At 42.3% G+C, this 576716-nt stretch overlaps 2 protein-coding genes across 3 annotated transcripts; one reads left to right on the top strand and one right to left on the bottom strand.

The window, feature by feature from the left end:
- Positions 1-207899: 207899 nt before the first annotated feature.
- rad18 (RAD18 E3 ubiquitin protein ligase) lies at positions 207900-488070 on the bottom strand. 2 transcript variants are annotated; one of them, XM_072280649.1, is made up of 14 exons: positions 487992-488070; positions 483007-483088; positions 461329-461390; positions 459909-459979; positions 432903-433225; positions 427838-427937; positions 405918-406102; positions 359580-359653; positions 359436-359496; positions 354684-354836; positions 319696-319821; positions 315975-316140; positions 250062-250124; positions 207900-213412 (listed from the first exon to the last, which is right to left on the bottom strand). In XM_072280649.1, the coding sequence occupies exons 1-14, from the start codon at positions 488025-488027 to the stop codon at positions 213325-213327; spliced, it is 1590 nt and encodes a 529-aa protein (XP_072136750.1). In that variant the 5' UTR covers positions 488028-488070; the 3' UTR covers positions 207900-213324. The 2 variants fall into 2 exon arrangements, with proteins under 2 accessions (XP_072136750.1, XP_072136751.1); XM_072280650.1 differs by lacking the exon at positions 354684-354836.
- LOC140210806 (zinc finger BED domain-containing protein 5-like) lies at positions 210872-212032 on the top strand. Its single transcript, XM_072280077.1, has one exon. The coding sequence runs from the start codon at positions 210872-210874 to the stop codon at positions 212030-212032; it is 1161 nt and encodes a 386-aa protein (XP_072136178.1).
- Positions 488071-576716: the final 88646 nt, after the last annotated feature.

Genomic DNA, 576716 nt, shown 5'->3' with positions numbered 1-576716 from the left:
TCAGTATTTAGTCGATTCACCCTTGGCAGCAGTTACAGCCTTGAGTCTGTGTGGATAGCTCTCTATCAGCTTTGCACATCTGGACACTGCAATTTTTCCCCATTCTTCTTTACAAAACTGCTCACTCTCTATCAGATTGCATGGGGATCGTATAGGCTGATTTATACTTGTGCGTCAACTCAATGCCGTAACCTACGCAAGAGGCCTACATGCATTGTGCGCATTTATACTTGTGCATTGGTTTGTGTCTGCGTTGCTCTGCAATTCACGCACGTCGCGCATGTGCACACATCTGCCCGTGCAAGGCTTCATGGTCATGGTAGCCTTTCTCAGGGTAAACAAGTTTAAAGCGAGCGTCTTTTTTCGTAAAAACAAAATGTGTCCTCCATAATTTCGGAGGTCTGTAAAGCTTTATGGAAAGCATTGCAGCCAGAGTTCCTTCCCTGCCCTTCAGTCGCCCAATGGGAAGCTATTGCAGCGTAGGAGGAAAAGTGATGCTATCAGGCAGACCAATCACAGTTGTTGCGGTCTGCGTTGCTGCAACACGTAGTTACATTTTGGGAGAGGTGCACGTCGAGCTACGGAGCAGGGATCCGCGTAGGCTCTGCGTAGGGTTCGCGGCGACGTCGTACCTACGGCGTCGAATTGATGCAGAAGTAGAAATCAGCCTTAAGTGAACAGTCCTTTTCAAGTTCAGCCACAAAATCTCAGTTGGATTGAGGTCTGGACCCTGACTTGGCCACAAACATACGCTCAGAGGCTACTTTACTAGGTACAGGAGATATCAGATAAAGTGGCCACTGAGTGTATATTGAAGGAAACAAATGAGAGAAAGGCATTGGCAGGATTATTCTAAGAGCCAGCATGGATTCTATTGGTTGAAATACCTCCTGTTATTTATTTATCTATCTATCTTTTTATTTATTTCAAGATACAGCACAGTTACAGGCCCTGCCAGCCCAACAAGCCCATGCCACCGAACTATACCCTTATGACCAATTAACCTAACCCATATGTCTTTGGAATGTGGGCGGAAGGCCATGCAGTTACTGAGAAAACTCCTTTTTGACAGTGCTGGGAAATGGACCCTGGTCACTGGCACTGAAATAGCATTGCGCTCATCACTATGCTATCGTGCCACTCCAATTGTAAAAATAATCTGGGGACTTTGTCTGTGCAGCAGTTGTGGTTGAAGCAAGACAGACAAGCCAAAAATTAATTCGAAAATATTCAACGTCAGGCTCCATACACAGGAAATGAAAGAAAACTTTTACTAGTTGTGGGGTCACAGTGGAGAATAAATGAAAGGGGCTTGTTCAAGGCAGTCTGATTATGTGATACAATTTTTAACAGGTTGTAAGACAACTTGACTCATTATGCAGTTAATGAGAAATGAAACTATAATCTAGTTAAAGGTCAGAAATCTCTATTTAGCACCTACTTCTAATAGCAGTTGCATCCTGATTCTCATCACTAAATCAATACCATATGTGCATTAATTTTTACTGCCACTCCAACAGGCATTAGGAACTCAATTAGATGCCACAAAGAATTTAATTTTGCTGTTTCTACCAAATGAGAGACTGGGTGTATTTGGAATCTGGATTCTAAATGCAGACTTTTTTTTGTTGATAATTTCCTAGGAACTTTCTACAGGGGCACAATTGAGAGCATCTTGACTGGCTGCATCACTGCCTGGTATGGGAACTGTACTTCCCTCAATCACAGGACTCTTCAGAGAGTGGTGCGGACAGCCCAGCGCATCTGTAGGTGTGAAATTCCCATTATTCACATCATTTATAAAGACAGGTGTGTAAAAAGAGCCAAAAGGATCATTGGAGACCCAAGACACCCCAACCACAAACTGTTCCAGCTGCTACCATCTGGGAAGTGGTACCGTGGCATAAAAGCCAGGACCAACAGGCTCCGGGACAGCTTCTTCCACCAGGCCATCAGACTGATTAATTCATGCTAACACAATTGTATTTCTATGTTATATTGACTGGCTACATACTATTTATTATGAATTACTATAAATTGCACATTGCACATTTAGACAGAGATGTAATGTAAGGATTTTTACCCCTCGTGTATATGAAGGATGTAAGTAATAAAGTCAATTCAATTCAATTCATTTCAACCTGGGGAATAGGACACTCTCTCTTTATTAGAATCCATTTGCCAACAATTGAGCAGAAGTGCTTTGGATTGTTGAGTTCAAAGATTTCAATGTGCTATTCAAAAGCATACATTGTACTTTCAACAACAAAATAACAGATTGCCACGATGTCACATTTTCTGTGTTTTTCTGGTAGAATTCCCAGTGGCTGTGTTTGTTCAAAATCTATCTTCTCTTTCAGTAACATTTGCATTAGAAAACAAAACCTTCTCTGTTGGTGATCTGTGAAATCCTGGAACAGAGCTGTAATGAAATTGGACGCAATACAAAGTCGCATTTGCCTTTGAAAGTCAAAAGAGAGCACCAGAAGTGAATTGACATCCACTTGCATATTGTGAACACGTGCTTCAGATACCTGGTTTGCATCCTGACAAAGACAACACTTGCGGCTTCTAATGCTGTGATATTGAAGTGTTGTTTTGCTTCTATTGCGAATATGAAGTATATCAAGCAGAGGGAAAAATAAGATGCATGGCACATCTAATAACACCTAAGTTGCCACAAGTTGGTAAAGTTGAGATAATTTTTAAGGTTCTGGTAGCACCAACTCAACTTTACTCAAAGTTCATAGGTTACAGATTATTTACATTCTACCTGAAAGGGGCACACAAGGCCTCATCTTAACAACTCAACCTGCTCCAACAGTCCAGCACTCCTGTGAGACTCTTCTCGGGTATCATTCAAGAAAATGGGCTTGGGTCTCCACAGTAAGACTTGAACCACCTGCACTAACTGATGCAATCTGCAGAAAGGGATTACATTGGAAGTGTTAACAAAATGATTATGCTGTTAAGAATTTGTTATTTTCCCCTTGACTTAACACACCATCTTCTAACTTAGAGAGAACTGCTCATGCCACAGAGCTGAGCTGAAATTGAGAACAGATTTTTCACACGAGCGGGCGTTGCCATATCCTATTTAAGCAGAATCGTAGTGTTCACCTCCTTCCCTACAAAATAATCTAATTTACAAGGCTTGAATCACAGACTGGTCCAAAGTTTACTGTGACTGTGACGCTCTTTGACCCTCAAGTACATTGACAGACTCAAGGACAGGATACTTTGGATCCTTGTGTTGAGGTCTGGACTATTTGAAACACAGAGAAAAACCAAGTGAGGGATCCTTCTAACTCTGATGGATTCCAACCTGAGTGGAAAGGTAAACTTGTAGAAGAGACTGATTGATTCGGCAGAGTCAACATGGGTCTTTGAAAGCAAAGTCGTGGTGGATTAATCTCTGGTTCTTTATTTTTGAAGTTGTAACTAGTAGAATAGTTGAGGGGGAACCAATAAACAGTGTGTTTGGACTTTCAGAATGCCCTGAGTGTCATAGAATCATACAGCACTACAGCACGGAAACACACCATCCAGCCCATACAGTCCATGCTAAACTTTTACACCGCCTAGTTCCATCGACCTGCCCACATGTGCCCACATGGAACTAATAAAAGCATTTTCAGCCAGGCAGATCAAACAATGTCCACAAGAATCGGCTCTACCCATAATTATAAGAATCCCAACTTGCCAGCAAGCTTCATCCACAAACTGTCACAGTGATTCAGTAAAATAACTTGAGTACTGTTGATTAGAATGAAAGGAGAAAAAAATGGGATGGTGTAGGATTAGTGTCATTGGCTGGCTGATGACCAGTGTGGACTCGGTGAGCCAAAGGGCTTTTTTTTCTTGTTGCAGTTGTGATCAATTACAGGTTTCATTATACCTGGGTATCCAGGTCAGTGCAGGCCAAGGTATAGTGAAGAGTTAAAGAAATTGGGGTACGTTGGGTTAGAGAAGGGAGATTATGCTAAGGTAAAGGTCAGACTGATCTTCTTAAACTTTGGGATTCTGTAGATGCTGGAAACACAAAGTGCTGGAGGAACTCAGCAAGTCAGGCAGCATCTATGAAAGGAAATAACCAGTCAACATTTCTGGCTGAGACCCTTCACCAAGACTCAGGACTCAGGTGCTGCCTGACTTGCTGAGTTCCTCCAGCATTTTGTGTATGTTCCCTGATTTCCTTGAATGGTGGGAGGTGAATAGGATGTGAGTGTCTACTCCGGCTTCAGTTTCCTCAGAAACTGGCCACCTTCTGCAGAGAGGGGAAGACAGCTATCCATGCTGCGGAAGAGGTTGACTGATTAGGTGGAGTAAACATGGAGCAAAATCATGTTGGATTAATATCTGGCTCTTTTTTGATATTGTAATTAGTAGAATGGCTGAGAGGGAACCAGTGAATATGGTGTGTATGGACTTTTAGAATGCCCTGGGTAGGAAATCGCCTAAGAAGATATAAAAGAACATTGAAAGGTACGAGACTGGAGGTAGCATTGGTCGTGTAATCACTCAAGTGGAGTGTGATGCTTTCCTAAGGGGTTGTCTATTGGTGGGCCCTCACGTGCCTCTAGAGACCAACCTGGGATCCACATGTTCTGATGTAGCGTGGGCAAGAGTAAGTGTTGACAGTGGCTAGCGGCTGTGTCTTTCGGTTGTTCAGTCTCTCCTCTCGCTTGTTCTCCGCAGCACAGTGCAGGTCATTGCCATGTAGCACAGCTTCCTCTTGAACAGGTTTCCTGGAGGTAACATACTGGCATGGATTGAATATTGGTTAACAATAGGAAGTGTGGGAGTAAGTAGGCCATGGTTTGGGGCGCTACAGGGACTGAGGCTCAGGGATCAGCTGGCCATAGTCTATATCAGTGACTTGGATAAAAGGACAAGGTGCAACATATCCGAGTTTACTGAAGACACAAGCTGAGTGGCAGAGCAGGATGAGCGGAATGTAAAGTGACTTAACTATCAGCTTTATTTGTCACATGTACATTGAAACATACTGTGGAATGCGCCATTTACGTTAACGACCAGCGCAGTCTGAGTTGCCATGCTTCTGACACCAACAAACTCTAACTCGTATGTCTTTGGTGTGTGGGAGGATAGCTGAGCAACTGAAGGGAGTCCACAGGGAGAACGTAGGAACCCCTTACAAAGGGCGGCAGGAATTGAACCCCGATCACTGCAAAGTGTTTGTTATGCTATTCACTGTGCTGCCATTCTGCCCCTACATTGAGGGAATATACACAGGATGGGTCAAAGGACTCGAACATGGCAGTTGGGATATAATGTACAAAGATGTGATCTCATGTTTGCGCTATTTTAGAAAAAAATAGAAAGCTGGTCTGTATTTTTAAAAATGAGAGAATAAGCAATATTGGTGTGAAGATACCTAGTGTCCCAGTAGACCAGGTAAGCAAGGAATAAATTCAGATTCAGGCAACACACACAAAATGCTGGAGGAACTCAGCAGGCCAGGCAGCGTCAATGGAAAAAAGTACAGTTTTGGGCCAAGACTCTTCAGCAGGAGTGGAGAAAAGACATTAATGTACTTAATGTTTTTTTTAATTTACTCCTCATCTTTTTTTCTCCAGTCCTGTTGAAGGGACTTGTCCCGAAATGTCGACTGTACTTTTTTTCCATAGATGCTGCCTGGCCTGCTGAGTTCCTCCAGTATTCTGTATGTGTTGCTTGGATTTCCAGCATCTGCAGATTTTCTCTTGTTTGAGATTCAGATTCAGATTTATTTATCATCTGTACACTGAAGCATTCAGTGAGATATGTCATTTTCATCAACAACCAATACACCCAAGGATATGCTGGGGGCAGCCTGTAAGCATCACCGTACATTCTGGCACCAACTTATCATACCCATGATGCTCAGCAGAACAACACAGAACACAACATGCAAGAAAACTACAACAGCAAAACAGACCCCTTTCCTCTCACAGAGCCAGGTTCAAGAATAGCTAATTCCCCTCAACCATTCAGTTCTTGAACCAACCAGCACAACCCCAATCACTACAATTTAGCAACACAATGACCACTTTAATCACTTTGCACGAAAATGAGCTTCATGTTTTGTTATAATTGGGTTCTTTCTAGTAAAAAGAATATATAATTTATATTTAATTATGTTTTCTTGCAAATACTATTTATCTAGAACTACATGCGTGTGACGCTGCGGCAAGTGAGATTTTCATTGCACTTGTGCGTGCATGTATTTCTGCACTTGACAACAAACTTGACCATGACTTTGACTTTGACCCCCTACAGTTTTAAATTTTATGTCCTTATGAATCTGCCTCCACAAAGTGATTATCTACAATCGTCAATCTACAACTAATCTATAACTCGCTTTCAAGAATCACAGGAGTCAATGAGGGTCCAGAGGACTGGAAAATCACAAGTATGACACACACGTTTAAGAAGAGAGGAAGGAAAAAGACGGGAAATTATTGGTCAGTTAGCCTGAACTCATTGGTGAGTATGATTTTATAGTCCATTATTAACGACGAATTTTCAAAATCAATGTCAAAGTTGACTTGATGGTCTACAAGGCATAGATGGACTGGATAGCGAGCACCTTTTCCCCAGGGTGTAAATGGCTAACATAGGGAAATCATGGACTGACACTTCAGAATGGGAATGGGAAGTAGAATTGAAATGGCTACCGCGAGATCTTGCTTTTTCTGGCAGTTGAAGCATTATGCTCAGCGAAGCGGTCTCCCGACCTAGATTGGATCTCACCAATATACAGGAGGCTACACCAACAGCACCGAGTACAGTAGATGATCCCAGCAGACTCGCAGGTGAAGCATCGCCTCACCTGGAAGGACTGTTTAGGGCCTTGAGTGGTAGTGAGGAAGGAGGTGTAAAGGTAGGTGACACCTGTTCCACTTGCAGGGGTAAGTACTAAGAGGGAGATCAGTGGGGAGGGACAAGTGGACAAGGGAATGAATAAGAGCTCATGGTGTTAGAGGCAATGTACTAGCATGTGTAGAGGTTTAGTTGATTGACAGTGCAGAGAGTGGGGATAAAAGGATTCGATCCACGATGGCTCCCAGTGACTAGTAAAGTTCCACAGAAGTCAGATTTAGGACCATGTCATTTTACTTTATACATTAATGACCTAGAGGAAGGAACAGATGGCATTGTGACCAAACTTACAGGTGATACCACAATAGCTGGTGGGACAGGTAAAGTCTAGAGGCAGGGAATCAGCAGAAGGATTTGGATATGTTAGAATGATGGCCAAGGCAGTGGCAGCTGGAATACAGTGCAGAGAAATGTATGGTTGTGCACATCTGTAGGAAAAATAAAGGCATAATCTGTTTTCTAAATGGGGAGAGGATTCAGAAACTGGAGGTACAAAGGGCTTGGGAGTCCTGGTTTAGAATTCCTTCAAGGTTAAATTCCAGCTTGAGTCAGTAGTGAAGAAGGCAAATGCGATGTTAGCATTCATTTTGAGTGGGCTAGAACACAAAGCAAGCATGTAATGCTGAGGGTTTACAAGGCATTGTTTGACAACATTTGGAAAATTATGAGCAATTCTGGACCCCATATGTGCTGACCTTTTGGAGAGAGCCTAGAGGAGGTTGGCACGAAAGATCCCAGGAATGAAAGACTTAACGTATGAAGAGCATTTGATACTGTTTCAGAATGTGGGGGTATCATTGAAACTGACCGGATACTGAAAGGCCTGAATAGAGTGGACAAAAAGAGGACACTTCCTTTATTAGGAGAGTCTAAAATCCGAGGACACAGTCTTGGGGTAAAAGAAAATTCTCCCCTTAAAACTGAATTAAGCAGGAATTTCTTCAGCTAGATGGTGGCCCATCTGTGGATTCATTGCCATGGAGGGTTGAGAAGACCAATTCATTAGGTGTAGTTGAGGCAGTCATTGACAGGTTCTCCAAATGGCGTGCGACTCTAACAGCCTCTGACAACCAAGTCCAACTCTTGGCCTTCATGTGTGGCTTAGCCACTAGGCCCGGCGAAACTGTTTCTACTGACAAGAGAAGGGTCAAAACCAGTTGCTTCGGGCAGGTGGGCTTGTCAGCCTTGGACGGCAGCCCGCCTAGGAGAAGGAAAACTCTGATTTTAAACCTCTACTGCCTTGCGGCCATACCCACCCATGGGAAAGGCTTCGGGAGTAAACCCCGAGAAAGAAATCTGGAGCTGGGGTCCCCAAGGCAGTTTGTTGTTGTTTACAACTTCACTCTGGCAACCTCTGCGACGACACTGGTGCCACGTTATATCTACCCTTGCCCTTCCCTTGGACTACATCAGTGATGTGGAGAGGGGGAACCCTCTGCGTGGGCAACAGCCGGTTCTTTAAAGCTTCCCTCCCAGGCTTGCACCCTGGAGAGGACCAGGGCCATGATCCCCTGGGATCGACGGCTACCTACTACATTGATAGGTTGTTGATGGTAATGGGGCTAAGGGTTACAGGGAGAAGGCGGAAGAAGTGGGTTCGAAAAAAAGCCATGGCTGAATGGAGAAGGAAACTTGATGGACCAGATAGCCTAATTCTACTTCTGTATTCTGCATTCTGATGGTCCTATAACCTTGAAAATGAGAACAAACAACTTGTTAATTTTGTTTTTAAGCAGCCAGCACCTATGCTCTACAGTTACTCAATGTCCTTCTAAACTTCTGTTTCTATTCAAATTCTGCTAGCTACTGTGCGTGACTTTATGTAATATTTGTTACATAAATTAGTGATGTTTCTCCATACATAACCAGCAGGTCAAGCACAATCTTTCCAGTGAATACAAATACTGAGTAAGCTAAACCACTAAAAACGGGACAATGAAGGCTGTGGTTTAGACACCACATTAATATGAACTTCATTCAAACATTATTTTAAAACAAGATTGCATTATAGAAGACAAAAGTTAATCATAACATTCAGCAGCTGTGATATTTAATATTGATGTGTGCTGTTGAAAAAACGGCGGTCCAAAATAGATATGTGGAGAGCCACGTCGACTCAGTCTTTTGTGAGGTTTTGTGCATGCAGTGCTAATGGAGGTCTGTAGAAGAACTTCAAAGTGCCGGTAATCACCAGCACATGATCAAACTTTTCACTATACAGTAACTACCCTTTTCCATAACGTACCAGTGCGTGAAGATGTTAATATTCAATTCAAGGTTCCTATTAATGATCCTAACTTCAAGGCGATGACTGGTTTGTTATTTTAAGCATTACTAGTGGTGCATATTGTTTCCAAAATCTACTCCCATTCAGCTCGCTGATGTGCAAGCCTCTCATCTGTGAGCTTCTACTATAATTTATCCTTCCCTTCAGGACTTTGCAACTATTAAAGCTTATTGCGTTCCTTGCCGACAGAGACCATTTGCCTTTGCTCGTGACATTGAAAGCAATTTGTGGTTCTGAATAGGCAAGTTTGAGCTCAATGGAAATGGTGAAATTGTTTTCCCCACAGCAATCTTTTCATATGATCATGGTGTAACCCTGAACTCTAAGCCTATAACCCTTAATTCCCTTATATAATCAAGCACCTGTCTTGACGTTAATGCTTGCACAAGGTGCCATGGTAGTGTAGCAGTTAGTGTGACGCTATTACAGCCTGGGACATTGGATTTGGGAGTTCATTTCGGGTGCCGTCTATAAGAAGTATGTACATCCTCCTCATGAACACTTGGGTTTCCTCCAGATGCTCTGGTCTCCTCCCACCTTCCAAGATGTACCAATTAGTAGGTTAATTGATCATTGTAAATTGTCCTGTGATTAGGCTAGGTGTGTTGCTGAGTGGTGTGGCTCATTGAACTGGATGGGCCTGTCCACACCAGATCCCTAAAAATAAATAAATAGACCCAAGAACTTGGCCCTCACAGATCATGGTGACTGGACCTGATGTTGGAGCTCCTGCCATTTTTCCTGCATTGTCTGAAAATACTTCACATTTTCAGACGCCAATTCCAAAAGTTTATCTGGTTCACTCATTCAGAAGTTAGGTATTGGATATTTAGTAGTTTGGACTGGATATATCCACGTGGCCAAGTGGTTAAGGTGTTAGACTGGTGACCTGAAGGTTGTGAGTTCGAGCCCCAGCCGAGACAGTGTGTTGTGTCCTTGAGCAAGGCACTTAATCACACATTGCTCTGCGACGACACTGGTGCCAAGCTGTATGGGTCCTAATGCCCTTCCCTTGGACAACATTGGTGTTGTGGAGAGGGGAGACTAGCAGCATGGGCAACTGCTGGTCTTCCATACAACCATGCCCAGGCCAGGTGTAGATCCATGGTCTCGCAAGACTAACGGATGCCTTTATTTATCCATCCATACGTTTGTGAATGAACTTCTTTCTCAACATGCAATCCATACTTACGGAAATCCTAATGCTCTGAGGGCTCTTTTAGTACAATTCTGTACTAAAACTTCAGACATCTAGTTGTCATTGATCCTTCAGGATCATTAGACATTGATCCTGAACTGTGATTGCAAGTCTTGAACATATAGCTCTATGACTGATGATGGTATTCGGTTGAAATGCTTCAACAACTTACTATACTTGCTAAGTAGGATGCTGGTTGTTAAGTAGTTTTTCAGTGTTGCACAAGTACTTGTTCTACCAACAAGATTACTTTCTTCACTTCATGTATATATAATAACAGAAATGCTGGGAATACTCAGGCAGGTTAGGCAGCATTTGTGGAAGAGAAACAGAGTTGAACATATTAGGTCTGACAATGGGGTCTCTTATCTTTTTCTCTGTCATTTTGTCTTCCTCCATCTATCCTTCACCTGCCTCTGTCTCCCAACTCCACCCCTCCCAACTCTCCTCCCGACATGGCACTGACTACCGACCATCCTTCACCGTTCCTCCGTCCACTAATCACCTCAGGCTCCTGACTACCCCACCTCCACTCTTTCTATTGATCATCTTGCCTCCCCACTCTCAGTCCTGGTGTAAGGTTTCGACTCAACCATCAACTATTCCTTGCCTCCCACAGGTGCTGGTCAGCTCACAGAGTTCCTCCAGTAGATAGTTCCCAATGGCAATGTTGAAACTAAATTATTATCAAAGTACAGATATGTCACCATACATGTATTTCCCTGAGATTCATTTTGCACATAAATAAACAACATCTGAGATTTGTAGAGTCCTAGAAAGTGGCTGTGTTCAGTGGTCAGTTTGGTGTTGAAGTGAATGAAGTTATCCACACTGGTTCAGGAGCCTGAAGGTTGAAGAATAATAACTGTTCCTGAATTTGGTGGGGTGAGACCTAAGGCTGTTGTTGAATCTACTACGTTTGTAGTTCTGTTCATATTCCGAGGCAGGCATTGCCACAAGACATTTAATTCATTGAATGAATTGAATAAAGATCATTCAATTTTATTATTGAATGATTTTATTGGTCATCACTGTTCAGTCTTACAATACCTCATGTTGTTCCATTCATTGCCTTCACTTTTCAAGCTTAACGTCTGCGGCATCTCAAGTTACTTTCAGGGTCTAAACATTATTGGGGCACGCAGCTCTTGTCCTTCGCAGACCTTACAGGTGCTCATTATGCAGTCCACTTATTAATTCTTGCAGCCAGATGCTAATTGACATCTAGGATCAGAACAGCTCATAACAACAGGATTACTCGGTGACTTCAGATGGGCAATTAATAATCAACCTTACTTTCACTGGAATACTTAGGCAGCAACTGCAAATAGCTGCTGTCTCAGTTGATCAAGTGATACACCTGATAGCTTCATTGTCCCACGTGAAATTGCAGCCAAGCCTCTATCACAGTGGCAGCTCAATATTGACACAGATGTCTTTCAGGCTTGATGGGGCTTCAGATGTCTATGGCAGTTAGTTCCTGCAGCGTTTTACTGCTGCTGGCACCATTGCTTGCCTTCTGGGAGCAGGCTCCATAAAATTATACAGGCAACACACTGCTAGTCTCATTACTCTGTTGTTTGGATGTTGTGAGAAGGTTATCTGAGAACTGGACTAGAAAAGGATTTTACACATTTGCGTCAAGAATGCTGTGGTTGCTCAGCTAGTAAAACGCCCACTTCATATCTCCAGTGACTTGGGATTGGTCTGCACCTGAGGTGCTGTCTGTGCAGAGTTTGCATGTTCTCCCTGTGATCAAATGGACTTCTTTCTGGTCCTCATTTCCTCCCACATCCCAAAGACATGCAGGTCGGGAGATGGTTTGGCCACTGTAAATTGCCCCTGGGGGCAGTTTCTGGGAATGACTTACAGGGAAAATTTGTGAGGGAATGAACACAAGGAACTAGGTACAGGATTGAAAAGGTTTAGAGGGATATGAGCCAAATGCAAGCAAATGGGATTAGTTCAGATAGACAACTTTGTCAAAATGGACGAGTTGGGAAAAGGGCTTCTTTATCTGCGCTGTTACTCAATGACATCATGATGGTGCTGGTTGATAGTCTATGTTTAAAATTTATCGTCATGAGCATACATACTCTGGGTATAAATGCAATGAAAGTTAGTTCATTGATAAAGATTCATAGTAATTCATTCAATCTCCATTCATATTTTCCAGGATTATTCTAAGTCTGTTTTATCTTTCCCCGGTTTTGTACAAGCTTGATCAGATCTCCAGAGGAACTGAAGAACTATCAAAACCTTGCATTTATTGGGACAATGGTAAAATCTTCCACATGGGTGCAAATTGATGATGCATTGGGAAGTGCCGTGTAACCTCCCAAACCCTGGCAGCATGATGTATGGGTGCTTCTGACTCACAATTATCACTTTCCCACTTCTGACTCTGGTCAGCTTCTTCCCTGCCCCCAGAATGAGAAGGAAGTGGTTGCTAGTAGGTCGGTGAGATGAAATTACGATATTCTCATCACTTCCTTCAAGATCCATGTTTTCCTTTAATGTGGTCTTTTTGTATCCTGATGTTCTTTGCTTTGCCACTTCAAAGGCCTGCGTTTGAAGTTCCTGTGCCCTGTACCTCTATCAGCAGCTCTCTCTCGAATTAAAGCACACCAGAACATCTAGAATCTGACAAGCTTTTAATCATCTATCTCCTTATCTCCGGTTCAGCTGAGGAGTCATAGACCAGAATCACTAATTCTGTTTGATGCTGGCTCAACTATTGAGGGTTTCAAGAAGTTTCTGATTTTATAACTAATACAGCCTTATGTGACTAGGAGTCAAAATATACTAAATAGGTGCAGATGGTTACTCAGCCCATCAAGTCTGCTTCCCCGTTCAATAAGATCACGACTGATGACTAACTTCAGCTCTGTGTTGCTATCTGCTCCTGTAACCTAGCAAAGATCTGTCTATCTCTGCATTAAGAAGATTCAAAGGACCTACTTCCTGCACTGTTTGAGGAAGAAACTTCCTTAGACTCGCAACACACTGAGAGAGAAAAAGATACTGCTTCATCTCTGATCACAAGCAACGTCTAATTTTTAAACAGTTATTCTTAGTTCTAGATCCTCCCGCAAGAACTAATCTGTAGTAAACACTGAGATATTTGACTTTGTGAATGGGGTGTTGCTTTTGTTATTGTCAGCACCTCCAGCTGAACTTTGTCTTTTTTGTGTGTTTTCTCCCTAGCCGTCAGTCTGTGGTTTTGTATTGTCATGTGCTCTTGTTTGTTTTTATGCCCCATGTGCTCCTGTCCCCGCTCCTGCTCTACTCCGGCCCCTGTATTACTGAATACTCCACCTCTGGCCTGTTTCTCATTATTATTTGTTTTGCTGCCACTTCTGTCTCATTGTGCTCCACCTATTATCTGCCTCTCTGTTTATTGCTCAGTGTATTTTAGTCCTGTTTGTTGCCAGATTGTGCCAGTGAGTTTTCCTGAGCTTTTCCAGCATTTGTATCTGAACTTTGTCTGTCTGAATATCAACTCTGCTGGTTTCCTGATTCTGGTTTTTGGATTTCCCTGGGTCTTTTGATCTCTGCCTGAACTTTGACGCTGACTTTGTTTGCATCTCAGGATTTGTTACTCAATTAACAGTACTGGGTCTGCGATTGGATCCCTGTTCCAGTTCCCTGACAGTTATGAAGGCCAGTATTATTTTTAGACTAAAAAAGAGAGGGGAGTCCTTCCATCAGCAACCACTTCCTTCTCACTAGTAGTAGTGCAATCACTCGGGTCGAGTATGATGTTCTCCTAAGGGGTTGTCTGTTGGTGACTAATGTTGCCTTCCCTCTATCTTATAATCCAGATAAAGGGTCTCATCACAAAACATCAACTGTCCATTTCCTTCCACAGATGCTGCTGCCTGGCCTGCTGAGTTACTCCAGCATTTTGAATTTTGCTCCAGATTCCCACATCTGCAGCCTCTCGCATCTCCAGTGAGAAGAATCATGCTGAACGCAGTGGGCTAGAGGCGAACTGAATAATGAAAACAAGCAAGGGCAGAATATGAGAATATCGCAACTAATAAAAATGGGAATCCCAAAGCCTTCTGAAGACACCAGTGTGATAAGTGTGCAGAATGAAGAGAGGCAGATTCAAGATTCAAGTTTATTTGTTAAATGTACATCGAAACATACAGTGAAATGTGGCATTTGTGTTAACAGCCTACACACCGAAAAGTGTGCTGGGGGCAGCCCGCAGGTGTTGCCACACATTCTGGTGACAACATTACCTGCCAAAAATGCTCAGCAGAATAAAACAGAATACAACAAGTAACAAAGCAACCATAATAAAAACAACCTTCCCTCCCTCCCACACATACAGTACGTATTCAATCTAATTAGGGATAAAAGGTGAACCAAGCACAGAGGCTGACGGCACAACTTGAATATTAAATTACTTTCATTTGTCTTTACCAAGGAAAAGCACATTAACAAAGTCTCAGAAGGAGGCTCTGATAAAAATTCTGAGAAAAGATGCTCACCCACCCTGTAATATTAACTCTATTTCTCTCTCCACAGATGTTACCTAATACCAAGCATTTTCCTGCATCTTCTGGCTTTATTTCAGCTTGGCATTCTCTGCAGTTGTCTGTTTTTTGATTACCAGAATGGTTCCTTGATGAAGAACTTCAGCACCAAGAAGCTGGGATTGTTCTTCTTGAAGCAAAGAAGGATGAGAAGAGATTTGATAGAGATGTACAACAGGGAAAGTGGATGGGGTGAAAATTTAAAAGGGGGGTGTAGAAAGGATGACAATGTTCAAAGCAAACAAGTCATCATGTCTGCATGGGAAGCACCCTAGGTAGCTGAGGGAATGTAGTTAACGGAGGGCTTATTTTGATCATTTTTAATTCTCCATGGATATAGTAGTGATGCCAGAAATAAGGGAAATAGCAATTACAACACCCCTGCTCAAATAATTCACAGGGATTGCAGGCAATTAGAATCAGAATTGGGTTCATATGTCGTGAAATTTGTTGTCTTGCAACAGCAGTACTGTGCACTACATATAATATACTATAAATTACAGTAATAAATATATATAAAACAAATTAAGTAGGTGGCCCAAAAAGAGAGCAAAACTCAAGGCAAGGTTTGGCTGGTCAGTTTAACCTCAGTCATGGGGAAAATATGATAATCAAGGAAAGTATTAATGGATGTTTGGAGAAAACCGAGATGATCAAAACAAGCTGACATGGATTTGTGATAGAGGAATAGCGTTTGACTAACCCAAATAGATTCTTACATAAAATAACAATGAATTTTGATGCTGGGGATCCAATAGATTTTACCTACATTGATTTTCTAAATATATTGTATGTTAAAGTCCACACAAAACGCTTACCAAAGCTGAAGTGCTAAATTGTGATTGGCTCAAAGGCACAAAACAGATAATAATGTTAAGTGGGTGTTTTCCAAAATAGACAATGGTAAACATTGGTGTTTCCCTAGACCATTTCCTGTGTAGAATATATTGATGTCTAATGGAAGTTCTGATAAAAAAAATCATCCGCCTGCAATTTTAGTTCTTTTCTCCCTCCATAAATGCTGTCTAATATGCTGTGCATTTCCTTAAGTCTACAATATAAAGGTACAGAATTAAGCCATTTGCTCAAGTCAGTGCTACTATTCAATCATGGTTGTGTTTTTTCCCCCTACTAGCTTGGAGTTGTATCATCATGTGTTACCTTTCAATCAGCATTTTGGGGTGGGGGGGTGGGGAGCACAAGACCGTATATCAATTCTATGGGACCGAAGCTTGAAATTTTCCCCTGTGGTGTTATCGCATTTATTTAGAAAGGTGCTATTTTCTTCCACGGAAATTGAGTACAAGGACTTTGATACGAACGTGCTGAGTAACAACGTTAAGCAATGCGCGCTGGTGCATTTTATCTCAAAATTTTGAATTGCAGTCTTATAATATGGATTTGACAGATTCAAAGATTAAGGAAAAGTATTTAGCAAATTTTGAAAGAGAATCAAGCATAAAATCAGAGAAGATCACACATTACTGTGGTGTGCACACCATGTGTTTCAGTGTACTGTACTGTTGTATGCATTTGGAGAGAAATGAATAAAATATTCTTCAGATGTATTTTGTCAAATACATTATTCTTTTAAAGGATGTTTTAAAACATCCATTGTTTTAAAGACAGCTTGTTCTTTAATCGATGTGTTTTCCTTCCTTACCCAGAATGACAAAGTTGTGGGTGTGTATATACTGTACTCTCTGGTCATTTTTTAATGTGAAGCTATATTAGTTGTGTGTGATGTTATCAGATTTATGCGCATTTTGCTTCAAGGATTTAAATTACTGTTAATACATTATGAAAATGAGACAAGCTTCTGTCCTTCAAAGCAAAGCCCAGTGATAAGCAATGCTCAGATTTTGTCTAAACACTGTAGCCTGGAAATGAGCTTCCGTTTTAATAAGAGTTCTAAGGCTGTGCAGCGCTGTTAATCCCTTTCTTCTCATGATCAATCATAATTCCTGGTGTTTTGTTGTAATCTCTAATCCTGCCTTACAGTGTGAAGCTGAACAATTAACGTTGCATTTTAGCACACTGGCCAATCTATTTTTGGGTTTGCTGCTATGAAGGCTCCTGTCCTGACAGCACTGTGAGTAGTGAAGATGCTGCTATTTCCTGCTTAATTTACTGGTAGACGGGGAGAAAGAATCCTCCAGTTTCTCACACACCAAACTCAGTGTGCATGTACACACACACACACACACACACACACACACACACACACACACAGTATACACTATGTATTTTGCATTCAGATTTATTTATCACATACGTCGAAGCTGGGGTTGCCAGCTATCCTGTATTAGCCGGGACATCCCGTATATTGGGCTAAATTCGTTTGTCCCATACAGGAAGCCCTTGTCCCATATTTCCCCCGCTAAGGTAGAGGCTTCCTAATAAACCGTTCGTAAGCTGAAATAGCGTGAAGCGAAGAAGCAATTACCATTGACTTATATGGGAAAAATTTTTGAGCCTTCCCAGACCGAAAAAAAACCTACCAAATCATACCAAATAACACATAAAACCTAAAATAACACTAGTATATAGTAAAAGCAAGAATGATATGATAAATACACAGCCTATATAAAGTAGAAATAATGTACGTACAGTGTAGTTTCACTTAACAGAATCGGGAAGATTAAGTCAAAACCGATTTGTAGAAAAAAATCGGCACGTACATGCATGCGCACACAGGTGCCCGCGCAAGGCTTCACGGTCATGGTAGTCTTTCTCAGGGTAAACACAAGTGTCCCGTATTTGACTGCTACTTTTGTCCCTTATTTAGGAGTGAGAAAGTTGGCAACTCTAGTCGAAGCATACAGTGAAATGCATAGCTCGCACTAACAGCCAACACACCCATGGATGTGCTGGAGGCAGCCTGCAACTGTTGCCACACATTCCAGTGCCAACATAACATGCTCACCATGCTTGGCAGAACAACACAGAACACAACAAAATAGAACATACTAAACGACAAAGCAACAATAACAAGGCAACCTCCATTTCTCCCTCCCTAAGATCCACGCAATTACATAGCCCCCTAACCCTCACACAGGCCAAGAGTCTCCAGAGGACTCTTGGAACCACAGACATTGGGTCTTCAACTTTTCCAGCAGTTTGCTGAGATTCATAGACTCGGGGTGCCAGCCAACAGGCCTCATCTCCTGGCATCTGATCGACCTTTGGGCTTCTATCTGGACTTCCAATCAACCCTTAGATTTTGATCTTCAGTACTGACCCAGGACTCGCTGATGATGGTGAATAGGGATCCTGGATTGGAACCTGAACTCCAAATCTCGAACTCTGGACTCGCCAATGAAGGGACCCCGGACACTAAGCCTTGGAACTCCAGTCTCGCCAACGTGTGTACCCAGGGAGTCACCCGCCCTTGTACCTCCTGTCCACGTGGAACTCCAATCCCAGGACATGCATGAACGCACACAATGCATGTGCAGACATGCACGTGCGCACACACAAAAGCCTGCAGCACATCCATTCAAAGTGTACCGTTGCTCTATTTGTTAATGCTCAGGGAACTTTCGATGGGACTGTACACTCTAGGTCTGAGCTGCATTGAATATCCACGGTTTTGCCCTTTCCGAGGAGTCACCAGGATCACGCTGGCGTTGTTGAATAGTAAAATATTGCCCTTCCTCAATAGGCCTGCATTTCTCTTTCCACCTTCTCACGCCAGTGTCTTCATTCAGATCACAGCCTCTTGAGCTGAAGCATTCACTGGAGGACCAAAACCGCTTGTGATCATCCAATGTGGGGATTTACAGCCTGACTGTCTGAAAGGAACCACCTTCAACCAGTCAAGGTGGAGAGGAGGGATGGGGGTCATGTGGATGTGGTGGCAGTGTGGAATTGCCAGGCATAGAAAGCCTGCCTGGAAAGTAAGACATTAGGGAGATTAGGGAGATGGTTGATATCAATGTATGGGTGGCAGGTTTCCTAATAATGAAGACATTATTAGTGTGACCTGTAATTAAATTAAAATATTTATTTCATTAAGTTCATTAAAATGTCAGGACTGGCAATGCCGATTGATACAGAGCATCTGGAAGAAGAAACAATGGTTATCATTTATTACACACACACAATGCTGGAGGAATTCAGCAGGCCAGACAGCATCTATGGAAATGAATAAACAGTCGACTCTTTGGGCCGTCAGCCTTCATCGAGACTCCTGTGTGATCTTTCCTTTAGCCACAGCATGGGCATAGATCGTTGTTTCAATGTGTGACAATTCACAAAACTATCTAAAAACATGGAATGGAGAACTCTGGCGCCTCTTGGGGGTGCCAATTGCTCTATGACAGCTCGAGGCATCGGTGTTCAATTCCGGCATCCTCAGTCCCATCTTCCCAAGAGTGCGTGGGGTTCCTCCCACAGTTGTACCAGACAGTAGGTTAATTGGTCATTGAAAATTGTCTTGTAATTAGGATAGGGTTAAATTGGGGGGGGTGTGCGGTTGCTAGGCAATGTGGCTCGGTGGGCAAGAAGGGCCTTTTCCATGCCGCGTCTCTAAAAACAGGAAGAAACAAAAAAAGATTACAGCACAGTAAACACCTTCCAACTTATAATGTTGTTTCTACAGCTTAATCTCCTCTAAGATCAATCTGACCCTTCCCTCCTATATTGTCCTCCCTTGTCCTATCATCCATATGCCTGTCTAAGAGTTTCTTATATGCCCCTAATGTATCTGCCTCTAGCACCACCTTGGCAGGAAGTTCCACACACCCACCACTCTGTGTAATAAAAACCTGACCTGGGATATCCGCAGTAGTCTTTCCTCCTATCAGCTTAAAATGATGCCCCCTTGTATTAGCTACTTCCGCCTTGGGAATCTCTGGGTATCCACTCGATCTCTGCCTCTTATCATCCTGTACGCCTCTGTCGGCAAGAAGATGGAACTCCAGCCGTGGCACAGTGAGTCTCAAGGAGCTCGGAGTCTAAAAAAACTGTTGCAAAGAACTGGTGAACCCAAACGCAGGACACTGACACAGAGAGACAGAGAGAGAGTTATCTAAAGAGTGTCTATTAATGGTTGCAGGGAAAGCAGGGGAGTGAGGATTAGGCAGAGGAAAGCTGAAGAGTGAGCAAGGCTTGACCGGGGATCGAACCCGGGTCGCCGCGGTGAAAGCCTGGCGTTTACTCACTGAGTCAGCAGAGGGACGAGGCAGAGCAGGGATGCAGACTAGGGTGTGAGCATGGCTGGAGGAGAATGGCAGGCAGGGGGATAAACGGGAAGGCAGGCGGCATGCAGTGCTCCTGTTAACACGGAGAGACAAGGTTAACACAGACAAACAACAACGTGGAAACAAAACTTAGAATACACAATTCTAAGCAGCCTAGAACGTGAACTACCACACTGGCTGAAGCAACGATCTGGCGATGAGTGGATGCAAAGCCAGGGTTTTTATACTGCAGATTTAGAAGAGAATCAGGTGCCGCAATCAAGGAGCCCAGGAGAACACGGAGAAAAGGGAATTAGGAGAATAAGAGGAATTAACGGTCGGGACCATGACAAAAACAAACTGTAGATGCTGGAAATCTGAAATAAAATCTGAAAATGCTGGAAGTCAGGCAGTGTCTATGAATAGAGAAACAAAGTTAATATTTTGAGTTGAAAATCCTTCATCAGAATTGGGAAAGAATAAAAAGAACAAGTCAATTTTAAGTTTGAGGAATGCATGGAAAAGAAAATATCTGTGATAAGGTGAGTCCAAGGTTGCCATTGTGATATATTATAGAGGATATCTGACTGATGGTTTAACGGGAAGAGTCACAAAGCTAGAATGCAAATAAAGAAGTGGGAACATGTAGAGGGGTGAGGCTGTGCTAATGAAGAGAGAAAATCTCAGAGAAGAAATGGCCAGTTCTGTTGCAAACAGACAAGCGTGTTATCTGAATTTATAAATAGAAGATCCATGCTGCCCCTCAAGCTTGCACGGGTTCTCATTAGAACAGCACAGGAGGTCATGGACAGACAAGACCGATGGAGAAGTGGCAGGCAACAGTAAGCTTAGGGTCACCCCTGTGGACTGAGCACAGTGCCTCCACAAAGTAGCCACCCCTAATCTGTGTTGGAATTCTCCACCTTAGAGGAGACCTTGTGAGCACTGCACACAGTGCAGTGAATTGGAAGCACATAGAAAGTAGAACATTACAGCACAGGACTGACCTTTCAGCCCATGAGGTTGGGCTAACCTTTTAGCCTACTCTAAGAGCAGGCTAACCCTTCCCTCCTGCATAGCCCTCCATTTTTCTATCAATCATGTGCCTATCTAAGAGTTTCTTAATTGCCCCTAATGCATCTGCCTCTACCACCACCCCTGGCAGGGTGATCCATGCACTCTTCACTCTCTGTGTAAACACTTATTTCTTACATCTTCCCTATCTTAAGCCCATCATCCCTCCTGCCAACAGCAGCTCACCAGAGGGTCCTCTGTACTGGGCCAGTCTAATAAATTGTCCCCAGATTTGGCATATTTCTAAGATCCATCCTTTCTCGGGGGTGAGATCTTTGGAGCTTCTGTTGGCATCTATGTAACTCTGGGTTTTTACGAGATGGGGTTGCTAGCCCCATGCCCAACCTCCTCCTTTCACAGCCAGGCTAGGGACCATCCATGGAGAAGTTGACATCCTCCCTATACTTTCCTCCAACCACCTTAAAATGTTGCTCCCTCATGTTAGCCATTTTTGCCCCAGGAGAAAGTCTCTGATATCCACTCGATAGATGCGTCTTATCATTTTGTGCATCTCTATCGAGTCACCTTTCATCCTACTTCTCTCCAAAGAGTACGCCCTAGCCTCACTTAAACTTCCCTCATAAGACATGCTCCCTAACACAGGCAGCATCCCAGCAAGACTCTACACCCTCTTTAAGGCTTCCACATTCTTCCTATAATGAAGGAGCCAGGACTGAACACAATATTTCAAGTGTTGTCTAAGCAGGGTTTTATAGATTTGCAACATTACCCCATGGCACTTGAACTCAATCCCCTGACTAATGAAGGTCGGCACGTTGTAGGCCTTTTTAGCAACTCTATCAGCCTGCACATCAAACGTGAGAGTTCTATGGATGTGGATTCCAAGACCCTCTGTTCCCCTGTGCTGCTAAGGATCCTGTCGTTAACTCTGTACTCTGTCTTTGCATTTGAATTTCCAAAGGTGAATTACTTCACCCTTTTCTGATTTGAACTCAAGTGACACGCACAGGAACTATTGCTTTAGCTAGGAGAGGCCCGAATGATGGGATGTGATGAGGTGAAAGGACAAGTGTGGCATGTCTTATGGAAACGTGCTGTACCATTGTTGTATATTCAAATTAGTTTCTATGAAATTTCTTCAAAACCCTTATTATATTAGTGATCAATTTTCTCATAGCGCTCAAGGAAAATATTTTCTGTCCGACCTCTCTAAGCATCGACTGTTTACTGAATTTTTAACTTCATGGTTGTGGACAATAATTGCAGAGAGATTGAGAAGCGATTGCGATTGGGAGAGCTAACATAACTCTTATAGAAAACACAAGCATTTTTATGATGATCTAAAATGCTCATTGAGCAAATATTTTGAATGCAGTGCAGCACAAAGATGCAAAAATCCAGCCACCCAGGTTCAATCCTGATCCCAGATGCAATTGGTGTGAAGTGTGCACATTCTCCCTGTGAGTTTCTGCTGGACGCTTTGATTTCTTTCCACATCCCAAAGAGATGCAGGTCAGTAGTGTAAAGTATGGATCTATTTCTTTTAGCGCAATGACTTCCCTTAGAACTACTTTCTGACTGATAACCTATCCATGCGGATTGATCTGTTGTTTTCTCTCTCTTGCCACAAAGTGAATGTACCAGTTAGCCTCACCTCCACGTGGGTACTTCTATTTGATTGATATGTAGTTGCACAGACACAACAAATTGGCAACGAGTACGAACCTGAATGTCAGCGAATATCAGCAACTGCACCACAGTTACAAGATGACAGAATTTGGAGTAAGGGAGAGAGACAACAAGAGGAAAGAGTGAACTGAATCAGTACAGAGAAGCCCGTCACGGACACTAACAAAGGGATGCATGAGTAATAGTGCACAGTGCATTGTTATAGATGCACAACTAGCAAAGTTAGAGTGAAAATAACAATGACAATGGCCTTAATTGGGGAAGTTGATGAACTTAAGGGTGTTAATGAGGTCTGGAATCATATATCGAGAGGTTTGAACTGTATTGAAATGCGAACGACGTGGATGAGGAAAAAAAGCCCCTACTCTTCTTAGCTTAATGGGCCTAAGAACATATAGTCTCTTACACAACTTAGTAACTCCTGAAAAGCCAGCAAGCAAGATATTCAATGAAATTGTTGCAATGTTACAAAATTACTTGAGCCCTAAGCTGCTAGTAATAGCTGAGAGATTTAGATTTCACAAAAGGAAGCAGTGAAAGGATGAAAGCATTTCTGAATACATTGCAGAACTGCACAAACTTTTCCAATGCTGTGACTTTAGAGATGGAGTGTCTGGTGCATTAAGGGACAGGTTTGTATGTGGCATGCATAGCCAAAGCACTCAAAAGAGGCTACCGTCTGAAAGAGACTTAACCTTAGAATAGACATTGACCATTGCAATATCATTAGAGACTGCAGCAAAGGATGCTGCAGAACAGTAGAAAAAGAGTTTATAATGTGAAATGCACAAAATGACCCTGAATGGTGCAAAAAGCCAAAAATCTTATTGATGTGGCAAATCGTCGCATGATGCAAATGACTGTTAGTTCAAAGACAAAGTTTGCAGAAAGTGCCACAGACAAGGTCACAGAGAGAACATGCAAGTCAGACAAAAAGCACAACCAAAGAGAAAAACAACACAGAGTGAAAAGTTTCAAACACAAAACTAAACAAATGCATAAAGTGACTCAATGTGAATCAGACAACATAGAGTCTGACAAACATAAGCTGTCATGCCAAGAGCTGCACAGCATTACTGAAGCAGATCTCAACAGACATGTCTGGTGTAAAACTGAAAATGGAGCTGGATACAGGGTCGGCTTTGTCTATAATTCCAGAGGCTGACTGCAACAGACTGTTTTCTAAGCTACCATTAGAAAAGACCTTGGTGATGCTAAAGACAGGTGAAAAAGTGTCTCCCAAAGGCAAACTGAAAGTAAAGGTATGGAGGCAAAACACAACAGTTAGAGCTTTATGTGTTGAAAAATGGAGGGCCAGCACTTTTCAGATGTGAATGGTTGAGCAAAATCCAACTAGACTGGCGCTCAATCAAAGTTCTAAATATGTCATCAATAGGCAACTGTAGCCCAAACGGTAGCACTAACTAGAGACTGTCACAGCTGCTTAATGCTAATGAGAAGGTGTTTGAGAAGGGGATTGGTAAACTTAAAGGCATGAAGGCCAGAGTTGAACTGGATGAATCAGCAACACCAAAGTTCTATAAATTATGTCCAGTGCCTTACACAGTATGTCCAAAATTGGACGCTGAACTTTAGAGCTTGGAGGCATCTGGCATTTTCTCCAAGGTTGAGTGGAGCAATTGAGCCTTGCTCATTGTCTCGGTGATGAAAAGAGGGAAGGCCAGAGCAATTTGCATGTGTGGGGATTTCAAAGTGAGCATCAACTTGGTGCTGTGTACTGCACAGTATCCCCTAGCACAAATAGAAGACATTTTTGTACCTTCAGCATTCGGGATAAGGTTTTCAAAGATTGTCTTGTCACAAACCTATCCACAAATGGAGTTTGAGGAGTCAAGCAGGAAGTTCCTTATAATCAACACTCAAAAGGGACTGTTCCAGTATAATCATCTTGTTTTTGGTGTCACAGTAGCCCTGGACTGAGTGCTACAAAACATGCTAGGAACACAATGATATCTTGATGATATCATTGTGACTGGCAGGAATGACGAACAGCACCTCCAGAACCTTGGTAAAGTGCTTACCAGTCTGAATGAGTATGGACTGTCACTAAGAGAGAGAAATGTGAGTTTTTCAAGAATGAAATCTCATGTTGTGGACATGTCATTGACAAGCATGGTTTACGTAAGTCACAAGAGAAGATTGAAGCAGTGCTGCAGGCACCCAAACTGGAAAATGTGTCACAACTCTGGTCATACCTGAGCCTTGTAAACTGCTACCACCAGTTTCTCTGAAACATTGCTACAGTGCTGCACCCATTGAACACTGTTGCAGACAGGAGTGGTCAGAAAGATGTGAAAGAGCATTTAAGGAAACAAAGAGACTAATAGCATCAGATGAACTACTCACCCATCAAGTTGATCGACCGAGAGGCCCTTAGTACAGTATGGGGAATAAAGAAGTTCCACACTACCTCTATGGTCAAAAAATTACTCCAGTGACAGACAAACAGTCCTTTTGTGTCCATTTTCAATCTCAGGGATGGAATCCCAGTGATTCTGCTACTCAGTTGCAAAGGTGGGCACTTTTCGAAGGAGCACACTCTTATGACATGGAGTTCAAGGGTACCAAACAACAATGTAGCGTTGATGGCTTGTCAAGTCTTCTGCTGTTGGCAACTGAAGAAGAAAAGTCTTCATGCTGTGACGTAGCAGAGGTGTTCCACAGAGCACTGGTGAACCAGTTGCAAATTCTGAAATACAAAGGGAAACAAGGAATGACCCAACGTTGTCAAAAGTCAATGACATCACCATGCGATGATGGCCAGCTCATAGTAATCCTACGTTTCCAGAGTTCTCAGTGAGATGAAACCAGCTGCTGGTTTGTCAAAAAACGCTGATGTGTGAATCTCGTGTTGTAGTTCCCTCTAAACTGCACATCAAAGTGATAGAGAATCTGCATGAAGGACACCTGGGTACAGTCAAGATGAAAAATGTCGGCTGGAACTATATGTGGTGACCTGGAAAAGATCAACAGATTGAAGACTTGACCAAAAGTTGTTTGGGATGCCGTAAAGTTCAAAATGCAACCCCACAGGCATCGTTACACCCATGGAAGAGGCCATCTTCAACATAGCAAAGAGTACATATTGACTTTGCTGGACCATTCATGGACTCCATGTTTTTGATTGCTGTGGATGCTCATTCAAAGTGGCCTGAGGTTTTAGCAATGAAGTCAACAACTTCAGAAAAAACTCTTTCCATTCTGGGGACTATCTTCTCCAGAAATAGCTTACCTGAACAAACTGTGAGTGACAGTACAAGTCAGAAGAATTCAAACTGTTTATGAAGAAAAATGGCATCAAACATTTCAAGTCAGCTCCTCACCATCCAGTAACCAACGAGTTAGCTGAAAGGTTTGTCCAAACCTTCAAGATGTCCATTAGAGATATGGTCAAGGAGGACATTTCTCTACAGCACAAGGTGGACAATTTCCTTTTTTATCAGAACTCTGTTCTTGTGACGACAAATTAAACACCTGCAATGCTGTTCTTGAGCATGAATCTGAGATCTCGCCTAGAGCCCCTGAAACCAGATCTACAGAGGGAAATGTAGAATAAGCAGTTCAACCAGTTGCCAAGTAGATCAGCAAGGAGTTTCGAGCTTGGACAGGAAGTCCTAGCGCATGATTACTGAGAAGGCAAGTGGACACCCAGTAGGATAGCTAGAAGATCTGGACCACTGATGTACACAGTGGATGTTGGAGATCAGATATGGAGACATCACGTGGACCAAATACTGGATGCTCAGCCAAAGAACGCACCTGCATTGAATACATCCAACAAGACAATCACATTACAACCACCTCTCAGTGATGATCATGTCACTAACAGCAACGTGACACCTGCAACAGAGAAAGTTGTCTTTGACAAGACACCTGCCAAACCTGGCGCAACTCCACAGGTCCAAAGGCACTATCCTGAAAGCAACAGAGCACCACCCAAAAGACTGAATCTTTTAGTATGGTGAATTTAGTCATGGACTGTTATTGTGGAAGTATGCTTATTTGAACATGGTTTGTTAAAGGGAAATTGAATGTTTTGTTACAGATACAGTTTGATGTTAGAAGAAGTGTAATGTGTGCATCTATTTCTTTTAGCGCAATGACTCCCCTTAGCACTACTTATTGACTGATAACTTATCCATGTGCTTTGATCTGCTGCTCTCTCTGTCTAACTCAGTGAATATACCAGTTAACCTCACCTCTGCATGTGTGCTTTTATTTAATTAATATGTAGTTGTACAGACACAACAAGTAGGTTAATTAACTGCTGTAAAAATGTGAAAAGTAGATGGGAATATTGAGAGAATAAAATGAGATTAGTGCAGACGTTATGTAATTGGGTGCCTATACAGGTTGGCAGTGACTCAGTTGATTGAAGAACCTGCTTACATGCTGAATGGGTCTAATTTCCACCCAGCTAAAGGTCAGCTATTCTCTTTTCATATTTATGTGAAATCGTTATAATTGACTCCTCTCCTGGGAGGTGGCAGCTATCAGTACGTTTGGCAACCTTTATGTAATGAGCCTGTCAGAGAGTTTTCACTGTCATAATGTTGTGTTTGCAAAGAGCACAATAAAATGATTAGTGTCTCTAATGCATTGTTATCCCTATTACCCACAACATCTACTCTGCTGACGGAGGAACATTTCAGGTCGATGTGCTTTCATCAGAACTCTTACAAAAAGGTTGCAGAGGAACATGGAGGTGTGGACTGGGGAGACGGCAGAGCAATAACGGTCTGTAATAGGTTGGAGAGAGGGTGGGGATGTCTGGTAGATATCAAAGAGAGTGTTTGGGGGGGTAAGTGTAAATGGCAGGATACAAATAAAACCTGAAGCTGTTAAAGAGAGAGAGGAAAAGAACCAAAAGATGGAAATATGAATTACAAGAAAGGATGGAACTTTCATAACAGCAATTCTGGAGATTTTAGTTGCTGAATACTGGTATTCTCCATCCTACTATGACTTATGGTTTAGTTTATTACACTGTTTCAGTGAAGCTCAACATAAACTTAAGGAAAACTATTCTACCTTCTGACTAAGAACATTATAACCATGGGATTCAACCCTGAAATCATCAAAGGCAGAAAGTCTGCTTTTTAAGTCTTCTGTTGCGCACTCCCAGCTTTCAGATATTTATTTTTCTCTCTACTTCCGGTACTTTACTTCCCTAGTATCGATTGGCACTTCCTCAGTGCAAAATGTTTAGATCGGGCAAATTTGTTAGGTGTATCCAGGAAGGATTCCTGACACAATATGAAGACACGTCAACTAGAGGAGAGGCCCGACTGGATCTGGTTCGAGGCAATGAACCAGGTCGGATGTCAGATCTCTCAGTGGGTGAGCATTTCGGAGACATTGACCACAATCGTTTGACTTTTCCCACAGCCTTGGAGTGGGATAGGAGCAAACAACATGGGAAGAATTTCATTTCAGGAAGGCGAATTATGATGCTTTGGCGCATAAATTGGAAATGGATATACTTCGGGAAATGCACAACAGAAATGTGGATGTTGTGGACCCAAGTGCATGTGCTATGTTGTTATGTTCTATGCTCTGTAGCTCCTTCAGATACACCAGTTGTTCACCACTCTCTCTCTCAGCCAGCACCATCTCAACTCAGTTTCTCCAGGTCTCTGTCCCATCACAGCTCTCTCCTTCAGTTCTCTCTACTCCTCTCCCCTTTCTCTCCAAGGTCAAGCCGAGTGGCTGGACTGCGCAGTGTGGCTTTTCTAGGTCCTACCTTTCCTCCTTAAATCATTTATCCATTTTCAGTGACTTTTTAGCTGATGCAGAATGAATCCCAAACCCAATACACTGCAGCTAAAACTGAACCTGTGCTGTTTTCTGTGACAGGACGCTCATTTTTTGTCCTGTTGATAAAATTTGCACAATTATTTCTTAGTTCAACCTTATTTAATTCTTTTACTTTATTCAATAAAACCAGAAGACATACAGTAGGAGCAGAATTAGTCCATTTGGCCCAGAGAGCCTTCCCGTCATTCCATCATAGCTGATTTATTATCAGTCCCAATGCTATTTTCCTGCCTTCTTCCTGTAGTCCTTGATGCCCTTACCAATCAAGAACCAATCAGCATCCACTTTAGATAAACCCAATGACTTGGCTTCCACAGCTGCCCGTGACAATCAATTTCACCATTTCACCACACTCTGGCTAAAGAAACTCCATCATATTTCCGTTCTAAAGAGATGTCCTTGTGTTCTGGGACTCTGCCATTGAGCCCTACACTCCCCCACTATTGAAAGCATCCTCTCTATGTCGACTCTATCTAGGCCTTTCAAAATTCAATGGGTTTCAATGAGACTCCCCCACCCCCACCCCTCCCCAGTTCCCCTAAACTCCAGTGTGTACAGACCCAGAGCCATCAAACACTCCTCCTATGTTAACACTTTCACTCCCGAGATAATTCCATTCATGTGTTTTAAGATAAGCCTCCAACAAATATATCTCCAGTGATCAACTCATACGACACAGAGTTACAGATCGAGTGGGTAGCCAGGGACTTTTTCCAAGGGCAGAAATGGCTAATATGAGGGGACATAATTTTAAGGTGATTGCAGGAAAATGTAGGAGAATGTCAGAGGTAAATTTTTTATGCAGAGAGTGGTGGGTGTGTGGAATGCCCTGCCAGGGGTGGTGGCAGATGCAGATATATTAAGACACGCTTTGATAGGCACATGGATGATAGAAAATTAGGGGTCTATCTAAGATGAAAGGGTTAGATTGATCTTGGAATAGGTTAAAAGGTCACCACAACGTCACGGACTGAAGGGCCTGTGTTGTGCTGTGGTATTCTATGTTCTACGTAGAAACAGGCCTGTTGGCTCATGCCATGCTGTCTAATGCTCCATACCTGCTCTCCCTGAGAAAGACATGAGCAAAGATGCCAGTATATGTAACACCGCTGCAGTGAAGGTCCCTATACCTGGGTCACTGCCCAAGTGAGGTTCTCCGTGATCTTGAACCTTAGCATCTAGACCACATCAGGCTGTGATAGTTGATCTCGGCCTGAAACGTTGACTGTACCTCTTCCTAGAGATGCTGCCTGGCCTGCTGCGTTCACCAGCAACTTTGATGTGTGTTGCTGTGATAGTTGAGGGTTTGCTGCCCCACTGCATTTGTGATGTGAAGGAGGATCTTTATTCAATGAGAGGTTAATACATACTGAGGTGGCTTCCTAAACCTGCCATGTTTCAGATGCCGCTCTATGCTGGAAGTTCTTTATAAACTTGCAGGTCAGGTGGCTCAAAGCTCATCTGTTGTGCCCCAATGACAGGAGGAAATGAAATACAGTGGATTGTGGTTCATTGGGACATATCAGAGCCAGCACATTTTGGCTTAAAAATGTTAGAAAAAGATAAACTATCTTTACCTTTATTGTTACTGAGTAACAAATTATGTATTTAAATGAAATACAGAACAATTTAAAACACTACAAATACTATTACAGTACTATAATTTCCCCCGGGATCAATAAAGTATGACTATAAGACAGTGTATTTGTTCTTAATAGATGTCGACAGTATGCTGCTGTTTTCTTAATTGATTGTTCAAAGTTCAAAGCTCTGTGGGAATGCTCAGCAAATCTATAGAACAGCAACTGTAAACAGGATCAATGAATGACAAATGGTGCAAATGCAAATATAAATAAATAGCAATAAATAACGAGTATGAAATAACAAAATAAAGAGTCCTTCAAGTGAGACCATCGGTTGTGGGAACACCAGAAGTAGGGCAAGTGTAGTTATCCGCTTTTGTTCAAGAACCTGATGACTGAGGGGTAGTGACTGTTCTTGAACCTGATGGTGTGAGTTCTGAGGCTCTTGTACCTTCTACCTGATGGCAGCAGCGGGAAAAGAGCACGGCCTGGGTGGTGAGGATGTTTGATGATGGATGCTGCTTTTCTACGACAACACTTCATGTAGATGTGTTCAATGGTTAGGAGGATGTTACCCATGAAGTACTGGGCCAATTCCACTACCTTTTGTAGGATTTTTTGCTCAAAGGCATTGGTGTTCCCATACCAGGCTGTAATGCAGCCAGTCAGCACACTTTCCACCACACAGCTATAGAAGCTTGTCGAGGTTTTTGATGACATGCGGAATGGATGTCAGGGGCGTCGCAGGATGTAGAGGCGTTGTCGTGCTTGCTTTGCAATTATATTTATATGATGGGTCCAGGACAGGTCCTGAGATAGTGACACCCAGGAATTTAAAGTTACTGACCCTCTCCACCTCTGATCCTCCCGTAAATGAACAAAATCAGTGCAGACACCTTGTAAGGATAATGGGCAGCTTTCATACAATCCATCCTTCAAATCTTAATTTTTATTGTAACATTCAAGGTGATTATTGATACCTTCAAATTCTTTGTAGTCCCTAAACTTGTTGAAGAAGTGAAATCATTTCATTTTCACTCCAGGCCGTTTCTGGCATCTCCAAGCCTGAGTGCTTGAAACCACAGTGAGAAAAACAGTTTTATCTTGTCTTTCTGCTTATTTCCCACCAAATATCAGTAACAAAAATTACTGGTTTTGAACATAAATGCACACAACTGTTGCTGGTTAAAAACTGTTTGCTCTTAGCACAGTATAGTGTCTAATGGTCACACAAGTGCACGCGACTGACACTAGTTAGAAACTGTTCAGCAACAGTCTCCTGTCCCAGTTAAGCAGCATAGTGAGCAAAATAGATGGATGGGACCTCAACTATTCTTCAAATTAGTTTTTGTACTTTACGAGTTGTCGCAAATAAGCCTCTGTCCCAATTAACCGATGGCCCAAGTAACCAGAATCCATTGTATTCTGATTAGTTCTGGGCACCTCATTATAGGAAAGATGTTGAAGCTTTAGAGAGGGTGCAGAGGAAATTTACCTGGGTGCTGCTTGGATTAGAGAGTATGTTTTATAAGGAAAGGTTGAGTGGTCTGGGGCTTTTCTATTTGGAGTGAAAGAGGATGAGAAGTGGTTTGATAGAGCTGTACAAGATGATAAGAGGTTTAGATCAAATGGATGGCCAGAGACTTCCTCCCAGGGTGGAAGTGGCTAAAGCCAGGTGGCATAATTTTAAGGTGATTGGAGTAAAGTATAGGGGGAAAGTCAGAGGTAACTTTTTCACACAGAGAGGTGGTGCATGGAGCACCCTGCCAGGGGTGGTCATAGAGGCAATACATTAGGGGCATTTAAGAAACTCTTAGATAGATCTCTTGGATGATAGAAAAATGCAGGGCTATGTGGAAGGGAACAGATAGATTGATCTTGGAGTAGATTAAAATGTCGGCACACATTGTGGGCTGAAGGGCCTTACTGTGCTGTAACGTTCTATGGTCCATATTCTATGTTTTAAGACCTTGCCAACATTCAAAACCAGGATGGCAAGTGGGAAGATGCGACCAAGTCACACAAATGCATTCCGACCAGACCCCTCAGCAATTCATGGCAGTACTATCATCCAATCATTCACTTTTAACACATGGAGTGGAAACTACACTGAACTCAAAACAAAAGTACTAGAGCTGAAGGAGTATTTTGAAGGTAATCTGCTCTGCAGTGACTGACTCATTTCATGGCTTTGCAAAGCTTTCTTTTCATGCTTCTTAGAATGTTTTTCACGGCTCAGTGAATAGCATTGTAGAGGCATCTGTTTATTCAGGAATTAGACGCCTGCTGGATGTCCACCCCCCCTTCTATTGACAGTCGCATCTATTCATATTCAGTACTGACGTGTAGCTCCAGGAGCCACCACCTACAAAGTTAATGACAATAGCTTCCCAGGCAGTCCATGACCATGAGCTCTTCCTCTTACAAGGATAAGGGTGGTAATTGCTTGAGTAAATTATTTCCTGGATCATCACACACAATCCTCATTTAGAAATATATCACGATTTCTGTCCTTCCTCCTTTCCGTGTGGAACTAACTACCCAGCAATGTGTACGAGTCCTTCACCACAAGCTTCTTCAAAAAGACAACTCTTCAACATCTTCAATGGAAATAAAGGGATGATTGATACAAGCTAACCTCAGTGTCTATAGGAGCACAAATGACCTCCTTCCTTTCGGCTGTCCCTTGGCAATGTTGTGGTACTGGTCTTCCACAGCAATTTTGTGGGCTCCGAGGATGTAAACGTGACTTCTGTGGGAAACTGTGGACTTCATGAGGTGGATAGAGTGTATGTGGGACAATTGAATGAATAACTTGTGAGGCAAGGCACCCTTACACCATTTGCACAAAACCTCAGAGTCATCGGACAGAGAACATAGAGCAGTGCAGCACAGGAGCAGGACTTTGGCCCACAACACTGTGCTGAACTAGTGAAGCTAATGATACATAATGCCTTCTGCCTGTTCTTGGTCCATATCCCTCAATTCCCTGCATTTCATGTGCATGTGAAAGAGCCTCTTAAATGCTCTGTTGTACGTGTTTCCATGACCATCCCTTACAGCACTTTCCAGGTACTCATTACTCTCCATGTAAAAATCCTACCCCGCACATCTCCTTTGAACCTTCTCACTCTTACTTTAAATACATGCCTGCTAGTACCTCTCATAATTTTATAAACTTCTGTCAGGTCACTCCTCAGTCCCTGACGCTCCAGAGAAAACAACCCTAGTTTGTCCAACCTGTCTTCACAGAAGATGCCCTCTAATCCAGGCAACATCCTGGTAAACTGCTTCCGAACCCTCGACATCCTTCCAATAATGGGCCATCAGAGTTGAATGCAATACTCTTCCATGGGCTTAGGGTTCTCAAAACCATCCTGAGTGCTCCTTCTCCACTTCAGGCGATCATGGGCCGGGGATTTGCAGGAGTCATTGTGGATGTGGCGTTTCTTCAAGGAGGCTTTCAAGCATTTTTCAGCTTTATCTTCTGTTCACCTGAGCATCTGTTCCCGTGATAGAGCCTGGAATAGCCTATCTGTTTCAGGAGCCTGGCGGGAAGTGGATGAGATAGCTGACAAGTTTGGCTATCAATGGGAATGGAGTCATGGTGGTAATGAAAGGAAAGCATGAGTACTCTTACCCTGAGAGCAAACAGCAGACACTGTCCGTACTCTACGCGGCCATGGAAGATGTCCCGGATGGTGTCTTGGAAAGACAAAAATTCCTAGGAAAACAAATTGGTGTTCTGCAGTTACACATTCAAAGTTCATTTAGCGCAACGGCACAGTCGGTCAAGTCAACATCTCACAGTTCCAGAGATCCCGGTTCAATCCAGTGCCGTCTGTATGGAGCTTGCACATTCTCCCCGTGAAAGTGCGCATTTATTCTGGGTGTCCTCGATTCCTCCAACATCCCACAGATAGATGTGTGGGTTGGTAGGTTAATTGGCCGCTGCAACTTGTCCCCTATGTGTAGGTGAGTGGTAGAATCTGGGGAATAACTGGTGGAGATGTGGGGGAGGTTAAAATGGGATTAGTGTAAGGTTAATGCACTTGGGTGCTTGATGGTTAAGGCATATCTGATGCGCCGAAGGGTCTGTTTTCATGCTTTATGTCTCTACGACAACTGAGCACCGCAATACAATTTCACGATGGCACAAGGTGTTAGAGCTTCCACTGCAGTCCTCATATAGTAACTTGTCTTTGAGCAACAATAGGGAATGAAGTATGAGCTATCAAACAGAATAGAATCAGAATCAGGTTTATTATCACTGAAATACCGTATGCCATAAAAGTTTGTTGTTTTGCAACAGCAGTACAGTACAATATATAAAAATAATATCAATTACACCACAAAATACAAAATGTATCTATAAATTAAATATAGGCACCCGTTAGTCTCGTGAGACCATGGATTTGTGCCTTGGAAGGTTTCCAGGGCGCAGGCCTGGGCAAGGTTGTATGGAAGACCGACAGTTGCCCATGTTGCAAGTCTCCCCTCTCCACGACCAATGTTGTCCAAGGGAAGGGCATTAGGACCCATACAGCTTGGCACCAGTGTCGTCGCAGAGCAATGTGTGGTTAAGTGCCTTGCTCAAGGACACAACACGGGGCCTCAGCTGAGGTTTGAACTAGCGACCCTCAGATCACTAGACGAACGCCTTAACCACTTGGCCAGGCGCCAACATTAAGTAAGTAGTGCATAAAGAGAGAAAAATGGTGGGGTGATGTTCATGGGTTCATTGTCCATTCAGAAATCTGATGGTGGAGGAGAAGAAGCCATTCCTGAAATGTTGAGTGTGTGCTTTCAGGCTCATGTGCCTTCCCTTTGAAGATAGCACTGAGAATAAGGGATGCCCTGGGTGTTGGGCGTCCTTAATGACTGATACTGCCTTTTTCAGGCATCGCTTTTAGAAGATGTCCTCGATGATGGGGAGGCTAGTGCCCATGGTGGAGATGGCTGAGTATACAACCTCCTTCAGCGTTTTCTGATCCCGTGCAGTGGCCCCTCTATACCAGATGGCAATGCAACCAGTTAGAATGCTCCCCACGATACATCTGTAGAGATTTTCTAGGGTCTTTGGTGACATACCAAATCTCCTCAAACCCCTGTGAAAATATAGTGGCTGGCATGTCTTCTTTGTAATTACACCAATATGTTGGAGCCAGGATAGATCTTCAGAGATGCTGATATCCAGGAACTTGACTGCGCCACTGTCAGATGTTGAGTTTTGGTGTGGAGGTAGCCACTATTTCAATATAGGTAGGTATAAGCTCCAGATGTGCCTAACTAGAGGACTAGGCCTCAAGCCACGGTGTTGCCTGGTTGCAGCCACCCAGGGGAGAGGTGTTAGAGACAATGTGATCCACTGGAGTGCTGGAGGTGGTGTGGCTTGGTGTACATGCTAGAGTTGGTGCTCATGTGTTTGCTCAGCAGAAGACAAGGTGTATTGTGCTCGACTGCAGACTGCTGCAATGTTCATGGACTCAGGGGCTTGGTCTAGATATTTTTGTGTGGCTGTATTTTACTGCTGTCTTATATATGTTATGTGTGCCTTGTGCTGTGTATGACTGTTGGTGCTGTGTTTTACACCTTGGCCCCGGAGCAATGCTGTTTTGTTTGGCTGTATTCATTGGGATTCATGCACAGTTGAATGACAATTCAACTTGAACTTGAAATCAATGAAGCCAACTGAAACTTTGGAGCTGGATTCCCTTGCCATCCTCTCTCCCACCACTGACTCTGTCTCATCACAATCACTCAGAGCAAACTTTGTGTGCAGTCTCTCGGAGAAGCTATCCATGAGCTGCCCTTTCTCATGTCCAGAGTTTCTGTGCATGAAGATCATTCCTCTAAACTGGTGGATATGGGGACAGATCCAGCAGCAGAGTGATAGCTTAATATAGGATTGATGCAGTCACTAGCCATTATGCTATCATTGTGTTGCTGGATCTGTCCCAACGTGTATAAATTTGCTGATAATACAACCACTGTTAGTAGAATCTCAGATAGAAATGAGATGGTGTACAGGAGCAAGATATACCAGCTAGTTGAGTGGTGTCACAGCGTCAGTAAGACCAAGGAGCTGATTAGCTGATTGTGAACGTCGGGAAGGGTAAGATGAGGGAACACGAACCAATCCTCATTGAGGGATCAGAAGTGGTGAGAGTGAGCAATTTCAAGTTCCTGGGTGTCAGGATCTCTGAGGATCTAACCTGGTCCCAACATATTGATGCAGCTATAGTGAAGACAAGACAGTGGCTATATTTCATTAGGAGTTTGAGGAGGTTTGGTCTGTCATGTAAAACACTCGAGAACTTCCACAGATGTACTATGGAGAGCGTTCTGATAGGCTGCATCACTGTCTGGTATGAGGGAGATGGACTTACTGCACAGGATTGAAAGAAGCTACAGAATGTTGTAAAATTAGTCAGTTCCATCATGGGTATTAGCCTTTGTAGTATCCAAGACATCTTCATGGAGCGGTGCCTCAGAAAGGCGACATCCATTATTAAGGATGCCCATCTCCCAGGACATGCCCTCTTCTCATTGTTACTGTCAGGAAGGAGGTACAGAAGCCTGAAGGCACACACTAAGCAATTCAGGAACAACTTCTCCCCCTCTGTCATCCAATTCCTAAATGGACATTGAACCCTTGAACACATATTATTTTTTGCTTTTGCACATTTTTATTTAACTATTTAAAACACACACACACATATACATACACTGTTATTGATTTACTTATATTTTTCTATATGATCATGTATTGCATTGTACTACTGCTGCTAAGTTAACAGATTTCACAACATATGCCGATAATAAAAAACTTGATTCTGATTCTGACATGCCAATGTACAATGCGCCAGTTAATCCAACATCATTAATCATGCAGCTAAAAAGCTGGAACTAATCTAACATGCATCTCGAGGGCATGAACTGATGCTGAGGAGTCGCTGGGAAAGATTTAGCTTATATTGTCAAATTATGGGCAAGGAGATTAATCTTAAATAGAGTTTGAAAGATGAAGAAGTTGAAGCATCATGGAAAAATGTTTCCAACAGCTGAATGCTGTCAAATGAAAACAGAAGAATGGCATAGATACGGAAGAGGTTACGGAACACAGAACATGGAACACTACAGTATAGGAACAGGCCTTACAGCCCACGATGTCTGTACTGAATACTATGTCAGATTAAACTAACCCCTTCTGCCTGCATGTGATTCAAAGTCAAATTCAAAATGAAGTAAATGTATTATCAAACTGTATATATGTCGCCATTTACTACCTTGAGATTCATTTTCTTGTAGGCAAAATAAAGAAATACAATAAAATCAGTGAAAAACTATACAAAGAGACTGACAAACAACCAATATGCAAAAGACAAACGGTGCAAATATTAAAAATAAATAAGTAATACAGAGAACATGAGTTGTAGAGCCCTTGAAAGTAAGGTTGTGGAATCAGTTCAGAGTGGAGATGAGTAGCGTTATCCACGCCAGTACAAGAGATTGATGTTTGTAAGGTAACTACTGGTCCCTGAACCTGGTGGTGTGGGACCTAAGGCCCCTGTACCTCCTGCCCGATGGTAAGAGAGCCTGGCCTGGATGGCAGGGGTCCTTGATGATGGATGCCGCTTGTAGCTGTGCTCTTTGTAAATGCGCTCAATGGTGGAGTGGGCTTTTCTTGTGATGGACTGGGCCAAATCCACCACTTTCTGTAGACTTTCGCTGCATATCGATGTGTTTATCTAAAAGCCTTTTGAACCTCATTATTGTGTCTCCTTTCACTACCATACCTGGCAGCCTGTTCCAGGCATCTACTATTCTCTGTTAAAAAAAACCTGCCATGCCCATCTGCTTTAAGCTTACTCCCGTCATCACAAAGCTATACAGTCTAGCATTTGGCATTTCTACCCTGAGGAAAAAAGATTCTGACTGTCTGCCCTATCTAAGCTTCTCATAATATTATAAACTTCTATCAGTTGTCCCCTCAGTCTCTGACATTCCAGAGAAAGCAACCCAAGTTTATACAACCTCTCCTTATAGCTCGTGTCCTCTAGTCCAGGAAGCATTGAATAATTTATTCTGGTCTAAGGCTGCTAGAAAACTCAGGTTCATAAATATGCAATCAGCAAAACACACAGAATGCTAGACAACAGGTCAAGCAGCATTTATAGAGGGAAATGAACTGCCAAACCTCTTCAGCAGGAATTTGAAATTAAGAAATAAAAAAATATTCTCTCTTTTTTTAAATTGCCACATGCTGCAGTTGCCTAAAACTTTGGTCAGACATCACTTCAAGTATTGTCTGGGGATAAGATGAACATTATATAATGCACGTTGATTTTCCCCTTGAATTCCATCTGTTTATGACAAATGTAAAATGTTTCAATTGTGCCTTTAAATAAGAGGAGATATTTGAAGAGGAGTAAGGTGTAGTCTTCTCCTAAAAATACACAGCAAATCTGCCAACATTATCATACTCAGTGGACAAGTCCCCATCAAATCCACAGTCAAGGGTGGTGCTGTTGTACTCTGGCAGACCCACTTCTACTTTACTGAGGCCAATGGCATTTTTCAGACACTTTCTCTTACTTATCGCTAGCACAGGACCCCACTGAAGAGCACCAGGCTATTGTTCAAAGTTCAAGGCAAGTAAATCAGACTAAACTTGAATCGATGAAGGATGTTCGACAGTTGAGGTAGATCTTGAATACTATCACCTCTTATAAAGTTAAGTCAAGTAACATGGGCAACAACAGGGCTTAGCTTCCTAATGAGTTCAATGCCTTCTATGCTCACCTTGACGATCAAAACTTGGAGAACTATCTCATACTCCCACAGTCCCAACAATTTTGTGATTTCTGTCTTTGAGGCTGACATGCGGAGATCTTTCGGGAGGGTGAACCCATGAAAAGCATCTGGCCCAATGGGGTTCCTGGCCATGTACTGAGAGCCTTTGCTGATCAACTGGCTGGAGTGTTCACTGAGATCTTTATCCTCTCACTTCAGCAGTCTGAGGTACCCACCTGCTTCAAGCAGACTTCAATTATACCGGTGCCGAAGAAGATCATGGTAACTTGCCTCAATGACTAACATCCTGTAGCACTTACGGTGTTTTGAGAGGTTGGTGATGAAACATATCAACTCCTGCCTGAGAAGCGACGTGGATCTGCTCCGATTTGCCTACCAGAGCAACAGGTCCACAGCAGATGTCATCTCATTGGCTCTTCACCCAACCCTGGAACATCTGGACAGCAAAGTTGCATACATCAGGATGCTCTTTATCAATAACAGCTCGGCATTCAATACCATCATCCCCTCAAAACTAATCAATAAGCTTCAAGACCCTGGCTTCAGTTCCTCCTTATACAATTGGGTCCTCGATTTCTTCACTTGTAGACCCCAGTCAGTTCAGATTACAACATCTCCACCAGAGTCTCCATCAGCACAGATACACCACAAGGCTCTATGCTTAGCCTTCTAGTCTATTTGCTTTACACTTATGACTGTGTGGCCAAGCACAGCTCTAATGCCATATTCAAGCAGGTCAAATCAAAGATGGTGATGAATCAGCAATAAGGAGGGAGACTGAAAACCTGGCTGAGTGGTACCATAACAACAACCTCTTTCTCAATCTCAGCAAGGCATAGGAGCTGATCAGGGACCCCCACCATCCAGGACATGCTTTCTTCTCACTGCTGCCATGAGGAAGAAGTTAGAGGCGCCTCAGGACTCACACCGGGTTCAGGAAAAGTTATTACCCCTCAACCATCAGGCGGGGGTGGGATAGGGAAAGATGTACTCAATGGAGATGGCAGGTTATGGAGAGTAATGTTCTGGATATGAAGGCTCTTGGAATGGTAGATAAGGAAAAAGGGATTCCTATCCCTGTTGTGTTGGTGGGAGGATTGGGTAAGGGCAGATATGCCAGAAAAGCAAGAGATACAGGTGAGGGCAGCATTGATGCTGGAGGGGAACTCTGTTCATGAAAAAAAGAGGTAATCTCAGATGTTCTAAAATAGAAAACATCATCCTGACAAATAGGTATGTGTGACAGAAATGGAAGAACTGAAAAAAGGGAATATCATCTTTACAAGCATAGGGTGGGAAGAGGTAAAGTCAAAATAACTGTGGGAGTCAGTAAGTTTGTAAACGTATCTCTCTGTCACTCTCACAAATCACTCTCTGAGTGGTTCCCTTGTCCACTTGTCCCTGCCCACTGATCTCATATCCTTGCAATCGTAAGTGCTACATCTGCACCTAACCATCTCCCTCACCAGGGTCCAAAACAGTCCTTGGAGAGGCAGCAGTTCACCCGCCAGTTCATCGGGATATCTGCTGCTCCCAGTGCAGCCACCTCTCCTAAAATGCACATTGGAGTTCTGTTTGTTAAGCACCTCTGCTGCACTTGTTCCAAAAGGCAAGGTTTCCCAATGGTCACCTATTCCCATTCACAATCCAAAATGCCAATCCATGGTCTCCTCTATGGTCATGATGAGACCACTCTCAGGTTAGAGGAGTAACTCCTCATATTCTATCTTGTTTGTCTCCAACCTGATGGAATGAACATTGATTTCTTTAACTTCTAACTACTTTTACCCCTCCTCCCTTTTCTCTTTCCCATTCCCCATTCTGGTTACCCTCTTAACCCTTCTCTTCTCCTCACTTGCCCATCACCTCCCCCTGGTTCCCCCCCTCATTCTCTTTCTTCCGTGGTCTGCTCTCCTCTCCTATTAGATTTCTTCTTCTTTGCCCCTTGTCCTCTTCTCCCTACACTCTCCCAACTTCTTACTTCATCCAACCTCCCCCAGCCACCCACCAGCTTCCCCACGGTTTCAGCTATTGCCTGCTAGATTCCCCTTTCCTAATGTTCTTATTCTGGCTGTTGCCACCTTCCTTTTCAGTCCTGATGAAGGGTCCCAGCCCAAAATGTCAACTGTTCACTTCCCTCCATAAGGTTTGTCCATCGTCATCGATGAGGACCGCGACACCATTATGATGGTGTTGAGACTCGCACTTGATTTGGATTTAAGTGAACAAGAGTTGTGCAGTGTCAGCCTCACTCTCTCTTCCCAATTCCCATCTGGATCCAGTGCCAAGACAAGAGTCGAGACGGCTGGAGATGGGACTAGGCGCAGTGGATGACCAGGACATCTTCTGTGTCTTGCCGTGTTCTACGCGTTCCACGACGCTTTCAGAGACCGCCTTCTTGACCATTGGACCTTCCATTGGTCTCGTCCGCTCAATCAGCTGGAGTCTGCCTTCACATGCTGGGATAGACAACTCCCTATCTCACCGAGGGTTTGAGACCCATTGGCTATCCTCACCTGGTTTAGCCGGCTTGTCGAGGCCGTTGCCCAGGGTGTGGCCGCTGTCGCATGCAAGCAGCTATGGGGAGTCATAGGTGAGAGCTGAGTTCCAGGTGGGGACAAAAGGTGGACAAACCGCCCTGAAAAAGACGCAACATGTTCCCCCACCAGAGGTGCTACCCCTCCCTGGCACCCATACGTCCCTCCATAGATACTGCTTGACCTGCTGAGTTCTTCCAGCATCTGGTGTGTATTGCTCAAGTGCTGATATAGAAGACGTTTCTGATGTTATTGGACACACAAGCATGAGGAAATCTTTCCTCTTTGTGGCTGCAAAGCAGCTGAGTAAATAATTGAACATTGAACTGAACTTGCTGCCCTGATATTTTGAAGCTGACATGTTCAACTCATAACATTCTTTGTTGATTATGTACCAGTGCTGGCAACTGGTCTTCTGCAAGCAGGAATGCTGCTCTTCATCTTTGAGGTAGCAGTGCACACAACACTCACTCTTTGGAAGATTTAGGAAAACCTCACAGCAGCTGCGTCGTAGAATGAGCCCAGACATCATAAAGGGATCAAGAGATTCCATGTGTTTTCTCTGGCTGGTTGTGAAAAGCATTTGTTAAATTTATTCTGTACATTCCACAAATTCATGATGTCCCAATGCACATCAAAACCAATTAGCACTGCCAATTTCCACATTCAGCAGTGTGATAATGGTCTGATAATCAGCTGTATAGGCCTTCTAGAGGGGCAACTTTGGAAAACCTAGCTGAGCGAGTTTCCTGACCTTTAACTACAGGCTGACTGACTGAGATATTGTTTTCGGTCAGCGTCCCAAACATGGGTAGTTTGTCTGGTGGAACTTTTGAGCAGACTGCAAGTCTGTGAGGGGAAGCAGGTATGGTGTGGGAGGGAGAAATACCCTGGGCAAGGTGACGAATATCTGGATTGTGGTGGGTGTGGTGGATTTTCAGAGGTTTGGTGAATTCACTATCAAAGCAAAAAAAGGTAATGTACCTTAATTACTACCACTTGGTGGCTCTGGCAACCACCATCATGAAATGATTGGAGAGGCTGGTCATGGTACACAAACGCCAGCCTCCCAGACAACCTTGACCCATTGCAGTACATCAAAATAAAAGAGCTAGTCATTGATTTCAAAAAGCAGGGTGGAATATGTATCAATGGAGCTGCTGGAGATGGTAGAGAGATTCAATTTCCGAAATGTAAACATTAACAGTAGGTTGGTCCTGGTCCAACCATGTAGACACTATATGGCCAAGAAAGCACACCCAGTACTTCTACATCCTCAGAAGACTAAGGAAATACAGCATGTTCCAATTGACTCTCCCAACATTTATAAACGTACCACAGAAAGCATCCTGTCCAGGTGCAGGACAGGATGGCAACTGTCCTGCTGAAGGATGTAAGAAATAGCAGAGAATTTAGTCATAGTCATACTTTATTGATCCCGGGGGAAATTGGTTTTCGTTACAGTTGCACCATAAATAATAAATAGTAATAAAACCATAAATAGTTAAATAGTAGTATGTAAATTATGCCAGTAAATTATGAAATAAGTCCAGGACCAGCCTATTGGCTCAGGTGTCTGACCTTCCAAGGGAGGAATTGTAAAGTTTGATGGCCACAGGCAGGAATGACTTCCTATGACGCTCAGTGCTGCATCTTGGAGGAATGAGTCTCAGGCTGAATGTACTCCTGTGCCCAACCAGTACATTATGTAGTGGATGGGAGACATTGACCAAGATGGCATGCAACTTAGACAGCATCCTCTTTTCAGACACCACCGTCAGAGAGTCCAGTTCCATCTCCACAACATCACTGGCCTTACGAATGAGTTTGTTGATTCTGTTGGTGTCTGCTGCCCTCAGCCTGCTGCCCCAGCACACAACAGCAAATTTGGACGCTTTTCAATCCATCGGGAAAACTAGCCTCTCCTCCATAGGCTCCTTCTACATTTTCTGCTGCCTTAGGAAAGTAGTGAACAGCATCGAAGACCCCTCCCACCCTTGACCTTTCTCCCCCTTTCCACCAAACAGAAGATACAAAAACTTGAAAACAAGAACTTCCAAACTCAAGGGCAGTTTAGATCCCATTGTTATAAGACTCTTGGACAGGCCTCTTTTATGATAAAGATGAACTCTTAACTTCATTATCTACTTCTCCATGGCCCGTGCATTTTATTGCCTACCTGCTCTGCACGTTCTCTGCAACTCTAACACTATATTCTGCATTCAATTATTGCTTTTCTCTTGGTACTAACTACAATGTACTTTTGGTAGAAATGTCCTGGATGGCTTTTCATTGTACATGTGACAATAATAAACAAACTACCAATTAAGAGTTGAGGATTTGATTAGTGGTCGTGGTTTAAAATATTAGGCAGAAGAGTTACTTGATGGTGGTTAGCATTAAAGGTGACAATATTATATTATATTATATATAGGTTCCAAGGTTGTCAAGCCGAGGGGTGGTAGTGGGGACAAGCTCCCACTACCTAAAAGTGCTCCTCGCGTCATGCACCTCAAATAGCCTCTGACAACCAAGTTCAACTCCTGGCCCTCTTGTGTGGCTTAGCTTCTAAGCCCGGCGGAACTGTTTCTACTGACAGGAGAAGGGGCGAAGGTGGGTCCTGGCGCCTTAAAACCAGTGCTTCGGGTAGATGGAGTTCGTCAGCCTGGGAAGGCAGTCCATCTAAGAGAGGGAAAACTCTGATTTCAAACCTCCGCTGCCCTGCGGTCATATCCACTCATGGGAAAGGCTTCGGGAGTAAACCCTGAGGACAAATCCGGTGCTGGACTCCCTCAGGCAGTCCGACATTGTTTTCAACCTCATTCTTGCAACTCCTGTGACGACACTGATGCCAAGCTGTATCGGCCCTTGCCCCTCCCTTGGACAACATTGGTGTCGTGGAGAGGGGAGACTTGTAGCATGGGCAACTGCCGGTCTTCCATACAACCTTGCCCAGGCCTGCGCCCTGGAGAGGACACTCCAGCGTTGCCTCTGAAGCAAGACTTTCCAGGTGCAGATCCATGGTCTCGCGAGACTAACGGGTGCCACCAATTATATTTTGAACATAAGGAGCAGACATTTTGTAGACCTTACTGACAAAGTATTGTCTGTCATTCTGGGTAGAGCTTATATATGGGAAAAACAAGATCAGTGCCATCAGGAGCATCAGAGGCTGAGGGGAAAATTGTTAGTTTAAAAAGTCAAGAGAGGTATAAATAGGGTAGATGGTCAGAGTCTTTTCCCCAGTGTAGAAATGTCAAACACTAGACGACATGCACTTGAGGTAAGAAGAGGAATGTTTAAAAAGATGTGCAAGTGCATTTTTACATAGGGAGTGGTAGAGGCTTGGAAACATACTGCCAGGGTGATAGAAAAACTACAGCACAATACAGGCCTCCTTACTTTCTCAATAAGCCTTGCATGGGGTACCTTATCATATGCCTTGATTAAATCCATATAAGACCATAGACCATAGACATAGGAGCAGAATTAGGCCATTTGGCCCATCGAGTCTGCTCCACCATTCAATCATGATTGATCCTTTTCTCCCCTCCTCAACCCCACTCCCCGGCCTTCTCCCCATAACCTTTGATCCGTGTCCAATCAAGAACCTATTAATCTCTGTCTTAAGTACACCCAATGACCTGGCCTCCACAAATGCCTGTGGTTACAAATTCCACAAATTGAACACCCTCTTGCTAAATAAATTTCTTCTCATCTCTGTTTTAAATGGATGCCGCTCTATCCTGAGGCTGTGCCCTCTTGTCCTAGACTCTCTCACCATGAGAAACATCCTTTCCATATCTACTCTGCCTAGGCCTTTCAAGATTTGATAGGTTTCACATCTACGGCTCTACCTTCATCAATGTGTTTAGTCACATCTCCAAAAAGTTCAATCTTGTCCTAGACTCTCTCACCATGAGAAACATCCTTTCCATATCTACTCTGCCTAGGCCTTTCAAGATTTGATAGGTTTCACATCTACGGCTCTACCTTCATCAATGTGTTTAGTCACATCTCCAAAAAGTTCAATCAGGCTCGTAAGGCACAACCTGCCTTTGACAAAGCCATGCTGACTACTCCCAATCATAATATGCCTCTCCAAATGTTCATAAATCCAGCCTCCCAGGATCTTCTCCATCAACTTACCAACCACTGTACTAGGACTCACTGGTCTGTAATTTCTTGGGCTATCGCTACTTATGAATCTACTCAAGTCCATAAGAATGGACTTCGGAAAGGTAGAAGGAGGATGAGGAGACCTTGGTGAGTACGATTAAAGAAAACTCCAAGGCATTCTACACGAACATGAAGAGGATGACTTGAGTAAGGGTAGGACTGATCTGGGGTTTAAAAAAAGGAAACACCCCTCCTGTTGGAGGAGGTACTTCATGAACACCTTGCTTCAGTATTCACCAGTGAGGGGGGCCTGGACGAATGTGAGGTCAGCTAATATGCTGCAACATGACGATGGTACGAAAGAGGATTTCAAAGTTCAAGGTAGATTTATTATCAAAGTATGTATACTATATACAACCTTGAGATTCGTCTCCTTACGGGCAGCCACAAAACAAAGAAACCCAATAGAACCCAAGAAAACACCAAACACTGGATTGTGCAGAAAGCATAAACAAATTGTGCAGACAATAATAGTAAGCAAATAACATTCAGAACTGAATTTCACCAGCTGAGTCCATGGCCAGTCACAGCCAATTGAAGAGCCCGTTAGTTGCAGGGTACAGTGCAGAGATGAGTAAACCTCACGGGGCAGAAAAGCTGAACACCAGCCCAACTCTCGCCTCCATCCTGACGCCCTGACCTTTTCAGTCTGGCCTGGCACTTAAATTGGCCAAACAGCAGTCGTTCCTCACTCTCGGTCGCGAGCCCTGCCGGAACCGCACTGGAACTTTTGAAAAAACACTAGGATCCACTGGCCACAAGTGTAGTACCAGAAGAATGGAGAATAGCAAATGTTATTGCTTTGTTCATGAAAGGTAATAGGGTTAATCCTGAGAATTATAGTCTTACATCAGTGGTGGGCAAACTATTTTTAGAGGATTATTAGAGACAGGATTTACAAGCATTTGGAAAAGCAGTCTTACTAGCGATAGTCAGCATAGTTTTGTGAGAGGAAGGTCGTACCTCGTGAGCTAGACTGTCTTCTTCAAACAGGTGACAAAACAAATTGATGAAGGTAGAGCAGTGGATGTGGTGCTCATGGATTTTAGTCAGGCTTTTGATAGAAGTAGATACAATAATAACGTTTAATAGGCACATGAATATAAGATCATAAATCAAGATCCAGGAGGAGAATTAGGCCACTTGACCCCTCATTTCTGCTTCACTATTTCATCATGGCTGATCCAATTCCCTCTGCCCTCCCCCCACCCCCGTATCCCTTCGTGTTCTGACCAATCAAGAATCTATCATCCTCTGTCTTAAATATACATAAAGACTTTGCCTCCACAGCTGCCAGAGAGTCACCAAGATAGGACAAAGTCAGCATGGTTTCCTTAAGGAAACATCTTGCCTGATGAACCTGTTGAAATTCTTTGAGATTACAAGTAGGGGACGCAGTAGATGTTGTATATTTGGACTTTCAGAAGGCCTTTGACAAGGGTGCCACACATAAGGCTGCTTACCTAGTTAAGAGCCCCATAATATTACAAGAAAGTATTTCAGGGTGATTAGAGCATTGGCTGATTGGAAGAAGGCAGCGAGTGGGAATAAAAGGACGCTTGTCTGGTTGGCTGCCAGTGACTAGCGGTGAGGCTTCACTTTGAGTATTGTGTACAATTTTGGTCTCTTCATCTTAGAAGAGATGTGCTGGCATTGGAGAGGGTCTAGAGGAGGTTCACAAGGATGATTCCTGGAATGAAAGGGGTATCATACAAGGAAAATTTGATGGCTCTGGGTCTGTACTCAATGGAATTTAGAAGGATGCAGGAGGATCTCACTGAAACCTTTCAAATGTTGAAAGGACTAGACAGGGTAGATGAGGAAAGGATGTTTCCCATGGTAGGAGAGTCTAGGACAAGAGAGCACAGCCTCAGGATAGAGGGGCATCCATTCAAAACAGAGATGCAGAGAAATTTCTTTAGCCAGAGGGTGGTGAATTTGTGGAATTTGTTGCCACATGTAGCTATGTGGCCAGGTCACTGGGTGTATTTAAGGCAAATATTGATAGGTTCTTGATTGAGCATGGCATCAAAGGTTACAGGGAGAAGGCCTGGAACTGGGGTTGAGGAAGAGGAAAAAAGGATCAGCCATGATTAAATAGTGAAGCAGACTTGATGGGCCAAATGGCCTAATTCTGCTCCTATGTCTTAAGGTCTTATGGTCTCTCTGACTAAAGAAATTCCTCATCATCTCCATTCTAAAAGGATACCCCCTCTTCTGAGGCTGTGTCCTCTGGTCTTAGATTCTACCACCATAGGAAACATCGTCTCCACATCCACTCTAACAGGGCCTTTCACCATTTGTAGGTTTCAAGGAGGTCACCCCTCATTCTTCTGAATTCTAGCAAATACAGGTCCAGAACCATCAAACACTCTTCATATGACAGGCCATTCAATCCTGGAATCATTTTTATGAATCTCCTCTGAAACCTCTCCAGTTTCAGCTCATCCTTTCCAAGAGAAGTGGCCTAAACCTGCTCACAATACTCCATGAAGCCTGACCAGTGTTTTATAAAGTTTTAACATTACATCCTTGCTTTTATATTCTAGTTCTCTTGAAATGGATACATTGCATTTGCCTTCCTCACCAGACTCAACCTGCAAATTAACCTTTAGGGAATCTCGCACAAGGACTCCCAAGACCCTTTGCACCTCAGTTTTTTTGTACTTTCTCTCCATTTCAAAAGTAGTCTGCCCTTCCACTTCTTCTACTAAAGTGCATGACCATTAATTCCTGACACTATATTCCATCGGCCATTTCTTTGCCCATTCTCCTAATCTGTCTAATTCCTTCTGTAGGTCTCTCTCATTCCTCAAATCTACTGGCCCCTCCACCCATCTTCATATCGTCTGCAAACTTCACAACAAAGCCTTCAATTCCATCATTCAAATCATTGACATATAATGTAAAAAGAATTGGTCCCAACACAGGCCCCTGTGGAACCACTAGTCACCAGCAGTCAACCAGAAGAGGCTCCCTTTACTCGAACTCTTTGCCTCCTGCCAACCAGCCACTGCTTTATCCATGCTAGAATCGTCCCTGTAATACAATGCGCTCATAGCTTATTAAGCAGCTTCATGTGTGGCACTTTGTCAAAGCCTTCTGAAAATCCAAGTACACAACATCAACAGATTCTCCTTAGTCTATCCTGCTTGTTATTTCTTCAAAGAATTCCAACAGATTTGTCAGGCTAGATTTTCCCTTGAGGAAACCATGCTGACTACCGCCTATTTTATAATGTGCCTCCAAGTACCCTGAGACTTCATCCATAATAATTGACTCCAAAATCTTCCAAACCACTGAGGTCAGATTAACTGGTTTATAGTTTTCTTTCTTGGGGTCCGAGTCCATAGGACACTCAAAGCTGCTACGCAGGTTGACTCTGTGGTTAAAAACGGTATACGGTGCATTGCCCTTCATCAATTGTGGGACTGAGTTTAGGAGCTGAAAGGTAATGTTGCAGCTGTATAGGACCCTGGTCAGACCCAACTTGGAGTACTGTGCTCAGTTCTGGTCACCTCACTACAGAAAGGATGTGGAAACCATAGAAAGGGTGCAAAGGAGATTTACAAGAACGTTGCCTGGATTGGAGAGCATGCCTTATGAAAACAGGTTGAGTGAACTCGGCCTTTTCTCCTTGGAGCGATGGGGGATGAGAGACGACCTGATAGAGGTGTATAAGATGATAAGAGGCATTGATCGTGTGGATAGTCAGAGGCTTTTTCCCAGGGCTGAAATGGCGAACATGAGAGGGCACAGCTTTAAGGTGCTTAGAAGTAGGTACAGAGGAGACGTCAGGGGTAAGTTTTTTACGCAACGAGTGGTGAGTGCATGGGATGGGCTGCCAACGACGGTGGTGGAGGCGGATACAGTAGGGTCTTTTAAGAGACTCCTGAATGGAGCTTAGAAAAATAGAGGGCTATGGGTAACTCTAGGTAATTTCTAAGATAAGGACATGTTCGGCACAGCTTTGTGGGCCGAAGGGCCTGTATTGTGCTGTAGCCTTTCTATGTTTCTATGTTTCTTCTGCCTCTCTTCCTTCTTGAATAGTGTAGTGAGATTTGCAATTTTCCAGTCATCTGGAACCATTCCAGAATCTAGCGATTCTTGAAAGATCATTACTAATACCTCCACGATCTCTTCAGCCACATCTTTCAGAACGCTGGGGTGTACACCATCTAGTCCAGGTGATGTACCTACCTTCAGACCTTGCAGTTTCCCAAGAACTTTCTCTCCAGTTATGGTAATTTGACACACTTCATAAACTCTGACACCTGGAACTTCCATCACACTGCTGGTGTCTTCCACAGTGAAGACTGGTGCAATATGCAGAGGATGGAGGGCCATGGATCATCTAGAGGAAGAAGGGATTTAGTTTAATTTTACGTCATGTTCAGCACAGATTTTGTGGGCTGAAATGTCCTTCCCTGTGCTGTTCTATGTTTTAGACACACTGACAGTTCCCAAGAGTGCATACATAGGATTTCCCTAAGTTTTAATTAATCCAGAGCACAGCCACAATCTACAGTGTACTCTGTCCACCCCTAACGCTTCAGGTTGAAGATGCTTCAGCAGAACTGGCAAAGGGGGTTAATTTTTGTAGAGAAGAGGAGAGTTGAAGAGTTGTAGAGAAGGTGCGGCAAAATTAGTAGGTGTGTTGGTGAGCAGTGGAGACTGAAGAGAATTAATGGAAATCAGAATCAGGATCAAGTTTGTTGTCACTAAGAGTAACATACGTCATAAAATGTTTTGTGGCATCAGTACAGTGCAGGAATAAAATATTACTGTAAGTAGCAATAAATAAATAAATAATCAATCAATAAATAGATACTGTAAATAGATAAATTAAAATGAACAGATAAAACAAATACATAAATAAATAGAGCAAAAGAACAATAACGAAATTCATGGACCATTCAGAAATCTGATGGAGGATCAGAAGAAACTGTTCCTAAAATGTTGAGTGTGTGTCTTCGGGCTCCTGTACCTTCTCTCTGATGGTGGTAATAAGAAGAGGGCACGTCCCAGATGGTGAGGGTCCTGAGTGATTTATGACACCTCCTTGAGGCACTGCCTTGAGAAGATGTCCCCAGTGGTGAGGTGCTTGGTACCCATGATGGAACTAGTTGAGTCTTCAACCCTCTGCAGGCTCTTTCAACCCCTTGTATTGAAGCTTTCTTACCAGGTGATGATGTAACCAGTCGGAATGCTTTCCCTGGTACACCTGTAGAAGTTTGCTAAAGTGTTTCATGGGGAGAGAGGGTAAAGGGAAAATAAGTCAAGGATAGGATTGCTCTGTGACCTGGTTTGGACTGTTAGGGTTGAATGGCCTCCTGTATAGTAAAGCAATAAAGAAAAACAAATCTTTGAAGAGCTGATTAATGTGTGGCACTGTGACAAAGCTAGAGAACCGCTCCCTCGCAGCTCTAATGACATGGGTTCAATCCTGACTCCAAATGTCACCTGTGTGAAGTTTGCACATTCTCCTGTGACAACACGAGTTCCCTTCAGGTGCTCTGACTTCCTCCCACATCCCAAGATTTGCAGGTTGATAGGATAATTGGCCACTGTAAACTGTTGAGTGCTGAGGCATAATATTAATAACTGAGTTAATAGCTTCACATGAAATTCCTTTATCTATTTCTCCAACAGAAAGATCAGCCTTCTTATTTGATACAAACTGAACAGCTTGAGGAACTTTATACAAAAATTTTGATTGTTATAACTGCCATTATAGCATTGTGATTGCGCACGTAAGGAACTTAGATGCTTTTAACTTTAGAGTCATAGAGCACTACAACACAGAGGCAAGCCCTTTGGCCCATCTAGTCTGTGCCAAACTATTATTCTGCCTGGTTCTTTTGACCTACACCTGGAACATTGTGAAACACTCTGGTTCTGTTGGATGAATAAGTCTAGGGAAGACAATCTCCAGCCATGCCAAACGTGTGAGATTGAAGTGCGAGTCCACCCCGAGACTCCCTGTTTGCGTGGATGCTGTGGGACTTGTTACCCTGTTACAAATCAATGCCATGAAATAACAGATAGTACACCACATACAATCAAAAGACTTAGCTTTATAATTCTTAATTGGACTAAAGAGTTAGTAAAGAAAGAACAAAAAAAGAAAAGGTTCCATTTTAATGAAGCAGTCTAATGTGCACAAGTTGGAGCTCATGGTTCCCCTTTTGCCGATCCTCCCTCCATCTCACCCTAAGCTTCGTCGAATCACAGCCCGACGCCGGGTCAAATCCTATGACCTTTTCTCTTCTGCGTCTTCTCTATTCATCCCTCTAACAAAAGCCCCAAGCCCAACCTTGGTGTCCGTCACCAGAGAAACCTCCCCTTAATCCGACCATCCTAAATGGACGGCACACAATTCTCCTATATCTTATCTTCAACAGTGACCCAAACAAGCAGCTTGCAAAGAACAGCACAAAATCAAATACAGAACAGCACAACAGTAAAAAAAATGATCCAGGGCATTACAATTGCCTCTAACAGTGTCTGTGCCCTGAAATTGACTTGTAATTTAGGGAATATTATTATCTGCATAATTTTATACAATAGCTTGGAGCATCAATTTACCTGCTGGAGATGGTAGAATAAGAGCTATTTAATTGGGTTCCTGTAAAGGTCACCTTAAAATGGTTGTACTCTGTAGAATACATGCTTGCAAATATTGCCCCTCTTGGAGACCTCTGCCAGAACTGAAATATTTCTATGAGTCCTGCAGAAATGTTCAAAGGCTCTCCACCTACCCTTGCAAATATATCCATCCATCTTTAAATAGTGGCAAATCCCTACAGATCTCCTGATTAGATGACATTAGTTTATTGTCATATACACCAGAGTGCAGTGAAATTCCTCGTCCGTATACAACAATAAATACACCGACAAGGACAAAACAGCAGACTGGTGCAAAGGTTGCAGTGTAATCTGAAGTGGTGCAATAAAACACTCAGATTTGTATTTATTTACCTCACATACATCAAGCACGTAATGAATGTGTCACTTGTGTTAATAACCAACTAATCCGAGGATGTGCTGCAGGTGTCATCACAGATTCCGGTGCCAGCATAACATGTTCGAGATGCTCAGTCGACCAACACAGAACACAACAAAACACAACATGCCCAGCAACAAGCAAACAACAGCAAAACAAGCCACTCATGTTGCTGAATCATTGAGTGTGAGTCCTCAAGCTCCTGTATCTCTTCTCTGATGGTGACTATCCTTAATGACAGATGTTGCCCTCAACAAGGCACCTCCTCTTGAACATGTCCTCAATGATGAGGAGATTTGAGCTCATCATGGAACTGGCTGACTCTCAGACCGAAATGCCAAATGCTTATTTGTTTCCATAGATGCTGCCTGACCTGCTGAGTTCCTCCAGCATTTTGTGTGTGCTGCTTTGGACTTCCAGCATCTGCAGAATTTCTCATATCTACATTCCTGTAGAGCCTCTTGCAATATTGTACACTGGAGCCTCCACACCCAGCGATGAAACAACCAGTCAGAATGTTGTCTACTGTACGTACCAAATCTCCTCAAGCTCCTAATGAGGTAGAGCTGCTGTTGTGTCTTCTTCATGATTACATCAATATGTGGGGCCCAACACAGACCCGCCGAGATGTTGACACCCAGGAACTTGAAGCTGCTCACCATTCCCACTGCTGATTCCTTGATGAGGGCTGATGTGTGTCCTCCCGACTTCCCCTTCCTGAAGTCCACAATCAATTCCTTGGTCTCACAGACATTGAGCATGAAGTTGTTGCTCTGATGCCACTCAACAAATCAAAACTATCTCTCTCCTCTACAACCCTTTGTCTCCATCTGAGGTTGTACCAACTACAGTGGGGTGACGGTAGCTGAGTAATCGAGAGAGGTCGAGTTAAGAGTACAAGGATGGGGCAGCCTCACTGAGAATGAGCTGTGATAGAAGTGGTTCAGGACTCTTATAGCAGTGGAGAAGAAGCTATTCTGAAGTCTAGATGCCCTGTCTCTGAAGCTCCTGTATCTTCTTCCAGAGGGTAGAAGAAAGAAAAGGAAATAGCCAGGGTGGTAGGCATCCTTAACAAAACCACAAACTTTCCTGAAACAATGCGCCATGAAAATGGACTGAATGGAAGGAAGTGACAAGCTTTTGATGGACTAGGCTGTGCTTGCCACTCTCTGCAGGTTTCTTTGATCAAAAGCAGAGCAATTGCCATACCAAGCTAAGGTTCAGCCCACCGGGATAATCTCCATAGTGATTCAGTAGATGTCTGAGACAATTCTCCTAAATATGCTGGATCTTCTCAGATGCCTAAGAAAGTGAATATACTAATCCCCTTACTCAATCACTGCATCTCTTGATGTGACTCGGTCAGTTTGTTGGTAGCATGGATGCTAAGGATTTTGAAGCAGTCGACCATCTCAACAGCTCTATTAATGAGGATGGGTTTGCTTCCTCCCATTATTACCCTCATCCTCGTCTTCACTAGGTCAACAACCATGTTGCTGAGGTAAAGGTTTAGACTGTGGTTCTGACACCATAGCACAAAGTTTACACTCTCTTTCCTCTACTCCATCTCATCACTGATGTTGATCCAGACTGTAACAGTGGTATCATCAAAATAATGAAAGGTCACATTGGTGCCATACTTGGCCACTCAGTCATACAGTAGAGAAGGTTACTGAGCATGCAACTCACGCAACTGGTGTTGAGGGTCTAACTACGTTATGACTAATTCTAACTGACTGAGGTCTAGCGATCAGCAAGATCGGATGCCAATTCCAAACGTGGCCCTCCAAGATTAAGGTCCAGACGCTTAGAGATATAAAGTTATTCCCAGTGAGCCTTGCTTAATATTGGCTCATCCTCAATGCAGCTGCAAGGACTGACAGTACCGAGTGAGACCTGGCATTCACACGCAGAGTTCCTGCCAAGATTAATTCACTCCCAGTCACCTCCAAGCATTGACACACTCAAAGAGAACTCCTATAAATACTGGAAAATGCCCAGGCTGACTCCCAGAACAGGTATAAATTTTGATATACTCCCAAAGACGTCCTGCAGATATTGACTCACTACCAGAGCACTTGTCAATATCAACCCACAGTGTGCAAGTGAGCATTGACACAGTGTCAGTGAGTTCCAGTGAATGCTGATGCATTTCCAGTGTTCCTGTAAGTATTGACACACACCCAGAGGGCCTGCACATACTGGCGTAGTTCCAAAGAGTTTACGCAAATATCAACACATTCCAGGTGAAAATTAGAATAGTCCCAGGGAGTCAGCCAAATGCAGAACTCCCCAGTAGCCACACATTTTAATTCTGATTCCCATTCCCGTTCTGACATGTCAGTCCATGGCTTCTTCTTGTACCATGATGAAGCCACTCTCATGGTGGAGGAGAAACACCTTATATTCCATCCTGATGGCATGAATATAGATTTCTCCTTCGGTAAAAATAAATTTCCATTGCCCTCTCCTCTTCTTCTGTTCCCCACATTGGCCTCTTACCTCTTCTCACCTACCTAGTACCTCCCCCTGGGTCCACTCCTCCTTCCCTTTCTCCTATGATCCACTCTCCTCTCTTATCGGGTTCCTTCCTCTCCAGCCCATTGTCTTTCCCAGCCACCAGGCTCCACCTATCACTTTCTAGCTACTGTATCCTCCTTCTGCTCTTCCTACCTTTTTATTCCGGCATCTTCCCCCTTCCTTTCCAGTCCTGAAGAAGAGTCTCGGCCCGAAACGTCAACTGTTTATTCATTTCCATAGATTCTGGCCCTGTAGCTCAGAAGGGTAGGGCAAGGAAGAGGAGGGCAGTTGTGATAGGGGACTCGATAGTAAGGGGGTCAGATAGGCGATTCTGTGGACGCAGTCCAGAGACCCGGATGATAGTTTGCCTCCCTGGTGCCAGGGTCCGGGATATTTCTGATCGTGTCCAAGATATCCTGAAGTGGGAGGGTGAGGAGCCAGAGGTCGTGGTACATATAGGTACCAATGACATAGGTAGGAAAAGGGAAGAGGTCCTGAAAGGAGAATATAGGGAGCTAGGAAGGGAGTTGAGAAAAAGGACCGCAAAGGTAGTAATCTCGGGATTACTGCCTGTGCCACGCGACAGTGAGAGTAGGAATGCGATGAGGTGGAGGATAAATGCGTGGCTGAGGGATTGGAGCAGGGGGCAGGGATTCAAGTTTTTGGATCATTGGGACCTCTTTTGGCGCAGGCGTGACCTGTACAAAAAGGACGGGTTACACTTGAATCCTAAGGGGACCAATATCCTGGCAGGGAGATTAGCGAGGGCTACTGAGGTGACTTTAAACTAGAATGGTTGGGGGATGGGAATCAAATTAAAGAGGCTAGGCGAGAGGAGGTTAGTTCACAACAGGGGGATGGGAACCAGTGCAGAGAGACAGAGGGGTGTAAAGTGAGGGTAGAAGCAAAAAGTAGTAAGGAGAGGAGTAAAAGTGGCAGGCCGACAAATCCAGGGCAAGCATTAAAAAGGGCCACTTTTCAACATAATTGTATAAGGGCTAAGAGAGTTGTAAAAGAGCGCCTGAAGGCTTTGTGTGTCAATGCAAGGAGCATTCGTAATAAGGTGGATGAATTGAAAGTGCAGATTGTTATAATGATTATGGTATAGTTGGGATCACAGAGACATGGTTCCAGGGTGACCAAGGATGGGAGCTCAAAGTTCAGGGATATTCAATATTCAGGAGGGATGGACATGAAGGGAGGGGAGGTGGTGTGGCGTTGCTGGTTAAAGAAGAGATTAACGCAATAGAAAGGAAGGACATAAGCCGGGAAGATGTGGAATCGATATGGGTAGAGCTGCGTAACACTAAGGGGCAGAAGACGCTGGTGGGAGTTGTGTACAGGCCACCTAACAGTAGTAGTGAGGTCGGAGATGGTATTAAACAGGAAATTAAAAATGTGTGCAATAAAGGAACAGCAGTTATAATGGGTGACTTCAACCTACATGTAGATTGGGTGAACCAAATTGGTAAAGGTGCTGAGGAAGAGGATTTCTTGGAATGTATGCGGGATGGTTTTTTGAACCAACATGTCGAGGAACCAACTAGAGAGCAGGCTATTCTGGACTGGGTTTTGAGCAATGAGGAAGGGTTAATTAGCAATCTTGTCGTGAGAAGCCCTTTGGGTAAGAGTGACCATAATATGGTGGAATTCTTCATTAAGATGGAGAGTGACATAGTTAATTCAGAAACAAAGGTTCTAAACTTAAAGAGGGGTAACTTTGAAGGTATGAGACGTGAATTAGCTAAGATAGACTGGCAAATAACACTTAAAGGATTGATGGTGGATATGCAATGGCAAGCATTTAAAGGTTGCATGGATGAACTACAACAATTGTTCATCCCAGTTTGGCAAAAGAATAAATCAAGGAAGGTAGTGCACCCGTGGCTGACAAGAGAAATTAGGGATAGTATCAATTCCAAAGAAGCAGCATACAAATTAGCCAGAGAAAGTGGCTCACCTGAGGACTGGGAGAAATTCAGAGTTCAGCAGAGGAGGACAAAGGGCTTAATTAGGAAGGGGAAAAAAGATTATGAGAGAAAACTGGCAGGGAACATAAAAACTGACTGTAAAAGCTTTTATAGGTACGTAAAAAGGAAAAGACTGGTAAAGACAAATGTAGGTCCCCTACAGAGAGAAACAGGTGAATTGATTATGGGGAGCAAGGACATGGCAGACCAATTGAATAATTACTTTGGTTCTGTCTTCACTAAGGAGGACATAAATAATCTTCCAGAAATAGTAGGGGACAGAGGGTCCAGTGAGATGGAGGAACTGTGTGAAATACTTGTTAGTAGGGAAGTGGTGTTAGGTAAATTGAAGGGATTGAAGGCAGATAAATCCCCAGGGCCAGATGGTCTGCATCCCAGAGTGCTTAAGGAAGTAGCCCAAGAAATAGTGGATGCATTAGTGATAATTTTTCAAAACTCGTTAGATTCTGGACTAGTTCCTGAGGATTGGAGGGTGGCTAATGTAACCCCACTTTTTAAAAAAGGAGGGAGAGGGAAACCGAGGAATTATAGGCCGGTTAGCCTAACGTTGGTTGTGGGGAAACTGCTGGAGTCAGTTATCAAAGATGTGATAACAGCACATTTGGAAAGCGGTGAAATCATCGGACAAAGTCAGCATGGATTTGTGAAGGGAAAATCATGTCTGACGAATCTCATAGAATTTTTTGAGGATGTAACTAGTAGAGTGGATAGGGGAGAACCAGTGGATGTGGTATATTTGGATTTTCAAAAGGTTTTTGACAAGGTCCCACACAGGAGATTAGTGTGCAAACTTAAAGCACGTGGTATTGGGGGTAAGGTATTGATGTGGATGGAGAATTGGTTAGCAGACAGGAAGCAAAGAGTGGGAATAAACGGGACCTTTTCAGAATGGGAGGCAGTGACTAGTGGGGTACCGCAAGGCTCAGTGCTGGGACCCCAGTTGTTTACAATATATATTAATGACTTGGATGAGGGAATTAAATGCAGCATCTCCAAGTTTGCGGATGACACGAAGCTGGGTGGCAGTGTTAGCTGTGAGGAGGATGCTAAGAGGATGCAGAGTGACTTGGATAGGTTGGGTGAGTGGGCAAATTCATGGCAGATGCAATTTAATGTGGATAAATGTGAAGTTATCCACTTTGGTAGCAAAAATAGGAAAACAGATTATTATCTGAATGGTGGCCGATTAGGAAAAGGGGAGGTGCAACGAGACCTGGGTGTCATTATACACCAGTCATTGAAAGTGGGCATGCAGGTACAGCAGGCGGTGAAAAAGGTGAATGGTATGCTGGCATTTATAGCGAGAGGATTTGAGTACAGGAGCAGGGAGGTACTACTGCAGTTGTACAAGACCTTGGTGAGACCACACCTGGAATATTGTGTGCAGTTTTGGTCCCCTAATCTGAGGAAAGACATCCTTGCCATAGAGGGAGTACAAAGAAGGTTCACCAGATTGATTCCTGGGATGGCAGGACTTTCATATGAAGAAAGACTGGATGAACTGGGCTTGTACTCGTTGGAATTTAGAAGATTGAGGGGGGATCTGATTGAAACGTATAAAATCCTAAAGGGATTGGACAGGCTAGATGCAGGAAGATTGTTCCCGATGTTGGGGAAGTCCAGAACAAGGGGTCACAGTTTGAGGATAAAGGGGAAGCCTTTTAGGACTGAGATTAGGAAAAACTTCTTCACTCAGAGAGTGGTGAATGTGTGGAATTCTCTGCCACAGGAAGCAGTTGAGGCCAGTACATTGGCTATATTTAAGAGGGAGTTAGATATGGCCCTTATGGCTACGGGGATCAGGGGGTATGGAGGGAAGGCTGGGGCGGGGTTCTGAGTTGGATGATCAGCCATGATCATAATAAATGGCGGTGCAGGCTCGAAGGGCCGAATGGCCTACTCCTGCACCTATTTTCTATGTTTCTATGTTTCTATGTTTCTGCCTGGCCCGCTGCATTCCTCCAGCGTTTTGTGTGTTACACAGAGTATAGTTTAGTTACATTGGCCCCAGTGCATAACTTAATAGACACACTCAAAATGCTGGAGAAACTCAGCAGGACAGGCAGCATCTATGGATAACAGTCAACGTTTCAGGCCAAAATCCTTCATCAGGTCCTGGATTTCTAGCAACTGCAGAACATCCCTTGTGCTTATAACTCAACAGAACCTTGCAACAAGAGTAAACTGCTTGGAATAATTAGATATGCTCTCAGATTATGGTTGATATCTACCTTATTTCCTTTGAACCCCCTGGGTTCTGCAAACTTTAAACTCTACATATCACTAAAATTTCATGTTTTCCTTTTCTAATATTTCATGGAAAAAAATAGCGGAGGGAGGGATGTTAGTCCCTGAAGTTATTTAAGCCAGAATATTTGGATCATATCTTAAGATAAATTCTAGACATCGTTAGGATAATATTTGAGTCCAAAAATGACCATGGGAACTGACTGAATTGTTTTCGATATAGCAGGTTTGTACGTCAACAGAATTTCAGTCATTATCTCAGAGCTAGAGGGCAGCAAATGCTGGTTCTCCTAAAACAAGACTAAATCCTACTGAAGAAACATGCGGAAAACCAGAGTACAGGTTGGTAGCAGTACGGCACAATTCAATTATTACTTTTGTTGACAAGCTACACTTGGCAAAGAGACTTCTGCGGCTCATTTTGCACTGAGAGTGCCTGATTTCAGGGTGCAAAGTATATTTATTATCAGAGTACGTATATGTCACCAAATACTGTACTACCTGAGATTCATTTTCATGCATTCAGAGTAGAACAAAGTACATTAGAATCAGTGAAAAACTACACAAAAACAAAGGCTGACAAACAACCAATGTGCAAATGAAGGCAAAAAAAAAACAAAATAATAAATAAACAAACAAACAAACCAATAAATAATACTGAAAACATAGTTGTAGGGTCCTTGAAAATTAGTCCACTGGTTGTGGAATCAGTGTCAAAGTGAGTGAAGTTACCTACACTGGTTTAGGAGCCTGGAGGATGAAAGATAATAAGTGTTCCTGAATCTATTTATGTGGCACCCAAGTCTTCCGTACCCTCACAATTAGAAATAAATGCACATAGTGCAAAGAGCGTTGTGCTGCTGAGCTAGAATATGGCACTTTGAAAGAGCGTTTAATATTATTATAGACACAGGGGGTACTGCAGATGCTGGAAATCTAGAGCGAAACACGCAACGTGCTGGAGGAGCTCAGCAGGTCAGGCAGCATCTATGGATGGGAGTAAACAGTTGAGGTCCTGATGAAGGGTCTCGGCCCGAAACGTCGGCTGTTAATTCTCATCCAAAGATGCTGCCTAACCTGCAGAGCTCCTCCAGCAGACTGTGTGAATTGCTTTAATATTATTATTATCTGGTGCTTTTTTTCACATTTGCCCCACAGGTAATCCTTCTTTATTTGGCAGGGTGATGGAAACTGGAGTGACAGGACAAAGGATAAGGATGTTGGTTTACAAGCAATACTGTATAGTGAGATTGACAGGAAAGGCAAAATTGCAGTCAATGGAATGGGTTGCAGAGCAAAACTGAAAAGGGTGACAAATAAAGGACTATAGGTGATATATTCCAACGCACACAGTATATGAAATAAGGTAGATGATATTGTAGCACAGTTAGAGATTGGTCAGTATGATAACGTGGGTATCACAGAGTCATAATTGAAAGACAATTGTAGATGGGAGCTTAATATCCAAGGATACACAATCTTATCAAAAGGACAGGCAGTAAGGCAGAGGAGGAGGTGTGGCTCTGCTGGTAAAAAATGAAATCAAATCTTTAGAAAGAGGTGACAAAGGATCGGAAGATGTAGAATCCTTGCGAGTAGAGTTATGAAACTGCAAATGTAAGAAGACCCTGATGGAAGCTTCCAAACAGTAGCCAGGATGTGGTCTACAAATTACAGCGGGAGGTGGAAAAACCATGTCAAAAATGCTATGTTACATTAATCACGAGGGTTTTCAATATGTAGATAGACTGGGAAAATCAAACTGATGGTGTCCCAAGAGAGAATTTGTGGAATGCCTCCTAGATGGCTTTTTGGAGCAGAATGGGGTTGAGCCCACTAGGGGATCAGCAATTTTGGATTGGATGTTGTGTAATGAACCACATATGGGTAATGAGCTTAAAGTAATGGAATCTTTAGGAAACAGTGATAATGATATGATAGAATTCACCCTACAATTTGAGAGGGAGAAGCTAAAGTATCAATATCAGATGTATCAGTATTACAGTGGAGTAAAGGGAATTACAGAAGCATGAAAGAGGAGCTGGCTAAAGTTGATTGTAAGGGGACACTAGCAGGAATGATGGCAGAGAAACAAAGGCTGGGGTTTCTGGCAGCAATTTGGAAGGTGCAGGATAGATCCATCCCAAAGATGAGGAAGTATTCTAAAGGCAGGATGATGCAACCATGGCTGATAAGAGAAGTCAAAGCCAACATAAAAGCAAAAGAGAGGGTATATAATTGGGCAAAAATTAGTGGGAAGTTACAGAATTGGGAAATGCTTAAAAACCAACCGTCATGGTGGGGGGGGGGGGGGTGGGTTGCTGGTGGTGGACCCAAATGCAAGACACGGACACTGAAGTACTAGGAACAGGACTAGGTGTGTCAAGCAAGCAAGGGAAGTGGGGAAGAAACGACGTTGGACAAGACACAGGCCCTGGATGAGGCTAGGATACAGGGTTTGGGCTAGGACTAGACTAGGAAAGTGGGACCTGGACTAGGAATTAGAAACCTGGAACCTGGACAAGGACACCGAGCCAGAGACTGGACAGGTACCCGGAACCTGGGTCTTGACTCAGGCTCGGACCCCGGAACCTGGGTCTTGACTCAGGCTCGGACCCCGGATCTAGGCAAGGACAAGACGTTGCTACAGGATGAGAAATGGCAACAGGACTGGACGTGAAACTCCTGGACAGGACGAGGGAATCCCAGCACAGGACGAGGGAATCCCAGCACCGGGCTGGGCAAGGCACATGGCCAGGACAAGAACACGAAGCCTTGACTTGGTTGAGGGACACAGGAACGCAGAGCCTTGGTCGAGGGAGAACAGGAACGTGGAGCACAGAGCCAGGACCCCTCCTTGGGAACAGGACTTGGGGCCAGGGTTCTACACAGAGTAACGACCCCTCCTAGTGAGCAGGACATAGGGCCGGGACTCATACACAGAACACTGAGAGACAGATCTCCACTCAAGGTAGCAGTAAATGGCTGGACCTACCCAGCGGTGGCGAGGACACAAAGAGACGGTTCTCAACACAAGGTAGCAGCAAACAGCCAGACCTACCTAGCAAAGGCGTGGATACAGAGACAGTTCCCAACTCAAGGTAGCAGCAAACGGCCGGACCTACCTCGCGAAGGTGAGGACACAAAGAGACAATTCCAAACAACGAAAGACAGTTCCTTATCTAGACACAGCAAGGCCCTAGTCTTGCCCTGGTGGTTGAACCTGACGGCGTTACAGGCGAGACTTCAGGCAAAGGTAGCAGGCGAGGCTTCAGAAGCAAGAGGAAGGAGAGGGAACAGTCCAGCAATTGAAGCTGAACCAAGGAGCTGTTTACGTAGCCAGCCCAAAATGAGAATCATGTGCTTCAATTAAGGCACACAACAGGACAAGGGAAAACCGGAAAACCTGGAATGCAGACTTCACAGACCAGACCATGACACCAACAGAAGGTAACTAGGAAAAAACCATGAGGAAGAAAAGATGAAATATGAAGATAAGCTAGCCAATAATATCAAAAAATATACCAAAAGTTTTTTTTTTCAGATATGTAAAGAGGAAAAGAGAGGTGAGAGTAGATATTGGACTGCTGAAAAACCACACTGAAGAGATAGTAACGGGAGACAAGGAACTAGTGGATGAACTGAGTAAGTATGTTCCATCAATCTTCACTGTGGAAAATACTAGTTGTATACCAGAAGTTAAAGAGTGTTAAAGTGCAAAAGTGAGTGCAGTTGCTATTACTAGGGAAAAGGTTGTTTTGGAAGCTGAAAGGTCTGAAGGTAGTTAAGTCACCTGGACCTGATGGACTACACCCCAGGGTTCTAAAAGAGGTAGCTGAAGAGATTGTGATGGAATCTTACAAGAACTAATAGACTTTGGCATGGTTCAGTGTGACTGGAAAATTTCACTCTACTCTTCAAGAAGGGAGGGAGGCAGAGGAAGGAAATTATAGGCCAGTTAGCTTGACCTCAATGGTTTGGAAGGTGTTGGAGTTGATTGTGAAGGATATGGTTTTGGGGTATTTGGAAGCACATGACAAAATAGGCTAAAGTCAGCATGGTGTTCTTAAGGGGAAATCTTGCCTGACAAATGTTTGAAATTCCTTGAAGAAATAACAAGTGGAATACTGTGTATGTCAATGATCTGGATGATAACATTGATGGCTTTGTGGCAATTTCACAGACAATACTAAGATAGGTGGAGGGGCAAGTAGTGTTGAGGAAGAACAGAGGCTACAGAAGGACTTGGACAGATTAGGAGAATGGGCAAAGAGGTGGCAAATGGAATAGAGTGCTGGGAAGTGTACGGTCAATGCACTTTGGTAGAAAGAATAAAAGCATAGACTATTTTCTAAAGGGTGAGAAAATTCGAAAACCCAGGGTGCAAAGGGATTTGGGAATCTTTGTGCAGGATTCCTAAAGGTTAATTTTCAGGTTGAATCAGTGATAAGGAAGGTGAATGTGATGTTGGCATTCATTTCAAGAGGTCTAGAATATAAAGGTAAGAATGTAATGCTGACACTCTATATGGTACTGGTGAGGCCTCATTTGGAGTATTGTGAGCAATTTTGGGCCCCTCATTTAAGAAAGGATGTGCTGACTTTGGAGAGGGTTCAGAGGAGGTTCATGAGAATAGTTGAGGGAATGAAAGGGTTATCATATGAGCAGTGACTGAAGACTCTGGGCTGGACTCGCTGGAATTTAGACAAATGGCTTCTGGTCTTCAGATCTTTGGCTTGTGTGTAGTTTTTCATTGATTTCATTGGATTTCTTTGTATCTATTGTGAATGCTGCAAGAAAATTAATCTCAGGATAGTAAATGGTGACAATATTTCATGGAGTTTTGTGTATATCTCGTTGTGTTTTTGGTGTTTTGTACATACCCCAGGTGAAAAGTATATAATCCCTCATGCTTTCCCAATAACTTCTTTCCCCTTGTTCATCAGCACCTTCAGCTTTCAAAGCGGTTGTTCCCAGAACTTAAATTTCAAAGTAAATTTACTATCAAACTTTGTGAACGTCACCACATATATCCCTGAGATTCATTTTCCTGCAGGCATTCACAGCAGAAAAGAGAAATACAACAGAATCAATTAAAAACACAGATAAACAAAGGCTGGCACACAACTAATGTCCAAAAGAAGACAATTTCTGCAAATAAATAAATAATACTGAGAACATGAGTTGTAGAGTCCTTCAAAGTGAGCCCATAGGTTGTAGGACCAGTTCAGAGTTGAGATGAGTGAAATAGAACATAGAACATAGAACATAGAATAGTACAGCACAGTACAGGCCCTTTGGCCCACAATGTTGTGCTGACCCTCAAACCCTGCCTCCCATATAAGCCCCCACCTTAGATTCCTCCATCTACCTGTCTAGTAGTCTCTTAAACTTCACTAGTGTATCTGCCTCCACCACTGACTCAGGCAGTGCATTCCACGCACCAACAAATCTCTGAGTAAAAAACCTTTCTCTAATATCCCCCTTGAACTTCCCACCCCTTACCTTAAAGCCATGTCCTCTTGTATTGAGCAGCGGTGCCCTGGGGAAGAGGCTCTGGCTGTCCACTCTATCTATTCCTCTTATTATCTTGTACACCTCTATCATGTCTCCTCTCATCCTCCTTCTCTCCAAAGAGTAAAGCCCTAGCTCCCTTAATCTCTGATCATAATGCATACTCTCTAAACCAGGCAGCATCCTGGTAAATCTCCTCTGTACCCTTTCCAATGCTTCCACATCCTTCCTATAGTGAGGTGACCAGAAATGGACACAATACTCCAAGTGTGGCCTAACCAGAGTTTTATAGAGCTGCATCATTACATCGCGACTCTTAAACTCTATCCCTTGACTTAACACCCCGTAAGCTTTCTTAACTACCCTATCCACCTGTGAGGCAACTTTCAGGGATCTGTGGACATGTACCCCCAGATCCCTCTGCTCCTCCACACTACCAAGTATCCTGCCATTTACTTTGTACTCTGCCTTGGAGTTTGTCCTTCCAAAGTGTACCACCTCACACTTCTCCGGGTTGAACTCCATCTGCCACTTCTCAGCCCACTTCTGCATCCTATCAATGTTTCTCTGCAATCTTTGACAATCCTCTACACGATCTACAACACAACCAACCTTTGTGTTGTCTGCAAACTTGCCAACCCACCCTTCTACCCCCTCATCCAGGTCGTTAATAAAAATCACGAAATGTAGAGGTTCCAGAACAGATCCTTGTGGGACACCACTAGTCACAATCCTCCAATCTGAATGTACTCCCTCCACCACCACCCTCTGCCTTCCGCAGGCAAGCTAATTCTGAATCCACCTGACCAAATTTCCCTGGATCCCATGCCTTCTAACTTTCTGAATAAGCCTACCGTGTGGAACCTTGTCAAATGCCTTACTAAAATCCATATAGATCACATCCACTGCACTACCCTCATCTATATGCCTGGTCACCTCCTCAAAGAACTCTATCAGGCTTGTTAGACATGATCTGCCCTTCACAAAGCCATGCTGACTGTCCCTGATCAGACCATGATTCTCTAAATGCCTATAGATTCTATCTCTAAGAATCTTTTCCAACAGCTTTCTCACCACAGACATAAGGCACACGGGTCTATAATTACCCAGACTATCCCTACTACTTTTTTTGAACAAGGTAACAACATTCGCCTCCCTCCAATCCTCCAGTACCATTCCCGTGGACAATGAAGACATAAAGATCCTAGCCAGAGGCTCAGCAATCTCTTCTCTCGCCTTGTGGAGCAGCCTGGGGAATATTCCGTCAGGCCCCGGGGACTTATCTGTTCTAATGTATTTTAGCAACTCCAACACCTCCTCTCCCTTAATATCAACATGCTCCAGAACTTCACCCTCACTCCTATTGTCCTCACCATCATCAAGTTCCCTCTCATTGGTGAATACCGAAGAGAAGTATTCATTGAGGACCTCGCTCACTTCCACAGCCTCCAGACACATCTTCCCACCTTTATCTCTAATCGGTCCGACTTTCACTCCTTTTATTATCCACAATGGTTCAGAACCCTGGTGGTTAGAGGGTAAAAACTCCTTCAATACCTTCCAATGTCTCTGGTTCCTCTGTTTTGATGAATTTTGAGTATACAGCCAGGGCAACCTCTATCGTTTGCTGTCTACTAGATACCATGTAAGGTATTTTAACACCAACTGATCTAATTGAAATAGATACAGGTTGAACATGACTTATCCAAAATACTTGGGGCTGAAAATGTTTCTGATTTTGGATTTTGGAATTTTTGCATCTATATAATAAGATACCTTGGGGATGGGCCCCAAGTCAGAATCAGGTTTAATATCACTGTCTTATGACTTGCAATTTGTTGACCGAGTGGTAGCAGTACAGTGCAATACATGATAATATGGGAAAAAGAAATAAATAAGGAAATAATTCAGTAAGTACATATATGCATATTAAATAATTAAATTCAAAATTGTGTGAAAATAGAACTAATAGTATTCACAGGTTCAATGCCCACTTAGGAATCGGATGGCAGAGGAGAAGAGGGGAAGTCTGTGCTCAAAATCCATTTACATCACATATATATTTTATACATATACACTGAAGGTAGTTTATATATTATTTTTAATAATTTTATACATGAAACTGGAATATGTACATTAAACCATCAGAATGGTAAGCTATCACTACTTTGGCTGCCCAGGTGGACAGTCAGTAACAAACAAAGGAACATCTGCGGACGCTGGAAATCCAAGCAACACACAGGGGTTGATCTTCCAGCTGAGCGTGGCCTCATCACGACTGCGTAACAGTGAAACCCGGCGTAAATTGGGAGACCGCTTCGCCAAGCACCCAGAAACCCACCAGAAAACTCAGGATCTCCCATTGGCCACCCATTTTAATTCACTTCCCATTCCCATTCCCATTCCCATTCCAATATACCTATCCATAGCCTCCTCTACTGCAGCAAAGAGGCCACACTCAGGTTGGAGGAACGGCACTTTATATTCTGCCTGGGTAGCCTCCAAACTTCCAACCTGATGTCATGAACATCAATTTCTTGAACTTCCAGTAATGCTCCCCCACCCCCTTATTCATCATTCCCCATCCCTTCTCTCACCTTACCTCCTTGCCTGCCCTTCACCTCCCTCTGATTCTCCTCCCCCTTTTTTTTCCTTCCATGGCCTTCTATCCTTCCCCCTTCTCCAGCCCTGTATCTCTTTCAACAATCAATCTCCCAGCTCTTTACTTCACCCCTCCCCCTCCCAGTTTCACCCATCACCTTGTGTTTCTCCCTCTCCCCCACCCCCCGCAACTTTTTCACTCCACTCAGCATCTTCTTTTCTCTCCAGTCCTGCTAAAGGGTCTCAGCCTGAAACGCCAACTGTACTTTTTTCCATAGATGCTGCCTGGCCTGCTGAGTTCCTCCAGCATTTTGTGGATAGTCAGTGGCTATTTTGCATTGCCATCATTCCCAAATCTGAATTTATATGCTACCAGTAAGTAGTCATTCTCTTACCTTTGTTCATCACACATTGGTACTTCATAGCAAAATTATTGCCTACCATAAATGCAGTGAAACTATAATGTGTGCAGGGTAACAAAAGCAGCCCAGCAGCATTGAGACAATACCTGAATCAGCCGTTGAACCACAAACAACAGCAGGCTTTCAGTCTCCACCGGCAATGCTGTGTTTTGATTAAAAGGTTACAGTACACTGAATTTGTATTTTACTTTTTTAAAAGATTTTATGTAAGACATAAAAACAAAAAAGATTGAAATTAATTAAAGATAAATGCATGAAAACTGTGAAAAATGTCAACATTTTATTTTTAACATAATAATGACACTGGTCATGTTACACTCAAACATGAGTGTTTGGTTGGGGATGCAATTCAGACATCATGCAAAAATAATGTTTTTTGTAATTATCAAAAATTCATGATGTTCTTTACTTATAAAAGAGGATAAATGCAGCACTAAACACTACAACTACATTAGGTCTGAGAAAACCAAAGCTGAGGGGAGAACGTTGTTGATATCATTGTGAGGAGGAACATCAGGGGCGGTCGAGGGACCTGGAAGTAAATGCTTGGGATGAGAAGGCCGGATTACTTTTTTAAATGAATAAATTCTTCTTGGGCTTCCACCCGGGTAGAAGTATCAATTTTAACCGATGTTTCGATGACAAACTCTGCCATCTTCATCGGAGATGATGCCTGGGTGTCTAGTCTGGTGGTATTTATACCCCTGTCGCCACCCCTCCTGATTGGTTAGTCCTCATCCATTCAGGTTTCCATTGCCCCACCTTGGTTACAATCGAACTCCAGTTATTAGAACGAGACCTTTGTCATTGTTAAAATTCCCTGCCTCCTGTCTTCTCTAAATTTCCACAGTATCTGGAAGGATCACCAGGACCCTGAAGAAATACCGGCTTGATAGCATCCACAAACCCATAAGGAAGCTCAAATCACAGCTAATATGGGTCAAAGATGATTTAGAACTCAGGATAGCTGGCGTTGACAGGATTCCTTGTGAATGTGAGGCAGCATATATTGGCAAGATGGGATGCACAGTGCAAACCTGCATCAAGGAGCACAGGAGGTGTATCCATTTAGGTTACCTGGAGAAATCAACGGCAGCAATGGCCATAGAATTGCCTTTGAATGCATAAAACAACTGTGCCCTGCCAGTGGCTTTCAGGACCACCTGGTAAGGGAAACCATTGAAATAAAACTAGAGCAAAAGAATTTTAACAAAGGTGAAAGTCTCACTCTAAGTAAGAACTGGAATTCGTTTGTAAACTAGGTGGGACAGTGGAAACCTGATTGAATGAGGACTAACCAATTAGGAGGGACAGACAATGGAGGTATGAATGCCACCAGACTAGATATGCCCAGACATCATCCCTGAGGAAGATGGCAGAGTTTGTCATCGATGCATCGGTTAAAATTGATACCTCTACTCGGCTGCAAGCCCAAGAAGAGTTTACTTGTCATATACGCCAGAAAAGAACCAGGTCCTGTTTTTAATTTTTTTTATGCTTCACCCTGTATCATCTGCCTCCTTAACAAGGGTTTTTTGTTGTAGTAATCTTTCTTTATAAACTGACGTTTTCTTGTTCTGCTATGAATGCACACTGCTCTGCCCCTTCAATATCTCTAGTGCTTCATGATCAGCAGACACTTTATCACCACAAATCTTTAAAAAATTACTGCTGTGCCTTTTCTTTAATTTTTACAATATTCACAAATACCTTCAGTTTCCAGTTCGCAGTGATAGATCTTTGCTTATTTCATGATCAGCATTCCGTTAAATGGTATCTGTTCACTTCAGCATTGTCGAATCCACTCTTTGAATACACAATCCGGATCTCAATTTTTTGCATTATGCAGTGTTTCTCTATCTTTCATTAACTTCTGTTTGTTACTTTCAGCATAGAACTTTAACAGTTAGTCCTTCTGTTTCTTCAGGTTGTAGCTGGTGGTCATTCCAACACCATAAGTGTTGAATGCTTCACACTTACATCGCTGTCAAATTTTTCCAACAACTTGACTTATTGTGTTATCTCTAAACATAAATGTTTGCTTTTTTTTGTTTTCTCTATTAACATAGGGGTCTTTTGACATTTTCAAAGATATTTTTGCAGCACAGAGCAGAGAATAAGTGCAAAACACATGGCTATCACTGTGAGGAATGCACGAAGGACTGGATGTGATGACTGCTGAAACCAAACTGGTGCCAACAGGGCCACACTCTGGGTATGTGAGGTCACTTCTCAGAACTGCCTGAGAAGTTGCTCATTCCAGAGACTTGCTCAATGCCTGGGAATCTTCCCAGCGCCTGGTGGAATTTTCCATTTATGGCATTTTGTCAGCACTCAAAATTTCAGATTTCAAAGGTTTTCTGGATTTTGGATTTTGGATTTTCAAATAAGGGGTGCTCAACCTGTGTCATTCTCAACATTATTATAAATGGCATTGTATAGCCCCACACACATCAATGGACAACATCAGCTTTACATATATAAATCAGATCCTCGCAGTGGGTAAGTTACTGCCAGTAGGAGATGCAAGGATGATTTTTTTAATCTCGTTCCATTAAAGGAAGAATTTCAATTATTACCTTCCTTAGCACATTCTGAGGTGTAGTCACGAAGAAACATTTTCTTTAATCATTTTAAGTGGGCATCACTGACAAAGGCCAGGATTTATTGCCTACCCCTCACTGTCTTTGACAAGGTGGTAGTGAGCTGCCTTCTTGAACCACCGCAGTCTTTCTGGTGAAGATGCTCCTGCAGTGCTGCTGGGGAGGGAGTACAGGAATTAGGGCCGATGGCAACCGATGAATGGCGATATACTTCCAGAGCAGAATCAGAATTAAGTTTATTATCACTGACATATACCATGAAATTTGTTGTTTTATGGCAGCAGTACATAAAATATACTATAAATTACAATGAGAAATATATACATATCATAAGTAGTGCAAAAAGAAAGAAAAAATAATGAGGTAGTGTTCATGGGTGTTCGGACGTACTCTAGATTTAGGGTGCATAGCAAATATTAATTTCAGCAGCAACCAATCTTCAGACGTGGATGTGGATTGTAGACTGAATTTAAAATGCAGCCCTGAACAATAGTGTTCCTGGAGCTGTGCGCTGGAGTTGACTGCAAACCAGACAATGCTGATTAACATTCACTTTGAGTGTCTGGAGTGTGGGCGTAAAGAAGGAGGTGTGAAAATTATATGTAATTCAAAGAAAGCATTACATTGTAACTACAGAATTGTCCTGTTGTTACCTTTGATCTTTAGTAGATAAAATGTCATGTAATATTAGGTTGGGAGGTCTCTTCCTCCAAGAGTGTCTCAATATGATGCCTGCTGCTCATTTTTGTTGAATAAGACACTTCATCTTCTAGCCTTAATGTCTCTCCAGTGTTTTGTTCAATTTTCAACAATAGGTTTATGGACTGTTCAGAAATCTGATGGTGGAGGGGAAGAAGCTGTTCCTGAAACTTTGAGTGTTTGTCTTCATGCTCCTGTACCTCCACCCTGATGGTAGTAACGAGGAGAGGGCATGTCCTGAGTGGTGGGGTGTGACTTGGACAGAGCGTGATTTGGAAAGGGACCCTGACTTGCTACCCTTGTCCTTCTTTGCGGTAGGAATCGTAGGTTTTGAAGGTGCTGTCGGAGTAGGTTGGGTGAGCAATTGCGGTGGACTTTGCAGATGCTAAACACAACCAGCAAAAGCAGCAGGTGGGTTTACAGCCTGGATGACTGACCCTCTGCCTTCCCCTCATTCACTGTGGCAACACAACCAACCTCATAGGCCCTTGCTTACAAATGAAAGCTGAATCAGAATCGTCTTTATTATCACAGACATAGGGTGTGAAATTTGTTGTTCTGTGGCAGCAGTACAGTAAAATACGTAAAAATTACTATGAGTTTCAATAAAAATATAAGAAATAAATAAGTAGTGTAAAAACAGAGCACAAAACGTGGCACTGTTCACGCATTCATGGTCCATTCTGAAATCTGATGGCGGAAGGAAAGAAGCTGCTCCTAAAATGCTAAGTGTGTGTCTTCAGAAAATTGCTGAAAATTGCCAAAAAGAATCTGCAAAGTGAATAAGAAACGAGCAAACTCATTGAATTATTATAGCTCAAAAAGAGGCCATTTGGCCCCTCCTGCTGATGCTAGCTCCCAGGGGAGCAAACCTATCAGCCACATTTCCCTTCTGTTCCCTCAGAGCCCCACAAATTATTCTCTCTGGAGAGCCGATCACTCCTCTTTCGAAAGTCATCGGGAAATAGAGTACAGAACAGACCTTTCAACCAACTCAGAAAAAATTGGTCACAAAACACTAATTCCGTATTGATCTCATTTCTTTTATGTATTTATTTATTATCCACTACCCCCCAATTCCATTCAACTTCACCCAGAATCAACTTCACCTATTCATCTGTTCACTAGGGGCAAATGACAGGAAGCCATTTAACCTATCATACTGCACATCTTTGGGATGTGGGAGGAAAGGGGAGCCTAGGGAAAACCCATGCTCTGACAGGGAAATTGTGCAAAATCCACACAGGTAGTGCCCAAGATCAAGATTGAACCTGGGTCTCTGGGGCAGAGAGGCAGCCACTGGTCTGCCCAAATATACGAAGACTGATTGACTCTGTTTTGCTTTTGATGAATTTTAGATCATCATAACTTCTTGACCAAAATATTTTGCTCAAATCCTCCTTGTACATTGACCCAAAACAATAAACCTATGTCCCCAAACTCTCTGCTGAGGAGAGCAAGCCCCTTCTAACGAACCCCCTACCCTTACAACATCATTAGCCTGCAATTAATTTGGCCGTCAAATGAGAATCTTAAATTCACATGACCTTCAGCACATTTCCCATCTTCTTATTGGATAAAAATTTTAGGACTAAAGATAATTCCCACATGACATGTAAAAATATTCATGTTTTGAAATCTCAAGATTATACAACTGCTAATATCGTGGTCAAATGACTGAAAAATTGGCTTTAAAAATATCCAGAAGCAAAGCAATAAGATATACCCTCTCAGGGTTTATATTAGCCAAAAGGAAAAGGTTAATCGGGGTCACAGCAGATGTGGTTTACAGAATTAAGCAATTTATTTGTTGAAAAATAAGCATTCTGTCAACAAATTTCACAAAGAGACAAACCTCTTTTCACAGCTCATTAGGTTTAACATTTTGGCTGTTGTCTGGAGATAACAACAAAAAACAAATTCTCCAAAAGATTGACAACCAATGAGGTATCTTTGAAGTATGGTCACCAATGTAATGGAGGAGACGTGGCAGCCAATCAACACACAAAATCACACAGTTGGATAAACTTATAGGTAAGTTGACCCAGTGATAAATATTGGCCAGAACTTCCTCCCTTCAGTCATGCCATGGTTTCTTTTACATGAGAGGACCGACTTGGTCCCCTTTTAAGTACTCACCCCTGACAGTATGGAGATTGCATGCTCATTCTCAAGGAAAGGACACAGACCTTGATCTCACAAATCAAATGTGCATGCACCATCACTAATCTGCAACTGATACTGGGACCCATGCAAACCCTCTCTCCATGTTTCCATTTAACATAGAGAGAGGGCATTTTGGCAACCCAGTCCTCACCGAGCAAACTCTTTTTCCTATTAATTTTTTTTATTATCTACCTTCCCTGATTCGCATCATCTTCCTCCAGATGCTACCACATTGTACTACAGGAGGGTACAACTAACTGGTAGAAGATACAAGATTTTCATGCTCCACAGTTTCTAGAGTTTACAGAGAATGGTGCTAAGAACAAAAATATCCAGTGTGCAGTAGTTCTGTGGGCAAAAACAGCCTGATAATGAAAGTTATCAGAGCAGACTGGTTCAAGCTGACGGAAAGGTGACTAACACAAATAACCATGCATTACAACAGTGGTGTACAAAAGAGCATCCCTCAATGCACAACATGTTGAATCTTGAAGTGGAAAGGCTACAGCAGCAGAAGACCATGGACGTAGACTCAGTGACCACTTTTTTAGATACAGGAGCTGCCTAATATGGTGGCCACTGAGTGCATATTGGGGTTTTATCTGCACTGGGGGGAGCTTCCTGTGTCTACACACCAGGAGTGCCATACAAATGAAATATTGACATGAAGGTGATCACCAGAAGAGTTGAATTGGCTAAGTGCCAATGCTCCAAGTGGTGTCATGTTGACGGGTTTTCAGGTCCAGTGGAATTGTTGCCTTCATTCCCATTAAATACCCCACTAAAATTTCTTTACTAATATGAATGTTACATTACATACTTGGGTCCCCATCAATTTCCAAAGTGTTTGTTGTATGAAAACAGTCACAAACCATTTGTCCAATGTCTCCATTTTGAGATCCAACTTTTTTTCTCTAGTTCATTATTTCATATATCCTTCCCAGAATCCAGTCCATGAAGTCATCCCCAAGTTCTTTTTTCATTTGGTTTGTTCAATCTATTCAAAGATGACTTTTTCCAAGGATTAGGGCAGTATCTTTCTTACGTGCCTCACTCATTTCCCAGTTGGTACTCTGGCCAATATTGTGATCACCATTAGGTGCTGATAAATTATCCCTAATGTGCTATTTTGTAGACCCGTCTATGTTAGTTCTCCTCCCTGCCTTTATCCTCTGTTATCGAGTCTGTTCTGTCCCCCTTCCCGTTTCCTAAATGCTCAGCTCATCTGCCTGTGCACATGTGGCCCACACAACAAAGCCTTTCCCTCTGTCTGTGTTGTTCATTTCTCCATCTTGTACCAGAGCTTTGTAGATTTATATTTAATGGTTTTGTTAACAATACCCTATTAAATTCCATCTTTTCTGTGATGAGTTTGCACGTTCTTCCCGCTTCCGTATGGGTTTCCTCCTGGTACTCCAGCTTCCTTCCACACCCAGTAATTTACTTAATAAAGCCCTTTACTGCTATTACACTTTCAGCTCTTTTTGTTGACAGCATCTGCTTGAATCATACAAAACACTATTCAGGTCTATCACAGTACCTGATTTTATCTTCTCATTTCTTTCTTTGTCATCCATGAGCATGTATGTACATTCATTAAGAGGAAGATTCAGAACTAGTGTGAAATGAGTTCTGTTTAGTAACTGTTTCCTTATAATAATGGTTGAAGGCTATGGTGTAGACAACGGAGTGATTCATCTCAAGGTACTTGTACTATGAATTCATGATGATGAGCTGGCTCAGACAGAATTAATTGTTGTAAAGCTTCAAGGATTATTCATTCATAAATAGGACAATGAGTATTCTTCCTAAGAAGTTAGTGTTGTGGTGATGAACCTTTTCATTCTATACAGGGTGAAGCTGTCCTCAAATACACAGAGTGGCTCCTATACCTCATAAAATGGCCACTGAATGTATGTTTATGGTCTTCTGTTGCTATAGATCATCCACTTCAAGCTTTAATGTTTTATGCATTCAGAGATGCTCTTCTGCACACCACTGTTGTAACATGTGGTTATTTAAGTTACTGTCACTTACCTGTCAGCTTGAAAGAAGCGATGCAACAGACTTTTTACATCATAAAGCAGCGAGTTGTTTGTTATGTCTCCCTTCTCGCTGTGAAATGGAGACATCTCTTTTTCCCCTATTAGGGAGAGAGAACCTGTGATATGTCAAATTACCAGGTGAACGAGTAGTCTTTGGGGTTCTGCAAGTCTATGTCTTTATTGATACTTTGCTGCACGCTTGAGTGCTTGGTGGGGGGCACCAATGCTTTTTTTGCTGGTGGGGGAGGGGGAGTCATTGCTTTGCTGCTGCTTATGCATGGGTGGGGGGAGCTGGGGGGTGCTTTGAGGTTCTAACATTAAATTATCATTCATTCTTTGGGGCACACCTCTGTTTACGTGGATGTTTGCGAAGAAAAAGAATTTCAGGATGTATATTGTATACTAGTGGTCGCCAACCTTTTTAAGCCCAAGATCCCCTACCTCGGCCTTAGTGAAATCTAATCTAATCGTTTAGTCACACGCATGCGCGCCAGGCAGAAAAGACCGGAAGTAAAACACCGCAACCGGGAAACAACCTCTCTCCACAAACAGCCTTCCGCAGCGGGAGCACCACTATATTACCTTAATTAGTATTACTTATTTTTATAATGCTCACATTACAACACCTTTAATTCTATGTTTCATTATTTAATTTTATTTCAACACGAAAAATGAATGAATAAAAATTGACTGTTGCACTCAGTGTGATAACTGGGGCTGAATACTTTCTGTTAGTTCCCTGAAATTTGGCTCATGACTGCAGACAGCCAGTTTGAGACAGTCTGTGAGATGTCTGCCAGTAAGACTGCTCCTGTACTTAGATTTCATAATTTTCATCTGTGCAGCACAGCACCCTCGCAAACCTCCTGACAGGCTGAATATTTGAATGGACAGTTTCCTTTGTTAGATTGAATGTTGAATCTGCAATGTTTTTCAGGTGTTTTGTATTGGTAAACTGTTACTGAGACACTAGTATAAGTTTCAGAGGTACGTAAAATAATGACACCACTATTTTTTGTTTCCCGGTTATTTACATTTGGGGAAAGTTGGAATTTAAAGGGGGAGAAGTATTGTAATGTGAACATTATAAAGGTAAGTTACAAATTAGGATAATGGCAATAAAGCAACACTTCCCACCACGGAAAGCCACCTGCAAAGAGAGGCTGCTTCCGGGCCACAGGACCCCACCTTTGGTCCCTCCTACCACGGTGCATGGCAGGGAAGGTATACATACATGTGCACTGGGCAGAAAGAACGGAAGCAAAACCCCACAACCCAGAAACAACACCCCACCCTCACAAACAGCCCTCAGCAGCAGGAGCACTGCCACACCAACATCATCCTAATTTGCATTACTTATTTTTATAATGCTCACATTACAACAGTATTTGTGTATTTATTTTTCATTTTTTTCGGGATCTACTGGGAAAGTCTCAAAAATCGACCAGTTGATCGCGATCGACCGGTTGGCGACCACTATTGTAAACATTTCTCTGACATTAAATGTACCTTTGAAACCTTTGAACCAGTCTGGTCATTCTCCTCTGGCCCCTCTCATTAACAGGGCATTTTTGCCCGCAGAACTGCCACTCACTGATGTGAGAAAATCTACCGATGCTCTATCCATGTAGAGTGGTAGCAGATCATGGTGATGGGGAGTAAGGCAGCATTCTGGAGGACAGACGTTGTCTCCAGATGAGGATGTTGTATAGTCTGGGATCCAACTTGCACGGCTACCACATAGAGCAGGTCTAACCTTCCCATTGCAATTGCCCATGGGTTTTTCCCACTCCAGTGTAAGCGGGCACTGGCTGTGACTACAGTAGCAGGTGATAATCCATGGGGAGGGGATGGCCGTGCAGCAGAATCATGATCTGCAGTCAGGAAGAACACACCTTGGTTCTGGTGGAGCTGGAAGTAGAGAACCTGTGTCCTTCTGTTGCAGCTTTCAGGCCCTTGATACTGTATTTCCAGATGTTGCTTCTGGAGGCTGTTGCCACCAATTACCTAGACTCTGAAACGCACACTCATACCTCAATCACACTTGATTTTTGTGTGCACAAGAGGACAACATGTCACTACGTAGTTCTGAAGTTTGAACTGAGAAATGCCATTTTTAAACAGAATTGACTAGTAGTTAAATATATTCACCATTTAGTAAACCGTATATACTCAGATTCCTTATTTGCAAGATCAATCACCATTCACAATAGGGGTGCTAAAAATCAATAGAAACTACAAGCGAACAACCATTGATACTCTGAAGTTAATAAAGGAATTGTCCCCTAGTTGGTGTGTGCCTTGTATCCTTTGATTACATCCTTATTTTGAGAAAAAGATTTATGAAAGGCATAGCTTTCTTGCTTGACAGCACACTAACTGTAAACTATCCTTGCCTGCAGATTATTTTGACCCTTGTCTTGCTGCAACTTTGTCAAGGCAAAGGTCCATGGTATCTGCCACTGATCCCAGAGTGACCGGGTGGGATTTCCAGTTGACACTGATGGTCATTGCCAAACCCTGATGTACCTCCTGGTAACTCCACAGCCATTGAATGGCTAGAGGTGGTGGTGAATCTGAAAGGCCTACATAGAGTACATAGAGCGGATATTGAGACGATGTTTCCAATATTTGGGGAGTCTAGGACTAGAGGGCACTGCCTCAGGATACAATGACGTTCCCTTAGAACAGAGATCAGGAGTAATTTCTTTAGCCAGAGGATAGTGAATCTTTGGAATTTGTCACCAGAGATGGCTGTGGAGGTCAGATCATGGGTATATTCAAAGCAGTGGTTGATAGGTTCTTGATTAGTAAGGGTGTCAAAGGTTACAGGGAGAAGGAAGGAGAATGGGGATGAGAGGGTTTAATAAATCAACCATGATGGAATGGCAGAGCATCCTTAATGGACCGATTGGCCTTATCTGTTCCTATAACTTATTGTCTATAGTCTTCATCCTCTCCTGCCCAGGCCACTCTATCATCTGTTCCTCGTCTTTAATTCCCTGGATGCACTATGTCCAATAGTAAAGGTTTTGTTCGATTGTTGGGAAGCAGAATTCACCTAGCACTAGATTGTTCATCCACTAATAAAAATCATGAGCTGTGTTGAGACTGTCATGTGACAGGCCGGCTTCAAGCTGTTGAAGATTAGTGCTTGCAAGGGTAATCCTGCTCAGTGTGAGAGGAACCATAGGTTTGGATATTTCAGGATTCAACGTTGTTTATTGTCATTCGGCAGTGCACGAATGTAAAGGAGGATGAAGTGATTGTTACTCTAGATCTGATGCAAAATAGCAAAATAAGAACCACAATAAGCATCAAGAACACAATTAAAAAAACAATAAAGTTAATACATATTAGCTTATTTACATAGACTGTATGTATAAAAAGTAACGCTAAGTACAGTAGAATCTGTATGTAAAGAGATTCTGGCAGGAAATGATGTAGTGGGGGGGGTGGGATGGGTTAATGAGTGGAGTTGTTGATCAGCCTGATGGTTTGGCAGAAGTAACTGTTTTGTTGTATTTGTTTGGATGAAGAACCAATGGTGGGATTATATAACCATATAACAATTACAGCACAGAAACAGGCCATCTCGCCCTTCTAGTCCGTGCCGAACTCTTACTCTCACCTAGTCCCACTGACCTGCGCTCGGCCCATAACCCTCTATTCCCTTCCTGTCCATATATCTATCCAATTTAACTTTAAACAACATCAAACCTGCCTCAACCACTTCTGCTGGAAGCTCGTTCCACACAGCTATCACTCTCTGAGTAAAGAAGTTCCCCCTCATGTTACCCCTAAACTTTTGCCCTTTAACTCTCAACTCATGTCCTCTTGTTTGAATCTCCCCCATTCTCAATGGAAAAAGCCTATCCACGTCAACTCTATCAATCCCCTTCATAATATTAAACACCTCTATCAAGTCCCCCCTCAACCTTCTATGCTCCAAAGAATAAAGACCTAACTTGTTCAACCTTTCTCTGTAACTTAGGAGATGAAACCCAGGCAACACTTTAGTAAATCTCCTCTGTACTCTCTCAATTTTATTGACATCCTTCCTATAATTCGGTGACCAGAACTGTACACAATACTCCAGATTTGGTCTTACCAATGCCTTATACAAATTCAACATTACATCCCAACTCCTATACTCAATGCTCTGATTAATAAAGGCCAGCATACCAAAAGCTTTCTTCACCGTCGTATCCACATGAGATTCCACCTTCACGGAGCTATGCACCATTATTCCTAGATCCCTCTGTTCTACAGCATTCTTCAATGCCCTACCATTTACCACATATGTCCTATTTTGATTAGTCCTACCAAAATGTAGCACCTCACATTTTTCAGCATTAAAATCGATCTGCCATCTTTCAGTCCACTCTTCTAAGTGGCCTAAATCTCTCTGCAAGCTTTGAAAACCTACTTCATTATTCACAACGCCACCTATCTTAGTATCATCTGCATACTTACTAATCCAATTTACCACCCCATCATCCAGATCATTAATATATATGACAAACAACATTGGGCCCAGTACAGATCCCTGAGGCTCACCGCTACACACCGTCCTCCAATCTGACACACAGTTATCCACCACTACTCTCTGGAATCTCCCATCTAGCCACTGCTGAATCCATTTTACTACTTCCGTATTAATGCCTAACGATTGAACCTTCCTAACTAACCTTCCATGTGGAACCCTGTCAAAGGCCTTACTGAAGTCCATATAGACAACATCCACCGCTTTACCCTCATCAACTTTCTTAATAACCTCATCAAAAAATTCAATAAAATTTGTCAAATGTGACCTTCCACACACAAATCCATGTTGACTGTTCCTAATCAGACCTTGTCTATCCAGATAATTATATATACCATCTCTAAGAATACTTTCCATCAATTTATCCACCACTGACGTCAAACTCACAGGCCGATAATTGCTAGGTTTACTCTTAGAACCCTTTTTAAACAATAGAACCACATGAGCAATACGCCAATCCTCCGGCACCATCCCCGTTTCTAATGACATTTGAAATATTTCTATCAGTGCCCCTGCTATTTCCACACTAACTTCCCTCAAGGTTCTCGGGAATATCTGGTCCAGACCCGGAGACTTATCCACTTTTATATTCCTTAAAAGCGCCAGTACTTCCTCTTCTTTAATCATCATACTTTCCATAACTACCCTACTTGTTTCCTTTACCTTACACAATTCAATATCCTTCTCCTTAGTGAATACTGAAGAAAAGAAATTGTTCAAAATCTCCGCCATCTCTTTTGGCTCCGCACAGAGCCGTCCACTCTGATTCTCTAAGGGACCAATTTTATCCCTCACTATCCTTTTGCTATTAACATAACTGTAGAAACCCTTTGGATTTATTTTCACCTTACTTGCCAAAGCAGCCTCGTATCTTCTTTTAGCTTTTCTAATTTCTTTCTTAAGATTCTTTTTACATTCTTTATATTCCTCAAGTACCTCATTAACTCCAAGCTGCCTATATTTATTGAAGATCCCTCTCTTTTTCCGAATCAAGTTTCCAATATCCCTTGAAAACCATGGCTCTCTCAAACTTTTAACCTTTCCTTTCAACCTAACAGGAGCATAAAGATCCTGCACCTAAAAATTTCACCTTTAAATAACCTCCATTTCTCTATTACATCCTTCCCATAAAACAAACTGTCCCAATCTACTCCTTCTAAATCCTTTCGCATCTCCTCAAAGTTAGCCTTTCTCCAATCAAAAATTTCAATCCTAGGTCCAGTCCTATCCTTCTCCATAATTATATTGAAACTAATGATATTATGATCACTGGACCCAAAGTGCTTCCCAACACATATCTCCGTCACCAGCCCTACCTCATTCCCTAACAGGAGATCCAACACTGCCCCTTCTCTAGTTGGTACCTCTATGTATTGCTGCAAAAAACTATCTTGCACACATTTGACAAACTCCAAACCATCCAGCCCTTTTACAGAATGGGCTTCCCAGTCTATGTGTGGAAAATTAAAATCCCCCACAATCACAATCTTGTGCTTACTACAAATATCTGCTATCTCCTTACAAATTTATATGTCTCTTCATCAAAGTCCCACCGAAACAGAAAAATTAACTCAGCACTCTACCACCAATTTCGAGGTATGACCCCCGTTCCTAATATAATGTATAGATCTATTCCTTTTAGAGCAATGACACCTACCCTCCTGCCCTTAGCAACATTTATTGATCCGTTGTCTGCACATGCGCATTGTTTTCCCTCTTTCTCTCTCTCCCACACTGCAATGTGAATACACCTGTTAAAGCCATCTCCCGTGTGCGTGTTTTTGCTTAATCAATATGTAGTTGTGCACAGACACAATTAATTGGCGATGAGTACGAACCTGAATGTTTGGAAATATCATGAACTGCAGCAACAGTTATGGGACAAAACAATGAGAGTTAAACAGCACGAGAATGTCACCATAGACACTATCAAACGTGTGAGTACAGTGCATCGTAACAGTGAAAGACATGCTGAATTTGAAGTGAAAATAACATGACGATGGCTTCATTTGGGAAAGTTATTGAATTTGATAGTGCTAATGAAGGCTGGGAGTCATATCTTGAGAGGGTTGAACTGTATTGTAACGTTAACAACGTGGAGGAGAAAAAGAAAGCCCCTACACTCCTTAGCTTAATGGACCCAAGAACATACAGTCTCTTGCGCAACTTAGTAACTCTGAAAGGCCAGCAAGAAAGACATTTGATGAAATTGTACCATTTCACAAAATCACTTGAGCACTAAACTGCTGGTCATAGCTGAGAGATTTAGACTTTACAAAAGGAACGAGTCAAAAGATGGAAGCCATTCTGCATACATTGCAGAACTGTGCAAACTTTCCTAGTACTGTGACTTTAGAGAAAGACTATTATCGGAAAGAGACCTAACCTTAGAACGGGCATTGACCATTGCAATATCATTAGAGACTGCAGCAAAGGATGCAGCAGGACTACAGAAAAGGAGGTTAGAATGTGAAATGCACAAAATGTCCCTGAATGGTGCAAAAAGCCAAAAATGTTATCAATGTGGCAAATCCTTCCATGATGCAAATGACTGTTGGTTCAAAGAAAAAATCTGCAGGAAGCGTCACAGACAAAGTCACATAGAGAGTGTGCAAGGCAGACAGAAAGCACAACCAAGTGAAAAGTCACAAACACAAAACTAAGCAAGTGCATAAAGTTACTGAATGCAAAACAGAATCAGACAACATAGAGTCTATGTTGGTGAACAGTCATGCCTAGAACTACATAGTATTACTGAAGCAGCTTGCAATATAATATGGATCACAATAGATGTGTCTGGTGTAAAACTGAAAATGCAGCTGGATACAGGGCCGGCTTTGTCCATAATTCCAGAGGCTGACTACAACAGACTGTTTTCTAAGATAGCATTTGTATAGACCTTAGTGATGTTAAAGACCTACACAGGCAAGAAGATGTCTCCCAAAGGCAAACTGAGAGTAAATGTGATGTATGGAGGCCAAACAGAACAGTTAGAGCTTAATGTATTGAAAAGTAGGTGGACAGCACTTCTCGGACGTGAATGATTGAGAAAAATCCAACTAGACTGGCACTCAGTCAAAGCTCTCCGTGTGGCATCAACAGGCAATGGCAGCCCAAATGGTAGCACTAGCCAGAGACTGGCACAGCTGCTTAATGCTAATAAGAAGATGTTTGAGAAGGGGATTAGTAAACTCAAAAGCATGAAGGCCAGAAATGCAATGGATAAAACAGCAACACCAGAATTCTATAAAACGCATTCAGTGCCTTACACACTATGTCCTAAAGTGGATGCTGAACGTCCGAGCCTGGAGGCATCTGGAATTCTCTCCAAGGTGGAGTGGAGCGATTGGGCCATGCCCATTGTCCCGGTGATGAAGAAAGGGAAGGCCAGAACTATTCGCATATGTGTGAATTTCAAGGTAAAAATCAACCCAGTGCTGCGTGTTGTGCAGTATCCCCCACCACAATTAGATGACATTTTTGCATCTTTGGCAGGCAGGGAGAGGTTTTCAAAGGATGACTTGTCACAAGCCTATCTGCAAATGGAGATTGAGGAGTCAAGCAAGAAGTTCCTCACAATCAACACTTACAAGGGTCTGTTCCAGTATAATTGTCTCATATTTGGTGTCACGTCAGCCTTATCAATTTGGCAAAGAGAAATAGGCCAAGTGCTCCAAGATATCCCGGGAACACCATGTTACCTTGATGGCATCATCGTGACTGGCAAAAAAGAGCACCTCCAGAGCCTCAGTAAACTGCTTACAGGCTGAGTGTAGTCTGTGCACAAAGAGAGAGAAATGTGAGTTTTTCAAGAAAGAAATCTCATATTGTGGACAAGCATGGCCTACGTAAGTCACAAGAGAAGATTGAAGCAGGCTACAGGCACCCAAACTGGAAAATATGTCACAACTCAGGTCATACTTGGGCCTTGTAAACTACTATCACCGGTTTCTCCCAAACATTGCCACAGTGTTGCGTCTATTGAATGTAGAGTTACAGACAGGAGTGAAGTGGAAATGGTCAGATAGATGTGAAAAAACAGTCAAGGAAACAAAGAGACTAATAACATTACGTGAACTTCTCACCCATTATGACTAATTTCTGTGCCCATCAGACTGGCGTGCAATGCATCCCCTTATGGAATTGGAGCTGTTTTGTCACACGTTATAAAAGATGGACCTGAATGCCCGATTGCATTTGTTTCAAGATCACTGACGAGAGCAGAAACCAACTACGCACAGATCGACTGAGAGACCCTTAGTCTAGTATGGGGAATCTACCTCTACAGACAAAAGTTTTCAGAAGTTTACAGCCCCTTGTGATCATTTTCAATCCCAGGAAGGGAACTCCAGAGATGACTGCTACACGGTTACAACTTTAGGCACTATTACCAGAAGCCCACTCTATTGACATAGGGTTCAAGGGTAGCAAATAACACAGCAATGCTGATGGTTTGTCACGTCTTCCATTATTGGCAACTGAAGAAGAAAAGTCTTCATTCGGTGATTCCACACTGATTCCACCTGAACCAGGCTGGGACCAGGGTCCTGGTGAATTGCATAACTAGTATTGCGGATGGGGCTTGAAACTAAATAGTACGGGAGAGGGTGATTTAATAGCTTGAAAAACTATGGGTAAAGTATAAGGGAAGGAGAGGTTAATGAAGTGTCCAGAATAAAAAAGACAAGGAGTTTAGAAGGGGGTAAGAATTTAACTTCAGCCGACATGGAAACAAAATTAAAAAGCATGTTGCTGAATACAGAACTGGAGGTATCATGTTGGATACAAAATAATTTAGATACTCTTATAGTGCATTTAGAAATACATCTAAAGAGAGGACATTGGACCACTGGAAAGTAATGTGGGGCAAAGAAATGGCAGACAGATTGAATGCATATTTTGCCAAATATGTATCAAACAATATAGACAAAGGAGAGTCAGTGGATGTTGTTTATCTGAATTTTCAGAAGGCCTTTCATAAGGTGCTGCACATTAGACTGCTAAACAAGATCTGAGCCCATGGTATTACAGGAGAGATACTAGCATGAATAGAAGGTTGGCTGATTGGCTGAAGACAAAGAGTGGGAATAATAGGAGCCTTTTGGATTGGCTGTCTGTAACGAGTGGTGCTCTTCAGGAACCAGTTTTGGGCCTGTTACTTTTCACATTATATGTTAATGATCTGAATTGATGGTTTTGTGGTCACGTTTGTAACTGATACAAAGATAGGTGGAGGGGAAGGCGGTGTTAAGGAAGAAGGGAATTTACAGAAGGACGTACTAATTAGGAGAATGGGCAAAGGGGCAGAGTATAGAGATATATATTGTCATGCACTTTGACAGAAGGAATAAAGACATAAACTAATTTCTAAATGGGGAGTGAATTCAGAAATTGGAGGTGCAAATGTTCTTGACATTCCTTGCGCAGGATTTTCTGAATGCTTAACTTGCAGGCTGATAGTGGTAAAGAAGGCAAATACAATGTTAGCATCAATTCCAAGAGGACTAGAATATAAAAGTAAGGATATAATGCTGACAGTCTGTAAGTCATTGGTCAGACCAGATTTGGAGTATTATGAGTAATTTTTTTGTCCCAAATATAAGAACGGATGTACTGATATACGAGAATGATCCTAGTATTGTAAGAGTTAAAGTACGAGGAGCATCTGATGGCTCTGGGCCTGTACTTGCTGAAGTTTAGAAGAAAGAGGAGGGTTTCTCATTGCAACCTACTGAATATTGAAAGACTGAGATAGAGCAGATATGGAGAGGATGTTTCCAGTAATGGAAGAGTCTATGATCAGAGAGCATAGCTTCAAAATATAAAGGCATCCTTTTAGAACAGAGAAGTGAAAGAATTTCTTTAGAACAGAGGATGATTCATCTGTGGAATTCACTGCCACAAATGGCTGTGGAGGCCAGGTCATTGTTAAATTGTTAAAGCAGAGGTTGATAGTAGTGGTGTTGAAGGTTACGGAGAGAAAGCAGGAAAATGGGGTTGAGCCATGATTAAATGGCGGAGCAGACTTGATGAGCTGAATAGCCTAGTTCTGCTCCTATGTTTCTGGTCTCACTATATGAAAGAAAATTGGAATTGGTTGTATACTCGCTCTCTTTGCCTTCCGAGCGTGGAGGCCATGGATTTGAGAGGTGCTGCTGAAAGGGCCTTGGGAAAGTTCTACAGCCCTGCCATACTCTAGTGGTAGAGGAATATAATTGTTGGACGAACTTCCACTGAAAGGGTCTGGTTTTGTCCCAACTAGACAACTGCACCCCAGTCCTGCTATTCTTATATTTTCATAAAATTCACTGAAGCTCCACACTGTCAGTTAGATTATCTGCATGGGTGTATGGTGTCAAATGTGTCTCTCCCTCAAGGGCAAGAGTACATTGCTTGATAAACAGAGCAATATGCTAGAGAGCAGCAGGAACAAAAAGGCAAGTGAGTAACCTTAATGCAGCTTTGCAAGGTGATCAACATCGGTGCCTAAGGGCGATATTATATCACCACTCTTACACTGAGGCAAATCAATATCAGTTATGATGCCCTAGCTTTGTACAGACCTCTGTGGAATTTACAAATGCATTAAAATGACAGCTAGTCATGAGACACCTGTTATGCAAAGCATTATGCATGTCTTCCAATGTTCAGAAGTGATCATAAGTTATTAAATCAGCCATGGCTCAATGGGTAAGCAATCTCACCTCTGAGACAACTGCTGCTTTGGGTTCAAGATTTACTCTAGAGAATTGAGTATGCAACGTGATCTTTTACTTCTCTGCAGTACTGTGGAATGTCGGCACCTTCAGAAATGCCTCTTAGATGAGATGCTAACCTGACACCTTGCTGTCTCCCAGCAATGCAAAAGATCCCAAATCACTATTCTTGTAAACCTCAGCAAAGCTCCACACTCTCCCCTCCCTGACCCGTCACCTGCCTTTACTTAGAAATCAGAATCTAAACATTTCCAGAGAGAACAATCTATTAGAGTAATTCCTGACTTGAGATCCCGAGAAATGTCAGCACCAGCTTCGTTTCCAAACAAACTACTTTGAAACTTTAGCCCAGTCTCACACTAGAGAGCTTATAGCTAAATCTTCTGTCTGATTCTGAGGGGTAGGAAAATTCTCTTGATCTCCAGGCCAAAGTTTGCCCTCAACTAATGAAACAGTAGATATACCCATTATAAAACTGATATTTAATTATTTTATTGTGCACAAATTGGCAATAATATTTCCCATACAATAGCAAAGACAACACTTCAACTGGCTGTTTGGAAGAAGGTCTGGTATTCAACTCTTATTTTTTTCCATGGGACCCAGCCAACTATGGACCAAGAGAAATGCTGGTTAGGTATTGTTAAAGTATTCTTTAAAGGGATACCAAAGGAAGTACCTACTGAAACCCACACAAACAAATGTTATAGCAGAGCGAAAAAAACAGACAGACATAAACATAAAAGATTCTGCAGATGCCGGAGCAACAAACCCAACAAACACAAAATGTTGGGGGAACTCCAGATCATCTATGGACAGGAATGAACAGTCGGCATTACTCAATGCCATTTTCCTGCGCTTTCTGCGTATTTCCATGTGTCCACTAATATCGAGATATAGTTCAAAGTTCAAAGTAAATTTATTATCAAAGTACGTAAATGTCATATACAACCTTGAGATGCATTTTCTTGCAGACATTCACAGTAGAACAGAGAAATACAATAGAATCAATTAAAAACTACACACAAATGAAGACTGACAAACAGTCAATGTTCAAAGAAGACAGACTGCACAAAAATATATTTTATACATATATACACACATATATATATACATATTTAATGCTAACTTGAATTGGATAGACCTTGAAAGTGAGTTTAACATTGAGGTGAGTGAAGTCATCCACACTGAGCCTGATGATTGAAGGGTAATAACTGTTCTTGACCCTGGTGGTGTGGGACCTAAGGATCCTGTACCTATTTCCCAACTGCAGCAGCAAGAAGGGAGCATGGCCTGGATGGCAGGGTCCTTGGTGATGGAGACTGCTTTCTTGTGGACGTGCTCCTTGTAAACGTGCTCAGTAGTGGGGAGGACTTTGCCTGTGATGGTCTGGGCTGCATCCACCACTTCTTGTAGGCTTTTTGATAGGCAGATGGAACCGGGTAGGGCAATTTGAGGGGGTAGAATTGAGGCTGATATAGGTAGAAAGAGAAAAAGAAAAGGAAAGTACACGGCTGTGTCCTAGTGAGGAAGAAAACGCTGTGAAAGCCATTTCTGTTGGCATTAGTCATGACAATAATCCAGGGGATCACTGTGGCTCTGACTGCCATCAATTTTTCTCAGGATGTTTTAGTAGCTGAGTGGAAAGCCCTCTATACTGAGCCCCCTATGTCTCCATCCAGCTCCATTCCATAGTTGTTTTTTCTCTTTCCAATCAGCACTGTTATTTGACAGCCCCTTGATGACCAGAACCATGGTCAAGGATTATATGGCTACTGGACATCAAGGGGCTGGGTCTCATGTAACAGCCTCCACTTGGGTGCATTATTTAAGATGTAAACATGAGAGCCACTAGGGCAGGGGTTCCCAATCTTTCTTATGCCATGGAGCCTTACCATTAACCGAGGAGTCCATGGGCCCCTGCCTAGTGCTTTGTAGGCGTTCAGTATGTATTGGATTAATAGGACCATAAACGTAAGGAAAGAAATCTATTGACTATTTTGCATTTCCTGAATATATCTTTATGGAACAACTTGGCAGCTTGCGCAGTACATACAGTAGATGCAATCGTGAAAAGGTGTGCTGGTGCCTTGACTTTCAAAGAGATTTGGCACATCTCAAAATACTTCAACAATCATCTACAGATGCCTGTTGAAAGTATCCCGACTGCCTGCATCATGTCCTTTTATGGCAGTTCCAATGCACAGGAACACCAGAGGCTGGAAAGAGTAGTGGGCACAACCTTTTCCATCATGGGCATCAACTACAAGAGGCACTGCCTCAGAAACACAGCACCTATCATCAAGGGACGCCACTATCCGGTCATGTCTTCTTCCTGTGGCTATCAGCATCCTCTCACATCCTAAAAGCATACAGGTCAGTAGGTGAACATGGGTGTAATTAGGTGTCATGTTCTCATTGGGCCGGAAGGACCTGCAAAGTTGTTTTAATCTCCTCCTCTCCATTGAGAACAATCCTAGTTTTTCCTGTCATTGTTTGTTACTCACCTTTTTTTGTTCCTTGTGCCAGATGAATAAGTCCCTGTGTACCCTTTCTAATCACTTGGCATCCATCCTAAAGTTGAGTGCAATAACCAGTGTTTCACTTTTTCATCTCAGAATATAATCATTAATTATACATGATAAACTGGCTTTCATTTGCTGTTCTGTGTTGACCTTCCCCACAGCACAGAAAAACAAAATGGAAGCCACCACTAATATTGTTCCCAGTGCCAGTAATGTGTTGACTGGCCAGCAATTGTTCGGACCACTTGCCCTTCATTTTCAAATGTCACTAACATGGAACGCTGCAAGCCTGATTCGCTGATTTATTGGTGGGCGGATGGTGGGGGAGCTGCGTGGACTCAGTTATAGCGAGGACTAGGCCTCAAGCTGCAGCGTTGCCTGCTTGCAGCCGTCCAGGATAAAGGCGTCGGAGTCAGTGCTCTCCGCAGGAGGTGCTGTGGTGCAGAGTCGGTTCTGCCCACTCAGTGTTCGCTCAGCACAAGACAAGTTGTATTGTGTTCAACTGCAGAATGCTGCAACACTCGCAGGCTCAGGGACTTGGACTACTTTTTGTGTGGCTGTATTTTACTGATATCTTAAATGTGCTATATGTACCTTGTACTGTTTGTGACTGTTAGTACTGTATCTTGCACCTTGGCCCTATACAGTCAGAGGAGACTAGCAGGTCCAGTAACTTACTATAACGAATATATGTCTATTGAATAGATTAACTGAAATAATATACATTAAAAAAGTGAGGTAGTGCCCATGGGTTCAATGTCCATTTAGGAATCATATGGCAGAGGGAACCGGCTGGTAGCGCAGTGACATCAGCGCCGGACTTTGGAGTGAAAGTTCCCGAGTTCGAATCCAGTTGGGCCGCTCCCGGGCACGCTTTCCATCCATGGGTTGAGTGTTGAGCTTGCAACTCGGCCTCATAAAAAAAATAACTGCGCTGTGAGAAGGACGTGGGGGACCACTCATAGAATCTTTCCTCCAAGACAACCACTTGAAACAGTGGTGGCTGAGGCTCTGGCAGAGTATGGCACACACAAAAAAATGGCAGAGGCGAAGAAACTGTTCCTGAATCATTGAGTTTGTGCCTTCAGGCTTCGATACCTCCTTCTTGATGGTAACAGTGAGAAGAGGGCATGCTCTGGGTGATGGGGTGATTCTTAACGATGGACATCACATTTCTAAGGCGCTGCTCCTTGAAGATGTCTGAGGTACTACAAAGGCTGGTACCCAAGATAGAGCTGACTAATTTTATGACTATCACTAGCTTCTTTTGGTCCTGTACAGTAGCAATCCCCCTCTCCTTGCACCAGACCGTGATGCACCCTTTCAGAATGCTCTCCAGGGTGCATCTATGGAAGCTTTTGAGTGTTTTAGTTAACAAACCAAATCTCTTCAAACTCCTAATGAAATATAGCCACTGCCTTGCCTTCTTTATAGCTTGAACCAGTCTGGCCATTCTCCTCTGACCTCTCTCATTCACAAGGCATTTTTACCCACAGAACTGTCACTCACTGGACAGTGTTTCATTTTTTGCACAATTCTCTGTAAACTCTGGAGATTGTTGTGTATGACAATCGCAGGAGATCAGCAGTTTCTGAGATACTCAAACCTCCCCAGATGGCACCAACAATCATTCCATGGTCAAAGTCACTTAGATCACATTTCTTCCCCATTCTGAATAACTGAACCGATTGACTGTGGCCACATGTTTTTATGTATTGAGTTGCTGCCACATGATTGGCTGATTCGATAGCTGCATATTTATACATTTACCCTAATAAAGTGGCAACAGGTTGTACTTAGGTTTTGATTAGTAAGAGTATCAAAGGTTACAGGGAGAAGGATAATAAATCAGCCATGATGGCATTATGAAGCAGACTTAATGGGCAAAACAGCCTAACTTTGCTCCTTTGTCTTATAGACTTTTGGTCTACTCCCGAGCATATAGTTGTGGTGTGAGCTGAGAAATACTCCCAAGACATGAAAGTGTGGTGTGGATGGGGAGAGGAGGGACAGATCTGTATTGTACAATTATTAGAAGATATTTGCAGCGCTGATACTCGTTGACCACCAAAAAGAGCTGCACTTTCTCACTTCAACCACAGCACAGCAAGTAATATAATGGTTAGCGTAATGCTTTTACAGCATCGGTGACCCAACTTTCATTCCGCCGCTCTCTGTACGTCTTCACTGCAACTGAATGGGTTTCCTCCCACATTTCAAAGATGTACAGGTTAGTAGGTTAATTGGTCCCATGGGTGTAACTGGGGAGTACGGGCTCATTGGACTGGAAGGGCCTGTTACTATGCGTATCTCTAAACAATTAAAGTAATAATGCTGTAATGCTGTAAAAAGTAATAAAGTAGTAACTCCCAGTGAGATACGTGTCTGGAACGTATTCATGATGGATCTGTTTGGGGAAAAGATTGAAGTGTTTATACATGTACCTTAAAGAATGGCATGCAGCATGAGGGGGAATTTGGATAGATAGTTATTTCATTGACTGATATTAGTTGGCATTGTGAGAACTAATTCAAATCCACACCCTATTTACCAATCAGCAATAAAGGGAAGAAAGTGAGGTTCTTGCAGGACTGAATAACTTACCTGCTTTGAGAACGTATACGGATTTTCTCTTGGTCTATTTTTATCATATCCACTTTCCTTCGTAATCCCCCATCGGTATCTTATTAACAATATCATCTTCTCATAATAACAGACTCAAAGCACTCACTTAGTACCACAGCCACGTCCTCTGCCCTCACAAGGAAATCACCGTTTCATTTCCTCTATAACAAGAGCAGATCAGAAAAAGAAACTTTTGAGGTTCATTTTTGTAATCAGCCTGGGAGGGTCACTGTGAGCTACAGCCTGGCTAATGAAGATATGCTGACAAAGCTGTTTAGAAAGTAGCTCTGGAATTTAAACCAGAGACAAGAAGGACCCATGCAGCCACAGCGAAGACGTACAGAGAGCAGCGGAATTGAAGTTGGGTCTCTGATGCTGTAAAAGCATTACGCTAAACATTACTGTTGGGAGGGACAGCATACCTGGGGGAAGCAACTCTGGCTGTGCCTCTGGCACGGAGTCCAGCCCTGTAGCTAAGAATGGTAGGGAACAGAAGAGGAGGGCAATAGTAATAGAGAATTCAATAGTTAGGGGTCAGATAGATGATTCTGTGGACGAAGTCAGGAGACCTGGATGGTAGTTTGCCTCCCAGTGCCAGGGTCCGTGATGTTTCTGATCGTGTCCAAGAGACCTTGAAGTGGGAGGGAGAGGAGCCAGAGGTCGTGGTACATATAGGTACCAATGACATAGGTTGGAAAAGGGGAGAGGTCCTGAAAGAAGAATATGGGGAGTTAGGAACAGAGTTGAGAAAAAGGACGACTAAGGTAGTAATCTCGGGATTACTGCCTGTGCTACGCGACACTGAGAGTACAAATGCAATGAGATGCAGGATAAATGCGTGGCTGAGAGATTGGAGCAAGGGGCAGGGATTCAGGTTTTTGGATCATTGGGACCACTATTGGCACAGGCGTGACCTGTACAAAGGGGATAGGTTGCACTTGAATGATAGGGGGACCAATATCCTGGCGGGGCGATTTGCGAGGGCTACTGAGGTGACTTTAAACTAGAAGGTTGGGGGGAGGGAATCAAATTAAGGAGACTAGGAGAGAGGAGGTTGATGTAGGGGAAGAAGAAGAAGAAGATAACAAATTTGTTTGCTCAATTAAGGATAAACAGAGAGTGGGAGGTGGAGAGTTTTCTTAAATGCATCTATTTTAATGCTGGAGCATTGTAAGAAAGGTGGATGAGCTTAGAGCATGGATTGATACCTGGAAATATGATGTTGTAGCTATTATTGAAATGTGGTTGCAGGAGGGGTGTGATTGGCAATTAAATATTCCAGGATTTCGTTGCTTCATGTGTGATAGGATAGGAGGGGCAGGAGGGGCAAGAGGGGGAGGTGTTGCATTGCTTGTCAGAGATTATATAACAGCGGTGCTCTGGCAGGATAGATTAGTGGACTCATCTAGGGAGGCTATTTGGGTGGAATTGAGGAATAGGAAAGGTGTTGTGATGCTTATAGGGGTGTATTATAGACCATCTAATGGGGACTGAGAACTGGAAGAGCAAATTTGTAAGGAGATAGCAGATATTTGTAGTAAGCACAAGGTTGTGATTGTGAGAGATTTTAACTTTCCACACATAGACTGGGAAGCCCATTCTGTAAAAGGGCTGGATGGTTTGGAGTTTGTAAAATATGTGCAGGATAGTTTTTTGAGGCAATACATAGAGGTACCAACTAGAGAAGGGCAGTGTTGGATCTCCTGTTAGGGAATGAGACAGGGCAGGTGTCGGAGGTATTTTGGGGGGAGCACTTCGGGTCCAGTGATCACAATACAATTAGTTTCAGTGTAATTATGGAGAAGGATAGGATTGAGATTTTTGATTGGAGAAAGGCTAACTTTGAGGAGATGTGAAAGGATTTAGAAGGAGTGGATTGGGAAAATTTGTTTTATGAGAAGGATGTAACAGAGAAATGGAGGTCACTTAAAGGTGAAATTTTGAAGGTTCAGAATCTTTATGCTCCTGTTAGGTTGAAAGGAAAGGTTAAAAGTTTGAGAGAGCCATGGTTTTCAAGAGATATTAGAAACTTGGTTCAGAAAAAGAAAGGGATCTTCAATAAATACAGGCAGCTTGGAGTTAATGAGGTATTCAAGGAATATAAAGAATGTAAAAAGAATCTTAAGAAAGAAATTAGAAAAGCTAAAGGAAGATATGAGGCTGCTTTGGCAGGTAAGGTGAAAATAAATCCAAAGGGTTTCTACAGTTATGTTTGCGGCAAAAGGATAGTGAGGGATAAAATTGGTCACTTGGAGAATCAGAGTGGACGGCTATGTGCGGAGCCAAAAGAGATGGGGGAGATTTTGAACAATTTCTTTTCTTCGGTATTCACTAAGGAGAAGGATACTGAATTGTGTAAGGTAAAGGAAACAAGTAAGGTAGTTATGGAAAGTATGACAATTAAAGAAGAGGTAGTACTGGAACTTTTAAGGAATATAAAATTGGATAAGTCTCCGGGTCCAGACAAGATATTCCCTAGCACTTTGAGGGAAGTTAGTGTAGCTCTGACAGACATATTTCAAATGTCATTGGGAACGGGGATGGTGCCAGAGGATTGGTATATTGCTCATGTGGTTCCATTGTTTAAAAAGGGTTCTAAGAGTAAACCTGGCAATTATCAGCCTGTGAGTTTGACGTCAGTGGTGGGTAAATTGATGGAAAGTATTCTTAGAGATGATATATATAATTTTCTGGATAGACAGGGTCTGATTAGGAACAGTCAACATGGATTTGTGCGTGGAAGGTCATGTTTGACAAATCTTATTGAATTTTTTGATGAGGTTACTAAGAAAGTTGACGAGGGAAAAATGGTGGATGTTGTCTATACAGACTTCAGTAAGGCCTTTGACAAGGTTCCACACGGAAGGTTAGTTAGGAAGGTTCAATCGTTAGGCATTAATATGGAAGTAGTAAATGGATTGAGCAGTGGCTAGATGGGAGACGCCAGAGAGTAGTGGTGGATAACTGTGTGTCAGATTGGAGGACAGTGTGTAGCGGTGTGACTCAAGGATCTGTACTGGGTCCAATGTTGTTTGTAATATATATTAATGATCTAGATGATGGGGTGGTAAATTGGATGAGTAAGTATGCAGATGATACTAAGATAGGTGGTGTTGTGGGTAATGAAGTAGGTTTTCAAAACTTGCAGAGAGATTTAGGACAGTTCGAAGAGTGGTCTGAAAGATGGCAGATGGAGTTTAATGCTGAAAAATGTGAGGTGCTACATTTTCGTAGAACTAATCAAAATAGGACATACATGGTAAATGGTAGGGCATTAAAGAATGCTTTAGAGCAGAGGGATCTAGGAATAATGGTGCATAGTTCCCTGAAGATGGAATCTCATGTGCATAGGGTGGTGAAGAAAGCTTTTGGTTTGCTGGCCTTTATTAATCAGAGCATTGAGTATAGGAGTTGGGATGTAATGTTGAATTTGTATAAGGCATTGGTAAGGCCAAGTCTGGAGTATTGTGTACAGTTCTGGTCACTGAATTATAGGAAAGATGTCAATAAAATTGAGAGAGTACAGAGGAGGTTTACTAAAATGTTGCCTAGATTTCATCTCTTAAGTTACAGAGAAAGGTTGAACAAGTTAGGTCTTTATTCTTTGGAGCGTAGAAGGTTGAGGGGGTACTTGATAGAGGTGTTTAAAATTATGAGGGGGATTGATAGAGTTTACGTGGTTAGACTTTTTCCATTGAGAGTGGAGAAGATTCAAACAAGGGGACATGGGTTGAGAATTAGAGGACCAAAGTTTAGGGGTAACATGAGGGGGAACTTCTTTACTCAGAGAGTGGTAGCTGTGTGGAATGAGCTTCCAGCAGAAGTGGTTGAGGCAGGTTCTATGTTGCTGTTTAAAGTTAAATTGGATAGTTATATGGACAGGAAAGGAATGGAGGGTTATGGGCTGAATGCAGGTTGGTGGGACTAGGATAGGGTAAGAGTTCGGCACGGACTAGAAGGGCCGAGATGGCCTGTTTCCGTGTTGTAATTGTTATATGGTTATACGGTTATTTTATGCTACTTGTTATGCTGTTCGAGTCAAGAAGGTGCGCAACTTGGCTGGAAACCTGCAGAGGTGGTATCTGCATGTACCTGTTGTCTCGGTGCCTCTAGGTTTGGGTTAAATGTAAAAATATGTCAATTGCACATGTCATCACACCACCACATGCTACACGCACACCTTGCTTAAAGTAAAGACAAAGTTAGACCCGTATTCCTGGACTTCTGTGTCTTCTTTTAATTAGTTTAATGTTTTGAAGTTACAAAACATAACATTGGGGACGAGGTATTTTTAAAACAAACCAGAGACAGCTACTGACCTGCTAAATGCAGCAAGATGTTCAAACTTAAAAAAACAGACAAAGAGTGACATCAAAACAGAGCAGCACATGTCCTTTGGAAGAGAAGCTATGATCAAGATTTTTAAAAAAGGCTGTAAACAGAATAGTTTGGGGTTCATAAAGATTGAGGAGCGGGTGATAATAATTTTAAAAATCAGAAATGACTGCTTGCATCTTAAAGATTAACGAGTTTGATTGCACAACAGATATTTGGCTCATGTATACTGAACTGTTGGAACAGTATTTTGAAGCAAGTGAAATAGCCAATGGCAAGCGAGTGCCAATTTTGCTCAGTTCATTGTTCAAAGGCATACGGCTTGCTTTAGAGTTTGGCCGCTCCAACCAAACCATCAGAAATCAGCTTTTCTGATATTGCCAAAGTGATGAAGGAACCAAAGCCATTGTTGATTACAGAGCGCCTTAGGTTTCAAAAGCAGATCAAAATGAAGGGGAGTCCATTTCAGTGTATGTGCTGAATTGAAGAGATTGTCTGAGCATTGTCAGTTCAATTATGGGCTTAATGATACACTAAGAGATCATTTAGTGTGTGAAATCTTACAAGAAAGCATTCAAATATGGCTCCTAACTGAAGCACAACTTACATTTAAAAGAGCAGTGGAAATCACTGTTTCAATGGAGATCGCAGACAGACACTTGATTTGAGTTGCAGTCAGGAATGAAAGTGAGCGTGTCCAATATTGCAGCATCTAAACTGAAAGCAGCCTTGCCAAACAAATTGTATTACCATTGTGGCAGGGGCTCACATGCATGCCACATCCCCTGCAATGAAGCCATACAAAAGCACATAAAGAATGATACTGAATGATGCCACTGCATTGGAAGACCGAAACATATCAAGGACAAAATAACGTCAAATGAAAACATCGCACCCAAGTTTTGCAAAGCACGTAGGGTTCCTTATACCACCCCTCATAAAGTAGCCAGTGAGCTAGATAGCATGAAGGCTGAAGAAATTCTTTCCAAGGTTGAGTGGAGCCCATGAGCAATGTCAATGGTCTCAATAGCCAAAAGGAGTGGGTCTATCAGGATCTGTGGTGATTTCAAGGTTACCATCAACCCGATACTGAGAGTAGATCAATACCCTCTGCCCAGGTTAGAGGATATTTTTATAAACCTTTCTGGAGAGAAACACTTCAGCAAAGTGAACCTAGCTGAGGCCGACTTGCAGATGGGAGCCGGAAGAAGAGTCCAAAGTGTTTCTCACCATAAAAACTCACAAAGGATTTTATAGCTACAATAGGCTTATTTTTGCTGTGCCAACTGCACCTGCACTCTGGCAGAAAGCTATGGATCAAGAGGTATAAGCCTGCCCAGGTGCACAGTGTTACCAGTAAGACATTATTGTTACCAGTAGGAATGGTGAGGAACATCTCCAAAATCTCAAGACATTGTTAAAAAGATTAGAAGATTAAAGGCTCAGAGCATAATGTGACAAATGTGATTTCTTTAAACTAAACATCACCCACTGTGGTCACACTATTGATGCACAAGGATTATACAAGTACGTTGAGAAAATTCAAGCAGTGGTGATGCCCCAAGGCCAATTTCCTCTTTGCATACAGTATCGTAATGCAACACACACCACAACCAACAACTCACCAGCTATGCTGTTCCTGAGTTGTCCCTTGCACTCACACTTGGATCTCCTCAAACCCAGTCTCAGAAGGAGCATGCAGGACAAACAGCTGAAACAAATTGAAGGCTCGTCAAACAAGGAGGATTGATGTTTCACTCCTGGACGAACAGCTCTGGAGAGGGACTACAGAGGTGATCAAAATAGGTACTTGGAAAGATTAAGGACAGAACTGCACCACTCTCCCACAGAGTGGAGATTGAGTCTGATATCATCTGGAGATGGCACATTGAGCAGTTGAGGAGAGCAAAGTCAGATTCCTGTCAGACCGCTGGCAGGTGGTAAGAGTGGGCTTCCTCACCTTTGCCTGTCTGACCCTCATTACAGGTGCCCCTCAGGGCTTTGTCCTAAGTCCCCTCCTTTATTCTCTGTATACCCATGACTGTGTCACTACCTGCTGCTCCAATCTGCTAACTAAATTTGTGACAATGCTACACTGATTGGCCTTATCTCAAATAATAATGAGACAGTCTACAGAGAAGAAGTCATTACCCTGACACAGTGGTGTCAAGAAAACAACCTTTCTCAATATCACAAAAACAAAGGAGGTGGTTGTAGACTACAGGAGGAATGGAGACAGGCTAACCCTTATTGACATTAATGCTCTGGGGTTGAGAGGGTGAACATCTTTAAGTTCTGCAGCATAAATGTCACTGAGGATCTCACGTGGTCTGCACATATCGGCTGTGCGGTGAAAAAGGCACAACAGCGCCTCTTTCATCTCAGGCGGTTGAAGGAGTTTGCTATGGGCCCCAAAATCCTAAGAACTTTCTACAGGGCACAATTGAGAGCATCCTGACTGGCTGCATCACTGGGAACTGTACTTTCTTCAACCGCAGGACTCTGCAGAGAGTGGTGCGGACAGCCCAGCGCATCTGTAGACATGAACTTCCCACTATTCAGGACATTTACAAAGACAGGTGTGTAAAAAGGGCCCAAAGGATTATTGGGGACCCCAGTCACCCCAATCACAAACAATTCCAGCTGCTACCATCTGGGAAATGGTACCGCAGCATAAAAGCCAGGATCAACAGGCTCCAGGACAGTTTCCTCCGCCAGGCTATCAGACTGATTAATTCATGCTGATACTCTGAAAGGCATGGACAGAGTGGATGTGGCAAAGTTGTTTCCCATGATGGGCGAGTCTAGTACCAGAAGGCATGACTTAAGGATTGAAGGGCGCCCATTCAGAACAGAAATGCGAAGGAATTTTTTTAGCCAGAGGGTGGTGAATCTATGGAATTTGTTGCCACGGGCGGCAGTGGAGGCAAAGTCATTGGGTGCATTTAAGGCAGAGATTAATAGGTATCTGAGTAGCTAGGGCATCAAAGGTTATGGTGAGAAGGCGGGGGAGTGGGACTAAATGGGAGAATGGATCAGCTCATGATAAAATCGCGGAGCAGACTCGATGGGCCGAATGGCTGACTTCTGCTCCTTCATCTTATGGTCTTATGATACAATTGCATTTCTATGTTATATTGATTTTTTTTGCACATACTATTTATTATAAATTACGATAAATTGCACATTGCACATTTAGATGGAGACGTAATGTAAAGATGTGTATGAAAGATGTAAGTAATAAAGTCAATTCATTTCAACTTAGGTAGAGAAGAAATTTGGCTACTGCTATCAGAACCACTTCCTGCAGTCTCAGAGTCAACTCTTCCAACCACCATGGAGGAGGCCCCAGAACTTGAGATTGATTTCACAGCCACAAGTTTCACCTGCCAAGCAGAGTGATCCCCCTTGTAAGGAAAGACGTTACCCCACAAGAGTAAGAAATCATCCACAGTGACTAAATCTTTAAGCCTGAAAGGAACAATTTAAAATTTACTCTGCTGTGGATGTCCCTATGCAGTATTTGTATTATATAATATACTGTGTATATGGTTGGGATGCATTCTTTATAGAGTTAGAGTTTATAGTTAAGCAGGGATGAGTGTTGTGTATTTAATATTTCAATAATACTTGAGTAAACTTGTGTATATATTGTTTGATTAAGCATTCTTTTTGGTTTAAATAATTAATTACTGGTTATATGTAAAAACAAGCTGATTGTATATGCCATCATGCTACCAAGTGAAACATGCACGCCTCGCTTAAAGTAAAGATGAAGTTACACCCATATTCCTGAACTGTTGTGTCCTCCTTTAACTAGTTTGATGTTTTGAAGTTACAAACCATAACAGTACTGCAGTGCATGATGGAAATGGACAAGCTTCGGAGGCAGGGCTGAACACGTACAATGGAAAGAGGACAGGGGCGGTGCCAGCAGCACCCATCCTTAAAGCTTCTACCTACAGATCTTCACAGCACAATGCATAATGTCCTCCTCCTCCTCCTCGCTCCCTCTGTCGTTCCCTCATCATAGGTTAGTGTTGCGGAGAAGGATGTTGATTGCGGCCTTAATTGCTCCCGTGAGTGTGGGATAAAGGTGACAAGGGCACTATAATGGCAGGGTTGGGAATGCCCAGTAGACATGCAGGATTGCCCTCACTACCAGCAGAGCTGTGACCCTCTTCTCTCCAGAGTGGTCCGTTACCTTATGCTACAAGGCAAGAGGAGAACTGATGTTCAGAGCTGTGACTACAATCGGCATTGTTTACTCACTGATTTAAATGAACACTGAGAGTCAGCGACTTTGTGAATTTTATCATAGTTAACGAGGAAGGTGGCGTCATACTGTGACCTCCATGGTGTGGATTCATGGGGATGGTTTGTGGACAGAGAGAGGAGTTAGAGGTCAAGTTTTGGTTTAGGGACAGTGAGGAGAGGAATTATAAGACGGTCTGGAGTCTTAAATCTCTGCTCCGCATTTGAAAGCCAGTGACGTGGATGTGGGACATCCGAGTCAGACCAGTGTGGACGAATGCTGGTGCTCTGCCCAGGATCAGCAAGTTGTCGGTTGGTTCTGGAGTCGGAGTTCCACTCGGGTAGGAGTGACGAGGTCAAGTGACCACTGGGTTCACAAATCAGGGAGACCAGAGTTCGAAGCCCACTGTTCAGGGTCCCGTCATCGACGAGTCCTGAAATCGAGGCTGGGTGTTCCTGATAGGCAGCTCTTGATGTCAACGCCAGGGACTGAAGCCCAGGAATTGAATCGGAAGTCCAATTGTCAAGTACTGAGTCTGCTGAATCCAAATCTGCTGGAGTATGTAGGACGAAGAAGACAGCTTTTCTTGGGGTTGGAGGACTATTTATGAGTGTGGATGGAAGGGAGGAATAGGGTTCATTTTGCTGCTGTTGTTGTGTTCTGTGCTGTTCTGGGTGCTATGTGGCATTGGAATGTGTGGTGACACTTGTGGGCTGCCCTCAACGCATCCTCAGCTCTGTTGCTGGAAGCACAAACGATGCATTTCCCTGTATGTTTCGACGTACACTTGACAACTGAACTTGAACCTTGAATCTTGTGTCTTAAAGATGAGGGTGTGGGAAATTCTATAGCTGGCATGGTAGGTTGGATGTGTGTGTGTGTGTGTGTGTGTGTGTGTGTGTTATAATTTGCTTATTTGTACTTGTGTATGTATGTGTGAGTGTGAATGTGATTAATGTGAATTTTGTGCCTGTATTTACTGTGTGTGAGTGTGAGTATGTGTGTGTGTGTGTGTGTGTGTGTGTGTGTGAGATACAGGTTGTGAGCTGTAAGTATGCTCCTTGTTATAAAGTTAATGTAATGTGCTGCTTAGAACACACTGTTTTCCTCCCACTACCTTCCTTTAAGACAGGAGCCCTGATCTCAGACCAAACAATGGCTGCTGTGCCCATCCATCTCAAAGGCACGTGTCAGTTTGCTCTGTCACTGGAGACCAACAGAGGAGCCTGACTTTGCTGGTCCTGTCCAGCCTCATTCTGCAGAACCCCACCTTCCAATCCCAACCCAGGCGGACTGGTTTGAGTAGCTTATCCAACTAATTTGTCAGAATTTTAATGTTTTGTATTTTATTTTTGTTTATATATCAGAGACATGTATGAACTTACAAAGTATCACAAAAGCTGTCAGGGTGTACTCTGCTGAGATCTACTCTTGGCTGAAACCTCACTGTGGTGAGTCTGGCCAGATCTCTAAATAGAGTAAAAATGAATAAGTTCCCAATCCTCCCTGAGTTAACAAATACTATATTTATTTTGATTTGAGTTTGTTGCTGCTCTGTAAAACCTTGGTTAGACTGTGCTTTGAATACTGTGTTCAATTTTGGACTCCTTGATATTAGAAGATGTAGAATCTTTAGAGAGGGTGCAAAAGAGATTTACCAGGCTGCTGCTTGAATGAGAGATCATGTCGTAAAAGGACATGTTGAGCGAGCAAGAGCTTTTCTCTGTGGAACGAAGGAGGATGAGAGGTCACTTGTTGGGGGGAGGTTAAGAAAAAGGTGATAAGAGGCATAGGTCTAGTGGTCAGCCAGAGAGTTTTTTCAGAGCAGAAACAGCTAATGCAAGGGGGGATCATTTCAATATGATTGGAGGAGGCGAATTTGTTCACACAGAGAGTGATGTGTGTGTGGAACGCTCTGCCAAGGTGGTGGTAATGGTAGATACATTGTGAATATTTAAGTATCTCTTAAATAGGCATATAGGTCACAGAAAAATGGAGGGCTATGTAAGAGGGAAGGATTAGGTTGATCTTAGAGTAGATTAAAAGGTTGGCACATGGTGAGTTGAAGGGTCTGTACTGTGCTGTAGTGTTCTATGTTCTAATAAACAAATAGAATTGATGCTATTTTAAATAGCAATTATACTATTATTCATCTGAATAATAAGTGCTCATTAATTCTCTCATTGTTTTCATTTTGCTGCTTTCCAGCTTTCTTAGATATCACAACACCTCTGCCGATTCTACTGCTGATAGACCTCCCCTCTCTACAGGCCTCTCCTCATGGCAATTCCATTTGAATTAGAATACTGGGAGCATAAAGTTCATTCCATCCATTCACAGGATATTCTTAGGTGAGCCAAAAAGATAAAGGTCTTGATTCCTTTTTTTTGCACTCAACACCTACAGGCCAGCACACAAACAAAGAAAAACAGCTGTTAAAAGACTTCCATGTGGCTTGGCAGGATTGGAATGAGACACTCTGAAATGTTGGAAGATAACTCAGACATAAAATCAAAGCTTTTCTACTGCATTCCCTTTCGAAGCCAGAGACGTGAACAGATTCTGAGGGCAATGGCTATTGGAGGTTTTGCAAATTGTTTGTTGAATGAATAAAGAAAGAGGCAGTGATAGGGAATCAACCATCTAAAATTGTCATTAAGAGAATGTGGAGAGGTGAGGTGAGATAAAATTACAGCCATTGAATATTTTGGTGCAGGGAATGGTTAAACACAGCAAATAAAGAATAGAACTGCGAACAGCCAATTAAGTCCCTCATGCCAGTTCATCATTCAGTAACATAATGGCCAATCATCTACCACAGCACTACTTTAGTAAATTCCCCAACCATCTTAAAATCCAAAGAGATATTCATCTCCTTCTTAGATGTATTCAGTTACTGAGCCTCCACAAGTTTCCAAAGTTGGAGTTCAGAGTTCAGTTCTGGCACTGTCTATAAGGAGTTTGTACATCCACCCCGTGACCACGTGGAATTCCTCCAGATCTCCAGTTTCTTCTCACAGTCCAAAGATGTACCAGTCAGTAGATTAAATGGTAACAGTAAATTGTTCTGTGATTAAGCTAGTGTTACATATGTGAGCTGTTGGGCAGCGCGGTTCACTGGGCTGGGCTGTATCTCTAAATTAATTAATTATTTCAATAAAAATTCATCAGAGATGAATCAATTTCTCCAAAACTCTGTCCTGAACAGCTGACTCCAAAGGAATGTGAGGCTACATTACCTGGCCACTCTAACTAGCCCCTAGTCTGTGGATGAGTGTGGGAATCCTGGGAATGTTGACAGAATTGGCGGGGTGGGAGATGGAAATCAAATTGAGTTTAGTATGGGATTGGAGACACAAGTGGTTGTAGATGCTGGGACCTGGAGTGAGAAACAACTGCAGGAGGAGCTCAGCAGGTCAGGCAGCTTCTGTGGGAGCAAAGAAATAGTCGATGTTTCTGGTTGTAATCCTGCAGCAGGACTGAGAGTGTAGGGTTAGTGTAATTGGCTGCTTCACAGTCAATGTCGATTTGGTGATGTGAAGAGATGTAAAACAGTTATTCTGAGACTGACTCCCTGATCTGGACAATTCACCAGGGGTAAAAATCATCCCTGCATCTACCTTATCAAGTTCTACAAGAATCAGCATCCAATCTATTATTAGTTGAATATGACGTGAAGCTTTTTGTTTCGTGGCACCAGTACAGTGCAAGGACATGAAATAACTATAAAATATAAAATAAATAGTGTTGGTGAAAAAAATAACAAGGTAGTGTTCATGAGTTCATGGGCCATTCAGAAATCTGATGTTAGAGGGGTAGAAGTTGCTCCTAAGCCATTGAATGTGTATCTTCAGCCTTCTGTCGAGGACATGTCCCAGATGGTGAGGGCTCTTAGTAATGGATGCCACCCTTTCAAAGACACACCTTTTGAAGATGGTGGGGAGAACACTGCCTGTAATGGAGCTAGCTGAATCTAAACCTCTGCAGTCTTTTGTAATGCTCTGCACTAGAACCTCCATACCAGGCTGTGATGCGGCCAGTCAGGATGCACTCCACAGTGCATCTATAGAAATATGCAAGACTCATAGAGCACCCTATCATAGAAACAGGCCCTTTGGCCCATCTAGTCCATGCCAAACTATTATTCTCCCAGAATCACACCTGGACCATAGCCCTCACTACCCCTCCTATCCGTTACATATCCAAATCCCTCTTAAATGTTGAGATTGAACCTACATCCACCAGCTTGTTCCACACTCTCACCACCTCAGGTACCCCTTAAATATCTCACATTTCACCCTTAACCTATGACCTCTAGTTCTAATTTCACTCAACCTCAGTGGAACAAGCCTACTTGCATTTACCCTAACTATACCCCTCATAATTTTTAATATCTCTATCTATTCTATGCTCATTCTCCTAGCTTCAAAGAATAAAGTCTTAACCAATTCAACCTTTCCCTATAACTCAGGTCCGCAAGTCCCTGCAACATCCTTGTAAATTTTCTCTGTACTTTATCAAACTTATTGATATTCTTTCTGTAGGTAAATGACCAGAATAGCACACAATACTCCAAATTAGGCCTCAAGAACATCTGGAACTTCAACATAAAATCCAGCTTCCATTAGCAATACTCTGATTTATGAAGCCAATGTGCCTGAAACTTCCTTCATAACTCTATCTATGACACTACTTTCAAGGAATTATGGATCTAAATTCCCAGATCCCTCTCTTCTACCACACTTCTCAGTGCCTTACCGTACCCTGTGTAAGACCTACCTTGGTTTGTCCTCTCAGATTGCAGCATCTCACATTTATCTGCATTAAATTCTATTTGCCATTTTTCAGCCCATTTCAAATCCTACTGCAAGCTTTGATAGCCTTCCTCACTGTCTACTGCATCCCAAGTCTTGGTGTCATCCGCAAATTTGCTGATCCAGTTATCCATATTATGATCCAGATCGTTAATATAGATGTCAAACAACAATGGACCCAGCACAGATCTCTGAGGCACACCACTAGTCACAGGCCTCCAGTCAGAGAGGCAACCCTCTACTACCACTTTTCACACAAAGCTAATGTCAAATCCGATTTACTACATCATCTTGGGTGCCAATAACACTGAACCTTCTTGATTCACCTCCCATGTGGGATTTAGCCAAAGGCCTTACTAAAGTCCACTTAGACAATGTCCAGTGACTTTCCTTCATCAGCTTCCCTGGTAATCTCCTTGAGAAACACTGCAAAATTGGTTAGAGATGACCTACTGCACACAAAACCATGTTGACTATCCCTAGTCAGTCCCTGTCTTTCCAAGTACTTTCAGAATGGCAGGCAGTGACTAGTGGGGTACCGCAAGGCTCAGTGCTGGCACCCCAGTTGTTTACAATATATATTAATGACTTAGATGAGGGAATTAAATGCAACTTCTCCAAGTTTGCGGATGACACGAAGCTGGGCGGCAGTGTTAGCTGTGAGGAGGATGCTAAGAGGATGCAGGGTGACTTGGATAGGTTAGGTGAGTGGGCAAATTCATGGCAGATGCAATTTAATGCGGATAAATGTGAGGTTATCCACTTTGGTGGCAAAAACAGGAAATCAGATTATTATCTGAATGGTGGCCGATTAGGAAAAGAGGAGGTGCAACGAGACCTGGGTGTCATTATACACCAGTCATTGAAAGTGGGCATGCAGGTACAGCAGGCGGTGAAAAAGGCGAATGGTATGCTGGCATTTATAGCGAGAGGATTTGAGTACAGGAGCAGGGAGGTACTACTGCAGTTGTACAAGGCCTTGGTGAGACCACACCTGAAGTATTGTGTGTAGTTTTGGTCCCCTAATCTGAAGAAAGACATTGTTGCCATAGAGGGAGTACAAAGAAGGTTCACCAGATTGATTCCTGGGATGGCAGGACTTTCATATGATGAAAGACTGGATCGACTAGGCTTATACTTTTTGGAATTTAGAAGATTGAGGGGGGATCTTACTGAAACGCATAAAATCCTAAAGGGATTGGACAGGCTAGATGCAGGAAGATTGCTTCCGATGTTGGGGAAGTCCAGAACGAGGGGTCACAGTTTGAGGATAAAGGGGAAGCCTTTTAGGACCGAGATTAGGAAAAACTTCTTCACACAGAGAGTGGTGAATCTGTGGAATTCTCTGCCACAGGAAACAGTTGAGGCCAGTTCATTGGCTATATTTAAGAGGGAGTTAGATATGGCCCTTGTGGCTAAAGGGATCAGTTGGTATGGAGAGAAGGCAGGTACAGGGTTCTGAGTTGGATGATCAGCCATGATCATACTGAATGGCGGTGCAGGCTCGAAGGGCTGAAAGGCCTACTCCTGCACCTATTTTCTATGTTTCTATAGACCAAATCTCCTGAAACTACTAGCAAAGTACAACTGTGCTCATGCCTTCTTCATGATTACACCAATGTGCTAGGCCCAGGATAGAGCCACTGAGATCTTGACACTCAGAATATGAAGCTGTTCACTCTTTCCACGGCTGACTCTTCAATGACAACTGGTATGTGTGCTGACGAAGGGTCTCAGCCTGAAACGTCCACTGCACCTCTTCCTAAAGATGCTGCCTGGCCTGCTGTGTTCACCAGCAACTTTGATGTGTGTTGCTGGTATGTGTGCTCTTGACTTCCCCTTCTTGGAGTTCACAATCAATTCCTTGGTCTTGTTAACATTAAGCGTAAGGCTGCTGTTGAGACACCATTCAACAAGCCAATATACAGTATCTTACTCCTGAAGGACTCTTCATTGCTACCTAAGGTCTAATAAAATCAATAGTTTCATTGGCAAACTTATAAATGGTGTTTGAGCTGTGCTTAGCTGCACAGTTATTGAGTGTTGAAAATGTAGTGCAGTGATTTAAACACATATCCTTGAGGTATATGTCTGGTGCTGATTTTCAGTCTTGGTGTTTTATTTCTACCAGAATAGAAGTCTACGGAGAGTGACAAAGAATAGCAAAAGCAGAATTGCTAAAGGCAATAAGTTAACAGTGGAAAAACACATCAGGGTCAGAATCTGCTTGTCTATGGCTGATGACTCGACAAACGCAGCAGGGTATTTCATTTTTGATTCTGGAGTGGCCAATGAGTAGGGGAATCCAATTGCAGTGTAATTGAATTGTGACATAGATTGGGGGGACAGCATTATCAAGCACCTTCGCTCTACCCACCACAACAGGCAGGACTTCTCAGTGGCCACCTATTTCAGTTTGACCTTCCTCTCGCACTCTGATTTGCCAATCCATGGCCTCCTCTGCTTCCATGATGAGTCCACTCTCAGGTTGGAGGAGCGACACCTCATATTCCGTCTGGGTTAGCCTTCAATTTGATGGCATGAACATTGGTTTCTCAAACCTCTGGTAATTCTTCCCCCTTCCCCTTCTCTTTTGTTCAATTTCCCATTCTGTCTCCACTCTTACTCCTTCTCTTCTCCTCATCTGCCCATCACATTTCTCTGGTTACCTCCACCCCTCCCCTCCTTCTCTCACGGTCCACTCTCCTCTCCTCTGTCAGATTCCTCCTTCATCAGCCCTTTACCGTTTCCACCTATCCCTTCCTCGCTTCTCACTTCATTGGGGGAGGGGGGATGGTCTCTTCTATCACTAGCCAGGTTGTACTCCTCCCCCACCTCTCACCATCTTACTCTGGCTTCTTCCTCTTTTTCCCAGTCCTGATATAGGGCCTCAGCCCCGTTTGTTCCCCTCGGTAGATCCTGCCTGAACTGCTGAGCTCCTCCTTTGTGTGTGTTGTTCCAGTTGCAGTGCTCCATTAGACGGCAAGCTTCAAACAGTGGAGGTGTAAAGGCGCTTGGTGGAGGGAGACAGCTCCAACAGCTCCTGACCAACAGGTAGTCCTTCTTCAATCAACACCTCCCTCAAACTGTAAAGTTTCCAGAGACCTTGCAAGCTCATCCAGTCATCATTAAACTTGTGAAGAAGATCAAATATAAGGTCTGGCACAATATATTATAATATTTTAAGGGCATTCTTTCACCTAGGATTCATTGGCTTCCTGCCTTAGTTAAGAACTAGATAGAGTGGATGTGGAGGGGATGTTTCCTATGGTGGGGGAGTCTAGGATTAAAAGGCAGAGAATAAGAATAGAGGGATATCCATTTAGAACGGAGCTGAGGAAGAATTTCTTTAGACGGAGGGTGGTGAATCTGTGGAACTCATTGTCACAGTCGGTTGTGGAAAGCCAGGTCATTGAGGATATCTAAGTCAGAGGGTGACAGATTCTTGATTAGTCAGGGCGAGAAAGGTTACGGGGAGAAGGCAGAAGAATGGGGTTGAGGGGGAAGTAGATCAGCCGTGATGAAATGAAGGAGCAGAATTGATGGGCCGAATAGTCTAATTCTGCTCCAAAGTCTTATGGTCTAAAACTAGAAGTGTGAGTAAGAAATGCAGCAGACTCTGAATTGAGATTTTTTTTAAGTTTAGAACATAGAACATAGAACTTTACAGCACAGTACTGTCCTTCATTATATTGTGCTAAATTTGTAACCTACTCTAATTTCAATCTAACTCTTCTCTCCTATATAGCCCTCCATTTTCCTGTCATCCATGTGTCTCTCTGAGAGTTTCTTAAATGTTCCTAATAGATCTTCCTCTACCACCACCCTGGCAGGGTATTCCATGCATCACCACTCCCTATGGAGAAAAACTTACCTCTGATATCTCCTCTATACCTTCTTCCAATCACCTTAAGCCTGCTGGTATTAGCCATTTCTGTCCTGGGCAAAAGGCTCTGACTCTCTACTCGATCTATGTCTCTTATCATCTTGTACACCTCTAACAAATCACCTCTTATCCCTCTTCACTCCAGAGAGAAAAGCCCTAGCTCACTCAACCTTTCCTCATAAAATATTCTCTGTAATCCAGGCAGCATCTGGTAAACCTCCTCTGCACACTCTCTAAAGCTACCACATCCAAAGAGTTTGCGTCTGACCTGACTCCTTTGGTTCATGTTTCTCACAAGACAGCACTGGTCTTAACAACCTGATTTTGTCTCCACAAGGGCTTGCAACCGTCGCTGTATGAAGGACAGGAGTATTTTCTGCTTCCTCAGCCCTACTTAGGTGCATTGAATAATGAACTCGAGACTCAAGTTTAATCTGAGGACTAGAAACACTTAATGATGATTATGATTATTATTAGTAATCATGATTATTACCAACAGTTTATGATTATTATTGAGTCGGCCTGACATATTGGCACAGCAGTCTATGCTACTACCTCATCGTTCCAGGAGTGTTGGTTCGATGCTGCCTTCTGGTGTTGTCTGTGTGGGTTGCATCTTCTCCTCCCTTTGACCATGAGGGTTTCTCCTGCATGCTTTGGTTACCTCCTATATCCCAAAGATGTGCTTGCAATTGACATCTGTAAATTATCCCCAGTGGTAAGGGACACTTAATCTGAGTATGTGTGTGTGTCATGGTCCGGTCCGTGAAGTCTGCATTCCAGTTCACGGTCCAGTCCGTGGATTCAGGACTCCAGGTCTTCCAGCTGTCCCTTGTTTTGGTTGAGTTAATCATAGGCACCTGATTCCCATCTTGGGGATTGGAATATAAGTAGCCTTGGGGATGACTGTGGGTTGCTGGTTTGTCTTGTCAAGATTCCCTGGGAGCAACCTGCCGGTGGAAGGCTAGAACGGCCATGCCATCTTTAGACTGCGTTAGAGACCATCGCTTTACGAAGCCTTGCTGTCGGTGGTCGGAGCTGTCTTTGTGGTATGGATTTGGCTGTTTCCCGGGCCAGCTGAGTGGCTGTCATTCACTCTGAGCTAGGTAGGGATCTGGCTGTTTCCACAGCCAACCTAGGTTTCTGGCTGTAACTGTGACTCGGAGCAACCCCGAAGCAGAGATGAAACTGTCTGCTGTTCTTGGATGTTTGTTTCTTCTTGCCCTTGCCTCCATGGGGTAAGTCAGGCTGTTCTGCTGTTGTCCTGCAGAGGGGATTTGTCTTGTCCTTGCCTTTGCCTCTGTTGGGTAAGTCCAGCTGTTCTGCCATTAGCCGACGGATGGTCCTGTCCCACCTTGGTGTGGAGAAGAAGTTGAGTCCTGGCTTGTCTAAGTATAAGTCCTGGCTCTATGTTTATGTACTGTCCTGTCTCATGTTGGTGTTGTCTTAAAGATGAGTCCCAGCTTTTTGAAGGATAAGTCCCAGCTTTATATTGATGTACAGTTCCCAGCCCGACTCCGCGCTCAAGCCTCGGGAGCCCAGCCCGACTCCGCGCTCAAGCCTCGGGAGCCCAGCCCGACTCCGCGCTCAAGCCTCGGGAGCCCAGCCCGACTCCGCGCTCAAGCCTCGGGAGCCCAGCCCGACTCCGCGCTCAAGCCTCGGGAGCCCAGCCCGACTCCGCGCTCAAGCCTCGGGAGCCCAGCCCGACTCCGCGCTCAAGCCTCGGGAGCCCAGCCCGACTCCGCGCTCAAGCCTCGGGAGCCCAGCCCGACTCCGCGCTCAAGCCTCGGGAGCCCAGCCCGACTCCGCGCTCAAGCCTCGGGAGCCCAGCCCGACTCCGCGCTCAAGCCTCGGGAGCCCAGCCCGACTCCGCGCTCAAGCCTCGGGAGCCCAGCCCGACTCCGCGCTCAAGCCTCGGGAGCCCAGCCCGACTCCGCGCTCAAGCCTCGGGAGCCCAGCCCGACTCCGCGCTCAAGCCTCGGGAGCCCAGCCCGACTCCGCGCTCAAGCCTCAAGAACCAAGACCCCAGCCATGTCATGTCCTTGCCTAGATCTGGGGTCCGAGCCTGAGGCAAGGCCCAGGTCCTGGGTCCTTGTCCAGTCTCTGGCTCGGAGCCCAAGCCCAGGCTCCCAGTGCATAGTTCATTGTCTGGGTTCCCTGTCTTGTCCATGTCCTAGCCCAAGTCTGCTTTCTTGTCCCTGCTCCTTGTCTGCCTCCTGTCATGTCCCTACTCTAGTCAAGTCCTGTTCCTAGTACTTCAGTGCCTGTGTCTTGCATTTGGGTCTGCCATCAATGTCCCCCGCCCCCACTGTGGCATTGTGGGCGCAAATAAATTGGTCGTTGATAATTGGCTTATTATTGTCACTTGTACAGAGATACAGTGAAAAAGCATTTGTTTTTCATCAAGGTCGTACAAAAGGAAAATAAAATGCAGAATGCAGAATATAGTGTTACAATACAGAGAAAGTGCCGTGCAGGTAGACAATTAAAAGTTCAAGGGCCTTGGCAAGGTAGATTGCGAACTCACCTTTATCATTCAATTCTGATACTGTGGGATTGAGCCTAGTGTTCTCAACTTTTTTATTTTCTGCCTGGTTGAAGGGAGGAGAAAGAGTAAGAAAGTGGGAAGGGTCCTTGATTTTCACAGTAGGAAATTTAGACAGAGCCCGCAGAAAGGAGACGGCCCTCCATGATGTGCTGAGCTTTGCTCACAACTCTCTGCAGTTGCTTTAGTCTTGGCCAGAACATTGTACCAAGCCGTGATGTATCTGGATCCGATGCTTTTTATGTTTAAATATTTAGATTATGAAGACACACAGTCCTCTTTTATTGTCATTTAGTAATACATGCATTAAGAAATGATACAATATTTCCTCCGGTGTGATATCACAGAAACACAGGATAGACCAAGACTGAAAAAAACTAACAAAACCACATAATTATAACATAGTTACAACAGTGCAACAATACCATAACTTGATGAAGTCCATGAGCACAGTAAAAGTTCAAAATCTCTCAAATGTCCCACATCTCACGCAGATGGGAGAAGGAAGAAAAACTCTCCCTGCCATACCCGACCACAGTCCGATTCTGAGTCATTTGAAAACTTCGAGCTCTGATCAGCTCTCCAATGCTGAGGGCCATCTCTATCCGAATGATTCAACCTCCATCTTGGTCGCCAACAGCAGGCAAAGCCGGGGATTTTGAGGTCTTCCCTCCGAAAGATTCCCGGCCACGCAGTAACAACAGCAGCGAACGAGCGTTTCAGAAATTTCTCCAGATGTTCCTCTGTGATTTCACGTCCGTCTCCATCAAATCAGAATTGTCCATGGCCCCTATTTAACAGATACAATATCATTTTTCACCAGAGGGCTGCGCACTCACAGCGCGCTGCTCTCTCTCCTCTCGCCGAGGAAAGCTATGGGGAAATCAACATATTTCCCTAGCCTTCTGAAGACATAGAGGTGCTAATGTGTTTTTATGGCCATGTGACCGGAGCAGTACAAATTGTTGGTGATCCTCACAGCATTGGGGACCAAGAGGGGGATGGGATGGATGGGATTGCTCTGAGGGAAGCCAATGTGGATGTGAAGGGCCAAAAGGCCACCTTTTATTTGTAATAAGTAAGTGGGATGTGGGGGAAGGAGGAGGCAGACAATATGTAAAGGAGGCCATTTATAAGTTACAGGGGGGCGGATCAGTGTGAAAACAGGGAAGTCCAGATACGCAGCCACATTATAGTGATGCACTCTCCTGCAGGGAATGGATTATTTGTCTGTTTCAGTTTAAACAGTCTTTGATACCCAAACCCTTTAATTAATGGGCTATGATTACTCCTGTACTTCAGCAAGATATCAAAAAAGGATGAAGATTAGCCTTATTTGTCACATATACATCAAAAGTACAGCAAAATGCATCGTTTGCATCAAATCAAATCAGTGAGGATTGTGCTAGGCAGCCTGCAAGTGACACCTCGCTTCTGGTGCCAACATAATGCACCCATAAGTCACTAACTCCTAACCGTACATCTTTGGAATGTGGGAGGAAACTGGAGCACCCAGAGGAAACCACACGGGGGTCGTGAGGAGAATACACGAACTCCTTACAGACAGGGGCAGGAATTGGACCCGGATCTTACAGCCAGCATTGTAATATCATTATGCTAACCACTACGCTACTGAGCAGTCCCAAAGTCTAGCTGGCAAGACTTTGGGACCTAAATCCTAAATAACAATGTCCCATTCATCTCTTCCACACCCATGCTTGTTGCCCTCTATGCTTCCTGGTTCAGTGCCACCTTAATGCTAAAAATATCAGCCTTACATTTAAACCCTTTATAGATGACTCTCAATGTCCCAGTATACTCCACCAATTGTGATCTTTTGGATTTAAATGCATTTCCATTGGCAATCAATAACGAAGACCCTAAGCTCTGGAAATCCCCACCATCTCTCTCTCCCTCCCTCCTCCACTCTTCCTTTAAGGTAGCACAATGATGAGGATTGAACTCTGGTCTCTGGCACAGCTGGTGGAGCAGCTGCCTCACAACACCAGAGACCTGGGCTCAATCCTGACCTTGGGTGCTGCCTGTTCTCCCTGTGACTGCATTGAATCGCATTTGGTGATCTGGTTTCCTCCCACATCTCAAATAATTAACCCCTGTAAAATGCATTTATAATGTAGGAGAGTGGTAGGATGTGTGTGTAGAATTACTGTAGATGGATGGTTAATGGTTGGCATGGATTAGATGGGCCAAAAGCCCTGTCCATGTTGTATACCACATTATGCTCCTCAAAAGTGACCTCTCTACCTAAGCTTTAATATCCATCTATACGCACCTGATATGTCACTCACAAAGTCAAAGTAAATTTATTATCGAAGTATGTATATGTCACCTTGAGGGTCATTTTCTTGCAGGCAAGTACAGGAAAATAAATATAATAGAGTTCATGAAACGGTATACTTACGAAAAATTGATAAACAACCGATGTGCAATAGAAGACAAATTGTGCAAATAAAAAAAAACTCCCGCAGATATAATTCCTATATTGAGAATACTCTAAATTCAAATTATTCCACTTGTTCACAAGTTCTTCCACTTGTAAGATTGAATCTTAGATTCCGAAATTTCCTCCTTCATCCTAATTCAGGCAGAGGAGGCAATACGACTGCTTCTGTGCATCAAGGAGTCTTGACTAATTGCCCCTTCATTGATGTGAGATGCATGAGAATTAATTTGTTTAAGGTGCTGGTGAAAGATAAATTACTGTAGTCTAGCGCAATTTAGTTTGTTGACTCTGAATGCATTAAATTCCTGCTTCTTGTTTTGCAGAGCAAGTTTTATGTGCTCATCTTTGGGAAAGGTGCCTATTTTGAGCCAGCCTATTGATGAGAGAGTGGTTTATTGTGAAGTAGGTCATATTTGCACACAGAATGCTTGGCACTTCAAAGCAAAGGGGCTAACTATTTTCCCAGCACTAACTCTTTCCCCTACAGTCTAAAGCCAAGCAGCTCAGAACACTGGTAACTGCAAAATGAATCTGAATGGCTCTGTGCTCACAGGTTGAGGTCTGGAACTTGTGATTAGCCTACAACCATCAGGCTGTTGAATTGGCATTCACTCGCCACAACTTAAAGACTAATTTTCGGGGACTTTTACAACTAACTTTGATACGGATAAGTATGGAACTTGCCAGAGAATATTAAATTAATGCAGAGCAAATAATGAGAGCATTAGACAGGAACTAGGTAGAGTTAATTGGGAACAGCTGTTTGTGGACAACTCCACATCTGCCACGTGGAGGGTGTTTAAAGGCCAACTGTGCAGAGTACAGGATGGGAGGAGGGATGAGGATAGCAAGCTAAGGAAACCATGGATGTCGAGAGAGGTGATGACATTTGTTAAGAAGAAAAAGGAAAAAGATGTAAAGCTTAGGAAGGTAGAATCAAACACAGCCCTTGAGGATTATAAAGAAGCCAGAAAAGAACTCAAGAACCAGGAAAGCCAGGACAGGCCTTGACAAGTCTGGCCTTCTATTCAAACACCAAGAGCAAATGGATAACTAAGAAGAGTGTAGGAACACTCAACCATAAAGTGGGGGAGGGGGGGACATTTGCTTGAATGCAGAGGATGTGGTTGATGTCCTTAACATCAGTACTTCCCAAGGAGGAGGATTTGGAGAACAGGTAGATCAGTGCTGAGCATATTGATATGCTCAGGCATTTCGAGGTAAAGGAGGAAGTAGTGTTTGTTCTCTTCAAGAGCATTAACGCGGATGTCCCCAGGCTCTGATGGGGTTTACCCCAGATTCTTGAGAGCAGAAAGAGAAGTTGTTGCTGGGCCTTGACCAATATCTTCATGTCCTCTCTAGCTACAGGCAAGATCCTGGAGGGCGGGCAAGTAGTTACTGTTGTTCCATTATTCAAGAAGGGAACAAGGGATAATCCTGGAAACTATAGACTGGTGAATCTCGGGAAGATAGTGGAGAGAATTAGTAGGGATAGGATTTATGAGCATTTGGAAAGCTGTAGCCTAATTAGGGAAAACCAGCATGGCTTTGTGCAGGGCAGATTGTGTTTTACTAACTTGATTGAGTTTTTTGAGGAGGTGACAAGGATGATCGATGAAGGAAGAGCTGTTAGTATTAGTAAGGTGTTTTACAAGGTCCCTCATTAGAGGCTCATCCAGAAGATTACGACGCATGGGATCCATGGTGAATTGGCCATTTGAATTCAGAACTAGCTTGCTTGTAGAAGGCAGAGGGTAGTTGTTAAGAGTCTTTTTCTAACTGGAGGTCTGATTAGTGGTATTCTGCAGGAATCTGTACTGAGACTTCTGCTGTTTGTGATATATATAAATGAGCTGAATGAAAATGTAATGGGTAGATTAATAGATCATACCAAGATTGGTGGTGTTGTGGATAACGTAGATGACTGGCAAAGAATGCAGCAGGATATAGATCAGTTGCCGATATGGGCAGAGAAATGGCAAATGGAGTTTAATACAGCCAAATGAGAAGTGTTGCACCTTGATAGTCCAATAAAAAGAAACAGTACACTGTTAAGGAAAACACCCTCAGTGTTGATGAGTGGAGGGATCATGGAGTCCAAGTTCATAGCTCCCTGAGAGTGTCTACACAGATTGATAAGGTGTTTAAGAAGGCAGATGACATGCTTGCCTTCATTAGTCGAGACAGTAACTTCAAAAGTCAGGAAGTTATGTTGCGGTTTTATAAAGCTCTAGTTTGGCTGCATCTGGAGTATTGTACATAGTTCTGGTCCTCCCGTTATAGGGAGGATAATGAGGCTTTGGAGAGAGTGCAGAAGAGGTTTAACAAAATGTCCCTGGATGAGAGGGCGTGTGCTATTATGAGAGGTTACACAAACATGAGCTGTTTTCTCTGGGGAGTCGGAGGCTGAGGGGAGATCCAATGGAGGTTTATAAGATTATGAGAAGCAAAGGCATAGTATACAGATATTGTCAAGGGTTGAAATGTCTAATAACAGAGGGCATGCATTTAAGGTGGGGGATAATTTCAAAGAAGATGTGTGGAGCAAGTCTTTTACACGGAGAGTGGTGGGTGTCTGGAATGGCGGTAGAGGTAGATATATTTCTCAACTGGGCTTCCATGAGAGATTGTGATTAAAAAAACCACATCATTGTTTGAACTTTGCACAACACACGATGCTGGTGTGGTGGGTAGTGACCGAGCAGCCCTGTGAGCAACCTCAGCCCGGTACGGCAGTGCACAGTAGGACTGTGTTCATTTGCTTGAGTCCATTCTTAGTTTTTGACGCAAGATGGGGGGGGGGCATTGATGATCGGTGAGCGCCGTATTGCACGGAGGGGAGGACGGTGGGCTGTTGAGGAGCATGAAGTGGTTTTCGCCCAATTTGGGCTGTGATGTCAACCTCTCCCTCCCGAATTACCTCCCCCAACTTCCCCTTTCATGCCGCCGACTGACTTATTGGAGAGAACAAACTAGCAGTGTGGCAGAAAATTGGCAGGAAATTTTCATTCTAGGGATGGCGATTTTTGAAGAGGAGGTTTGAGATAGCAGAGTAGTATTCTAAGCCTAGGCCTACAGACAATTCTGATAAGGTTAATGATGCTGCATTACAATCTCTGAGTCATTTCACTGCACTAGTGCAACAACAGACACGAAAAAATTCTGTCTTTTTTTAGAAAACTACAATAGTTAATTTACACAACAAATATACAAAGTACAAACATTTATTTACAAATCTGTGAATAAATTCAAATTAAAATATGATTACTACTGTCTCAATACCCTGGGGGGCAACCGCTCGTGGAAATCCCCCATTGTACCCATTGTGACCACAGGCTCCCTCTCCAAGAACAACTGGTCATGAACGTATTCTCAGAAGAGGGGCAGGCAGTCAGCCCTGACTGAGCCCCCGACTTTACACCGCCTGGACCCATGAATGGTCATCTTGGCCGGGTCCAGGAGTAACCCCACCAGTAGATCCTCCTCGTGACCCACCCCTTTCCGTACTGGGTGCCTGTATACAAGGAGCATGGGGATGAAGTGCAACCAGAACCTGAGGAGCAGCCCCTTCAGATACTCAAATAGGGGCTGCAACCCCTCACACTCCATATAAGCGTGGTACACTGACTCCTCCCGGCCACAGAATGGACAGGTGGACGGGGTGTCAGTGAACCTGCTTAAAAACCTGTTGTACGGTACTGTCCTATGCAGCACCTTCCACCCCAGGTTCCCAATGTACAGGGGAAAGACACCTGCATAAAGAGATTTCCACTGGGGACCACCTCAGCCGACAGATAAAGCAAACCACCGAGGGAATTCTAGTAGGGAGACGAAGGCAAGGAAGTGAAAGATGTGCAGAGCAGCCGGTACAAGATACACTTTGGACCGTCACAGAAGGACATGGTAGGAATCGCCACGAGATGGCTCATGCTGTTTGGGACCTTCTCCAGCATGGTATCCCGAGGCCTGGGTCCGACGACCACTTACGGCCCATCAGGTGGTGGTGCAGCCGGAACCCCTCCACTTCCCTGAGGCCCCTCGACACTTGCCCGGATCGGATGGTGACCAGCCCCCTCAGAGCTAGAGCACCATCCCCCACCGGCACAGGAGCACCCTGTCTGGATGAGACTAGACCCCATTGCCCTCAACAGCTCTTGGCAAAAACGATACCGTTTCCTCAGAGCAGCGCAGCTGATGCCGTCCGCCGGAAGCTGCGTGCCCTCCTGCAGGCCATGTTCCCAGCAGAGAAAATGTGTCACCAGCGCATGCATTCCCGGGGGCGGTCACTGTTCGTGTATCTCTGTAGGGTCCTGAGGTGCAGAGCTGTCAGCTGGGTACGTGCACTCACCAATGACTGACCGCCCTCTGCAATCGGAAGACTCATAACCACAACAGAGACCCAATGTTGCCCAGAAGAAGTCTACCAGCCTCTTCTGGGTCCTGGAGACAAAAGCAGTGGGCAGGACTAAAGTAATCAGCCAGTACCATGTCAATGCAATGAAAGCTACTTATCAATACGTTTTACATGGACTGGTGATCCAAGTTGTCCTACTCCATTGTGCCTGGTCTGTGGCAAACAATCTACAAAATGTAGCAATGGCTTCAGCAAAATTGAAATGACACTTAACTACAAGTCACAGCCATATGACACATAAAAGTGTTGGTTATTTTAAATGATTATTGGAATAAAACAAACAGATTAAAGCTTTTGAAAATAAAGTCACAGTCAGTAAAAGGATTCAGGAAGCAACTTATTTAGTAACTTTAAGACCAGTTCACTCAAGAATGTTTTAAAAAAAACTGTGCAAAAACCTGGACAAAGAGCACAAAAATCTCTTGCCACTTACAGAAATCCGGTGGCTTAGCAGACGTAGAGTTCTCAACTAGGTGTTTGAGCTGAAAGGTGAATTGCAGGGGTACTTTCAAGAAAATAGTAGGCCAGATTTTGCCAAGTGCTTTAAAGATGAAGAATGGCTGCAGAAACTAGCCTATTTAGCAGACAGTTTTCATCATCTGAATCAGTTAAAGAAGTCTCTGCCAGGCCCTGGAGAAAATGCTTTGACTTCAAGTGACAAGATTCTTGAATTTAAAAGGAAACTAAACCTTTGGAAAAATCATGCTGTAATAGGAAATATGGAAATGTTTCCACTGCTGCTTCGGCTTGAGAGTGAGGAAGGATATCAGAAAGCTTTGAATCTTATTGAAAACCACCTGGAAGAACTGTGGAACAAAATTGGAAAGTATTTCCCCTCTCTTCCAACACAGTGCATGACTGGGTGAGGGCCCCTTTCTCTGAATCTTCTGCTCTGCCTGAGAACTTGACTTTGAGAGAAGAGGAAGAATTCAGTGAGCTGCACTCTGATCAGACATTCAAAATGAGATTTACTGACCTGCCCCTGGCCAAATTCTGGATTTCTGTGAAAGAGTATCCATAGGAAAACAACGAACATTTTGCTGCAGTTTTCAATGGCTTACATGTGTGAGCAAGCTTTTTTCTTGTTTAACAAGCATCAAGAGCCAGGATAGAAGTTGTCTCATTTCAGTTGAAGGTGAAATCCATGTGTACCTATCTCAAGTTCAACCCAAAATTGAGAAATTTATTATGTTTGCCTTATGAGTTTTTAAATTTATGAAACAGAAAGAAAGAGGGATTGCAAGAAAGGTAAACTAAGTTTAACTATCTGTTTTTTTTTCCAAGAAAAGTTGGCTAAAAATTCATTCTCCACTCAAAAGAGCATTGACAATTAATCTTGGATTATTATTTCCACAACTTACTGATCACGCTAATGTACCATGAGCTCTAGATATAATAATTTTTATACTGAAGTTTCCTGAGACCTGAAAATTATCTCAAGGGTTCCTCCAGGGAAAAAGAGTTGAGCAAAGCTGCATTAGAGTATTTTAAGAGATGCTTAGATAGGCCCATGAATGTGAGGAAAATGGAAGGATCTGGACATTGTATAGGCAGAAGAGGTTAGTTTAGTTAGTGATTTGATTACGAATTTAATTCATTCAGCACAACATTGTGGGCCGAATGACCTGTTTCTCTGTTGTATTGTTTTATGTTTTTATTTGCATAATTTGTCCTTTTTTGCATATTGACTGTCAATTTTAAATTATGTATAGTTCATCATAAATTATATTGTTTCTTTATTTTCCTACAAATGCCTGTAAAAAATGAATCTAAATGTAGTGTATAGTGACACTTGGATTATAAAGTTACTTTGACTTTGGAAGCCGTGCGTTGGGCAGCAATGTGGGGTTATATCTTGGTTGGAGGTGAATGCAGCAGAGAGTTGTGTGGAATGGAGGGGGGGGAGGAGGAGGGTGTATTGGGAATGGAGAAGGAAGAATAGGAACTTGTTTATAGGAAGGGTACAGAGTTGGACTTAGAAGAGGGTTGTAGGATGGCCATTGGAGAAGGATTGAGGTGGGGGGTGAAACAGGATGGAGCTGACTTTAGGAAGGAGGTGTAAGATAGAACAGACATTGGAGGGTGGTGTAGGCATTATAGAGCTGCAGGTGTTGTGGAGTGATGGTCTTGAACAGGCTTGAGTTGGAGTTAAAAAGGCCTCTGGGTAAAGATGGGTATTTTCTACCTTATTTAGATCTATTGAGCTATGTTTACAGGTTTCTTGATTAACTAAGCAAATGATAAATTAAAACAGCTAGTTCAAGAAGGCAATTTCTGTAATGAAGCTAGATTTTGGCTCCCTGACAATGGTCCAAGTGTGGTGGGACTAAGTAATTAAAACTAAAGCAGACTCCACCCTTCCAGCAAGACCTGCTCCAATGTGCACATTACAATATTCCATGTGATATTAAACAAGTAATTAGCATCTGCAAGGCCATAGGAGAGAAGATCAAATTAAAGAAAATGTCAGCAACAGTCTGCTCCTTGGGCATTCGATCCAACCTGTAAAATTACTTATGTGAACTTCCAACTGCAGAAGTTCAGGTCTTCCTTGTTTGGGCCTCAGAATTTGAGCATCAAATGGGCATGGGTCTGCACAGACTTTGTGGACCAAAAGGCCTGTTACCATGTTAGAAACCATAGAAACCATAGAAAAACTATAGCACAGAAACAGGCCTTTTAGCCCTTCTTGGCTGTGCCGAACCATAAGCTGCCTAGTCCCACTGACCTGCACACGGACCATATCCCTCCATACACCTCCCATCCATGTACCTGTCCAATTTATTCTTAAATGTTAAAAAAGAACCTGCATTTACCACCTTGTCTGGCAGCTCAGTCCATACTCCCACCACTCTGTGTGTGAAGAAGCCCCCCCCTAATATTCCCTTTAAACTTTCCCCCCTCACCCTTAACCCATGTCCTCTGGTTTTTTTCTCCCCTTGCCTCAGGGGAAAAAGCCTGCTTGCATTCACTCTATCTATACCCATCATAATTTTATATACCTCTATCAAATCTCCCCTCATTCTTCTACGCTCCAGGGAATTAAGTCCTAACCTATTCAACCTTTCTCTGTAACTGAGTTTCTCAAGTCCTGGCAACATCCTTGTAAACCTTCTCTGCACTCTTTCAACCTTATTTATATCCTTCCTGTAATTTGGTGACCAAAACTGAACACAATACTCCAGATTCAACCTTATACAACCTCATCATAACATTATACTTAATACATTACTCTTATATTCAATACTTTGATTAATAAAGGCCAATGTACCAAAAGCTCTCTTTACGACACTATCTACCTGTGATGCCACTTTTAGGGAATTTTGTATCTGTATTCCCAGATCCCTCTGTTCTACTGCACTCCTCAGTGCCTTACCATCAACCCTGTATGTTCTACCTTGGTTTGCCCTTCCAACGTGCAATACCTCACACTTGTCTGTATTAAACTCCATTTGCCATTTTTCAGCCCATTTTTCCAGCTGGTCCAAGTCCCTCAGCAGGCTCTGAAAACCTTCGTCGCTGTCTACTACACCTCCAATCTTTGTACCATCAGCAAATTTGCTGATTCAATTTACCACATTATCATCCAGATATTTGACATAGATGACAAATAACAATGGACCCAGCACTGATCCCTGTGGCACACCACTAGTCACAGGCCTCCACTCAGAGAAGCAATTCTCTACCACCACTCTTTGGCTTCTTCCATTGAGCCAATGTCTAATCGAATTTACCACCTCTCCATGTATACCTAGCGACTGAATTTTCCTAACTAACCTCCCATGCGGGACCTTGTCAAAGGCCTTACTGAAGTCCATATAGATAACATCCACTGCCTTCCCTTCATCCACTTCCCTAGTAACCTCCTCGAAAAACTCCAGTACATTGGTCAAACATGACCTACCACGCACAAAGCCATGTTGACTCTCCCTAATAAGTCCCTGTCTATCCAAATGTTTGTAGATTGTCTCTTAGTACTCCCTCCAATAACTTACCTACTACCGACATTAAACTTACTGGTCTATAATTTCCCGGATTACTTTTCGATCGTTTTTTAAACAACGGAACAACATGAGCCACTCTCCAATCCTTTGGCACCTCACCTGTAGACAGCGACATTTTAAATATTTCTGCCAGGGCCCCTGCAATTTCAACACTAGTCTCCTTCAAGGTCCGAGGGAACACCCTGTCAAGTCCCAGGGATTTATCCACTTTGATTTTCCTCAAGACAGTAAGCACCTCCTTTTCAATCTGTACAGTTTCCATGATCTCACTACTTGTTTCCCTTAATTCCATAGACTTCATGCCAGCTTCCTTAGTAAATACAGACGCAAAAAACCTGTTTAAGATCTCCCCCATTTCCTTTGGTTCTGCACATAGCCGACCACTCTGATCTTCAAGAGGACCAATTTTATCCCTTACAATCCTTTTGCTCTTAATATACCTGTAAAAGCTCTTTGGATTATCCTTCACTTTGACCACCAAGGCAACCTCATGTCTTCTTTTAGCCCTCCTGATTTCTTTCTTAAGTATTTTCTTGCACTTCTTATACTCCTCAAGCACCTTATTTACTCCCTGTTTCCTATACATGTCATACAATTCCCTCTTCTTCTTTACCAGAGTTGCAATATCCCTGGAGAACCAAGGTTCCTTATTCCTATTCACTTTGCCTTTAATCCTGACAGGAACATACAAACTCTGCACTCTCAAAATTTCTCCTTTGAAGGCTTCCCACCTACCGATCACATCTTTGCCAGAGAACAACCTGTCCCAATCCACACTTTTTAGATCCTTTCTCATTTCTTCAAATTTGGCCTTCTTCCAGTTCAGAACCTCAAACCTAGGACCAGACCTATCCTTGTCCATGATCAAGTTGAATCTAATTGTGTTATGATCACTGGAATCAAAGTGCTCCCCTACACAGACTTCCGTCACTTGTCCTAACTCGTTTCCTAACAGGAGATCCAATATTGCATCCCCTCTAGTTGGTCCCTCTATATATTGATTTAGAAAACTTTCCTAAACACATTTTACAAACACTAAACCATCTAGACCCCTAACAGTATGGGAGTCCCAATCAATATATGGAAAATTAAAATCCCCTAACACCACAACTTTGTTTCCTGCAGTTGCCTGCTATCTCTCTGCAGATTTGCTCTTCCAATTCTCGTTGACTATTGGGTGGTCTGTAATACAATCCCACTAATGTGGCCATACCTTGCCTGTTTCTCAGCTCCACCCATAAGGACTCAGTAGACAAGCCCTCTAATCTGTCCTGCCTGAGCACTGCTGTAATATATTCCCTAACAAGCAATGCTACTCCCCCACCTTTCATTCCTCTGCCTCGATCACATCTGAAACATCGGAACCCTGGAATATTTTACTTTTCTATTTGCTACCTTCATATCATTTAGGAGCAGAAGTAGGTGATGTGGTCCCTGCAGCGTGTTCTGACATTCAATATGATCATAAGTGACCTGGTTGTCCCAACTTTACCAGGAACCTGTCTACTCTGTCTTAAAAATATTCATTCTGCTTCCACTGCCTTTTGAGAAAGAGTTTCAAAGACTCTAAACCCAGTTTCTCTCAGATAATTTCACTTCATCTCCATCATCAGTAGGTAACACCTTTTTGTCAACTGACTGCTCAACCAGTCCACTAGTTCTAGATGCTCCCACAAGGGGACACATCCTCTGCAAACCCTCATCACAGCCATTTATCACATCTGTAATAAGGCCCTTCCGATGTGAACTAGGTTCAGATCCAGATTCAGATTTATTTATCACATGTACATTGAAACATGCGGTGAAACGTGTCGTTTGCCTAAATCAACCAACACAAGCCTCGGATGTGTTGGGGGCAGCCCGCAAGAGTCGCCATGCATTCTGATGCCAACATAGTGTAAGGGGTTTCTTCTTTCATGTTACTTGCTAAGGCCAATAAAATGGCTTCTCCATAGTGTTATAATAAAATTGTTTCTTTGTAATGTTAACTGCTGAGGTAAGGGGTTCTCTGTTAGCAGCATGTTTGGGTTATAATTACTGATAACGGGACTTGTATTCATTTGCTAACCAATTAGATAGATGTTATTCTTTCTTGTGTGTCTGTAAGCTGTTTGCATGGGACTTGAGAGAACGTGCCATGGGAACGAAGAGAGAAGATGCACCCGAAGAGATGCTGTGACCCGGTGAGCGGGGGCTCTGGACCCGGTGGAGTTCGGAGGAGATCGAATGGTGGAGAGTAGATATTGCGTGAGCTCCAATGAATTAATTACGCACAGACTGAATAAAGATATAGTGGCGCTTTTTAAAATTTTATATTTTGGTTCTCTACTAACCCCATAGTTCAAGTAAGAATGATCAAATCTTTATTATTTAACAGCATCCCGTGTACGGCTTGTCATTACGGGTTACTGATTTGAAACGGGACACATCGTACAGCATTCACCCAAACGAGAGTTCTAAGGTTTGGCCGGGCAGGGGGTTATCACCCCGAGATCATGCCACTAGGCAAAGCGACTGTTACAATAGCATTCCCATAACGCTTGGCAGAATAACAGAGTACAACAAAACAGATCACAACAAGAGACCAAACAACAGCAAAACAAACCCCGTTTCTACTATCCCACCCATCCAACCATGCGCACACACACACAGACCTCCTACCCCAATTCAGACCATCTTTAGCCTCTGGCCCACAGAAGATTTAGAATCGCAAACACAAGGAAATCTACAGATACCAGTTCCCCTCTACCACCACTCTGCTCCGTCTAGCGGCATTATTCCTTACTCTTAATAATCTCTCCTCTGGCTCCCCCTACTTCCTCCAAACTAAAGGAGTAGCCATGGGCACCCGTATGGGTCCCAGCTATACCTGCCTTTTTGTTGGCTTTGTGGAACAATCTATGTTCCAAACCTATTCTGGTATCTGTCCCCCACTTTCCCTTCGCTACATCGACGACTGCATTGGCACTGCTTCCTGCACGCATGCAGAGCTCCCTGACTTCATTAACTTTGCCTCCAACTTTCACCCTGCCCTCAAGTTTACCTGGTCCATTTCTGACACCTCCCTCCCCTTTCTAGATCTTTCTGTCTCTATCTCTGGAGACAGCTTATCTACTGATGTCTACTATAAGCCTACTGACTCTCACAGCTATCTGGACTATTCCTCTTCTCACCCTGTCTCTTGCAAAAACGCCATCCCCCTCTCGCAATTCCTCTGTCTCCACCGTATCTGCTCTCAGGGTGAGGCTTTTCATTCCAGGACAAAGAAGATGTCCTCCTTTTTTAAAGAAAGGGGCTTCCCTTCCTCCACCATCAACTCTGCTCTCAAACGCATCTCCCCCATTTCACGCACATCTGCTCTCACTCCATCCGCCCGCCACCCCACTAGGAATAGGGTTCCCCTTGTCCTCACCTACCACCCCACCAGCCTCTGGGTCCGACATATTATTCTCCGCAACTTCCGCCACCTCCAACGGGATCCCACAACTAAGCACATCTTTCCCTCTCCCTCCCTCTGCTTTCCGCAGGGATCGCTCCCTACACGACTCCCTTCTTCATTCGTCCCCCCCATCCCTCCCCACCGATATCCCTCCTGGCACTTATCCTTGTAAGTGGAACAAGTGCTACACATGCCCTTACACTTCCTCCCTCACTACCATTCAGGGCCCAGACAGTCCTTCCAGGTGAGGCAACACTTCACCTGTGAGTCGGCTGGGGTGATATACTGCATCCGGTGCTCCTGATGTGGCCTTCTATATATTGGCGAGACCCGATGCAGACTGGGAGATCGTTTCGCTGAACACCTACGCTCTGTCCGCCAGAGAAAGCAGGATCTCCCACATTTTAATTCCACATCCCATTCCCATTCTGATATGTCTATCCACGGCCTCCTCTACTGTAAAGATGAAGCCACACTCAGGTTGGAGGAACAACACCTTATATTCTGTCTGGGTAGCCTCCAACCTGATGGCATGAACATTGACTTCTCAAACTTCTGCTAATGCCCCACCTCCCCCTCGTACCCCATCTGTTATTTATGTATATACACACATTCTTTTTCTCTCTCTCCTTTTTCTCCATCTGTGCCCCTCACTATACCCCTTGCTCATCCTCTGGTTTTTTCCCCCGTCCCCCTTTTCTTTCTCCCTCGGCCTCCTGTCCCATGATCCTCTCGTATCCCTTTTGCCAATCAACTTTCCAGCTCTTGGCTCCATCCCTCCCCTTCCTGTCTCCTCCTATCATTTTGGATCTCCCCCTCCCCCTCCCACTTTCAAATCTCTTCCTAGCTCTTCTTTCAGTTAGTCCTGACGAAGGCTCTCGGCTCGAAACGTCGACTGTACCTCTTCCTATAGATGCTGCCTGGCCTGCTGCGTTCACCAGCAACTTTTATGTGTGTTGCAGAGGATTTAGACTTACAGACATTGGCCCTTTTACTTCCACAGCAAACTTGCAGAGGTTCACAGACTAGGGCTCCAGCCATTGGGCCTCGACTTCCAGAGTTCTGACAGACCCTTGGACATCAATTTTTAATATCTAAAGCTTGCCGATGATGACAAATGAGTTCTAGAACTCCATACGTAAGAAGAAGGGAGTGAGCTGCCATGCCCAGCAAAACTCACATTTACTGTGATGAAGGGCTTTGAGAGGTTGGGCATGGCTTGAATTAGCTGCTGGGGGAGTAAGGGCCTGGACTCACTGCAATTTACCTCCCACCACACAGGTTCACAGTGGATGCAATCTCACTGGCTCTTCACTTGGCCTTGAGGCACCTGGACGTCAGCAATGCCTATGTCAAATTGCCGTTTATCGATTAAAGCTTGGCATACAGCACCACATCTCATCACTACTAATCAACAAGCTTCAAAACCTGGGCCTCTGCAACTGGTTCCTTGACTTCCTCATCAGGAAGTCATGATCAGTGCAGGTCAGCAATAACACCTCCTTGCTGACAATCAACGGTCTACTCTCTCTACGCTCACAACTCAGTGGCTAAGCACAGCTCAAACATCATCTATAAAAACGCGAATGCCACCACTGCTGTTAGCATCTGGGAGCGAGATAGATCAGCTTGCAGAGGTTTGTCACAACCTTGCGCTCAATGTCAGCAAGACCAAAGAACTGATTGTGGACTTCATGAATGGGAAGTCAAGAGAATAAACAGCAGTCTTCATTGAGGAGTCAGCAGTGGAAAGGCTGAGCAGCTTCAAATTCTTGGGCGTCAGAGGATCTCTTCTGGGCCCAACATTATTGATGTAATCATAAAGAGGACTAGTCAGTGGCTATACTTCATTAGGAGTATGAGGAGACTTGGTGTATTATCAAAGACACTCGTAAATTTCTATAGATCTTCGGTGGAGAGCATTCTGACTGGCTGCACCACCACCGGGTATGGAAGATCCAATGTACAGGATTGAAAGAACCTGCAGACGATTGTAGACTCCATCACAGGCACAAGCCTCCCCACCATGAAGGACATCTTCCAAAGGCAGTTCCTCAAGAAGGCAGCATCCATCATTAAGGATCCTCTTCTCATTCCTACCATCAGCGAAGAACTACAGGAGGCTGAAGACCCACACTCAATGTTTTATGAACAGCTTTTCTCCTCTGCCATCAGAATTCCCATCGGTCCATGAACACTGCCTTGCAATTCCTCTTTCGAACTATTCCTACATTTTTTCCTGTAACATAATCATTCTTATGTCTTGCATCCTACTGCTGCTATAGAATATCAAATATCCCAGAATATATCAGTGATAATAAACCTGATTCTGATGTCAAATCCGATTGACATGACTGGGAGTGAAAAGTGTATCTTTATTATATTCAGAATGTGGCTTGCGTATACTCTGGATGCCCGTTTGGTCAAAGCGTATGAAGACTGCTCACATTTGTGGGATCGTGCTGAGATCCATCTCCGATAAAAAGCTTAAATATTACAGCTCTGCTAATCAAAACCCTGCTGAAAAATTCCATGCTGTGCACTCATAACTTTCCCAAATTGTATGTGGTCTGTGATTTTCCATCTCCGTGCCATTTTTTATCTGGATTAAATTTTGGAACTTGTTACAGTCTCCACTGAAAGCCCATGAATGCTATGCCAATTAAAATTGCCAAGAATGAATTCAGCAGAGTTTTATTGAGTCTCAAATTATGGATCAAAGCCAGGTAAACAGGTTGGAATTGCAAATCTGCCATCGCTTGACTGACGGTCTCCTGCTTCTGTTATTCTACAAAGACAAATCCCAGGGTTGGATACTGCATACATACTTTGTTAACAAATGTACCTTGCATCCTTAATTCAAGTTGGATGTCCACAGGAATTTGTCTGTTGCGTTTGCTCAGTCAGCTCCCTTTGGCAGTTCATGCCACTTCCAAGTCAGACTCTGGGCTACTGAAACAGACACACTGTCACATGAAGAAATTATCAGGCAGACTGAGGCAAAGAATTACAGATGTACTCAAAGACTTCTTGAAAAATTGCAACATTCCCACTTACTTCTAGGGCATGACCACTCAAAGTGAAGAAGCAGCATTCGGGAAAATATGAGAGCCTCACGCATCAGAAGCACATGGAATCTTATGTAAATAAAAACTGTGTATAGACTAAAGCCATGCTGACTGTCCCTAACTAAACCATAGTTTTTCAAACGTTCACAAATCCTCACCAGAAGAATCCTCTCCTGTAACTTCCCTACGACTAACATTAGACTCACTGAGCCATAGTTTCCAACATTATTCTTGTTTTCCCTTGTTGAATAAAGGAACAAAATTAGCGATATTGGTCAAAACTCTAGCAATCTCATCTCTTAGTCGTCATAATGGGGGCACTGGGAACAGACCCAAATGCAAGACACAGACACTGAAGTACTAGGAACTGGACTAGACATGGCTTGGGTTCTTCAAGGCTTGGGTATGGATTCCGAGCCAGAGACTGGGCTAGGACCCAGAACCTGGGTCTTGACTCGGGCTCGGACTCCGGAACTAGGCGAAGACATGACATGGCTACAGAAATGGTCGAGGCTTGGACTAGATGAGGTAGTTGGACATGGCTTGGACTAGACGAGGTCCTCCTGGGCAGGGAAAGGCACAAGGACAGGACGAGACCCTGAAGCCTTGACTTGGTCGTGAGGGAACAGGAACACAGAGCCTTAGTCGTGGGAGACAGGAACGCAGAACACGGAGGCTTGGTCTTGGGAGACAGAAACGCACAACACAGAGCCAGGACCCCTCCTTGGGAACAAGACATAGGGCTGGGACTCATACACAGAACACAGAGAGACGGTTCCCAACACAAGGTAGCGTCAAACGGGTGGACCTACCTAGTGAAGGCATGGACACAGAGATGGTTCCCAACACAAGGTAGCGGTAAACAGCTGGACCTCCCTAGCGAAGGCGTGGACACAGAGACGGTTCCCAACACAAGGTAGCGGGAAATGGCCAGACCTACCTAGCGATGGCATGGATACAGAGACAGTTCCAAACAACGATAGACAGTTCCTTATCTAGACACAGCAAGGATCTGGTCTTGCTCCAGCAGTAGAATTTGACAGCGATACAGGCGAGTACGCAGGCAAGTCTTCAGGCCAAGGCTTCAGGCAGAGGTTGCAGGCAAGGCTTCAGGAGGAAGGTGAAGGGAAGGGAAGAGTCCAGAAAATGAAGCTGAACCCAGGAGCTATTTATGTAGCCAGCCCAAAATCAGAATCATGTACCTCAATTAAGGCACACAACAGGACAAGGGAAGACCGGAAAACCTGGACCAGACAATGACATTAGTAACCTGGGGTACATCCCATCAGGCCCTGGGGTTTATCCATCTTAATGGTCTTTAAGAGATCATGAAATGCCCTTGCATCTCAGCACACTCTACATTAATCACCCTGTCCTGCACAACCTACTCCTTAGTAAATACTGATGTAAATTATTCATTCAGAACCTCACCCACATTCTCTGCCTCCAAGCACATGTTCCCTCCTTTATCCTTGAAGGGCCCTAACCCTGATAATCTTCTTGCTCTTGATGTATGGAGAAAATGCCTTGGGCTTCTCTTTAATCCTACGTGCCAAGGACCTTTCATGTCCCCAAAGACTTTTAATGGCTGGGTTAATCTTTGGATATCTGCTCTCAGGGGTAATAGCTCAGCATTGTTTGGCTGTCCTGCATGAAGACTCAGGTTCTATTCTACCTCCTGAACCTGGTAAAGTGATCACTGAGTGTATGTTCATGCTCTTCTATTACTCATTCTCTTCAAGGTTCATCATGTTGTGCGTTTAGAGATGCTCTTTTGCACGAGTTGTATGTGTATGGCATGTATTGTAATGCTTGGAAATTTGAGTTACTGTCACCTAACCATCAGCTTGAGCCAATTTGGCCATTTTCCTCTGAGCTCTCTCGTTCACGAGGTCTTTTCACCTGCAGAAATGCTGCTCACTGGATGCCTTTTGTTTTTTTTCACCATTCTCTGTAAACTCTGTGTGACAACCCCAGGAGATCAGTAGGTTCTGAGATACTCTGTCCTACACCAACAATTATTCCCACAATCAAAGTCACTTAGATCACACAGTTTCCCTCATTCTGAACAACCCCTTGACCATGGCTGCATGTTTTATGCATTGAGTTGCTGCCACATGATTGGCTGATCAGATATTTGCATTAACGAGCAGTTGTACAGGAGTACTTGATTAAGTGTATTTATACGGTTTCCTACTGTTGCAGCATTGACAATGGGAGAGAACTAGAACAGAGATTAAAGTTTAGCTTTATTTGCTACATGTACATTGAAGCATACAGTGAAATGTGTTGTTTGCATTAAATCAAATCAGTGAGGGTTGTGCTGAGCCAAGTGTTGCCACACTTCCAACATAGCATACCCGAAACTCACTAAGCCTAGCCGTACATCATTGGAAAGTTGGAGGAAACCGGAGCACCCGGAGTTAACCCACATGTTTACAGGGGGAACGTACAAAATCAGCGGGAATGAAACCCAGCCGGCGGTGTAACGCAACTGCACTAACCACTATACTACCTTGCCACCTCATAGAACAGCAGAGCACAGAAACACGCCCTTGGGCCCATGACGTTGTGCCAAAGTAATTAAATTACTAATTAAATGCCCAACTCTTCTGCCTACACACAATGTCCATATCATTCCATTCCCTGCATATTCACGGCTTTTTGAACACCTCTATCGTATTTACCTCCATCACCACTCTCTGTGCAAAGAACTTGCCCAGCACATCTCCTTTGAACTTAAATGCATGCTGTCTGGTATTAGATACGTCAACCCAGGGGAAAAAGAAGATACTGGCTGCGTACCCTGTCTATACCTCTCATAACCTTTTTTAGGCCAAGGACCCTTACAATTAATTGAGGGGTCTGTGGACCCCAGATTGGGAACCCCTGCTCTATTGGATCTCCCTTCAGTCTCCACTGTTCCAGAGAAAATAAACCAATCTTATTCAACCTCTCCTTATAGCGCGTGCCCTCTAATCCAGGTAGCATCCTCTTCTGCATTCTTTCCAAAGCCTTCTTCGTATACTTCCTGTAATAGGGGAACCAGAACTGTTTGCAAAACTCTAGATGTGACCTAAATAGAGTTTTATATAGCTGAAATATAACTTTTGACCCTTGAACTCAGTTCCTTGAATAATAAAGACAAGCATGCCAATTGCCTTCTTAAACAAACTATCAACCTGTGTAATTAATTTCAGGGAGAGATGAGCTCGGACCCCGATATCCCTTGACATATCAACACTTTTAATGGTCTTGCCATTGACAGGGTACTACTATCTCTTTACATTTTAACCATAAGACATGGAGCAGAATAAGGTCATTTGGCCCATCGAGTCTGCTCCTCCACTCAATCATGGCCGATCCTTTTTTCTCCTCCTCAGCCCCACACACCAGCCTTCTCCCAATAACCTCTGATTTCATGGCCAATCAAAAACCTATCAATCTCTGCCTTAAATATACCCCACAACCTGCCCTCTACAGCTTCCTGTGGAACAAATTTCACAAATTCACTACCCACTGGTTAAAGAAATTTCTCTGCATCTCTTTTTTAAATGGATGCTCCTCTCTCCTGAGGTTGTGCCCTCTTGTCCGACACTCCTCTATCATCAGAAACATCCTTTCCACATTTATGAGATCCCACTCATCTATCTGAATTGTTTGAAAATGCTTTTTCTATCCACCTGGCTATTGTTTGCTAGCTTGCTTTCATATTTGATTTTTTCCCTCCTAATGATTCTTTTAGTTGCTTTCTGTAGGTTTTTAAAAGCTTCCCAATCCTCTATCTTTCCGCTAATTTTTGCTTTGTTGTATGCCCTTGCTTTTGCTTTTACATTAGTTTTGACTTCCTTTGTCAGCTACAGTTGTATTATTTTGCCATTTGTGTATTTCTTTGTTTTTGGAATACATCTATCCCGCACCTTCCTCATTTTTTCCCAGAAACTCAAGCCATTGTTGCTCTGCTGTCTTCCATGTCAGCATCTCCTTCCAATTTACTTTGGCCAGATCCTGTCTCATACCACTGTAATTTCCTTTACTCCGCTGAAATACTGTTAGCTCAGATTTTACTTTCTCAATCATATTGTGATCACTGTCTCCTAAGGGTTCCTTTACCTTAAGCTCTCTAATCACCTCCATTTCATTACATAACACTCAATTCAGTATAGCCAATCCTCTAGTAGGCTCAATAACATGTTGCCCTAAAAAGACATCTCATAGGCATTCAACAAATGCACTCTCTTGAGATCCATTACCAACCTGATTTTCCCAACTTACCTGCATATTAATATCTGCCATGGCTATCATAACATTGCCCTTTTGACACACCTTTTCTATTTCCCATTGTATTCTGTAGTCCACATCCCAGCTACTGTTATAACTCCAATCACGGTCCTTTTACCCTTGCAGTTTCTTAACTCAACACATAAGAATTAGACATCTTCCGATCCTATGTCACATTTTCTATTGATTTGATGCCATTCTTTACCAGCAGAGCCACACCACCCCCTCTGCTGACCTCCCTATCCCTCCAATACCACGCATAACCCTGGACATTCAGCTCCCAAATACAACCATCCTTCAGCCGTGATTCAGTGATAGCTACAATATCATACCCGACAATCTGTAATAGTGCAACTGTCATGGTCCAGTCTGTGAAGTCCACATTCCAGTTCACTGTCTGGTCCATGGACTCAGGACTCCGGGTCTTCCAACTGCCCCTTGTTTCGGTTGGGTTAATCATAGGCACCTAATTCCCATCTTGGGGCTTGGAATATAAGTAGCCTTGTGGACGACTGTGGGCTTCTGGTTTGTCTTGTCAAGATTCCTTGGGAGCAATCTGCTGATGGAAGGCTAGAGCGGCCATCTAGCCATCTTTAGGCCGTGTTAGAGAACCATCGCTTCATGGAGCCTTGCTGTCGGTAGTTGGAGCCGTATTTGCAGTATGGATTCGGCTGTTTCCCGGGCCAGCTGAGTGGCTGCCGGCCATTCCAAGCTAGGTAGGGATCTGGCTGTTTCCGTAGCCAGCTGAAGTTGCTGGCCGAACTGCGACTCGGAGCAACCCCAATGCGGAGATGGAACTGTCTGTCGTTCTTCGGTGCTTGTCTTGTCTTGTCCTCCCCTCCGTGGGGTAAGTCAGGTTGTTCTGCCATTACCCTGTGGGGGGACCTGTCTTGTCTTGTCTTGTCCTTGCCTCTGTGGGGTAGGTCAGCCCGTTCTGCCGTTGCCCTGCGGGGGGACCTGTCTTGTCTTGTCTTTGCCTCTGTTGGGTAAGTCCGGCCATTCTGCCGTTACCCAATGGATGGTCCTGTCCCACCTTGGTGTGGAGAAGAAGCTGAGTCTCGGCTTGTCTAAGGATAAGTTCTGGCTCTATGTTTATGTACTGTCCTGTCTCATGTTAGTGTCGTGTTAAAGATGAGTCCCGGCTTTTCGTAAGATAAGTCCAGGCTCTATGTTGATGTTCAGTTCCCAGTCTATCTCTGAGCTCCAGCCTCTGAGTTATCAGCCTCAAGCCTCAAGACCAAGACACCAGCCTGTCTCCAAGCTCAAGATCCAAGACACCAGCCTGTCTCCAAGCTCAAGATCCAAGACGTCAGCCTGTCTCCAAGCTCAAGTCTCAAGACCCCAGCCTCCTGTCCTGCAGTCATGTCATGTCCTTGCCTGGTTCTGGGGCCCAAGCCCAAGGCAAGACCCAGGTTCTGGGTCCTTGTTCAGTCTCTGGCTCAGGGTTCAAGCCTAAGTCTGCATTCTTGTCCCTGCTCCTTGTCTGTATCCTGACACGTCCATACTCTAGTCAAGTCCTGTTCCTTGTATTTCAGTGTCTGTGTCTTGCATTTGGATCCGTTCTCAGCGCCCCCACTGTGACAGCAACAAGTTCATCCACTTTATTTCTTATACTCCGTGCACTGAGATATAACACTTTAAGTACTGTATTTGCTACCCATTTTTGATTCTGCATTCCTAGTGCATGATACTCACCCTGCTGGCTGCAATTTTGTCCTATTATCTGCCTACCCTTCCTAACAGCCTGACTGCATGCTTTCTTTGCTTTTTTTAACCACCTGTCCTGAGTCCTTTTATTCCGGATCCACCCCCCCCCCCCACTGCCAAATTAATTTAAACCCTCCCCAACAGTTCTAACAAATCTGCCCGTGAGAATATTGGTTCCCCCCGGTTCAGGTGCACCCTGTCCCTTTTGTACAAGTCATACCTCCCCTCGAAGAGATCCCAATGATCCAAGAAGCTGAGACTGCCCCCTGCACCAGCGTTCAGCCAAATCATCCTGTTTCTACCCTCACTGGTGCATGGCACTGGTAGCAATCCAGAAATTTCTACCCTGGAGCTCCTGCTTCGCAGCTTTCTGCCCAGGTCTCTAAATTCTCTCTTTAGGACTTCTTTGTCTTTCCTTCCTATTGGTGCCAATATGTACTAAGACATCTGTCTGCACCTCTCCAAAATGCTATGGATGTGATTGAAGATGTTGCTGCCCCTGGCATCTGGGAGGCAACATACCATCCGAGTGACGTATTCACATCCACAGAATCTCCTATCTTTTCCTCTGACTACTGAGTCCCCTATCTTCACAGTGCAGAAGGGAGGGGGGAAAAGAGGAGAGCGGTAGTGATAGGGGACTTGATAGTTAGAGGTGCAGATAGGAGGTTCTGTGGTCGTGACAGAGAATCCAGGATGGTTTGTTGCCTCCCAGGTGCCAGGGTCAAGGATGTCTCTGATCGATTGCATTGCATTCTGAAGTGGGAGGGTGACCAGCCAGATGTCATGGTGCACATCGGTACCAATGACATAGCAAGGAAGAGTGAGGAGGTCCTGGGCAGTGAGTATAGAGAGCTTGGTAGGAAGTTGAAAAGCAGGACCTCAAGGGTGGTAATCTCAGGATTGCTACCTGTGCAACGTGCCAGTGAGGGTAGGAATAGGATGCTCTGGAGGAGGAACAAGTGGCTGAGGAACTGGTGTAGGGGGCAGGGTTTCAGATTTCAGGATCATTGGGACCTCTTCTGGGGCAGGTGGGACCTGTACAAGAGAGACGGGTTACACTTGAACCACAGGGGGACCAATATCCTTTCAGGGAGGTTTGTTAGTGCTGTTGGGGAGGCTTTAAACTAGATTTGCAGGGGGATGGGAACCAGAGTACCAGAGCTGACAGTGTGGCTGGGGTGAAAATAAATGATATTGAAAGTCTAAGCAAATCCGCTGATAGAAAGGTTGTGAGTGGTGGTAAAAATCTTCTGAGGTGTATATATTTCATTGCTAGGAGTATTGCGGGGAAGGCGGATGAGTTGAGGGCGTGGATTGACACGTGGAATTATGATGTTGTAGCAATTAGTGAAACTTGGCTACAGGAGGGGCAGGACTGGCAGCTTAATATTCCAGGGTTCCGATGTTTCAGATGTGATCGAGGCAGAGGAATGAAAGGTGGGGGAGTAGCATTGCTTGTTAGGGAAAATATTACAGCGTTGCTCAGGCAGGACAGATTAGAGGGCTTGTCTACTGAGTCCTTATGGGTGGAGCTGAGAAACAGGAAGGGTATGGCCACATTAGTGGGATTGTATTACAGACCACCCAATAGTCAATGAGACTTGGAAGAGCAAATCTGCAGAGAGATAGCAGGCAACTGCAGGAAACATAAAGTTGTGGTGGTAGGGGATTTTAATTTTCCATACATTGATTGGGACTCCCATACTGTTAGGGGTCTAGATGGTTTAGAGTTTGTAAAATGTGTTCAGGAAAGTTTTCTAAATCAGTATATAGAGGGACCAACTAGAGGGGATGCAATATTGGATCTCCTGTTAGGAAACGAATTAGGGCAAGTGACAGAAGTCTGTGTAGGGGAGCACTTTGGTTCCAGTGATCATAACACCATTAGTTTCAATTTGATCATGGACAAGGATAGATCTGGTCCTAAGGTTGAGGTTCTGAACTGGAAGAAGGCCAAATTTGAAGAAATGAGAAAGGATCTAAAAAGCGTGGATTGGGACAGGTTGTTCTCTGGCAAAGATGTGATTGGTAGGTGGAAAGCCTTCAAAGGAGAAATTTTGAGAGTGCAGAGTTTGTATGTTCTTGTCAGGATTAAAGGCAAATTGAATAGGAATAAGGAACCTTGGTTCTCAAGGGATATTGCAACTTTGATAAAGAAGAAGAGGGAGTTGTATGAAATGTATAGGAAACAGGCAGTAAATCAGGTGCTTGAGGAGTATAAGAAGTGCAAGAAAATACTTAAGAAAGAAATCAGGAGGGCTAAAAGAAGACATGAGGTTGCCTTGGCAGTCAAAGTGAAGGATAATCCAAAGAGCTTTTACAAGTATATTAAGAGCAAAAGGATTGTAAGGGATAAAATTGGTCCTCTTAAAAATCAGAATGGTCAGCTTTGTGCGGAACCAAAGGAAATGGGGGAGATCTTAAACAGGTTTTTTGCGTCTGCATTTACTAAGGAAGCTGGCATGAAATCTATGGAATTGAGGGAATCAAGTAGTGAGACCATGGAAACTGTACAGATTGAAAAGGAGGAGGTGCTTGCTGTCTTGAGGAAAATTAAAGTAGATAAATCCCTGGGACCTGACAGAGTGTTCCCTCGGACCTTGAAGGAGACTAGTGTTGAAATTGTGGGGGCCCTGGCAGAAATATTTAAAATGTCGCTGTCTACAGGTGAAGTGCCAGAGGATTGGAGAGTGGCTCATGTCGTTCCGTTGTTTAAAAAAGGATCGAAAAGTAATCCAGGAAATTATAGGCCGGTGAGTTTAACGTCAGTAGTAGGTAAGTTATTGGAAGGAGTACTAAGGGACAGAATCTACAAGCATTTGGATAGACAGGGGCTTATTAGGGAGAGTCAACATGGCTTTGTGCATGGTAGGTCATGTTTGACCAATGTACTGGAGTTTTTCGAGGAGGTTACCAGGAAAGTGGATGAAGGGAAGGCAGTGGATATTGTCTACATGGACTTCAGTAAGGCCTTTGACAAGGTCCCGCATGGGAGGTTAGTTAGGAAAATTCAGTCGCTAGGTATACATGGAGAGGTGGTAAATTGGATTAGACATTGGCTCGATGGAAGAAGCCAGAGAGTGGTGGTAGAGAATTGCTTCTCTGAGTGGAGGCCTGTGACTAGTGGTGTGCCACAGGGATCAGTGCTGGGTCCATCGTTATTTGTCATCTATATCAATGATCTGGATGATAATGTGGTAAATTGGATCAGCAAGTTTGCTGATGATACGAAGATTGGAGGTGTAGTAGACAGTGAGGAAGGTTTTCAGAGCCTGCAGAGGGACTTGGACCAGCTGGAAAAATGGGCTGAAAAATGGCAGATGGAGTTTAATACAGACAAGTGTGAGGTATTGCACGTTGGAAGGACAAACCAACGTAGAACATACAGGGTTAATGGTAAGGCACTGAGGAGCGCAGTGGAACAGAGGGATCTGGGAATACAGATAAAAAATTCCCTAAAAGTGTCGTCACAGGTAGATAGAGTCGTAAAGAGAGCTTTTGGTACATTGGCCTTTATTAATCAAAGTATTGAGTATAAGAGTAATGTATTAAGTATAATGTTATGATGAGGTTGTATAAGGCATTGGTGAGGCCGAATCTGGAGTATTGTGTTCAGTTTTGCTCACCAAATTACAGGAAGGATATAAATAAGGTTGAACGAGTGCAGAGAAGGTTTACAAGGATGTTGCCAGGACTTGAGAAACTCAGTTACAGAGAAAGGTTGAATAGGTTAGGACTTTATTCCCTGGAGCGTAGAAGAATGAGGGGAGATTTGATAGAGGTATATAAAATTATGATGGGTATAGATAGAGTGAATGCAAGCAGGCTTTTTCCACTGAGGCAAGGGGAGAAAAAAACCAGAGGACATGGGTTAAGGGTGAGGGGGGAAAAGTTTAAAGGGAACATTAGTCGGGGGCTTCTTCACACAGAGAGTGGTGGGAGTATGGAATGAGCTGCCAGACGAGGTGGTAAATGCGGGTTCTTTTTTAACATTTAAGAATAAATTGGACAGATACATGGATGGGAGGTGTATGGGGGGATATGGTCCGTGTGCAGGTCAGTGGGACTGGGCAGAAAATGGTTCAGCACAGCCAAGAAGGGCCAAAGGGCCTGTTTCTGTGCTGTAGTTTCTATGGTTCTATGGTTCTCTACTGCTCCCCTCTTCTCCTTTTTTTTAGTAATTTATTTTTTATTGAAATTCAGCATCATACAAACATTTCCATAAGATGTATTTCCGATACTGTATGTATATATCATATATTCATGTTTGCAACAAATCTCCACATAGTATTTATCTGAGGTATACACATATAGAAAAGAAAAGAAAGAACAAATTAAAGGAAAACTATGAACAAGTAGGGAGTGATTTTTTTTTACAACATTATCATTGATTTGTGAGAATAAAATCAGGCTTATGGGGTGTTATGTAGTTAAACCATTTTTCCCAGTATGCATCAAATTATTCCAATTTATGATCGACAGATGCTCTTATCTTCTCCATTTTGTAAATGTCCATTGTAATTTCCATCCATGTGTTTAAAGTTGGGCTCTCCTGTGATAACCATTTCCTGGTAAGGGTGTTTTTATCAGCCACCAGCAGTATATTTATTAAATATTTATCTCTTTTCAACTATTCTTGAGCTATATACCTAAAATATACGGTCTTATTTTCTAAAGGTACTTCACATTTAAACATGTCTTGTAGGGCATTGTGTATCCCACTCCAATAGTCTTTGATAACGGGGCAATCCCAGAAAATATGGTAATGGTTTGCATTTTGATTTCCACAATTTCTCCAGCAAACAGGGAGGTTACTATCATAATGGGATTTCTGAGAGGGTGTAATAAAATATCCTATCAAGTTGTTCCACCCTAACTCCCTCCATTTCTGTGAACCGGTACACTTCCATTGATACCTCCATATTATTGTCCATTCTTCCTCAGATATTGTTATCCCTCCTTCCTTCTCCCATTTTGATTTAATGTATGAAGTCAAGTGTGTTTTAAGATTTGACAGACCCTTGTACACACTTGAAATGATTGTACTACTATTATCTGAATTATATTGCTTCTCTAAACAGTTCCATCAAACATGTACTTGCCTTGGTTACATTTTTCACCATCCTATTAACATAATGTCGCATCTGCAAATACCTCCTTCTTTCCCTTCTGCACCACAGAGCCATGCTCAGTGGCAGTAACCTGGTCTCCATGGCATTCCTCTGGGGGAGAGCAACCCCCATGACAGTATCCAAAACGGTATATTTATTATTGAGGGGAATGGCCACAGGGGTGCTCTGCGGTAACTGCCTACTCACCGTCCCATTCCTTCATTTAATCTTCCTAAGTACAACACATTATATTTCAAAGTTCAAAGTTCAAAGTAAATTTACTATTAAAGTACTTTTCTGTCACTATATATGTACAACCCTGAGATTCATTTTCTTGCAGGCATTCACAGTAAATACATAGAAACGCAATAGAATCAATGAAAGACAGACAACGAGCATGACAAACACCAATGTGCAAAGCACAATAAACCGTGCAAGTGTAAAAAGAGACAAAAAATATATTAGTAATAAACGAATAAATGAATAAGTAATAAATATTGAGAACATGAGTCCATTGTTTTTGGAAACAGCTCAGTAATGGTGAGTGAAGTTGAATGAAAGTATCCTTTCTGGTTTAAGAGCCTGATGGTTGAGGGGTAATAACTGTTCCTGAGCCTGGTGGTGTGGGACTTGAAGCTCCTGTACCTCTTTCCCAATGGCAGCAGTGAGAAGAGAGCATAACCTGGATGGATGGAGTCCTTGATGGATACTGCTTTCCTGTGACCGCACTCCACGTAGATGTACTCAACGGTGGGAAGAGTTTTACCAATGATAGATTGGGCTTTACCCACTATGTTTCTTTGGCTTCATTATTCAAGGGCATTGATGTTTCCATAGCAGGTCATGATGCAACCAGTCAATATATTCTCCATCACACTTCTAGAGAAGTTTGTCAAAGTCTTAGATGACACGTCAAACCTGTGCAACTCCTGGGGAAGGAGAGGTGCTGCCATGCTTCCTTTGTGCTGGCACTTAGACGCGGGACCCAGGACAGATCCTCTGGAATGACAACACCGAGAAATTCTGACCCCCTCCACCTCTAATCGCCTGATGTGGATTAACGCATGGACCTCCAGTTTCTTCTTCCTTAATCAATAATCATCTACTTGGTCTTGCTGACTTTGAGTGAGAGGTTGTTGTCGTGGCATCACTCAATCTCCCTCCCATATGCGGACTTGTCACCACCTTTGATTGGGACAAAGACAGTGGCGTCATCAGTAAACTTAAAAATTGCATTGGAGCTGGGCTTAAGTATAAAGTCACGAGTATAATGTGAGTGGAACGGGGGCTAAGCACACAGCCTTGTGGTGCACCAGTGCTGATGGAGATTGTGGAGGAGATGCTGTTGCCAATCTGAACTGCCTGGGGTCTGCAAGTGAGGAGGTTGAGGACCCAATTACACAGAGAGGTTGTGGCCTAGGTCTTGAAGTTTATTGATTAGGTTTAAGGGAATGACAGTATTGAATGCTGAGCTGTAGTCAATGAAGAGATCCCAAAGATCCATCTTTACCGTCCAGATGTCCTAGGGTTGACTGAAGAGCCAGTGAGATGGCATCTGCTGTTGACCTGTTGTGACAGTAGGCAAATTGGAGTGGATCCAATTCACCTCTCAGGCAGGATTTAGTTATGTTTCATCACCAGCCTCTCAAAGCACATCATTACAGTGGATATACAGTAAGTGCTACTGGACGATAGTCATTGGGGCAACTAACCAACAAACACACACAAAATGCTAGAGGAACCCAGCAGGTCAGGCAGCATCTAGGAAAACAGTACAGTCGACATTTTGGTCTGAAAACCTTTGGCAGGACTGGAGAAAAAAGCTGAGGAGTAGATTTAAAAGGTGGGCGAGGCAACACTTAGGTTGGAGGAACAACACCTCATATTCCATTTGGCTAGCCTCCAACTTTTTGGCATGAATATCAATGTCTCAAACTTCCAGTATTGCCCCTCACCCCCCCCTTTCACCATTTCCCATCACCTTTTGCCTCTCTCACCTTATCTCCTTGCCTGCCCATTGCCTTCCTCTAGTGTTCCTTCCCCCTTTTCTTTCTTCCATGGCCTTCTGTCTCTTTCACCAATCAACTTCCCAGCTCTTTACTTCATCCTTTCCCCTCCAAATTTCGCCTATCACCTTGTATTTCTCTCTCCCCTCCCCCCACCTTTTAATTCTACTTCTCAGCATTTTTCTCCAGTCCTGCCGAAGGGTTTCAGCCCGGAACATCGACTACTATTTTCCGTAGGTGCTGCCTGGCCTGCTGCGTTCCTCCAGCATTTTGTGTGAGTTGCCCGGATTTCCAGCATCTTCAGTTTTCCTCTTGTTTGGGGCAGCTAACTACATTCTTCTCAGGCACCAGTATAATTGAAGAATGCTTAAAGAAGTTCGGTACCTCAGATTGCTGAAGCCAGAGGTCAAAAGCATCAGTGAGCACTCTATTTCCTGGCCCAAGTCTGCAACTGGTTTATATCCTACTATATTATTTGGCAGTCGCCTACATTATCCACAATGCCACTAATCTTCAGATCATCTGCAATCTTACTAACCCACCCATCTACATTTTAATCCAAATCATTTACATATATCAATAATGCTATATTACATTACTTCTGTAGTGGACCTTAGTTACAACAACTGCTATCCACCAGCAGACTGTGGGTACAAAATGTGCTAGTCACTCACCCAACTCCAGCCAGAATCATGAATATCGATGACTCGAACCTCTGGTAATCGCAAACCCCTTTCATCTTTCCTATTCCCATTTCCTTCTTTCACCTTATCTCCTTGCCTGCCCATCACCTCCCTCTGGTGCTCCTCTTTCTTCCATTTCTTCCATGGTTTTCTACCCTTTGCTATCAGATTCCCTCTTCTCCAGCCCTTTATCTCTTTCTCCTATCAGCTTCCCAGCTCTTTTCTTCACCGTTCCCCCTCTCCGGGTTTCACCTATCACCTACTACCTTGTATTTCTTCCTCCTTCCCCCCCACCTTCTTGTTCGAACTGCTCTTTTTTTTTCTCCAGTCCTGATGAAGGGTCTCGGCCCAAAATGTTGACCGTTTACTCTTTTCCATAGATGCTGCCTGGCCTGTTGAATTCCTCTAGCATTTTGACTGTGTTGCACCCACCCACTCCGATAGCATCTCCCAACACATACCCTGCTTTGATAAAGTGGCTGCCAAGTTTCAAAGTTTCATCATGCTTAACTTGCTTTGAGTTTTCAAATTTTTAAGTCTAAAATTGGTAAAAGCATATACAGTGGTATGCAAAAGTTTGGGCACCCCTGGTCAAAATTTCTGTTACTGTGAATAGCTAAGTGAGTAAAAGATAAACTGATTTCCAAAAGGCATAAAGTTAAAAATGACACATTTTAAGCAAGAAAATTTTTTTATTTCCACTTTGTACAGTTTCAAAATAACAAAAAAGGAAAAGGGCCCAAAGCAAAAGTTTAGGCACCCTGCATCTCAGTACTTAACACCCCCTTTGGCAAGTATCACAGCTTGTAAATGCTTTTTGTAGCCAGCTAAGAGTCTTTCAATTCTTGTCTGGGGGATTTTCACCCATTCCTCCTTGCAAAAGGCTTCTAGTTCTGTGAGATTCTTGGGCCATCTTGCATGCACTGCTCTTTTGAGGTCTAGCCACAGATTCTCAGTGATTTTTAGGTCAGGGGATTGTGAGGGCCATGGCAAAACCTTCAGACAGAGTGATGTTTGCTTCCAGAATTTGCCGGTGTTTAATTGAATTCATTCTTCCCTCTACCAGTGAAGTGCTCCGCGTGCCGCTGGCTGCAACACAAGCCCAAAGCACGATCGATCCACCTCCGTGATTAACTGTTCTTTTCATGAAACTCTGCACCCTTTTTTCTCCAAACATACCTTTGCTCATTGCGGCCAAAAAGCTCTATTCAAAAGGTTCAAAGGAACATGTAAACAAGCCTGATGCATTTTGGAAACAAGTCCTGCGGACTGATGAAGTTAAAATAGAACTTCCAAATTCTGGAAGCAAACATCACACCGTCTATAAAAAAGCCGAAGATGAAGAGGATGGCTTCTACAACAGGATAGTGAACCTAAACACACCTCAAAATCCGCAATGGACTACCTCAAGAGGTGCAAGCTGAAGGGTTTGCCATGGGCCTCACAGTCCCCTGACCTAAACATCATCGAGAATCTGTGGATAGACCTCAAAAGAGCACTGCATGCAAGCCAGCCCAAGAATCTCACAGAACTAGAAGCATTGTGCAAGGAAGAATGGGTGAAAATCCCCCAAACAAGAATTGAAAGACTCTTAGCTGGCTACAAAAAGCGTTTACAAGCTGTGATACGTACTTGCCAAAGGGGGTGTTACTAAGTACTGCCATGCAGGATGCCCAACCTTTTGCTTTGGGCCCTTTTCCTTTTTTGTTATTTTGAAACTGTAAAAGATGGAAATAAAAAAAGTTTTCTTGCTTAAAATATTAAAGAAATGTGTCATCTTTAACTTCATGCCTTTTGGAAATCAGGTCATCTTTTACTCGCTTAGCTATACACAGTAACAGAAATTTTGACCAGGGGTGCCCAAACTTTTGCATACCACTGTACAAGATTTATCTTACTGTTTTCTGTATGAGTTCTCTCATTATTTCTTCTCAACAAACAATGAAAGCAAGGTTACACTAAACGTCATCTCATGACCTTTGTAGAATTCCAGAAGATGAAACATTTCAACTAAGGGTGAATTTTCATTGATTACCACATCATCTTCTTAAATCACTGAGGGGAAAAATTATCAGTATCAATAGTGGTATACATTAGAAAAAGGTGTTCCAGTTCTGATTGGGTATTGACCTATAGCCCACAACTGCTCTTAATTTGCTATGAACTAGAAAACCACCTATATCCTGTAACTGTGATGCTATTGTAACTTGTGTATCAGTGATGATATGATCTTTGAAATATTTTCTGTTGTTTATGAGCCTCCGGTGCCCAACAGCCTTCAAAGCTTTGGAAAATACACAGGAAAAAGCAACAAAATTTAGGGTTTGGTTGAATTCCAAGGTATGAGAGAGATTAATGGAGTGAAACTTGTTTATTAGATGGAGGCAAGATGTTCATCAAGTTTTTCAATGAGGACTGGGCAGTGTAAATAAGTAAAAGTAATTCAACTTGAATTATGCAAGCAGAACTGAGGGACACAAGTAGTAAATTAAAGAGACTGGCAATCAGCCTCTCTACAGATGTGGCTAAATGACACTAGTTCCAAGATGGGTCGTTGAGCAACGTTTATCCCTCAGCAATCATTAATGGAGATTTTATGGTCATAGCATATTTAAGACTAGGGGAAAACCATTTAGCCCTTTCAAACTGTTTCACCATTTAACTTAATTCTGAACATCCACCTTTGGTCTTTTATTTTCAATAAATGAGCTGTCCAACAGACTTTAAAACTTTGGAGAATGTATGGGTAAGAGCAACAAAATTTGGGATTTGGTTGAGTTCCAAGGTGTGAGAGGGATTAATGGGGTATCAATTACAATCTAGGAATTTACTGTTGGCCTTGCATTTATTGTTGTTTGTGTAAGTGAATTCCACATTTATACCTTCGTCTGTGTTTACTAACTTTATTCCTGAAAGACAAGACTCCAGGGCCTAATCCTGGACTCCACATTCTATATGGCTCAGATGGGAGGTGAAGAGTCAGCCTTCTTTCCAGGGTAGGGGAGCCTAAAACTTAAGGCATAAGAGGGGTAAGATTTAATAGGCAGATTTTTCCCCACAGAGCTTCGTGCATAAATGGAACGAGCTGTCAGAATGTGGTTGAGCAGATTAATAATAACATTTAAAAGCCAACTGGACAGGTGCACAAATAGAAAATGTTTGAAGGGATAGAGGACAAACATAGACAAATGGTACTAGCACCTTAGATGGCATGGATGAATTGGGCCGGTTGCCATCCTCAGTGAGTATAATTCTACAAATTCACTCTGTTTTCTCTCAGATTTGAAAGCTTCCAACAAACTTCCCGTTGATTTCCTAAATTCCAGGGAAGATTGTCCTATTTTCAATCATCTCCACTCATAATTTGGCCATTGGATTCCATGTATTACTCTGTAATGGTAAACTGTGTGGTAACTGGTATCTCCAGAGCGTAAGGCCCCGAATCGTCAGCTTTGCTTGTTTCGGCGGTCGGGCTAGGTCGAAGGCGCTCGGCAGAGGATGGCGCTTGGGAGGCTGTATCGGAGGGGCTGGTCGGAGGCTCGAAGTTTTCGGATGGACGGACTCGATGTTGGCTGTGGTCGGCTGCTTCCAATGCATTGGCAGTTGTCGGTGCCTGGAGGTTTATGGCAGGGAGTTTCTCCCTTTTGCCGCCTGCTATCAGGGACTCGGGAGTCGATCGGACTTGAGACATTTTTTTACCGTGCCCATGATCTGTTCATCAAATTATGGTATTGCTTTCACTGCAGTAACTATATGTTATAATTATGTGGTTCTGAAAGTGTTAGTCTTTGGTGTGTCCTGTTTTCTGTGATATCACCATGGAGGAATATTGTATCATTTCTTAATGCATGTATGCATTTCTAAATGACAATAAAAGAGGACTGAGTGTTCTCATAATCTAATCTAAAATCAACGTAATACTTTCTCCAATATATCCTCCGTCCTGGAATACAATACTCCAGGTTGAGATTGATTCGGATTTTGTTGAAGTGCAACATATCTCTATTACTATTGTGCTCCAGTTTATTAGCTACAACAGTCAATTGTCTATGGGCTTATTTACTTATGATTCTTGTCCAGGACAATTGGTTGATCTATTGACATGGACCCAATTTTCTTTAGAATTCCATTCCTTCTAATGCTTCCCTTTTAAGAAATGGACTGTCCCTTTTAGATCTAAGTTGGATGGCTTCATATTTGCATGTAATGAAATCTGTTACTAGATCTTCTTGATTCACTCATTCAGTCTATTAATTCCTCTTTGTGATCTAATGCTGCTGCCTACACAGCTGGCTTTGAGGTATATCTTTGTGTAATTAGCTGATCCAAATTAGTGGCTTTCCATTACATCATAAGCCATTTATAGCTTCAGCCCAACACATACCTTTGAAGAGCAACACACCCAATTTCAGTTTGTGTTCATTATCCATCCCCTTCATGGGTTGGACAATGCCCTGGCAGATCTATGCTCCTAAGCTGCAAGTGTGTAGATTTCGGTAAGAGTCCCATTGAGGTTGAGGAACATTGTTATCCACAAATTGCATGCTATATACTTCAGTCCATCAGAATTCCCATTAAGCTTCCTTCAATGGACAGAAATGGTTGGTATTGTTATCACGTAATGATAGAGTGACTAACGGATGCAAAACTTCGTTCACATTTGTGATCAATATTTGGTGTCAGAGCAGCATAATCACCTACATTCCATTTTCCAAACTAACTTCTCATGTGGTGAGTTGCTATGCCAGAGGCCAAATGTGGTCAAAGCACACAAATCAGGTGTTGGGGTGACGTGATACAATCCTACTTAACCAAAGGAAAGACCATGAGGCCATAAGATACAGGAGCAGAATTATGATTTTTGGCCCATCGAGTCTGCATTCATCATGGCTGATCCAATTTTCCTCTCACCCCAGTCTCCTGCCTTCTCCCCATATCCCTTCAGGCCTTGACCAATCGAGAATCTATCAACCTCTGTCTTAAATATACAGAAAGACTTGGCTTCCACAGCTGCCTGTGGCAAAGAATTCCACAGATTCACCATTCTCTGGTGAAATAAATTCCTCCTCATCTCCATTCTAAAAGGACGCTCCTCTGGTCAGAGACAGTGTCCTTTGGCCTTAGACTCTCCCACCATAGGAAATATCCTGTCCACATCACTCTATCAAGGCTTTTCACCAATTGATAGGTCTCAATGAGGTCACCCCTCATTCTTCTGAATTCCAGCAAATACAGGCTCAAAGCTATCAAATGTTCTTCATATAACAAACCATTCAATTACAACATCATTTTCATGAACCTCCTTTGAACCTCCTCCAATTTCAGCACATCCTTTCTAAGATAAGGAGCTGACGTACTCCAAATAAGACCTCACCAGTGCTTCATAAGGTCTCAGCATAACGTCCTTGCTTTTATGTTCTAGTCTTCTTGCAGTGAATGCTAACATTGCATTTGCCTTTCTCACTAGAGACTCAACCTGAAAATTAACCCTTAGGGAATTATGCAGAAGGACTCCCAAGTTCCTTGCATTATTTTGCATTTTCTTTCCATTTAGAAAATAATCAACCCTTTCATCTCTTCTACCAAAGTGCATGACTATACACCTCCTGACACTGTATTCCATCTGCCATTTCTTTGCCCATTCTCCTAATCTATATAAGTCCTTGTAGTTTTTTCTACTTCCTGAAAACTACCTGTCTCTCCACCTGTCTTCATATTGTCTGCAAACTTTGCAACAAAGTTATCAATTCCATCATCTAGTAATAAAGTAAAGGCATCCGTTAGTCTTGCGAGACCATGGATCTGCACCTGGTAAGTCTTCATTCTCCAGGGCGCAGGCCTGGGCAAGGTTGTATGGAAGACCAGCAGTTGCCCATGCTGCAAGCCTCCTCTCTCCACGAGACCAATGTTGTCCAAGGGAAGGGCCTTAGGACCCATACAGCTTGGCACCGGTGTCGTCACAGAGCAATGTGTGATTAAGTGCCTTGCTCAAGGACACAACATGTTGCCTCGGCTGGGGCTCGAACTCACGACCTTCAGATCACTAGTCGAATGCCTTAACCACTTGGCCACGTGCCCACACATCATCTAAATCATTGACATATAACATAAAAAGCATCAGTCCCAATACAGACCACTAGGAGGGACCACTCGTCACTGGTAGCCAGTCTGAAAAGGATCCTTTTACTCCCACTCTTTGCCTCCTGCCAATCAGCCACTGCTTTATCCATACTAGGATCCTCCCTGTAATATCATGGGATCCTAACTTGTTAAGCAGCCTCATGCATGGCACCTTATCAAAGGCCTTATGAAAATCCAAGTACACAACACCAACTGATTCTCCTTTGTTCTATTCTGCTTGTTATTTCTTCAATGAATTCCAACAGATTTCTCAGGCTAGATTTTTCCTTGAGGAAGCCATGCAGATTATGGTCTATTTTATCATGTGCCTCAAAGCACCCTGAAATCTTATCCTTAATAATTAATTTCAACACCTTTCTAATCACTGAGGACAGACTAATTGGCCTATAGTTTCCTTCCTTCTACCTCTCTCCTTTCTTGAAGAGTGGAGAGATTTGCAATTTTCCAGTCCTCCAGATCCATTCCACAATCTAGTGATTCTCGAAAGATCATTACCAATGCCTCCACTATCCCTCAGCCACCTCTTTCGGAATTCAGAGAACCTGAAAGCAAGAGATCTTGTGATGAAATCTCTGGCATTAGCTCTGACCAGTACAGTTATGCAAAGTAATATTAAAATTAGATTAAGATTAGCTTTATTTGTCACATGTACATTTAAATATGCAGCAAAATGCATCACTTGCGTCAAATCAAATCAGCGATAATTATGCTGAGCAGCCCACAAGTTTTGCCCGAATTCCGCTGCAAATGTAGCATAGCCACAACTCACTAACCCTAACTGCATGCCTTTGGAATGTGGGAGAAAATTGGAGCACCCAGAGGAAACCCACATGGTCATGGGGAGAACATTCAAACTCTGTATAGAAAGTGGCAGAAATCAAACCCTAATATTACAGCTGAGTATTACGCTAACTGCTACAATACCATGCCATCCTATGGTTAAGAGTTAAGCTGTGGAATTTTCATTAATGACTTTGTTTATGAAGTCGAACAAAAGGGAGCTTGAAAATCAGATGCTGGAAATTTGAAATAAAAATTGGAACTACTCAATAGTTCAGAGCGCATCTGTGGAAAGGGGAAACAGTTAAAGTGTCAGACCCTTCACCTGAAATGTTAACTGTTGTACTGTCCAGGAGAAATCCTTAGGGAGTGTGAGCTTTATACTGCTTTACACAGTGAAGTTTTATCCAGCTTGTCTCAAGTATTCCTGCTTGTGCCCATGTGAAAACATGCAAATTAGTAAATTTTTGCATTAATGAGCCAAATGAATGATTCGTGGTTCATGACACGACTCCCAGCTCCACCCTCGAGTGTGGAAACACAATGCAACCATCTAGAGCCAGAGGCAGCGGGGGTAGCGTGAGGAAAGTGGGGATGGAACTGCGGTTTGAAGACCTGCCACAGAATGGGAAGAATCTGGTTCAAACTCACGAGGAACCCAAGCGCCTCCCTGTGACAGGATATCCAACAAAAATCCTGCCTGGGTACGTCTGACCTCAGTCATGAGGCAGAATGCAGCATCTAGAAACTAGTCTGACCACTTTGACATGCTGCATATGAGGATGGCATTATGTGGAATTTCAGTAGGTGAAATTGTGCTAATTGAACAGGAATGTAGAGGTTAGGGGAGCAGTTTCTATTGAGTTCTTCCTTTTTTTCTGTCTCAAGAAATGTCTCCTTCTGTAGATACAGGAACGCCTTCTCCAGGGATCATGCGACATTGATTTCTCTGATTGCATTTTGCAGAGCGACTGGTTTCCGTTTGCAGAAAATGTAATTTGGAACCTTTGCTGTTCCACACAGCAGGGCTACATTTATTGCACAACTTACTGTGGTGATAAGTGAACTCACTGCCACTTCCCTCATCTCAAATTCCAAAACCCTTGATCATAGTTTGTACTGGGAGGAAGACAGTGGAACTGCCTGTAGAGATTAAGTTTGGGCTTTTATTATTTCCCGGTGTGAAATGCCACTCTGCTCAATCTGCACAGTACAATTAATCCGTTCTGTGGGCTTGAAGCACCTTCAATCACTCCAAAAGACTGAGGTTTGGTAAAATACTGAAAGGCTTTTATTCGCTGTACAATACGACCTCCACAGTGAGTGTCTGCCCCCGGACTGAGGGGGAGGGGCAAGGCGAACACCTTTATACAGGACTCTGTGGGAGGAGCCACAGGGGCAGTCAACAGAGAGGTGTGTCCAGACAGGTAACCGAGTTACAACATATATACATGGTTTACCACATTCACCCCTCCTTTTTTAAAAAAAGAGTCCCGCGGGGTGAAGTGACTGACAATATTTACAAGAAGTATATTTACAGGTTAAGTCTATCAGGCGGTCGAGTCCGTCGCTGTGATCTACGTAGCACCGGCGATGGCGGTTGTGCTGGCTCCGGCCTGACTTCAGGTGCCAGCATGTTAGGTGTCGATAATCCCTCGTGCGTGTGCGTCGCGCCTGGTATGGGAGTGTCGTGTGGTGTCTGTATAGGGTTTGGGGTGCACGGTGTCTCGTAGGTACATACATTGGTGAGTACAGGGTCAATAGTCACCACGGAGTGTTCAGGGTAGGGGCCCGGAGCTCCTGCGGGCGCCAGGTCGTGGATGGAGACCGTGTCCTCCCGCCCATCAGGTAAAACCACGTAGGCATACTGGGGGTTCGCATGAAGTAAGTGAACCCTCTCGACCGTCGGGGAGTATTTATTGCTCCTCGCATGTTTCCGGAGCAGCACTGGCCCCAGGGACGTCAGCCAAGTTGGTAGGGTGGTTCCGTGGTCGACTTTCTGGGAAAAGAAAAGAGCCGCTCATGAGGGGTGGCATTGGTGGCCGTGCATAACAGGGAGCGGATGGAGTGGAGTGCCTCGGGAAGGACCTCCTGCCAGCGGGAGACCGGCAGTCCCTTTGACCTGAGGGCTAAGAGTGTGGCTTTCCACACTGTGCCATTCTCCTTCTCTACCTGTCCGTTCCCCCGGGGATTATAGCTCGTGGTCCTACTGGTTGCAATTCCCCTAGCCAGTAGATATTGGCGCAGCTCATCACTCATAAACGAGGACCCTCTGTCACTGTGGATATAGCATGGGTATCCGAACAGAGTGAAGAGCTTGCGCAGGGCTTTTATAAATGACGTGGTAGTGGTGTCAGGGCAGGGGATGGCGAAGGGGAACCGCGAGTACTCGTCGATAACGTTAAGAAAGTACACATTGCGGTCGGTGGAGGGAAGGGGGCCCTTAAAGTCAACACTCAGTCACTCAAAGGGTCGGGTGGCCTTGATGAGTTGTGCCTTTTCGGGTCGGTAGAAGTGCGGTTTGCACTCTGCGCAGACTTGGCAGTCCCTGGTCATCGTCCTGATCTCCTCAAGGGAGTAAGGCAGGTTCCGGGCTTTCACGAAGTGGAAAAGCCGGGTGACTCCCGGGTGGCAAAGATCTACAGGTAAGGCATATAGCCGGTCGATCTGCGCGCTGGTGTATGTTCCCTGGGATAGGGCATCAGAGGGCTCGTTGAGCTTCCCAGGCCTGTACATGATGTCATAGTTGTAGGTGGAGAGCTCGATTCTCCACCTCAGAATTTTATCATTTTTGATTTTGCTCCGCTGCTGATTATTAAACATGAATGCGACTGAGCGCTGGTCAGTCAGCAGGGTGGACCTTTTGCCGGCGAGATAGTGCCTCCAGTGCCTTATAGCTTCCACTATGGCCTGGGCCTCTTTGTCTACCGCAGAGTGCCGAATTTCAGGGCCTTGAAAGGTACGGGAGAAGAACGCCACTGGTCTTCCTGCCTGGTTGAGGGTAGCAGCCAGCGCAAAGTTGGAGGCGTCACTCTCTACTTGGAAGGGAATGGCCTCATTCACCGCATGCATTGCTGCTTTGGCAATGTCCCCTTTTATGCGGTTGAAGGCCGCGTGGGCCTCGGCAGAAAGGGGGAATGTGGTGGACTTGACCAGGGGGTGGGCCTTGTCTGCGTAGTTAGAGACCCACTGGGCGTAATATGAAAAGAAGCCCAGGCACCTTTTGAGGGCTCTGAGGGTATTGGGAAGAGGGAGTTCCAACAAGGGGCGCATACGGTCGGGGTCACAGCCAATGACTCCATTCTCCACAACACACCCAAGGATAGCAAGTCGGGTGGTCCCAAACACACACTTGTCCTTGTTATAGGTGAGGTTGAAAGATTTGGCCGCTTGGAGAAATTTTTGGAGGTTGTCGTCGTGATCCTGCTGGTCGTGACCGCAGATGGTGATGTTATCCAGATATAGGAATGTGGCCTTCAGTTGGCACTGGTCCACCATCCGGTCCATTGCCCTCTGGAAGACAGATACACCATTCGTGACACCGAAGGGGATGCGCAGGAAGTGATAAAGCCTGCCGTCCGCCTCGAAGGTGGTGTAAGGGCAGTCCTCCGGGCGGATGGGGAGCTGATGGTAAGTGGATTTTAGGTCTATGGTCGAGTACACCTTGTACTGTGCTATCTGACTGACCATATCCGCGATGCGGGGTAGAGGGTACGCGTCGAGCTGCGTGAACCTATTGATGGTCTGGCTATAGTCCACGACCATCCTATTCTTCTCCCCGTTCCGAACAATGACCACCTGCGCCCTCCAAGGACTTGTGCTTGCCTCAATGACCCCCTCCCTGAGCAGCCGCTGCACCTCCGACTTAATGAAAACTCTGTCCCCCACGCTGTACCTCCTGCTTTTAGTTGTCACAGGTTTACAGTCGGGGGTCAGGTTGGCGAACAGCGGTGGGGGAGGGATCCTGAGGGTGGAGAGGCCGCAAGTGGTGTCGGTAGTGTGGCAGTTGGCATGGTGTTGGGTGGGATGCGCGGGTCGGTGTGTGTGTGTGGTCAGTAGCGGGGTACGTGATGTATCTCTACAAAACAGGGGATTTATGACAGTAATTGGCGGGAGGGACCCATCATACTTCATTGTCACGCTTTTCAGGTGGCTCTGGAAGTCCAACCCCAACAGCACAGGGGCACACAGTTGAGGCAAGACCAGTAACTTAAAGTCCTGATATTCTGTGCCCTGCACCACTAGTGTCGCTACACAACCCCCCCCCCCCACGGATGTCTGTTGTATGCGACCCGGAAGCCATAGTGACCCTCTGACTTACCGGCCGTATCATGAGTCCACAATGCTGCACCGTGGCTGGGTGGATAAAACTCTCCGTGCTGCCTGTGTCAAACAGACAGCTTGTCCTGTGCCCCTCCACCAGGATGTCCATCATTGACCTTGCGAGCTGGTGGGGAGCGCTTTGGTCAAGGGTCACGGAAGCCAGGGTGGGGTCGCTGTCTTGGTCCGGCGTGGTGGGGTGGCCCGTGAGCACCCGTTGGTCGTAGGCAGTGGGAGGTGGCGCCGACCAAGATGGCCACCCCCATGTCTCGCACATGGTGGTGGCGTGCAGGGAAGATGGCGGCAGGCAAGATGGCGACCCCCACGTCTTGCACGTGGTGGCAGTGTGCAGGGCAGGTGGTGGCAGGGAAGATGGCGGCCCTCATGTCTCGCACGTGGTGGCAGTGTGCAGGGAAGATGGCGACACCCACATCTCGCACGTGGCGCTGCTCGATCCCACTCGCGGTTTTGACTTACAGACCTTGGCGAAGTGGCCCTTCTTTCCGCAGCTGAAGCAGGTAGCTTGTCAGGCTGGGCAGCGTTTCCGGGGGTGCTTCTCCAGTCCGCGGAAGTAGCACTTCGCGGACTTACGACTGGCAGCAGCCGAGGTCGATTCGCCGGCAGGTTGCGGGGTCTTAGGCGCCCACGAGGCCATCGGGGGATCACGTGCCTGGAGAGCCTCGGAGTTATGCAGAGCGGCCTCCAACGTATCAGCCAGCTCCATCGCCGAATTTAGGGTAAGATCGGCTTTTTCCAGCAGCCGCTGGCGCACGTACACTGACCTGGTCCCCGTAACGAAGGCGTCTCTCACTAGGAGTTCTGCACGCTGCGCCGCCATCAGCTCCTGGCAATTGCAGGCTCGCACGAGCGTCCGTAGGGCCTGGACGAACTCAGCACTCGATTCCCTGGACCGTTGTTGCCGTGTCACTAAACGGTGCCGAGCATAGACGCTGTTTATCGGCCGCAGGTATTGTCTTTTGAGTGCGTTCATCGCGCTGTCGTAGTTCGGCTGGTCTCTGATCAGTGAATAAACCCATGGACTGACCCTGGAGAGTAGAACTCTGCGCTTCGCTACGGGGTCGGTCGCTTTAATCTCCTCTAGATACGCTTTGAAGCAAGCCAGCCAGAGTTCGAAAGCGTTTCCAGCTTCAGGTGTTTGTGGATTGAGGTCTAATTTTTCTGGTCTCAGGGCCTGTTCCATGTTTTAAAACGTGCAGCGAATAAAATTGAAGCACCTTCAATTACTCCAAAAGACTGAGGTTTGGTAAAATACTGAAAGGCTTTTATTCGCTGTACAATACGACCTCCACAGTGAGTGTCTGCCCCCGGACTGAGGGGGAGGGGCAAGGCGAACATCTTTATACAGGACTCTGTGGGAGGAGCCACAGGGGCAGTCAGCAGAGGGGTGTGTCCAGACAGGTAACCGAGTTACAACATATATACATGGTTTACCACAGGGCTGTTTATATTTTGGATACGTTAGTTCAAAGAAGCAATTCTACATGAAGAGAGGACAAAAGTTGCCAGGCTCCATTTTACTAATTTCTTCAGTCCATTTTCACCGCCAGTCTCCATCTTCCTGCCTTCTTGTTGTTTACTTCACCTTCACTCAATGCCCTCCCTTGAAAGCGGCCTCTAGTGGTAAGTCAGGTCCTGTCCCCTAGTATTATAGGGCCTGTTGCTTATCTCACTGTAAGCACAATGGGTCAATGTAACCAGACTTCATCAAATGGCACCATCGATCCAAAGAGGACTGAAAGTCAGTAAAAGTTCAGCTTGCTGGAGGTTCAGACTCAAAGTTCAAGTTTAAAGTTCAAAATAAATGTATTACCAAAGTACGTATGTATCACCATATACTAACTTGAGATTAATTATTTTGCAGGCATTCACAGTAAAATAAAGAAAAACAATAAAATGACTTAAACTACCCACAAAGTCTGACTAACAACCAATGTATTAAACTGAAGACAAACTTCAATAATAGTAATAATAATGAATAGTAAATAAATAATACAGAGAACATGATTTGTAGAGTTCTTGAAAGTGAGTCCATAGGTTGTGGAATCAGTTCAGTGTTGAGGTGAGTGAAGTTACCTGGTTCAGGAGCCTGATGGTTGAATGGTAATAACTGTTCTTGAATCTGGTGGTGTGTGTCCTGAGGCTCCTGTACCTCCTTCCCAATGGCAGCAGTGAGAAGAGAGCATAGCCTGGGTGTTGGGCGTCCTAGCCGATGGATACTTTTTTCTTGTGCCGGCTCTACTTGTAGATATGCTCAGTGGTGGGGAGGCTTTTCCTGTGATGGACTAGGCTGGATACAGCACTCTTTGTAGGCTATTCTGTTCCTGGCTATTTGTGTTTCCATACCAGGCCATGATGCAGCAGGGGAGTTTTGTAGATGTAAAATATTGCTTTTCCAGCGACCGGTAAATTTTTAGTGTTCTCTCGCAACCTTTTCCTTGCAGCTTTTGTCTACATTATGAAGTCTACAAAAGAAGTGGTTGGGGAGTCATCAATGAAAGGAGAACTGGATTTTGTCAAGGATACACAGCCAGGGGGAACAATGTTAAATATAAACTAGCAGAAGTGAAAGCCATTTGAACGTGGAATATTGTAGTTAAGGCTTTCAGACTTTATAGCACTCTGTGGAAGCTCAACCACTCTTTGCCAGGGTCATAAAATAGATCCATAATGAGTAATCGTCCTATTTTATGATGACCTGATTTAGCTGAACCATGAAATAGCTTGCTTGGAGATTGTCCGGCTTTCCACATAGAAATAGAGAAATCTCCCCATCTGGACACATTTGTGATTGTTGTCTAGTGGGTCTTTAATATGAAAGCTCAGTTAAGGCCTCAGATTTCATCACAGCCAGTTGCAGGGGTGGTGCTGGTACAGTACTATTAAATGAGAAGAAAGGTAGGAAGGAAAGACCGAAAACCTGCCCTGGAAATTCATGGAGAAGGACTAGGATTCTGTGAGCAGCAATCTGTAGAGAGAGGGAGTGACTGGTATTCTGCATTGGAATTAGCAGGAAGGAAGATTTTGCGACAGAAATCACTGGGAAGGGACATGGAATGGCATCCTATGTGAGGTTCCATTAAATGTGCTGAGGGACCAGTGTTCAGAGTATTCTACTCTGGGAACTGGGGAAGGTGGGAAGACCAGATATCTGCACTTGACATCAGAGGAATGGGGCGGAAGACACATTTGCTTTGGGAGTGATTTTTGAGGAGTCAGAATAACATTCTGCATCAAAATTGACGGTGGGGAGTGGGGAGGGTGGACTGGAATCAGGAGCAGGAACTGACACTCCAGCAGACTCCAGTGGGATGGAGGGGGGCTTTTGAGGAGAAGGCACAGTTCATGGAACGTGGTAACCATTTACTTAGCTTGTAGATTTCCTAGTATGGCAGTGAGGGTATAGGATCATTTTATTATGGGAGTGTCTAACAATAAACACCTCCAGGACAACCTAGCCCAAATTTCCCATAACATTGCACACGCAACACTGTACAAGGAATGGCATCTTCCCACGTCAACCTGGCGCAGAAGTAATTTCAGGGTTGGAAAGATGCGTAAAGACAGGTTTTGCTGGGTCAAATTTTCAGAATTACATGGAGTAGTCTAGATACAGTTATAATCCTGTTTCATGCTGGCAAACAAAATCAATTTTCAATCATATAATGCCTTCAAAAAGCAGTGCCTCAAGAAGATGGCATCCATTGCTAAGGACCCTTACCAACCAGGACATGCCCTCTTCTCATCAGAGAGGAGGGACGGGAACGGGTATTTTTATTGATTTTATTTTTTATCTACTGCTGCCACAAAACAACAAATTTCCTGACCTATATCACTGAAAATAAACCTGTTTCTGAATCTGAATGGAAAGAGAACAGCTTAAAGGAATTGAATTTCCAGAGAAGTGTGCTAACCCCAAGTCACTTGGTCATAACACCACCTCTGGCTATGATGCTGAGGGTTCTGCTGATCAACAGGAAAGAAAGCCTTGTTTTTATTTGCCACCTGTATTGATCTCAAGGTAACTTTCAGATGTCAGATTTACTGCAGTTACAGGGAGAGCCAAGAGAGCTGGAAAGAGCAGTGCCTAGGAGGAGAAAGGCCACTGATCTCTCTCAAAATGCAATGGTTTGGGACATTTCACTTAAACAATGAGATTTATATGTTCTGGTTTAAGAAAGCACTGGTGAACTTCAGCGACTTCTGGCTGGTGACTAACAAAACAAGGAAAACAACTACAACTAAATACTTTGTTTATTCCAACTTCTTTTTGTCAAACGGTCATTGCAAGTAATAATCTGCATCTTCCCTTTGGACTTGAGGGCAATTAGCAGTGACAGAATTGAGGTGAGGGGAGCCCATTGCTGAAAATGAGGAGGACCCGAGGTCTGATCGACTGAAGCACCGCGCTGAAAGCCGAGGCGGCGAGGTGCAGACACCAAAATGGACCAATTCGATGGAACTCAATGTCTGGATGGAGATTTAACTGCTGTGCCAAATTGGAAAGGTTCGTTCCACACCAAATCAGGGTGGGGTCCAGGCCCCAGGCCCCAGAGCATAATGATTCAACTGAACTCCATGCGTGGACAGAGACTTAAGCGCCCTGCTTAATCGGAAAGGTTTGTTACAGGCTGAATTAAGGCGGCGAGGTCCAGCCCCAGAGTGTATCGAGGCAATTAAACCCAGTGTTTGATCATCAATTTAGGTGCCAGGCCATATTAAAAGGATCAGGGTGTTGGGGCTCGGGACGGGGCTCGGGCCCATTCAGATCGCTGCTTCATAGAGTTTCCTTGGCTCTTGTGCTGAACTATGGGACTCTCTTGCAGATTTCAGTTCAGAACACTATTTGCTTGCGTTTTCTTTTCTCTGCACATTGGGTGTTCGGTGGTCTTCCTTGTATATCTGTGTTCTTTTATTATTTAAGGGGTTCTTTTATTAAGGGCGCGATTTTTTTCTCTCTGCACGTTGGGTGGTCTTTTAATGTTTATTTTGGGTTTCTTGGTTTGGTGGCTGCCTGTGGGAAGACAAATCTCAAGGTTGTATAATGTATATATACTTTGATAATAAATGTACTTTGAACCTTGAGCTTTGATATATTAAATAAAATACATTTCTGTTGGTCAGGGCAGTTCAATGCACTTTCCAGCTGACGAACTACCTTTGAAGTGTAGTCAGTGTTTTAACGTGGGAGGCATGTCCCATCAGTTTGCACCCAACAGTCGAAAATGTGATAATAACCAGATTATCATTGCTTTTTCTAAAAGATACTGGTTGGGGAGTAAATTATTGGCCTGTGGCAGGGCATAGTGAGATCTTTTTGAAATTGGAGCGCTACGCTCAGATCCGTAGGTGACTTCATATGCTATGCCTGACTGCAGGCTTTTTAGTAACAGCAACAAGTAATTAGTCAGGGTTGAAAGCTTCAGGCTCCTAGCCGTGAACATCACCGATAGCCTGTTCTTGTCCAAACGCATGGACGTCATGGCCAAGGAACCTCACCAATGCCCCTACGTCCTCAGAGGCTACAGACATTTGACACGTTCCCTTTGACCCTTATCGAGTTTGATTGATGCAGCACAGAAAGCACCCTATCTGGATGTGTTACCACTTGGCATGGCAACCACTCTGCATGTGATCACAAGGAACTGCAGAGTCTGTGGACACAGCTCAGCACGTGACCAGAAACCAGCTTCCTCCAATGGGGTCTGTTTGTACTTCTCACCGTATCAGTAAAGCAGCCGGCATAATCAAAGACCCCACCCACCTTGGGTATTCTCTTCCCTCCCCTCCAGAAGATACAAAAGATTGAATGCATCAGAATCAGAATCAGGTTTAATATCATTGGCATTTGACGTGAAATTTGTTAACTTAGCAGCAGCAGTTCAATGCAATATATAATCTAGCAGCGAGAAAAAAAATAAACATAATAATGATAAATAAACAAGTTAATTGATTAGGTATATTGAATAGATTTTTTAAAATGTGCAAAAACAGAAATACTGTATATTTAAAAAAAGTGAGATAGTGTCCAAAGCTTCAATGTCCATTTAGGAATTGGATGACAGAGGGGAAGAAACTATTCCTGAATCGCTGAGTGTGTGCCTTCAGGCTTCTGCACCTCCTACCTGATGGTAACAGTGAGAAAAGGGCATGCTCTGGGTGCTGGAGGTCCTTAATAATGGACTCTGCCTTTCTGAGACACCGCTCCCTGAAGATGACCTAGGTATTTTGTAGGCTGGTACCCAAGATGGAGCCGACTAAATTTACAACCTTCTGCAGCTTCTTTTGGTCCTGTGCATGTACCACCAGGCTTAAGGCCAGCTTCTGCCCTGCTGTTATAAAACTACCAAGTAGTTCCCTAGCGTGATAGATTGGAATTTTGACCTCACAATCTACCATGTTATGATCCTGCACCTTATTGTTTACCTGCACTGAAGTTTCTCTGTAACTGTTGCACTTTATTCTGTGTTACTAATTTTTTGCCTTGTCCCACATCAATACACTGTGTTAAGATCTGATCTGTATGAACACTATGTAAGACAAGCTTTTCACTGTATCTTGGTACCTGTGACAATAATAAACTGATTCTAATTCCAGTTCCAGTTCCTGCGCTTGAACAAGGTTGTGGTCTTGTGGAGGTTGCAGCAAAGCAAGGGTTAATGTAATTTCCAGGCAGGTATAGTTTGCAGTCAACCCCAACAAAAACGAGACCTTTGAAAAGCCTAACTTTGCTTCGCACAGCATGGGGCTAGAGCCCTTTTGGCGTACAAAGACAAGATAAGGATGGAAACAAAAGAATCAAAGGTGACACTTACTATTGGTCAAGTTACTTTTATAATTCTGAAGTATTATTAGCTTTTAATCTGTAGGTTCAATTGGCTATTAATAGCTGTATTATTAAAGTATGATTGGCAATTGATCATGCAAATAAGGAGTTTGAACATACACAAGATTACCAGTTGGTCAATATCTATATCCAACAGTAAATTCTGTATAAAAATGTCATTCCTTTGTTCAGTCTTGAGAACAGTGTGATGCCAGGGGCAATGATGTTCTCCTTATGCACAAGTAAATAAACTGTGATTGAGGAAGAAATGTGAGTTTTCAGACTCCAGTCAATCAGTGATGACAGCATGACAGGAGCCAATCAATGGCTTGCGGCCCCTACAAGATTGTGTGTGTGTGTGTGTGTGTGTAAAAGGTAACTAAATTCACGTTTCTCCTTGAAGATAGAGCAGGGAATGGTGGAAGAGCCAAGTTCTCCTCTTGATAACTGGCAGATCTATCCAGACCGCATTTTCTGGCCAAGCACTTGTGTAACAGCGGTGGGGTACAACGATACAGCACTAGCAACTTGCGTGCAATTCCCACCCATCTGTAAGGAATCCATCATACTGGACTCCCATCACCCAGAAAATGCCCAGATTTGGTATATCAACAAAAACACTCAAAAACTTCTATAGACGTACCGTGGAGAGCATTCTGACAAGCTACCTCACTGTCTGGTATGGGCAGGGGTGGGGGGTGCTACTGCACAGGACCAAAAGAAGCTGCAGTGGGTTGCAAATTTAGTTGGCTCGATCTTGGGTACTAGCCTACAAAGTACCCAGGATATCTTCAGAAAGTCAGTGTCCATTATTGAGGACCCCTAGCACCCAGGGCATGTCCTTTTCTCGTTGTTACCATCAGGTAGGAGGTACAGAAGCCTGAAGGCACACACTCAGTGATTCAGGAACAGCTTCTTCCCCTCTGCCATCCGATTCCTAAATGAACATTGAACCCATGAACGCTACCTCACTTTTTTAATACATATTATTTGTTTTTGCACTATTTTTAATCTATTCAATATATGTACACTGTAATTGATTTACATTTTTTTTGTTCTGTATTATGTATTGCATTGAACTGCTGCTGCTAAGTTAATAAGTTTCACATCACATGCTGGTGATAATAAATCTGATTCTTCTCATTAAGGAGGAGGTACGGGAGTGTGGAGATATGCACTCAACATTTTGGGAACTGCTTTTCTTCCTCCTCCATCATCAGATTTCTGAATGGACAATGAACCTATGTACATTAACTCACTATTTTTCCCTCTCTCTACATATATATATATTTCTTATTGTAATTTATAGTTCTTTTAATATGCACTGCAATGTACTGCTGCCACAAACAACAAATTTCATGGCATATGCCAGTGATAAACCTAATTCTGATTCTGCTTCGGAGTTTATGCGTTCTGTCTGTGACTGCGGGGGTTACCTCTGGGTGTTCCGGTTACCTCCCACGTGACAAAGACACGCAGGTTAGAAGGTTAATTGGTCACATGGGTGTAACTGAGTGGCATGGGCTCGAGGGCCTGTTACAGTGATGTATCTCTCAAGAAAACTGATTTTTAAAAAATACTGAGCAAGTGCTGTCTGTGGCTAAATTTTAATTTGCAAAGGTCCTTTCCATCTTCATGTGGATTATTTAGATTGACAAAAGAATATTTACTTTGACACTTGTATTGATCTCAGGCTGTGACAAAGATGGTTGTTGGCAAATGAAGTTGTCATTGGAAAATGGCCAAGCAGTTTGCACCCAGAGCAACGAAGTGATGACCAAGTAATCCATCATCAAGGGATAAATATTAGCTGGGCCTGGGGTGAATATAGGAACAGCACAGGAACAGGTCTTCCAGCTTTCAACTTTGTGCTGAACCAATTAAATCTTGTGTTGGGCTCTTCAACTTGTCTTCAAAGCTGCGCCAGGAGATGTGAGGGTGCAGGCAGCACCTCGGTAGAGACCAGCACTGCCTGAAGACATTGGAGCAAGATTGCAGTACCAGAGCGACATCAGGGGCTGTTGTGTACTCTGCTGAACAAAGACATCACTCACCCCCAAACACTGCAGACACAGTACTCCTGGTGGTGGGCTTCATCTTGCAGCACGTGGACCAGACAGCGGCTTCAGTTACTGGCACTGGCATTGTGGTGGTGCTTTCTCAGTCCTGCTCTCCCAGCCTGGAACACCTGGCAATCAATTCTCATCTGTTGAATCTGCTGGTAGTTTTCCACCGTCATCCTGGTGGCAGTATATGTTCCACTGCTAGCAAGTGTCAAGCTGGCACTGGAGGAGCACCCAGATTTAGCAGTCACAAAACAGCACACCTTGATGCCTTCCCAATCACAGCAGGGTACTTCAGCCAGGCCGGCATCTATCATCAACACGTCAGCAGGGAAACCAGAGGAGCCATCACATTTGACCATAGTTACACAAACGTCACGAATGCTTACCGTGCTATCTCACACCCACACTTTGACATGTCCAGACCCCTGACTCCACTGAGGACACAAGTGCATAGTTAAGGGAGGTGGAGGAGCGCATACGGACTGCCTTGAATCAGTGGACCTGAGCAAAGCCAGGCATTCATTTTTGAATTTGAATGAAAGTGCAATAGCTGTCCCCAACTTTATGAAAACCTGTGTGGAAGAGTCTGTGCATTTGGGAACATGCTGAGTTCTCCCAAGCCAGAAGCTCTGGATGAACCAAGAGGTTCTCAGTCTGTTGAGGGCTAGATCTGTGGTGTTCATGACCAGTGGTTCAAACGGAGTGAACATGGAGAGGATGTTTCCAGTCGTGGGAGAGTGCAGAACCAAGGGCCACAGCCTCAGAATAGAAGGATGTCCCTTTTAGAACATGAAGAGGAATTTCTTTATTGAGAGTACAATGAATCTATGGAATTCATTGCCACAGTCAGCTGTGGAGGCCAGGTCATTGAGCATATTTAAAGTGGAGGTTGATACGTCTTGTTTAGGAAGGTCCTCAAAGATTAAGGGGTGAAGGCAGGAGGATGACGTTGAGAGGAGTAATAAATCAGCCATGACAGAATGCTGGAGCAAACTTAATGGCCCAAGTGGCTCCCTTGTCTTATGGTCTTTCTGAGGAGGGCAACTTTCTGAGCGCAGCTTCCAAGGAACTCATTGAATATTCTTGTCTGCGACTAGTACAGCTGAAATCTCCAGCCACAGAAACTGTATTGTGCAATATTGCTTCAATTCATTTAAAACAAATATCCTTCTTCAGACCCACCAGATTGGGGACTCCAGTCCACCCAGGGAGTGAGTGCAGCAGCTGGAAGCTCAGGGGGACATCTCCATTGTCTCAGAAAGTGGCTGTCTTTAACAACTCCAGGTGACACGCAATCACACATAGATAGCACCAAGGGGTCAGCATTGAACCCATTGCTGGAACTGAGAAGCTGCATTTCTACCAGAAGTGCTACTCAGCCATCCACGGTCTTATGTGATCTATTATCGGAGATGGCCGGTACCAGCACGACTGCTGTGTAACACCATGTTGTCCTGACAACTGAATATGGTTGAGGAGGGAACATGAAATCATAGGTTACACAATGCTGGAATCTGGAACATTAAACAAAAAACTGGAGGAACTCAGTGAGTCAGACAGCATCTGTGGAGGGAACCATCAATGTTTCAGGTCAAGAGTCTTCACCCAAAATGTTGACCATCCACTTCCCTCCACAGATGCTGACTGACTTTCCGAGTTTCTCCAGCATCTTATTTCTTACTGCAAGAAATCATAGGCCTTGTGTTCTCTCAAATGTGCACAGGTCTGGTCAAATACAAAGCAAACTCTTTGTTACTTAACTTTCTGCATATGTTTTACAACTAATGCAATTTTATTGACGTTTGTATAGCATTTTCTGCACTGGCTGCTGTGTGTTAGGAGATGCTTGGTTTTGCCCTTCTTTTTGGCCTATTGCTTGAAGTTCATCTATTACAATCAAGATTTTCTCAGCCCTTCAATGACCATACATTCCTGCAATTGTAAAAAGTGTGGAATAAAGATTAAGTTTGAGTTTACAAACAAAATCAAACTGCCCTCAAAGGTGCAAACACGAGAAAATCTGCAGATGCTGGAAATTCAAGCAACACACGCAAAATGCTGCCGAACGCAGCAGGCAAGGCAGCATCTATAGGAAGAAGTACAGTTGACATTTCGGGCCCAAAACGTTGACTGTGCTTCTTCCTATAGATGCTGCCTGGCCTGCTGCGTTCCACCAGCATTTTGTGTGTGTTGTCCTCAAAGGTGGGTTACATGGTCAATACCTCATTGTTGTATTTGCAAACCTGGGTGAATTAATCCATTCGTGCATCACTCACAATTCACTCATAACATTCTCAGTTTGGAGGAGAGAGCCCACTGAACACATCTGAGTATGAAAACCTGGATTTCACTAATCCACACTCAGAATTTGCTCTCTTACCTAATATAATTAGCATAATAGAGAAGGCCTGAACACAGAAGTAGAAACGGAATGTAATTAGCACCCCCCCGCCACACACACACACACACATCTAATCAACAATTTTGTCAAAGCCTTTTAACCTTAAGATAATGCCCACCCACCACCCCCGCCACCCCGTAGACTGAAGGAACTACCTGCATAATTCAATGATTCTCAACGAAGTTGACATTCTACAGTGCAGTACACAACAGAGGGCTACATATTAGATCTGCAAACAAATCCAGGACAGTCTTAATTTATTTTTTTATTATTATTTTGTTTATTTAGTAATGAGGGAGGTCTCCATCAGTCAGGGTCGACCCTGGACGTTGCGTCCTATCTGTCTGAATGCGTGAGCCTGGGCAGTACGATATGGAGAGCAAGCTGTTGCCCATGTAGCATGCTCCCCCTCTCCACGCATCTGATGAGCCCAAAGGAACGGCAGAGACCGATGCAGTTTGGTACCAACAGCTTCGCAGGAGTTGCCAGTCAGCGTTGAACTCAACATGGGACTACCTCTCGGTTTACTCCCGAAGCCTTCCCCATGAGTGGGTATAGCCACAAGGCAGCGGAGGTTTGAGGTTAGAGTTTTCCTTCTAGATGAGCTGCCAACCCCTTCCGCCCGAAGCAACTGGTTTAAGGCACCAGTAACCCGCCTTTGCCCCTTCTCCTATCCGCAGAAACAGTTCCGCCAGGCTTAGTAGCTAAGCCACTTGTGCAGACCAGGAGCTGAATTTGGTTGTCAGAGGCTATTTGAGGCACACACCATTGGGGGCCTGTAAGAGGGAGGTGGGAGCTTGTTCCCATTACCACCCCGACTATAACAATACAGTGTGGAGTCACGCTGCTCTGCAACTCCCAGCAAACCTAATTAACTCTAATCTAATCACTAGACAATTTACAATGAGCAATTAGAGAGAAAACCAGAGCACCCCATCAAAACCAACACATTCCACGGAGAGGATTACAGATGGCACCGGAACTGGATGAATTCCGGAGCGCCCCAACCTGAAATAACGGCACACTAACCGCTACTCTACCGTTCCGCCCAAGAATTGTTGTTGTGGTAGATAATTAAAGTAAAACAATGGTTTGATTTTCTCCAATACAAAGTGTTTGTGAGGTAAACTTGTTGTATATTAGCAAGAATGGTGTTGGCTGCTGTGTTTTTTTTCGAGAGGGAAAGGCTGTTTTGCCTCGGGAGTAGTGTCTATTCAGAAGGAGCTAACTTTCTCGTGGCAGTTTGCAGTATATAGTTGCTAAGTGATTAAGGGTTTCAAAAATGTAAAACAGATTCATGATTGATTCTTTCCAACCTAAAATTCCTACCAAGTTTGAAAACATCAATTTTCTCTTCAGCACACAGACTACCTCTGGAAATGAGACAATCGCTCATTTTGATTGAAAATTATGACCTGCTTTGGCATGTTGCTGCAAAATCAATATGGCCCCTTCTATTTGCCAATGGGACTTCAATCTCCATCATCCATCCAAACGCCACCCGATGCTGACAGCCCCGATATGCCTTGCTCTTAGTTGTATTTGCTTTATAGTGCATTTAAAAATGCGTACTTCTTTTTTGCTTCTGCCAACTTTGTTCTGCAATCAGATGAGAGAGACTGACACTGTGAATACATCCCACAACCCCAGCCATCCTCCATGGGCGATCAATACTTCTGAATTATGGAAGTGATATTTATGTATCAGGAGAGAGTTTGGGGAAGTAGTATCAGAATTATAAATGTTTTCTGCTTGGAGGTGCCCCACAGCTTTCTGGAAGCTCAGCTCGGATGAGGTACTGATTGTGGCAGTGTTTTTTTTTCCTGGTCTGGATCAACAGCGATATGGAGTCTGCTGCACAAGGTCATCGATTCATTGATATAGTCAGAGTCCTTTCAAAGTCCAAAGTAAATTTATTATCCAAGTTTATATATGTCACCAGATACAACCATGAGATTCATGTTCTTGCATGCATACACAGTAAGTACTAGAAATATAATAAACTCAATTAAAGACCACACCCAACTGAACAAACAATGTGCAAAAGATAACAAACTGTGCAAATTCAAAAGGAAAAAAATATAGAATAATAAATAAATAAACAATAAATATCAGGATGACGAGTCCTTGAAAGTGAGTCCATAGGTTGTGGGAACAGTTCAGAGATTGGGCAAGTGAGATTGAGTGAAGTTATCCCCTCTGGTTCAAGAGGGGTAGTAACTGCTCCTGAACCTGGTGTCATGAGTCTTCAGTGTTGTCCTCCTTCCTCCTGAAGGCAGCAGTGAAAAGAGAGAGTGGCCTGGGTGGTGGGGGCCCTTGGTGATGGATGCTGCTTTCCTGTGACAGCGCTGGTGGGGAAGGTTTTACCTGTGACGGACTGGACTCTATCCACAATAGTAGCCTTTTCCATTCAAGAGCATTGGTGTTTTCATACCAGACCGTGATATAACCAGTCAATATACTCTCCACCACACATCAATAGAAGTTTGTCAAAGTTTTAGATGTCATGCTGAATCTTTGCAAACTTCCAAGGAAGCAGAGATGCTGCTGTGCTCTCTTTGTAACGTTGCTTATGTGCTGGACCCAGGAGAGATCTAAACTGTTAACACTGAGGAATTTAAAGTTGCTGACCTTCCCCACCTCTGATCCTCCAATGAGGATTGGCTCATGGACCTCCACTTTTCTCCTCCTGAAGTCAATAATCGTCTTCTTGGTCTTGCTGACATTGAGTAAGAGGTTGTTGTTGTGACACCTCTCAGCCCGATTTTCTGTCTCCCTCCTATATGCTGATTCGTCACCATCTTTCATTCAGCCAACAACAGTGGTGTAGTCAGCAAACTTAGATATAGCATTGGAGCAGTGCTTAGCCTCAAATTCAAATGTACGAAGCGAATAGAGCAGGGGACTAAGCACACAGGCCTGAGGTGCACCTGTGCTGATGGAGATGTTATTGCCAAACCAAACTGACTGGGGTCTGCAAGTGAGGATTTTGAGGATCCACTTGCACAAGGAGGTATTGAGGCCAAGGTCTTGAAGCATATTGATTAGTTTTGAGGGGATAATAGTATTGAATACCAAGCTGTAGTCGATGAAGAACACCCTGCAGTATGCACCTTTGCTGTCCAGGTGTCCAGGATTGAGTGAGAGCCAATGAAATGGCGACTGCTGTGGACCTGTTGTGACAGGTTGGCAAATTGGAGGGGATCTAAGTTGCTTCTCAGGCAGGAGTTGATATGGTTCATTACAGTGGATGCAAGTATTACTGGATGATAGTCACTGAGGGCAGTTCCAAAGTTCTTCTTAGGCACCGGCATAATAAGCTTGCTTGTAGCAGGAGAAATTGGTGAACACTGCAGCTAGTTGATCAATGCAGGTCCTTAGTACTCAGCCAGGGAACTTAGGAGTACATGAAGCTTCCTCCATGCTTTGATGGCTAAAACAAGCCAAGAACGCATTGAGCTCATCTGGGATCTAAGCCCTGTTGTTACCTATGTCGCTTGGTTTAACTTTGTAAGAGGTAATAGCATTCAAGCCTTGTCACAGCTGTTGAGCACCCTACAGTGATCCCATTTGGTCTAGAATTGCCACTTCACATGTGAAATGGCTTTCCAGAGATCATACCTGGACCACTTGCTTCTTACTTGGTCGCCAGACCTGAATGCCACTGATCTGGCCCGCTGCAGATTGCAGATGTCATGGCTCATCTAGGGCTTTTGGTTGGGGAAAACCCTGAATGATTTTGTGGGGATACACTCTTCTATGATTGTTTTAATAAAGTCTGTGACAACCACAGTGTATTCGTTTAGATCCTCTGATGAGTCCTCGAACGGGGTTCAATCCACCGGCTTGAAGCAATTCTGCAGCTGCTCTGCTGCATCCTGCGACCATCTCTTTGTTGTCTTTAACTCTGAATCCTTTCTCTTTATCCTCTGCCTGTATGTAGGTAGAAGAAGGATAGCCAAGTAATCAGATTTTCCAAAATGTGGTCTCGGCCTGAAACAGCAGGCATTCCTAATCGTAGTATAGTAGTGGTCGAGTGTTGGGACCCCTGGTGCTTCAGGTTATATACTATGATAATTAGGCAGAGATTTCTTCAAACAAGCTTGATTGAAATCCCCGACTATGATTTGAAATGTGTCAGAGTGGTTTGTTGCTTGTTTGGTGATGGCACCATTCAATATCTTGAGTGCCAGATAAAAGTCAGCTTTTGGCAGTATGTAAACTGTGGTTAGGATCACAGTCAAGAACTCTCATGGTAAGTAGAACAGCCAGCACTTAATCATCTGGCGTTCCAGGTTGAGAGCACAATAGTGTGACAAGTCCACTGCTTCTGGCACCACGCAGTGTTTATCATGAAACACGGACCTCCGGCTTTCTCTGTAGTCTGGTCCATCCTACGTATCGAGAAACATGGCTTACCGGCGTATCCGAAGTGAGCCATGTCTCCATGAAACATAAAACACAGCTATTTCTCATTTCCCTCTGAAACACCAAGGTTTCCTTAGGTCCTTAGTCTTGTTCTCCAGTGGCTGTATATTTGCTAGCAAGATGCTGGGTACAGGAACTTCCATTCTTTGGTGTTTCAAACTAGCTTGAAGTCCTCATTTCCTTCCTTTATTCCAACCATGGTGATGTACCTTTATCTGCTAAAAGGTGCCGTGTCTGCATGCTTTAATGTTAAGTCGCCAAATCCTTCAGAAGATCATAAGATGACTAGTTCATTGGACGGTTCAAAAGTACATTGCTTAAAAGGAAATTATAGACGGCAGATTACAGTGAGAGTATTCAGAAGAACTATATTTAGAAGTTTTGTAAGCAGCCCACAACATTTGGCATGGAAACGGTCTTTTCTGCCCAAGTAAATGCATACTGGCCGTCAACCACCCATTTACATTAATCTTACACTAATACCCTGTTCTGGAGTTGGAGGACTGTCCCATTGTATGGCTGGGTGGCAGGGAGGAAAGGGAGTTGTTTTGCTGTTGTTGTTTAGTTGTTTGTTGTGTTCTGCTGAACATTGTGGGCATGCTATGTTGGTGCAGGAAGGTGTAGCAACATTTGTGGACTGCCCCAAGCACATTCTTAGGTTGTGTTAGTTGTTGGCACAAGGGACACATTTCCCTGATGGTTTCAATGTGATAAATAAATCTGAATATGATTCTGAATGTGAATCTGAACCATTTTACCCCCACCACAATCCCTTCATTGCCTTCCAGATTCGATAATTCAGCTCCCACCTCCTCCAATCCCTAATCAGCATTCACCAGCACACTAGAGACAACATTACAGTGCCCAGTTAATCGAACACCCCCCCCCCAGTCTTTAGGGTTGTCATAGTTACAGAGCATGGAAAGGGGCCAATCAGCCCAACTTGTCCACGCCAACCAAGTTGTCCATTTGAGCTACTCCCATTTTCCTGCATTTGTCCCATAAGCCTCTAATCCTTTCCTATCCATTGCTCCAGTGCCTATCAAAGTGTCTTTCCAAGCACCCGCCTGTACCGCCTCCTCTGGCAACTCGTTCCATCTACCCACCATCCTCTGTGTGAAGAAATGTACCCCTTTGGTCCCATAGAAACCATAGAAACTACAGCACAGAAACAGGTCTTTTGGCCCTTCTTGGCTGTGCCGAACCATAAGCTGCCTAGTCCCACTGACCTGCACACGGACCATATCCCTCCATACACCTCCCATCCATGTATCTGTCCAATTTATTCTTAAATGTTAAAAAAGAACCGCATTTACCACCTCGTCTGGCAGCTCATTCCATACTCCCACCACTCTCTGTGTGAAGAAGCCCCCCCTAATGTTCCCTTTAAACTTTTCCCCCCTCACCCTAAACCCATGTCCCCTGGTTTTTTTCTCCCCTTGCCTCAGTGGAAAAAGCCTGCTTGCATTCACTCTATCTATACCCATCATAATTTTATATGCCTCTATCAAATCTCCCCTCATTCTTCTACGCTCCAGGGAATAAAGTCCCAACCTATTCAACCTTTCTCTGTAATTGAGTTTCTCAAGTCCCGGCAACATCCTTGTAAATCTTCTCTGCACTCTTTCAACCTTATTTATATCCTTCCTGTAATTTGGTGACCAAAACTGAACACAATACTCCAGATTCGGCCTCACCAATGCCTTATACAACCTCATCATAACATTATACTTAATACATTACTCTTATACTCAATACTTTGATTAATAAAGGCCAATGTACCAAAAGCTCTCTTTACAACACTATCTACCTGTGACGACACTTTTAGGGAATTTTGTATCTGTATTCCCAGATCCCTCTGTTCCACTGCACTCCTCAGTGCCTTACCATTAACCCTGTATGTTCTACATTGGTTTGTCCTTCCAACGTGCAATACCTCACACTTGTCAGTATTAAACTCCATCTGCCATTTTTTAGCCCATTTTTCCAGCTGGTCCAAGTCCCTCTGCAGGCTCTGAAAACCTTCCTCACTGTCTACTACACCTCCAATCTTTGTATCATCAGCAAACTTGCTGATCCAATTTACCACATTATCATCCAGATTATTGATATAGATGACAAATAACAATGGATCCAGCACTGATCCCTGTGGCACACCACTAGTCACAGGCCTCCACTCAGAGAAGCAATTCTCTACCACCACTCTCTGGCTTCTTCCATCGAGCCAATGTCTAATCCAATTTACCACCTTTCCATGTATACCTAGCAACTGAATTTTCCTAACTAACCTCTCATGCGGGACCTTGTCAAAGGCCTCACTGAAGTCCATGTAGACAATATCCACTGCCTTCCCTTCATCCACTTTCCTGGTAACCTCCTCGAAAAACTCCAATAGATTGGTCAAACATGACCTACCACGCACAAAGCCATGTTGACTCTCCCTAATAAGTCCCAGTCTATCCAAATGCTTGTAGATTCTGTCCCTTAGTACTCCCTCCAATAACTTACCTACTACCGACATTAAACTTACTGGTCTATAATTTCCCGGATTACTTTTCGATCCTTTTTTAAACAACGGAATAACATGAGCCACTCTCCAATCCTCCGGCACCTCACCTGTAGACAGCGACATTTTAAATACTTCAGCCAGGGCCCCTGCAATTTCAACACTAGTCTCCTTCAAGGTCCGAGGGAACACCCTGTCAGGTCCCGGGGATTTATCCACTTTAATTTTCCTCAAGACAGCAAGCACCTCCTCCTTTTCGATCTGTACAGTTTCCATGATCTCACTACTTGTTTCCCTTAACTCCATAGACTTCATGCCAGTTTCCTTAGTAAACACAGATGCAAAAACCTATTTAAGATCTCCCCCATTTCCTTTGGTTCCGCACATAGCCGACCACTCTGATCTTCAAGAGGACCAATTTTATCCCTTACAATCCTTTTGCTCTTAATATACCTGTAAAAGCTCTTTGGATTATCCTTCCCTTTTAAATCTTTCTCCTTTCCCCTTAAACCTATGTCCTATAGTTTTAAACTCCCCTGCTCTGGGATGGAAACCCACACAGTTACAAATGGTGCATGCACTGGAAGTCAGGATTGATTGCAGGTCACTGGAACTGAGAAGCCACTTTACCACCCCAAATACCTTACTTTTTCTTTTTTCTTTTTAGGCATCCATTAGTCTCATGAGACCATGGATTTTCACCTTGAAAGATTTCCAGGGCGCAGGCCTGGGCAAGGTTGTATGGAAGACCAGCAGTTGCCCATGCTGCAAGTCTCCCCTCTCCACGCCACTGATGTTGTCCAAGGGGAGGGCATTAGGACTCACACAGCTTGACACCGGTGTCGTCACAGAGCAATGTGTGGTTAAGTGCCTTGCTCAAGGACACAGCACGCTGCCTCAGCCAAGGCTCGAACTGGCGAACTTCAGATCACTAGACGAACGCCTTAACCACTTGGCCATGCACCAACACTCCAATTATACCTATTGCCTCCAGTATCCAACTTACATGACAAGTGGCAGTCTTGATAGTCAGCAACAAACAGTTAACCATGATTGGTCACAGTTCACAATCATACATTTTGAGCTGCAACTAGTTTCTCACTGGACATGATTCATGAGAGCCAATATTCTTGTCCTGAGACAGAGGCTGGGACAGCAAACAGCCCTGATTGAATGAGACCATTTCAATACCCGTGCTTTTGCTCTTCTTCATCAGTGAGGCCAAAATCATAAAATCCATAAACATACGAGGAGTCATACAGCTGGGCCAACTCTTTGAATCAATATAAGTTAGTCCCAACCTTGTTCTTTTCATGCTGTCTGGAAATATCTGATTTTTTTATGTAAGATCAATTCAAGTCAAGTGCTAGTTGCCATAGTGACAAAAAAACTCAGGCTATTTCAAAGTAAAGCAACTGTATTTTCAAATGCAGTGCCCATGCTTAAAGGATCAGAATGAAAGCCAGACCTGACTGGAGCTCTGTGCCAGTCATTCAGCTACACAACAATAACACCCTTTCAAACAGGTTGCATGTTTCAGGAACCATTCACATGTATAGGTAGTTTTGGTTATGGTGAAGATAGGTTTCAAAGGAATGGAGACAGCCGACCCACATAATATACTTAACTACGCTAACCTAGACTCATTATCTATCTTGGTAGAGAATAACACCAACTGAGACAACCCCTCCTTTTATAAAGCAACAAACAATCTGCTGGAGGATATGTTGTCTGTATCTGGAGCATCAACCACATGCATAGCAGACCAATTGTTATTTTCCTGTATTTGGCATTTAATGTTAGTGATTGTCCAAAATTTGCCACTATCTGGTGAATAAAATTGATAGAATTTTGAATATAGTTCGAGAGAGACAAAGTTCCAAAAGAAAACTAGCTTTTCAAATGTAAGGGGAACCATTGTGAAGCTAAGGGCTCTGCAGAGGTGCAGCTAGGACAGCTGTTGCCTTGTGCTGTAGTGACCCAGGTGTAATCCTGATCTCCAGTGATGCTTGGCTGATTGCACGTTCCCCCTGTGACCATATGGGTTCCCCTTGATGTTCCAGTTTCTCCCACATCCCAATAGCATACTGTTTAGCATCACTTTTGTTGGCAGAATGTCAGATGGCAGTGAGGGGGTGTAGAGAAGAGGGATAAATCGGCTGGTGTCACAACAACCTTGCACTTAACATCAGCAAGAGCAAGGAATTGATTGTGGACTCCAGGAGGGGGAAACAGGGAAAATGCACAACGGTCCTCATCGAGGAGTCAGTGGTGGAAAGGGTGAGCAGCCTCAAGTTTCTGGGTGCCAGCGTCTCACAGGATCTATCCTGGGCCCAACGTATTGATGCAATCACAAGTAAGTCACGTTAGATGCAATATATCATTAGGCAACAAAGTGTTGGAGGAACTCAGCAGGCCAGGCAGCATCTATGGAAAAGAGTACAATCGACGTTTAAGGCTGAGAGCCTTCAGCAGAACTGCTGAAAGGTCTCGGACCAAAACATCAATTTACTCTTTTCCATCATTAGCACCTGGCCTGCTGAGTGTGTTGCCTGGATTTCCTGCATCTGCATGTTTTCTCTTGTTTGTGATCGAATTATTTCATTAGGCATTTGAAGAGATATGCTATGTCACAAAGATTAAACTCTTATGCCGGTTTCTGTGGCATGAAGCCACTGAGAGTATGAGACTCCCCCCCCCCCCCCCCCCCAGATAGGACGCCAGTCTATCGCGAGGTTAACCCCCAGCATTTTCGCCGGTACCCATTCTCAGCTGAGTAGGCTGGAGCATTGTGTAGTTAAGTGCCTTGCTCAAGGACACAACTTCTTTTTTGGAACAACTTCTTCCCTGCCATCATCAGATTTCTGTAAGATCCACGAACACTACTTCGCTATTCCTCTTTATCACTATCTATCTTTTATTATTGTAACTTATAGTTTTTTTTATGTCTTATTCACATCATATAAGACATTGATAATAAACCTGCTTCTAATTCTGGTAGGTTAATTGACCAATTGCTCCTAGCATGCAAGTCAGTGGAAGCATACAGTATGAAGGGAGGTGAAGGGAATGTGGGGAGATCAAAATAAGATAATTATAAGATAAATGTAAGTCAGTGCTTGATAGTTGGCATGGGATCAGTATTAGCTGAAAGACTCTATGACCCCATAAATGGCCTAAAATTATGTGGGAAACTTCATTAGGCAAGAACTGGAAATTTTTTAAAGAAATGTTTAAAAATTCTCTATAAATATATATCCTGTTAAAAAAAGCACAGTTCAACAAGAATAAAGATCTATTCATGGAGAAATGAAGTGATTCAGAATGACATTAGTTGAAGATAAGAGGTTTATATTGACAAAAATGTAGTAAGTCAAAAATCTGGGAAGGATATAGTGTGACGGGGTCCTGAATTACCTCTATGAACTGTGCTTTTGGAAAAGAGAGAGAGAGAGAGGTGCCCAACACAAACACCTTGTTAAAAAGAAAGAAAGAGAGAGAGAGAGAGAGGCAAAGACTGCTCACAGTATGTTTATACTTTCTACAAGGACACTGCCTGCTTGGAAATTCTTACAGAGAGGGAAGGGAGGAGCTGTTTGAAAGACAGTTGGTATTCAGCATGGGGAGATAAATAGAAGGTCAGATGATAGACCTGGACACACAGTTTTGGACACTGAATGAGCTTTGTTGTGCCCACAGAAAAGGTGGGCTTTGGAGGATCGATCAGGGGGATCGATCAGTGGCTCTCACAGTGTGGAAAAGGGAGTGACCGGTGGGGAGTTATGTGTGCGTCCAACCCTCGCCTCGGTTGATAATTTCACCACAGAAGAACGGCCCCTTTTGTTGTGGTCACAGTCGGTGACTTCTAAAGGATTTCGAAGGACAACGGGAAGATCGATGGCATCAGCTCACCTGAAGACTCAACTCACTCTCTCTCCATCACTACTCAACTCAATACCACAAACTGAACTGAACTTTGCTCATTATCATAAGACTGTATCTATTTACCCTAGACTTGAAGAAGCTTGGTTTTCATATATTTCCACACGTATTTACACATAATCATTGCTAATCTGTCTGATATATCTGCATTTATATTACTGTATTGTGTGGTTACTAATAAATACCACTAGTTAATAGCAATACTGGACTCCAAAGTGTTTTCCAATTCTGCTGGTTCTTTAACCCGTCACGGGGTACGTGACAATAGAAAGCAGCAACAATCAACAAGGAATATCAATGAGGGAGAAAATAAATTGAGAGCAAATTAGAAACAATATTGTGAGAAGAAGTGAACAGCAAAAATAACTGTAGATCCTTTGGAGACGTAAGTAAAATTGCTATGGAGAATAAAGATATCGTGGAGACCTTGAATACATACTGGCTTCACTGGGGAGGGTAAATAAATGTAGCAGGAGTGGGGAAGAAGTAAAACCTACATTAAAAATCAGAAACCATAAGTGTTATTTCCGTGGAGCAACTACTACTGAAACTCAAGCTCAAAAAATCTAATTGTCCTGATAGCTGTAATCCCAAGTGTCTGAAAGGGTGACTTGCATTGACAATGAAGACATTAGTGATGATCTTGCAAAATTCTTTAGAATCTGATATTCTCTCAGCAGATTGGAAGACAACAAACAAAACCACAATTTCAGAAAAGGGAGATACAATAGAGGGAACAATATATTGAATGTTAGAGAAAGGCTGAAGATGAAGAGCTGCAAGGTCTGCTGCAGCTCTATAAAACTCTGGCTAGATCGCACTTGGAATATTGTGTTCTTTTCTGATTGCCCCACTATAGGAAAGATACGGAGGCCATAGAGAGGATACTGAGGAAAATTACCAGGATGCTAACTAGAATAGAGAGCTTATGCCTTATGAGGATACATTGAGTGACCTAGAGCTTTTCACTTTGGAGTGAAGGAGGGTGAAGGTGAGAGGTGACCTGATTGAGGTATACAAAATGAAAAGATGCATACTGTAAATCGAATGGATAGACAGAGATTTTGTTTTCCACAGTGGAAATTTTAAGGTGATTGGAAAAAAGTATAAGGGAGGAATTGTCGGAGGTAGGTGAGAGTGGTGGATGTGTGGAAAGCCCTGCCAGTACCTGTGCAGATATCTCTTAATTGGTTCTGCTTTGACAGCTCATTTCCACATAACAACTACTCTTAGTGTGAAAATGTATCTCGATCCCTTTTAAACCTCCTATCTCTCACCTTACACCAATGCCCTCTAGTTTTAGGCTCCCCTATGATGGGAAACAGACACTATGCCACTCATAATATTAAATGCCTTTGTCATGTCACCTCTCGGCTTCCTTTGGTCCAGGGACAACAGCCTGTTCAGTCTTTCCATATAATTCAAACCCTCCAAACCAAGTAACACCCTTGTGAACCTTTTCTGCACCCTCTCTAGATGAGCCACCTTTCCTGTAGTGTGGTGATATGTTGTCTGAAGTAGTGTCTTAGTTCTGATCAAGAGGGCACCGCCTCCAAATAGAAGGATATCTCTTTGGAACAAAGATTAGAAGGAATATCTTAACCAAATGGTGGTGCATCTGTGGAATTCTTTGCCACTTACAGCTGTGGAGGTGTCAAAAGTTATGGTGAGAAGGCAAGAGAATGGGGTTGAGAGCGATGATAAATCAGCAATGCTTAAATGGTGGACCAGACTTGATGGGCCAAATGGCCTAATTCTGCTCCTCTCTCTTACAGTCTTAATACAGCTGCAACATGAGGTTGCAGCTCAGTGATAGAAGTGTAAATGGTGATAGAAGTTTTAAGTGATGAATAGCAGAAACATAGAAACATAGAAAACCCACAGCACAATACAGGCCCTTGGGCCCACAATGCTGTGCTGAACATCTACTTACTTTAGAAAATACCTAGAGTTACCCATAGCCCCTTATTTTTCTAAGCTCCATGTACCTATCCATAAGTCTCTTAAAAGACCCTATTGTATTCTCCTCCACCACCATCACCGACACACACTCACCACGCACTGTGTAAAAAAACTTACCCCTGACATCTCCTCTGTACCTACTTCCAAGCACCTTAAAACTGTGCCCTCTCGTATTAGCCATTTCAGCCCTGGGAAAAAGCCTTTGACTATCCACAAGATCAATGCCTCTCATCATCTTATACACCTCTATCAAGTCACCATTCATCCTCCACCAGTCCAAGGAGAAAAGACCATGTTCACTCAACCTATTCTCATAAGGCATGCTCTCCAATCCAGGCAGCATCCTTGTAAATCTCTTTTGCACCCTTTCTATTGTTTCCACATTCTTCCTGTAGTGAGGTGACCAGAACTGAGCACAGCACTCCAAGTGGGGTTTGATCCGGGTCCTATAGCTGTAGCATTACCTCTCAGCTCTGAAACTCAATCCCACAGTTGATGAAGGCTAATGCACCGTATGCCTTCTTAACCACAGAGTCAACCTGCACAGCAGTTTTGAGTGTCCTATGGACTCAGACCCCAAGATTCCTCTCATCCTCCACATTGCCAGGAGTCTTACCATTAATACTATATCCTGCCATCATATTTGACCTACCAAAATGAACCACCTCACACTTACCTGGGTTGAACTCCATCTGCCACTTCTCAGCCTAGTTTTGCATCCTATTGATGTCCCACTGTAACCTCTGTCAGCCCTCCACACTAACCACAACACCCACAACCTTTGTGTCATCAGCAAATTTACTAACCCATCCCTCCACTTCCTCATCCAGGTCATTTATAAAAACCACAAAGAGAAAGGGTCCCAGAACAGATCCCTGAGGCACACCACTGGTCACCGACCTCCATGCAGTATATGACCCGTCTACAACCACTCTTTGCCTTCTGTGAGCAAGCCAATTCTGGATCCACAAAGCAATGTCCCCTTGGATCCCATGCCTCCTTACTTTCTCAATAAGCCTTGCATGGGGTACCTTATCAAATGCCTTGATGAAATCCATATACACTACATCCACTGCTTTACCTTCATCACTGTGTTTAGTCACATCCTCAAAAAATTCAATCAGGCTTGTAAGGCACGACCTGCCTTTGACAAAGCCATGTTGACTATTCCTAATCATATTATGCCTCTCCAAATGTTTATAAATCCTGCCTTTCAGGATCTTTTCCATCAACTTACCAACCACTGAAGTAAGACTCACTGGTCTATAATTTCCTGGGCTATCTCTACTCTCTTTCTTGATTAATGGAACAACATCTGCAACCCTCTAATCCTCTGGAACCTCTCCCATCCCCATTGATGATGCAATGATCATCACCAGAGGCTCAGCAATCTCCTCCTTCGTCTCCCACAGTAGCCTGGGGTATATCTCATCCAGTCCCGGAGACTTATCCAACTTGATGCTTTTCAAAAGCTTCAGAACATCCTCTTTCTTCATGTCTATATGCTCAAGCTTTTCAATCCGCTGTAAGTCATCCCTACAAGCGCCAAGATCCTTTTCTGTAGTGAATACTGAAGTGAAGTATTCATTAAGTACCTCTGCTGTCTCCTCCGGTCCCATACACAGTTTTCCACTGTCAGACTTGATTGGTCCTATTCTCTCACGTCTTCACGTGACGGTTGTAGTGTTTAATGCAGAGGCCTGGAAAAGTATTAGAGAATGTCAGAAGTAAGTAAAGGCATCCGTTAGTCTTGCGAGACCATGGATCTGCGCCTGGAAAATCAGGTTGTATGGAAGACCAGCAGTTGCCCATGCTGCAAGTCTCCCCTCTCCACGACACCAATGTTGTCCAAGGGAAGGGCATTATGACCCATACAGCTTGGCACCAGTGTCGCCACAGAGCACTGTGTGGTTAAGTGCCTTGCTCAAGGACAGAACACGCTGCCTTGGCTGGGGCTCGAACTCACGACCTTCAGATCGCTAGCCGAATGCCTTAACCACATGGCCACGTGCCCACACAATGCCAGAAGATACAATAAGTATGAAACAGGATACTTGGCTTGTTGATTGCTGTTTGTGTTGTTCTCTGTGATGCATTTGGGTGAGTATCTGAAGTGTTCGGCTCAAGTCAGTTGTTGTGACACTCCTCGATTTTGAATCACAACTAGGGCTACTCTCTGGTTGGCGGGGTAACACTCCATATTCTGTCTGGATAGCCTCCAACCTAATGGCACAAATATTGATTTCTCAAACTTTGGGTAATTTCTCCTCCTCCCTCCTCTTTCCATTCTCAAATCTGACTCTCCTCTCACCCTTTCTCTTCTCCTTATCCATCATCTCCCTCAGGTTCTCCTCAACCTTCCCATTCTCTCACTGTCCTTTTCCATTTCCTCAGCCCTTTACCTCTTCCACCTATCACTTCCTAGCTCCTTACTTCATTCACTCCCCTATTCACCCATCCACCCACCTTCCCCCTTACTTGGATTCACCTATCCCCTCCCAGCCTGTACCCCTTCCTCTGCCCTCACCTGATATCTGACATCTCTCCCTTCCCCTTCCTTTCTCTTGATGAAGGGTCTTGGCCCAAAATTTTGACTGTTTATTCCTCTCCATTGATGCTGCCTAATCTGCTAATTTCTTCCAACAGTCTGTGTCTGTTGCTCTTTAATCTGCAGCATCTTTCAACTGAATCATTACCAATTACTGCAGAGGAATGCTTAAAATGACACCAAGACAGAATTGATAGGAGCAACCGTCAATAAAGCTATTTTAAAGCTCTGCTTTGAAGTTTTTAATAGAATGTAACAAAATCAATTCATAAGATTAAACATTTTTCTTTGCATTTTTAATTACTTTAGCCGTATAGACAACACGACTATAACTGGAGCTAAAGTGAGGCTTAGCTTCGAGAGAGCATTAGGGACACTTTTCCTTGGAGCAGAGGTGAGAGTCATTGTCTCTTTAGCCAATTTGTTAACAATTCTGTTTCTCTCTTACAGATGCCGCCTGAGCTGAAGGAACCCACCACTCTCGATACCAAGGCACTGCCTAAGAAGAAGCATCCAAAGATGCAAACGTTTTCAGCTTCTAATTCAGATTTTCAGAACGTGGTTTTTCTGGATGTAGTTAAAACCAGGACATATTCTTTCATCAGTAGGATTAAAAGAGTCTGAAAGAAACACATAGTATAGTTTTAGTCAATTCAGTGGGATAAAGTTTAACATCAAGATTTTCAGAAGGTGAGATATCTGCTCACAATACCTCAAAAGCAGTCTGATCAATGCCCTATAAAGCGTCAGCATTACGTCCTTGCTTTTACATTCTTGTCCTCTCGAAATGAATACTAACATTTTGTTTGCCTTCCTTCCTACTGACTCAAGCTGCAAGTTAACCTTTTGGGAAGCCTGCATTAGAACTCTTTGCATCTCTGATTTCTGAATTCACTCCATGTTTAGAAAATAATCAAGGGAGAGAATACAGTTAAACAGTGTATTTCCTCTTAAGTTTCAGTCACAGGATAAAATTCCTCAACAAAATTATCTGGGATGTAAGTAAATATCCACTCTGTGGCCACATTAAAAGATATATCTGCTCATTAATGCATATATCAAATTAGCCAATCATGTGGCAGCAACTCAATGCATAAGAGCATGCAGACATGGTCAAGAGGTTCAGTTGGTGTTCAGACCAAACATTAGAATGGGAAGAAATATAATCTAAACATGAGGAAATCTGCAGATGCTGGAAATTCAAGCAACACACACAAAGAATACTGGTGAACGCAGCAGGCCAGGCAGCATCTATAGGAAGAGGTACAGTCGAATTTTCGGGCCGAGACCCTACGTCAGGACTAACTGATAGTATAATCTAAGTGACTTTGACCACACAATGATTGTTGGTGACAGATGGCTGGTTTGAGTATCTCAGAAACTGCTGATCTCCTGGAATTTTTGTGCACAACAGTCTGTAGCGTTTACAGAGAATGGTGTGAAAAACAAGTCAACGGCAGTTCTGTGGGAAAAAAGTGCCTGGTTAATGAGAGGTCAGAGGAGAATGACCAGACTGGTTCGAGCTGACAGGAAGACAACAGTAACTCAAATAACCATGTTTTCCAACAGTGGTGTGCAGAAAACATCTTTGAATGCACATGTTGAACTCTGAAGTGGATGGGCTACAACAGCAGAAGACTCAACACTCAGTGGCCACATAATTAGGTACCGCATCTACAGTATGCTGTAATTCAAATAAAAACTTGCAGCTTTCCCTTAGACTTCTGTTCAATTATAATGGTGTTGGCATCAGATGCATGGGAATTAATAGTTCCATTCTAAGCAAAATTCTCCAACCAGGAAGGTTAAGTTAGAACAAGGAAGATACTAATCGTAGGTAAAATGAGATAGGACCTCTTTCATCCAACAGGCAATAGGCTGAGTCAGTGATTCTCAACGGGGGTGGTTATATGTCCTAAAGGGACGTTAGGGGAAATAGAAGTCATCAGGGGGCGTTCAAGACTCTTGGGGAGGGGTGGTAAGTGGCACCCTAACTTGAGACATGAGACCTGACTGACTGTTAATAGAGCAGGCACTTCCAAAGAAAAAAATTATGAGGCACTAGAACACAGGAAGAGCCATGGCTCTGCAGCATGAGCACCAGTTGTCACAACACGACTGAAACTTGATAATCTCATCCGCCCTTACCAACCAAACAGACATTACTGAGGATGTGTAAATTAGCAACCCGGATGCCCAACAGTTCCCCTTGACTTGCAGCATGGAACAAGTTCATGCAATTTAACAGTTGGTAAGTCAAGTACACTCTCTCAACTTTCTCTACAGATCTATGGAAAACAGGTAGCGCAACAAAACAGCACTGGCCAGAACCAAGCAGTGAAATAGAGCCAACCAGTGAACCTGCTGACCCCGAGGATTCCTCCTGAGGTGTCCAAAGCAAGCTCAGCTTCATATGTGTAGCCAAGGATCATCGGTGGGGATTATGAGACTATGTGATTGGTCAATCGTGCTAACTGCAGTAGTATAAAGATGGCTTGCTGAACACCAGCTCTATCCCGACTAACATTCGGTTTCCAATCTGAATCCTCATCAACGCAGTTTTCACCGTTGTGATCGTCTTCATCTTCGCCTCACCATCCTTTGCATACCGCTACATCGTTCCATTCATGTCAACTCGCTGTCTTCATCACCATCCAATAGGCATTCCCAGTTTGTGTTAATTGCTTATTTTAATTCAGTCCTGTTAATGATGGATAAATATGTACAGTGCGATCTCTGAGTCTGAAGAGTGTAAAGCCTTGAATTCTAATCCTGCTAAGAAACAGAAACTGCAGAAAGTGCATCAATATAATGTTACACACCTGGAGTATGGTTTTATTCCATTTCCATCAGATCAGCGACACCCCATGTGTCTTACTTGTAATACTATGCAGTCTAATGAAGCCATGAAACATCAGAATTGCAGGAACACTTCCATAAAGGACAGCCTGAAAAGGCTACTTATGGTATTATTCAGTTCCAAAAGATGAAAGAAGGATTTGAAAAGCCTTGCACACTTAAGTCATTTGCCAAGAAAGCTAAAAATGACCTTGATCGTGGTCTCATTTCTTCTTATAACATTTCTAAAATGATAGCAAAGTGAGGAAAATCTCATACAATTGGTGAAAGATTAATAACTTCTGCACTCAAAAACTTCTGTAGATGAACTGTGGAGAGCATTCTGACAGGCTGCATCACTGTCTGGTATGGGGGGTGGGGCTATTGCACAGGACTGAAAGAAGCTGCAGAGGGTTGTAAATTTAGTTGGCTCCATCTTGGATACCAGCCTATGAAGTGCCCAGGACATCTTCAAGGAGCGGTGTCTCAGAAATGCAGCGTCCATTATTAAGGACCTCCAGCACCCAGGGCATGCCCTTTTCTCATTGTTACCATCAGGTAGGAGGTACAGAAGCCTGAAGGCACACATACAGTGATTCAGGAACAGCTTCTTCCCCTCTGCCATTTGATTCCTAAATGGACATTGAACCCGTGAACACTACCTCACTTTTTCAATATATATTATTTGTTTTTGCACTATTTTTAATCTCTAATATACATCTACTGTAATTTATTTATTTATTTTTCTTCGATAGGTATTGCATTGAACTGCTGCTGCTATGTTAACAAATTTCACGACACATGCCGGTGATAATAAACCTGATTCTGATTCTGAATCAGAAGTGCTCTCCACTGTTCTCTAAATGGATACCAGTATTTCAAAATCAATTCCTCTGAATAATAACTCTGTAGATCATTGTATTGACAAAATGAGTGAAGTGATTGAGTATCAACTATGCATCATCATCATCATCATCATCGTCATCATCAGGTGCCGTGCCCAGTTTGAGCTTTGACTGTCATGGCCCACACACTCCTGTTTCGGGTCAAGTGGATCAATTCATTGGTATTCATTTCTAGTTCTCTGGCTGCTGTCTCAACTATGCACAGAGCTACAAAAAGCAGAATTTGGGATAAAACTGGGTGAGTGCGCGAGACCACGAGGCATTGCTAATGGCATATGTATGGTTTATCAAAAATGGAAAAGTTTATGAAGAAATTCTCTTTTGTAGAAAGTTTAAAAGCAAATATCAACAGAGAATCAATTTATGATAAGCTCAAATTGTATATTGAGGATAAAAGTATTCCCGTTAGGAACATGATTTCATGTGCAGCAGATGGAGCACCATATGTGACAGGTTGCGTGCTAGTTTATGGCACTTATGAAAAAAGAACTTCCAAGTCTGTTTGCAATCCTTTGTGTAATTCATTGTCAACATCTCACAGCCAAAAACCTCAGACAGCGACGTTTTTACAAGCGTGACTCTTGTAATATCTGCTATCAACAAAATTAAAGCTCATCCATTAAACAGGATATTCCACCAGTTATGCCAAGATAACGATAAAGCGCTTGAACACTTGCTTCTTCACACTGAAGTGTGTTGGCTGCCAAATAGCTGTTGCTTAAAATGTTTCTTTGATCTTTCTGACATTGTGGTTGAATTGCTCAAAATTGACAAGAGTTTGGGAAACGAGATTCAACTTCTACATGGAGATATGGCATACCCAGCTGATCTGTAGGACAAAATGAAAATTCTAAAAATGAAACTGCAGGTTGCGAATTTTGATTCAATCCAGGCAAAAGCAGCAGGGTCTACTCTTAATTGGAAAATTGGACATATCTAAACAAAATATTGGGTGAAAATTTTTTTCTCAGTTCCCCTGCATGGAAAGCATGGCACTCTCTTTCACAGATGGTGATTTGCAAGAGTACTGCTTACACCTGCAGTCACCAAAGAGAGATTTTCAGAATTGATTCAAGAATTTGATCTTGAAATTCTGGACGGGGCAATTAACCCATTTCTTTGTAAGGTGGAAGAACAGGAAGAGAGCTTGCAAGAAGAAATTATCAAATTTCAGAATGATGAAGAAGCAAAAATGCTTTTCAAAAATGTCGGATTTTGTGGTATGTAGTCACACTGTCATACGAAGTTTCCTGGTCTTTGGAGATGAGCCAAACTGATCATCTGGTAGCTGTTCCTGAATCACTGTATGTGTGCCTTCAGGCTTCTGTACCTCCTACCTGATTATCAAACTGAGCCAAACAAAAAATGCTGGTGAACACAGCAGGTCAGGCGGCATCTATAGGAAGAGGTACAATCAACATTTCAGGCTGAGACCGAAGGGTCTCGGCCTGAAACGCCGACTGTACCTCTTGCTTTAGGGAATCATTTTTTGTTCTTGATTCTCATAAAATGAACATGGATTGAAAATAAGTAATTATTGACTTTTTATCTTTCAAATTTTAACCAATACAAAGTCATAAAAAATGCCCTGAGGCCCTGCAAAATAATGATTCTTCAGTTGTTTTCCTGATAGAATTTTGCTCAAGCAATGCTGAATTTACATTTTCATTTATTTTGCTTTAAGAATGCCACACATCCCTTTCAAAATTCATACACGGATTACATGTCTGTCTGTGAGCTGGACCAGTCATCTGGGAGACTAAGGTGGCTGGGTGATAAAGCCCAGAAGGATGAAGGCACACATGGAACTAGAACAAAGGGCAGACTGCAATTACATAGGGGGAAATGCAGATTTTGTGTGAGAAAAACTTCAAATAAAGCTTGGGCTTGTCTGCAGTTGCTGTGAAGCTGACTTCAATTTAGTTGTGTTTTGAAAGTTGTTACTTTTGAAACTACTGAAAATATTAATCTTGTCAAATACAAGTTTGTACTAATAAAAACTGGAAATATTTCCCACAAGCTGAAGCAAAAATAAATATCGAAAAATTCAAGCATTTGGGAAACAAACACCTGCAGTCATGCCAGGCAGCATCTCTAGGAAGAGGTGCAGTCAACGTCCGCCAGAAAAAGCAGGATCTCCCAGTGGCCACACATTTTAATTCCACATCCCATTCCCATTCTGATATGTCCATCCATGGCCTCCTCTACTGTAAAGATGAAGCCACACTCAGGTTGGAGGAACAACACCTCATATTCCATCTGGGTAGCCTCCAACCTGATGGCATGAACATTGACTTCTCTAACTTCTGCTAGTGCCCCACCTCCTCCTCGTACCCCATCCCTTATTTATTTATATACACACATTCTTTTTCTCTCTCTCTCCTTTTTCTCCCTCTGTCCCTCTGACTATACCCCTTGCCCATCCTCTGGGCTTTTCTCCCCCCTCCCCCTTTTCTTTCTCCCTAGGCCTCCTGTCCCATGATCCTCTTATATCACTTTTCCCAATCGACTGTCCAGCTCTTGGCTCCATTCCTCCCCCTCCTGTCTTCTCTTATCATTTTGGATCTCCCCCTCCCCCTCCCACTTTCAAATCTCTTACTAGCTCTTCTTTCAGTTAGACCTGACGAAGGGTCTCGGCCCGAAACGTCGACTGTACCTCTTCCTAGAGATGCTGCCTGGCCTGCTGCATTCACCAGCAACTATTTTGTGTGTTGCTTGAAATTCCAGCATTTGCAGATTTCCTTGTGACCTGCAGTCATTTCTCTTCCACTGGCATCCATCCTCAGCCATATGGATTCTGAGCAGTATAGTGGGTCGAGCCACAGTCTCACAGCACTGTAGCACTGGAGACCAGCATTTAATTCTGTCATCAGGCAATCCATCTCACCAAATAAGACTATAAGACATAGTCTTATGACGAAGGGTCTCGGCCTGAAATGTCAACTGCACCTCTTCCTAGAGATGCTGCCTGGCCTGCTGCGTTCACCAGCAACTTTGATGTGTGTTGCTATAAGACATAGTAACAGAATTAGGCCATTCAGCCCATCAAGTCTTCTCTGCCATTTCATCATGGCTGGTTCATTTCCCTCTCAACCTCATTCTCCTGCCTTCTCCCCATAACCTTTCATGCCCTGACAAATGAAGAACCAATCAAGCTCCAATGCACCCAGTGACCTGGCCTCCACAGCTGCTTGTAGCAACATATTCAACAGCTTTGCCACATTCTGGTGAAAGTTCGTCCTCATCTCTGTTCTAAATTGACATCTCTCTATTTTGAGGCCGTGCCTGCTGATCCTAGACTCCCCCAACCAAACGAAACTTCCTCTTCACACCTACTCTATCCACACCCTTCAACATTCGATAGGTTTCAATGAGACCCTCGCCCCTCATTCTTCTAAATTCTAGCGAGTCTGGCCCAGAGCCTTCAACTGCTGCTCATATGATAACCCTTTCATTCCTGGAATCATTCTTGTGAATGTACTCTGAACCTCTCCAGTGTCAGCACATCCTTTCTTAAATAAGGGGCCCAGAACTGCTCACAATGCTTTTACAGCCTCAGCATTACATTCTTGCTTTTATATACTAATCCTCTTGAAATTAATGCTAAAATTGCATTCACCTTCCTCATCAGCAATTCAAGGTGCAATTTAATCTTTAGAGAACCCTGCAGAAGGACTCCCAAGTCCTGTTGCACCTCAGATTTATAATTGTTTCCCCATCTAGAAAAAAGTCTATGCTTTTATTCCCTCTACTGAAGTGCATGACTATACACTTCCTGACACTATATTCATCTGCCACCTCTTTGACCATTCTCCTATCCTAAGTCCTTCCACAGTTTCTCTGCTTCCTCAAAGTTACCTACCTCTCCACCTATCTTTATTTTGTCACGTACCCCGTGATGGGTTAAAGAACCAGCAGATATGGAAAACACTTTGGAGTCCAGTATTGCTATTAATGGTATTTATTAGTAACTATGCAATACAGTAATATAAATGCAGATATATCAAACAGGTTAGCAATGATTATATATATAAGTAAGTGTGGAAATATATGAAAACCAAGCTTCTTCAAGTCTCGGGGTAAATAGATAGTCTTACGATGGTGAGTAAAGTTCAGTTCAGTTCATGGTATTGAGTTGAGTAGTGATGGAGAGAGAGAGAGAGAGAGGGAGAGATTTGAGTTTTCAGGTGAGCTGAAGCTGTCGATCTTCCCGTTGTCCTCCAAAATCCTTCAGAAGTCTTCGACTGTGACCACCACAAAGAGGACCATTCTTCTGTGGTGGAATTGTCAACCCAGGCGAGGGTTGGACACACACATAACTCCCCACCGGTCACTCCCTTTTCACACTGTGAGAGCCACTGATCGATCAGCTTGATCAATCCTCCAAAACCCACCTTCTCTGTGGGCACAACAAAGCTCATTCAGTGTCCAAAACCATGTGTCTCCAGGTCTAACAGCTGACCTTCTATTTATCTCACCGTGCTGAACACCAGTTGTCCATCAAGTAGCTCCTCCCTTCTCTCTCTGTAAGAACTTAGAAGCTGCTAGTGTCCTTGCGGAAAGTATAACAAACTGTGAGCAGTCTTTGCCTCTCTCTCTCTTTCTTTCTCTCTTATTAACAAGGTGCCTGGTGTTGAACAACTCTCTCTCTCTCTTTTCAGAAGCACAGTTCTTAGGGGTAATTCAGGACCCCATCACAGTTTCATCTGAAATCTTGGCCATAAAACCATCAATTCCATCATCCAAATCATTGAAATATAATGTGAAAAGAAGCGGTTCCAATACCAACCTTGTGGAATGCCATTAGTCATTGGCAGCTAACTAGAAAAGGCTCCCTTTATTACCACTCTTTGCCTCCTACCAATCAGCCAATGCTCTATCTATGCAAGTATCTTTCCTGTAAAACCCTGGGCTCTTATCTTGCTTAGCAGCCTCATGTGTGGCACTTTGTGAAAGGCCTTCTGAAAATCCAAGTGTACAATATCTACTGATTCTCCTTTGTTTATCTTGCTTGTCATTTCTTAAAAGAATTCCAACAGATCTGTCAGGCAAGATTTTCCATTAAGGAAACCATGCTGACTTTGGCCTATTTTGTCATGTGCCTCCAAGTACCCTGAAACCACATCTTTAACAATCAAATCCAACATCTTTCCAACCACTGAGGTCAGGGCAACTGGCCTATAACACCCACAAAATGCTGGAGGAGCTCAGCAGGCCAGGCAGCATCTACAGAAAAGAGTATAGTTGACGTTTTGGGCTGAGACCCTTCCTGAGAACCGGCCTGCTGAGTTCCTCAGGCATTTTGTGTGCGTTGCTTGGATTTCAAGCATCTGCAGATTTTCCCTTGCTTGTAATTGGCCTATAATTTTCTTTCTTTTACCTCCCTCCCTTCTTGAACAATGGAGTAACATTGCAATTTTCCACTTCTCCAGAACCATACCAGACTCTATTGATTCTTCAAAGATGATTACTAAGGCCTCCACAATCTCTTCAGTTAGCTCTTTCAGAACCCTGGGGTGTAGTCCATCAGGTCCAGATAGCAACTGCACCCACTTCTGTCTCCTGATACTCGAACCTCCAGCATACTACTAGCATCTTCCACAGTGAAGATTGATGCAAAATATTTATTCAGTTCGTCCATCATTTACTATATCTTCAGCACCATTTTCCAGTGGTCCAATATCTACTCTCACATTTCTTTTACTCTATATATTTGAAAAAAAAACTTTGGGTTTCACTTCTGATATTGTTGTCTAGCTTCCCTTTATATTTAAATAATACACAGAAAATGCTGGAGGAACTCAGCAGCTCAGGTAGCAGCTATGGAAAAGAGTAAGCAGTCGATGTTTCAAGCCAAGACCCTTCATCAGGACTGGGAAAAAAGAGATTAGAAGTTAGAGTAAGAAGGTGAGGGTAGGAGAGGAAGAAGTACAAGGTGGTAGGTGATAGGTGAAGTAAAGAACTGGGATGTCCATTTGTGAAAGAAATAATGGGCTTGAGAAGGGGGAATCTGATAGGAGAGGACAGAAGGCTATTGAAGAAAGGGAAGGGAGAGGAGCACCAGAGGGAGCTGATGGACAGGCAAGGACAGAGGGGAATGGGAAATGGTGAAGGAGAAGATTGGGGGGGGGGAATAATTACTGAAAGTTCAAGAAATAGATGTTCATGTCATCAGGTTGGAGGCTACCCAGAAGGAAAATAAGATGTTGCTCCTCCAGCCTGCGTGTGGCCTCATTGCAGCAGTTGAGGAGGCCATGGACTGACATGTCAGAATGGGAATAGGAAGTGGAATTAAAATGGGCAGTCACCAGGAGATCTTGCTTTTTCTGGCAGACAGAGCGTAGGCGCTCCACTACGTTGGATCTCACCGATATACAGGAGGCCACACTGGGAGCACCAGATACAATAGACTACCCCAACAGACTCAGAGGTGAAGTGTTACCTCACCTGGAAGGACTGTTTGGGGCACAGAATGGTAGTGAGAGAGGAGGTGTAGGGGCAGGTGTGGCACTTGTTCTGCTTGCAATAAATGACAGGAGGGAGATCAGCGGGGAAGGACGAATGGACAAGGGAGTCACATAGGGAGCATTCCCTGCTGAAAATGGAAAGTGGGATATGTGGTTAGATGTTCTTGGATGGAGGTGCCGGAGGTTACAGAGAATTATGTGCTGGACACAGAGGCTGATGGGGTGGTAAGTGAGGCAAGAAGAACCCGACCCCTGGTGTGGTGGTGGAAGGATGTGGTGTGTGCGTGAAATGGAAGAAATGCGGGTGAGGGTAGCAGGCAGCATTAATGGTGGAGGATAGAAAGCCTGTTTCTTTGCAGGAGGACATCACATTAATTCTGGAATGAAAAGTCTTATCCTGAGTGCAGATACAGTGGAGACAGAGGAATTGAGAGAAGGGGGATGGCATTTTTGCAAGTGACAGTGTGGGAAGAGGTATCGTCCAGGTAGCTGTGAGAATCAGTGGGTTTATAAAAGATATCAGTGAATAAAATGTCTCCAGAGATGGAGACAGAGACAGAGACAGAGAGATCAAGAAAGGGAAGGGAGGTGTTGTAAATTTGAGGGCAAGTTGGAGACAAAGTTGATGAAGTAGACGAGCTCAGCATGGGTGCAGGAAGCAGCACCAATGCAGCTGTCGATGCAGTGTTGGGGAGTGATACCAGTGTAGGCTTGGAACATAGACTGTTCCATGTAGCCGACAAAAAGGCAGGCTTAGCTGGAACCCATGCGGTACCCATAGCTACACCTTTTGTTTGAATGAAGTGGGAGGAGCTAAAGGAGAAATAATCGAAAGTGAGGACCAGTTCCACCAAATGGAGGAATGTGGTAGTGGAAGGGAACTGTTTGGTTCTGATGTCCAGAAAGAAGGGGAGGGCTTTGAGGCCTTCCTGGTGGGGGGATGGAGGTGTACAGGGACTGGACATCCTTAGTCAAAATAAGATGATCAGGGCCAGGGAACTTGAAGTCTTTGAAAAGATCAGAAGCGTGTGAAGCGTCACAGATGTAGGTTGCAAGGGACTGAACCAGCGAGCCAAAACAGAGTCAAGGTATGCAGATATAAATCTGGTGGGGCAGGATTGAGCAGAAACAATGAGCCTACCTGGACAGGCAAGTTTATGGATCTTGGGAAGGAGGTATATATGGAGCTGTGGGGTAAGGGAACTATGAGAGTGGTGGCAGTGGAAGGATGAACCCTAGAGTTAATAAAGTCTTCCTTTTCCTTCATATTTCATCTTTTCCCCCCTTATGCTTTTTTTAGTTGCCTTTTGTTTTTTTTTAATTTCCCAATCCTCTAACTTCCCACTAATTTTTGCTCTATTATATGCCCTATCTTTTGCTTTTATGTTGGCTTTGACTTCCCTTGCATCATCCTGCCTGTAGAACACCTCTTCTTCTTTGGGATGTATCTATCCTGTGCCTTCCGAATTTCTCCCAGAAATTCCAGCCATTGCTGCTGTGTCATCCCTGCTAGTGTCCCCTTTCAATCAACTTTGACCAACTTCTCCTTCATGCTTCTATAACCCCCTTTACCCCACAGTAATACTGATACATCTCACTTTAGCTTCTGCCTCTCAAATTGCAGGGTGAATTCTATCATATTATGATCACTGTTTCCTAATGGTTCCATCACCTTAAGCTCCCTGATCATACCTGGATTATTACACATCCAGTCTAGAACTGCTGACCCCCTAGCGGGCTCAACCACAAACTGCTCCAAAAAGCCATTATGGAGGCATTCCAGAAATTCTCTCTTGATTTTCCCAATTTATCTGCATTTTGAAATCACCTATGATTAATGTAACATTGTCTTCTTGGCATGCTTTTCCTGTCTCCCGTCGTAATTTGTAGATCACACAATTTCCCTGCATGGGTCTCCTCCCATATGCCAAAGGTGTGTGGGTTAGCAGGTTAACTGACCACTGTAAATTTCTCCTTGTGTGTAAGTGAGTGATAGCAATTGGGCTGATGAGAATATGGAAAGAATAAAAGAAATAGGATTAATTTAGGATTTGTGAAATTAGTGGCTGCCAGTCCCCAGATTCTTAATGGACTGAATTGCCTGTTTCACTGCTCTACCACTTTACATGGTCTCCCTTTCATCCCCTTGATGGACAACCTCTTCTGTGTAGTAATGAAGTCACCTGGAAGACATCTCCCCTTTTCACTCTTAAATATTAAATACTTCTCCAGCCTGCTGGGAATACTCCACTACCTGTACGTAAGCTGTTTTACTGCATCTATTTCATTGTCTGACAATAGCTGCAGGTTCCTGGACAACTTACACTGTTGGTTTCAACACACTACAAAACAGAGGCAGCAAGACAGCAGAGCAAGAGCTGGTATCTGGGGAATCTGCGAGCTTGCTGGAAATATCAGCCCTGCAGCTAAGATGACCTATCATCTGGAAGGCAAGTGGTGAGCGCTCACTGTCTCAAGCTTTCGCCTTGGCAGCTCTTGCTATGATTTGCTACTATAATGGGATTACTTGTGTTTCTTTAGTTTCATCATTACAGAGAGCACGCTGGGCCCTGGGTACAGGTGCTGTTGACATCTTAAATCTAATGCACTTGTTGTGATAAGAAGGACGAGTCTGCACTTTGTAAATCAATCCCAATATCCAGGCTTTTCCTCTCTTAACTCCACCTGGAATACTTATGACAGCCACTCTGGGCCAACACATGGAATTTGCTTTGTCCCTGCAACTGCAGAATAGTAATAGCTTGTTTGTATCAGTTGATTTTATTGCAAGGTTGTTGTATACAAGACCGAGATCATAGTTCACTGTGATCACTGTAGGTCAGTCTGTTATGACATCATCCACTAGCTAGTATAAGCAGCGTCATATTTTTGAACTTTCTGCACCATGGTCCTTACCATCAATTCTAAAACAGAAACACCACCAGTGAAGACATCCATCAAACAAGGTTGCATCAATGTCTCAACAGTTACCTCAGTCTCCCTCGCTGCAATGTTGCATCACGCCTCCCACAGATTTAGACCATAAGACACAGGAGCAGAAGTAGGCCATTGGGCCCATCGAGTCTGCTCCGCTATTTAGTCACGGCCTGATCCAATTCTTCCGGTCATACTCACTCCCCTGCCTTCATCCCATACCCTTTGATGCCCTGGCTAATCAAGAAACTATCTATCTCTGCATTAAATACACCCAATGACTTGGCCTTCACAGCCGCTTGTGGCAACAAATTCCACAGATTTACCACCCTTCGACTAAAGTAATTTCTCTGCATCTCAGTTCTAAATGGATGTCTTTCAATCCTGAAGTTGTGCCGTCTTATCCTAGAATCCCCTACTATGGGAAATAACTTTGCCATCCCTAATCTGTTCAGACCTTTTAACATTTGGAATGTTTCTATGAGATCCCCCTTCATTCTCCTGAACTCCAGGGAATACAACCCAAGAGTTGTCAGACGTTCCTCATACAGTAACCGTTTCATTCCTGGAATCATTCTTGTGAATCTTCTCTGAACCCTATCCAATGCCAGAATATCCTTTCTAATTTAAGGAGCCCAAAACTGCACACAATACTCCTAGTGTGGTCTCACAAGTGCCTTATAGAGCCTCAACATCACATCCCTGCTCTTATATTCTATACCTCTAGAAGTGAATGCCGACATTGCAGTTGCCTTCTTCACAACTGACTCAAATTAGAGGTTAATCTTTAGGGTATCCTGCACAAGGAATCCCAAGCCTCTTTGCATCTCTGCGTTTTGAATTCTGTCCCCATCTAAATAAGTCTGCCTACTTATTTCTTCCACCAAAGTGCATGACCTTACACTTTCCAACATTGTATTTCATTTGCCACTTCTTTGCACATTCACCTAAACTATGTAAGTCTGTTTGCAGGCTCTCTGTTTCCTCAACACTACCTGCTCCTCCACCTATCTTTGCATCATTGCCTTAGCCACAAATCCATTAACACAGTAGTCCAAATCATTGACATACATCGTAAAAAGCAGCGATCCCAACACTAACCCCTGTGGAACTCCACTGGTAACCAGCAGCCAGACATAATAGGATCCCCTTATTCCCACTCTCTGTTTTCTGCCGATCAGCCAATGCTCCACCCACGCTAGTAACTTGCCTCATGTGCGGCACCTTGTCAAAGGCCTTCTGAAAATCCAAGTACACCACGACTACTGTATCTCCTTTGTCTACCCTGCTTGTAATTTCCTCAAAGAACTGAATGGTTTGTCAGTTTGTCAGGCAGAATTTTCTTTTCAGGAAACCATGCTGACTTTGGCCTATCTTGTCATGTGCCTCCAGATACTCCGTAATCTCATCCCTAACAATTGATTCCAACAACTTCCCAACCACTGATGTTAGGCTAACAGGTCAATAGTTTCCTTTCTGCTGCCTCCCAGCCTTCTTAAATAGCGGAGAAACATTTTCAATTTTCTAGTCATCCGGTACAATGCCAGAATCTATTGATTCTTGAAAGATCATTGTTAATGCCTCCGCAATCTCTCCAGCTACTTCCTTCAGAACCCGAGGGCGCATTCTATCAGGTCCAGGGGATTTACCCACCCTGATACCATTAAGCTTCCTGAGCACCTTCTCAGTCGTAATTTTCAAGCACAAGCTTCACTCCCCTGATACTCTTGAATGTCTGGTATACTGCAGACGTCTTCCATTGCAAAGCTTGATGCAAAATACGCATTCAGTTCCTCTGCCATCTCTGCGTCTCTCATTAAGAAATCTCCAGCGCCATTTTATATCGGTCTTATATCTACCCTCGACTCTCTTTTACACTTTATATAGTCATAGTCATAGTCATACTTTATTGATCCCAGGGGAAATTGTTTTTTGTTACAGTTGCCCCATAAATAATTAAATAGTAATAAAACCATAAATAGTTAAATAGTAATATGTAAATTATGTCAGGAATTAAGTCCAGGACCAGCCTATTGGGTTGGGGTGTCTGACTCTCCAAGGGAAGAGTTGTAAAGTTTGATAGCCACAGGCAGAAATGACTTCCTATGACGCTCTTTGTTGAATCTCGGTGGAATGAGTCTCTGGCTGAATGTATTCCTGTGCCCAAAAAGTACATTATGTAGTGGATGGCATGCAACTTGGACAGCATCCTCTTTTCGGACACCACCGTCAGAGAGTCCAGTTCCATCCCCACAACATCACTAGCCTTACAAATGAGTTTGTTGATTCTGTTGGTGTCTGCTACCCTCAGCCTGCTGCCCCAGCACACAACAGCAAACATGATAGCACTGGCCACCACAGACTCGTAGAACATCCTCAGCACCATCCGGCAGATGTTAAAGGACCTCAGTCTCCTCAGGAAATAGAGACGGCTCTAACCCTTCTTGTAGACAGCCTCAGTGTTCTTTGACCAGTCCAGTTTATTGTCAATTCATATCCCCAGGTATCTGTAATCCTCCACCATGTCCACACAGACCCCCTGGATGGAAACAGGGGTCACCGGTGCCTTAGCTCTCCTCAGGTCTACCACCAGCTCCTTAGTCTTTTTCACATTAAGCTGCAGATAATTCTGCTCACACCATGTGACAAAGTTTCCTACCGTAGCCCTGTACTCAGCCTCATCTCCCTTGCTGATGCATCCAACTATGGCAGAGTCATCAGAAAACTTCTGAAGATGACAAGGCTCTGTGCGGTAGTTGAAGTACGAGGTGTAAATGGTGAAGAGAAAGGGAGACAAGACAGTCCTCTGTGGAGCCCCAGTGCTGCTGATCACTCTGCCCGACACACAGTGCTGCAAGCACATGTACTGTGGTCTGCCAGTCAGGTAATCAAGAATCCATGATACCAGGGAAGCATCCACCTGCATCGCTGTCAGCTTCTCCCCAGCAGAGCAGGGCGGGTGGTGTTGAACCACTGGAGAAGTGAAAAAACATGACCCTCACAGTGCTCGCTGGCTTGTCCTGTTGGGCGTAGACACGGTTCATACTTAAAAAAGCTTTTAGTATATTAGTCACCAACTTCTTTCATAATTCATCTTTTCCTTCCTAATGACCTTCTTAGTTTCCTTCCCCAAGTTTTTAAAAGCATCCCAATCTCTGTCTTCCCACTAGCTCTGGCTTCCTTGTATGCCCTCTCTTTTGCTTTTATTTTGGTTTTGACTACACTTGTCAGCCACAGTAGTGTCCTTCTTCCCTTTGAAAATTTCTTATTTGGAATATATGTCTTGCGCTTCCCTCATCTTTCACAGAAACTCCAGCCATTGCTGCTCTGCTGTCCTTCCTGCAAATGTCCCTTTCCAGTCAACTTTGCCAGTTCCCCTCGCATGCTATTGTAACTTCCTTTATTCCACTGAAATACCGACACATTGGATTTTATTTTTCCCTCTCAGATTTCAATTTGAACTCGATCATATTGTGATCACAGTTCCCTAAGGGTTTCTTAACCCTAAGCTCTCTTACCACCTCCGGATCATTGCCCAACACCCAATCCATCACAGCCAACCCCCTAGTGGGCTCAACAACAAGCTGTTCTAAAAAGCCATCCCTTAGACATTCTACAAATTCTCTCTCTTGAGGTCCAGTACTGACCTGGTTTTCCCAATCCACTTTCATGTTAAAATACCCATTGACTATCATGACATTGTCTTTCTGACACACCTTTTCTATCTCCTGCTGTAACTTGTAATCCACATCCCAGCTGCTGTTTGGAGGCCTCTATACAACTGCCATTGGGGTCCTTTCCCCTTGCCATTTCTTAACCCAACCCATAGACACTCTATACCTTCCAATCCTGTGTTATCACTAATGACTTAATATTATTTCTTATACACAGAGGCACACCACCCTCTCTGCCGACTAACCTATCTTTCTGATACACTGTATATCCTTGGATGTTCGGCTCCCAATGGCAGCCATCCTTTAGCCAAGTTTCAGAGATGGCCACAGCGTCATACTTGCCAATCTGCAGCTGAATTTCAAGATCGTCCATTTTATTCCTTATGCTACGTGCATTTAAATATAACACTCTCAGTCCAGTATTTGTTGCTTTCAGTTTTAACTGCACCATACTCTATTCAATGGCTGTGATTAAGCCTCATCTCCTGCCTGTTCTTTCTATAATCTCTGTTGCATGTTATCTTTGATTTATTTCTGTTTCCTCTTCCTCAACCCTGTCACTCCGGTTCCCATCCCCCTGCCAAATTAGTTTAAATCCTCCCTAACAGCTCTATTAAATGTGCCCGCCAGGATATTGGACCCGTTTGGGTTGAGGTGTAATCCGTCCTTTTTGTACAGGTTGTACCTCCCTCATGGGCACGTAGCCAAGTGGTTAAGGCATTGGACTAGCTACCTGAAGGTCGTGAGTTCGAGCCCCAGCCAAGGAAATGTGTTGTGTCCTTGAGCAAGGCACTTAATCACACATTGCTCTGCGACGACACTGGTGCCAAGCTGTATGGGTCCTAATGCCCTTCCCTTGGACAACATAAGTGTCGTGGAGAGGGGAGACTTGCAGCATGGGCAACTGCTGGTCTTCCATACAACCTTGCCCAGGCCTGCACCCTGGAGAGTGAAGGCTTTCCAGGCGCAGATCTATGTTCTCGCAAGACTAACGGATGCCTCCAAGACCTCCCTCAGAAGAGGTCCCAATAATGCAGGAATCTGAAGCCCTGCTCCCTACATCAGCCTCTTAGCCACACATTAATACGCTCGATCATGCACTCGTTAGCATGTGGCACAGGCAGCAATCCTGAGATTACTACCCTAGAGGTCCTGCTTTTCAGCTTCCTACCTAACTCCCTTAATTCTCTCTTCAGGACCTCCTCTCTTTTTCTACCTATGTCATTGTTACCAATGTGTACCAAGACTTCTGGCTGTTCACCCTCTCCCTTCAGAATACTCTGCACCCGATCCGAGACATCCTGTACCCTAGCACCTGTGAGGCAACACACCATGCGGATATCTCTATCAGGCTGACAGAACCTCCTGTCTGTTCCCCTCACTATGGAATCCCCTATGACTACTGCATTCTTCACCTTCCTCCTTCCCTTCTGCACAACAGAGCCAGCCTCAGTGCCCGAGATCCGATCGCCGTGGTTGTCGTCTGTCAGGTCACCCCCCCTCAACCACATCCAAAACCAAACCAGCAGGAAAGGAGCTCATGAGAAACCTAAGGTAACTAGATACCAGAATCCCGACAATATAGCTTCAGCCTACAGACCATGCACATTTTTGCGTGTATTCTGAGGTCAAAGTTCAAGCTGTCATTGAGTTGTTCCATGGAGCAAATGTCTTACTCTCAATATCTGGAGTTTGACATCCCATCATTGGCTTGACTTGGAATTGATACAGGAGTCCGAAGGTCGATCAGAAGTCAAAGCCCGTAGGCATTGGTGGAAGCCTGAAGACTGGAGCCCTGCCCAAGTGTGTGAGAGGGTAGTTGCTGTTTTGTTACTTGTTGGTCTATTGAGCTTTGCAGGCTTGCTATTTTGGTGCTGAAATGTACGGTGGAACTTTTAGGCTGCTCCCATGATGCATTTCACTGTATGTTTTGATGCACATGTGATAAATAAATCTGAATCTCAATATCAATTCCCTCTATTAAACTGCTTGGCCCTATTAAACAGGATTTCCCAAACAATAACAGATCACCGTGAGGCCCTAGAATCATGGAACATTTCTCATATCTTGGGGACCATACCTTAGCAGGGCAGATGCCAATTTTGAAATTCATCATTGCCTTCAATGAGTTCCCACATTGACAATTCATCTTTAGGAGTTCACAGCTGGTAGAGCTGCTGCCTCACAGCCCCAGTAACCCCAGTTTAATCCCGATCTTCGTTTTCTGTGTGAAGTTCGCACAATCACCTTGCAACTGTGTGGGCTGTCTCAGGTGCTCCAGTTTCCTCTCATGTCCCAAAGGCATGGAAGCTGGTGATCTGTCATGTTGCTTGCCAGGGAAAGTTACAAGTAAATTAGAATTAATAATTTCTCCTTTGGCTCCTCCCACTTCCTCCAAACTAAAGGTGTAGCTATGGGCACCCGTATTGGTCCTAGCTATGTCTGCCTTTTTGTTGGCTTTGTGGAACAATCTATGTTCCGTGCCTATTCTGGTATCTGTCCCCCACTTTTCCTTCGCTACATCGACAACTGCATTGGCGCTGCTTCCTACACGCATGCAGAGCTCGTTGACTTTATTAACTTTGCCTCCAACTTTCACCCTGCCCTCAAGTTTACCTGGTCCATTTCCGACACCTCCCTCCCCTTTCTAGATCTTTCTGTCTCTGTCTCTGGAGACAGCTTATCCACTGATGTCTACTATAAGCCCATTGACTCTCACAGCTATCTGGACTATTCCTCTTCTCACCCTGTCTCTTGCAAAAACGCCATCCCCTTCTCGCAATTCCTCCGTCTCCACCGCATCTGCTCTCAGGATGAGGCTTTTCATTCTAGGATGAGGGAGATGTCTTCCTTTTTTAAAGAAAGGGGCTTCACTTCCTCCACTATCAACTCGGCTCTTAAACGCACCTCCCCCATTTCACGAACATCTGCTCTCACTCCATCCTCCCGCCACCCCACTAGGAATAGGGTTCCCCTGGTCCTCACCTACCACCCCACCAGCCTCCAGGTCCAACATATTATTCTCTGTAACTTCCGCCTCCTCCAACGGGATCCCACCACTAAGCACATCTTTCCCTCCCCCCCTCTCTCTGCATTCCGTAGGGATCGCTCCCAACATGACTCCCTTGTCCATTCGTCCCCCCCCATCCCTCCCCACTGATCTCCCTCCTGGCACTTATCCGTGTAAGCAGAACAAGTGCTACACATGCCCTTACACTTCCTCCCTTACCACCATTCAGGGCCCCAAACAGTCCTTCCAGGTGAGGCAACACTTCACCTGTGAGTCAGCTGGGGTGATATACTGCGTCCGGTGCTCCCGATGTGGCCTTTTATATATTGGCGAGACCCGACGCAGACCTGGAGACCGCTTTGCTGAACACCTACGCTCTGTCCGCCAGAGAAAGCAGGATCTCCCAGTGGCCACACATTTTAATTCCACATCCCATTCCAATTCTGACATGTCTATCCACGGCCTCCTCTACTGTAAAGATGAAGCCACACTCACATTGGAGGAACACCTTATATTCCTTCTGGTTAGTCTCCAACCTGATGGTATGAACATCGACTTCTCTAACTTTCGCTAATGCCCCACCTCCCCCTCGTACCCCATCTGTTACTTATTTTTATACACACATTCTTTCTCTCACTCTCCTTCTGTCCCTCTGAATATACCCCTTGCCCATCCTCTGGGTTCCCCCCCCTTGTCTTTCTTCCCAGACCTCCTGTCCCATGATCCTCTCGTATCCCTTTTGCCTATCACCTGTCCAGCTCTTGGCTCCATCCCTCCCCCTCCTGTCTTCTCCTATCATTTTGGATCTCCCCCTCCCCCTCCAACTTTCAAATCTCTTACTAACTCTTCCTTCCGTTAGTCCTGACGAAGAGTCTCGGCCTGAAACGTCGACTGCACCTCTTCCTAGAGATGCTGCCTGGCCTGCTGCGTTCACCAGCAACTTTGATGTATGTTGGTTGAGTAAATTAGAAAGTAAGGGAGAGAATGCAAAGAACCTGGCTGTGATGGTGCCAAGCTGCAGTCTCCATCCAGGTCATGGCTCAGATTCAGTTGTTTGTTTTCGGTTCACAGGGTTGGTTTTGGGGACAGAGGGGAAATTAGTGGTCAGCTTTGGGTCTAGGGACAAGGATGTGAGGATAATTAGAGGTCAGGCCTTTGCTCTGCATTTAGAAGTCAGCAAAGCAGACCTGGAACACTGTGGTCAGATGTCAGAAGTTGGGCTGCCAGACTAGCATGGACGTGGGTTGATGACGGGTTCTGGAGTCGGAGTGCATGCGGGCAGGAGGAATGAGTTCTGATGAACTTCTGTTTATGCGAATTAGTGGGATCAGAATTCAAAGCCTAGTATTTGGCAAACAGCGGGTCCTGGGATTGATGCCAAGGCTGTTGGGAATCTCTGCCAGTCCGCTCAGGAAGTTAAGGGTCCAGGATCTGCAAGTCTGAGTCTGCTGGAGGCTGAAGACTGCCTGTCCTGGGGTTGGAAGAGAGGAACAGGCCTTGTTTTGTTTGTGTTGTTCTGCCACGTATTGTCATGCTAATGTTGGTGCTGGAATGTGTGGCGATACTTGTGGGCTGCCCCAACACATCCTTAACAAACCACTCATTTCACTGTACATTTTGATGTAAACATGATAAATAAATTTGAATCTTGAAACTTGATATAAAGAGAGGGTCAATCAGTGGGGAGAATAAAATGGCACAACGTGAATTAAAAAGACAAAAAAGATGGTGATGCATTAGTAACATAAAATGGGTAAGGAAGAGATGTATCAGGGAAAATAAACAATGGTACTATCTTAACCAATTTCCCCCGGGATCAATAAAGTATGACTATGACTAAATTATTAGCACTGACCGCTACTAACTCCTCAGGGACTGAGATCAGAATCGCAGAGCACCACCAAATTCTGTGAATCATGGAACAATTCTTGCACATTGGAAGATAGGAAAAGCTGTGAATCTTCTGATGGTATTTTCACAAAGCAGGCTTTCCAGGATTTAAACCAAATAACTATGAAGGATTATATTTCCAAGTCAGAATGGTATTTAACATGAATGAAACATGTTGGTAGTGGTGTCTCCATGCATCAGAAACCGTTTTTTGTAGTGGTTGCATGTTTGGGAGGTGCCATCAGGGTAACTTGTATGATTAACTATATATTGGTAGATACAACAGCCAGTGTTGGAAAGGATGAATACCTAAGGTAGTGAATGAGGAATAAATGAAGTAGCTAATTTGTCCTCGGTGGTGTTGTGCTTCTTGGGAGTTGGAGCTTCTCTCACTCAGACAGGTGGAGAGCATTCCTGTCATTCTTGATAGTGCTTTGCAGATAATGATAAAGTTTTCAGATGTTATTTAGTGACTTATTCATTGCAGTATCTGTGCATATTGCCCCACTGTTTACTGTATTTGACTGATTCAAATGCATTTCTGATCAATACCGATCCTAAGGATGTTCATTCTGGGGGACTGTGCTCTGGAGTGATACATTTTGCATTATTTCCCACGTAACAAGTTAAATTTACTCAAGGTTTTTAAAATTCTCTGGTTCTTTGATAAACTGAGGAAGATGCCTTCATCAGTTTTGTGAAGAAGCCATTGAAGTCTTAACCAAAAGACTGCCAAGGATCAATAAGTATATCTTGATGCAAAATTATTACAGCATGTAATTGTTTTCTTCAGGAAGCTACTGATGCAAAGCCTTTGATATCTGTTGGATTAGGGTCTAAATTGTCATTTCTCTCGTAATTTAACTTGCTTTATACTTGCTTCTATGTTTGTATAATCACCTGTTTGTAAATGTTCAGTGTATTTTTAGTAATTTATTGTAGAGCTGGTTCTATAACCTTTGTAGTTTCTTTATCTGCAGCCTGCGTCATGCCATAAATCAAACTATTTCAAGGTTTATTCGTATCAAGGAGTTTCCTTATCTGTCCGGTTTGAGCTGGTTTTCAGTATAAGACAACCATAACTTTTTTGTTCTTTGCTATTTTTAATCTTTCTTATTCCTTCAGTTCTTACTTATAGTGGAGTAAGTTTTATTAGTTACTTCTTTGCTATAAACACTGAATAAAACCAGTGCAACCACAAGATTTATGCCTCATTTTTAACTTCCGAAAAGCCTTCTGGACAGTGCCATCTCCAGATCCAACACATTATTCAAGTGAGAAGTAGAGGACATATATGGCTGTGAGAGCACACTCTTGAATGGCTGTATCAACCTGCCGCTGCCACAATAGTGCAGTGGTTAGCACGACACTGTTATAGCTCAGGGTGTTTCGTAGTTCAGAGTTCAATTCCAGCATCCCCCCTGTGAAATGTGTAGTTTTCCCCGGGTTTCCTGGTCTCCTCGCACGGTCCAAAGATGTACTGGGTAGGTTAATGGGTTACTGTAAATTGTCCCGTGATTAGGTTAGGGTTAATAGGGTTTGTTGGGAATTGCTGGGGCAGTGTGGGTCAAAGGGACAGAAAGACCTACCCTGCACTGTATTGCTAAATAAACAAATAAAAGGGGAAAACAGGCTTCATATTCATTTTAAAGAGTGGAAGCGCTGAAAGTCTAAACAATAAGGTAATTAAACTACCTTACACTTATATAGTGCCTTTCACATCCCCAGTATTGCCTTCATCACCAATGAATTTCTTGTGAAGTGCAAATATTGTTGCTTTGGGAAAAACTGTGAAAGCAATTCACATAAACCACGTTTCCAGACTAAGTGATGTGAAGACTGTTATGCTAAGCTGCTTTTGGTGATACTGATTGAGGAATGTTCACTACAGCACTCAGCAAACATCCACTTCTTCAAGGTATGCCTCCAGGTGTTTAATGTCCACTGAAAGGAATTATTGTAACTTTTGTTTATTGTGTGCTCATGTGTGAGTTTATCAGAGAGGCAGCATATCCAACAAGGATAGTACATCCCCAGTATTGTACTGAAGTTTCACCTTAGACTACTGACTACTCGGGCTCTGTCAACAGCTGAGGCGAAAAAATAAGTTGAAAGAATGTTAAGGAATTAAAATTATTAGAGAGTTAAATAACTTAGCAATATCTCAGAGGAACAGCCATTAAATGAAGAAATAATTAGTCTGTTGCCCAATATTCAGACTCATGTAAATACATTGCAAAGACAATGCTAGCCAACCATAAAATGCTCTTTCATAAAGATGTTTGCATTGGAGAACTGCCAACACTCATTCTCAATTCCATTAGCACTACAATGCAGCTAAAATTAATACACTGATATCCTGAAATTTCTCCAATTTCCTAACCTAAGACAGGGAGCATTGTTGGTTTCTTCCTCCTCCCAGGTTCACACCTTCACCCAACTAACTTCCTATGGCTTTTCACTTGCTTAACATCTTTTAGATAAACTGTCTGAAATATTAGTTCCCAGTGCTGCAAACTAACTCATTGAGGGTTATAGTATGCAAACACGAGGAAATCTGCAGATGCTGGAATTTCAAGCAACACACATAAAAGCTGCTGGTGAACGCAACAGGCCAGGCAGCATCTCTAGGAAGCAGTACAGTCAACGTTTCGGGCCGAGACCCTTCGTCAGGACTAACTGAAAGAAGAGATAGTAAGAGATTTGGAAGTGGGAGGGGGAGGGGGAGATCCAAAATGATAGGAGAAGACAGGAATGGGAGGGATGGAGCCAAGAGCTGGATAGGTGATTGGCAGAAGGAATATGAGAGGATCATGGGACAGGAGGCCTAGGGAGAAAGAAAAGGAGGAGTGGGGAAACTCAGAGGATGGGCAAGGGGTATAGTGAGAAGGACAGAGGGAGAAAAAGGAGAGAGAGAGAGAAAAAGAATGTGTGCATATAAATAAATAAATAAATAACGGATGGGGTACGAGGGGGAGGTGGGGCATTAGCGGAAGTTTGAGAAGTCAATGTTCATGCCATCAGGTTGGAGGCTAAGCCTGATAATATTTTACTTGCTTAATCCATTGGCAAATGCAGTTACGTGAAGCTCTGACAATGGATTGGGATACTGACGTTTTCATTTTTCAAACTAATGTATTCTGTCAAATCCTGAACAATGATCTTGTAGACTTCGGGAGAGAGAAACCAGAAGTCCATGAACCAGTACTCATCGGAGGATCAGAGGTGGAGAGGGTCAGTAACTTTTAATTCCTGGGTGTCACTATCTCAGAGGACCTAGTCTGAATCTATCATACAAATATAATTACAAAGAAAGCACAACAGCACCTCTACTTCCTCAGGAGTCTGCAGAGATTTGACATGTCATCAAAAACCTTGGCAAACTTCTATAGATATGTGGCGCAAAGTGTGCTGACTGGCTGCATTACGTCCTGGTATGGGAGCGCCAATGCCTGAGCGGAAAATCCTACAGAAGGTAGTGGATTCGGCCCAGCATATCATGTGTGAAGCCCTCCCAACCATTGAGCACATCTACATGAAACGCTGCCGTAGAAAAGCAGCATCCATCATCAAAGATCCTCATTACTCAAGCCATGACCTTTTCTCGCTGCTGCCATCAGGTCGAAGGTACAAGTGCCTCAGGACTTGCACCACCAGGTTCTTGAACAAAAGGGGATAACTAAACTCTTTCTAATTCTGCTATTCCCACAACTGATGGTCTCACTTTAAGGACCCTTTTATCTTGTTATTTCAAGCTTGGTATTTATTGCTGTTTATTTATATTTGCATTTGCACAGTTTGTTGGTCATTGATCCTGTTTACAGTTACTATTCTACAGATTTGCTAAGTACGCTTGCAAGAAAAAGAATCTGAGGGTTGAATGCGGTGACATGTGTATACTCTGATAATAATTTTACTTTGAACTTTGCTCATTTACTTTTGAGGTTCAAAGCAAATTAATTATCAAATTACATATATATTACCATGTACTCTCTGAGATTCAATTTTTTGCAGGCATTCACTGTAGAACAAAGAAACAAAATTGAATCACTGAACCAGTAGAAGCAGGATTTGCAAATTAACTAACATGCTTTTGATTTTGTTTCATTGCTGGTTTGGCTGCCAACCAAGTTTAACAATCATTACCAAGCATTGTCAGTAATAATTATATTGAATGACACGAGGATTAATTGATTGAACAGCATTAAGCAAGATGCAAAATCTGCCCACTGTTCTTCCTGTTGGCAGGATTCACCACAGCCATTCAATTGAAGTGAAATCTCAAGTTCAGAAGAATGAGGGGTGAGCTCATTAAAACCTATCAAATGTTGAAAGACCTCGATAGGGTGGATGTGGAGAGGCTGTTTCCTATGGTGAGGAAGTATAAGACCAGAGTATACAGCCTCAGAATAGAGGGGTCCATTTAGAACAGCAATGAGGAGGAATTTCTTTAGCCAGAGAGTGGCAAATCATAAGAATTTGTTGCCGCAGGCAGCTGTGGAGGTCAAGTCATTGGGGATATTTAAAGCAGAGGTTGATAGATTCTTGATTAGTCAGGATCGGGGAGAAGGCAGATTGCAGCTGAGAGGGAAAGTAGATCAGCCATGATGAAATGGCGGAGATGACTTAATGGGTCAAATGGCCTAATTCTGCTCCAACAGCTTACAGTCTAATGGCCATGTAAGTATCAACTGAAGTTTACATAAATACTGTCCTGTATTACAGAGAAATGGAAGCCTACACATTTTTCAAATCAGACTGATATTCTTATAATCCTAGGCCCTTTGAAAAAATGTTCAAAGGCCAATTGATTATTCATGCATGTAAAGAACAATCCTCCAAGATGACCACTACCTTGTCATAGGGTTTGGAGACATGCATGCCTCAATAACCCAGAGAGATATGTTGGCAGGAGTCATGGCCTTGTGCTTTGGCTCTAGGTAGGGTCACCCATGCCAAACGGGTCAAAGGCTAGAGACCAGACTAAGAGTGGTCCACCAGTCCTCCAGGTTCAGGGGTTTAGTTCAGGGCTAACAACCCTGACTGCTCAAAAAAAAAATGTTATGAAAACAGCAATGAAGAATCCTTCTTACAATCAGAGATGGAGGATCTTCTTCGCTGCCCTAAACACAAGCAGCATAAACTTCAGAAGAATATTGCACAGGAGATATTGATAATAGATATTTGAATGATAGTTTATTGATAACATGGGTTACAATCCATGATACCATAAGTCTCAGTTTTATTGGAGATAACTGGGTAAATTCCCATCATCCACGTCACCTTTTAAAAAGGGACCTTCTATTTTATGGGTTGTGTTTGCTGCTGCTTATAGAGACTGATAGATAAATAGACTTTGTTACAACAAACTTATTTTTGAAATTCTTGTAGTAAGATTGTCCTAGAATGGATGTTACAAGACTGTCAGTACATCAAGGAACTTGAAATAATCCCAAACATCTTACTCTTTATAAAGCAACCAAAAAGATTCATTATCTTTTAAAATTAAGGAGACCTAACACCACAAGGTGATGGTAAGCACATTCAAACATGCCCTGACAACTATTCCTCTCCCACCCCAATCCCAGCTTAATAAAAAGGAACAAAGAAAGTGATATATTCACAAACTCAAACTATGTAATTTTTACAAAAGATTCTGAACATCCTTGGAATCTTGAGCAAGACACACAAGCAGCTCATCAAATCAGGTAGGGGAATAAATAGTCAATGTTTCAGGCTGAGACTCTTCATCAGGACTCATTGTCATACGTCATATTAACAAGCATTACAATAGTGCAGTAGAAAGATGGGAGAGCTGTCTTAACAACAGTTATATAGCCCTGGCTATATCCCTTGAGGTCAAGGATAATGGTCTTTGTTCTGTTGATCTAGTTATGGGCTCTCAAGTGGCTTATGAGTCCAATCTTGGCTTTGAAAGTTCTTCTGCATTCAGGACAGGTAGTTCCAGATGGCAGATCGGGCTTTGGTTGTTGCTGCCTCTCTTTCCATTTTCTTCTCTTTTCCTCTAATTCTGCACATCTGCACATTTAATTATACTTATATAATTAAGTATAGAGATACTTAGTACACTCGTAGAATGCGGTATGCAAACAACTGACAAATTATTCAGCAAACAATTTATTTACATTCTCTACAAACTATAGCAAACACACTCTTGATCTACAGAATACTTTCTTTCCTTTCTTCCTTACTGCTAAATATTTTTTCCTAAAAAATAATCCATTTAATGTCTAAGTCATAGAAATATTTGAAGTATGCCATCATGGCCTAACTTCAAGCAAATGCCTGTAAAAATGCTAAGATAGCTCTTTATACATTTACTAAGAAATTCCCAAGTATTTTAAGGTTCAGATTAATTTATTTTGATCTAGTACTCAAGCAAAAACCCTCAGCTTTATGTACAGAAAGGTTAGGAGGTGGGGGGGAGGGGGAAAAGAGATCTCACTGTTAGCTCTCAAAGGGTATTTCATACCCATTCGAAGTATGAACATAGCAAAAAAAATGCTTTCAGAGAAAGAAAGTGTCATCTAACTTTTTACATTGACTACAATGTTAACTGACCTAAGCTTAACCACAAATACAGTGTATATATTAAATATGCTATATCTTTAAGAGGTAAACAATTTTAAAGTAAAAATTCTTTGTAAGAATTATCAATTTGTTTTTTTTTGATGTTCTCATTTACCATAAAGTTTGAATCAGTTGAATAATAATGGCTAAAGCTATCTATCTAGTTGCAACCCAAAACATTATCCAATAATAGACTGGCTAACCAAATGGATCCCTTGAGATCAGTGGCTATTGTTTCACTAGGAAAACAATACAACTTCGCAGAGTAACCTGTAGCTGCTTCTGAACCTCCTGTGCCATTTATGTACTTAAACAGCCATTTTCAACGGGGGCCATATGGCCACCTTGGGTGCCCTGGCACATTTGAAGGGGGCACCAATTGAAATCGTGAGAAGGGGAGCCCCAAGGGTTTATGGGGGCCCTGGTAACTGAACCAATGAAATACCCAAGCAGCAACTTTCATTGGAGTCCATAGTTTCCCTCCTATTTATAATATCTTTCCAACACACCATTTGAATTTGGCGCACCTGGTAAATTCATTGCTTAAGCTCCTCCCACACAGCCTCACTTCAGAGTCAGTCGCGAATCAGACTGCACCGGGTGAACGTATTCAATCAAGGGATTTCGCATCCATTATCACCATACTTCATTCTCCGAAGATCAGCGTGTCTTGCTAGGCCTTTTTTAGCCTAGTAACTTTAAAGTATATGTGTTTGGATATATTATATGTTCAGGTAGGTTGTGAAAAGTGATTTTTACTGCATATGAAGTCACCGAAAAAAAAAATCCCTGGCTCCGGGTGACAGCATTTTTTGTCAGTAATGTATCTGTATTTTGCATGCTTATTATTTTCAGAAATAATTCTACTCATGAGTTCCTTGGCGAAAGAAAAGTGTCGACAGTATTCAGTGGAATACTTATTGTATGGTTTCAGCGCATCTCCACAAAACCCATCTTTGCCCATGTGTTTGAACTGCATGACTACATTGTCAAATGAAAGCATGAGGCCAAGCAAATTGAAAAAAAACATTTGGATACCTCACATCCAGAGAAGAAGGATAAACACTTAGATTTCTTCAAAAACCTCTGAGATAATTTTGAGAGAAGGGCAATACCGAAATAAATGTTTACTCAAACTTCACAGAAATTAGAGAAAGGTCTTGTTGCATCATACAAAATTAGTAAATTGATTGCTAAAACTAGAAATGCTCACAACATTGGTGAGCCGTTTATCCTGCCTTCAGTGTCCATAATATCTGACGTCATGAATTTGAGTGCCTAAGAAACAATTCAGGCAATTTCTTTGAGTAATTATTCTACTGTTGCCAGAACAATCGATGAGATGGCACGGGACATTGAAGAGGGATTGGTCAGTTCATTACAATCCAAGAAATTCTCATTACAATTAGACAAAACTACTTTACAAGATAACGACGTTCTTTTTTTTCTTTCTTTTCTTTTTTAGGTAGGAGTATATATGGGGGGGAAGGGTAGATATTATCTTTCCATGTATTCACTTTGAAAACTTAATAAAAATTATATTAAAAAAAAGATAACGACGCTCTTCTCATGGCTTATGTGAGATTCTGGAACAGAAACGAACTGATGGAGGAGATGTTGTTTGCCATGAGGATTGAAACGGATACTAAGGGACCGTCTATTTTTGAAGAAGTCAAAAGTTACTTAAGCGAGAACAATATTCCAATGGAGAATATAATTGCTTGTGCAACTGATGGTGCCACTTCTGTGGTTGATCGATACAGAGGATTCATCGCTCATCTAAAAAGAATTATACCTTCTATCTTTACTATTCATTGTGTCATTCACAGGGAGCACCTAGTAGCTAAAAACTTAGGAGGACATCTCAATCTTTCATTTTCAGTTGTCATAAAGGCTGTAAACTTCATCAAATCCCATGCCCTTCAGGATCGTCTTTTCCGGCAGCTGTGTGAAGAAAATGATGAAGACTTCCAGACGCTGCTGCTGCATACTGAGGTGAGGTGGCTTTCCAAGGGAAACTGTCTTCAACGTTTTGTTACACTCTGGGACACCAAAGTTTCCTTCATGTCTGATAAAGAGCATGGAGAAAGACTCGTTGATGCTAAGGCGGACATATTTTATCTGGCAGATATCTTTCAGAAACTTAATTTGTTAAACAAGACCTTACAGGGCAAAAACAGTAACCTTGTAGATTGTAAGGAAGCCATTGTTTCTTTCCTTAAGAATCTCGAAGTCTATTGCCACAATATGGGACGTCAGGAATTTTTACAATTTCCAAACCTGAAGATGATCGCAGAGGCACTGAAAGACGATGACCTTACTGTTTATGTGAAACGTCTCAAGCAGATACACAAGGATATGCAAGAAAGATTTAATGACCTGTTAAACCTCGGTATCCCGGATTGGATTCTGAATCCATTTGAAGTACAACTCACCCAAGTTGAGGCAGAAATTCAAGAGAGTTTGATTGATCTTCAGAGTGATATAACTGCACGTCATCAGTTCAGTCAGTTTCAAAAAGATTTTTGGATCAAGAGTGATCTGCCGAATAAATTTACAACACTGTGGGAAAAAGCCCAAAGTTTTTTTATTGCCTTTCCCTCAACATATTTGGTTGACAGCGGATTCTGCAAGGTAGTTTTTTGGACAAAATCCAGGAACAGAATTGATATCGCAACAAGAGGTGACCTCCGACTGTCATTGTCTAATTTGGAGCCCGATATCATGAAACTTGCAGAAAAGCACCAACCTCAAGGATCGCATTAGGCCTGATAGATGTTTAATCTCATAGTCTTTTTTTTTAAAGTTCTGTCCAGTATGTCGGAATGTTCAGGTTTTCTTGGTGTTCAGTAATAAATGATTTTCTGTCTATCTGTTCGTGTTGTATCCCTGTTTGAAAGGAAGGCCCTGGAACCTGAGAAGAGCTCCTAAGGGGGCCGTGGCCAAAAAATGGTTGAGAATCACTGTACTTAAATTCCCTGTCAGTCCTTTATTTTCCTCCACGTAACCTTTCAACTTTCTTTTGATGGTACAGTAAAATCAAGTCATTCAACCAGCAATTAAAGCCGAGTGATTAAAACCTAATTATGTTCTCTATCATTATCACAGATTGCAGATGCCAATTGACCCCTACTACGATCACCCCACCTCATACCACCAATTAAGGATCAAACTCATAGCAGACACATCTGACTAACCTTTACATCAATAACATTGGTGAATCTTCTGATTCTACCAGTGTAGGTGCTTCAAAGGCAACCCTAGTTTAAAGTTTGTATGCTTGTACCTTAGTTTTAAGGTTTTTTTTAAATGGTATGTACTACTCATCTTGCTTAAGAGTAATACTGTCAATTTAACTTTATAGACCTGTCATCACTAGCCCTGAATACAAACAGAATTAGCTACAGTTATAGGTATATATCATCCAAGTATTCAGTTCCACTGTGAAATGAAAGCTGAGAAGTTGAGTATCACGAGTAACACATGTAGTACTGGTGACTAAACTTGATTTTCTCCCAAACTTCCTTCAATTAAACTCAATAATAAGATAGCTAAGGTGCAAGAAGAAAGAGTGAAATAATACAAAGATGGGGGACAATGGACTGCAGCTCAAAAAGATTGTACCAAAGGAACTGTTAACAAATATCAAGAGGTATCAGGCAGTGGACAACAGCAATCAAATGTATGAATCATGTAATACATACACACACACACACACACACACACACACACACACACACGCTATTGCTAGTTGTAGCCATATTGATACCATGAAGCATCTATACTAATTTCTCACTATTCCTGTCACTTGAGTTACCTTCTAATGTTCTCAATTTTGAATGCTCAGGGTTATCTTTATCTTAAAACTGCAGGTAAATGGCAAGGCTCATTCTTCAGGGAAAGAGTCTAGCACATAACATTTTCACACCTTTAAAGATGAGTATCTGTCTACACAATTGTGAAATATTTAATGTACACAGGTTAAAACAACGTTTTCCTTGTTAACAAATGGTTCCAGTACTCAATGAAAGTTTGTGTCCCATTTCTTGGTGCAGTGCTCACATCCTTGCCCGTTTATCTTTAGAACTTCTTTTCCCGAACAGTTCTCTCATCTTCCTTTTCCCTGTGCTCACATTTGAAAATTGTCTGAAATACAAAGGAAATTAAATCAATAACATACTTTACTTTGCTCAGTGGCATACAACCTGCTTGGCTGATGAAGTATAAATATTCACAAAATTTCATCACCTCAAAGGGAAGGTGGGTCAATGCTGGAAGAGCCAAGTGAATGTGCTGTTATTAAGTGGGACAGAGAATCACACTAATTGTGCTCCTGTGCACCCCCTACTCTGAAGCCATTGACAAAGAAGAGCTCCCCTAAAAGCTTGGTAAATTTAGATGGAAATTGTTATGTCACAAGGTCAGATTTTTATAATTGGTTTATGTCAAGTCAACAGAGTTCAGTTGGGATAGTGTATCACAAATAAACTTAGCACAGAGTGATATGATCAGTAATGGGTCCTACTCCCAATATGCATTTTGTTACTCATTTTGAAATAAAGACATTGTAGTTTTAATACTGCTAACACTTGCAGTCCAGGCTTATAATGGGAAGGCCTGAGCAGTTTTCAGAAGAAAATGAAAATCATAAGAAAAACTGATGATGATGGAAATCTGAAATCTAACAAAAGTAGCAATGCTAAAACATTGACATTTTCTCTTTCCACAGGCACTGGATAATCTGCTGATTTTTTCACAGCATTTTGTTTTTACTTATGAATACCCAGAATGTCCAAATAGCTACAATCCTCAGGAGTAGAGGTGGGAGGGGTTAAAATTGTGTAAGAGAAAGAACAAAAAAAATCACTAGTACATGATGTGCTTCCCTCAATAAATATGCAATCTTGTCTGCAGCAGTAATTACATAAAATCAGCTGAGAATAATAGGAATAAAATGTTTCACCTTGAAAATTCATAACCTTCAAATGCTTTAATCAACATGGACAAGACTACTTTTGCCGCTTTGCAACTTTCAAATAATTTCATGTGAAATAAAAATATTGTCTTCAACTTCAAACGTAAATTTCATAGATAAGATAATCAGAGTTCATTAGCAAAGCACATCCCAAATTGATTACTGAAGAACTAATTTTACTAAGTTGCAATGGGTGTGGATTGTACATTAATCAGACTGAGAATGCAGAGTGGAGGAGTGGTAACATAATACCTGATTGGGAATTAATACAGCTACTTTAGGGCACAGTGATTAAGTTTAAATATACTCTTTACCAAAGGAACAATTACAATATTCTGTGGTTGATTTGGTATTTGTGGCCTCTGCTGCATTTTTTCCACATTCACATGATTCTGTTTCATTTATTATTTATCATTTTCCTTCCAAGTACTTGAAATCATGTAGTCAAACCAGCTGATATTCAGAAAGAACAAAAGTTACTTTCACTTTAAGCAAATATCCACAATTGGTCTCAAATGTAGGTGCTGCCACAAATACACTGAATAAACACTTGGCCCATGGCTTTACAAAGCGAGGATTGGAGGAGTGAAGATTTGGAGGAGGAAGGATTGGAGGGAGGAGGGTTAGGGAAGGGCATGTAAAGCCAGTGGGTTAACTGCTTTCTGTTGGAAATGATGGCTAAAATCAAACTCCTCAAATGTTTCACTGGTTATTTAAAAATACTTCAGATGTGGCCTGGTTGTTGTGTTCTTACAGCCATTGAATTCTACAATATTTCTACACATTTGTTCAACGGAAAGAAGTCCAGAAGAGCTAACAACAAGACCTTTTTATTTATCAGTTTGCTAATGGCAAATAGCAATTCTGTAATGCATGAACCATGGAGAATTGTGAACACAACTGAGCACGTCATGGAAGCCTGCCTCCCCTTCACGGCCTCTGTCTGGGTAAAGATGTTAACATAAACAAAGACCCACCACCTTGGACATTATCTCTTATTCTCCCTCCCATAGGGCAGAAAATACAAAAGCCTGATATCACATTAACACATTAAGGCGCAAGGACATCTTCTATCCTGCTGTTTTAAACCAGAATACTGAATGGTCCCCTGGTGAAATAGGCTCCTGATCTCACAGTCTATCTCGTTACTGCACTTCCTCTGTACCTTAAACTTTATTCTTTATACTGTTCTTGTTTTCCCTTGTACTACCCAAATGCACTAACATGATGAAATGATCTGTATGGATGGAATGCAAAACAAAATTGTTCACTGTACCTTGTTACATTTAAAAATAAACTAATGTACTATAAATATATATAAAGAAGTAATCCTTCCAAATTCCCAATAACTTCACTTCTATTGTTAACAATCTTCATTCATAATTTATAAAGTAAATTTCACAATCTTCCAGCAATTATTCTTTTAGCAACCTAAAACTTGGCCACAAATAAGCTTAAATCATTCAGGTTTGTATTAAAAAGGATGCACTTATTAATGCTAATTCTGGGAAATATTGAGTAGAGTCAAAATATTGACCTAGAATTTGAATATTGCAACTGAGATTTGCAAACTCTCCAGGCACCTGTCTCAAAACCTGTAGTTAGCAATTATCATGGCGTTTTCACAGTTTGGCACATTTTTCAGAGAGAAAAGCATAAGTAGATGAAAAAGGTATTGAATATATGTTACATATCCCAAAGCAATCCAAACCACCTGAGACACAATGAATAAAAAATGTGAAGAGTAGTTACTGTTTATTTGGTAAATGAACCTGACAGCCACATGAGGAACTCATTGAAGTGCATCACTGGGATCCACCCAAAGAGATCGCGCCTTAGTTAATCAATGATAATTCTGCCCTAGAGGTAAAAGAAAGACTTTTCTATAGAAGATTTTCATGACTTCAGGAAATTTCAAAAATAGTTTGCAGGTAATAAAATACTCTTGATGTTCAGTCACTGTAGCATGGTAGGAAATGTACACAGACACTTGGACAGCAAAACTCTTTAGCAGAAACACTGATAAAGATCAGATAATTTGTTTTTAATAAGTACGTTTAAAACAAAACATATTGCCCAGGATATTGGCAAAATTTTGCTACACTTCAAAACAATACAGACTTTTACTTTCAATCAAATGTATCAGATTTATCTTAAATGCAACACATCTTCAATAACACGGAAGTCCTTCAGTATTGAAAAATGAGTTGATGAAGGCTGCTAGTTTGGTATCTGATTCACTGTACATCATTTCCAAGCAAGACCCTTAAGCAATTCAGATTCTAGCATTTGCAATTTTATTTGTTTTCTAAACAGTTACTTAAATCAGGAGACTGTGATGTGGGAATTGGGAGCAAGAAACCAAACTAGAACCTAGTGGGTCAAGTGGCATCTTAAGAGGGAAATGGACAGTTGACATTTTGGGTCATGTCCCTTCATCTGAACTTATTCATATTAGCTTGCTTTACAATAGAATATGGAGTATAAACAGTTGGACATGTTCCAGAAAAACAAAAAAATGAGATTCTGTAGATGTTGGAAATCGAGAGTAATACACACAACTCTGGAGGAACTCAGCAGGTCAGACAACATCCATGGAAAGGAGCAAAGTCAATGATTCAGGCCAACAGCCTTCATCGCTCCTGAGTACAGAGATGATTTCCATAATTAATTGTGGGTTTTAGATGATCCTGACATGGCCAGCATTTACTTCTCTAGAGAAGATGGTTCTGTTGAGTAGGTGTTCAGAGTTTGGAATCAGCAACAGATGCCTGGTGTGGAAATGGAGAAACTGCACACAGTGGGGCTTCCACATAGCTTCTGCACTGGATCTTCTATATGGTAGGCCACAGGTTTGGGATTAATCGTTGGAGTATCTTTAGTGAATAACTGCAAAAGCAATTTGGAGACAATACACACAACAACTATGCTGCACTGTTAATGGGAGGTGTGAATATTTAAGGTGGTTGGAAGTACCTGTCACAAGGGCTTCTTTATTGTAGGTGTCATAAGCCCCTCAAGCAACACACACAAAAAATGCTGGTGAACGCAGCAGGCCAGGCAGCATCTATAGGAAGAGGTACAGTCGACGTTTCAGGCCGGGACCCTTTGTCAGGACTAACTGAAAGAAGCGACAGTAAGAGATTTGAAAGTGAGAATACCTCTTACTATCTCTTCTTTCAGATAGTCCTGACGAAGGGCCTGGCCTGAAACGTCGACTGTACCTCTTCCTATGTTGTTGTTCGTCCATCGTTGACGTCGATGAGGACCTCGACACCATTATGATGGTGTCGAGACTAGTGCGTGATTTGGATTTAAGTGAGGGAGAGTTGCGCAGCGTCAGCCTCACTCTCTCTTCCCAATTCCCATCTGGATCCAGTGGCAAGACAGAGTCTAGATGGCTGGAGATGGGACTAGGTGCAGTGGATGACCAGGACGTCTTCTGTGTCTTGTCCTACTCTACACGTTCCACGACGCTTGCAGAGACCGCCGCCTTGACCGTTGGACCTTCCATTGGTCTCGTCCGCTCAATCCGCTGGAGTCTGTCTTCACATGCTGGGATAGACCTCTTCCTATAGATGCTGCCTGGCCTGCTGCGTTCACCAGTATTTTTTGTGTGTGTTGCTTGAATTTCCAGCATCTGCAGATTTCCTTGTATAAGTCTCTCAAGCCTGGTTGGAACTGTGATCATCCATGTATAAGGAGATATTTTCTATTTTTTTTATTTGTTTCCCTGCAGATTGTTCATTGGTCTTGGAACATCAAATGCTAGTTCACTCACTGTTGAATGCCCAGACTATGACTTGCATCTAGCTTGCTTAGTGAAATTTCCAATCAATTGTAAAAACCATGGTGCCAACGATGATAACATTAGGTCAAGTAAGTGTTTATAGTGGAAGAATGATACTGAGGAGATTTTTTTCCAATGTTTCTTAATTTCTTGGTTTGAAATTTTTAAGATAAAATATTTGGCATTCAAAATATTCTGAACTCAAACAAGGAATGTCATTCAAAATATAGAAGGCACTAGGAAATAAAAATGAATTACTGACAAACAACCTTTAAACAGAAATATAGTACTGTGCAAAAGTCATAAGCACATATATACAATTGCAAGTAAAAGTTTGTGAACCCTTTGCAATTACCTGGTTTTCTGCATTAATTGCTCATAAAATGTGGTCTAATCTTCATCTAAGCCACAATAATAGACAAATACAATCTGCCGAAACAATAACGTACAAACAATTGTAGCTTTCATGTCTTTATTGAACACATTGTTTAATTACTCATAGTCCAAGTTGGAAAAAGTAAGTGAACCCTTGTATTTAATAACTGGTAGAATCTTCTTTAACAGTAATATCATTCATCAAATGTTTCCTGTAGCTGCTGATCAGACTTGCACAATGGTGAGGTGGAACTTTAGACCATTTTTCCATACAAAACTGTCGCAGTTCATCAATATTTCTGAGGCATCTTGCCACAGCATCTCAATTGGGTTAAGGTCTGGACTCTGACTTGGCCATTGAATTTTCTTCTTTTTAAACCATTCTGTTGTTGATTTACTCTCGTGTCTCAGATCATTGTCTTGTTGCATTCTGGCTTGTACCAGAAAACCAGGTATGATTTGTGGAGGGCTATTTCCAGGGCAAAAAGACAATTTCAAACGAGGTTGGAGGCGACATCGGATGCACGGCAACTCTGGCAGGGTCTGCAAGACATTACTTCCGACAAAGCGAAACCCAATAGTATGAATGGCAGCGATGCTTCACTACCAGATGAACTCAACACATTCTATGCACGCTTTGAAAGGAAAAACACAACTACACAGCTGTGAAGATCCCTGCTGCACCTGATGACCCTGTGGTCTCCATCTCAGAGGCCAATGTTATGCTGTTTTCAAAGAGAGTGAACCCTCGCAAGGCGGAAGGTCCGATGGAGTACCTGGTAAGGCTCTGAAAACCTGTGCCAACCAACTAGTGGGAGTATTCAAGGACATTTTCAACTTCTCACTGCTATGGGTGAAAGTTCCCACTTGCTTCAAAAAGGCAACAATTAAACCAGTGCCTAAGAAGAATAATGTGGGCTGCCTTAATGACTATCATCCAGTAGCACTCACATCGACAGTGATGAAATGCTTTAAGAGGTTGGTCATGATTAGACTGGACTCCTGCCTCAGCAAGGACCTGGTTCCATTGCAATTTGTTTATTGCCACAATAGGTCAACGGCAGACGCAATCTCAATGGCTGTCCATATGGCTTTAGACCACCTGGACAACAGAAACACCTATGTCAGGATGCTGTTCATCAACTATAGTTCAGCATTTAATTCCATCATTCCCACAATCCTGATTGAGAAGTTGCAGAACCTGGGCTTCTGTACCTCCCTCTGCAATTGGATCCTCAACTTCCAAACCGGAAGACCACAATCTGTACGGATTGGTGATAACATATCTTCCTCGCTGATGATCAACACTGATGCACCCCACTATACACATGACTGTGTGGTTAGGCATAACTGAAATAAATTTGCTGATGATACAATCATTGTTGGTAGAATCTCAGGAGGTGATGAGAGGGCGTGCAGGAGTGATGTATGCCAACTAGTGGAGTGGTGCCACAGCAACAACCTGGCACTCAATGTCAGTAAGACGAAAGAGCTGATTGTGGACTTCAGGAAGGGTAAGACAAAGGAACACATACCAATCCTCAGAGAGATCAGAAGTGGAGAGAGTGAGCAGCTTCAAGTTCCTGGGTGTCAAGATCTCTGAGGATCTAACCTGGTCCCAACATATCAATGTAGTTATAAAGAAGGCAGGACAGTGGCTATACTTTATTAGGAGTTTGATGAGATTTAGCATGTCAACAAATACACTCAAAAACTTCTATAGTTGTATCGTGGAGAGCATTCTGAGAGGCTGCATCACTGTCTGGTATGGAGGGGCTACTGCACAGGACCATAAGAAGCTGCAGAAGCTTGTAAATCTAGTCAACATCTTGGGTACTAGCCTACAAAGTACCCAGGACATCTTGAGGGAGTGGTGTCTCAGAAAGGCAGAGTCCATTATTAAGGACCTCCAGAACCCAGGGGATGCCCCCTTCTCACTGTTTCCATCAGGTAGGAGGTAGTGAAGCCTGAAGGCACACACTCAGCGATTCAGGAACAGCTTCTTCTCCTCTGCCATCTGATTCCTAAATGGACATTGAATCTATGGACACGACCTCACTTTTTTTTAAATATACAGTATTTCTGTTATTGCACGTTTTTTAAAAATCTATTCAATATATGGAATTGATTTACTTGTTTATTTATTATTATTATTTTTTATTTTATTTTTTCTTCTCTCTGTTAGATTATGTATTACATTGAACTGCTACTGCTAAGTTAACAAATTTCATTTCACATGCCGGTGACAATAAACCTGATTCTGAACTTCAATTAAGCTTCAGATAATGGACCGCTACCCTGACATCTTCCTGTAAAATGTCTTAATACAATTTTTAACTCATTGTTCCCTCAGCGAATTCAAGCAGTCCAAGCCTGAGGCAGCAAGTCAGCTCCAAACCATGATGCTCCTTCCACCATACTTCACAGTTGGGATGAAGTTTTGCTGTTAGTGTGCAGTGCCCTTTTTCCTCCACAGTGGTGTGCATTTCTGCCAAAAAGTTCAACTTTTGTCTCATCTGTCCACAGAACATTGTCCCAGAAGAATTGTGGAACATCCAGGTGGTCTTTTACAAACTTGAGACGTGCAGCAAAAGTTTTGTTTTGGAGAGCAGTGGTTTCCTCCAAGGTGTCCTTCCATGTACACCATTCTTGTTCAGTGCTTTTCTTGCGGTGGACACACCAACAGAGACTTTAGCAAGTTCTAGAGATTTCCGCAGGTCTTTTGCTGTTACCTTGGGTTCTTTTTCACCTTCTTCAGCATTGCACGTTGTGCTTTTGGTGTGATTTTTGCGGGACACCCACTCCTAGGGAGAGTAGCAACAGCACTGAGTTTCCTCCATTTGTAGACAATTTCTCATACAGTGTACTGATGAACACTAGTTCTTTAGACACAGTGGGCTGGAAAGACCATTTCTTTGCATCTCCATGACTCTGAATAATTGACACACACTGTTGCAGGGCTTTTCCAGTCAGTATGCTGATTTGGGAAGGCTAAACACCTTATTACGTTATAGTCAGGAGACTGATGGTAGGTGGCCTTGAATAACATATTCACACTTTAAAACTAGCATTATGAACCACTGCTAAGGGTTTGGGAAGGTGAATACAGGATATGGCTGGTGGGCGAGGAGAAGCAGATTATGCAGATGATAAGGAAAAGACATGTAAAGAAGATTGAAAAAGTAAAGTTGATAAAATCATTGAGGTTTGATACAACAGATGGCTGAGGAGAGGTAGAGCAACAGGTTCCCAGGCTTGTGTTCATTTAAAAGTATTTTCCCTCTGACAGGTATAAATATTAAATAGAAAAAATTTGCTTTGCAAATTCCATGTTTGCAAAGTGAATTTTGTTCAATTTAACTACAGAGCAGCAGAGCACTAATTATTGCCCACAGTTTCAAAACAGAACACAACCAAAACATGTTAACATAATAATCTACAAAAAATCTGTCCTGAAATAGCATTAATATTTGAGGCAAATTTGATCAATACAATCAAACTCTGATGATTATCAAGCACATGAAACCATATAGATATATATTACACCTGCAAGACTGAAGAATCACAGAAACAATCATCACCAAACGGAAACAATTTCCCATGGAGAGAATTAATATGCATATGATTAATGGGCCAACTGTTCTAGCTATCTTTGGCATGTTTGGGAATTCAAATGTATGTTTAAACCCACTAACGTGCAAATCTGATTCTGTGACCTTAAGATGATGATGACGATGTTGACTCAGACCTGAGAGGCCAGCGTCGGGCATTTTCATGCCTTACAAGGCGCAGTTCAAAAGGCTGTGTGAGGCGCCACTCCTCGTACAGATATTTCGCAGTATTATTTTACGAGGCCGAGTTGCGAGCTCGACATCAACCCGGTGCGGATGGAGAGCGCACATGGGGGCGGTCTGTCACTGGATCGAACTCGGGAACCTCTGTTCTCAAGCCCGGCACTGATCTCACTGCGCCACCAGCCGACCTTAAGAATGAATGATATAAAATGGAATGCAGCCAAATGTCTCAATGTAGCAACAGTGGAAGTTAATGTTAAAATTAGTTTGTAACTGAAAATACAAAATCCTCACTTTGGAACACATTGTTATCAAGAACTAAGCTGCGAGTCAGATGTGAGATAACGTGTGCCAGTTCAAATTCTGGAAAATAACTGGACTCCACTCTCAGGCAAGAATCAATTATAGTCAACCTTAGATTTAAACAACAGATCTACAAAAGTTTGTAGTTTTGAAGTACAACAACTGCAAGTTTTTGTCCAAGAAATTTATAAGGCAGGATGGACTCAATAACATTTTCCATTATTTTATTTTTTATATATGAACTATCTCAAGGAAAGATAAACAGCTGAATAACATTACCTTCCAGGAGAATGAAACATAAAATTAAGACTTTAGACAGGTGATCACTTTAAAAATGTGAAATGTTCTGTTTAGTTTCTTAAATATTTGCTGTGAGCTTACAGAATGGTAGATCAAGCTCAAGGTGTCAAATGACAACTGTTGCATTTATTAAAATCCTTACTGCAGTTTTATCAAATATTATACAGTAAATGAGAGAGGAGGTTCTACTCATAGACAAGTTGACCAACCTAGCATATCATAGCTAAACCAAAGGGAGAACCAAGAATCTCTATTCTGCAGTATTAAATAGTCTGACTTAAATTGCTAAATGACTTAAAAGTAAACACATGAATCAGCTTAAAACAAAATTACCCCTTCATTGTCTGGTGGAATGACTTGCACAACACCAATCTCACTTACAATTTATTAGAAGGGTAGTCTCTTTGTGAGTATTATCATTAGTGTTTTCATACATGAATAAAACTACCATTGCTGATCTGCATTTTATCAGACCACACAGACTTCCCGGCATGTACATAAACTCAATGAGAATATTTTCATCAAAATTACAACAAAGTGCAAGAATCATCCACTTTCTCTTTTACGTTTTATCAAGAAATTCACGATGAATACTTGAGAGCTGCAACAAGCAGAATAAGCACCAATAGGAAATAGACAAGATTTTGCAAAATATGCCGTTATTCATTTGATACTTTATGTGAAATTTCCAGCTATTACTCCTTCAGGATGCAGTAAGTAGCAACTAAGTGCAGTAAGATTATGATAAATCTTGGTTATGCCACATAACGAAAGCAGCTGATGTAGGTTTTCAATCTTCACAAATTGTTAAAACAAAGTGCATTTTTAAAAATGTACGACTGAGCGCTATGAAGCTATGAAGCATGAAGGATGGAAAAGAGATTAATTAATGGAGAGGGTACATTGTACATGTTATTCACTGTGTAATTTTGTCCCTTTTGCATATTCACTGCCAGCAGGGTAATGCTGTGTACGGGAATCGCAAAGAGAATAAAGAATGTTAATTTGCATTTTTCACCTGTAAGCTACTTGAAAGGTTTTAATAGCTGGCATTACATTTTGAGAAATATCTCTTTGATCTGGGAAAACATTTTCATTTAAGGTCCCGTTTAGGCAATACATCTAGTATTGCAGCTTTTTATTCCTTCAGCATTTCCATTTTCAGTCAAGAAAGACTTGCTTCCTCTACAGTTGTGTGGGTTGAAAAAGTCCATTATGGGATCCAAAGATCCTGCCACAGCCTAAACAGGCAATACTAATTTTATGGAAAGGTGGACTGAAGTGGGGAGGGTGTACTTAAAGCTCCTTCCTTGTACTTGGCCTTGATATCTTTGTGCTCGGAGCCTTCCTGGTTCCTATTCCATCATTTTGCATCCTTGGGCAGGGGATTCCCATGAGGTGGACCCAAGTTGCAAAAAGGTAAGGAAATGCATGCTTTCACAGATGAAAATAATCCTATTTCCTCTCCTGAGACAGGATACAGAAAGCTGGCAAACCAAAGCTGACCTGTGCTAGGATGAGGCTGGGAGGCAGCAGAGATCAGCAAATGGATTTTGGAGTGGAAAATGGAAATTTGCATTGGGAGTAGAGATTAAGGATCAGGAATGTAGTGAACAGGGATCATCAATGGAGAGATCAATGAATTGGGAATGGAATCAAGGACTAGCAGGTGAGGGCTGATATCAGGAAGAGGAGGAATATGGGACAGGAATCAAGGAGGGTTGGGAGGTTACTAGGATCTGGAGAGAGATAGGGAGGGAATTATAATTCTTACCCATCAATTATCTTCTAACCTGAAATTTAGGCCTCATCTATTAATAAAACCTGACTGCTTCTCAATTCAGATCATAATTTGGAACTCTGTGCTCCCTCTTCCAATTTGCCAGTACCTAAACACTACCTGCTGTTCTCCATCCCGAATCCCAATATGGCAGTGCCTTTTCTGGATTCCAGTGCTACTCCCTGCCCCAATCCCAGGTCATCATTCCCTACTGGAAAGAAGACCAGCATCAGTGGTAGGAGCAAGGTCATCGAATGGGGACTGGGAGTAGAGACTGGCAAACTAGAATTGAGGGAAGAGAAAGGGTGGAATGTGGAGTGTTAGAAAACTAATAATGATGACAGTGCATGGAATCAGCATGATGGACACCCAAAGAAAACTAATACCGAATCTGGCAACAGCAGTTAACAAAATTCATGTAAGCAAAGTAAAAGACATTAAAGTCATCATATATGGAGGGCAAATGGCCTCCTTCTTTGTTGTAATGAAATGTATACATACATAAGAATACGAGGTCCACTTCTCTCCTATGTTCTATTGGCAGTAAAAAAAATTCTTGTAGGTGTTGCTTAATGGATAAAAGAACCCACTACTTATGTTGCACTGAGGTAGGAATGTGAAGGTAGGCAGTGTAGATTTGAGACAGGGTGAATAAATGAAACAATGACCAACTTTTCAATAACCATCTTGTGGTGAATGCACATTTGTGACTTGGTCAGTTTTAGGTCTGGGTTCTGCTTCCACATTATGGAATTCAGTGGCTCTCAGGATGTACTCAGGAAATGTATCACAAATTGGAATAACCAGTGCGGGGAGTAGCACAGATGGGTAGGAAATGAATGGAGAAAATAATTACATCACCTACTGATCAGTCTAACGCCCTGCCATTGGTAATTACTTTCTAATCAGAGCTTACACTATAATAATAGAATGCTTGGCATGAATATTAATGAAAATTCCCAGTACATAAAGAGCTGTTTCTATTAATGACAATTATAAAACTGAATTCTGAATTGCTAGCCGAAAATGGGATTAAGTAACTTGAATTTCACAGCTAGAATATGGACATGATAATATCAGTGTTACTATTAGTTAAAATGCAATGAAGGTGCTTAGCTGGATGTAGCTGAATACTTTAATTGCACTCATAAAATATGAACATCAGAATATAAATACAAGCAGGAGTAGACCATTTAGTCCATCGAGCCTGCTTCTGGGGCAGAGATTCCAGATACACTACTCTCTTGGAAGAGCAGTTTCTTCTCATCTCTGTCTTAAATATATTTCCGTAAATCTTGAGCTTTGTCTTGTCCAACTCAATAACGGAAACAACTTTTCTGCTCTGATCTTAGTTTTGCCTTTCTTAATTTTACATGTTTCGATAAGATTCATTTTTCTGAATTTCAGTGAGTATAATCCCAAGCAACTTAATCTCTCCTCACAGGCTAATCCCCTCATCTCCAGAATCAACCTGTCAAACATCATCTCCTTTGCTTCCTAAGCCAAAAACAAAAGCACTGCATGCAGTACTTCAGGTGAAGTATTACCAGAACCCTGTACAATTAAAGCATAACCTACCCACTCTTGTATTCAATCCCTCTAGTAATGGTCAACATCCTATCTGCCTTCTTGGTAACCTGTTGCACCTACAAACCAACTTATTGTGATTCACGCACAAGACCTCCCAAGTTCCTCTGCACAGCAACATGCTGCAATCTTTCAAGTCAAGTCACCTTTTATTGTCATTTCGACCATAACTGCTGGTACAGTACACAGTAAAAACGAGACAACACTTTTCAGGACCATGGTGCTACATGAACAATACAAAAACTACACTGAACTACGTAAAACAACACAAAACTACACTAGACTACAGACCTACCCAGGACTTTATCATTTAAATAATAATCTGATCTTCCATTTTTCCTTCCAAAGTCAATGACCTCATATTTACCAACATACTCCATCTGCTAAACCCATGCCTATTCACTTAACCTATCTATATCGCTCTGCATCCTCGACACAATTTGCTTTTCCACTCATTTTAGTGTCATCAGCAAACTTAGATACACTACATTCAGCCCCCTCTTCCAAGTCATTTATGCATATTGTAAACAGTTATGGCCCAGCACCGACCTCTACTGCAACATGCTGACCACTGACTGCTGCAATGCCCTGGTTAAGATTTTTACTGCTAATGCTGTAGGGTATTTCACTTTGTAGCTTTCTGTAGAAGCAGTGTGTCCTCCTGATAATGTTTGGGTTTCAGTTAAAGATAAGGGGCTGTGAGGTTCAACTTAAAGCTGTGTCCGCCAATCAGGATAGTGGAATGGGAGAAGGTTCTAGAGAAAGCTGGGAAGAGAGGATTTGTGATGGACATTGGTAGGGTTCGTGGCTTTTTGGCGGGAGATGCAAAGAAGAGAAGATCGGGAGAGACAGGTATAGGATTCAATTCCATCTGACGTGAAAGCACGTTTTGAAGGAATCCAAGATAGGAAGTTCTACTGATGATTGGTGATGGGAAGTCGGTGCTGTGGGTAAGTGACACACCCAGCTTTTGGAAGATATGAGCTCCACCATGTGCACATTTGGATTTTTCTTTTCCTCTTAATAACTGTTTGACTAAGCTGAAATTAGTAAATACACTTTCTTTATAATTGTATATGGTGTACGATGTGTTATTTGCTGAAATATAATTGCATATGGACAGTATTCACACAGTATTTGATCAAGTCAGAGTTCCGTTAGTCGAAACATCCCAACTTTCCAGTTTGGTGGGACCCAAATCTCACCAACCCTAGACATATATTGTTTGAAAATGGTGGCTTTCTCACTGTTGAGTCCAGTGGCTGTCAGCAGAGCCAGTTAACGAACCAAGTTTCTATACAAACCCAGTGAGGGGGGCTACACTGCCAACCACTTTTCTCTATTCATGCTAATACAATACCTTCAACTCCATAGATACTTATCTTATGGATAAGACTTTTACATGGCACCTTATCAAACGCCTTCTGTATATGTAAGTGTTCAACATGCACCTGCTTCCCTTTATTTATTGTGCTCATTGTATTTTCAAACAGGATCTGCCCTTCATGAATCCATACTGCGCCTGCATAGTTGAGCTACTTATGTCCAAATGTCTCGCTAATTCATTAATAATAACTTCAAGCATTTTCCCAACTACAAACATTAAGCTCACTGGCCTATAGTTACCTGCCTTTTGTCTACATCCTTTTTTTACATGACATGTTTTTACATGAGCATGACATTCACTGTCTTCAAATCCATTGGGATTTGCTCAGAGCCCAGAGAATTTTAGTAAATTAACACAAATGCATCTACTATAATTTCCAACATTTCTTTCAGTACTCTGGGATGTATACCATCAGAACCAGGGGATTTGTCTACCTTTACGTCCACTAGCATGCTCATCATTAGCTCTTTAATAACTACCTCATCTCTCATCACATCTATAATTTCTCTCTTTGGCATGCTCGGCCCCTCCTCCACCATGAAGACCAACACAAAATTGTTGTTCAAGGTCTGGGCCATTTTAAAATTACCCAATAGTAATCCCCCCTTCTGATCTTCCAAGGGACTTAAATTCACTTTAGCCACCCTTTTCTGCTTTAAAGATTTTAAATATGAACTTTTTTTTGTCACATGTACATCAAAACATAGAGTGAAATGCGTAATTTTGTGTCAAATCAAATCAGCAAGGATTATGCTGAGCAGCCTGTAAGTATCACCCCGCTTCCACAGAAACAAAACATGCCCTTTACTCACTAACCCTAACCAAACATTTTTGGAATATAGAAAGAAACTGAAGTATCTTGAGGAAAACCTTACAGTCATGGGGAGAATGTACTAACTCCCGAAAGGAGTCAGTGGGAATTAAATCCCGAACTTGCAGCTGCCACTGTAAATTGTTGTGTTAACCATTACACAATAACTTATTTTGTAATTTATTACAATATGTTTTATAATTTGTGCTATTTTAATTTCATAATCTATCTTCCCTTTATTTATTGCTTGCTTAGTGGTTCTTTGTTGCTTTTTAAAAGTTCTTCCATTTTTCCAGTTTCCCTCTACTCTTGCTGACTTTGTATTCATGAGCTTTTAGTCTGAGGCTATATTTTATTTCTTTAGCTATCAAAGACTGGCTCTCCCCACCCTAAAGTCATTGCTTTTAACTGGACTGGGCTTCAGGCAGTACCTAATAAAGTGGCCACTCAGTGGTTATTTGAGTTACTGTTACCTTCCTGTCAGCTTGAACCAGTTTGGCCATTCTCTTCTGACCTCTCTTATGAAGAAAGTGTTTTCTCTCACAGGGCTGCTGCTTGCTGCATGCTTTTTGTTTCTTGCACCATTTTCTATCAACTGTAGTGACTGCTGTGTACAAAAATCCCAGGAGATCAGAAGTTTCTGAGATACTCAAACCACCTCATCTGGCACCAACAATCATTCCACGGTTCAAAGTCACCTAGATTTTATTTCTTCCTCTTTCTGATGTTTGGTCCGAACAATAAGTAAATCTCTTGACTATATCTGCATGCTTTAATGCATTGAGTTGCTGTCACATAATTGGCTGATTAGATCTTTGTATTAATGAGTAGGTGTCCAGATGTACCTAATAAAGTGGCAATCGAATGTACTTTTGTGGAGCTCTGTGAAATTCTTCCATTGTTCCTCAACTCCCACCATATAGCCTGTGATCCAGGTCTACGCTAACCAGTTCCTCCCTCATCCCATCGTAGTGTCCCTTGTTTAGGCATAATAAAATGGTTTTAGATTGAACAATTGCATGATCCATTTGTGTGAGAAACTAAATCATACTGTGAACATTCACTTCAAAAGGATCCCTAACTACAAAACTGTTAATTTCACCTGTCTCATTGCACAGCATCAGATCTAAGATGGCATTTTCCCTTGTAGGTTCATTAATATGCTGTTCAAGGAAGCATGCATTCTATTTAAACTCTTCTTGAGATTGCCTTGAATTTGAATTGTCCAATCTATGAGCAAGTTAAAGGCCCCCATGAAAAGTGCATTCTTACATGCATCAGTTACTGGTGAGGTAATGTGATTATTCAGTGGCCTATTGACAACTTCCTCTAGTGATATTTTCTCTTTACTATTCCTAATCTCTATCCAAATGGACTCAACGTTCTGCTCCTTAAATCTTATATTGTCTCCCAATATTGTTCTGATCACATCCTTAATTAAGAGCACTACCCCTCCTCTCTTACCTTCCTCTCTATCCTTCCATATTCCCTGTTGCCTTTGGATATTTAATTCCCAATCATCTCCATCCTGCAGCCACGTTTCTGAAACCACACCCCTTTGTACTGATTTGTGCCACAAGTTCACTGACCTTATTTTTAATACTACAGGCATTCATATAAAGTGCTCTTACACTCATTGTCATCTTTGCGCCCCTTGCATTTGACTTATTTGTAATCCACTCTGACTTTCCTCTTTTCTAATAACTGCTTTGATCTCTGCATTGCTTCCCTCTGTCTTTCTGCCTGGATTTCCATTCCCCTGCCATATTAACTTAATGCCTCTTGAACAGCACTGGCAAACAGCATCCCTAAGACATAAATCCAAGTCCCGTCCAGGAGTAAACCATCTGGTGTGTACTGGTCCCACCTCCTGCAGAAACAGTTTGGATGTCCCAGGAATCTGAAACCCTCCTACCTGCACCACTGCCTCAAGCCACATATTCATCCTAACTATGCTGCTGTTCCTACTGTGACCCCACTAGAGGTCGCCCTTCTGGGGATTTATCACTTTCAGTTTCATTAAAGTCACTCTATTACTACCTGTTTACTGACACATTCTTTCAGCTCATCATTACCTCCAGACTCTTCTATCTTCACGCATCCCAGGAGTTAGTATGGACAGAGAAGAAATTATATTGGTAAATAGCAAAATGGCAATGAAATTAAACAAATGCAATGGATTCTGGTTAACTGGGACACATCAGGACCAGTACATTTTGGCCCCAGTTAGCTGAAGTTTCATGGAAATAGATGAAAAGGTAAAAAGAAGGTAAAACTACTATTTAACTGAGTAATAAATTACATATTTAAGTGAAGTACAGAACAAATTAGAACACTACTGAAACTATTACAGTTTTACAAAATTGTATTAGTTCCCAATAGTTATCCATGAAGAATTAATTAAGTGCATGCTACCGTGTTCTTCTGATTGACTGTAAATGAACAACATCAGCGCAGACACCCAATGCAGATAATGGACTGTCTTCATAAAATACTTTCGACAATTGCATCTTCCAAACCTTCTTTTTCATTGCGACAATCAAGATGATTGTCAATACCAGTGACAAAATTCACCACTTTTTGAACAAAAACACACACAGCTGATGCTATTTAAAGACAGTATGATCCAAGCACAGTGTAGTCTCTAACAGCCACACAAGTACACATGATTGATGCGAGTCAGAAGCTATTTGGCAAGTTTCCTGTCCCAATTAAATGGCATAGTGTCCCAAATAAACATAGGAAAACCTGGCTATTTTCTCAATTAGTTTTTGTTCTTTAAGAGTTTTCTCAAATAAGTAGCTGTCCGGATTAACTGATAGCCTAATTAACCAGCATCCACTGTGTTTTGCATATGTCTTTACAGGGAAGAAAAAAACACAAAGATCCTCTCGACTTGGTGGAGAATAAGAGTGAGTAAGAAGCAGAAAGAAATTGCTATTTGTAAGGAAGTAGCATTTAACATGTTAAAAGGACTAAAATCTAGAAGAATTCCCATGGCCTGTGACCTGTACTGCTTGTCATCATCCAGAATTATGTAAATTCCAGAATGGTTTCCATAGGCTTAAGAGTAGAAAATTCAACCCCACTATTCAAAAAAAAAGGAGGAAAAGAGAATATGGTGAACCACAGCTTTAATAGCCTGATACCAATTGTATGGACATTATCAGAATCTACAACAAGGAAAATGGCAAAAGGGCAATTAGAAAATAAATGGATTAGAGAGAATTAGAATAGCTTTATGAAAGAAAAATTATGTTTGAGAAATCAGTTAAAGCTTTCTGAAGTTGCAGCTAGTATAATATGTAGAGCAAGGAGTTTTGGTATATTTGAACTTCCAGAAAGTCAACAGTAAAGTTTTAGAAAAGACATTATTAAAGCAAGTTAGAACATATGGGATTGAGGATAATGTTCAGGTGTGAAGTGAAGATAGTCAGAAATCTGGTGGTAGAAATAAATGGGCACTTTACGGGTTGGGAGGTTATGATTAGTGGTCTGCTACAGGGACTGATACCATAGCTAATCATAATTTGTATCACTAGTTTCAATGATAAGACCAAACATGATAAGAATTGTGCGGGGGATGCAGAGGAATTTAAGGGAATACAGACAAGGTAAGTAAATGGGCCAGACATGCAAATATTAAGGACAAATCTTTTAAGTCATTTTACTGAAAAAGAAATGAGAAAGCAAGTTTTTCTTTGAAGTGGTGAGATACTGTAAAGTGCTGGTGCTCAGAGATCTAGTTGTCCTAATTCATAAATTACCGTAAATTGATAAGCAGATACAGAAAATAATTAGGAAGGCAATAATACGTTGGTCAAAACATCAAGAGATTTTGAATACATAAATCAAGATACCCTGTTCTCATTACATAGGTCTTGATAAACCATACATGGAAGGGTTTCTGATCCTCCTACTCAAGGATAGATATTCTTGTGACAGGGGAAGTGTAATCGACGGTTTACACTTCCGGTTAAGGTGGTGCTACGGAATGAGTACAACAGCTCTTTGGTAGTCAAAAAGTAAAGTAATTTGACTAAAAACATCACTAAAAATACCCTTTCTGAGGTAAATTGTGTTAAATTATCACCGCAAACGTGAAGTGGTGAGCAATGGTGAGGCGAGTTCGGGGGATGAGCCAAGATGGTGTTGTGCAGAATTGTTGCGGATGGAGTTCCGATGCTCATACATCTAGCTCGAGAACGAGGCTGGATCACTGGATGCCGAAAAGAGAAGTTAGGGCCTGTGCAGAGGAGAACCAGTAGCCATACAACTGACCCAGGTGCAAAGTTGGATTGCACTGGGCACCGAGCTGACTTGAAGAGCTTGAGGGAGACTTCAGGCTAAGTAATGGAATCTGGTCCTGGGGTAAGTCGCTGGGTGGTGTAATCTGGGCCCAGAGCCTTTCGCAGCAGCAGTGCCTGGGTCCTTACGCTGTTTAGACAATTTAAACACCGGCCCAGATCAGAGGTGACTGCCGATTTTGCTCGCTCGCTGGGATCTTCATTCCTCTCTCCAGGGCACGTAGCCTTTGGCTGTTCTGTTGTTGGGTCAATTTAAATAGTGGCCCAGATTAACTGAAAATTGGACAAGAGCCAATTTTGCTCGCTCTCAACGATCATCATCTCCATGGCACTGAGGCTATGAAGACTGCCCTGGCTGCCGTGCTCTGTGCCTGCTAATCTGATGAACTGATAAGCAAGACTTTGAGCCTACTCTGGGGTATGGATCTAAAGGCTCAATTTTGGTTTGGAATGCTATTGTTTCGCTTCAATAGTTTGCGTGATTTAATTTTTTTTTCTTTCTCTTGCGCATCAAGTGTTTTTTTGTATTTATTTGTATTGCTTTTTTTCTTTAATTGGATTCTTTCAGCTTTCATGCTTTGCGGCTACATGCGAGCAAGCACGTCTCAAGGTTGTATAAGTTATACACTTTTTGATAATGAATGAATCTTGAATTAATTCATAGCATAGTGAGGTCCTCTATGAAAAGAAATTAAGCAAACAAAGCCAATATTCTAGGGTCATGGAGTACTACAGCGCAGAAACAGGCCCTTTGGCCCATCTAGATCATGCTTAACTGCTATTCTGCCTAGTTCCATCAACTTGCACCTGGACCATAGCCCTCCATACCCCTCCCAATCATGTATCTATCCAAACCTCTCTTAAATATTGCAAATGAACCCATGTCCATAAATTTCACTGGCAACTCATTCCATAGTTGCATCTGAATGAAGTTCCTCCACAGTTTCACCTTAAATATCACAACATTCACCCTTAACCTATGACCTCTAGTTCTAGTCTCACCCAAACTCAGTGGAAAAAAGCTTACTTGCATTAACCCTATCTATACCCATCATAATTTTGTATACCTCTATCAAATCTCCCCTCATTCTCTTATGCTGCAGGGAAAATTATCTTCATTTATTCAACGTATCCTTATAAATCAGTTCCTCAAGTCCCGGCAACATGCTTATAAATCTCCTCTGTACTCTTTCAATTTATTGATATCTTTCCTGTAGCAAGTGATCAGATGAGCACATAATAAACCAAATATAATCCAATAAAACATTGGTCTCACCAATGTATTATACAACTACAATGTAGCATCCCAACTCCTGTAATCAATACTCTGATTTATGAGGCCAACGTGCCAAAAGCTCTCTTTCTGACTGTATCTATCTGTGACTCCACTTTCAAGCAATTATGGATCTGTATTCACAAATCCCTTTGCTCTACAGCACTCCTCAGAGCTCTGCTATTCACTGTGTATGTTCTATCTTTGTTTGTCCTCCCAAAGTGCAACACCTCACATTTGTCTACATCAAATTCCATCTGCCAGTTGCAGCCTGCCCAGATCCTGCTGCAAGAGTTCATAAAGAAGAGAAAATCTGCAGATGCTGGAAATCCAAGCCACACACACAAAATGCTGGAGGAACTCAGCAGGCCAGCCAGTATCTATGGAAAAAAGTACGATCAACGTTTCTGCCCGAAATGTTGACTGTCCTTTCTTCCATAGATGCTGCCTTCCCTGCTAGGTTCCTCCAGCATTTTGCATGTGTTGCAAGAGTTCATAGCCTTTCTCACTGTCCATTATGTCCCTAATCTTGGTATCATTCACAAATCTGCTAATCCAGATTATTACGTTATCATTCACACTACTTTTGTCACTTGCACTGTCTCGTTCTTTAATAGGAGATCCAGTATTCTGCTCTCTCAAGTTGGGATCTATATATATTTATTAAGCAAACTCCCCTGAACACATTTAGCAAATTATCCCATCTAGTCTTTTTACAGTATAAGAAAAAAAGTCCTAGAGCTTGCTCAACCTATCCTCATAAGACATGCTCTCTAATGCAGGCAGCCTCCTGATAAATCTCCTCCGCAACCTCTCAATAGCCTCCACATCGATCCTTCATTAGTCAGGAGATTGAGTTCAAAGCGTTGCAACAGACCTCAAGGCTTTGAACTCAATCTCCTGACTAATGAAGGAACAATACAAGATACACCTTCTTAACCACCCAATCAACTTGCGCAGCAATGTGAGGGATCCATTTATAGGGACCCCAAAATTCCCTTGCTCCTCCACACTGCTAAGGATTCTGCCATTAATCCCGTATTCTGTCTACAAGTTCAGCCTCCAAAGTTTATCACTTGACACTAGTGATAGCTTCTGTTCTAGTGAACACTTGCACTGGAACCAAAAATTACTCTGATTATTCTGAACTGAGTTTCATTTGATCAAAATTAGAAGGTAACACTCTCCATTAAATCAGGAGTTGACAAGTATCAAATAACTTTGCATCTGTTGAATATAAGGTTAAAGAGAACTCTTGGTATATGCTCATCTCCTGATCTTCGAAGGATCCTTGCTTTCCTTGGGAATGCCCATGCTGGTGCAGAATGAAAGGTAGTTATCAATCAGAGAACAGGTGGTCTGCACAAATAGACAGAAAAATTTAAAATAAATTCAATAAGCTGATAGGTGCAGTAGTAGTGTGGGCACGTGGCCAAGTGGGTTAAGGCGTTCGACTAGCAACCCAAAGGTCGTGAGTTCGAGCCCCAGCCGAGGCAGTGTGTTATGTCCTTGAGCAAGGCACTTAACCACACAGTGCTCTGCGACAACGCTGGTGCCAAGCTGTATCGGCCCTTGCCCTTCCCTTGGACAACATCGGGGTCATGGAGTGGGGAGACTTGCAGCATGGACAACTGCCGGTCTTCCATACAACCTTGCCCAGGCCTGCGCCCTGGAGAGTGAAGACTTTCCAGGCACAGATCCATGGTCTCGCAAGACTGACGGATGCCTATGCTATGCACTAGCAGTCTCAGAATTTCTGCCATTCAACTATTAGAGGAGAGAGTCCTCTATGACGGAAATCACATGAAACCAAACTAGCCATCAAAACTACACCCCTTCTTCACATAATTGCTGACATTCATTTTTTTTGTTTTGACCAACTGTGGTAAATGAAATTCTCACCCAGGTTCAAATGCAACATAGCTGATGAAATATTCAATGAGAAGATTACTACACAAAATATTTTCAATGTTGATGACTATACAAATAATTACCACAGGACCCCATTCCTGGATTTTATTGGCAATGAAATTAGTCAGCCGAATTTTCTGTTTGGTGGGATGGAATAGAAGTGCATTTAAAAATAATAAACTTATACCTACAAGGCTTTCCACAACCTCAGCAACCCTTAAACACAGCTAATGAAGTACTTCTGAAGTATAGACAATGTTTCAATGTGAGAAAACATTTGTGTGGAGACATGCAACAATGTAACACAAATCTGAATGAGTCAAGTTAACAAAATTATCTGATATCAGACAAAGAACACTTTTCTCCTTTGAAGTGTTTCCATAGCATTTTCAAAAATATGGGTCTTCTGACTTGGCATTGATTGTAAAACATACTACCAAGACTTGGTGGAGGAGTGATGCAGCAAGGGGTGGTGGGCACACTGTATGCCCACAGAGGTGGGCTGCAGAGGGTTTTGCCAGCCAATCCCTCTGCCTAGCCTACAGCCAGATGGGCATCTCAAGAGCCCAGAAGAGGAAAGCCATCAGCAATATGATAGAGCAGCAGCCTCGAGATGGCTGTGGATCAGGAGGAGTGATCTGAGGCAGAGTGCTACTCAGACACAAGTCGGGGACTGATCAATCCCAGCAGGGTCGCCCAGGTGAGGGTGCCTGATGTTGAAAGACACAAACCACCCTGTTACCCCAGGTTACATCCCTGATGGTGTGTCATGAGTGCATTGCAAGATGTATCATTCTGTCAGTCCACCTGGCCAGGCCAGTAGCGTCTAGGAAGAGACTGTATGGCTAACACAAAAGAGTGGCGGCTCTGGAGACAGTGGACAACTCGGAAAGACGGCACCAGGGGCAGTAAGGGCTATCAACTCGAGCTGCTTCTTCAGTAAAGAAGAACCCATCAAAGCTATGGAAAGATCTAAAGAAGTATACCTCCAGGGGATGGGGAGAGGGAGAGAACGAGAACCCCGACCAGACGTACCAGCGGATGAAGACTTACAGTAATGATCAACCGACCACGAGTAGGGAATGTGTCTGCTGCAAAGTATGTAAGAACCCACATGGTCTGAGGATTCACAGGGCCAAGATGAGACACTTGAGCAAGGAACAGCAGGTAAAGCACACAGGGATCACCCCTGGTGAGACTCAGGAAGAGCCAGGCTCTGAGTCACCCCAGAACATCTGCGTATCCAAAACCCCAAGCTCAACTATACCATCAGAACATCACCGGTGAAGTGGCCTCCAGCAAGCAAGGAGGATGAGTGGCATCAGTTTGACGACAATGTGGACAAGATACTTAATGCTTCCAGAGGGGTTGCAGACAGAAGGCTCAGGTTCACATAGGTGACGTGGTCGGCATAACATTGTGGTCCAAAAGGCCTGTAATATGCTGTAAATTTCTATGTAAGTTCTATGTCAGCAATTATCATTAGTTTCGTTGCTGAGAGGTTTGGCATGGAGGAGAAGCATCGGGAGAGCACACCCTATGCGATGAACTAGAGGGCCAATAAGATAAGCCAACTGAGACAGGAGCTGAGGTCACTTAAATGGCAGTTCAAGGAGGCAGCAGAGGAGAAAGCAAGCACTGCAGGAGCTTCATCACATTGTGAAGAAGTTGTTCCTCACCATCCACAGGGCAGAGTGGCACAGACAGTGCAGGAGAGAGAGGACCCGAAAGAGGAGTGCCTTCTTAGCTGATCCAATTAGCTTCACCAAGAAGCTTCTTAAGACAAAAGTGGAGTGGGCACCTACCTTGCTCAAAAGAGGAAATTGATCAGCATCTCCGGGACACCTAATCAGACGCAACCAGGGAGCAAGACTTGGGGGGCATGCAGGGACCTAATATGTCCATCAGCACCTACCGCTGAGATCGACAGCAGGGTTCCATACTGCGTAAGCTGGTTGAAGTCACCCTCGAGCACTACCATGTCCCAATCAGGATCAGGGAATTCATTCTGGACTACTACAGTAATTTCAGTCTGAGAGTTACCTCTGGGACAGTCACATCTGATCAGCATTGACTTGAGAAGGGGATCATCACAGGATGTACAGTGTCTGTGATCATCTTTTCCTTGGCATGCTAGCCAAGTCAGCAGAGATAGAATGCAGAGAACCATTGTCCTGGTCTGGTGTCTATCAACCACCTGCAAGAGCATTCATGGATGATCTGACTGTAACAACAATGTCAGTGTCAGCATGCAGACGGATCCTTCAGGGTCTGGAGAAGCTCACCACTTGGGCAAGCATGAGCTTCAATCCTAAGAAATCCAGATTCCTAGTATTTAAGACAGGAAAGGTGATTAACAAATTCCACTTTAACCAGGGAGGCGCCCAAATTCCAAGCCTATCATAGGAGCCAGTGAAGAGCTTTGGCAAGGTGTTTAACAGCTCACTGACGGACACAACATCTATCAATGCAGCAATGGTTGACAAGTCAGGGCGGCCGGGTAAATTCAAGGCTTGGATTTACCAGCATGGCATTCTCCTTCGGATCCCATGGCCCCTGTTAGACTATGATGTCCCACTGTCAACAGTTGAGAACTTTGAGAGAAAAATCAGCCAGCACCTACGGAGGGGGCTGGGTCAGCTCAGAAGCCTAAGCAGCATTGCCTTGTATGAGAAGAAGACCAGACTGAAACTCTCCATATGCAGTGTGAGCAAGGAGTTCATGGTCACCCATGCAAGAGTAGTGTTGCAATACAGAGAGTCCAGTGACCCAAAGGTCTCATACGCTAGCATTGCGGTGAGGATGCGCAGGAGGTGGAGGGCGCAGGATACAGTTTAACGAGCCGAAGCATGGCTGTGCCCGAGTGTGCTGGTGGGCTCAGTGGCATTGGGATGGGCAGGCTTGGGTTGCTTCCCAACAGTCCACTATGATAAGGTGCAAGGAGCCAGTTGGTCTAGCAGGAAGTGTGAGCTGCTGTGGAGGAGGTATGTGCCAGCTAGATTGCTGGCATAAGGCAACAAGGTGCATGGACAAAATGGAACCAGGTGCGGGGCACATCTCTTGGGGGCAAATTTGGCAAGCTGAACTCCACTGCATCAAGTTTCTGATCCAGTTGATCTATAACATATTGCCAAGCCCAGTGAACCTCTACTGCTGGGGCAAGGCCAAAACACCAATATGCTCTCTGTGCCGAGGGAAGGGGGACACTAGAACACATCCTCAGCTGCCGTCCAAAAGCCCTGGGGAAGGGGCATTACCATTGGCACCATGACCAGGTGCCGAAGACAGAGGCAGACACCTTGAGCACAGCCACCGCCCAGGCCAAACACTATCATCCAGAAAAGCAAGCAATTGCTTTTATTAAGGCAGGAGAGAAGGCTCAAATCCAGACCAAGGAGCATGCCGGCCTCCTAGGAACAGCAACAGACTGGCAACCGAGAGTCGACCTAGGGAAACAGCTCCGACTCCCTGAGCACATCTTCTCGACAATGCTTAGGCCAGACAGTGCTGCTGTCAGAGTCATCCAGACAGGTGATCATGTTGGAGCTGACAGTTCCCTGGGAAGACTGGATGGAGGAGTGCTGCAGCAAGGGGTGCTGGGCACATTGTATGCCCATAGAGGTGAGCTGCAGAGGGTTAGCTGGTCAATCCCTTGGCCTAGCCTACAGCCAGACGGGCATCGCAGGAGCTCAGAAGAGGAAAGCCATAAGTAACAAGACAGAGGCAGCAGCCTCGAGATGGCTGTGGATCAGAAGGAGTGATCCGTGATAGAATGCTACTCAAACACAAATCAGGGCCTGATCAACCCTAGCTGGGTGAGGGTGTCTGATATTGAAAGACCGGAAACACACTGTGACCCAGGTTACATCATTGATGATATGTCTGAGTGCATCGCAAGATGTATCTTTCTATTTATGACTTGGTATTGATTGTAAGATGGGACCTCCAACAGTACAATACTATGAAGGTACAACATTTTGTTTCTAAACTTAACGTAAGCTGGAACCCAGTCAGTCACAAATTCAAGCATTGCTCATTTTATTCCATGTTCTATCATGACATCTCATTTAATCAGTTATTTCTAATAATAAAATACTCCCAGGGTAATGGTTGAGGATTGATGATAATGAGAGAGAAAACAGCTTATGGGGAAATAAGTAGGAGAGAGGGACTATTGGAAATGCACAGGCTTGATTGGCCAAAGAGTCTCTTTTTGTGGCATACAGAAACATTTATTAGCCTCTATTCTCTTGCTTTTCATATTATACTATCCTTAGGAAAATGGAAATTCAAAAAAAAAATCTGATGCATCATAAATTGTCATCCTGTATATATTTCTAATCTGGTACCACACCACTAATTCTATTACCAGTTACTAGAATAAATACTTTTTAAAAAATATATTAGGTTAAAAAGGCATTAAAGCTGCTTTCATCAAGGAGTGAAATTTAAGTTGATTCTGAACACAAAACAACAGTAGGGATTCTTTAAGTGTTGAGTATATGGGCAATGATTCATTTAGACATGGTGAAATAGCACAGAATGAATTAATTAAAATACTCAGTGTTGCCAGCTGCACTTAATCCTTCCACATACATAGGGAGAAGCTGTACTGTAATTCAAAATGGGCATCAATTTGAAAAAAAGGATTGGGAAAGCAAAGAAGCAAGCAAATAGATGCTGCTCTGCTTAGTCAAAACAATTTCAAGGTATTCACTGGAGGGCCAAAGGTTAATATTTAAACTCTGTTCGTTATACAAACAGACGCAAGGGGCTCATGTTCAAATTCACACACTTGAAGCTCGATTTCACCTCCAAAACCTCCCTCCTTTTAGTGTATAGTATTGCCATTCTTATTGGTAAACTGGAGATTCTTTTTGCTTAATCTCTCATATGACAAAATTATTAAGGGATGTAACAATGTAAATGCAGAATTGAGATCTTCCCAGTGTAACCCTCTAAATGTGGCTCTTAATAAACTAGGCTTATTAGTTAATCTCTGGCTAACACCCATGTGACTCAGCATTGGATGGGTAATGGTCAGAAGGCTATCTTCAATAAGCAACACATGTCCAGGGTCATTATGATTCGGGTTCAGCTAAACAGGAAAGCTGGAATAATCTGTTGAGGGAATGAAAATAAAGGTGAATGCTGTATAAGTAAAGGCCTATGCAAAGTTTTTGTTCGCCAGGAGCTTACACCAGCATAAAATTAAAGTGGAAGCATATTTACCGATATTTCAACTTCAACAAACAGTTAGCTGAAAAAGGGCCCATTACAGTTAAACCAGTCTAAATGTGCACATAACACTGAAGCTCATTGCTGAGTAGTCGGCTGCTTTGCTTTAATTACTCACGGTGCTGAACTCACATTTTACGTGAAAGACACCAGCCACAGTTTGAACTTCTCTCGAAGACCGTTACGGTCAAGCTGGTTAGCTCGGGACTATTGGCACTTCCTCCTTGGAACCATTCATCTGCACAAAGCGCTTCTTACAATGGGGTCTCTCCTTTAGGCGGAATTCTGTGAGCATCTTCCCTCATGCTCTTCTCCGCACTTTCTTCTTCTTCCAACACCTCTCGCTGCTACCTCATAAGCTTTTAGCAGTTCTTTCCTCATATTAAACACATACTTGAGTTACATCTTCTGTGGCAAGTCCTCCCCGGAGGCTCCAAAACAAAGATCTACACGTAACCATGCTTCGCTTCTGAACATCAACTGGTATGGCGAGTAGACAGTAGCTTCACTCTGAGAACAGTTGTAGCAGTGTGCTATATGTCCAACATGCTGGTTTCATTTGCTCTTCTTGATGGCATCCAGAGTTCCAAGCATGTCTAGCAACATCCTGTTGAATCATTCAGGCTGAGAATCACCCTGAGGGTGAATATGGCAGAGTCCTTGACCTCTCGACTCCAAGCATGCTCAGTAACTCATGTATGAGCAGGCTCTCAAAATCCCTTCCCTGATCACTGTATATCCTTCTTGGGAGGAAATAATGAATAAAATATTTCTCCCATGACACTTTTGCAACTGTGGATGCTCTCTAATCCTTTGTGGAAAAAGCTTGAGCATATCTGCTGCAGTGGTCCGCGATGACCAAGACATTTGCAGCGTTACTGGAATCAGGCCCTGTGGAAAGGAAATCCATATACACTAAATCAAGTGGTCCTGAACTTTGCAAATGAGATAAGGGAGCAAGTCTTTTAGGTAGCGTCTTTCTCCATATACATTGGATGCATGACTTACAGCACTCTTTAACTTCAGGTTTCATTCGAAGCCAATAGAGCTGATCATGAACGAATCCATACATCTTGTCAAACCCCAAATGGCCCTGAGTCATCATGAAGTGACTTCAGCACAATCCTACGTCTCAGGCAAAACCAACTGGGTACACCAAGGTCTATCTGGAGGAGACACAATCCTGTATAAAATTCTGTTCCTCATCTCCAGTTTAGTTCCATTCCCTCATCAGTAGGGGTATGGTAGGGTGTCTCGTCTTCTCAACTTGGGCCATATTCCCTTTGACAACAAATGACCGGATGGGACCTATATAAGGGTCATCTTGCTGGGCTGCTGCCAATTTCGCAGGACTCAAGGCAGGCAACTGCTTTGTATTCAGCGCTGTAAAGTTGCAATATACTTGCGAAATGGCAGGGATAGAAGCTCCTAAATAATCAACAGCACTTTTAGGACATAGTCTTTGCTCTGATTTCCTAACTGTGGAAAATTGGCATATTGCTTTAACACCAGAGGTTGAAACGTCCTCCCATTCTCTGTCCGTTACCAGCACCTCATGAGAACGTCATGGCAATGCATCTACATCAATGTTCTGACTTCCTAGCTGATATTTAAGGCTGAAATCATAAGCAGACAACACCGCCAACCAGCGGTAACCTGTGGCATCCGATTTTGCCAAGGTCAAAATATACAGTAAGTCAGTGGATTGTTGTTGGACCTCACCTCGAACTAGGCACCATTAAGATAGTCACTTAACTTATCCACCACTGTCCATTTCAATGCCAGAAACTCCAATTTGCGCGCAGGATAGTTTCATTTGGATGGTGGTAGACTCTGGCTGACAAAAGCAACATCTCAACTCTTTATCTTGGTCTTGATACAAAACACTGCTTAACCCTTCTGTGAGCAGTACATATGTCAATTGGGGGTCTGCAAAGGCAAGGACAGGTGCTTCATTCAGTGACTCTTTTAGCAGCTAAAATGCCACTTCATACTTTGTATTCCATCTTTCCCCAAAAGGCTCCGAAGGGTCAAAATAAAGCTTGCCTTCTTCTCCCCTTGGTCTCCTCCCTTTCTTCGTTAAGGGAGCATAACCACACAAGACTTGATTCAAAGGGTGCCTTACTCTAGAGTAGTCCTTTACAAATTTCTGATAGTACGCACAGAATCCAAAGAATAAATGTAGAGCACTCATATTCCTGGGCCTTGGCCATGGTGGTTATCGCCTCTATCTTAGATGGATCCATAGCCACTCCATCCTGAGAGACTATGTATCCCACATTGTTAACGTCTTAAAGAGTTGGCACTTGCCCAGTGACAGCTTTAAACCTTCAGCTTTCAGGGGGTTTAACACCTTCAGTAGTCTTGTCTCATGCTCCTCCAGTGTTGACCCAAACACTATGAGATCATCCAAGTACATCAGGTCCACAAGCAAGTTTACGTCACCAACGGTCTGCTCCATGATGTTGGAAAGTAGCAGGGGTTCCTGTTATGCCCTGAGGCATCCTTTCAAACTGAAAGAACAAGCAGACATATAAATGCCATCTTTTCTTTATCAGCTTCACTCATAGGTATTTGGTAACACCCACTTCTTAGATCCAACACACTGAACCACTTACTTCCACTTAAGCAGGCCAGAGCACCCTCGATCTAAGGAATAGTATATTAGTCCGGCACTGTACATTTGTCCAGTAATCAACACACATTCATACCTTCCCATTCTTCTTCCTCACAACTATAAGTGACGCATGGGGACTTCTCGACTTGGTGATAACTCCAGCTTACTTCAGTTTCAGCAGGTGCTGCCAAACATCTTCAGCCTCTGCTGGTGCTAACCAGCAAGACCTCTCTCAGAAAGGTATGTTCTCTGTCACTTTAATAGTGTGGCGAGTACTCTTGGAGCAACCAACATCAAACTTGTTAGTAGAAAAGACATCTTCGTGTCCCATCGTCTTCTCAGTTAATCTCCTTCTCCATTCTTCAGCTATCGGTGAGTCACCAAAGTTGAATGATTTCAATGCCAACTTCCCCAATGTAGGAGACTGTTTCTCTTCCGTTTTTCTCACTGGAAAACTAGACACTATTGTCATAGGAAAAAGATGCGCAATTGGCTTTCCATGTCTGAGGGTAACATCTCTTCCTGAGGTATTCCTGACAATTACTGTCATCCTGTTTGCATAGATAGCCGAAAATTTCTACAGTTCAGGTCTCACCAGCACTCCTGCAGGTAAGCATGGCTTTTCTTCTTGATCTTCCGGAGCATCCACCAGGAGGGCCGAGATATCGGGCATTCTGGCAAAACTGGGGGTTCCCATCACTCTAGCTACTTCCCCAGGATGTAACTTGACAGGTTTAGACTGGGTATATCATACAGTTCCTCACTTATGCTCATCAACTTGCACCTTCTCAAAAGCAGCTCTGAACACAGCGCAAATGGACAGGGTTTTAAAAGAAACGCTCCCTTTCTCTCCTTGCATGCCCCCATGAGCCTTCTCAGAATGGAAGTATTTGTTCCCTCAGGAATGGAAGCTTCATCTTTTCCAACCAGATCTGGGAAAACCAACACCAGTGTATCAATAGTCTCAGCTACTCCAATATCTGCTTCTGAAAACTCCAGTTTCAATGACAAGTAACCATCGTATTGGTGATCAGCACTCAGCCCCCAGATCTCAAGTGCACTGAGTGGCTTCAATGCTAAATGCATCAAATACCTATTGTAAAAAGATCTGCAGAACAAAGTAACTTGAGAACTTGTGTCAAGTATGACTCTAGCATAAATAACATTCAATCCATATGGATACATCAGAGCATAGTCCCACTAAGCCTTCTGGAATAGTTTTTTGCACTTTAGTATTTCTGGTGATACACTGATTGGAACATGTTTGATCCAGTATATTAGGCCATTCCTTTACTGGGTCCCTCTGTAACTTTGCTTCTTTTTTGTGTTTTATTAATCACTGATTTTCCTGTCTCTCATAGTTTTGCTTGAAGTATCCATCTTCTCCACAGTTGTAACAGAAAATAGCAGTTGTCTCCATAGTCAAAAGACTCTCTTCAGCAGTATTCCTCTGCTTAGTAAGTCCCACAGATGGGTCAGCTGTCGTACAGATGTGCCACGTCTAGCTGCAGCACTAGCAGATATCAACCAAGATATCTCAGCTTGCAGGTTTTTCCACTTCATTTTGCAAAACCTCCATTTGTATGACATCAGGGGGTTGCCTTAGCAGCAAGAGCTCCAAATGAAGGCATTACTTGACTGTTGGACACATTCCATTCCTCCATCATATTTTCCTCCTCTTTTACTTGTCTAGGTAACTCAGTAAAAGATGGAGGAGGATGCATCTCATGGGTCATCTCATGTCACAGAGCACCCTTCGTGACTTGCTCCACTCTCAAGCAATTTCTCTCAGACAGTTGAATGCCCCCTTTGCAGCACAAAGAGTGCAGCAGTTTCTCCAACCTGAAAAAGTAGGCAGAGAGCTTCTCTCCTTCCACTTGAAATGTGTGTCTGAACTTCATCATGAGATCAGCTGAACTTTCAGTAGAGCCAAAAGCATTTTCCAGAGCTTGCATATAGTTAGCTGACATGGCTAAAGTATTCTCTACTTTTAAGAACCACACCACATCAGTGGCCTGACCCTTTACACTCTTCCAGTCTCTGCTTCTGAGCACTGCCATTTATCCAATAACTGAGAGGTCTGCTCAGTCCAAGCTTCATATTTTTCTTCCCCATTGGGTGTGGGCTGACTCCAGAGAACATTCTCAGCCAATGATAACTTTGGCTCTCCAAAGGTACATTTTGGCATTTACTGACCAGCGATGTAATAGCCGAAACCAGCTCCGAATTTAAATTGACAGCTGAAGGACCTATTAGACTTTTCACATCTTCCCCTCACTCTGCAGAAAAGAGAACAACTTGCCTTTAAAAATCTTCACCCTCAGCTGCATTCTTGCCAACTCTAAAGATATTAACTGGCTATAACCCTGCCTCTCCAGGTGTCCCTAACCTATGGGGCAGCATGACTTCAGTCACTGGTAGTCTGCACTAACATGACATTCTTATCAGCTGATTCGTCAGAACGCCGATCAGTGTAACTTTCCCCAATACTTCTACAGAACTCAGTGTTCTATATAGCAGTTCATCAGGAACTCAGACAGAAACCTTAATCAGAACACAAGAAGTTCGAGAGGATAATCTCTTCAAATCGCCCCAGACCTTAATCTCCATGGCATCCATAATAACATATCTCAATTATGGTGTACCTTACTTTCCACAAAACACTAGCTTAAACACTGGCTTAAACACAAAGAAACTACTTAACCGATCCTTATAGAGCATTTCATCCCGGACGAACCCGCAAAAATATAACCTTCTTACCGTGGCTTGTCAACTAGGCTCATTAGTTAACTCTGGCTAACAGTTAACTGACTCCGCATTGCAAAGGTAATGGTGAGAAGGCCACCTTCAATAAGCAACTCTAGTCTAGAGTTGATATGATTCGGGTTCAACCTAACAAGAAAGTTGGAATGTTCTGTTGAAGGAATGAAAATTATGGTGTATGCTGTATAAGTACTGCACCATTGGAAGTTTTCATTCATCACGAAATAATGGATCTTACACCAGCACAAAATTAAAGTGGAAGTATATTTACAGTTATTTCAACTTCAACAAACATTTAATAGAAAAAGCCCCATTAAGGTTAAACCAGTCTAAATGTGCACATAAATGTTGGCGCTTATTGCTGGGTAGTCAAATGCTTTCCTTTAATTACTCATGGCGCTGAACCAGTTCTGTGTGAAAGACATCAGCCACAGTTCAAACTTCCCTCGAAGAATGCATGAACAAACTAGTTAACTCAAAGTATTGGCACCTCCTCCTTGGAACCACTCATCTGCACAAAGCACTTCTTACAACAGGGTTTTTCCTTTGGGCAAAGTTCTGTGAGCATCTTTCCTTGTGCTGTTCCCCACACCTCCTCCTCCTTCCAATACCTCTCTCAATGAAGACCCAAAACCAACCCGACTCCTAGAAATCTGATGCCACCAAGCCCTCTCGAACGTTCCATAGTATCCCACTGGACAGCATGTTATCAAGACAAACCCGATTGGCTTACACCACATTCTTAAAGCTGAGCAAATGACTCCTTATCTTAGTAGCAACCAAAATAATGGGCTGTGAAGCTTAATTAACAGAACACACTGCGTTTTACAGAAAAGCTGCAGAAAATAAGACACCTAACAACATAACGGTAGGATTACAAAATACATGTTCCTAATCAGGGCATTACACCCGAATTAAGTTTCAAAACCTAGTGGTCACAAACTCAAAATGAGGGTTTGGGCATTCACAACAGAGGTGAGAAGATATTTATCAGATCCTTAAGACCCGTATGCATGTTAATATATTAAAATATGATTCATTTTCTATTAATTTCCCATAAATTCATTTTCCTGTCTATAAAACCACCTGGAGTAACTGGAAAATAAAATCAACATTCCAGAAGAATGTATGCACTGCAATAGTTCCATCTCCATCAACGTCCCACTCTATTCAAATGTTTTGGTTCCTGCTTTTAAAATTTTCACTGTTGAGTTTACCTTTAATTTGCTTGGGTTTCCCATTAAAACACCAAGTTAAGTACAGCAATGTTACGTACTAATGGGCAGGAGAGATTGATCATCATTAAGCACAGAACAGCTCGTCAGTCTGTGAAATACAAGTTATTAATAAGACGAGACTTTTTTTCTCCCCCAAAGCCCATGTTAATGTTCCAGAAACACCTCTGTTACTGATTATTCATTGTTAAGTAATTCACAGTCAATTAAGTGTTTGATGCATAGGTTGCAACTAAAGTGAACTCAATGAAATTAAATTAAGTAAAAATGATCACGAGGGATGCTACAAATGGTGGTCAAATAGTTCCATTTATTATCTGACAATGTACAACCTGAAATTCTTAGTCTTCACAGACATCCACGAAAAACAGAACCCCAAAAGAAGAAATGATAGAAAAATCTTAGAACCTCAATTCCTTCTCTCCCCTCTGCATCGCTCAACCAGCAGCAAGACATCAACCTCCTCCCCACCACCTATTCAACAGAAAGCATCAGCGCCCACCACCCACCAAGCAATAGCAAAGCAACGTCAGGAATATGGGCTTAGCTGGAGTTGGTAGCATATACTTTCTATCTTCCTATAAAAAGGGTACATTTTTGAGAGCACCAAACTCAACACTTCTTCAGGTATTGATTGTTGTTATGAAGTCAATTTCAACTGACCTAATTCTTCCAACTGTTTCATACTTGAGATAATTCACTTCATGCTAAAAGATAGGGGTGATAACACCTCTCGTTCCTTATTATGCTTCCTCCTACTGGCAGTTTTAAATCCTTTTGAACGAAAGCCCAAATATTAATTTTTGGTGGGTTCTTTAATCATGCAAAATAACACATCAAATCATTCTTTCCTTTCAAGACATTTTTTTTTCTAATCATGATCTCAATTGGGAGGAGAAATGCTTCTGATGTAACTTCTTCCCAACCTTGTTTTAGTACAGAAGTTATAGCAACAATTCCATTTGGTTGAAAGTGCAGACCAGGTATGAAACCTGGAACTTTCTGATCTTGAATTTCTGCTAATCACTCTTCAATTCTTCATTTGAAATACATTAGTCAATCAAACGATTTATCTCTAATTTTCTCCCATCACTGTTAACCCAATTCTTCCAGGATACACTCATCATTTCTCCGTATCTGTTCCACAGCATTCTATGGCATGCCCATCTGATCCCTATTTGCAGCTTACCACCAGTAGTAGTGTTAACTACCTTATCTTTTCTGCAGGCAAGTGTACTATCAGTTCATTGGGTTGGAGTTAATCTTCCCTCCTTACTCTCTTCAGCCACTCTTCCTTCCTTCGCTGAGCTAAACACACTTCCTAGTCATAGCTTAGAATCAATGAATCAACATTCTTCTCATGGATGATGGCTCAGAAAGCACCTCAATTAGCGATACATTCCGCTATGTTGTCTATTCAGTCTTTTGTGGACTTGACATAGCGTCCACTTTTTTATTGGTTTATATTCTTTGCTCAAGTATTTTAAAGCACTTCACCGTATCTGTCTTTATTATAGGAGCCATGCTTGCTCTACATTCCACACTGATGCCCAGGCTTTAGTTAGGTACAGAAGTTGCTTTGCTTACCTAGATGCTGTTTGGATTAGAGGGCATGTGCTATAATGGAAGATTGGACAAACCTGTGTTATCTTTCTCTGGAGCAGCAGAGCCTGACAGAAATCTGCTGGAGGTTTATAATCTTATGACAGGCATAGATGGAAATAGACAACCAGTATCTTCTCCCCAGGGTTCAAATGTCTAATACCAGAGGGCATGAGTTTAAGGTGAGTGTGGGTAAATTCAAAGGAGATGTGCAGGGCAAGATTACCCCCCCCCCCAACCAAACATGGTGGGTGCCTGGAATGCACTACAATGGTGATAGCGACAACTACAATATAGGTGTTCAAGAAGCTCTTAGATAGGCATATGAATGTGCAGGAAAGAATACGTAGATTGTGTAGGCAGAAGGCGTTAGTGTAATTGGGCATTTAATTATTAACGTAATTAATTTGGCACAATATGGTGAGATGAAAGGCCTGTTCCTGTGCTGTTCTATTTTTATGTTTTAAATTGAACAAGATCTGCATCTATAACTACTGCATTGTGAATCCTCATCTATAGCCTCCTTTTAAACCGATCTTCATAAAGCTCAGCAGCATGATACCAGACAGCTGCAGAACCAGAATGATTGCAAATGAAATCAAGTTTTTAGTGAGTAGTTACCTGCCTGGCTACTTTAAATTTGTTTAATGTAAACAACATTCACTCATTAATCCATAGAAAAATTAAGGAATGGACCTAAAAATGAAAAGCAATTCTGTCCATGAAACGCTGAAACAATGTACTCACATATCTGTTGATTCTTCTGGATCCCGGGAATATTCAGGATCTCTACAAATATCAGAGTCAGAGCTGCAGAAACAGAATAAAGGGATTGAATTGAAACACAGAATCTAATTGAGCAGTATTCTGTATAGTCAAACTCAAAATTACGTGTGAATATTTCCAAAAAGCAAAAGGACTTGACAGTATTTTACTTTCTAAACAAGAACAGCACTCCATGTGATGAGAAAGCTCACCACAAAAATAATAGTCATAGATCAATTGGGATTCGTCCTCTCATGCTATCTACAGACTCATTTCGATCAGAGTTTGGAGGCACTAAGCCACTGCTCAAAATACTGCTAATCTTTTGAAATATGGATAGAAGGTTCGGAGTGTTTAACACAACCTTGCCGTTCCCTAATCCTTCAAATAGCGATTTTCCAGCTATTGAACAGAACCTCAGATGATCTCTTTTTTCTTATTAAAAGCCATTGTGTTACCAAGGTGTAGTTGGCAGCACTCTGGCCTAAGTTAAAAGCTGAGAGTTCAAGACACAGAGCAAACTTTTGAGCCCAAAATCTACACCAACATTTCAGGGTTGAACTGAGGAAATTCTTGCACTGTTAAAGGTGGGTCCAACGTTACATCATGTCTCTATGCATCCTCACAGCTGGAAATTAATGAATACAGATTTTAATAAAGAACAATGGAGTTGCAGAATCCTGGCCAACGTATGCTATTTAACTATTATTGATGAAACAGATGTGGACCAACCTATTTTACAAAAGTAAAGGCACCTTGATTTATTAGTGATTAAGTGTTTGATATGTTCTAAGGGTCTAAAATATGCATACACACTGTATAAATATATTTCTTTTTTTTTGATAGTAACCAACACAATACCTAGAACTATCTTTAGAGGGTATAAATAACAACAGGTTCTTTCTAATCAGATTATATAGTAGATTTATAGAGCAATTAAAGGATCGGTAGTTTCAAGGTCCTGGGTGTCAACGTGGCTGATGATCTATTCTGGGCCCAACATATTGATGTACTTACAAAGAAGGCATGACAGGGGCTATATTTCATTAAGAGCTTGAGCAGACTTGGTATGTCACCAAAGACTCTCACAAATTTCTACAGATGTATCAGGAGAGCATTTTAATTGGTTGCATCATCAGCTGGCATTGAGAGGCCGCTTCAGAGGACCGGGAAAAAGCTGCAGAGAATTCTAGACTCAGCCAGCTTTATCATGGGCACTAGATTCTCCAGCATTAGGAACATCCTCAAAAGGTGATGCCTCAAAAAAGGTGGCATCCGTTATTAGGAACCCTGTCACCAGGATATGCCCTCTTCTCATCGCTACTGTCAAGGGGTAGCGCAGGACCCTGAACGAATACACTCAATGTTTCAGGATTAGCTTCTTCCCCTCCCCCATGAGATTTCTGAATGGGCCAGGAACCCAATCTCACTATTATTTTTGCTCGCTTTTTAGACTACATATTTTTATCTATATACTTATTGTAATTTCACTTTTCATTATTATGTACTGCTATGTACTGCTGCTGCAAAACAACAGATTTGACGATATTCCGTATGCCATTAATATTAAACCCAATTCTGATTCAATTCCAATGAACAACATTTAAGACAACATTCAAGAGCTATCCAAATTAATGTTCCTATGTTACTTCAACCAAGTCTTAAATTCAGTTATAATTTCTAATCTCAACCTATTTACTACATTTATCAGAATTATCTTAGTTGGTACTGAAATAAGTTTTTAATATTTTGATTCTTTCACTATCAGAGGTTTAGATTCCACACATGCCTTGGGTGATTCTTTCAATGAGAAAAATTTAGACTGGTAGAAGGCAGTTGATTGAATTGAATTTCAGGAAATGTGACATGTTACGTTTTTGTAAGAAGAAAGAGAAATGGCAATCTAAAATGGGTGGGGTGGTGAGGGGTTTACATCTAATCAGGATAGCAGGACAGAGAGGGCTGAAGGCCCAAGGGTTCACTTATTATCAAAGTATCTTTCAGATAGCCACGAAAGAAAAGAAAAGCAGCACCATCATCAACCCCCAAATCCCACCTCCATGTAAAAAAAAAATGAACAAAATATGGATCAGGCACATCAACCCCTAAATCACTCCTCCTGCACAAAAACCAAGCAAAACGGATCAGGCACATCGACCCACAAATTCCTCCTCTTGCATAAAAAAAGACTGACAAAATGGATCAGGCACACCAACTCCCAAATCCCTCCTCCCACACAAAAAAACCAAACAAAACCGATCAGGCACATCAAGCCCCAAATCCCCCTCCCTGCACAAAATAATAAATGAGAAAATCCAGGCGGAAAAGGATAAAATAGTACAAAAACTATAAGGCTGAAAAAAAGTCTATAGTCCAAAGTACAAATCCAAAACGCAGAAAAGCCCAGGGAACACTCTCCAGGCCGAGCGGCAAACCTTTCCTTCTCCAGTAAGGAGCGATCAAAGACAGACAGCTGGTGCTCACCCCTCCACATTCATCTCTATGCTTCAGTCTCCCTCATCGCTTTAATCAGCGATCAATGGGAGCTTTAATGCGTGAAATGGAGCCAAACATCGGCTTGCAGCCCGTCCTTCAACCTGTCTACAACAAAGTTCCTGTATACTGTCTCTGTCTCCTGGAATCCTCTCGGAGACTGCACAGCACTTGTACACCCAAACAACCTCCAACCTTCTGCATTTGCCTAAGAAACACACATCAAAGTTGCTGGTGAACGCAGCAGGCCAGGCAGCATCTCTAGGAAGAGGTACAGTCGACGTTTCGGGCCAAGACCCTTCGTCAGGACTAACTGAAAGAAGAGCTAGTAAGAGATTTGAAAGTGGGAGGGGGAGATCCAAAATGATAGGAGAAGACAGGAGGGGGAGGGATGGAGCCAAGAGCTGCACAGTTGATTGGCAAAAGGATATGAGAGGATCATGGGACAGGAGGCCCAGGGAGAAGGAAAAGGCTCTTCCTTCAGTTAGTCCTGACGAAGGGTCTCGGCCAGAAACGTCGACTGTACCTCTTCCTATAGATGCTGCCTGGCCTGCTGCGTTCACCAGCAACTTTGATGTGTGTTGTTTGAATTTCCAGCATCTGCAGAATTCCTGCTGTTTTCTGCATTTGCCTTGATGTTTCAATCAACCTCTTTGCTTTAATCAGCAAACAATGGAAGCTTTAATCAGCGAAATGGGGTCAAGCATTGGCTCGCATGAGGCTTCTTGCCACGAGTTTCGCGCACTCTTCCTCTGCCTCCCGTAATCCTCTCAGAGACTGCGAAGCACTGAAGCACACAAACTATCCCCAAACAGTTCCAGAATCACATTCAAGATGAAAAATAAATGTAAAAGACATAAAAGATGGTATCCAGAAGATGTCAACCAAAGGAGCATTGTACACAGGGAAATGTGAGGAAGCGATTATAAAAAGCTATGGGATCTAGGCATAAATAAAAGCATGGAATACATGAATCTCTATAAAACACTAGTTGATGGTAACTAGAACATAGTATACAGCTTAGGCATCACATGTTAGGAAAGTAGTGAAGGCCTTACTGAAAGTGCAAAAGAGATTTACCAGAATAATTTTGAGTTGTTAGACTTTAATTATGTGAATGGACTAAAAAACATATTCACCCATGGAACAAGGAAGCTCAAAGGAGAACCAACAGGAAAGTTTAAAATCATGAAAGATGCTGTCAAAGCAGATTCAGAGAAACTGCTCCCGTTGGTACAGGGCTGAAGAGCCAGAAACACAAGAGTTAAAGCAATTGGTAAAAGAAAAGAAAAAAAATGGCTTTACACAGTAAATGGTTTAGGGTTTGTAATGCATTGCCAGGGAAATTAGAAGTAGAATCAGTTGCACTTTTCAAAAGGGAGCTGGATATGTATCAGAAATGAAAGAGCAGAGAGACTATTTAAACTACTCTTACAAACAGATAATAAGAGCACAATGGACCAAATAGGCTCCTTCTTGCTGTAACCATTCTGAGAACATTGCCAGTTTAGTAGAACACCCAAATGTGCAGAGAATTTATATTACAGTGCTGTTATATTTCCTCATACATGTTCTCACCCCCAGCACAATCCTTGGGCTGTGTTAGTCATTGATGCAAATGGCATATTTCACTCTATTTTTCAATGTTTCTTAACATAAAAATCAAAAAATGGTTTTCAATTTTGCTTCATAACTTTAAAGAATGAACTATGGAGTATGAACCTCTCAATTCCCAAAAGAAAATCGTATCTTAATTAAAGTTGCCAGCATCTTACAAAACTGATTAAATCTATGTCAGCAACTCTTTCTCCCAAGATGCATTAGCTAAGTGGGATGTGATGCCAATGAACTTATATCAAATTTCTATAAGACTGTAATATGAACAGTAAACACAAGGAATATGAACAGTCAGTTTTGATTACAATTTATAATGGTGTCATTCTGCGGCAGAAAAGGATTAAACTCAATGTGACTATTAGCTAGAGATTTATTTTTCTGAAACAAGTCAGGCAACAAAGAACAAAGACTAGCTTCACTGAAATCAGAAGCTAGCAGAAGTTATTGAATTTTCATATAAGATGCAAGGTTGTTAATTGTCATTCTTCAGCACACCAAGTGTAAAGGAGAATTAAGTGATTGTTACTCTGGATCTGATGCAGCATAAAACACAAAAAATCCACGATTATAAAAGCAATTGTATAAAACACAATGTATGAGTAACCGTTAAATATTTTGACAGACTGTATGTACATAAAGTGACATTAGATGATGTGCATCTAGTCCAGGTAAGGGGTGGTGGGTTGGGTTAATTCGTGAAGGTGTTAATCAGCTTGACACCTTGCGTATAACTGTTTTTGAATCTAATGGTCCTGCCATGGATGCTGCATATCCTCTTCACTAAAGGCAATGGAACAAACAGTTGTTACAGGAATTAACCCTCAACAATAATGATCAGTAAGGCATAGAGAGAAGCTGTATTTAGTAACAAGTACTGGCTCAGTTAACAAGCAAGTGAATTTACAAAACTATAAACTTGTGTAAACACCCATTATGTTTCCCTGACCCTCTGTGAACAGTCCAAGAATAGAAAGGTAATACTCAGGAGAAGGAGTCTATGCTATCCAGGCATTCCTCTTGATCTCGATGTAATCTTCACGTTTCCAACGTGGGAGTCATTCAATTCTGTAATGACTGGTCTCCACAGAGATGTAGTGCCTGTACCCCTGAAATCCTCCATTCTTATCCTTTGCCTTATCAGTTCAATCTGTCTTGTTCTGATTTTATTGGCTTAAGCTCACCTGACTGACTTGCGCCAGCTTCTCACTGGTTCTGGCCCAAGCCTACAAACAGTATTACTTTATAGCTCTTGAAATCACAATATGCAGAAATGTCATTGAAGAACAGACTGGAAACTTGTCAACTAAGTTAATGATTTACTTTACATCAGTCTGCCACCATCCAGCTCTTTCTCTGAACCATCACCCAGCTAAGAATCAATCCTGCCCTAATCTTCACTGGTCTCTTATAGGTCCCAGTTTCTCATTCTTTTCTATATATAAAGGAAAACCCTGTTTACAGATCACAAGAAATCAAATATCTTCCTAATATAATATTATATGTATGTTGTATAGATAATCAAAACATAATTGACTGAGGGTCAATCTGCAACATACTTTCAATGGCCACTTTATTGGAATTCGGCGCGGTCTTCTGCTGCTGCAGCCCATCCACTTCAAGGTTCGACATGATATGCGTTGAGAGATGCTCTTCTGCACACCACTGTCGTAACGTATGGTTATTTGAGTTAATGTCGCCCTCCAGTCAGCTTGAATCAGTTTGGCCATTTTCCTCTGATCTTTCTCATTAACAAGGCATTTTCGCCCACAGAACTGCTGCTCACTGGATGTTTTTGTTTTTTGCACTATTCTCTGTAAACATTAGATTGTTATGCGTGAAAATCTTAGGAGATCAGCAGTTTCTGAGGTACTCAAACCACCCCATCTGGCACTAACAATCACGGGCAAAGTCATTTGGATCATATGCTTCTTCTTCATTTTGATGTTTGGTCTGACCAATGCGGAACCTTTTGACCATGTCTGCATGCTTTATGCATTGAGTTGCTGCCATATGATTGTCTGATTAGATATTTGCACAGTGTACCTAATAGAGTGGTTACTGAGTACATGACTTACAGTGCCTATGAAAGCATTCATTCCTGCCCCCCCCCATCCCTTTGGAAGTATTCATGTTTTATTGTTTCACAACATTGAATCACAGCAGATTTAATTTGACTCTTTTGACACTAATCAACAGAAAAGACTCTTTCATGTCCAAGTGAAAACAGATCTCCAGATCTCTACAAAGTGACCTAAATTAATTACAAATATGAAACGCAAAATGAATGATTGCCTAAGTATTCACCCCCTTCAAGTCAGTATTTAGTAGATAAACCTTTGGCAGCAATTACAGCCTTCTGTCTGTGTGGATAGGTCTCTATTAGCTTTGCACATCTAGACACTGTAATTTTTCCCCCATTCTTCTTTACAAAACTGCTCAAGCTCTGTCAGGCTGCATGGGGATCGTGACAGCCTGTTTCAAGTCCAGCCACAAATTCTCAATTGGATTGACGTCTAGACTCTGATTTGGTCCACTCCAGGATACTAACTTTGTTGTTTTTAAGCCTTTCTTCTGTCGCTTTGACTTTAAGCTTGGGGTCATCGTCTTGCTGGAAAACAAATCTTCTCCCAAACCGCAGGTCTCTTGCAGACTGCATCTGGTTTTCCTCCAGGATTTCCCTGTACTTTTCTACATTCATTTTACCCTCTCCCTTCACAAGTCTTCTAGAGCCTGCTGCAGTGAAGCATCCCCACAACATGATGCAGCCACCATGCTTCACGGTAGGAATGGTGTGTTTTTGATGATGTATGTTGTTTGGCGTACACCAACCATAGCGTTTCGTCTGATGGCCAAAAAGCTCAATTTTGGTTTCATCAGACAATAGAACCTTCTTCCAGCTCACTTCAGAGTCTTCCTCATGCCTTCTGGCAAACTCTAGCTGAGATTTCATGTGTTTATTTTTCAGCCGGTGGCTTTCTCTTTGCCACTCTCTCAAAAAACTGTGATTGGTGAAGCAACCGGGCAACAGTAGTTGTACCGGCAGTCTCTCCTATCTCACCCACTGAAGCTGGTACTCCTCCAGAGTTGTCATAAATCTAATGGTGGCCACCCTCACTAATTCTCTTCATGGTCACTCTGTTTTTAAGGACAGCCTGCTCTAGGCAGATTTACAGCTGTGCCGTATTCTTTCCATTTCTTGATGATTGACTTAACTGTACTCCAAGGGATACTCAGTGACTTGGAAATTTTCTTGTATCTATCTCCTGACTTGTGCTTTTCAATAACATTTTCGCAGGGTTGCTTGGAGTGTACTTTTGTCTTCATGGTGCAGCTTTTGCCAGGATATAGACTCATTAGCAGTTAGACCTTCCGGATACAGGTGTGTTTTTACTACAATCAATTGAAACACCTCGACTGCACACAGGTCTCCAAAAACTTACCTCTATTTAACTAATCATGTGACTTCTAAAACTAACTGGCTGCGCCAGTGATGACTTGGGGTGTCATATTAAAGGGGGTGAATATTTATGCAACTATTTTTTTAATATTAATTTAGATCACTTTGTAGAGATTTGTTTTTACTTTGACACGAGTCTTTTTCTGTTGATCAGTGTCAAAAAAGCCACATTAAATCCACTGTAATTCAATGTTATAAAACAGTAAAACATGAAAACTTCCAAGGGGGTGAATACTTTATATTGGCACTGTACCTAATTTATTCCCATTTTATATATTCATGAAACTTCGTAAATTATACCTTCTCTGGAATAAGTTCTGTTTATCAGAGATTTAAAGTGATATACAGTCATAAGCAGACATTGAGTGCTTTGTTTATTAATGTTCATCACCTGGAATTAATCTCAAGAGGCAAAGAAAGCATTTTACACAGAAAGCAGCAACACATATATGGTATCATATTGCTGTATACAGCTATGAGGGAAACAAATTTTTCTCAGGGTATATTGTAAAGGTAAGTTATTCTGCAAAAATTAAAAATATTTTCAACAAATTTATTAACAAATCTGAAGATAGCATATTTACAGGAGAACTATTAAAAGGAATTTTGTCACTGTATTGAATGACTATTGGTCTTTTCTATACACACTCACTTTAGCACTTTTTCATTAAAAGCAATTCAATAGGTACACGCCTACTGGGTAGATTACGTTCATTAGCCGTATTCCTACCAAAAGCCCTGTCTAAAGGTTATAATTTGGAAAAAATGTCCAAGTTCTTCAGAGGAAAGATAGAAGCTAATCTCACAGAAAAGCTATCAGGAGAGTGGAATAGAAGAAGTTGTTGCTATAGAAGAATATAAACACAAAAATAATTTTTAATTCAAGATGCTCAGGGAATAGAACCCGACATTGGTTATTAAAAACATGATGCATGACTGGGTCCAAGCAAATTTGAGTCAACACACAGAAAATGCTGGAGGAACTCAAAAGGTCAGGCAGCATCTATGGAAATGAATAAACAGTCAATATTTCGGGCTGAGACCCTTCTTTAAGAGAGTAAAGGAAGGGCAAGATGACAGAATAAAAAGAAGGGTCTCTGCCCAAAATGTCAACTGTTCATTCATTTCCATAGATGCTGCCTTACCTGCTGATTTCCTCCAGCACTTTGTGTGTGTGGCTCTGGATTTCCAGCATCTGCAGGATCTTGTATTTAAAAATTGAGTCAACTAAGGTTTCTGCTAGATGAATGACAGGAGTCAGTCCAGAAAGACATTGAATTGTTTGAACTGAGAGATGACACAGACATAAGTAAAGAGTTTTAGTGGTGGTAAGGTGGAAGTAGAAGCAGCCCGTGTTATTGCTTATATCATCATTTCTATAACCAGGGAACACAAGGTCAATTGTAGCATCTCCATCACTCTCTGAACAGTCTAAATCAGATGTTAAAATTGAGACCTTTCATGGAAGGACATTTACTCGATATATTGCTTTGTAGTAAGACTGTACATGCAGATTTGCAGTCTGGGTTTATAATTTCACTATGAGCGAAAGGGAAGCCTCACAAAATTTATTTTATCTTCTCAGTGCTACAAAATGTGAAATTAGGTCCTGATATATAATTTTGCACAAAAAACCAATGGAGTTACAGGATTCCATTCTCAAAATACACTGGTTAAGGTCCTAAACTATCCTATAATTCTACAGGATAAAAAATTACTTTCATTTACTTTATCACTGTGCTGTTTAACAGGAAAAAGGATGGGATTGTGATACAGATTCCTCAAACACAACTATATATTTTGTGCAATAGGAAGTCAATGTCACCTGCAATCACTTTGGCAGATTTGATCATCTGACTGTCCTATTCCCGACATACAGTCAGAGACCGAGGACCACGGAACCATTGGTGGGGACTGTAAAGTATAGCCAAGGGAGATAGAAGAGTGCTTACAGGACTGCTTTGAATTGGTGGTGTGACAAAAGACCAAGTTATCAGAAGATTGATGCTGATAAGAGAGACAAAGAGAGAAACATTCCAAATGTTAATAAGAGAGAGGAGAGAGATTAACGAAAAGAGATGCAGTTCCGAGTATTGTCAGACCGGTTGCTTTGAACCTGAACTGTTTGAAGTTTGATGGACAGGCGATACCCCAGCAGGGGGATAAAAGGAACAGGTTCGCTAAGGCAAGGAACACACCACGAGATCACGAGGTAACGAGACCCTGGAAGTGCGGTGTGCCCCCCCACAAGTTGGTGGGAGTTCTTGGAGGTCTGGTCGCGGGACCGACCATAGACGCACAGGGTGAGAAAGTACGATCGGCGGGAACCTGGTGTGTGTGTCCAGCCTTGCCTAGGTGCCGGGTTCACCGCAGAAGAACGATTGTATCCGGAACGGAGGGGTCACAGTCGGTGACCTCAGAAGACATTACAAAGGGCTCGCCCGAAAGCTAACTGCGAGGAATATCAAAGGTCTGTTTGAATCCGATTTGAATATCATCATTCGCGCGCTCTCTCTCTCTCTCCAACGGCACCACGGCGATCACTGCGAACTGTATTCAGCTGAACTGAACTCTGTGTCACTTGAGACTGATCATTCACCCCTAGACTGCGATAGAGATTGATTGATTCCTATTATCCCAGTTCTGTGTACATGCGTGTTTTATCATTGCTAACCTGTTGCATTTATATCCTTACAATTAGAATACTGTGTTACTTATTTCTTTAACTTATTTCTTTAATAAAAACTTTCTTAGTTCCAGTAATCCAGACTCCAACTAAGTGGTCCATTTCTGCTGGTTTGGCAACCCAGTTACAGGGTACGTAACATAAGTGCGGTTCTCGTCCGGGATTTTGAACGCTAAATTTGGGACTGGGTAAATTGATTGGGTTAAAATTCCTGAAAGAAAGAAAAGGCAAACAGCAGAAATGGAGATTGAGGAATTTCTAAAGGCGCCGACCTTGGAGGCATTAGAGGATGCCAGGAAAGCAGAATTGGCAGCTGTGGCCAAACGGTTGAATCTTTTTAAGGGGAAGTCGACAATGAGGAGAGCGGAGATGCACAGAGCTATCATAGAGCATTATGTATCTAAAGGTGTGTTTCCCCAAGGGGAGCTGGAGGTGGTATCTATGGGAAAACCTGGTGCAGAAGCAGTACAGCTGCAGATTGAAAAATTGAGACTCGAGCACGAGTTCCGGGTAAAACAGTTGGAGCAAGAAGAGAGGGACAAACAGTTGGAGCGAGAAGAGAGGCAGTTAGAGAAACAGAGGGAAAGGGAATTTGAGCTGGAGAAGTTAAAGATGCTGGCAGCGCAGGGGCCCATGCCAAACCAAGGTGGAGGGTTCAGGGTGACCCAGGAGCTTAGGCTGGTTCCCCCATTTGACGAGACCGATGTTGATCGGTACTTCCTCCATTTTGAAAAAGTTGCTGCATCAGGACTGGCCGAGGGATAAGTGGGCTGTTTTGCTTCAGAGTGTACTTAAAGGAAAAGCACAACAAGCTTACTCGGTCTTGTCTGCAGGAGATGCCCAGAGGTATGAGGTGGTGAAAGAGGCCATACTCGGGATTTATGAGTTGGTCCCGGAGGCATACTGGCAGAGGTTCCGGAATGCAAGGAAGCAGTGGGGCCGCACGTATTTAGAGTTTGCCCGTGAGATGCAGATATATTGTGAGCATTGGTGCGCCTCGAAAGGGGTCAATGGGGATTATGACAGACTGCTACAGCTAATCCTGATTGAGCAGTTTAAAGGTTGTGTCCCTGAAGGTACAAGACCCTACCTAGATGAGAAAGAGGCAGACACTTTAGCCGCAACTGCTAAATTAGTGGATGAGTACGCGTTGACACATAAAACGAAGTTTACCCCTAGTAAAGGCTACCAGAAGGGTAGTCAGGACGGCGGGGAGAGTCCGCCAGAAAAGTCAGAAAGTAAGCTGGGGACTAGTGAGAAGGATAAGGTAGACCGGGAGCAATTTGGTAGGAAGTCTCCTGGGGTCGTATGCTATAATTGCGGGAAAGCCGGACACTTTGCGTCCAGGTGCTTTGCTCCAAAGAAGGAGACGGAGAAAGGAAAAACGGCGGTTCTGACTGGCTGTATTGAGCTAGTAAACAAACCGCTGGGGGAGAAGAGGTCTGATAAAGTTCAGGAAGGGCGCGAGAGGTTTATCTCGGCCGGATTGGTGTCGGTGAAGGAGGGATTAAACCCAGTTCCAGTATTGATCTGGAGAGACAAGGGAGCTTGTCAGTCACTGATCTTAAGGAGTGTTTTAGACTTTAGTTCAGAGACCGAGACTGGGGAGGTCAGGGTCATAAAAGGCATTGGGAAAGGGACTGAAGCAGCACCTTTGCACCAGATACACATAAAAAGCGACTTGGTCTCTGGACCGGTCACGATCGCAGTGAGGCCCGAACTACCGATGAAAGACGTGGAGGTCTTACTCAGTAATGGCCTCGCCGGCGGAGAGGTGTACCCAGCAGTAAGATTGACAAGCCAGCCTGCCAGGATTGAGGCCCCGCCCATGGACTCACAGGTTTATCCCGTTTGCTCAGTGACTCGGGGCACGTTTAGAAAGGCTGCCGAAGTAAATATAGCTTTGGCTGAGACGTTTTTACCAGCCTTGTATCAGAAGGGGTTAGAAAGCGAGGAGCAGCATAGTGAAACAGAAATTAAGGTAGATTTATCATTAGCAAGGAAGGAGTTTGTGCCGGCACAGGAGCAAGACGAGGAGCTGATGGTTTTGACGGAGACAGCTCTCTCCGAAGCAGAATTAAAAAGGGAGCCAGTGGGCTATTGTGTGGAGGAGGGAGTACTAAGGAAGAAATGGAGACCAAGTACCGTGCTCGCAGATGAGGAATGGGGGGGTGGTGCCAAAAATTTATGGGGATGAGATTCGTAACCTGGCCCACAAGATACCCCTCGGTGGACATTTTGGGGGGAAGAAAACAGTCGGCGGAATCATGAAAGAGTTTTACTGGCAGCACAGGAGAAAGGATGCTATTGACTATTGTAGACGTGAGCCGACACAGCCTATTGATATGCTAATAGCTTGCCACGACAGGCGAACAGACCTAGTCGGTGTTATCACGAAAATTAATGAGACTAGTGTGCCACCTGATAAGGGGAAAACCCATTCTGAAAAGAAAAGTATGGTGCCGACCAGATGGGAGAAGTCTATTGTTTTGGCCAGCTTTGCTGATAAGGTCTCTCTCTTAATCCCCGAACAAAGCGACCCGCTAAGAGAGCTAATTAAATGGCACGCACACGTATATCCGGATGTCCCGAGGCGATGCAAAGAGCTAGGACATGGTGTTGTTGTCACATCAGGTCAGCCTAGTGAGCAACACCCCTATAGGATGATTAATTCAGTGACAAAAGGGCTAAAGAACGCAGAAGCTTATATTGGCGATGTAGTAGTCTGGAATGACATGTGGGAGGAGCACAGTGTGGCACTGTTTAAACGGCTGTTTGAAGCCAGCCTGACAGTGAACCTCGCAAAAAGTGAATTCGGCCATGCGAAGGTCACTTATATGGGATTTGTGGTAGGACAGGGGCAGCTGGCTCCGATGCAAGCTGTGTGGGCCATCTCTGAAGTCCCCACCCCGACAGACAAGAGAGCCCTGAGAAGGTTCTTGGAGATGATGGGGTACTATCGGAAGTTTTGCAAAAAAAAAACTTTGCGGATATTACCCACCCTCTTACTAAGCCCTTGCCAAAGAATGCTAAGTTGGTGTGGGTCGACCCTTGTTATCTGTGTCCGGGACAAAAACCACTGAGAAGTTACACTGATCACAACTCATTAGTGCTTTTGGCCACTATGAAGTTTGCTAAGTTGGAGCCTGGTCTTAGAGGATTATTAAAATAACACATATAAAAGGAACGGAAAATGTGATTGCTAACTGTTTGTCAAGGTGTTGACAACTTAAAGTTCCTTGTATTAGCCAAATAGCTGATGAACATGTATATTTGTGTGTATCTAATAATGTATTCATGCCTATAATTTTTACCCCGGTAAAAATCCTTTGAAGGATAGGGGTGTGACAAAAGACCAAGTTATCAGAAGATTGATGCTGATAAGAGAGACAAAGAGAGAAACATTCCAAATGTTAATAAGAGAGAGGAGAGAGATTAACGAAAAGAGACACAGTTCCGAGTATTGTCAGACCGGTTGCTTTGAACCTGAACTGTTTGAAGTTTGATGGACAGGCGATACCTCAGCAGGGGGATAAAAGGAACAGGTTCGCTAAGGCAAGGGACACACCACGAGATCACAAGGTAACGAGACCCTGACAGTGCGGTGTGCCCCCAACAAGTTGGTGGGAGTTTTTGGAGGTCTGCTCACGGGACCGACCATAGATGCACAGGGTGAGAAGGTACGATCGGCGGGAACCTGGTGTGTGTGTCCGTCCTTGCCTGGGTGCCGGGTTCACCGCAGAAGAACGATTGTATCCGGAACGGAGGGGTCACAGTCGGTGACCTCAGAAGACATTACAAAGGGCTCGCCCGAAAGCTAACTGCGAGAAATATCAAAGGTCTGTTTGAATCCGATTTGAATATCATCATTCTCATATTCTCTCTCTCTCTCTCTCCACCACGGCGATCACTGCGAACTGTATTCAGCTGAACTGGACTCTGTGTCACTTGAGACTGATCATTCACCCCTAGACTGCGATAGAGCTTGATTAATTCCTATTATCCTAGTTCTGTGTACATGCGTGTTTTATCATTGCTAACCTGTTGCATTTATATCCTTACTATTAGAACACTGTGTTACTTATTTCTTTAACTTATTTCTTTAATAAAAACTTTCTTAGTTCCAGTAATCCAGACTCCAACTAAGTGGTCCATTTCTGCTGGTTTGGCAACCCAGTTACAGGGTACGTAACAGTGGACTGGACCATATTCAAGGATTCATCTATATATCCAATTGAATAGGGCACAGTCATCACCAATTTTATCAAGACCTGTGTCGGTGAGCATGTGCTTTTGAGATCAGTTTGTCTTTCTAATATTGACTCTGCTTGTCACTTACATTATCAAAGATTCAAAGCACATTTATTATCAAAGAATGTATAAATTATACACGTTGTAATTTGTCTGCTTATAGGCAGCCACAAAGCAAAAAGTTTGAAAAGACTAAAAACCACTGAGCAGAGAAAGAGAGAGAAAATAACTTCATGCAAACAAAAGAAGCAAGCTAACAGCATCACAATCCAGGAGTCCCAGAATCGCTCTCTAAATAGTCAGAGTAAGCTCAAGCCAAACCTCAGTACCCAGTTTTCACACTAGTGGAGCAGAAGCGCACAGCAGCCAGATCAGTTTACAGCTGCAGAGAAAGGAATGAACATTCTTGGGAGAGTGAGAGAAATCAGCCCGACCCTCGCCTCCACACCTGACACTTGGGCTTCCAATCTATCTGGCACAGCATATAAATTGTCCAAGCACCAAGCAGTGCCACATTCTAGGACTCGGATCCAGGTGCCCTGATATGCCTGGGCTGCCCTGCCCGAAGCCACTGTCGATCTCACCAAATCAGCTCAACCTCAGTGCGATCCAACCTCGCACCTGAGTTAGGTGGACAGGCATTGAAAATCTTCCACATCGACTCCTCTCCAAATTGCTCACTCCATCTATGGTAGCAAAATGAACTCTATGAACCTGATGGCTCGAACACATTGTGCCACGCAATGCCCCAGCATAGCTCATCACCCAAATCAATCGCCTCCACCTGCGTCCTCACTGTCTGTGGTAATAGTTCGCCACAATTTGTTTCATGAAAAATGTTATAAGTAATGTTTTTAGTCGATTCTCTTGCCTTATGATTCACCAGTAAGCTGTCACACATCTTCGATCGCGCCATCTTAAACCAGAAGTTAGTCTTCAAATATATTCTTCACATATTATCCACCAAATATCAGCTAAATATCTGCTTTTCCTGCTTCATTTCATTCTCATCCTCACACAAGGAATCTTTGGTTTTTGTTGTCTTATGTTTTTCCATGTAGGAAGGTAATTAGACTGTACACAAATGGCTTCTTTTTAAAGATTGTTTCATTGTCTGAATACTTAGTTATATCTGCCAATTGCTGTTACCAATTTATTTTGTCCACATTAATTTTTAATTCAATGAAACCGTCACTCCAATTATTCTTTGGACTCTAGATTCTGTTTTGCTCTGCCAATAAGCTAGTTTATATCTAATAACTTTTGTGAAGCTAAACTTTATCTACTTGGTGCACCTTATTTCAAGTAAAGGATCACTTTCAGTCAGAATTGCTCATAAATAAGAAAGTTTTCCTGAAGAGAAAACCTTACCTTTTTAATCTACTATATCATCACCCTATTTTTCTTAATCCCTCTTCTCTCTATGTGAATATCTAAACTAAGCCATGTCAAGAATGACATGCAGTGGGTTCTACACTCTAACCATTCTAAACAAGGAGTGTTTACTTTTTTCTCTATTCAGTTTTTAAAGTCAGATGAAGGTACAGTATTTATAGATCAAAGATTCAGATTAGCCCATGTAGGACTTTCCTTTCCACTTACTATCAATCCAAAATAATCGCATAACACTTAACAATGTTATCTTTAAGACTTTCTTTGCTTATCGAAAAAAAAACTCCAACCAGTTTAATATTTCTTAACTTATAATTTTAATAGGCGCTCGGCAGAGGATGGTGTTCGGGAGGCTGTATCGGAGAGGCTGGTTGGAAGCTCGAAGTTTTCGGATGGATGGACTCAGTGTCGGCTGTGGTCAGCTGCTTCCAAGGTATCGGCAAGTTGACAGTGCCTGGAGGTTTATGGCAGGGAGTTTCTCCCTTTTGCCGCTGCTATCGGGGACTTGGGAGTCGATCGACTCGGGACTTTGAGACTTTTTTTTTACTGCGCCCATGGTCTGTTCTTCATCAAATTATGGTATTGCTTTGCACTGCTGTAACTATACGTTATAATTATGAAGTTCTGTCAGTGTTCGTCTTTGGTCTGTCCTGTTTTCTGTGATATCGCTCCGGAGAAACATTGTATCATTTCTTAATGCATGTATGCATTTCTAAATGACAATAAACGAGGACTAAGTGTTCTCATAATCTAATCTAAAATTACTTATTTTTTGAAAATGTGGATTAAGTTTGCTTTTCCCTTTAAAGTGTATCATCTAATTTTCCGAGGTCAAACTTCAGGAACATCTAATTGGAGCCTGAACATTTTCTAATGCAGTATGTCAAACTCCTCATCTACTATCACCAACCACCCATATTGATACAGATTGTAAATTCTGGTATTATTGCTTGCTTCTAAATTCAAATCTTTAATGAAAACGAAAAACCCTCTGATTAACAGTGACTCCAGTATTTATCCTTGTGGAACATCATTCTCTACCAACAGATACAAAACAGTGGAGAAACTCAGCAGGTCAGGCAACATCTATGGAGAGGAATAAACCGTAAAAATTTCAGACTGAGACGCTTCATCAGGATCATGAGTCCTGATGAAGGGTCTGAGCCTGAATGTCGACTGTTTATTCCTCTCTATAGATGCTGCCTGATTTGTTGAGTTCCTCCAGTATTTTGTGTTTGTTGCTCTGAATTTCCAGCATTTGCAGAATCTGTGTTTACTATTCTCTGACGTATTTCGATCTGAACAACAACCATTTCTAGTCGATAATGCCGGCAAATTAAAACACCATTAATTAGCTCACAACTGTCCTCAAAATGATATGAGGAAAGTTCCAGTCTCTTAGAAGTCTAGCTAATACCAAGAAATCGCTCCCCTGCTATGGGAGTACCTTCATGAAGCGGGCAGAAACTTTAGTGAGCAGGAAAGAAATTTTAAAACCATGAATCCGAATCCCATCTATTCTGCTTAGGCTTATTTTTCTGATGAAAGAGATATGACCTTTAATTTAGTGCTACAAAAGTGGTTTCACTTTCATTACATTACATTATGATTAGATAAAGCACAATAACTGTAACTGTGGATGATATTTTTAAATACTCTGGAGCTACAATTATCAAAACATGACAAGCAAATTGACCATACAAATCATTTTATGTTGGAAATTCAAATTTCCACAATGTATTAAATTAAATGTTCTAAACTATAAAACTAAATACTACCTGTGTAAAAGTGATGATTTCAGAAGCCAATAATTAATTAATTAGTGATCTTCACAATGTGCATATATAAACTGCATGGAAAGATATGAACTAACACAGGCCTATTCTTTTTAGAGAGATTGGACATACCTATACACTTTCCCATAGCTCTGTTCCTGCTTTCTGATTATTCAGTCAGCATCACAGACAGAAGCAATATGAACCATCTGTTCTGTACAATATCAATTTCAGATTACTATGCAAGAACATAATTAAGATCCTGTCATATAAGTCACATAACAGATGAGGAGTTTGCTGATGCCTGTTACAACTTTTTACAGTCTGGACAAAACAAGGGGTAAAACAAATATTTGAAGTGACAATACAAAATTGACATACAGTCGCCTTTTGAAGTGATTACTATGTTGAATATCAGCAGTGTCAAAATAAATGACATGATCCATTCAGGATCAGATGGAATACTGGTATGAGTTTCATAAAGGATACAAACATAGATATGGGTCAGTTGAGCTCTAACTAAATTTTATGACTACATTATTTCACATTGAATAAGTTTGCGAGTGCAGGTTACAAATTAAATCAAACTCTACCGCAGCCTTCAGCCTACAGTATTTTACTTATTTTGTATATAATAAGCTGTATTGTCCAAGCACACATCAGCTTGGATTTACCTTTAGTTCTGGATGCAAGGTGGCTGGATTTGCAAAATCGTTTACTAACCGATGAGCCACTTTCCATGCAGTCATTCACCAAATCTCCCAGCTTCACATTAGCTGCTGGCCACCACAATTAAGCACTCAGCTCTGCTAGAACTTTTTTGCCTAACTGAACATTTTAATGGTGAAAGGCATCCAGCTGAGAGTGACCCAGGCCTTTTCAAATGGTTTAATCTTTGCTTTCCCTTAGGCCATGGAAATCCCAGGAGACTTTCTCACTCACATTTATTATTTGGGTTGGGGGGCAAATGGAAGTATACTCAACCCCAAAAATAACTACATTCATTGTTATCTCATTTGCTTGTGAAATATAGGAAATGACTTTTATTGGTGGTCACTCACTTCTAGGTGTGCTGATGAGCACCAGAGTGTTGACCCAGCAAACCCTGCACGGAGTTTAGCAGTCTAATCAAAGAAACTGAGCAGCACCATCTTTGCAATAAGTGATGGGCAGACATCATGTTGTGTGATCCAGCACAGAAATCAAACACATCTCCATTTTGTTTAGATAGAACAAGAAGCATATGATTTAATAATCAATTCCAAATACCATTACTTATTTGGATAGGAATCCTGCCCATAATTCAGCCCAGTCACTCTTTCCATGCCAAGGTCAGCACTTAATTTTTTACATTTTTATTGGAATAAGGATGACTCATGAATTGGCGGATTAAGGAAGAAAGCAGCCAGATAATGCTGAGCAAATAATTTTGTTCTTGGTGATTTTGATCAAGTTTCCATGAGTGAATCAAGTCTTCTGAGAACTCCATCTGTGGCTTAAGGTAGATTAGCTCAAAATTAAAAATAAATCTGAATCACCATAAATTACTCATAAGCTTATGTGGGACACTCACCACATCTCAGAGGAGTGAAGAGACCACTAAATAGGATGAAGTTTGTATCTGGGTTTATTTAGAAGCAAATTATACAATTAGAAATTATCCTGCTTTGAACAGAGAAGGTTTAAAAATGATTAGCAAAATACCAGGGGATATAAGATCACACGATAGAGGAACAGAATTCGGCCATTTAGCCCGTCGAGTCTGCTCTGCCATTTCATTATGGCTGATCCAATTTTCTTCTCAGCCCCAGTCTCCTGCCTTCTTCTCATATTCCTTCATGTGCTGACCAATCAAGAATCTCTCACCACTACCTTAAATATACATGAAGACTTGACCTCCACAGCTGCCTGTGGCAAAGAATTCCACAGAATCACCACTCTCTGGCTAAAGAAATTCCTCCTCATCTCTATTCTAAAAGGATACTTCACTATTGTGAGGCTCTGTCCTCTGGTCTTAAACTCTCCCATCACAGGAAACATCCTCTCCATGTCCACTCTATCAAGGCCTTTCACCATTCAATAGGGTTCAATGAGGTCACCCATCATTCTTCTAAATTCCAGTGAGTACAGGCCCAGAACCATGAAACTCTCTTCATATGACAAGCCGGGTTCAATCCTGGTATAACTTTTGTGAACCTTCTTTGAACCTTCTGCAGTTCCAACACATCCTTTCTAAACTAAGGGGCCCAAAACTGTTCACAATACTCCAGGTGAGGCCTCACCAGTGGTTTATAAAATCACAACATTACATCCTTGCTTTTATATTCTAGTCCTTTTGAAATGAATGCTAACAAAGCATTTGCCTTCCTCCCCACAGACTCAACCTGCAAATTAACCTTTAGGAAATCCTGCACAAGGACTTCTAAGTCCCTTTGTGCTTCAGTTTTTTGTAATTTCTCTCCATTTAGAAAGTAGTCAACCCTTTCATTTCTTCAACCAAAGTGCATGACCATACACTTCCCAACACTGTATTCCATCTGCCATTTCTTTGCCCAGTCTCCTAATCTGTCTAAGTCCTTCAGTAGCCTTTCTACTTTCTCAAAACTACCCGCCCCTCCACCTATCTTCATATTGTCCGCAAGCTTTGCAACAAAGCTATCAATTCCATCATCGTAAGAGGAGAATATTTTTCCAAGCAACTAATTTCCACGTGGTAGGATCTGTAGTCAGAATTGAAATGTTAACTCTGTTCTCTTTCCCACAAATAAATGGCATACTGAGTATTTCCAATATTTTCTATTTTTGTTTTAGATTTTTAGTATCTACAGTATTTTGATTTTCACTTATTTGTAAATCGCACTGCTTCAACATCACACTCACCAGGTAAGGTTTGCACTTTCCACTCAACAAAAGCTTGGTTCCAATGCTCCCTTTACCTCACCAGGGCCCCAGTTCCTGCTCTTCTTTCATTCACCAGGATTCTGGGTCCCACTTTTCCAGCTACTTCATAGGACCTTTGTTCCTGCAGACTTCTTTTGAGATTTACCAGGTTCACTAAAATGTTACTGAGTAACACCACTCACAAAGTGAATTGGAAGTGTATTGAAATATTAACAAATAACTTTGACAGCATAGAAAAAACACTGGTTCTGCACTACTAAAATCCCTGGCACGCTAGACTAACAGAGATTTACTGCAGCATCCTTTTACAGAAAAAATAACAATCACCACATGCTTCACGACCTCAAATAATGTGGCATTGAGTCTCAATATTCTTGCATAGAGAGAGAGAAAAATCAGCAAAAGCTCCTGCTATTGTTCATTATTAATCAATCTTCAACATTGTTGGAACCACACATACCTGCAAAACAAGATAAGGGCCCACTGGAGCTCATTGGCATGTCCCCATAATGCTACAAATGTTCTAGATTATAGTCGTTCCCAAAGTGGGTGATATCCGCTCCCTGGGGGTGATAGAGAGGGCAGTGGGGGCGGGGTATTCAGTAGCAAGGGCATCAGCTAAGTAATTACAGGTTTAACAAGAAATAAATTATTATAGCATTTTATCCTCAGTGGCTCATAATTGTTTAGAATGTTAGAATGTTCACATAATCACTTCACCACTGTTCTCTTAGACTTTGTTCAAAGTGGATTATAATTGTAGAAAAAAATATGAAACTTCTTTATTTGGCAAATCATGAGAAATCTGCACAGAAGAAATTGTGTTATTTCTGGAACCAGCCCAGGCATTATTGCTGTTCACTACTGTAGTATAGTTGTTAGCTGGTATGATTCCCCTACTGACGTAATTCCTATGAATTAGGGTATGGTGTTCAATGGGAATATGTTCAGAATTTGCCCTTTCAAATGGCCTTGGCCACATTTCTGTAGCCCACAGGCTCACCAAGATATCGCTGCCTCACTTTATGTACCTTCAGGCAAAGAGTCAGGTTTTCCCTGAGTTATGATGATGTCATAATTTTCCCTTTTATTGATTGCAGCGCTTGAGGTTGGACTTAAACAATAAGTGATTGACTATGGTCATTAATCCATAATGAAAGTGGCAGAAGCAGACCAAACAAAAAAGAAGTGCATACCGTATAGTGTAAAGTATCTGAAATAAGGATTTACACTGGCGCCAAGCAACCAACAGCAGCCAATGCCTGTTGTGTGAAAAAGATTTTTTTTCAAATGAAGCAATAAAACCATCCAGGTTCCTTAAACATTTGAAAAAATATGCTTTGATAAAGCAAATAAGTTGGCGCATTTTCAGTCACTTTGTGAAAACTTTCAGAAAGGGAAAACACTTCAAAACATGCTTGCCAGCACTTCACAACAAAACAGTGATGGCTTGCATGCTTCATACAACATTTCACTGCTCATTGCTAAACCTGCAAAGCCCCATACAACTGGAGAAGAACTGATTCTGCTAGCAGTAAGAAAGGTTCTGAGTACGGTTTTACATAAGTCATCAGATCAAATAATTAAATTGATTCCACTCAGTAACAACTCTGTTCAAAGACAGATAGATGAAATGTCTAAGAATGTAGAAGACACATTGTGCATCATACTTAGGACAGAATAATTTTCTTTGCAGTTGGATAAGTCAACTTTGCCAGGCAACAAATCTTCGTCTCTTGATTATGTTCTCTTCATAAAAGATGAAAGCATGGCTCAAGAGTTGTTATTTGGAAGGGGTTGTTGAGTAATTTTTCAGAAAAAGGAAAATTCTGCTCACCAATATTTGTGCTTGTGCAACAGATGGGGCACCATCAATGACAGGACGCCACCATCGCCACCATGGGGTTATTACTTTCCTGAAAAAAAGCTGTACTTAACATATTTACTATTCTGCGTAATTCACAGACATCTTACGGCAAAAAACGAGTGATCGGATGCACAAATCATGAAATACTGTTATCACAGTAGTAAGTAAAATCAAATCCCATGCTTTTAATTCTTGACCTTTGTATTGAGAATGATAAACAATTGGAACACTTACCATTGCACACAGAAGTCAGATGGCTCTCTAAAGGAAGCTGTCTGAGACACTATCATGCTCTTTTTCAAACTGTGCTAAAATTCTTTGAAGACTCAAATACTTCATTTAGAATGAATGCTTCATTTAACCAGGTTGGGTAATAAATCTATTCCTGGACACTTGTAATGCAGAATTAACAGAAAGGATGGAGAAGAAACTGACCTCGTTAGAAAATCACTTTGAACTAAAGCAGAGGTTTAAAACAAATCATATCAAGACTTCTGCGTGCAGAAAATCTCTGAACTCTATCCTGCACTATGAAAAAGGTCAAGATGTTCGTTATTGCCTTTCCAACTTCATATCTAGTGGAGTGCAGTTTCAGAGCAACTTCTTTCAAAGCAACGAAACAGACCACAAATTACTGAACATGGGGATCTGAGACTCCTTCCGAGTGACATTCAGAAGCAGATATCACTGCACAAAGCCTATCCATCGCATTGAAAGGTGAAAAAGCGATGAAATAGTGAATTATTGAACTAATGCACTGTACGCTTAATAATTGCTGGTCAGAATAGTTTTTACTGTGATTAAATGAATACTTTTATTTGTAGCTTCAAATAGATTTAAATAAATTTTGCAATAATTTGAAATTGCAGTTCCTATTTTCTGTGCATTGTAAATCAAGATTCTTTATTGTTTTTATTTAATGGCCGCTAAAGGAGAGGGGGCACTGAGGATATGGTCTGGTAGCCAAGGGAGTTGTAACCCAAATAAGTTAAGGACCCACTGTTCTAGAACCTTACCAGGACAGAAACCTGACATGAAACACTCAGTGGCCACTTTACCTGGTACATTCTGTACCTAATAAAGTTGTCACTGAGTGTATGTTTGTGGGCTTCTGCTGCTGTAGCCCACCCATTTCAAGGTTCAACATGTCGTGCATTCTGGGACGCTCGTCTGCATACCACTGTTGTAACATGTGGTTATTTGAGTTACTGTTGTCGCCCTGCCAGCTTAAACCAGTCTAGCCATTCTCTTCTGACCTCTCCTTTTTACAAAGCATTTTCAACCACGGAACTGCACTTATAGGAATTTTTTTTTTTTTTTTATCACACCATTCTCTGTCAACTCTAGAGACTGTTGTACATGAAATCCCAGGAGATCACCAGCTTCTTAGATACTCAAACCACTCCATCTAGCACCAACAACCATTCCACATCAAAGTCACTTAGGTCACATTTCCTCCCCATGTCTGAACAACAAATGAACCTCTTGACCAGGTCTGCATGCTTTAAAGCATTGAGTTAGTGGTACATGATTAGCTGATTAGATATTTGCATTAACAAGCAGTGTACAGAAGTTCCTAATAAAATAGTTACTGAGTGCATACAAAAACACAACTTGGTGAAGTCAATGGATCTGTCCTTGATTAAATTCGTGAGCTTTGTCCTAGACAGTCACTGTTGCCTGTGAACATTAACATCACACACATCTTTTACTAAAGGATTATTTGGACATTATAAACTTTTACGAATATAATATTAATGATCATTAATATCTCATTTAGTCATTGCAATAGTAAAGACACTCGACTGAGACAAATATTTGAACTGCAATGTGTTATTTATATTTTAACGTCCAATTGCATTATATCAAAATATGCTGATTGTAAAAATATCAGTTCAAGGGTATACAAAAAGTATAAATTAGAACTTGTACAGTCTGGATGACACATAAACAGAGAGAACAGGATTTATTTTTCCATAAGAGCAATATCCTTAGCTGCTTAAGATCCATGAAGTGCTTAGATTAAGTCAGACTGCCAACTGAATGGAAATTTTCAAAACACATGGAAATGCTCAAAACACATTATACCCAGTAGTTGACAGAAAATAATTTGATCTGAGTATTGTAGGAAAAAAAATGAGGCTATCAATATTCACACTAATAAGAGTGAAACGGACATCAGTTTCTGTTGAGTGCAAAAAAGTGCAGTTAAAAGTAGAATGGAAAAAAATTGCCATCCAACTTGCTTGAGTCCTGCTGAAGACTTTAAAATTCATTATTGAAAAAAATGGAATAGCATGAACCTGTGGTACATTAGGTTATACATACCTGTTAATTCACCAGAATGGAGAAATCTTTAAGCACTGAATGTGTAAGATGGGTGGCCTGTCATGAGTGCATTGTTAAGCTGGCAAGTAACAGTGGAATGGTTAGAATTTCTGCAATGGTTGAGTGAGATGGGTTGTGTGTTATGGAGATAAGTTTGAGTCAGATATCAGTCTGCATCAAATATCGTGCCAATATTCTAACAGTCAGATTTAGTCTCAGATTACAGTAACTGCTAAATATATTCACTAGAATTCAAAATTAACTTAAATGTGGAAACAATCATTTTAAACCTACAATAATTTAAAAAGAAATATGAGTAAAAACAGAAAATTCTGTAAATACATTCCTTGGGTCAGTCAAAATCTAGAAAGAGAAATAGTTTTAACATTTCAATTCAATAACCACTAATCAGTTTGTGTGAAAGGTCAGTGACCTAAAACGTCAGCTACACCTCCTTTTCCTCTGATACTCTTGATGGGCTGAGTACTATTTTTACTTCAGATTTCCAGATTTTTTTTGCCTTTTAATAATTACAGAATTTATGTTATTTTCTACAGATGCTTTAGCTTAGAAGTAAATCTTTTAACTGACATTCTCTAATTCAGATTTCACAGCATATTAAAGGTTTTTACTTCCAAGAAGCAGAAAACTGTAGATGCTGGAAGTGTGAAATAAAAACAGAAAAAGTTGAAGAGGGACCATCTGCAAACCGAGAAAAACCTAACCTTCTATTAAGCTGAAACGAATAAGCAGTCGACATCTTGTGCATGTCGGCCTGAAATGTTGACTATTTATTCCTCTCCACTGCCTGAGCTGGAGCTCATGAGACAATGGCACCTAACGGTGACTCCTTTGCTTGCATCTTCGAAAGCAGCTCTATTTCTATCTCTAACATCTCTGTTTTTCCCTTTCAGGGTCCTTTTGAAGACCCTGACCTGGAGTTATATGCTGACTTCGGTTCTTTGCGGGAATAGGATCTGCTCTCGGGGTCTCACGACGAGCCGCTAGTTGACCTACCAAGGACGCAGCCTAGAGGACTAGCATGCCTTTGGGGTTCCAGGATTTTGTGGCTCTGAAGGCGGGCGGACTTGAGGTTGGTGCCTCCGCAGGGAAGTGGTGTGTTGTGCGACATGGAAGATCGAAAGCAGCAAGCTGGCTGCTGGCTGTGTGCCCAGAGACCCAAGTTTCTCTGACATTGAATGTTACTTTGAAACCACAGATGCTGCCTGATATGCTGAATTCCTCCAGCATTTTGTGTGTTTTTATCTTGATTTCCAGAATTTTCAGAATCTCTTCTGTTTATGATTAAGATTAAATGTTACTCTATCTCCCTCTCCTCACAAATGCTTCCTGATGTACTGATTATCTCCAGCATTTTCTATTTTTATCAAAGCTGTTTTTTGGCAATGCTTACACTACTGAGGGTACTATCTATCATAAACAATTCATAGCAAGTTCTAATTCGAAAGCTCACTAAAAGTCTGCTTATGGCTAGAAGAATCAACCCTATTATAATCTCTCATTATTGATTTTGTATTAGAATTGGGTATTTGACACCGCAGTCATTCAACACACTGCTCTCACTTCCACCAGTGCTGCAACAAAGATGTTCTGGGAACAGTTTTTGCTCATCTACTTCCATCTCTTTGTTCCTACAGCAAATGTTACAAACCTTTAGAAAATGCTGCCCATTGCCTTCTTGGAATGTTAACAAGAATGCAGCCTATTATTTAGATATCACTCTTTTCTGGAGTGTTAATGAATGTTAAGTTTTGCAAAGTTGCCAATTCAGGTATCGCACAAAATAAATACAAAACAAATCATTGATATTGTTAATGCATTTTGTTTTCTATTTACAACAGGCAATGCAGATTCACTGATGACAACTTCTAACTTAACTGGCAAAGATGGATAAGACAGAGAAAGAGAGAGGGAAGATAGAGAGATTGGTAGATTGGGAGGGAGAGAAAGGATGGAAAATGAGGGGGAAGGAAGGAAAGAAAGAGGAAAATGGAATGGGGGGAGGGTTAAAGGTGCAGCATTGAATCATGGGGTTATCCCACTCTATAGGCAGCTCCACTGGCTGGGTCCCATGTAAATCAACATGGGACAATCAGTGAAAATAAAATAAATGACCTGGGGAATCTCTGCATGGTCCCAACTTTCTCCATGAATCCAGGACTCCCCTGTTGAGTGAACAATTAATGTTAAGTAGTACACAGTGCAAATGGTATAGGACAGCACCATTAGCCTTAACTAGTGCAGAAATTTGTCTTAGAAATTGACGCAAATTCTTCAAAATGTGTAGAATTTTCTCAAGTGTGACTTAAACAGAGAAACAGGAGCAAGTAGTTTTATTTTTGCTAATCCAGTTTCTAGCATACATGTTTAATGAACAGCAATTAGTGAAGTGAAAGACACTGTTAATAACACTGGATGAGTTGAACTTTTCAATCCTAATCATCACTATTAAGATTCACTTATACGTTTATGTATTACGTCATCAATATACATTCAGTGGCTATTTCCTTAGGTACACCTACCTATTAATGCAAATATCCAATCAGCCAATCATGCGGCAACAACTCAGTATATAAAAGCATGCAGAAATGGCCATGAAGTTCAGTTATTGTTCAGGACGAATATCAGAATGGAGAAGAAATATCACCCAAGTTACTTTAACTGTGGAATGATTATCGGTGCCAGACGAGGTGGTTTGAGGATCTCAGAAACTGCTGAGCCCCTGGGATTTTTATACACAACAGACTCCAGAGTTTATAGTGAATGGTGTGAAAAACGAAAACAACATCCAGTGAACAGCAGTTCTGTGGGTGTAATTGCTTTGTTAATAAGAGAGGTCAGAGGAGAATGGCCAGACTTGTTCAAGCTGACAGGAAGGCAACAGTAAATCAAATAACCACGTGTATTGAGTGTAAATTGCTGTTCGTGGCCAATCCAAATTGGAGCAGATTAGCACTAATGGTTCAGTAGAAGTAACACAACACATTTCTGAATGCAATGAAGTATGACAAAAACAATCGAAAGGGCTCCACAAACACAGGTTAGTGGGTGTTTTGATGCCCCTTGTGTGTCTTCAGATTCACTGGACTTCAATTTCTGTACTTTCCCCAGATGTTTCATCTCAGAGCTTGTTTACATTTTATTAGTTAGTATTTTTATTATTACAAATGCCTTAAACATTCTTTTAAAAAAAGCTATGTTTCATAAATTTTTTTCAAATCTAATTCTTGAGACTCTTGCTGAGAAGTTAAAAATTCCTGCATAAAGTGAAACATTCGATAAGTTTAAATCAACAATTTTTCAATAGCTATGCTTCAACAAATAACAGAGAAGTCTGAATGAAATTCACTTTACATTCTGTGCAAAGATACAAGTGAGCAGCCTTTCGGAGGGTGAACCCACGAAAAGCATCTGGCCCAGGTGGGATACCTGGCCAAGTACTAAAGACCCGTGCTAATCAACTGGCTGGAGTGTTCACTAAGATCTTTCACCTCTCGCTTCAGCAGTCCAAGGTATCCAACCTACTTCAAGCAGGCTTCAGTTATACTGGTGCCTAAGAAGAATCTGGTATCCTGCCTTTATGACCACTGTCCAATAACACTTACATCCCTAGTGCTGAAGTATTTCAGAGATTGGTGATGAAACATATCAATCACTGTCTGAGATGCAACTTGGATCTGTTCTAATTTGCCTACCATGAAATTGGATTCTTGATTTCCTCACTTGCAGACCCCAGTCAGTTTGGATTGGCAGCAACATCTCCACCACAATCTCCATCAGCATAGATGCACCACAAAGCTGTGTGCTTAGCCCCCTGCTCTATTTGCTTTACATTCATGACTGTGAGACTAAGCACAGGTCCAATGCCATATTCTAGTTTGCTGATTACACCACTGTCATAGGCTGAATCAAAGGTGATGACAAATCAGTACAAAGGAGGGAGATTGAATATCTGGCTGAGTGGTGCCATAGCAACAAGCTCTTACTCAATGTCAGCAAGACCAAGGAGCTAATTACTGATTACTGACTTCAGGGAGGAACCCAGAGGTCCATGAGCCAGTCCCCATCAGAGGATCAGCAACCTTAAATTCCTCAGTGTTATCATTTTGGAGGACCTGTCCTCGGCCAGCATGTAACTGCAATTACAAAAAGCACAACAGCGCCTCTACTTCCTTAAGAGTGTGACATCTAAAACTTTGGCAAAGTCCTATAGATGTGTAGTGGAGAGTATATTGACAGGTGCATCACAGCCTGGTATGGAACCACCAAAGCCCTCGAGTGGAAAGTAGTGCATATGGCCCAGTCCATCACAGGTAAAGCCCTCCCCAACATTAAGCACATGTACATGAAGCACTTTTGCAAGAAATTTGCACCATCAGAGTCCCCCACCACTCACAACATTCTTTCTTCTTGCTGTTGTCATCAGGAAGGAGGTACAGGAGCCTCAGGACTCACACCACCAGGTTCAGGAACAGTTATTACCCCTCAACCAGCCAGCTCTTGAACCAAAAGAGGTAACTTCATTAGCCCCATCATTGAAATGTTCTCACAACCTATGGACTCATTTTCAAGAATTCTTCATCTCATGCTCTCGATGTTTATCCACTAATTTCTTATTATTATTTCTTTTCGTATTTGCACAAATTCTTGTCTTTTGCACACCGGTTGAACGTCCAAGTCAGTGCAGTCTTTCATTTATTCTATTATGGTTATTATTCTATTACGGATTTATTGAATCTCAGGGTTGTATATGGAGACATGTCTATACTTTGATAATAAATTTAAGCTGAACATCAAAAGAATTCCAACAAAACAAGATTTACACCTTTGCTTGTTCGGAACTTTTGGAGTGTTACAGATTGTTAAATGACAGCTGTAGTGGAGGTCATCTTCCCAGTGCATAGAGATCAGGTTTAAGTGCCTGAGACTTCTGCAGAGAAGCTCTTACTACATTTATAGAATAGTCCAGGACAGGGAGAAGGTTACTCAATTTCTCAAGATTTTTTTAAGGGTAATTCCACAAATTTTCCAACAGACCAAGTACAAAAGATGCATTTCCCAGTTTTTCAAATAGTGTTGTACAACTATTTCTGATCTACCACCTGTTCCAACTGTCCCAATGACCAATTTAATTTAACCAAAATAACAGTGTATTTAATACAACTGGTGATAGTGCAGACACAGAAATTATTAGCAGTAGAACAGTATACATAAGTCCATCTCTGTACACCAGTCACTCGATATGCACACTGAATATACAAGCAAGGAATTTATTTATTTAGAGTTACAGCATGAAATAGGCCCTACCAGTTCAACAAACTGCACCACCCAGCAACCGACTTACTGAACCCTAGCTAAACATAGGACAATTTACAATGACCAATTAGCCTTTGGAATGTGGGAGAAAACTGGAGCACAGGGAGGAAACCGACGTGTTTTAGAGGAAGGACGTATACACTTCTCACAGACTGCATTGGAATTGAATTCTGAACGCCAACGGTCGTAGTAGTATCACGCTAACCAATATGCTATTGTGGTATCCCATACACATTTACATACACAATCAAGGCCCAGAATGAAAAATTCAAATGGAAACTCTCCATTTATTTTGAAGATGCAAAATTTCCCAGCAAAGAAAGCATTAAATATCTACTCCTAGTTAACCTTAAATTTAATATCATAGTACAGAGTGTTAAGGCACACATTTTCCACATATAATAAAAATAACATCTTAAGGGTATCAGTAACTCAGGTATGTTTACCAGGAATCCAATGGTCACCATATTGATATCAGCTTTTCCATTCAAAATCATTTAATGACTCTGAATTTATATTTCTTGATTATCCCATGACTATCAATGTCATGCATTTCTGTATTTCACTTCGTCAGAAATTTTCAAATCTTCTCTGGCCAGAGAAGAGGTGCAAAGGTGCAGAGACAAGGAGAGTAAATATAGTAGCTTTATTCAAGAAGGAAGGCATGGATAAGCCAGGTAAATGCAGGCTGATGATTCAAACATCATGACAGAGAAATTTTCGGATACATTTCTGACAGACAGGATTATTGCGGACTTAGAGGGGAAGGGACTGATCAGGGATCTTTTGAGACATTCAAGCTGCTTTTGAAGTGTGTCAATGAGGGCAATGGAAATAACATGGATTCCAGTAAGGCCTTTATTAAAGTTCAACAAAGGAAAATAATTCAAGCGGTAAGAAACGGTAAGATCCAAAGTAATGTGGCAAATTAGACCTAGAATTGGTTTTGTTAAACCAGGGGCCCCCAACCTTTTTTGCACCGCAGACCGATTTAATACTGACAATATTCTTGTAGACCGGCCGACGGGGTGGGGGGGGGGGGAGGTGTTCAAGTTCAACAGTGCATGACAGGGAATGCGGAAAGGTGCAGCTGACTCATATCATTTCATATCGCCAAATCATATCGTTTCTTCGCGCATATTTTGCAGCCCGGTGGTTGGGGACCACTGTGTTAAACAAAGCCAGAGGGTGATGGTTGAGAGCTGTTATTGTGAAGCCACAGACCAGTGAAATATACAGTAAAGTGGTTGGACCCTTGTTGTTGATTAAATACATTAATGAGCTGCATGTAAGAGTTTAGATTACTAAATTCAAAGATGAGAGTGTTAACAGTAGTGCTGGGCTGCAAAATATTTACCAGTCTTAAGCACATGTATATAGCTAGGCCGCCTAAGACTTTTGCACAGTACTGTAGTAATTCTATGTATTGCACTGTACTACTGCGACAAAAAAAACAAATTTCATGACGTATGTGAGTGATGATAAACCAGATTCGGATATGAATTTCTACTGTAGTCTGAGAGTGGAAAGAGGACAGGGAAAGGGCTATATATGTGCCTAAGACATTTGCACAATACTGTAACCCTCCATTTTACTATCATCCATGTGCCTATCTAAGAGATTTTTTTTTAATACCTCTAATGTATCTGCCTGTCACCACCACTGGCAAGGCATTCCACTCACTCACCACTCTGTGTTTAAAAAAGCTCACCTCTGACATTCCCCCTATAACTTTCCTGCAATCACCATACATTTATGACCCTCGTATTAGTTGTTTCCACCTTGGGAAAAAATGTTTTTTCTGTCCACTCAATCTATGCCTCTTATCATCTTGTGCACCTCAATCAAGTCACTTCTCATATTTGCTGATATTAATTCAGTTCTCTGACAATGTCAGTTTCTCCTATAAAGCTCATCATTAATAAAGAATGTGAGGGGGTTTCCCACAGAGAAAAGATGAAAACAATTGGCTGTGCTAATAAAATGAGTAGGTGTGATAATTCAATTTTAACCACCAGTTTTGCAATTCATTATTGATTGCCATGACTTACTCAAGTACTGACAAACTGAAACATAAACCTCACTATTTTCCTTTTAATGACAGATTAAAAGCAATGTCCCTGAAACAGTACATTTGGCTTCCCCATGTAGACATCCACTGCAGATGCCTGGCAGTCAAGGCCTTGCAAAACAATGTCACGAGGACTGAGAGGATCAGGCTAACCTGTTCTCAAACCAGCACTAAAGATCAGTGAACAAAATATGATCGTAAAACCATATACCAATTACAGCATGGAAACAGGCCATCTCGGCACTTCTAGTCTATGCCGAACTCTTACTGTCACTAGTCCCACTGACCTGCACTCAGCCCATAACCATCCATTCCTTTCCTGTCCATATATCTATCCAATTTAACTTTAAATGACAACATCGAACCTGCCTCAACCACTTCTGCTGGAAGCTCGTTCCACATAGTCACCACTCTGAGTAAAGAAGTTCCCCCTCATGTTACCCCTAAACTTTTGCCCTTTAACTCTCAACTCATCTCTTCTTGTTTGAATCTCCCCCACTCTCAATGGAAAAAGCCTATCCATGTCAACTCTATCTATCCCCCTCATAATTTTAAATACCTCTATCAAGTCCCCCCTCAACCTTCTATGCGCCAAAGAATAAAGACCTAACTTGTTCAACCTTTCTCTGTAACTTAGGAGATGAAACCCAGGCAACATTTTAGTAGATGTCCTGTACCTATTGAAGAAAAGACCGAATAGGCTAATACAGCGAATTCTGCTTAATTGGGCCATCGGTAAATTGGGGCAGCTGCTTAATTGGTACAATTTTTAAAGAACAAAAACCAATTGAGAAGGTAGCCAAGATTCCCTTTGTTTATTTCGCAGTCTATGCTGCTTAATTGGGAGAGGGGACTGTTAAACAAAGCCTGTGCCCCTCAGCTATGTGGAGTACTTTGCCATGTATTCAACCTGAGCCTGAGGCTCCAGAGGGTTCCTGTACTGTGGAAGACGTCCTGCCTCATCCCTGTGCTGAAGACGCCGCGCCCCAGCAGCATCAATGACTACAGACCGGTGGCATTGACCTCCCACATCATGAAGACCCTGCAGAGACTTGTTCTGGAGCTGCTCCGGACTATGGTCAGGCCACACTTAGATTCCGTCCAGTTCGCCTACCAGCCCCAACTAGGAGTTGAGGATGCCATTGTCTACATGCTGAACCGTGTCTACGCTCACTTGGACAAGCCAGCGAGCACTGTGAGGGTCATGTTTTTTGACTTCTCTAGTGCGTTCAACACCATCCGCCCTGCTCTGCTGGGGGAGAAGCTGACAGCGATGCAGGTGGATGCTTTCCTGGTATCATGGATTCTTGATTACCTGACTGGCAGACCACAGTATGTGTGCTTGCAACACTGTGTGTCCGACAGAGTGATCAGCAGCACTGGGGCTCCACAGGGAACTGTCTTGTCTCCCTTTCTCTTTACCATTTACACCTCAGACTTCAACTACCGCACAGAGTCTTGTCATCTTCAGAAGCTTTCAGATGACTCTGCCATAGTTGGATGCATCAGCAAGGCAGATGAGGCTGAGTACAGGGCTACGGTAGGAAACTTTGTCACACGGTGTGAGCAGAATTATCTGCAGCTTAATGTGAAAAAGACTAAGGAGCTGGTGGTAGACCTGAGGAGAGCTAAGGTACCGGTGACCCCTGTTTCCATCCGGGGGGTCAGTGTGGACATGGTGGAGGATTACAAATACCTGGGAATACGAATTGACAATAAACTGGACTGGTCAAAGAACACTGAGGCTGTCTACAAGAAGGGTCAGAGCCATCTCTATTTCCTGAAAAGACCGAGGTCCTTTAACATCTGCCGGATGATGCTGAGGATGTTCTACGAGTCTGTGGTGGCCAGTGCTATCATGTTTGCTGTTGTGTGCTGGGGCAGCAGGCTGAGGGTAGCAGACACCAACAGAATCAACAAACTTATTCACAAGGCCAGTGATGTTGTGGGGATGGAACTGGACTCTCTCACGGTGGTGTTTGAAAAGAGGATGCTGTCTAAGTTGCATGCCATCTTGGTCAATGTCTCCCATCCACTACATAATGTGCTGGGTGGGCACAGGAGTACATTCAGCCAGAGACTCATTCCTGCCTGTGGCCATCAAACTTTACAACTCTTCCCTTGGAGGGTCAGACACCCTGTGCCAATAGGCTGGTCCTGGACTTATTTCATAATTTACTGGCATAACTTACATATTACTATTTAACTATTTATGGTTCTATTACTATTTATTATTTATGGTGCAACTGTAACGAAAACTAATTTCCCCCGGGATCAATAAAGTATGACTAAACATAGAACATAGAAATCTACAGCACATCACAGGCCCTTCAGCCCACAATGTTGTGCTGACCATACAACCTACTCTAGAAACTGCCTATAATTTTCCACCGTCGCTGGCAGTGCATTCCACACACCCACCACTCCCTGTGTGAAAAATTTACCTCTGACATTCCCCCCCCCCCCCCCGTACCTACTTCCAAGCACCTTAGACCTATGTTCCCTCGTGTTAGCCATTTCAGCCCTGGGGAAAAGCCTCCAGCTACCCACACGATCAATACCTCTCATCATCTTATATACCTCGATCAGGTCACCCTTCATCTTCTGTCGTTCCAAGGGAAAAAGACCAAGTTGACTCAACTTATTCTCATAAGGCATGCTCTCCAATCTCCTCTGCACTCCCTCTACAGTATCCACATCCTTATTGCCAAACAGTTTTTAACTAGCATCAGTCACCTACACTTGTGTGGTCATTAGACACTATACCATGCTTAGAGCGAACAGTTCATAAATAGCATCAGTTGCATGTCTTTGTGTTCGAAAAGCAGTCATTTTTTCACTAATAGATGGTGAGAAATAATCGACAAGACAATTCAGAAGTGTTTTGCTCACCGAGATTGCAAGCATTCTGGCTTGGAGATGCCAGGAACAGCTGGGAGTGAAAATGAAATGATTTCACTTCTTCATCAATTTAGGAGCTATGAAAAATTTTAAGGTATCAACAATCATCTTGAATGTTACAACTAAAATGAAGATTTGGAGGATGCAATTGTCAAAAGCATTATGTGAAGGCAGTCCATTATCTGCACGAGGTGTCTGTACTGATTTTGTTCATTTACAGTCAATCAAAAGAACATGGAAGCATATACTGGATGAATTCTTGTCTATAACTATTAAGAAGTAATACACAGCTTTATAGTATTGTAGAGTCCTGATGAAGGATCTCAATCCAAAACATCGACTGTTTACTCTTTTCCATAAATGCTGCCTGGCCTGCTGAGTTCCTCCAGTATTTTGTATGTATTGTTTATAGTACTGTAGTAGTGTTTTAAGTTGTTCAATATCTAATTTAAATACATAATTTGTTACTCAGTTAAGTGGTAGTTTGTCTCTATATACCTTTGTAACTATTTTCATGAAACTGGTTAATTGGAGGAACCACTTAATTAGGCCAAAATGTGCTGGTCCCAATGCGTCCCAATTAACCAGAATCCACTGTAATGTGATTGATTTGGCAACCTGTCACCAAAGAGGTAGAAGCCTGCGAGGTATGGTCCCTGTACCACAAAAGTATTATTGAGAAGCATGAGAACAAGGGGATAAAAATAACACCTCAAACTTTAAAATAACTGTAATGCATTTCTGGAAAACAGAAATGTTTGTCGTACTCCAGCTGGGTCAACAGTGGTTGTGCATAATTAGACCAGAGGTTTTGCACACTTGCATTTTGTCTACTGGATATAAAGGTCAGCACACCTTGCTCATCATTTTCTGTGTTTCTATGCGATCCCATGCACATGGGCTGGAAGCATATTTGTACCTTCACCAGTTTGAAAGAACTGTATTCTATCTTTTCAGGGTATGAAATTGATGGCCTCACAATTGACAAAACTGAAAGCCACCTACCACAAATTTCACTCAACCTATTAAATTTTGGCCATTTAATCTTTTATCTGTATTTTAGCAATGACAACCATCTCTAATTGGAAAATTTAAGATATGTGGCTCTCTGGCCCACCAAAGCAAGTACTACAGTAAATCTCTATGGGATGCCACTGGACACAACATACCCATTATTGTCCCCATTGCAATATCACTATTCTGTTACTTAGCTCATAGCCAGACATCTCACTAGGCTAAAAATATGCACTCATTTCCATGAATTTTAAGTCTTTAATATGGAGCTTTATCATATACCTATGCCTTTAGTCACTCACATGCATCTTTCCAAACTAATTAGCTGTTCTTACTTTTCCAAATATGAATAAATTCTTATCAGCAGATCCCTTCAAGTAATTTTCTCATCAACAATGCAAGGTTCACCAGCCTGTGGTTCGCTGGCTTACCCTTACAGACTTCCTTAAACTAAGGCACAGCATTAGACGTCCTCCAGTCTTTTGGTACCTCATCTTGTCTGAAAAAAAAAAACAAAAATCTCTGCCAGAATCTCAACAATCTCCTTCTTTGCTTCTTCTCACTGTATCCTAAGGTACACCTGGGCTGATGCTGGGGATTTATGCACATTTATGTGCCTCATGACCACTAATAACACGTCTAATAATAATGAGTGCCATGTGGACTGGGTGGGTTGAATGGCCAATTCCCATTCTGTGTCTATGACTCTACTGATCAAGAGTGCAGTCCAAATACAATTTGTAAATTACTTCAAGAGAAAATCTGCAGATGCTGGAAATTCAAGCAAAACACACAAAATGCTGGAGGAACTTAGCAGGCCAGGCAGCATCAATGGAAAAGAGTACAGTCGATGCTTCGGGCTAAGACCCATCATCAGGACTGGAGGAAAAAAGATGAGGAATCAGATTAAGAAAGTGGGGAAAGGGGAAGTGAAACCAGGAAGGGGGGAAGGGTGAAGTAAAGAGCTGGTAAGTTGATAGGTGAAGGAGATACAAGGCTGGAGAAAGGGGAATCTGATAGGAGAAGACAGAAGGCCTTGAAAGAATGAGAAAGGGGGAGGAGCACCAGAGAGGTAATGGACAGGTATGGAGATAGGGTGAGAGAGGGAAATGGGAATGGTGAAGGGGGGCTATTACCATAAGTTTGAAAAATCAACGATCATGCCATCCAGGTTGGATGCTACCCAGGTGGAATACAAGGTGTTGCTCCTCCAGCCTGAGTGTGGTCTCATCATGACAGTAAAGGAGGCCATGGACTGACATGTCAAAATGGGAATTCGAAGTGGAATTCAAATGGGCGGCCACTGGGAGATCCTGCTTTTCTGGCGGACGGAGCATAGATGCTCGGTGAAGTGGTATCCCAATCTACGTTGGGTCTCACCGATGTACAGGAGGCCACTCTGGGAGCACTGGATATAGTGATTGACCCCAACAGACTCACAAGTGAAGTGTTGCCTCACCTGGAAGGACTATTTGGGGCCCAGAATGGTAGTGAGGGAGGAGGTGTAGGGGCAAGTATAGCACCTGTTCCGCTTAGAAGGATAAGTCCCAGGAGGAAGATCAGTGGGAAGGGACAAATGGACAAGGGAGTCACATAGGGAGCAATCCCTGCAGAAAGCAGAAAGAGGTGGGAAAAATGTGCTTGGTGTTGGGATCCCATTGAAGATGGCGGAAGTTACGGGCTGGTTGCAGAGGCATGTGGGGTGGTAAGTGAGTACGAGAGGAACCCTATCCCTGGTGGGGTGGCGGGAGGATGAGGTGAGGGCAGATGTGCGTAAAATGGAAGCGATACGGTTGAGGGGTGCATTGGTGTTGGAGGAAGGGAAGCCCCTTTCTTTGAAGAAGGAGGATATCTCCTTAGTTCTGGAATGAAGAGCCTCATCCTGAAAGCAGATGTGGGGGAGACTGAGGAATTGAGAGAAGGGGACAGTATTAGTGGCATTGTAAATTACTTCCCTCTCTGTCGTCTATACTATTACCATAATTGAAGCCCTCATTATCACTTTTTATACTTCTTTGTAATTTCCACATAAATTTGGTCTTTCCTTCAACTGTTGACAATAGAATTTATCCAGTGGTATAATAACATTAATAGTTTCTAACTCTTAATTATATCATTTGCCCTTCTGACATTGTCTTTTTCCTGTACTACAATATTCTTCTTGATCAGTATAGTTATCTCTCATTTTTCTTTCCTTTGCTATTCTTCCAGAATGTCATATTCAGAAAAATACAGAACTCAAACTAGTTGAGCTAGGTGCATTTTAGCACACCATCATAATCCATTGTGGCTATTTATATCTTCACCAAAATATCTATTTAAAATTCTGCAGGGAGTTATTCACAGAGAGTGGATTGATTGGATTGCTTTTCATCTTCATCTGCTCTCAGGTAATACTATTTTTAATACCAGGGTATGTAGTCTTCCCCAACAATCCTTCTAAGTCCTGATTCCCAACCTCTTTCCAAATGAAACCACCCCATAAGTGCAAGCCAAGCCTCGCCCCACATCTTATGAATTACATAAACAAGCTACTTACACTCCCTAAAATCCCAAAAACATTTCATTTGTAAATGGCCTGAATCAAGCTAGTAGACAGCTGGCTGCTCTCTAAGGAAATTTTGGCTGCCAGCCACTAAAATTTCAGCACATTATGAACTCCCACTCATTCTCTGCCAATTCAGAAGTCTGAGATAAGATAGCAGTCAGATGCCAACTCTGCCACTGAATTTCTCATTGATTTCAGTAACAAAGTATTGACCATGCTGATTAAAGGGGTTAGAAGTATTCCATATCCAGACCTTCACTTTACACCACCCAGCGGTGACCCCTCTCACTTCAACAGTTGGCAAAAGATCAGTACAGGTACGTATTCAGTCATTTTACTTTATTTGAATATTTTCATTATTGTTAGTATTTAAATAGGTCTTACATTTTATTTAGTTAATATTTTATTATTTGAAATGATCTTAAGAGTTTTAAATTTCTCTTTCGAATTAACTTCATGTTTGAAGCCCATTCTACCGTAGCAGATACCTCTCAAATGCAAAGAGATGCTAAGCTTGGACTTTGTACAAGAAAAACAAAACCAGGCAGCCAGGCACCAGTACATGCAAGGGACTGGCTCCAGGATAATCAAGTTCAGTCAAGTCCAGTACTCTGCATTGCCTCTTATGCGCTTATTTTTAGTCATTCGTGATCCACCATGACATTGAAAATTATACAATTTCAGCTGGAGAATTGCGCATGCTTTCTTGACTGTGATCTTCTCTTTCAATCAGAAATCTCAACTAATCTGTTGTTATGTACAGATGTGTCTATGTCAATATTGCAATAAATCCTGTTATGTGCTTAGTACCATTTTGACTCAAGTTGAAAGTTACTAATTTCACATGATAGAAAAGAAAATCAAATCACCACAAAATGATGCCTTTCCAGTTTGCTGACAGTGGTCCAGTTTTCTAGGCTTTAAGTGGAGAAATTAAATTTCCATCCATAGTGCTTTATAGAGTATATTTCTTTAAAGAATACAAATTTCACGATATAACCCAGCGATATTAAACCTGAGCAACACACATCAAAGTTGCTGGTGAACGCAGCAGGCCAGGCAACATCTGTAGGAGGAGGTGCAGTCAACGTTTCAGGCCGAGACCCTTCGTCAGGACTAACTGTTAGTTAGTCCTTCAGTTAGTCCTGACGAAGGGTCTCGGCCTGAAACGTCGACTGCACCTCTTCCTACAGATGCTGCCTGGCCTACTGCGTTCACCAGCAACTTTGATGTGTGTTGCTTGAATTTCCAGCATCTGCAGAATTCCTGTTGTTTGATATTAAATCTGATGCTGATTCTTTTTGTGCTGCTCCTCCAGTCAATTTGTAAGTTAATAAATTAATTTCAAACAAACAACCCCAAAAAAAGAAATAAATCTAAGCAATTAATACATCTGATTATCACTGATCTTTAACAACTTGCATCTTCATAACTGAACTCTAGCATCCCAAGGCAATTTGAAGGGATGTGATCAGATAACATCAATGGCCAGGCCCTACAAGGAGGCATCAAATCAAATGGCTAAAACATTCAGTTTTAAGGGGGCTCTTAGTAGGAGGCAGAGCGTTTATGGAGAACATTTTAGAGAGGGCTCAGATAGCTTGGAAACATAGCCAGCGAGTGAGACAATTTAAGACATTAATCCTAGGAGCAGAATTAAACTACTCGGCCCAGCAAGTCTTCTCACCATTACATCTTGGCTGATTTATTATCCCTCTCAACCCCATTCTTCTAACTTCACCCTGTAGCCCTGGATTCCCTTACTAATCAAGAACCTATAAACCCCTGCTTTAAATATATTCAAATGACTTTGCCTCCACAGCTACCTATGGCAATCAATTCCACTGATTCACTACCTTCTGGTGACAGAAATTCCTTCTATTCTTTGTTCTATACTGATGAAATCATCAGTAAAGCGGTGAAATCATCGGACAAAGTCAGCATGGATGTGTGAAAGGAAAATCATGTCTGACGAATCTCATAGAATTTTTTGAGGATGTAACTAGTAGAGTGTATAGGGGAGAACCAGTGGATGTGGTATATTTGGATTTTCAAAAGGCTTTTGACAAGGTCCCACACAGGAGATTAGTGTGCAAACTTAAAGCACATGGTATTGGGGGTAAGGTATTGATGTGGATAGAGAATTGGTTAGCAGACAGGAAGCAAAGAGTAGGAATAAACGGGACCTTTTCAGAATGGCAGGCAGTGACTAGTGGGGTACTGCAAGGCTCAGTGCTGGGGCCCCAGTTGTTTACAATATATATTAATGACTTGGATGAGGGAATTAAATGCAGCATCTCCAAGTTTGCGGATGACACGAAGCTGGGCGGCAGTGTTAGCTGTGAGGAGGATGCTAAGAGGATGCAGGGTGACTTGGATAGGTTGGGTGAGTGGGCAAATTCATGGCAGATGCAATTTAATGTGGATAAATGAGAAGTTATCCACTTTGGTGGCAAAAATAGGAAAACAGATTATTATCTGAATGGTGGCCGATTAGGAAAAGGGGAGGTGCAACGAGACCTGGGTGTCATTATACACCAGTCATTGAAAGTGGGCATGCAGGTACAGCAGGCGGTGAAAAAGGCGAATGGTATGCTGGCATTTATAGCGAGAGGATTCGAGTACAGGAGCAGGGAGGTATTATTGCAGTTGTACAAGGCCTTGGTGAGACCACACCTGGAGTATTGTGTGCAGTTTTGGTCCCCTAATCTGAGGAAAGACATCCTTGCCATAGAGGGAGTACAAAGAAGGTTCACCAGATTGATTCCTGGGATGGCAGGACTTTCATATGAAGAAAGACTGGATGAACTGGGTTTGTACTCATTGGAATTTAGAAGATTGAGGGGGGATCTGATTGAACCGTATAAAATCCTAAAGGGATTGGACAGGCTAGATGCAGGAAGATTGTTCCCGATGTTGGGGAAGTCCAGAACGAGGGGTCACAGTTTGAGGATAAAGGGGAAGCCTTTTAGGACCGAGATTAGGAAAAACTTCTTCACACAGAGAGTGGTGAATCTGTGGAATTCTCTGCCACAGGAAACAGTTGAGGCCAGTTCATTGGCTATATTTAAGAGGGAGTTAGATATGGCCCTTGTGGCTACGGGGATCAGGAGGTATGGAGGGAAGGCTGGTGCAGGGTTCTGAGTTGGATGATCAGCCATGATCATAATAAATGGCGGTGCAGACTCGAAGGGCCGAATGGCCTACTCCTGCACCTATTTTCTATGTTGCTATGATGCCCTTCTATTCTAAGGCTGTTCCCTCTCGTCGTAGACTCTTCCACTATAAGAAACATTCTCTAAATGTCCACTCTCTCTAGGCCTTTCAATATTCAGTAGGTTTCAGTGAGATTCCCAGTGCCCCATTCAAAATTCAAAGTAAGTTTATTATCAAAGTACATTTATGAGACATTGTACAACCAACCCTAAGATTCGTTTTCTTGCAGGCATATCCAGTAAATACTCAGGCTATGATGCAACCAGTCAATATACTCTCCACTACACACAGTAATAGAAGCTTATCAAAGCTTAAGGTGTCATGCTGAATCTTTGCAAACTTCGAAGAAAGTACAGGCACTGCTTATGTGCTGGGTGCAGTAAAGATCCTCTGAAATGATACCACCAAGGAATTTAAAGTTGCTGACCCTGTCCACCTCTGATTCCCCCGATGACAACTGCCTCATGGACCTCACTCTTCTAACCGGCAGCGAGTACATGCCTAGAGCCATCAAATGTTCTCCATATGTTTACCATTTCACTCCCAGGATAATTTTTGTCAATCTCTTCTGGACACTCTCCAATGCCAGCACATTCTTTCTTAAACAAGGGGCCCAAAACTGCTCAGTATCTGGCCAATATCTTATAAAGCCTCAGCATTTCATCCTTGCTTTAACATTTAGGGAATCCTACACAAGGAATCACAAGTCCCTTTTTATCTCTGATTTTTGAACTTCCTCTGTTTAGAAAATAATTTGTCTTTATTACTTCAAGCAAAGTGCATAAGTGCATGGCCAAAAACTTTCCTACACAGCATTCCATCTCCCACTTCTTTACGCATTCTCCCAATCTGTCTTACTCCCTTCTGCAGTCTCCCTGCTTTTTCATCAGTACCTGTCACTAAACCTATTTTTGTATCATCTGCAAACTTAGCCATAAAGTCATCAATTCTCATCATTCAAATCACTGACATAATTTGAAAGGAAGTGTTCCTAACACCGACCCTGTAAAATGTCAAATATACAGAGCCTATTAAAAGTATTCACCTATTCACTGCCCCCCCCAAAGAGATTTCATGTTTTATTGTTTTATAACATTGAATCACAGTGGATTTAATTTGGCATTTTTGACACTGATCAGCAGAAAAAAACTCTTTTGTGTCAAGGTGAAAACAGATCTCTACAAAGTAATCTAAATTAACTATAAATATAAAACACAAAATAAATGATTGCGTAAGTATTCACCCCCTTTATAAGACACACTAAATCATTACTGGTGCAGCCAATTCATTTTTAGAAAGTTACATAATTGTCAAATGGAGATCAGTTTTTGGAGACCTGTGTGAGTCAAGGTGTTTCAATTGATTGTGGTAAAAATACACCTGTAGCTGGGAGGTCCAACTGCTGGTAAGTCAGTATTCTGACAAATACACCACAAAGACAAAAGAACACTCCAAGCAACTCCATGAAAAGCTTATGAAAAGCTCAAGCCATGGGATGGATACAAGAAAGTTTCCAAGTAACTGACATCCCTTGGAGTACAGTTAAGTCAATCATCAAGAAATGGAAAGGATATGGCACAACTGTAAGTCTGCAGACAGCAGGCCATCCTCAGAAACGGAATGACCATGCAAGAAGGGGATTAGTGAGGGAGGTCATCAAGAGACCTATGGCAACTCTAGAGGAGTTACAAGCTTCAGTGGCTGAGATGGGAGAAACTGTGAATACGACTATTGCCCCGGTGCTTCACCAGTCAGAGCTTATGGGAGAGTGGCAAAGAGAAAGCTGAAAAATAAAGACAAGAAATTTCAACCAGAGTTTTCCAGAAGGCATGTGGGAGACTCTGAAGTCAGCTGGAAGATGGTCTTACGGTCTGATTAAATCATAATTGAGTTTTTTGGCCATCAGACTAAACGCTATGTTGGGCATAAGCCAAACAACACACATCATCGAAAACACACCATAGTTACTGTGAAGCATGGTGGTGGCTGCATCATGCTGTGGGGATATTTCACTGCAGCAATCTCTGGAAGGCATATGAAGGTACAGGGTAAAATAAATGCAGCAAAATATAGGGAAGTCCGGAAGAAAACCTGATGCAGTCTGCAAGATATCTGCGACTTAGGAGAAGATTTATTTTCCAGCAAGACAATGACCCTAAGCATAAAGCCAAAGCTATACAGGAATGACTTAAAAACAACAAAGCTAATGCCCTGGAGTGGCCAACTCAGAGTCCAGATGTCAATCCAATTGAGAACTTGTGAAAACAGAAACAAATCCAGACATGTCTATACCCAGATCTGGCAGTGCTCTGGTCAGCATCTGCTCTCCATGATTGGGGCAGCTGAAACCGAAACCTAGTTGTAGGTATAAAAACCTGTACCCTTTGACTTAGAAATTGAGAGATGTCTATTGAATAGAGTAATACAGCCACTGCCTGGAACTAGCAATGGGCATAACAGTAAGTAAACTGCTAACTAGTGTCCTGCTGGACAGGTGGGCAGGCACTGGAAAATCTGAAAAAAAAAAGATACAGCCAGCATTCAAAGTAGCCCACCAACACCACAGGCTTCAACTACTGCAGGTATTTCTAGGAGGTGCAGTCCACTCACATCCAAGACCACTCAAGCAGATAAAAGAAGAAAGATCGCATGAAATGGTCAATAGAAGTAAACACATTCATAATGCTTGTATATTATAAAATAAAGGAATTTGAGACTGATGTGACAGCAGATCAGGACAATTTCATCAATAACTTATAGGGTAATACCCTTCCTACAAGTATATGCACAACAATTAGCAGATCAACGTAGAGGGATAATAAATCCTTATCATCATAATCATGAACCGTGTCATATGACATGGTGTTCATGGTCTTCCACCTGGCTTTAATGTGCCTAGGGGGAAGACCCCCTTCATGCTGCTGTTCTTAATCTTTTCTCCATCCATGACCAAGATTATTCTTGGCAAATTTTTCTACTGAAGCAGTTTGCTATTACCTTCTTCTGGGAAGTGTCTTTATAAGATAGGTGACCCTAGCCATTAGAGGTTGTCAGAGGTTGTTCGGTGCAGTGGTCGCATAACCAGGATTTCTGATGTGCAGCTTGTTGGCATGTTAAACGAAATAAAACATGAAATAGCACAAAAACAAGAAAGAAACAACTTAAAGGGCACAACATTGCTCTTCAAGGAAGTAATGATGACCCCTGAAGTACTGACGAAAATAGAATTACTTCAACAACTGCTCCACAACCTGAAGATTATAGCAAACCAGATGCAGAGCCTCCAGAGAACGCTGATGACGAAGCTGACAAAATTATCTTAACATTTAACATCACGCTAACAGAATACATGGTCACTAACCCAACAAGAAAATCCTACATACCAAAACAAAACACATCATCAAAATTTGCTAATTTGTTAATACTCAACAATATTATATTACAATATTGAGGAAAACTTGAAAGATTTGAAGAGCTACACACAATAACATACTGTCCAGCATTAACAGCAATGCAATGGCTCCCAAAAAGGGGCACTCATTAACAGAAACACAAAATTGAGTAAAGAAGTGAGAATACCGAAATGGTAGAAGAGTTTAAGAAACAAAATTGAAACTTTAAGAGCAGAAATAGCCTGCCTATTGGAGTACAAAATGGATAACCTAAGCAAGAAAGGTGAGAGAAATGCTAAGGAAATACTAAGGAAATGCAAGGTCCACACAAGATATGAACAACCTAACATGCTTCAAGCATACAAAACCATGAAGTGCAACATGTCACTAAAAATTCATTTTCTGCATTCCCATTTAGACTTTTTCCCTGAAAATCTTGGCACTGTCAATGACAAGCATGGTGAAAGGTTTCACTAGAACATTGCAGTCATGGAGAAGCAGTATCAGGGCAACTGAAATGCTGAAATCCATCAATGCTGGCTGATTATTGTTGGACACTTAAGGGAGAAGCCTCAGACACTAAATGCAAATGAAAATCATGAACAAAACATTTTTAACTGAGTTGAACCATTGCAAAGCATCAGCACTGTAATGCAATTAAACACATTATGTTCAATAAAAGTAAGTTCCTTCTTTCTCCCATTTCTTATGTGATACAAGTAGTCTGAAATTGTATTTGTGTTCAGCTTCAAGTGGTCTATCATAAACAAAAACAAATCTGAAGAAACAACACTTTAAAAAAATTGTTGTCCAGTTCAATCACCCTATTAACAACCAAAACAGTAACACCATCCATATCAAAATAAACCCAAGTACTTTCCAGGACTATCGTAGCCAACTATGGTTTTGTCTAGCTTTAAACCCGCCCTCTAATTTACTGAATCATACGAAAATACGGCATCAAATTAGAGACAACCATATGAATAATACCTTGAAACACACAAAATGCTGGAGGGACTCAGCAGGCTAGGCAGCATCTATGGAAATTCTTTTTGGCAGGCTCTGTAGTCTGTAGACAGGCGATCTTCCTATCCTTGGAGGACGTGAGAAAGTTGAAGAAACGGCAACTGAAAGCAAGGATCTGGCGGAGGATAAAGTAGCGGACAGGTCCATTGCAGGCGATGGAGAGAGAGTCTCAGAGTTGTGGAAGTGACTGGGATAGGGACACCAGGTACCTTCTCATGTGGAAAGCTTGGCACATACAGCACAGTGGGAGAAGCAGTCAATTGAATGTCAGTACCTGGGGGCCTCAGAGTCTGAATCAAGAAGCTAGAAAACAGATCTGGAAGCCATGTGGTACAAGATGGCAGCGAGACATGCTCCCAGGAAGGATACATGGCTGTGGTAGCGGGTCTGGGTGAGCACGTGGTCAAAGAGTTGGAGGGCAGCAGAGATCACAGAGGGGGAGCAGTGAGAGAAGGTTTCACTGAACTTCCGAAGGAAAGATTTAAACTTCTTTAAACAACATTCCCTGACTCTCCTTTGTCTATACTACCTTTTAAAAAAGATGGCGCCGGTAACTGGCGACTTTGCGCGTGCTCTCCCGAGCAAACTGCCCTCTCCACTATCCCATACCCCAGAAACCCTTCTAAACCTTCAATTTAGCAAGATCAAGATCAACAACACCCTGGCGAAGCTACTGACCCAGCTGGAGACCACCGCGCTAGAACTGCATCTTAAACTCCAGACCGCATCTGGACCCGACCGGCGAGGCCCACCACGTTCCCGGAGACCCACGGTCTGCTACCATGCCGAAGCGCTTGGAAACATGGCCCATTCCGACCAGCACCTTTCCGGAGCAGACGACCACACAGAGGTGATGGCGGAGACCCCAAGGTGCCCCAGACACTTCCCCGGAGCGACCACCGTAAAGCCCCGTTGGTGGCTATCCACAGCTGCCGGAAGTGAGGCCTCCACCGCTGACCTCGGAAATCGAGCCGAGGCTCAGTTGGAGCGGAGGCCTCCGCAACCATGACTCAGCTTAAGAACTTGTTTCAGCAAGGAGCCCAGCCATCCGGGATTAAGTGTTGGCTTCGGGGCCTGACCCAATTGACAGCCCGGGGCCCCGGCAGCTGGAAGTGGCAGCGGAACCTCCCCCGTTACTCGGCCCAACCCGGAGTGCATGACGACGCGACCCCCCGATTGATTCCCGTGGTGGATATATGGAATGCTCTACCCCAGAAGGCTGAGGAGGCCAAGTCTCTGGATACTTTCAAGAAAGAGATGGATAGAGCTCTTAAAGATAGCGGAATCAAAGGTTCTGGGGATAAGGCAGGAACTGGATTCTGACTGTGGATGATCAGCCATGATCACAGTGAATGGCGGTGCTGCCTCAAAGGGCTGAATGGCCTACTCCTGCACCTATTGTCTATTGTCTATTGGGACGCGTCTACCTACCTCAAAGAGCTGACAACAACATACTGCATCGATGAAAACCTGGAAAGATGCACTACTTACCGAGGAAGCGTGACAAAAGAGCTTGGCTGCTGGTCAGATTGAAGCTGAGGGGCTTCAGGGTCCCTATGCCCACCATCCTACTAGCTAATGTGCAAGCCATAGAGAACAAGGTGGATGATCTTAAAGGGAGACTCACCTACTGCAGGGAGATGCAGAACTGCTGTGTATTCTGTTTCATCGAGACCTGGCTCTCCCCTGCCACCCCCGACTGTGGCATCCAACCAGAGGGATTTTCGATCCATCGGATGGACCGCACGGCGTCTTCGGGCAAGACGAGGGGAGGTGGTGTCTGCCTACTGATCAACACTGCGTGATGCTCCGACACAGTGGCACTGCCAACCTGCAGCCCGGACCTGGAACACCTGTTGGTGAAGTGTCGTCCCTACTATCTGCCACGGGAATTCACCTCGGTCATACTGACAGCGGTCTACATTCCCCCCCCAAGCTGACGTGCAGTGTGCTCTGAACATACTGTATGCCAACATCAGTGAACTTGAGACCAGGTATCCGGAGGCTTTGCTCATTACAGCCGGGGACTTTAACCAGGCCAACCTCAGAAAGGCGCTGCCAAAGTTATACCAACATGTCTCCTGCCCCACTAGGGCCCGAATATACTAGACCACTGCTACACAGCAGTCAAGGATGCCAACCGTTCCGTCCCACGACCTCACTTCGGAAAATCGGACCATCAGGCCGTACTCCTCCTCCCAGCTTACAAACAGAAACTGAAGCGGGAGGTCACGGTGTCAAAAGTAGTGTCACATTGGATGGAGGGAATGGATGAGGTCCTCCGTAACTGCTTTGAATCAGTGGACTGGTTAGTATCCAAGGACTCGGCAGCTAATCTCGATGAGTATGCCTCAGCTGTCATGGACTTTATTTGGAAATGCACAGAGGACTGTGTGTCTCGCAAGACAATCCGGGTATTCCCTAACAGGAAACCTTGGTTGAATTATGAGGTCAGGTCCCTTTTAAAGGCTAGAGCTGCGGCTTTTAGGTCCAGGGATACCAGTTGCTACACGGAATCCAGGCGTGAACTCCGGAAAGCCATTAAGGGAGCCAAGAGGCAATATCAAGCTAAGTTGGAAGCCCAGGCTAATCAAAGGGGTGCCAAGTAGACTATGGCAGAGTCTAAATGAGATCACTGTGCGCAAAGAAAAGGCTGGGAATATCAATAACTGTGGCGCTTCTCTTCTTGACGAACATAACATATTCTATGCAAGATTCAAACAGAAGAGGAGCATCCCACTCACTCCGGATGAACCGGACCTGGTGGCATCGAGATTCATCGTCACCAAGGAGGACGTTAGCAGGGCCTTCCTGAAGATAAATTCAAGGAAGGCGACGGGCCCAGATGGCGTCCCAGGACGGGATCTCCGGGCCTGTGCAGGCGAGCTAGCTGGAGTGTTTGCTGACATCTTCAACTGCTCCTTGCTTCAGTCTAAGATCCCCTCATGTTTTAAGAAGGCAACAATAATCCCAGTGCCGAAGAAGAGCAAGGTGGCATGCCTGAATGACTATTGACCTGTGGCTCTGACATCAATTGCTATGAAGTGGTTATGGCACACATAACCACAGCCTACCGGTCAACCTCGATGCTTTGCAATTTGCCTACTGGAGCAACAGGTCAATGGCAGATGCCATCTCTCTGGCCCTACATTCCTCCTTAGAACACCTGGAGAATAAAGACGCATATGTAAGGCTCCTTTTCATTGACTACAGCTCTGCCTCTAATACCATCATTCCAAATAAACTGATTCCTAAGCTCCGGAACCTGGGCCTTAGCACTCAGATCTGCAGCTGGATCTTCAACTTTCTCACAGACAGGACCCAGGCTGTAAAAATAGGGGACAAGCTCTCCTCTACAATCACTCTGAGCACCGGTGCCCCACAAGGCTGTGTACTCAGCCCCCTGCTGTACTCACTGTACACCCATGATTGTGTAGCCAAGTTTCCATCAAATTCAATATATAAGTTTGCTGATGACACAATTGTAGGCCATATCTTGGGTAATGATGAGTTTGAGTACAGAGAGGAAATTAAGAACCTGGTGGCATGGTGCAAAGACAATAACATATCCCTCAACGTCAGCAAGACGAATGAATTGGTTGCTGACTTCAGAAGGAGTAGCGGACCGCATGACCCAATTTACATCGGTGGTGCGCAAGTGGAACAGGTCAAAAGCTTTAAGTTCCTCAGGGTCAATATCACAAATGACCTGACTTAATCCAACCAAGCAGGGTTCACTGCCAAGAAGGCCCACCAGCGCCTTTACTTCCTGAGAAAACTAAAGAAATTTAGCCTGTCCCCTAAAACCCTAATTTTTATAGATGCACCGTAGAAAGCATTCTTCTAGGGTGCATCACAACCTGGTATGGAAATTGTCCTGTCCAAGACCGAAAGAAGCTGCAGAAGATAGTCAACATGGCGCAGCACATCACACAAACTAATCTGCCGCCTGTGGACTCACTTTACACTGCACGCTGCTGGAGCAGTGCTGCCAGGATAATCAAGGACACGACCCACCCAGCCAACACACTTTTCGTCCCTCTTCCCTCCAGGAGAAGGCTCAGGAGTTTGAAGACTCGTACGGCCAGATTTGGGAACAGCTTCCTTCCATCTGTGATAAGACTGCTGAACAGATCCTGACCCGGATCTGGGCCATACCCTCCAAATATCCAGACCTGCCTCTCGGTTATTTTGCACTACCTTACTTTCCATTTTTCTATTTTCTATTTATGATTTATAATTTAAATTTTTAATATTTACTAATTTTAACTATTTTTAATATTTTAAATATTTAGTATTTGTAATCCAGGGAGTGTGAAGCACAGAATCAAATATCGCTGTGATGATTGTATGTTCTAGTACCAATTGTTTGGCGACAATAAAGTATAAGTATAAAGTATTTCTTCAAGGAATTCTAATGGATTTGACAGGCAAAACTTTGGCTAATTTTATCAGGTCTCTCTCCAAGCACCCTAAAACCTTATTGTTAATAATGGACTCCAACATCTTTCCAACCACTAAAGTCAGGTTAACTGGCCTATAGTTTTCTGTTTTTTGCCTCCCTACCTTCTTAAAGAGTGAAGTGATATTTGCAATTCTTCAGTCCTCCAGAACCACTCCAGAATCTAATGATTCTTGAAAGATCACTACCAATGCCTCCACAATCTCCTCAGCTACCTTTTTCTGATCCCTGGGTGTAGTCAATCTGGTCCAGGTGACTTATCTACCTTCAGCCACTTCAGCTTCACAAGCACCTTCTCCTTAGTAAGTACCTTCGCTGCTGCCCCCCAACACTCACAAATTTCTAGGGTACTGCTGCTGTCTTCCACAGTGAAGACTGATACAAAAAATTGATTGAGTTCGTCTACCATTTCTTTGTCCCCATTACTACCACTCCAGCAAAGTTTTCCAGTAGAGTGATGTCTACTCCTGCCGCTTTTTTACTCTTTACATATCAGAGAAAACTTTTTGGTATACTCTTTTATATTATTAGTTCGCTTATCTTCATATTTCAACTGTTCTCTCCATATTGCTTTTTTTTAAGTTGCCTTCTGTTGGTTTTTAAAAGCTCCCAATCGTTTAGCTTCTCACTAAATTTTGCTCTATTACATGCCCCCTATTTTGCTCTTATGCTGTCTTTGATCTCCCTTGTCAGCCAGGGTTACCTCTTTCCCCCTTCAGAATACTTCTTGTTTGGGATGCCTTCCGAATTACTCCCAGAAACTCCTATTGCTATTCTGCTGTCATTGCTACTGTAGTGTCCCATTCCAATCAAATTTTGCCAGCAACTCTCTCATGCCTCCGTAGATCCCCTTACTCCACTGAAATACTGATGCATCAGATTTTAGCTTCTCCCTCTCAAACTGCTCAGTGAATTCTACAGAATTATGATTATTGCCTCTTAAATGCACTTTTACCTTAAGAACTCTAATCAAATCTGGTTCATTACACAATATCCAATTCAGCCCTTAAAGTCATGAATAATAGGAATAATGATTCAACTTCAGTTACCCGTGCTGACTGGACAAATGTTGGCACGAAACTGCAATTCTATGCTAATTTAAGTTTCAAGAACATAGAACTTAGAAGAGTACAGCACAAGAACAGGCCATTCAGCCCACAATGTTGTGCCTAACCAGCTAAAAGGTAAATCAAAACCACCAACACTATTCTCTCCTACCTACACAATATCCACATCCCTTCATTTTCCTTACATCCCTGTGCCTATCCAAACGTCTCTTAAAAGCTTCTGATGTATTTGCCTGTACTGCCATACCAGGCAGCACATTCCAGGCATCCAACACTCTGAGTAAAAAACTTACCCCTCACATCCCTCGTAGACTTCTATCAGATCTCCTTCATCCCAATGTCTCGGCCCAAAACTTCAGTGTCTGCAAATTTTCTCCTGTTTGACATGTTTATCCAGCCTCTCGTGATAGCACACGCCCTCTAAACCAGGCAGCATCCTGGTAAATCTCTTATGCACCCTCAACATCCTTCCTATAGTGGTGCGACCAGAACTGTACTCAATACCCTAGCTGTGGCCTAACCAAAGTTATATAAAGTTGCAACATAACCACCTAATTTTTGAACTTAATGCCTCAACTAAAAAAAGCAAGAATTCCATAAGCCTTCTTAACCACCTCATTGACCCGTGTAGCAACTTCCAAGCACAATATGAACTTGGATCCCAAGATCTCTCTGCTCAGCAACACTGTTAAGGACCATGCCCTTAACAGTGTACTATCTCCATGCATTTACCCTACAGAGGTACAACACCTCATATTTATCTGGGTTAAACTCCATCCATCTGCCATTTCTCAGCCCAAATCTGCAACTGATTTATATTATGCTGTATTCTTCTTTGCCTGTCTTCTACACTATCCATAACTCTGCCAATCTTAGAATCATCCACAAATTTACTAACCCATCCATATTTTCATTTAAGCCATTTATATACATTATAAACAGCAGAGGTCCCAGCTCAGATCCCTTCGCAACTCCACTAATTACAGACCTCCAGCTCGAACAAGTACCTTCAAAAACTACCTCCTGTCTTCTATGCACAAGCCAGTTCTGAATTCAAAAAGCCAATTCGGTGTGGATCCCATGCATCTTAATCTTCTAGATTAGTCTTCCATGAGGGACTTTGTCAAACACCTTACTAAAATCCATGTAGACACCATCCAGTGCTCTACCCTCACCAATCTCTCTTGTCACCTTGTCAAAAAACCACAATCAAGTTGGTAAGGCATGACCTGCCACACATGAAGCCATGCTGGCTCTCCCTAATTAAGCCACGATTTCCAAATGCTCATATATCCTATCCCTAAGAATTTTCTCCAGCAATTTCCCTACAACTAATTTAAGACTCACCGGTATCTAATAACCAGGATTTTCCCTTGTTCCCTTCTCAAACAGAGATACATTAGCCACTTGACAGTTCTCCAGGACCTCGTTGTGGCTAGAGAGGACCCAGATACGGGTCAAGAGCCTAGCAGTCTCGTCTCCTGATTTCTTCAATAACCTGGGGTAAATCTTATCAAGCCCTGGGGATTCATCCACCTTGATACTCATTAGAAAGCCCAACACTTCCTCCTTCTTGACCCCTAAATGCCCTAAGGTATATATATACTCACTGTTGATCTCCTGGTCCGACATATCCTTTTCCTTGGTAAACGCTGAAGCAAAGTACTCGTTAAGTACCTCACTCACATTCACTGCATCCTCCCCCCACCCCCCAATCATTCAGTGGTCGCACGCTTTCCCAAGGTATCTTCTTACTGTTGATGTATGAATAGAATGCCTTAGGATTCACCTTAATCTTACTTGCCAAGGACTTTTCATGGCCCCTGTTGGCTTTTCTAATTCCCTTCTATAGTTCTTTTCTGGCTTCTTTTTACCACTTGTGCTTTGTTTCATTCTAACCTCTGAAGCTTTACATACTTTTCCTTTTTCTTCTTGAGTAAATTCATCATCTCTCTGGACATCCAACGTTCTCTTATCTTTCTATCCTCATCCTTTCTTCTAACAGGAACATATCTTTCCTATACTCTGCAATTGATCTTTAAGCACCCTCCATATGACTGATGTGGATTTGCCAGAGACAGGTGTACCCAATTAACACTGCTTAGATCCTGCCGAATGGCCTCTTAATTTTCCATACTCCAGTTTAAAACTTTCCCACCTATCCTCATCTATAGCTATCCTGAAAGCTATGGTGCTGTGGTCATTGTTCCTTTGCTGTTCACCCACTGAAAGGTCAGTCATCTGGCCAAGCTCATTACCCAACAGTATGGCCTCCCCTCTCGATGGACCTTCCACATATTGATTTAAGAAACCTTTCTGGATGCACTTAATAAATTCAGCCCGATATAAACCCCTTACACCAAGAAGGTCCCAGTTTATATTATGGAAAGTGAAATCCCCCATGACAACAACCCAATTATTTTTACACATTTCCTTAATCTGATTATATATCTGTTCCTCAATGTCCTGATGGCTAGTAGGGAGACTGTACTATGATCCTATCAGTGTGATTTGCACCCTTCCTATTCCTGAGTTCCACCCAAATGGACTCAGTGTCTAACCCCTCCATTATGTCTCCTCCAAATGCAGCTGTGATAGTGTCCCTGATTAGTAGTGCAACTCCGCCCCTTCTTTTAACTCCTCCTTTAACTTTGCTAAAAGTTTGAAAACTTGGTACATTAATCACCCATTCCTGCCTCTCTCACAACCAAGTTTCAGTAACAGACAATAGACAATAGGTGCAGGAGTAGGACATTCGGCCCTTCGAGCCATCACCGCCATTCACTGTGATCATGGCTGATCATCCACAATCAGTATCCAGCTCCTGCCTTATCCCCATTACCTTTGATTCCACCATCTTTAAGAGCCCTAGCCATCTCTTTCTTGAAAGCATCCAGAGACTTGGCCTCCACAGCCTTCTGGGGCAGAGCATTCCATATCTCCAACACTCTCTGGGTGAAAAAGTTTTTCCTCAACTCTGTTCTAAATGGCCTACCCCTTATTCTTAAACTGTGGCCTCTGGTTCTGGACTCACTCATCAGCGGGAACATGCTTCCTGCCTCCAGCGTGTCCAATCCCTTTAATAATCTTATATGTTTCAATAAGATCCCCTCTCAGCCTTCTAAATTCTAGAGTATACAAGCCCAGTCGCTCCAATCTTTCAGCATATGACAGTCCCGCCATCCCAGGAATTAACCTTGTGAACATACGCTGCATCCCTCAATAGCAAGAATGTCCTTCCTCAAATTTGGAGACCAAAACTGCAAACAGTACTCCAGGTGTGGTCTCACCAGGGCCCTGTACAGCTGCAGAAGGACCTCTTTGCTCTTATACTCAAATCCCCTTGTTATGAAGGCCAGCATGCCATTAGCTTTCTTCACAGCCTGCTGTACTTGCATGCTTGCTTTCAGTGATTGATGTACAAGAACACCTAGATCTCGTTGTACTTCCCCTTTTCGTAACTTGACTCCATTTAGATAATAATATGCCTTCCTGTTCTTACCACCAAAGTGGATAACCTCACATTTATCCACATTAAACTGCATCTGTCAAGTCACCCAGCCTATCCAAGTCACCCTGCATTCCCATAACATCCTCCTCACATTTCACACTGCCACCCAGCTTTGTGTCATCGGCAAATTTGCTAATGTTACTTTTAATTCCCTCATCTAAATCATTAATATATATTGTAAACAGCTGCGGTCCCAGCACTGAACCCTGCGGTACCCCACTAGTCACCGCCTGCCATTCCGAAAGGGACCCATTAGTCGCTACTCTTTGTTTTCTGTCAGCCAGCCAATTTTCAATCCATGTCAGTACTCTGCCCTCAATACCAAGTGCCCTAATTTTGCCCACTAATCTCCTATGTGGGACTTTATCAAAGGCTTTCTGAAAGTCCAGGTACACTACATCCACTGGCTCTCCCTTGTCCATTTTCATAGTTACATCCTCAAAAAATTCCAGAAGATTAGTCAAGCACAATTTCCCCTTCGTAAATCCATGCTGGCTCGGACCGATCCTGTTACTGCTATCCAAATGTGTCCTAATTTCACCTTTTATAATTGATTCCAACATCTTTCCCACCACCGACGTCAGGCTAACTGGTCTATAATTCCCTGTTTTCTCTCTTCCTCCCTTCTTGAAGAGAGGGACAACATTAGCCACCCTCCAATCCACAGGAACTGATCCTGAATCTATAGAACATTGGAAAATGATTACCAATGTGTCCACGATTTCTAAAGCCACCTCCTTAAGTACCCTGGGATGCAGACCATCAGGTCCTGGGGACTTATCAGCCTTCAGACCCAACAGTCTATCCAACACCATTTCCTGCCTAATATAAATTTCCTTCAGTTCATCCATTACCCTAGGTCCTTTGGCCACTATTATATCTGGGAGATTGTTTGTGTCTTCCCTAGTGAAGACAGATCCAAAGTACCTTTTCAACTCGTCTGCCATTTCTTTGTTCCCCATAATAAATTCACCCGTTTCTGTCTTCAAGGGCTCAATTTTGGTCTTTTTTTTTCCTTTTCACATACCTAAAGAAGCTTTTACTATCCTCCTTTATATTCTTGGCTATTTTACCTTTGTACCTCATTTTTTCTCTGCGTATTACCTTTTTAGTTACCTTCAGTTGCTCTTTAAAAGTTTCCCAATCCTCCAGCTTCCCACTCGTCTTTGCCATGTTACACTTCTTCCCTTTTATTTTTATACTGTCCATTACTTCCCTTGTCAGCCACGGCCTCCCCTTATTCCCCATAGGATCTTTCTTCCTCTTTGGAACAAACTGATCCTGCACCTTCCGCATTATTCCCAGAAACACTTGCCATTGCTGTTCCACTGTCATCCCTGCTAGGATATTGTTCCATTGAACTTTGGCCAGCTCCTCCCTCATAGCACCATAGTTCCCTTTGTTCAACTGTAATACTGACACTTCCGAATTTCCCTTCTCCCTCTCAAATTGTAGATTAAAACTTATCATATTATGGTCACTACCTCCTAATGGCTCCTTTAACTCCAGGTCCCTGATCAAATCCGGTTCATTGCACAACACTAAATCTAGAATTGCGTTCTCTCTGGTAGGCTCCAGTACGAGCTGTTCTAAGAATCCATCTCAGAGGGACTCCACAAACTCCCTTTCTTGAGGTCCAGTACCAACCTGATTCCTCCAGTCTACCTGCATGTTGAAATCCCCCATAACAACTGTAGCATTACCTTTGCGACATGCCAATTTTAACTCTTGATTCAACTTACACCCTACATCCAGACTACTGTTTGAGGGCCTGTAGATAACTCCCATTAAGGTCTTTCTACTCATAGAATTTCTCAGTTCTATCCATACTGTCTCTACGTCTCCTGATTCTATGTCCCCCCTCGCAAGGGACTGAATATCATTCCTCATCAATAGAGCCACCCCACCCCCTCTGCCCATCAGTCTGTCCTTTCGATAGGACGCATACCCTTGAATATTCATTTCCCAGGCCCTGTCCACTTGAAGCCATGCCTCTGTTATTCCCACAACATCATACTTACCAATTTCCAACTGTGCCTCAAGCTCATCTACTTTATTTCTTATACTCCGTGCATTCATATATAATACTTCTAATTCATTACTCCCCTCACCTCCCATATCAATTCCTATTTCACTTGGCCATACTGGACGATCCCTTCTCAAGCTTTCTGCTCTATTGATTCTGCTGTCTTTCTTAACTTTTCTTATTCTCACTTTCCCTTTCTCTCCATCCTTATATTTCCAGTTCATCCCCTCCCCCCTACATCATAGTTCCATGTACTGATCCATGCTCTAAATTCATCACCTTTACCCATAATATTCCTAGCATTAACATATACACACTTCAAACTATCCGACCCGTCACACTGGTTATTTCAATGTTGCCTTTCCATACCTACCTTGATATCTACCTTCTGGTCCAAACCTTCCCTTACTGACCTGGGGCTCCGATTCCCAGCCCCCTGCAAAACTAGTTTAAATTCTCCTGAGTAGCATCAGGAAACCTTGTGGCTGAAATATTAGTTCCCCTCCAATTTAGGTGCAACTCACCCCTCTTCTACAGGTCATTCCTTCCCTAGAAAAGGTTCCAATGATTCAAGAACTTGAAACCCTGTCCTCTGCACCATCTCCCCAGCCACTCATTGATTCATTCTATCACCCGAATCCTATCTGCACTAGTCTGGGGTACAGGGAGTAATCAGGAGGTTGTTCTCTTCAGCTTCTTTCTGAACTCTATATACTCAATGCATAGGACCTCTTCCCCTTTTCTGCCCATGTCATTGAGGCCAATATGCATCACGATCTCTGGTTGTTCTCCCTCCTCCAGGAGAATATCCTGCAGCCGCTCTGATAGATCATGGACCCTAGCACCCAGAAAGCAACACGCTATCTTGGTGTTCCTTTTGCGGCCACAGAATATCCTTTCTGTCGCTCTAACTACAGAGTCCCCTATAACTACTGTGCTGCCTGACATTACCCTTCTCTTTCGATTCTCATAGTGTCACCAGTCTAGCAGCTGCTGCTGAAATCTGATGGCTCATCCCCCCAGCAGTATTCTTTCATTGATGGGAATGGCCACATGGGAAACCCTGCACTGACTTCTTAACCCCATTACCTCTCCTGGTGGTCACCCATCTACTGGTCGAAGCCTGTACTCTGGGTGTGACCACCTTTTCAAAAGCCTCAGCCTCCTGAATAATCATGAGTACATCCAACTCCACCTCCAGTTCCTAGAGTGATGTTGGGTGAACGTTCCTGCAATCACCAGGGAAATTATCAGGTATCCTGAATTCCAACATTTGACAAGAGGAGTATTCGATCCTGACAACTCTGTACCTTCTTAACTGTGCCTCCACCTGTTCACGCCATACCTGTTAAGCCAAAGCTTTCACATTCTATCACCGGAACACTCAAACAATGGCCATTCTACTTCAGCCTATCCTCCTTTTAAGGTTAGATCTTTTGACGCCAACACTTTCCACACCTGTGCAGTCTAAAAAGACCAGCTTTGACCTAATCTACTCCTTTTATCCTCTCTCTCCCGACTTCTGTAGAGCTGATACTCACCATCCAAATCCGCTCGCTTGAACTGCCGAGAAAAAAACAGCCTTACCCGAGTCAGCTCTTTTTGAACTCGCACCCCTAGCTTCAGCAGGCCTCACATGTTTTAAAGTAGTCCTGGAGGTAGCTTGGTAGTGAAGAAATGTAACCATTTTTTAAATGTTTTCGGATAATTCAAACAATCAGTCAGAACCCAATACAGTACCGAAAAAAAGTTTTCACCCCCCCCTTACAACATTGAATCAAATGGATTTAATTTGGCTTTTTTGATACTGATCAACAGAAAAATACTCTTTTGTATCAAAGTGAAAACAAATCTCTACAAAGTGATCTAAATTAATTACAAATATAAAATACAAAATAATTAATTGCATAAGTATTCATCCCCTTCAAGTCGGTATTTAGTAGATGCATCTTTGGTCACAATTCCAGCCTTGAGTCTGTGTGGATAGCTCTATCAGCTTTACACATCTGGACACTGTAATTTTTCCTTATTCTTCTTTAGAAACCTGCTCAAGCTCTGTCAGATTGCATGGGGATCGTAAGTAAACAGCCCTTTTCAAGTCTACCACAAATTCTCAATTGGATTGACATCTGGATTCTGACTTGGCCACTCCAGAGCATTAACTTTGTTGTTTTTAAGTCATTCCTGTGTAGTTTAGGCTTTATGCCTGGGGTCATTGTTTTGCTGGAAAACAAATCTTCTCCCAAGTCGCGGTTCTCTTGCAGACTGCATCAGGTTTTCCTCCAGGATTTCCCTATATTTTGCTGCATTCATTTTACCCTCTGCCTTCACAAGTCATCCAGGATCTGCTGCAGTGAAGCATCCCCACAACATGATGCAGCCTGCTTCACGGTAGGTATGGTGTGTTTCCAATGATGTGCGTTGTTTGGCTTATGCCAAACATAGTGTTTAGTCTGATGGCCAAAAAGCTCAATTTTGGTTAAATCAAACCATAGAACCTTCTTCCAGCTGACTTCAGAGTCTCCCACATGCCTTCTGGCAAACTCTAGCCAAGATTTCATGTGTTTATTTATCAGCTGGTGGTTTTCTCTTTGCCACTCTTCCAGAAAGCTGTGATTGGTGAAGCAGGCAACAGACAGTAGTTGTATCGGCAGTCTCTCCCATCTCAGCCACTGAAGCTTGTAACTCCTCCAGTCGCCATAGGTCTCTTGGTAGCATTCCTCACTAATCGCCTTCTTGCACGGTCACTCAGTTTTTGAGGACGGCCTGCTCTAGGCAGATTTATAGCTGTGTCATATTCTTTCCATTTTTTGATGATTGACTTAACTGTACTCTAAGGGATATTCAGTGACTTCGAAATGTTCTTGTATCCAAATCCTGACTAGTGCTTTTCAATAATCTTTTCGCGGAGTAGCTTGGAGTGTTCTTTTGTCTTCATGGTGTAGTTTTTGTCAGAATACCGACTCACCAGCAGTTGGACCTTCCAGATACAGGTATGTTTTTACTACAACCAATTGAAACACCTTGACTACACACAGGTCTCCAAAAACATATCTCCATTTGTGACTTCTAAAAGCAAATGGTTGCACCAGTGATGATTTGGTGTGTCATATTAAAGAAGGGTGAATACTTATGCAATCAATTACTTTCTGTTTTATATTTCTAATTAATTTAGCTCACTTTGTAGTGACCTGTTTTCACTTTGACACGAAAGAGTCTTTTTCTGTTGATTAATGTCCAAAAAGCCAAATTAAATCCACGGTAATTCGACATTGTAAAATAAAACACGAAAACTTTCAAGTGGGTGAATATTTTTTATAGGCACTGTATACTGAAGTACAGTATTACAATCAATTTGGCAATATTTCAAGTAAACTGTTGACATCATTTCTTTCCCCACCCCTTATTAGTTGAAACAGTTAATGGTCATTCTTCCATTAAGAATTTCAAAAGTCTTCCGTTTTAAACCTGTCATTGTCACTCCTCTCAAAAGACAAAATCAGCGATCCTTTACCAAACACTGTACTATTCAATTCCAACTTTCTCTTCTTTTCCAAAGTTCTTGAATGTGTTGTCATCTCCTAAATCCATGTCCACATTTAAATTTTACACTCAGATTTTTGGCCTTAGCACAAAAATAAAACAAAGTCACAGATATAATTCTGTGTGTCTTCCTGATCTCTCAGTAGCCTATGATACAGTGATATTCCTCTGGTTCTCCAGCTGGGTGGGATGTCACTTGGCTGGTTCTATATTTTCTTCTCCGAACCACAGAAAGGCTCCTCTTCCATTTCCAGCATTGTCCCCCTCAAAGGATTCAACTTCAGCTCCTTTCTATTCTTCTCATTTGGACCAGTCGAATGGTTTTAATAGGTGCTCCATTTTACCACAGCACTTTTTGCCATTTGGACCTACCAGTCACTTTCATCCTCTTTCCCACCCTTAAGCAACTTGTGCTATATTGTTAAAATTGCGGCTCCGTAGAAAGGTCACGAACTTTAAATACAAACTCTCTTACTTTATTTTACAAATAATGGCTTGATGAATTTAACAGCATGTTCTGTTTACTTCAGAAACAAGCAGTTTCTTTATCAGTTAACACTATGTACATCAGAAGCAGTAGCAGTCTGCTGTCTCTGGAAAAAATGTTAAGGAAAAACAGGCTGATGCACAAATCTAAATTAATTCCATTCAACTAGTACTGTAATCAATCTTGATGCCTGGACAGGGTAGTGCTGAGGAAGACTGAATACAATCTGGATCCAGTTATGTTCCTTAAAATAGACAGAGTTGCAAAGGATTATTTAGCAGTCTGAGGTCATAGTGACTAATCCTTAAAATAATTATAGCACGTTGTGGAAGTGTTGTTTCTATTTGAATTAACATCTGCATCACAAAGTCAGGATTTTGTAGGTATATGAGAATAAAATACAACATTCTACATCTCGCTAACATTGCGTTTTAACACAATTAGATTGTTGACATGCAGTTTGATTTATTGAAGATTGCTTTTACATGCTGAGACTTAAGAAGAACCATTAAATGTGTTGCTCTCCGACATTTATATTCTGTCAAGTACAAACATAGACTCAGCATGAATACCTTGAACAAAGAAAAAACGGGAAAAGGTTTAATTATAATGGGCTTCATAGTCAATCAGCTTGCCTAAGGATACTTGTGGAAAAATGATTACCTTAAAAAATTCTGAAAGACTATCTCTCTGATGCTGCTTTTAAAAATCACTTAAGATGTGGTAACTTAGACAGAAGATGAACAGGGGCAAGTAATGCTCTTTGTCATAAGAAGCCAGTACTTTGCTATTGATGTTGGTGCCTTTTCACATCCATGTCCAGAATGCAGAAACTCTCTCAATTAACCTGATTTCTAAATTTTCCCAGTTCCGATGAAGAATCATTCAACTATCATTCAACTCTCTCCTCGTACACTCTCTCTTCACTGTCAGATTTACAATTCTATTTTTGTTTCAGCATCAAAATTTTTTTATCCTCCTGTGTATATGTCTGAGTTGCAAAGTCACCATGCTAATTGCTTCAGTTGGATGTGGACTGCAACTCTAATGCAAAATAAAATACACAAGATACTGGAGGAACTCAGCAGGTCAGACAGCATCCATGGAGGGGAATAAGCAGTCGACATTTCAGGTAGAGACTCTTCATCAAAACTGGAAAGGAAGTGGGGAGAAGCCAGAATTAAAAAAAAGTTTTATTCTGGCTTCTTCCCTCTTCTGTTCCTAGTCCTGATGAATTGACTTCAGCTCAGCCTTCGACACTATAATACCAAACAAACTAATCTACAATCTCCTAGACCTGGGACTCAGTACCTCCCTTTTCAAATGAACCCTTGACTTCCTGATCAAAAGATGGTAATCTTTATTTTGGCAACAAAAATTACGCAATCATTATCCCAAATACTGATACTCCACAAGGTTACATCCTCAGTCCCCTGATCTACTCCCTGTACATTCATGACTGTGACCATATGCTACTCTAACTCCATCTACAAATTTACAGATAGTACCATTGTAATAGGCCATATTTGAAATCACAATGAGTCGGAGAACAGACAGAGATAGAATCTGGTGACATGCTGTCATGACAACAATCTGATTCTCAATGTCAGCAAAAGAGCTGGTCATTGACTTCAGGAGAGTGGGCAGCATACATGCACCTGCTTACACCAATGGTACCAAGGTCAAGGTTGAGAACCTCAAGCTCCTAAGAATGAACATCAGCCTACCCTGGTCAAACCATGTAGACTAAAGAAATTAGGCATGTCTCCTTTGATACGGCACGGACTAGAAGGGCCAAGATGGCCTGTTTCCATGCTGTAATTATTATATGGTTATATGTTATATGATACTCAACAATTTTTATTGATGCACCACAGAAAGCATTCTATCCATAATCATTAAGGTTTATTAAAGAGGGGGGGTATATAATAGAGCAAAAATTAGTGGGAAGCATTTAAAAACCAACAGAAGGCAAATAAAAAAGCCATAAGGAGACAAAAGATGAAATATGATGACAAGCTTGCCAGTATTATAAAAGAGGATACCAAAACGTTTTTCAGATATACATAGAAGAAAAGAGAGGTGAGAGTGGATACTGTATCAGACCGCTGGAAAATTATGCTAGAGAGATAGTAATGGGGTCAAACAAATGCGGATGAACTGATTAAGTAGCTTGCATCAGTCTTCACTGTGGAAAACACTCGCAGTATGCCAGAAATTCAAGAATGTCGGGGGCAGAAGTGAGTGAAGTTGCCAAAACTAAAAAGAAAGTGCTTGGGAAGCTAAATGGTCTCTAGGTGGATAAGCCACCTGCACCAGATGGACCATACCCCAGAGTTCTGAAAGAGGTAGCTAAGAAGATTATGGTGGCATGAGTAATGATCTTTCAAAAACATTAGATTCTGGAATAGTTCCCAAGGACTGGAAAATTGCAAATGTTACTCCACTCTTTAAGAAAGAAAGGAGGCAGAAAAAAAAAAGGAAATGGTAAGCTAGTTAGCCCGTCTTCAATGGTTGGGAAGATGGACATGATAAAATAGACCAAAGTCAGCATGGATTCCTGGAGGAGAAACCTTGCCTGAAAAATCTTTTGGAATTCTTTAAGGAAATAACAAACAGGGTAGACAAAGGAGAGTCAGTGTTGTGAACTTGGATTTTCAGAAGGCTTTTGACAAAGTGCCACACATGAGGCTGCTTAACAGGTTAACAGCCCATGGTATTACAGGACAGATACTAACAAGGATAGAAGATTGCCGGATGACATGCGGTAAAACGTGGGAATAAAGGGGGCCTTTTATTAAGGGAGTTGGATTTCCAGCATCTGCAGATTTTCTCTTGTGTATAAAGGTGGCCTTTTCAGGTTGTCTGCCACAAGTTCCACAAGGGTCGGTGTTGGGACCGCTGGCTTCTTTTCACATTATATGTCAATGATTTGGATAACAGGATTGATGGCTTTGTGGCCAAGTTTGTGAACGATACAAACACTGGCGGAGGAACAGGTAGTGTTGAGGAAGCAGGGAGTCTGCAAAAGGAATTAGACAGATTGGAAAAGGGGGCAAAGAAGTGGCAGATGGAACATAGTGTAGGGAAGTGTATGGTCGTGCACTTTGGTATAAGGAATAAAAGCACAGATTATATTCTAAACGGGGAGAAAATTCAAAAACATCGGAGATGCAAAGGGACTTGGGAATCCTCCTACAGGATATCCTAAAGGTTAACTTGCAGGCTGAGTCGGTGGTAAGGAAGGCAAATGCAATTTTAACATTGATTTCAAGAGGAATAGAATACAAAAGCAAGGATGTAATGCTTTATAAGGCATTGGGCAGTCCGCACTTCGAATATTGTGAACAGTTTTGAGCCCCTTATCTAAGAAAAGATCTACTGGTATTGAATAGGGTCCAGGGGAGGTTCATAAGAATGATTCCAGGAATGAAAGGTAAAATGTATGAGGTGAGTTTTATGGCTCTGTGACTCTACTCACTAGAATTCAGAAGAATGAGATGGGAGGGGTAGAATATTGAAAGGCCCCCAGATCAGTGGTCCCCAACCACCGGACCGCAAAGATGCGCTACCGGGCCATAAGGAAACGATATGACTTGGTGATATGAAACAATATGAGTCAGCGTCACGCACTGCTGAACTTGAACACCAACCCCACCCCTCCACCCCCCGTCGGCCGATCCACAAGTATATCGTCAATATTAAACCGGTCCGCGGTGCGTTAAGGGTTGGGGACCACTGCCCTAGATAGAGTGAACGTGGAGAGGATGTTTCCCAGAGTTGGAGAGTCTAGAACCAGAGGGCAGAGTCTCAGAATAGAGGGTCATCCATTTAGAACAGAGACGACAAGGAATTTCTTTAGCTAGAGGGAAGGGAATGTGTAATTCGTTGCCACAGGTGGCTGTGGAGTCCAAATCACTGGCTATACTTAAATTGGAGGTTCATAGGTTCTGGATTAGTCGGGTCATCAAAAGTTACAGGGAGGAGGCAGGAGAATGGGATTGAGAGGGATAATAAGTTAGCCATGATAGAATGGCAGAGCAGACTTGATGGGCTGAATGGCCTAATTCTGCTCTTATGCCTAATAGCTTGGTGTGCTAACTGTTCTCCCGGTTACAACAAAAAACTGCTTCGAGCTGTGGATATAATTCATCACATCACGGAAACCAACCCGCATGGATTTTGTCTATGCTTCTTACTGCTTCAATAAAGCAGCCAACATAGTCAAAGATCCTACCTACTGCAGATATTCTCTCTTCTCCTCCCTCCCATTGGGCAGAAGATATAAAAGCCTGAAAGCACATAATACTAGGACCAAGGACAGCTTCTATCCCATTATTATTAGAACAGTCTCTCAGCAGAGTAAGATGAACTCTTACTCTCACAATCTACCTTGTTATGGCTTTGAACTTCGTTGTCTACCAGCACTGCATACTTTATTCTGCATTCTGTTATTGTTTTACCTTGTATCACCTTAATGCATTGTTGTGAAGGGGGAGGGAGTTGTGAAATCATGAGAAGATTTACCTGGATGTTGACAAAGTTGAAGGTAGAACCACATCAAATGAATAAGGCTGACATTTCAAAGTATCGTTTGTCACAAGTGAGCCTGTCATCTCTGGCAAATGTGGCTCATTCTGGCATGCCTCTTCTGGGTTGCAGTCCATGGTTTGGCACTCTGGAAATTCCTCTCCTGCAAGTCAGACTTGCCAATTAGTTTCATTACTTAGTCATAATTTAATGCTCAATGACTCTTTATTCCACTTTTTAAATGCCTTTTTACCAGTGTTACACAATTATAATAGTAGCTCAGAATCCCATTAACCAGAAAGTCGATAGAAATATAGAAAAACCTACAGCACAATACAGGCCCTTTGGCCCACAATGCTGTGTCGATCATGTACTTATTTTAGAAATTACCTAGGGTTACCCATAGCCCTCAATTTTTCTAAGCTCCGTGTACCTATCCAGGAGCCTCTTAAAAGACCCTATTGCATCTGCCTCCACCACAGTTGCTAGCAGCTCAATCCACATACTCACCTCTCTCTGTGTAAAAAATGTAATTGATATTATTTTTCCCAGACAAATTTTATGAGTGAATTTCATTACACAAGTTTTCAGGTGTGATTCAGTAGGGGCCAATTTCTGTGCCCAAATTGCGGTAATGTTTGGGGAGGTGGGGGAGATGGGTTACTTGTATGATGATTATAAAGTAATCATACACATATATAATTGCACAAGTAAGAAAGAGATTGAAACTATTTGAGAGAGTTAAATATTTCAGATATAATACATCAAGAATGTTAATCTTGCCACTCTTAGCAAACAAAGTTAGTCCCTTGAACCCAAATTTACCGCATATTACCAAATAATCCACCTGCTACAAGCAAGTCTTTCTGCAATTTGGATTTCTGTCAATTGTGCTAACCTTATAAATTATGGTACGCCGGTAATCCTACCTATCATCCATACCCATGTGACCTATAACAATTAGATTAGTTGCTTCAATGAGAACAGGTGTGAGAACAGTTCTTCTTTGTATCAGCGGCATCTCTAAGCATACCCATATTACTACAAAGCAAGTATTCTTTTTTTAAAATCAGCCATGATAAAGCCTATAAGTGAATTGGAGTGGGTGGGGGGTAATAAAAATGATAAAAAAAAAGGCCAAACATCATTAAAAATTGAAAGGGCGTTTCAAATTTTTTAAGAGTTCCTTAATGATTTTTTTCTTGAGATATTGTAAGTGTTGCTAACTTCGATGTACTCGCGTTAATTTTGGATAATAATAATAATAAAAAGATTTGAAAAGAAAAGAAAGAGTTCCTTACAGTTTCTTAAGCAATTTTGACAAAAATATGCATTCACATTTCCATTGAGATTCCTTAAAATGTCTCCAAATATTGCACTTGGTGATAGCATTGCAAAGCTTTTAATTATATGTTCAAGGACAAGATTCTGCAGACAGTCAGTCATTCTCTTGACAATTGTGAGTCTCTATCCTTTGACTTGCTTTCAACCTTCTTAATGTTTTACAATATCTGGGATGACAGTCCTATGTAAAAGTGACCTACAAGAAATGGCAAACAACAGGAATTCTGCAGATGCTGGAAATTCAAGCAACACACATCAAAGCTGCTGGTGAACGCAGCAGGCCAGGCAGGAAGCGGTGCAGTCGACGTTTCAGGCCGAGACCCTTCGTCAGGACTAACTGAAGGAAGAGTGAGTAAGGGATTCTATATCCATGTAAGCGGAACAAGTGCTACACATGCCCTTACACTTCCTCCCTTACCACCTTTCAGGGCCCCAAACAGTCCTTCCAGGTGAGGCAACACTTCACCTGTGAGTCGACTGGGGTGATATACTGTGTCCGGTGTTCCCGATGTGGCCTTTTATATATTGGCGAGACCCGACGCAGACTGGGAGACCGCTTTGCTGAACATCTACGCTCTGTCTGCCAGAGAAAGCAGGATCTCCCAGTGGCCACACATTTTAATTCCACATCCCATTCCCATTCTGACATGTCTATCCACGGCCTCCTCTACTGTAAAGATGAAGCCACACTCAGGTTGGAGGAACAACACCTTATATTCTGTCTGGGTAGCCTCCAACCTGATGGCATGAACATCAACTTCTCTAACTTCTGCTAGGCCCCACCTCCCCCTCGTACCCCATCTGTTACTTATTTTTATGCACACATTCTTTCTCTCACTCTCCTTTTTCTCCCTCTGTCCCTCTGAATATACCTCTTGCCCATCCTCTGGGTTCCACCCCCCCCCTTGTCTTTCTTCCCGGACCTCCCGTCCCATGATCCTCTCGTATCCCCTTTTGCCTATCACCTGTCCAGCTCTTGGCTCCATCCCTCCTCCTCCTGTCTTCTCCTATCATTTTGGATGTCCCCCTCCCCCTTTCAAATCCCTTACTCACTCTTCCTTCAGTTAGTCCTGACGAAGGGTCTCGGCCTGAAACGTCGACTGCACCTCTTCCTAGAGATGCTGCCTGGCCTGCTGCGTTCACCAGCAACTTTGATGTGTGTTGCTACAAGAAATGGCTTTAAGTTTTTAAACTGACAAAGCCATCTACTGCAGATTTAGAGGTGATATTATACTTACATCCCCTTACTGAGATGCAGAGTGCTTGAAGGGCAGGAATGGGTCCCAGGAGCTCCCATTTGTTTATATCTGCTAAATTTCAACTTGAGCCAACTACCTCAATCCATTTCATACAGTATCTTTTCTGATGGACTAATTGTATTTGAGTTAGTGTAACTACTCTAAACTTTCAAACCAAAAAACATTCCATTACTTGTGTCCTCAAATACAGTGGCACTTGTGTGATAGGGCACAGCAAAGGCTTGATTACCTGTTCAGGAACAGTAACCTGCTGACACTAAGTCATTCGCCTTGATACTTGCCTGTGTTTTAGTTGTATGTCAATCTTTCCAGTGTTTCTAGAGTGAACCCTGTTAAGAGAGGCTGAGAAGTAAAGGGCCAAAGCAGAAGGGAAAAGCCAACACTCACTTTCAGGGCCTCCACAACTCATATTCTCAATATTATTTATATATTTTAACATATAATATATGTGTGTGTGTGTGTGTGTGTGTGTGTGTGTGTGTGTGTGTGTGTGTGTGTGTGTGTATGTATGTGTGTGTGTATATATATGTGTGTGTGTGTGTGTGTGTGTGTGTGTATATATATATATATATATGTTTTTGTTGATTCTATTGTATTTCTGTGTTTTGCTGTGAATGGTTGCAAGAAATTTAATCTCATAGTAGTATATGGTGATATATTTGTACTTGAACAATGAATTTACTTTGAACTTTATTGCAGTGCCCCTCATCTCCTCTGCAGACGAGACCAGCTCCTGCTCAGAGGGGTGGAGCGGTGTTGCTGGGAGCACAATAGCGACTTCTCTGTGTTGTATTTTGCATTGGATTCCTCTAACCCGCCTTTTCTCCAACAAGGGATGACTCTTATTTAGATACCAGGCTTAATGCAGGTGCATGGATACCTCCCAGTATGAGTGCTTTATACAGCTTCATATGTGAAATAAGTTCATCAGTATTAACAGATGAAATCTTAAAAGGATCACAACTTATAAGCGGTAAAACCAGTCTACATTACACCATCATTCTGCTGGGAATATTGGTATCTGTAGTTCTGCTGGACCCATGATTTCAACACTAGATGGAACATCAATAAGGTTAAATGTCGTTTCAATGAAAAAAAATCCATATTCTTTTTACCTGTGACGGTTAAACACTGTTCTTCAGTCTCTTCATCTTGTTCACTCTTTAACTTCTTTACCTTGGACTGCCATCGTTTCTTCACCTCAGTGATCAGCTTTTGAAACTCCCCCTTGTGTTTTATACCTGCAATGTGATAAATATTGTTAGCATATTTACAAGTTTGGCTATAAGAACGGTCCCGAAATCTCATTGTAACACATTATACTGTGCTTATCAACAATGGGAATTAAATAGCAAGATCATTACTCTAGAAAATTATAATGATCATTTTCCTCCCAAGACAATTAAAAACAACCTGAATTGAACAAGTTTGCCAGCTCTATAAATCTGCAAGATTAGGTTTTGGAAGATAAAATCTAAACTCCGATGAAGTGTCTCAGCCCAAAACGTTGACTGCTCTTTCCTTCTCATAGATGCTGCCTGACCTGCTGAGTAACTCCAGTACTTTGCGTGTGTTAATCTATATTCAATTATATCTTATAACACAAACCTCTACATGGACTTGTTCAAACTTATCACTAGCAACATACTATATAAGCAACTATATAAGTGGATACTGAGGAGAAAATCCATAATTCTTATTATGTAGGGAAAAAGAACGTAAGGAAATGCCTATTTTCAAAAGAAACATATATGAACTGCCTAAGAATACTGAGCCTATTCTATAAATCCCATCTCCATCTCTAATCTCTTCTTAGTCTCCGACCTTGCTTGTTGTCACTACTGCATACTGCCATTTTCCTCCTCCAAAGTCAGAAAGAGGTACAATGGGAGACCGTTACACCCTCCAAAATACAAGGAACTTGACTAAATAAAACTGTTGAGATGTTGCAAACATGATAACATTTTGAGATTTGTTATTTTGAAGCTGCTTCAAAGAATATTTGTTAAGCATCTCTCACTTCAGCAAGAAAAATAATGGGACAACACCGAGTCCTGGCCTTTGCAATCAAAAATAGATTATAACTAAAACAGAATACTATAGTACAACATTGTGGAAATACATAATAATGCCTCACTACAGAAGAAAGTCAGCATCAAATGGATAGATGGCAAGTTCCTGCCGACATCATCCCTTCCTCAGAAAGATAGTGTAAAGATAGAGTGCTTCAAGCAACCATAGCACCTAATGCACCAAAGAAAAGTTCACAGAAATTCTTAACTTCATTTCAAACTATCCTTGATATTGGCACTTTGCTACACGCTTGAGTGCTGGGTGGAGGGTGCCGATGTTTTTTTGCTTGTAGGGGAAGGAGGAGTTGTTGACTTGCTGCTTGCGTGTGAGATTGGAGTGCTGGGGGGGGGGGTTCTAACATTTAACTGTCATTCATTCTTTGGGGCATTCCTCTGTTTTCGTGGATGTTTATGAAGAAAAAGATCTTCAGGATGTATATTGTATACATTTCTCTGACATTAAATGTACCTATTGAACCTACTGAAACTATTGACCAGAAAGTGATCTGACAGAAAATTCACTCACCAGAAAATATAGATTTAAGGAATTTTGGGTAAGATCCAGGGAAGAATTGAGAATTAATTTTATTTTTCTTTTTTCACTGTTATGATCCAGGATAAAAAGTCAGAGGGTACAAATAGATTCAGTACTTGCAAGAGTATGTGCAAGATGATGTTGGGGCAGGAATGACCAACATCAAGAGTTTAAAAGCACCAGTAAGAAGATGAAATTAGATTGCAATGAGGAAACAAATCAAGGTATGACATCACAGTCATAAAATGAGTAAGCAGTTTGTGCTGAGTGGCAAGCCATAGCTTTAGTATGTCTGAACCAATGGAAATTGATATGATCATGAGCAAAGGATGTACTATTGATGCCTTATAAGGCATTGGTCAGGCTGCATTTGGAGTATTGTGACCAGTTTGGACTTCTTATGGAAGAAAGGATGTCCTGGCAATGGAGATGGTCCAGAGCAGGTTCATGATTCTGGGAATGATAAGGTTAGAGGAGCATTTGCTGGCACTGGGCCGATACTTGTTGGAATTTAGAAAAATAAGGGGGGTGGGGAATCTCATTGAAGCCTATCAAATATAGATGGAGTGGATGTGGAGAGAATATTTCTGACAGTGGGAAAGTCTAGGACCAGAAGGCGCAGCCTCATAATAGAAAGAATTCCCCCTAGAACAGAGATGAGGAGGAATTTCTTTAACCAGAGGGTGGTGAATCTGCAGAATTCATTGGCACAGATGGTCATGGAGGCCAATTCATTGGGTATATTTAAAGCAGATCTTGATAGGTTCTTGATTAGTAAGAGCATCAAAGATTACTGGGAGAAGGCAAGAGAATGAGGTTGAGGGATAACAGATCAGCCATGATGGATTAGCAGAACAGACTCGATGGACTAAACAGCCTAATTCTGCTCTTGTGTCTTATGGTGAATAACATTTCAGTCATTGTCTGCAGTTCAACAATCTTTGACTGAATTACAAAGCTGAAATCCATGTTTTCAGAAATTGGTGTGGTACAGTTGCAAGAGCTATTTGTACAGCTCAATTTTCAGAGATTTTCACACATCGGAACTGGGTAGCTGCCCAGAATTGGTTAGTGATCAACTTCAAATGAATGTGACTACATTAAACAGACATGCAGACTCAGGATGCAGAGATACAGGGGAGAACAACGAACAGGAATGATAGGAAATCTGATGATGGTACAAGTGAGGAGGTATAAACAGGAACATTTTACTCTTTACAACTTGAGATAGTATATTCAATGGGGCAAGTATGTTCTTTGTCTCACAAGGGAAAGAACCTGCCTGATGCTAGAGTTAAAGAAAACTCCTCAAGCCAGAAATTTGCTGCTGAAATACAAAGCAACAACATAGGAAAGATTCAGAATGATGTTCTGCTGAGAGAATTTGAGAAGTTAGGTTGGGAGCAAAATGAAGAAAATTACAGCTAATAATCTTTAAGTTGTTGTCTGAGCTAACAGGAAGTTTTGCAGAATACTGTGAATAGATCGGGACTGAATGCATGATTCAAAGAGAAGAGTAGCGATGCCATTCATGGAACACTGAGACTAGCACCGAAGAAAATAGCTATTCCATTAGGAGAGACTTTACTTAAATAAGACTGTGACAAGTGTCTTTGGGAATCAAACTAGGAACTGCAGATAGGGTTTTGAACTAATTAAGGGAATTTGAATGGGAAGAGGATAATCTATAGAGATGGGGGAAGAATGGAGCGGAGGGAACGTAAAGGTCAACAGCAAAGCAAAAAATTGGGTTATAATAAACAGATTTGATAATATTGTATTTATAAAGTTATACTTTATAATCGCCAAACGATTGGTACTAGAATGTACAATCATCACAGTGATATTTGATTCTGCGCTTCCCACTCCCTGGATTACAAAGTTACTAAGAAAAGTGTTAAAATCATTAAAATTAAAAGCATTATATCTGAATGTACAAAACATTCAAGTAAAAATTGATTTGATTTAATAGCTTGTATAAAAATGCAAACTTCTGATGACTCTTCCATGAAGGTCATAATTGTGCAGGTGTTGCTGAACAGTAGAACAATGCACCACCACTCCAGAGTCTACTAAACCTTCCTGAAGGTCTTTTGCAGTCAAACAAGGGTTTTGATTTGCCTTTCTAGCAATCCTATGAGCAGTTCCCTCAGAGAGTTTTCTTGGTCTTCCAGACCTCAATTTGACCTCCAACATTCCTGTTAACTATCATTTCTTAATTACATTATGAACTGAGGAAACGGCTACCTGAAAACACTTTGCTATCTTCTTATAGCATTCTCTTGCTTTGTGGGGATCAACTATTTTAATTTTCAGAGTGCTAGGCAGCTGCTTAGAGGAGCCCATGGCTGCTGATTGTTGGGACAAGGTCTGAGGAGTCAGGATATTTAAAAAGCTTTGAAATTTGCATCACCTAGCCTTTCCTAATGATGACTGTGAACAAGCCATAGCCCTAACAAGCTAATTAAGATCTGAGACCTTGGTAAAAGTCATCTGAGAGCTCAAATCTCTTGAGCTGCCCAAACTTTTGCATGGTGCTCCTTTCCTTTTTTACCCCACTCTAAAATTGTACAAAACAAAAACTAATCTTGCTTGAAATGTTGAAAAGAATGTTTCATCTTCAACTTTATGACTTTTGGAGATCAGTTCATCTTCTACTCACTTAACTATTCACAGTAACAGAAATTTTGACCAGGGGTGTCCAAACTCTTGCATGCCACTGTATATCCTGTGGACAGCTAGGAATAGAAAGGAAGGTGGAATCAACAGAAGTGTAAATAAATAATGAAGACAGACAAAAAAGGATCTGCTGCAGCAATCTATAGGACTCATAGCAGCAGCAATACTGTTGAAGAGACATTAAATTAAAATAAATCAACAAAAATACAAGAATTATGGTCAAATATAACTTTCACACATACTGGGCAAACAAATTGGCAGACATAGTCAGAAAAGTGCTCATGATAGGCACTCATGACAGGCACTCATGACAATTCCCTAGTACAATAATGTCACATGTACCTCAATGTTAAGACTTCAAGATGAAGTCTAATGTAAGTGACCGACTTATGTTAGACTTCATCTTGAGTAATGATTCCGCCAGAGAAAGCAGGATCTCCCAGTGGCCACACATTTTAATTGCACGTCCCATTCCCATTCTGATATGTCTATCCACGGCCTCCTCTACTGCCAAGATGAAGCCACACTCAGGTTGGAGGAACAACACCTTATATTCCATCTGGGTAGCCTCCAACCTGATGGCATGAACATTGACTTCTCTAACTTCCATTAATTCTCCACCTTCCCTTCGTACCCCATCCCTTATTTATTTATTATTTTCTCTCTCTTTTTTCTCCCTCTGCCCCTCTCACTGTGACTCCTTGCCCAACCTCTGGGCTCCTCTCCCCCTTTCTTTCTCCCTAGGCCTCCCATCCCATGATCCTCTCCCTTCTCCAAATTTGTATCCCTTTTGCCAATCAACTTTCCAGCTCTTAGCTCCATCCCTCCCGCTCCTGTCTTCTCCTATCATTTCGGATCTCCCCCTCCCCCTCTCAAATCTCTTACTAGCTCTTCTTTCAGTTAGTTCTGACGAAGGGTCTCGGCCCGAAACGTCAACTGTACCTCTTCCTATAGATGCTGTCTGGCCTGCTGCATTCACCAACAATTTTTGTGTGTGTTGCTAATTTTAGTAGGGCGCAATTTTATATTCAAGCTGAAGGAGACAAAATCCATTCCGAAACTAGTGTTGTGAACTTAAATAGTCAATACTTAGGCACAAAGGGCTAATTGAGGAAGGTAGGCTAGAAAGTAGATAAAAAGCATGTTGATACACAATACAAAAAGGCAATAATTAATAATTGCTTAGTATAATTTATATTTCTAAGCATTATAACAGGACTGGTGAAACTTTAGGAAGCAGTGACTTGTTCATATTAACAATGATGACAGGGATAGAGAACAAACTGGCAAAATGAAAAATAAACTATGTAAAAAGCAAGAATATAACATAATAAATATAGCTCTCATACAGAGTAAATTGCAATGGACACAAAAAATGTTTGGAACAATGGAGGTGATTTGATCGAAACATGTAAAATTCTGAGACAGACTTACAAAGGCTGTCACTGGAAGGGTGTATTCTTCAGCTTTAGAGAATCTTTTTTTTTAGTTTAAAACATAGTTCATTTATTTTCAGTAATGCATATTTAAATCCAAACGTATTCAAAACTCAAAGTTTCTATCTTAAACATTTCCAAATTACAAACCATTTTTAAAACAGAAAGCATTTCTTTTTTTAATATAATTTTTATTGAGTTTTCAAGTGATACATGAGAAAAGAAATATCTACCCTCCCCCCTCCCCTTAACCCCCCCCCGATATATACTCCTACCTAAAAAGAAAAGAAAAAAAAGGAAAAAAAAAGGAACCGCCTGAATATTGGAAGGTTTGCACATGCTCCATGGGATAAAAATAAATTTAATATATATTTGTTACTTTCCCCCAAGGAACCCAGATCTTCATCATCGGAGCTATAAATAAGGGCTCCAAATATTCAAAAATGTTACATATTTATCTCTTAAAATCTAAAACATTATTTAGCTTCTCAACTCTCATAGTTCCCTGGGGAATCTCTTTGAACTTCACCATGTTGCTATGTGTTTCCCTCCCAATCATCCAGGCAAAAAGAAAAAAAAAGATAGATAAGATACAAAAAAAGAAAAAACAAAATACCCCCCCACTAATGTTGTGAATGAAAAGATACACAACACTACCCCCCTCCATTGTGCGGGTCGTGGCTATTGCCACGCTTGCACGCATGAATAACGTAGCGATTGGACAGTGTTTCTTCCATCTCCCCCGTAGCAAAAAATTATATATATATATATATAGAAAAAAATTAATGCTATTATTCCCAGCTAATATTCCTCAAATTTTAACCTTTCTTCCCCTCCCTCACATAATTAATAATATATTTATATATTCATCTGCCTAAAAATTCAACAGGCCCAATCCTTGATCCAGTCTTCATCTCCAATCCATCTCGCTCCCCTAAGTTTGTTCTTGTATCTGGTGAATATTCAAAGAATCTCGCACAAACTCCCCGCTTTCCGGTAATCGTCAAAAAATCTTTTTTCTCCACCAGGCAAGAAAATCTTCAAGGTTGCAGGATAACGCAATATAGGTTGATAACCGTGATCCCATAGGGCTTTTTTCACTGGATTAAACTTCTTCCTTCTTTTCAAAAGTTCATAACTTATGTCAGGATAGAAAAAAATTCTCTTCCCTTCTATCATCAGTGGCCCTTTTCTCTTCTTGGCAGCTTGGGCAGCCGCCTGTAGAATCCTTTCTTTGTCTTGAAATCTTAAGAATTTGATTAAAATTGATCGTGGATATTGGTCATCTTGTGGTTTTGGTCTCAGAGCTCTATGTACCCGCTCAATTTCAATTGATTGGCCTTCCTCTTTCCTTTGCAAGGTTTTCGGGATCCATCTTTGAAAAAATTCTATTGGATTATCTCCCTCTATACCTTCTTTGAGACCAACAGTTTTAATGTTATTACATCTACTAAAATTTTCCAACACGTCCACTTTCTCCAAGAGTCGATTTCTTTCCGTGTTCCAGACAAGCACATTATTTTCTGTTTTTTCCACTCTATCGTTAATATGTTCGATTGTTCTTTCCATCTTCTGAAGTTTCTTATCCATTTTATCCTGTCTTTTCATAGCTTTATCAGAGCACATCTTCACGTCTCTAAGCTCTGTTCTTAATTTTCTTAATTCAGCCGTTAACTGCAATAAAGCCTCTCTTATGTCTCCATCGTCTCCTTTACTTCCAATCTCTTCCAGTTCTTCCTCCTCTTCTTCATCTGTATTCTCTGCGATATCCAATTCTGACTCTGAGTCACTTTCAGTGGCAGTGGCCGTTGGTTCTTGTAGTTTAAATTGTGTCGATTTGCGCATGCGCAATTCCGGCATCTTCTTCCGAGAGACCGCTACCGCCGCCATTGCTCCCCGTTCTTCTACGCCAGAGATAAGATGCGTCTCCTCTGAAGGAGATCCAACCTGAATCCGAGGCTCCATCGCTGCAGTAGGCCCTTTTTTCTTCCCATCTCGCGGTGACTTCACAACAACAGACATTTTCTGTTGCGGTTAACGAGGCATATCGTAGAGTAGTCTTACGAAGTTTATAAGTAGTTTTTGGAAAGTATTTATTAACTTTACTTTGTTTAAACGGTACTTTGCTGATTTTTTACGGGAGAGCTGGATTTACACGTCTCAATCCTACGTCATCATGTGACGCCCCTAGCTTTAGAGAATCTTGCACTGGAAGTGATAATGGTGATAGCATAGTCTCGGGATAAGGAATTTGCTATTTAACAATGAGATGAGAGAAGTGTCTTCACCCAGTAAATTTTGTGCACTTGCTTCTCCCAAGAGCAATGGATTTTCAGTTGCTGAGGTTATAATTCTGTACACAAGGGAAACCAGGGGTTATGGGGATCAAGCAAGGAAGTGACTAAGACAACAAGATCAGACTGGATTGTGGCTTGAGAGCTCTTACTTTTATGCAGTATGGGAAATAACTTGGAAGTGGAATTACTTGGATATGCTTTCAAATCTGGCTCAAACAAATTCAACTGATTGACCTCATCTTTGCTGGCTAATTCAATTCAGAGTTGTGTGGTTCAATACTTTATCACAAGCTTCTTCCAAAGTTAGCAATTTAGTTTAAACCCACTCATAACAGACAGAATTGATCTCCTTCATATGTCAACCATAATGATGTTACATAACAGTCTTTATGCAGCTATCTCAAAGATGAACAAGTATTCTATAAGAAGGATTGAGGCTGATACGTGAGTCAAAGACAGCATAAAAGGAAATGAGAAGGCATATAACAGAGCAAAAAATAGTAGGAAGTTAGAAGATTGGAAAGCTTTTAAAAACCAACAGAATGTAATTAAGAAAGCCATGAGAAGAGCAAAGATGGAATATGAAGGAAAGCTAACCAGTAAAATAAAAGAGAATACAAAAAGGTATACAAAGAGCAAAAGAGAGGCGAGGGTGGATATTGGACAACTGGAAAATAATGCTGGAGTGGTAGTAATGGGGGGGGGGGGACAAACTGAATAAGTAGTTTGCATCAGTCTTCACTGAGGAAGACACTAGCAGTATGTCAGAAATTCAAGAGTGCCGGGGGCAGGAGTGAGTGTAGTTGCTATTACTAAGGAGAAGCTGCTTGGGAACCTGAAAGGTCTGAAGGTAGATAAGTCACCTAGACCAGATGACTACACGGCAGGGTTCTGAAAGAGGTAGCCAAAGAGATTGTTGCAGCATTAGTACTGATCTTTGAAGAAACACTAGATTCTGGAATGGTTCCGAAGGACTGAAAAATCGCATTTTACTCCACTCTGTAAGAAAGGAGGGAGGCAGAAAAAAGGAAATAATAGGCCAGTTACCATGACTTCAGAGGTTGGGAAGATGTTGGAATCCATTATTAAGGATGAGGTTTTGGGATACTTGGAGGTACATGATTTTTAAAAAAAGGCTCAATTCAGCATGGTTTCCTTAAAGCAGAGGTTCCCAAACTGAGGAGGGCAAGTCATTAAGTATATTTGAAGCAGACATTGATGGATTCATGATTATTCAGGGCGTCAAAGGTCACAAGGAAAAGGTAGGAGAAAGGGATTTAAAGGGATATTAAATCAGCCATGATGGAGTGGTGGAGCAAACTCAATGGGCCAAATGTCTGCACCTATGTCTCATTAGTGGAAATAGGTCCATAGTACTGTATTAAATTCCATTAATTTAAAGAACAAGAGAGCATGGATATCATAACAGGGCTATTAATACCTGTGATTGATAATTGGTTATACAAATAAGAGATCTGAACATCCTCAAGGTTGTATCTAACTACTCAATTTCTCTATAAAAGTGACATGGCCCAGCCATGCTGTTGTGCATAAGCAAAATAGAAGTGTGATTGAGTCCAGTTAACCAACAATGACACGAGCTCATGTGGACAGCTATTGTGGGAGAATATACAACACAACAGGATCTCTTAAGATAAAACACTTTGCTGATATTGAGCACAAAAAACTAGATACTGCATCGAACACTTCTGGGACAAAATTATCTTTATCCAAATATTTTGGCAGCTGTTAATTTAAAATAATTATCGCCTATTAGGGTTTTCTACATCAGCATATTTCATCGATAAACTGACTCTGGCACAGAGAAGGTGCCAGGACTGACCCCTGCACTGGAATGGTTAAGCTTGCTAAATGTGCAGAACTAAGAAAATGTCTTAGGCAAATATATATAGCTAGGGTGCCTGAGACTTATGCATAGTACTATATATAATGTCTTTCCAGTTACCAAGTAACATTTAATACTACTTACTCTTATTCTGTTTCCCAACCACCTTCCTATTTTAACCAATATGCAGTGCAAAAGTCTAATGCACCCCAGCTATACATATATGCCTAAGACTTTTGCACAGTAGTGTACATAATAAACTGCCTTTACACCTCAATTTTAAACAAGGTCTTGTACCTTTGTCCAATTTTGAAGACTGAATGAGAAACAAATTAAGACTGCCTGGTACTTATTAGCAATTGCCAAATGTTTTCTGATCAAGCAGCCAAAATCCTTCTTAGATTTGCAGACATAGCGCAAGAACATGCTTGGTAATTGAGCGTGATTTGAAACAAAATTCAAAATAATGTAGACTTAGTTTGAAAAGGTCAAAAAATGTTATCTCATGTCCATATTAAATTTTTGACCTATCGTCTAGTATATCATCACTAAAAATCAATGTGTTTAATGAAGTGTTTTTTTAAGCTACTGGTGGGCAAGCTTGGGAGGCTAGATGTTCAATGAAATGTGTTGCACAGAGATGTTCTTAATGAGCAAGCCCCAAGAAATGCACAAAGAGAACTAAAGTAAATAAGAATTGAATGACATGCGGAAAGAGATGTAGATTGGATTAAGTGAGGAAATCCAACTATAAAAAAAACTTAATTTGCAAATAGTTAATAATTTAATATATGCAGCATGGAACACACAATTGCAGCTGCTCTCTGCCACATCTACAAAGGTTGGATAGCACTGCAGAAACATTAATCTATTTAATTTATTTAAGTATTAGGCATAACTTTAGTAGCAAACTTAACTTGCAATTATTATTCACAATTGTAGCAATCTAGTAAGTCTAAAGGGAGTGTGGAAAATAGGGACCTGATAAATTTAAAGCGAGCATGGAAGATTATCAGGATTTGACAATATTCAGAATTAAAATCAGGCTTAATATCACCGGCATATGTCATGAAATTTGTTAACTTTACGGCAGTAGTGCAATGAAATATATTATAAATAAATATGAAGGAAAAAAACTGAGTTACATTAAGTTTATATATTTTCATTAAATAGTTAAATTAAAGTAAGTAGTCCAAAAAAAAGCAGAAATAAAAAAGTACTGCAGTAGTGCTCATGGGTTCAATGCCCATTTAGAAATCGGATGGCAGAGGAGAAGAACCTGAATCGCTGAGTGTATGCCTTCAGACTGCTGTACCTCCTTCCGAAAGGTTTATAGTGTGAAGTGGGCATGTCCTGGATGGTGGGGATCCTTAATGATGGACGCTGTCTTCTTAAGGCAGGGCTCCTTGAAGATGCCTTGGATACTACAGAGGCTATTACCCATGATGGAGCTGAATAATTTTAATAGTTTCTGCAACTTACTTCAATCTTGTGCAGTGGCCGCCACCACCCACCGCCCCCCCCACCGCCCCCCCCCACCCATACTAGATGATGTGAAGTGTAGCAGAGGAAAAAATCTCAGATGAAGTGATTTATCCCTCAGATGAAGGGATTCGAAGAAGGAGTCTGAGAGTCTGAGTGGGAGTGTCGAGAAAGACATTTTTGAAATTTTCGTTATTTTTTTTCTCCAACGGCGCTCTGAGAGGCGGGACTGCGCAGGCGTGTGAGGTCGGGCTGTGCAGTGCGGCAGATTTAAAAGGAACAGAGCCTCAGAGCGGGCAGCGTAGTTTGCGGGCTGCGGAGTGAGCCGGGAGCAGAGTGAAGACTTAAGGGCTTCGGCTCAACGGGCTTAGGCAGAAACAGGCGAGGAAGGTTTGGCATTCATTTTCTGTTGTTATTTGAGGAGAGGGGCAGTATGAGTGTGAGGGCAGTGTGCTGTTCTCGGTGTTGGATGTGGGAGGCCCTGGAGTCTCCAAGCCTCCCGGACGTCTACATCTGCGCCAAGTGCATCGAGATGCAGCTCCTAAGGGACCGCGTTACGGAACTGGAGCTGCAGCTCGATGACCTTCGTCTGGTCAGGGAGAGTGAGGAGGTGATAGAGAGGAGTTGCAGGCAGGTGGTCACGGCGGGGCCACGGGAGGCAGACAAGTGGGTCACGGTTAGGAGGGGGAAGGGGAAAAGTCAGGTAATAGGGAGTACCCCGGTGGCTGTGCCCCTTAACAACAGGTACTCCTGCTTGAGTACTGTTGGGGGGGGACAGCTTACCCGGGGGAAGCAACAGTGGCCGTGCCTCCGGCACAGAGTCTGGCCCTGTAGCTCAGAAGAGTAGGGCAAGGAAGAGGAGGGCAGTTGTGATAGGGGACTCGATAGTAAGGGGGTCAGATAGGCGATTCTGTGGACGCAATCCAGAGACCCGGATGGTGGTTTGCCTCCCTGGTGCCAGGGTCCGGGATATTTCTGATCGCGTCCAAGATATCCTGAAGTGGGAGGGTGAGGAGCCAGAGGTCATGGTACATATAGGTACCAATGACATAGGTAGGAAAAGGGATGAGGTCCTGAAAGGAGAATATAGGGAGCTAGGAAGGGAGTTGAGAAAAAGGACCGCAAAGGTAGTAATCTCGGGATTACTGCCTGTGCCACGCGACAGTGAGAGTAGGAATGCGATGAGGTGGAGGATAAATGCGTGGCTGAGGGATTGGAGCAGGGGGCAGGGATTCAAGTTTTTGGATCATTGGGACCTCTTTTGGCGCAGGCGTGACCTATACAAAAAGGACGGGTTACACTTGAATTCTAGGCGGACCAATATCCTGGCAGGGAGATTAGCGGGGGCTACTGAGGTGACTTTAAACTAGAATGGTTGGGGGGTGGGAATCAAATTAAAGAGGCTAGGCGTGAGGAGGTTAGTTCACAACAGGGGTATGGGAACCAGTGTAGAGAGACAGAGGGGTGTAAAGTGAGGGTAGAAGCAAAAAGTACTAAGGAGAAAAGTAAAAGTGGCAGGCCAACAAATCCAGGGCAAGCATTAAAAAGGGCCACTTTTCAGCATAATTGTATAAGGGCTAAGAGAGTTGTAAAAGAGCGCCTGAAGGCTTTGTGTGTCAATGCAAGGAGCATTCGTAATAAGGTGGATGAATTGAAAGTGCAGATTGTTATTAATGATTATGATATAGTTGGGATCACAAAGACATGCCTCCAGGGTGACCAGGGATGGGAGCTCAACGTTCAGGGATGTTCAATATTCAGGAGGGATAGACATGAAGGAAGGGGAGGTGGGGTGGCGTTGCTGGTTAAAGAAGAGATTAACGCAATAGAAAGGAAGGACATAAGCCGGGAAGTTGTGGAATCGATATGGGTAGAGCTGCGTAACAATAAGGGGCAGAAGACGCTGGTGGGAGTTGTGTACAGGCCACCTAACAGTAGTAGTGAGGTCGGAGATGGTACTAAACAGGAAATTAGAAATGTGTGCAATAAAGGAACAGCAGTTATAATGGGTGACTTCAATCTACATGTAGATTGGGTGAACCAAATTGGTAAAGGTGCTGAGGAAGAGGATTTCTTGGAATGTATGCGGGATGGTTTTTTGAACCAACATGTCGAGGAACCAACTAGAGAGCAGGCTATTCTGGATTCGGTTTTGAGCAATGAGGAAGGGTTAATTAGCAATCTTGTCGTGAGAGGCCCCTTGGGTAAGAGTGACCATAATATGGTGGAATTCTTCATTAAGATGGACAGTGACATAGTTAATTCAGAAACAAAGGTTCTGAACTTAAAGAGGGGTAACTTTGAAGGTATGAGACGTGAATTAGCTAAGATAGACTGGCAAATGACACTTAAAGGATTGACGGTGGATATGCAATGGCAAGCATTTAAAGGTTGCATGGATGAACTACAACAATTGTTCATCCCAGTTTGGCAAAAGAATAAATCAAGGAAGGTAGTGCACCCGTGGCTGACAAGAGAAATTAGGGATAGTATAAATTCCAAAGAAGAAGCATACAAATTAGCCAGAGAAAGTGGCTCACCTGAGGACTGGGAGAAATTCAGAGTTCAGCAGAGGAGGACAAAGGGCTTAATTAGGAAGGGGAAAAAAGATTATGAGAGAAAACTGGCAGGGAACATAAAAACGGACGGTAAAAGCGTTTATAGATATGTAAAAAGGAAAAGACTGGTAAAGACAAATGTAGGTCCCCTGCAGACAGAAACAGGTGAATTGATTATGGGGAGCAAGGACATGGCAGACCAATTGAATAATTACTTTGGTTCTGTCTTCACTAAGGAGGACATAAATAATCTTCCAGAAATAGTATAGGGGACAGAGGGTCCAGTGAGATGGAGGAACTGAGCAAAATACATGTTAGTAGGGAAGTGGTGTTAGGTAAATTGAAGGGATTGAAGGCAGATAAATCCCCAGGGCCAGATGGTCTGCATCCTAGAGTGCTTAAGGAAGTAGCCCAAGAAGTAGTGGATGCATTAGTGATAATTTTTCAAAACTCGTTAGATTCTGGACTAGTTCCTGAGGATTGGAGGGTGGCTAATGTAACTCCACTTTTTAAAAAAGGAGGAAGAGAGAAACTGGGGAATTATAGACCGGTTAGCCTAACGTCGGTGGGGGGAAACTGCTGGAGTCAGTTATCAAGGATGTGATAACAGCACATTTGGAAAGCGGTGAAATGATCGGACAAAGTCAGCATGGATTTGTGAAAGGAAAATCATGTCTGATGAATCTCATAGAATTTTTTGAGGATGTAACTAGTAGAGTGGATAGGGGAGAACCAGTGGATGTGGTATATTTGGATTTTCAAAAGGCTTTTGACAAGGTTCCACACAAGAGATTAGTATGCAAACTTAAAGCACACGGTATTGGGGGTAAGGTATTGGTGTGGGTGGAGAATTGGTTAGCAGACAGGAAGCAAAGAGTGGGAATAAACGGGACCTTTTCAGAATGGCAGGCGGTGACTAGTGGGGTACCGCAAGGCTCAATGCTGGGACCCCAGTTGTTTACAATATATATTAATGACTTGGATGAGGGAATTAAATGCAGCATCTCCAAGTTTGCGGATGACACGAAGCTGGGTGGCAGTGTTAGCTGTGAGGAGGATGCTAAGAGGATGCAGGGTGACTTGGATAGGTTGGGTGAGTGGGCAAGTTCATGGCAGATGCAATTTAATGTGGATAAATGTGAAGTTGTCCACTTTGGTGGCAAAAATGGGAAAACAGATTATTATCTGAATGGTGGCCGATTAGGAAAAGGGGAGATGCAACGAGACCTGGGTGTCATTATACACCAGTCATTGAAAGTGGGCATGCAGGTACAGCAGGCAGTGAAAAAGGCGAATGGTATGCTGGCATTTATAGCGAGAGGATTCGAGTACAGGAGCAGGGAGGTACTACTGCAGTTGTACAAGGCCTTGGTGAGACCACACCTGGAGTATTGTGTGCAGTTTTGGTCCCCTAATCTGAGGAAAGACATCCTTGCCATAGAGGGAGTACAAAGAAGGTCACCAGATTGATTCCTGGGATGGCAGGACTTTCATATGAAGAAAGACTGGATGAACTGGGCTTGTACTCGTTGGAATTTAGAAGATTGAGGGGGGATCTGATTGAAACGTATAAGATCCTAAGGGGATTGGACAGGCTAGATGCAGGAAGATTGTTCCCGATGTTGGGGAAGTCCAGAACGAGGGGTCACAGTTTGAGGATAGAGGGGAAGCCTTTTAGGACCGAGATTAGGAAAAACTTCTTCACACAGAGAGTGGTGAATCTGTGGAATTCTCTGCCACAGGAAACAGTTGAGGCCAGTTCATTGGCTATATTTAAGAGGGAGTTAGATATGGCCCTTGTGGCTACGGGGGTCAGGGGGTATGCAGGGAAGGCTGGGGCGGTGTTCTGAGTTGGATGATCAGCCATGATCATAATAAATGGCGGTGCAGGCTCGAAGGGCCAAATGGCCTACTCCTGCACCTATTTTCTATGTTTCTATGTTTCTGTACCATATTTCTTTGAAATTCTACTGCAAACTTTTGCTAACAGTAAAAGGTAATCGCTATTGCTCTGCACCCATTCAATCACATGGTACCACTACTTACACTTTACATTGCACTGCCACTTAAAAATGTCCTTTAAGCAGGTTCGACAGCATATGATTACACAAGACCTCTGTGCGCTCTCCATGAACGGGCTTGAGGTTATCAATAGCTTTCTGCTCATACCTACTCCACTTCAAGTAGCTGTGAGCTAAGGCTTCCTCAGAGTCAATGGACATGTTTCACTTTTTCCAAGTAGGCTTTGCAAACATCCTTGGATCTTTTCATCTGTCTAATTATTACTCTGTTCTCATCACTCAGCTTGGAATAGGAGAGCCAATTTCAGAAGCGTGGTGCTCAGATGAAAACAATGTGCCCTGCCCTAAACTGAGGACTGACTTTAGCTGTCCTCAATATAAGAAAAGTTGGTGATAGGAGAGCTCACTGACATTGATTTACTTAGCTTTCCAGTGATTTGAAGATTCTGCAGAGGTCACATTAATGTTTCCTCTCCAGTGGCTTGAGGGGCCTGTTGTAGATAATCCATATCTCAGTAGCACACTGCTGAGCAGCAGCCCTTGCTGCCCAGAATGACCATGAGTTTTGTATGAAGTCTGAGGTTTTGATCTTCAATAACCATTTTTTTTCCTGAATTCAAAGGCTGTTTTGGTGAAGAGAAGACGATAGTGACTTAACTCTTGAGATACAAGAAGTGGTCTGAACTTTTCAAGGTCTCTACTTTTAATTGTTATTTTTGAAGGGCCCATAACTTTACTTGCAAGTATGAAGCTAATGGCCTATACTCTAGCATGCTTCAGTAAAGGAGCTGAAGGTGGCTTGGAGCTCAGACAAGCACACACAAATACAAGCATTGTATATATTCTGTAGCTCAATTGAAACTCACTGTTGATACACACAACCACAAAGAAAGTCTTTTTTTGGTAACTAGAGATGAGCCAGAAGCTGCAATGAGATTGATTTTTTGATTTTGATTTTGATTTTGATTCAGCAGGGGGCTGAGTACACAGCCTTGTGGGGCACCGATGCTCAGAGTGATTGTAGAGGAGAGCTTGTCCCCTATTTTTACAGCCTGGGTCCTGTCTGTGAGGAAGTTGAAGATCCAGCTGCAGATCTGAGTGCTAAAGCCCAGGTTCCAGAGCTTAGGAATCAGTTTATTTGGAATGATGGTACTAAAGGCAGAGCTGTAGTCAATGAAAAGGAACCTTACGTATGCATCTTTATTCTCCAGGTGTTCTAAGGAGGAATGTAGGGCCAGAGAGATGGCTTCTGCCATTGACCTGTTGCTCCAGTAGGCGAATTGCAAAGCATCGAGGTTGACCGGTAGGCTGAGGTTGATGTGTGCCATAACCAATCTCTCGAAGCACTGCATAGAAATTGATGTCAGAGCCACAGGTCGATAGTCATTCAGGCATGCCACCTTGCTCTTCTTCGGCACTGGGATTAGATTATGAAAACACGTAGTCCCCTTTTATTGTCATTTAGTAATGCATGCATTAAGAAGTGATACATTATTTCCTCCGGTGTGATATCACAAAAACACAGGACAAACCAAGACTGAAAAAACTGACAAAACCACATAATTATACATATAGTTACAACAGTGCACAATACCATAACTTGATGAAGAAAGTCCGTGAGCACAGTAAAGTTCAAAGTTTCTCAAATGTCCCACACCTCACGCAGACGGGAGAAGGAAGGAAGAAAAATTCTCCCTGCCATGCCGACCACAATCCGACTCTGAGTCATCCAAAAACTTCGAGCTCTGATCAGCTGTCCGACACCGAGTACTGAGCACCATCTCTGTCCGAGTGATTTGACTTCTTTCTCGTCGCCAAAAGCAGGCGAGGCCGGGGATTTTGAGGCCTACCCTCTGAAAGATTCCTGACCACACAGTAACGACAGCAGCAGACGGGCGTTCAGAAATTTCTCCTGATGTTCCTCTGAGCTTTCACGTCTGTCTCCAGCAAATCAGAAATTGTCCACGGCCCCTATTTAACAGATACGACATCATTTTTCACTGGAGAGACTATCATTGCCTCCTTAAAACACGAGAGGATCTTAGACTGAAGCAAGGAGCAGTTGAAGATGTCAGCAAACACTCCAGCTAGCTCACTTGCACAGGCCCAGAGAGCCCGTCCCGGGACGCCATCTGGGCCAGTCGCCTTCCTTGGATTTATCTTCAGGAAGGCCTTTCTAACGTCCTCCCGTGTGATGATGAATCTCGATTCCACCACGTCTGGTTCATCCGGAGGGAGCAGGACGCTCCTCTTATGTTCGAATCTTGCGTAGAATATGTTAATTTCGTCAGGAACAGAAGCGCCACAGTCCTTGATATTCCCAGCCTTTTCTTTGCGCCCAGTGATCTGTTTGATTTGATTTTGATTTTGATTTGCGGTCCGCTACTCCTTCTGAAGTCAACAACCAATTCCTTCATCTTGCTGACATTGAGGGATAGGTTATTGTCTTCACACCATGCCATCAGGTTCTTAATTTCCTCTCTGTACTCAATTGATTCAAAACAACAGGTAAACTATGAGTGCTAAATGAAGTTACAACCAGTCACTAATACTGAATATACTTTATACTTTATTGTCGCCAAACAATTAGTACTAGAACGTACAATCATCACAGCGATATTTGAATCTGTGCTTCACACTCCTTGGATTACAAATATTAAATATTAAAAATAGTTAAAATTAGTAAATATTAAAAATTTAAATTATAAATCATAAATAGAAAATAGAAAAATGGGAAGTAAGGTAGTGCAAAAAAACCAAGAGGCAGGTCCGGATATTTGGAGGGTACGGCCCAGATCCGGGTCAGAATCCATTCAGCAGTCTCATCACAGTTGGAAAGAAGCTGTTCCCAAATCTGGCCTTACGAGTCTTCAAGCTCCTGAACCTTCTCCCGGAGGAAAGAGGGACGAAAAGTCTGTTGGCTGGGTGGGTCGTGTCCTTAGTTATACTGGCAGCACTCCTCTGACAGCGTGCGGTGTAAAGTGAGTCCACGGACGGAAGATTGGATTCTGTGTTGTGCTGCGCCGTGTTCACCATCTTCTGCAGCTTCTTTCGGTCTTGGACAGGACAACTTCCAAACCAGGTTGTGATGCACCCTAGAAGAATGCTTTGTACGGTGCATCTATAAAAATTGTGAGGGTTTTAGGGGACAGGCCAAATTTCTTTAGTTTTCTCAGGAAGTAAAGGTGCTGGTGGGCCTTCTTGGCAGTGAACTCTGCTTGGTTGGACCAGGTCAGGTCATTTGTGATACTGACCCCGAGGAACTTAAAATTTTTGACCTGTTCCACTTGCGCACCACCGATGTAAATTGGGTCGTGCGGTCCGCTACTCCTTCTGAAGTCAACAACCAATTCCTTCATCTTGCTGACATTGAGGGATAGGTTATTGTCTTCGCACCATGCCACCAGGTTCTTAATTTCCTCTCTGTACTCAAACTCATCATTACCCGAGATACGGCCTACAATTGTTGTGTCATCAGCAAACTTATATATTGAGTTTGATGGAAACTTGGCTACACAATCATGGGTGTACAGCGAGTACAGCAGGGGGCTGAGTACACAGCCTTGTGGGGCACCAGTGCTCAGAGTGATTGTAGAGGAGAGTTTGTTCCCTATTTTTACAGCCTGGGTTCTGTCTGTGAGGAAGTTGAAGATCCAGCTGCAGATCTGAGTGCTAAGGTCCAGGTTCCGGAGCTTAGGAATCAGTTTATTTGGAATGATGGTATTAAAGGCAGAGCTGTAGTCAATGAAAAGGAGCCTTATGTATGCGTCTTTATTCTCCAGGTGTTCTAAGGAGGAATGTAGGGCCAGAGAGATGGCATCTGCCGTTGACCTGTTGCTCCAGTAGGCGAATTGCAAAGCGTTGAGGTTGACCGGTAGGTTGTGGTTGATGTGTGCCATAACCAATCTCTCGAAGCACTTCATAGCAATTGATGTCAGAGCCACATGTCGATAGTCATTCAGGCTATTACATTCTATTATATTATATTCTATTCATTTATATAATACTGATCTGCAGACAGCTGCTGTTCTGGTGGTTTTCAATTTATATGAGCACGATGGAATTAAAACATCAGAAAACCAGACTCAACCTTTATTGTTACTATGATCACTGCTCCTAAGGAAAACAAAAATTCCTGAAACACAGTATAAGCTGCTATTGCTATTTCACAAACCAACAGCCCTTTCGCAGACTCCTAAACTCCTTCCAAAAAACATTTCCATTGCCTCTAAAAATTATGTGATCCAGCTCAGGATATTGATACTGTTAAACTTGAAGCCCAAATCTGTTCTCCTTTATAATGATAAAACTTCCTCCAAGTTCTTTTAATTTTAACTCTTATTTCTAATTTACTAACAGATTCTTTATGATTTCACTCCTTCACCACAGCAGAGTCAACCTGATTGATCTTACCAATTCTCTCCAGTTAGTTTTGCCTCTTTGAATTTTCAACAGTAAAACCACAAGTGGTCGTACCCATTTTATCAATTTCTATCAGGGTGATCACACACCCCTTTCTGAATTGCAATTTCAAGATCTAAACCAAAATCATTTCATTAGGTATTTTGTTGATCAGGATTCAACCACTTCAAAGAATGCTTCAAAGCTTCACCTTTTGCTCCTTTGCTTATTCTTTACCATCTCAGTCATTTAGCCAGTCCTTTCTTCCTCTCCGTTTCAAACCTTGCCTTTTTTCCTTCTTACTCAAATGAATTATCTAACAAAACAGTAGGCATTAGAATGATGTGGCTAGGAAATGTAGTGTGCAAGGCATTGATGCAACGGTGCAGACATTTTCATGTCATTTAAGATAGCGTGTTGCTCCTAGTTTTCCTGTAGGTGAACAGCAAAGGATATAGGCTTCGCTAACTCTGTAAAAATTCAACATTATATAATATTTCCAGTACAGTACACAAAAGAATGAAATAATTATTATTCTGGATTCAATGCAGCACAAAAAAAAAGTAAAAAAAAATATAAATATATACAATAGTTTATACACATAGGTTGATTGTATGTCCATAAAGTGATTCTAGCCTCAGTAGAGTCTGTACATAAGGTGGCTCTACCAGGAAGTGACAAAGTAGTGATGGTGGGTGAATTAGTTGTTGAAGGTGTTGATCAGCCTTACTGCTTGGGGAAAGTAACTGTTTGTGAGTCAGGTAATCATGATGTGGATGCTATGTAGCCTCCTCCCAGATTGGAGTAAGACAAATAGTCCATAAGCAGGGAGGGTGAGATCCTTTATGATGTTGCTGGCCTTTGCTCCAACACCTTTCTATATACATGTCCTTGATGGTGTGTAGGCTGGTGCCTGCGATACAAATTCTGTCTGAGCTTTGATGCCATTAATTGCATAACTGACACAAAACACATGTGAATGGTGTTGAGTTGAAACATGCAAGAAAGAGCCTGGACTAGTTTCTGATCTAGAGATTATTGCTCACCCAATCTAACAAGTGCAAAATAGCTTTCACATGTGATTTGCACACTTAAATTGCACATAAATGGGTGAAGTATTTAGGTAAGGAGACCAAACGTGTATGTTGTCCTGGTGTGATTTCAAAACCATTCTTGCTTTGTGCTCCATCCCTCCAGCAATGAACACAATATCCATTGCCTAATTACTTACTGTACCTGAAACTAACATAGCCTTTCTTATACACCCAGATTTCCCAGAAAACCAGCATTCATTTGTTGCAAACTATTCAAGTAATTTTCTGCCTTTTTTACCTCCTACCATATGGATAACCTCAACATTCATTATTATCTTTTTATCTACTCAGTGTAAAAATATACCTCAAAGAATTCTTTTGCCTTCTGCAAAACTTACCAACTCACCAGTGTTTATATCATTAATATAGCTAATAAATATGGCCCCAATACTAACATCAACAGCAACTCACTAATTACATCTTGTCAATTTACCTTTACTGTTTTCTACTAGTGAATGAATCCTTGATACCAGCTTCTATATTACTATTAACACCATGACTGTTTATCTTATCCAATAAACATTTAGTGAATGCATTTTCAAAATTGAAATGTACTTCACCTGCTAGTTGTTCTAAATTTATCCTGCAAATTCAATCTAAAAAATGATTTATTAAAATCTATATATAAACAAAGCCTGACAAGTAGTCAATGTTCAAAAGAAGGCATACAGCATAAATATGATTTGTAGAATCCTTGAAAGTGAGTCTGTAAGATGTGGAATCAGTTCAGAGTTGCAGTGAGTGAAGTTACTCACAGTGGTTCAGGAGCATAATGGGTGTCGGGTAATAACTGTTCCTGAACCTGGAGGTGTGGGACCTCCTGCCCAATTATAATAGCAAGAAGAGAGCATGACCTGGATGGTGGGGGTGCTTGATAATGGATGCTGCTTTCTTCTAGCAGTACTCTACGCAAATGTGCTAAGTGGTGGGGAGGGTTTTGCCTGTGCTGGACTGGGCTTTAACCACCACTTTAAATAGGCATTTCCGTTCCTGGGCACTACTGTTTCCATACCAGACCATGATGCAACTAGTCAGGATACTCTCCACTGAACATCTAAAGAAGTTTGTCAAAGTTTTTGGTGACATGCCAAATAGACGCAAACTTCTAAAAAAGTAGAGGCGCTGTTGTACCTTCCTTGTGATAGCACTTACATGCTGGTCTCAGATATGATCCAAATTTTCTGATATGGAATTAAGTTACTGACCCTCTGAGGATTCTGATCCCTAATGAGGATTGGTTCAAGAACCTCTGGATTCTTTCTTCTGTAGTCAATAATCAGCTGTTTGGTTTTGCTGGCATTGAGTGAGAGGTTGTTGTTGTAGCCCCATTTAACCAGATCTCCCTCCTATATGCCAATTTGTCACCACCTTTGATTCAGCCTACAACAGCTGTGTTGTCAGCAACCTTAAATACATGAAACGGAACGAGCAAGTCCCTACCCACTTGTTCTCCTTTTTTGAATAGTGGTGTTGTATTTACAATTTTCCAATCTGATTTCCAAAAGTGGAAATTCTGAAAGATCTCTGCCATTCTTTTAATAGACACCCATAACATGGACATGGGAATTTGTTGTCTTCAACATAGAGTGTAATAGTTTTTTCTTAAGTTGCTCCCTTATTTCTCATTACTGATCTGACTTTATACCTTCTAATATGAAAACCAAGGCAAAGCACCTTTTCAATATCTCTTCCCTATTATTAAAGCTTCTCCTTCAACTTGTAAAATATCAACATTTGATTTTGCTACTCTTGACCTCTTCATATATTTGTGTAAACTCTAGTAATCTTTGTTTGTATTCCTTAAGGTTCAATCTCATTTTATTTTCTTTGTCTATCAGTTTTCAGTTAACTTTTTTGTTTTTAAACTTCTTCCAGTTCTCAGACTGGAATCAATATTATTCCCAATGTTATAATTTTTTTCCTGCATTTTAACTGCATCTCAACTTCTTTAGCTAGTTTAATATAGATCACCTTTCACACACAACCATTATTCCACAATAGTACATATCCTTGTTGAGAAAAAATATATACTTAATGAAACATCTGGCAGTGGCATAATTTTTTTTGCTACCCAAAAAAAAGGATACCAGAAGTTACTTCAGATATAGAAAAAGTAAAAGAGGTAAGAGTGGAAACTGGACTGCTGGAAAATGACACAGGAGAGGTAGTAATGGGGCCAAAAAAAATGGAGGATGAACTGAGGAAGTATTTTGTGTTCATCTTCACTGTGGAAGACACCAGCAGCATGACAGAAATCCGAGAGAATCATGGGGCAGAAGTGAGTGTAGTCACTATTATGAAGGAGAAGTTGCTTGGGAAGCTGGAAGGTCTGAAGGTAGATGTCACCTTGACCAGATGAACTACACCCCTAGTGATGGTTCCAGAGGACTGGAAGATTGCAGTTGTCACTCCATGCTTTAAGACAGGAGAGAGGCAAAAAACAGGAAGTTATAGGCCAGTTAGCCTGACTTCTGTGATCTTTCAGGGTACTTTGGAGGCACATGATAAAATAGGCTGAAATGAACATGATTTCCTCAAGTGAAAATCTTGCCTGGCCAATCAGTAATAATTTTTTGAGTAAATATCAAGCAAGATAGACAAAGGAGTCAGTGGGTTTTGTTGACTTGGATTGTAAGAAGGCTTTGACGAAGTGCCGCACATAAGGCTGCTAAACAAGATAGGAGTCCATGGTATTATAGGCAAGATACTAGCATGGATGTAAGTTTGGTTGATTGGCAGAAGGCAGAGTGGGAACAAAGAGAGCCTTTCTAATTGGCTGCCAGTATCAGGTGGTGTTCCATGAGGAGCAGTGTAGCGGGTCCACAATTTTTCTCATTATATGTTAATGATCTGCATGACAGAACTGATGGCTTTGTAGCCAAGTGTGCAGCTAATACAAAAATAGGTAGAGGAGCATGTAATTTTGAGGAAAGGAGTCTGCAGAAGGACTTGGATAATTTAGGAGACAGACAAAGATGTGACAGATAGAATACAGTGTAAGGAAGCATAAAGCCATGCGCTTAGGTGGAAGGAAAAAAGGTGTAAACAATTTTCTAAATGGGGAGCGAGTTCAGAAGTCAGTGGTACAAAGAGACTTTTGAGTCTTAGTGTAGGATACAGGACTAGTTTGCAGACTGAGTTGATAGTAAGAAAGACCAATACAACATCAGCATTCATTTCAAGAGGATTAGTATTAAAAAAAAGCTAAGATGTAATGCTGAGGCTTTACAAGGTATTGGTCAAACCGCATTTACAGTATTGTGAGCAGTTTTGGGTCCTATATTAAAAAAATATGTACTGGAATTGGAGAGGATTCAGAGAAGGTTTACAAGAATGATCTCAAAAATGTAAGTGTTAATATACAAGGAGCATTTAATGGCTCTGAGCCTGCAGTCACTGAAGTTTTGAAGAATGAGAAGAATTTCACTGAAACCCACCGAATATTGAAAGGCCTAGATAAAGTGGACATGAAGAAGAGGCTTATTGCCACAGCTAAGAAGCCCAAGTCATTGACTATATTTAAAGCAGAGGTTTACAGGCTGTTAATCAGTTGGGGCATCAACGGTTTTGGGGAGAAGGCGGGAGAATGGGGTTTAGAGGGAAATCAGCCTTGATCAAAAGGTGGAACAGGCTTGATGGACCATACAATCTAACTGTCCTCCATTTATGACCTTTCAAACTAATTGGACAATCAAATTCAGCAAACTTTCCCTTCATACCCTACAATCACATTAGGCCACCATTTTAGTGGCAGTCTGGCTCCAGATATCTGTCAAGGACATGGCATTAAGTCATACAGCATGGAAACAGATCATCCTGTCCACCATTTCTCCCCGAATCAGTAGGCCCCCAACCATATTAAGGCCAAATTAAGCACATGGTCTTTCGGTTACAATGCCAAGGTGACTTAATGTTCAACATGGATACTTCTAAAATGCTGTCGGTGACTTTGCTTTCATTATTCTCTCTAGCAGTGCATTCGGGTGCTTGCCGCTCTCTGGGTGAAAAAGGGTATATATTGGAGATGCAATATAGCTTGTTAGGCTGTAGCTTGTAGATGCAATATAGCTTGTTAGGGCATCTTTTAGAGATGCAAAATAGAAAATATTAATTCAACAGCAACCAACCTTCAGACCTCAATATGGATTGTAATTAAATTTTAAATGCAGCTCGGAACAGGAAACATCCAATTGAGATGTCTGCACATGCATGAATGCAATCAACTCCCCATTACATGAATACAACTTAGAGACCACAGTAATTAACACTCATTTTGGGTGTTGGTGGGAAGATCCAGGCATTTGAAAACTTGCATGTAACTCAAAAGTAGCATTATGAGGACATTGTAACTATAGAAAATGTCCTGTTACCTTTGTTGTTTAACATATAAAAATATGCTGAAATGTTGGGTCAGAGAGTCCCCCACCAACCACCCCTCCCCATTCTCTCTCTGTTGTGACTCCAAAGGCTGCCAGCTTGTGTGTGTTCCAAATAACAACTTTTACTAGTTTTCTATCTACCAGTTGCGTCTTTCCGGTAACTTTGTTCAGTTATAATAAAAAGCTGCCCATCAGATCCCATCTAAGTTTCTCACTTCTTACCCTAAATCTACGTCCTCTAGTTTTATTCACCATTGATAAAGGATAAAGTCTTGTACAATCTATTCATCTATACTCCTCAATTTCATATACCTCAAGCATGTCCCCTATTAATCTCCTGCACAAGAAAAAAGGACTAGCCTCTCCAGTCTCAACAGCCTGTATTTTAGATTTTCAATATAGCAAAATACTGCTAGCTAAAAAACTGATAAATTAGGCGATCTAACTAAAAGCTTAGCTGAAGGGATAGGTTCTAAGAGTCTTAAAGATGTAAATTGGATGTAGACAAGAAAGATTTACTGCTGCCACAAACAAATCACACATCGTATGACAGTGTTAATAAATCTGATTCTGATATGTGAGAGAATTCTAAAGAATGATTGCCTTTACAGTACAGATCTCTAATATATTAAATACAAGATACACAAGGGGTCAGAACAACAGGTCATAAACTCAAGAGGATCAGTAGGTGAAAATCAGGATATAGTATCACCGAAGGTTAATCAGAAAATAGTAACATTTACATTTTCCTGCATAGTAAGAAAACTCTTTCTTTCTTTCTTTATTAATCTTTTTATTGATTTAAAAGGAACATAAATACAAACAAAAGGAGAATTATCTCAAATATATATATATCAATAACAATACAAACAGAGATTGAAATAGACATTATCAAAATCATACTTAGTGTTAAGCTAGTATATAATATATAATAAAAAAGAAAACAGCAATTCTCCTCTTATCAGTTCATGAAGAGGAAAGAAAAAAACTGAATTTTAAATGAAGAAAAAAAAAAACCCTACACTATACAAAAAAAAGGGAAAAAAGGGGACTGGGCATTCCATTCTGAGGATACGACCAAAAAACAAAAAGAAAGACTTTCTGATCAAATCTAAAACTGAAAAAAAATTGGAAGAGTAATAAATCAAATTTAATGAAAATATTGAATCAAAGGTCACCAGATTTGCTCAAATTTAAAGGATGTATTAAATATCCAACTTCTTATTTTCTCTAAACTTAAACAGGACATAATGGAGGAAAGCCAATAAAAGACGGTGGGTGCATTAGAATCCTTCCACTTCAGTAAAGTGGCTCTCCTAGCCAATAAAGTTGAAAAGGCTATCATACGTTGAGCAGAAGCAGGAATATTTCCTGGTTTCGATGGGGTAATCCCAAATATTGCCGTAAGTAAATTAGGTTGTAGGTCCAGATCCAAGACTCTTGATAATGTTTTAAAAACATCTCTCCAAAAATTGCCTAGCTTTATACAAGACCAAAACATATGAGTTAAAGTGGCCACCTCACTATTACATCTGTCACAAATAGGGTTGATGTTGGAAAAAATTCGTGCTAGTTTATCCTTTGACATATGGGCCTGATGCACTACCTTGAACTTTACCAAGGAATGACGGGCACAAATAGATGAGTTATTAACCAAATGAAGAATTTTACTCTATTGATTATCTGAAAATGACTCTTGAACTTCCAATTCCCAAGCACGTTTAATTTTATCGTTAGAAATCATTCGTGGACTTTCCAGGAGGCACTCATGGCATGAGGTACACTTTGGCTTTGCTCCATTCCCTTTACTTCTTTTACTTGTAACCACCCTTATTTACTTTATCTATACCTACACTAAAGGGTTTATACCACATATATATCTTTGAACTTCGATTTTAACTTACTGAAAATGCTGACCAGAGGACGAGAAGTTAAAAACTAGAAAGACGCCGGCGGGAACGGGAAAAAAGATGGCGATCCCAAAGCATCGAGGAGACTCCATTAACTTTTGAAACAATGTCGAAACTCCTAGAGAATATACTTAACCAAAGATTTGCTGTGTTTGAAGAAGTCTTGAAGACGATTCAAGATGACGTTAAATCGTTTAGACGCAAAGTCGATCAACAACAAATTAGAATCTCGGAGCTAGATGACGCTGGTCGCAAAAGAGATCGAAAAATTAAATCTCTTGAAAAAAATCTAGCTTCCACAACTCAGCAGTTGGAATGTTATAAATCAAAGATTATTGATCTTGAAAATCATCCTCACTAACAGAATCTGCGAATAATTGGGCTTCCTGAAGATGTTGAGACAGGCGATCCACTAAATACTTTTCCAAATTGTTAATGGATGTGTTTGGTCCAGAAGTTTTGGAGAAACTCCCATTGCTAGACCGCGCGCATCGTACTTCACACCCGAAACTTTCTAAAGAATTTAAACCGAGACCCATTATTGTTTGGTTTCACTAGGAACAAGTGATACGAGCTGCTCAGCGGAAAGGCATTATCAAATTTCAAAGTTTTGAATTTCGCATCGTTGAGGATTTCAGCCTGGAAGTATTGAGGGAACAGATGGCTTTTAAACCACAGATGTCAGAACTTTATCGTAAGGGCTTCACATTAGCACTGCTGTTCCCAGCCTGAGAATTGTTATGGCGGATAACTCTTGTGGTTTGTTTAAGACTCCAGGCGAACCTCAAAGTTTTCTCGACAATGTCTCTTCCTCTGCTAAGGACTAATTAACGCACTGTCCTTCTTTCTTTTTTCTAATTTGTTTTTTGTTTCCTTTTTTTTGAAAAAAAGCTCATATCTAGCTTACAGATTCAGATTTTTACATTTTGAGGGTTCTTGCCTTGATTTTGTAGTGTAGGTATTTTTCGTATTTTTGAATGAAAATAGTCTTTTTTCGTTAGTGATTTTGTATATTTCATTTTTAATCATTTTGCTTTTGAGAGTAATTTAGTAATCGTTTCAATATTTGAGTTTCCTTTTCTTTGAAACTTTATTGGAGAAGTATTACATCTTAAGATGGTGGATTGCTTCCTCCTTCTCAGAATTTATTTTTCCTTCTTGCATCATTTCCGATCATTTATATACAAAAAACTAATCATATGAATTGGTGTTTAATCTTGTTTTTTTGAAATATGATTAAGAAGAAACTATTTTATGTTTGTAATTGTTGTAATCTTTTCTTTACATTTATAGTAATTGCTTTTTTACTTTTATGACCATGGGTGGTGTTTTTTAAGAAAAACATATTTCTTTTGGGTTGCCTTCTGGAGAGATGGGGTTAGATTTAGCATTGGCCACTTTCTGGCTTTTTTCTGGATTTCTGTGGGAGGGGGTGGTATCTTTGTTCTTACTTTTAATTTAGGTTTTTTCTTTAAACGAGCTGACTTGAAACTACGAAAATGTCCAAAATGTTGTGACTTCCGGTTCCTTTTTGAGCCTTCTTTCCTCTTCCGGGGTCATGAGTTTGTACTCTGGTTAACCCTTTACATACCTTATGTTCGATTTCAGTACTATGGTTAAGATTATTAATTTGGTTTCTTGGAATACAAATGGTTTAGACCACCCGATTAAACGAAAGAAAATTTTTAAAGTATTCCATAGGATGAATGCTCATATTATTTTCGTACAAAAAACTCATGTCCAGAAAGAGGAAAACCAGCATTTTCTTAGGTTTTGGAAGGACCAAAAGTACCATTCAAATTCACAGGCCAAAGTGAAAGGCGTTTCTATTTTTATAGCTCTGTCAATTTCATTTGTGCATCATGAGACTATTTCCGATCCGAATGGTAGATTTTTTGTTAATTACTCGTCTGTTAGTTAACGAAGAAGTTGTTATGGTTAATGTTTACGCTCCAAATGTTGATTGTTCTGAATTGTTTAAGCATCTCTTTACATCCCTTCCTAACTTAAGTGATTATATGTTGATTATGGGCAGAGATTTTAACTGTTGATTAAATCCTTTGATGGATAGATCTATGTCCAATCAGGCACTTCCGAACAAATTGGCTACTTTTATTAACTCTTTTATGATTGACTCTGGAATTTCAGAAATTTGGAGATTCTTACACCCCAACGAGAAAGAGTTTTCATTTTTTTCACATGTATATCATCATTATTCCAGAATTGATTATTTTCTTATTGACTCTCGATTAATTCCAAGTGTTATTGACTGCAAATATGACTCCATTGCTGTCTCCGATCATGCACCGTTGAAACTATCTATTAAGTCAATGGATACATCTTCTAGTACTAGACAATGGTGATTTAATACCACTTTGCTTTAGGACTCGGACTTTGTTAATTTTATTGAGGAACAGAATAATTTTTTCTTTACAACGAATTTTACGGAGGGTATTTCCAGCGGGGTACTATGAGATACTTTTAAAGCATATATTCATGGACAAATTATTTCATATTCTGCTGGATTGAAAAAGAGAACTAATAATGAACTACCTAAGCTGGTTGACAAGATCAAAGAAATTGACAAGAAATATTCTATTGCTCCTGATCAGGAGCTTTACAAAGAGAGAGTCGAATTTCAAATGGAACATAGTCTATTACTATCATCTTCAATTGGAAGTCAATTAATTAAAACTAAGAGTCAATTCTATATACACGGTGATAAAACTGGGAACCTATTGGCTAAACAATTGAAATCGGCTTCAGTTAAACGCCAGATTGTTAAGATTCATAAAAAAAGACGGTACTCTGGTGACAGTTGATCATGATGAGATAAATAAATCCTTTCAAGAATTTTATACCTCTCTATACCAATCAGAATTTCCTGATGACTCCACTATAATACATGAATTTTTAAAGGAATTGAATATTCCATAATTATCACACAATGAACGTTTAAAACTAGATGTACCTGTTACTGTAGAAGAAATAAAAAATGCTATTTCTTTGATGAATTCAGGTAAAGCACCTGGGGCAAACAATCATACAGTAGAATTTTTAAAATTTTTCTCTACTATACTTTCTCCTTGGTTATGTAGAATCTTAGGGATGCAGTATCTATACGTAAACTACCACAATCTTTTTATAGAGCTTCTATTTCCCTAATTCTTAAAAAAGATAAGGATCCTACTGAATGTGCATCTTATAGGCCTATATCTTTGCTGAATGTGGATTCTAAGATTTTTTCTAAAATATTGGCAATGAGATTGGAGAATGTATTGCCTCAAATTATCTCTGTTGATCAGACTGAATTTATTAAAAATCGTTACTCTTTCTTTAATATACTTTATACTTTATTGTCGCCAAACAATTGATACTAGAATGTACAATCATTACAGCAATATTTGATTCTGCACTTCCCGCTCCCTGGATTACAAATATTAAATACTAAAAATAGAAAAAATTAGTAAATATTAAAAATTTAAATTATAAATCATAAATAGAAAATTAAAAAATGGAAAGTAGGGTAGTGCAAAAAAAGACTAGAGGCAGGTCCAGATATTTGGAGGGTACGGCCCAGATCCAGGTCAGGATCCGTTCAGCAGTCTTATCACAGTTGGAAAGAAGCTGTTCCCAAATCTGGCCGTACGAGTCTTCAAGCTCACGAGCCTTCTCCCAGAGGGAAGAGGGATGAAAAGTGTATTGACTGGGTGGGTCGTGTCCTTGATTATCCTGGCAGCACTGCTCCGAAAGTGTGCGGTGTAAAGTGAGTCCAAGTACGGAAGATTGGTTTGTGTGATGTGCTGCGCCGCATTCACTATCTTCTGCAGCTTCTTTCGGTCTCGGACAGGACAACTTACATATCAGGTTGTGATGCTGACGTTGAGGGATAGGTTATTGTCTTCGCACCATACCACCAGGTTCTTAATTTCCTCTCTGTACTCAAACTCATCATTACCCGAGATACAGCCTGTAATTCTGTCATCAGCAAACTTATATACTGAGTTTGATGGAAACTTGGCTACACAATCATGGGTGTACAGTGAGTACAGCAGGGGGCTGAGTACACAGCCTTGTGGGGCACCAGTGCTCAGAGTGATTGTAGAGGAGAGCTTGTCCCCTATTTTTACAGCCTGGGTCCTGTCTGTGAGGAAGTTGAAGATCCAGCTGCAGATCTGAGTGCTAAGGCCCAGGTTTTGGAGCTAAGGAATCAGTTTATTTGGAATGATGGTATTAAAGGCAGAGCTATAGTCAATGAAAAGGAGCCTTATGTATGTGTCTTTATTCTCCAGGTGTTCTAAGGAGGAATGTAGGGCCAGAGAGATGGCATCTGCCGTTGACCTGTTGCTCCGGTAGGTGAATTGCAAAGCGTTGAGGTTCAACCGGTAGGCTGCGGTTGATGTGTGCCATAACCAATCTCTCAAAGCACTTCATAGCAATTGATGTCAGAGCCACAGGTCGATAGTCATTCAGGCATGCCACCTTGCTCTTCTTCGGCACTGGGATTATCGTTGCCTTCTTAAAACACGAGGGGATCTCAGACTGAAGCAAAGAGCAATTGAAGATGTCAGCAAACACTCCAGCTAGCTCGCTTGCACAGGCCTGGAGACCCGCCCCGGGACGCCATCTGGGCCCGTCGCCTTCCTTGGATTTATCTTCCAGAAGGCCCTTCTAACGTCCTCCTCGGTGACGATGAATCTCGATGCCACCAGGTCCGATTCATCCGGAGGGAGCGGGACGCTCTTCTTCTGTTCGAATCTTGCGTAGAATACATTAAGTTCGTCAGGAAGAGTAGCGTCACATTTATTGATATCCCTGGCCTTTTCTTTGCGTCCAGTGATCTCATTTAGACCCTGCCATCTACTGGCATCCCTCTGGTTAGCCTGGGCTTCCAACTTGGCTATTGCCTCTTGGCGCCCTTAATGGCTTTCCGGAGTTATAATTTATTAATATTAATATTTATTTATTGTTATTGTTAATATCAGGAGATTAATGAATATTGTTTATACTTCTTCACCTAGAATTCCAGAATGCGTCATTTCACTGGACGCTGAGAAAGCTTCTGATAGAGTCAAATGGACATATTTGTTTAATACACTTGAAAAATGTAATTTTAGTCCGATATTTATATCTTGGATTAAATTCATATACCTCACTCCTTTGGTTTCGGTATTTACTAATAATCAAAGATCTCCCTTTTTTCAGTTATTCCGTGGTACTAGGCAGGGTTGCCCTCTTAAGTCTGATTTATACTTCTGCATCAGCGCGTCACCGTAAGTACTGCGTCGCCGCAAACCCTACACAAAGCCGACGCGGAACCCTACACGAGAGCCTGCGTTGCTGCGATGTGCACCTCTCCCAAAATCGCAGCAACGCAGAATGCAACAGCTGTGATTGGTCCGCTTGGTAGCATCGCAAGTCATCTTACGCTGTAATAGCTTCCCATTGGGCGACTGAAGGGCAGGGAAGAAACTCTGACTGCAATGCTTTCCATAAAGTTTTACAGACCTCCGAAATTATAGAGGACACATTTCGCTTTTACAAAAAAAGACACTCGCGTCTTGTTTACCCCGAGAAAGACTACCATGACCATGAAGCCTTGCGCAGGCAGCTGAGTGCACATGAGTGATGTGCACAAATTGCAGAGCAGCGCAGACACACCAACGCACAAGTCTAAATGCTCACAACACTCGTAAGTCACTTGCGTAGGTTACAGCGTCCAGTTAACACAGAAGTATAAATCAGGCTTTAGTCCATTATTATTCGATATTGCCCTGGCACCATTACCTATTGCTATTTGTGACTCTCCTAATATATTTGGTAGTACCCGTGGGAATGAGATACATAAATTATCACTATATGCAGATGATTTACTATTATATATTTCTAACCCTGAGAAATCCATTCCAGCAGTATTATCTCTGCTTGCTCAGTTTAGCAGTTTTTCTGGTTACAAATTGAATCTTGGCAAGAGTGAACTTTTTCCATTAAATATGCAGGTTCCCATTTATAGATGTTAACCATTCAGATTGATTACTGACTATTTTACTTATTTGGGGGTTAAAATTGCTAAGAGACATAAGGACTTATTCAAGCTCAATCTTTTGCCGTTAATTAGTCAGGTTAAACAACTGATTACTAAATGGTCCCCATTGTCTCTATCATTGATTGGCCGAATCAATGCTATTAAAATGATTATTCTACCTAAATTTTTATATCTACTCCAAGCGATACCAATTTTTATTCCTACATCTTTTTTGATACTATTGATTCTGAGATTTCCTCTTATATATGCAGAATAAAAATCCCAGGTTCAGTAAAAAAAATATTTACAGAAGTCCAAGAAAGATGGTGGTTTAGCATTGCTGAATCGAAGATTCTATTACTGGGCAATTAATATTTGATATTTAATACTTTGGACACAAGATTGGGATATAATTCCAAGTCCACAATGGGTAAACCTTGAAGGTTACTCTGTACAAGGGTTCTCTTTGGTTTCCATTTTAGGAACTTCACTTCTTTTTGTATTCTCTAAATTGAATAAACAAATGGTTAATCCAATAATTAAACATACATTACAAATATAGTTCCAATTTCGTAAATTTTTTGGTTTGAACAAATTTATATTATCAAGCCCTATTATATCTGTTTTTTTTCAACCCTTGGTTATGGATCAAGCCTTTTTGATATGGAAAATGAAAGGTATAACATGTTTCCGTTACCATTTCAGAATAACTGTTTCATGTCTTTTGAACAGTTCTCTAATAAATATAATTAGATTAGATTAGATTAGATTATGAGAACACTCAGTCCTCTTTTACTGTCATTTAGAAATGCATACATGCATTAAGAAATGATACAATGTTTCTCCAGAGCGATATCACAGAAAACAGAACAAACCAAAGACTAACACTGGCAGAGCCACATAATTACAACATACAGTTACAGCAGTGCAAAGCAATACAGGTTTCCCCCACTATCTGAAGGTACAGCGTTCCTATGAAATGGTCCGTAAGCCGGAAAGTCGTAAAGCGAAGAAGCAATTACCATTTATTTATATGGGAAAAATTTGTGAGTGTTCACAGACCCAAAAATAACCTACCAAGTCATGCCAAGTAACACATAAAACCTAAAGTAACAGTAACATATAGAAAAAGCAGGAATAATATGATAAACACACAGCCTATATAAAGTAGAAATACTTCTCTACAATCATTGCCTGCACTGTTCTCCGTAGCGAAAATCTCACGTAAGCGCTCTCAGCAAAAACACGGCGCAAGCGCTCTCCAGTGACCTTTAAGCTATGAAGCTGCCAAATCATACCAAATAACTCCTAAAAATACACAGCCTATATAAAGTAGAAATAACGTATGTACAGTGTAGTATCACTTACGGGAATCGGGAAGACAGCGCAGAGCACATTGATGATGGTGTGTTAGGCTGAGTCGTCGGAGGTTGGGGTGGTGCAGTGGCCCCCACCCTCCGGACCGCCGACCAATACCGATCCGCGAAGAATGCAGCGGTAGCCAGGACGCGCCCAGTACATCTTTAAGAAAAAAGCCAAAATAAACAAGCTAATTAATTAGGTGCCGCCCAGCACGTAAATGTCAGCCCAGATCAAAGGCACGCAATCGGCAATCGTCTCTGATCTGGGCCGACATTTACATGCCAGGCGGCACCTAAATAATTAGCTTGTTTATTTCTTAGTTTAAGTGTAGTCACTAAGTTTAGTCACTAAGTGTTACACCCTTACGAGCTCTTTTAGGCTTTTCCGATACCTTAGAACTCATCTTGCTAATGGCTGCTCACAGGCACGTGTTTCAGCAATGCTGGCGAGAATGCCATTCCGAATCCGGGGGAGAGCGGTTGCTCGGGGCGCGTGCTGCCTTTTTTCCTAACAGTGAAAACACCTTCTGTTAGCGAAAACAGGTAACTAATGTAGGTCTTTCGTAACAGTGAGGTTTCATAAAGCGACCGTTCGAAAAGTGGGGGACACCTGTACCATAATTTGATGAAGAACAAACCATGGGCATCATAAAAAAAAGTCTCAAAAGTTTCCGAGTCAATCGACTCCCGAGTCCCCGGTAGCAGGCGGCAAAAGGGAGAAACACCCTGTCATAAAGCTCCAGGCACCGTCAACTTGCCAATGCCTTGGAAGCAGCCGACCACAGCCAACACTGAGTCCATCCGTCCGAAAACTTCGAGCCTCCGACCAGCCCCTCCGAAACAGCCTCCCGAGCGCCATCCTCTGCCTTTGACCTATCCCCGGCCGCTGAAACAAACAAAGCCGAGGATTTCGGGACCTTCTGCTCCGGAGATTCCGGTTACCACACAGTAGCAGCAGCAGCAAAGCGGGCATTTCAGAAGTTTTCCAGATGTTCCTCCGTACTGTCAAGTCCATTTCCATCAAATCAGAATGTGCCCAGATCCCATTTTTTTTAGATATTTACAAATAAGAAACTTTTTAAATACCACGCTGCCTACCTTTCCGATTTCACACCCTACTGATATCACAGATAAAATTTTAGGTTTAAATGCTTATCAGAAGGGATTAATAGCAACTATTTATGATATAATTATGAAATTACAGCCAGGTATATCCGATAAAATTAAAAATGGGAAAGGGAACTTCAACTTCGCGTACCTATAGAGAAATGGGAAAAAATTTTTCAATTAGTTAGCTCTTTCTCTATATGTGCTAAACATACGCTGATACAATTTAAGGTAGTGCATAGGGCCCACATGTCTAAAGATAAACTAGCTCGTTTTTATTCCCATATAAACCCTATTTGTGACAGATGTCACTCTGAGGTGGCTTCTTTGACTCATATGTTCTGGTCCTGCCCTCTCTTGGAAAAATTCTGGAAAGATATTTTTGATATTATTTCAACTGTATTGCGTTTTGACTTACAACCCCACCTTGTTACAGCAATTTTTGGTTTGCCAATGACAGAACATAGATCTTTATCCTCTTCAGCTTGTCAGATGATCACATTTGTTACATAAATGACCAGAAGATCCATTTTATTGAATTGGAAAGAGACCAACCCTCCTACTACATTTCAATGGTTTTCCCAAACTATATCATATTTAAATTCAGAAAAAATCAGAAGTGTCATTTTTGATCCTTCGCTTAAATTTGAAGAGACTTGGAAGCCATTTATTCAACATTTCTATATGATGTAGCTTGACCTTTTCTGAATCCTTTTTATTAACTTAGAATATATGAATAGGGGAGCGGTGTTGACGACATTATTGAATGTATTTGATTTAAGATATTGGTTCAGCCTTGTTTTGTTCTGTTTCCTTTTTTTGGGGTTTAGCAATCAGTTCTATTTTTTGGGGGGGTGGGGTTTTACTTCGTAATCTTTTCTTTTTATTTCTTTTTTTCTTCATGATTAATCATATCAAGAGTTTGGAAGTCTATTACATCTGTACTATTTGAAGTCCTTTTTGTACATATTTATTAACAATAAGGTAATTCCAATCTCTTTGTATTACTATTGTTATTTTGTTTATGAACTTGAAAATAAAAAGATTAAAAAAGAAAGATATCATTTGTAAATCAATATCCATTTATAAATTATAGCTATCAACCCTTTTGGAAGTGGTTTAAGCTGAAAAAGAGCATCTGTCATACTAGGTGGATAAGCAGAGGGGTAATTTGGCAGCAAACTACGTAAAAAATTCCTAATTTGTAAATATCTAAAGAAATGTACATTAGCTAAACCATATTTATCCACTAACTGAGAAAAAGACATTAAATAGTCCTGTAAAAACAAATCTGAAAAAGTTGTTATTCCCTTGGTTTTCTAAATTAAAAAGGTCTTATCCAAAATTGATAGTTTAAAAAAATAATTTAAATGGATATTACTAGAAAGAACAAAATTATTTAACTCAAAAAATCTACGAAACCGAAACCAAATTCTTAAAATATGTTTAATAATAGGATTAGAAAACTCAGGTACCACTGAAAGAAACAGTGAAGAATTTAGACCATGAGTATTGAATAACAGACCTAGAAGTACATGAGATAATTTGCAGATTCATCTCCACTCAAAGCTAAATAGCTCCACACTACAAAGAAACAATTATTTAATTTCTTGTCAGGTAACATTTGATTTATGAGGCAAGTTAGTTCCAAGGCCTCGCTTTACATTATTCATTTCTGGGCCTCCTTCCTCAGCCCTCAATATCACTGATTAAATAGAACAAAATAATTATTGAAGAACACCTTGCAGCATAAATTTATCACTTCCTCAATTCTTGTTTTTGAGGTGAATAAAATGAAATATATTGGGGTTGTAAATTCTGTTTCACAGGTTATGGAATCATTAACTTCTAATTTTTTATTTACCTTTACAGTAAATTTGAAAGCACACGGTTCTCTGCCATACAAAAGCAACCATGCATTGCATTATGTCTGTAATAGCATTTTTACTGGGAATGGACTTTATTCTACTTATCAAATAAATATCAGAACATAGCGAGGCTCAAATTTACATATTCCTGATCAATGGGGGGGGTGGGGTGAGGCTAAATTCCTCAACATTATCTCAATCCAATAAATTAAAAATCCTTATAGATACTACCTCTGGCAAAATAAAACTGACTAGAGAAAGGTAAAGAGTTTAATAAATCGGAGATCAGAATTGCTCTGGAAATATTGATTGCTGCCAGAATAGGTTAAAAACAAATTCAAAGCAATAACAGCTAACCCACAGCTAAACAAAAAGAGGGAAACTGTACTGCAACAACAGAAAATAGAAAAGTTAATTTTTATTTCAGTTCTTACTTGGAGTTGAGCCCTAAAAAAATGCATCTCTATGTAAAATTACACAATCACATATGGGAAGGTATCTACAAGAAATAATTCATATTTAAATTAATCTCAGTTTATGGGCATTCAGGCAAGGTCCTCACATTGTCTATCCCTGGTTGTCCTGAAAAGAAGTTCTTGAATGCTTGCAGTTGCAGCAGAATATAATCGATAAATCTGCCATTACACTGAACAAGACAGATGTGTTCACCATATTGGTGTAGGAACAAGGGACACATATGGTAGGTTTCTTTCACGGGATTTTTATGGATTTCTGCCGGTGCTTACATTTACTATACTTATTTTGAAATGGATGATAAAATCTCAGCTTTAATGTTCTTTGATCCAGTACCCTAACTGCAATTATTCTTTTGTCTCTGAGATGAGAAATAGAAAACATCAGAGCGATGAGCAAACTGAAAACCATTTAAACACAAGTACCTTGCACAAGCAAAGTGAAAAGTTGCAGCACATACCAACAGGACTATTATTAATGCATACAATATACATCCTGAAATTCTTTTTCTTCGCAAACATTGACGAAAAGAGAGGAGTGCCCCATCCCAAAAACCCTCCACACATAAACAGCAGCAAAGCAAAGACACCCCCTCAGCAAAAAAAGCATCAGCACCCCCTATGCTCTTTCTTGTAAAGGTTATATGTAATTTAAACTTCTCTTACGGATGCTGCTTATATGATGCAATATGCCTATGCTGCAGCTGCAAGTAAGTGCATATATATACTTGTGCTATGACAATTCACCTTCTAGGCCTGTATAGTGGCAAACAGAAAGCATTCAGCCTATACTATCAGCGTCATCTCCTGTAACTATTTATTCTACTCTCCAGCTCTTCTCACACAGCCCTGCAGAATGTTTTTTTCCTTCAAGTATTTATCTAATACAATTCTGAAAACTTCTATTAAATTTGCTTCCATGCATACCAAAACAATACAAATCACTCTGGAAGAATATTTATCTCATTACCTTTTCAACAATTGTTTAACATTTATGTCCTGTTTACCAACAGCCAGCAGTAGCTTTTCCCAATCTCAAAAATATTTTATAATTTTGAACATATTTACCAAATCCCCCCTGTATTCTGCTCTGCTCTGATAAAGATCCCAGCCATAGTCTCTCCACATGACCCATTTCCTTCACCCCATGCCAGTAAATCTTCACTGTTCCCTCTCCGGGGACATCCTTGTGTCTCTCAAGGTTTATGAGTGCTGGTCACAGGACAGATGTAAACACTGTCATTGTTTATGCATTCAAATACAAGGTTCCAAACTCTAAAAGGCACTAGTTTTAAAAAATCCTATACTTACGATAGTCCTTGTGGAGCGCATCAATTTCTTCTTCTGACTGATCCTTCGTGAATTTCATTGCCTAATGAAAACAACTGAGCTATAACTTTTTTCTTTCTCCTTCAGGTAGATTAAAATACAGTGAAAGCATTAAAGTACACTTACATTTTCAACCACTTTGGCTTCAAGCTGAGCTCGGGTCTTTTCATTCTTTTCAATTTCTTTGGCAATGTCCTTGGCTGAATGAAAAAAAGCAATTGAAAATCATTTCAAGCATGAAAAAAGCCTGTATTTTTCTCTCCTTTTCACTATCTCAAACATCTCATACATGACTGAATTGTAACAATAAAATATGAGATGTTAAACTTGTGGTTAAAGTTTCCTTGGCATGCAAACACATCTGTTTCTGATCGTTTGTGGACCAAACTAGCATTGAGCGCAACTGTCAGAAGGCCATGTCAATGTCTCTAAACTATTTACAGAATCAGAATCAGGTTTATTATCACTGGCATATGTCATGATATTTGTTAGCTTAACAGCAGCACCTCAATGCAATACATAACATAGAAGGGAAAAAAATAAGTAAATCAATTACAGTATACGTATTTAGATTATGAGGACACGCAGTCCTCTTTTATTGTCATTTAGTAATGCATGCATTAAGAAATGATACAATTTGTTCCTCTAGAATATCACAAAAACACAAGACAAACCAAAACGAAAAACTGACAAAAAGCACATAATTATAACGTATAGTTACAACAGTGCAAAGCAATACCATAATTTGATGAAGAACAGACCATGGGCACGTAAAAGAACTTTCAAAGTCTCTCGAAAGTCCCATCATCTCTCACAGACGGTTGAAGGGAGAAACTCTCCCTGCCATGAGCTTCCAGCGCCGCTAACTTGCCAATGCAGCACCCTGGAAGCACCTCGATCACAGTCCGACTCTGAGTCCTTTCGAAAACTTCGAGCCTCTGACCAGCCCTCCGACGCCGAGCACCGAGCACTATCTCTGCCGAGTGCTTCGACCCCAGTCCTGGCAACAGGCAATAGGCAAAGCCGAGGATTTGGGGCCTTCCCTCCGGAGACTCTCGATCGCGCAGTAGCAGTGGCAGTGAAACAGGCATTTCAGAAGTTTCTCCAGATGTTCCTCTGTGCTTCTTCATGTCTGTCTCCATCAAATCAGGATTGTGCACGGCATCCTACTTCACAAATACGATATCATTCGGAGCGGCCGCGCGCGCTGCATCGCGCCACCATCTTCTCCTCCCCTCTATATTGAATAGATTAAAAATTGTGCAAAAGAAAAGAAGTAATATAAATTTAAAAAGTGAGGTGGTGTTCATGGGTTCAATGTCCATTTAGGAATCGGATGGCAGAGGGGAAGAAGCTGTTCCTGAATCGCTGAGTGCGTGCCTTCAGGCTTCTGTACCTCCTACTTGATGGTAACAGTGAGAAAAGGGCAAGCCTTGGGTGCTGGAGGTTTTTAATAATGGACGCTGCCTTTCTGAGACACCGCTCCTTGAAGATGTCCTGGGTATTTTGCAGGCTAGTACCTACAATGGAGCCGACTAAATTTACAACACCCTGCAGCATCTTTCAGTCCTGTGCAGTAGCCCCCCACCCCACTCCCATACCAGACATCAGAAACATTTAAGTAATCAAAAACCTGATACATCTGGTTCTGAGACATCAGAAGCATTTAAGTAATCAAAAACCCAAAGAACAAGTTAACAAAATTAAAATATTTAAAAATAAATAAAACTGCTGTTAATTTAAAAATATACAGTGAATAAAGGCCCCCACAGCTTACAAATGGCCATCAAATACAACCCATATATATATGAATGAGATTTGGGAGATTTCAAGATGACTTTGGCTACTGTAATGGATATTTTTTGATGTGGTAATTTAATTTGAATACTGACTTGAGAATTGTTCAGGTTCTAACCTGGGATGGAGGACCAAGAGGTGAAGTAAAGAAATATAATTTAAAAAGAACATCCATACAAGTTAGAGAACACACTTAAACGTTTGAAGCCAGCCATTTTAGATGCACCTGCGATGTCTGGTATAAAACTGGGAACCAAATTCAAAGTGCATCCATTTACTTGGCTCAAACTATTACAGCCTGAAGCAAAAGGTCAGGTATAACTACTTCTCAGCATCTGTATGCTCTGTTCTTCCGCGCTACACTGCGCAGGCACAGAAGATTGGCACACACTAATACATACATTGCAGTTGGACATCAGTTCTCCATGACTAATGATCAGCAGAATCACACCAATACCTCCTGGTAGATGGCCAACGCTCTAATGGCCTGAACAACATTTATTGCCAGCTTATTTAATAACGAACAGCATCAAATTGTCAGCTGACTTTCAACCAGCTTTCATGGTATTACTAAATAGGGTAAACAAAACACAATTTGAAAACCTAAATGATCTCCATTCTGCTGCTCAAGCGAGCACAAGACCATTGGATAGGATGCACTGACTTGCTACAACCATCCAAAATATATGGGAAAGGTCGGGGAGTATTTTGAAGTCATAAATTAGCTTTTGAAGTTCATAATTTTTTTTAAAGACGCATGGTTTTAAAGAGAATATTAACAGAATAAATAAAATAAAATTAAATGCCAAGGAAGATTTAAGATTTATTTCCCATGAATAGCCAAAGGTCACAAAAAATTTCATTTATTTTAACAAAGTACGTGTGATTAATTGCCAGCATTCCACCTACACCAAATGCTCTTGAAATATAATTCAGTTTTAAAATCAGTGATTCACAAAGCAGATCAAAAGGAAACCAGCATGGGAACACCAATAAGGTTTCTCATTGTCACAGGGAATTGTTGAAACCTGTTGACCTGAGCAACAAAGACAAATTATGTGCATTTTCAATTTTAAGGAAGCAAAATCAGGATGAAACATTTGTAATAAAAACAGAAAGCCACTGGAGATGCATTAATAGTCACAGCATTATATAGATAAAACATTCTGAAAATGCCCTCTCTGGCTGGACTCCAGTCCATTTCTACACTTAGAGCCACATTGACACCCTGCTCTAACAATAACATCATTTTCAAGTGGCCATCCTTGCTTTTAAATCCCTCACAATCTTATCCCGTCTGTAAAGAAATATGCACTTAATCCTCCAAACACAACCAAGCTTTTGTTGTTTATTAGCTATAATTTACCTAATGCGCTGGGGATATTTTAATATGTCTGACTTTTTACTAAAACCTAAACAGACAGCCAAATGTGTAGATGATCAAGACTACAGTGCTGGTGTTGCTTGACTTGACCATACCGTACTGCGAGCTGCTGTGCTCAGATGGTGTTAAGAGGGTGATTAGAAATGTCACAAGTAACCACAAGGAAATCTGGCTAAATGGTTACCATCCCTGATAACACTTGCAGAGGAAACCAAATCCATAAAACTCTTAAACCTCAACTTTAGTCAATTAACCACTTTTAGGACTAATGGAATGCTACTATTCACTAACATTTGACTTGAGTTTTGATGGAAGGAGTACTGGAGTAGAAACAACATCTCCAATAAAAGCTCTTCCTATCACAGCTCGGAATTAAAGATTACCCATCAAACAATGCTAGATTACCTAAGAAAGACGCAACCACCTCCTCCTAGAAAGTTAAAACCATACTGTAAACATCAATTTGCCCATTTCTCAACAACAGAAAACAAAAAAAAATCACAACTTATGTCAGTGACAATAATCCTGATTCTGATTAAACAACTATTATTCACACATCATTAAATAACTTGAGACTCTAATTAAGTGAAAAAAAGAGACAAAATAGGAATAATTATGATTGGACTAAGTTGAGATAAATAGTTACCAGTCATTATTATATTACAGGATACATTTGCGAAGCTCCAAATTTGCCAATTTACTATAAAGGAAGCAATGCAGACCAGAGCAGCACGGCAGCAAAGTGGTTAGCGCAATGCTTTTCAGAGCCAGCTGTGAGATCGGGGTGCATTTCCAGCAGCTGTCTGTGATGAATGCGTATGTTCTCACAGTGACCATGTGGGTTTTCTCCGGGTGCTCCAGCTTCCTTCCACATTCTAAAGGCATACAGGTTAAAGTTAATAAAGTTGTGGACATGCTAAGTTAGCGTGGAAGCATGGCAACACTTGAGGGCTGCCCCAGCACATATCCAGACTGTGTTGTCGTTGATGCTAAACGAAGCATTTCACTGTACGTTTCAATGTACTTCTGACAAATAAAGTTAATTTTTTAAATCTTTAGGGCACTTCAAAATCATATTTGACAAATATGTTACATACAATACAATCATCTTATTGAGCGAAAAAAGCTTGGTACAAACTGTAAACAAACCACAAACAAGAGAAAATCTGAAGAAATTCAAGCAACACACACAGTTTATGTTTCATAAGTGGGCACAGTTTGTACCAAGCACCACACACAAAATGCTGGAGGAACTCAGCAGGCCAGGGAGCACCTATGGAAAAAAGTACAGTTGACATTCCCGGCTGAAACTCTTCGGCAGGACTGGAGAAAAAAAGTTGAGGAGTAGATTTAAAAGGTTGGGGGAGGGGAGGGAGAACCATCAGGCAATAGGTGAAACTTGGAGGGGAAGAGATGAAGTAGAGCTGGGAAGTTGATTGGTGAAAGTGACAGAAGGCCATGGAAGAAAGGAAAAGGGGGAAGGAGCATCAGAGGGAAGCGATAGGTGGGCAAGATGAGGAAAGAGAGGGAAAAGGGGATGGCAAATTGAGAAGCAGGGTTTGAGGGGCATTACCAGAAGTTTGAGAAATCGATGCTCATGCCATCAGGCTACCCAATCAGAATATAAGGTGTTGTTCCTCCAACCTAAGTGTGGCCTCATCACAACAGTGGAGGAGGCCATGGATGGACATATCGGAATGAGAATTAGGTGGAATTAAAATAGGTGGCCACTGGGAGATCCCACTTGTTCTGGCAGTCAGAGCATAGATGCTCAGCGAAGCAGTCTCCCAATCTATGTTGGGTCTCCTTGATGTACAAGAGGCCACACCGGGAGCACCAAACACAGTAAATGACCCCAACAGACTCACAGGTGAAATGTCACCTCACCTGAAAGGACTGTTTAGGGCCCTGAATGGTAGTGAGGGAGAAGTTGTAGGGGCAGGCATAGTACTTGTGTCACTTGCAAAGATAAGTGCTAGGAGGGAGATCAGTAGGGAGGGACAAAGGAGTTGTGTAAGGAGTGATCATTGTTGGGGTGGGGGGGGGAGGGAAAGATGTGCTTGGTGCTGGGATCCCATTGGAGGTGGTGAAAGTTTCAGAGAATTATGTGCTGGACATGAAGGCTGGTGGGGTGGTAGGTGAGGACAAGAGGAACCCTATCCCTGGAAGGCTGATGGAGTAAGAGCAGACGAGCGTGAAATGGAAGCGATGCGGTTGAGGGCAGCATTGATGGTGAGGGAAGGGAAGCCCCTTTCTGTGAAAAAGAAAGACATCTTCTTTGTTCTAGTATGAAAAGCCTCATCCTCAGAGCAGATGCAACAGAGACGAAGGAATTGAGAAAAGAGGGTGGCGTTTTTATAAGTAGTAGGGTGGAACAAGGTGTAGTTTAGGTAGCTATGAGAGTCCGTGGGTTTGTAATAGACATCAGTGTTAAAGCTGTCTCCCTAGATAGAGGCAATGAGATCGAGAAAGGGAAAGGAGGTGTTGGAAATGGACGAGGTGAATTTGAGGGCAGGGTGGAAGTTGGAGGCAAAGTGGATGAAGTCGACAAGTTCAGCACTGTGCAGGAAGCAGCACCATCAATTTAGCATTGGAAAAGTGTGGGACGGTCACCAGTGTACGCTTGGAACACAGACTGCTCCACTTAGCCAACAAATAGGCAAGATTAGCTGGGACCCATGCGAGTACCCACAGCTACCCCTTTTGTTTGAAGGATGAGGGAGGAGCCAAAGGAGAAATTATTTAGAGTGAGGGCAAGTTCCACTAGGCAGAGGAGAGTAGTGGTGGAGGGAAACTGGTTAGGTCTGGTGTCCAGAAAAAGAAGGAGAGCTTTGAGGCCTTCCTGGTGGGGAATGAAGGTGTAAAAGGACTGGACATCCATAGTAAAAATAAGATGATGGGGGCCAGGGAACTTGAAATCCTTGAAAAGATTATGAGCGTATGAGGTGTCACAGATGTAGGCAGAAGGGACTGAACTTGGGGGATAAAACAGATTCAAGGTATTCAAGAACAGATTTGGCATGGACTAGAAGGGCTGAGATGGCCTGCTTCCGTGCTGTAATTGTTATATTGTTATATGGTATACTGATATGAGTTCAGTGGGGCAGGAACAACCTAAAACAATGGGTCTACCTGAACAAGCGGGTTTGTGGAACTTGGGTAGGAGATAGAAATGGGAGGTGGGAGGTGCGGGGTGCAGGAACGATGAGGTTGGTGGCAGTGGAGACAATAAGGTTGGTGATAGTGTGAGAGGCAATGGCCTGATTTTCCTTAATGGGGTCCTGTTCGAGGGGTAAGTAAGAGGTGGTGTCTGAGAGTTGGCGCTGAGCTTCGGTAAGGTAGAGGTCAGTGTGCCAGACTGCTACAGCACCTTCTTTTTCCACGGGTTTGATGGTGAGGTTAAGATTAATGCAGAGGGAGTGGTGAGCAGAGCGTTTGGAAGAAGTGAGGTTGGAATAGGAGAGAGGAGCGTTAAAGTCTAAATGATTAATGTCCCATCAGCAGTTGGCAATGAAAAGGTCCAGAGCAGGCAGAAGACCAGGGTGGGGTGTCCAGGAGAGGAGAAGGGTTGAAGACGGGAGAAGGGGTCATCGGTGCGGGGTAGAGACTCCTTGACAAAAAAGTAGGCTCAGAGGTGGAGGCAGCAGGAGAACTCAGCGTCCTGGTGAGTGCAGAACTCACTGAGGGGTGGGTGCCAGGGACAAAGGTGAGGCCTTTACTGAGGACAGAACATTCGGCCTCAAAGAGGGGAGGGTTGGAGGGAATGGTGAAGACCCGGCACGGATGAGAGCTGGAAAGGGGTTTGGAAGTGTCTGAGGAGAAAGGAGGTTTGGAGTGTTCAGGAATGGTAAGATGAGAGGAAAATGGAGTCACCTAGGGCCCAAGAGCTGGCAGTGGAACCTGAGAGACACGGGACTGCGGAGTGGTGGTGAGGGAAGGGGAGTCAGGGGTTCCAGCAGCAGCGCATGAAAACCCGGCCTGGAGGTCAAGGCTGAAAAGGGAGTTGGAGGTTGCACAATCAGCACTTTGGAGGTGTCCGAGGTCATTGGAACCTGCATTGACGGTGGTGGAGTCCAGGTTTTGAGTCTGCTCTGGATTGTTAGAGCCATTGAGGTCAGCAGCAGGGATCACTATCTGGAGATATCTGGGCCTGTCGGCGTTCGAAACAGCAGGTTCAGTGGTCTGCAGACAGGCGATCTTCCAGTCCTTGCAGCCACCTCCCTCACTACCATCAGGGCCCTAAACAGTCCTTTTAGGTAAGGCAAGACTGCACCTGTGACTCTGTTGGGGTCTTTTACTATGTTCGGTGCTCCCAGTGTGGCCTCCTGTACATCGATGAGACCTGACGCAGATTGGGAGACCACTTTGCCAAGCATCTACGCTCTGTCTGGCAGAACAAGTGGAACCTCCCAGTGGCCACCCATTTTAAATACACTTCCCATTCCGATATGTCCTTCCATGATCTCCTCCACTGGCGTGATGAGGCCACACTTAGGTTGGAGGAACAACATCTTCTATTCCATTTGGGTAGCCTGATGGCATGAACATCAATTTCTCAAACTTCCAGTAATGCCTCCCAAACCCTTCTTCATTTCCCCTTTTCCCTCTCTCACCTCATTTGCTTGCCCACCCATCACTTCCCTCTGGTGCTCCTTCCCTCTTTTTCTTTCTTCCATGGCCTTCTGTCACTTTCACCAATCAACTTCCCAGCTCTTTACTTCATCCCTCCCCCTCCAGGTTTCACCTATCACCTGATGGTTCTCTCTCCCTTCCCCACACCTTTTAAATCTACTCCTCAACTTTTTTTCTTCAGTCCTGCCGAAGGGTTTCAGCCCAAAACTGTACCTTTTTCCAGAGATGCTGCCTAGCCTGCTGAATTCCTCCAGCATTTTGTGTGTGTTGCTTGGTACAAACTGTGCCCACTTCTTATGAAACATAAACTAAGAGGACAATGCACCAATGATGAGATCTAAAATAAATCTAATAAAAGAATTTAATCTTTGAGGCATAGTATGCAGAACATAGACGCTAAAGCCCATTCTGCACTGCACATGGTCTTTGTAACAATGACTGACAATGACCAAACTCTCCCTGCTAATCTCCAGAATATTTTCACCAATTATAAAAACAGGTGAATTCTACCTTTCTTGTTGCCTGCAGGACACCTATAACCAGCTACAGGAGTTCTGCACATAATGGCAATCTTAAAAAAAAGTCTGCCAACAAAAGGAGACAGATTACATTTCTTTACAAACTGTCTGAAGCTTTAAAGCACCATGGTGACCAGCTCCTGATCATGGAGCAATGAATCAGAGTCAGTCTTCCTTAATAACCTGATTGTAAAGTCTAATCTTACAATTCACTTTCTCAACAGGTCAGCAACATTTAAAGAAAAAAATAATACATTAGATAACTCAGATAAATCTGAGAGATTGATTTATCCAGCAAAAGAAATTAAGCAGATGGCTTGGCAGGAATGAAGATTCAGTTGTTGGAAAATGTGATGTGTTGCGGTCAATTATTTTCAACATAGCAGTCTGGGTTTCCTTCTACATGCTGTTCTTCAAGTTCACTATCTGAAAACACAATATACAATTCCATATGCAAACTGGTAATTTACAAATCCAGCATTACCACCCTTCTTAACCTGTCCACCAGATAAAGATGTTCACGCTGCTTAATTTTGATCAGCAGAAAATTCCTTCCATTACATACTGGAGTGTCTGAAGCCAGTCTTGCACGTTTCCACATCTGCAAACCACTCCTCTAACCTGCACTGTTGGTTTTCAGTCCAATAAGATGCATACTCCCCTGTCTTTTCTTTCCACCTGAATTATTAACTGATTCTCTATTTCTTCTCAAGTATGGTACAGGTGCGACTTGGACATCAAAAGAAGAATAGGAATGGCAAGACACCTTTACGAGAATGAAGAGTATACTGACCAATACTAAACTAGGCATGACAACCCGCCTCAGAGTACTGAAATGTTATGTTTATCCAGTTATGTTATATACCTCAGAATGTTGGACAATATCTAGTAACATGACTAAACAAATTGTAGCAGCAGAGATGTGGTTTTTGAGGAGGATGCAAAGAATATCATGGACGAAACAAATATCTAACAAGGATGTCATGAACAGAGCAAACAAAAAGGGAAATAATGTATGAGATCATGAAAAGGCAACGTAACTTCATTGGACATGTGATTAGAAAAGAGGAGTTAGAATGCACGGTAATTATGGGAAAGATTGAAGGGAAGAAAGCAAGAGGAAGACAAAGACAAATGATGATGGAGACAGCAGCCAGAGAACTGGAAATAAATACCAATGAATTGATCCACTTGACCCGAAACAGGAGTGTGTGGGCCGTGGCAGTCAAAGCTCAAACTGGGCACGGCACCTAATGATGATGATGATGATGGTTCAATGTAGCCCTGATCACTGACATCAAAGCTATGCCTGCCAAGTTACCCATGAGCCTTGCATGGGAACCTATCTTCTAAACTAAATACTTGTCCTAATGCCCCAGGTATTTAAAATTCATACTAACATGTTCAACATTTTAACACTTCATTCATATTTTCATTATCCTTAATTCAACACACCTTATGATATTGTAATTCCCACAATATAAAACTAGCCAAGATTTCATCTACTTAGTCACTCCATTTACTTTTAGTCTTGCCTTTTTACTCCTCCTAACTTCAAATGCTTCCAAAAATTATGAAGACCAAATACTACTGCTAGATGCCTTTTTTTCATTACCCCAATCAATATACTCCATGCTCCTGCTAACCCCACTTGGGTTCCATATAAGAGTTTTTGCACTGCTAGTGAATATTAGTCAAGCATGATCTAACAACTGCTATGTTCAAGGAGTTCTTAATTAACTTTGGAATGAAGTCTACAAAAACAAGGGTAACTTTTATTGCACTTTCCTAATTGCCCCCAGAAGGTGGTGATGAATGGCTTCATTGGATGTTTGCAGTTCCTCAGATTTCCACTGAAAGTGTGTGAAGTGTCCAGTATCCTGATTCTATCAATGAAGTTTGGTCTACATCCTGGAGCTCCCTACCCAAAAGCACTTGTGGTACTATAAAGCATTGTGTCAGGGAGTGAGATTTTCATGGATCTCCCTCTTCCACTCTCCCTCTCCTCCGAAGGTCTCTTGTGAATGAAAATTTTTATATTTTCCAGTTACAGCTTCCATGTGGCTCATTTTAGTAAGTCACAACACCAGTAAGGTTTATTGATAATGATAAACAAATAATATGCTATGAAATTAACTTCTGATTAAGCAGGCTAATCCAGATTTAATTAATTTATATTTTTATAGTTTGGTAATTGACTTCTTGCATCTCTTTAGAGAAACCCAAATTTTCTGTAATAGATCTAGTTTGTACCTGGTCTAAAGCTGTAACAACTAATGGTCAAACAGACTCAAGTGACTGAAAAACCTCCTGTTCCTTCAAGTATGAAAGAAAATCACCAAGCTGCTTATGTGGTATATGATCATGAAAAAATATATATTTATAACCATTTTACCACAATCCTCAAAAGATTAAGCATTCAGATAAGAAATATTCCACTCAATTTCATGGACTCGTTATTCAAATTGAATTCTCTCTATTAACTGTAAGTGCTCGTGCTATGAGAAAGCCGATCGAACTATGACAATTTTGCAAATAACATTATTTTGTTGTTAAGTTTTGTTATTTAAAAAAAAAACAGAAAGTACTGGAACAGTACAGCTACCCTGTCAACATCTGGCATAAAACATAAAATTGATATATCACTATTAATCAGAAGACATTGCAAGTTCTCCATGGTCTTTTGATTAATGGTCTTTTCAATGCTCCATTTCTTTTATAATGTTTACAAGTTTGATCTCTCATTCTGCTGCTCATGCAGATATCTACCTGTTCTATTAACCTCTAAACTGCCATATCTTGTCATCGTTTTGATTTGTCATTTCATCGTCACTCACTATTTTACCTCTCCAGCTTTGATTGCCAAGTTCTCTGCCCTGATTCAATTCCACTCTCTTAACTCTGTGTGACCAGCAGATGGCACATGAACTTCATTCACTTTTTATGATACCAACCAGCAACTACAATTTTTTGTTGTCATGTACTTCCCATCAACTTTTATTTTAAATGAAAAATACCCATTTTGTAAATGTCAGAGAAATTAAATCCTCACTCTTTAAGAGTGGGGAGATGTTACAAAGTTGTGTCTGAAACATAAAGTTGCAGTGCACATATGACTTCACATGTATCTCACCAAAGTCAGAGAACAGCTAAACATTCCAAACTACACAGTTAAGTATCACAGACCAAGTTATTTCCAAACTCATGAATATTTAAAAAGTATGATGAATTGCAGTAGGTCAACAGGGGAAAATTATTGGACTGGCAAGTTATATATTTTTTGCTATCATGTTCCATTGCTAGCTTTATTGATGTAAAGAGTGGAGAACTCTATTACATTCATGGTCTTTATCTGGTGTTTTGAGCTGTTTGCAGAAGAGAGCAGCTTAGTTACTTCTATTGGATTTATTGGTGACTAGGTTTCAGAGTACTGGCATGTTAAAGAAAGCTGCTTTATTTTAAAGATTAGCTTGAAATAATTTTAAATGGTATGCAATGAGAAAGAAAGCTTTAACAGAATCTACCTGGAGGGAAACTGAAATAGAGTGGCAGTTGTTTGCTATGTAATGGGTCAGTTATGAAACTAACATGGCAAGAAAACAAACTGATGAGTCAAGTAAATTGCAGAAGGCATGAGACTGACAAGAGATATAAACTGTGAGCACTGTGCTGTCAATACGGGATTACAGTACCCACTATTTGACGCCACAACTGAATTTTGAGGTCTTAACTTCACAACAAATGAACAAAATATTGTTGATCCAGATTATACAGCCTGAGTTCCTTCGTGGAGTTCAGTCTGAACTTTCCAAGGTTTGGGAGATTCAGACCCAACTGTCTATCGTTCTGATCCCAATATCCTAGAAAACATTCACCAGGCTTTCCTGAAAGCACGTTCATAAAGTGGATAAAAAAGCAGAAACTCTATAATATTTCCAGTTTATTTCCTCCAAACCCTCTTACATTATATCAGCTGATTACTTCATAGAGCACTGATATCAATACACGTGAATTAGATGCAACTAAGATGGAAGCATTTTTAAGATTGCCTCTCATGTTAAGCCCTCAAAGTCTAACGAATAGTCCTTGGTTATTTGTAGGTTACTGTTTGGTCAGGAATACAAATTAAAACATCCAGGTCAGTTTCAGGCTTTAGCTCAGAAGCATAAAGCATTTTTAAATTGTTCTATAGTAAATGGAACATGATTAAATGGTAAGTGCCAAATAACATATTTAATAGATTTAGTAAACACAGGAAAATCTAATCTACTTAAAAGATAATTAATACTGAAACTACCTGGAATTCCTCATAAACCAATATAGTATCAAACAGGATACTCCTGACAAGAAATTAAACCATTCCATATTTCCCAAATCAACTGCAAAATAAAAACCACTATTAAAATATAAAGAGACGCTGAATTCCTAATCAAATGTACCATATATTTCAAGTTTGGCTTTAATGGCAATATACTCAAACATACTGAATTGAACTTAGTTGCTTCATACATTTGGTCTTGAGTCGAACATTTAAATATGTTACCGCTGCTATAGTCGACTGATGGTCTGGCAGTACAGTGGAGGACAAAATATGAAATCTTTTAGAGTACCATTTATTTAATTTAGACGGGCAGATCAGGAAGAATCTAAAGGTTAATGTAATAAAAAACAAAATCTGAAATAAAAATAAGAAATTTGGAACATTCCACAGGCTCAGCAATCTCAGAATCTCATAGTTTTATGTGGTGCCATTTGTACTCTGATTATAAAATTTACTTCGAACTTTTGAAGTCAACATCTGTGGAAAGAGAAAAGTATAACCATTCAGTAAAAAGGAAAAGCTTCTACCCCAGTTGTTCTAGTTCAAGTTTATTATCACCTAACTATACATATACAATTTACAACCAAACAAAATGTTCCTCTGAACCACGGTGCACCTGCAATACATGTATCACACAAAACACAAAACAAAATAATTACCATAAGTTAATAAAATATAATTCAAAATGCCTGTAGTTAGCAGCACAGGTAAACAGTATAGTAAACAGTTTGCTATCACAGTGGTGAGGCCTCAGTGATGGCAGCGTATTCATTAGTCTCACAACCTGAGGGAAGAAGCTGTAACCCAGTCAGGCAGTCCTAATCCTGATGTTTTGTACCCCCTTCCTGATGGTAATAGGTCAAAGAGCTTGTAGGATGGGTGGTAGGGATCCTCAACAATGCTTCAGGCCCTTGGTATACAATGCTCCTAGTAAATGTCACAAATGGGGAGGGGGGGAGGGAGACTCAGTGAACCTCTCAACGGCTATTACCATCCTCGGCAGGGGCCTTGCAGCTTCCGTACCACACAATGATGCAGCCAGATAGAACACACTCGATGGTGCCCCTGTAGAAAGTTGTTATAATAAGGATGGGAAGACTTACATGCCTCAGTCTCCTCAGAAAGTGTAGATACTGCTGTCTTCTTGACTAGTGCGTAGGTGTTTTGGGTCCAGGTTAGATCATCAATTACAATCACAACTAGAAACTTTACGAAACATTACTATCACCCCAAGGCAGAGCCATTGATATGCAGTGGAGTGTGGTCAACCTGTGCCTTCCTGAAGTCCACAATCATCCCTTTTGTCTTGTCCATGTTGAGATTCAGATTGTTGTTCTCATAGCATTTGACAAGGCTCTCTACCTCCTCTCTGTATACCAGCTCACCACTGTTGCTGATGAGGCCAACCACTGTTATTATCAGAAAACTTGATGATGTTATTTGAGCTGGATCTAGCAGTGCAGTCACGAGTCAGCAGGGTGAACAGCAACGGGCTGAGTAAATAGCCCTGGGGGGCACCAGTGCTCAGTGTGATGGAACTTGAGATATTGCTGCCAAATTGGACCGACTGGGGTCTTCCTGGCACCAAAGTCCAAGATCCAGTTAAAGAGACTATTGAATCATTCCCTAGTATGATAAAACGGACTCATAACCTCACAATCTACCTCGTTATGACATCGCACCTCCGCTGTCAACACAGTCTACCTGCACTGCATTTTCTCTGTAGTTACTTTATTCTGCATTCTGTTATTTCTTTATTTCGTACTTCCTCCATGAACATAATGAATTGTTCTGTATGAACAGTCTGCAAGATAAGCTTTTCACTGTACCTTGGCACATACAGTATGACAAAAATAAACCAATTTCAATTCCTTATCTCCCATCACCAGGGAGAGGTAAGCAATTATCCCATATTGTAGCTAATTCAGGAAGCCCGTCAAATTACTCTCTGCTACAAAATCATCCAGTTACCCAAAATCTTAACATGTAAGTTATACATTCCACTTGCCTGTGTATATCTTGCTAAAGTGCTACAACTAAAAGTGCTTCTGCCCACAGACTACCACACCACAGAGCTCATACTTTCTGAAACAATCTTCTGCACAATCTCATCCTGAGTTCTCCACTTAAACAACAAGATACCTGCACTAGCTTTGTCACCTAAAAACAAACTTTGTCCATTGATACAATCAATAATTACAGGTATATGGATTTGACTCAGATCCCTTTCACATCTCAGTCAATAAATCCAGAGAGGCTTTTTCTTGCCTTCCTATGCATCTTCCCCAAAGCTAAAATATCTTATTTGAGACGGAAGCAGATAAAATTACAGTTTGGATCACCTGAAAAGCTTATTCTTACGGATCCCGTTTTGTACTGAATAATCACTGACTTTTTATGTAGTCATTTAGACTGTACGAACAACCAATGATTTAGGTCTCAAACTTATTCTTTAATCCTTAATCCTTCCTAAACTGTAGGGTATTCTTTCTACATGCCTTCTCATTGCAACTTACAAGGAGAAGTACTTAGTATGATATAATTAATTAATTCACACACTACATGCTAGAGGAGTAGAAAATCAATCAAATTACCGTGAATATTTTGCCATAATGCCTTCCACATTTGTAGTCCTCATCCCCACAGTCCAACAAAGAAAAATTAAGGTAGACACTAATAAATAAAAATGTTGAACTTGCAGCAAGTTGTGGCTTTCCCATCAGTCATATTCACCTACATACTGAAAGTGAGTCTCAGTTGAGACTTTCCACACACCGCTAGACCACCAGAATTCAATGGCTAGGATTTCTGGCTTCCCTCAGTGGGAAGAATGCCACAGGGGGCCTCCCATATGTGTGTTACTGTTGTAATGTGAGCATTATTAAAAGTAAGTTAATACTAATTAGGATAATGGGGGGGGGGGTTTTACTTCCGTTCTTTTTACTTCCAGTGGGCTTTGTATATAGTGTGCCTGCCATGCCGTACAGATTGTAAAAGCCTCTGTATATACATAACGGTTTTGAAATTCGAGATAAAGTTGTTTCTTGGGCATGAAGTTGTTGAGTGTACCTTTTTCAAAGTAGAAGTTACTACATATTTTTGGCGATGAGGTAAACTGGTTTTGTGGACATGGCAGCATGTTTCGAGCGGGGGCAGCAGCGCCAAAAAGGGGCCTCACGTTTGGATGGCTACGCTTGGAACTATCATTGATTTTGTGGACATAACGGAGGACTGGCCAGAGTATGAGGAAAGGTTGGGACAATTTTTCTGTGCTAATGGAATTACTGAGGAGGCTAAGAAGCGCTCTATTCTCCTGAGTGTGTGTGGGGCAAAGACATACTTACAAGCTAATAAGGAACTTAGCCACACCATAGAAACCGGGGAACATTCCATATGACGAACTGGTCAAGTTCGTGGGGAACCACTACAATCCGAAACCTTCTGTGATAGTCCAACGGTGTAAGTTTCACAGCCACTTCAGGAAGCCAGGTCAGTCTGTGCCCAATTTCGTGACTGAACTTCAGCAGCTGTGGGAGCATTGTGATTTCAGAGCGGTGTTAGAAGACATGCTCCGTGATCGATTGGTATGCAGCATTAATAATGATGGCATACAAAGCTGCCTGTTAGGGGAAACCCCACCACTGACTTTCAAGAAAGCCTTAGAGATTGCCCAAGGCGTGGAGGTGGCTGCTAATGTCAAGGATATCCAGAAAATGGGGGGGGGGGGGGGTCGCAGTCGGCGGCAGTGCATCAAGTCAGGAGGGAGACTGGTAAATAGGCAAAGCGGGTGGAATGTTTCCGGTGTGGAGGGTTGCACTATGCAAATGATTGCAAATTCAAAGACACTGTCTGCCATGCATGTAGCAAAAAGGGACATTTAGCCAAAAAGTGCAGAAGTTCAAAGGGTAAGATTAAGCCTGGGCAGAGGAAAGCTCAACAGGCTCAGGCAGCCACACACCATCTAGAAGAAGCAGATGAAGGGGCAGCGTATGCCTACAACATGTTTGCAGTGGAAACAGATGAGGAACCACCTGAACCATATTATACCACAGTCACTGTCAGGGGAAAGGACATTGACTTTGAGATTGATTCAAGTGCTACTGCATCGGTCATTAGTGAGGAGACCTACAGGAGGACATGGGGGTCCAACCTGCCTCCCATTAGACTGTGAAAGCTCAAACTTAGGACCTATACGGGGCAGCCCATAACTCATTTAGGGGTGGTATATGTGGACATTTCAACCGGGGGTCAGAAGGCTGAAGCTACGCTAGTGATAGCTAAGGGCAGGAGACCCTGCCTTTTGGGTCGCGATTGGTTTCGCAAAATCCGGCTAAACTGGCATGAAATTAAGTATGCACACACGATGGAGGACCGTTCAGAGAAGCCTATTGGTTTTGCTTCACGTACCCTAACAGCTGCGGAGAAGGGATGTTCACAGTTAGACAAAGAAGGTCTGGCCATTGTTTTTGCAGTCAAATGCTTTCATCAGTACCTTTATGGATGCGTATTTACAATTTATATGGACCATAAACCACTGATGAGCCTGTTCAGTGAGACTAGATGCATCCCACCACTAGTCTTAGCCAGGATACAGCGTTGGGCTCTTACATTGTCAGCTTACCAGTATACAATAGTGTACAGAGCGGGTGGGGACACTGCAAATGCCGATGCACTGAGTCAACTACCTTCAGCTGAGACACCTGTTACTACATATGTGCCTCCAGAGACTACGTTTTCATTGGAGAGGCTGTCAGAGACACCTGTAAGGATGACCCAGATCAGGCAGTGGACAGAGAGGGACCCAGTTCTGTCCCAAGTCAAGACATTTCTCTTACAAGGCTGGCCCAGAGTCATGGAAGGGGAGGAACTGAGGCCTTATGCCAAACGCAAGACAGAACTGAGTCTGCAGGATGGCTGCATTTTCTGGGGGGCGAGGGTCATCGTGCCTCCCCCTGGCCGTTCACAGATTGTGGAGGAAGTTCATGAGACTCGCCCAGGCGTGTCTCGAATGAAAAATCTTACAAAATCCTACGTTTGGTGGCCAAGAATGGATCAGGAACTGGAGAACAAGGTAAAATCATGCACGCAATGTCAAACTAATCAGAATATGCCACCACCAGCTCCTTTGCACCCATGGGAGTGGCCAGACCACCCCTGGTCCAGGCTACATTTGGACTTTGCTGGCCTTTTTATGGGGCAGATGTTTCTTGTCATGGTAGATGCGTATTCTAAATGGATCAAAGTTCACATCATGAGCAACATCACAGCCCCCTCAACCATAGACAAACTCAGGCAAGTGTTTGCAGTCCATGGGTTGCCTGACACACTGGTCACTGATAATGGCCTGACGTTCACCAGTGAGCTGTTCAGTGAGTTCATGCAGCAGAATGGCATTCGTCACATTCGGACGGCCCCTTTCCACCCAGCCTCCAATGGTTTGGCTGAGCGGGCTGTTCAGACAGCCAAGGAAGGCCTGAAGCTGATGACAGGGGACTCTCTTAGCATGCTGCTTTCACGTTTCCTGTTTAAATACCGCCTCACGCCACAGACTACGACTGCCTGCACTCCAGCAGAGATGCTGACGGGGCGTAGGCCAAAGTCAAGATTGGACCTGCTGCGCCCGGACATGAAGGCGGGACATGATGAACACACACAAGAGAGACAGTTAAAACCGGATGACAACGTCTATGTGAGAAACAATCAGCAATGGCTGCCTGGGGTTATTCTTAAGCAGAGTGGTCCCGTCTCCGATGTTGTTAAGCTGACTGATGGGCGTGTTTTCTGCAGACATCAGAATCATGTGCGCCTGCGTCATGATATCGGCTCAGAGGCAGACAGTTCCATGGAGTTTCCATTTGTGAGACAGACTACAGTGAAAACATGCCCACCAGTGACTTTGCCAGAGGGTGAGTCGCTGGCAGTGTGGCCGGGGTCCCCTGAGGAGGATGGACATTCTCACGCAGACACACAGACCCCTCTCATGCTCCCAACAGCAGATCCACCCAAAATACCCTCACCAGCAGTGCCTGCTGGGTCACCAGGGGTAATGCGTAGATCACAGCGCACTCGTAGACCTCCTGACGACTGAATCTTTGACGGGACAGTTCTTTTTTTTGTTGTTGTTAGATTGAATGTTGAATCTATCATATTTTCCAGATGTTTTATATTGATAAACTGTTGCTGAGATACTAGTATAAGTTTTCAGGAGTACGCAAGTTAATGACACCACTGTTTTTATTTCTTAGTTTTCTACATTTGGGGATGTTGGATTTTAAAGGGGGAGAAGTGTTGTAATGTGAGCATTACTAAAAGTAAGTTAATACTAATTAGGATAATGGGGGTTTTTACTTCCGTTCTTTTTTACTTCCGGTGGGCTTTGTATATAGTGTGCCTGACATGCCGTACTGGTTGTAAAAGCCTCTGTATATACACAACAGTTTTGAAGTTCGAGATAAAGTTGTTTCTTGCGCATGAAGTTGCCGAGTGTGCCTTTTTCAAAGTAGAAGTTACTACAGTTACCTTCTGAGTGCTACAGGCAGATAGAAAGCAAATAAACATCTGAGAAAATCTAACTTGTCACTCCAAAGAGCTTTCTGATCTGTTCTGCAAAATATATAATGCAAAACCATGATCTTTATGTCCAGCTTTACCGTATAAACACATTGACCACTTTATGAGGCACACCTGTACACCTGCCCATTAATGCAAATATCTTGTCAACGAATCATGAGGCAGCAACATGCAGACATGGTCAAGAAGTTCAGTAGTTCTTCAGACCAAACATCAGAATGGGAAAGAAATATGATTTAAATAACTTTGATGGAGTGACTGTTGATCTCAGACGGAGTGGTTTGAGTATCTCAGAAACTACTGATCTCCTGGGATTCTCACAAACAACAGTCCCTAGAGCAGAGGTTCCCAACCTTTTATATGCCACAGACCCTTACTATTAACCGAGGATACAGTGGACCCCAGGTTGTGGACCCCTGCTCTAGAGTTTACAGAAAATGGTGTGAAAAGCAAAAAAAAAAACATCCAGAGAGCTGGCACTCTTTGGGCAAAAACACCTTTTTAATGAGAGAGGTCAGAGGAGAATGGCCAGACTGGTTCTAGCTGACAGGAAAGCAATAGTAAGCCAAATAACAGCAGTAATTTACACTAAGTTACAACAGATGCAGAAGAGTATCTTTGAATGCACAAAAAGTGAAACCATGAAGTAGAAGGACTATAGCACTAGAAGACCACACTGAATTCCACTCCCGTGGCTACTTTATTAGGTACACTTCTGTACTAAATAAAGTAGCCAGAGTGTATATGGTATGAACATCAATTTCTCTAACTTCCAGTAACCATTCCACTAATTACCTCAGCCCCCACCTTTTTTGTTTTTGCCATTCCAGGGACCCTTTTAACCCTTCCCTTCTGCCCCCCCACCCTCATGACCTGTGCATCACTTCTTTCAGGTTCCCTACATCCTTCCCTTTATTCCATGGTCCACTGTCCTCTCCTATCAAATTCCTCCTCCTTCCGCCATTTATCTCTTCCACTCATCACCACTCAATATCTCACATTATCCCCCATCACCTGGTCTCACCCATCACCTGCTAGCTTATACTCCTTCCCTGCACTCCCATCTTCTTATTCTGGCTTCTGCCCCCTTTCTTTCCAGTTCTGAAGAGTGGTCTTGGTCCAAACCGTCAACTACTTATTTCTCTCCATACATGTTGCCTGGCTTGCTGAGTTCTTTCAGCATCTTGTGCCTGTTGCTCACAGTATACATTGCTCATCTTCAATTTGATGCTTTTCATGCAAAGGTATTCTTTTGTTTCCAAGAATTCCTCCATCATAAATCATAATTGCATAATCATAATGCTTGTCATTTTCAGCCTTGTTTAAGGCAGATACTTACTAAATCTTGCTTTGCAGCAATTGATAAGCAACTGCTTTAAATGGAACGGTTCCGCATCCTGACTGCTCTTGCTTCAATTCTGTTTCATTTCGCACTTGTGCCCTCTGGTGCTAAATTTATAATCCAGCTGTAGAGCCGTATCTTATATTAGTATTTTCTATTTGTTTACAACTATATGAAAAACTGCATACAATCTCTTGTTAAACAAAATTGTGTCATTGTTGAGCTCTCTAGTTTGCCTAGAATAAGTTTACTTTTTTAATACTATTTATTTTTTCAGTACTTAGCTGACTGACTAGGCCTGCATTAAGAAGGTGGTGATAAGCCATTTTCTTGAATCAGTAGTCTTTCTGGTGAAGATATTCCAATGTTATTGTTGCATTCCAATGTTATACCCAGCAATGATGAAGGAAAAGCAACATATTTAGTGCGCATGCGCCGGTCGTGCATGCAGCCTGGTACAGTCGTTCCAACCTATTCTTACTTTCTTCTTCTTACTTTTTAATTTACGTTACTTTTTGTATTTTTTTTCTCACGGTAACACGTGGAAGCCTCTCTAACATGCTAGTACAGAGAGTTTTATTTGGGTCTTTTTTAGCGCTGGAAATGGTTACATCTCGACACGCGGGACAGAAGCACGGTCGCGTTGTGTATTCCAGAAACCAGCTAATGCCGGCTGGTTCAGCAAGCAGAGCGGCGGACACCCCTGCTGAAATCCGGAGGAAAACACACAGAGGATGCAGAGGGGGATCACAAAGTCGAGGAAAGAGGACCGGGTCGAGACAACAGAGACTTATGGAGAAGAGGAGTTCAGTGGGTAATACCGTTCTGACTGACCAGAAGTGCACTGAGAGCAGTAAGCGTAAAGGAGTTGGGTGCTTACCCAACGGATGTTACCCAACTGGTTAACAACGGATGGCGCAATCCGGGGCATATTACGATCGAGGAACGTGTCTGCAGACTGGATATTGAACTTTTTACTGTTGGACTTCGGCCACATTCCACCGTGATACAACACTTGGCGGCACGGGAGGTCGTTCCTGCCTGTGGTCATCAAATGTGCAGCTCCTCCCGTGGAGGGTCAGACACTCTGAGCCAATAGACTGATCCTGGACTTATGTTCCATCTGACATAGTTTGCATTTTGTTGTTTGATTGTTGGTGGTTTTTGTATTGCTATATTTATGCTCTATTCTTGGTTGGTGCAGCTGTAACGAAACTAAATTTTCCTCGGGATTAAAAAGGTATATCTATCTATATATCTATTTCAAAATGATGTGCAATCTGAAAGTGGTGCTAAAAGTGGCCGCTACCATTCCTCTCGATGCTTTTGAAGTAGGATATGCAAGCAGATGCAGTAAATTTCAAGGAATGTCATGTAAACTAAATTGCTCTGTGTTATTCCTTTTTTAAGAAAGCTTGAACAAAGTATTGATTTACCATGATTTTTAATTGGCTAATATTAGGTTTAGCCAACAGTAATAAAAGTATACTTTTATAAAAGCAATAAAAGTATAAATTTCACACTGACTGAACTATCAGTCTTTGAAATATCAATTCTTTTCAAACAATTGGTTGACATTAGCAAGTAATTGGTTTTTCATTGACCCAAGCAGCTTTTTTAAAAATTGAAATTCTTTTTAACAGTTAAATGTGTAATAATTTATTTTTTTTTAGACTATGAGGACACATAGTCCTCTTTTATTGTCATTTAGTAATGCATGCATTAAGAAATGATACAATATTCCTCCGGTGTGATATCACAAAAACACAGGACAGACTAAGACTGAAAAACTAACAAAACTACATAATTATAACATATAGTTACAACAGTACAACAATACCATAAACTTGATGAAGAACAGTCCATGATAAAGCACAGTAAAAAAATTCAGTTTCTCCAAAGTCCCACATCTCACGCAGACGGGAGAAGGAAGAAAACTCTCCCTGCCATGCCCAACCACAGTCCGACTCTGAGTCGTCCGAAAACTTTAAGCTCTGATCAGCCCTCCGACACCAAGTACCGAGAACCATCTCTATCCGAACGTTTCGACCTCAGCCTCGGTTGATTTAACAATCTCAAAGTTAGTATTGAACTTGTTGGCAGACAAATCCAGTCAGTTCCATTTGCCACACCTTCCACAGCCCTGAACATTTTTATTTTGCAATTATTTATCCAATTTCCTTTGCCCTTTTGAAAATTACAACTGAAAATGCATCATCTTAAAAGCAGTACATTCAAGGTCAGTGATTTTCAAAGCATGGGTCATGATTAGTGGTCCTCTGGAATGATATGAGGGTGCCCCTTAATTCAGAAGCATGCACAGTCCAGCAGGTATGATCCAGCCATGCATCCACAACAGCTTCCAGGTGCAGTTTTCAAACAAGATGTTGATTGAAAAATACATGTAGAAACAATGTGCAAAACTCACAGTTAAGTTTTGTACATAACTTCAAAGGCTGCAACAGGTTAACAGCAGTGGTCCTTAATTGGTTAATTAATTCAGTATGATAAAGCATCTTTATTTAGTTGCAAACCATGTATCAAAAGTGAAAATTATTCAATGCTCAAAACTCACAGTTGCATCATCTCTAGATGTGGTGATGTCATTTTTCAATGGGAACTCTGCTGAAAAATTAAGTATTCCTCTCACAGCCATCCTATCTCTTGTCACTGGGCAAAAAATTGCATAGTACAAGTGTTTTGCACACACTGGTCATTACAAATTAGAGGGAACATTGGTCCTAACCGATCCTTGCTTTCTAAACCTTAAGAAAGCTTCTTCCTCCAAGATTATCTCTAGGATTAATTTCTAAGATGATAATAAAGCTCAGGCAGCTGTGGTCACTGTCTCTGAAATGCCACCCACTGAGGGATCTGACACCTGACCTGTTTCGTTGCCGAGCACCAGATCCAATCTGGCCTCTTACATCCATCTAAGCCTCTTTTACTTCTTCCCTGTCCACTAATTAGGGAATTTGAAGCCCCTCATGCCAACAATCCTGTTATTTTTCAACCTTTCCAAAATATGTCTATTGACCTGTACCTCAATGTCTCTGTTACTATAGGGAGGGTGGGGGGTAGTGGATTCTATGGAATACTCCCAATAGAGTTATTGCTCTCTTTCTGTTGCTGACTTCCACCCACACTGACTCAGTAAACAATCTCTCCATGACATCCTCCCTTTTTGCAGCTGTGATACCATCCTTGATTAGTAATGCTGTTTCCCCACGTCTTTTACCCTCTTCTCTGTCCCTTTAGAAAATTCTAAACCCCAGAACATTCAGCATCCATTCCTGCTTTTGTGATAGCCAAATACCAGTGAAGTTGAATGAGTAGTTACATCTTGCTTCACTATCAGATGACTCGAGTCGGTACTCCCTGAAGAGAAGTCTGAAAATTTGAAAATTCGAAGGAAAAGTTATTGAATGAAAGACCTAGCACACACACAAAATGCAGAAGGAACTCAGTGAGCCAGGTAGCATCTCTGTAAAAGAGTGCAGTTGACGTTTTGGCCTGTTGAGTTCCTTCAGCATTTTGTGTGTGTTGCTTGGATTTCCAGCATCTGCAGATTTTCTCTTGTTTATGAATGAAAGACCTTTTTACTTGCAAAAATTCTTAATCGATGATGGAGTTAAATTTTATTCCTGAGCCCTATCCGCTATCTAATCTTAAACATGCAAAATTGTACAAATGCTGGAAGTCCAAAGCAATACACACAAAATGCTGGAGGAACTCAGGTCAGACAGCATCTATGAAAATTAATAAACAGTCGACGTTCCGGTTGAGACACCTTCTTCAGGACTGGGAATAAAAAAATGGGGGGAGGGGAAAGAGGATATCTAGAAGGTGATAGGTGAAGCCAGATGGGTTGGAAAGATAAAGAGCTGGTGAGGAAAGAATCTGAGAGGAGAGGAGAGTGGACCATAGGAGAAAGGGAAGGAGGAGAAGACCCAGGAATAGGTGATAGGCATGTGAGAAGAGGCAAAGGGCCAGAGTGGGGAACAGAAGAAGAGCGGAAGGGGTCAGAATTGTTTTTACTGAAAGGAGAAATCAATATTCATGCCATCAGATTGGAGGCTACCCAGACAGAATAAAAGGTGCTGCTCTTCCACCCTGAAGGGTGGCCTAATCATGGCACAAGAGGACACCATGGACCAACGTGGTGGAATGGGATTGGGAATACAAATTTAAATGTTTGGCCATCTAGAAGTTACACTTTTGGCAGATGGAGCGGAGGTGCTCAATGAAGCGGTCCCCTAATTTACTAGTAGAAAAGACTGCATCAGGAGCACTGGACACAATAGATAACCACAGCACATTTGCTGGTGAAGTGTTGCCTCATCTGGAAGGACTGTTTGGAGCCCTGGATGGAGGTGAATGGGCAAGTGTGAACATCTGCCAGGATTAAGTGCCAGGAGGGAGATCAGTGGGGAGAGGCAAATAGATAAGGAAATCACAGAGGAAACAATCCCTGCAGAAAGTGGGGGGGGGGGGGGGCAGGGAGGGGGGGAAGAGGTGGAGAGATAAGGATATGCTTGGTCATAGGATCCTTTGGAGAAGGTGGAGTTTGCGGAGAATGATGTGTTCACTGCAGAGGCTCGTGGGGTGGTAGATAAGGGCAAGGAGGTAGTTAAGCCAGCGGTAAGATGGGATGAGTATGGATGTTTGGGAAATCGAGTAGACGTGGATGAGGCAGCATCAATGATGAAGGAAGGGAAACCCCGTTCTTTGAAAGAGGAGGATATCAAATCTGCTATCTAATCTGTTAGAGCACACTGAAAATCTGAAAGTTTAATTCAATTTTTCCCTCCACAGACGGTGTCCGAACACTGGGAACTTAAACAGCTATCTATTTCAGTATCCCAGTATCTGGAATATTTTTTCATTTTCACATGGTATAAAGCATTAAGGTTAACAGTGTTTTGAATCATGTTTCTATTCGTTTTTGAGAATTTTCAACTTTGAGAAGATCAAAAACAAAAACTAAAAACAGTTTCACAGCATACCTGCAAATGAACCTTTTTTCATTATGTTATCTTGAATGGAAACAGAGATCATAAGCACAAGGCAGGTCCAGCCCCAACAACATGCACAATAATATGATAGTCCTTTTTGCTTTAAACTGTAATTAATAAAGGTAATATTGATGTATTCTTTTAATTTTTATTTGAAGTAAAACAATCTGATTAGACATGAATTAGCTTGCCATGATTTTATAAAAAAAACTCCAGTCATTAGCGCTCTCATGCAACTGACCATGGTAAGACTTACACAGTGAACAGTATGGCACTGATGAGTGTGATAAAACAGAGGGATCTGGAAATACAGGCCCTTAATTCCTTGAAAGTGGTGTCACAGGTAGATAGGGTCATAACAAAAATCAGAGTACTGAGTACGGAATTTGGGATGTTATGTTGAAGTTGTACAAGATGTTGGTGAGGCCTAATTTGAGGTATGGTGTGTAGCTCTGGTCCTACAGAAAATTTTACTGGGACTTGAGGACCTGAGTTATAGGGATAGGATGAATAAATTAGTTTTATTCCCTGGAGCGTAGGAGAATAAGGGGAGATTTGATAGAGGTATGCAAAATTATCAGGGGTATAGATTGGGTTAATGCAAGTAGGCTTTTTCCATGGAGGTTGGGCAAGACTAGAACTAGAGGTCACTGGTGAAGGGTGAAAGATGAAATATTTAAGGAGTACCGCACAGACTTCATCATTCAGAGGATTTTGAGAGTGTGGAATGAGCTGTCAGCAATAGTGATGGATGCGCATTCAATCGTAACATTTAAGAGAAATTTGGATAAGTATATGGATGGGTGGGAAATGGAGGGCTATGGTCCAGGTGCAGATAGATGGGGCTAGCCAGAATAACAGTTCAACATAGACTAGATGGGCCAAAGGGCCTGTTACTGTGCCATAGAGCTCTTTGGCTCTATGACACTGTAGTAAACGCTCACTTCAGCCACCTCTTTCCATTCAAGACTGAGCAACTGATTGCAAACAACATCACTGGGGACAGTTTCAATAAGCATAGCTCAATGTCTTTTCCCTTACCTTCAACATGACTGTCAGACTTCTTTTCTAACAGACTTTCCTGGAACAGCAGTAAATTCCTCTAGCTAGTAAGCTCAAAGTCATTTTGCTTGCAATCAGCCAATGTTCCACATTGTTTCCACTGATTGCAACTTCCTTCCAATGTCACCAATTCAGAGCAAAAACAAACTGCTGATAATCAACTAATCTTTACAAAACTACAATGAGCTGCCAATTATAAAACTCATCTTCAGAATTTCTACTATCATCTTCATAATGTTAGCTTGCCTATATTCTCCTAGTCAGTTACTCAAAATTCACTCTTCAGAAAGTCATCAATGGCTGCAGTTGTTGAGGGGGAGAGGAGAGGGTTGATTACCCCATCCCAAGATATAACTGCAGCAGTTTAGCACTTGCAGCACCTGATACAGAATATGACCCCAACAGACTCATAGGTGAAGTGATGCCTCACCTGGAAGGACTGTTTGGGGCCCAGAATGGGAGTGAGCAAGAAGGTGTAGGGGCAGGTGTAGCACCTGCTGCGCTTGCAAGATTAAGTGCCAGGAGGGAGAGCTGTGGGGAGGGACCATTGGACAAGGAAGTCACGTCGGAAGTGTCGGGGCTCCCCTTCATCCACCATCTGCACTGCCCTCAACTGCATCTCTTCCATTTCACACACCTCTGCCTTCATTGCATCTTCCCACCACCCCACCAGGGATAGAGTTCCTCTCGTCCTCAGCTACCATCCCACTGGCACATAATTCTCTGAAAACTTCCACCATCTCCAACAGGATTCCACCACCAATCACACCTTTCCCTCCCCCTCACTTTCTGCTTTCCGCAGGAATCGCTCCCTACCCAACTCCCTTGATCATTCATCCCTCCCGGCACTTATCCTTGCAAATGGAACAAGTGCTACACTTGCCCCTACACTTCCTCCCTCACTACCATTCTGGGTTCCAAACAGTCCTTTCACATGAGGCAACACTTCACCCCTGTGAATCTGTTAGGGTCTTCTACTGTATCCAGTGTTCCCAGTGTGGTCCCCTGTATATCAGTGAGACCCAACGTAGATTGGGAGACTGCTTTGCTGATCACCTACATTCCATTCCCTAGAAAAAGCGGGATCTCCCATTGGCCACCCATTTTAATTTCACTTTCCATTCCCATTCTGACACGTCAATCCATGGCCCCCTCTACTGTCACGATGAGGCCACACTCAGTTTGGAGGAGCAACACCTTATATTCTGTCTGAGTAACCTCCAACCTGATGGCATGAACATCGATTTCTCAATCTTCCAGTAAACCCCCCCCCCCCACAGCCACTTCACCATTCCCCACCTCCTTTTTCCTCTCTCACCTTATCTACTTGCCTGCACTCTCTGGTGCTCCTCCTCTTTTCTTTCTCTCCTATTTGATTCCCCCTTCTCCCGCCATGTATCTCTTTCACCAATCAACTTCCCAGCTCTTTGCTTGACCTCTCCCCCTCCCAGTTTCACCTATCACCTCGTGGTTCTTCTTCCCCTCCACACCCAACTTCTGAAACTGGCTCCTCGTCTTTTTTTTTCCAACTCTGAAGAAGGGTCTCAGCCCGAAACGTTGACTGTACTCCTTTGCACAGATGCTGCCTGGCCTGCTGAGTTCCTCCAAATTTTGTGTGGGTTGCTTAGATTTTCACCATCTGCAGATGTTCTCCTGTATGTGTATTTGGATATCCAAAAGCTGTTTGGTAAGATGTCAATTAAAGGCTATTGCAGAAGAGTAAAAAGTCATGGCAGTGAGAGCAAATCTATCAACGTGGATAGAGGACTGATTCATTGACAGAAATCTGAGATGTGAGAAAGTGGCTCATTTTCAAGTTTGCAAACTATATATGGCCAGGTGTCACAAAGATCAGTGGTATTAATAACTGAGATGAAGAAACAAAATGCATTTCATCCAGATTTCCAATAATGAAGATGTAACGTGAGACTTGAGAGAGACACAGATGATTCGCAAAAAAGTTCCAAGGAGGGGAAGTAAGCAAACATCAGGGTATAATGTGAGGAAATAAAAGGCTTATTAATTGCACATGAAGAAAACTGAAGAATATTATTTTAATGGTGTGATTTCAATGAGTTTAGAGAAAACTACTTTCCCTCGTACAAGAAACACAAAGTTAGCATATAAACACCACATGTAATTAGCAAGGGAAATGAATATTGGCAATCATTGCAAGAGTGACAGAGCGTAAAGGTAAGGAAATTTTGCTACAACTGCGCAGACTTTTGGTGAGGCCACACCTATAGTAGTACATACACCTTTGGAGTTCTTATGTGACCTGCAAAAGTTAGTTCAAGAACTTTCATTAAATTCTTTCCAGGGATAAAGGGGTTGATAGATACTTTTATGATCCCAAAGGAAATTACAGTGTCACAGTAGCATTACAAGTGAACAGATATAAATATTAGAAGAGAAGTAAAAAGAACAGAAAATAAGTTACCAAAAACAGTCTAACAGGAGGGAGCCATCATTTCCTCAGCTTTATGTTGACTCTTTATAGAGCCTGAAGGCCGAGGGTAAAAATGACCTCATATAGTGCTGTTTGGAGCAGCACAGTTGTAGTCTACAAGGAATAATTAAGTACACAGGCTATATTGAAGTGAGTACAGAAGTATGACAAATGATGCTAATAAAAGATTCTGATGTTATAAGTAACTTTACACCAGTGGAGGAATCTAGAATTGGGTACATAGACTCAGGATAATGAGATTCTCATTTAAGACTGAGAAGGAATTTCTCTTCTCTTTGGTGTTGAAGCTACAAGTCATTAACTGTGTATGAGGTAGACAGATTCTTGAAAAAGGAGAAATCAAGACATATGACCAGGTAGGAAAGAGCAGATGAGGACAACAATCACATCAACTTTAACCTTTTGAATGACCGTGGAGATTTGGAAGTACATATGGCCGACTGTTATTCTTATTTCTTTTGTTCTCATACAACTTTGCTCCTAAAAATATACCTATCTTAGAACACTAAAGCACAGTACAGGACCATCAACACATTGTGCCAACCACTTAACCCACTCCAAGATCATCTAACCCTTCCTTCCTACAAAGCCCTCCATTTTTTTTTATCATCCATGTGTGAAGTAATTATCTTAGCATGTAACTAATCTCCAAATCCTAAATTACATTCTCCATAATGCTGACTTCTCTGAAAAACAATCTAAATACGTTCAACATGAACAGCACCATATTGATTATAATCACAGTGAGAGAAAATAAAGCACAATACAATTAAACATTCCTTACAAACTTTAAAACTGCCATTTTGTTAATCGGCTCATTGTTCATGTTCTATAATACTTAACTCAATCCAAGTGTAAAATGACCATTTTGATGACGAGCTCATACAGCAGAAGAATGAATTTAGGAATCAGCATTTTGAAAAGTGTTTTTAGATGAGCATGAATGTAAATATACGGGCCAGATAAACAGAGATAGTCTATGGAAACAAAAAGCCCTTCAGCTGTTGGACTGAATTACATTTTTCAATTTCCAAAAATGCTTATTTAACATTCCAAGATTTATTTGTAAATTAAATATGTTAAAATCCACCTCCCAAGCTAGGTCACTACTTATGCATCTGTGAAAACTGAAGGTTAAATCAACATCCTATTAAACTAAAAATCCTATTTACATCCAGCTATCATTATTCCACAGCCTCTCTTACAGCATGCAGTTTTTAATCACCACAAAGTACAAGATTTTTCATGACTGGCATGCTTTATTAAAGAATGATACCATTAAGAAAGTCTGACTACAAGCACCTTGGGTCAAGAATGATGAGTTCGGAGAAGGACATAAAGATACGGAAGGCGCTGGCATGGAGGGCTATGAACGACATGAAGGAAATCTGGAAGTCGAACCTGACCAGAGGGCTTAAAAAGAGGATTTTCATAGCAGTCATAAGAGTCCATTCTTACGTATGGATGTGAGTCGTGGACACTCATCAAGACTATGCAAAAGTCTCTAGATGGTTGCTATACACGAATGCTCTGGATGGCTCTTGACGTGTGTTGGCAACAGCACATGACGAACGTCGAGCTCTATAACGACCTACCAATGCTCACCACTAAAATCGAGGTGAGAAGACTGCAACTCGCAGGGCACTGTCTACTCCACCCCGAGCTACCTGCCAGCTTAGTCATCATATGGGAGCCCAAGCAGGGGAGAATGAACCCTGGGCGCCCTCCCAACACTATGGTCAACACGCTCCTAGAAGACAGAGGCGCGGCTAATGTAGATGAACTGAACACACTGATGAGGGAGAGGGAGAAGTGGAGAGTCCATCATCGTGCCCGACACCGGCCCCCTAGGCCTGAGTCGACATAGTAGTAGTAGTAGTAGTAGTGGCATGCTTTATGCTGACTTGTGATTTGGATGCATCAGTTAAATATTTTGTCGACATGATGAAAAAGCAGATAGTGGAATCATAGAGCACAGATTCACCCCAAATCCATCCCAAATATAATCTAATCCCTATTCCTTACACTCGTTCCATATCCCTCTAAGCTTTGCTCCTGCCTATACCTATGCAAGTGCTTCTTAAATTATACAACTCTACCTACCTCAACCACTTCCTCTGGCAGCTTATTCCACATACTCACCACCCTCTGCATCAAACAGTTGCCCCTCAGTTCTATTTTAAATCTGTCCCCTTTCACCCAAAATCTATGCCACCTAATTTCAGATTCCCCTACCTTATGGAAAAAATTGCTACCATCTACCTTCACTATGCTCCTCATGATTTTGTAAACATAGGTAAGATCACCCCTCATCATCCTACACACTAAGGAATAAAGATCAACTGGCCAACTAACCTCTCCCTGTAACTCAAGCCCTCTTGTCCAGGCACCGGCCTCGTAAATCTATTCTGGATCCTCTCCAGCATGAAAATGTTTTTCTTATAACAGGGTGACCAAACCTTCAAGTGCAGCCTCATCAATGACTCATAACTACAACATAAAAGTCCCTTCTCCCAAACTTGATGAAGGCAAGTGAGCTAAATGTTTTCTTCACTACCCTGTCTACTAGTACAGCCACTTTGAACGAATTGAGCACTTGTACTCCCATGGCCCTCTGTTCTACAACATCGACCCTTGCCCTGCCATTCACTGTTCTCAAATGTAGAATGGTTCCTGGATGAGAGAACATGTTTAGTGAGGAAAGGTTGAGCGAGCTAGGGCTTTTCTCTTTGGAATGAGAGGGGATTTGATAGAAGTGTACAGGATGATAAGAGGCATGGATTGAGTAGATAGCCAGCGACTCTTTCCCAGGACAGAGATGGGTAATATGAGGGAGCATATGTTTAAGATAATTGAAGGAAAGTATAGGGGAATATCAGAGGCAAGTTTTTCATTTATATAGAAGTGCATGGAACATTAAGGATGTTTCAGAAACTCTTAGATAGGCACATGGAGGGTCGAAAAATGGAGGGCTATGTAGCAAGTAAGGGTTAGACTGACCTGAGGTTAGGGTTGGGGTAAGTTCTATCCTGAGTTAACTGCATCAATTCATACTTTTCTAAGTTGAAATCCATTTGCAGCTCCTCGGCCCATTTCTCTAACTCATCAAGTTCTCCCTGTAATCTATAATAACCTTCTTCACTATCAACAACACCTAATTTCATGTCATCAACAAACTTATTGATCAAGCCTTGTGCATTCACATCTAAATCATGTATATAAGAAACAAATAACAAGCATCCCAACACTAACACCTGCAGCACACCACTAGCTTCCTTTTCAAGAAACAAGCTCCAACCACCACCCTTTGCTTCTTACCTCTGAGCCAACTTTGAATCCACCTTACTAGCTCTCCCTGGATTCCATGGGGCCCAACCTTCCAGACAAGCTTACCATATGGGACCTTGTTGAAGGCTTCGCTAAAGTCCAAAAAGACATCATCTACCTTTTCGGTCACCTCTTCAAAAAGCTCTAAAGGGTCATCAAGCATGATTTTTCACACACAAAGCATGCTAATTCCTCCCAATCAGATATCTATCTGCTGATAGTTCCGATCCTCAGAATTCCCTCCAATAAATGATGTCAGGCTGAACAGTCTCTAATTCCCTCGTTTGTCATTATTAAACAACAGAACATTAGTTACCTTCTGGTCTTCAGGAACTTTATCAGTAGCTAATGATAAAGCAAGTATGTCCACAAGGTCACCTCTCTTCTAGCCTCCCATAAAGACTGAGGATGCACACAGGCAGGCTGTGAGGATTCATCCCCTTTAATTGCTGCAAGGCTACAAATACCTCCTCCCTGGTTATATGAATGTCCTCCAATACACCTCCAAGTGTTCCTCGCCTCTTGAGCAACCACGATTTTCTCTTCAGTAAATATGAAGAAGAAATATTTGTTTAAAATCACACCATCTTCTGCTGATCTCGAAGGGAGCCTACTTTCTCCTTGGCTACTCTTTTAATGTAGCTAGAGAACCTCTTGAGACTTTCCTTAACCTTACACCTGCCAGATCCATCTCATACCCTCTCTTTGCCCTGATTTCCCTCAAATGCATTTTTAATCTTTTATTGACATCAAGGGATTCACTTGTCCCCAACCCCCTGAACACAATGAATGCTTCCTTCTTCTTCATGACCTGGGCCTCAATATATTTCATCAGCCAGAGTTCTCTAAACTTGCCTAGCTTACTCTTCACACTAACAGCTACATGTTTACTCCTAGAGTCTTGACATCACACACTTAAAAGCTTCCCACTTGATAATCATTCCTTTCCCTTTAAAGAGCCTCATTCATTGAATGCTGTTAGGTCCTGCCTAATTCCCCCAGAATTATCCCTGCTCCAGTTTAGAACCCCAACCTGTGGACCTGCCTTATCCATTTCCATCATTACCTTAAAACTAATAGAATTATGGTCACTAGAGACAAAATGCTCCAACTGCCACTTCAGTTACTTGTCTTGTCTTGTTCTCCAAGAGAAGGTCTAGTATTACATCTTCCTGAGTAAGGCCCTTAACACCCTGGGTAGTCCAATCGATACTAGGGAAACTAAAATGGCCCACAATTACAGCTCTATTATTTTTATAACTACTAACAATTTCTCTACATAGTTGCACAGTAGCTTTGGCTGACTTAGAGGTCCATAGAAGACAGCTTTTGGCAATTATAATGCATCACTATTAATCAGAAGGCAATATTCCTTAATGCTGAAGAAATACTTTTCTGCCTGGAAATTTACTCACTCTTTGAGTTCATTGTCATCTAACTGTACATATATACAACCAAACTAACAAAGTTCCTCAGGACCACAGTATACCCACAAAACGTATATCATATGAGTTTTGTGGGCATACTGTGGTCCAAAGGGGCACAGGAACTCTAATTACTACTGGTATTAAAAAGAACCATACTATTCACTTTGTTTTTCTAGGAAAATATCAGAATAGACGATGGTAACAGTACAAGAAAAGAATCCACAATGACTAAGTTCATTGAAAGATTCACATTGAAGATAGTGAGGATGATAATTTCAAACAAGCAGCAGTGGTTTGATTAAGAGCAAGATGTTTTAGCTTAACTAACAAATTAAACAAGCAAACGTTTTACGAACTTTGAAACAATGCTCATAGATCATGAGAGGCACATTAGGAGTGCTTTTTTGCCTCAAATTGTTAAAGGACGGTACAGCATTTACTAAATAAGGTTCACTCTATAATTTAAATGCTGTTATTTTAAAAACTGTATTTTCAATACACTCGGCATACAAGTTTAAAAAGCATTGATGATAGATAGCTAATTTATTATTAAGTTTGAGTTTGATGTTTTTCTCCCTTAAAAGCTGCAAATATCTGGAATTCATTAGACTAATTCAAAATTAATAAACAAGTCACATCTATTATATTTCTGAAGGATGATTAAAACAGAAATTAATTAAAGATAACTTTCAAACAATGCAAGGTCAACCATGGTTTAAACCAAAAACTGAAAGCAGGACTTTTTGAGGCTGCAGTTTACAACACAGGAGAGTGATTATACACTGTCTATAAATTCAAGTCCATGAAGTGCATAACACTACTTATTTCTACACTCTGCAAATAAAAATCAGTCTATTCGTTAAGCAAGCATGATTAAAATTCAACATAAATTTATTATCAAAGTACATATATGTCACTGAGATTCATTTTCTTGCAGGCATACTCAATAAATCCGTAATAGAATCAATGAAAGACCACCCTGGGCTTTCAACTAATGCCAAAAGACACCAAATTACAAATACAAAAAAAAAATAAGCAATAAATATCGAGAACCTGAGATGAAGAGTCCTTGAAAGTGAGTCCATAGACTGTGGGATCATTTCAATGATGGGGCAAGTGAAGTTGAGTGAAATTAACCCCTTTGGTTCAAGAGCCTGATGGTTGCAGTGTGATAACTGTTCCTCACCTAGTAGTGAGAGCCCTGAAGACTGTAGTGAAAACTGCCCAGCGGATTATCGGCACCCAATTGCCCACCATTGAGAACATCTACCATAAACGCTGCCTGGGCAGGGCAAAAAGCATTATCAAGAATGCATCTCACCCTAACCATGGACTTTTTACTCTCCTCCCATCCAGTAGGCGCTACAGGTGCCTCCGCTCCCGCATCAGCTGGCACAGCAAGAGCTTCTTCCCTGAGGCTGTGATCCTGCTGAACCTCACATCACAGCACTAAGCAGTATTGCATCCATATTGTACTGTCTCAGTACCTTTATATTTGTGTGCTGTAGCACTTACTTTTTATTCACAGTTATTTTGTAAATAACACTATTCTTTGCATTTCTGGTTAGATGCTAACTGCATTTCATTGGTTTTGTATCTGTACTCTGTACAATGACAATAAAGTTGAATCTAATCTAGTCTACTTAAGATCTATGAGGACCTAACCTGGTCCAACATATCGATGCAGTTATAAAGAAGGCAAAACAGCAACTATACTTCATTAGGCGCTTGAAGAGATTTGGTGTGTCAACAAATACACTCAAAAACTTCTATAGATGTACCGTGGAGAGCATGCTCACAGGCTGCATCACTGTCTGGTATGGAGGGGTGGGGGTGGCTACTGCACAGGACTGAAAGAAGCTGCAGAGAGTTGCAAGTTTAGTCGGCTCCATCTTGGGTACTAGCCGACAAAGTACCCAGGACATCTTCAAGGAGCAGTGTCTCAGAAAGGCAGCATCCATTATTAAGGACTTCCAGCACCCAAGGCATGCCCTTTTCTCATCAGGTAGGAGGTACAGAAGCCTGAAGGCACACACTTAGTGATTCAGGTACAGCTTCTGCCCCTCTGCCATTTGAATCCTAAATGGACATTGAAACCATGAAGACCACCTCACTTTTCTTTTAATATATATTCTGTGTTTTTCACAATTTCAAATCTATTCAATATACTGTCATTGATTGACTTATTTATTTTTTTCTTTTTCTATATTATGTTTTGCATAGAACTGCTACTGCTAACAAATTTAACAAATTTCAATTGGCAATCACCTGTCCAGCTCTTGGCTCCATCCCTCCTCCTCCTGTCTTCTCCTATCATTTTGGATCTCCCCCTCCCCCTCCTACTTTCAAATCTCTTACTAGCTCTTCTTTCAGTTAGTCCTGACGAAGGGTCTCGGCCCGAAACGTCGACTGTACCTCTTCCTAGAGATGCTGTCTGGCCTGCTGCGTTCGCCAGCAACTTTGATGTGTGTTAATTCAGCTGGAGGGGCTCCTTTTGTTTCGAGCAGACAGAGATGCAGCTCTTTCCGGTGGTGGCTTGTGTGTTTACATCAATACGGAATGGTGCAAGAACTCTGTGCTGGTTTCCAGATACTGCTCATCGCTAGTGGAGTCTGTGACTGTTAGATGCAGACCATTTTATTTACCACGGGAATTCATCACTGTCCTTACAGTCAGTGTCTACATTCCCCCCAGCGCTAATGCTAAGGAGGCGCTCTGTGAACTGCAGGACGCACACCCTGATGGACTGTTTATTGTCGCCGGAGATTTTAACCACGCGAACCTTAAGTCAATGCTCCCCAGATTCCATCAGAACGTGGACTTTGCAACGAGAGGGGAGAACGCGTTGGACCTTGTTTACACAAACATTCACGACGTGTACCAGGCAGAACCCCGCCCCCATCTCAGTTACTCAGACCACATCTCTGTCATGCTAAACCCAGCATACAGACCGCTCAGGTGCTCCAGACCGGTTCAGAAGCAGGTGAAAACCTGGCCAGCAGGAGCCATCTCTGCTCTTCAAGACTGCTTTGAGCACACTGACTGGCACATGTTCAGGGAGGCTGCAACCGATGGCAACTCTCCCAACTTAGATGAGTACATGGCATCAGTGACTAGCTACGTCAGCAAGTGCATCGATGACGTCACTGTGGCCAAGACCATCACTACACGCGCTAACCAGAAGCCATGGATGACTGCGGAGGTGCGTGCGTTGCTGAGGACCCCTGACTCCGCCTTCAGAGCAGGTGACAAGGCAGCCCTAACAACAGCGAGGGTCAAACTGTCCTGGGCCATCAGAGAGGCAAAGCATGCACACGCCCAGCAAATCCACAGCCACTTCCAGGACAGCGGCGTCACGAGGCGCATGTGGAAGGGCATTCAGGACATCACCAACTACAAGACAACACAACCTGCCTGTGCTGGTGATGCCTCCCTCCCAGCTGTGTTGAACAACTTCTACGCTCGTTTTGAGGCGGAAAATGACGTGGTGGTGAGAAAGGCCACCCCTTCTCCAAATGACCAGGTGCTGTGTCTTACCATGGCCGATGTAAGGAGAACCCTGTGCAGAATCAACCCACGGAAGGCTGCTCGACCAGACAATATTCCTGGCAGAGTGCTCAGAGGATGTGCAGAGCAGCTAGCAGAGATTCTCACTGACATCTTCAACATCTCCGAGCAGCGCCGTTGTTCCTACGTGCTTCAAGGCTGCCACCTTCGTCCCCGTGCCGGTCTTCAGTGTCCTGCCTCAACAACTACCATGGGACCATTGCACTCACATTCACCATCATGAAGTGTTTCAAGAGGCTCGTCATGAGGCACATCAAGACCCTGCTGCCCATCTCACTGGACCCCCTGCAGTTCGCATACCGTTCCAACCGTTCAACAGACGCTATTGCCATCACCCTCCACCTGGACAAAAATGTACACGTACGTTCGAATGCTGTTCATAGACTTTAGTTCAGCATTCAACACAATCATTCCTCAGAAACTGACTGGAAAGCTGAGCCAACTGGGCCTGAACAACTCCCTCTGCAACTGGATCCTAGACTTCCTGACTGGGAGACCTCAGTCAGTCCAGATTGGAAGCAGCATCTCCAACACCATCACACTGAGCACGGGGCCCCCCCAGAGCTGTGTGCTCAGTCCACTGCTGTTCACTCTGCTGACTCACGACAGTGCTGCAACACACAGCTCGAACCACATCATCAAGTTCACCGATGACACGACTGTGGTGGGTCTCATCAGCAAGAACAATGAGTCAGCATACAGAGAGGAGGTGCAGCAGCTAACAGACTGGTGCAGAGCCAACAACCTGTCTCTGAATGTGAACAAAACAAAGAGATGGTTGTTGACTTCAGGAGGACACGGAGCGACCACTCTCCGCTGAACATCGATGACTCCTCCGTAGAGATCATTAAGAGCACCAAATTTCTTGGTGTTCGCATGGCGGAGAATTTCACCTGGTCCTCAACACCAGCTCCATAGCAAAGAAAGCCCAGCAGCGTCTCTACTTTCTGCAAAGGCTGAGAAAAATCCATCTCCCACCGTCTATCCTCACCACATTCTACAGGGGTTGTATTGAGAGCATCCTGAGCAGCTGCATCACTGCCTGGTTCGGAAATTGCACCATCTCGGATCGCAAGACCCAGCCGTGAGGTCAGCTAAGAAGATCATCAGGGTCTCCCTTCCTGCCATTACAGACATTACTGCCCTCTACTATGCCAATTGTCTTGTTTATTATTTATTGTAATGCCTGCACTGTTTAGTGCTCTTTATGCAGTCCTCAATAGGTCTGTAGTCTAGTGTAGTTCTTGTGTTGTTTTACGTAGTTCAGTTTAGTTTTTGTATTGTTTCATGTAGCACCATGGTCCTGAAAAACATTGTCTCGTTTTTACCGTGTACTGTACCAGCAGTTATGGTCGAAATGACAATAAAAAGTGATTTGACTTGACATAATGCTGTGCTGACATATAGAAACCTACTCCTCGATCAATCTAACCGTTCCCTCCTACCCAGTCTATAACCCTCCATTTTACTTGCATCCATCTGCATATCTAAGAGTCATTTAAATGCAAAAATGTATCTACTGGTTTTATTGCTGTGCAACTACCTTTTCTCAGTCCAACAGGACTCAAAGTCTTCTCCTTCATTCTTTTTAGTACTTTCAGCAGCAAGGACAACTTATAAAGCAGCACATGATGTAATTTCCTCATGTTTTCAGAATCAATCATTTAGGCAGTCATTTAGTTGAACCAAAGCCTTCTCAGTTAGATATAAATGATCACATCGCATTACTTGAGGAAATACAGATGGATTCTTGGGTCATGGTGAATGGTTATCGCTCAGTCAGTGATATCATCTGTCAGCGCATGCTGCAAACCAGTTGCTTGCAGCATGAGGTGGTCTTTATGAGGATCTAGTCTCTCCCGTTGTCACCCCTTTCCTGTTAAAATAATTGAAAAAGCTGTTGGGATTATCATTAACCTTGCCTACCAAATCCATCTTATATCCTCTTTTTGCCTTTCTGATTTATGATTATGAAGACACGTAGCCCTCTTTTATTGGCATTTAGTAATGCATGCATTAAGAAATGATACACTATTTCCTCCGGTGTGCTATCAGAAAACACAGGACAAACAAAGACTGAAAAAAACTGACAAAACCACATAATTATAACATATAGTTACAAACAGTGTAACAATACCATAACTTGATGAAGAAGTCCATGTGCACAGTATAATTCAAAGTTTCTCAAATGTCCCACATCTCACGCAGATGGGTGAAGGAATAAAAACTCTCCCTGCCATGCCGACCACAATCCGACTCTGAGTCATCCGAAAACTTCGAGCTCTGATCAGCTCTCCGACACCGAGTACTGAGCGCCATCTCTGTCCGAAAGATTTGACCTCCTTCTCAGTCGCCAAAAGCAGGCAAGGCCAGGGACTTTGAGGCCTACCCTCCGAAAGATTCACGACCACACAGTGACGACAGCAGCGAACAGGCGTTTCAGAAATTTCTCCAGACGTTCCTCTATGCTTTCACGTCCATTCTCCATCAAATCAGAATTGTCCAAGGCCCCTATTCTAACAGATACGATATCATTTTTCACCGCAGGGCTGCGCACGCGCAGTGCGTCGCCATCTTCTCCTCCCACCAAGATTTGACTCTTAAGCCTAGTCTTAAACCTTTTATATATTTCAGTGGATTTATTTGTACCCAGTTGCCAAAACACGATTTTCGCTTCTTTCGCCTGACCAGAGCCTTGCTACCTCTTGTCAGCCAGGGTTAACTCAAGAACACGCTGCTCCAAGACTATTGATATGACCCTTTTATAAGCCTCCCACTCTGCCAACTATTCCTTTGCCTTTAATAGAGTCACTCCGTTGACCCCAGCTAGATCCAGCCTAATGCCCTAGATACAGATTGCCCAGCTCCAGTTCAGCACTTTAACTTGTGGACCTGTTCCACCTCAAAGTTCAAAGTAAAATTGAACAGAGTACATACTGTACATGTCACCAGATACAATCCTGAGATTCTTTTTCCTGCGGACATATCTATAGAACTGTAACGGCAAACAGGAGCAATGAACAAACTATGCAAACGCAAATATAAATAAATAGCAATAAGTTGAGAGCATGACATAACAAGATAAAGAGTCCTTGAAATGAGACCATCGGTTGTGAGAACACCAGAAATAGAATGAGTGTAGTTATCTTCATTTGTTCAAAAGCCTGATAGCTGAGGGGTGATAACTGTTCTTGAACCTAGTGGTGCGAGTCCTGAGGCTCTTGTACTTTCCACCTGATGGCAGCAGTGAGGAAAGAGCATGGCCTGAGTGGTGAGGATCTTTGATCATGGATGCTGCTTTTCTACGGCAACGTTTCACATAGATGTGCTCAATGGTTGGGAGGGTTTTACCGATGATGTACTGGGCCAAATCCACTACCTTTTAGAGGATTTTCTGCCACAAATCTATAGGTTTATTAAGGTTTTTGGTGAAATGCCGTGTCTCCACAGACTCCTAATGAAGTAGAGGTGCTGTTGCGCTTTCTTTGCAATTACATTTATATGATGTGTCCAGGGCAGGTCATCTGAGATAGTGACAGCCATGAATTTAAGTTACTGATTCTCTCCAACTCTGATCCTCCGACAAGTACTGGCTTATGGACCTCTGGTTTTCCTCTCCTGAAGCCTATAATCAGTTCCTTGGTCTTGCTGACATTGAGTGAGAGATTGTTGTTATTACACCACTCAGCTTAATTTTCAATCAGCATCAATATGCTGATTTATCACCACCTTTGATATGGCCCACAATAGTGGTGTCATCGGCAAATTTTATATGGCCTTGAAGCTGTGCTTAACCACCTTTTTCCATAACTATTTTAAAACTAACAGAATTAGGGCTACTGGACCCAAAGTGCTCTCAACTGCCACTTCAGTTACTTGGCCTGTTTCACTCCCCAAGCGGAATGCAGTTTTGCTCCTTCCCAAGTAAGTTCTTCCATATAGTGAGTGAGGAACTATCTTGGATGCACTGCACATATTCCACCTCTATCCAAGCCCTGGTGGCCTAGTTAACACCAGGAAAATTGAAATCTCCTTCTAGCGCTAACCTAGTATTCTCATAACTATGTACAATATCTTGACATATCTGATCCTCTAGGTCTATAATATAGCCCTACCAAGGTGACTGTATACTTTGTATTTCTAAGTCCTACAGAAGTGGCCTCGTTAAAAAATCCCTTAAGAATATTCTCTCTAGGCACTGCTGTTACTTTCTCCCTAATCAAAAAGGCATCACCCCCTCCACTCTTAATCTATGTGTTCCTCTGTCATGCTGAAAACATTGGTATCCGGAACACTGAGCCACCAGTCCTACCCTTCTCTCAGCCACATTTCTGTTATGGCCATAAACTCACAGCCCCTGCAGGTAATCCACACCCTCAGTTCATCCACCTTACCTGTTCAGCTAAGTGCATTGAAATACATGCTATTTAAAGCAGTGGCCCTGTCTGCCCTTTTACTGTAAACATGGCTATCCCGGTGGCTAAACTAATATTCCTTGGTTGCATGTACACCTGCCTTCTCACTTACTTCGTCCTCAAAGTCCCACCTCCAGCTAATTATACTGAAGGGGATATCTAGTGCAACCAGTGAATAGGTAGCACTCATCAGTGTATGATTTACACAGGAAAGCAGATGTGTGGAATGCAAGCCTATAATCTCTAATAAAAAAAATGGAATATGTCCCACCTGCTGGAAATCAATAGCTGTAATCAAAAGTGGATTAAGCATTAGAATGTGCTCCTTAAATAGTAACGGGTTTATGAATCCCACATTATAAAATGGAAATTTAACTTAAGATTCTTCATAAGCCAGTAAGCCTAATATCCACTTGTTCATGATGTGTTCATGTTAAGTAGAGAATAACGAAGCACATCTGATACTTGCCTTTACACCATGCAACGTCTATAAGTGAGAATATTTTTTTGATCTGGAGTTCCGTGTGCAGCAAATTAGAAAATAAAAATACATGTGTATTTCGTCATAAATTAATATCACAATATCCTGCTGAAGAGTCTCGGCCCGAAATGTCGACTTTATACTCTTTTCCATAAATGCTGCCTGGCCTGCTGAGTTCCTCCAACATTTTGTGTGTGTTGCTTAGATTTCCAGCATCTGCAGATTTTCTCATTGGTTAATATCACAACATCATTTTACTCCTCAATTGTATCTGCGAACTGGCACTGTTACATTAAAGACATTTAAAGAACTGCACTGCCATGGGATGAGTGACTTTTGATTTAGATAAATGTAAGTAAGTACCAATGTAAATAATCAGAAAGGAGGACTATCACTTCATTTGGATTTGCTTGTAGGTTATTCTCTCCCTCCCTCCAATTATATAAACAACTCCAATGTGTTTTCCGAAGATTGAAGCCAAGTTCTTCTTAATTGCTGCCGTTTATTAATAATTATAGTTTGAACTGGACATGATCTCACAAGTGATAAAAATCTACCAACTTTCAGACAGAGCTTAATTTTGTTCCTTAATACATTATTCCCTTCTAATGAGGAAGGTTGCCTTATTAGGAAATGTTAGACATGCCATGGTTTATGAGGTGAAGTTTAGAAGACTGAGATCGGGCTTGAATGAAATAGAATCAGAATCAGGTTTAGTATCACTGGCATATGTTGGGAATTCGTTAACTTAGCAGCAGTAGTACAATGCAATACATAATAAATAGAGAATAAGTTAATTACCTTAAGTATATATGTATATTAACTAGTTAAATTAAAAATTGTGCAAAACAGAAATAATAAAGAAGTGACGTAGCGTTTATGGGTTCAAAGTTCATTTAGAAATCAGATGACAGAGGGGAAGAAGCTGTCCCTGAATCACTGTGTGCGCTTTCAGGTTTCTGTACCTCCTTTCTGATGGTAACAATGAGAAAAGGGCCTCTCCTACAAGATGGGGGTTCTTAATAATGGATGCCGCCTTTCTGAGGCACCGCTCCTTGCAGATGTCTTGGATACTATGAAGGCAAGTGCCCATGAAGGAACTGACTAATTTTACAACTTTCTGTAGCTTCTTTTGATCCTGTGCAGTCCTCCCTCATACCAGACGGTGATGCAGCCTGTCAGAATGCTCTCCAAGGTACACCTGTAGATATTTTTGAGTGTTTTAGGTGACAAATCAAATCTCTTCAAACTCATACTGAAGCATAGCCACTGTCTTGCCTTCTTTACAGCTGCATCATTCTGCTGGGCTCAGGTTAAATCCTCAGAGATAAAAACTTTGAGCAGTCTTCACAGGGTGGATGTAGAGAGGTTGCTTTGCTTTTTGGAAAAGTCTGGGACTGGAATGGCAGGCAAATTGAAGTGGATCCAAGTTAGTTTACAGACAGGAACTGATGTTTCATTACCAGCTTCACCACAGTGGATCTAAGTACTACTGGACAATAGTCACTGAAGCAGGTTACCACATTCTTCTCAGGCACCAGAATAAATGAAACTTGCTTGAAGCAGGTGGGTACCTCAGACTACCGAATTGAGAGGATAAAGATATCATGAATGCTCCAGTCAGTTGATCAGCACAGGTTTTTGTTCTTGGCCAGGAACTCTGTCTGGGCTGGATACCTTCCATGGATTCATTTTCCTGGAGAATGCTCTTATGGTGGCCTCAGAGAGTGAAATCACAGGATCATCGGAGGCTGTGGGTGTTCGTGAAGGTATCTCCGTGTTTTGATGGTCAAAGCAAACATAAAAGGCATTGAGCTCGTCTGATAGTGAAGCCTTGTTGTCACCTATGTCACTTAGCTTCAATATGTAGGAGCTGATAGCATTCAAGCCCTGCCACAGCTGTCGAGCATCCTTCAGTGATCTAAGTTTGGTCCAGAATTGCCGCTTCGCACGTGAGATTGCTTTCCAGAGATTCTACCTGGACCTCTTATATTTAACTTGGTGGCCAGACCTGAATGCCACTGATCTGGCTCTCTGCAGACCATGGATCTCATGGTTCATCCAGAGCTTCTGGTTAGGGAAAACTGCATGATTTTGTGGCAACATACTTGTCTCCAACTGTGGTGTATTTGTTCAGAACTTCGGAAGTTTTTGAATACGGCCCAGTCTATTGACTTGAGGCAATCCCATATCCGCTCAGGCTCCCACAACCATCTCTTTGCTGTCCTTATGTCTGCAGCCTTGCCCTTTAGCTTCTGCCTGTATGCAGGTAGGAAGAGAACAACTAAGTGAACAGATTTCCCGATATGCAGTCTAGGCTTGGAACAACAAGGATTCCTAATTGTAATGTAACAGTATCAAGTGTGTTAGGACCCCCTGGTGCTGTAGATGATATATTAATGATAATTCGGCAGAGTCTTCTTCAAGCAAGCCTGATTGAAGTCCCCAACAATGATTTGAAAGATGTCAGGGTAGACCGTTTCCAGTTGCCAATTGTGACATTCAATACACCGAATGCTTGTTTAATATATGTGTTTGGCAGCATGTAAACTGCAGTCAGGATCTTGGAGAACTCTCTTGGAAAGTAAAACAGTCAACACTTAATCATCAGATGTTCCAGCTCAGGGGAACAAGAGTGCGACACGAGTGCTGCGTCAGAGCACCACAAAGATTTGTATTCATATTCCCATCATACCTGAAATTGCAAACACTACCAGAAATCATACTTGGATTTACGAAGCAGCCCTTGTTAAACTCCCAGGACAAAATATGAGTGCAAAACAAAATTCTGAGAACAGTTTGCCTGGGTTCGCAGCTTAGACATCTAAAATACTCCCCAATTACTCATTCACTTTCTCACACATTTATATACAACACAATGGGCTATTACATGAGATCCTGATGAAGGGTCTCGGCCTGACCTGCTGAGTTCCTCCAGCATTTTGTGTGTTACTCTGGATTTCCAGCATCTGCAAAATCTCTTGGATTATTACATGTCTATGCAACAAAGGTAATACAATTTAATTTCTCCAGCATCTACTTTCCACTTGTTTGTTATCCCACCTATAACACTCAAGTCCTAATTCTGCTTGTTGTCGTAGCACAGAAAGATGAGCACAGAGTAGAAAATCTGATTACCACACCCATTTACTCATTGATCTGAATGTCTGAATGGAAAAACTATGGAACTGCTATATTAAAAATAGATTGTTAATGAAATGTGAAGTATCATACTATCAGAACTCAAAATTTTAGGAAGCTAGAGTCAATTAAGTGGAACAGCTTCACTCCATGAAAAAGAGGTTTGTGATTTAGATTACCAGTGAACAAGCAGGCATTGATAGGTTCACAAAAGGTAACTGGAGGCAATAGAGATTGATGGTATCAATGAAAATGCAAGTTGGTCAAATGGACTGCTGTAAAAGCCGAACCATTTTCCAACCTGATGGCATGAACATTGACTTCTCAAACGTCCACTAATGCCCCACCTCCCCCTTGTACCCCATCCCTTATTTATTTATATACACACATTCTTTCTCTCTCTCTCCTTTTTCTCCCTCTGTCCCTCTCACTATACCCCTTGCCCACCCTCTGGGTTTCTCCCCCACCCCTTTTCTTTCTCCTTGGGCCTCCTGTCCCATGATCCTCTCATATCCCTTTTGCCAATCACCTGTCCAGCTCTTGGCTCCATCCCTCCCCCTCCTGTCTTCTCCTATCATTTTGGATCTCCCCTTTCCCCCTCCTACTTTCAAATCTCTTACTAGCTCTTCTTTCAGTTAGTCCTGACGAAGGGTCTCAGCCCGAAACGTCGACTGTACCTCTTCCTAGAGATGCTGCCTGGCCTGCTGCGTTCACCAGCAACTTTGGTGTGTGTTGCTTGAATTTCCGGCATCTGCAGAATTCCTCGTGTTTCCATTTTCCACAAGAGGTTTTTTGCCATTCATATACATTTCCAAAAGTTACATTCAAAATTGATGATCTTTTATTCTAATTTATTTTTTGCATTAAGTCACATTTTTTTAGTGGGATGAGTTGTTACATAGTTTCTTCATTGTAATTGCACATACACAGTAAACTTATAGAAAGGAGGACTTGAACATTCTTTTAAACTTCTGGCAATCTACAGTTTTGCTCACCTGATTTGGGGTTCAAGGAGTCACACTGTGAGTTGTACATTTGTATGAATTCTTGATGTCGTTTAATCAGTTGTGCTTTGCTGCCTTGAGTTGAAAGTCCATATTCCTTCAACTTCTTTTTCAGATCCCGGTCAGAAAGTAAATTATAAACCAGCTTTGGCAACAGTTTCCTTCTGTTCATACAGCTTGAATGGAAAAATGAAAAAAAACATCTTATTAATATCACTTCCTAGAAAAAAAAATTTTTACTATTGTTTAACTGAACAGACAAAAAAAATCAAATCACAAATGGTACTATATTGGATGTGCAGTTAGAGGTATATGGAGAAATAAGAGAAACTGACTTTTCTCCAAAGAAGATTAAAAACAATTAGTTTTTAAATACAGATAGAAACAGTTTCCATTGGCAGTATGATAAGTAAAAAGAGGGTACGGGTTTAAATGGCAAAGAAAAGGCTAGCAGTAGCTTTAATAAGCTTAACAAGTTGCTATGCAATAGCCCAAAAATGCTGGAAGCAGATTCAATGGTATTTTTCACCAGGGAAATGGATAAATAAAGGATTTTCTTTAATTGTGGTTAAGTACTTACAGGAACGCCCTACTCACCAGCAGCATAGAAGTGGCATATAACAGTTAATGAAGATAGCTACCATCTCAGGAAGTATAATAAAGATTGGTCTTGTTATCCACTTCTAAGTTCTATAAAAATAAATGTATTCTATTGTCTTCTGAAACTTCTTTTGTAAACTTCCAGAATTCAAAAAATTTGACTTGCACCTTTGTACTGCACTATAAATTCTCATGAATGTTACATGACTATGAAATTGTAGTGAGATTAGATTTTAATAATCATAATCTAGAGTGAGCACAAATATAATATGCCAAATTACAACCTCCCCCACCTTAGTCACCTTATTAGCTCTATTGTACCTACAATTCTGCATACTAAGACTGAAAACTTGATATTGTCAATGATTCATCAAATTTATTATCAACCTGGAAAGGGGGGGGGGGCCCTTCCACTGCAGCAGAAATGGAAGTTCTCCTAAAAAAGATCTGTTGCCAGACAGCAGGGAAAAAACTCTTGCGTAAAATAAATAAAGGATGTTAAGAGACACCAAGATACAACAGCACCTGCATTATGTGTTAAATTAGCAGCTTGCTTTCAAATAAAGAACAAAGCACATAAGGAGTAAACAAAAAATTAAGATCTACAAGCAGAAGGATGTTTTTAGGAAAATGTGGCAATTGATCAGAAGTGATGTGAACAGTACTTATATGCTTAAATAAACTGGTCATTGCTCATTCTAAGTGCCTGTTTTATTTATTTATTGTTCCATATCTGACTTGGTCTGTAATTTCAGCAGTTTAACAATCCACAAATCACAAGTAACAATATTGCTGTCCATTTCAATGATTTTCTATGTCTCTGGAAAAAGCACAGTTTAAGCAAGTTGTTTATTGTGAAAAGAAATGAAAGTTATTTTTCATACAGTTTCAAATAACTTGGGCATTTAGTATGAAAAGAATAAACTGATTATTTTAAATGAATGAGTATGTAAATATGGAATTATAACACCAAAGGGACTTCCAGTGAACCTGAACTGATTCAAATTGCGTGACTTGAATCAATATCAGTTTAGAGAGTGAAAATAGTGTACTTGTGCTTTTCCCTGGCAAATTTTCCAATCACTTTTTCTGATGCCAGGACCAGTCAAATCATTATCCAATTGCCTGAGATCATTAAATTCCCACAATACTCACAGAAGACCTTGTTTCCTCTGAGACACATTGATTTACTTCTCCATCATCACTAACACACCTAATCACTTCCCAAGCTGCCCACCAATACAGCTGCAGGAGATCCAGTTTATACCCCCATCCTTCCCAGCAGCCAGAGTCCCAAATAATTAACATCTAAATTATTGCCGCACATTCCTGGTTTTACAATATAGTATGCTATCTTAGTTTTTCATACTACATTTTCCAAAATAAAAGGGGAGACCAAACAGATTTACCAATCACTTTTTCAGGATAAGGGAGATACAACAGAATGAGGGAGAAGCTGGCTAATGTAGACTAGGAACACTGCATGGTGGAACAGTTGAGGAACAGTGACTTTCAAAGAGATTTTCACAATGTGCAAAAGTAGCATATTCCAGTTAAGCGTGGTGACAGCCAGCCTTGGATAACTACGGAAATAACAGAAAGCATCAAACTAAAAGCTCATGGATACAAAGCTACCAAGAATAATGGGAAACTGGAAGACTGGGAAAATTTTAAAAAGCAACAAAGAACCATTAAGCGAGCAATAAGGAAAGGGGGAAGACAGAATATGAAAGCAAACTAGCACAAAATATTAGGACAGATAGTAAAAGTTTTTATCATTATAAAAAGTGGAAAAGTGTGGCAAAAGTGAATGTAAGTCCCTTGGAACATGAGAAGGGGAAATTAATATTGGGTAATAGGGTAAAGACCAGAAACTTGGTATTGGTCTAATGCATCCAAAATTTTCTGGAATCTGGAGAGATCCCAACAAATTATAAGTCAGTGAATATCACACTACCTTTTTAAAAAGGATATAGGCAAAAGGCAGGTAACTACAAGCCACACACATTTGCTGGTGAACGCAGCAGGCCAGGCAGCATCTCTAGGAAGAGGTGCAGTCGAAGTTTCAGGCCAAGACCCTTCGTCAGGATTAACTGAAGGAAGAGTGAGTAAGAGATTTGAAAGTTGGAGGGGGAGAGGGAGATCCAAAATGATAGGAGAAGACAGGAGGGGGAGGCATGGAGCCAAGAGCTGGACAGGTGATTGGCAAAAGGGATACGAGAGGATCATGGGACAGAAGGTCCGGGAGGAAAGGCAAGGGGGGGGGGGAACCCAGAGGATGGGCAAGGGGTATATTCAGAGGGACAGAGGAAGAAAAAGGAGAGTGAGAGAAAGAATGTGTGTATAAAAATAAGTAACAGATTCTGACATGTCTATCCACGGCCTCCTTTACTGTAAAGATGAAGCCACACTCAGGTTGGAGGAACAACACCTTATATTCCGTCTGGGTAGCCTCCAACCTGATGGCATGAACATCGACTTCTCTAACTTCCGCTAATGCCCCACCTCCCCCTCGTACTCCATATGTTACTTATTTTTATACACACATTCTTTCTCTCACTCTCCTTTTTCTCCCTCTGTCCCTCTGAATATACCCCTTGCCCATCCTCTGGGCTCCCCCCCCCCCTTGTCTTTCTTCCCGGACCTCCTGTCCCATGATCCTCTCGTATCCCTTTTGCCAATCACCTGTCCAGCTCTTGGCTCCATCCCTCCCCCTCCTGTCTTCTCCTATCATTTTGGATCTCCCCCTCCCCCTCCAACTTTCAAATCTCTTACTCACTCTTCCTTCAGTTAGTCCTGACGAAGGGTCACGGCCTGAAACGTCAACTGCATCTCTTCCTAGAGATGCTGCCTGGCCTGCTGCGTTCACCAGCAACTTTGATGTGTGTTGCTTGAATTTCCAGCATCTGCAGAATTCCTGTTGTTTGCGTTTTTAAGTAACTACAAGCCAGTTAGCTTAATATCTGCAGTTGGGAAAATGTTTGAGCTAACATTAAGGAAGAAATAGCATGGTTCCACCAGGCAGAGGCATCATAGATTCATGAACAATAAACCCTGTTTGACAAACTTATTGGAGCTCTTTGAGGATATAATGACCATAGTGGATAGAGGCAAAAAGGTAGAAGTTGTATACAGTGGTTTCTGGTCAATTGGGCCATTGGTTAATCGAGGCAGCTGCTTATTTGGGACAACTCTGAAAGAACAAAAACTAATCCTTAGTTTATTTGGGACACGATGCCACTTAATTGGGATAGGAGACTGCTGGCAAACTTTTTTGAACAAGGGTCAGTCATGTGCATTTGTGTAGCCATTAGACACTACACCATGCTTAAAGCAAAGTTTTTAAATAGCGCCAGTTGTGTATGTTTGTGTTCAAAAACCAGTGATTTTAGTCACTCATAACTGGTAAGAAATGAACAGTAAAACAATTCAGAACTGTGTTGGTCTCTGTGATTTCAAGCATTGAGGACTGGAGAGCCCAGAAACATCTGGAAGTGAAAATGAAACAATTTCATTACTTTAACAAGTTAGGAACTATGAAGAATTTGAAGATATCAACAATCACCTTGAATGTTACAGTAAAAATGAACATATGGAGGATGCAATTGCAGGAAGTTTTGTTTGACTGGACAATACAATTACCCATGTCAGGATGCTGTGTATTGACTACAGCTCAGCATTTAAAACAATTATTCCTACAGCTCTGATTGAAAAGCTCCAGAACCCAGACCTCTGTACCTCTCTTCCTAACCGGAAGACCACAATCCGTGCAGATCAGAAATAGCATCTCCACCTTGTTGACAACCACACTGGCGCACCTCAGGGATGTGTGCTTAGCCTACTGCTCTACTGTCTCCACACCCATAACTGTGTGGTTAGGCACAGCACAAATACCATCTTTAAATTTTTTACGATACAACTATTGTTAGCAGAATTTAACATGGTGACAAGAGGGCATACAGGAATGAGATATTTCAGCTAGTTGAGTGGTGTTGCAGCGATGAACTCACACTCATCGTCAGTAAGACCAAAGAACTGATTGTGGACTTCAGAAAGAGCAAGGCGAGGGAACACACTCCAGTCCTCAGAGGGATCAGAAGTAGAAAGAGAGAGCAACTTCAAGTTCCTGGATGTCAATATCTCTGAGGATCTATCCTGGACCCAACATATCGACACAGCTATGAAGAAGGCTTGACAGTGGCTATACTTCATTAGGAGTTTGAGAAGATTTGGTATGTTATCAAAGACGCTCACAAATTTCTACAAATGTACCATGGAGAACATTTTAAGTGGCAGGAGAACCATCTGGTATGAGAGGTCTGCTGCACAGGATCGAAATAAACTGCAGAGTTGCAATCTTAGTCAGCTCCATCATGGACACTAGCCACCGTTGTATCCAGTACACCTTCGAGGAGCAATGCCTCAAAAAGGTGGCATCCATCATTAAGGACCCCATCACCCAGGTCATGCCTTATCCTCATTGCTACCATCAGGAAAGAGGAAAGAAAGCAAACACTCAATGATTCAGGAACAGCTTCTTCCCCTCTTCCATCCGATTTCTGAATGGACATTGAACCCATGAATACTACCTCACTGCTTTCTTAATTCTATTTTTGCACTATTATTTAATTCAGCTATTTATTATCTATATACTTACTGTAATTCACTTTTTTTCCTATTAGTATGTATTGCAATGTACTGCTGCCAAAAGACAACAAATTTCTCAACATATACCACTGATATTAAATCTGAATCAGATGGCAGTCCATTATCTCTACTAGGTGCCCGCACTGATTTTATTCATTTACCGTCTAATGAGACAGTACTCCAACGTGCCCATACTAAAAGATCTTTAATGAGGACATTAAATGAGAGGAAACTTAAATTCCTGGGCCATGTCATCATAAAGGGAGAAATAGAATGCCTTACATTACAAGGCTGTATGCCTGGGAAACGCGGAAGAGGAAGGCAAAGAAGAAAATATATGGACGCTGTGAAAGAACTAACAGATCTAAGTGTATGAGATATCATCGACGCTGCATGGGATTATTTGATGTGGAAAGCCACGATCACCCAAGCGTGTAATGCGCAAAGCACAAGAAGAAGATGACGACCATCAAATTGAAAGAACACAACAGCATACATGGGATGAATTCCTCTGGCAATAATTAGTATGATCTAACACACAGTTTTATAGTACTGTAGTAGTATTGACAGTGTTCTAATTTTCTCCGTAGTTTCATTTAAAGACAGGTAGCTTGTCTTTTTTTTTAAACACCTTTTTAGATTTTCTATGAAACCGGTTAATTGGGGCAGCTGTTTAATTGGGCCAAAACGTGCTGGTCCTGATGTGTTCCTATTAACCAGAATCAACTGTATTTGGATTTCCAGAAAGCATTTGATAAGGTGCTGCATAAAAAACTTACTCGTAAGATAAAGATGCACAGAGTTGGGGGTAATGTATTAGCATGGATAGAGGATTGGTTAATCACTAGAGGGCTGAGAATTGGGATAAATGGACATTTCTCTGGTTGGCAGTCAGTGGTGACCAGAGTGCAGCAGGGGTCAGTGTGGGGCCCATACCCGTTCACTGTCTACATTAGCAATTTGCAAAAGGGGACCAAGTGTAGAGTATCTAAGCTTGCTGATGTGGAAAAGCAAATTATATTGCAGAGTCATACTTTATACTTTATTGTCGCCAAACAATTGGTACTAGAACGTACAATCCTCACAGCCATATTTGATTCTGCGCTTCACACTCCCTGGATTACAAATACTAAATATTAAAAATATTTAAAATAGTTAAAATTAGTAAATATTAAAAATTTAAATTATATATCATAAATAGAAAAATGGGAAGTAAGGTAGTGCAAAAAAACTGAGAGGCAGGTCCAGATATTTGGAGGGTATGGCACAGATCCGGGTCAGGATCCATTCAGCAGTCTTATCACAGTAGGAAAGAAGCTGTTCCCAAATCTGGTCGTACGAGTCTTCAAGCTCCTGAATCTTCTCCTGGAGGGAAGATGGACGAAAAGTGTGTTGGCTGGGTGGGTTGTGTCCTTGATTATCCTGGCAGCACTGCTCCCACAGCATGCGGTGTAAAGTGAGTCCACGGACGGAAGATTAGTTTGTGTGATGTGCTGCGCCGTGTTCACGATCTTCTGTAGCTTCTTTCGGTCTTGGATAGGACAACTTCCATACCAGGCTGTGATGCACCCTAGAAGAATGCTTTCTATGGTGCATCTATAAAAATTAGTGAGGGTTTTAGGGGACAGGCCAAATTTCTTTAGATTTCTCAGGAAGTAAAGGCGCTGGTGGGCCTTCTTGGCAGTGAACTCTGAGAAGGTGCCTCAAGAAGACTTCATCCATCATTAAGGACCCTCACCATCCAGGACATGCTCTCTTCCCATTACTACCAACAGAGGGGAAATACAAGACACTGAAGACCCACAAGCAATGGTTCAGGAACAGCTTCTTCCCCTCCATCATCAGATTTCTGAATGATCCATGAACACATGAACTCTACTTCATTATTTTGTAATTTATAATAATTTCATGCATTTGCACTGAACTGCTGCAACAAAACAAAAAAAAATCACAACATATAAACAGCAATAATAAACTTGATTCTGATACAATTCCAGAGACACATTGAGCCACAGGAAGTCAACCTCCTAATGTGCATTATGGTCAACAATGCATTGTTTTCTGCATTGGAATGTCCTGGGCATTGAAAAAATTGCCTACAGCACAATAAATCTATTCCTATCTTTTGTTGCATATACGAAAACTAGCACAACATCTCCTATGGTACAGTGATTGATGATGCAACTGGAAGCTATCTAAAGTTCAAAGGGCTTGATTATTCTCCAAACATTTAATTTTATGCAGCAGCTTCACCTGTCATGAGGAAAGGGAGAGTTGGTGAAGAAAGGGCTGCTAATTGTAGTTCTGATGCAAAAGCTCATAAAGCCTTGTCACTATTAACTCTGAAAACTTTAGTCACTATATCCTTTTGGAGAACTGGAGAGAGGAAACGTGGCTGCCTAAATAGTCTTGAAGGGTTCGACCGATGATCTCTCAGGGTGCCAGAATATATCTGCCCTATTTCTGATTCCTTTTCTTCTAGTCATCTCATGCTCCAGGTGCAGCCAATCTATTAGGAAGCGCGCATATCAAAGAGGTAATGTAATACGTTAAAATTAGCTGTATCAGAGCAACACACACAAAATGCTGGAGGAACTCAGTAGCCCAGGCAGCATCTACAGAAAAAAGTACAGTACAAACAAGGCCCAAAACATCAACTATATTTTTTTTTCATAGATGCTGCCTGGCCTGCTGAGTTCCTCCAGCAGTTGCTCGGATTTCCAGCATCTGCAGATTTTCTCTTTTTTAAAGCTGTATCAGAATCAGGTTTACTATCACCAGAATATGTTGTGAAATTTGTCTTTGCAGCAGCAGTACAATACAATACATAATAATGGAAAAAAACTGAATTACAGTAAGTAGATATATTAAATAGCATGCGAAAATAGAAAGAGAAAGTGTAGTGAGGTAGTGTTCATGGGTTCAATGTCCATTCAGAAATTGGATGGCAAAGGGGAAAAAGTTGTTTCTGAATCATTGAGTGTTTGCCTTCAGGCTTCTGTACCTCTTTCCTGATAGTAGCAATGAAAACAAGGCCTGATATGGGTGATGGGGGTCTTTAATGATGGATGCCACCTTTTTGAGGCATCGCTCCCTGAAGATGTCCTGGATACTACAAAGGTTCACGATGTAGCTGACGAACGTTACAACTCTTTTCAACTTATTTCGATCTGCTGTAGTAGCCACCCCCTCCCATACCAGACAGTGATGCAGCCACTTAGTATGCTATCCACAGTACAACTGTAGAAATTTTCGAGTGTCTTTGGTGATGTACCAAATCTCCTCAAACTCCTAATAAAATATAACCACCATCATGCCTTCTTTGTAGCTGCATTCATATTTTGGGTCCAGGGTAGATCCTCAGGGATACTGACACCCAGAAACTTTAAATTGCTCACTCTTTCCACTTCTGATCCCTCTATGAAGACTGGTGTGTGTTGCCATGTCTTACCCTTTCTAAAGTCCACAATCAGCTCTTTAGTCTTATTGAGCGCAAGGTCATTGCTGCAACACCACTCAACCAGCTGAGGTATCTCGCTCATTTACTTTCTCATCACCATCTAAAATTTTGCCAAGAACAGTTGATTCATCTGCAATTTTATAGATGGCATTTGAACTGCGCCTAGCCACACAATCATGGGTATAGCGAGTCACATTTGTCACATGCACATTGAAACATGCAGTGAAGTGCGTTGATTGTGTCAAATCAAATCAATGAGAATTGTCCTGGGCAGCCTGCAAGTGTCATCAAGCTTTTGGCGTCAACGTAGCACACCCATAACTTACTAACCTTAAATTTACATAGTTAGAATGTGGGAGGAAACCCAGAGCACCTAGAGGAAGCCCACATGGTCACAGGAAAAACATACAAAATCCTTACAAACAGCAGCAGGAATCAATCTTGATCTTACAGTTGACGCTGTAAAGTGACTGCACTAACTGCTGCACTACCGTGTCCCACCATACAAAATCATGTTAATGTACAGTGTTCTTGAGCATAAAGCCAGCCTCTCTAAACTTAGGCTATGTTGATTTTTAAATAGCACACCTGCAGTGCAGCACTTTTAATCTTTCCAACGATGTAAAACGTGAGCTATTTTCAACTTCTGATCAATCATTACAGCTGAAAAATTCTAACCATCACACTTAAAAATTCTGGCCTGAAAGCTGCACATTTACAGGATGATCAAATTTTTGCTACTTAATCACAAATCATATAAATTCAACAGAATAGTGCTCAAAATCACAAAACTGCACAACTTATTTTCTAAGCATGTATATTGTTGCCAGCTGATAATATAGCAAACATTATAAAGAGGTTTTACCCTTTTATTTTAATCATTCCCACAAGGTTACTGTAGCTGAAGTGACAGCTTTAACATTTGATTGCTGCACTGTCAATACAAGATCAAATATAGTTAATGTTGAATCTCACTGCTATTCCAAGCTAATAAATATTTATGATATACTTTTTCCTCCAGAAAAATTAGAAAATTATGCCTTATACACATTGGACTGTTTGTGACAGAGTTCAAATTTCTATTAAAAAGCACTTGCTTATGTAAAATCTTACAATAAGCAGCATTATCATAACAGCAGAATGACTAATTCCTTATTTTCATTTTCCTTCCATGAAAAAATATTCATTTATGTATATAAAGAAAGCTAAATAAAAGAAAGTGTGAAATAATTTTTGTTTATTATGAAATATTTGAAAAGAGAAACAATTTCATGCATGTTTTAACACAATATAATCATTTCTTGTAAAATCACACCCATTGCAAAAACTGAAATAGACACTTCTGGACACAATTCACCTTAGTGTGGTTGATATTAATTTGTATATCTTTACAAATTAAAAATTCAAATTTATTATCAAAGTATGTATGCCATATACAACCTTGAGATTAACTTCTTGCAGGCACTCAAAACATTCAAACACTATAACATCCATGAAAAAAATCACACAAAGACCAACAAACATCCATTGTGCAAACAGGACAAATAGTGCAAATAGTTTTAAAAAAAGTAGACAATTAATTAGAACATGAACTGCAGAGTCCCCAAAAGTGAACCCACAGCTGCAAAGCCAGTTCAGCTCTGAGATGAGTAAAGCTGGTCCAGGAGACTGATGGCTGCAGGGCAACGACTGCTGCTGAACCTTGGGGGAGGGACCCAAGACTCCTGTACCTCCTGGCTGATGGTAGTAGCGAAAAAAGAAAAGCCCACATGCAATTCTCAAATCTGTAAGAAAGCTATATTCTACCAGATGTATTCCAGAGTGTCAGACCTTTGCTGAAACTGAATTGCTAACATGTGATAATTAAAACTTGAGGCTCTTTAATCATCTGGCCTTGAGGCATCTTCTAGCCATGTCCTAACTGTGATCAAACCTCTCTGAATAATACTTCCAAAACGAGAGAAAAATCACCAAGAGTCAGCTTGGAGAGAATAACAGATTAAGAATGGTGCAGAATGCAGCTCATAGAGTTACAACTTTGATCTGAGAAAATAAAAGACAATTGCAAGGTCTACTAGACAATCCGGTAATGTTCAGAATACTGATATTAGAACCAAGGCAGACAGTGAATTGTAAGTGACAAGTTTATTGGATTTACCATTGTTTTAACCAAATGCTTCTGTTTAGAAGCCTGCAGGCCCAACATGTCTTTAAGACAGCATGTGAAATAAATTACAAAGCACATGATACAAGAAGCAATTCATTGACCAAAACAACCTGAAAGGGGTAAGTGATGTATTCATGATGTAGTTTTACCAAGGACACCATCAATTTTAATGTCACAAAAAAGTTAAAACTTTGCAATAACTTCTCACCCAAAGTGAAGCAGACCACTACCATGCAAGCGTAAATGCTGGAAACACTCCGCAGGTCAATCAACGTTTATAGAGAAAAGAAATTAATGTTTCAGGTTAGAAAACGTTCTTCAGAACTGATGCTACCTGAAACTTCAACTGTTTCTCCTAAAGTTATCAGTTATTCTTAAACTGTTTGAGTTTATGCTTTCAGCTATTATCTAAGATGGCGTAAATGATATTCAGCGATGTTTTACAGGTAGCTCACAAAACTACTAGATTTGCTTCTTTTGTACTATGATCACTGCAATCCACAGCCTGTAATTTCCCTTCAAGAAATATACTTTTGAACCATCTAAACAAACTAGCAACAGTTTCCTGAAGGATTCGATGAACTTGACTCTCAGGAATGCAGGTACAGCACCTTGAAGCAGACGGTATTCAACCATTGTCGTCAGAAAAGATGGTCAGTGCGGACTTCAAGCCAGATTAAAGAGTCAAGGCCTGAGAGTGGAAAACTAACCAGTGTTCAGCCCTACTACTTCGTGCCAGCCAAGATCCCCCACCTGAGTCTGTCCCGACTGTCTGCATTTGACCAATCTCCCTCACTTCTTGCTAGTACCATCAGATGGGAGCTGCAGGGGTCTTGGGTCCCGTTCCACGCCACCTAGTTCCAGAGCCGTTGTTGTCCTACAGCCATCAGGAATGGCTTCACACACCTCAGCGTTGAACTTGTTCCATAGCCTGTAGACTCACTTTCAGGATGCTGCAACTCATATTGAGCTTTCTGAAAACAGGATGTCTCATCAGGAGTGAGTTTTATTTGAGCCAATAAAAATAAGTGAGATGTAAGTGCAGCAGCCATTATTAGAGTGAGCAGCCTTTGGCTCCACAGGCTTCAGCATTTACAGGCAGAGGCAAAGGATGCCGAGTAATTCGTTTTAGATTGTGGAACTTGGGCTTTAGAGGTTGGACCTAGAGATACAGCAAGGGCAGCCAGAAGAGGCTGAATAAGTGACCCAGGTGGTGCGAAACTCAAAGGTTTCAGAGAGAAAGTACAGGCAAGCGTTTTTTTTTGTCTGTAAATCCTTGGTCCTTAGTTCAGTGTCGGCAGGATGGTTGAAGCAATGGAATGTTCACTGTGTGAGGTATGACATTTCAGGGTACCCAACAGTCTCCCTGATGACCATCTGTGCAGGAAAAACACCCAAATTCTGTTCCTAACTGACAAGGTCAAGTAAGCGGAGCTGGAGCTGATGTACTCAGGACCATCGAGGAAGATGAAACTTTTATTGAGGTGGTCACACCCAGAGATAGACTTCAGACAGTAGCTAGATGATCACCAGGAGAAGAATGGAAATAAGCAGTCAATGCAGAGTTCCCTATGGCCATTCCTCTCAGCAACAAGTATATCTCTTGGATACTGCTGGTGATGATGAGCTATCAGGGCACAGTAGTAGCAGCAGCAGCCAGCAGTGGCACAGTAGCCGACTGAGGATCAGCACAGAAGGATAAAAATCAGGCAGAGGGATGGTGATAGGAGACTCATAGTTAGGGGTACAGACAGGAGATTCTGTGACTGTGAAAGAGAAATCAGGATGATGTGTTGCTTCCCAGGTTCTAGGGTCCAGGAGGTCTCAGAGCAGCTGCAGAATATTCTCAAGGGGGAGGGTGAGCAGCCAGAGGTCATGGTACATATTGGTACCAATGAAATAGGTAGAAAGAGGAAAGAGATCCTGTGCAGCGAGTGTAGGGAGTTAGGAAAGAGGCTGAAGAGCAAGACCTTCAAGGTAGTAATCTCTGGATTACTCCCAGTGCCATGTGTTAGTCTGGGCAGGAATAGAATGATAGTACAGATGAAAGAGTGGCTGAAGAACAGGTACAGGGGGCAGGAATTCAGGTTGTTGGATCATTGGAACCTCTTCTGCAGCAGGGATGATCTGTGCAGGAGGGATGGGTGGCACTTAAACTGGAAGGGAACCAAGATCTTGGTTTGGAGATTCACTGGTGCTACTCAGGAGGGTTTAAACTAGTTTGTCACGAAGATGGGAACCAGAGTACCAGGTCAGAAACTGGAGGGATGGAGAGGAAGATAGACATTAGGAAAACAGACAGGAGCAACGTAATAGATACAATGGGTCAGACCCTTTTAATAGTGTGTATTTTAATAGTAGGAATATTATAAAGGTGATGAACTTAGGATATGGATCAGTACATGGAACTATGATGTTGTGGCCATTACAGAGACTTGGTTGAGAGAGGGTCAGGAATCGGCACTTAATTTTTCAGGAGTTCAATGTTTTAGAAAAGTTAGAGAGGGAGATAAAAGATGGGGGTGGAACTGCACTACTAAACAGGAACAATAACACAGCTACACTCAGTAGGAACATAATGGAGGGCTTGTCCACTGAATTCTACATGGGTAAAACTTAAGTATAGAAAGAATGTAATCATTCTTATGGGATTGTATTACAAACTCCCAATAGTCACTGGGACATTGAGGAACAAATATGCAGTCAGATTAAGGAAAGGTGTAAACTCAATAGGGTTGTTGTCTTCAGGGATTTCAACTTCACTAAAATAAATTGGAATCTTCTTCGTGAAAGAGGTTTGGATGATGCAGAAATTGTAAAGTTCATCCAGCAGGGTTTCTTAAATCATCTGATTTAAGATAGTCCAACAAGAGGAGGAGCTATACTGGACCTAGTGTTAGGTAATGAGCCTGGTCAGGTAACCTACCTTTCAGCAGGTGAGCAGTTAGAGAACACTGACCACAGCTTAAGTTTTAAGGTAGCTATAGATAAGGATAAGTATGGTCCTAGTGGGAGAGTATTAAACTGGAGCAGGGTAAATTATGAGAGCATAAGGCAGGAACTAGGGAGAGTAAATTGAGAACAGCTATTTTTGGGCAAGTCCACATCTGACATGTGGAGGATGTTTAAAGACGAACTGCAAAGTGTATGGGACAGGTATGTTCCCGTCAGAAGGAAGGACAAGCATGGCAAGGTAAGAGAACCTTGGATGTCAAGATATATGATGAATTTAGTCAAGAAGGAAAAGGGAAAGTATACAAATCGTAGAAAGCTAGAATCAAACACAGCCCTTGAGGATTATAAAGAGGCCAGAAAATAACCCAAGAATGGAATTAGCAAATCCAAGAGAGGCCATGTAAAGTCCTTGGCAAATTGGATTAAAGAGAATCCGAATGCACTCTACACATACATCAGGAGCAAGAGGATAACTAAGGAGAGAGTGAGACCACTCAAGGATAAAGGGGGAAACATTTGCTTGAATGCTAAGGATGTGGTGAGGTCCTTAATGAGTACTTTACATCAGTATTTACAAAGGAGAAAAACATGGAGGATAGGGAAAGCAGTGCCTAGAGTATTAATATGCTAGGGCATTTCAAAGTAAAGGAAAAGGTAATGCTGGGTCTCTTCAAGAATATTAAGGTGGATAAGTCCCCAGGAACTGTCGGGATGTATCTAATTAATTGATAGAAGCAAGTGAAGAGATTGCTAGGGCCTTGACCAATATCTTTGTGTCCTCTCTAGCTATAGGCAAGGTCCTGAAGGACTGGTGAGTACCTAATATTGTTCCGTTATTCAAGAAGGAAACAAAGGATAATTCAGGAGACTGTACACTGGTGTATCTCACCAGTGGTAGCAAAGTTATTGAAGAGAATTCTTAGCAAAAGAATCTATGATGTCTGGAAAACCCCATGGCCTAATTAGAGAGAGATGGTTTAAGGCTAATTGTGTCTGTCTTACTAACTTAACTGAACTTTTTTGATAAGGTGACGAGAGTGATTGATGAAGGTAGAGCTATGTTCTCTGCATGGATTTTAGTAAAGCATTGATAGAGTGGTTAAGAAGGCATACAACATGCTTGCCTTTATTAGTCGAGGCATTAAGTTCAAAATTCAAGAAGGTATGTTGCAGATTTAAACCTCTACTTAGACCACATCTGGAGTATTGCATACAATTCTGGTTGCCCCATTACAGGATGGATGTCAAGACTTTGGAGAGGGTGCAGAAGAGGTTTACCAGGATTGTACCTGGATTAGAGAGCATGTGCTAGAATGAGAGGTTGGACACATTTGGATTGTATTCTCTGGAGCAGCAGAGCCTGAAGGAAAATCTGATAGAAGTTATGTGAGGCATAGATAGAGCAACCAGACAGTACAGTGGATTCCAGTAAATTGGGACACATCAGGACCTGTACATTTTGGCCTAATTATGCAGCTGCCCCCAATTAGCTGAAGTTCCATGGAATTTGTTAAAGGTATATATACAAAAAAGGACAATCATTTAATTGAGTAACAAAATACAGAATAAGGTAAAACACTACTAATACAGTACTATAAAACTGTATTAGTTCCTAAAAGTTATAGACAGTGTACGCTGCATGTTCTTTTGATTGACTGTAAATCAGTGCAGATACCAAGTGGAGATAATGAACTGCTTTTGACAATTAAATCTTGCCAAATCTTCATTTCCATTGTAACAATCAAGATAATTGTCAAGTGTGACGCCAAACCAAGTTATCAGACGATTGATGCTAATGAAAGAGATAAGGGGGACAATGGAGAAACGTTCAAAATGTTAATGAGAGAGGTGAGAGAGATTAACGGAAAAGAAACACAATTCAGAATATTGACAGACCGATTGCTTTGAACCTGAACCGTTTGAAGTTTGATGGACAGGTAATACTCCAGCAGGGGGATAAAAAGAACAGGTTCACTAAGGTACGGGACACACATACTCCAGCAGGGGGATAAAAAGAACAGGTTCACTAAGGCACGGGACACACCACGAGATCACGAGATAACAAGACCCTAGAAGAGCAGTGTGCCCCCACAAGTTGGTGGAAGTTTGAAGGTCTGGTTCGCAGGAACCAACCATAGACTCACAGGGTGTAAAGGTATGATCGGTGGGAACCTGGTGTGCGTGTCCGCCCTTGCCTGGGTGCCGGGTTCACCACGGAAGAACGGTCGTATCCGGAACAGAGGGGTCACAGTCGGTGACCACAGCGGGATAGAAGACGTAAAAGGGTCCGCCCGAAAACCAACTGCGAAAGCATCAAAGGTCTGCCTGAATCAAATTGCACCCCCCCCTCCAACGGCACAACAGCGATTACTGCGAACTGTACTAAGCTAAACTGAACTCCGCGTCACTTAAGACTGATCATTTTACCCCTAGACTGCGATAGAGCTTGGTTTGATTCCTATTACCCTAGTTCTGTGTACATGTGTGTATTATCATTGCTAACCTGTTGCATTTATATACTTACAATTAGAGTACTGTGTTACTTATTTCTTTGATAAAACTTTATTAGTTCCTAGTAATCCAGACTCCAACGAGTGGTCCATTTCTGCTCGTTTGGCAACCCAGTTACAGGGTACGTAACATAAGGCCTTCAAATTCTCTGCAGTTCCTAAGTTGTTGAAACTGAAATTATTTCATTTTCACTCCCAGTTGCTTCTGACATCTCCAAGCCTGAATGCTTGAAACTGCAGTGAGCAACACAGATCTGAATTGTCTTATTAGTTATTTCTCGCCAACTATCAGTGAAAAAAATCAAGCAACTGATGCTATAAACAAAGCAAATCCCAGGTATTTTCTCAATTAGTTTTTGTTCTTTAAGAATTGCCCAAGTAAGTAGCTGCCCCGATTAATCAATGGCCTAATTAATTGGAATCCACTGCACCTTTTTCCCAGCAATGAAACATCTAAAATAAGAGGGTATACATTTAAGGTGAGGGAGGGCAATTTCAAAGATGTGAGGGGCAAGTTGGTGATTGACAGGAGGCGAGGAGTGCAAATAGAAGCAGCCTTTTCTGGCTGGCTGCCGGTGACTAGTGTTGTTGCGCAGGAGTTGATGTGGGGAGTGTTTCCTTTTACGTTACATGTCCATGATTTGGATGGCGAAATTGATGGCTTTGATGCCAATTTTGCAGATGATACAAAGATAGGTGGAGGGGCAGAGAGTGTTGAGGAAGCAGAGACTCTACAGGAGGATTAGACAGATTAGGAGAATGGACAAAGAAGTGGTAATGGAATGCAGTGTTGGGAAATGTACGGTCATGCACTTTGGTAGAAGAAATAAAAGCAGAAACTATTACTAAATAGACAGAAAATTCAAAAATCCAAGGTGCAAAGGGACTTGGGAGACCTTGTGCAGGATTCCCTACAGGATAACTTGCAGGTTGAGTTACTGACGAGGAAGGCAAATGCAATGTTACCATTCATTTCGAGAGGACTAGAAGATAAGAGCAAGGATGTAATCCTGATGCTTTGTAAGACATTGGTCAGACTGCAGTTAAGAGTATTGAGAGTAGTTTTGGACCCCTTGTGTAAGAAAAGATGTGCAAACATTGGAGAGGGTTCAGAGGAGGTTCATGAGAATGATTCCAGGAATGAAACAGTTATTTCTGAGAAGCATTTGATGGCTCTGGGCTTGTACTCCCTGGAATTTAGAAGAACGGGGGGGGGGGGGGTCTCATTGAAACTTAGCAAATGTTGAAAGGCTAAATAGAGTGGATGTGGAGGGGATGTTTCCTATAATGGGGGAGTCTAGCACCAGAGAGCACAGCCTCAGAATAGAGGGGCATCCATTTAGAATGGAGATGAGGAGGAATTTCTTTAGCCAGAGAGTGGTGAATCTGTGGAACTGATTACCACAGGTGGCTATGAAGGCCAGAATATTGGGTATGATTAAGGTAGAGATTGGTAAGTTCTTGATTAGTCAGTGCGTGAAAGGTTACAGGGAGGAGGCAGAAGAATAACATTGAGAGGAAAAATGGATTGGCCATGATTAAATGGTGGAGCAGATCCAAGGGGCTGAATGGCCTAATTCTGCTCCTTTCTCTTATGGTCTGTGGTCTATAAAAGTTCCCACTGAATCTAGAGCCTACAACATCCTTTCAGACAATATAAAAGTGTTAAACATAAAATCGAAGAGTGCAATCATGTTCAGCCAGATATCCGTTATCACCCAGTCGGTTCTCAATTATTTGCTGAGTGATGCAATATGTCAAATATAGTGCTATAGTGGAGCACTTACTCATTCAAACCCTGCTCATCCACATATAGTGTGAACTTCACCACAACCTTGGGCCAAAGGTGAAATAAAGACCTGAATTCTAGGAGGATGGTAAAAATGACTGGCTTTGATGTCAAGGCAACAGTTGACCAACTATGGGATGAAGGAATCCTGGTAATAAAATTTTCTGTTACTGTTTTCATGCTTACATTTTGAAAATAAATTGGAATGGAAATATTGACTCTTCGTCTGCAGGCCAGGATATAAATCTTGTAAATGGGAAGAAAGCTCAGTCACTGAGGTAGATCTCTCAGTGACTGCTGAGACCTCCAAACGTGCTAATTGCCTTCCACTGGACCATTCAGCACAATCCTGGATCCAGTTGTTCATTGGAAGGCCAGTCCCTGCAAATCAGAGAGGTTCATCAGCACATAGGGCTTCTCTGAACCCTGCCTGCAGGATCACCTGCTGTCAAAACTGTTACTGGTTTAGGCTGATTTACATGTTCTCTGTCTAGATGCTAAAATTAATCCATAATTTTAAAGCAAAGTAAGTGCAGTTCTAAAACTAATCAGAAACTCAGCTGCAGCTCCCACTCCTGAATGAGAATCTGTGACTATGACAAAACGTTAATGGGTAGCTGTTGCCATCTTCAGGATTAATTGTGAAACATCTATTAATCACTTCATTCTGGTCAACATGGCATTTCCCTCAAGATACCATACCTCAGCACAAGTGAGTGCCTTTAAGAATGTTAAAATGTTATTAAAAAACTGCAGCAATTTATGAGATCAATCCTGAGTAAAACAGGATACACAGCACAGCACAAAGGACATATTTTTGATTGGGAAAACGAGATAATAAACAGACTAACCAAACAAAGTGAAGGAATGACATTAATAAACAGAGCAATTAGCTTTGGATGTACGAAGATGGATTGCTCTAATCCAGGCATTTAACTCTAATTCACAATTTCATTTACTCCTCTTGTATATACCCATCTTAAATGCATATAATCTTTACTCCCAATGAGCTACATCTCCCCCTTATTCATGCTTAAATTATCCAGCCTTCTGAATGTAAGTATTCACCAGAGTAACTTACAGTTTTGTGAAACAGAGATGTTCAAATTAACCTATTTTTAAAATGGCAATAGCAAAATCATCAATCCACGTGCATATCAGAAAATTAGCACTTTATAATTGAGGATTAGCAACCATTCTCAAAGGGATCCAGTAGGGTAACTATCAGCGAAACAGAAAAAAATGACTGCGAGCATTGGTTCAAACTTTCAAGTTTATCAAAAGAGTTTCTAAAAGCAAATTAGATTAAGTTCCATAATCCGCACGTTGGAACTGACAGTTATTCTTCTATTCATAAGGCATGGAGTATAAGTTTAAGGTTGTTTTTGCTGCACTGCAGCAAGCCTTTTGGTTAAATGGTTAAAAAAGTTAAAAAGCTGATGGTTAAATGGGTCATAATAGGCAGGCCAGCCTCTCCCTGCACGTGGGTATCCTCTTTGAGTCTTTTGATCCAGCAATTTCAGAATGGATAAAATTCCATCAGACAACATGCTAGAAGCAGCCAATGAAGCACTACTCACAATTGCAACCTCCAACGAAACTGAGACCAATAACATAATAAATGCATCAGCAGCAGCAGCCCAAGAAATGCTGGGCTACAAAATTAAATACAGTGGAGAGTACTGTCATAACCCCTCTGGAGACAACGAATGGAAGCCAAGATGGTAACAAGGGCAGAGGTCAGCAGACTAAATGAGCTGCAGAAAGGTGTGAAGATCAAAGACTCATCTCAGCTATCAAGGAAGTACAGAGGTAGGTCTACAGCCGAAGTGCTGGAAACTGCCAAGTAACAGTTACCAGCTCTGGTTACTAGACTACAGAGGTACCCTAAGGATGTAGAGGCTAAGCAAATACATGCACCCTTCTCCAAGAACCAGGAAAAGTATTTGTATAGTTCCAGGGTAACAACGTGCCAGTACCTGAACAAACCTAAACAGCAATCAAGAAGTATTGGAAGAGTATATGTGTATATATCACATAACACTAGTGCCCAATGGCTGAAAGACCTACAGCAAGCTTCTGCAACCTCCGGGAGGAAGAACCAGTCACTATCAGAGCAGTAGATATCCAGCAATGGGTAGCAAATATATAAATGGATGCCACAATGAGGACACAAGGAAGGCTGCAAAATCTCAGTACCTCCAAAGGGTGAGACAGGTCCTAAAAAGCCAGTTGAATGGGAAGAACAAGATCAGAGCCATTAACGCATTCACCCTACCAGGCATCAGATACCCAGCCGCAATAGTGTGCTGGCCAAGGAATGAGCTGGAAGCCACTGATATCAAGACCCAGAAACTACTAACAATACATGGAAGATTCCACCCAAAGTCCAACGTTGAGCGACTATATACCCACCGGAATAAAGGAGGATGGGGACTTGGAAGTGTCAAGGCCACAGTCCTGGAAGAAATGCAAAACACCTATGAGTATGTCAGGAAGATGGCCCCTAAGGACTACCTCAGACCTCAGACAGCAGGCAGGGAACATGGGAATGGAAGTAGGTGAAGCAGAGCCAGAGGACCAGAGCCCATGGCAGGATAAGCCACTGTACAGGATGTATCATCGCCAGATATCAGAGGAGGCTGGCATAAAGTCCTACCAATGGCTGGAAATGGCAGGGTTGAGATAACACAGAGGCACTGCTCATGGCTGCACAAGAACAGGCGGTGAGCGCAAGAGCAACAGAAGCAAGGTTCTATCACACCAGACAAGACCCATGATGCAGACTGTGCAAGAAATTCACTGAAACATCTAGCAGACAGTAGCAGAGCGCAAGACACAGGCATGGACAACATTCACTGAACAACACAACCAAGTTGCAGGAATTGTGTACAGGAACATCTGCGCTGAGTATGGATTGGACAAATCAGAAACACCTGAGAAGGTAGTGAAGAATAACAGAGCTAAGATCCTGTGGGATTTCCAAATACAGACTGAATCAAAAGTACTGGCTAACCAACCAGACATAGTAATTTTGGACAAGGGTCAGAAGAAAGTCATAGTAATAGATTTGGTAATCCTGAATGACAGTAACATCAGGAAGAAAGAATATGAGAAGCTGGAGAAATGCCAGGGCTTGAAAGAACAGATAGAAAGGATGTGGAAGGTTAAAACCAGAGTAATCCTGGAGGTACTAACCCACTAATTCACAGCTTTTTTTCCTCTGGTTTTATGTATTTCATTGTACTGCTGCCTCAAAGTCAACAAATTTCATGACACGTCAGTGAATTCCAACTAACCAAATACTTGGTTCCAAGTGTGATGGCCTTGGGCAGAGTAACTGATAAACGCAGAGTTCTTGAATTTACAGAATATCATTGCCCAACATCTGCCATTAAGATTATAATCCAATTATATTTGCAGATGACCGAATGAAGAGGCGAGAACAGCGCACAAGTATATTATTCACAATTCCTGAATTATGCACTAAAGTATAAATTATTACTGCTGATGAATGTTTAAAAAAATAATCCTACTTCCAATATTAACACCCAAAGTAATGAGCTGAAAATCAAAGATTCCACATAAACAATGCTAAATTATAAACAATGAGCTATTCCAAATTCTTTGTCCTTATGCTACATCTTAACGAATTTTTGCTGATCCAACATGAAAGAATCACTCTTTTAATGTGCTTCAAGGACTGCTAATAAGAAAGCACCTGAATAAGACAAGATAACATTTTGCAGAACAGTAATATATGAGCCAATCTGAATGTAGTACCTTCGAAGACTTTCCTTTTTATCTTCTCGTATTAGGCAGCCATCGAGATGCCTGTTAATGTTCTTTTCAGGGATAGCAACTGCACAAACAGGACAATCCACTACATGAAAAAAGAAGAGAAAATATGCTGTTTCAAGCTTCCTGTTCACAGATGGAGGTTGACTATCAACCATATCCATATCATATATTCTCTGTCATGCCCTATGTGGCTAATACAGAAACAAAAGTAAAATTCAATGTTGATTCATGCAACACAGAAAACCATTCAACCTACAACAACAACTTAAAGTGCTATCCAATTCATCCCATTCCACTGGTCATTCCCCATAGTTCTACATCTTTTTTCCTGTACAAGTATCTAACCTGCTTCCACCCAATCTTTCATATACCACTTTCCAGAGCCATTCATTAAAATAGGAACTCTCATATCAACTTCTGAATGTGTACACTCTAATTACTAAAATCCTGCCAAATGAAGCAGTGTCAGCTTATTATTTCAATCAAATCGCCCTGAAATAAATGACTACCAAGATGTGGATGTCTTAGTTATAAATGTCCAAATGTCCTTGGATTTTGGAGATGTACCAGAGAGTTGGAAAACTGTCAGTGTTGCACCTCCAACAAAAAGCAGGTAATGAAACAATTAGCCAGATAAAGGGCTTCCTCCTGAAACGGTAACTGTTTATTCCCCTTCACAGATGCTGAGTTTTTCTAGCATTGTGTGTGTTAGAATTGAAATAAAAGCAACACATCTGAAAAACCACAATTTAATTTGGCAGAGTCAGCAATGGTTTCATGAATAATACAGAATATTAGAGTTTTCTTGAGTAAACAAAGAGTGGTTGTAGACAGGTCATATTCTGCATAGAGGCTGGTAACCAGTGGTGTGCCTCAGGGATCTGTTCTGGGACCCCTTCTTTTCGTGATTTTTATAAGTGACCTGGATGAGGAGGTGGAGGGATGGTTTAGTAAATTTGCTGATGACACAAATGCTGGCGGGTTTTGTTGATAGTGTGGAGGGCTGTCAGAGATTACAGCGGGACATCAATAGGATGCAAAACTGGGCTGAGAAGTGACAGATGGAGTTCAACCCAGATGTGTGAGGTCAAATATGATGGCAGAATATGGTATTAATGGTAATACTCTTGGCAGTGTGGTGGATCGGAGGGATCTTGGGGTCCGAGTCCATAGAACAATCAACACTGCTGCACAGGTTGACTGTGTGTATTGGCCTTCATCAACCGAGGGATAGAGTTCAAGAGCCGAGAGGTAATGTTACAGCTATATCGGACCCTGGTCAGACCCCGCTTGGAGTACTGTGCTCAGTTCTGGTCACCTCACTACAGGAAAGACGTGCAAACTATAGAAAGGGTGCAGAGGAGATTCACAAAGATGTTGCTTGGATTGGGGAGCATGCCTTATAAGAATAGGTTGGGTGAACTTGGCCTTTTCTCCTTGGAGCAACAGAGGATAAGAGGTGACCTGATAGAACTGCATAAGATGATGAGAGGCATCAGTTGTGTGGATAGTCAGAGGCTCTTTCCCAGGGCTGAAATGGCTAACATGAGAGTGCACAGTTTTAAGGTGCTTGGAAGTCGGTGCAGAGCAGATGTCAGGGGTAAGTCTTCTTTATACACAGAGAGTGGTGAGCACGTGGAATAGGCTGCTAGCAACGGTGGTGCAAGCAGATACAACAGGGTCTTTTAAGGGATTCCTAGATAGATACGTGAAGCTTAGAAAAATAGAGGGCTATTAGTAACCTGAGGTAATTTCTAAGCAAGTACATGTTTGGCACAGCATTGTGGGCCGAAGGGCCTGTATTGTGCTATAGGTTTTCTATGTTTCTAAGTCTCAATATGAGTGGATAAAGAGAACGAGTAGATATACTAGGAGAATAATCATTCTCTCCCTATTTACCCTCTCTCTAGGCCTTAAGAATCTTAGTTGTTTCAATAAGGTTGCTTTGAGGTCCCAAAGAAGCAGTGAGTAGAGATAAGCTAGTTATCTTCAGCTTAGCAAGCTATCAGTGGGAAAGCACAGGATCACTACCGGGACTGTAAGAGTGTACAGATAGAAACTGATAGATTAATGAGCAAATAATAAGTTAGCATATGGAATATAATGAGAAAATGTTCAGTTTAGAAGAAAATTCAGAAGAAAAAATAATTTTATATGGAGAAAACTTACAGTAAGCTGCAGAACAAAGGGATTTATGGTGCCCTTGTGCATGAAATATGATATATTTAACAAGCAACAGGGAAAATAATTGAATGCTGGGCCTTATTTTAAAGGAATTAAATATGAAAGCTTTACGATATCAGTACAGCTACTAGTAAGACCACGTCTGGAGTAATGTAAACAACCTTAGTCCCTCTGTTTAAGGAAAGGTAATTCATTACAGCTGGTTTAGAGAAGATTCATGTGGATAATTCCAGATTGCCCTGAGGTAGGGTTAAACAGGATGAGACTGTACTAACTACAGTTTAATGTAAAGCAACGTTATTGAAACAACTAAGATTCTTAATGTCTAGACAGGGGTAAATGTGGAGAGAATGATTATTCTCCTGGGAGAGTCAAGGACCAGAGGGCATTGTCTCAGAATAAAACCATAAGACATGGGAACACAATTAGGCCATTCAGCCCATCAAGTCTTCTTCTCTATTCTAACATGGCTGATCCCAGATCCCACCTTAAATATACCCACGGCCTCCACCGTAGTCTGTGGCACAGCATTCCAGATTCACTATTCTCGGGCTAAACAAATTCCTCCTTACCTCCTTCCTAAAAGTTCGCACCTCTGTTTTAAGTCTGTGCCCTCTAGTTCTGGATACCCCCACCATAGGAAACATCCTCTCCACATCCACCCTATCTAGTCCTTTCAACATTCGGTAGGTTTCAATGAGGTTCCCCCCGGCCCCACAGCAAGTACAGACCCAAAGTTGCCAAACTCTCTTCATATGTTAACCCTTTCATTCCTGGAATCATCCTTGTGAACCTACTCTGGACTCTCCCCAATGACAACACGTCCTTTCTGAGATATGGGGCCCAAACTGTTGGCAATACTCCACGTGCAGCCTGACTAGTGTCTTATGAAGCCTCAGCATTATTTCCTTACTTCTATATTCTATTCCCCTTGAAATAAATGCCAACATTGCATTTGCCTTTTTTACCACAGACTCAACCTGTAAATTAACCTTCTGGGAGCCTTGCACGATGACTCCTGTCCCTTTACACCTCTGATGTTTGAACCTTCTCCCCGTTTAGACATTAGTCTACACTGCTGTTCCTTTTACCAAAATGCATTAACATACATTTCCCAACACTTTATTCCATCTGCCACTATTTTGCCCATTCTTCCAATTTGTCTAAGTCTTCCAACCTACCCTTCCACCCATCTTCGCACCATCCACAAAATTTGCCACAAAGCCATCAATTCCATTATCCAAATCATTAACAAACAATGTGAAAAGTAGCGGTCCCAATACTGACCCCTGAGGAGCACCAATAGTCACTGACAGCCAACCAGAAAAGGCCCCTTTAATTCCCACTCGCTACCTCCTACCTGTCAGCCATTCCTCTATTATGCTAGTATCTTTCCTGTAACGCCATAGGATTGTATATTGTTAAGCAACCTCAAATACCTTCTGAAAATCCAAGTAAATGACATCCACTGCCTCTCCTTTGACCACACTGCTTGTTACTTCCTGGAAGAACACTAACAGATTTGTCAGGCAAGATTTCCCGTTACAGAAACCATGCTGACCTTAACTTATTTCATCATTAGTCTCCAAACTGGCCTATAATTTCCTTTTTTTTGCCTTCTTAAAGAGTGGAGTGACATTTGCAATCTTCCAGTCCTCCAGGACCATGCCAGAATCAAGTGATTCTTGAAAGATCATGACCAATGCATCTGTTAGCTCTTCAGCAACCTCTCTCAAGACTGGGACGTAGTCCATCTGATCCAGGTGACTTATCCACCTTAAGACCTTTCAGTTTGCCTAGTACTTTTTCCTTTGTAATAGCAATGGCACTCACTGCTGCTCCCTGACACTCACGCACCTCTGGCACACTGTTAGAGTCTTCAGTGTGAAGACAGATGCAAAGTACCCACTAAGTTCATCTGCCATCTCTGTCCCCCATTACAACCTCACCAGCATCATTTTCCAGTGGTCCAATATCAACTCTCACCTGCCTTTTACTCTTTATACAACTGAAAAAACTTATGGTATCCTGCTTTATATTATTGGCTAGTTTGCCCTCATTTCATCTTTTCCCTTCTTATGGCCTTTGTTGGATTTTAAAAGCTTCCCAATCATCCAACTTCCCACTCATTTTTGCTACCTTATATGCCCTTTCCCTGGATTTTATGCAGTTCTTAACTTGCCTTGTCTGCCACAGCTCCCTACCCTATCATTTGAGTACTTCTTCTGTGGGACATATCTATTCTGCGCCTCGTGAACCATTCCCAGAAACTTCAGCCATCTCCACCATCATCCCCGCCAGTATCATCCTCCAATCCACCTGGGCAAACTCCTCTCTCATGCCTCTGTAATTCCCTTGATTCCAATGCGACACTGATACATTTGGCTTATGCTTCTCTCCCTCAAAATGAGGAGGTGCTCTTTAAAACTAAGATGAGAAAGAATTCCTTCTTGCATGAGGTTAAGAATCTTTTCAACAGAACTGCGAGCGCCAACTCTTTGTGTATACTTAAGGCTGCGAAAGATACAGATGTTCAATCTGCAAGGGTTATGGGGAAGAGTGAGAATGTCAGAGCAAGCTTAAATGACTGAATGATCTACTCCTGTTCCTATTATTTATGGTCTCACAATCTTAAAATATTTAACTTACAATGAACGTCTCTTTTAAATATTCCTCAACCTCTTCTCTATAGGAAATTAATGCCAAATTCCCTAAGTTTTCTACTTAAACTGAAATCTTCAATCATTATTTTAAGCAGCTGCAGAAATACAAGTTTGTTTACTGCCAAAGGAGTTAATGCCAACTGAACACTTGCATTAGTTCACATAACACTTATTTATAGTCATTTTTTTTTGACAACAACCTTTCACTATTTCCTTTGGTCCAGAAGTCGAGGGTTCGGCATCATTATCCTTTGGAGCCAGCTCTGCCAAGCAATTCTCAGTAACTGACTGTGTGCAGGTGTCATTTTGTTCTTCTTCACACTGCTCCTCTGTGGATTGTATTCCTGATTGCCTTACAGAGGAATGGCTCCGAGACAGAAATCTGTCCATGTATTTCATCTCCTTCTTCATCTTGGTATGAACTTTGTAACCAGATGATTGATTCTTTTTGGATGTATTCACTGTTTGTGCTGCCCGAGGTGAGACTGGAGGGGACTGCAAATCATACTTGGACTGCAAATTTCTGTGGAAAAAAAAAATAAATGATTAATATGTCTGTACTGAACTAACTCAAGCGACACAGTTTGCCTTTCCATTGTTAAGGCCTCATGTCTAATCCAGGCTAACCCCATATCAATAAGTGTTTGCAACAAATGGCAATGATTTGCTTTGACATTTATTTATCCATTACTTTAACATTATTATAGTATCAAGTTGCCCAATTATATTTTGAATAATCACCTCGCTTGATTCCTTCTTATTTTATAAAGTAGGTAGATCTAAGCATTTACCACTAAACTAAGTAGTTTTCCTTACATCTATAAATTTACATTTGTGTGAAATTCTACTAGTCAGTTAAAACTAGGATTTTCTTAAATTCGTACAATTTTGTACCACAGTGCAGGAACACTCAAAATCCCTAATGAAATCAATCTCATTCCTGTACTCATTACAATGTACAAAGTACAAGTAAATTGATTATTGATGTACATATATGTCACCAGGCACTCCCTGAGATTCATTTTCTTGTGGACAATCACAGTAAATACAAGAAACACAATAGAATCAATGAAAGACTATTATCCATAACCTTGAAATTGACTCCAGTTCAGTAGGAACAGTTCAGTGATGGGCAAGTGAAGTTATCCCCACTGGTTCAAGAAGTAATAACTGTTCCTGAAGCCGGTGGTGCGGGTGCTGGGGCTCCTGTACCTTCTTCCCGATGGCAGCTATGAGAAGAGAGCATGGTCTGGCCCGTGCGGGTGGGGGGTCTTGATGATGACTGCTGCTTTCCTGCAACAACACTCCACATAGATGTGCTCAGTGGTGGAGAAGGCTTTATCTGTAATAGATTGAGCCATATCCACTACTTTTTGTAGGCTTTTCCATAGAAGAGCATTGCTGTTTCCCTACCAGTCAATATACTCCCCACCACACATCTATAGAAGGTTAGCAAAGTTTTACATGACATGCCAAATTTTCACAAACTACTGAGAAAGTAGAGGTGCTGCCATGTTTTCTTTGTAATGGCACTTACATGCAGATCCAGGACAGATCCTCTGAAATAATAACACTGAGGAAATTAAAGTTTCTAACCCTCTCCACCTTTGATATTCAGATGAAGACTGCCTCACAGATTTCTAGTTCCCTCTTCTTGAAGTCAATAATCAGCTCCATGGTCTTACTGGCATTGAGTGTGAAGTTGTTGTTGTGGCACCACTTTGCCTGATATATACACCAGTCTCCCTCCTATATATTGATTCATCACCATCCTTAATTCGGCCAATGACATGGTGTTATCAGCAAATTTAAATATGATATTGGAGCTGTACTTAGTCACACAGTTATAGGTGTAAAACAAGTAGAGCAGATGGCTAAGCACACAGTCTTGTGGTACACCTGTGCTGAGGGAGATTGTGGAGGAGATGTTATTGCCAATCCCAGACAGGGTCTGTGAGTGAGGACATTGAGGATCTATTTGCACAAGGAAGTATCGAGGCCTAGGACTTGAAGCTTATTGATTAGTTTTCAGCAGATGTTAGTGTTGAATTCTGAACTGTAGTCCATAAAGAGCATCCTAATGCAAGCACCTTCACTATCCAGATACTCCAGGGTTGAGTGAAGAGGTAATGAAATGGCATCTGCTGTTGACCTGCTGTGACAATAGGCAAATTGGAGTGGATCCAAGTCACTTCTCAAGGAGCAGTGGATACGTACTGTGGATGCAAGTGCTACTGGATGACAGTCATTGAGGCTGGTTGCCACGTTCTTCTTGGGCACCAGTATAACTAAAGCCTGCTTGAAGCAGGTGGGTAACTCGGACTGCCAAAGTGAGTGCTTAAAGATACTGGTGAACACCCAAACCAGATGATCAGCACAGGTCTTAATACTCGGCCAGGTACCCTTTATGGGCTGGATGTTTTCCGTGGGTTCACTCTTCTGTAGGGTACTCTCACGTCAGCCTCAGAGACTGAAATCACAGGGTCATCATAGCAACTGCACTCACTTCTGCCCCTTGACACACTTAAATTTCCAGCATACAGCTACCGTCTTACAGAGTGAAGAATACTTATTCAGTTCATCCACCATTCCCTTGTCCCCCATTACTTATCCTCCAATGTCATTTTCCAGCAATCCAATACTTGCTCTCACCTCTGTTTTACTCCTAATATATCTAAAAAACAATTAGTATCCTCTTTGACATTGTCAGCTTGCTTACCTTCATGTTTCATCATTCCCCTCCTTATGGCTTTTTTAGTTGCCTTCAATAGGTTTTTAAAAGCTTCCCAATCCTCTAGATTCCTACTAAACTTTGCTCATGCTATCTCCTTGGCCTCTTTTGGTTTTGACTTCTCTTGTTGGCCATGGCTATGTCATCCTGCCTTTAGAATATTCTTCCTCCTTTGCAATGTATCTACCCTGTGCCTTCTGAATTGTTCCCAGGAACTCCAACCATTGCTGCTATACCATCATTCCTGCTAGTACCCCCTTCCAATCAACTTTGGCCAGCTCCTCTCTCGTGCTCCTCTAACTCCTTTTAATCAATGACAATACTAATACATCTGACTGTAGATTGTCCCACCCAAACTGCAGGGTGAATTTTATTGTATCATGATCACTGACTCATAAGGGTTCCTTTACCCTAAGCTCCCAAATCAAATCTGGTTCATTACACATCACCCAATCCAGAATAGCTAATCCCTGCCTGGGCTAAACAACAAGCTGTTCGAAAAAGCACTCCTGAAGATATTATAAGCAACACACACAAGTACTACACCTGCCCCTACACCTCCTCCCTCACTACCATTCAAGGCCCCCAAACAGTCCTTCCAGGCGAAGCGATACTTCACCTTTGAGTCTGTTGGGGTCATTTACTGTGTCCGGTGCTCCCATGTGGCCTCCTGTACATCAGTGAGATGCGACGTAGATAGGGAGACTGTTCGCTGAGCACTTAGTCTCCGTCCACCAGAAGAAGCGGGATGTGCCAGTGGTCACCCATTTTAATTCCACTTCCCATTCCAATATGTCAATCCATGGCCTACTCTACTGTCAATATGGGGCCACACTCAGGTTGGAGGAACACCACCTCATATTTCTTCTGGGTAGCCTCCAACCTGATGGCATGAACATCGATTTCACAAACTTCTGGTAATGCCTCCCCCATTCACCATTCCCATTCCCTTTTCCTTCTCTCACCTCATCTCCTTGTCTGCCCATCGCCTTCCTCTGGTGCTCCTCCTCCCTTTTCTTTCTTCCATGGCCTTGTCCTCTCCTATCAGACCCCTCCTTCTCCAGCCCTGTACCTCTTTCACCAATCAACTTCCCAGATCTCAATTCCATCCTTCCCTTTCCCGGTTTCACCTATCATCTTGAGTTTCTCTCTCCCCTTCCCCCATCTTTTATATCTACTCATCCTTTTTTCTCCAGTCCTGCCAAAGGCTCTCAGCCTGAAGCATCGACTGTACTTTTTTCCATTGATGCTGCCTGATCTGGTGAGTTCCTGCAGCATTTTGTGTGTGTTGCTTGGATTTCCAGCACCTGCAAATTTTCTCTTGCTTTCAGATATTCTACAAGTTCACTCTCAGGATCCAGCATCAAACTGATTTTCCCAATCTACCTGCATTTTGAAATTCCCCCATGACCATCATAACATTGCCCTTTTGACATGCCTTTTCTATTTCCCTTTGTACCTCCTGTACCTAATAAAGTGGTCTTCTGCTGAGGTAGCCCATTAACTTCAAGGTTAAATGTGTTGTGCATTCACAGATGCTCTTCTGCACACCACTGCTCTAATGTGTGGTTACTTGAGTTACCATTGCCTTCTTGTCAGCTTAAAGCAGTCTGGCCAATCTCTTCTGACCTCTCTCATTAACAAAGCATTTTCACCCACAGAACTGCTGCTAACTGGATTTTTTTTTTGTTTTTTTTTCTTTTTACACCATTCTCTGCAGCTCCTAGAGACTGCTGTGCATAAAAATCTCAGTCTATCAGCAATCTCTAAGATACTCAAACCAACCCTGTCCGGAACCAACAATCATAGCACCGTTAAAGTCACTTAGATCACATTTCTTCCCTTATTCTGTTGTTTTGGTCTAAACAACACCTGAAATTCTTGACCACGCCTGCATGCTTTTATGCATTGAATGCTGCCACATAATTGGCTGATTAGATCTTTGCATTAACAAGCAGGTGGGCAAGTGTACATAATAAAGTGGCCACTGAGTGTATGTCCTACCAGAATAAAACTTCCCAAACTTCTTTAACTCATACTTGACTGAATGAAATTCCATCCAGCACCATTCTGACAACTTTCCAGTTGATCCATGTCCCACTGCATCCCAGACAATCTTCATTATTTACAACTCCACCAATTTTCATGCTTCAGGAAACTTTTTAATCATAACAGCCTCATCCCCATCCAAATAATTTAAAATATTTTTTTAAAAAATCAAGGTCCCACATATCTAGCTATCGCTATGGTACACTTTACGGATACATCCATCAACTACAACCCCTGCCTCTATCACTAGGCCACTTTGGATCCAGTTTCCTGGTCCTCTGTCCCTTGGGTTCAATGGTCCATACTTGCTTTTTAAAGCCATTCTCTAAACCCCGGGGGTGCGGGTGGATCACAACATCCACTTACAGGAGTGACGTCATCACCATCCTCATTAATTCATGGCATTCAGGCGTGTTTTAAATTTACTTGGCCACCAACACAAACAGGAGAATAAAAATATCATCCTTACATATCAAGTGAAAATCACAGGCGTTGGTTATTATAGACCTCAATGCCCTGATATGGAAATATTAACCAGTCAAAGTATCTGTTTTATCAGCTGCTGGAAATGGAAAGCCATTTTGTCTAGGATAATTGACAATAATTGGATTAATCTGTCTCAACCAGTAATGAATCAATTTTCACTCCACGGAGGTTCCTGATGCTCTCCCCGTAATTTGTTCACCATAGGATTTGGGAGTTAAATAAGAGAGTAGCAAGATTTCTGAGATTTATTAGAAAGACCTGATTTGTATCAAGTTATCCAACAACAGAGTGGAGATACCAGCTGATATGTTGTTGAACTGTGATGTCCTCGGTAAATCAGATAGCTTATTTAGGATTACATGAACAAATATCACTTAATTTCAAAGAATAATATCCAGAGTGGAACAAAATAACTCAGCGAGAAAAAGACTGCAGCTTGGCCAGCAACAAAACAGACAGATGGAATTTCTAGACGTGTACAAAAGGAACAAAAGCTGTTCTATGTTGAAAAGACAGAAGAGAGTGTCAGAATTGTAACGCAGTCAGTTTCGGTAAGGAACAAAAAAAGCTTTAATATCTGGCACAATATACTTACGAATGGGTGGGGCTAATTGCCAGTCTGTGATGAATTAGCTGATCTTAACTAGGCATAGTAATTGCCCTCAGATCTCAAAAGTTAAGAAATAGCAAATTAAGTTCTAACTTGCAAATCCACCATAACCATAAAGCAGTTACCAACTTTCATCCCACCCACACCTGTTTTTGGCAGAGCCTATTCTTAGCTAATAGGTTCCTACAAGGGAATACTCTACTAGTATTAATGTCAAGAGAAAGTCTGCAGATGCTGGAAATCCGAGCCACACACACAAAATGCTGCCTAGCTTGCTGAGTCCCTCCAGCATTTTATGTGTGTTACCAGTATTACTGGATTCAGTTTATGCACAAACAATGCTCTGATGGATAAGAAGTAGAAGCTTATTACTGGGAATATAATCATATCTTGGGTAACAGTGAATGATCAATAGAAACAACACCATGGATTAGTGGCTATGATGGTGAAAGAAATGGAGAAAAAACACACATTAAGTTAGATGAACATAAAGGCATAAATGAGTTCAGGTTTCTTTTTCCACAACTGGGTCATGATGTGTTCTTAATAATATTTAAATATCTTTGCCAAGAATTCATGAACACTCAAAACACACCTACTATGGTAATAGGTCCTAAGTAGGTGAAAACATGTTTATCATGCAATGACCAAGCAAGTCAGTATATTATTAGAACTTGGAGTAAGGTTATTTAACAGATGGGATTCTTCCAAAAATTAGCATTCCTTTGTTTTAAGTTTTGTGTATGTCTAATGCAAAAGGCCCTCTGAAAATGGATACTTATCTGGCTATCTGAAAATGGATAATTATCCGGCTATCTGATAATCAGCATGCACTCAATATTTTTCTGAGGTGACCTCACTTGGATTACCATGTGCAGTTTTGACCCACATACCTAAATGGGAATCAATGCAGTACAGATCCCTGGGATGAGAAAATAGGTTGTACAAGGAGAACAAAAAAAAACTCTAATTCACCAGACTTTAAAAGAATGAGAAAGGTGGAAAAAAATTAGCCAGTCACTGTCCCTTCAGGCACCTTCTGCTCTATGTACAACAGAATCTGAAGTTCCAAATTGTCTTTAGCTGCCTCCAAATGTACAAAATTGAAGTGAGGGGAAGTCATCTGTGATCCTGATCAACTTCTCGATTAGAAGTAGCTTAGATGTGGATTAAGACAAATGTAGATGACACAGACAGAATGATACAGACAGAAAAAGGTGAATTGATTATGGGGAGCAAGGACATGGCAGACCAACTGAATAACTACTTTGGTTCTGTCTTCACTAAGGAGGACATAAATAATCTTCCGGAATTAGCAGGGGTCAGAGGGTCCAGTGAGATGGAGGAACTGAGGGAAATACATGTTAGTAGGGAAGTGGTGTTAGGTAAATAGAAGGGATTAAAGGCAGATAAATCCCCAGGGCCAGATGGTCTGCGTCCCAGAGTGCTTAAGGAAGTCGCCCAAGAAATAGTGGATGCATTAGTGATAATTTTTCAGAACTCTTTAGATTCTGGACGAGTTCCTGAGGATTGGAGAGTGGCTAATGCAACCCCACTTTTTAAAAAGGGAGGGAGAGAGAAACTGGGGAATTATAGACCGGTTAGCCTAACATCAGTGGTGGGGAAAATGCTAGAGTCAGTTATCAACGATGTGATAACAGCACATTTGGAAAGCGGTGAAATCATCGGACAAAGTCAGCATGGATTTGTGAAAGGAAAATCATGTCTGACGAGTCTCATAGAATTTTTTGAGGATGTAACTAGTAGAGTGGATAGGGGAGAACCAGTGGATGTGGTATATTTGGATTTTCAAAAGGCTTTTGAAAAGGTTCCACACAAGAGATTAGTATGCAAACTTAAAGCACACGGTATTGGGGGTAAGGTATTGATGTGGATGGAGAATTGGTTGGCAGACAGGAAGCAAAGAGTGGGAATAAACGGGACCTTTTCAGAATGGCAGGCAGTGACTACTGGGGTACCGCAAGGCTCAGTGCTGGGACCCCAGTTGTTTACAATATATATTAATGACTTAGATGAGGGAATTAATTGCAGCATCTCCAAGTTTGCAGATGACACAAAGCTGGGCGGCAGTGTCAGCTGTGAGGAGGATGCTAAGAAGATGCAAGGTGACTTGGATATGTTAGGTGAGTGGGCAAATTCATGGCAGATGCAATTTAATGTGGATAAATGTGAGGTTATCCACTTTGGTGGCAAAAACTGGAAAACAGATTATTATCTGAATGGTGGCCAATTAGGAAAAGGGGAGGTGCAACGAGACCTGGGTGTCATTATACACCAGTCATTGAAAGTGGGCATGCAGGTACAGCAGGCGGTGAAAAAGGCGAATGGTATGCTGGCATTCATAGCAAGAGGATTCGGGTACAGGAGCAGGGAGGTACTACTGCAGTTGCACAAGGCCTTGGTGAGACCACACCTGGAGTATAGTGTGCAGTTTTGGTCTCCTAATCTGAGGAAAGACATCCTTGCCATAGAGGGAGTACAAAGAAGGTTCACCAGATTGATTCCTGGGATGGCAGGACTTTCATATGATGAAAGACTGGATCGACTAGGCTTATACTCATTGGAATTTAGAAGATTGAGGGGGGATCTTATTGAAACGTATAAAATCCTAAAGGGATTGGACAGGCTAGATGCAGGAAGAGTGTTCCCAATGTTGAGGAAATCCAGAACGAGGGGTCATAGTTTGAGGATAAATGGGAAGCCTTTTAGGACCAAGATTAGGAAAAACTTCATCACACAGAGAGTGGTGAATCTGTGGAATTCTCTGCCACAGGAAACAGTTGAGGCCAGTTCATTGGCTATATTTAAGAGGGAGTTAGATATGGCCCTTGTGGCTAAAGGGATCAGGGGGTATGGAGGGAAGGCTGGTACAGGGTTCTGAGTTGGATGATCAGCCATGATCATACTGAATGGCAGTGCAGGCTCGAAGGGCCGAATGGCCTACTGCTCCACCTATTTTCTATGTTTCTACATCTATTTAGGTGCTACAGTGTAGCCAAAGATGCTTGAACAAATTACCACAAACATAACATAAGTAACAAAATTCACCATCAGAGCTAAATTACTATTTTATTTAATTTCTTTCTGCCACAAGCATGGATACAGGCCATGCAGATTTCCTCATCCCTGAAGTTCTTACTGATTATTTTCTTTTACTTTCACTGCAAGGATAATAAGGTAAAACCAACTGAATCAATTGGGCAGTGCAAAAATAGAAACACAAACAGGATCGTGTCATGCAGCCCTCATAAGTGCAGGAAAATATAATTAGTCATATAATACAGACACAACTTTAGTGTGAACTTCAACTGACCACTTCTGCCTACAAGACATTCTGACATAGAATATAAACAGGTGATATGCAACACCCAATTACCAGTTCCTCTATAAAAACTGACACATAATTAACACATGCGAATCATACATTGGAGCACAAGTCTTTGATATTAGGGATAAACTTTGCACAAGTCCAGTTCAGTAATTATTCAAATGCAGTCTTTTAAGTTGTAGAATGTCTCATGTAGCTTCACCCTGGGCAGCGGTATTAACAGACAAGATTATAAAGATAGACTTTGATGATTTATTGAAAATAACCAAATGTTTGTTCATACAAGATGTGGATCTTTCCACTTACTTTTTGGCATCCCATGAGCATTTGTGATAATTAATATATAAGGCAGCTTGAAGTCCTACAGTCAGACCTTCTCAACCTCTGAACTCTTCAAAAATAGAACGCACAGATATGACTACACACGTACCTCTGTGGTGCTCTGCCACTCTGCCCCAACTCTGGATGCCAGAAATAATAAACAAAAAACAGAAAATACTAGAGACATTCATCAGGTCAGATAGCACTGTGGAATACCTCCATCATTTTCTTTTCATATTCTACCCCAAATTCTCTCAAGTCTTCCCTTCTAAGCTCAATTATTCATGTTCTGCTACTTTGATTAATCCACTATATTTATCCAATGACTTAATTCTGTTTAACTAATTGCTGGTGCTATTTAACCTACATGAAGGAAAAAGGCTTCCTCACCTCCTTCACCAACTATGTTGATGAAGTGGCGAGAAGAGAATGGGGAATTCAGTAGTTAGGGGAACAGACAGATTTTGTGAATGTGAAAGAGACTCTTGGATGATATGTTGCCTCCTAGGTGCTAGGGTAAGGGATATCTCAAATGAGATCCTTAAGGAGGAGGGTGATAAGCTTGAAGACATTGTACATATTGGTACTAATGCCATAGGTAGAAAAAGGAACGAGGCCCTGAAGACAGAATATTGGGAGTAGGTAGGAAGCTGTAATTCTGGATTGTTATCTGTGCCATGCACCAGTGAGAATAAGAATAGTATGATTTGTCAGTTGAATGTATGCCTGTCAAATTGGTGCAGGGGGCAGGATTTCAGATCTGTGGATCATTGGGATCTCTTCTGGGGAAAGTATAACCTGTACAAAAGGGACAGGTTACATCTTTACTTAAGAGGGAACCATTACCCTTGCAGGCAGGCTTACTGAAGCTGTTGGGGAGGGTTTAAACTAGATAAGCAAGGAGACGGGAACCAGAGTTATAGGTCAGAGGACGGGGCAGTTTGTGTAAAGATACAAACAACAGGAATTCTGCAGATGCTGGAAATTCAAGCAACACACATAAAAGTTGCTGGTGAACACAGCAGGCCAGGCAGCATCTCTAGGAAGAGGTGCAGTCGACGTTTCAGGCCGAGACCCTTCGTCAGGACTAACTGAAGGAAGAGTGAGTAAGAGATTTGAAAGTTGGAGGGGGAGGGGGGGGATCCAAAATGATAGGAGAAGACAGGAGGGGGAAGGATGGAGCCAAGAGCTGGACAGGTGATAGGCAAAAGGGATACGAGAGGATCATGGGACCGGAGGTCCGGGAAGAAAGACAAGGGGGGGGGGAGGGACCCAGCGTATGGGCAAGGGGTATATTCAGAGGGACAGAGGGAGAAAAAGGAGAGTGAGAGAAAGAATGTGTGTATAAAAATAAGTAACAGATGGGATACGAGGGGGAGGTGGGGCATTAGTGGAAGTTAGAGAAGTCAATGTTCATGCCATCAGGTTGGAGGCTACCCAGACGGAATATAAGGTGTTGTTCCTCCAACCTGAGTGTGGCTTCATCTTTACAGTAGAGGAGGCCGTGGATAGACATGTCAGAATGGGAATGGGATGTGGAATTAAAATGTGTGGCCACTGGGAGATCCTGCTTTCTCTGGTGGACAGAGCGTAGGTGTTCAGTAAAGCGGTCTCCCAGTCTGCGTCGGGTCTTGCCAATATATAAAAGGCCACATCGGGAGCACCAGACGCAGTATATCACCCCAGCCAACTCACAGGTGAAGTGTTGTCTCATCTGGAAGGACTGTTTGGGGCCCTGAATGGTGGGCAAGGGAGGAAGTGTAAGGGCATGTGTAGCACTTGTTCTGCTTACACGGATAAGTGCCAGGAGGGAGATCAGTGGGGAGGGATGGGGGGGACGAATGGACAAGGGAGTCACATGGGAGCGATCCCTGTGGAATGCAGAGAGAGGGGGGGGAGGGAAAGATGTGCTTAGTGGTGGGATCCCGTTGGAGGTGGCGGAAGTTACGGTGAATAATATGTTGGACCCGGAGGCTGGTGGGGTGGTAGGTGAGGACCAGGGGAACCCTATTCCTAGTGGGGTGGCGGGAGGGTGGAGTGAGAGCAGATGTACGGGAAATGGGGGAGATGCGTTTAAGAGCAGAGTTGATAGTGGAGGAAGGGAAGCCCCTTTCTTTAAAAAAGGAAGACATCTCCCTCGTCCTAGAATGAAAAGCCTCATTCTGAGAGCAGATGCAGTGGAGACGGAGGAATTGCGAGAAGGGGGTGGCGTTTTTGCAAGAGACAGGGTGAGAAGAGGAATAGTCCAGATAGCTGTGAGAGTCAGTAGGCTTATAGTAGACATCAGTGGATAAGCTGTCTCCAGAGACAGAGACAGAAAGATCTAGAAAGGGGAGGGAGGTGTCGGAAATGGACCAGGTAAACTTGAGGGCAGGGTGAAAGTTGGAAGCAAAGTTAATAAAGTCAACGAGCTCTGCATGCGTGCAGGAAGCAGCGCCAATGCAGTCGTCAATGTAGCGAAGGAAAAGTGGGGGACAGATACCAGAATAGGCACGGAACATAGATTGTTCCACAAAGCCAACAAAAAGGCAGGCATAGCTAGGACCCATACGGGTGCCCATAGCTACACCTTTAGTTTGGAGGAAGTGGGAGGAGCCAAAGGAGAAATTATTAAGAGTAAGGACTAATTCCGCTAGACGGAGCAGAGTGGTGGTAGAGGGGAACTGATTAGGTCTGGAATCCAAAAAGAAGCGTAGAGCTTTGAGACATTCCTGATGGGGGATGGAAGTATATAGGGCCTGGACATCCATGGTGAAAATAAAGCGGTGGGGGCCAGGGAACTTAAAATCATCGAAAAGTTTAAGAGCCTGAGAAGTGTCACGAACATAGGTAGGAAGGGATTGAACAAGGGGGGATAAAACCATGTCGAGGTATGCAGAAACGAGTTCAGTGGGGCAGGAGCAAGCTGAGACAATAGGTCGGCCAGGACAGGCAGGTTTGTGGATCTTGGGTAGGAGGTAGAAACGGGAAGTGCGAGGTGTGGGAACTATAAGGTTGGTAGCAGTGGATGGGAGATCCCCTGAGAGGATAAAGTCGGTGATGGTGTGGGAGACAATGGCCTGGTGCTCCTTAGTGGGGTCACGATCGAGGGTTAAATAAGAGGAGGTATCCGCGAGTTGTCACTGTGCCTCGGCAAGCTAGAGGTCAGTACGCCAGACTACAACAGCATCCCCCTTATCGGCGGGTTTCTCGTATCCCTTTTGCCTATCACCTGTCCAGCTCTTGGCTCCATCCCTCCCCCTCCTGTCTTCTCCAATAATTTTGGATCTCCCCCTCCCCCTCCAACTTTCAAATCCCTTTCTCACTCTTCCTTTAGTTAGTCCTGACGAAGGGTCTCGGCCTGAAATGTTGACTGCACCTCTTCCTAGAGATGCTGCCTGGCCTGCTGCGTTCACCAGTAACTTTTAAGTGTGTTGCTTGTGTAAAGATATGTACAATATATAGAGAAACCGTGAAAAAGGATAAGATAGGGCATAATTGCAGTCAGAAGGATGGGTTCAAATGCGTCTATTTTAATGAAAGAATCAGGAACAAGGGTGATGAACTTAGAGCATAGAACGGTACATGGAACTACAATATTTTGGCAATTACAGAAACTTGACTGTCAAAAGAGAAGGAATGGCTGCCAGTTGTTCTGGGGTTTTGATATTTCAAAAGACTCAGGGAGGAATGTAATAGTGGTGGAGTGACACTGCTAATCAGGGATGGCAGCACAACTAGAGAAAGGGGGATGATGTAGAACTAAGGCAGTGCAGGTGGAAGTCAGAAACAGGAAGTGAACATCACTCTATTAGGACTATCCTACACATCCCCTACCCCTAATAGATACATAGACACTGAGGAACACATCGGGAGGCAGATTTTGGAAAGATGATAAAAAATAACAGGGTTGTTCTCATGGGCAACTTCAAGTTCCCTAATATTGATTTGCACCTCCTTAGTGCAGAAGGTTACATTGGGCAGAAATTGTTCGGGTGTCCAAGGACACCTGACACAGTATGGAAACAGGCCAACTAGAGAGAAAGCTATACTGGATCTGGTATTAGGCAATGAAACTAGTGTGATAACAGATTTCTCAGTAGATGAGCATTTCGGAGACAGTGGCCACAACTCACTAACCTTTACTGTAGCCTTGGACACAGACAGCAGACAGTATGGGAAGTATTTAATTGGGGGAGGATGAATTAAGGTGCTATTAGGCAGGAACAAGAGTATAATTTATAAGTTTATTTCTTGATAGGTTTGACCCATTGAGACAAGGAAAGGATGGCAGGGTGAAGGAACCATGGTTGACAAGAGATGAGGAACATCTGGTCAAGAGAAAGAAAGTAGTATACAAGGTTCAGGAAGCAATGATCAGACAAGGCTCTAAAGAGGTACAAAGTAGTCAGGAAGGAGCTTATGAATGGACTTCTGAGACCTAAAAGAAAACATGAAAAGGCCTTAGTGAGTAGGATTAAGGAAGAGGCTAAAGATGTTTTACATATACATGAGGAACAGGAGGATGACTAGAGTGAAGGTTGCACCAATTAGGGGTGAGAGCGGAAACTTAGCTAGAGTCAAAAGAGGGTAGGAGAGATCCTTAATACATTGCTTCAGCATTCACCAATGAGAGGTACTTTGACAAATGTGAGGTCAGCATAAAACAGGGTGACATGTAAAGCAAGTTGGCGTTAAGAAAGAGGATGTGCTGAACTTTTGAAAAACATGAGGATAGATAACTCCCTAGGATCAGATGGGACATTCCCAGGTTACTACAGGAAGCAAGGAAAGAGACTGCCTTTCACAATGATTTTTATGTACTCATTGGCCACAGGTGTACAACCAGATGGTTGGAAGGTGGCAGATGTTATTCCTTCGTTCAAGGAAGGTAATGGGGATAACCCTGGGAATGATGGACCAATGAGTCCCAAGTCAGTGGTGGACAAACTATTGGAGAGAATTCTTAGAGACAGGAATTACAAGCATTTGATGAAGTATAGTCTGACTCGGGATAGTCAGCATGGCTTTCTGATGGGCAGGTCATGCCTGAGGTGGGGAGGGGGCTCGGTGGGAGGGGAGGGGCCTCAGTGGGAGGGGAGGAGCCTCAGTGGGAGGGGCGGGGCAGGGCCTCTGCAGTGCAGTGTGGGGATGCACGGGGAGAAGAGAATTAGATTGATCTTAGAATAGGTTTAAAAGGCCAGCACAACATTATGGGCCTAAGGGCCTGTAATGTGCTATTATTTTCCATGTACCCACCTTAATCACAATTAATTCATTGTGAGTTCAGGAGTTCAATCATGACAAATGTATTGCCTGGAGATTAATTCAATGCTTCTTGCTGTAGTAACCATTCAAGCGAAAAGGTCATTCTTAGACATGCTTGTATGAATCAGCAAAAATGTCACTATGGCAGATATAATTGGTCTCAACACTGCAGGCTTGGGGAAGGACTACAAAAACAAACTAATCTCAGTTGTTAGTGGGAGATCCTATATGACCTGACTTTACTTTTCAAAGAGGTAAGAAAATGAATTGATGACAGCAGTGTTGTTGGTATAGCCTACTTGGATTTCAGTATGCCCTTTGGCAATATTCCAACCTAAGACACTGGTCCAAAAAGTTAAAATCCTTGGGATCCAAGGCAAGTTGTCGGTATAACCTGTCAGAACTAATGACTTGCACAATGAATGGTAAAGCCAGAGGAACTACTGAAGAACAGAGGGACTTTAGTATATATCCAAGAATACTCAAAACTTGTAGCACAGGTAGACAGATGGTGAATACAACAAACAGGAGCTTTACCTTTATTAACCATAGCATACAAAAGAGCAAGGAAGTTGTGATACAACTTCGACACTTTAACACGCTCTCAAAATTTGAAAAGGAGGCATTAAACAGCCTGAAAACAGATAAAAATATGTAATATCTGCTGACAAAGGATGCATGACTGTCGTATACAAGAAGGCTGACTTCATCACCGAGGCTCAGCAACTACTAAACAGCATAATGACCTGTCATTGCCTAGACAGTGATCCAACAATGAAACTGAAGAAATGCATAAACATAACTTTGAAGAAATTGTAAGACTTACAACAGATCACAAAAGAAGAACGGTGGAGAATGAAAGCAGATGAATCAAACATTGCTCAGTTCTACAGACTACCTAAAACACACAGAGGCATACCACTATGACCAATTGTGTCACTCCCCGCACACATGCATACAACTTAGCATAGGAATTGTGGAGACGGCTGAAACATTTGGTCACTGGATCCCAATAATCAATCAACAACACAAAAAGAACAACAACATCCTTCTATGTCACATCACTGTATACGTCTGTCAATTTCAAATTTGTACAAGGAGCAGTTGCAGAACTTCTGAATGGAGAAAAATCAATAAGCGGGACACTCACAAAAGGCGCCATATGTGAACTTCTTGATCTGTGCTTATCAACCTACTTCAAGTTTGATAGAGAAATTTATGAACAGATGACAGGTGCACCAATGTGAGGTCTTGTCTCTGGCCTAGATGCAGAAGTTGTAATGTAGAAACTAGAAAATGCAATTATATCAGAAATTAAACTCAAACTCCGGGTGCAATATGTGGACGACACCTTTGTGATTATCAAGGAAAACAATGTACAAACCATCAACTGCTGAATAATGTCTTTAATGACAACGTTCACAATGGAAATTGAAAAGTAAAGTCAGCTCACATTCTTGGATGTTCTTATTAAGAGAACTATCACTGGTCAGTTATAGACATCAGTCGAAAGGAAAGCGACTCACTCCGATCAAATTCTGAACTTCAATAGCAATCACCCAAAATGTAACAAACTGCATGAAGGCCTCATTCAGGAGGATTGAGTCCCACTGCAACACCACAGACACAAAACTGGAAGAAAAGTGCCTCTTCAAGATCTTTCCACAGAACAGATATCCAAGAAGCTTCGTCTGAAGGTACTTCAAGGTCAGAAATCCGAATATACAAACTACACGAATGACGAATAAACGAATTGTATTGCCGTACATAAAGAACGTCTCGGAAGTGACAGCAAGACTGTTGCAGCAACATAACATCACAGTTTCTTACAAACTGGCTACAAATTTGAAAAGGAACTTACCAAAACTCAAAGCGCAACAAAATGTGACTGATAGAACAAATGTTATCTACAAAATCCAGTGTAGTGACTTTTACAAATATTACGTGGGTCAAACAGGAACAAAACTATTGACCAGGCTACACAAGCATCAGCTAACAAGCAGAAGGCATGACCCACTCCTGCTAGAATCAAGTCATGAAGATGGAGGACACCATATCAACTGAACAACAAGAACGAAAATCTCTCGAAACATGGTTTTCTATAGAAGGATCCATCAACAAACACACATAGATCTGGTATATGAACCGTTACAGAGAAAAGAGAAACAATGATGTCAACAATCAACGAATTGCTGGTAATCTCGCGATCTGGACAATGAAGCAAACACTTTCAACAGACCTCCCTCGAAGCTAGCCAATCAGAATCTTCTACTGCCAAACTGTAAACAGCGTATTGAACCAGCCGACCTAATCTCTATCAATTCAGACTGCAGAGTGTACAAGCCGTCATTCTGAGGAGACAACACCCTCAACTGTGTACTGTGATGGCTTGCCGATTGGAGCCGAAACGTCTGCAAACATTTTGCCAAGTTCCGCGGTCAACCAAACTTCCAAATAGCCAACCCAAGCTACCAATATTCCACAATATTTCAAGTTGTGATACAACTTAATAAAATATTGGTTAGACTACAGATGATTACTGCGTACAGTTCTGGTTGCCATTCTATAGAAAGGATCTTATTGCAGTGGAAAGCTTGCAGGTGAGATCTGTCAGGATGCTGCCTGCAATGAGCATTTTAGTTACAAGGAGAGACTGGATGGACTGAGTTTGCTTTCCGCTGAGTAGATGAGGTTAAGGGGACCCTAACAGAATTTATGATGAGCACAGATAGGAAACTTCTCTCTATAGCAAAGATATGTTATACAAGTGAAGAACTTTCTCATTCAAAGGAAATCTGAAATGTACCGACCAAGTAGCTAATCAAAGCAGCTACTCTCACATTTAAGCAGTATTTAGAACAATACTCCAATCAGTAAGGAATGGAAAGCTACAGAACAGGTGCTGGTAAATGGGATTAGTATAGATAGGTACTTGATGAACGTCATGAACAAGGTGGGGCTATTTCTATACTGTGGTATCCTTTGACTCAATTCTTTATTTAGTTAGTGACAGCTAAACAGTGCACCCGTATGGATGATTTAAGAAAAAAAAAGAAGCCATGAGGTTTCAAATAGTTATTAAAGAAGAAAGAAAATAAAAGGGCTCATTATAATTAAAATCATGAAATGTGGACAAGGTAAGAGCTCAGATCTTCCAGAAGCTGGATGTTTTCATTTTACTCAGAGCACCAACTCCTATTCACTGATCACTGGTAGAATTTCCTATCTTGGACTCTATCGAATCGTGCATTCCAGTTGGATCGAATCCTACAGCCGGTTCTCTCGGTGTCTTCTCTCTCCATTTCCCGCCGAAAAAGACCTCAACCCACCCCAGTGTCTGTCACAAAACCTCTTCACTCAGCCTTCTCTAGAATTGGAACCTTCTCCCAATTTCACCATCCTAACAGCTGACTTGACATTCCCAAGCTGAACATCACAACCCCTTACCTTTAACAGTAACCCAAACACTACCAGCAGAACACATTGCTTCTACAGAAAGCCATTAAATGAACCACCCTACACATTAACAGCAAAATCTTAACCAGGGTGTTACATACCTATTAAATCAATGCAGTTTGTACGCAATGGTCTAACTTGTCATTGGTAATTCCATCATTTCAATAGTGATCACACTTAAAGACTGATGTTTAATTAAAGATTTGCTTTATTTGTCACATGTATATAAAAACAGTGAAATGTGCCATTTGCGAAAAATTATATCAGTGAGGATGTACTGAGGATGCCATGATTCCAGCACCAAAATAGCACAACCACAACTCACTGACCCTAACCTGTAAATCTTTGGAATGTGGGAGTGAACCAGAGCACCTGGAGGAAACATAAGCAGTCACAGGGAGAATGTACAAACTCCTTACAGACAGTGGCAGAAATTTAACCCCGATCTTATAGCTGGCGTGTACTACGATTCTACACCACTGTATCGCCACTTCAGTAGTACTCAATTGGATGGGAAAAAATTTTTGATGTCATCACTTTTCTAGTTCTTTTAGTAACACATCATGATAACGCAGTTGCCAGCCACAGAGTACAAAAGACCCAGAGCAAACAGATGATCTCACTTTCAATTCTACAATGCATGGAAGCTAGCCAGTCTCAGAAATAGTGCAACCAGAATTCATTGGAATTGATTTAATTTACCTTGAGACCAGAATGCACAACTTAACTTTTTATCTGGCCTCTCTTCAGTGCATCCTGGTGAAAAGCTTAGGCAGCTATCAAGACGTGGCTAATACATGATGCCCCTATCAGTAAATATTATGCATCCAACACACGAAAGTTCATTTATTTATTTTTTTTATTTTTTTATTTTTATTGAAGGAATGACACAATACAGAATATATAATGGATTACATTTTCCTCCATTTTGCTTTTATATCGTACCCCCAAACAAAACTCCTCCCACCCACCCTCCCCGAACATATCACGGCAGCTAATATATTTACAACACAACAATTTACAAATACAAGTACGGACATTTCACACCCATACCCCCCACACTACTTCAAGACGACGGCTCACACACATCTGCAACATGTCAGATGATCCAAAATACACTCATATTTACAATTCATCAACCACCCTGTGAGGTAAATTATAAGCGTGTTAAATGGGAGGCAACTTCCCAAGTACAATCAAATGCCCTCAACTAGTGGGTAATTCCTTAAGACTCCCAAAATATGATAAGAAAGGTCCCCATTTCAAATAGAACTTTTTCACAGACCCCCTCAAAGTGAATTTAATCTTTTCTAATTTCAGAAAAAACATTACATCTTCTAATCAAGCAGCAGCAGTTGGGCGAGTGGCAGATTTCCAAACCAGCAAAATTCTCCTACGGGCCAATAGCGATATAAATGCAATGATATCCGACTGGCTTGCATTTAAACCCAAATCATCATCTGCCACACCAAATACAGCTATAAGAGGGCAAGGTCTCAGTGTCACCCCCAAAACCTCACTGATAATTTTAAAAACCAGTGCCCAATAGTCATCAAGCTGAGGGCATGACCAAAATGCATGTACTAAACCAGCCAGAGCGAAGGAAAACCTGCACAGCCAGCGTCTGTCCCTGGGTATATGTCTGCAAGTCTGGCTTTACTTAAATGTACCCTGTGTAAAACTTTAAATTGTATGAGCCCCAGTCTAGCACATGATGATGAGAAATGAACCCTATTCAATACTTTTGCCCAATATTCCTCAGCCAGATCCATACTGAGGTCATCCTCCCACCTATTCTTAGTTTTGTTTAGATCTTGAACTCCCAAAGACATCAGCTGAGGGTATAGTTCAGAGATCAGCCCTTTATTGTTAAAGCTAAGAGTGAGTTTTTCCCATAACATAGCAGGTGGTAGATCAGGAAAAGAGGGAAATTTTTCCTTGACAAAGTGGCGAATCTGCAGGTATTTTAAAAAAATGATTATGCGGAAGATCATACTTACCGCGCAGGTTATCAAAACTATCAAATATGCTATCAGTATACAAATCCTCAAAGCACCTAAGACCGTTCAAACCCCATTGTCTGAAAGCTGAATCGAATGTGGAGGGAGGAAATAAATGGTTTTTCTGAATGGGGCCCAAAACTGAAGCTGATATGAACTTATAGTGGCAGCAAAATTGATTAAAAATTTTGAGGGTGGAGACCACGACCGGGTTAGATGTGAATTGAGAGGATTTCAATGGTAAGGAAGAATACACCAAAGCTGGGAGAGACGAGGAGTGGCAAGACCGTGACTCAAGCAGGCACCAGATTATATCTGGTCGGTGGAGCCAAAATAATACTTTTTGAATGTTCGATGCCCAGTAATAATGAATAAAGCTGGGAAGACCCACTCCACCTACGTCACGACCTCTTTGGACAGTGTGTTTATTAACCCTTGGGACCTTATTTTCCCAAATAAAGGAGGTTATAGCTTGGTCGACTGATTTAAAAAATAACTTAGATAAGAAAACTGGCAAACACTGAAACAAATAAAGAAATCCAGGAAGTATAGTCATTTTCACTGTTTGAATTCTCCCAGCTATAGTAAGGGGTAAACTGCGCCATCTCTCAAAATCAGCCTTCATTTGGCTAACCTGAGGCCTGTAGTTAGCTTCAAACAAAGATGTAAAAGAGCGAGTAATATGTATTCATAGGTATACAAAACCATCTTGAGATAAAGGAAAAGGCAAAGATTCCTGTCGGATCTGTAGGGCCAAGTTATTAATGGGAAAGCATTTGCTTTTTTGAAAGTTCAGTTTATAGCCAGAGAAGGCTCCAAATTGACCTAATAATGACACAATAGCAGGACTACTACCTACAGGGTCGCTAACATAAAGTAAGAGGTCATCAGCATATAGGGATACACGGTGTTCCATGTCCCCTTTTCTAACATCCTGAAATAATGTAGTTGACTTAAGTGCAATAGGAAGAGGCTCAATTGCAATTGCAAAAAGAAGAAGGGACAATAGGCAGCCTTGGCCAGTGCCACGTGTTAATGGGAAATAGTCAGATCGAAAATAATTTGTCTGTATACATGCTAAAGGCGAGTGGTATAATAGCTTAACCCAAGCTACAAATATTCTGCCAAATCCAAATTTCTCCAAGACACTAAACAAGTATACCCATTCCACTCTATCAAACGCCTTCTCCGTGTCCAAGGAGATAACAACCTCCGGACTTGGAGAATCACTGGGTGAATAAACCACATCAGCCAGTCGACGGATATTAAAAAAAGAATGGCGATTTTTAATAAAACTTGTTTGATCGTCTGAAATTATCTTGGGAAGGGGACGTTCTAAAACGGCATGCAAGCACTTTAGCCAAAATTTTCACATCCACATTCAAAAGTGAGATGGGGCGATATGATCCACATTGAGTCGGGTCCTTGTCCTTTTTAAGAAGTAGTGAAATAGCTGCCTGTGAAAGAGAAAGGGGTAAGGAGCCATTCTTATGAGCTTATCCTTAAATTTCTTATAAAATTCTATTGGATAACCATCAGGACCTGGGGACTTACCGCTCTGCATAGCCATAATGGCATTATTAATCTCTTCCTGCCCAAGAGCCCGACCTAGGTTCTCCACCTCCTCTGGATCAAGAGTTGGTATTTCCAAATTATCTAAAAAAAGTTCCATATTTGTTTTATCTGAGGGGAACTCTGAGGCATACAGAGAGGAATAAAAAGTTGCAAAGATGTTATTAATCTCTTTTGGATTGCTTGTCAAGTTTTGGTGCGTGTCTCTTATCTGAGGAATAAGTCGTGATGCAGCTTGACGTTTCAACTGATGAGTCATAAGCCGCTCGCCTTGTCACCATATTCATAATAGAGGCCACGTGTCTTAAGAATTAATTGTTCTGATAGGTTTGTAGATAGAAGATTAAACTTTGCTTGCAAATCAACCCGGCTTTTATATAATTCTGCAGTGGGTGCCTCAGAGTATTTTCTATCCAGGTCCAAAATAAATTGCAATAACATTTGCATTTCCTTCCTACGCTCTTTATTGGCATGTGAAGTATAAGATATTATTTGACCCCTCAAATAAGCTTTTAAAGTTTCCCAAAGTAAAGAATACGTTACCGACTCAGTTTTGTTAGTCTCGAAGACTATGTCAATGTTAGCCGATATATAACTACAAAGTTTCTCATTAGAAAGCAAAAGGGGGTTAAGTCTCCACAGAGGCCGTTCTCTAATGTTTAAAGGAAAACATAGGTCCAGTTTCACGGGCGAGTGATTAGATATAACTATAGCAGTGTATTCAATTTGTCCAATCATTGGTATCAAGGAGTTATCTATAAAGAAATAGTCTAGCCTGGAATAGGAGTGGTGAACATAAGAAAAGAAAGAGAATTGCCTAACTGATGGATTCAAAAATCTCCAAGGATCCATATAACCATTTTCTTGCATAAACATCGAGAAGGCCTTTGCCATACCAGAAAATGTTCCCCTAGGGCAAGACCTATCAAGTAATGGGTCAATAGCACAGTTCAAATCTCCGGAAAAGATTACCTTATGTGTATTCAGGTGAGGTATTAATGACAAAATCTTATTTGCAAATTGGACATCGTCCCAATTAGGGGCATAAACATTTACCAAAATAACAGGTATCTGAGAGAGCCAGAGACTATAATAAAGCGACCATTAGGGTCACTGATTACATCAGATGCTGTGAACTGCATTCTTTTGGTGATTAATATTGCCACCCCCCCCCCCCCCCCGGAATGAAAAACCTGACTAATCCATGCTTTACGAAGTCTATTATGGTCCTCCACTCTTAAATGTGTCTTGTAGAAATAGTATATCTGCTTTTAATTGTTTCAGATGAAAGAAAACTTTAGCTCTTTTAACCGGACCATTGAGCCCCTTTACATTCCAAGAAATAAACCTCACCGGGTGGCCTCCATCAGCAGCACTCACGTTAACCATATCAAAAGACACACAGGGCCTACAATCCAAAACAATGCGAGAGCATAAATTGCACACAATAACGCACAATGAAAAGAAAGTCTGATCAATCCGTAACACACAAAAGAATAAACTGCCATGGTAATCCCCCAAAACATTCCCCCCACCCCTTTACACAAACAACAGAAAAACCAAATTAACCCCCGAAACCTAGATCTACCTCCCCAATTGAGGACGATCGCAGGCAGTACCCAACAAAAAACTTCCAAGGCATTCCCCATACAGCCCAATTTTCAATCTAATCTAGGGTGGCTCCCCTCCTTAACATTTATCCTATCACTTATACTACCTTTAATATAACATATAGGCTAAAGATGACACAGGTCAAGCTAAGCATTAAAAACACTAGGCAACTTAAACACCCGAGATATAAATCCCAAATATTTACATTTTGCTGGTTGAAAGTTTTTGTTAATCAGTTTCGGCAGCATAGCAGTTTGACCGGATCGCATTCCACAAATTAAACTGGAAAAAATGAACAAAGAAGTGGATTATGAAAATTAAATGTTTGCCTCAGCATGAGGCCCCTTCAATGCTGTATGAATCACCTAAAAAAAAAAGTCATTGCTCTTCTCATTCTTCTTCTCCGCAGCGTGAATGGTGAAACTCTTTGGCTGCCTCTGGTGTATTGAAATAATGCTTTTCACCTTCATTTATGACCCGGAGCTGGGCAGGATACAAGAGGCCAAACCTGACCCCTTTCTCGCAGAGCAGGGATTTCACCTCCTTGAAAGCTGCTCGTTTTCTACCCAGCTCCGCACTAAAGTCTTCATTAAAAAACACCCGGTGTCTGCGGAAATACAGCTCCTGCTTCCGTCTATTGATGATGCGTTGCTCATCTTGAAAGGAGTGAAAGCAAACCAGGAACGTTCTTGGTCTCGTTTGCTTGGCTCCAGAGACACCGGATGGTTTACGTCCGAGTCAGTGAGCACGCGAAAGTACGAACGGCCTTGGGAAAAAATTTGTCCCCAGCACTTCGTCAAAAAACTCGGTCATAAATTTAACAGGGTCCGAACATTCCAAATTTTCAGGAATGCCGACCACTCTCAAATTGGATGTCCGCAACCGACTTTCAAGGTCATCTAGCTTTCCCTTCAGAAATGCGTTTTCGCTCTGCAAAGTTGCAATGGCAACTTCGACGCTCACCAGTCGGTCACTGTAATCATTCAGGCCGTCTTCAACCTCACAAATGCGTTCGTCGTGCAACTCGTAAGAAGACATAATTTGTTCCATGGTAGCATTCACTGGTGATAAAGCATCTTCAAGTTCTCTTTTTAGGGCAGAATGCACCGCTTGCGTCATGTCAGTAATAAGTACTAAACGAAGCCTCCCTAGTCATCAGGTAGCGCAGGTCCGGGTCCGGGTCCAGGTCCAGGTCCAGCAGCGTGCAACGGCGCCATTACTGTAACATCAGCCTTCTTGCTCGAGGCTTCGCTATCTTTTTCCCCAGTTTTACTTCGAAGGTACATTCTACTTGCCATTTCAATGTCCAGCTATGTCCCGCATTGTTCACAATGGTAAATTTTCAGTTATCTCGAGCATACGGCAAAGATAAACAGGTAGATTTTCAATAAAAATCGGGAGCCACACTCACACGCACCGACTCACACCATACTCAACCCCGGAAGTCCCCACCCGAAAGTTCATTTAGAACAACTACCAGCAGATACATCTGCAGGTTTAGACAATAACTCCAGAAGAGAAAGGTGAAAAAGCTGGCACAAAATACGGTGCAACAAATCAATATTAACAAAACAAAAGAATAAAATCCCACGAAATACTAAGTGCCTAAATTTTGATAGACTTGAGATATACATACTGTGCCACTATTTATTTGTATATTCATCCACTGAAAGGAAGCAAAATTCTAAAATTCTTTATACAATCAAAAGAACAACAGGCCAATGCCATCAAAATGAGAGAACATACTGTACAGGTGACCCCCGCTTTTCGAACGTTCGCTTTACAAAACCTCGCTGTTACGAAAGACCTACATTAGATACCTGTTTCACTAACAGAAGGTGTTTTCACTGTTACGAGAAAAGGAAGCGTGCAATAAAAGGCAGTGCGCGCCCTGAGCAGCCAAGCTCCTCCCCCAGAACTGCATTCTAGCCGGCACGTGCCGATTAGCAAGTTGAGTTCTAAGGTATCAGAAAAGCCTAAAAGAGCTCGTAAGGGTGTTACACCTAGCGTAAAACTAGACATAATTAACTGTTTCGATCGTGGTGAGAAAAGTAAGGACAAAGTGAGTTTGGCTTGTGGAACCTGACGAAGATGATGTTGAAGAGGTTTTGGCATCCTATGACCAAGAACTGATAAATGAAGAGCTGATGCAATTGGAAGAGGAAAGGATAACAATCAAAACGGAATGCAGTAGCGAACGGACCGAAAGTGAAGTCGTCCAGGAATTGAACGTGAAGCAACTGCGTGAGATTTTTCACTTCAATGATTGCAGAAAAGTACGACTTTAATTTTGAAAGGGTACATTGGTTTAGGGCATATTTGCAAATGGTTTGAGTGCTTACAAAGAATTGTATGATAGGAAAATGCGCGAGGCTAAGCAGTCAAGCATACTGTCATTTTCCAAGCCTTCCACATCAGACGACGAACCTCGACCTTCGACATCGAGGCAGGCAGACATAGAAGAAGATGACCTGCCTGACCTGATGGAAGCAGACAACGATGAGATGACACCCCAGTGTCCCACCACCCCAATCCCCGGGCCGCGGACCGATACATTGCTGCAGAGAATGCAGCGGTAGCCGGGACGCACCCAGCACATCTTTAAGAAAAAAAGCCGAAACAAACAAGCTAATTAATTAGGTGCCACCCGGCACATAATTGTCGGCCCAGATCAGAGGCGATTGCCGATTGCGTCGCCTCTGATCTGGGCCAACATTTACGTGCCGGGCGGCACCTAATTAATTAGCTTGTTTATTTTGGCTTTTTTCTTAAAGATGTGCTGGGTGCGTCCCGGCTACCCCTGCATTCTCCGTGGATCGGTATCAGTTTGCTGCCTGGAGGTTGGGGTCCACTGCACCACCCCAACCTCCAACGACTCAGCCTAACACACCATCATCAGTATGCTCAGTGCTGTCTTCCCAATTCCAGTAAGTGACACTGCACTGTACATACATTATTTCTACTTTATATAGGCTGTGTATTTTTATGCGTTATTTGGTATGATTTGGCAGCTTCATAGCTTAAAGTGACTGGAGAGAGTGTTTCTGCCGAGAGCACTTGCGTGAGATTTTCGCTACGGAGAACTGTGCGGCAATGATCGTAGAAAAGTATTTCTATTTTATATAGGCTGTGTATTTATCATATCATTCCTGCTTTTACTATATGTTACTGTTATTTTAGGTTTTATGTGTTATTTGGCATGATTTGGTAGGTTATTTTTTGGGTCTGCGAACGCTCACAAATTTGTCCCATATAGATAAATGGTAATTGCTTCTTCGCTTTACGACATTCCGGCTTATGAACCATTTCATAGGAACGCTCTACCTTCGGATGGCAGGGGAAACCTGTATTCCAATTATTTAATAACAATGTTATGTCCTATCTAATGTAGTTTGTTATTTCTAATTACTAGATATCATTGCTTAATTGTGAGTTTACAGTTGATGATTACTCAATATCACATGGTTAAGCAATTAGCTTTCAACATCAGGTCGGCCATTGTATATCATTTGTACATTTCATTTAGTCAGTAGTAGATAGAAACACTTAGTTAGAAGTCAAAGGAATTTCAATTAATATTTGAATCTACCTTTCATGAGAAGATCGAGAAGTACCGTTTTTTTACATCAGCTCCTTGCGTACTGTAATGCATTGGTGAATAGTAAAGCCGTCTTCAAACTGCAACTACACAGGACTGAAGTTTACCTATCTGTCTAGTTTAAGAAAATGGGGAAATGCTTGAGTAAGGGCAGAATAAACAAAAAATAATTATACCTTGCTGTGCGAAAACACTTCACTAATTCATCCAGTACTCTGTTGTTCAGCAGCTCTGGTTCGGTCACGGTCTGTAAATGAGGAGGAGATACAGATGAAGTTCTATAAGATTTGACACCAACCCCCAATATGAAAATAACTATTCAAACTAAAGATAACATGAAGCTTGTTTCAAGATCACAACACTTAAACTCGTTGCCTGTGCAAATCAAGCTTATGCTGATTGCATATAAAAAGTTTGTTCACTGGGAATCCATTGTCCATTCCTGTGCTCTAGACAGACACATCATTCGATCTAACAGCAGGCATTTTTCTTAGTCAGAGCAAACCTTCGACCCTATTTTCCAATAGTGTTAGCTACCACTACCATAGTAAAAAATACTAACAAATGATCATAATAAGAGCATACAAATAATATACAGAATGCAAAATTCTCCAAATGTTACATACACTGAATGCATACACTCAGCAAAAATCAAGTCTTACAAAGTCCCAAGCCAATATTCATGATAAATTTTCTTTTGCTTTCCTTTTGTCCTTAGTGTTGATATTTCTTTCATCCTCACATAACACCTTATTTCTCTACCACTTTTGATCTTTAAATGATATATCAGTCTATTAACACCAGAACACATTGTTTACTGATTGCTTCTCTCAGTGCCTTACACTTCCTTTGCTTTGCATCTTCTGCCTTTCACCTTTTTCCTAATTCAATGGCTCAATCGTTCAATTTAATATCAGAGAAATGTATTCAATATACATCCTGAAATTCTTGTTCTTCGCAGGCATCCACAAAAACAGGAGTGCCCCAAAGAATAAGTGACAGATAGAATGTTAGAACCCCAAAGCCCCCTACAGCCACCTCCCATGCACAAGCAGCAAAGCAACGACCCCACCCTCAACCACTTCTGCGAAAAAAGCTTCAGCACCCTCCACCCACCAAGCTTGCAGCAGTAAAGCCCCAATAAAGACCACGAAGACCATGTCCATAAATAAAGGCTGATTTTAAAAGATGCCCTTTTATTAATGGAAGCAGTTTTCTCCGGTTTATTTTTTTCATATTTATTTGGCAGCTTTTATTACATTTGTTTACACTTCAGACAGCCCTTCAATTTCAAGAATAAAAAGATTGGACCCCAGTTCTCAAGATGTATTCCTATTATAGGTACATTACATAAATACATCATAATAAATCCTGTGGACATATTTATGCCAAATATGTTGCAGTCATGGCTGTATAACATCTGACATACAGCCACATCATATAATGTTTATATAAATCCCAAGATTTTCAAACTCTCAGAGCAGGTTGACCATGGACTAACACAGAAAAATATTAAATTCAATATTCTGCTTCCTCATGCATATTCAAGAATGGCTGTCTCCTCAACCTTAACGGGACAGTAAAGATCTTACTTACCACACAACATATCGGACATTGGGTCTTGTATGATAAAAATTTCCGTACACAAAGTGAACAATCTAGAAAGCGAAAAGATAAAATTATTGAAAATTCACAAAATCCTCTCAGGCAATACAGTAGAAATTGAATTAATCTGGATAATAAGATGAAGTATTTTCATACAATGTTTAAGGTTTAATATTCTGCAATTATATCCACATTCTTTGTACAAGTCATAAATCAGTTATTTATTTTGTTATTAAACATTTACTAGCATACTACATTCAGTCTTCTAGAGCAACATTTACAAAATGCCGGAGGAATTGAGCAAATCAAGCAGCATCTCTGGAGGGGAATAAACAGTCAATGTTTTGCAGCATGGATGTTTTATTTATTTTTTTTTATTTTTCGAGATACAGTGCAGAATAGGCCCTTCCAACCATCCCACTCAGCAACCCCCAACAACCTCGACTTAATGCTAACCTAATCACCAAACTATTTACAATGACTAATTAACTTGCCCAGTACGTCTCTGGACTGTGGGAGCAAACCAAAGCACCCAGGAAAAACACACGGGGAGGACACACAGACGACTTACAGAGGACTCCAGAATTGAACTCCGAACTCCAACAACCTGAGCTGTAGTGGCGTTGCACTAACCACTGCACTATCGTAGCACCCTTTATCAGGACTGGAAAGGAATGGGGCACAGGCTGCGATAAGAAGATGGGGGAAGGGGAAAGGAGTAAAGGTAGGTGGGGGGGAGGGGACGAAATAATCAGCCGTTAGAGAAGTCAGTGTTCACGCCAATAGGTTGGAAGCTACCCAGACAGAATATATGGATATGAGGTATTGCTCCTCCAACCTGAGCTTGGCCTCCATCGTGGCAATAAAGGAAGCCAAGGACCGACATGTCAGAATGGGAATGGGAATGGGCAGTCAAATTGAAATGGGAAGTCTCTGGGAGATCCTGCCTCTTGCAGCAGACAGAGTGAAAGTGCTTGACACAGCAGTTCCCCAATCAATCCCACCAATATAGCATAGGGTTTGCCAGGAGCACCAGATACAATAATTATACTATACAACTCATGATAAATGCTATACTTGCCCTCAACATGGTCTCCCTCATCACCATTCAGGGCTCCAAACACTCCTTCCCGGTGAGACGACACCTGACCTGCAAGTCTGTTGGGGTCATTCATTGTATCTGCTGCTCCTGGTGTGACCTCCTCCACACTGGTGAGCCCTGACGCAGATGAGGGGACCACTTTGTCAAGCACCTTCATTCTGTGTTCCGCAAGAGACAGAATCTCCAGTGGCAAGCCATTTCAATTCAACTTCCAATACCCATTCTGTTATCTATCCATGGCCAATCTGACGGCATGAACATTGATTTCTCTAAATTCCGGTAGTTTCTCCCTACTTAATCCTTCACCTCACCCCACCTCCTTATTCTAGCTTCTACCCCCTTCCATTCCAGTCCTAATAGTCTCAACCCAAAATGCCAACTGTTTATTCCTGACTATAGATGCTGCCTGACTTACTGAGTTCCTTCAGTATTTTGCATGTGTCATTCTAGATTTCCAGCATCTGCAGAATCTCTTGAATTCATATCCTCCTACCTTTTCTTCTCATAGAAGAATGATACCAGTTTTAAAAAAAAACAAAAAGTTGGATTAAAAATTGACTCCAATCATGTAGTCAGAGATATTATTATCACCTTGAAACACAATTCATCCCCTCAAAGCATGCTGTCAGTGGATTCCACCAAGAATTGTCCCAAATCTCCTAATCTTCAAGCAAGTGGCACTAGAACCATGATTAAATTAGCTTTCAGATTACAAAAAGATTTTGATTTTAGAAACACAGTCAATTCCAAAAAGACTTAGCTATGTTTTGAACAGATAGTACTTTCTTTATCTCCTACTTCAGGAGCTTAGTAGCAGGTAGCTACCTTCCAATTTCCTAGTATTTGCTCAGGGAAATTTGTGTTAGGTTAAACCTACTACTGGTTCAGCTATGCCATTTACCTCAATGCAGAGGAACAGCTGAGAGGGAGATAGATAAGCTTTGAGTAACTTGCATTATTTTTAAAATTGCATGATCTAAATTCAAATAATCTTTTTATTTTTAAGTATCTAATTGCATTTTTAGTGTTTTCTAGTGCTGTACTTACCAATGCTTATGTTTGAATGAATATTTATAATTAAGTTTAATGTGGATTTAATTCTCAAGATTTTGAATATCTTTGATGCTTTTGCATTCACAGATTCTAAAATATTTGATGGATTTTATAGCCAGTAAGCCTATGACTTAAGGAAAAAGGTACAACATAATTCTGACACAAAATATTGCAGAAATGTAAAGGTAGTGTAAAAAAGAACATTCAAATTGGTAGCTGTCAAGCAAGGTAGGTTTTTACAATACCTTAAACACAGTAAAAATGTCAAGGTGCTTTAAAGAAACTTTGAAAAACAAAATTTAACACCATGTTACAAGTTAAAAGAGATGTCAAAAACTGAATTGAAAGACTTCGTTTCCTTCTTTCCCATTGGTCCTTTCAGTTTCACCTACCCAAAACTTGGCTTTCTCACAGTTTCTTTCCGTAATATACAGTAGGCGACTTCCTACCTATCAGCAGAAAGGTCATCTCCAACAGTCCTATATTGATATTGCTGATTCCACCCAATGCCTCTCTTTTTAAACTCTCCTATATTAATCTCTTCCTCTTGGTATGGCTGTATTAGAAATGCCACCAAACTTAATACTGGACTATTTATCTGAGCAATAAGTTCATATATGAATAAGATATTTCTTTTATAGATTAAAAAAAAGCTTTTTCTGGGTGTCACAAACAAGAGAAAATCTGCAGATGCTGGAAATCCAAGCAACACATGCAAAATGCTGGAGGAGTACAATCGATGTTACAGGCCGAGACCCTTCAGCAGGGGACCTGCTGAAATCTCGGCCCAAAATGTCGACTGCTTACTCTTACTCTTTTCCAGCTGCCTGGCCTGCTGAGTTCCTCCAGCATTTTAGAAACATAGAAAATAGGTACAGGAGTAGGCCATTCGGCCCTTCGAGCCTGCACCGCCATTCAGTATGATCATGGCTGATCATCCAACTCAGAACCCTGTACCAGCCTTCTCTCCATACCCCCTGATCCCCTTAGCCACAAGGGCCATATCTAACTCCCTCTTAAATATAGCCAATGAACTGGCCTCAACCGTTTCCTGTGGCAGAGAATTCCACACATTCACCACTCTGTGTGTGAAGAAGTTTTCCTAATCTCGGTCCTAAAAGGCTTCCCCTTTATCCTCAAACTGTGACCCCTCGTTCTGGACTTCCCCAACATCGGGAACAATCTTCCTGCATCTAGCCTGTCCAATCCCTTTAGGATTTTATACGTTTCAATCAGATCCCCCCTCAATCTTCTAAATTCCAACGAGTACAAGCCCAGTTCATCCAGTCTTTCATCATATGAAAGTCCTGCCATCCCAGGAATCAATCTGGTGAACCTTCTTTGTACTCCCTCTATGGCAAGGATGTCTTTCCTCAGATTAGGGGACCAAAACTGCGCACAATACTCCAGGTGTGGTCTCACCAAGGCCTTGTACAACTGCAGTAGTACCTCCCTGCTCCTGTACTCGAATCCTCTTGCTATGAATGCCAGCATACCATTCGCCTTTTTCATCGCCTGTTGTACCTGCATGCCCACTTTCAATGACTGGTGTATAATGACACCCAGGTCTCGTTGCACCTCCCCTTTCCCTAATCGGCCACCATTCAGATAATAATCTGTTTTCCTGTTTTTGCCACCAAAGTGGATAACTTCACATTTATCCACATTAAATAGCATCTGCCATGAATTTGCCCACTCACCTAACCTATCCAAGTCACCTTCCATCCTCTTAGCATCCTCCTCACAGCTAACACTGCCACCCAGCTTCGTGTCATCCGCAAACTTGGAGATGCTGCAGTTAATTCCCTCATCTAAGACATTAATATATATTGTAAACAACTGGGGTCCCAGCACTGAGCCTTGCGGTACCCCACTAGCCACTGCCTGCCATTCTGAAAAGGTCCCGTTTATTCCCACTCTTTGCTTCCTGTCTGCCAACCAATACTCTATCCACATCAGTACCTTACCCCCAATACCATGTGCTTTAAGTTTGCACAGTAATCTCCTGTGTGGGACCTTGTCAAAAGCCTTTTGAAAATCCAAATATACCACATCCAGTGGTTCTCCATGTGGTTTTACATGTGTTGCTTTTTTCTAAGTGTAATCAGACATGGAAATGCTACATGAACGCAAAAATGAATCTTTTGGAAGCAGCAGAAATGCACTTTTTTTTAAAGTGTGCAGCATATATTTATTCAAAAACTAAACACTACATAAGCTGGAAATCAGAAACAGAAATGCTGGAAATTCTCATCGGAACAGGCAGCATCTGTAGAGTGAGAAATAGTTAACATTTCAAGTTGGTGATCTTTCATCAAAACATGGTAAGTCATTGCTATCTAGTGTCCTGGGCGATGTCAATGAGTGGACCAAGAGGAATTTGTGATGACAGGTATCTGATAAATAGAAATTTCTCTTCACCACCAAACATTTTGTTTGCTAATATGCCTGCTACTCGGGTGTTTTTTGCACTAATGCTGTGTCTGTATTTTTTTAATTCATTAATCACTAGGTGTGACTGAAACTTCACTGTTTATGATACTCATTGCCATCAGTGATTTATTAATTATTTTTGTGCTGAATTTACCTTCCTATGACTTTATGATTACACTGCAACGCACACAAAATGCTGGCAGAACCATAAACAGTCGATGTTTCCAGCCGAGACCCTTCATTAGGTGGCCAGCCTTAATGAAGGGTCACAGCCTGAAACGTCGACTGTTTACTCTTTTCCATCGATGCTGCCTGGCCTGTTAAATTCCTCCAGCATTTTGCGACTGTTGCTTTGGATTTCCAGCATCTGCTGATTTTCTTGTGTTTGTGATTACACTAGAGTCTACTGCTTTATCTTTTATTCATGGTCACTTTATTTTCTCTATCAATACTGTTGGATCCGAATGTTTAATGTTAATTGTCATTTTCCTTGTATTTAACAATCAATTACCTGCTTGCACTTTAAGTAGCCTTTATATACACAACAGTTTAGTATGCCTCTAGTGGCTATAATTCTAAAACTTCATTGTTCTTTCATGAAATGGGTTGTTTTTTTTATTGGTCGATTTTACTACAGTACTGTATTAAAGAAGTATTTTCTAATTGGATTCTTGTTATCTATGCAATTTCCTTATCTTTTGTGTATAAAAGTAGCTGCTTTATGCTAGGCACCATGTTTAGATTCTCTCTTCTTAAGGTAGTAAGACCCCTGGCACTGTTCTGTTCTTTGTTCTATCAACTCTTAATAAAACAAACTTGAAGCAAAAAGTTTTATGCCTCATTTCTGACTTCTAATGAACCCTGGATTTAAACACCAGAATCCAACAATACATTCATTCACCTGAATTTTAGTATCAGTAACAGAGTGATGACATTAACTATTGACTTTGTGAAGAGCTACTTTAATTTTAACCTCATAACCTATGTTGCAAGGAATGTCTCTTTCCTGGCAGCGGTTGATACCTTTGATCAGTTCAACGTGAGTCCTGCTGTTCAGCAGCTGTGATGTGGCATTCAAAACATTAAAGCCTCAAAGGCAATAAAACCAGGAAAAGAAACACACATATTTTACCTAATGTATTTGTAATGCCCTGGTTCACACCTTTACTGTTATGCTGTAGGTACTTCATTTAGTAGCTCTGTAAGAGCAGTTTGGGTTATTATTGAAGATAAGGGATGATGTGGAATGTGTGCCATCCAATTAGCAGGAGCTTTTCTTGGTGAGAGACAACAAGATTGGTCTTGGGCTTGTGTTCGGCGGGAGATGGAGAGAAGACGCTGTGGAGAACCAGTCATAGCAGATGATCCAGTGGGAGACCCATTTGTTCAAGATGGATTGCGAGCAACACTCAGAAGGTGGTGTGTGCTTTCACATTGACCAAGGGCCCAGCACGAGTGACAGAGAAGTTCAAGATGAGCTCCCACTTGTGCACATTTAACTGTTTAACTAGAATGGGCCCTTTTCTTTTTGTTATCCTTTACTAATCCTATAGTTAAGTTTCGTAAATATAATTCCTTTAATCATATTCAGTGTACTGTCTGTTATTTCACGGTACTAATTTGTAACAGGGTAGCAATTACAAAGCATCTACACAAACTGGGGTTTGGGGTGGGAAGAGCCGTCTCAACCTCACGAGTTTGGCGGGACTTGAGAGTGTCTTCCCTAGACTTACGCAGCCAAAGAAACCAGGGTGTTTCATATTCCAATACACTTTAGTGTGAAATACAGATTGAGACATAAAGTGAAAAGAAATCCAAAACTTTTAAAATACATTTTAAAAATATTTATCCAAAATAATGGCACCATATTGTACTTACAAAAAAATTCAACTTTTTAAGTCAATAATGTGAGCAGAGCAAAATTCATGAGGAAGTAGGCTATGATAAATGCCACATCTCAGGCTAGTTTGCAAATGCCTTCAACATAAAGGAGATCTCAAGGCCTGTAGTTAGACTTACAAAGCGAGCAAAATAGCACTATTTGTATCCCACAAATTGCTGTTAGTTCCAAGAGTCCATAAAATAAATGACTGGCTTGCAGTCATTACAACTGTGAACTGTAGATCATAACAATTTATTTGATCTCATTTTGACACACTGATGCCCATTGCTGTAATTATCAATTTATTGACCTACGATGCTCTCTAGAAGTAATGATTCAGTAGCACTGTTCCACTCCTTCAATAATTTACATGACTTCTTAGCTATGCTCCAGTATTTATAGTCTCATGGTTCTTAATAATTTCCATTGCACTTGGTTTATATTTGTCTCAAATATGTCCTGCTGTATCCAAAAAACATATTTTTTCCTGTAAGAGATTTTAAATTGAAGGCGGCCAATTTTGATGGTATCAGAAAGGATCTGGCAAGTGTAGATTGGGACAGCTTGTTTTCTGGCAAAGGTATACTTGGTAAGTGGAAGGCTTTCAAAAGTGAAAATTTGAGAATTCAAAGCCTTATGAGCCTGCCAGAATAAAAGATAAATATAACCGGTATAGGGAACCTTGGTTTTCAAGAGACATTGAGGCTCTGGTTTAAAAAAAAAGAGATGCATAGCAGGAAGCAACAATTGAGGTGTTTATGAAATACAAGAAATGCAAGCAAACATTGAAGAAAAAAAAAATCAAGAGGTGTGAGGTTGCCCTAGCAAACAAGCTGAAGAAGAATCCCAAGAGGTTCTACAGATATGTTGAGAGCAAAAGGATTGCAAAGGGCAAAATTGGTCCTCTGGAAGATCAGAATGGTAATCCATGAGTAGAGCCAAGAGAGATAGGGAAGATCTTAAATTAATTTTTTGCATCTGTATTTACGCAGCAGATGGACACAATCTATAGAAGTGAGGCAAAGGAGCATCAACTTTATGGACCCTATACAGTTTACAGAGGAGGCGGCATTTGCTATCATGAGGCAAATCAGGGTGAATAAATCCCCATGGCCTGACAAGGTGTTCTCTCAGACCCTATGGGGGAAAAAGGGCAGAAATTGCCATGGCTCTAGCAGAGATATTTAAACCGTTTAAGTTGAAGGATTTGGATAAACATGGACTGATTAGGATAGTCAGCTTGGCTTCATGTATGGTAGGTCATGTCTAACCAATCTTTTAGAGTTTTTCAAGGAAGTCACCAGGAAAGTTGATGAAGGCAAGGCATTGTCTACATGGCCTTTAGCAAGGCATTTGGCAAGGTCCCGCATAGGAGACTAGTCAAGAAGGTTCAGTCGCTCAGCATTCAAGATAAGGTAGTAAATTGGATTAAACATTGGCTTTATGGGAGAAGCCAGAGAGGTGTAGTAAATGGTCGCCTCTCTGACCAGAGGCCTGTGACTAGTGAAGTGCCACAGGGATCGGTGCTGGGTGCAATGTTGTTTATCATCAATGTCAGCAATCTAGATGATAATGTGGTTAACTGGATCAGCATATTAGCAGATGGCACCAAGATTGGGGCTGTACTGAATAGTGGGGAAGGCTATCATGGCCTGCAGCGGGATCCGGACCAGCTGGGAAAATGGACTAAAAATGGCAGATGGAATTTAATGCAGACAAGTGTGAGGATTTGCACTTCAGTAGGACTAACCAGGGTAGGTCTTACACAGTGAACAGTAGGGCACAGAGGAGTATGTAAAACAAAAGGATCTGGGAATACAGGTCCATAATTCATTGAAAGTGGCATTACAGATAGATAGGGTCAAAGTTTTTGGCATATTGACCTTCATAAATCAAAGTATTGAGAACATGAGATGGGATACTATGATAAAGTGGTCTAAGACATTTGGAGTATTGTGTACAGTTTTGGTCAGCAACCCACAGGAAAAGTGTAAATAAATTTGAACGAGTACAGAGAAAATGTACAAGGATGTTGCCGGGTCTGGAGGACCTGAGTTATAAGGAAAGATTAAAGGTTAAGACTTTTATTTCTTGAAACATAGAAGTTAAGAGGAGATCTGATAGAGGTATACAAAGTTCTGAGGGCACACACAGGGTAAATGCAAGCAGGCTTTTCCCACTGAGGTTGGGTGGGACTACAACTAGAAGTCATAGGTTAATGGTGAAAGGTGAAAAGGTGAAAAGGGCCGCGAGGAAGCAATATGATTTGCCAATATGAGTCAGCTGCACCTTTCCTCATGCCCTCTCATGGCCACTATTGAGTCATTACGCATGCGAGGTCATTACCCGCGCGTCATTCATTTCAGCACGGGAAGGAGATCAACTCCTCGAGCTTGCAAATGACGGCGGGCTGGAAAGTATGTTTGACATAACATCTCTGCCAGCATTTTGGATCAAAGTCAAGGCTAAAAATCCTGAGATAGCCACGAAAGCACTGAAACGTTGCTTCCATTTCCAACATATCTCTGCAATGAATGCAACGAAAACTAAATTGCAGAATAGACTGGACATAAGGAACCCTGTTCGACTATCGCTGTCTCCCATCACCCTTCGATAGGACCGTGTTGTTGCAGGAAAACAAGCCCAGGGCTCCCACTGATTCAGTGATATTGGTGTGTTGCAATAATTTTATATGTTCATACAGGGAAAATATGTGCTGCGTGTTTAATATCCAAACGTTACTTAAAATATTATGATGCTATTGACTTATATAACCATATAACAATTATAGCACGGAAACAGGCAATCTCTGCCCTTCTAGTCCGTGCCGAATGCTACTCTCACCTAGTCCCACCGACCTGCACTCAGCCCATAACCCTCCATTTCTTTCCTGTCCATATACCTATCCAATTTTTCTTTAAATGATAATATCGAACCTGCCTCTACCACTTCTACTGGAAGTTCGTTCAACACTTACTTCAAGCTCCCCTGTCTTCCCCGATAATTGACTTATCACTATTCATGCGAGGAAAATATGCGCTGTGTGTTTAATATTAAATTCATTAGATAAACCCTTTTAGAAAGGAAATTGAGTGTATTAGCCACTTATCACCGATATTCCGGTCGTGATTAACACCCCTTCCCCCCCCCGCCTCTGAACAGAATCGCCAAAAACGATTTGTAGGAAAAAAATCGCACTCACACATGCACACTGGTGCCCGTGCAAGGCTTCATGGTCAGTGTAGTCTTCTTTTGGTAAACCCATCATATTTGACTGCTACTCTCATCCGTTGGCAACCCAATCCCCCCCCCCACCACCAAGTCAGCCAGTCCGAAAGAATATTGTCAATATGAAACCGGTCCGCAGTGCGAAAAAGGTTGGGGGCCCCTGGACTAGATGGGTCAAAGAGCCTGTTTCTGAGCTGTACTCTTCTGACTCTATGTTAAGTAACATTATACTGTATAGTCTAGAGATGACCGTTTTAGCATTACAGGTTTCTCCCGCCATCCGAAGGTAGATCGTCCCTATGAAACGGTTCGTAAGCCGGAATGTTGTAAAGCGAAGAAGCAATTACCATTTATTTATATGGGAAAATTTTGTGAGCGTTCGCAGACCCATAAATAACCTACCAAATCATGCCAAATAACACATAAAACCTAAAATAAGAGTAACGTATAGTAAAAGCAGAAATGATATGATAAATACACAGCCTATATAAAGTAGAAATACTTCTCCACAATCATTGCCGCACCATTCTCCATAGCGAAAATCTCACGCAAGCACTCTCGGCTGAAAATCTCACGCAAGCGCTGTTGGCAAAAACACTCTCTCCAGTAACCTTTAAGCTATGAAGCTGCCAAAACATACCAAATAACACATAAAAATACGTAGCCTATATAAAGTAGAAATAATGTATGTACAGTGTAGTATCACTTACAGGAATCAGGAAGACAGCTTGCCGAGCACACTGATGATGGTGTATTAGACTGAGTTGTCGGAGTTTGGGTGGTGCAGTGGCCTCCACCCTCCGAGCAGCAAACGGATACCGATCCGCGAAGCATGCAGGGGTGCAGCAGTAGTAGGGACGCACCCAGTACATCTTTAAGAAAAAAGCCAAAATAAACAAGCTAATTAATTAGGTGCAGCCGGGCACGTAATTGTTAGCCCAGATCAGAGGCGACGCAATCGGTAATCACCTCTGATCTGGGCCGACATTTACATGCAGGGCGGCACCTAATTAATTAGCTTGTTTATTTCAGCTTTTTTCTTAATGATGTGCTGTGAGCCTCCCGGCCACCGCTGCATTCTCTGCGAATCGGTATCTGTCCGCAGCCCGGGGGTTGGGATGGTGGGACACTGAGGTGTCGTCTCATTGTCATCTGTTTCCATTAGGGCAGGCAGGTCATCTTCTCCTATGTCTGCCTGCCTCGATGTTGAAGGTCGAGGTTCATTGTCTGCTGTGGCTGATGTGGAAGGCTTGCTTGACTGCTGAGCCTCGCACATTTTTCTATCATACAGTTCTTTGTAAGCACTCAAACCATCTTGCAAATATGCCCTAAACCAACGTACCCTTTCAAAATTAAAGTTGTACTTTATCATTGCAGCAAAAATCTCACGTAGTTGCTTCACGTTCAGTTCCTGGACGACTTCACTTTCGCTACTGAATTCTGTTTCGATTGTTACCCTTTCCTCTTCCAATTGCATCAGCTCTTCATCTACCAGTTCTTCGTCATGGGATGCCAAACGTCTTCAACACCATCTTCGTCAACTCCCACAAGCCAAACTCATTTTGTCCTTGCTTCGTTCACCACGATCGAAACGCTTAATTATATCTAGTTTTACGCTAAGTGTTACGAGCTCTTTTAGGTTTTTCTGATACCTTAGAACTCATCTTGCTAACCGATGCTCACAGGCACATGTTTAAGCAATGCCACTAGAATGCCGTTCCAAATCCAAGGGAGAGCGGCTGCTCAGGGCATGCGCTGCTTTTTTTTAATCGCGCGCTGCCTTTCTTCATAACAGTGAAAACACCTTCTGTTAGTGAAAACAGGGAACTAATGAAGGTCTTTCATAACAGTGAGGTTTCCTAAAGCGAACGTTCGAAAAGTGGGGGACACCTGTATGTTCTTTGCTCAGATCCAGATGAATTTTTATCAGCACTAATTACAGGCTGTTTACCAAATATCACCTGAAATAAATTAGCTGATGTTATTTGGAATTATATAGTGAATCATTCAGAACAAATTAATTGAAACATCATACCTATTAAACCACAGAATTAAATCCCAGCCTTGGATTCTAAACCGGATTCAACCTCATGTAAGATCAGTGACTCCACTGATTTCAATGTCCGTTGCAGGGGACTGCAGAGTAGAGTGGCCATGGCGGTTGAAGGGGTAGAAAGTAGATAAGTTGGGTTTTGTTCCTAATTTATTTGTTATTTGCTTAATGTTTTCAATCATTTAAAGATTCTAAAAGAGTATCAATCAAATATATATATAGTAAAATAAAAAAAATGAACGGCTATGTGAAAGGGAAGGGTTAGATTGATCGTGGAGTACGTTAAAGGATCGGCACATCCTCATGGGCCGAAAGGCCTGACTGTTCTCTGTAAGTAATTCACAAAAGATGTGTTTGCAAAGCATTCTTGTCCACAATGATTCAAAATATTTCAAGGAAAATAATATGCTTTGAGATTCGATTGTTTTTGATGCTCATACTTGACAAGGTACCAGACACTGTAGAAAGAAAAAAAACAATACAGATGACCCCTGCTTTTCGAACGTTCGCTTTACAAAACCTCACTGTTACGAAAGACCTACATTAGTGCCCTGTTTTCGCTTTCAGAAGGTGTTTTCACTGTTATGAAAAAAATCAGCGCACGATAAAAGGCAGCGTGTGCCCCGAGCAGCCGCTCTCCTCCGGAGTCGGAACAGCATTGTTTAACACATGCCTGTGAGCAGCCATTTGCAAGATGAGTTCTGAGGTATTGGAAAAGCCTGAAAGAGCTCGTAAGGGTGTTACACTTAGCGTAAAACTAGACATAATTAAGCGTTTTGATCGTGGTGAACGAAGTAAGGACAACAGTAAGGACAACATGAGTTTGGCTTGTGGAAGCTGACGAACATGATGTTGAAGAGGTTTTGGCATCCCATGACCAAGAACTGATAGATGAAGAGCTGATGCAACTGGAAGAGGAAAGTATAACAATCAAAACCGAATGCAGTAGCGAAATGAACATGAAGCAACTACGTGAGATTTTCGCTGCAATGATAAAGTACGACTTTAATTTTGAAAGGGTACGTAGGTTTAGGGGATATTTGCAGGATGGTTTGAGTGCTTACAAAGAACTGTATGATAGAAAAATGCGCAAGGCTGAGCAGTCAAGCAAGCCTTCCACATCAGCCAACGAACCTCGAACTTCGACATCGAGATGGGCAGTCATAGGAGAAGATGAGCCGCCTGCTCTAATGGAAACAGACGACGAGATGACACCCCTATGTCCCACCACCCTAACCCCCAGGCCACGGACAGATACCGATACGTGGAGAATGCAGCGGTAGCCAGGAGGCACACAGCACATCTTTAAGAAAAAAGCCAAAATAAACAAGCTAATTAGTTAGGTGCTGCCTGACACGTAACTGTAGGCCCAGATCAAAGGCGATGCAATCGGCGATCAGCACTGATCTGGGCCGACAATTACGTGTCCGGTGGCACCTAATTAATTAGCATGTTTATTTCGGCTTTTTTCTTAAAGATGTGCTATGTGCCTTCCAGCTACCGCTGGACCCCTGCATGCTTCGCGGCAATGTATCGGTCGGCGACCTGGAGGGTGGGGGCCACTGCACCACCCCAGTCTGCGACGACTCAGTCTAATACACCATCATCAGTGTGCTCTGCGCTGTGTTCCCGATTCCCGTAAGTGATACTACACTGTACATACATTATTTCTACTTTATATAGGCTGTGTATTTTTACGTGTTATTTGGTATGATTTGGCAGCTCCATAGCTTAAAGGTTACTGGAGAGCGCGTGCGCCGTGTTTTTGCCAACAGCGCCTGAGTGAGATTTTCTGCCGACGGCGCTTGCATAAGATTTACGCTACGGAGAACAGTGCAGTAATGATTGTGGAAAAGTATTTCTACTTTATATAGGCTGTGTATTTATCATATCATTCCTGCTTTTACTGTTATTTTAGGTTTTGTGTGTTATTTGGCATGATTTGGTAGGTTATTTTTGGGTCTGCGAACGCTCACAAAATTTTCCCATATAAATAAATGGTAACTGCTTCTTCGCTTTACGACATTTTGGCTTACGAACCGTTTCACAGGAACGCTCTACCTTCAGATGCGGGGGAAACCTGTACCTATAAAGGACAAATTCACAATGGCAATGGGACCAGACTTATTCTTCATAAAAGTTGTGTATGCTTGCAAGAAAACAAATCTTAGGGTTGTATATGGAGAGAGACTGGGGTCAGGTAGAACTGTAGCATGTAGTGACACTTCATGCCCACATCCCTTGGTTCCAAGCACAGACACACACAAAGATGTTCATCAGGATGAGGTATATCTTTGGGTATACCTTTTTTCCCCATTGTGCATCGTGACTAATCCGACTTGTTCCATCTTGGATCCGGAGATGAACCAGAAGAAGGCCAGATTTGCAAGGCGGAGAAGCAGCAAACAGGCTACATCTACAGCACCACAAGAATATCCCTCACCCAATGACCTGGTTCTTCCCTGTTATTGAGAGGGAGCAGCATTCCAACAGTCCCAATTGTTGCCTTCCTATCTGCTTCAGCGAATTCTTATTACAAATTCAAAGCTGAAATGTTCAGCACCGAGGATGGTTCAAGAAAGAGTAATCTTCCCTGGCAGATAAAGTTAAGGAAAATCCCAAGAGGTTCTGCAGCTACATAAAGAGTAAAAGGACGGCTAGGGAGAGAGTAGGTCCCCTTTGAGATCAGGAGAGGCCACTGGTGTCTCGACCCTCAGTAGATGTGTGGGATTCATAAAGAATATTTCTCAATATTTAATGAGGATTAATCATAAACACAAGGCCTAATCATGGTTGCTCATGAGATAAGGGAAACTAGTCGTTTTAGAGGAAATTCATATTACCAGGAACAAGGTATTTACAGCTTTAAGGTAGATAAATCCTCAGGACCTGATTAAGCATATCCTCAGACAATGTGGAAGGCTGGAGAAGAAATTGTGGGGGCCCTTGTGGAGATATTTCCTTCATTATTAGCCACTGGTGAAAATGCCAAAGACTGAAAGATAAATATTTTATTCCATTGTTTAAAAAAGGTTAAAGGAGGAATGACAAGGCAGGGAACTGCACGCCAGTCTGCCTGATGTCAGTAGTGGGGAAGTTACAAGAGGGAATCTTGAGGAAAAGGATCTACCAGCATTTGATAGACAGATTTGATTAGGAGGAGCCAGCATGATTTTTTTGCATGGAAAGTCATTGTTAACAAACTTTGGTAAACAAATTGTGGTAAATGATCACTGCAAACAATGAAGAGGCGAGTGGAGGCAAGGCTAATCCGAGGGTCGAGGCGTGCAGGTGCGAGACAAAGTCGGAGCAAGATCAGGGCATGTTCCAGGAAAAGTTGGAGAAAAGTTAAGAGGTTGGAATTTCGGAGACAGAGTTGGAGTGAACAGAGTGGAGTTGAGAAAAGTTGAAGTGGGGTTGTTTCAGATCCCGTCCACATAAACAGGGAGCGAGGTTTGATCCATCTAAGCACCACACCGATTTGGAAAGGTCAAGTACAGGCCAGAAGTGGACTGAAGTGTTTCACTGTGGCTGGGTCCAGGTCCAAGTGTAGGGTACTTCCAGGTGCAGGGACGATTTAAACGCCTGGCCAGATAGACCGGAAAGGCAGGGGGTCAGGGATGGTTTGCTCCACGACATTTTATTCCATTCTCCGCAGCGCTGAGGCTAAGGCTGTGGGACTGCTCTTCTGCTGCACACTTTGTGTCTGCGAACTTCACTGCGATTTTCCCTGCTATATGATGAACTGAGACTATGGGCCTACTCCAGCTGCTCCGGGATTCGGGTCTATGGACTCAATTTGGTTCCGAATGCTGTTGCTTGCATGATTTGTGTTTTTCTTTCCTTTCTCCGCGCTTTGGGTGTTAGTCTCTTTTTCTTTTTTTTAATATAATTTTTATTGAGTTTTCAAAGTAAACACATGAGAAAATAATATCTACCCTCCCCCCTCCCCTTAACCCTCCCCCCCCCGATATATACTCCTATCTAAAGAGAAAAGAAAAAAAAAAGAACCACCTGAATATTGGAAGGTTTGCACATGCTCCATGGGATTAAAAATAAATTTAATATATATTTGTTACTTTCCCCAAGGAACCAAGAACTTTATCATCGGAGCTGTAAATAAGGGCTCCAAATATTCAAAAGTGTTTCATATTTATCTCTTAAAATCTAAAACATTACTTAGCTTCTCAACTCTCATAGTTTCCTGGGGAATCTCTTTGAACTTCACCATGTTGCTATGTGTTTCCCTCCCAATCATCCAGGCAAAAAGAGAAAAAAAAGATAGATAAGATACAAAAAAAGAAAAAACAAAATACCCCCCCCACTAATGTTGTGAATGAAAAGGTACACAACACTACCCCCCTTCATTGTGCGAGTCGTGGCTATTGCCACACTTGCACATATGAATAACGTAGCGATTGGTCAGTGTTTCTTCCAGCTCCCCCGTAACAAAAAATTGTACATATATAAAAAAAAATTAATGTCATTATTCCCAGCTAGTATTCCTCAAATTTTAACCTTTCTTCCCCTCCCTCATATAATTAATAATATATTCATATATTCATCCGCCTAAAAATCCAACAGGCCTAATCCTTGATCCAGTCTTCATCTTCAATCCATCTCGCTCCCCTAGGTTTGTTCTTGTATCTAATGAATATTCAAAGAATCTCGCACAAACTCCTCCGCTTTCCAGTAATCGTCAAAAAATCTTTTTTCTCCACCAGCCAAAAAAATCTTCAAGGTTGCAGGATAACGCAATATAAATTGATAACCGTGATCCCATAGGGCTTTTTTCACTGGATTAAATTTCTTCCTTCTCTTCAAAAGTTCATAACTTATGTCAGGGTAGAAAAAAATTTTCTTCCCTTCTATCATCAGTGGCCCTTTTCTCTTCTTGGCAGCTTGGGCAGCCGCCTGTAGAATCCTTTCTTTGTCTTGAAATCTTAAGAATTTTATGAAAATTGATCGTGGATATTGGTCATCTTGTGGTTTTGGTCTTAGAGCTCTATGTATCCGCTCAATCTCAATTGATCGGTCTTCCTCTTTCATTTGCAAGGTTTTCGGGATCCATTCTTGAAAATATTCTATTGGATTATCTCCCTCTATACCTTCTTTAAGACCAACAACTTTAATATTATTACGTCTACTAAAATTTTCCAACACGTCCACTTTCTTCAAGAGTCGATTTCTTTCCGTGTTCCAGACAATCACATTTTCTGCTTTTTCCAGTCTATCGTTAATATGCTCCATTGTTCTTTCCATCTTCTGAAGTTTCTTATCCATTTTATCCTGTCTTTTCATAGCTTTACCATAGCATATCTTCACGTCTCTAAGCTGTTCTTAATTTTCTTAGTTCAGCCATTAATTGCAATAAAGCCTCTTTTATGTCTCCGTCGTCTGCTTTACTTCCAGTCTCTTCCAGTTCTTCCTCCTCTTCTTCATCTGTATTCTCTGCGGTATCCAATTCTGACTCTGAGTCACTTTCAGTTGCAGTGGCCGTCAGTTCTTGTAGTTTAAGTTGTGTTAATTTGCGCATACTTTTTTCTTTGTGCAGGCGCATTTCCGGCATCTTCTTCCGAGAGACCGCTACCACCACCATTGCTCCCTGTTCTTCTACGCCAGAGATTAAAATGCGTCTCCTCCAAAGGAGATCCAACCTGAATCCGAGGCTCCATCGCTGCAGTAGGCCCTTTTTCCTTCCCATCTCGCGGAGACTTCACAACAACAGACTTCTTCTGTTGCAGTTTACGAGGCATATTGTAGAGTAGTCTTACAAAGTTTGAAAGTAGTTTTCGGAAAGTATTTATTAACTTTACTTTGTTTAAACGGTACTTTGCTGATTTTTTACGGGAGAGCTGGAATTACACGACTCAATCCCACGTCATCACGTGACGCCCCCCCAGTCTCTTTTCCTTAATTGGGTTCCTTTGAGTTTCTAGCTTTGTCGCTGCCTGTAGGCAGATGAATCTCAAGGTTGTATAATTTATACATCGTTTGATAATAAATGTACTTTGAACTTTTTAAACAGTTCTTTAAAAAGGTAATAAAAGGTGTAGGTAAGGGTAGGGCAGTAAATGTTAGGTGGATTCAAAAATCGGCTAGAAGTAGGAAGCAAAAGATAGTGTTTGAAGGCTGTTTCTCAGAATGGTGACTAGTAATGTGCAGCAGGGGTCAGTGTTGGGATCCTTGTTATTCATTATTGATATAAATGATTTGAATGCAAATGCACATGGCTTGATCAGTCAGTCTGCAGATGACATAAAGTTAGGAGGTGCTGATAGTAGTGGAGAAGGCCATCGTAGATTACAGGGTGATTTAGATCTGTTAGGAAGTAGACTAAGGAATGGCAAATGCATTTCAATGCAGGTAATTGAGGTGAAGCTTTTGGAAAGTCAAATCAGCATAGGGCTTACACTATGAACCGTAAGGCACTAGGGAGTGTAATGGAACAGAGGGAGCTGGGAGTACAAGCGTAAGGTTCACTGAAAGTGCATCACAGATAGTTAATGTGCGGTCAACAGTATGCAAGATAACTTTTCACTATACCTCAGTACATGCAACAATAATAAGCCAAAGAGTATAACAAGTACCATATCATCTTGTCTTCCATTCAGAAAAATATAAGTCATATAAAGGCACAAGATGAGAAATAATCTGCCATAGCTATCCCTTTATCTGAAAAACATCTGCCTGATACGATGTATACAGAAAAAAAATGTGACATGAAGTGAAAAATCAAACTTATTTGGAGAACAACAGCTCTGTCTTTCAATACCTTTAGACAGCTGTGTGACTCATGCTCTGCTTCTCCAGATAAAGTATTTGTAATAAAATGTTAATTTCATGAGCTTGAGTCACCTTACTATCTCTCCCACACAGACTAAAATTGCCTAACTTTGTTTTGAGTATTAAGCAATATTAACCCCCCTCTGCAGGGACTCCAGCATGTCCTTTCTTCCAAGTCATGCAGAAATACTCCACTTTTATTGGAGTATTTACAAAGTTAACTCATCAGTTGCTGGCCAGGAAGAAAATGCATTACCTGTGAATTTAATGAAAAAGAATATCTTCCCTCCTCACATCTTTGGAAACTACATCCTGGGCAGTCACAAGGAAAAGAAACTAATCAATATCGATATTGTTGATTAAGTCCAGCAGCTAGGTTGGCAGTTTCAGAATTTGTTCTCACTGGATATTACAGTGCAGCCCACAAAATCATAAAACAAGCTCAAACCTAGATTTGCTAAATCAGCAAACCTCAACCAATGTGGGATAAGATATGAGATAATCTTCTAGCTTAAGGAAAGATGGAATGAATATATCACTTCATCACATTTCCTGATCACACACCTGGAATACAGTTAAGGAGACACAAGAGATTCTATAGCTGCTGGAAATCCTGAGCAACCCACATAAAATGCTGAAGGGACTCAGCAAGTCAGGCATCATCTATGAAAGGACAGTTGACAGATGAACACTGACATGACGAAAGGTCTTGGCCTGAATTTTTCTGTCCATAGATGCTGCCTGACTGAGATCCCCCAGCATTTTCTGTGGAATGTAGTCAAAGTGCAATTCAATCCCAATACCCTCCACAACCTTTTAAGTACAAGTATGAACAGGAAAGGTGCAATTTAAAGTTGTATATTCATGTCTGCTAGGCAGTTGACGAAATCTGAGCATATTAAGTAGATTGTTTTCGTCGTCACATTGATGGAGTAGAGGGATAGGTAAATAGGGGTATAGACTAAGAACAATGATTAGCTAGTGATCAATACTGTCGCTGGGACAAGCCAAAAAGAAACTTTACCCAGCAACAGATGGCGTACTAGCCATTGTTCTCTAAAGATAGGCAAAGGTTCAAATAAGGAACTATCTGATCATGCAGAAGCATCTCAAGGTATAGCTAAATATGGGAATAGTGCAGGGGTTAAAATGTTCTAGAGAAAAGGAGAAGGTGTCCGAATGAGGAACTGATGGGCTAGCTTTGGCTTAAAATAATTATAACTAACTAACCAATGATCATTTTACATCTAATTTTATCTTAGCATGTGATTGAAATGATTCTAATATCGTCTAAACTTGTAATCGTAAGATTTCCTGCTACATGATCAATGTTATAAATTGTGGAGAATTGTGTAATTCGGGGGCAGTTTCTGGACTGGCTCTTTGGGAGATCAGTCTGTAACTTCCCCCATAGCATGCTATGAATAAAGAGTAAAAGTTTGAGAAAGAATTGTGTGTGTTAGTGTATTTGTGGTACTGTTGTTCTTGCATCGGGTCGATTTACCGTGACAACATGATATGTAAATTCAGGAGACACTTATTGTTTCTCATTAACGCTTTGTTCCAAGTCCATGACACCTCAATAAATAGGCATACCTTCCACATTCCTCTAGAGTATGGTTCAATGTCATCCAATATTTCCATTGCAGCTGGAAGCCAGATTTTGGCCAATTTTGCATAACCAGATCTCAGCTTCAAATTGATTGATGAAAATTAGAGCACAAAAGTTTTCTTGATGACTTTAGGAGTCAGGAATTTAAGTCCCTACTGAATTTTCTACATAAGCATACAAGAATCCCACCTCATAATTCAGGGAGCAACATTTAGTAAACTCGGGCACGTATGCAAGTGGGTGGATTTGAGCACTGTTCTTAATAGTTTTGCAGTACAACAGGATAACCTGGATGTCTAATAAGGAAGCTGTTCAAGTTGTGGAACCACACACCATTGGGAAAGTACGAAAAGCTTCTAAAACATAAATGACTGGAGGGATACAGATTAACAATGTAACTTATTTAAAACAGAAAATGATAGAGAAACATAGCAGGTTCCAATGAAATCAGAACAGAAAATTAATTTACAGAAGCCAATATTTTTTCTGATACTGACTAGTTTTTCATCAGAGGTTGCTCCAGGAAGAAAGGGCAATGAGTGTCATAATACACAATATGCCAAAACAACTAGTTTGGTTTAGGTTCTTTAAATAGACACTCTTCATCTTTTGGCGGTCTCTCAGAATCACGGATGATTTGCTTCTTCCCTGGCTTCGAGTATTCTGATTGGGTAACAAAGCCGTAGAGGAGGAGGCAGCTGACAGGGCAGGAGGGTGCATGAGTTGTGATGTTATGCACTCCTCCTGTCAGTTGCAGTGAGCTTCTGTACTCCTGATCCATGGCTTTGAGGTTCTCAATGATCCAGAAGAGTGGTCAAGGCTCAGAGACTCCAGAAGTCAAGTGGAATGTTGCACTTCTTCAAGGAAGCTTTGAACACACCTGTGAATCTTTTTCTCTGTCCATCTGGTAATTTCCTCCCAGGTGGGTACAGAATGGAGTATTCACTAGAGCCTCTCTCATTAACCCGCCACTGGCATTATAAACCAAACATTCTCTATTCACAATCATCAGCACACAAGAGGAATGCTGCGCAATTACCTGTGGCTAATGGGGACCTAACAACATAGAAACCTGGAACTATGAAACAGCCATGGAAATTATTCTGCATTGAAGGTATTACATAAATATGACTACATAATTGGTACAATGGATTATAACAAATTCTCAAATGCACTGGAATAATGAAAGAACCGTCTGCTCTGTTTAAATCAACTGAGTTATAGCAATATCAATGTGAATACTTGATAGGAAAAATCATATTTAATTCAATTCCGTTTATTGTGACATATTTTATTACATGTCAGAGGAAGATCTATAACCACCAGTCATTAGTGCACATGAAAGTTTAAAGTATCCTTACATATTGATCAAAATCAATGCTTTTTATAATGCCAATGAACAGAAATATATTAGATCTCTCTCTTTTCACTTTAATTTTAGTGAAATTGTACTGACAGCTCCATTTTGGTTTATAGCTTTCAGATGCATGGATTATGAATGTAGTGTTCAGAGTACTTACAGTTATGAGAACAGTGAGGTATCATCATTGCAATGTTGAAATAATCAAAACAAATGCCACATCGCAAGATTTCATCCATGGGCTGTCAAAGAAACAAAAAATATTTAAAAATCTAATCTGAAGTTATTGTATACTGAGTGAATATTTCAACACTTGTAAGTTAGCCACTGAAATTACTGCAACCAGTTGGGAGACTTTCTGAGATTTACACTTAGTGGCCACAGAAAAGAAACCTCACCATGTTATGATCAGAAATCCAAAAGTTGATTTTGGCCATAAATAGGTAAATACACAAAATTGCTCAATATTAACCACACTCTGCAATATTGTAATGAATAGTTTTGAGACACTGGAGATTTAAGCTAGTAGATGTAAGACACCATAAAAGCAAAAGGGAGGGCATATAATGTAGCAAAATTTAGTGGCAAGTTGGAAAATTGGGGAACTTTCAAAAACCAAAAGGTAACTGAAAAGAAATATTGAAATATGAAGGTAAGTTAGCCAATAATATAAAAGAAGATTCCAAAACTATTTTTCCAATATATAAAGTTTAAAAGAGACATGAAAATGCATATCAGACCACTGGAAAATGATGCGGCCAAAGAAAGGACAGAAGAACTTAAGTATTTTACATTAGTCTTCTTTTGGTATCAATTCTTCCTCTCAAATAAATATAAACAATCTGTGACTCAATAGTAGGGTATTCCACATTAACAATGCAAAACTCTATTACATTATCACAAACACAAGAAAATTTGCAAATGCTGGAAATCCAAAGCAAAATGCTGGAGGAACTCAGCATACTAAGCAACATCTATGAAAAGTCGACGTTTCAGGACCTGAGTAAAGGTCTCAACCCGAAACGCCGACTGTTTACTCTTTTCCATGGATGTTGCCTGGACTGCTGAGTTCCTCTGGCGTTTTGTGCATGTCACTAGTTCATTATTATTTGTAGGATCTTACAATGTAAGAATAGTGCTTATTCAGAAGTAATTCACTTACATGACATGTTTTATTTTCTGGCAGCAGTATAGTGCAATACACAAAGTATACAATAAATTAGGAAAACTGTACATACACATACCACCTATACACTCAGTGGCTTATTATTAAGCCATATATCCTGTACCTAAGGTGGAAACTGAGTGTATGTTTGTGGTCTTCCGCTGCTGTAACCCATCCACTTCAAGGTTCAATGGGTTGTGTATTTGGAGATGCTCTTCTGCACACCACTGTTGTAATGTGTGGTTATTTGAGTTACTGTCACAGTCTGGCCATTCTCTTCTGACCCCTCCCACTAACAAGGCACTTTCATGCACAGAACTGCTGTGCATTGGATATTTCTTTTACTTTTTCACACCACTTTCTGTAAAATGTAGAGAATCTAGACGGGAATAAACCAGTCCAGCTGACACCAAGAATCATTCCACAGCCAGTCACTTAGATCACATTTCTTCCCCATTCTGATGTTTGGTTTGAACAACAACTGAATCTACATGTTTTTATGCTTTGTGTTGCTGCCACATGATTGGCTGATCTGATATTTACATTAACAAGCAGGTATACAAGCATACAAGAGTGGCCAGAGTATATGTCAATATAATAGATGACGGAATTTATGGCTTTGTAGCAAAGTTTGCAGATGTTACAAAGTTAAGCGGAGGAGCCGGTAGTGTTGCAGAAGCAGGGTGTCTTCAGATGAACTTGGACAGATTAGGAGAAAGAGCAAATAAGTGGCAGATGGAATACAGTGTCAGGACATGTATGGTCATGCACTTCAATAGAAGGAATAAAGGCGTGGACTATTTTCTAAACAGGGAGGACGTTCAGAAATCAGAGGTGCAAAGGGACCTGGGAGTCCTCATGTAGGATTCCCTAAAGATTAATTTGCAGGTTGAATTGTGGTGAGGAAGACAAATGCAATGTTAGCATTCATTTTGAGAGGACTAGAATATAAAAGCAAGGTTATAATACTGAGGCTTCATAAGGCATTGGTCAGACTGCACTTCGAGTATAGCATGTGGTATTGGGCCCCTTAAGAAAGGATGCGCTGGCATTGGAAAGGGTCCAGAGGTGGTTCACGGGAATGATCCCAGGAATGAAAGGGTTAATGTATTAGGAGCATTTAATAGCTCTATGCCTGTATTAATTTAGAAGAATGAAGGGAGATCACATTGAAACCTATCTAATATTGAAAGGCTTAGATAGAGTAGATGTGGAGAAGATGTTTTCTGTAGTGGGGGAGACTAGGACCAGAGGGAACAGCCTCAGAATATGAGGACGTCCCTTTCAAACAGAGTTCAGGAGGAATTTTTTCAACCAGACTGTGATGAATCTGTGAAATTTATTGCCACAGACAGTTGTGGAAGCCAAGTCATTGTGTATACTTAAACCAGAGGTTGATAGATTCTTAATTAGTAAGAACATCAAAGTTTACAGGAAGAAGGCAGGAGAATGGGGTTGAGAAGGATAATGAATCAGCTATGATGAAATGCTGGTACAGACTCAATGGGCTGAATGGCCTAATTCTGCTCCTATGTCTTATGGTGTCATAAGTCAGGCATTTGTAGACGGGCAGCATCTGCATATAGCCAAATACTTGAAGATAAATCCTGAGGTACTCGTCACTCCTGCCTGCATACCCGTCTCTAACTCTCATCTGCAAGTCAGTTTATTTCTGTCACACATGTCTCTGCACCTCTCGGCCTAATCACTCTAATGCACACAATAAGTTCTGTTTTCTTCTCATGCCTCTGCTCTTCTGGCTTAGATCTATAATACGTGTGAGCTACAATCTCGGTATCTTGTAGATATCATTTATATCCCCCCTCTCATAGAATATGTGCACAACCTACATGTATTTGTATTTACCATTTAACTTATATGGCTCACTGAAACAAAACCATTTTACTAAGGTGATTACAATTTTTTGGATAATTCTCAGCCATCAACTTTAAGATATGGAGTCCCAAGAGTGACAGTGGTTTCAATAGTCAGTTCAGAATGTTTCACTTTGCAATGACTAGCAGGGAATGTCAACATTTGCTGAAAGCTCCACGTACATTAACGTTTGTGAACACTTGATCTATTTACTACTTAATAGGTTGTTTTATACTTACGGACAAAGTAATTTATAGTCGAATTGGCTAACCAGATACTTGAGGAAAAAGACAAGTTATAAAAATGCAAGAAATGGACTAGGATTCTTTGGAAGTGAACACTAAAGTATTGGTTCATTCAAATGACCTATTTATGTTGTAATTGCTGTATTAAGCGCAAGTTTGCCTGTAGAAAGATTTAACTACAGATAATTTAGACATATTGACATATAAAGTTGTGTTAAAGTTTAGAGGCCTAAATTTACTTGATGATTCTTAAACACATACAATAATAAATTAATACAAGTTAAAATACCTGCCTAACACTTTGACCTCAATGCAAATTAATTTCACAACCACACATAAAATGCAATGAAACAGAATGACAGTAACACCAGTCCCTCTCTCAAAATAATGGCCCATATACTTGCAGTAAGTTAGTCTTGCCATTGCCTGTGATGATGTCAAATACATTTTATGCTCCAAATTTTAAAAGGTGTAAAGTACAGATGGTGATACCTTCCATAGAATACCTGAGGCAAAGATAACCACCAAACTGATGTTTCACCTTAAGCAATTGGATTGTAAAACTGACAGCTGGAGAAAAGTGTATGCTGGAATGCTGAATTAATCTTCAAATCTGGTACATCAAAAGAGAAGGAAGATTTAATGTACTTTTCGAAAAAAAGGAGTTTAAAATTTGAAAAAAGAGGCACAACTGTAATAGTTAGCTATTAAATGTAGACAGGTGTACTAGCACTAAGTAGCACATCATGCCAGCTTCTCAGTTCACCCACTTCATTGGGTGGTTTCCCCCTCACCTGGCTTCATCTATCTCCTTCCACCTTGTACTCCTTCCCTTCCTCTTCTTATTCTGGCTGCTTCCCCCCTTCCATTCCAGTTCTGAAATGGATATTTCAGAAGCTGTTCCCTCGGTGTTACACAGTGCCATAGATGCTACCTGACCTGCTGAGCTCCTCCAACATGTTGTATGTTTTATACTGGATTCCCAGCATCTTGTGCGTGTATTATTAAAATCACATTTAAGATTGAAAATGTAAAGATCTAACCATCTGTGACGACCTTGGTTCATATCTGTTGCATAAAAATATCAACGCACAGAACATTTCCATACACGAGTTACAAAGATAGCAAAAAGCTATTTTGGCAAAGCAGAAATCTTCCCATCTCAAACATGCATTTCTGCCTTTCATTATTCTTGACCAAATTTCTTGGCAGAGCTTGCACATAGACAATGTACGAGATCTACGAGCGTTGACATAGTCTGACAGCAAATATTTCAGCCTTGGTTTAGCCTCAAATATAAGATGATGGAAAATCAATATAAAGTATAATATTTTAATACAATTCAGAAACTATTTCCGTACCAGAATTGGAGAATGTACCTCATAATAACAGCGCGTATTTACTTAGGGCCTTTAATCCTGTAAAATGCCCTTGTCAGACAAAATTGGACAGAATAGGTTACATTACTTGAAGAAAACCGAAGTCGGGGGTGGGGGGGCATGTGGCAGAAGCCGAAAAGGGGGCGAATGGGGGATAGGGAGGGTAAATAGATGGGGAAAAGGGGGAGAGTAAACGAAATGGGGGTGAGGCTGGGGACAGAGACTTGTCCAGAAGGGGAAGTTTGGCAAGGTGTTGGTGCCGGACCGTGGTGTGAACCAGGGGCAGGAGGGAGCGGGGACACGCAGATCCTGGGCTCCTGCTGGCCTGTCGACGACTAACGGCTTGCCCGGCCCGGAGCCGCCGCTCCTGCAGCGGGCCGGCTGTCAGCGCCCGACAGCAGCTGTAGGGAGGTCGGGGCAGAGCGTCCCAGCCAGTAGGCGGCGGGTTGGAACGGGGGGGCCTGCCGATCCCCTCACTCACCGCCAGCAGCCGGTCCCGTCCCTCCGGACGCCACATCGTCCCGACTCCCGCGCTGAGAAACCGTCCGAAACGCGCGCGCTTCGCACAGCCGGATGTACGTCACGCCAGCTGGCGCTCAGTCTGCCCCGCCAGAGGCTGACATCCTGTAACCGGAAATGGGCTTCAGTCACCATGGCTACGTCCTCCGCAGTAAGTTTGGGGGGAAGTTTACCGACCGCATTCTTCGCACCAAACAGTATTCAGCGTTTGTATCCGCCGCAGGGAAGTGTGTGCAATATAGCCGATGCACCGGGTAGTCGGCGTTGCTCACTAGCCGTGTTTTCAGTAACAGGCTGGATGCAGTGTTTACTGACTGCATTCTCCGTACCGGGTATTGCGCCGTCTTCACCACCTGCATTCCTCAGCGGCCGGTTCAAGGCAACATTTTGCAGCAGCAGCATCTTCAGCGGTTACATTCTCCGCACTGAGCAGTGTGCACTGTTGCACGTAGCACAAGGGAGTAGGCTACATGCAAGGTGGAAACTTCAACTACATCGTCCACTCGAGGCATAACTTCCAGCTGGAAATCCTCGTTAAACGCTCCATTGTTAAAAAGGACACCGCCACGTTATTACCTCTGTGATAGCCGCTGGGTACGTCACTTACTCTCGACACTGGGCACCATTGGTCGGCTTCAGCCACTCCAGCAGCTGCCTAACCTTCCCCAGGCACTGTGTAACACCGAGGGAACAGCTTCACCAAATCTTAATGCATCCAATATCTGAATCCCTACATCCTGCTCAGGAGGCAATGTTCCATTCAGTAGCTGCACCACATATTGTCACTAGCAATGCCTTCACAGGCTGACCATTCATCTAGTACCTGCATGCACTGCACCAGGTGCATCAAATGCACACGGCACTGTGCAGCGCTCACCAGCAGCATCCCATGGACCTGACAACATTCATGGCTGCATTTTCTGCAGGGGTTAAAGGACTGTGCATGTGTGTGAGTGGGAGGAAGGAACAAGGCTTGTTCTGCTGTTTGCTTTGTTGCTTGTTGTGATCTGTGTTGTCCTGCCAAGTGTGGTTGGCATGCTTTGTTGGCGCTGGAATGTGTGGTGACACTTGCGGGCTGGCCCCCTGGGTGTGTTGGTTGTTAACTCATATGGTACATTTCACTGTATGCTTCGCTGTACAGGTGACAAGCAAACACAAAATGCTGGAGCAACTCAGCAGATCAGACAACATCTATAGAAATGAATAAACAACATTTTGGGTGGAGATCCTCCTTCAAACCCAACTGTTCACTCATTTCCATAGATGCTGCTTGACTTGCTGAATTCCTCCAGCATTTTGTATGTGTTACTCTGCAGAATTTCTCATGTGTATGACGTGACAAATAAAACTGAATCTTGAATGGCTGCAGCTTTCAGCACCTGCATCCTTTGCTCCTGATACTGCAGGCACGATGCAGCTTCCACCAGCTGCATGCTGCAACCTCCATGCAAGATGCTGTGGAAAATCCACTGCTGCATTTTCCACACCAAGCACTGTGTGACATTCATTGCCTGCATCCCTTCCTGAGGGTCGCAACCTCTGCGCCAATGTCAGGATCAGCTTTATTATCATTGAAACGTCATGAATTGTTTTGTGGCGCTAGTACAGTGCAAGATGTAACAAAAATAAATAGTTAAATGGTGAGGAAGTGTTCATGGACCATTCAGGTATCTGACGATGGAGGAGAAAAGCTATTCCTAAAACATTAAGAGTGGTGCTGTAATAGTGTCACGGTATCTACTGTGCTACCTCACTCTAATTTTCCCCTGCATGCAGGATGACTCCTGTACCTCCTGATAAACAGCAGCCTGACGTGTGTATTGCTGTTGTCAGCAGCCTGACGCGTGTATTGCTGTTGTCAGTAACCTGATGTGTGTATTGCTGTTGTCAGCAGCCTGACGCGTGTATTGCTGTTGTCAGTAGTCTGACGCGTGTATTGCTGTTGTCAGCAGCCTGACGCGTGTATTGCTGTTGTCAGTACCGTGACGCGTGTATTGCTGTTGTCAGCAGCCTGACGCGTGTATTGCTGTTGTCAGCACCCTGACGCGTGTATTGCTGTTGTCAGCAGCCCGACGCGTGTATTGCTGTTGTCAGCAGCCTGACGCGTGTATTGCTGTTGAAGGATGCCCTGATGTCAGTCTCCGAAAAGATCACAGAGGTGGAGATTCACTAGGTGTAGTGTTTTTCTCCCTTTTAAAGCTTTCATAAAAGGCATTGAGCTCATCTGGGAGAGAAGCATCACTGACGTTTATTATGATAGGTTTCATCTTATAGGAAGTAGTGGCGTGCTGACCCTGCCACAGCTGCAGTGTGTCCGATTGCAGTGGTAACATCCTGCATGCAGGGGAAAATTAGAGTGAGGTAGCACAGTAGATACCGTGACACTATTACAGCACCAGCAACCCAGGTCCAGTTCCCACCACTGCCTGTCGGGACTTTGTGTGTTTTCCCTGTGACTCTGGGAGTTTCCTCTGTGGAAACTCCAGTAACTGGGAACATGGGACTGAGGAAGTTCTGGTTAAATGGCAATGCATTCGAACACAGCGGCTGCTCGGTGGCCAACCAAAGGTGTACTTTTCTTTTTAAAATTGTGGGTTTTTTTATGATCATAAGACTATAGTGAACTCCAAGTCAAAGGGTACAGCAGATCTACAGTGATCTGTTCGTTGTTTGGAGCAACTGGATGGGGAGTCGAAGGAACCAATGGATGACTCGGAGAAGGGGAATCTGACACTCGGGCCGGAGAAGGGGAAGCCAGCGGACGGGTCAGAGAGGGTTCAGAGAAGCTGGCCTGGGAGCAGACTGTGTTGCTGCCTGCTACTCAAAAGACATCGGAATTAGTGCACAAAAGCAGCGTGCAGAGTAACTGAGTGACTGTCTTGGGCGTTTCTCTTGCAATCACAAGACCCTATTGGATATTGATAATGTAAGGTGCCGCAGGCCTGTTTCCCTTGTTTGGTGGTGAAACAGGTAACAAGGCAGCAGCGTGGCCTCAGTTGTAGGGACTAGGCCTCCAGCTGCACACCTGCCTGCTGCTGCAGTCCGGGTAGGAAGACACTCGAGGCAGTGTCAAGTCAAGTTGCTTTTATTGTCATTTCAACCATGAGCTGCTGGTACAGTACACAGTAAAAATGAAACAACGTTCCTCCAGGGCCATGGTGCTACATGAGACAACACAAAACTACATTAAACTTCAGACCTCCATGGGGCTACATAAAGTGCACAAAACAGTACAATAATTAATAAACAAGACAATAGGCACAGTAATGGACAAATTACAATATAATAATAAATGATGTAAATGTAAACAATGTTTTAGCAGAAATTGAGAAAGAAATGAGCAAAAATTGCAAAGGGAGTGGAGTGGTGTTCAGTTTGTGTGTGTGTGTGTGTGTCTAGGTTGGTGTCAGTGTAGACTGAGTACTGAGGAGTCTAATGGCTTGGGGGAAGAAACTGTTACATAGTCTGGTCGTGAGAGCCCGAATGCTTCGGTACCTTTTGCCAGATGGCAGGAGGGAAAAGAGTTTGTATGAGGGGTGCGTGGGGTCCTTCATAATGCTGCTGGCTTTGCGGATGCAGCGTGTGGTATAGATGTCTGTAATGGCGGGAAGAGAGACCCCGATGATCCCTTCAGCTGCCCACACTATCCGCTGCAGGGTAGTATGGAATCAATGCTCGGTTGGGAGCTGGCCTCTCCTGCTAGTGCTGCCCTCCAGTGCTCGATTGGTGGAGTGACAGGCTGGTTTGCCGGGAGCTGTACCATCAATTTCCATGTCACCCAGGTCACGTGTGTATTCTTGCATAATGAATAATGAGTTTTTTTTTCTCTCTTGCTATTCTGAATACATGTTATACACCTTGGCCTCAGAGGAACACTGTCTCATTCAAATGCATCCATGATAATTTGAATGATAATTAAACTTCATTTGATTTGATTGATCTCTTCAGGTGCTCCAGTTCCCTCCCACATTTCAAAGATGTACTGTTAGGGTTAGTGAGTTGTGGGCTCGATATGTTGGCCCCAGAATGTGAGATGACACTTGCGGGCTGCTCAGCACAGTGCACTTTGATTTGATGCCAACAACACAGTTCACAGTAGATTTTGATGTTTCAATGTACATATGACAAATAAACCTAATCTTTAACTAATATGTACAGTACTATTGACTGGCTACAGCATCCACATCGCTTGCATTCCCTGCAATATTCACTAGTTGCATTCAAATACACCAGGTACTGAAGCATTTATTGGCTGCAGTCCCCATTCCTGGGCCTGTGTAACCTTCACCATCTACACGTTACATGCCAGATTCTGTCTCATTAGTGGCCTTCATCGTCCACTCTCCACTCTGCAACATTTGCCACCTGCAACCACAGCTCTGCTCATTGTCGAAAAACATTCAAAGTAAATTTATTATCTAAATACGCACATGCCAACATATACAACCCTGAGATTCATTTTCTTGCAGGCGTTCACAGGAAAGCAAAGAGATACAATCAAATCAGTGGAAAAACTGCACACAGACTGACAAGCAACTGATGTACAAAAGAAGACAAACTGTTCAAATATAAAGTAAATATATATTACTGAGAACATGCGTCCTTGAGAGTGTGCCTATAGTTTGTGGAGTCAGTTCAGAGTTGCAGTGAGTAAAGTTATCCACACTGGTTCGGGAGCCTGATGGTTGAAGGGTAATAGCTGTTCCTGAACCTGGGGGTGTGGAGCATTCACTTTCTTTTCACCAATCTAATTCAATTCAATTTGCCAACGACACTACATTGATTGGCCTAATTTTAAACAATAATGAGGTGGCCTACAGGGAAGAAGTCATCTCTCTGACACAGTGCTGTCAAGAAAACAACCTCTCCCTCAATGTCGCAAAAACGAAGGAGCCGGTTGTGGATCACAGGAGGAACGCAGATGGGCTAACCCCTATTGACATCGGTGGATCTGGGGTTGAGAGGGTGAACATCTTCAAGTTCCTCGGCATCCACATCACCGAGGACCTCAGGTGGTCTGTACACACCAGCTGTGTGGTGAAAAAGGCACAACAGTGCCTCTTTCACCTCAGACGGTTGAGGAAGTGTGCTATGGGCCCCCAAATCCTATGAACTTTCTACAGGGGTACAATTAAGAGCATCCTGTCTGGTTGCATCACTGCCTGGTATGGGAATTGTACTTCCCTTAATCGCAGGACTCTGCAGAGAGTGGTGCGGACAGCCCAGCACATCTGTAGTTGTGAATTTCCCATGATGCAGGGCATTTAAAGAGACAGGTGTGAGAAAAGGGTCCGAAGGATCGTTGGGGAGGGACCCGAGTTACCCTAACCACAATCTTCTAGCTGATTCCATCTGGGAAACGATACCACAGCATAAAAGCCAGGACCAACAGGCTCTGGGACAGCTTCTTCCACCAGGCCATCAGACTGATTAATTCACGCTGATTTGAGTGTATTCTATGTTACATTGACTGCTCTATTTATTATAAATTACTATGATTGCACATTTAGACAGAGACGTAACATAAAGAGTTTTACTCCTCATGTACAAGGGGTGATTGATCACCTCTCGTATGTGAAGGATGTAAGAAATAAAGTCAGTTCAGTTCAACTGCTGCGCGATATTCAGTGCCTGTTCCCCTGCAGAAAACAGTGATGAGCTTAACCTGCTTTACCCCTCCTTACCAGGCTCCATAGAATATGCATTGTCAGCTCTATTTCCACTCTCCACCCCACCCCACACTTAAGGTACTGTATAATGTTCATTGTCAGCATGGTGCTGCATTCTCTGCAGCAAACAGAGCAACATCTGCCATCTACATACCTTTACCACACTGTCTGCCCTTCATCTGGCATTGTGTCATTCGACTTCCTTACCAGACATATTGCCGTGTTGCTAGCTGCATCATCTACCCCAGATACTCTACAATGTTCAGTGGTTACATTCTCTGTTATCTGACTTTGTGCAATAGCCATCAACTGCATCTCATCCTAAAAAGATTTGCATCTCATCCAGCAGGTGCATTGTCTAATAAACTTATGGTAAGATGGCGGCGCACGTGAATGCAGGAGCCAGCCGAAGGTGCTTTTTTCTTTGTAAAGTTTGTTTTTTTTACAATCCAAAGCCAATTCTACTCCAAGAACATTGGGGACTATCAGAGAGCTGTTCATTGTTCAGAGTAGCTGGTCTGGTGTCAACAGCGGAGCCAGCTGAGGTGTCAAAGGGATTGTCCAAGGTGGACAGGATATCAGAGGAGATGGTACCTGGCTGCAGACCACTACTCAGAAGTATCAGAGTTGGTGCAGTTTAACTGTGGGGGATTGTCTCAGACAGTTTACTTGCAATCACAAGACTCTGGTGGACAGTGACAACGTAAGTAGCCGCAGGCCTGTTACCCTTGTCTGGGGGAGGATCAGTAAACATGGGGGCTGTGTAGCCTCAGTTGTAGTGAGAACTAGGCCTCAAGCCTTGGGCTTTCCTGCTGCTGCAGACCAGGTAAGGGACACTGAAGCATTTACGGTAGTGAACGCTTCTGGTCTTTTCTGCCCGGTGCACATGCATGGTGACTAACCGATTTAGTAGGTCGATCTTGCCTTTCAGTAAGGTCGAGGAAGGGGATCTTGGGCCTAAAAAGGTTGGCAACCACTAGTTTCCAGCATGGTTGAGCTTGGCTGGGGCCTGACCTTGCCCATCAGTGCTTCCCTCCTATGTTCGAGCGGTGGAGTGACAGGCTGGATTGTGTACATCTGTACTCTCACTGAAGATGTACGTCAATTGCTCAGAGTCTTGGACGGTATATGTTTTATTTTCAACTTCTTTGCTCGTTATTTTGAATTATGTTACTTACTATCTTTGAATGTTTGCTTGCTATTTTGAATGTTTTGCACCTCGGCCCCAGAGAAACTCCGTGTCATTCAGCTGCATCTGTGTGCGGTTTGAATGATAAATTAAACTTGATTTAGTTTGATCGCATCCAGCATTGTTCAACAGCTCCAGCAGCATGTCCTGCAATTTGTGCAGTCTACATCCTGCACCATGTATACTTGCATCCCCTGCGCCAGGGCTTGTGCAATATCTAGAGCCTGTGTCCCCTGCATTAGCCACTGTGTAGCATCTCACTCTGACTTCCCCACAACAGGCAAGCATGTGGCATTAACTATAGTCGAAGTAAATTTAGTATCAAAGTATGTACAGTACTGCTAAAAAGTTTGTGCACCCTGTAGAATTTTTTCTATTCCTGCATAAATATGACCTGAAATGTGATCAGATCTTCACATAAGACCTAAAACTAGATAAAGAGAACCCAATTAAATAAATAACACAAAAAAGATCATACTTGTTCGTTTATTTATTGAGAAAAATGATCCAATATTACATGTATTTGTTGGAAGAATATGTGAACTTTTTCTTTCAGTAACTTGTGTAACCCCCTTATACAGCAATAATTTCAACCAGGCGTTTCTGTTAACTGTTGATCAGTCCTGCATATCGGCTTAAAGGAATTTTAGTCAATTCCTCCTTACAAAGCTGCTTCAACTCTGGGATGTAGGTGAGCTTCCTTACATGAAGTGTTACTTCAGGCCTTTCCACAACATTTCTATAAGATTAAGGTCCAGGTCTTTGACTCCTCTATTCCAAAATATGAACTTTTTTCTTTTTAAACCATTTGGTTGTTGACTTACTCTTGTCTTTCGGTTCATTGTCTTGATGCATTATGCAACTTTTATTAAGCTTCAGGTGACCGACTGCTACCCTGACATTCTCCTGTAAAATGTCATGATACAACTTTAAATTCATTGTTCCCTCAACAATTGCAAGTTGTCCAGGCCCCGAGGCAGCAAAGTAGCCCCAAACTGTGATGCTCCTTCCACCATGTTTCACATTTGGGATGAGGATTTGGTGTTGATGTGCTTTTTCCCTCCAAACATAGCCATGTGCATTTCTGCCAAAAAATTCAACTTTTGTCTCATCCACCCACAGAACATTGTTCCAGAAGCATTGTAGAACATCCAAGTGGTCTTTTTCAAACTTGTGATGTGCAGCAATGATTATTTTTGGAGAGCAGTGGTTTCCTCCGTGGTGTCCTTCCATGAACACCATTCTTGTTCAGTATTTTTCTTAAAGTGGACACATGAACAGAGACTTTAGCAGGTTCTAGAGATTTCTGCAGGTCTTTTGATGTTACCCTCGGGTTCTTTATCACCTTCAGCATTGCATGTTGTGCTCTTGGTGTGATCTTTGCAGGATGTCCACTCCTAGGGAGAGTAGCAACAGTACTGAGTTTCCTCCATTTGTAGGCAGTTTCTCTTACTGTGGACTGATGAACGCTCAGATTTCAGAAACGTTTTCTTAGCCTTTTACAGCTTCCTGCATCTCTACAATGCTCCTTCTAAGGTTCCCAGAAAGTTGTTTTGATCGGGTCATGGAGCACATAAACAGATCTTTCTTGAGAAGAGCAGGCTCTGTCAGTAAACTGACTTTGTGTATCTTTTTTATTGGGCAGGGCACCTCTACAACCCACACCTCCAATCTCATGATTTTTCATTGGTACCAGAACGTTTTATTGATTGGAACACCTAACTCCAAATAGCCTTTGTAGAAGGTGTTACCCCAGAGGTTCATGTACTTTTTCAAGCAAATATATGTAAATATAGGACCATTTTTTCTCGACAAATAAATGAACAAGTGTAATGTTTTTGTGTTTATTTAATTGGGTTCTTTTTATCTAGTTTTAGGACTTATGTGAAGATCTGATCACATGTTAAGTCATAATTATGCAGAAAAAGAGAAAATTCTACCGGGTTCACAAACTTTCTAGCACCACTGTATATGTCACCAAATACAACCTTGAGAAAGATAAATAATACTGTGGACATGAGTTGTAGGGACCTTGAAAGAGAGCCTGTAGGTTGTAACTACTAGTTCACAATTATGAGTGAAGTTATCTCCACCTATCAGTGTGTTCTGCAACAGTGTAGATACATAGTGCAAATAATGGGCTGCCTTCATACAATGCAATTGACAATTGCACCCTCCAAATCTTCATTTATGTTGTAAAATTCAAGATGATTGTCGATCTTTTCAAACTCTCCATAGTTTCTAACTTGTTGAAGTGAAATTGTCTCATTTTCACTCCTGGCCATTTCTGGCATCTCCAAGCCTAAGTGCTTGAAACCACAGTGAGCGAAACAGTTCTGAATTGTCATACTGCTTACTTCTCACTAGCTATCAGGAATGAATATTGGTGCTTTTTACTCATGCGACCGACCCTATTTAAAAACTTTGCCTGAAGCATAGCTTTGTGTCTAAAGGCCACGCAAGTGCATGCGACTGACAACAGTCAGCAGCTGTTTGGCAACAGTCTTCTGTCCCAATTAAATAGTAAAGTGTCCCAAATAAATGAAGCGAATCCCAGCTATTTTCTCGATTAGTTTTTGTTTTTTTAAGAGTTGTTCCAAATAAGCAGCTGCTCCGATTAATTGATGGCCCAATTAACCGGAATCCACTGTACTTAATTTTTCGCACGAGATTTTGGGACTCCATTCTCACTAAGGGCATAAAATTTGTCATGTAAATATATTTCTCTTTCCCATTCACAGGTACACGTGACCATGGTCTGTCTATCTGGCATGTTGGTTCTATTATTCATCATCAACTGTGTTTAGATAGATAGATACTTTATTGATCCCAAAGGAAAGTAGTGTCACAGTAGCTTTACAAGTGCACAGATATACAAATATTAGAAGAGAAGTAAGAAAGAGTCAAAAAAAAGTTACCTGAAACAATCTAACAGGGGAGGCTCATCACTCCCCCGCTCATTCTAGAGCCTAATGGCCAAGGGTAAGAATGACCTCATATCGTGCTCTTTGGAGCAGCACAGTTGTCTGGACACCTTGTTTGAATATTGCATTCGTTATAACTGATTAACTGACCTCTAGGGTCTAGATATTCTACTAAATGACTCAACTTCAGTTTGAGTCGCAGGGCCTACAAAGGGCAGTAATTCACCTAGCTATCCACTTGCTGTCCTCTGTAAAGTCATGTTAGTTAACGTCCAACCCAGATATGTGTTCCCCACAATCAAACACACGTCATATTCTCATCGTCAGGGTTCGTATGTGAGAACTAGGGACTGGGCTATGCAGTTGTAACTCATCTCACCACCACCTTTTGTGGTCCTCTATTGGTCTAGGTAGACCTTGAATTTAGAGTCCTGGCTATCTACGTTGTCAATGCAGTGCCATCTGTGGCTGATGAGACCAATACGAGAGAGGCAGTCTCTGGTGGAAAGTGGGCTCAGCTCTTCTGGAGATACAGTGTTCCCTTCTGTGGGCCATTTGTGTTCTGCTGTTGTCAGGACTTTGATTTAGGCTCTAAGGCAGGAGAGGTTAAAAGCCTGCCCTCTGATCTAGTGTGGAGGTAGATCCCCTCTGTTGCAGTCCAAATGCATGCCTCAGGAGAAAGGCAAAAAAGATCTCGAAGAGCGTTGGGGCGAGAACACAGCCTTACTTAATGTCAAAGGACAAGAGAAAAAGTACTGCAGGGAAGCAAAATATGGAATAGATTATTTACAAAATAGGAACTATACTCATTTATCTCTTCAACTGAAATTGGCTGAACCATCGGGAATTCTGAATAACATGATTTCAATTACTCATTGTTGGGATATAAGGTGACTTACTGCTTGATGTGTGATTTACAAGCTATGCCTGGAGCAAGATCTATCCAAAAGTTTCTTCCTTCATTGAATAATTCCAACTGGTAAATGTTTGACCCCCAAAATATCAGATGGTACATATTTAGCACATCACTCCATAATAAGACAGAAAAAGCAATACCCCACTAGTTGATTGATCACACTTCCTGAAATTATTTGCAAAATGGCATACTGTGCAGTAATATATTCACCAGTGAGTCACAGATGCAAGCTATTGCTTGTTTTTAGCTTCTGGGCATATACAACAGGGAACCTACTGACCAAGCAATAAATTTAAGTAGCAGTTAGTACTGTGCATCATGTTTCATTTTCTTCCAGTAACATTCTGAGCAGAGAACTTTTCCTTTCCAAAGCATTAGACAAGAGAAATGTTGCACAGATCACCAGTGGAACAATAATGGAATTATTTGTGGATTAGGATATATTTACGTATTGAAACAATGACAGAAAAGTAAAGCACAGGACAGACCCTTTGGGCCATGAGGTTGTGCCAAATGAACTAAACTAATGACACCAAATCCCTCCTATTTGCACATGGTCTATACCCCTCCATTTTCTCCATTTCTGCGCCTCTCTAAAAATCTTTTAAACGTCTCTATAAATGCACCTCCACCTCCCCTGCTAACAGCGCGTTCCTGGCTCCCACTGTTCTGTGCAAAAACTTGTCCTGCACACCTCCTTTGAACTTGTTACCCTGCTATTAAACATTTTGACCCAGCTGTCTACCTATGCCTCTCATAATTTTATAAAATTATGTCAGGTCTTGGCTGAAGCCTTCATGGTTCAAGAGAAAATGACCCAAGTCTATTATAGCAGGTATCCTGGTAAAACTCCTCTGAACCTTCTCCAATATTCCTCATCTTTCCTACAGTGGGGTAACCAGAAATGAATGCAGTACTTGGGATGTGATCTAACCAGAGTTTTATAAATTTGCAATATACTGTAACTTACTGGCTCATGAATTTAATGCCATGACTGTTAAAGGCAAACATGTCCTAGAATTTTCATAACCACTTGATCAACCTATTCAGTCACTTTCAGGGAGCTGTGGAGTGGAACACAAAGATCCCTATGTACGTCAGTGCTGTTAAGGGTCCTGTTGATATCCCAAAGTACAACACCTCACTTGCCCCAATTATACTCCATTTGCCATTCCTCGACTCATATCTGCAACTGATCTATATCCCACTCTATCCTCTGGTAACCTCTACACTATCCACAGTGTCATATATCGTGGTGTTATCAGCAAACTTACAAACCAACCATCCACATTTTAATCCAAGTCATTTATGTATATCACAGACAGGTTATTGATCCTTGTGTAACATCATTCTTCACAGACCTCCAGCCAGAATAAGCCCAGCAATATTAGCCTCGTCGACATGGTTTCTATGCATCTTAATCTCCTGATGAGCCTACCATGAGTGACCTTGTTGAATACCTTAGTAAAACCATTGTCACTGTTCTAGCTTCATCAGTCATCCTGGTCAACTCCTCAAGAAACTTCAATCAAGTTAGTAAGGCATAATCTACCTCACACCAAGCTGAGCTGACTGTCCCTATTTAGGCAATGCTTTTCCAAATACACATGCATGTAATCCCTAAGAATCCTCTCCAATAGCTTTCCTGCCTCTGTCAGGAAATTCACTGGCCTTTAATTTCCAGGATTATCCCTAAATCCCTTCTCAAACAACAGCTACTCGCCAGTCCTCCAGTGGTTAGGGAGGACACGGAGATCTCGGTCAAAGCCTCAGCTATTTCATCTCTTGCCTCTCCTAATAACCTGGGGTATATCGCGTCTTAATATCCATCTTAATATTCTCAAAAGATCCAGCCATTTATTTCATTATCTTAAAAAAACGTACATAATAGCATGCTCCGCACTAATCTCAATATTCTCCACGTCCTCCTCCTTGGTGAATAACAACACAAAGTACTGATGTAGGATCTCACACAAATCCCCCACCTCCAAGCACGTTTCCATCTTTATCTTCGAGTGGTTCTGCCCTCTCCCTAGTTATCCTCTTGCTCTTGCTGCATGTATTGAAAGCCTTTAGATTCTCTTTAATCTTATTTGCCAAGGATTTCTTTATGGCACCTCCTCACTCTCCTAAGTCCCTTCTTGAGTTTTCTTTGAGCTTCTTTATATTCCTCAATGGCCCTGTTTGATTTTAGCTTCCTAAACTTACATATGCTTCCTTTATCTTCCTAACATAAATACAACTCAAATTGGGACACATGCCTTTCCCATTACTTACAATATTTCAGCCTTCTATGTAAAATCTCTATGTAAATATCCTTCTTAAACCAAGCTTATATGGACATAGATCTTCCGCTGCCTCCCTACATCTACCATAGGTTTTGGGTTTTATAAGCAATACCAAAAGGAAAGGAAGTCCACTTTAGCGTGCGTGGCTAAGTTGAAGAGATTGTCTATGCATTGTCAGTGCAGTGATGGGCTTCATGATGCACTGAGAGAACATTTACTGTAGGTTCTGGACTCTTACAAGAAAACATTCAAAAACAGCTCCTATCTGAGACACAACTCACATTTAAAATGATAGTTGAAATCACTGTATCAATAGAAATGGCAGCCAGAGACGCAATTGAGTTGCAGTCGGGAATGAAAGTGAGCATGAACAAAATTGCAATGTCTAAACAGAAACCATGCTGGTCAAACAAATTCTGTTACCATTGTGGTAGGGGCTCACATATGTTATGTATTCAATATTTCAATCATCGTTTGAGTAATCTTGTATATGTATTTTTTATTAAACATTCTTGTTCATTTAAATGATTAATTACAGATTATATGTAAAAATACATCAATTGCATACATCATCACACTACCACATGATAGTGTATGCTTGCTTAAAGTAAAGACAAAACTAGATCTGCATTTCAGACTCCTGCAAATTCCTTTGAATTAATTTAATGTTTTGAAGTTACAAAACATAACATTGGCGACAAGGTATTTTTAAAATAAACCCAACACAGTATTTGACCATTGCAGCAAGACATTCAAAATTAAATAAAACGCAGTGTGAGCGATGTTGAAATAGAATATCATCTGTTCTTTGGAAGAGAAAAAAGATCAAGGTTTTAAAAAGCCATAAACAAAAGAATTCATAGAATCATAAGGAGTGAACACCAGATGATAATTTTTTTTAAAACATAAATGGCTGGCTGCATCAGAAAGATTGATGAGTTTGATTACACAATGGGTAATTGGCACATGTATGCTGAGCTATTGGAACAGTATTTTGAAGCAAATGAAACAGCCAATGAGAATAGAGTGCCAATTTTGGGAAGTGCATTAGGTGTAAAAGCATACAGTTTGTTTCGAAATCTAAACCTTCAGAAGTGAACTTTGCAACTATTGTAAAAGTGATGCAGGAACAGTTAGAACCAAAGCTGTTGTTGATTGCAGAACACTTTAGCTTTCATAGCAGAACCAAAAAGAAGGGGGGTTGATTTTAGCACATGTGGCTGAATTGAAGAGATTGTCTGAACAATGTCAGTTTGGTAATGGGCTTAATGATACACTAAGAGATCATTTAGTTTGTGGAATCTTGCAAGAAAGCATTCAAACACAAACAAGAGAAAATCTACAGATGCTGGAAACTCAGCAAGCCAAGCAGAATCAATGGAAAAAAGTACAGTCAACATTTCGGGCCAAGACCCTTCGGCAGGAAAGCATTCAAAAATGGCTCCGAACTGAAGTACAGCTTACCGTCAAACAAGGATTAGAAGTCACTGTTCCAATGGAAACCACAGACAGACGCAATTGAGTTGCAGTCAGGAATGAAAGTGAGCTTGAATGAAACTGCATCATCTAAACAGAAACTAGACTGGCTGAACAAATTGTGTTATCATTGCAGCAGAGGCTCAGGTACATCTGACTAATGCAGGTTGAAAGGGGAAACTTGCAGAAAATGCAACAAATTAGGTCATATACAAAAAGCATGTTGGGCAGACAAAAATAAATGGTCTTCACAGGGAAGAGAAAATGCTAAAAAGTCAAGTTTCAGTTTGTACCACATACGAACTCAATGTGGCTTGTTGATTGTTGTATTTCACTGCTACAGATTTCTTTCCCACTAGAGTTGTCTTTTCTCCAGTATAAGTTCTTAATTGGATATCTGAAGGCTTCAGTTCAGTATCTTTGAAATGCCATTCAAACTCATTTTGTGGAATGACTGAAACAGCTGAGCCAGTGTCCAATTCCACTTTATTTAATTTGCCATTCACTTCTGGTATGTCATATTGCTTGTCTATTGTTAATTTTTACACTATCAATCTCAAGGCTACACAATCCTCTGACATTCTCTTCATTATCAGGTTCTCCATCAACAGCATGCACATTAGTGTCCAGCTTTTGTGAATATAAGGAACCGGAATCCACTCTGCGTGCATTAAGGTTGTTGCGTGAAATTCAAGTGGGAGACAAAAAGCTGCTTGTAAAAGTAAATGCAAAGACCAAAGCTCAGCTAGATGAATGGAAGGCCAAAGAGCAAAGAGTCAATGGAGATAGGAAAACAGACAATTCATCAGACGATGTTGTGGATGAAGAAACCAAAAGGAGAGATCAGGTCATAAAGGGAGCAATAGAAGGATTAATAAGAGAATACTCCAGTGAACTAAATGCACCTTCCCAAGATCAAGGTGCATGAATGAGAAAAAGAAAAAGGAAAGCAGAGATGGAGGGAAGGAACATGAGAAAAAAATGGGGTGAAAGTAGATCCAGAGAGGAAAAGGGAGAAGAAGGGTACCCAGAGCTGTCTGAACCACTTCCTGCAGCCTCAAAGTCAACTCCTACAACCACCTCGGAGGAGGCATCAGAACCTGAGATTGTTTTCACAGCCGTAAGTCTCACATGCCAAGCAGAGTGATCCCCTTATCAGGAAGGATGTTATCCCATAAGGATAAGAAAGCTTCAACAGCAATGAAATCTTTTGACCTGAATGGGACCTCTGACATCTTGATGCGCTGGTACTGTTGAATTTCCCAGTACTTTTACCAAAGCGAGCACAATAAAAACAGAGGCCCAGGACCATCTGTTTTGCTGTCAGGGACGTCATAATGTTGGGCTGAAAAATGCAGCACAGACCTTCCAATGGCTGATGGACTCTGTATTAAAAGACTTAGATTTTTTTTTAACCAAGATGACATACTTGTCACCAGTGCATTCAACTCAAACACATATCTCATCTCTATGTACTTTTTGAGAACTTGAGCCAACACTGTTTGATTATTAACCCTACTAAATGCCAGCTTGGGTTGTCAACCATTGACTTTCTTGGCCATCACATCTCCGCAGAAAGTGTGAAACCCCTCTCATCAAAGGTAGCCATTATTGTGGATTTCCCACCACCCCACACTACTAAAAAACTACATTCCACGAGCTAATGAACTTATGGTTAGTATAGTTCAGTTAAAGGCAAGACCCCTAATCACGTGCTTGACTGGTAAGCAGACATGACCAGGTCATTTTATGATACCAAACAAGCCCTTTTAAACATGTTCCTACTGGCTCACCCAGTTCCCAATGCACCTATAGTCATTACTCCAGACGCTTCAATCTAGGCTGTGGGTGCTGTGCATGAACGGTTGGTCAGAGGCATGTGGTAGCCGCTTGCCTTCTTCAGCCAGCAGCTCCGTCCCCCACAAAAGGAATTACGGCACATTTGACTGTGAGCTTCTGGGTCTCTATCTGTCGGTCTGCTATTTTTGTTTTCTTCTAGAGGGTTCCCATTTCACAGGGTTCATTGACCACAAACCCCTCATGCCAGCAATGGCCAAAATATCAGACCCTTGGTCTGCACAGCGGCAACGCCAACTGGTCGACATATCAGAGTTCACAACTGATATACAACATTCTCAACACGCTGGAGGAACTCAGCAGGTCGGGCAGCATCCGTGGAAACGATCAGTCAATGTTTCAGGCCGGAACCCTTCATCAGGACTGAAGAGGGAAGGGGCAGAGGCCCTATAAAGAAGGTGGGGGAGAGTGGGAAGGAGAAGGCTGGTAGGTTCCAGGGTGAAAAACCAGTAAGGGGAAAGATAAAGGAGTGGGGGAGGGGAAGTAGGGAGGTAAGGTGAAGAAGGAATAGGGGAAAGCACAATGGGTAGTAGAAGAAGGCAGAACCATGAGGGAGGTAGTAGGCAGCTGGCGGAGGGGGCAGAGTGAATAGGGATAGGGGAAGGGAGGGAATCCCACAGCTGCCAGTAATTCCCTCCCCCTCCCTTCCCCTATTCCTGTTTCACTCTCATCTCAAGTAAGCTAGAAGTATGTTAATAGGACGGTTAAAAATGTAACCAAGGTAAGTACATATCTGATAGAGCTAGTTAGAAAAGCATGTAATTCAGACAACGGTAGTAGAATAATTTCAAGTGTTTGTAAGGGTTTGTCAAATCTTAAAACACATCCGACTTCATACATTAAAACAAAATGGGAGAAGGAAGGAGGGATAACAATATCTGAGGAAGACTGGAGAATAATATGGAGGTATCAATGGAAGTGTACCGGTTCACAGAAATGGAGGGAGTTCGGGTGGAAAAACTTGTTAAGATATTTTATTACACCCTCTCAGAAATCCCATTATAATAGTAACACCCCTGCTTGCTGGAGAAATTGTGGAAATCAAAATGCAAACCATTATCATATTTTCTGGGAATGCCCCATAATCAAAGATTATTGAAGTGGGATACATAATGCCCTACAAGACATCTTTAAATGTGAAATACCCTTAGAAAGTAAGACCAAACATTTTGGGTATATACCTCAAGAATGGTTGAAAAGAGATAAATATTTAATGAATGTACTGCTGGTGGCTGGTAAAAAGACCCTTACCAGGAAATGGTTATCACAGGAGAGCCCAACTTTAAATGTATGGATGGAAATTACAATGGACATTTACAAAATGGAGAAGATAGCAGCATCTGTTAATCATAAGTTGGAACAATTTTATTCATACTGGAAAAATGGTTTAACTACATAACACCTCATAGACCTGATTTTATTCTCACAAGTCAATGAATATGTTGTTTAAAAAAATCACTCCCTACTCTGTACATAGTTTTCTTCTTTCGATTGTTCTTTCTTTCCTCTCCTTTCTATAAGTGTATACAACAGATAAATGTTATGTGGAGATTTGTGACAAATATGATTATTGTGGAAAACTCCTCCTGGGAGGAGGGAGAAGATGGCGGATGTGATGGCAGTGCGCGCGGCCACTTCGGTGATGAATATCTGTTATCTGTCAAGTAGGGAACCGTGCACAATTCTGATTTGATGGAGACAGATGTAAGAGCACGGAGGAACATCTGGAAAACTTCTGAAATGCCCACTTCGCTGCCGCTGCTACTGTGTGGTAACCGGAATCTCCGGAGCTGAAGGCTCCGGAATCCTTGGCTTTGCGTGTTTCAGCGGCCGTGGAGAGGTCAAAGGCACTCGGCAGAGGATGGCGCTTGGGAGGCTGTATCGGAGAGGCTGGCCGGAAGCTCAAAGTTTTTGGACGGATGGACTCAGTGTTGGCTGTGGCCGGCTGCTTCCGAGGTATTGGCAAGTTGACGGTGCCTGGAGGTTTATGGCAGGGAGTTTCTTCCTTTTGCCGCCTGCTATCGGGGACTTGGGAGTCAATCGACTCGGGACTTTGAGAATTTTTTTACTGTGCCCATCGTCTGTTCTTCATCAAATTATGGTATTGCTTTGCACTGCTGTAACTATATGTTATAATTATGTGGTTCTGTCAGTGTTAGTCTTTGGTCTGTCCTGTTTTCTGTGATATCACTCCGGAGAAACATTGTATCATTTCTTAATGCATATATGCATTTCTAAATGACAATGAAAGAGGACTGAGTGTTCTCATAATGTATATGATATATATGTACAGTATCTGAAATACATCTTATGGAAATGTTTGTTTGATGATGAAATTCAATAAAAAATAAATTATAAAAAAAAGTTATTTGCCTGTGGCCAAGCCTATAGCTCTTCCATCTCCTCTCCAGTTCTCTTTTCTCTTAATGAAAAGAGAACCAGACTTCAGGAAATAAAATTTGAACATTATTTAACTTCCAGTTCATACTTAGTGGCTATCATTGGGTGTGGGATATTCTCTGTCCCATTGAAACTACTTAGGGAAAGAGAGTAGATGAATGTTCCTGCTAATAGCACATTGTTAAAGGTGTATCACTGACACCTAATGTCCAGTTCATTTGTCCTTTAAACTTCTGCCTGGTTATATATTCATGGAGCCATCCTTCAACACTGTAACAAAAGGGGTATAGTTGGGTGTCTGGAGTTTGTACTCAAAAGGCTTTTGGAACAGACACCAGTAAAGGACCTGAACACCTCCCTCTGCAACTGGATCCTAGACTTCCTGACTGGGAGACCTCAGTCAGTCTGGATTAGAAGCAGCATCTCCAACACCATCACACTGAGCATGGGGCCCTCCCAGGGCTGTGTGCTCAGTCCACTGCTGTTCACTCTGCTGACCCACGACAGGGCTGCAACACACAGCTCGAACCACATCATCAAGTTCGCCGATGACACGACCGTGGTGGGTCTCATCAGCAAGAACGATGAGTCAGCATACAGAGAGGAGGTGCAGCAGCTAATAGACTGGTGCAGAGCCAACAACCTGTCTCTGAGTGTGAATAAAACAAAAGAGATGGTTGTTGACTTCAGGAGGACACGGAACAACCACTCTCCGCTGAACATCGACGACTCCTCCGCAGAGATCGTTAAGAGCACCAAATTTCTTGGTTTTCACCTGGCAGAGAATCTCACCTGGTCGCTCAGCACCAGCTCCACAGCAAAGAAAGCCCAGCAGCATCTCTACTTTCTGCGAAGGCTGAGAAAAGTCCATCTCCCACCCTGCAGCCCCGTCCTCACCGCATTCTACAGAGGTTGTATTGAGAGCATCCTGAGCAGCTGCATCACTGCCTGGTTCAGAAATTGCACCATCTCGGATCATAAGACCCTGCTGCAGATAGTGAGGTCAGCTGAGAAGATCACTGGGGTCTCTCTTCCCGCCATTACAGACACTTACACCACACGCTGCATCCATAAAGCAAACAGCATTATGAAGGACCCCACACACCCCTCATACAAACTCTTCTCCCTCCTGCCATCTGGCAAAAGGCACCAAAGTATTCGGGCTGTCGTGACCAGACTATGTAACAGTTTCTTCCCCCAAGCCATCAGACTCCTCAATACCCAGAGCCTGGACTGACACCAACCTACTGCCCTCTACTGTGCCTATTGTCTTGTTTATTATTTACTGTAATGCCTGCACTGTTCTGTGCACTTTATGCAGTCCTGGGGAAGTCTGTAGTCTAGTGTAGTTTTGTGTTGTTTTTTATGTAGTTCAGTGTAGTTTTTGTATTGTTTCATGTAGCACCATGATCCTGAAAAACATTGTCTCATTTTTACTGTGTACTGTACCTGCAGTTATGGTTGAAATGACAATAAAAAGTGACTTGATTTGACTTGAATATTCAAAAGGGTTCTGATTGTTGGAATACGTAATTCTGTAAATTTACCTGAATATATTCAAAATTTTACAGTTAAGTAGGTCATTTTAGCAATTGAAACTGTGGTTAATCATTTATTGTTATCTTTGTGTTGGAGAAGTATAAAATATTGTGTCTCTCGGATCCTCCTGGACTCTCTCTCTCTCTGTCTCTCCCCCCTTCCCTCCTGCAGGGTTCACTGGCTGAATAAAGACTTCTATATTTCCCAGTTACAACTTGCATGTGATTCAGTTTTAGTCAGTCCTAACAACAACAAGCTCACACTCTGCATCAGCAAGAGCAAGGAATAGATTGTGACTTCAGGATGGGGAAATCGGTCCTCTTTGAGAGCTCAGAGATAGAATTCTGAACAACTTCAACTTTCTGCGACAACGACATCTCAAGAGATCTATCCTGGGCCCAACACATTAATGTAATCATGAAGAATGCTCTCCAATAGTTCAATAGCTCCACTTAAGATCAGAGAATGTATACAATATATAACTTGAAATTCATGCTCTTCACAGACATCCACAAAAACAGAAAAGTACCCCAAAGAATAAGTGACAGTAGAAATGTTTGAACCCCAAGAATCCCCAACTTCCCCCATGCAAAACAGCAGCAAAGCATCTACAAACCCTCTCCCCAACTTACTTCAGCAAAAAGCATCTGCACCCTCCACCCACCAAGCAAGCATTAGCAGACTTCCCAAGAGAGACCATGATCTCAGAACAACAAAATCTAATGGTTCACCCCGACAATTCGGCATACCACCGGCTGTCTCTCTCTCCCTAATAAAGGGGAAGAGAGGTGTCACCCAGCAAGAGAGGAGACATACAAAATAACTCACTGATTTATGGTGTTACAGTCATTGCTTTTTTACCGAGTTGTCCAACTCGAGAATTGGCAACAAACTCTTCCCCACCAACGAGAGAAAATGAGAGAGCACATGATTCACCGAGTACAGAGTCCTTGACAACTGGCCTGCTGTTCCTGATACTCCACTTTTTTTCCACGACGCCTCTGTCAGCGGCTCCGGCATAGAATCAACTCGTCCCCAGAGCCACTAAGGCTCAGAACCTTGAGGACGTGCTCATCTTCTAGACCGCATCCTTGGGATACAGTATTGAGAAATATCTGGTCGGTGAGCCCCGAGAGCGGAAACCAGCATCATAAAGAACCGAAGTTTGAGTGCAGTTCTAGGTCAGGGTCTTCAACAGAACACCCATCCACCTTGAAAAGGAAACAGAGAGACATTACCAGTAAAAATTAAACTGTTTCGACGGATGAGCTCCAAGTAGTCACTGTTTAGCCCCTGTCCAAAGTCTATACTTTGTTAGGAATTTGAGGAGATTTGGTATGTCACCAAAGACTGTTGCAAATTTCTGCAGATATACAGTGGAGAGCATTCGGACTAGTTGCATTTCCGCCTGGTATAGAGGCTCCCATGCAGAGCATCACAAGTGTCCGCAAAGGTTTGTATCCTCTGTCAGCTCCATCATAGGCACTACTCTCCCCAGAATCGAAGAGGTTTTGAAGAGGTGGTCCCTCAAGATGTCGGCATCCAATACCAAGACCCTCACCAGGACATGCCCTTTCCTCATTACTACCAACAGGAATGTGGTACAGGAGTCTGAAGACCCACAATCGACAATATAGGAATAGCTTCCTCCCTAGTAGTAGTAGTTCCTCCCCACCCCACCATATTCTGAATGATTTAGCATTATTTATTTATTTATTTTGTAACTTACAGTAGTTTCATGTCTTTGCACTATACTGATGATGCAAAACAACAAATTTCTCAACCTGCAAGTCAGTGAAAAAATCTTGTTTCTGACTTCAAGCTCATTCTACATGGTGACCTAAAATACATAAAATGCATATGATACCAAGTAACACAAGGACCTATATAGACACCTAATTACCTGCATCATCAAAATGACAGCTGGGATAATAAAACCTAATGGTATGTAAGTGTAAAGAAATTTAGGATCGTGAATATTAATGTGAATGCATATATGTACAGCAGTTTACATATCCCTTCTGTGTCCCTCATACTCATCAAATCTATAATTGAATTGAATTGACTTTATTTCTGACATCCTTCACATACATGAGGAGTAAAAATCTTTACGTTACGTCTCCATCTAATTGTGCAATATGCAATCATAGTAACTTATAATAATTTATAATAAACAGAACAGTCAATGTAATATAGAGTACACTCAAATCAGGGTGAGTTCATGGCCTGGTGGAAGAAACTGTCCCGGAGCCCGTTGGTCCTGGCTTTTATGCTGCGGTACTGTTTCCTGGATGGTAGTAGCTGGAATAGATGTGGTTGGGATGGCTTGGGTCCCCAATGATCCTATGGGCCCTTCTTACACACCTATCCTTGTAAATGTCCTGAATCATGGGAAGTTCATAACTACAGATGCGCTGGGCTGTCCGCACCACTCTCTGAAGAGTCCTGCGATTGAGGGAAGTACAGTTCCCATACCAGGCAGTGATGTAGCCAGCCAGGATGCTCTCAATTGTGCGCCTGTAGAAAGTTCATAGGATTTAGGGGCCCATACCACACCTCCTCAACCGTCCGAAGTGAAAGAGGTGCTGTTGTGCCTTTTTCACCACACAGCTGGTGTGTACAGACCACCTGAGATCCTCGGTGATGTAGATACCGAGGAACTTGAAGATGTTTACCCTCTCAACCCCAGATCCACTGATGTCAATAGGGGTTAGCCCATCTGCGTTCCTCCTGTAATCCAGAACCAGCTCCTTTGTTTTTGCGACATTGAGGGAGAGGTTGTTTTCTTGACACCACTGTGTCAGAGAGATGACTTCTTCCCTGTAAACCACCTCGTTATTGTTTGAGATAAGGCCAATCAGTGTAGTGTCCTTGGTAAATTTAATTAGCAGATTGGAGCTGTGGGTGGCGATACAGTCATGGATATACAGGGAGTAAAGGCAGGGACTCAGTACGCAGCCCTAAGGGGCTCCTGTATTGAAAGTCAGAGGGCTGGAGGTGAGGGAGCCCACTCTTACAACCTGCTGGCAATCTGACAGGAAGCTGGAGTTTAACTGTTTGTGTAGACATATATCAAGTAGTGTCTCTCTTATACAGATGTGTACTTCTTTCTCTCTCTCGTGCCTCTGCAACTCTCACACAGATCGTTTTCTTCTCACCAGTGGAAAGTCTGGATTTCTCATTTGTCAGCCATGCACTGATCCATTTCGTGGTTTCTTATGTTTCCTCTGTGTGTCTCATGTGAAATGTATTCTCTCTCATTGCTAAGTTTGTGATTTATAAGCTATGCTGACAACCAAATATATCTGAAGGCTTGTCTTTCCTTGTTAGGTGTTTCCTTCTGGTGATTTCCAGCATTCTCCCACGTTCAGGTAGTCAGGGCACATTTACAAAGTCAGTTTGTGGAGACTTGCTTAATGCTTCATGGAATTCATTTGCAAAATGGCAAGCTGAGCAGTAATGGACTTCCCCATGAGTCACGGATGCACACGACATAGTAGACAAATTTCATTCTATAACTGCTTTTCCCTTACAATTTGAGAACACAAAAAGGTTTTTCGGCTTTTTTGGCTTTTTGTTAGTACAGTTTGTTATTTCTCCCCTTTGGAGATCCACAGTTTTCGGTGGGTAACCATGGAAGTTCCTGGGACAATGAGCTCAGGAACCTGCACTCTTTCCTTGAGCTCCAGCACAGGCCATTCAAATTATGAAGTATTTTTATAGAGTGGAGACAAGGGAAGTGTCTTTGTTTTTTGCACCATTCTCTGTAAACACTAGGGACCGTTGTGCGTGAGAATCCCAGGAGATCACCAGTTTCTGAGATACTCAAACTGCCCCATCAGGCACTAACAGTTATTCCACAGTCAAAGTCACTTAGATCACACACTTAGATTCCTCGTCCTGATGTTTGGTCTGAACAATAGCTGAACCGTGTCTACATGCTCTTATGCACTGAGTTGCTGTCATATGATTGTCTGATTAGATACTTGCTTAGCGAACAAGTGTCACGCCACTCTTTAAGAAAGTACAGAGGCAGCAGAAAGGAAATTATAGACCAATTAGTTTGACCTCAGTGGTTTGAAAGAAGTAGGAGTCAATTGTTAAGGATGAGGTTATGGTGTACTTGGTGACGTAGGGCAAGATAGGACAAAGTCAGCATGGTTTCCTAAAGGAAAAATCTTCCCTGACAAACCTTCTGAAATTCTTTGAGGTGATTACAAGGAGGATAGATAAAGGGGATGCAGTGGATGTTGTATATTTGGATTTTCAGAAGGCCTTTGACAAGGTGCATACATGAGGCTGCTTAACAAGCCCATGGTATCACAGGAAAATTACTAGCATGGTTAGAGCTTTGGCTGACTGGTAGGAGGCAGCAAGTGGGAATTAAAGGATCCATTTCTGGTTGGCTGCCAGTGACTAGTGGTGTTCTGCTGGAGTCGGTGTTGGGACTGCTTCTTTTTATGTTGTATGTCAATGATTTAGGTGATGGAATAGATGGCTTTGTTGCCAAGTTTGCAGATGATACAAAGAATGGTGGAGGGGCAGGTAGTGCTGAGGAAACAGATAGGCTGCAGAAGGACTTAGATGGATTAGGAGAATGGGCAAGAAAGTGGCAAATGAAATACAATATTCGAAAATCCATGATCATGCAATTTGATAGAAGAAATAAATGTGCAGACTACTTTCTAAACAGGGAGAAAATCCAAAAATCTGAGACGCAAAGGGACTTGAGAGTCCTTATGCAGAATACCCTAAAGGTGAACTTGCAGGCTCAGTAGATGGTGAGGAGGGCAAATGCAATGTTAGCATTCATTTCAAGAGGTCTAGAATACAAGAGGAGGGATGTGATGCTGAGGCTTTATAAGGCAGGGGTCCCCAACCTTTTTGCACCACGGACCGGTTTAATATTGACAATATTCTTGTGGACCGGCCACCCGGGGGTGGGGGGGGGCACGGTGCTTGGTGTGTGTTAATCACGAACGGAATATATGTGATAAGTCACCTATATGCAATCGGCAATCGCCTCTGATCTGGGCCAACATCTACGTGCCGGGCAGCACCTAATCAATTGGCTTGTTTATTTCAGCTTTTTTTCTTAGAGATGTGCTGGGTGCATTCCGGCCACCGCTGCATCACTGCATTCTTCGCAGCCCGGAGGTTGGGGACAACTGAATTATAAGTCACTTATAAGTCAATAGCATTATAACACTTTAAGTAACGTTTGGATATTGAACACACAGCGCATATTTTGCCCGTATGAACATATAAAATCATTGCAACACGGACTTCTGGGGTTGAGTATGGCATGAGTCGATGCGTGTGAGTGTGACTCCCGATTTTTATTGAAAATCTACCTGTTTATCTTTGCCGTATGCTCGAGATAACTGAATATTTACCATTGTGAACAATGCGGGACATAGCTGGACATTGAAATGGCAAGTAGAATGTACCTTCGAAGTAAAACTGGGGAAAAAGATAGCGAAGCCTCGAGCAAGAAGGCTGATGTTACAGTAATGGCGCCGTTGCACGCTGCTGGACCTGGACCCAGACCTGTGCTACCTGATGACTAGGGGAGGCTTCGTTTAGTACTTATTACTGACATGACGCAAGCGGTGCATTCTGCCCTAAAAAGAGAACTTGAAGATGCTTTATCACCAGTGAATACCACCATGGAACAAATTATGTCTTCTTACGAGTTGCACGACGAACGCATTCGTGGGGTTGAAGACGGCCTGAATGATTACAGTGACCAACTGGTGAGCGTCGAAGTTGCCATTGCAACTTTGCAGAGCGAAAACGCATTTCTGAAGGGAAAGCTAGATGACCTCGAAAATCGGTCGCGGAGATCCAATTTGAGAGTGGTCGGCATTCCTGAAAATTTGGAAGGTTCGGACCCTGTTAAATTTATGACCGAGTTTTTTGACGAAGTGCTGGGGACAAACTTTTTCCCAAGGCCGTTCGTACTTTGGCGTGCTCACTGACTCGGACGTAAACCATCCGGTGTCTCTGGAGCCAAGCAAACGAGACCAAGAACGTTCCTGGTTTGCTTTCACTCCTTTCAAGATGAGCAACGCATCATCAATAGACGGAAGCAGGAGCTGTATTTCCGCAGACACCGGGTGTTTTTTAATGAAGACTTTAGTGCGGAGCTGGGTAGAAAACGAGCAGCTTTCAAGGAGGTGAAATCCCTGCTCTGCGAGAAAGGGGTCAGGTTTGGCCTCTTGTATCCTGCCCAGCTCCGGGTCATAAATGAAGGTGAAAAGCATTATTTCAATACACCAGAGGCAGCCAAAGAGTTTCACCATTCACGCTGCGGAGAAGAAGAATGAGAAGAGCAATGACTTTTTTTTTAGGTGATTCATACAGCATTGAAGGGGCCTCATGCTGAGGCAAACATTTAATTTTCATAATCCACTTCTTTGTTCATTTTTTCCAGTTTAATTTGTGGAACGCGATCGGGTCAAACTGCTATGCTGCCGAAACTGATTAACAAAAACTTTTAACCAGCAAAATGTAAATATTTGGGATTTATATCTCGGGTGTTTAAGTTGCCTAGTGTTTTTAATGCTTAGCTTGACCTGTGTCATCTTTAGCCTATATGTTATATTAAAGGTAGTATAAGTGATAGGATAAATGTTAAGGAGGGGAGCCACCCTAGATTAGATTGAAAATTGGGCTGTATGGGGAATGCCTTGGAAGTTTTTTATTGGGTACTGCCTGCGATCGTCCTCAATTGGGGAGGTAGATCTAGGTTTCGGGGGTTAATTGGGTTTTTCTGTTGTTTGTGTAAAGGGGTGGGGGGAATGTTTTGGGGGATTACCATGGCAGTTTATTCTTTTGTGTGTTACGGATTGATCAGACTTTCTTTTCATTGTGCGTTATTGTGTGCAATTTATGCTCTCGCATTGTTTTGGATTGTAGGCCCTGTGTGTCTTTTGATATGGTTAACGTGAGTGCTGCTGATGGAGGCCACCCTGTGAGGTTTATTTCTTGGAATGTAAAGGGGCTCAATGGTCCGGTTAAAAGAGCTAAAGTTTTCTTTCATCTGAAACAATTAAAAGCAGATATACTATTTCTACAAGAGACACATTTAAGAGTGGAGGACCATAATAGACTTCGTAAAGCATGGATTAGTCAGGTTTTTCATTCCAGGGGGGTGGCAATATTAATCACCAAAAGAATGCAGTTCACAGCATCTGATGTAATCAGTGATCCTAATGGTCACTTTATTATTGTATCTGGCTCTCTCAGATACCTGTTATTTTGGTAAATGTTTATGCCCCTAATTGGGACAACGTCCAATTTACAAATAAGGTTTTGTCATTAATACCTAACCTGAATACACATAAACTAATCTTTTCTGGAGATTTGAACTGTGCTATTGACCCATTGCTTGATAGGTCTTGCCCTAGGGGAACATTTTCCGGTATGGCAAAGGCCTTCTCGATGTTTATGCAAGAAAATGGTTATATGGATCCTTGGAGATTTTTGAATCCATCAGTTAGGCAATTCTCTTTCTTCTCTCATGTTCACTACTCCTATTCCAGGCTAGACTATTTCTTTATAGATAACTCCTTGATACCAATGATTAGACAAATTGAATACACTGCTATAGTTATATCTGATCACTCACCCGTGAAACTGGAACTATGTTTTCCTTTAAGCGTTAGAGAACAGCCTCTGTGGAGACTTAACCCCCTTTTGCTTTCTAATGAGAAATTTTGTAGTTATATATCGGCTAACATTGACACAGTCTTTGAGACTAACAAAACTGAGTCGGTAGCGTACTCTTTACTTTGGGAAACTTTAAAAGCTTACTTGAGGGGTCAAATAATATCTTATACTTCACATGCCAATAAAGAGCATAGGAAGGAAATGCAAGTGTTATTGCAATCTATTTTGGACCTGGATAGAAAATACTCTGAGGCACCCACTGCGGAATTATATAAAAGCCGGGTTGATTTGCAAGTGAAGTTTAATCTTCTGTCTACAAACCTATCAGAACAATTAATTCTTAAGACACGTGGCCTCTATTATGAATATGGTGACAAGGCGAGCCGGCTTATGGCTCATCAGTTGAAACATCAAGCTGCATCACGACTTATTCCTCAGGTAAGAGACACGCACTAGAACTTGACAAGCAATCCAAAAGAGATTAATAACATCTTTGCAGCTTTTTATTCCTCTCTGTATGCCTCAGAGTTCCCCTCAGATAAAACAAATATGGAACTTTTTTAGATAATTTGGAAATACCAACTCTTGAATCAGAGGAGGTGGAGAACTTAGGTCGGGCTCTTGGGCAGGAAGAGATTAATAATGCCATTATGGCTATGCAGAGTGGTGAGTCCCCAGGTCCTGATGGTTATCTGACAGAATTTTATAAGAAATTTAAGGATAAGCTCATACTGGTCCTTCTAGAAGTGTTTCAGGAATCTTTGGAGAATGGCTCCTTACCCCCTTCTCTTTCACAGGCAGCTATTTCACTACTTAAAAAGGACAAGGACCCGACTCAATGTGGATCATATCACCCCATCTCACTTTTGAACGTAGATGTGAAAATTTTGGCTAAAGTGCTTGCATGCTGTTTAGAACGTCCCCTTCCCAAGATAATTTCAGATGATCAAACAGGTTTTATTAAAAATCACCATTCTTTTTTTTTAATATCCGTCGACTGGCTGATGTGGTTTATTCACCCAGTGATTCTCCAAGTCCGGAGGTTGTTATCTCCTTGGACGCGGAGAAGGCATTTGATAGAGTGGAATGGGTATACTTGTTTAGTGTCTTGGAGAAATTTGGATTTGGCAGAATATTTGTAGCTTGGGTTAAGCTATTATACCACTCGCCTTTAGCATGTATACAGACAAATTATTTTCGATCTGACTATTTCCCATTAACACGTGGCACTGGCCAAGGCTGCCCATTGTCCCCTCTTCTTTTTGCAATTGCAATTGAGCCTCTTTCTATTGCACTTAAGTCAACTACATTATTTCAGGGTGTTAGAAAAGGAGACATGGAACACCGTGTATCCCTATATGCTGATGACCTCTTACTTTATGTTAGCGACCCTGTAGGTAGTAGTCCTGCTATTGTGTCATTATTAGGTCAATTTGGAGCCTTCTCTGGCTATAAACTGAACTTTCAAAAAAGCAAATGCTTTCCCATTAATAACTTGGCCCTACAGATCCGACAGGAATCTTTGCCTTTTCCTTTATCTCAAGATGGTTTTTTGAATACATATTACTCGCTCTTTTACGTCTCTGTTTGAAGCTAACTACAGGCCTCAGGTTAGCCAAATGAAGGCTGATTTTGAGAGATGGCGCAGTTTACCCTTTACTATAGCTGAGAGAATTCAAACAGTGAAAATGACTATACTTCCTAGATTTCTTTATTTGTTTCAGTGTTTGCCAGTTTTCTTATCTAAGTTATTTTTTAAATCAGTCGACCAAGCTATAACCTCCTTTATTTGGGAAAATAAGGTCCCAAGGGTTAATAAACACACTGTCCAAAGAGGTCGTGACGTAGGTGGAATGGGTCTTCCCAGCTTTATTCATTATTACTGGGCATCAAACATTCAAAAAGTATTATTTTGGCTCCACCGACCAGATATAATCTGGTGCCTGCTTGAGTCACGGTCTTGCCACTCCTCGTCTCTCCCAGCTTTGGTGTATTCTTCCTTACCATTGAAATCCTCTCAATTCACATCTAACCCAGTCGTGCTGTCCACCCTCAAAATTTTTAATCAATTTCGCTGCCACTATAAGTTCATATCAGCTTCAGTTTTGGGCCCCATTCAGAAAAACCATTTATTTCCTCCCTCCACATTCGATTCAGCTTTCAGACAATGGGGTTTGAACGGTCTTAGGTGCTTTGAGGATTTGTATACTGATAACATATTTGATAGTTTTGATAACCTGCGCGGTAAGTATGGCCTTCCGCATAATCATTTTTTCAAATACCTGCAGATTTGCCACTTTGTCAAGGAAAAATTTCCCTCTTTTCCTGATCTACCACCTGCTATGTTATGGGAAAAACTCACTCTTAGCTTTAACAATAAAGGGCTGATCTCTGAACTATACCCTCAGCTGATGTCTTTGGGAGTTCAAGATCTAAACAAAACTAAGAATAGGTGGGAGGATGACCTCAGTATGGATCTGGCTGAGGAATATTGGGCAAAAGTATTGAATAGGGTTCATTTCTCATCATCATGTGCTAGACTGGGGCTCATACAATTTAAAGTTTTACACAGGGTACATTTAAGTAAAGCCAGACTTGCAGACATATACCCTGGGACAGACGCTGGCTGTGCAGGTTTTCCTTCGCTCTGGCTGGTTTAGTACATGCATTTTGGTCATGCCCTCAGCTTGATGACTATTGGGCACTGGTTTTTAAAATTATCAGTGAGGTTTTGGGGGTGACACTGAGACCTTGCCCGCTTATAGCTGTATTTGGTGTGGCAGATGATGATTTGGGTTTAAATGCAAGCCAGTCGGATATCATTGCATTTATATCGCTATTGGCCCGTAGGAGAATTTTGCTGGTTTGGAAATCTGCCACTCGCCCAACTGCTGCTGCTTGGTTAGAAGATGTAATGTTTTTTCTGAAATTAGAAAAGATTAAATTCACTTTGAGGGGGTCTGTGAAAAAGTTCTATTTGAAATGGGGACCTTTCTTATCATATTTTGGGAGTCTTAAGGAATTACCTACTAGTTGAGGGCACTTGATTGTACTTGGGAAGTTGCCTCCCATTTAACACGCTTATAATTTACCTCACAGGGTGGTTGAATTGTAAATACAAGTGTATTTTGGATCATCTGACATGTTGCAGATGTGTGTGAGCCGTCGTCTTGAAGTAGTGTGGGGGGTATGGTTGTGAAATGTCCGTACTTGTATTTGTGAATTGTTGTGTTGTAAATATATTAGCTGCCATGTTATGTTCGGGGAGGGTGGGTGGGGGGAGGTTTGTTTGGGGGTACGATATAAAAGCAAAATGGAGGAAAATGTAATCCATTATATATTCTGTATTGTGTCATTCCTTCAATAAAAACTTTTTTTAAATCATTGCAACAGACCAATATCGCTGAATCAGTGGGAGCCCTGGGCTTGTTTTCCTGCAACAAGACGGTCCTATCGAGGGGTGATGGGAGACAGCGATACTCGAAGGGGGTTCCTTATGTCCAGTCTATTCCGCAATTTAGTTTTCGTTGCATTCATTGCAGAAAACTCCACTTCGCAGCGATATGATGTTGGAAATGGAAGCAACATTTTCAGTGCTTTCGTGGCTATCTCAGGATATTCAGCCTCGACTTTGATCCAGAATGCCGGCAGAGATGTTATGTCAAACATACCTTTCAGCCCACCGTCATTTGCAAGCTCGAAGAGTTGATCTTTTTCCCAATCTGACATGGAAGATTCACCGGGGACATTCACAAATGGGTCACGGACCCATTCCTTTGCAGGTCTTGGGTCATTTGCGTCTTAGGTCACTGATGACCTCGCGTGCGTTAAAGTTCAACAGTGGGCGTGACAGGGAATGAGAAAAGGTGCAGCTAAATCATATCGTTTCATATCGCCAAATCATATTGTTTCCTCGCGGCCTGGTGGTTGGGGACCGCTGTTATAAGGCACTGGTGAGGCCGCACCTTGAGTATTGTGAAAAGTTTTGGACTGCTCCTCTAAGAAAAGGTGTGCTGGCATTGAAGTGGTTCAGACGAGCGCCACAAGGATGATTCTGGGAAAGAAATGGTTATCATAAGAGGAACGTTTGACAGCGCTGGGCCTGTACTCACTGGAATTTGGAAGGATGAGGGGGGTTCTCATTGAAACCTTTTGAATGTTGAAAGCCCTAGACAGAGGAGATTTGGAAAGGACGTGTCCACACAGAGTAGATGTGTCTGGGACTTTCGATAGAGGTGCGTCCATTTAATGAAGGGATGTGGGGAAAATTCTTTAGCCAGAGGGTGGTGGATTCGTGGGATTTATTACCACAGGCTGCTGTGGAGACGATATTGTTGGGTGTATTTAAAGTGGAGCATGATAGGTTCTTGATTGGCCACAGTATCAAAGGTTACAGGGAGAAGGTCAGGGAGTGGGGCTGAGGAAAGGGTAAAAAAGATCAGCCATGATTGAATGGCAGAACAGACTCAATGGGCCAAATGGCCTAATTTTGCTCCTATGTCTTATGGTCTTATGGTGTAGCTAGTGATATGGCCACTATGTGAATAAAAATGATATACAAAAGAGACAAATGAGATAGTCCATCAGATCTACATTGCCTATGGTGGATGGAGCATCATAACCACTCAATCTTCCCAGTGTAAGAGTGTAGAATTTAATTTCAACATGTTATTCTATACAAAGAAATATCAAAACAGCAAACAAAGATAGGTTTGAAGAAGTCTTCACTCTGACATGCTAATCTTGTTTCATTTTCCAAAGAACTTGCTGTTTTCAGCATTTTCTGTTTTTAATTTTTAAAAAACTATTTGGCATTATTATGTAACTGAAAACTAAAGAGTTTTCAGACTTAGAGAACAGCTTTTGTAAAAAAAAATGGTGTTATTAATACTTAAAAATATTAGAAGACATTATAGATTATATTATCAATATAATAAAATTAATTTTAAAAACATAAATAAAGTTTAAAGATTAGATTTATTTGTCACATGTACATCAAAACATACAATGAAATGTGTCGTTTGTCTCACATCGAATCAGCAAAGTTTGTGCTAGGTAACATGCAAGTGTTGCCACAGTTCTGGCATCAACAATGTGCACCCACAGCTTATGAACTCTACGCCTAACCATACATCTTTTGAATGCGTGAAGAAGCTGGAGCACCCAAAGGAAACTCGTGCATTTATCGGAAGGACACACTAACTCCTTACAGACCGTGGCAGGAATTGAACCCCAATCTAACAGCTGATAATAGTAAATTGCATTCATTTTCAGATACTTTACTAAAGAACAAATAATAAGCACAAAAGTAATACAGAGATCAAAAAGAGGAAGGAAAACCAGAGAAATCCTTTCGCAGATTCTGGGAAGGAATTCAGATCCCTTGGACCATGTGAACTCATTCACTTTCTGTATGAGACAATCTCTGTCTCGTTTGGGTCACTTCCTGGAGGCATACAGAGCATCAGCACAATTGAGATCAGATAGCAACTCACTGCAGATGCTAACTATTCCCTGTGAAGCTCAGTACTGCTCCACAACAAATTGCATACTGGTTGAAAGTGTGTGGTGACAGATATGTAATTCTTCCCAATTTTAATATTGTGATATTCTATATACTAGTTCATTTTGATTTATTACAACCCAACAACTATGAAATTTCTTACAGCGTAAATTATTCAAGAAGCAATCATCCTTCTCGACAATGTCCTTTAATCTGTTTCACAGGGTTGACTGCAAGTAGGAAGAAAAGAGAACAGTGTTAATATTTCACTTTGAAGACCAATATTATTTATTCCTACACACACAAAGTGCTCAAAGAACTCAACAGGTCAGGCAGCATCTATGAAGATGAATAAATAGTTGATGTTTCCGGCTGAGACTTTTCATCAGGACTGGAGAGGAGGTGGGAGAAGCCAAACTAAAAAGACTGGGAGAAGGGAAAGCGTACAAACTGGCTGAAATCATGTGAGGGGTAAGATGGGTGGGTGTGAGAGTGGGAATGAAGTAAGAAGCTGGGAGGTGATGGGTGGAAAAGGCAAAGGGCTAAAGAAGAAGGAATCTGGTACAAGAGGACAGTGGACCATGGGAGAAAGGGAAGGAGGAGGGGCACCAGAGGGAGGTGATAGGCAGGTGAGAAGAAAAGGGATAAAAGGGGAGCCAAAATTGGTTATCTTGTTTCCAACTAATGCATAAAGAAATAATGAAGTTTAGGAAAATAAATAGAAGAAGGAGATTGATAAGTAGAAGAGAGAGATGTCTACACACTGATGAGGTTACTAAGAAAGTTGACGAGGGTAAAACGGTGGATGTTGTCTATATGGACTTCAGTAAGGCCTTTGACAAGGTTCCACACGGAAGGTTAGTTAGGAAGGTTCAATCATTAGGCATTAATATGGAAGTAGTAAAATGGATTCAGCAGTGGCTGGATGGGAGATTCCAGAGAGTAGTGGTGGATAACTGTGTGTCAGATTGGAGGACGGCGTGCAGTGGTGTGCCTCAGGGATCTGTACTGGGTCCAATGTTGTTTGTAATATATATTAATGATCTAGATGATGGGGTGGTAAATTGGATGAGTAAGTATGCAGATGATACTAAGATAGGTGGTGTTGTGGATAATGAAGTAGGTTTTCAAAGCTTGCAGAGAGATTTAGGACAGTTAGAAGAGTGGGCTGAAAGATGGCAGATGGAGTTTAATGCTGAAAAATGTGAGGTGCTACATTTTGGTAGAACATAGGACATACATGGTAAATGGTAGGGCATTAAAGAATGCTTTAGAACAGAGGGATCTAGGAATAATGGTGCATATTTCCCTGAAGATGGAATCTCATGTGGATAAGGTGGTGAAGAAAGCTTTTGGTTTGCTGGCCTTTATTAATCAGAGCATTGAGTATAGGAGTTGGGATGTAATGTTGAATTTGTATTAGGCATTGGTAAGGCCAAATCTGGAGTATTGTGTACAGTTCTGGTCACCGAATTATAGGAAGGATGTCAATAAAATTGAGAGAGTACAGAGGAGGTTTACTAAAATGTTGCCTGCGTTTCATCTCCTAAGTTACAGAGAAAGGTTGAACAAGTTAGGTCTTTATTCTTTGGAGCGTAGAAGGTTGAGGGGAGACTTGATAGAGGTGTTTAAAATTATGAGGGGGATTGATAGAGTTGACGTGGTTGGACTTTTTCCATTGAGAGTGGGGAAGATTCAAACAAGAGGGCATGGTTTGAGAATTAGAGGACAAAAGTTTGAGGTAACATGAGGGGGAACTTCTTTACTCAGCGACTGGTAGCTGTGTGGAACGAGCTTCCAGCAGAACTGGTTGAGGCAGGTTCTATGTTGTTGTTTAAAGTTAAATTGGATAGATATATGGACAGGAAAGGAATGGAGGGTTATGGGCTGAGTGCAGGTCGGTGGGAATAGGATAGGGTAAGAGTTCGGCATGGACTAGAAGGGCTGAGATAGCCTGTTTCTGTGCTGTAATTTTTATATGGTTATATGGTTATGGTTATACACTGGGATATTGAGGCTATGCAGGCTATCAACCAGGCTGCTTACACAAAGCCACAAATCTTTGCTCCAATATCAGGCTCCTGTGCCATAGTGGTTTCTCATTCTTTGCCTGTTAAGGGATTGTTGAATCTGGATAATCATTTGACGCACTGCATCAGCAGAACTTTGTGGTACTTTGTTGAGCTACTGGTCTGCATTTTCACAGGGGTGCATCGGTACAATATGCTAGTTCTCCCTTTTGAACTGACGTTGTTCCAGACTGTACTCTGTACATGGTTGCCATCTTCTGGCACAAACAAACGTGCAGTAGGAAGGCAGATAGTGGCCCATCAAAGGAGACACAAGAAACTGTAGGTGCAACAATCTGCTGGAAGAATTTATTGCCTCAACCCATTGAGTTCTTCCAGGAGATTTTTTGTTGCTAGGAGACCCTCAAGCCTGATTAATCCAATGAAGGAAGTAGTTGTATCATTGACATATGAGAAGAGCACATTATTGGCGAAGGCTGATATTTGCTATAAACATTCCAATTTAATCTCACTGCACCTCTCTTGGGAGTTCATTATATGACCCTATAAAGGGAGCTTTTCTCAGCATGTTACTGTGTTTAATACTCAGGTTCATCTCACTCAATGGTGATGCCAGTTCATAAACAAGTATTATCAGCCTCCCAGCATTTTGGATCCAGATAAATTGTAAAATGATTCTTTGCAAAATAGCAAAATCCCTCTTGTCCATAACAATTATCACTTCCTAGTTTTTCATTCTGCTGGTAGCCAAGAGTGTAAAATTCAGATAACTTGTCATCTAGCCATATTCACAAGTCGTTGCTAGGAACTTGTTCCTGATTGTGACCAGGAGGTGAAATTGCTGCAGACATCACGTATTATTTCAAAGCTTTTTACACACTATTAGTGAGAGCTTCATAATTATTTGATGAATTCAGCACCTCATAAGCGCACCACATTTCCAATAATTTTGCTAATTCCAATTACGCAGAGTGATTATTATTTCTTTTTTTATGAAAATGTGTGTGAAGGATTGTTTGCTGCACAAATCATCAAATGATTCCATTCCCTGAATAGGCAAAAAGCTGGTGAGCTGCAGGGTGAAGGATGGTCTACTCCTAAATTACTGGCTCCCATAGGAGTGTTGGAAGTGGTGTTCAGAGGGTCCTGCTGATGTTTTTGTACACTGCTAGGGATCAAGCACAATTTCCAACTATAATCCATGCTGCCATGTAAGCCTCCACTCTATTCCCATCTAAACTCGAGTTACTTATTCTGATGCTGTGTATAGATGAGAATTATTTCCATTCATTTGCCTTGCGCTCCCTTTTAATTGGACAGCACTAAAGATACAAGCAACAAATATCCTTCACACCCCAACGTTCTAACTGGCTGCATCTCCACTTGGTATGGAGGGGCCAATGCACAAGATCAGAAAATGCTGCAGAGAGTGATCAACTCAGACAACTTCATCGTGGGCAACAACCTCCCCAGCGTTGAGGACATCTTTAAAAGGTGATGCCTCAAAAGGGTGGCACCTATCACTAAGGACCCGATCCTGCGGGGGCATGTCTTGTTCTGCTTGTCGAAAGTCGCTTCTGCTGTGATTGGTTAGTTTAGAAGCTGCAGCTGCTTTTCCCATTGGATAATTGCCTGGTGGCACGTGGAAGGGGCTTCCGCTGTGATTGGTTAGTTTAGAAGCTGCAGCTGCTTTTCCCATTGGATAACTGCCTGGTGTCCTGTTTCAAATAGTCTGGGCATATAAAGAAGCACGTGGAAGGGGCTTGCTCCCTCTTGCTTTGTTTAAGACATGACCATTGGAAGGGTATGGTATGCGCGCTCTTTTAACTAAATACGTTTCCTGAATAGACACACGTTTATTGAATATTCAGCTTTCTAGTGTCTGTAACTTGGGGAACATGAATGTTTGGTCAAATTTTTACTGTTTGTAAATAAATGATTAATATACCTCTTCGAAGTCTGTGCACTTCCTGCTTCACTTGCTAGACCCGTGAACCTGATATATTACAGAACCGCCCCCCCCCCCCCCCCACCACCACCACCCAGGACTTGCCCTCTTCTCAGGGTGGAGGAACAGGAGCCTGAAGATGCACACTCAACATTTTAGGAACTGCTTCTTCCCCTCTGCCATCAGATTTCTAAACGGTCCATGAACCTGTGAACACTAACTCACTATTTTTGCTCTTTTTTTTTCACGAATTGTATATTTCTTATTGTAATCTATAGCCCGTTTTACATATTGCATTGAACTGCTGCCACAAAACAACAAATTTCATTACACAAGTCGGTGATAACCTGATCCTGATTCTGATTCTGATCCTTGGATATTGGGATATAAGTGAATTACTTCCGAAGCAGCACTATTCTTCCATTGTAAGGTCCTACAAATAATAGTGAAAATGGCATTGTTCTGTAAATGTGGAACACCCTACTATTGAGCAATAGATCATTTGTATTCATTTGAGAGGAATAATTGAACCCTCCAACATTCAGCACATTTGATACAACAGCATTCAACAGGATTTCACAGTGACACACACAAAGTGCTGGAAGAAATCAGCAAGTCAGGCAGCATCTGTGGAAGTGAACAGTCTACATTTCAGGCTGAGACCCTTCTTCAGGACTGGAAAGGAAGAGGGAAGATGCCAGAATAATAAGGTGGAGGGGAAGGGGAAGGAAGATAGCTGGAAGGTGATAGGTGAACCTAGGTGGGTAGGAAACATAGAAACATAGAAAATAGGTGCAGGAGTAGGCCATTCGGCCCTTCAAGCCTGCACCGCCATTTATTATGATCATGGCTGATCATCCAACTCAGAACCCCGCCCCAGCCTTCCCTCCATACCCCCTGATTCCCGTAGCCACAAGGGCCATATCTAACTCCCTCTTAAATATAGCCAATGAACTGGCCTCAACTGTTTCCTGTGGCAGAGAATTCCACACATTCACCACTCTCTGTGTGAAGAAGTTTTTCCTAATCTCGGTCCTAAAAGGCTTCCCCTTTATCCTCAAACTGTGACCCCTTGTTCTGGACTTCCCCAACATCAGGAACAATCTTCCTGCATCCAGCCTGTCCAATCCCTTTAGGATTTTATACGTTTCAATCAGATCCCCCCTCAATCTTCTAAATTCCAACGAGTACAAGCCCAGTTCATCCAGTCTTTCTTCATATGAAAGTCCTGCCATCCCAGGAATCAATCTGGTGAACCTTCTTTGTACTCCCTCTATGGCAAGGATGTCTTTCCTCAGATTAGGGGACCAAAACTGCACACAATACTCCAGGTGTGGTCTCACCAAGGCCTTGTACAACTGCAGTAGTACCTCCCTGCTCCTGTACTCGAATCCTCTCGCTATAAATGCCAGCATACCATTCGCCTTTTTCACCGCCTGCTGTACCTGCATGCCCACTTTCAATGACTGGTGTATAATGACACCCAGGTCTCGTTGCACCTCCCCTTTTCCTAATCGGCCACCATTCAGATAATAATCTGTTTTCCTATTTTTGCCACCAAAGTGGATAACTTCACATTTATCCACATTAAATTGCACCTGCCATGAATTTGCCCACTCACCCAACCTATCCAAGTCACTCTGCATCCTCTTAACATCCTCCTCACAGCTAACACTGCCACCCAGCTTCGTGTCATCCGCAAACTTGGAGATGCTGCATTTAATTCCTTCATCCAAGTCATTAATATATATTGTAAACAACTGGGGTCCCAGCACTGAGCCTTGCGGTACCCCACTAGTCACCGCCTGCCATTCTGAAAAGGTCCCGTTTAATCCCACTCTTTGCTTCCTGTCTGCTAACCAATTCTCCATCCACATCAATACCTTACCCCCAATACCGTGTGCTTTAAGTTTGCACACTAATCTCCTGTGTGGGACCTTGTGAAAAGCCTTTTGAAAATCCAAATATACCACATCCACTGGTTCTCCCCTATCCACTCTACTAGTTACATCCTCAAAAAATTCTATGAGATTCGTCAGACATGATTTTCCTTTCACAAATCCATGCTGACTTTGTCCGATCATTTCACCGCTTTCCAAATGTGCTGTTATCACATCTTTGATAACTGACTCCAGCAGTTTCCCCACTACCAACGTTAGGCTAACCGGTCTATAATTCCCCGGTTTCTCTCTCCCTCCTTTTTTAAAAAGTGGAGTTACATTAGCCACCCTCCAATCCTCAGGAATTAGTCCAGAATCTAACGAGTTTTGAAAAATTATCACTAATGCATCCACTATTTCTTGGGCTACTTCCTTAAGCACTCTAGGATGCAGACCGTCTGGCCCTGGGGATTTATCTGCCTTCAATCCCTTCAATTTGCCTAACACCACTTCCCTACTAACATGTATTTCGCTCAGTTCCTCCATCTCACTGGACCCTCTGTCCCTTACTATTTCTGGAAGATTATTTATGTCCTCCTTAGTGAAGACAGAACCAAAGTAATTATTCAATTGGTCTGCCATGTCCTTGCTCCCCATAATCAATTCACCTGTTTCTGTCTGTAGGGGACCTACATTTGTCTTTACCAGTCTTTTCCTTTTTACATATCTATAAAAGCTTTTACAGTCAGTTTTTATGTTCCCCGCCAGTTTTCTCTCATAATCTTTTTTCCCCTTCCTAATTAAACCGTTTGTCCTCCTCTGCTGAACTCTGAATTTCTCCCAGTCCTCAGGTGAGCCACTTTCTCTGGCTAATTTGTATGCTTCTTCTTTGGAATTGATACTATCCCTAATTTCTCTTGTCAGCCACGGGTGCACTACCTTCCTTGATTTATTCTTTTGCCAAACTGAGATGAACAATTGTTGTAGTTCATCCATGCAACCTTTAAATGCTTGCCATTGCATATCCACCGTCAATCCTTTAAGTGTCATTTGCCAGTCTATCTTAGCTAATTCACGTCTCATACCTTCAAAGTTACCCCTCTTTAAGTTCAGAACCTTTGTTTCTGAATTAACTATGTCACTCTCCATCTTAATGAAGAATTCCACCATATTATGGTCACTCTTACCCAAGGGGCCTCTCACGACAAGATTGCTAATTAACCCTTCCTCATTGCTCAAAACCCAGTCCAGAATAGCCTGCTCTCTAGTTGGTTCCTCGACATGTTGGTTCAAAAAACCATCCCGCATACATTCCAAGAAATCCTCTTCCTCAGCACCTTTACCAATTTGGTTCACCCAATCTACATGTAGATTGAAGTCACCCATTATAACTGCTGTTCCTTTATTGCACACATTTCTAATTTCCTGTTTAATACCATCTCCGACCTCACTACTACTGTTAGGTGGCCTGTACACAACTCCCACCAGCGTCTTTTGCCCCTTAGTGTTACGCAGCTCTACCCATATCGATTCCACATCTTCCCGGCTTATGTCCTTCCTTTCTATTGCATTAATCTCTTCTTTAACCAGCAACGCCACCCCACCTCCCCTTCCTTCATGTCTATCCCTCCTGAATATTGAATATCCCTGAACGTTGAGCTCCCATCCTTGGTCACCCTGGAGCCATGTCTCTATATCATAATCATTAATAACAATCTGCACTTTCAATTCATCCACCTTATTACGAATGCTCCTTGCATTGACACACAAAGCCTTCAGGCGCTCTTTTACAACTCTCTTAGCCCTTATACAATTATGTTGAAAAGTGGCCCTTTTTAATGCTTGCCCTGGATTTGTTGGCCTGCCACTTTTACTTTTCTCCTTAGTACTTTTTGCTTCTACCCTCACTTTACACCCCTCTGTCTCTCTGCACTGGTTCTCATCCCCCTGTTGTGAACTAACCTCCTCACGCCTAACCTCTTTAATTTGATTCCCACCCCCCAACCATTCTAGCTTAAAGTCATCTCAGTAGCCCTCGCTAATCTCCCTGCCAGGATATTGGTCCCCCTAGGATTCAAGTGTAACCCGTCCTTTTTGTACAGGTCACGCCTGCGCCAAAAGAGGTCCCAATGATCCAAAAACTTGAATCCCTGCCCCCTGCTCCAATCCCTCAGCCACGCATTTATCCTCCACCTCATCGCATTGCTACTCTCACTGTCGCGTGGCACAGGCAGTAATCCCGATAAAGGGCTGAAGAGGAAGGAATCTGATAGGAAGGGAAAGTGGAGCATAGGTGAAAGGGAAGGAGGTGGGGACCCAGGGGAGGTGATAGGGAAGTGAGAAGAGGAAAGAGGACAGAGTGAGGAATAGAATAAGAAGGGAGGAGGGGGGATTTTTTTTTCACTGGAAGTAGAAATCAAAATTCATGCCATCAGGTTGGAGGCTACCCAGGTGGAATATAAGGTGTTGCTCCTCCACTCTGAAGGTGGGCTCATCTTGGCACAAGAGGAGGCCATGGACTGACATGTTAAAACAGGAATGGGAATCAGACTTAAAATGTTGGCCACTGGAAAGTTCCGCTTTTGGCGGATGGAGTGGAGGTGCTCAACAAAGCAATCCCTCAATTAATGATCGGTCTCACCAATGTATAGGAGGCTGCACTGGGAGCACTGGACACAGTAGATGACCCCAGCAGATCTGCCGGTGAAGTGCTGCCACACCTGGAATGACTGTTTGGGGCCCTGAATGGAGGTGAGGGAGGAGGTGTAGGGGTAGGTGGAGCACTTTGGCTGCTTGCAGGTAGAAGTGCCAGGAGGGAGATTAGTGGGAAAGGACAAATGGATAAGGGAATTATGAAAGGAGCAATCCTTGTGGAAAGCAGAAGTAAAGATAGGTTGGTGGTAGGATCCCTTTGGAGATGGCAGATGTTGTGGAGGATGATGTGTTGGATGTGAAGACTGATGGGATGGTAGATAAGGACAAGAGGAATTCTATCACTGTTGAGGTGATGGGGAGATGTGGTGAGATGGATGTTCGGGTAATGGAGGAAATGTGCGTGAGAGTGAGGGATTTCTCTGTCAGATAACGTTATGCTCTCAGGATTTGGATCCACGGTTTAAGGCAACAAGTGGCTAAGACAAGCTTTTGAAACCCCCTTGCCTGTATTGTACATGTTGATCATGCTGTGGTGGAGATTAAGATACTGAACTAGTTTTACAGGCTTGAGTTGAAGAAGGGAAGCTGAGCCAGCATCTTCCCATCTGACTACCTAGCTCATAAGGGTAAGAGTATAATCAGGAGTGACCATGAAATATTCATGAAGCAGTTTATTGACATGGTCCAAGTTAAGAACAAACATTTAAATGAGTTGCCAGAAGTTAGGAAGGATGACTTCCTGGTCCACTCATCCCTCGTCACCACCTGGCACTTTTCCCTGCAACCAAAGCAGGTATAACAACTGTCCCTTCACCTCCAACCTCACCACTATCCAGGGAGCTAAACAGACCTATGTGAGGCAGAGGTTCGCCTGCATCTCTCCCAACCTGGTTTACTGTCATTGGTGCTCACATTGTGGCCTCCTTTACATTGCCGAAACCAGGCATTGACTAAGCAACCATTTTGTAGAAAACCTGTGCTGCATCCACAATGGCCAGCTCAGGCTTCTGGTTGGATGCCATTTTAACTCTCCTTCCCACACTATTCTCCATCACTAAAGTGAGGCAAAGTGTAACTTGAAAGCACAACTTCTCATATTCTGCTTGGATAGTTTACAACCTAATGCTAAGAGGTTTCAAAGGTACATTTAATGTCAGAGAAACGTATACAATATACATCCTGAAATTCCTTTACTTTGCAACCATCCACTAAAACAGAGGAGAGACAGTTAAATGTAAGAACCACAAAGCCCACCCATCTCCCCCCTCCCACGCATAAGCAGCAGCTAAGCAACAACCCCCTCCCCTTCCCCAGCAGCAAAAAAAGCATTGGTGCCCTCCATCGGGCACTCAAGCGTGCAGCAAAGCATTAATAAAGATATAGACTTGCAGTACCCCAGAGACTACTTGTTCACTCAGTAATTCGACATACCATAGGCTCTCTCTCTCCCTAATAAGAGAAAAAGAGGCGTGCCTGTTTCGCAGCGAGAGGAGAGACATAACAAAACAACTTTTACAACGTTAAAAGTCTGCTGTGTCGCTTTTTCCGAGCACTGTGCCCAAACAACTCAGGTCTCTGGGCACACAGCCAGCAGCCAGCTTGCTTCCCCTTTTCCACCCCTTCCCTTTCCTCCCACCCCACCTGTCCCATCTGCCATTCATCCATGCCCCTCACCCAGCCATCATTTTTCGATTCCACCTGTCACCGTCCAGCCTTCCAAGTTTGATCTGATCACATGAGAATATGTGCTGAAGTCAATGTCAAGGATTCCCAGGGTCAGTAAGTGGTGAATATCAATCACACCTCCTGGACAAATCCCATGAGATCTTTTACGTTTACCTGAGTGGCACGGTATTGTAGTGGTTAGCACAACAATATCACATTGCTAGCAACCCGGGTTCAATTCCTGCTATTGTCTATAAAGAGTCAGTACGTTCTTCCCATGACTGCGTGGGTTTTCTCTGGGTGCCCTGGTTTCCTCGCACATTCCAAAGTCCTATGGATCAGTGGGTTATTTGGTTACATTGGTGTAATTGGGCAGTGATGGATCAGTGGGTTAGTTGGTTATGTTACCGTATTGGGCAGTGATGGATCAGTGGGTTAGTTGGTTATGTGGGTGTAATTGGGCAGTGATGGATCAGCGGGTTAGTTAGTTACGTGGGTGTAATTGGGCAGTGATGGATCAGTGGGTTAGTTGGTTACACTGGTGTAATTGGGCAGTGATGGATCAGTGGGTTAGTTGGTTACATGGGTGTAATTGGGCAGTGATGGATCAGTGGGTTAGTTGGTTACGCTGGTGTAATTGGACAGTGATGGATCAGTGGGTTAGTTGGTTACACTGGTGTAATTGGGCAGTGATGGATCAGTGGGTTAGTTGGTTACATGGGTGTAATTGGGCAGTGATGGATCAGTGGGTTAGTTGGTTACACTGGTGTAATTGGGCAGTGATGGATCAGTGGGTTAGTTGGTTACGTGGGTGTAATTGGGCAGTGATGGATCAGTGGGTTAGTTGGTTACGCAGGTGTAATTGGGCAGTGATGGATCAGCGGGTTAGTGGTTACGTGGGTGTAATTGGGCAGTGATGGATCAGTGGGTTAGTTGGTTACGTTGGTGTAATTGGGCAGTGATGGATCAGTGGGTTAGTTGGTTACGTGGGTGTAGTTGGGCAGTGTGGGCTCATTAAGCTGGAAGGGCCTGGTATTGTGCTGTATCTCTAAATAGAACCATAGAACCATAGAAACTACAGCACAGAAACAGGCCTTTTGGCCCTTCTTGGCTGTGCCGAACCATTTTCTGCCTAGTCCCACTAACCTGCACACGGACCATATCCCTCCATACACCTCCCATCCATGTATCTGTCCAATTTATTCTTAAATGTTAAAAAAGAACCCGCATTTACCACCTCGTCTGGCAGCTCATTCCATACTCCCACCACTCTCTGTGTGAAGAAGCCCCCCCTAATGTTCCCTTTAAACTTTTCCCTCCTCACCCTTAACCCATGTCCTCTGGTTTTTCTCTCCCCTTGCCTCAGTGGAAAAAGCCTGCTTGCATTCACTCTATCTATACCCATCATAATTTTATATACCTCTATCAAATCTCCCCTCATTCTTCTACGCTCCAGGGAATAAAGTCCTAACCTATTCAACCTTTCTCTGTAACTGAGTTTCTCAAGTCCCGGCAACAACCTTGTAAACCTTCTCTGCACTCTTTCAACCTTATTTATATCCTTCCTGTAATTTGGTGACCAAAACTGAACACAATACTCCAGATTCAGCCTCACCAATGCCTTATACAACCTCATCATAACGTTCCAGCTCTTATACTCAATACTTCGATTAATAAAGGCAATGTACCAAAAGCTCTCTTTACGACCCTGTCTACCTGTGACGCCACTTTTAGGGAATTTTGTATCTGTATTCCCAGATCCCTCTGTTCCACTGCACTCCTCAGTGCCTTACCATTAACCCTGTATGTTCTACCTTGGTTTGTCCTTCCAACGTGCAATACCTCACACTTTTCTGTATTAAACTCCATCTGCCATTTTTCAGCCCATTTTTCCAGCTGGTCCAAGTCCCTCTGCAGGCTCTGAAAACCTTCCTCGCTGTCTACTACACCTCCAATCTTTGTATCATCAGCAAATTTGCTGATCCAATTTACCACATTATCATCCAGATCATTGATATAGATGACAAATAACAATGGACCCTTGTCCTTATTCAAGGTCCTTCCTTAGACTGAAAGACATTTCATATCTTCTAATGAATTGATGCCTTTGGCAGAGGATTTTTATTTTGTCCAAATCTTATGCACATTGCTTAACTTGGTGTTCACACACCACAGATAGCCGAAAGATTTCAACTTCTGATGAGTGTATTCAAAACAGGTAGAGGAATGTCACATGGAGTGAATTGTATTTTGGATTATATATTTGAAACAGTTCTGTTTATAATACATTAGGACAGTTTTACGTTGGTGCGGTAGTCTTGCCAAGACACAACATAAGTCAAAAGTAGCTTTCCTAACAGTTTGAATAAGAGACAACGTCATTACATTGACATAGCTCCACATCATGGTGATGGTTGACTGAGAGAGAAAGGTGTTCCAGGTGCCTGCAGCCATTATCCTTGTTGAAAAGTGGAGATTATGGGTTTGGGAAGCACTGTTGAAGAACCTTTAATTAGTTGTTGTGGAGCATCACTTAGATTAAACATTCTGTTGTTATAGCGCATGGATGATGAATGGTGTAAATGTTTGAGGTTGTGGATAGGATGCTAATTAACTGGATGGAGTGAAGATTCATGTTGGACACAAGTCAAAGGATATCTGTGTCCTTGCATGTGTTACTACTCTCCTGGATAGTCTTCACATTTAAATTATTCTCCTCAAATGTATGTTCGCTCACATTGGGTGAAGGTAAATTATACCTGTAAAACATCAGCTGATCTGCTGGGCCTAACACTGCCCACTTATGAGTTTTTGTTCCTCTTTTTCTTCTATTTTAAACTTGATCATTCTCTCTATATTCCCCAATCCAGCTATAGGGAGATTGCTGGAGTCCCAGCTTCATTACTGGGGAACACCAGGCATCACTTCCTGGCAGTCTTTTTCTGTTTTACGCCAAATATAACGCTTACTTCTGAACACCTTCCTACCCTAAAAGTTGACTCCTAATATTCCATGTTAATATTGTTAGCAATCTTGGGCACCAGATGCTTTGCTAAGGTCTATGGAGCTACTGGAGGTCACGATGTAGGAAGAGACCAAATGTTAGAAAAATATTGCCACTGGCTAAAATCCTGTCATTCCATGAATGGGATATCTATTGATTCAAGCATCAGATTGAAGGCAGATTTAAGCAGCCAATCTGGCCAAGATGGCTCCAAGCTGCAATCTCCATTGAATCGCAGCTCAGATTTAGTTGTTTAATTATTTAATTTTTAATTGTTCATGAGGATGATTTTGGGGACAGAGAGGGGAGATGGGGGTCAGGTTCCGGTTTAGAGGTCAGTCATCAATGACCAGTGACGCAGATGTGGGATATAGGTGTTTGGATGTTGGATGTTTCTGTGTACACATAACAAACTTGAATCTTGTACCTTGGTCCACACAGCACCTTAGTTTCTCTCAGATGGATATGATTTACCTGCTGGATCTTCTGAGTCAGCTGATATTTTACACATTCACCCCACTGATTCTAATCCCTGGCTCACAGCTAATTGACTTGTCCATTGCTCTTTTGAAGAAAGTTTCTCTTCGGTCGACTGGGTGATAACAGGTCCATTGCCAGTTCCTCGTCCAGTTCTGGATTCAAGCAACACTTAAGCCCTGAATTGTCTCTGAGGGGCTACATCTGTGGCATTCACTCAATTTTTCCTGGCCTGCCGGTGGAAGAATTGAGAGAAAGCTGGGGTACGAGTAATGTCAACATAAAACTACAACACGCAGATCGTTTAGGAGATTGCAATCCACTGCTACATTGTGGGACAATTTTGATTAAATTTGCAGTAAGAGTGCTCATGATCTATATAATTTCCCTTATACAGACAAGTAATATTAATGGATAGGAAAATACTTACTGGACATTCTATTTCATTTCACACAGCCCTTTGCTACATTGTTACTTTTTATTTAAGGGATACAGTGCATAATAGGCTCTTGCTACCCAATGAACCAGTGCCACCCAACTACACCCATGTGAACAATTACACCCATGTGACCAATTAACCTACAAACCTGGATGTCTTTGGAATATGCGAGGAAACTGGAGAACCCAGAGGAAACCAACACAGGCACCAACATGCTGGCTACTGTTATCTTGCAGAAGCAAGGCAGGATCTGCATCTTATCCTGATGCCCTCATGGCCCAAGCCTTGAGCAACACTAAGGTAGTCAGGCTTGAGAACAAAATTTAATTTATTCCACATAGTTTAAAGAAAACATCAAGCACCCTACATGCAAAAGAAAAAGAACAAATCACAAAAACGGCAAAACACGAGTGAAAAACACAGAAAATAAAACATCAAAGTGCAAAGTAGTTGAAAGTCTAGAAATGTTTGGTTTAGTTCAGTTCAGTTCAGTTCAATCTAGCACTCTGTCGTTCGTTGACTGCAGGCTGCAGAGTTGGACTGCCCTGATCAAAATCATGCAAACAAAAAGCAATAAAAAAAGTTTAACCAGAAACCAGAAACACAATGTAGCATGAGCTACAGAGTCCAATCCACAAACCACGTCGATGAAATCTTGCCCAAGACCCAGAATTCTGGCACCATCCTGCAGTAGTCTCAAGAGATACTGGCCAAATGTATGCGCCTTCCTCCGGGACAGACAGAGAGCGAGAGAGAGAGAGAGAGAGAGAGAGAGAGCAGTCACACTTAGGTACCTTCAGCCAACAGCAGCAAGTGAGAGTGAGAGAGACAGACTGGTCAAATGCAGGCAGATGGCGCAGAACACCTGCTTGCCTTCCGCTCTTGTCCTTGTTGATTTTAATCTTGCTCAACGCTTCAGTAGGTGAGATCGGCAAGGAATGGAGTCAATCATGGGGTCGCGTCCCATCTCCAGTCTTCTTGTCCTCCAGGCTGCACACTCCACGTGAAACCTTACCGAACTCCCTCAGAGACAGCAAAGCACCAGGTCGCTCAATCGGCCTGAATACACGCCATCAAAATGTAAATCACAGGTTCCAGTAGTAGCAGAGTCATATTTGAAAGAAGAAGAAGAAAGAAAAGAAGCAAAAGTAGTTTCATGAACCATCTGAAGGACGACATCTTCAGTTGTGTGGTCCAGCAATGAGGCCAAAGGGGAAATAGCAATGGTCTTTTGTTAGCATTTACCAATGTTTACATTTCTGACTTTTTAAAGTCAGGCAGTGATTGAAACATTCGTAAGCTTGCGCCCCTTCCCTATATGTTATACTGGTGTATAGTACGAGTTTAAATTGTTCTCTCTTTGGGCCAAGGACATTGATCTGCATTCCATTAACAAGTATCACATTATTTAAAGAGTATTAATTATTAACCCAACTTTCAGCATCATTAAATGAGCTACTAATGGGCTGCCGGCTCAATGAAAATTTTGCAGGAAATTTAATAAAGCAGAAAGCTCTGGAGGTGCGCAACTGATCAAATAGCTCTTCATCAGATGAACCTGACAAATGACCTGTGCATTAATGCCACCGTGATTCATAAGTTCATGGAAGATGTCGCCTTTTACATTTTTTGATGCCTTTGAAGCCATAAATTTGCTCCCTCTTGCCTGCTTCACTATTCAATAAGATCACAAGCACTTTCCCATCCTAAACCATTTCCCTTAATAGCCTCAATATCCAAACATCTACCTTTGTCTCCACAGCTCTCTTGGATAGAGAATTCCAAAGATACACCACCCACTGGGTGAAAAAATATCTTCCCAGCTTTGTCCTGTATGGCCAACCCCTTATCTTGTCACTACCCTCCCTTACTCTAGACAACCCAGCCTCCGGAAAATCAACTGTTAACCAAAACCTTGGAAGATTTTTGTAAATTTCTGTGATCACATCTCAATCATGCGCACCTTCCAAAAATATGCATGGCATCTGTTGGCTATTCATGATTTTGTTCAGTTCTAACTATATTAACTCATTTTTTTCAGTTTAATAATTAATGAACAGTGAAAGTAAAGGATATAACTGAAGTGTGGGACAGAAAATGCAGCGATAGTCCTGTACTCACACATGTAATCTGGGAATTATCTTTAAACTCTCCATCCCTTCCTCTGTTTAGCAAGCAGGGGTACTTACTGATTGCCTGTCAGAGTGCAGAGGATGTAGAATGGATCTCTGTGACATGCTCTGTATGCGTATTCTAGTCCACAGATCACAGACAAAATTGTTGCTGGCATGACAGAGTAGATGATATTTTTCCCAGCGCGGGTAGTTCAATACAGGGATAGGCAGCCCTCCTCCAAGAGGACCACAAACTTGCCGCCGAGTTTGGAGGCTTGCATGCCTCAATGACCCAGAGAGCGATGCTGGCTGGAGTCAGGGCTTTATGCTTTGGCTCCTGGTAGGGTCACCCATGCCTAGCAGGTCAAAGAGTGGTCCACTGGTCTTCCAGGTTGGGGGGTTCAGTTCAGGGCTGACAACCCTGACTGGTAAAACAAGCTTGTTATGGAAGCAGCAGCAGAATGGCGGCGGGGGGGGGGGCGTTATTGAAACCTATTGAATATTGAAAGGCTTAGATGGAGTGGACTTGGACAGATTGTTTCCTATAGTGGGGGAGTCTAGGACCAGAGGGCACAGCCTGAGAAAACGAGGCTGGCCCTTTCCAACAGACCTGTGGAGTAATTTCTTTGGCCAGAGAGTGGTGAATCTGTGGAATTCATTTCCACAGACTGCTCTGGAGGCCAAGTCATTAAGTTTGTTTATTTATTTTTTTTTAAAAGAAAAAAATGAAGACCATATTAACAGACAGAAAGATGAGCACATACACTAAAAATAGAATACAGCAGTGTTACATTTGTTCTATCCTGACATATGGAAGTGAATGCTGGACCATTTCTCCAGCAATGGAAAAGAGACTAGAAGCAGCTGAATTATGGTTCTACAGGGGAATGTTAAAAATATCATGGACCACACACACATCAAATGAAGAAGTTCTCAGAAGAGCCCAAGCAGTTAGATCACTCACACCAACAATAAGGGAAAGACAACTCAGATTCCTAGGACACATCATGCAGAAAGATAAACTAGAAAAGCTCATACTCTCTGGAAAGATTGAGGGGAGCAAACCTAGAGGAAGACCTCGGCTTATGTACATCAAAAGCATAGCCAGGTGGCTACACATCGAGGAAATGGAAGTCATCCAAAAAACGAAGGATAGATCTATATGGAAAACCATGGTCACCAAAGTCCGCATCGGATGTGGTACCTAGACAGACAGATTATTTATTTATTCTGATACATCACAGTATGGGCCCTTCCAGCCCTTCGAGCCACGCCACCCAGCAATCCCCCATTTTTTTAACCCTAGCCTAGTCATGGGACAATTTACAATGACCAATTAACCACCAACCGGTATGTCCTTGGCCTGTGGGAGGGAACTGGAGCTTATGGGAGGAAATCTCGGTTGATTTATTATCCCTCTCAATCCCATCCTTCTGCCTTTGCCCCGTTTCCTCTGACACCTTTACCAATGAAGAACCTATCAACCCTCACTTTAAATATACTCAATGACTTGGCCTCCACTGCCGCCAGAGGGATAATAAATCAACCACGATTGAATGGTGGGGCAGACTCGACGGGCAGAATGGCCTAATTCTGATCCTATGCATTACTGTCTCGTGACCTTATGGTCTAAGAACATAAGTAGATTGGGAAAATGGCCTGTCACCTGGAGAGAAATGTGAAGCAGAGCACTTGGTGGGAAGACAACAAAAGATAAGCAATTTACCTGGAGGGTATTGATGAGGATCTGATGAAAGCAAACAAAGGGATGAAGGTAGGTTTGGTATAAATGAGTGTTTAATGTTTGGCATTACTTCGGTAAACTGAAGGAACACATCCTCTCTATGATTCTATGATTGGAAACATAGAAACATAGGAAAACTACAACACAATACAGGCCCTTCAGCCCACAAAGCTGAACATGTCTTTACATGAGAAATTACCTAGGATTACCGTAGCCCTCTATTTTTCTGAGCTGTCTATATACCCATCCAGGAATCTCTTAAAAGACTCTATCGTATCCGCCTCCACCTCCGTCACTGGCAGCTCATTCCACGCACTCACCACTCTCTGCATAAAAAACATACACCTGATATCTCCTCTGTACCTACTTCCAACAGTCGATGTTTCAGGCTGAGACCTTTCGGCAGGACCAGAGAAAAAAGGATGAGGAGTAGATATAAAAGGCCTGTAGCATTGACAGTTCTCTTTTCCATGGATGCTGCCTGGCCTGCTGAGTACTACCAGCATTTTGTGTGTGTTACATCTTTGAGGTGATAGCTTTGGGTGAGAAGTCTATTAAAAAGGCATACAATATATTTGTTTTTTTTAAATGGAGGAATATGCCAAAAGTAAGCAAGTTCCAGTCCAGCTCAACTTCAAGTTTATTGTCACAGGCATACGTAGTCAGGGTAAAAATGCCAAGGAAATTAGCTTTTTGCACCAGCAGCAGCACAGCACATTACAAGATCAGGACAAACATAATTTAACAAAACTTATCATAAATGATGCACATTAGTTAGGGCACTGCAGGAAATATGTGGCCTATGCAGTTCTACACACTTTGGGAAGATTATCAGTGTAGTGTGGTGGTTAGCAGCCCAGGTTCAATTCATACTGCTGCCTGTAAGGAATTTAGACGTTCTCCCCGGGACTGCGTGGGCTTCCTCCAAGTACTCTGGTTGCCTCCCACATTCCAAAGGTATACCAGTCAGTAGGTCAATTAGTCATTGTAAATTGTCCCGTGGTTAAACTGGGGTTAAATCGGGGGTTGTTGGGTGGCGCCTGTTTCTCAATAATAATCTAATAAACAAACAAACAAATAAAAATTCCAGGTCAGACCAGATCTGTCAGCATAGGATCAGGGGCATGAGATTTCACTTAATAAGAAAAACAAAGGAAACTGGGACTTGTTCTTGCTGGAGAAGTGAGGGTTAGGCAGAGGTTTAATAGAGTGGATTAAAATCATAAAGAGCAAATAAGAAAAAAACCTTTTTTTCATGACATAGGTGTTGGTAGGCAGAGTTAAGATCATTGGCAAAAGAGTCCGAGGTGTCTTAAGGGAGAAGTTTCAAACAGTGATCTAAAGAGCATTGCCTGGAAGGATGGTAAAGGCAAATTCAAAAGGATCAGAAGAAAACTAGATAAACATTTGAAAATAACTTTACTGGGCTATTTGAAAACCACAGGAGATTGGGATTACATGTCGTAGATTGTTCTTTTAATGAGTTTAGACAGGCATGATGGATCAAATGGCATCCTTCTGTGCTGATTCTATGAGAACACCATAGACTCTGCCTAATTACTTTCTCAGACATGCACACACAGTGTAATATATTAGCAAGTAAATATTAAGACAATATTTTCAAGCTGTGAATTTATTTGTAGCAATGCAACAAATTCTACGGATTCATTATTGTCTAAGAACCTGGGTGGAGATCCTGTAATGAACTGGAATGTGACACTGTATGTGTGAAGAAGGTACCTTTACTTACATGCATTAATGTCTTCTGCTTCTACGAGGATTGTCACCTTGTCATGGTGGAGAAGCTTGTGAGTTCCTGAGATCCCAAGAGCGATATGATCTGCAGTTTAGCCATCTGATGCTTCGCTCCTGGTAGGATGACCCACGATGGTAAGGTCAAGGGTCAAGGGGGAGTTTCCAGACAAGGGGTGTTCCAATAAGATAATAACACATCACAATGGCAGTGAAGTGGAGGAAGGCTGTAGCAATGAAGGGTCCCCAGTGGTCTTGCATCCCACATCGCTGGATCCTGACACTGATCTGTCAAGGGCTGTGTGTAGCTGCCCATGCATCAGGCTCTCCACATTAAACAAAGTCACGCACAGGTATTCCCCATTAAGGGAATCTTGGATATGTGGATTTCCGGATCTACAGGCACTTGAGGACATACCAATAAACTAACTCTTTGGAGAACATCATATTCGACTTGAGTGATCACACAACTACTACTAATATTTCTTGATGCTCTCATAATTCCCTCTGAGGCTTTTTAACCAATAAGGTTTTGAAGAGTATTCACTGCTGTAAATTAGGAATTGCAATAGTCAATTTAAGTTTGCCAAAGTCTAACAAACAAAATAAATAATTGGGCAATCTGTTCAAGGGGGTTGGTTGAGGCATAAATACTGATTAAGATACGTCTTGCTGTTCTTCAGACTTATGTCCACATGAGAACATAGTGTCTCATCCAAAAAGCTTCACCTCTGTCAGCCCTCCATAACCTCATAACCTTCACAACTTCTCTCTCAGCTCCTCCCACTTTCTCCAGAACAAAGATGAAGCCATGGGCATTCACATGGGCCACAGCTCTGCCTGCCTTTTGTCCATATGAGGAACAGAATATGTTCCAAACCTACACTGGTTATGCTTCCCAACGCCGTCTCTGTTACATTGACAACTGCACTGGTGCCACTTCCTACGTGAATACAGAGCTCATCAATTTCATCAATCTCACCTCCAGTTCCACCCCACCCTTAACTTCACTCAGTCCATCTTTGACGCCTCTCTCCACTTTCTTGATTTCTCTGCCTCCATCTCTGGAGACAGATTATCTACCAACATCTTTTATAAACCCATTGACTTCCACCTACTGTGACTGCACCTCTTCCCATCCAGTCATTTGCTATCCCCTCCTTCTCTCATCTCCTCTGTCTCTGCCACATCTGTTCATTCCAGGACATCCGTGATCTCCTCCATTTGCTGAAGAGTCATATCCATGATCCTTTGGACAGAAATCTCTTGTAACAACTTTTATTTGCCTTTTAAAAAATATTGAATCCTAGAGTCATACATAGCCTTTGGCACATGCCAACTGTGTTGCCCAGTGAACTAGTCCCATCTGCCCATGTTTGACCCATAGCTCTCTAAACCCCTCCTGTCCATATAGGTACATATTGAGATGCCTTTTAAATGACACTGGTTCCGATTCTAAACTAGGTGTTCCAAACCCCATCCATCCATCCAGCCCACATTTCCGATTCTGGAACCACTCCAGACCATGAGCTTTGCTGCACAGCTGACTCCAACACAGACTAATGAGTGACTCAGTGGCTGAACCACCAGGATTTCTGAAAGATCAAATACCAGATTATCACAGCTATTATAACTCATTTTGGTGATATTTGTGGAGCAATATATATCTGCCAAATTCCTGGATTACAGGAATGGGACATGCACAGTCCCAGTGAAAGATCTACGTGCTCCCCCCATTCTGATTCAGTTTGTGCAGATATGCAACTTGCCCAGCAGAGTAACATGAATTACTTCAACATATGTTGAATTAATACAATATTAAAACAGTTCATTAATACCAAACTTCCTAGTGGAATTTTGTCCTCCTCTCACACTGCCACCACACTACTCGACTATTCCACTTAAAAACGCTAGTTTTGCCAGAAAGAAAAGTCTGTCTTGCCTTTAGATTTTGGGATATTGCAGCCTGAGGCACCCCCAGTGCACTTCCCAGTCAATGAAGCACTCTTTCAAATGTAGTCGTTACTGTAATATATGAAATAAGGCAGCTACTCTGCATAAAGCAAGATCACACTGTGGCAGTAACCAGATAAATTTCTTTGTTGACCATAAGAGAAAGATATCGACCACAACACCAGTCTGCCATCTTCTCCATTCTCCTGAGGCAGCAGGTGGAACCCTTGTTTAATATCTCAGCTGGAGACGGTACTCTGTACTGGGTGGCAGTGGAAATGGGATAATTAGATGCTCATCAAAAATGTTGAAGGATTAATTATTAATGGCATTAACACCACACCACGCAAAGAAAACTGTAAGGAGCAACTTGGGGAAACAAAGTCCAAACCAGCATAAATCACCTGCAAGTAAAAGTCAATCGATAAGAGTCAGAATGGCAAGAAAATTGAAATTGAATTTTCTATTAAGGGAAACAGAATGGATAATTATAAACCACTTCAGTTTAGTAAATCCAACATTTGTCTTTCTGTCAGTGGTTTGCCGGATTAAGTTGACTGTGATTTATGAATAATGGTAATCAAAACATCCTTGTAACACAGAATTTTTCTCCACAAGCTGAAGTAATGTCAGACTGACTCAAAAATATGTAGATTGAGCCTCATCTAGAACCCAAACACGTAAACTAAATGTCACTGTCACTGCAGTAATGTCAGACGTGGCCCCTTTTAAATAAAGCAGGATGAAATCCCATCAGCTTCCTGTAGATATAAAGTCCTAATCGTTTTCCATTAAGGAAGAATAGATCAATTTTCTCTTGGGCAATGTTAATCCATCGTACAATATCACAAATACAGATGACTAGTCATTATCCCATTTCTGTTTGAGCTATGTCATGACATGATTATGCATTACAAATACAGTATTTATATGCCTGTGAAGTTGTCTTGAGTGTGTGAATTTATAAATCCCATTCCATAAATCAATGGATCCATCAGAATTTTCAAACATGCGACCCTCCCATTTTATGTACATTGATGCCACATATCAAAATATTTCTGTAGCATCAAACACAAAGAAATCGCAATATCTACAGTTCAATGCATAGAACCATTCAGGCATGGTCAAAAGGTTCAATTGTTGTTCAGACCACCAAACATCAGAATGGGGAGGAATTGTGGTCTAAGTGATTGACCGTGGAATGATTGTTTAAGTATCTCAGAAACTGCTGACTTCCTAGGGTTTTCACACAGTCTCTAGAGTTTACAGAGAATTGTGCAAAAAACAAAAAATCCAGTGAGAAGCAGATCTGTGGGCAAAAATGCCTTGTTAAAGAGAAAGGTTAGAAGAGAAAGCTGACAGGAAGGTAACAGGAACTCAAATTACCAGATGTGACAACAATGATGTGCAGAAGTGCACCTGTGGGCTTCTGTGCCACCTGTCCGATGGTATATGTGAGATGATGGCATGCTCCAGATGGTGGGCATCCTGCTGATGTTGCTATTTAGAAGGAGCAGCTCACATAGATATTTACGATATTGGGGACGGATGTGATGGGCTGAGTCCATGAATCTCTTATGTCTCTGCGCATTCAAAATTGTCTTTTCAGACCACGATGCAATCGGTGAGGACACTTTCAACGATAAATCTGGGGGAGTTTATTAGTGTTCAGTGACCTACCAAACCTTTTTAACTTTCTAGGTGATCTCCACGTGTTTGAGGAGACCTCCAACATGAAACACCATCTGGATAAATCTCACTCAAGACTGCAGATACTGGAATTGGAGCAATAAAAACACCAGAGGAACTCAGCGGGTCGGGCAGCATCTGTAGAGACAAATGGACAGTCAACATTTCACATTGAGAGTCTTCAGCACTTGAGTTTACCCAATACCTTTTGTTTGCTGCTATAGGCAAGGGACATGTCATTTAAATACACACTGGGAAATACGGAAAGCATGTCAGAGTGGTAATGAAAAGCTTAGATTTAGATATTTTAAATCATTTAGTTTCTTTCATTTCTGTTCATAAGCAGACCCATCCGTCATCTTGTAATGAACATCCAGACATAAAAAGACACATATCCGAGGGGACTGTCTTCTCTCACTACGAAGATGACCCATATTACATTGTGACTGGCAAAACAAGGATTCATAATTACCTGTCTCCATTCATTATGTCATTAGATATTTAATTAATGCTAGGAAATAATATTAACATAATTTGCTTTAACCGGATTAACTGGGGTATGCTATTTAACATTGTGCGTGCTGGAGCCTCTTAAGAAATGTCCTTTTACCTCAGCAGTTTGTGATAATAGTTCTGTTAAATTACTGAACTAAGAAATCTCGGCACAGGAGGTTTTAAAACGCTGTTAGTTAGACAGTGCTGCCTGTAGTGAGGCAGCTGGTCATTGGGAATGATTCATGCACTTTCTGTAATAAAAATAGATCATTGCTTTGCTAATCCCTGTTCCAATATGGCAAGAACTTTCAAATTAATAAATTACAGGCACTGTAACAAATAGATATAAAATCTGCATTGATTTAATGGACACTTTCATGTCTGTCTCAGAGACCAAAATCACAGTGTCTTTCAGGGCTGTGGGAGTTCATGAAGCTGCCTCCGTGCTTTGACGGTCAAAGCGAGAATAAAAAGGATGTGCTCATCTGGGAACGAAACCTTGTTGTCGCCTATGTTGCTTGGTTTCACTTTGTCGGAGGTGATAGCAGTCGAGACCTGCCACAGCTGTCGAGCATCCTTCAGAGATTCAACTTTGGTCCGGAATTGTCACTTCGCCTGCGAGCTTGCTGCACCAGAGATTGTACCTGGACTTGGTTACCAGACCTGAATGCTCAGCAGGTTGCAGATTTTTTGGTTTATCCAGGGTTTCTGGTTAGCTCCCAGCCATGTGTTCTTACTTCATGAAGCTGTTATTTATAAATTCTCATTCTTTGGATCAGTGAATATTAGACCATAGGACCATAATACATAGGATAGAATTAGGCCATTTGGCCCATCAAGTCTCCTCCTTTGCTGTTCCATTATTAACCCTCTCAACCTTATTCTTCTGCCTTCTCTCTGTAACGTTTGACACCCTTACTAATCAAGAATTCATCAACCTCTGCTTTAAATAGACCCAATGACAGCTGTCTGTGGCAATGATTCACCACACTTTGGCTAAAGAAATTTCTCCTCATCTCAGTTCTAAAGGGATGTCCTTGTATTCTGAAGCTTTACCCTCTGGTCCTTGACTCCTGCACTAAAGAAAACATCCTCTCCATGTCCACTCTATCTAGGCCTTTCAATATTCAAAACATTTCAGTGAGATCCCCCGTCATTCTTCCAAACTTCAGTGAGTACAGGCCAAGAGCCTTGTAGCACAGTGGTGACAGTGTAGGTTGTTTCAGTAATTGATGGCTGAAGAAACATGATGCACATGAATTTTACCAGTTTCCCTTGTTCCTGATGATTCATTATACTTTGTTTAATTTTTGTTCCAATTAAGTTCTTTCTCGTATATGTAACCGTCAGGTTCTGCCGGCGGCGTTAGTCTAGGGGAGACATTTTCTGCCCCCACCAAACATGTGAAATCTGAGGTGCAAACCTTCTTGTTTGTGTGGATGCTGTGTGATCTGTTCCCCCGTTACAAACCAGTACTACAAAATAACAGACAGCGCGCCATATGCAATTCAACAATTTAGCTTTATAATTCTTTATTTGACTAAAGGAAAACAAAAAGAAAAGGGCCCATTTTAATGAAACAATTCAATGTGTGCAAGTTCACGGCTTCCCTTCCGCCGGTCCTCCATCAATTTCTCTGGGCTTCATCGACTCCTGGCCCCACTCTGAGTCCACTCCTGTCTGGTGTCTACGACCTCTCCTTTCTGGCATCTTCTCTCCCCATTTTCTGCCAAACAAAACATCCAGCTCCTCATTCTCAGGCAAAAAACAAAGAAAAAAACTCCCTTCATTGGACGGCGTACATTTCAAAGCCCCCGTTATCTCCAGCCATAACCCAAACACTGCTGCTACAGAAAGACCATTACATTAGCAGTGAAACCATTTCCAGGGTGTTACATATAACTTGTAAAATTTATGTTTAATTTCCATTTTTATTTAGAGTCTTGTGTCTCTAATGCTCTGAGCCTGTGATGCTGCTGCCAGAATGGATTTCATTGCGCCAGTGTGTATATGAACTTGTCCATAAGACATGTGGCAATTAACATGACTATTCTGTTCTCTCACTAATCACGCAGCACACATAGTTCACACATCGACATATACTACAACACCTTCCATTTTTGTAAAGAATGCATTATGTACCCAGTGGCCATCTTATTAGATACACCTGTAAATCTGCTCGTTAATGCAAATATCTAATCAGTCAATCATTTGGCAACAACTTAACTCATAAAAGAATGCAGACATGGTTAAAAGGTTCAGTTGTTGTTCAGACCAAACATCAGAATGAGGAAGAAATGTGATCTTGGTGACTTTGACTATGGCATGATTGTTGCTGCCAGACAGGGTGGCTTGAGTATTTCAGACACTGCTGATCTCCTAAGTTTTTCACGCACAAAACTCTCTAGAGTTTATAGAGAATGGTGCAAAATTCAAAAAAAAACTTCCAGTGTGTGGCAGTTCTGTGGGAGAAAACACCTTGTTAATGAAAGGGAAGAATGGGCAGACTAGTTTCTGACAGGAAGGCAACTCAAATAACCACACATCACAAGGGTGGTGAGCAGAGGAGCATTTCTGAATGCATAACGTGTTGAACCATAAAGTGGATGGGTTACAGCAGCAGAAGACCATGAACATACGCTCAGTGGCTCCAGTGACCTCTGTGGGGAGAGTTAGAAGCAGTTTCTGGGCGTGCACATAATGGACGATCTCACCTGGTCCCTCAACACTGCTCCTTTGGTCAAGTAAACACAGCAGTGTCTCCACTTCCTGAGGAGATTGAGGTGCATGAGGCTCCCCACCCCCACCACCCATTTTAACCATTTTTACTGGATCTCCAGTGAGAATGTCCAGACAACCTGCATTGCCCTCTGGTACAGGAATTGCGAGGCATCTGACCACAGTTCTGACAGAGGATTGTGAGGATCATTGGGGTCTCTCCTTGCCATCTTGAGATATTTATCAGGAGCATTGCTTACGCAGAACCCTTAGCATTGTTAGTGATCCCTCCCGCTCTTCCAACAATCTCTTTGACCCCCCCCACCATCACAGCAGGAGGAGCCATAGCATTAGGACAAGTACTGTTAGGATGGGAAACAGCTTCTTCCCCCAGGCCATAAGACTACTGACCTCCCTGCCACCTCCCAGGTGTCATCACGTATGAAGCGTCAGAAGGGTTATACTGTTTACTTTTAACTTGTATTGTATATGCATCTTACTATTTGTTAATTTGTTTGTGGTAATATTACTTTTGTTATGTGTGTGAGGTATATGCGTACTATGTTGTGCACTTTGATCCAGAGGGACGTTGTCTCACTTGGTGAGAAATATGTGAATGACAATAAACTGAACTTGAACATGAACTTATTGGGTACAGGAGGGATCTAATGAAGTGGCCACTGAGTGTATATTCATATTATTTATCTCTGTCGCTCTGATGCTCACAAAGAAGTGGGTTATTGATTTATTGACTCAGTTCAGTAGAGTATTCTGTTATTTCTTCACAACCTGTACTAGATAAACCACAAATACAATCAGAGTCACATAGTATCCCAACTTTCACTCATACATCTGATATTAAATCTGGTGATGCCTCAGCATACGGTGTTGCCAGGTCAAACCTGAAAAAAGGCATAAGGAAGGCCAAAGACATCCACGGGCAACGGGTAGAGGACCACTTTAATAGTGCTAACAATCAGAGTATGTGGCAAGGCGTCAGGGCTATTACTGACCACAAGAGTAACCCTGTCTGCCCCCACAGTGATGTCACACTGGCCAATGAACTCAACACCTTCTTTTGCCGGATGGAGATTAACAGCAATGGGAGGAGTGCAAGAATCCCGGCCATAGAGGATGAACAGGTTCTTACACTGAGCACACATGATGTACAGCGCACGCTGCAGAGGGTCAATCCACGAAAAGCTGCAGGCCCAGATGGGGGTCCAGGACGGGTACTTAAAGACTGTGCTCAACACCTGGCTGATGAATTTATGAGAATTTTCAATCTGTCTCTACCTCAGGCAACGGTCCCCAAGTGCCTGAAGTCAGCCATCATACTGCCTGTAATGAAGAAAACATACATCAACAATTTGAGTGACTATCGTCCAGGGGGTTGCCCTCACACCAACAATAATGAAGTGCTTTGAGAGACTGGTTCTCTCCCACAGTAAAGTCACTATCCCTGCTACACTGGACTCACACCAGTTTGCCTATAAAACAAACAGGTCTGCGGAGGATGCCATCTCATTAGCTCTTCACACTGTCCTGACACACCTGGAGGGGAAGGGCACATACGTGAGGGTGTTGTTTGTTGATTATAGCTCTGCTTTTAATACCGTCATCCCCAGCAAGCTCATCTCCAAACACCACCAGCTAGGCCTCAGCTCATCACTCTGCAACTGGGTCCTGGATTTCTTGTCAGAGCGTTCACAGGCAGTGAGACTGGGCCCTCACCTGTCCTCCACTACTATCCTGAACACTGGTACACCACAAGGTTGTGTATTGAGTCCCATACTCTACTCCCTCTTCACTTACGACTGTGTACCTGCATTTAACACCAATACCATCGTCAAATTCACAGATGACACAACAGTGATCGGGTTGATCGGCAACAGAGATGAATCAGCGTACAGAGCGGAGGTACAGAACTTAGTGAGCTGGTGCTCAGAGAACAACCTGTCTCTTAATACAGCAAAGATTAAGGAGCTAATAATCCACTTTGGAAAGTCACAGGTTAACGAGTATGCTCCAGTCTACATTAACGGAGACATAGTGGAGAGAGTGTCCAGTTTCAGGTTTCTGGAAATACATATCTCAGAAGACCTTACATGGTCCACTAACACCACAGCAATAGTTAAGAAAGCACAGCAATGCTTGTTTTTTCCTCAGGACGCTGAAGAAAGATGATCTACCTGACCAGATGCTGGTGACTTTTTACCGCAGCACCATAGAGAGCACCTTAACATACTGCATCTCTGTGTGGTATCTCAGTTGTACAGCAGCTGATAGGAAAACACTTCAGCGGGTCGTCTCTAGTGCACAGAAGATCATCAGGACTCAGCTCCCAGCCCTGGAGGACACCTACAGCTCTCACTGCCTAAGGAAAGCTATAAGCTTCTGTAAGGACAATACACACCCATGCAATCATCTGTTTGAACTTCTTCCATCTGGCAGACGTTATAAGATTTTCTATGCCCGCACTTCTAGACTGAAAAATAGCTTTTTCCCCAGAGCTATAATTGCTCTGAACCAATCGATCAAGCATCATCCATAAACTTGTTATATTGCTACTTTAATACTGGTATGCATCTGAGTTGCGCTTTTGTACTGCTGGACATTGCTTGTACTGGCTGGTTATTTGATTTTATTTATTGTTTATTTGTTTTATAGCATTGAGTACGGGAGTTGCAAACTCATTTTCACTGTATTGGTGCATGACAAATTGTACTATGCAATGACAATAAAGATACTTCATTTCATTTCATTACATCTCTTGCTAGGATTAAGGGATTTCAGTGTATCTTCTAGTTTTGCCTCTTATTTCCATGCGATATCTCTATGTACCACCCATGTCCACTAATCATTCCCACATCCCCTTACGAGGTATCAGATTGGTGTTAACAAATGAATCCTTTCCTTGGTCTCCCCGTTGTTTCAAACGTAATTAGGAAGCACAGCTGAAGTGTTGATGGTAAGGAGCCACAGCTGGAACGTATGACACTCAGTTCCAATTCCCTATGTTTGACCCATATCCCTCTGAGCTCCGTTCCTGCATGTACCTATGCAATTGCTTTTTAACTGATGCTATTGCTCTGGCAGTTCATCCCGCATACTCACCTCCCTCCGCGTAAAAAGTTGCTCCTCAAGTCCGTTTTAAATCCTTCCCCTCTCACCCTAAACCCATGCCTCCTAGTTTTGGTTCTCTTACCCTGGGGAAAGTTACTGTCCACTTTATCTATGCCTCTTATGGTTTTAAGCATTTCTGTATGGCCACCCCTCATTCTCAATGAGAGAAACTTAATCTCACCAATCTCTCCCTATAATTCAGGCCATCTAGTCCTGGCAACAACCTCATAAATCTTTTCTGTACTCTTTCCTATAACTAGGTAAACAAAACTGTGCCACTAACTCTAGTGTGGCCTCACCAATGACCTACACACTACATTTAGGTGTTCAAGCTCTACACAGCAAGAGCAGTAATCAATGATTTGTTTTAAGTCTTGATTGAGGGATCATTCCCAAAACTACAACACTACAAAAAGGGGATATTTTATGCCAACACGACACTGTCTACTGTAGAGGTTTGCTTTCTTTAAAACATGGTCGAAGTGGAATGGGCTCATGGGTGCCCCAAGTGGTGACTGTAAGGTATTGCTGCCAATTAGTCTCTGAAGACAGAGATAGGTAATGAGTATACTCAGGGTCATGCTGTGGGCATTAAGGGATTTCTACTATAAAAGAAATTGTAGACTGTAAATATTACTCTGTATCTAGCCCCGATATACATTGGTTTTATGGCAATCAATAAAATTATGTTCATTTTTACTTTGGGCCATGGTAAGATTGCAGATCACTGTCACAACACTGTACGCCAGTGCTGGGGAGGATGAGAAAATTAACTGGCAACATTGCATCAATGTGCAAGACCACCAGAATGTCTAACAAGGCAGCCTTTTGGCAAAGAAGAGAATTAGAAGCAAGTGAAACCGTAACAGAGTTAAAGTGCAGTGGTAGATGACCAGGTTAAGTGGTCATTAACCAAGTCCTCAACTTCAACTTAAAGCTGCAAACATGTTTTGCATTTCAAATTTAATACATAGAAGATGGAATGAACATATTTATTCCTAACCTTAAAAATGAAAGCAAACAACACAATAAATTAACAGTAGCTTAACATTAAGAAGTCTCTCTCTACTGAATAGTCTGCATGATTCACCCAAGTTCTCCCTCAGTGGAACTATAGACACCACAGTCTCATCCCATTAAGACTAGACTTTCTATAGATTATATGCAACTCACCCATTGCCTTCCAAGAGAATGTTTCACAAAGATATTCCCTGATCCTAAAATACTTTGTTTAATCTAGGCCACTTTTCAAATTTAATCTATCACTGCCCACCACCCATATTCTTGACATTGTCGATGGTATTCCTAACATATTTAACCTATACCTTTTTGAAGTATTGGTTGTGGGATGAAGGCCCTTCCAATCCCTTGTCCCGCTTAAAGGCTGGGAATCAAATCAAAATATTTTCCATTAGGCTTTGGAATGGATATCGACCCTCTTCTCCTCGTTGGGTCAATGCTTCAGGCTGAGCAGAATGGGATTGTATCGCCATCTCCTGGCAAAGAGGAGATATGACACATGATCCAGGATTGGCTGAGGCTGACGTGAGGGAATTAATTTGAAGCAGATTTGTTTTTACACAGCTGTACTCACTGCCTCGGGACATACTTCACACCTTGTGAAGTACTTCTGAAGTGCAGTCACTTCATGTGGAAAAAATTAGCAGCCAAACTCTCCAATGAATATAGGCCGGCCCCAGTTCACGCCAGACTTTGTTCCTGTGAACTGTTCATAAATCAGAAATGAACAAAAATAGTGTATGGGAAAAGATTGTAAAGCGTTTGTGACGGGAGAGGGAGCAGGTGCGGGAAGAACTGCCGCCAGCCAGCCTCAGCAACTCCGGGAGTGTGGGAGGGAGTCTGTTTTACACTCAGAATTTAGAATCAGTATCAGGTTTGTCTTGCAGCAGCAGCACAGTGTAATACATAAAAATTGATGTAAGTTACGATAAGAAATATATAAAATAAGAAATGTAACAAGTGAGGAAGTGTTGATGGGTTCAAATCTGACGGCAGAAGGGAAGAAGCTGTTCCTAAGCCGTTCAGGCTCCTGTCCGGGGTGGTGGGATGCTGCTTTTTTGAGGCCTCGCCTTTTGTAGATATCCTCGGTGGTGGGGAGCCTAGTGCCCATGACGGAGCTGGCTGATTTTACAACCCTCTCCACTTTCTGGTCCTGTGCAGTGGGCCCTCTGTACCAGACGCTGATGCAATCAGTCAACATACTCTCCACCGTACATCTGTAGAAATGTGCTAGAGTCTTTAAGGACAGAGCAAATCTCTTCAAACTCAGAGACTCCCATCTCTGCTCGGCTCCAGACAGCCCCGACTGTTGCAGCTCAGGGAAGGAGTGAGGTGTTGGGAGAGAAGGTACACGGAAATACCCCATCCCACACGGCAGAAGATGCCTGCAGACCCACAGTAGCTGGCAAATCCATCCCACCCATCCTGATGTCTCTAAAACACCTCTTCATTCGTACAGTCAGGTGTCTGTAACTCAGCGAGGATCTGCATTTGAAACTCTGATAACCCAGCATCTGATTCTTTGAAAATTCTGATAGTTCAACGTCTGATGAACTGCTCAGCTCTGCGTGTGCATGGAGTGTGTCGTCAGTGCCAGGGATCTGGACTATGGGCTGGGATCACAGCCAAATCCAGGATCTTTCTTGTTTGTATCAAAAGTACACTGCATGCATCATAAAATTGTATAATAAAATGTTCATTGATAAATTTTAATATTCGTGAAGTTGTTTAAAATTCATAAAATATATTCAAAGGAACAATACACTTGTGTTCTGTACATTCAGTAGTGTAAACTTTAAAGAGAAAAGAGAAAAACTTAAGCAAAATGCCATTGCCTGTCATAAGGGGGGGGGGGGGGAGGCACTGGGAGTGGACCCAAATGCAAGACACAGACACTGAAGTACTAGGAACAGGACTAGGTGTGCCAGGAAAGCAAGGGAAGTGGGAAAGAAATGACACTGGACAAGACACAGGCCCTGGACGAGACTAGGATACAGGGCCTGGGCTAGCACTTGACTAGGAAAGCGGGACCTGGACAAGGAACTAGGAACTTGGAACCTGGACAAGGACTCCGAGCCAGGGACTGGACAGGGACCCGGAACCTGGGTCTTGACTCGGGCTCGGACCCCGGATCTAGGCAAGGACAAGACGTGGCTACAGGACGAGGAGTGGCAACAGGACTGGACGTGAGACTCCTGGACAGGACGAGGGAACCCCAGCACCAGGCTGGGCAAGGCACATGGACAGGATGAGAACACAAAGACTTGACTTGGTCGAGGGAGAAGGGAATGCTGTCATACGGAGGTGGCTGGGGATGGACCCAAGTGCAAGACACAGACACTGAAGTACTAGGGACAGGACTAGGATACAGGGTGAGGGCAAGGACATGGACACGAAAACCGGGAACCCAGAACAGGACTGGACGGGAGAGCTAGGAGCCCGGGCTTGGACTCCAAGCCAGAGACTGGACAAGGACCAGGTACCTGGGTCTTGCCTCTGGCTCAGACCCCAGAACTAGGCAAGGACGAGGCTTGGCTGAAGGCAGGAGGCTGGAGTCTTCAGGCTTGAGGCTAGAGGCTAGAGACCTGAGGCAAGGCTTGGCAGGAGGCTGGAGTCTTCAAGCTTGAGGTTAAGCAGGAGGCTGGAGTCTTCAGGTTTGAGGCTAGGCAGGAGGCTGGAGTCTTCAGGTTTGAGGCTAGGCAGGAGGCTGGAGTCTTCAGGCTTGAGGCTAGGCAGGAGGCTGGAGGCTGGAGGCAGGAGACTTGAGGCGAGGTGAGGCAGGACGCTGGAGGCAGGAGACTTGAGGCAAAACGAGGCTGGAGGGTGGAGGCAGGAGACTGGAAGCTCCTCCTGGGCAGGGCACGGACCTCCTGGGCAGGGCGTGGATCTCCACCCGACGGAGACAAGGGACAGGAAGGGGCAGAACCAACCGCAGGTAACGGCAAGATGGCCTGACTTACCCAACGGAGGCAAGGGACAGGAAGGAACAGAACCAACGGCAGGTAACGGCAAGATGGCCTGGCTTACCCGACGGAGGCAAGGGACAGGAAGGGAGCTAGGTACGGGGTGGCTCCAGGACAAGACAGCAAGACAAGGCAAGGCTTCAGGCAATGCAAGGCAAGACAAGAACTTCAGGCGAGGCGAGAGTTACTGGCAAGACAAGGCAGGGTTTCAGGCATCGCAAGGCGAAACGAGAACTTCAGGCGAGGTGAGAGATATCGGCAAGGCTTCAGGCGAGGAAACAGGAGGCAGAGGAAGGGATACAAGGAGTAAGGACAAGAACAATCCAGCAACCACACCCTGGTCTCTGAAGGTATTTAAGCAGCCAGCCCCAATGAGCATCAGCTGCCTCAATTAGAGCTCAACAAGAACAGAAACAGGGTAGACAGGAAAACCTGGTGCAAGGGTCGATGGACTGGACCGTGAACTGGAATACGGACTTCACGGACCGGACCATGACAAATGTAGAGCCTTGGTAATCTTGGGAGGCAGGAATGCAGAACACAGAGCCTTGGTAATCTTGGGAGACAGGAATGCAGAACACAGAGCCTTGGTCTTGAGAGACAGGAACATGGAACACAGAGCTGGGACCCCTCCTTGGGAATAGGACGTAGGGCCGGGACTCATACACAGAATGCTGAACACGACAAGACGGTTCCTAACACAAGGTAGTGGCAAATGGCCAGACTTACCTAGCGAAGGTGTGAACACAGAGATGGTTCCCAACGCAAGATAGCGGCAAACGGCCGGACCTACCTAGTGAAGGCATGGACACAGAGACAGTTCCCAACTCAAGGTAGCGGCAAATGGCCGGACCTACCTAGCAAAGGCATGGACACAAAGAGACAGTTCCAAACAACAAAAGACTGTTCCTTGTCTAGATACAGCAAAGCTCCAGTCTTGCTTGGGTGGTAGAACTTGACAGCGATACAGGCGAGGTTGCAGGCAAGGCTTCAGGCAGAGGTTGCAGGCAAGGCTTCAGGAGGAAGGTGCAGGGAAGGGAGGGGAACAGTCCAGCAACTGAGGCTGAACCCAGGAGCTGTTTATGAAGCCAGCCCAAAATGGGAGTCATGTGCCTCAATTAAGGCACACAACAGGACAAGGGAAAACTGGAAAACCTGGAATAAGGAACGATGGGCCAGACCGTGAACCGGAATGCGGACTTCATGGACTGGACCGTGACAGTATCACCCCACCCCACCCCCAGGAGCATCCTGGCAACCGAACAGGCTCTTCAGGACTCCAGGACTAAGGACAACACAGGCGGGTGGGAGGATATTTAACAGACGGGAAACCCGGGTGGCAAGAGTAAAATGACAGTGTCTGTGTCGCTGGGTCCATATTTGGCTGGACTGTTCTGTCATAAGGGGGGCGCTGGTGGCAGACCCAAATGCAAGACACAGACACTGAAGTACTAGGAACAGGACTAGGTGTGTCAGGAAAGCAAGAGAAGTGGGGAAGAAACGACACTGGACGACAAGACACAGGCCCTGGACGAGACTAGGATACAGGGCCTGGGCTAGGACTAGACTAGGAAAGCGGGACCTGGATGAGGAACTAGGAACTTAGAACTTGGACAAGGACTCCGAGCCAAAGACTGGACAGGCACCCAGAACCTCAGTCTTGACTCGGGCTCAGATCCCAGATCCAAGCGAGGACAAGACGTGGCTACAGGACGAGGAGTGGCAACAGGACTGGATGTGAGACTCCTGGACAGGACGAGGGAACCCCGGCATCAGGCTGGGTGAGGTACTCCTGGGCTGGGCGAGGCACATGGACAGGACGAGAACACAAAGCCTTGACTTGGTTGAGGGAGACAGGAACGCAGAGCCTTGGTAACCTTGGGAGACAGGAACGCAGAACACAGAGCCTTGGTAATCTTGGGAGACAGGAACATGGAATACAGAGCCAGGATCCCTCCTTGGGAACAGGACGTAGGGCTGGGACTCATAAACAGAATGCTGAACACGACGAGATAGCTCCCAACACAAGGTAGCAGCAAACAGCCGGACCAACCTAGTGAAGGCATGGACACAGAGACAGTTCCTAACTCAAGGTAGCGACAAACGGCCGGACCTACCGAGCGAAGGCATGGACACAAAGAGACAGTTCCAAACAACAAAAGACTGTTCCTTGTCTAGACACAGCAAGGCTCTGGTCTTGCTCCGGTAGTAGAACTTGACAGCGATACAGGTGAGATTTGCAGGCAAGGCTTCAGGCAGAGGTTGCAGGCAAGGCTTCAGGAGGAAGGTGAAGGGAAGGGAGGGGAACAGTCCAGCAATTGAAGCTGAACCGAGGAGCTGTTTACGTAGCCAGCCCAAAATGGGAATCATGTGCCTCAATTAAGGCGCAAAACAGGACAAGGGAAAACTGGAAAACCTGGAATAAGGAACGATGGACCGGACTGTGAACCGGAATGCAGACTTCATGGACCAGACCATGACATTGCCACTCAGCTGGCTCCAAGGTGACACACCTTTCATTGTTCGAGGGGCTTCCCCACCCAAATTTGCCCCTCTGTGAGTGATAGTGGAAGGAGCCCAGACTGTGGTCCTTCCCCACAGAGCTTCGCATTGGCTGCACCAAGCTTCAGTGCATCCCTCTGCATGTACTCCTGCAGCCTGGAATGTGCCAGTCAGAGCATTCCTCTACAGACATAAGACCATAAGACATGGGAGCAGAATTAGGCCATTTGGCCCATCGAGTCTGCTCTGCCATTCAGTCATGGCTGATCCTTTTCTTCCTTCCTCAGCCCCATTCCCTGGCCTTCTCCCTGTAACCCTTGATGCCGTGTCCAATCAAGAACCTATCAAGCTCGCCTCACTTCCAGCTGCCTGTGGTAATAAATTCCACAAATTCACCACTCTCTGGCTAAAGATATTTCTCCGCATCTCTGTTTTAAATGGATGCCCCTCTATCCTGAGGCTGTGCCCTTCTGTCCTCCGCTCCCCCGCCATGGAAAACATCCTCTCCAAATCTACTCTTGCCTTTCAACATTCGAAAGGTTTCAATGATTTCTCCCTTCATCCTTCTAAATTCCAGCGATACAGCCCAGAGCTTTCAAACATTCCTCATATTATAATCCTTTCATTCCCAGAATCATCCTTGTGAACCTCCTCCGAACGCTTTCCAATGCCAGCACATCATTTCTAAGATGAGGAGCCCAAAATGGTGAGGCCTCACCAGTGCCTTATAAAGCCTCAGCATCACATCCTTGCTCTTGTATTCCAGACCTCTTGAAATGAATGCTAACATTGCATTTGCCTTCTTCACCACTGACTCTATCCGCAAGTTAACCTTTAGGGTGTTCTGCACAAGGACTCCCAAGTCCCTTTGCATCTCAGATTTTTGGATTTTCTCCCTATTTAGAAAATAGTCTGCACATTTATTTTTACGACCAAAGCTCATGACCATGCATTTTCCAACATTGCCACTTTCTTGCCCATTCTCCTAATCTGCCTAAATCCTTCTTCAGCCTTCCTGTTTCCTCAACACTCCACCAATCTGTGTATCATCTGCAAACTTGGCAACAAAGCCATCTATTTCATCACCTAAATCATTGATATAGAGCATAAAAAGAAGCGGTCCCAACACCGACCCCTGTTGAACACCACTAGTCACTGGTAGCCAACCAGAAAAGGATCCTCTTATTCCCACACACTGCCTCCTACCAATCAGCCAATGCTATAACCATGTTAATAACTTTCCTGTAATACCATGGGCTCTTAACCTGGTCAGCAGCCTCATGTGTGGCACCTTGTCAACATCCACTGAATCCCCTGTATCTATCCTACATGTAATCCCCTCAAAGAATTCCAACAGATTTGTCAGGCAAGATTTTCCCTTGAGGAAACCATGCTGATTTTGTCCTATCTTGTCCTGTGTCAGTAACTACTCCATAACCTTAGCAATTGACTCCAACATCTTCCCAACCACTGAGGTCAGGCTAACTGATCTATAATTTCCTTTCTGCTACCTCTCTTCTTTCTTAAAGGGTGGAGTGACATTTACAATTTTCCAGTCCTCTGGCAGAGTCCATGCCAGAGTCCAATGATTTTTGAAAGATCATTACTAATGCCTCCACAATCTCTACCGCTACCTCTTTCAGAACCTTGGGTACAGTTCATCTGGTCCGGGTGACTTATGTACCTTTAGGTCTCTAAGCCTTTTGAGCACCTTCTCCCTTATAATAGTAACTGCACTCACTTTTCTTCCTTCACACACTACAACATCGGACATACTGCTCGTGCCTTCCACAGTGAAGACTGATGCAAAATACTCGTTTAATTCATCTGCCATATCTTTGTCATCCGTTATTATTTCTTTTGCTTCGTTTTCTAGAGGTTCTATATCCACTCTCATTTCTCTTTTATTTTTTATACTTGTGAAGGCTTTTACTACCCACTTTGCTAGTTTGCTTTCATATTTCACCTTTTCCCTCCTAATGATTCTTCCAGTTGCTCTCTGTAGGGTTTTAAAAGCTTCCCAATCCTTTGTCTTCCCAGTAATTTTTGCTTTGTTATATGCCCTCTCTTTTTTAAAATTTATTCATTTACGGGATGTGGGTGTTGCCAGCTAAGCCAGCATTTATTGCCCATCCTTAGTTGCCCTTGAGAAGGAGGTGATGAGCTGCCTTCTTAAAACGCTGCAGTCCCTGAGGTGTAGGTTCACCCTCAGTGCTGTTACGGAGGGAATTCCATGATTTTGACCCAGCAACAGTGAAGGAAAAGCGATATGTTTCCAAGTCAGGATGGTGAGTGAATTGGAGGGGGATTTCCAAGTGGTGGTGTTCCCAGGTATCTGCTGTGCTCGTCCTTCTAGATGGGAGTGGTTGTGAGTCTGGAAGGTGCTGCCTTAGGAACTTCGGTGTGTTGTTGCAGTGCATCTTGTGGATAGTACACTCTGCTGCAACTGTTCATCGATGGTGGAAGGATTGGGTGCTTGTGGAAGGGGTACCAATCAAGTGGGCCGCCTTGTACTGGATGGTGCCAAGCTTCTTGAGTGTTGATGGAGCTGCACTGATCAGGCCAGTGGTGAGTATTCCATTACACTCCCGACCTGAGCCTTGAAGATGGTGGACAGGCTTTGAGGAGTCAGGAGGTGAGTTACACGCCGCAGGATTCCTCGCCTTTGACCTGCTCTGGTAGCCACAGTGTTTCCAGTCAATTGTAACCCCCAGGATGTTGATAGTACGGGATTCAGTGATGGTGATGCCACTGAATGTCAAGGAACAATGGTAGATCCTCTTTTGTTGGAGATGGTCATTGCCTGAAACTTGTGTGGCCTGAATGTTACTTGCCACTTGTCAGCCCAAGCCTGGATATTGTCCAGGTCCTGCTGCATTTGGGTATGAACTGCTTCACTATCTGAGGAGTCATGAATGGTACAAATCGTGTGGATAGTCAGAGGCTTTTTCCCAGGGCTGAAATGGCTGGCACAAGAGGGCACAGTTTTAAGGTGCTTGGAAGCAGGTACAGAGGAGGTGTCAGGGGTAAGTTTTTTGCGCAGAGAGTGGTGAGTGCGTGGAATGAGCTGCCGGCAGTGGTGGTGGAGGCGGAAATGATAGGGTCTCTTAAGACTCTTCTGGATAGGTACATTGAGCTTAGAAAATTAGAGGGCTATGGGTAACCCTAGGTAGCTCTAAGGCAAGGACAAGTTTGGCACAGCTTTGTGAGCTGAAGGGCCTGCATTGTGCTGAAGATTTTCTATGTTTCTAACATTGTGCAGTCATCTGCAACATCCCCACTTCTGACCTTACGACAGAAGGAAGGTCATTGATGAAGCGGCTGAAGATGGTTGGTCCTATGACACTTCCCTGAGGAACTCCTGCAGTGATGTCCTGAGGAAGAGATGATTGACCTCCAGCCACCACAACCATCTTCCTTTGTGTCAGGTATGACTCCAACCAGAGGAAGGTTTTTTCCATAATTCCCATTGACTCCATTTTAGCTAGGGCACCTTGATGCCATACTTGGTCAAATGCTGCCTTGACGTTGAGAGCTATCTGTCTCACCTCCCCTCTGGTATTTAGCTCTTTGGTCCATGTTTGGGCCAAGGAGGTGTTGAAGTCAGGAGCTGAGTAGCCTCTCTTTTGCCTTTACATTTGCTTTGACTTCCCTTATCAGTCACAGTTGTACTTTTTTGCCTTTTGAGTATTCCTTCTTTTTTGGAATACATCCTGCATCTATCCTGCATCCACCTCATTTTTTTCCAGAAGCTCATGCCATTGCTGCTCTGCTGTCATCCCTGCCCGCATCTCCTCCCAATATACTTTGACCAACTCCTCTCTCATACCACTGTAATTTCCTTTACTCCACTGAAATACTACTACGTCAGACTTTACTTTCTCTCTATCAAATTTCAAGTTGAACTCAATCATATTGTGCTTATGCCTCCTAAGGGTTCTTTTACCTTAAGCTCCTTAATCACCTCCAGTTCATTTATAACACCCAATCCATATAGCTGATCCCCCTAGAAGGCTCAGGTTTTGAGAGCTATGAACGTAGCAGTAGTTCCATCAGTAAGTCTGATAGTCTCCTATAATTAGACTAGAAACAATGATTACCATAAATTATGTCAATGAAAACACTGTTAATAATACCACAGCAAGATTTTTCAGACAGTTACAAATTGAGGGAGTTTCAGAATGTCATTGTCTGGATTTTTATGCTTTTATCCAGTCACTAACTGATCACTTTCAATATTTTCTTGTTCAGCTCTTAAGCTGACTAATTTTGTTTCTAAATTGAGCAGCTTTGTAAATAAGACTATAAGATATAGGAGCAGAATTAGGCCATTCCATCATGGCTAAACCTGGATACCACTCAATTCCATACACCTGCCTTCTCACCCTGATGCCCCGACCGATCAGGAAACAATCAACTCCTAGGTAGACAGTCAGTTCTGCAAGACAACTTCCACCTTAAATATACCCCCTTACCCTTACCTATGTCTTATGTTCCTATGTGGACAATGACTACTAAATCCATCCCAGCTCTGACCAGGAGCTTATCTACTCCTCCAGGGAGATGTCCTACTTGTGCTCCTGGTAGACATTCAACAAACTCACTCTCTTGAGATCCATTTACAACTTGATTTTCCCACTCGACCTGCATGTTGAAATCTCCCATGACTATCATAATATTGCCCTTTTGACATGCCTTTTTCTATTTCCTGTGGTAATCTGCGGTCCACATCCCAGCTACTGTATATAACTGCCATCAGGGTTCTTTTACCCTTGCAGTTTCTTAACTCAACCCACAAGGATTCAACATCTTCTGATCCTATGTCACATATTTCTACTGATCTGATGCCAGTCTTTACCAGCAGGGCCATGCCACCCCCTCTGCCTACCTTCCTGTCCCTCCAATACAACATGTAAACTTGGACATTCAGCTCCCAACTACAACCATCCTTCAGCCACGATTTAGTGATGGCCACACCATCGTACCTGACAATCTGTAATAGAGCCACAAGATCATCCACCTTACTTCTTATACTCTGTGCACTGAGATATAACACTTTGAGTGCTGCAATTTCTACCCTTTTTGATTCTGCATCCCTAGTGAACTGGTTCTCACCCTGCTGGTTGCAATTGTGTCCAGTCATCTGCCTGCCCTTCCACAAAGTATGCTATCTTTGCTTTTTACCACCCGTTCTATCCTGAGTCCCTTCATTCCGGTTCCCACTCCACTGCCAAATTAGTTTAAACCCTCCCCAACAGCTCTAACAAACTTGTCCACGAGAATATTGGTTCGCCTCAGGTTCAGGTGCAACCCATCACTTTTGAACAGGTCATACCTTCTCCAGAAGAGATCCCAATGAATCACTAGCCCCTGCGCCAGCTTCTCTGCCATACATTAATCAGCCAAATCATCCTGTGTCTCAATGGGGCATGGCACAGGCACCAATGCAGAAATTACCACCTGGGAGGACCTGTTGAGAGTGAAGTCAAGCAGATTTATTGCTCAATACCTACCACAGGCAGTTTAGCATCTCCATCCTTCAGGGTGCCAAAGTCCGGGATGTCTCTGACTGGGTGCACGACATCCTGGTACGAGAGAGAAAGCAACCAGAAGTCATGATACATGTTGGTACCAATGACATAGGCAGGAAGAGGGATGAGGTCCTGAAGTGTGAGTTTCGGGAACTAGGCAGAAGGCTGAAGAACAGGACCTCAAGGGTGGTGTTATCAGGATTGCTACGTGACAGTAATGGTAAGAATTGGAGGAGATGGCAGTTGAATGCGTGGCTGAGGAGTTGGTGCAGGGAGCAGGGATTTTGATTTTTGGATCATAGGGATCTCTTCTGGGGAAGGTGGGACCTGTACAGATTGGATGGGTTGCACCTGAACTCGAGGGGGAGCAATATCCTTGCAGGTAGGCTTGCCAGCATGGTTCCGGAGGGTTTAAACTAATTTGCAAGGGGGATGGGACCCGGAGCGATAGAGCAGTGAAAGAAGTGCATCGAGTAAAGCCAGATCTAACATACAGAGAGGCTTTGAGGAAAGAGAAACAGAATAAACGGTGTAAAGGTAGTAAGGCAGAAGGACTGAAGTGTGTGTACCTCAATGCAAGAACCGTCAGGAACAAAGGTGATGAACTGAGAGCTTGGATACATACATGGAATTACGACGTAGTGGCCGTTACAGAGACTTGGCTGGCACCAGGGCAGGAATGGATTCTCAATATTCCTGGATTTCAGTGCTTTAAAAGGGATGGGGGGGGGAAGGGGAGGAGAGGGTGGCATTACTGATCAGGGATACTATTACAGCTACAGAAAGGGTGGGTAATGTAGCAGCATCCTCTTTTGAGTTAGTATGGGTGGAAGTCAGGAACAGGAAGGGAGCAGTTACTCTATTGGGGGTATTCTATAGGGCCCCTGGTAGCAGCAGAGATACAGAGGAGCAGATTGGGAGGCAGATTTTGGAAAGGTGCAAAAATAACAGGGTTGTTATCATGGGTGACTTTAACTTCCCTAATATTGATTGGCACCTGATTAGTTCCAAGGGTTTAGTTGGGGCAGAGTTTGTTAAGTGTGTCCAGGACAGATTCCTGTCACAGTATGTGGACAGGCCAACTAGGGGGAATGCCATACTAGATCTAGTACTAGGTAATGAACCGGGTCAGGTCACAAATCTCTCAGTGGGTGAGCATCTGGGGGACAGTGACCACCGCTCCCTGGCATTTAGCATTATCAGGGGAAAAGGATAGAATCAGAGGGGACAGGAAAATTTTTAATTGGGGAAGGGCAAATTATGAGGCTATAAGGCTAGAACTTGCGGGTGTGAATTGGGATGATGTTTTTGCAGGGAAATGTACTATGGACATGTGGTCGATGTTTAGAGATCTCTTGCAGGATGTTAGGGATAAACTTGTCCCGGTGAGGAAGATAAAGAATAGTAGGGTGAGGGAACCATGGGTGACAAGTGAGGTGGAAAATCTAGTCAGGTGGAAGAAGGCAGCATACATGAGGTTTAGGAAGCAAGGATCAGATGGGTCTATTGAGGAATACAGGGAAGCAAGAAAGGAGCTTAAGAAGGGGCTGAGAAGAGCAAGAAGGGGGCATGAGAAGGCCTTGGCGAGTAGGGTAAAGGAAAACCCCAAGGCATTTTTCAATTAAATGAAGAACAAAAGGATGACAGGAGTGAAGGTAGGACCAATTAGAGATAAAGGTGGGAAGATGTGCCTGGAGGCTGTGGAAGTGAGCGAGGTCCTCAATGAATACTTCTCTTCGGTATTCACCAATGAGAGGGAACTTGATGATGGTGAGGACAATATGAGTGAGTTTGATGTTCTGGAGCATGTTGATATTAAGGGAGAGGAGGTGTTAGAGTTGTTAAAATACATTAGGACGGATAAGTCCCCAGGGCCTGACAGAATATTCCCCAGGCTGCTCCATGAGGCGAGGGAAGAGATTGCTGAGCCTCTGGCTAGGATCTTTATGTCCTCGTTGTCCACGGGAATGGTACCAGAGGATTGGAGGGAGGCGAGTGTTGTCCCCTTGTTCAAAAAAGGTAGTAGGGATAGTCCAGGTAATTATAGACCAGTGAGCCTTACGTCTGTGGTGGGATAGCTGTTGGAAAAGATTCTTAGAAATAGGATCTATGGGCATTTAGAGAATCATGGTCTGATCAGGGACAGTCAGCATGGCTTTGTGAAGGGCAGATCATGTCTAAGAAGCCTGATAGAATTCTTTGGGGAGGTGACCAGGCATATAGATAAGGGTAGTGCAGTGGATATGGTCTATATGGATTTTAGTAAGGCATTTGACAAGGTTCCACACGGTAGGCTTATTCAGAAAGTCAGAAGGCATGGGATCCAGGGAAGTTTGGCCAGGTGGATTCAGAATTGGCTTGCCTGCAGAAAGCAGAGGGTCGTAGTGGAGGGAATACATTCAGATTGGAGGATTGTGACTAGTGGTGTCCCACAAGGATCAGTTCTGGAACCTCTACTTTTTGGGATTTTTATTAACAACCTGGATGTGGGGGTTGAAGGGTGGGTTGGCAAGTTTGCAGATGACACAAAGGTTGGTGGTGTTGTAGATAGTGTAGAGGATTGTCAAAGATTGCAGAGAGACATTGATAGGTTGCAGAAGTTGGCTGAGAAGTGGCAGGTGGAGTTCAACCCGGAGAAGTCTGAGATGGTACACTTTGGAAGGACAAACTCCAAGGCAGAAATAGCAGGATACTTGGTAGTGTGGAGGAGCAGAGGGATCTGGGAGTACATGTCCACAAATCCCTGAAAGTTGCCTCACAGGTAGATAGGTTAGTTAAGAAAGCTTATGGGGTGTTAGCTTTCATAAGTCAGGGGATAGAGTTTGTGATGTAGGGTGATGTAATGATGCAGCTCTATAAAACTCTGGTTAGGCCACACTTGGAGTACTGTGTCCAGTTCTGGTCGCCTCACTATAGGAAGGATGTGGAAGCATTGGAAAGGGTACAGAGGAGATTTACCAGGATGCTGCCTGGTTTAGAGAGTATGGATTATGATCAGAGATTAAGGGAGCTAGGGCTTTACTCTTTGGAGAGAAGGAGGATGAGAGGAGACATGATAGAGGTGTACAAGATAATAAGAGGAATAGATAGAGTGGATAGCCAGCGCCTCTTCCCCAGGGCACCACTGCTCAATACAAGAGGACATGGCTTTAAGGTAAGGGGTGGGAAGTTCAAGGGGGATATTATAGGAAGGTTTTTACTCAGAGAGTGGTTGGTGCATGGAATGCACTGCCTGAGGCAGTGGTGGAGGCAGATACACTCGTGAAGTTTAAGAGACTACTAGACAGATAAATGGAGGAATTTAAGGTGGGGGGTTATATTGGAGGCAGGGTTTGAGGGTTGGCACAACATTGTGGGCCAAAGGGCCTGTAATGTGCTGTACTATTCTATGTTCTATGTTCAGGAATTGGTCAGCTTCTATGCGCTCATGGTAATTGATATTAAAGTCCGTTCTGTGCTCTTTCTACAGACAGTACCTGTTATGAATGATGACGGGCCTGGAGGTGTGTTGATTCATAGTGTTTGGGTTCCCACCACTGGGGACTCCTGATTTCAAGGCCTGGTATTTGGTGATGGGCATATCCTGGGATCAATGCCAAGGAGTGAGACCTGAGGACAAATCGGAAGTCTGCAAGTTGAGGCCCGGTTGCTGAAGCTGAGTCTGTGGATGTCTGCTTGGAAGGTTGAAGCCCGGTGTCTGTAGGGTGAGTCTGTGTCTGGTGGAGGCCGGAGCCGGAGACCTGTGCTGGGGCTACGGGACTGTGAACGTGCGCAGTGTACAAGGGAGAAACAGGGCTCATTTTCTCTGTTGCTTGTTGTGTTCAGTGTTGTTCTGCTGAGCATTGTGGGCATGCTATATTGGAGTCGGGAGGTGTGACGACACTTGCGGGCTGCCCCAGAGCACCCTCAGGTGTGTTGTCGTTAATGCAAAAGAAGCATTTCACTGTATGTTTCAATATACACATGATAAATAACCCTGAACCCTGAATCTTTGTTCATCAGCTAAGGGAGAAGGAGGAGGAGGTTTCACTATCCTTGCTTTACCTGAAGCCATGAGACTACATCAACTGCAGTTGCTGATGACACCCAGGCAACCCCCTCCTTTCTGTGCCTCATTGTGTCTCCTCCTCTGATGGACCAGTTCAGCCGGTAGGGATGTGATGTTCTCAAAGAGTGTGGTGGAGCAATTGAATTGACTTTATTACTTACATCCTTCATATACATGAGGAGTAAAAATCTTTACGTTACGTCTCTGTCTAAATGTGCAATGTGCAATTTATAGTAATTTATAATAAATAGGGAGTTGCATATTACACACACCTGGATTCTGTGAGCACAATATCAGGTGTTGCTTGACCGGGCTGTTGGACAGGAATTTCAGTTCAGCACCAGTCCCAGACGTTTGTAAGGAGAAGTTGTCTGTGACTTCTGGGAGTTCTCTACAGGCTGCCGAAAAATAACATTGCAGTGGCACAGGCGATAAATCGAGAAATATTCTGAGGCACGTAAGAATGGAACAGTAGTTATCATGGGGGACTTTAACTTGCACATAGATTGGGTGAATCAACTTGGTCGAGGCAGTCTTGAGGACAGCATAGAATACATACGTGATAGCTTTCTTGAACAACATGTTACTGAACCTACAAGGGAACATGCTATCTTGGATTTGGTCCTGTGCAATGAGAAAAGTAAAATTAGCAATCTTGTAGTTTGGGATCCTCTTGGAAAGAATGATCACAGTATGACTGAGTTTCTCATACAAAAGGAAGGTGCAATAGTTCAATCCAAAATCTGTGTATTATTCCTAAACAAGGGAGACTACAATGGGATGAGGGAGGAGTTGGATAGTGTAGACTGGGAATACAAGTTATATGGTGGATGGTTGAGGAACAATGGAAGACTTTCAAAGAGATTTTTCACAGTGCTCAACAGAAGTATATTCCAGTTAAAAGCAAGGACAGGAAGGGTGGGGAGAGCCAACCATGGAAAACTAAGGAATTAAAGGAAGGTGTCAAACTTAAAGCTCATGTGTACAAAGTCACTGAGAATAGTGGAAAACTGGAAGATTGGGAAAACTTTAAAAAGCAACAAAGAAACACTAAGCCGAGCAACAAAGAAAGGGAAAGGAAAGCATAAAAACAGATAGTAAAAGTGTTTATAATTATATAAAGTGGAAAAGGGTAGCTAAAATGAACATAGGTCCCTTGGAAGATGAGAAGGGGGAATTGATATAGGGTAATGAGGAATGAAGTAATTTAAAGAATGATACCATTAAGAAAGTCTTTGACTACAAGCACCTCGGGTCAAGAATGATGAGTTCGGAGAAGGACATAAAGATACAGAAGGCACTGGCGTGAAGGGCTATGAACGACATGAAGGAAATCTGGAAGTCGAACCTGACCAGAGGGCTTAAAAAGGATTTTCATAGCAGTCATAGAGTCCATTCTCACGTACGGATGGGAGACGTGGACACTCACCATGACGATACGAAAGTTTCGAGATGGTTGCTATACACGAATGCTCCGGATGGCTCTTGATGTGAGTTGGCAACAGCACATGACGAACATTGAGCTCTATAACGACCTACCGATGCTCACCACTAAAATCGAAGCGAGAAAACTACAACTAGAGGGGCACTGTCTACACCATCCCGAGGTACCTGCCAGGCTGGTCATCGTATGGGAGCCCAAGCATGAGGGGATGAACCCTGGGCGCCGTTCCACACTATGGTCAACACGCTCCTAGAAGGCAGTGGCGCGGCTAATGTAGATGAACTGAACACATTGATGAGGGAGAGGGAGAAGTGAAGAGTCTGTCATCGTGCCCGACGCCGGCCCCCTAGGCCTGAGTCGACGTAGTAGTAGTAGTAATGAGGAAATGGCCAAGGATTTGAATAACTATTTTGTGTTGGTCTTCATGGTGGAGGACATGTCTGACATCTTGAAGATGCAGTGGGAGGTGATGACCTCAATACAACAGCTATCACTAAAGAGGTAGTGCCGAGCAAACCTGTGGGCCTGAAGATAGACAAGTCCCCTGGTCCTGGTGGAATGCTTCCCAGGGTACTGAAAAAAAATGGCAGAGGTTATAGTAGAGGCTTTGGTGATAATTTACCAAAATTCTCTGGACTCCGGGCAGGTTCCGGCGGATTGGAGGAAGGTGAATATCACGCCACTGTCCAAAAAAGGATGTAAGCAAAAGGTAGGCAACTTTAGGCCAGTTAGTTTAACATGTGTAGTTGGGAAAATGTTTGAAGCTATCATCAAAGAAGATATAGAGAGGCATCTGGAAAGAAATGGATCCATCAGGCAGACGTAGCTTGGATTCAGTAAAGGCCAGTCCTGTTGACAAACTTACTGGAGTTCTTTGAGGTTATAACCAGTGCAGTGGATAGAGGGGAACAGATGGATGTTATGTACTTGATTTTAGAAGGAGTTGGATAAGGTGCCACATAAAAGACTTATCCATAAGATAAGGATGCATAGATAGAGGATTGTTTAACCAATAGAACGCAGAGGTTTGGGATACATAGGTGTTTCTCTGGTTGGCAGTCAGTGGTGAGCGGTGTGCCGCAGGGGTTGGTGCTGGGCCCGTAACAGTTCATGATATATATTAACGATTTGGAAGAGGGGACCGAGTGTAGTGTATCTAAGTTTGCTCAGGACACTAAATTGAGCAGAAAAGCAGATCGTGCAGAGGATACAGAGAGTCAGCAGAGAGATATGGATAGGTTAAGTGAATGGGCAAGGGTCTGGCAGATGGGATACAATGTTGGGAAATGAGAGGTCATCCACCTTGGAAGGAAAAATGGAAGATCAGATTATTACTTAAATAGGAAAAGATTGGAGCATGCTGCTGTACAGAAGGACTTGGGAGTCCTTGTGCATGAATTGCAAAAGGTTGGTTTGCAGGTGCAGCAGGATATGAAAAAGGCAAATGGAATGTTGGCCTTCATTGTTAGAGGGATTGAATTTAAGAGCAGGGAGGTTATGCTGCAACTTTAGCGGTTACTGGCGAAGCCACATCTGGAGTACTGCGCGCAGTTCTGGTCTCCTTAGTCAAGGAAAGATATACTTACTTTGGAGGCGGTGCAGAAGAGGTTCACCAGGTTGATTCCAGAAGTGAGGGGGTTATATTATGAGGAGAGATTGAGTCTCCTGGGACTGTACTCGCTGGAATTTAGAAGAATGAGAGGAGGTCTTATAGAAACATATAAAATTATGAAAGGGATAGATAAGATAGAGGCAGGAAAGTTGTTCCCACCGGTAGGTGAGACTAGAACAAGAGGACATAGCCTCAAGATTTGGGGAGTGAATTTAGGATGGAGATGAAGAGGAACTGCTTTTCCCAGAGAGTGGTGAATCTGTGGAATTCTCTGCCCAATGAAGCAGTGAAGGCTACCTCAGTGAAAATATTTAAGACAAAGTTGGATAGATCTTTGCATAGTAGGGAATTAATGGTTATGGGGTAAAGGCAAGTAGATGGAGATGAGTCCATGGTCATATCAGCCATGATCTTATTGAATGGCAGAGCAGGCCCGACAGGCCAAATGGCCTACTCCCGCTCCTATTTCTTATGTTCTTATCATCTCATACAGAGAGTGAACATGTCTGAAATTGGTGCCTATATTAATGCATATGGTTTGCCAGGCTTTTTGCTTTTGCCCTTTCATTGTGTTAATGATAATACAAATAATTGGCTTGCTGAATCACTTCAGAGTTCAGCCTTATTCCAAACCTTTAAGTCATGGACAGTGCAAGGGCCTCAGACTTCCTCCATGAAGGACCTTAGTGAACCAGACAGGTTACTACAACAATAGTGTACCGTGTTTTTGTGTTCATCATTATCAAGAGTAATTTCACTTTAACTTCCAGGAAATAAGATAAATACCGTACTTAGTACTTTTTGCATACCTAACGAAGTAAATAACACACGTCTGTGAAGAGTGGGTTGGGAACATGCTGCCATTCATTAACTGACCATCTTATCCAGTAACCGAAAAATACATTAAGCACCCATTCATCTTCATTACTGCACCGGCTGCTCAGGAACCATTAACGTTTAATTTCACAAACTAAGCCTTACTTGCCAGCCTTGCTTATTTTCACACGTACATAGTAGCTTCTAAAGGGCTTCTGCAGCCCCAGACCCTGAATATTTCCTGGCGTGGAATAAGACTGAAGAAGCTGTGTGCTTCATAAAGATACCTGCATCCAGACTTCATTGTTAAATCACATTCTGAGCCCAGTTGAATCGACTTACTTGAGTGGACAATGATTTTGTTTTATCATTCAGAGATACAGCCCGGTTACAGCCCCCTCTGTCCCTAAGAGACTGTACAGCTAATTAGACCCAAGGAACAATTAACTTACTCACCTGCACGTCTTTGTATGGTGGGAGGAAACCAGAGCATCCAGAGGGAATCCACATGGTCACAAGGAGAACATACAAGCTCCTTATATTCAACGGTGAGAACTGAACCCAGATTTCTGGCACTGCAATAGCGTTCATGGCTTGCTGAGCCATCTTCGCGAGAAGATCAGTCAAATGGAGAGATGGAAGATGGCCTTTTCTTTCTCAGTGTTACCTAGCTCCCCCCCCCAACCTGGTCTTTCAGCTCAGAACAAGGGATCTTGGATCAGCCCTATTGAATGCAGCACTTTTCTGATAACTGTGTCCTCCTGATGTTATCTCTGTGATGGACATTTTCTTTTGGGAGAGGAGATTTTCTATTGACAATCACTACTGGGTCTCCTGGCAGACCAGGAATAGTCAGTGTATTCCAAGATTGGAGATCCATGCGGTCGGAAGGCATGAGTGACGTGGACCCCCCAGGTATGTAAAACCGCGAGACCAGAGTTCAAGGCCTAGTGTTCAGGCCCTGTCATCAGCGAGTCGAGCATCTGAGGCCTAATCTAATGTTCAGGGTCATCAACCAGGGTCCTTCTTTAGCTTCATTGATATGTTCTGGGTCACTTTTGGGCTTTCCTCAGCATACTGTTGGATGTGTTGGTTGTTAACACAAACCACCCATTTCACTGTGTGCTTCAATGTACATCTGATAAATAAATCTGAATCTGAACCTGCTCTGAACCCCAAAACCAGCAGACTCCCTGTAAAAGTATTACATGTTGTGGATTACAAGCAGGAAGTTCGTTCACTAGATCATTCAGTAAAAATTATTCAAGGCAGCATTATTCTCTTTTTTTGCCATCCATAAAGCAAAGTAGTGTTTACCCTTTTCCATGTCATGCCACAGCTCCCTAATAGTGCCCTTGCACTATATTTTTTTTAATCTTTTGTGTGTCTGGATTTTACTGATATTTTATCTGTGCGACAGTATGTGTGCCTTGTGCTGTGAATGACTTGGTATTGTGTCTTGCACCATGGCCCTTGGAATAATGCTGTGTGATTCAGAAACATAGAAACATAGAAAATAGGTGCAGGAGTAGGCCATTCGGCCCTTCGAGCCTGCACCGCCATTTATTATGATCATGGCTGATCATCCAACTCAGAACCCCGCCCCAGCCTTCCCTCCATACCCCCTGATTCCCGTAGCCACAAGGGCCATATCTAACTCCCTCTTAAATATAGCCAATGAACTGGCCTCAACTGTTTCCTGTGGCAGAGAATTCCACACATTCACCACTCTCTGTGTGAAGAAGTTTTTCCTAATCTCGGTCCAAAAGGCTTCCCCTTTATCCTCAAACTGTGACCCCTTGTTCTGGACTTCCCCAACATCGGGAACAATCTTCCTGCATCCAGCCTGTCCAATCCCTTTAGGATTTTATACGGTTCAATCAGATCCCCCCTCAATCTTCTAAATTCCAACAAGTACAAGCCCAGTTCATCCAGTCTTTCTTAATATGAAAGTCCTGCCATCCCAGGAATCAATCTGGTGAACCTTCTCTGTACTCCCTCTATGGCAAGGATGTCTTTCCTCAGATTAGGGGACCAAAACTGCACACAATACTCCAGGTGTGATTTGGCTGTATTCATGTATGGTTGGATGACAATTGAACTTGAACTTGCAATAGAACTGCCCATTCCCCACACAATCAGAATTTTCTCCAAGCAGTGTTGAAAGGCACTGTTCCCATCAATGGAGGCAAAACAGCTTCCCTCTAGTTCACAATGTTGAGTATTTTGTTCCTTGTTGTTGCATTTACTGTGTTCCAGGGAATACTCATCACATTTCTATTTGAAGTCAGTCCAAGAGTTGCATCAAATAACCATGATGATGACCTGAGCAAAATTCACCAAAGAATAGGACCAACAGCAAATACTCACAAGATACTGGATAACATTTATTTTAATAGAACAATCCAATCTGTTTGGTAAAAATGAGACTGAATACTCAGCAATTACTGGCACTGCACCAAGTATGGAGGATTTCAGTTAATAGAGAGATGGATAAGCAGACATTGTTCCCATTGAAGAGAGATTAGGTGGAAATCTCATGTGTTCACAATTCTAAATGTCTTTGATAAGAAGTAAAACAAATCAGAATGGATTGGCAATGAGCAGAGCAAACATTTAAATATTCACCAAATCCTTATGATGAAGCACAAATAAATAGGACTCTGTCAAAGTCAAGAGAACATTTAGTCTGGCTACCTATGTATTAAAATTTGTTTGGTCATTTTCTGGTCACTTACTGGGGTTTCATTGGTGTAATGGACTGGGACAAACCATATTAAGTGAATGCAGCCCAAGACCTAAAATTACTATTTGTTTTGCTGTTGCTTGTTGTGTTCTGTGTTGTTCACCTGGCCATTTTGTCACGCTATATTGGCATAAGAGTGTGTGGTGACACTTGGGGGCTGCCCCTGGCACACCCTCAGGTGTGTTGGTTGTTACACAAATGATGCATTTTGCTCTATGTTTCAATATGTACATAACATCTAAACTTCAGTCTTAAGTCAGTATTCCTCACATTACTATGATTAAAGTGGAACTAAATCAACTCCTTTGATTCAAGTGACAGAGAGTTGTGAAGAATTTCCTTGCTCTATTTCAAAAGATTTAATTACCTTAAAGGTATTCTCATGATAGTTCATACGCCAAAAATAATCATGTGATCCAATAGGAAAACATTTGCCCATGGGTATGGAATCCTAACCAATTTTAATGAGCTCATAGAAGGGAATCATGTTGAACTTAATCTGAAATAGTTTTCCTGTAATTGAGACTTCACAATTTATAGAGTTTATATTTCTAACGAAATAAAGATAATTTGATGAAATTACAATATTCAAGCATTACAGGTCAGCATGCTATTTAATGAAGCAGGTTCTTTGGTGAATAAGAATTAAAACCTCTGATGAAAAACAGAATATCTAGCATTCCTCCTGCAATAAGCCTGCAGGAAACGAGAATCCATATTCAGGCATATGTAATGCTGTTTCTCATCACTAGAGTGAAAGAAAGCTCAAAATGTAAACTGATAAGAGTGCAAATTTTAACTGGTTCAGTGGTGTTGAACGCATTGAACAGCAGCATTATGATCAATGGTGATGAGGATGAGCAAAGACTACTTCATGACTAATGTGTTGCTTGCATTTTTTTGTGAAATTTTGTGGTGCTTTCTCAGCAGCTGTGGGCATCAGTTTACTAAGAACGAGTTGAATTGTAATATTTTGCTCTTGCATTAGTCCTGTCAAGGCATAGTTAAATAAAGATAATCCACCATTGTCACTTCAGTTGCTTTCACAAGAACACAACAAAACAACAGAAGTTGGCTACCAGGTCTCTCAGGCCTGCCCTTCTATTTAATATGACCGTGGCTAGTCAATGTTGTCCTCCACATAACCCCCAGTTCCTCAATCTTTCAAATGTTTATCATCTCCGCTTTAAATATACAATCTATCTGACCTTCATCTCAATTTCACAGATTTATAGGATCATACAGCATGGAAACAGGCTGTTTGAACTCAACTTGTCCACGCCAACTAGTGGGCACCGTTCTGTGTTAATCACATTGCCCAACACTTGCTGCACAGCCTTTTAATGCTGCTGTGATTCAAATATTCATCTTCATGACAGTGACCACACTTTAAAGAATTTTCTCAGACAGTGCATGTCTCAGACATCACACACTGGTGAAAGTTGTCCCTCTCATATCCCCTCTGAATCTCTCCCCTACCAGGTTAAACCTATGTACTCTAATTTTATCTAGAGGGTTTTTTAAGGGGGATTCTGATATATACTTAGTTTTATATACCTCATTCATCACCCCCTTCACCTATCAATTCTAGGTATAAAAGACAGCTTTTCCAGTCACTCCTCACAACATTAAAGCTCTACGAAGCCAACTTGGACACACACCATGGATGGCACAGATCTATGTCATATGATATTTGAGAAAACCAGAAAATGAATTTGTAAGCAAGAAACTATTACCTTTTTCTTCTAATATTGGGTAGACTGACTATTTACTTTTCATTGAAATTAAGGGGAAGACATAGGGAAATTTTCAGGACATGAGTACTTGTATGAAGCATTTTAATTCTATCATTGTCACTACCCTCTAGTGAATGAGCCCACAAAATAAACAAACGGCTTCTTACAGAGAAGATTACTGTAACTGCTGAATTATGAGTGTTTTAGTTGATGTTTGAGTATATTGAACAATGTCATGATGATACCCTCAATCAAGAGTTTGTCTGCTCAAAGGCAACTTAGGTCTTTTCCAATCACCTCCTGCCCTATGATCCATGTTCGCTAGCTTCTGAATTCTATGAAGTCCATGTTAACTGTGTCCATTTTTCCCACAAAGAACATAGTCAGGAAAGAGACAGGTGGGTGACCGTGGGAAGGAAGCACAGGGTAAGAGGTTCACACTGTCCTGGGGCATTTGACCCCAGAGAAGAAATATTCAACCATTTTGAACATCTAGCAATGCTCGACGATGACCATGAAACCTTTGAGGTGGTAGGACGGACGGAGGAGCCCCACAGGACCATCTCTAATCCTAAACATAAACCCCGTAAAAAAGTTATGATAGTAGGGGGAGGTTGAGAATCAGGTATACTGACAACGAGTCTCGTATGGTGTGTTGCCTACCAGGAGCACAAGTAAGAGGTCATTCCTAGATGTATAGATAAGCTCCTGGCCAGAGCTGGGGTAGATCTAGTAGTCATTGTCCACATTGGAACAAATGACATAGGTAAGGCCAGGCTATCAGTTCTGCAAGACAAATTTAAAGAGTTAGGTGGGAAGCTTAGGGACAGAACTGACAAGGTGGTCTTCTCGTAAGTTCTGCCTGTGCCACACACCTGTCCAGGTAAGATGGAGATTACAAGATTTAATGCGTGGTTCAAGTCATGGTGTAGGTCAGAGGGGCATAGGTTTAGGGGACATTGGGGCACCTTTTGGGGCAGATGGAACCTGTATTATTGAACCAGATTGCATTTGAACCAGAGGGGCACTAATATACTGGGCAGGCTTATGCTTCAGATAGTTGAGGAATGGGGTGGGGGGGGGGGGAAGAGAGCAGGGAACTTAAAACAGGACAGGCTCAACTGTCTAAACACCATAGTGGAGAA

Source organism: Mobula birostris, chromosome 16 (assembly GCF_030028105.1).
Source record: "Mobula birostris isolate sMobBir1 chromosome 16, sMobBir1.hap1, whole genome shotgun sequence".
In the NCBI taxonomy this organism is placed as follows: Eukaryota; Metazoa; Chordata; class Chondrichthyes; order Myliobatiformes; family Myliobatidae; genus Mobula; species Mobula birostris.
The sequence above is the reverse complement of the archived record's forward strand: the minus strand, read 5'-3'. Positions and strand labels throughout refer to the sequence as shown.

Coding starts and splice junctions, on each gene's coding strand:
- LOC140210806 (XM_072280077.1), top strand. CDS start 210,872: ATGGAGGAGATGTTGTTTGCCATGAGGATTGAAACGGATACTAAGGGA.
- rad18 (XM_072280649.1), bottom strand. CDS start 488,027: ATGTGGCGTCCGGAGGGACGGGACCGGCTGCTGGCG. Junction 483,089..487,991: donor GACGGGACCGGCTGCTGGCG/GTGAGTGAGGGG, acceptor TTTCTTTGACAG/CCCATGGATGAAATCTTGCG. Junction 433,226..459,908: donor AAGTGTTTTCGCACAGCAAG/GTATAATTATTT, acceptor TTTTTTCCACAG/AAATTTGCAGTCCAAGTATG.